The sequence below is a fragment of the Vulpes lagopus genome, chromosome X (assembly GCF_018345385.1).
Source record: "Vulpes lagopus strain Blue_001 chromosome X, ASM1834538v1, whole genome shotgun sequence".
NCBI classification, from domain to species: domain Eukaryota; kingdom Metazoa; phylum Chordata; class Mammalia; order Carnivora; family Canidae; genus Vulpes; species Vulpes lagopus.
This window is the reverse complement of record NC_054848.1, coordinates 74720721-75297270: the sequence shown is the minus strand read 5'-3', so window position 1 is coordinate 75297270 and position 576550 is coordinate 74720721. Positions and strand designations below refer to the sequence as shown.

The 576550-nt window shown below is 40.7% G+C and overlaps 13 protein-coding genes, 1 non-coding gene and 2 pseudogenes across 18 annotated transcripts; 8 read left to right on the top strand and 8 right to left on the bottom strand.

Moving 5' to 3' along the window:
- Positions 1 to 66695: 66695 nt before the first annotated feature.
- Positions 66696 to 72886, bottom strand: HNRNPH2 (heterogeneous nuclear ribonucleoprotein H2). Its single transcript, XM_041741947.1, has 2 exons — positions 72735 to 72886; positions 66696 to 68923 (listed from the first exon to the last, which is right to left on the bottom strand). Exon 2 carries the CDS (start codon positions 68868 to 68870, stop codon positions 67521 to 67523), a length of 1350 nt encoding a protein of 449 aa, XP_041597881.1. The 5' UTR covers positions 68871 to 68923; positions 72735 to 72886; the 3' UTR covers positions 66696 to 67520.
- Positions 72887 to 73004: 118 nt separating this feature from the next.
- GLA (galactosidase alpha) lies at positions 73005 to 80918 on the top strand. Its single transcript, XM_041742133.1, has 7 exons — positions 73005 to 73341; positions 76010 to 76184; positions 77139 to 77316; positions 77915 to 78006; positions 79465 to 79626; positions 80011 to 80208; positions 80593 to 80918. Exons 1-7 carry the CDS (start codon positions 73148 to 73150, stop codon positions 80854 to 80856), a joined length of 1263 nt encoding a protein of 420 aa, XP_041598067.1. The 5' UTR covers positions 73005 to 73147; the 3' UTR covers positions 80857 to 80918.
- A 2228-nt stretch (positions 80919 to 83146) lies between these two features.
- Positions 83147 to 85955, bottom strand: LOC121483521 (60S ribosomal protein L36a-like). The gene is made up of 5 exons (XM_041742135.1): positions 85896 to 85955; positions 85396 to 85501; positions 84921 to 84988; positions 83503 to 83625; positions 83147 to 83219 (listed from the first exon to the last, which is right to left on the bottom strand). Exons 1-5 carry the CDS (start codon positions 85920 to 85922, stop codon positions 83199 to 83201), a joined length of 345 nt encoding a protein of 114 aa, XP_041598069.1. The 5' UTR covers positions 85923 to 85955; the 3' UTR covers positions 83147 to 83198.
- Positions 85956 to 90039: 4084 nt separating this feature from the next.
- On the top strand, positions 90040 to 121582 carry BTK (Bruton tyrosine kinase). The gene is made up of 19 exons (XM_041740142.1): positions 90040 to 90177; positions 99569 to 99739; positions 100266 to 100364; positions 103343 to 103411; positions 104984 to 105065; positions 110713 to 110841; positions 111141 to 111208; positions 112161 to 112348; positions 112777 to 112839; positions 113266 to 113320; positions 113598 to 113677; positions 113880 to 114007; positions 114822 to 114896; positions 115371 to 115542; positions 116054 to 116270; positions 117268 to 117332; positions 118390 to 118508; positions 119028 to 119185; positions 121083 to 121582. The coding sequence occupies exons 2-19, from the start codon at positions 99599 to 99601 to the stop codon at positions 121152 to 121154; spliced, it is 1980 nt and encodes a 659-aa protein (XP_041596076.1). The 5' UTR covers positions 90040 to 90177; positions 99569 to 99598; the 3' UTR covers positions 121155 to 121582.
- A 660-nt stretch (positions 121583 to 122242) lies between these two features.
- TIMM8A (translocase of inner mitochondrial membrane 8A) lies at positions 122243 to 125098 on the top strand. Its single transcript, XM_041742088.1, has 2 exons — positions 122243 to 122480; positions 124026 to 125098. The coding sequence occupies exons 1-2, from the start codon at positions 122349 to 122351 to the stop codon at positions 124185 to 124187; spliced, it is 294 nt and encodes a 97-aa protein (XP_041598022.1). The 5' UTR covers positions 122243 to 122348; the 3' UTR covers positions 124188 to 125098.
- A 31974-nt stretch (positions 125099 to 157072) lies between these two features.
- Positions 157073 to 173029, top strand: TAF7L (TATA-box binding protein associated factor 7 like). The gene is made up of 12 exons (XM_041741766.1): positions 157073 to 157140; positions 158076 to 158154; positions 159669 to 159802; positions 160456 to 160582; positions 160828 to 160883; positions 164410 to 164451; positions 165318 to 165390; positions 165749 to 165862; positions 166716 to 166985; positions 167197 to 167309; positions 168668 to 168727; positions 172240 to 173029. Exons 1-12 carry the CDS (start codon positions 157075 to 157077, stop codon positions 172282 to 172284), a joined length of 1179 nt encoding a protein of 392 aa, XP_041597700.1. The 5' UTR covers positions 157073 to 157074; the 3' UTR covers positions 172285 to 173029.
- A 2896-nt stretch (positions 173030 to 175925) lies between these two features.
- On the bottom strand, positions 175926 to 221389 carry DRP2 (dystrophin related protein 2). 3 transcript variants are annotated; one of them, XM_041742318.1, is made up of 23 exons: positions 221106 to 221389; positions 209602 to 209778; positions 205401 to 205585; positions 203369 to 203525; positions 201436 to 201556; positions 199389 to 199657; positions 198651 to 198797; positions 198090 to 198168; positions 195895 to 195955; positions 195523 to 195584; positions 194394 to 194468; positions 192960 to 193161; positions 192652 to 192737; positions 190924 to 191081; positions 190407 to 190573; positions 188092 to 188203; positions 186341 to 186477; positions 185965 to 186030; positions 185659 to 185724; positions 184667 to 184810; positions 182633 to 182870; positions 180381 to 180501; positions 175926 to 180066 (listed from the first exon to the last, which is right to left on the bottom strand). In XM_041742318.1, exons 2-23 carry the CDS (start codon positions 209716 to 209718, stop codon positions 179942 to 179944), a joined length of 2895 nt encoding a protein of 964 aa, XP_041598252.1. In that variant the 5' UTR covers positions 209719 to 209778; positions 221106 to 221389; the 3' UTR covers positions 175926 to 179941. The 3 variants fall into 3 exon arrangements, with proteins under 3 accessions (XP_041598252.1, XP_041598253.1, XP_041598255.1); XM_041742319.1 differs by having other exon boundaries at positions 205401 to 205564; XM_041742321.1 differs by lacking the exons at positions 209602 to 209778; positions 221106 to 221389 and adding an exon at positions 206745 to 206824 and having other exon boundaries at positions 205401 to 205564.
- Positions 221390 to 280487: 59098 nt separating this feature from the next.
- Positions 280488 to 359409, bottom strand: CENPI (centromere protein I). Of its 2 annotated transcripts, none has more exons than XM_041741262.1 (21): positions 359196 to 359409; positions 357434 to 357669; positions 355923 to 356060; positions 351263 to 351381; positions 350868 to 350975; positions 339438 to 339486; positions 339124 to 339170; positions 333997 to 334086; positions 333343 to 333471; positions 332946 to 333113; positions 332684 to 332804; positions 331277 to 331368; positions 329027 to 329144; positions 328875 to 328939; positions 313404 to 313498; positions 309447 to 309582; positions 307218 to 307342; positions 304966 to 305014; positions 302833 to 303051; positions 282127 to 282171; positions 280488 to 281424 (listed from the first exon to the last, which is right to left on the bottom strand). In XM_041741262.1, exons 2-21 carry the CDS (start codon positions 357654 to 357656, stop codon positions 281323 to 281325), a joined length of 2238 nt encoding a protein of 745 aa, XP_041597196.1. In that variant the 5' UTR covers positions 357657 to 357669; positions 359196 to 359409; the 3' UTR covers positions 280488 to 281322. The 2 variants fall into 2 exon arrangements, with proteins under 2 accessions (XP_041597196.1, XP_041597197.1); XM_041741263.1 differs by having other exon boundaries at positions 359371 to 359405.
- On the top strand, positions 346589 to 347054 carry LOC121483054 (annotated as a pseudogene).
- Positions 359410 to 360892: 1483 nt separating the features above from the next.
- TMEM35A (transmembrane protein 35A) lies at positions 360893 to 395092 on the bottom strand. Its single transcript, XM_041740677.1, has 3 exons — positions 394964 to 395092; positions 374239 to 374467; positions 360893 to 362749 (listed from the first exon to the last, which is right to left on the bottom strand). The coding sequence occupies exons 2-3, from the start codon at positions 374356 to 374358 to the stop codon at positions 362351 to 362353; spliced, it is 519 nt and encodes a 172-aa protein (XP_041596611.1). The 5' UTR covers positions 374359 to 374467; positions 394964 to 395092; the 3' UTR covers positions 360893 to 362350.
- Positions 393021 to 460604, top strand: TRMT2B (tRNA methyltransferase 2 homolog B). Its single transcript, XM_041740444.1, is given in 18 exon segments — positions 393021 to 393166; positions 404284 to 404637; positions 405417 to 405471; positions 407525 to 407562; positions 407564 to 407656; positions 408464 to 408539; positions 408541 to 408569; positions 410341 to 410407; positions 448225 to 448371; positions 448435 to 448515; positions 448575 to 448648; positions 450933 to 451025; positions 451352 to 451516; positions 451518 to 451561; positions 451716 to 451817; positions 452602 to 452721; positions 453141 to 453240; positions 460367 to 460604. Coding segments are annotated over 18 exon segments (1962 nt in total). The 3' UTR covers positions 460545 to 460604.
- Positions 423031 to 423134, bottom strand: LOC121483681. Its single transcript, XR_005985803.1, has one exon. It is a non-coding gene; the product is annotated as a U6 spliceosomal RNA (small nuclear RNA).
- On the top strand, positions 433282 to 434734 carry LOC121482802 (60S ribosomal protein L4). The gene has a single exon (XM_041740674.1). The coding sequence runs from the start codon at positions 433288 to 433290 to the stop codon at positions 434620 to 434622; it is 1335 nt and encodes a 444-aa protein (XP_041596608.1). The 5' UTR covers positions 433282 to 433287; the 3' UTR covers positions 434623 to 434734.
- On the top strand, positions 452660 to 557046 carry XKRX (XK related X-linked). Of its 2 annotated transcripts, XM_041740675.1 has the most exons (6): positions 452660 to 452696; positions 453141 to 453240; positions 472428 to 472562; positions 540240 to 540305; positions 544427 to 544695; positions 551615 to 557046. In XM_041740675.1, the coding sequence occupies exons 3-6, from the start codon at positions 472546 to 472548 to the stop codon at positions 552358 to 552360; spliced, it is 1098 nt and encodes a 365-aa protein (XP_041596609.1). In that variant the 5' UTR covers positions 452660 to 452696; positions 453141 to 453240; positions 472428 to 472545; the 3' UTR covers positions 552361 to 557046. The 2 variants fall into 2 exon arrangements, with proteins under 2 accessions (XP_041596609.1, XP_041596610.1); XM_041740676.1 differs by lacking the exons at positions 452660 to 452696; positions 453141 to 453240; positions 472428 to 472562 and having other exon boundaries at positions 539965 to 540305.
- On the bottom strand, positions 484297 to 496252 carry ARL13A (ADP ribosylation factor like GTPase 13A). Its single transcript, XM_041741247.1, is given in 10 exon segments — positions 484297 to 484304; positions 485902 to 486011; positions 486122 to 486141; positions 486248 to 486314; positions 486347 to 486370; positions 487012 to 487199; positions 487963 to 488063; positions 489307 to 489606; positions 495746 to 495816; positions 496194 to 496252. Coding segments are annotated over 10 exon segments (948 nt in total).
- Positions 494761 to 495317, bottom strand: LOC121482805 (annotated as a pseudogene).
- Positions 557047 to 576550: the final 19504 nt, after the last annotated feature.

Sequence of the window (576550 nt, the reverse complement as noted above, 5' to 3'; positions counted from 1 at the left end):
CCCGCTTCTTTTTTCTTTTCTTTGTTTTTTTATATTTTATTTATTTATTCTTCAGAGAGAGAGAGAGAGAGGCAGGGACACAGGCAGAGGGAAGAGGCTCCATGCAGGGAGCCCGATGTGGGACTCGATCTGGGGTCTCCAGGATCACGCCCTGGGCTGAAGGCAGGCGCTAAACTGCCGAGCCACCTACCCTTATCTGCTGTTTCTTAGAAGAATCCTCTCTTTCTCTCTTAGGCGATAAGACTCCCCATGAAGTACATTGCTGCACCAAAATGGGCTAGGGAAGGGTTGTTAGGAAAGGAAACAGAAAGGGCAAGTAGATGCTTAACTTTCTTTTCTTAATGTTCTTTTTTTTCCTTTTAACATCCCATTCATTGTTTTTGTGGGGGGTTTTGTAAGATTTTATTTATTTCTTCATGAGAGACACAGAGAGAGCGAGGCAGAGACATAGGCAGAGAGAGAGAAGCAGACTACCTGTGGGGACCCTGATGCGGGACTGGATCCGAGGACCCCATGATCAAGACCTGAGCCAAAGGCAGACGCTCAATTACTGAGCCCCCCAAGTTCCCACATTCATTGCTTTTGTAATCGGAAAATGCAGAGAAGTCATTTTCAGTCGACATTTAAAAACTAGGTCATAAAAATAACAGAAGACTCATTTGCTCACAGTATTTTGTGCCACATTAAGTGCTATAAATTATTTCGGTTTTCAAAACATACTAGTAATTATTGGCATTTATATACAAAATTTTCCTAAACAAAACCAGCACCTTTTCGATATGATCTCTAAATCTGTGGAAAGACATTCAGTTTTCTAAAATTGGCAATTTCTCACAAGTGATTTACAACCTTTTGAAGTTCTGGCTAAACATTACTATGATCTTGTGTCAGGTGTCTGAGAACTTCCTCACAGAAGACTCCTGGATGACTGAATGAAAACCCAATAGCTGATGAATCCAGGGCCTGAAAATTGGTGACTTCCCAGACTAGCCTCCTTTCCATTCAAGAGGCTTTATATTTATTTTACAAAGGTATGTGATCAAATCGGTCTCATCACAATTTTAACAGGACCATCTGCTATCCCACTGGTGGAAATGAGGAATAGCAGGTGGAATTTTCATTTAATCATTGCACTGGTAAGATATCTCTGGGATCTGTTGTGCATGTACTACATGTCACCGTAGCAGCAGCTAGCACTTGGCATCTTCCAGTGGAGAGAGTGGTGAGGGTCTATGGGTGACTGTGAATCACTGCAACACCCCTGAGATCTATGTCATTTGTCCTTCACAAAAAGCATGGTTTACAGGCTCCCAGGCACCAGGAAAAAGAGGCCTTTTCATTTTCACTCCCTGCCTTGTTACAATTTCACTACACCACCCATACAAGCCCCTCAGAATAATCCCAGAACTCAGGGACAAAGTATGCAGAAATCAGTTCCCAGATACTCACTTGTCCCTGCTAGGGAATCATACTCTAAATATAGATCTTTCAGGCAGCCTCTGCCTTTGAATGCTGAAATCTGACACTCTAGCAGGAAGCTCTCCACGTGAGGGGCCCCTGTGTGGGGGAGGCCCCTCTAGGAAGTGAGCCAGGGAGCCCAGAGTGCCAAAGAACCTTACTAATGACTTTTCAGAACTCAATCACCCATAACCAACCTATATTCTCCATAAAAGGGAAAGATTCCGAAATTGATTGCATAAACATTAAAAACTTTAGTAAAGTAAAATACAAAACCCATAAGCAAAGGATAAAGAGTGGTTAATTTGTAATAATCTAAAAACTTACAAATCATCAGCAAAGTGATAACCCAATAGAAAACTGTGCCAAACTTGATGGGATGCGCACTGGGTGTTATTCTATATGTTGGCAAATTGAACACCAATAAAAAATTAATTTATATATAAAAAAAAGAAAGAAAACTGTGCCAAAGACATGAATGGATTTGTTCATGGAAATGAAATACAAATGACTGATAAACATATGAAAAGATACTCAACTTCAAAGAAATGCAAATCCAAATAACTATGTCTTACCTTGTTTCAGCTAAGAGTTTGTCAATTATAGAAATTTGAGGGATGCCTGAGTGGCTCAGTTGCTTGAGCATCTGTCTCTTGGTTTAGGCTCAGGTCATGATGGCGGGATGTCTGCTTGAGATTCTCTCCCTTTCCTTCTCCCTCTGCCCTCCCACACACTCTCTCTCTAAAATAAATAAATTAAAAATATATATATATATATAATTTTGATAATATTTTGATTGGCTTGCAAGGAAATGGGCACTCCCGTACTCTGCTGGAGGCCGACACTCTGATGCAATCTTTTTTGGTTTACAAAAATCTATTAAATGGTAAATATAATATTACACATATTCTGTGACCCAGCAATGCTATTACTAGGAATTTAACCAGTGTATATACCTACACAGTTTCTCAAAGATATGTGTATATTTCACAAAGGATATCTATTGGCTATCTATTGCAGTACCTGTAAAGGTTAAAAAAAAAACTGAAGAAACATGAAAGGAAAGATTAAATATATTATCTTAGATTTATAGTATGGCTGATAAAAAGAAAAATTTAGTTCTATGTATCCTGATGGAAATACACTTAGGGTATTTTATTATTTGCTGTTTATTTTTTGTAATTACATGGAAATTCTACAAGAATAATTCTAGTATAAGTCAAACCCAGAAAAACACTAGTATCACTTTAACTCTACTACTCTCATCCAAAGCACAGTTCTACCTCCCCACTGTTATAAATTTGCTGTGTTAAATGCTTTTCTATACATCATATATACATGCATACCTTACTAAAATATACAAATGGGACTATAGTTAACATAATGTTTTGTGTGGCACCTGGGTGGCTCAGTCGGTTACGTGTCTACCTTTGGCTCAGATCATGATCCCAGGACCCTAGGATCGGCTCCTCATCAGGCTCCCTGTTCAGGGGGGAGTCTGCTTCTGTTCTCCTTCTGCTTGTGCTCTCTCTCTCTCAAATAAATTAATAAAATCTTTTTAAAAATATACTGTTTTGAACTCACTTTTTTCCATTTAAATTATATATCAGAGAGCTCTACATGCCAGTATCTTTATTTTTTAAAGATTTTTATTTACTTATTTGAGAGAGAGAGCATGAGTATGCATAAGGCAAAGGAGCAAAGGGAGAGGAAGCAAGAGGAAGCAAGTCTCTTAAGCAGACTCTGCCCTTAGTGCAGAGCCTGACACGGGGCCTCAATCTCACAACCCTGAGATCAGGACCTGAGCCAAAACCAAGAGTCGGTCCTTTAACTGACTTGCACCACCCAGGCACACCCACAAACAATTACATTTAAATATGTTTTATTAATTTTAACTGCTACATACTATTCCATAGCTTGGTGACACTATTACTTGTCTAATTTCATTTCACCACACCTCACTGATGAACATAAAATTATTCTGGGTCTGGGTCTAATAAAAACAAGGCTATAATGAAAAATCTGTTACCCACAGGTGAAAGGATTTCTTTTAGGATATTCTGATATTAATAAAGTTGTTCAGTTAAGGGTTATGTTAAGGGTATGAGATATTATGACTCTATACTGCCCAAGGAAGGATATGAAATGTTATATATTTAACAGGTATACCACCAAACTGCCCTCCAAAGACATCAGGTCATTTATATTCCTGTCAAGCACATGTCAGGACCCCTTTCCTCAGGCTCTCATGCACATTGTAAATTACTAATTAGTGCCAATATAAGAGGCAAACAAAGATATGAGGTTGTCCTCTTTTTTTAAGATTTTTATTGGGACTCGTGGGTGGCTCAGTGGTTGAGCATTTGCCTTCGGCTCAAGGCGTAATCCCAGGGTTCCAGGATCAAGTCCCACATCGGGCTCCCTGCAAGGAGCCTGATTCTCCCTCTGCCTCTGTCTCCACGTTCTCTCTGTATCTCTCATGAATAAATAAATACAATCTTTTTAAAAGTAAAGACTTTTATTTATTTGAGAGAGAGAGTGAGAACAGAAACTGGGTGAGGGGCAGAGGGAGAGGGAAAAACAGTGAGGGAGCCTGATGCAGGGCTCAATCTCACAACCCTGGGATCATGACGTGAGCCAAAGGCAGATGCTTAACCAACTGAGCCACCCAGGTGCCCCGGAGGTTGTCTTTTTAATTCACATTTTCCTACATATCTATAAGCTTTAGCATCATTGTATATGCATATTTGTCATTTGCATTTCCTCACTGAGAATGGATTCTTAATATCCTCTGAATTTTTTTCCATTCAGCAGTATTTTTCTCACTGATTTTTAGTTCCTTGTGCATACCTATATAGTAGTTATTTTTGTTATATAAGTTATTCATTGGGCAGCCCGGGTGGCTCAGCGGTTTAGCGCCGCCTTCGGTCCAAAGTGTGAACCTGGAAGCCCGGGATCAAGTCCCATGTGAGGCTCCCTGCATGGAGCCTGCTTCTCCCTCTGCCTGTGTTTTTGCCCCCCTCTCTCTCTCTCTCTCTCTGTCTCTAATGAAAAAATAAATTAAATCTTAAAAAAAAAGTTACACATATGTTCTCCCAACCTGCCACTGACATCTTAAATTTATGGTATTTTTTGGCATCAGAATTTTCATATTTTAATGTAGTCAAATACATTGACTTTTTCTGCATGGCTTCTGGGTAATGTAAGCCATGTACATTTAAATATATACACACATATACATATAAGTATATCATATACATGTGTTTATACGTATATATGTGATATATGTGTGTATATATATATACATATATATATATATATTCAAATATATAGCCAAATTCTAATACGATTCATGTAACAGTCCATTACTTCTCAACTAATTTAAAATGACTTATGCTAAGGGGTGCCTGGATGGCTCAGTCGGTTGATGGCCCAACTCTTGATTTCAGATCAGGTCATGATCTCAGGGTCCTGGGCTCACACCCTACTTCAGGCTCCACACTTAGTTAGGTGGAGGATTGGGGGAGTCTGCTTGAGGATTCTCTCCCTCTTCCCCTCCCCCCACTCTCTCTGTCTCTAAAATAAATAAATAAATCTTTAAAAATAAAAAATGACTAATGCTTAATTCTCATTTATACTCAGACATGTTTCATGGATTGACTTTTCTGTTCTGTTACACACATACACACACATACACACACACATTTGTATAACTACCTTAATAGCACACTTTGAATTGGTATAGCTTTGTAGCAAGTTTAGATGTCTGGGAGGATAAATCCTTCATTGCTCTGCTTTTTCAAACTGTTTTTGGAAATGCTTGGGCATTTCAAGTAAAGTTCCAAGTTTCATTGTCAAAAAATCCTGTTGGGATTCTACTATAATTACATTGAATTTATAGATTAACTTGGGGAATAATTAAAATCATAGTAATAAATTATTATTTTTATCCAGGGTCATGTAGTATTTTTATTTATTTATTTATATTATTTTTTCTTTTTTTTTAGAGAAATAAATTGCATATGAGTAGGGTGGGTGTGCAGAAAGATCAGGAAAGAGAGAATCCCAAACAGGCTCCACACTCAGGAAGGAGCCCCACATGGGGCTTAATCTCAAGACTCTGAGAATCATGACCTGAGCCCAAATCAAGAGTTGGACACTTAACTGACTAAGCCACCCAGGCACCCCATATTTTTTAATTTTATTTATATATTTTGTGCACTTCAGTAAAATGGTACAGTTTGCTTCATGTAGATTTTACATATTTCTTATTTGCTGTATTCTCAAATATTTCATAGTTTTTGTTAACATTGTGAATGGTGGCTTTTTGCATATGATATTCTTTTTTGTTCTTAAGGAAAAAAATTCCATTTTTTAAAAGATTTTATTTATTTATCCATGAGAGACACTGAGAGAGAGGCAGAGTCATAGGCAGAAGGAGAAGGAGGCTCCATACAGGGACCCTGTTGTGGGACTCAATCCCGGGACTCTGGGATCACACCCCAAGCCAAAGGCACACGCTCAACCACTGAGCCACCCAGGTGTCCCAAAATTTCAGTTTTTATGAAGATCACCCATCCTAATTATAACTAAGTGACTCGGTGCAGTAAAATACAAAGAAAGGTGAACTATCACGCAGATTCCAACACCATGAAATAACCATTAAACTTATAAAGAACAATCAAACTTCCTGGAAGATTATATGTTCCTTAGGTCTGAACATTTCATTTTTAAGAATATATTCTTGAGGCACCTGGATGGTTCAGTCAATTAAGGATCCAACTCCTGATTTCAGCTCAAGTCATGATCTCAGGGTCCTGGGATGGAGCCTCACCTTGGACTCTGAACTCAGCACAGTCGGCTTGCAATTCTATCCCTCTCCTTCTGCCCCTCCTCCCACTTGCACTCTCTCTCTCAAATAAAATAAGTAAATCTTAAAAAAGAATATATTCTAAATATCTGTGTACATATTTTATGTCTCCTTATTTCCATTAATTTATTCTTTCTCATCTCTACTCAAGGTAATTATTTCAAGCTCTTCTTCTGTCTATAATTCAATTTGTAGCCACATTTTTCCAGTTCAGCTGTTTATAATTTATTACTTCTATGATAATGTTTTTTCAGCCTAATTGGTTCCTTAGTTTGCAATCTCCCTTTTTATCTAATTCTGCTGTCTTCTCATCTTTGAGGTTTGGAGTTTTTTTAAGTCTATATTCTTAAGTTGTTCTATAGCTTAAAGTACTTGTTGGAAATTTCCTTCTGTACTTTAGGGTATTTTTTTTCTCCTTTTTCTTTACTTGCCTGTGACTTTCTGAAGTTTCTGTAATTAGGATGTGACCCTTTCTTTCTTTGGTTGCTGTTGATGACTCCCATTCCATCCCCTACTGATTTTTTACCTTTTTTGTTTTGCATTTTTTTCAAGTATTGTGTAAGATTCTGTGAGGCAATGTCTTTCCTCTATTCTAATACAAAAGTTTCTCCTCATAGTCTAGCTGTTCATCACTGATGCAAGATGAAGCTACAATTTTTGTATGTCGCTCTTATACCAAGCCACCCTAATGAATCTCTATTATTAGTTCTAAAAGTTTGTCAGTTGCTTCTCTCTGATTTTTTAAAATTTTACATTTCTTCCTTCTTTTCTGCTATTATTTTTTAAAGGATTTTATTTATTTATTCATGAAAGACACAGAGAGAGGGGCAGAGACACAGGCAGAGGGAGAAGCAGGCTCTAAAAAGGGACTCAATCCCTGGACTCCAGGATCACACCCTGGGCCAAAGGCAGGTGCTAAACCACTGAGCCACCCAGGGATTCCTGCTTCTCTCTGATTTTTTAAAGAGCTAAATGTATTGTCTGTAAATGACAATTTAGTATTTTTCCTTTCTAATACTTTATATCACTCATTTCCTTTTTTTAGTTTATGCACAGAACAAGAACTTAAGAACAATACTGAGTAGTAAACATGATAACAGGGGCGCCTGGGTGGCTCAGTGTTTGAGCATCTGCCTTCACCTCAGGTGGTGATCCCAGGATCCTAGGATCAAGTCCACTTCAGGCAGAAAGCCTGCTTCTCCCTCTGCCTATGTCTCTGCCTCTCTCTCTGTATCTCTCATGAAAAACTAAATAAAATCTTTAAAAAATAATTTTTTAAAGTAAACATGATAACAGACATCCTTATAGTCAGTCGAGCTCCTAACTATAATGAGAATGCTTAGTCTTTTACCATTAAATACAATGTTTCTGTACATCTCTGGCACAAACCCTTTCCCAAATTAAGCAAACATCATCTATTCCTAAAATATTAAGAGTTGTTATCATCAATCGATGTTTAATTTCAACAAATGATCTTATGGTACCCATTGGGATAATCATATTTTACTATTTTAATATCACTTTACTATTTGGTATTTTTACATGATTTTAAAATTACTACAGTAGACTGTAATAAAACTGTTCAAATAATAAATTGCACTTCAATTTTTGGGGTAAATCTCACATGGTAGCAACTATTTTTTAACACACTGCTGGATTTCAATTTACAAATATTTGATTTTCTATTTTTGGTACATGTTTTTGATGAGATCAGTTTACAGTTTTCTTTTTTGTGCACCATCCTTTTCCAGTTTTTGCCACTAAGATTATACTAGCCTTGTAAAACGGATTGGAAAGTTGTCTATGTTCTGGAAGTAGTTTATATAACCAGAAAATTTTCTACTCCTTGAAGGTTGGAAGAATTTTGCTAGAAAATAGTCTGAGGATGATAATTCTATTTTTTTCCTTTTTGTTTGTTTTTAAGGTAGTAGATCTTTAATTATTATTTTTTAAAGATTTTACTTATTCATTCATGAGAGACACACAAAGAGAGGCAGAGATGTAGGCAGAGAGAAAAGCAGACTCCCTGAGGGGAGCCCAATGCAGGACTCGATCCCAGGACCCAGGATCACCACCTGAGCCAAAGGCAGATGCTCAACCACTGAGCCACCCAGGTGCCCCTTTAATTATTTTTTTAACATTTTAATTTGTTTGTTGGTCTATTAACTTTTTTTATTTCTTGAACCAATGTTGATAATTTATGTTTTCTTAAAATATCCATTTTGTCTGAAATTTTAAATTCAATGGTAAAAATTATGACATTTTCTTATATTTTTCCAAATATCTCCTATATTTGCAACTATGATTCCTAATATTTCTTTTCCCTTCTTTTTTATTTTTTTTAAAACAGTGTCTTTTTTTAATTTTTATTTACTTACGATAGTCACAGAGAGAGAGAGAGAGAGAGAGGCAGAGACACAGGCAGAGGGAGAAGCAGGCTCCATGCACCGGGAGCCCAACGTGGGACTCGATCCCGGATCTCCAGGATCACGCCCTGGGCTAAAGGCAGGCGCTAAACCGCTGTGCCACCCAGGGATCCCTTCCTTTCCCTTCTTAATCAGATTTGCCAGATTAGTTTCTCTAAGAACAAGATCAGATTTTATTAACCAATTGTACTGTGCTTTTTGTTTTGTTTCTTATCTTGCTTTCAATGTTTATTTTTCCTCCTTCTATTTTTTTGTTTTTTTGGATTCAGCTTATTGTCCCTTTTCTATATTCTTTTTTAAAATATTTTATTTATTTATTCACGAGAGACACGGAAAGAGAGGCAGAGACACAGGCAGAGGGAGGAGAAGCAGGCTCCATGCAAGGATCCTGTTGTGGGACTCAATCCCGGGAATCCAGTATCAGGCCCTGAGCCAAAGACAGACGCTCAATCACTGAGCCACCCAGGCATCCCTCCCTTTTCTATATTCTTGAGCACTTTGTTCATTTATCTTAAATCTTTCTTGTTTTCAAATATGTATTTGAATCTATAAATTACCCTCTTAATATTGCTCTATCCACATGCCATAGGTATTGCAACTGGTGTTCTCATTTTAATTCTGCTCTACATAATATGAAGTGTTAATTTTTTATTTCCTCTTGAACCCAAGAGCCACTTAGAAAAGTTATTTTTCATTTTGTGTTGGGTGAGAAATTTTTTATTCATGTTCAATTTTATTCATCACATCATGCCATCTCCTCTTCCAAGCTTTCCCTAATCATGCTTCTATAATAACATCATCCAGTTGGATTTCCAGTAAAGGATTTATCACCTTTTCCTATGTTTAGGTATTATTTGATTCCTTTCGTTAAGATATAAACTCTTTGGAAACAAGAACATTGTCTTTTATTCACCACCACATTTTCAGTACCTAAAATGGGGCCTAGAATGCAACAGACACTCAGTAAGTATATGCTGAATAAATAAGTTATGGTCAATAAATATGAACCCTATGGTTATTATTTCTAATTTTTTAAAAGAAATTGGTGGGTTTTAACTGTTCATTGAGCATGTTCTAACACATGGACAAATTTTGTGAATTATGTGCACTTGAGAAGAATGTTATTTTCTAATAGGTGCAAAGTTGTTTATATCTGAAAGATTAGTTAAAGCTTATTGATTGTATAATCCAAACCCTTTATATTCTTGCTAATCTGTGGATTACTGAAAGAGGTATGGTAAGAATTTCATTATAGCTGTAGATGTAACAATTTTTCCTTCTATTTAAATAATATTTTGCATTACATATTTTGAAGCTATATGGCTATTTACACAAAAGATTATATATAACTGCTATGTTTTCTAGGTAATATAAACATACTTGTCAGTATTAAATATCCCACTTTGATCTTTTTAGTCCTTTCTCTCTGAGGTTTTGCTCTACCTTAGATTATGTTACATTTGCTTTCTTTTTATTTTTTTGCCACATTTATCTTTTTATTTAATACAATATAGAAATGGATTTTTATTTTTCTGTTCAACACAATCTGAGAGGCTCTATTTTTAAGTGAGTTTAATTGATTAATGATGATGTATTTGAATTCACTTCTGTTGCCTATTTTTACATTCTCTATTCATCACATTTGTTGCTCTTCCCCATACTACTTTTTGTTGAGTCCATTTATTTTATCTATAGTGATCTGGATCATTCTATCCAGATCTATCCATTCTATCCATTCTATCCATCTATAGTGATCTATCACATTCTATTTTTATTCACCCTTTTTGTCAGCCATGAAAATTTTTTCTTTTGCAGATTATTTTATTAGAGATACTTTTAAACTTTTATTTTAAATTTTTATTTATTTTATTTATAATTTTCAATTTTATACTAATAGAAAATCTAGCACATATCAGTTTTAGATCAGGGTTTCTTGGATGAGAGATCTAAATGTGAGACAAGATTCCATCAAAATCCTAGAGGAGAACACAGGCAACACCCTTTTTGAACTTGGCCACGGTAATTTCTTGCAAGATACATCCACGAAGGCAAAAGAAACAAAAGCAAAAATGAACTATTGGGACTTCATCAAGATAAGAAGCTTTTGCACAGCAAAGGATACAGTCAACGAAACTAAAAGACAACCTACAGAATGGGAGAAGATATTTGCAAATGACATATCAGATAAAGGGCTAGTTTCCAAGATCTATAAAGAACTTATTAAACTCAACACCAAAGAAACAAACAATCCAATCATGAAATGGGCAAAAGACATGAAGAGAAATCTCACAGAGGAAGACATGGACATGGCCAACATGCACATGAGAAAATGCTCTGCATCACTGGCCATCAGGGAAATACAAATCAAAACCACAATTAGATACCACCTCACACCAGTGAGAATGGGGAAAATTAACAAGGCAGGAAACAACAAATGTTGGAGAGGATGCGGAGAAAGGGGAACCCTCTTACACTGTTGGTGGGAATGTGAACTGGTGCAGCCACTCTGGAAAACTGTGTGGAGGTTCCTCAAAGAGTTAAAAATAGACCTGCCCTACGACCCAGCAATTGCACTGTTGGGGATTTACCCCAAAGATTCAGATGCAATGAAACGTCGGGACACCTGCACCCCGATGTTTCTAGCAGCAATGGCCACAATAGCCAAACTGTGGAAGGAGCCTCGGTGTCCATCGAAAGATGAATGGATAAAGAAGATGTGGTTTATGTATACAATGGAATATTACTCAGCCATTAGAAACGACAAATACCCACCATTTGCTTCAACGTGGATGGAACTGGGGGGTATTATGCTGAGTGAAGTAAGTCAATCAGAGAAGGACAAACAGTGTATGTTCTCATTCATTTGGGGAATATAAATAACAGTGAAAGGGAATATAAGGGAAGGGAGAAGAAGTGTGTGGGAAATATCAGGAAGGGAGACAGAACATAAAGACTCCTAACTCGGGGAAACGAACTAGGGGTGGTGGAAGGGGAGGAGGGCGGGGGGTGGGGGGGAATGGGTGACGGGCACTGAGGGGGACACTTGACGGGATGAGCACTGGGTGTTATTCTGTATGTTGGTAAATTGAACACCAATAAAAATTAATTTATTAAAAAAAAAAGATCAGGGTTTCTTTTTTTGTTGTTATATAAAATTAGCTTCATTTTTTTTTTGGAAAAGTAATGTGTTTATTGTGGAAATTTAAAACATAGATACACGAAAGAAAAGAATAAAAATCACTCTTGAGGCCATCATTGTTAGCATCTTTGTATTAGCCTCTCAGAGTTTTTTTTAATTTATTTTTGTTTATTTCTTTAGTAGTAGGAAATCCAGCACATAGCAGTTTTTAGATCAACGTTTCTTAACCAAGGACAATTTTACACACCAGGGGACATTTGGCAATGTGTAGAGACATGGCCAAACTCATAAGGTTTCTAGAATAAAACATAGGGGAATATCTTCATGACCTTGAGGTAGGTGATCCAGGTAGGTATCCTGGACAGGATACAAAAATATTAATCATAAAAGAGAAAATCAGGGCATCCTGGGTGGCTCAGGGGTTTAGCGCCTCCTTCAGCCCAGGGCGTGATCCTGGAGACCTGGGATCAGGTCCCATGTCCAGCTTCCTGCAAGGGGCCTGCTTCTCCCTCTGCCTGTGTCTCTGCCTCTGTGTGTGTGTGTGTCTCTCATGAATAAATAAAGTTTTAAAAAAAATAAAATAAAAGAGAAAATCAGACTTGATCAAAATTTAAATTTTCTGTTCATTTATAGACATTATTAACAAATTGAATAGGCATGCCATACATAGACTTAGAAAAAATATATATGCAGTACATATATCTGACAAAGGACTTGTATCCTGCATATTTAAAGGCATACAAATCAACAATCAAAAGAAAATCAAAACAAAACAAAAGAAAATCCAATGTAAAATGAGGCACAAATTTGAATAGACACTTCACAAAGGAAGATATCCAATCCTGAACATCTTTAGTAATCAGAGAAATGCAAATTGAAATCTCAATGTGAGACCACCACACACTCACGAGAATGGCTAAAACCAAAGGCTAACAACACCAAGTGTTGGTGAGGATGGAGAAACCAGAACTCTAGCATATTGCCATTAGGGACGTAAAATGGTACAACCACTCTGGAGAACTTTTTCACAGCTTCTTATAAAGTTTAACATTAACTTACCATATGACCCAGTGAAATACCCAGTTTCATTTCTGGGTTTTCTTTTTCATTAAGATTTTATTTATTTATTTGAGACTGAGAGCACGCACGAGCAAGCATGAGCTGTGGAGAGGGGCAGAGGAAGAGGGAGAAGCAGGTTCTCTACCCCAGCAGGGAGCTGAATTGGGGTTCGATCCCAGGACCCGTGACCCTGGGATCACGACCTGAGCCAAAGGCAGACGCCTAACCGACTAAGCCACCCATGCACCTTCATTTCTGGGTATTTCATCAAGAAAATGAAACCAAGGGCACCTGGGTGGCCCAGTGGTTCCGCATCAGGCTCCCCGCGGGGAGCCTGCTTCCCCCTCTGCTTATGTCTCTGTCTCTTTCTCTGTGTCTCTCATGAATAAATAAATAAATAAAATCTTTAAAAAAATAAAAATGAAAACATATGCCTACTCAAAAACTTATACATAAATATTTATATCAGCTTAATTCATAATCACCCTAAACAGGAAAACAACAGGAGAAAGGATAAAAAATTGTTAGACATGCATACACTAAAATACTACTCAGCAATAACAAGTAATAAAATAGTAATATGTGCAACAACATGGATAAGTCTCAAAAGTGGTATGCTGAATGAAAGAAGACACAAATGAGTATTATACGATTCTATTTAAAATGAAACCTAAGAACAAAAATAATCTGTGATGATAAAGATCAGAAAGTGGTTGTCTGGAAAATAGAGGAGAATTAACTGGAAAGATGTATAAGTTACCTTTCTGGAATGATGGACATGTTCTATATCTTATATTGTGTGGTGTTTACATTGTTATATGAAATTGTTCACTCTTCAAAATGAACATTTAAGATGTGTAATATATTACATGTATATTATATTTCAGTGTATCCCAATTTCCTCCTCAGAGTTGTTTTATTAGTTTGGGTATAACAAACCAAATGTTTTTCTATGAATTTCATACACATGCACATACCTATGGAAATATTGTTACAGGGCTTCATACTGTACTTATGGTTCACAACTCAATGGTTTTCACTCAAAATATCTTGGAGCGCTTCCCATGTCAGTAAATGTAGATTTTTTTAACTCTTAGATTGTATCCCATAGTGTGGCTATAATATGGTTTATCTAGCCATTCCTTTACTGATAGACATTTAGCTTTTCTTTGATTTTTAACGATAACAAACGTTACAGAAATTATCTTTGAAAATTTTGCCGATCAGAAAACTGAGAAGCGATATGCCAATGTTGTAGACTACATTTTTCTTTTTTTAAGATTTCATTTATTTATTCATGAGAGACCCAGAGAGAGAGGCAGAGACACAGGCAGAGGGAGAAGCAGGCTCCTTGTGGGGAGCCCAATGCAGGACTCGATCCCAGGACCCCAGGATCACACCCTGAGCCAAAGGCAGACACTCAACTGCTAAGCCACCCAGGTGTCCCTAGACTACATTTTTCTATTAAGCTGTGAGATTCCACATCAATTCACATGTTTATTGGTCATTTGTAGTTTCAGAAATTGCCTGCTCACATCTTTTTCATATTTCCCTTTTTATCTTTATCTTATTCTTTTTTCAGAAGCGCTAGTGTGGATAGCGCTTATTTCTCTGTTTTGTATGTTGCAAATATTTTCTTCCAGCCTGTAGCTTGTCTTGATATTATGTTGTTTTTCCATATACTGAAATTTCTCAATATTGATGTAATCAAATGCATCTTTTCTTTTTTTAAAGATTCCATTTAATTATTTATGAGAGACATACAGAGAGAGAGAGACATAGGCAGAGGGAGAAGCAGGCTTCCTGCGGGGGAGCCTGATGCAGGACTGGATCCCAGGACCCCAGGATCACGACCTGAGCCAAAGGCAGACGCTCAACCACTGAGCCACCCAGGTGTCACCAAAAGCATCTTTTCACTGATGGATTTGTTTTCTTCCCCAACTGAAGCCCATGAAGAATACTCTTATCTATTGTTATGATACTATAATAAATTTTAAATATCAATTAGGAATTTAACAAGTGACATGAGATAGTCTCTCATGTCATTTTTTTCCAAATAGATATCCAGCTTCCCAAAAGCATGTATTGAAGAGTTTATCCTTTCTCCCACTGATATTTTTATCAAAATATAGTCTACATACAGTGTTACATTAGTTTCAGATGTACAACATAGTGATTCAACAAGTCTGTATTTTATGCTATGCTCAATACACGTGTAGCTACCATCTATTACCATACAACACTATTACAATATCAGTGACTATATTCCCTATGCTGTACCTTTCATCCCTGTGACTTATTCATTCCAAAACATACAGGAAGCCTGTATATTCTACACCCTTCACCCACTTTGCCCATCTCCCCACCGCCTCCCATCTGGCAACCATCAGTTTGTTCTCTACATTTATGGGTCTGTTTCTGCTTTGCCTTTGTTTGTTTATTCATTTGTTTTGTTTATTAGATTCTACATATAAGTGAAATCATATATTTGTCATCTTCCAGTGACTTGAAGTATAACCTTTACCGTATACTTAATCCCCACAAATATTTGGGTCTCTATGAAAATATATGTAGGTTAAACACAAAAGTCATCTTATACATACTTTTCTTTACTCTGTTTTTCTTCAAATTAATTTATAAATTTAGCACTATGCAATCAAACTAATTCTTTTTTTAAAGAATTTTGAGAGTTTTTTAAAAAAGATTTTATTTATTCATTCATGAGAGACCCAGAGAGAGAGGCAGAGACACAGGCAGAGGGAGAAGCAGGCTCCTTGCAAGGAGCCCAGTGCGGGGACTCAATCCCAGGACCCCGGGATCATGCCCGGAGTCAAGGGCAGACGCTCAACCGCTGAGCCACCCAGGCATCCCAAAACTAATTCTTTTTTTTAAATGACACTCAAAGCAACAGTTTGAACTGGAAGGAAATTTTTCATATTTTCTAAAATTATTAGATTGAACAGAACTAAGACTGAGCAAAACTAAGGCAGGAAAGCTTTAGGAGCAATCTGTTTCATTAAAGGAAAAGAATTGAGCATTTGCCTATCTCTCTAGTAGGAACCATATTTCAAGTAACAAAACAGCCCACTTCCTTATAGATTAGAAGAATGTTAGCTAATAAGCAGAGAAGAATGTTAGAATTCAAGAATTATCATTTTGTGATTCCCAATGAAATAATTGATTCAGGCAAGGATCATCTATAGATGTTTAAATCATCAGATGCTAGTCATGAGGGGAAAAGTATAACTTTACAAAAGAGGAATTATGTCATCACCAGCTTAACCCAGTTTAATTTGCTTGATTGGGTTTTTTCCTTAGCTTTTTTTTTTTTAATTTTTTTTTTAATTTTATTTATTTATGATAGGCACACAGTGAGAGAGGGAGAAGCAGAGACACAGGCAGAGGGAGAAGCAGGCTCCATGCACCGGGAGCCCGACATGGGATTCGATCCCGGGTCTCCAGGATCGCGCCCCAGGCCAAAGGCAGGCGCCAAACCGCTGCGCCACCCAGGGATCCCTTCCTTAGCTTTTTTAAGTAGATGCTTTGATGGTTTATTTCCAACCTTTCTTAGTTTCATGGATTTATTTTGGCCAGGTTGATTGCAGGAAAATTCAGTTTTTTATATGTAAAGTTTTGTGAGTTTTGACAAATGTGTGCATTCATGTAACTACAACCACAATCAAAATATAGAATATTTTCATCATCCCAAAAATGTTTCTTTGTGCCCTTCATAATCAATCCTCTAGCCTCAACCTCAGCCTCTAGAAACTACTTCTTTGATTTCTATTCCTCTAATTTTGCTTTTTTCAGAATGCCATATAAATGGAATCAGACTTTTAGTTTCTGAGTTTCATTTAACATAGTGCTTTTGAGCTTGTCCATGTTATTACTTGTATTAATAACTTGATCCTTTCTGCTACTGAACAGTATTCCACCATATGTATGTAGCATGATTTGTTTATCCATTTGCCAGTTTATGGACATTTGGGTTGTTTCCAGGTTGAGCCATTAACCAATGAAGCTGCTATAAATATTTTCATACAAGTCTTTATGTGAAGTTATGTTTTTACTTCTTGGGTAAATACTTAGGAGTGGGATTGTTGGGTCATATGGTAAGGATACGTTTAACTCTATAAAAACTATTTTCCAAAATAATTGCACTATTTTACATTCCCACCAGAATTATATGAAATTTCCAGTAGCTTCAATCCTCACCTGCACTTGGTTTTGTCATTTTTTTAAAAACCACCTTAATAGGTATGGCTACTCTAACCTTTTGCCTAGATTTTTCGGTTGTTTGTTATCTTATTATTGAAGTGTAAGAGGTTTTTTTTAATATATTCTGAATACAAGTTCAGAATTATATTAGCTATGCTGATTTACAAATATTTTATTCCAACCTGATGTTTGGCTTTTTGTTTAATTGCCAGCATCTTATAAACAGTAGTTTTAATTTTGATAAATCCAATATACCTATTTATTGGTTATGGTTTGTGCTTTTTATGTCCTATCAAAAATTTTTGCTTCAATAAATGGTGTTGGGAAAACTGGACATCTACTTGCCAAAGAATGAAAGTGGACCACTTTCGTATACCATACACCAAAAAAAAAAAAAAAAAAAAAAAAAAAAAAAAAAAACCACCTCAAAATGGAATAAAGACCTAAATGTAAGACCTAATACCATAAAATTCCAAAAAGAAAATATAAGTAGTAATCTTTTGGACATCGCTCTTAACATATTTATGGATATGTCTCCTGAGGCAAGAGAAAAGCAAAATTAAACTATTTCATTTTGGACTACACCAATAAAAAAAAAAAGTGTGTTCCTTTTACACAACAAAGGAAACCACCATCAAAATAAAACGTAACCTAGTGAAAGGGAAAAGGTATTTGCAAATGATATATTCAGAGTTAATAACCAAAAATATATACAGAACTTATACAACTCAGGGTGCCTGGCTGGCTCAGTTGCAAAGCATGCAACTCTCAATCTCAAGGTCATGAGTTCAAGCCCCACTTTGGTCATGGAGCCTACTTCAAAAAAACAAAAAACAAAAACAAACAAAAAAAAACTTACACAGACTAACACTAAAAAAAAAAATGCAATTTTTTTAAAGATTTTATTTATTTATTCATGAGAGAGAGAGAGAGAGAGAGAGAGAGAGAGAGGCAGAGACACAGGAAGAGGGAGAAGCAGGCTCCATGCAAGGAGCCCGACATGGGACTCGATCCTGGAACTCGATCCTGGGACTTGATCCTGGGACTCCATTCTGGGACTCCAGGATCACGCCCTGGGAAAAGGCAGGTGCCAAACCGCTGAGCCACCCAGGGATTCCCCAAAAAATGCAATTTAAAAATGAACAACCTGAATATTTTCCAAAGAAGACATACAGATGGCCAACAAACACATGGAAAAATCCTCAACGTTACTAATCACCACAGAAATGCAAATCACGGGACACCTGGATGGCTCAGTGGTTGAGTGTTTACCTTTGGCTCAGGGTGTGATCCCTGGGCTCCAGGATTGAGTGTGGCATTGGGCTCCTGGGAGGGAGCCTGCTTCTCCCTCTGCCTATGTCTCTGCCTCTCTCTGTGTGTCTCTCATGAATAAATAAAATCTATTTGAGAGAGAGTCAGAAAAGGAGCACAAGTGGAAGGGAGAAGTAGAGACAGAAGCTGACTCCCCACTAAGCAGGGAGCCCAACGTGGGGCTCAATCCCAGGACCTGGGATTATGACCTGAGCCAAAGGCAGGTACTTAATCGACTGAGCCACCCAGGTGCCCCTGATACGCAAATCAAACCCACAATGAGATATTACCTCATACCAATCAGAATGGCTAGAATCAAAAACAAAAATAACAAGTGTTGACAAGGATGTAGAAAAAAAGGTTACCCTGTGCACTTTTGGTGGGAATGTAAATTGGTGCAATCACTGTGGAAAATGGTATGGAGGTTCCTCAAAGAATTAAAAATAAAAATACCATATGAGGGACACCTAGGTGGCTCAGATGGTTAAGAGCCTGCCTTCAGCTCAGGCTGTGATCCCAGAGTCCTGGGATAGAGGCCCATGCCAGGCTCCCTGCTCAGCGGGGAGTCTACTTCTCCCTCTCCCACTGCCTGCTGCTCCCCCTGCTTATGCTCTCTTTGTGTCAAATAAATAAATAAAATATTTTTTAAAAATACCGTATTATCCAGTAATTCCACTACTGGATATTTACCCAAAGAAAGTAAAAACACTAATTAGAAAACATATATGCACCCCTATGTTTATTACGGTATTATTTACAATAGCCAAGATATGGAAAAAACCCAAGTGTCCATTGATAGATGAATGAGTAAAGAAAATGTATGCACACACATGCACACACACAAAAACACAATGGAATATTACTCAACCATAAAATGCATGAAATCTTGCCGTTTGCAACCTGGATGGATCTAGAGGGTATTATGCTATATGAAATAAGCCAGACAGATACAGATAAATACCATATGATTTCACTAATATGTGGAATCTAAAAAGCAAAGCAAGCAAACAATCAAACAAAACAGACTCTTAAAGACAGAGAATAACTGGTGGTTGACAGAGGGAAAGTGGGGGAGGTGAGGAATGAGTGAAGTAGATGAAGGGCATCAAAAACTATAAATTTCCAGCTATAAAATAAGTCACGGGAATCAACAGTACAGCATATGAAATATAGTCTATAATTTTGTAATAACATTGTACAGTGACAGATGGTGACTACACTTACCATGGTAAGCTTTGAGTAATATATAGAATTGTTGAATCAATGTATTGTACACTTCAAACTACTATATCACTGTATGTCAATTATACTTCAATAATTTTAGAGAACCACAATGACATGATAATACCATGATTTCAAAGAAAAAGACACAAAATACAAAATGTCCACTTTGGAAATGTTTTGGTAATATCTGCTAAATTCGAACATACACATACCTTATGACCCAACAAGGGGTATATCTGTGTACTAAAAACCATGTACAAGAATATCCATGAAAACCTCAGCCTAGGAGCAACCCACCTGTCCATCAACAGTAGAAAGGATAAATAAACTGTGGTCTCTTCATACAAGAGACTACCATAAAGCAGTGAAAACAAATTGCGTCCATATGCAATAACATGGATGAATCTCATAGTTCACAAGTAGATCAAAGCTAGACCCAAAAGGATACACATCATATAATTCCATTCATATAAAATTTGTATATAAAGTCTTAATTTTTAAGGAGTAGAAAATTCATCTTTGGTGTTAGGCAGTGATTGTCTTTGGGAAGGAGATACAGGATGAGATTAAGAAGGGCACAGGAGATCTTCTGGGATCCTGCTATTCTTCTGTGTCTTGATCTATGTACTTATATGAGTATTTGCAAATTGAGAAAGTCAATTGAGCTGTGTGCTCAAGAGTTTCACACTTCTCTGCATTTATTATACTTTGATAAAAAGTATTTTAAAGGTAAAAAAAAGTTGCTTGACACAAGATTACAGAGATTTTCTATTACATTTTCTTCTAGACAGTTTATAGATTTAGCCCTTACATTGAGGTAGATGATACACTTTGGGCTCATTTTTGTGTAAGGTGTGAGACTTATTTTTTTTTTCCTGTGGGTGCCCAGTTGTTCCAACATTCTTTGTTGGAAGAACTATTCTTTTTCCACAAAATTACCTTGGCACCTTCACAGAAAACTAATTGGCCATTTGTGTCATTATGTTTTTGGACTCTTTATTCTACCTCACTGTCTATCCTTTCACCAAAACCATACTCTTGTGGTGACTACATTCTATATAGTCTCAGAATCCGGTAGTGTGAGCCCCCCACTCTTGTACTTTTCCAATGTTGTTTTGATTATTCAAGGTCCTTTGCTTTCCATACAAAATTTCTTAAAGATTTTATTTATTTATTAGAGAGACAGAAGAGTACATGAGCAGAGGGGAGGGGCAGAGGGAGAGGGAGAAGCAGACTCTCCACTAAGCAGGGAGACTCAGGGCTTGATCCCAGGACCCCAAGATCATGACCTGAGCTGAAGGCAGGTGTTTAACCAACTGAGCCTCCCAGATGCCCCTCCATATAAATTTTAAAATCAGCTTGTCAACTTCTAATCCAAGAAAAGGCCTGCTGGGATTTTGCACCACACAAATTCTAATATGTTATCATTTCATTACCGCTTAGTTCAAAATATTTTCTTTTTATTTTTTTAAAAAAATTTTAAATGTATTTATTTACGAGAGACACACAGAGAGAGGCAGAGACCTATGCAGAGGGAGAAGCAGGCTCCCCACGGGGAGACTGATGCAGGACTCGATTCCAGAACCCCAGGATCACCCACTGAGCCAAAGGCTCAACCTCTGAGCCATCCAGGTGCACCTCAAAATATTTTCTAATCTCCGTTTTATTTCTGCTTTGACCTATAGGTAATTTAAAAATGTACTTCTTGGGCAGCCCGGGTGGCTCAGCGGTTTAGCACCACCTTCAGCCCAGGGCCTGATTCTGGAGACCTGGGATCAAGTCCCATGTCAGGTTCCCTGCATGGAGCCTGCTTCTCCCTCTGCCTGTGTCTCTGCCTCTCTCTCTTTCTGTGCCTCTAATGAATAAATAAATAAAATCTTTTTTTTAAATGTACTTCTTAATTTCAAAATACATAGCAATTCCCAATTTATGTTTTATGAATTTCTACTTTAAATTCACAATAGTCAGAGAATATATTCTGTGTGATTTTGAGCTTCACCATTTGTCAAGGCTTGCTTTGTGCCCTTCAAATAGTCAAATTTTGTAGATGTCCCATTTGTACCTAAAAAGAAGGTGTATTCTGCAATTTTAGAGTGCAGGATTCCACATTTGTTGATCATGTTATTAATTGTGCTACTCAAATATATATTCTTACTGACATTTGTCTTTATTATAATTTTGCCAATCCTGAGAGGGATCTCCTAAAAATCTCTCACTACATTTTTACCGTGAAATATTATACAACAATAATATGAACAAACTGCAACTGCATGCAACCCCATGGATGAATCTCACAAATGTCAGATTGAATGAGAGAAGGCAGACACAAAATAGCATGTAATGGATTATTCCATTTAGATAAAATTTAAAACCAAGAGGAATAATCTGTTTTTAGAAGTCTGAACAATGGTTCACTCTTGGTAGGAGGAGAGAGTTTTGTGACTGGAGGGTGACACCAGTGGGGCTTTTGGGGTGCTGCTAATTTTCTCTTTCCTGATTTGGGTTCTAATCACATGGATATGCCCATTTTATCAAGGTGTACACTTATGGTTTGTGCACTTTTCTATTATACTTCCAAAGGCTCTTTTCAAAAAAAGTTAACCTTGCGGCACATGGGTGGCTCAGTTGGTTAAGTGTCTGCTATCAACTTGGGTCATGATCTCTGGCTCCTAGGATAGAGCCCCACGTTGGGCTTCCTGCCCAGTGGGAAGTCTGCTTCTCTCTCTTTCTCTCTCTCTCTCTCTCTCCCTCTGCCCCTCCTCACCACTCATTCTCTCTTTCTCTCTCTCATATGAATGAATAAATAAGTAAAATCTTTAAAAAGTTAATCTTACTTTTGATCAATAATCTGCAAATTCAAATAACAGTGAAATATTCTATTTTCTCACCAGATTTATAAGTCTCGGTATTTGTGTAGAGGTAGAGAAATAGATAGTGGCTTTATACCAAAAATGTATCTTTTTTAAGCACCATGTATTTATTTGATTAATCCAGTCTGACAAGTTTTGTCTTTTAATTGAATGTTTAGGCTGTTAACCCATGATGCAATTACTGGCATATTTGGGCATAAATCTACCATTTACTATTTGTTTTCGATTTGTTCTGCCTACACTATATTACTTTTTTCTCTTGCTCTTTTTTGGATTGCTTGATTTTTTTTTTAGAATTCCATTTTCCTCCTGTCTGGTACAGAGCACTCCTAAATAAATTTTAGATCCCTTGGCTGTATCCCTCGCTCCCAACTGTGATTCCAAAGCCTGTGCTTTTCACTCTATACATCACTGCTTTGGAAGCCAAGTGATATTGATTCTATACCTCGGCCTTTTATCACATGGGAAGGGCTTTTATATCTCTTTTTTATTTCCTCATCTATCTCATCAAGAAAAATTGATGAACTGGTACTCCTATATATGCATCATTTATTGATATATGTGCACCATTCCAGCAGTAGCAACAGCCAAATCCTGATCCCTAGAAATTCATCATCCAAAAGGGGAAGCAATGTGATAAAATTGGGAAGTTATGCGTAGTGAAGCCAGGGCAAGAACCCAGGCTGGATGTAACCTGGAAATGTTTTTATCCTATCTTGACCCACCTTCATTCATAGGTGAGATTTGATATTCTGGACTACACCACTAGATGTCAGCAAATCCTAGAAAGGATTGGGCTGTTCAGCTTGTGGGATGGTGGGTGTTTTATTCCAATTCTTCTTTTCTTTTCTTTTTTTTTTTTTTTTAATTAACTTTTATTGGTGTTTAATTTACCAACATACAGAAAAACACCCAGTGCTCATCCCGTCAAGTGTCCACCTCAGTGCCCGTCACCCATTCCCCTCCAACACCCGCCCTCCTCCCCTTCCACCACCCCTAGTTCGTTTCCCAGAGTTAGGAGTCTTTATGTTCTGTCTCCCTTCCTGATATTTCCCAACATTTCTTTTCCCTTCCTTTATATTCCCTTTCACTATTATTCATATTCCCCAAATGAATGAGAACATACACTGTTTGTCCTTCTCCGATTGACTTATTTCACTCAGCATAATACCCTCCAGTTCCATCCACGTTGAAGCAAATGGTGGGTATTTGTCGTTTCTAATTGCTGAGTAATATTCCATTGTATACATAAACCACATCTTCTTTATCCATTCATCTTTCGATGGACACCGAGGCTCCTTCCACAGTTTGGCTATTGTGGCCATTGCTGATAGAAACATCGGGGTGCAGGTGTCCCGACGTTTCATTGCATCTGAATCTTTGGGGTAAATCCCCAACAGTGCAATTGCTGGGTCGTAGGGCAGGTCTATTTTTAACTCTTTGAGGAACCTCCACACAGTTTTCCAGAGTGGCTGCACCAGTTCACATTCCCACCAACAGTGTAAGAGGGTTCCCCTTTCTCCGCATCCTCTCCAACATTTGTTGTTTCCTGCCTTGTTTTTTTTTTTTTAATTAACTTTTATTGGTGTTTAATTTACCAACATACAGAAAAACACCCAGTGCTCATCCCGTCAAGTGTCCACCTCAGTGCCCATCACCCATTCCCCTCCAACACCCGCCCTCCTCCCCTTCCACCACCCCTAGTTCGTTTCCCCGAGTTAGGAGTCTTTATGTTCTGTCTCCCTTCCTGATATTTCCCAACATTTCTTTTCCCTTCCTTTATATTCCCTTTCACTATTAATTTTCCCCATTCTCACTGGTGTGAGGTGGTATCTCATTGTGGTTTTGATTTGTATTTCCCTGATGGCAAGTGATGCAGAGCATTTTCTCATGTGCATGTTGGCCATGTCCATGTCTTCCTCTGTGAGATTTCTCTTCATGTCTTTTGCCCATTTCATGATTGGATTGTTTGTTTCTTTGGTGTTGAGTTTAATAAGTTCTTTATAGATCTTGGAAACTAGCCCTTTATCTGATATGTCATTTGCAAATATCTTCTCCCATTCTGTAGGTTGCCTTTTAGTTTTGTTGACTGTATCCTTTGCTGTGCAAAAGCTTCTTATCTTGATGAAGTCCCAATAGTTCATTTTTGCTTTTGTTTCTTTTGCCTTTGTGGATGTATCTTGCAAGAAGTTACTGTGGCCGAGTTCAAAGAGGGTGTTGCCTGTGTTCTCTTCTATGATTTTGATGGACTCTTGTCTCCCAATTCTTCTTTTCGTTTTATTGTACTTTCCAAATATTGCAAAGAACATATATCACTTAAACTCTAGGAAAAATAAAACCATTACACATAGCAGGCACTTAATAGTGGTGAGCACCATACCTATATTGCCCTTTGATACAGAGCAAAATAATACAATTAATTATCACTATTGAGCTATCACTGGATATCTTACTTATGTAACCCCAGTATCTTTTCCAAAGACAAGGTATGTTCTCACCCTCTTTGGGACTCAAGTTTCTACATCTTTAATATGTGGATAACAGTCCTCCCTCAAAAGGTTGACCTGAGGGATCCCTGGGTGGCACAGCGGTTTGGCGCCTGCCTTTGGCCCAGGGCGTGATCCTGGAGACCCGGGATCGAATCCCACATCGGGCTCCCGGTGCATGGAGCCTGTTTCTCCCTCTGCCTCTCTCTCTCTCTCTCTGTGACTATCATAAATAAAAAAATTAAAAAAAAAAGATTATTTATAAAAAAAAAAAAGGTTGACCTGAGTATGTAATGCCACCATGCACATGCAAAGGCACAGTTCTGTGCAAGTTACTCCCCACTCAGTTAAAGAGGCACACAGGAAATACAGGAGTCCCTTGAGGGAGCAGTCCATGGTTCAGGTTGCTGGGAGCACAAACTGCCTGGTAAACAAGGCTGGATATGTAGTCTGGATCCACCAGGTGGGGTATGTCACCTGGAGAAAGGAGTTTGCAATTCTCTTGGTAGGTAGTGGATTACCTCTGAGGGTGTTTGTGTGATAATACCAGAGCCAACTTCAAAGAAACTGAGTATTTGTGTGTAAAGTGGCTTGGAAAGAAGCAGGTGTAAGATTTGGGAAGGCATTACGGGGGTTTGGTACTTGGGGCTTCACCCACGTGCTTTCTCCCCAAAGGGTCCTCTCTACAATGTGGACAGGTTAGCAGACCTTGATGAAAAGATAGAGAGAAGGGGGAAGGGGAGGTAGAGAGGGAAGGGGGGAGACAGAGAGAGAGAGAGAGAGAGAGAGATCAATAAATAAAGTATATATGAAATCAAATTGATACTCTTTATCCCAGGATCCAGGATCGAGTCCTGCATCAGGCTCCTTGCAGAGAGCTTGCTTCCCCCTCTGCCTATGATTCCGCCTTTCTCTATCTCTGTGTCTTTCATGAATAAGTAAATAAAATCTAAAACAAAAACAAAAACAAAAAACAAGGAAAGAAAATTAACAAGCAAAGGTCAAAATAAAAAAAAAAAAAAGAAGGGGGACGCCTGGGTGGCTCAGCGGTTGGGTGTCTGCCTTTGGCTCATGGTGTGATCTTGGAGTCCCTGGATCGAGTCCCACATCGGGCTCCCTGCATGGAGCCTGCTTCTCCCTCTGCCTATGTCTCTGCCTCTCTCTCTCTCTCTCGAATAAATAAAATCTTTAAAAAAAAACAAATTGATAGTCTTTTAGTCTTTGTATATGAAAAAACATTTTCAAGCACAATTTGTAGGACACCTGGATGGCTCAGTCAGTTAAGCATCAAGCATCTTCCTTCAGCTCAGGTCATGATCCCAGGGTCCTGGGATCGAGCCCCACATTGGGCCCCCTGCTCCGTGGGGAGTCTGCTTCTCCAACTCCCTCTGCTTGCCACTCCCCCTGCTTGTCCTTTCTCTATCTCTCCCTCTGTGTCAAAAAAGTAAATAAAATATTTTTAAAAAGCACAATTTGTGCCATCCTATATATAATATGTAATAAAGAGACTTTAAAAATAACATTTTTTTCTTCTTTAAAAATGCCTTTTTATGGCTGAGTAATATTCCTCTGTGTGTACACACTACATCTTGGAGGGATGGGTGAAATAGGCAAAGAGGATTAAGGGTACAAACTTCTAGCTATAAAATAAATAAGTCGTGGGGATGAAAAGTACAGCATAGGGAATGTAGTCAATAATATTGTGATAACACTGTATGGTGAAAGTAGCCACATTTATCATGGTGAGCATGCATAATGTATAGAATTGTGGAATCACTATGTTGTATACCTGAAACTAATATAACATTGTGTGTCAACTACGCTTCAATCATTAAAAAAAATTTTTTTAATGTCCTTTCATTTAAAAAGAGAAAAAAATAGGGACAAATGCCACCTGGTGATCAGAATCAGAGTTGCAGTACTGGAAGACTATGGGCAGGAGGCTTTGCAAAGGGTGGAGGAAATAAGGGAGGGAGTTACATTTGACCTCAGTCAGGTTTGCTTAGAATTTACCATCCACTGGTAATAATCTCTGTGACTATAGGACCCTCTGTGGTCTCTAAGCCCTAAAACATTTGTCTTCTACTTGAGCTGAAGGGAGGGCCGCATATATAAGTGTATTATTACCTGGAGTGAAGAAGTCTGAGATGTAGAAATACACATTCACAGGTACACTGTCAAATCAGTTACTTTACTCTTTTCCCAGCACACCAGTATATTGTGAATACATTTCCAAAACATAATATAAGTGTACATAAATTTTGTCACTGGGATCCCTGGGTGGCGCAGCGGTTTGGCGCCTGCCTTTGGCCCAGGGCGTGATCCTGGAGACCCGGGATCGAATCCCACATAGGGCTCCCGGTGCATGGAGCCTGCTTCTTCCTCCGCCTGTGTCTCTGTCTCTCTCTCTTTCTGTGTGACTATCATGAATAAATTAAAAAATTAAAAAAAAATTTTGTCACTTAGGTTACATTTTTTTGCTCTTTACAATTTTTATCTTAATAATTTTTCCTTAAAAATAAATAAATAATTTTTCCTGCTTACAAAATTTTGAACATGACAAAAACATATAATCCTGTACATCTTATTTACCTACCCCTCACTCCATGACCCATAGATATTCACTGAAAATTGGTGAATGTTCTCCAGGCATGTTTCCCTGTGTGTAGTTTATTGATATAGTTACACATAAAAATAAAACTGTGTAAATTATACTAAAGTACACATGTTCTTCAAAATTGTATTCAAGTTATATGTATTCTTCTGGTGGAAGGAGCCACAATGTCCATCGACAGATGAATGGATAAAGAAGATGTGTTATATATATATACAATGGAATATCACTCAACCATCAGAAAGGATGAATACCCACCATTTACATTGATGTGGATGGAATTGGAGGATATTATGCTAAGTAAAATAAGTCAATCAGAGAAAGACAATTATCATGGTCTCACTCATATGTGTAATATAAGTAACAGTGCAGAGGATCATAAAGTAAGGGAGGGAAAACTGAATGGGAAGTCATCAGAGAGGGAGAAAAACCATGAGAAAGTTCTAACTCTGGGCAACAAAGGACTGCAGAAGGGGAAGAGGGTGGGGGAATGGGGTAACTGGGTGATGAGCATTAAGGAGGATGCATGATAACATGAGCACTGGGTGTTATACTGTATGTTGGCAAATTGAATTTAAATAATTTTTTAAATAAGTAATAAAATATATGTAATCTGGGGATCCCTGGGTGGCGCAATGGTTTAGCGCCTGCCTTTGGCACAGGGCGCGATCCTGGAGACACGGGATCGAATCCCACGTCGGGCTCCCGGTGCATGGAGCCTGCTTCTCCCTCGGCCTGTGTCTCTGCCTCTCTCTCTCTCTCTCACTGTGTGCCTATCATAAATAAATAAAATAAAAAGTTTAAAAAATATATATGTAATCTGCAATTTGCCTATTTCACTTAATATGAAAATCTCTGATTTTCACTAACATTTCATTAACTAGTGTTTATTGTGCACAAATATTGCCCTTTACATGAATTTTCTGTTGACATTGCGGACCTAACTATCTGCCTAACATATCACAAATATGAATCCCACAGAGTTTGCAAATATTATCTCTGCTCTTCATTTAACTTTTACATTTTCTCCTTCCATACACAGTTTTAAATTTTGAATATTATTAATTATAGACAGTTTTATAAATCTAAAATTATCACAAAATAAAATTTATGTTAAAAATCAATCAAAAATCACATCCACTAGGATGGATATTGTTTTTTTTAAAAAAAAGCAGAAAGTAACCAGTGTTGGTGAGGGTGTGGAGAGCAAGAACTCAAATATTTGTGCACCAATGTTCATAGTGTTGGGCCCGCAGGAATAAAAGGGGATCGGGAGGCACCAACAAGATGGCAGCGGATCCTCCATCTTGTTGCCCCCACCTCAGAACTTTCCCCGCCACCAGCGGACTGCCTGCCCGAGGACACTTGGGGGGGGGGGCACAGAACCTATACAGGAAACCTGAACTGTACCTTACCCAAACCCCATATAAGGGCATAAGCAGTTTTCACCTCATACAGACACAACCCCATACCCTCCCCCCTTAAAAAGCTCACCTGTACTCCCTTTGGGCGCTACTTTCCCAGCCCGAGACTTCCTGGCTCTCTCCCTCTTCCCCTGCAGGCCACAGAACCTTGCCGAAGAGCGTGTGCCATTAAAAGCTTGCCTCGACCCACTTTTGCCTGGCCTCTCTATTTCATTTCACTACCAATCGGATTAAACCTGACACATAGCAATACTATTCACACTGACAGGACTGTCTCCTTGACCAAACTTTAGTCTTGCACCTCTGAACACTCTTCTCAACCTTTGGACTTCCAGGTTAGAGTAATTCCCACCTTAATCATTTCTCTCTGCTGAGTCCACACTCAGTGATAGAGATTGCGCATTAGTCACATACATGAATACCAGGAGGCATGGCTCATTGGGGCCATTTTAGGGACTTCCTACCACACTATCATTTCCCCATCTCTCTATATTGAGTACTAGGAATGCTTTCATATATCATGCCAATTAGCCCCAGATAATTTGCAAATATTTACTCTATTTCAGACAAGTTTTGCTGATCTATTTGCCATATAGCATTTGAAACTCTTCAGTAATATTATAATTTAAAAATCATACAACTCACTACATATATACTACACTATATATATATACCCTGGCCAGCATCCATTGCCCAAGGAGATTAGAGCATTCAAAACCCTAGCAGCTTCAAGACACAGGGGGAAACCTTTAGCATAATTCCAAGTTTCACTACTAAACAGGTGTTTACAAATTTACTTAACCTCTCCTCATTTCCTATAGCTTGGTCTGAATTAGTAATTTAATAACAAGCAGCTTGTCTAGCTGTTAAGATCAAGGGAGATCTTGGGACCCTGGTGCTTAGTCCCTTACACACAGGGCCTTCCAAGGGTGGGAGATATGATGAAATCACAATGCCACATGAGCTGTTTTATAGACCAGTGACTGGTCCCCTCATACTTTAGGGGGTGACATAGTGTCACCCACTGCCTGAGTGTATGGCCCAGATAATGAGCCCAGGTACCCTGCACACTGTGTCCCCTTTGACACCAAGCCATACACATCCACCAGCCCTCTCAGGTCACTGCGATCCTCTAGGTATTCTGTAAAGGCTAAATGACGCTTTTGTTTCTTTTTCTATTAGCCACATCAATGGTTCTCAAACTGGTCCTTGGCCCAACAGCTTTGGCATTACCTGGGAATTTGTTAGAAGTACATATCCTGAAAAAAAAAGAAGAAGTACATATCCTGGGGCCTCACCCAGATGCAGGGCAGCAATTAGTCTTTGCATATCCCACAGGTGATAAAGGGCAAAGTTGAAAATCCTCAGCTCTAACCCAGAAATCATCCACAGTTTTGTATGTTATCACCTCTCTAAGCCTCAGTCTCCTCAGTGAATGTGAAAAATTCTACCACTTGACAACAGCTGTGTGAGGAATCAATGGGACATCCTTTGCAAATGGCATCTGTTGATACTTCTGTAAGATGAGCTACCTCCTGGAGCTGGGAAAGGAATAAAAAGTCCTTATGCCATTTCCCTTTTTTAGTGTCCTAAGACTGCCCTAAAAAACTAAATTCTTGGGGCACCTGGGTGGCTCAGTGGTTATGCATCTGCCTTTGGCTCAGGTCGTGATCCCAGGGTCCTGGAATCAAGTCCCACACCAGGCTCCCTGCAGGGAGCCTGCTTCTCCCTCTGCTATGTCTCTGCCTCTCTCTGTGTGTCTCTCACTAATAAATAAATAGATCTTAAAACAAATAAATTTTTTAAAAATGTGCTTTGTTGTCCTTACCTTTTCTTCCCGGTGACTAGAATAGAAAATATAGTGAGACTATTTTATAATGTCTGGCACACAATAGCATTTCAGCAAATACTAGTCCTGGCCTTGCTTAATTTCTCTCACATAAAAGATATGACTGACATAAACTACATGGAGCATCGCTATCATAGACAGCATCTGAAACTGTAGGCAAGAAGTAAATGATGCACACATTGTCATCATGTATAAAGCTTTGTTGCCATGTCTTCCTTGAGGGGTGTGAGTTCTGAGGGGAAAAAGAATATTCCCACCATTTCCCTTTATTCCAGGTGCTTATCTGGCTTTACTAGTTTAGCACAAGTTTGGCAGTGGTGGGGAATTTTTCCTGACAGATCAGTGTGGCTAGAGATTTATCAGTGTCCAGTTGGGACATTGGTCATGCAAAGCAGCAACAGCCAATCTGAGCTCAGGGTTAATGCAAACATCGGCATCCTGCCTAGAACACCTTCTGTAAAATACCAGTCACTCAGTACATTGTAATGAATGAATGTATAAGTAAATAATACTGACTCCTGAGTTTGGTCTCTGGGTGATCACCCATTTCCTCGGGCAAAAGACTGCAATCGTGACCTCTGGTAAATGCAAAGAAGCAGGTTCTGAGCACCTCTGTGTGTGTCAAGCTTTGTTCTAGGTGTTTGAGATACATTAGTGAACAAAACAAAATCTTTGCCCTCCATGCAGCTTATATATTCTAGATTCTTAGAATATAGAGGAAGAAACAAATAGTAAACAATGAAATACTACATACACTATAATATCAGGTAGTGACATGTGCTATGAATATGCATATAGATATGAGGCTTAATAGATGGAATCATTTATTCCATAAGCATCTTGAAGAAATGACTGATGCCAATTCTGAGGTATTTAATGTATAAGATAAGTCTAGGATATCTTGTCATGTCATTTAGCAAAGGAGCTGTCAAAGATGACTGGTGGAGGGGTAATATTAAAATACTGACGTCAGGGTGCCTGGGTGGCTCAGTGGTTGAGTGGCTATCTTTGGCTCAAGTCATGATCCCGGGGGTCCTGGGATGGAGTCCGCACCAGGCTCCTTATGTGGAGCCTGATTCTCCCTCTGCCTACGTCCCTGTCTCTCTCCGTGTGTCTCTCGTGAATAAATAAATAAAATCTTTTTTTAAAAATACTGAGGTCATATCAAAAGGACGCAGGAGGATCCCTGGGTTGCTCAGTGGTTTGGTGCCTGGCTTTGCCCCGGGCCTGATCCTGGGGTCCCGGGATCAAGTCCCGCTTCAGGCTCCCTGCATGGAGCCTGCTTCTCCCTCTACCTGTGTCTCTGACTCTCTCTCTCTCTCACTCTCTCTCTCTCTCTCTGTGTCTCTCATGAATAAATAAATAAAATCTTTAAAAAAAAAAAAAACAAAAGAACACAGGAGATAACCTGAAGAGGCTTCTACTGACCAAAGATGGAACTTGAGCATTATTTTAAAAAGACTATACTAGATCAAAAACACATTGAACATAATTTTTTAAACTATCAAGATAGTTCTCAAAGAACATGTAAATGATTCTTAAATATGTGAAAAAAATATTCAACCTTACTCATAATAAAAGGAATATAAATTAAAACTAAAATGAGATGCAATTTCTCACAAGATTGGCAAAAATTCAAAGGTTTGATCACCTAGGCTTTTGGTGAGGCTATGAACAACAACTCTTATGTTTTGACAGTGAGAATGTAAAATGGTACCAATCAATGCAAGGGAAATGGTTAAATCTAGCAAAATTACATAGCATTTATCCTTTGACCTAATAATCCTACTTCTAGAAATCTATCCCAAGACTACACTGGCAAAAATTAAGACATATGTATTAAATTATGCATTTCAGTTTTGTATGTAATAGCAGAAGGTTAAAAAAACAAATGTCCATAAATAAGGGACTGTTTGAATCACCTGCAATATATCTACATGTTGGAGTATTATGCAGCTGTAGAAAGAATGAGGAATATATACGCTATATACTACTATGGAGTGATGTGCTAATATATTGTTAAGGTGAAAAAAAGCAAGGTAGACAGAAGTATAAATAGTATACTACCATTTATCTAAAAAGGGAGGGTGGATGAGTACATAGAGGATAGAGATAGAAGGTGATAGATAATAGATTGATAATCTTTTATATCAAATCAAGATAATAGGCAGACTCCCAATCCACTTCTATCTGGAATTCAAGCTGTGGGAGTGGCAACAGTCAGGTAGCCCAGCTTTTGAAGATCCACAGGCACCTAGACACCCATCTTTCTCCATGAGATAATCACCTAGATTTATTTTTAGAGAGAGAGATGGGGAGGAGCTGAGGGAGAGGGAGAGAGAGAATCCAAAGCAATCTCCAGGCCCAGTACAGAACCCAAGGGAGGGGGGGTTCAATCTCCCAACCCTGAGATCATGACCTGAGCTTTAAATCAAGAGTTGGATGCTTAACCAACTGAACCACCCAGGCACCTCTAGGCCACCACCCAGATTTTTAAGAAGGTCAATTCAGTGAAGAAACAGTAAAGAAAGAGCACAAGAAGAGATCCACAGGTTGTAGCCACACCCGTTTCTGCAAAAGTTGAAAGTAATTCAAAAACAAAGGGCAATAAGAAAAGATAATCCTTTAGGGAAAACATGTCATGTGCAAACATGACAGAAAGGAGAAGAAAAGGCAAATTCACTGGAATGGCTAACAAAAACACTAATGATGGCAGGAAAGAAGAAATGAAAAGAAGGAAAGCATGGACTCTGATGTGGCAAGACAGAAATTGGAGTCTGACTGGCATACTTATACCAAGTCTTATATCAGCCCCCCAGTGATGTAGTTTTTGAATATAGGTGAGGTTTTGTGGGGTGAGGTTCAGAGCCGACAACCAAGAAAGAATTCTTGAGATGTCTTTGGAGCAAAATGTGGTTTTACTAAAACACAGGGACAGGACCAGTGGGCAGAAATTGCTGCTGCAGCCCCAGGATTGTGAGGAGCAACGAAATTATATACTTGGGAGTTGGGGGAAATAGGAAAAGGGAGGTTTTCAAAAGAACTTTCATATGCTAAAGTGGACCTACAAGATACTGGAGGCCTTGCCATTGTCAAGTTAAAGTTGTTTTTCCTTGTAGCAAGGCATTAACATTAAGATAGTTGGGAGCTTCCTGGAGGAACAATACATTCTGCTGCTTCAAATATGTGTCAGTGTGGGATCCCTGGGTGGCTCAGCGGTTTAGTGCCTGCCTTCCATCCAGGGCGTGGTCCTGGAGTCCCGGGACCAAGTCCCACAATCTGGCTCCCTGCATGGAGCCTGCTTCTCCCTCTACATGTGTCTCTCATGAATAAATAAAATCTTTAAAAAATCTATCTGTTAATGGGCTGCGGGTTATAAGGACATTTCATTGTATCTACATTCCCTTCTGGAAGCTAGGTTATTGATAAAAATGCTTTGTTCTTCTTTTTAAGATTTTATTTATTTATTCATGGGAGAAGCAGGCTGCCTACCGGGAGCCCAATGCAGGACTCAATCCCAGGACCTCATGATCTCAGATCACCACCTGAGCCAAAGGCAGACACTCAACCACTGAGCCACCCAGGTGCCCCCAAAATGTTTTGTTCTTGTAAATTACTAAGACATTTGTAAACAGAGGGAGAATCACATCTTGCAGGATTGTGGCCTCTATAAGTTAACTATTTTTTTTTTCTTTCCTTAGCTTTAGGGCAGCCAGGAGTGCCTAAGGAATGTCACACAGATCCCATCTGGGGAGCGTGGGGGGGTGGGTTCCAGGGTGTCAACTTCTGCGTTGTCTTCAGCTAGCCTTCTGTTCCCTCATCACCAGTACTTCTCATCTTTTACAGTACAGAGGAATGGTTTTTATCAACCATTCTGAAAATGTAAATTTCTTAGTGGCTCCAGAAACACATTTTTAAAAGGATTGAATTCAACCTTATACTATTATACTAAAATATATATTTAGATCAGAAGAAATGCTTTGTTTCGGAGGGAAAATCATGTGCTGCCTGCTTATTTTTCTGTAAAACCAGAAATTAGTGGGATATCGAATTAAAGGAGGCTTTGACTGCATTCCATAGATTGGAAGCAAGGGTAGTTTTTAAATCTTGTTATATGAAGCATAACTAAATGGTAGAATGGAGTCACAATCCTGCAGTTATCATGTCACAAATGTTTCAAATTATTATTCTTATTCATGCTATTGTATTAATCATCATGTCAGAAATCAAGAAAGTTATCAAGGATAATTGGGATATCAAAAGCACTCAGGAACCACTTTGAAGAGTCACAATGACCAATTTCAGTATCATTAAGAACAGTAACTGCAAGAGCCTGTCAGAGGACTCTGAGGCCACCTCATCCCATGTTTACAATTAGATATCATCCCACATCCAAGTTGATAAAGTGGAGAGTGATCCAAAGACCAGCAAGAGCAAATTGCACAACTATAAATATACAGAAGAAGCTGTATCTGAAAGGTTAGGAATGTCTGAAAGGAAGAGAGAAGAGAGGCTGCCTGCAGGAGGGAGGAAGCTGTGGACTGAGAGAGGACAAACAGGCCCTCACACCAGGGAGCTCCTCAGAGGGGGGGGCACTAATCTCCATAACACTTGCCTTTAAAAGCCAGAGGGACTGAATTCTGTTAGTTTGTAAAACCAGCAGGACTAGGAGCCCAGGAGCTTTAAAAGTCTGCTGACTCAGCACTGGGTGAGCATGTAGAGCCTGTGATAGCTGGGTCCCTACCCTTAAAGAAACAGCAACCTGCATGGAGAAGCAACATAAAAAAACAGCAGTTTATACAATGCCAGGTGCAAACAGGAGACAGATATGTTCATACTTATTTCAGAGCATGTTGGGAGACTTCTCTGAAAACAAGGGAGCTAGCAGGTGCTATTTTCCTCCCTCACTCCCTAGCATAAACACAGAGTCACCTGGGGGAGGCAGGAATACACATATACTTGCTACCTAGCCTGCTAGCAGTGCCAAGTCCATGAGTTCTCAACACTTGCCCATTGAAAGCCTGCTAGCCTTTGCCCTGGGCTTATTGCAGATTCTGTTAAAGCTGCATGTGTGCACTTCAGCTGCCCTGGTGCACAGCCCACAGCCATCACAGCACTTCAGGGGACCCAACAGAGGACCAGTGGCCCAGCACACATTTTGCTAACACCATCACCCTGCTCCCAAGTTCCAAAGGGCATGCCCCCTCAGAGGTGGCCTGCCTGGGTCCCACTACACACAGAGAGCAAGCACAGCTCACAACAGGCACAGAGACAGTGCACACAACTGCACTGAAAGGAAACATAACTCAGACACAACAGCAGAGCATAAGCAACACACATAGGATAGCCTTCTGAAGAGCCAGGTTCCGGTGAACAGGGGACACTGCCCTGCAGGGCACTCCAGGATCTCTCCTTCATCAAGTTACTACATTCAAGATCAGAAGACACAGATGAATGTCTGTTTTTTATTTTTAAAGATTTTATTTATTTGACATAGAGAGAGAAAAAGCACCATCAGGGGGAGCAGCAGGCAGAGGGCGAAGTAGGCTCCCCACTGATCTAGAAACCCAATGCGGGGCGACTCTGGGATCATGACCTAAACTGAAGGTAGATGATTATTATCCCCACTGAGCCACCAAGGTGGCCCCACACCTGACTTTCTTAACACAGAGAAAGAGACGCAGAGAGGCAGATGAAGAGACAGAGAAGTTTATCCCAAACGAAAGAACAAAACAGGGCCACAGCCAGAGATCTACGTGAAACAGATATAAGTAACATGTCTGAGAGCATTTAAAACAATCATCAGGAGGAGGGGCAAGATGGCGGAAGAGTAGGGTCCCCAAATCACCTGTCCCCAACAAATTACCTAGATAACCTTCAAATCATCCTGAAAACCTACGAATTCGGCCTGAGATTTAAAGAGAGACCAGCTGGAATGCTACAGTGAGAAGAGTTAGCGCTTCTATCAAGGTAGGAAGACGGGGGGAAAAAGAAAGAAAGAAACAAAAGGCCTCCAAGGGGGAGGGGCCCCGCAAGGAGCCCGGCTAAGGCCGGGGCGAGTGTCCCCAGGACAGGAGAGCCCCATACCGGAGAAGCAGGAGCTGCACCAACCTTCCCCTAGGGAGAGGCACTCGCAGGGAGTTAGAGCAGGACCCAGGAGGGCGGGGATGCCCTCGGGCTCCCTGGGACACTAACAGACACCTGCGCGCCGCCGGAGAGTGCGCCGAACTCCCTAAGGGCAGCAGCGCAGCAGCGCACACACATTGACCCCGGAGCAGCTCGGAGGGGCTCCGGCTGCGGGCGGAGAGGTGGCTGCGGGGCGGGAGCGCGAATCCAACAGCGCAGACCGCAGACCGGGAGCACAGGGCGCCGGGACACAGCCCAGGAACCGGCCTCCCCCCGGGACAGGCAGAGGCCGGGAGGGCCCAGGACAGCAAGGACGCTCCTGCTCCAAGCTGAGCAGATCAGCGGCCCCGCCTCCCGGAGCCTCCAGACCCTGCAGACGGAGAGCTCCGGAGTTACTGCGGGGGCTGAATCCAGGTTTCCAGAGCTGCTCCCGCCACTGTGGCTGTTCCTCCTGGGGCCTCACGGGGTAAACACCCCCACTGAGCCCTGCACCAGGCAGGGGGCAGAGCAGCTCCCCCAAGTGCTAACACCTGAAAATCAGCACAGCAGGCCCCTCCCCCAGAAGACCAGCTAGAAGGACAAGTTCCAGGGGAAGTCGAGGGACTTAAAGTACACAGAATCAGAAGATACTCCCCATGGTTTTTTTTTTTTTCTTTTTGATTTCTGATTGCTTCCCCCACCCCTTTTTTTCACCTTTCTTTCTTTTTCTTTCTCTTTTTCTTCTCTTTTTTCCTTTTTTCTTCCTTTTTTTTTTCTTTTTCTCTTTTCTTTCCTTCTCTCTCTCTCTATTTTTCTCCTTTTCCCAATACAACTTGTTTTTGGCCACTCTGCGCTGAGCAAAATGACTAGAAGGAAAACCTCACCTCAAAAGAAAGAATCAGAAACAGTCCTCTCTCCCACAGAGTTACAAAATCTGGATTACAATTCAATGTCAGAAAGCCAATTCAGAAGCACTATTATACAGCTACTGGTGGCTCTAGAAAAAAGCATAAAGGACTCAAGAGACTTCATGACTGCAGAATTTAGATCCAATAAGGCAGAAATTAAAAATCAAATGAGATGCAATCCAAGCTAGAAGTCCTAACAACGAGGGTTAACGAGGTGGAAGAACGAGTGAGTGACATAGAAGACAAGTTGATGGCAAAGAGGGAAACTGAGGAAAAAAGAGACAGACAATTTAAAGACTATGAAGACAGATTAATTAACAAGGCAGGAAACCACAAATGTTGGAGAGGATGTGGAGAAAAGGGAACCCTCTTACACTGTTGGTGGGAATGTGAACTGATGCAGCCACTCTGGAAAACTGTGTGGAGGTTCCTCCAAGAGTTAAAAATAGATCTGCCCTACGACCCAGCAATTGCACTGTTGGGGATTTACCCCAAAGATTCAGATGCTATGAAATGCCGGGACACCTGCACCCCGATGTTTCTAGCAGCAATGTCCACAATAGCCAAACTGTGAAAGGAGCCTCGGTGTCCATCGAAAGATGAATGGATAAAGAAGATGTGGTTTATGTATACAATGGAATATTACTCAGCCATTAGAAACGACAAATACCCACCATTTGCTTCAACGTGGATGGAACTGGAGGGTATTCTGTTGAGTTAAGTAAGTCAGTCGGAGAAGGACAGTGTATGTTCTCATTCATTTGGGGAATATAAATAATAGCGAAAGGGAATATAAGGGAAGGGAGAAGAAATGTGTGGGAAATATCAGAAAGGGAGACAGAACATAAAGACTCCTAACTCTGGGAAACGAACTAGGGGTGGTGGAAGGGGAGGAGGGTGCGGGGTGGGGGTGAATGGGTGACGGGCATTGAGGGGGGCACTTGACGGGATGAGCACTGGGTGTTATTCTGTATGTTGGTAAATTGAACACCAACAAAAAATTATTTTATTAAAAAAAATTTTTTAAAAATAAAACAATCATCAAAGGCTACTCGCTGAACTTAAGAAAGGAGTGGAAGACATGAGTAACACTCAAAAGAGAGATAAGGAATACTATAGCAGAGATAAAGGGTTCCTTAAACAAAATGAAAAACATGCTTGATGGAATGAACAGCAGGATGGAAGAAGCAGTGGAATGAATTAGTGACCTAGAAGACAGAATAATGGAAAGTAATCAAGCTGAACAAAAGAGAGAAAAAATAATTATGCAAAACAAGAATAGATTTATGGAACTGAGAGACTCCATCAACATATTAACATTCATATTATAGAAGTCCCAAAAGAAGAGAGAGGAAAGGGGGCAGAAAATTTATTTGAAAAAATTATAGCTGAAACTTCCCTAATTCGGGAAAGGAAACAGATACCCAGATCCTGGAAGCACAGAGAACTCCTGTCAAAAATCAACAAAAGCAGACCCACACCAAAACATATTGTAATTAAACTCACAAAACATAGTGATAAAAAAAATCTTAAGGGTAGAAAGTCAAAAGAAGTCCTTAACTTACAAGGGAAGACCCAAAAGTCTAGCTGGCAATTTCTCAACAGAAGTTTAGCCAGCTAGAAGAGAGTGGCATGATATAGTCAATGTGCTGAATGGGAAAAGCCTACAGCCAAGAATATCCTATCCAGCAAGGCTATCATTCAGAATAGAAGGAAAGATAAAGAGTTTCCCAGACAAAAAGGAGTGCATGAACACTAAGCCAGCCCTGCAAAAAATATTAAAGGGAAACTCTGAGTGGAAATGACAGAACAAATATGATAGTATGAAGGTAGGAAACAAAAGCAATAAAAACAAATATTTTCATTAAAAAATCAGTCAAGGAACTCACAAAATGAAAACAAATAAAATATAATATCATATACCTAAAACATGGGGAGAAAAGAATGGCTTCAAACTTAAACAGCCATCAACTTAATATAGACTGCTATATGCAGAGGAAGTTATATACATACCTAATGGTAACTCTATGTGAAAAGTCACTAATAATTATGCAAAGAATAAAGAGTATGAAATCCAAATATACCACTAAAGAACATCAGCAAACCATGAAAGAGAGAAAGAAAAGAAAGGATCAGAGAAAAACTTCAGAAATAACCACAGAACAACTAACAAAATGGGACTAAATACATACCTATCAATAATTACTTTGAATGTAAATGTACTAAATGTTCCAATCAAAAGGCCTAGGTTAGGGACACCTGGGTGGCTCAGTGGTTGAGCATTTGCCTTTGGCTCTGGTGTGATCCTGGAGTCCCGGATCAAGTCCCACATCTGGCTTCCTGCAGGGAGCCTGCTTTTCCCTCTGCCTATGTCTCTGCATCTCTCTCCCCACCCCCTCTCTGACTTTCATGAATAAATAAATAAAATATTTTTTTAAAAAAAAAGACCTAGGGTGATAGAGTGGATAAAAAAACAAGACTCAAGTACATGCTGCCTACAAGAGACACTTGTTAGATGTAAAGACACCTGCAGATTGACAGTAAGGGAATGGAGAAATATCTGTCATGCAAATGGATCTCAAAAGAAAGCTAGAGTAGCAATACTTATATCATACAAATAAGACTCTAAAACAAAGACTGTAAAAAAAAACAAACAAACAAAGACTGTAACATGAGATGAAGGGCACTATATCATAATAAAGGGGACAATCCAACAAGAAGATATAACAATTGCAAATATTTATGTACCCAACAAGAGAGCACCCAAAAACATAAAACAGTTAATAACAAACATAAAGGAACTCATTCAGAATAATACAATAATAGTAGGGGACTTTAATACCCCGTTGACATCAATGGACAGGTCATCTAAACAGAAAATCAACAAGGAAAAAATGGCTTTGAATAATACACTGGGCCAGGTGGATTTAATAGATATATTCAGAATATTCTGTCCTGAAATAGCAGAATACACATTCTTTTCAAGTCACATGAGACATTCTCCAGAATAGATCACATATTAGCCCACAAAACCAGTCTCAACAAATTCAAGATCAAAGAAATATCATGCATCTTTTCTGACCACACTATGAAACTAGAAGTCAACCACAAGAAGAAATCTGGAAAGACCACAAATACATGGAAGTTAAATAAAATGCCACTAAACAATGAATAGGTCAACTAGTAAATAAAACAAGAAATAAAAAATACATGAAAACAAATTAAAATAAAAACACAATAATCCAAAATCTTTGGGATGCAGCAAAAATGGTTCTAAGAGGGAAATATGTAGCAATACAGGCTTAACTCAAGAAGAAAGAAAAGTCTCAAACATACAACCTAACCTTACACCTAAGGGAGTTGTAAAAAAGAACAATAAACAAAACCTAAAGCCAGCAGAAGGAAGGAAATAGCAAAGATTAGATCAGAAATAGGTGATATAGAAACTAAGAAAACAATAGAACAGATCAATAAAACCAGGAGCTGGTTCTTTAAAAAAAAAATCAGTAAAATTGATAGACCTCTAGCCAGACCCATCAAGAAAAAAAGAAAAATGACTCAAATGAAAAAAAAATACACATGAGAGAAGAGAAATAGCAAGCAACACCACAGAAATACAAACCATTGTAAGAGAATATTTTTTTTAAAGATTTATTTATTTATTCATGATAGACATAGAGAGAGAGAGAGGCAGAGAAAGAAGCAGGCTCCATGCCGGGAGCCCAACACGGGACTCGATCCTGGGACCCCAGGATCGCGCCCTGGGCCAAAGGCAGGCGCCAAACCGCTGAGCCACCCAGAGATCCCCCATTGTAAGAGAATATTACAAAAAACTATAAGCCTGGGCAGCCCAGGTGGCTCAGCGGTTTAGTGCTGCCTTCAGCCTGATGTGTGATCCTGGAGACCCGGGATCCAGTCCCACATCAGGCTCCCTGCATGGAGCCTGCTTCTCCCTCTGCCTGTGTCTCTGCCTCTCTGTCTCTCTCTGTGTCTCTTGTGAATAAATAAATAAAATCTTTAAAAAATGATTTAAAAAAAACTATAAGCCTACAAATTGGACAACCTAGAAGAAATAGATCAACTCCTAGAAACTTATAAACCACCAAAACTTGAAGCAGGAAGAAATAGAAAATTTGAACAGACTGATTACCAGCAAAGAAATTGAATCAGTAATAAAAAATTTCCCAACAAACAAAATCCAGGACCAGACGGCTTCACAGGCCAATTCTACCATTTAAAGAAGAGTTAATACCTATTCTTCTCAAATCATTCCAAAAAAAAAGGAAGGAATACTTCCAAACTCATTCTAAGAGGCCAGCATTACCCTGATACCAAAACCAGATAAAGACAGCACTAAAAAAGAAAACTGCAGGCCACTATCCCTGGTGAACAATGATTTAAAAATCCTCAACAAAATACTAAGAAACTGAATCCAACAATTAAAAAAAAATCATGCACCACGATTAAGTGGGATTTATTCCTGGACTGCAAGAGTGGTTCAATCGTTGCAAATCAATCATTGTGATACATCACATCAGTAAGAAAAAGGATAAGAACCATATGATCCTTTCAATAGACGCAGAAAAAGCATTTAACAAAGTACAATATCCATTCATGAAATAACCTTCAACAAAGCAGGATTAGAGGGAACATACCTCAATACACTAATGGCCATGTATGAAAAACCCACAGCTAATATCCTCAATGGGGAAAATCTGAGAGCTTTTCCTCTAATATTGGGAACAAGACAAGGATGTCCATGCTCACCAGTTTTATTCAACTTAGTACTGGAAGTCCTAACCACAACAATCAGAAAACAAAAAGAAATAAAAAGCATCCAAATCAGTAAGGAAGAAGTAAAACTTTCACTATTTGCAGATAGTATGATACTACATACAAAAATTCCAAAAGACTCCACCAAAAAACTTCTAGAACTGATAAATAAATTCAGTAAAGTAGCAGGATACAAAAATCAGTACACAGAAATCCACTGCATTTCTATACGTTAAAAGTGAAGCAGCAGAAAGCAAAATTAAGAAAACAATCCCGTTTATAATTGCACCAAAAATAATAAGATACCTAGGAACAAATCTAACCAGAGGTGAAAGACCTATACTCTAAAAACTATAAAACGCTGATGAAAGAAATTCAAGGCCACACAAAGAAATGGAAAGACATTTAATGCTCATGGATTAGAAAAACAAATATTGTTAAAATGTCTATACTACACAAATAAATCTACACATTTAATGCAATCCCTATCAAAATACCAACAGAATTTTTCCACAGAGCTAGAACAAACAATCTTAAAATTTGTATGGAACCACAAAGGAATGTTAAAAAAAAAAAAAGAAAGCTGGAAACATCACAATACTAGACATCAAGTTATATTACAAACTATAGTAATTAAAATGGTATGGTATTGGCACAAAAATAGACACATATGTCAATAGAATAGAATGGAAAACCCAGAAATAAACTTACAACTATATGGCTAATTAATCTTCAACAAAGCAGAAAAGAATATCCAATTGGAAAAGGACAGTCGGGGCAGAAGAGTCCGGAAGGTCCCCAAGTCACCTGTCCCCAACAAATTACCTAGATAACCTTCAAATCATCCTGCCCCCAGGACAGGAAAGCTCCCTCCCGGAGAAGCAGGAGCTGCACCAATCTTCCCGGGAGGAAAGGCGCCTGCAAGGAGTTAGAGCAGGACCCCAGGAGGGGCGGGGGTGCCCTCAGGCTCCCTGGGACACTGACAGACACCTGCAGCACGAGCAGGAGAGTGCGCCAAGCTCCCTAAAGGGCTGCAGCGCTCACGGCGGGCCCCGGAGCAAATCCAAATTGGAGGGGCTCCGGCAGGGGCTCTGTGGAGAGGGGGCTGCGCGGCCAGGAGCGCAAATCCAACAGCGCAGGCCCGGGAGCACAGGGCGCGGGGGACACAGCCTAGGATCTGACCTCCCCCCGGGACAGGCAGAGCCAGGAGGGCCCAGGACAGCAAGGACGCTCCTGCCCCAAGCTGAGCAGATCAGCGGCCCCGCCCCCGGAGCATCCAGGCTCTGCAGACTGAGAGCTCTGTAGTTACTGCGGGGGCTGAATCCAGGTTTCCAGAGTTTCCCCCCACCACTGGGGTTGTTCCTCCTGGGGCCTCACGGGGTAAACAACCACCACTGAGCCCTGCACCAGGCAGGGGGCAGAGCAGCTCCCCCAAGTGCTAACACCTGAAAATCAGCACAACAGGCCCCTCCCCCAGAAGACCAACTAGACTGACAAGTTCCAGGGAAAGTCAAGGGACTTAAAGTATACAGAATCAGAAGATACTTCCTCGTGTTTTGTTGGTGGTGGTGGTGGTGGTTTTTTCTTTCTTTCTTTTCTTTTCTTTTTTTTTCTTTCTTTCTTTTTTTTTTTTTTTTTTTTTTTTTTTTTTTTTTGCTTTTTGATTTGTTTGCTTCCCCCAACCCTTTTTTCCTTTCTCTTTTCCTTCTCTTCTTTTCCTTCCTTTTTTCTTTTTCTCTTTTCTTTCTTTCTTTCTTTCTTTCTTTCTTTCTTTCTTTCTTTCTTTCCTCTCTTTTTCTCCTTTTCCCAATAAGCTTGGTTTTGGCCACTCTGCACTGAGCAAAATAACTAGAAAGAAAACCTCACATCAAAACAAAGAATCAGAAACAGTCCTCTCTCCCACAGAGTTACAAAATCTGGATTACAATTCAATGTCAGAAAGCCAATTCAGAAGCACTATTATAAAGCTACTGGTGGCTCTAGAAAAAAGCATAAAGAACTCAAGAGACTTCATGGCTGCAGAATTTAGATCTAATCAGGCAGAAATTAAAAATCAATTGAATGAGATGCAATCCAAACTAGAAGTCCTAACAACGATGGTTAACGAGGTGGAAGAACGAGTGAGTGACATAGAAGACAAGTTGATGCCAAAGAGGGAAACTGAGGAAAAAAGAGACAAACAACTATAAGACCATGAGGATAAATTAAGGGAAATAAACAATAGCCTGAGGAAGAAAAACCTACATTTAATTGGGGTTCCCAAGGGTGCCGAAAGGGACAGAGGGCCAGAATATGTATTTGAACAAATCATAACTGAAAAACTTTCCTAATCGGGGAAGGGAAACAGGCATTCAGATCCAGGAAATAGAGAGATCCCCCCCAAAAAATCAATAAAAACCGTTCAACACCTCGACATTTAATAGTTAAGCTTGCAAATTCCAAAGATAGAAGATCCTTAAAGCAGCAAGAGACAAGAAATCCCTGACTTTTATGGGGAGGAGTATTAGGGTAACAGCAGACCTCTCCACAGAGACCAGGCAGGCCAGAAAGGGCTGGCAAGATATATTCAGGGTCCTAAATGAGAAAAACATGCAACCAAGAATACTTTATCCAGCAAGGCTCTCATTCAGAATGGAAGGAGAGATAAAGAGCTTCCAAGACAAGCAGGAACTAAAAGAATATGTGACCTCCAAACCAGCTCTGCAAGAAATTTTAAGGGGGACTCTTAAAGTTCCCCTTTAAGAAGAAGTCCAGTAGAGCAATCCACAAAAACAAGGACTGAATAGATATCATGGTGACACTAAACTCATATCTTTCAATAGTAACTCTGAATGTGAGCGGGCTTAATGACCCCACCAAAAGGTGCAGGGTTTCAGACTGGATAAAAAAGCAGGACCCATCTATTTGCTGTCTACGAGAGACTCATTTTAAACAGAAGGACACCTACAGCCTGAAAATAAAAGGTTGGAGAACCATTTACCATTCAAATGGTCCTCAAAAGAAAGCAGGGGTAGCCATCCTTATATCAGATAAACTAAAATTTACCCCAAAGACTGTAGTGAGAGATGAAGAGGGACACTATCTCATACTTAAAGGATCTATCCAACAAGAGGATTTAACAATCCTCAATATATATGCCCCGAATGTGGGAGCTGCCAAATATATCTATCAATTAATAACCAAAGTTGAGGCATACTTAGATAATAATACACTTATACTTGGTGACTTCAATCTAGCTCTTTATACCCTCGATAGGTCTTCTAAACACAACATCTCCAAGGAAACGAGAGCTTTACGTGATACACTGGACCAGATGGATTTCACAGATATCTACAGAACTTTACATCCAAACTCAACTGAATACACATTCTTCTCAAGTGCACATGGAACTTTCTCCAGAATAGACCACATACTGGGTCACAAATCGGGTCTGAACCAATACCAAAAGCCTGGGATCGTCCCCTGCAGATTCTCAGACCATAATGCCTTGAAATTAGAACTAAATCACAACAGAAGTTTGGAAGGACTTCAAACACATGGATGTTAAGGACCATCCTGCTCAAAGATGAAAAGGTCAACCAGGAAATTAAGGAAGAATTAAAAAGATTCATGGAAAATAATGAGAATGAAGATACAACCATTCAAAATCTTTGGGATGCAGCAAAAGCAGTCCTGAGGGGGAAATACATCGCAATACAAGCATCCATCCAAAAACTGGAAAGAACTCAAATACAAAAGCTCACCTTACACCTAAAGAAGCTAGAGAAAAAACAGCAAATAGATCCTACACCCAGCAGAAGAAGAGAGTTAATAAAGATTCGAGCAGAACTCAACGAAATCGAGACCAGAAGAACTGTGGAACAGATCAACAAAACCAGGAGTTGGTTCTTTGAAAGAATTAATAAGATAGATAAACCATCAGCCAGCCTTATTAAAAACAAGAGAGAGAAGACTCAAATTAATAAAATCATGAATGAGAAAGGAGAGATCACTACCAACACCAAGGAAATACAAACGATTTTAAAAACATATTATGAACAGCTATATGCCAATAAATTAGGCAATCTAGAAGAAATGGACCCATTTCTGGAAAACAACAAACTACCAATACTGGAACTGGATGAAATAGAAAAACTGAACAGACCAATAACCAGGGAGGAAATTGAAGCAGTCATCAAAAACCTCCCAAGACACAAAAATCCAGGGCCAGATGGCTTCCCTGGGGAATTCTATCAAACGTTTAAAGAAGAAACCATACCTATTCAACTAAAGCTGTTTGGAAAGATAGAAAGAAATGGAGTACTTCCAAACTCTTTCTATGAGGTCAGCATCACCTTAATTCCAAAACCAGAAAAAGACCCCACCAAAAAGGAGAATTATAGACCAATATCCCTGATGAACATGGATGCAAATATTCTCAACAAGATACTAGCCAATAGGATCCAACAGTACATTAAGAAGATTATTCACCATGCCCAAGTAGGATTTATCCCCAGGATGCAAAGCTGGTTCAACACTTGCAAAACAATCAATGTGATTCATCATATCAGCAAGAGAAAAAACAAGAACCATATAATCCTTTCATATGCAGAGAAAGCATCCATTCCTGATCAAAACTCTTCAGAGTATAGGGATGGAGGGAACATTCCTCAACATCTTAAAAGCCATCTACAAAAAGCCCACAGCAAATATCATTCTCAATGGGGAAGCACTGGGAGCCTTTCCCCTAAGATCAGGAACAAGACAGGGATGTCCACTCTCACCACTGCTATTCAACATAGTACAGGAAGTCCTAGCCTCAGCAATCAGAAAACAAAAAGACATTAAAGGCATTCAAATTGGCAAAGAAGAAGTCAAACTCTCCCTCTTCGCCGATGACATGATACTCTACATAGAAAACCCAATAGCCTCCACCCCAAGATTGCTAGAACTCATACAGCAATGTGGCAGCGTGGCAGGATACAAAATCAATGCCCAGAAGTCATTGGCATTTCTATACACTAACAATGAGACTGAAGAAAGAGAAATTCAGGAGTCAATCCCATTTACAATTGCACCCAAAAGTGTTAAGATACCTAGGAATAAACCCAACCAAAGAGGTAAAGGATCTATACCCTAAAAAGTATAGAACACTTCTGAAAGAAATCGAGGAAGACACAAAGAGTTGGAAAAATATTCCATGCTCATGGATTGGAAGAATTAATATTGTGAAAATGTCTATGCTACCCAGGGAAATCTACACGTTTAATGCAATCCCTATCAAAATACCATGGACTTTCTTCAGAGAGTTAGAACAAATTATTTTAAGATTTGTGTGGAATCAGAAAAGACCCTGAATAGCCAAGGGAATTTTAAAAAAGAAAACCATATCTGGGGGCATCACAATGCCAGATTTCAGGTTGTACTACAAAGCTGTGGTCATCAAGACAGTGTGCTACTGGCACAAAACAGATACATAGATCAATGGAACAGAAGAGAGAATCCAGAAGTGGCCCCTGAACTTTATGGTCAACTAATATTCGATAAAGTAGGAAAGACTATCCACTGGAAGAAAGACAGTCTCTTCAATAAATGGTGCTGGGAAAATTGGACATCCACATGCAGAAGAATCAAACTAGACCACTCTCTTGCACCATACACAAAGATAAACTCAAAATGGATGAAAGTTCTAAATGTCAGACAAGATTCCATCAAAATCCTAGAGGAGAAGACAGGCAACCACCCTTTTTGAACTCAGCCACAGTAACTTCTTGCAAGATACATCCACAAAGGCAAAAGAAACAAAAGCAAAAATGAACTATTGGGACTTCATCAAGATAAGAAGCTTGTGCACAGCAAAGGATACAGTCAACAAAACTAAAAGACAACCTACAGAATGGGAGAAGATATTTGCAAATGACGTATCAGATGAAGGGTAGTTTCCAAGATCTATAAAGAACTTATTCAACTCAACAGCAAATCAACAAACAATCCAGTCATGAAATGGGCAAAAGACATGAAGAGAAATCTCACAGAGGAAGACATAGACATAGACATGGCCAACACGCACATGAGAAAATGCTCTGCATCACTTGCCATCAGGGAAATACAAATCAAAACCACAATGAGATACCACCTCACAAGCATCAGACACTTGATTTTGGCTTGGGTTGTGATCTGAGGGTTGTGGAATTGAGCCCCACGGAATTGGGCTCCACACTCAGGAGTCTGCTTGGGGTCTCTCCCTCTCCCTCTGTGCCTCTCTCTCTCTCTAAAGTAAATAAATAAATATTTTTAAAGATGATTAAAAAGAGAAAAAAGTCTGTATGCAAGGAAAATCAGATGTGTTTTTATAAGGTAAAAAATAATTTTGTCCCAAATTAAAATGACTGTTCCAGAGTGAGAAAGAGGAAACTGTAAGATAAAAATGGCATAGATATTTTAAAAATAAGTTGTAGAAAGCTTGAGGAAAAGGAAGTTTATCTGTGGTCAACTTGCTAAGATTGAGTAAATTTGTAAGATTTTGAAAAATGAGTCAATATCCAAAGAACACTGATGCAAAACTAGAATTTGGTTTTCTATTAAAAATTACAAAGTTTTCTTAGATTTTTGGTCTTCTCTTTAAAAAGAAATCATAGGGGTGCCTAGGTGGATCAGTTGGTTAAGCATCTGCCTTTAGCTTAGGTCATGATCCCAGGGTCCTGGGATTGAGCCCCATGTCTGGCTCAGCAAGGAGCCTGCTTCTCCCTATCCCTCAGACTTCCACTCATGCTTCTGCTTTCTCTCTCTCAAATAAATAAATACAACATTTTAAAGAAATAAAAAGAAATCATATAAAGGTTTTTCTTTACCTTTTAACTAACCTACCTCAGAAACCAAGATTTTGTGTCTTATCAAAATAATTTCCTGTGCTCATGTTGTCTTTATCAGGTCTTTGATTAATTAAGAAAACTAAATTTCTCATATTAAGAGCCAAGATTTTAAAGAGCTATGTAACTTTCTGTATTTGCCTTTGAGATATTTTGTCACTTTGGTTAAATAGATAGCTCCATATTGTTTCACAGTAATCTGTGATCCTATTTAGCCAAATGTCCAAAGCTTTTGACATTTTTGACAACTTTCCCAAATAAAATTCTAGATGGAGTACTTTTTGGGCTCAAACTAATTTTGACATTTCCCAGAAGGTCCCTGGAAATTCTCAAAAGAATTTGTCTCTCACCTTGTAAAAGAAAGATATTAAACTAATTAGATTTATCTGGCATGTTAAATTACATGGGAAACATTGTCAAATAAGTGATGATAAACCTTCTTAGGTTATACGTGAATGGATATATATTACAAACATAGATGCTCCAAGGACGCCTGGGTGCCTCAGTGGTTGAGCATCTGCCTTTGGTTCAGGGCCTGATCCTGGTCCCGGGATCGAGTCCCACATCGGCTCCCTGTGAGGAGCCTGCTTCTCCCTCTGCCTATGTTTCTGCCTCCCTGTGTGTGTCTCATGAATAAATAAATAAAATCTTTTAAAAAATCTAAAAAAGAAATAACAATTTCTTTATCAAAGGAACTCTCATCAGATCTGTAAAATGAGTGAAAATATCAGTGAGGGTGACAAAACATGAGAGACACCTAACTCCGGGAAAGGAACAAGGGGTAGTGGAAAGGGTGGTGGGTGGGGAGGGGGTTGGGGTGACTGGGTGATGGGCACTGGGGGGGGCACTTGGCGGGATGAGCACTGGGTGTTATGCTATATGTTGGCAAATTGAACTCCAATAATAAAAAAAAAAGATTTGTAATCATGGCCATTTTAAGACATTTATGATTCACAGTTATTCTTCTTTGAAAACATTTGATTTTTCTCTGAAAGCGTTTACAGTCAGCTACAGCAAGAATGCTCTGTGATGACCTCACTTGAATAACCTTGGAACCATACCACTGAACCAAGTAAGAATTTCTATAACTATTGAAGAAGCTGATAGGTTCATAAAATTGTTAACTCACAAGTAAGCAGAACCAGAATTGAATTAATTACATGAGATTGAATGAACAGATGAGGATGATTATAATTTTTTGGTGACTCTTTGTATGAAACATTGCTGGTTCTTTAATTTTTGTATTCCAGATCTAAGGAAACCTTTTTCTCTTTTCTCTTAAGTTATCTATAACTTACAGCAACTTGGTAAAGTATACTTTTGTGAACAAGATGAAACAATAAATTTTTCTCTCTTCATGATCCCTCCAGAATTTGGAAATTCTTAGTGAGTATTCTTATTTTTATGGCAATATAGTTAGTTGCATAAGTTCATAAGAATCTGTTGTTCTTGAAACAGGACAAAATTGGAAACATTGGAGATGTAAAATTTTATATAAAATTTATATAAAAATGTATATAAATATATATTTGGCTGGAATGTCATATTTGAAAATATGCATAGAATTAAATATGACCAGACAGCTTTAAAGAACTGAGGTTGACTTTATGGAGCCGATAGAGCCATTGGAAAAGCTACTTAATATCTGTAAGGGTTCCCAACCTTACAATGTGAGTAAGGAAGGTCAATTCCTGGGAGGCCCAGGAAACTCAAAATATCTGAGGGACCTCAAAAAAAGAAGAATTCACCTGAATCTATAAATATTGCATGCAAAGTCTGATGGCTATTCCTTGGCTTGGCTTCTTTTTTGTAAGAGGCTTTTAAAAGTCCAATTTGAGATACTTCTGAAAAGTTCCAGCAAAGAGACCTTAAAAAGAGTTTACATGGTCAATCGTCATTCTTGCAGCACTTATGTAAATAATTAGGCTAAGTTTAATGACACTAGGTTTATTTTGCAAACTAAGTATTCCTATTGTGACGATCTTTGATAGGAATGGGGGTGAGTATTGAGAAAAAAATGTGTGTTTAATAGAAATCTATAGCATACCCTTGTAGGTATTAAATTCCAACCCTGTTCATTGTCTTTAAGGTTTGTTATCTACCTTTAAACTGCATTTGGTCTTGAATTCTTTATAGCTTCATCCAATGCTGGCTACAACACTCCAAATTAACATTTCCAATTTTTCTCCCTCCAGTTTTCTCCAGAATCATTGAGAATCAAAACTGTCCTTTTCTCAAAGCCCTGCAAGCTGAAGCTGGATGAGTTGGTAAAACTTTCACAGAAATCACCATAATGGATCATGTATAAGCAAGCTGTGTGGGTTACTCAGAAAGTTCACTGTAACACAATGCCATGACCACTAACATTCAAACTGCAAACCAGAAAATCCATTATATTACCACTGCTGTCTTTACCATCTATTTTTTTTTAAGATTTTGTTTATTTATTCATGAGAGACACAGAGAGAGAGAGACAGACAGAGACACAGGCAGAGGCAGAAGTAGGCTCCATGCAAGGAGCCTGATGTGGGACTCAAACCCAGGAATCCCAGATCACGCCCTAAGCCAAAGGCAGGTGTTCAATCGCTGAGCCACTCAGGCGTCCCCTTTACTCTACCACTTAAAAATACTTTGAATCCAACACCTAGAAATCTTCTCAACTAGCTGCCTCCTTGTCTCAGAAACTGGGTTTCAAACTATTAATCTTTGCTTTCCTTTTATTTTCATAGAAATATTTCTCATTAAATGCTTGACTGCTAGTACCATCCAGCAAATACCTCCTACTACCAAGTCCCAATAGATTCAGCTGGTCCTTAATGAACAAAAGGCAATCAAATGAGAAATGAAGCTATATTGTTCAAGGTAAAGAAAAACGTCTCATCTTTCCTTCAACAATCGGAGAAACTGACAAAGATTCTTTGCTTGACCAAACTTTAGTTAGGCTCCTGAAACTTCTAGGCTCATCTGTGTACTTCCTTGTAAAATCCACTTTGGAAAGAATCCAGAATCCTCCACCCTTGATATCTGATTAGGTTTCTCATTTTCTACCATCCCCCAGGTGATATCTGATCACACTGAACTGTCTTTAGAAAAGAATCCTGTCAGAGCGGTTTAGCCAAAATTCCCCCTAACCCTGATGTTTTCCCCTTAATTTGTTATCCACTGACCTCCATCCTACTCCTTGGCTATAAATCCCCACTTGCTCATGCTATATGGTATGTGCTTAATCTGTGTACTGGGAAATCTAGCGTCCACTCCCATTCTTTAATTCAGACTATCACTGCTTACTGCCAAAGCAACCATGCTTCCTACCACATTGAGTCATTTGTATCTCCTGTTCCTTCTACCTGGATTCCTGTTGTCTGTCCTCCACACTTGATGGACTAACTTCTGCTGTCTTTTAAAATCTTTTCTTAGACATAATTTACTTTGGGAAACCTTCTTTACCCCAGTGGTGTACTAGAGTTAGCTTGCCCTGACTTTCATAAGCCTATTATACACATCTCTTGCCAACTTCTGTGTTCAGTGACATCATGTTGATAGCTTAAAACTGGCCATGATGAAGACACTTACAATGTGAAAATCAGCAAACATCACAAATCAGGACTTTTATTTTTTCAGAGAGCTGATTGTTAAACATTTACCAGCACACTACTGCCCTGTCTCCTCCCCACATACTCCAAATGTGTGTTAGATGGCTGTGCTGTCACTTCTGATAATACCCTAACACCCATCATTATTTACTGTAGGTTATTTGTCTCCCCTCCAGGCTGAAATTTTCTTGAGATACGATATCTCTAGAATCTTATCTATGTTGCTCACTGAAGGTACTAATTAGTACTCTTTGACAGACTGGTCATCTGAACGAATACCTTTCAGAATGCTTGCTTGTTAAACACTTGCAAACCCTGGGAGAAACATTAGCAGACAAGACAGTTCCTGGCTGCCATCTGCAGTGAATCACATATTTGCCTGAAGAATATGGACTCAGAGCAAGGGGAATGAGTTGGATACTTTCTATCACCTATGCCATCAAGCTGTGACTTGATGCAGGTATTTCATCTATGTCACAGATATAGATAGGTCTGCCCTACAGAATAGACCATGCTATTTATGGTCCAGGGCTCCTTTTGTCTCCATATTATCAAGCAACAGGAAAGACCGTAGTATTTGCCTCTCTGATTCACCCTGTTCTTGGCTGCCATTGTTCATCAGCCACCCCTTACAGTTAACACCAAGAGCCTACAATAGCATATGAATCCAGTAATAGTTGGCATAGAATATTTCAAAATCCACTCATATACTGGAGATAGAAATGGTATCATAAGCAGAGCTCTGGTGCAGAGAAGAACCATTCTAAAATAGCCCTAGCCAGAAGCTTAAGAGTTCTATTTCAGCTAGCTATCCTTGATCTGTGACTACAAATTCCTGGACAAGCGGAAGCACCCCTGGGGATTCCAAGAATATTTATGGAGGACTACTTCCTTAGTGCTGCTATTCAAAGTATGATCTGAGGGATGCCTGGATGGCTCAGTGGTTGAGGATATGCCTTTGGCTCAGGGCATGATCCTGGGGTCCTGGGATCGAGTCCTGCATCGGGCTCCCCGCAGGGAGCATGCCTTTCCCTCTACCTATATCTCTGCCTCTGTGTGTGTGTGTGTGTGTGTCTCATGAATAAATAAAGAAAATCTTTTAAAAAAGTAAAAGGAGAGGGAAGAGCTATAGTAGAGTATAATGAATTGTTCTGATTGAACAAGGGTTGAAAAAGAAGCCATTACATTCTTTTCAAATGAATTGGTGAGATTCCCTTTCAGTTGTTGGACTCTCTAGGTTACTTTTGGAGGTGTGTATTGTATTCACCCATACTCTCTGGGAAGCAGATTTTGGCTTGGTATTCTTTACCTATCAAAGCACAGACAAGAGCACAGACAGACAGGAGGGAATAGATAATGAGTACCCAGCAGGCTGGCAGCCCAGATCCCAGACAGCCTTTCCCAATCCATTAAAACTTCTCCACTTTGCATTTGTTTCGTCATCTGTTTGCTCTCTGACAGCTCCGCACCACCTCCCACTCTGCTCTATAAACACCAGGAACCACTGTGTCAGAATTTTGTTGTTGTTTCTGCTGTGAGGAAACAATGACCATGACAACCTCGACAATGAATCACTTCCAACTAAAAGAATATGGCATAAGTGGTAGTGTATGACTAGGTCACAATGTATCTCAGATCATTAGCTCTGGAGGAATGTCATGAGGACATTCAGCCAGCTCTATGAAGATATGTACTTAGTGAGGAACTGAGTCTTCTTGCAAAAAGCTCTGTGAGGTATTATAGAAGTGGGTCCTTTAACTCCAGTCAAACCTTCAAATAACAGCAGTCCTGGCCTGCATCTTAAAGAATATTTTTCTATTTTAGAGAAAGAGAGAGAGAGAGACAGAGAGACAGAACATGTGAGTGGGGTAGGAGCAGAGGGAGAGGGAGAGAGAAAAAGCAGTCTCCTTGCTGAGCGTGGAGCCCCAACATGGGACTTAATCTCGCAACCCTGAGATCATGACCTGAGCTGAAATCAGAGTTGGATGCTTAACTGATTGAGCCACCCAGGCACCCCTCCTCTTATTTATTTATTTATTTATTTATTTATTTATTTATAAAATTTATTTATTTGTTTGTTTGTTTATTTATTTATTTTTCACCCCTCCCCTTTTAAAGATTTTTAAAAATCCTGTCCTACATCTTAATTGCAACCTCATGAGAGAGAGTCACCCAGCTTAGCCACTCCCAGCTGACCTTCAGAAACACGTGGGATAATAAATGCTTATTGCTTGAAGCTGCTGAATTTGGTGGCAAGTAGTTATGCAACAATAGGTAACTAATAAGATAATTTTCAAATAATTTGCTCCCTCAAAAAAGCAGACTGATATTACTAGAAGCAATGCATTGAAGTTGCTATTCTATGTCCCCTGGTTTTGCTTAACAATTTTCTCCATAAGAGACATCACATATCTGCTCTTCTTTTAAAGATTTTGTTTATTTTTTTTTTAATTTTTATTTGGGAGATTGAAAGTACATGAGCTGAGGTAGGGACAGAGGGAGAAGAAGAGAGAGAATCTCAAGCAGACTCTGCACTGAGTGTGCAGAGCCAGGCATGGGGCTCCATCCCACAACCCTGAGATCGTGACCTAAGCCGAAGCCAAGAGTCCGACGCTTAACCAATTAAGCCACTCAGACGTCCCCATATCTACTCTTCTTAAAGTATTAATCAGCTTTTGTGGAGGCTATAGCATTTATTTAGGGGTAAAATTGAATGGGCAAATTAGCACATTGGAAACTCTAAGAGACCAACCAACAGGGATTGAAAATCTGCTTAAAAATAACCAAGAGACAGGAAATCAAGGTGGCTAGAGAATAAATAGTGGTTTCAAAGAGGAGGTAAGGGGCACGCTCAGTGGTTGAGTGTCTGCCTTTGGTTCAGGTCATGATCCTGATTGTCCTGGGATTGAGTCCTACATCAGGCTCCTCATAGGGATTGTGCTTCTCCCTCTGCCTATGTCTCTGCCTCTCTCTCTATGTCTCTCATGAATAAATAAATAAAATCTTTTTTAAAAGAGGAGGCAAATCATTTGCAGTATATTCTGTGGAGAATAAAATTGTTTTTTCTAACCAACGAAAAGTGAACTGATATAATTGAAAAATACTAAATTGGAAACAAATGGAAAAGCCAACATCTTTTGTAGTAAATTTTCCTATCCAACTCACATACCCTTCTATAAATTTGAAGATAGTACCGTAACAGTGGGTAAACTATTTGTCCTTGATATACTCTGCAATGAGAGCTTCTAGAACAAAATGCAAGCGCATCATCACAATCCACAAACAATTAGAAATAAAGATGTATTGAGCACCTATTGTGTGCCAGGCAAGGGACTCTGCATGGGGAAAGGTGGTTTAACTTTAACCCTCTACTTGGTAGCTCAAGCCCAAGTATAGACTCCTCCTCACCAGGCCTGCCCCTCCTTTTCTCCCTCCTCAACACTCTTCTCCCACAAAATAGACAAGAGTAAAGGTAGAGGATCTAAAAATAGAGCTAGAATGGAAGGGGAAATTCCTGCCACTGCTGCTAATGAGACATCATAATAATAAACATAATTTATGTAACTTCAATGTATACTAAAGTTTTATATTCATTTTGTCTTTGAACCCAAAATAACTTCATTTCCTCCACACCTCTCTCACCTCTAGAGACCTGATTCTTTACCAAAGATAATGCTGGTTTTCTCCCTCTTTGATTTCTAGATTTCTTTTCTAAAATGAAGATAATGGGGACCCTGGGTGGCTCAGTCAGTTAAGCTTCCGAATTTGATTGCTGCTCAGGTCATGATCTCAGGATTGTAAGATTGAGCCCCTCATTGTGTTTCCCGCTGGACATGGAAGCCTGCTTAACATTCTCTCTCTCTCTCTCCCTCTGCCCCTCCCCACTCTAAAAAAATTAATTAAATAAATAAAATGAAAATAAGAATGCCCCTCATGGGGTTGATCAGAGCATATAATGACATCATGTGTGTGCGAGGACCAAACCCTGTGAAAATTGAATGCCAGCATGTTAAAGGGGTACAGAAAATGCTGGAACCTCTTCAAGGAACAGAAAATGGTACAATTTGCCATGAGCACAGAGGGCTTGAGCGAGAGAACTGGCAGTGTACTCTGAATCTATGGCACGGGGGTCATTAAATGCTGACTCAGAACTCTATAAATAATGTCAGAAAATCTATCCTGGCTAAAATACTGTTGCCTGGGGTAGGAGTTGGAAAAGTTTGGTATAAGAATGTCAGGAATAGGGCAGCCCAGGTGGCTTAGCGGTTTAGCACTGCCTTCAGCCCAGGGTGTGAGCCTGGAGACCTGGAATCAAGTCCCACGTCCGGCTCCCTGCATGGAGCCTGCTTCTCTCTCTGCCTGTGTCTGTCTGTCTGTCTGTCTCTCTCTGCCTTTTATGAATAAATAAATAAATAAAATATTTTTTAAAAGAATGTCAGGAATAATGGTATTATTTCAAGTGATAATGACATGCAAATGTTATATTTTGTTTCCTCCTACTTCTTCAAGGTCTTATTTATTGTGGTTAATATACATCATGTCTTTTTTCTAGAATTCTAACTCCTAAATTTAATTTCAAATAAAGCTGTGTACATATAACACTCGCATTTTACTCACAGCTTTCTGATAGCAATGTTATTCCAAGACTTTAGGAGATAGGGGCTGGAGGGAGGTGACAGCCAGGGCAAGCAGTTTGTCTTGTTGTCTGTTGATAGGCAGTAGAATGTCTCTGAGAATGTCTAGGTGATGAGACTATAACCAGCTTCAGGAAAACTGATCTGGGCAACTGTGAGCTATTAAAGAGAAATTATTCTGACATTTGTGGGGTTTTTTGTTTTTGTTTTTATTGAAGTTCGATTTGCCAACATATAGAATAACACCCAGTGTTCATCCCATCAAGTGCCCTCCTCAGTGTATTCTGACATTTGTTAAAACAGTAATGAATACTTCATTCAACACTATTGCAGAAGGGGAGAGAGATTGAACTCAACTTTAAATACAGCAAAGACAGCTAGAGATTTATAGCCAGTGAGTAGAGTAAAGTGGTCAGTGGCTGGGAAATTATTAAGAGGAGACATCAAAATGAGTGGGGTTCTTGCTAAAGGCAGGCCAAGGAGTTAGACATCAAAGGTGAAGGATAAGGAACTTGATCAAATATCAAGAATGGGGGATTCTTAATAAAATGACTTAGCAGTATTCTTGCTAAAGACAGGCCAAGGGCAGCAGGCCAAGGTCATGGCCTAGTTCAGAAGAGGGCTCAGAGGAGTTTGACTAAGTTTGGTCAAGAAGAGTGTCTTTCCACCACTGAGAATGGGGAAAATTAACAAGGCAAGAAACAACAGATGTTGGAGAGGATGTGGAGAAAGGGGAACCCTCTTGCACTGTTGGTGGGAATATGAACTGGTGCGGCCACTCTGGAAAACTGTGTGGAGGTTCCTCCAAGAGTTAAAAATAGATCTGCCCTTCAACCCAGCAATTGCACTGCTGGGGATTTACCCCAAAGATACAGAATCAGTGAAATGCCGGGACACCTGCACCCCGATGTTTATAGCAGCAATGTCCACAATAGCCAAACTGTGGAAGGAGCCTCAGTGTCCATCGAAAGAGGAATGGATAAAGAAGATGTGGTTTATGTATACAATGGAATATTACTCAGCCATTAGAAATGACAAATACCCACCATTTGCTTCAACGTGGATGGAACTGGGGGGTATTATGCTGAGTGAAATAAGTCAATCGGAAAGGACAAACATTATATGGTCTCATTTTTTTGGAGAATATAAAAAAAGTGAAAGGGAATAAAGGGGAAAGGAGAAAAATTGAGGTGGAAATATCAGGAGGGAGACAGAACATGAGAGACACCTAACTCTGAGAAACGAACAAGGGGTGGTAGATAGGGAGGTGGGCGGGGGGTGGGGGTGACTGGGTGACGGGCACTGAGGGGGGCGCTTGATGGGATGAGCACTGGGTGTTATTCTATATGTTGGCAAATTGAACACCAATAAAAATCAGAAAAAAAAGAGTGTCTTTCAGTTTTATAGTCACTTTTGCAAGACTATCTTATATTTGTGTTCAGGGAATATTAATAAGAAATCTCAATGTTGGAAACAAAAAAAAGAAGAGTGTCTTTGCCAGGATACAGTTACCTGGAAGAGAGTGATAGGGGTGAGGGGAAGTCTGGGCAGCCTTTATAGAGGTAGAATACAGGATGGGTTACTTTCTCTGATGGGCCCTCCCTACTATGGACAGCTCCCTTGATGTGGGAAAGTAAAAAAGCAAATCATCTGGGAGAGCATCCTCTCACTGACCTCTAGGTATCCAGTCAAGAGGCATTGGTCAGTGAGGTAGTCTAATAATAGTTCCCAAAGAAATGTCCACAATACCAATCCCCAGAACCTGTAAATGTTACCTTACTTGGAAAATGACAAGTTGCATACATAATTAAGGATTTTGACATGGGGAGATTATCCTGGGTTATCTGGATAAGCCCTAAATGCCATTTGAAATGAATTTATAAGAGGCAGGAAGGCAGAGGGAGATTTGTACACAGAAGAGGACACAACATGACCGTGGAAACAAAAATTAGAGTGATGTGGCCACAAGCTAAGCAATGCTGACAGCCCCTAGTTGCTGATAAAAGGCAAAAAATAGATTCCTCCCTAGAGCCTCTGGAGTGAGCATAGCCCTGTCAACACCTTGGTTTGGGCTCAGTAAAATTGATGTTGAATGTCTGGCCTCTGGAATTCTGTGAGAATGAATAAGTTGGTGACATCTTGTTGTTCTAAGCCACCAAGTTGGTGACAACTTGTTGTAGCAGCCTCAGGAAACTAATACAGTCAGGCAAAGCAACTTCAAGGTTGACATCAGCATCGTCATCCTGCCTGATACACACCAGCCACTGAGTATGTGGTCATGAATGAATGGAGGTGACTACTGGTCTCAGTCTCTGGGTGAGCACACTCATCCTCATGCAGGAGATTGCAAGGAAGCAAGGTCTTAGTATCTCTGACCCACAACCGCTGGATGCCATCTGCTTCACAGTCAAAGGGCAGCATATTCAGGAGTCCCCAACCTTTCTCCCATGTAAACCCTGAGCCAGGATCCCTGTAGGAGTGAAAATACAACTCTGCCTCCCATCCTGAGCATTGAATTGGGGTTTCTCTGTGCTGAGACCTCTCCGGAGATGGCTTTCAGGAATATGACCAAAAATGCCCATAATGTAGAGATCTCTCTGGTTCCTCATTGTAGGGTGGGAGACTTATTAGGCCCATCTTGAAGAAAACCCCTTTTTGCTGATAATCACAGATGTGGGCTGGATGAAACAGAACCTGATCTTAAATATGTACTCACGTGTAAGGCATGATCAGCCTTTATTGATAATGGCACATATACTAAAATCTTGGGAAGGTAATCTCCAGAACATTCCTCCATTGCTGCTTTCTGTGGATATGATAGCTTAGAACTTTAGCAGAGATTCATTTTGTTACAACAAAATGAAATCTTGAGACTATGATGTATTGCAGCTGTGTACAGCCAGAGGTGGGTGCAGCTGGACTGTGGTCACTATCCTATTGGCCTCCAATCCATCTCTTCCTCCTTTCAGTAAGGGATCCTGGGTCTCAGTGGGCTCTGGAGGTGTCCCTGCCTTGCTCCTGCCCTGTGTTGATCCTCTTCTTTCTTTCTCCAAAGTCATGTCTGCCCTTCCTTATCTCTCTAAACTCAGAAATAATTCCAAAGTTTACAGGATGCAGGAAACTATATCTGAACTGGCACCTGGCAATTCTGGGGTGCCGGAATTGACACAAAAATGACTGCTGCCTTGCAAATGGATCTATTGCAAGTTGATTAGTATTATTAGGTGAGTTTGGAATTTACTTAATAAGTGACAGGTACTGTCCCAGCTTGTGACGTGTAGCAAATCACAAATGGTAACAATATCGTACAGCAGCATTATTACTATCTCCAAGTAACAGTGCTGACTCAAATAGGGTGCCATGTCCAAAGTTACAGACCAAATAAAAGATTGAAGCAGGATGCTGACCTGTACCTGCCTGATTGCTAAGCACTATTTATTTCATTCTAAAATGGATTCTGGGGATGCCTGGGCAGTTCAGTCAGTTAAGCATCTGCCTTCAGCTCAGGCCATGATCCCGGGGTCCTGGGATCGAGTCCTGCTTATCCCTCTGCCTGTGTCTCTGCCTCTCTCTGTGTCTCTCATTAATAAATAAAATAAAATGGATTCTGGTCTAACAGACTTCCATAGATAGCCATGGTTCCACCTCCCAGGGCCTCCACTGGCACTTGTGTCACCCTGACTTGCCCCCAAATCTGGATTTCAGAACCAAATAACCCCCAAGCATTAAGCCTGGGATACAGAAGCAGCCATGCTGATTCAGCATAACGCCAGCTCTGCCCTACTCCCAGCTCCACCCTGATCTCCTGCAAACATGCACATGAACTTTCACAAAGGGTTCATCCCTAGTCTGTGCAGCACTCACGATCTCCTCTTGACCTTCTCAATTGCCATGAACACAAGCCTGGTTTTACCCATTTAGCTCAACTTGGCTCTCTCTGTCCTTCGCCTACCTCGGGTAAACCTGCCTTGTGGTCAGGTTTGAATCAGATCCTGCGTATTCTTAGAACATATGCCTTCTCCCGTCCCTCAGTGGCACAAACTTTACACAGGACCCCTGCAGTCAGGACCAAGCAGGCTGGGTGGGATGTGCCCAGGGGTGAAAATGTTACACAGATGGGGCATGGCCCAGGGAAGGCTGACAGTCTGATATCCAGGAAGTCATTCATTTGCTGAATTTACCAATTTTCCAGCATGGCAGAGGTCAGAAACTTGCTCTGCAGCATGAATCTATCTCATTTGCAGGGGCTGACTCATCTGCCCATACTCAGGAACCTACTGGAACTGGGCATATTTGAAAGACTGCAGAAAAGACTTGCACAAGCCCACTTGTGTGGGGGCTGAGGAGAATCCTGGGAAGGCATTCATGATTCGTATATTTAGGAGGAACATAGGTAGCTGCTGGTGGCTGTTGGCGATGAAATGGACCCAAAGTCTATTTGCAGGAGAGGCTCAGGAGCCTCCGGGAAAGGATTCAAGCTTTGTCCACTGCATGAGACAAGGCACACTTTAGGGACTGGTGGGGAGGCCTGCCACAAGACTGTTTCAGGTCGTAGTAGGGGTACAGAGGTCTGATGCAAAATGAAATTCATCCTGAGGGAGAACAGAGCCAGACACAATGATATCAGCCCAGAAACAAAGGCTTGTCATTAGGGAGGTAGAGCTATTCCAATGACAGCACTGAGACTAGAATTCCTGGTAGTACCTGTTCCAATACCTCATAGACCAATATAGGTAAATGGTTCAAAAATAATTAATGAATAAATCACAGTGATTCTCAAATGCTGTTCCTCAGTACCCATCTCTTTTTTTCAGAAGGCTAACGTCTTCTTTTCGGCACTTGACAGCCGGGGGGAGGTGCGTTCTGTGCATCTGTCTGGGATGATTGCTGTGGGGGGGGCCTCCTGCCCTCCCCCCACAGGCTCCAAGCACAAGCTAACTCTCTGAATGGGGCCCTGCAGTGCGCTAACCTAGTGACCCCACGGGGCATGACTGCTTTGCATTCACAAGACTGAATTTTCGCCACTGAGAGGGGTTTGTGAAATGGGCCTGTCCCAGCTCAGTGTCAAGTGCAGTGAGTAGAATTTTTCATCAGCAGCAATCTTGTTCTTGCAACTGCGCTCAAGGTCCATCTTGGAAAAAAATCTTCCTTTTTGCTGACAACTTAGGAATCCTCCCTGAGGAAACAGAACCTTGATTTGTAAGTGAATTTGCAATGCCTTTTCATACCAGTTTGGGAGGGGAGGATACAGAAGCTGTGCCATGCTCACAGATAAGACTGGCTCTGGTTTGGGGGCGCCTGAGTGGCCCAGTTGATTAAGTGTCTGCCTTTGGCTCAGGTCATGATCTCAGGGTCCTGGGATCCAGCCCGGCATGGGGGCTCCCTGCTCAGGGAGGAGCCTGCTTTTCTCTTTTCTCCCTGCTCCTGCCTGCTCCTGTGCTCGCTCACGCTCTCTCTCTCAAATAAATTTATAAAATATTTTTTTAAAAAGACTGTCTCTGGTTTAGTGACCTCCTTTAGGGTTGGATGAATGAATGCAGAAATAAATGAATGGGTGAATAACAGGATGCCTACATTAACCAATGGTTCTGTGCATCAGAATCACCTGTAGAGTGCCTTAAAACACAAATATGGGGCCTCACCCCAGAGTTTCTGAGTCAGTCTGTCTGGGACAGGCCTGAGACTTTGCATTTCTAACAAGTACCAGGTCAGGCTGCTGGTCCAGGAAGCACACTCTGAAAACCACTGGCATAAGCCATCAGCAGGGGACCCACTTAGGCCATGATTGTTGCTACTACAAACTTTCAACCTGAGCCTGCCAAGTAGCTCACAGGTGCAGTCTAAAATGGATCCCTGGAAAAAAATAAAATAACAAAATTTAAAAACAAATAAAATAAATAAAATAATAAATAATAAAATAAAATAAAATAATAAAACAAAATAAAATGGATCCCTGGGACGCCTGGGTGGTTCAGTTGGTTAAGTGTCTTCAGCTCAGGTCATGATCCCATCATCCTGGGATCGAGTCCGGCATCGGGCTCCCTGCTCGGGGAGCCTGCTTCTCCCTCTGCCTGCCGCTCCCCCCTGTTTGTGCTTTCTCTCTCTCTCTGTCAAATAAAGAAATAAACATTTCTTTTAAAAAAATGAATCCCCTGGCTTGGTGGTTTGGGGAGCTACGGGAAGGTTTCCTATTTTACCGTTCAGCAAACTCTCTTGGGTGGTGTTAGGGTGTTAGATTTGAGAGGGGGGGTTGCGTGTGTACATCTGTGCTGCTGCCCTGACAGGTACTGTTGTCCCTTTCCACACCCATAGTGCTTCTGCTGACCTTTTCCTGGGTCTCTCTTTTGACCACTTCCCTAAAATGCTGGGGAGTTTTCTTATCCAACCAAGAGGGTACAAACACCTTTGAGCACAGGTCTCAGCCAATCCTTTCCTGGCATTTGGTGACATCTAGTGGCTAACAGGAGAATCTGTGCTCATACTTCTAGAACGTTCTGGAAAATTAACTGAGGAGTGTAGAAAGCAAAAACACCTACTTGTGAACCCCCTAAGGAAGGCTTCCTGAAGGAGCTTAGGAGGGCAAGGTAATGACTGGGTCTGTATGACATGAGTCAAAATGGATTTCTTGTTCTTTTGGCAGCTGTGACAGAAATTAGAAGCCATTAAAGAATCTCAAATCACCTGTCACTGTATCCTCAGTGTGAATGATTTACTAGAAATGATACTCAATAAAAAGTGTCCTTGAATAAAACTGAGTCAGGTAATACCAATTTGTTATTTGCTTTCCATCTCAGAGCATTTCTCTGGGCCCCAAGCTATAAGCAGAGCCAAGGATAACAAGCCATTTCCAGGCTGGCCACATAAAGACTTGTAGAAGTTCAGGTGCAGCTGGTAGTAACCTGAGGGTATCCGGGCCTGAATGTCTTTAAGAGGTGCAATTGTCAATAGCAACTACATATGCAGAAATGTAAGATAACCCCCCATGTCACAGGCATTTAAAGTCATCATGGGAGGTGCAAGATACTGTAAATAATCATATGCAATCCGTACTTTAATAGAAAGTTTAAATTACTTGTTACAGGAATGAATGTAGGGGAGGCAATCAGGAATCATGAAGGAAGTCATTCTTAGAGCTGCTCTTCTGGGCCTTTAGCCATTAGAGAGTGCCGGGGGTCACAAAATGTGGTCATGAGACCAGGAGCATCAGCAGATTTTTTTTTAAAGACTTTATTTATTTATTCATAAGACACACACACACACACACACACACAGAGTAGAGACACAGGCAGAGGGAGAAGCAGGCTCCCTGTGGGGAGCCCGACACAGGACTCTATCCCAGGACCCTGGAATCATGCCCTAAGCTGAAGGCAGACGCTCAACCACTGAGCCACCCAGGTGCCCCAGATTCTTAAACACAAACCCAGAATCACCAGATTTCAGAAACTCTAGGAGTGAGGCCCAGTAACCACTGTTTTTAGAAGCCCCACAGATTCTGGTGCACGCTAAGGTTTGCGAACCAATGGTTAAGAACAAGCTTTAAATGCCCTGAAAAACCTCATAGTGTTTAGAGACTATTAATTTTTTTTTATGATAGTCACAGAGAGAGAGAGGCAGAGACACAGGCAGAGGGAGAAGCAGGCTCCATGCACCGGAAGCCCGACGTGGGATTCGATCCTGGATCTCCAGGATCGCGCCCTGGGCCAAAGGCAGGCACTAAACCACTGTGCCACCCAGGGATCCCTGTTTAGAGACTATTAATAAATTCATGGAAGAGACTGAATTACTTATATAATAACATAGGCTTCTTTTTTAGAACATATAAAGGTGCCTTAGATCTTCCATATATGATTAAATGAAAGGAAGGGGATTTGTTTTTACTTTCTGGCTTTTGGAGAATGCTGTCTTGATAAAGTAGTTTCCAGAGAAGCCGAAAAGTCCTGTGGACATGGAGAGTTTAGAAACAATAATACTCTACCTCATTAAACAAATTAAAATAGCAACGGGATACCATTTTTCAACTAATAAATTAGCCAAGATCAAGAATAATATGCATCATGGTGGAGGGGGGGCAGTGCAAAGAGTACCATAATCTGACAATGCAAATCAAAAGCCTTAAAAATGTGGGTACATTTGACTCAACAATCCCACTTTTAGGCATAGATCTTAGAAATAATGATACAGTGAACCATTTATGTATGAAGGTACTAATGTGTGTTTATAAAAATTAAATTTAAATTTCAATGGCAGGGGCACCTGGGTGGCTCAGTGGGTTAAGTATCTGCTTTTGGCTCAGGTCATGACCTCAAGGTCCTGGGATCAAGCCCCATGTCTGGGACCCTCCTCAGTGTGGAGTCTTGCTTCTCCCTCTCCCTTTGCCTGCCATTCCACCCTGCTTGTTCTGTCAAATAAATGAATAAAAATCTTAAAAACTGGGATCCCTGGGTGGCGCAACGGTTTGGCGCCTGCCTTTGGCCCAGGGCGTGATCCTGGAGACCCGGGATCGAATCCCACATCAGGCTCCCGGTGCATGGAGCCTGCTTCTTCCTCAGCCTGTGTCTCTGCCTCTCTCTCTTTCTCTCTCTGTGACTATCATAAATAAATTAAAAAAAAAAAAAAAAAAAAAAAAATCTTAAAAACTAAGTTTCAAGTGCAGAGGACTTGTATCAAAGAAATGGTTCATATGATGGAACATTTTTAAAAAATCAAGCTGTTGGGGTTCCTGGGTAGCTCAGTTAAATGTCTGCCTTCAGCTTAGGTCATGATCTCAGTGGCCCGGGATTGCATCCAGCTCTCGGCTCAGCGGCAAATCTGCTTTTCCTTCTTTGATCTCTCTGCCTCTCTCTCTCAAATAAATAAAAATTTTAAAAGAAATCAAGCTGCACAAGATTTTTCATTTTTAAAAGGAAGATTTATTTAACAAGTTTCACTTAGTACAATACATCTAATGGAAATCACAATACAAGGAAAGGTTTAAATCAAAGTCTCAGAATCTCATACAAACAACATGACCAAACTCCTACTAAAGTATTGGTATTACATCTCAAAATTGTCCCAGATCTTTAAAAAAGTAAAAGTGTACACTCACGTGCCTTACAGGATATTAAACCAAAAAGCTAGAATTAACAAACATGCCAAATGTTTTCACTTTGAATCGTAGACACAGCTCCTATATTTGAGTTTTACAGAAAAGCATGTTTCTCAACATGCATCCAAAGTTTTCAAGGTATTGTGGTATAAGAGCAACATTTAACATAAGTGAAACTGCTTTAACCTAAATAATGCTTACTGCTTAGGTATACTCCTACAATGTAACTAACTTGAGGAAAGCTGAAAATTGTTTTAACAGTTATGGTCAATACTGAACGTTGTTATTACACCCTAGATGAATGTTTCAGTGTTCAAAATTACTGAGCTTAAAGTTTTAAAACCTTGACTTCCACTTTACAGTAAGCATGAATCACAAGCCTGTAATGCAAAACTGTTAAACTTAATTTTTGTTTTCTTAAAAAAAAAAGGAAAGAACGAAAGAACGAAAGAACGAAAGAAAGAAAGAAAGAAAGAAAGAAAGAAAGGAGGAAGCTGACCAAGAGTGATCAGAATCAGTATTTCCCATTTACCAATCATACTGGATATACTAGACATCCCTCCCATTCTACAACTCCCATAAATGCAGAGATTTTATTTTTGTAATAGCTGTTTAGTATTGTTTACTTAAGCGAGGTTTGACTGATAGTCACTGGAGTTTTCCTGCAGCACTTGGTCATATCCACTCATACTGCTCTGACCACCGTACCCACCTCCATAACCCCCGCTTAGCTGCTGGCTGGCAGGGCCCCCATAACTAGACTGGTTGGATAAGCCCATTCCTCCCATCATTTGACTACCATATGCACCACCACTTGCCCCTGCTGTAGAATTCAAAAAGAGTTCTACATAGCTGTGATCATAAGCACCCCCACTTGTTCCTGCAGTAGAATTCAAGAAGAGCTCCACGTATCTGTGTTGCATATTAGCTTTGTCTTTTGCCATAGCTGCCACAGCATCTTCATGGGTAGCAAATTCAACATCTGCCTCACCAGTAACTCGACCATCGGGTCCAATTTCAATGTGCACTCTCATGGGGTTAAGAGGTGAGAAAAAATTGTAAATATCATTCTCAGTGGCTCTGTAAGGTAATCCCCTCATGTGTACACAGTGCCCTGTGGTGCTCTGGAAACTGGACCCACCATCTCCATATCTATGGTCAGACATCCCTGAAAAACAGTAATTGAGGTCTCTTCCAAATCTATCAGACCCAAAGCCATAGCCATCATTATAGCCACCATAGTCATCATAGCCTCCATACCCTCCACCATAGGCACCACGCCTCATCCTTTCAAACCCAGTCCCTCTGCCAATACTATTATACCCTCTGCCAGCCCCTGGCCTATCATAAGGACCTGGCCGCTGCATAGCCATGAGCTTTCGCGGGGGGTCGTAGTGGGTTCGGACTTCAGCTCGGCTACTCTTGAAGATTTCAATGTACCTATGCCCTATTCTTTCCTTGTGTTTCTTTAAGGCCTTTTCAGCTATCTCCTGCGAAGCAAACTGCACAAAGGCCTCCCCCGTGCTCCGCCCCTGAAAGTCCACCGGCAGTGTCATCCCATTTGGCACAATTTCCAACCCTGAAAAGAACTGAACAATCTCTTCCTTGCTACAGCCAAATGGGAGTCCTCTAAGCCGGACGAAGCCATCGTTGGCAGTATCAGGACTATTCGGACCTGTATGCTTCAACACCCAATCCATTTCAACACTGTTAGACTTGAACACTTCAACGTATCTGTGTCCCATGGTTTCTCTGTCCTTCTTCAATGCCAATTTCACTTCATCTTCGGATTCAAGTTCGACAAACGCTTCACCACTTGGTCTGCCTTCTCTGGTATAGATGAAACGAATACCTGATGTGCCGTTTTGGATCTTGCAATCAGAGAAGAAGCGCATCACTTCATCAGCTGAGCAGGACCAGGGTAGGCCCCTGACCTTCACCACGAACCCCTCCCTGCCTTCCGTGCTCAGCATCATGATGATTGTTGGGCTCTTGGTGGCAAGCTTGGCTCAATGCAGTTTCAGTGTAGCTAAAAAAAGAATTAGAAGACTATTATCATGGAAAAATGTTCACAATATAGTAAGAGAAAAAAGCAAACCAATAATATAATACTCACACGGATAGCTTTGTTCTAAAATATTCATATAAATAAAAAGACTGCACCAAATTTTTAATTCATTCATCCAACGATTATTTACTCAATACCTATTATGTGTTGAATACCGTTAATAGTGGTTATTTCTGGGCAGTAGGCTTATGGGAACTTTTTTATTAAAGGAGCATTTTCTTTGGACATTTCTATGTTTTAGGTTTTCTATATTGAACATATATTAACATCATAGAACATAAAAGGCATAAAAAATCAGCAGCAAAATCACTGGAAGATGTGAACAAATACGAGATAGCTATACCTGATTACATAAAAATGAAAAACTTCATTACATCAAAGGTAAGATTAAACAGAATTAAAAGACAATACACTTGAGAAGACACAACAGTACATTAATATTCTTATATAATGAACTCATGCCAATTAATAAAATCAAGGAAATATTAAGGCCTAAGCAATAAATGGGAAAAAGACATTAAGGGTGATCATACATTCATTTTATATTTTTCAAATGGCATGTCCAGTACTTGGCTTTGGGATACAAGGATCAATAAACCAAGAAAGGGTTTATAGTCCTACAGGGGCATTATACATCTTTACTAAAGGCAAAAGGGCAAATAAACATTATTCCTGCTATGACGAAATTCTGTGTAGCGTGAAAAGGTGGTATAAAACAGGGACTAGTTGGTCAATTCTAACAGTTGGCACAGAATTGTTTAAACAGACTCACCAGTTCAAGGATCCACAAATAAATTTTTAAAAATTACGATGGAGCATAAAATAGGATGAGCCCAGGCAAGAGGTTAAGGCTGGCAAGGTAGAGAGTAAGATCCCAAAGGCCTTACTTGATAGACAAATGTTAAGAGTCTTCTAAGGATTTTAAAACAGGGGAGTGAGGTAGGGGAGTGAGGGTAGGGGAGTGAGGGTAAGGGAGTGGGTAAGGGAGTGAGGGGAGGAAAGTGAGGTAACCAGAGCCTTTTCAAATAATAGATCACCCTGGCAACAGTGTGGAACTCAAACAGAGGGGGCTGGTGTGACACAAGCAGGATCAGTTATAACCCCAGCCTCTTTGTGGCATAAAGGATTTCACCTAAGGCAACAGCAGTTTTGTTTTTTTTTTTTTTTAGCAGTTTTAAAAAAGAAAGGACAGCCCCTGGGTGGCTCAGTTGGTTAAGCAGCTGCCTTTGGCTCAGGTCCTGATCTCAGGGTCCGGGGGACTGAGTCAAGACATCCTGGAGCTCACTGCTCAGTGGGAAGTCTACTTCTCCCTCTCCCTCTGTTCCCCCTCCCCCCCACTTGTGCGTGGGCTCTCTTTCAAATAAATATTTTTAGAAATAAATAAATAAATAAGAAAGGAAGGATGTGATCTACACATTGAAAGCAGTGGACTCTGCAGGACGTGATAACAGATTAAATACAGGAGGAATACAGATGTGAGGATATAGGAGAGTTGTCTGAGAAATGTTCAAACTTCATCAATTATCAGAAATCGAAATTAAAACCAGAATTAATCAACATTTTTCACCTACCAAGACAGTGAAAATTAAACAGTAAGGATAAGCCAATGCTAATATTCAGGGTTCACAACCACTCCTAGAGGAGTGGAAGTAGATACAGTACTTCTGGAAAGCAATCTGGAAACATGTATCATGCCTTCTGATATAGTAAATCCATTTCAGATTATGTGCCCTAAAGAGATGATCTGAAATTCAGACAAAGATTTATGAAGCTATATATTCTTCAAAAGGTATTTTATTAAAGAGTATTACACAATTTTAAAATTACATAAATATTTAACAACATGAAGAACTACATATGCTATAATCTCATGAACCAGGATCACAGATGCTTTATAATCTCAACTATGTAAAAAATATATATGTTTACATATTGTTTGACCTTGCTAAAATTCCTTCCGGAAACTGGTCAACAGAAATACTCACAAATGTTCACTGCTATTGCACTGTTACTAATGGCAGAAAATTAGAAACCTAACAATTCATCAATAGGTGAAAGGCTGAATAAATTACAGTATATAAATAAAATAATAATAAATAAATTACAGTATACTTTATCCTTAAAATGGAATCCTCCAGGCCTGAGTGGCTCAGTCAGTTAAGCATCTGCCTTTGGTCCTGGGATTGAGTCGTGCCATCAAGCTCCTTGCTCAGCGAGGAGTCGGCTTCTTCCTCTCCTTCTCCCTCTACCTCTTCCCCCTGCTCGTGCTCTTTCTCTCACTCTCTCTCAAATACATAAAATCTTAAAAAAAGAAAATGGAATTCTATGCTGCATTTAAGAAAAAAGATCTGCCGTAATCTAGATTTCCAAAATGTATTAAACGGAATATGCATAGTGTGATCCTATTTTAAAATATAAGCATACAAGTATATATGTATGTAAATGCATAGAAGATCTGAAAGTATATAATACAAATTTGTTTTCTGAGAAAGCAGGAACTGGGGGAGGTACACTGAAGTAGATTTTCACAATTTACTCCATATACTTCTTTATAATTTTAATTTTTAAAAATCACTGTAATTGAAACAAAATATTAGAAATATATATATACATGGGGAATGCATCAAATGTTAATAGTGATTTCTCCGAGTGGCAGGTTTATGGCTTTTTAAATGTTATCTTTTCAATTTCTTGTGCATTCTTAATTTTCTATACAGATTAATTTTATTTCAGCAAAAAATTTTAAATATTTTTTATAAAGTTTTCTAACTTTGTATATGTGCATGGCTTATCTGACATGGTCCTCTTGGAAAGAAAGTACAAAGTTTAATAACTGCCATAAAACTACACTGAGGATTCAACCAACATTTACTAATTGCCTATTATATGCCTGGCACACTGCATCCTCAAATAATAGTCTCCATATAAACCATCTTTAGGGGTGACAGATTTATGGGCTGGTCTTTAGCATGCCCTATCTCATGGATGACCAACCCCATTTCATTTCCCTGTAGCACTCCAGAAATTAACATCCCTTCTGTAGTGGAAAGGAGATTCTGCTTCACTATTGTATCTCCTGGGAAGGCCACCAGGACTAAGTTGCTGAAGTAGGAACTAGGATTCCATTTGTGGGTTAAGAAATTGTGTATTTACATGTGTGTTATACACATACTTTTTATACACCAAAATGCTGAGTAGTTATCTCCTGGTGAGGAACTGCATGTATTTTTTAAATTTATACTATACTGTTATTTTTTGAATGTTCAAAACTAGGTGTAGGTTGTTGTTATAAGTAGAAAAATAAGCGTTATTTAAATATTCAATTCAGTAAAAACATTTATTGGGCGCCTCGGTCAGGCACGCAGCGTTTGCCTAGATGTGACTCTACAGATAAAATTCACTTGGTGCGTCCCCCTACAATCAGTGGGGACTAAGTGCCTGAATGGATGGACGAGCACTCCGGCCACTAGTCTCAATATTTGTTTTTCCTAACCCAAGGACGTGGTTTTCAAGCGTTTTCACCTCACAGTTTCTCTTAAGGGTCCCCTGAGACCCACCCAGAAAGACTGATATACAGAAACACATACACAGTCACGAACGTCCACCATTTCCCCACCAGGCGCAGCAAAGGCGGCTTCCCGGCACTGAGATGGGGGAGGGGGAGCGGGGGAGGGGAAAGCAGGGAACGAAAAAGGCGGAGGCGGCCCGCGGATCCTGCTTTGGTCTTCATCATCACCACCCTCGGGTCCCCAGTTCCCACCCACACACCAACCTCTAACGATACCGGACAATTTTCCTCCTTCTTCCCTCAAACGGCTATAGCGAGACGGTAGACGACGACCAGAACTACTTCTGCTCACGTAAGCGGCTGATCACGTGACCACCTACGTCATGTGAGATCTCGGTCACGTGAGCAACTCTCGGCTTAGACTCGGGATCTCTTAAGTGCCGCACTTCCTTCTGGTATGGAAACAGGGAGGGCCAATATCAAGAAAGAAAGCGTGTGGTTGGTTGCAGTGCGCCTTATGTGACTGATCATTGGTTTGCCTCTGGGGATCACCGTCCCAGTTGCCTGAGAAACAATAACGTCGTTATTTAATAACTCACCGCTGATTGGTCCGCCCCTAAAGTTAAATTTAAAAGCCCAGATTACCAATAGAAATTTAACACTGCATTACGGTGACAATGAAGCTGAAGAACCAGTTGCTGCAGCCGTGCTTCCTACTGGCACTTCGCTTCCTGGCCCTGGTTCTCTGGAGCTTCCCTGGGGCCAGGGCCCTGGACAATGGCTTGGCGATGACCCCTACCATGGGCTGGCTGCACTGGGAGCGTTTCATGTGCAACGTTGACTGCCAAGAAGAGCCAGATTCCTGTATCAGGTATGAGAGATACTGAGTACTCCCTTGCGTTCGCCTTTCCGTGTGTTCGTCTGTCTCTGTTTGGGGGAATAGAGGGTCTCAGAGGGAACATTTGACCTTGAGGCACAGCTCCCCTATTACTGCTGCTTTTTTATCCTCAGCAAACTTCCCTGGTTGGCAACTAGCCCCAAACTTTCTCTGGCGTGACCCCTTCTATGGTAGGAGTCGGGTCAGCAGCCTCTGCTTCTCCGTCTGTGCCGGATCACCCAACTAGGGACTTTATCCATTCACCATCCAGTCCTATTCAGACTCTTCTAGTGAACTGCTGTTCTGTCCCTGCCAGGCACTGTTAGTGACCACAGCTGGGGTGAGTAGGAGAGACAGAGGACTAAGCCACGTGCAATTTCTTCTGCTTTTTGGGTGAGGAGTTCCTTGGCTGTAACTGGAGGGAGTTTAGAGGAACCTTGGAGTCTCTGAGATATCCCCACCCCTCACTCTTTTGAGTGTGGTATCTGGCTCGAAGGTTGACCTGGAGGAACTTTACAAAGGTTTCCTCCTATCCAAATGTGGAGTGTTCCGTAAGCGGAAACGGCATAAAGTAACTACGGAATTACAATTAATTTATATGGAAACATTTCAAGCATTCCCAGACTCGAAGAATAACCTCTCTTGTTTGTTTGGGTTTTTTTAAGATTGATTGATTGATAGAGAGAGAGAGAGAGAGAGAGAGAGAGGCAGGCTCCATGCCGGGAGCCCGACGCGGGACTCGATCCCCGGAATCCCAGGATCGCACCCTGGGCCAAAGGCAGGCGGCAAACCACCTAGCCACCCAGGGATCCCCCCTCTCTTGGTTTTGATGCACAAAATAAATGGAGATAAATTACAGATGCTCACAGACACAGTTCAAAGCTGTGGTGGTTTAATGCTGAGGAATGTAGTTCCAAACACATATTTCCTTTTGCCTTTTCCTTTCTTTCCCTAAGTAGTGGTTGGCTTATTTTTATATCTGATAATAAAACTAATGCATAATCATTGCAAAAAATGTAGACAGTAGAGTATAATGAAACTAAAGTTTTCCTGGCACAGAATAAGCACTTCACAAATTCAAATCCTATGTATATAATTTATTTAAGCAATCTCCTGTTGATAGCTATTCAAGCTCTTCCATTTTTTTTATTCTTGTGAAGCTGTGTTAACCATCCTTATATATCATAAGATTCTTGCCTTAGAAGTGTAATTACTGGATCCAAAGGTATGCCTATTTTGTTACATATAAAACTATCCTCCCCAAAAGTCTTACAAATGCACATTCCCAAGAACAGTGTATGAGAATGTCTATTTCCCCACATGCTGGCCAACACTGCATTTTTGTTATTCCTTTAAAACAACAACAACAACAAAAAAAAAACTTTGTCAATATGGTGTTTTTATTTCCACTTACTGTTTTTTAATTGAAATGTTTTGAGTTTGGTTTTGGGGTTGTGTGTGTGTGTGTGTATATTGGGTCTATCATATTATGAATATGGTGACTTATGTTGGTTTTGCACGAATGTGTCAAAAACATAAATTTTTTCTTTTATGATTTCTGGCTCTGGCATCATGCTAAGAAAGTCTTTACCTGAAAATAATATAGTCATCTACATTTTCTAGTGGTATTTTTATGGATTTTTAAAATTTTTAAATCTTTAATCCATCTGGACTTTATTTTCCTATAAGGAATGCCACATTTAATATATAGTAAATTCCTGGGGCACCTGGGTGGCTCAGTTGGTTAAGTATCTGCCTTCGGTTCAGGTCATGATCCCAGGGTCCTGGGATCTCTGCTCAGCGGGGAGCCTGACTGTCCCTCTCTGTCTACCCCTCTGCCTGCTTGTGTGCGCACGTGTGCTCTCTCTCTCTCAAATAAATAAATTAAATAATTTTAAAACTATGTATATACTAAATTCCATGGTACCAGATGGCTGGAAAGATCTCTTTCAGAACTTTGTCTTTAATTCCATTGATTTGTGTATTCTAATGCTATTGTACTATACTAGCTTCATTTATCTTTTGTAGAATGTTCATATGTTTTCTCTTAGGTGAACTTTTGAATCATGTTGCCAGCTTCCTTAAAAAGTCCTTTTGGGGTTTGTTCAGGGTTTTATTAAATGTATAAGGAAAAAAAATGTATAAGGGACGCCATTAAGAAAAATGTATAAAGGTGTGTTTTAATATTGAGTTTTCTTATTCTAGAGCAAAATAATGTCTCTCCACTTACTGAAATCATTTGAGAACATTATAGTTTTATTCATATGGATCCTGCACATGTCTTAAATTTATCTCTAGGTATTTTAGGTTTTTCTGTTGCTTTTTTGGTTGCTCTTGTGAATGGTATCTTTTTTTTCCCAAACAGGTTATTGTTGATATTTAAGGAAGCTATTGATTATAGTAACTTTGTAGTTTCTTACTTCACTCAACTTTCTTCTTCTAATTACCTTTTCAATTTCATGTATTTCCCATTCCTAATTGTTTGAGGTACTTAGCGTGGAAGTATTCAGGCAGGGAGGAATAAAAAAGGGCCCAGTCCATTTTACCTTACACTGATTGCCACTGAACTGGGCAGTAACTGGGTTGAAACAAATTGCAACACCCCAAGATGCCTAATCATTTGTTTAATGAATTGCAATGATTCTTGGAATTTCTCTTTCAGTGAGAAGCTCTTCATGCAGATGGCAGAACTCATGGACTCAGATGGCTGGAAGGATGCAGGTTATAAGTACCTCTGCATTGATGACTGTTGGATGGCTCCCAAAAGAGATTCAAAAGGCAGACTTCAGGCCGACCCTAAACGCTTTCCTAATGGGATCCAAAGCCTTGCTAATTATGTGAGTTTATAGATTATTCTCTTTCATTCAGGAGACTTTAAGTACTTTTGGACTGCAGCTTGTTCAGAAAAACTGAGAAAGTAAAATAGCTACTATTATCTATCAAATTGTAAGGCTTATCAGGTGGAATTTTCATTCCATTAGCAGACCTTTGTTTTGCAATAGCTTTTGAGGCCCATCTGAGAGAAGTTCTCCTTTTGCTGAAACCACTGAGTTCTCTAGGAGGAAGAAGGAACTTGGTTCTTGACATGCGTCCATATATTTCCATATGTTATAAGCAGCTATTACAATTATAGTATAACTAAAAGATAGAAGGAATATATTCTGGAACTTAATACAGCTGGACGCTTAGGTAAAGGCCATGAAGACAGATTTATTCAGTACTACTGCAATAGGGAAAAAGCCAAACTCAATTTCAAATACAACAGAGACAAGTGGGGTTTTATAGTCAATGAGCAGACTTGGGGTCAGTGGATGGAAATTACCAAGAGGAGACATCAAGGGCAAGAGGATTCTTGCTAAAGGCAGGCCAAGGGTAGGGGATAAGGAACTTAATCAGTTATCAGGAGTAGGGAGATGATTTGGCAGGATTCTTGCTAAAACAACATGAGGCCCACTTGAGGGCACAGAGGAGCCAAAGGTATGGTCATGGTGAGAGTCTCTTTCCAGATAATTGTGTCGTTGCTATGGAAAGGTAACTTTTAGGATCCCACCAGAAAAAGATGAGAGTGATAGCTTTCCCTTTAGTTCAGTATCATAGCTTAGGTGTATAGTTTGAATTCAGCAGAATTGGAGACTTAGTCTCCCAGCTAACTCACCTGGATAATTTTAGAGGTTTGTGAAAAAAGTCCCTGATGCCTAGTGAAATATACTTGTCTGTGCCCACAGCCTGGAGTGGTTCTTTCTACTTCATGGTTGCCCTTCTGTTGGGGTGATCCTTTCCTCTCATTTCAGGTCCATAGCAAAGGACTGAAGCTAGGAATTTATGCAGATGTTGGAAATAAAACCTGTGCTGGCTTTCCTGGGAGTTTTGGACACTATGACATTGATGCCAAGACCTTTGCTGACTGGGGAGTAGATCTGCTGAAATTTGACGGTTGTTACTGTGACAGCGTGGAACATTTGGAAAATGGTACGTTTCATTCAATAGATATAGCCATGAGCAAAAGGAGGAACTTGGAGTCCGGGGTAACTGGAGCATCCAAAGAGCTAATCTCCACATTTTAAATTTTCAGTCATAGTACTGGAAATAATTATTCTCTATGTGCCAGAGCTCCTACCTCTTCTTTTTTTTTTTTCAGCTCTCCATGCATTCATTCATGCATGCATATAAAATTCATGCATGCCTAATAATGGCTCATACTGTGCACATTTCATTCAAGAGGGCTCTGAGTTCATTACAAATAGTTATTGTAACCTTCCAGGACATCTCTTGGGAAAGCATCTGGAATGTCAGTCACAGAAAAAGAGCATCTTCATTCCTGCCTTTCCTCAGTATATGCACCATCCCACACTACCTCCTCAGAACAATCCCAACAGTCTGGGAGGTACTAAACACAATTTAATCACAGAGCAGCCACCTATCTCTGCTGCTGGTTAAAATATAACCGTGGCCCTTCCAGGCAGCATCTTTTTTTATTTTCCCCCTCAGGCAGCGTCTTTCTAAAATACATAACACCAGCTGGAAATTCCCTTCTTTCCCTCATTTTCCCCATTGTTTTCTCATACAGGTTATAAGCGTATGTCCCTGGCCCTGAACAGGACTGGAAGAAGCATTGTGTATTCCTGTGAGTGGCCCCTTTATATGTGGCCTTTTCGTGAGGTGAGCTAGTGAGCACAGAATCCAGTAGAGCTTTGCTGATAGATTTTTCAGAACCTGAGAACAAAGGATCACCTTCAAAGTCCAATCTTAACAGTCTCATCCTACCATCCCTCTCAGGATCTAACTACTTCTTACCATTTCCACTGCTATAATTGGATTCTAAGCTACCATCACCTGGGACCTCAGTCATCTTTGATTCTAACCTTTGTCTCATAGTACACAACCCATCCACCAGTAATCCTATCAGTACAATCTACAAAATACATCCCGAATCAGCCCACTTATTTCTGTCTCTGTTGCATCCACCCTGGTCTTCCAAGCCACCCTCATCTCCACCCAGACTACATCATCAGCCTAGTCTGCTTCCACTGTCCTAACCATCCATTTTCGGAGCAGCATCACAGTGATCTTGTTAAAATGTAAATCCTATCACTCCCCTGCTTTAAAAAGCATTAGCTGGCTTCCCCAGGCACTTGGAATAAAAGCAGACTCCATTGACCCAGACCTGGCCTGCCTCTATCCACCCATTACTCTTTCCATGGCTGCACTGGGTTTTCTATCTGTCCCTCAGACTGGCAAGTCTGCTGCTGCCTCGAGGACTTTACACTTTTGTTTTTTCACCTAGTACATTCTTCCTCCAGGATTTTTAAATTGCTGCATCCTTCTACATATTGACGTCCCAAACCGAATGCCACATATTCGGACAGCTCTTCTTTACTATAAAATAGCCCTCTATCTGTTTATTCCTTATCACATTGATCTGAATTTCCTTTTAAGAGCTTAGCACTGTATGGAATTATTTGTTGACTGACTTATTGTCTGTCTACCCCACTAGAATGTAAGCTCCAGGAGGGCAGGGACCTTGTCTGACTTTATCACTGTCTCTCTAGCTTATGGTAAGTGTTAAATAATTACTTATAGAATGAATCTCTGTCATTCCCTTCTAATCTCTGCAAAATGCTCTCCCCTCTTTCTCAACATTGTAAACCTGATACTCTACCTCCCTATCTACAAACTTGTATTCATTCCATTAATAAATTATGTGCCTAGGATTCAGATTACCTTATCCTATGCTTGTATGTCCTATGTAATTTTGCAGCTTTTATTTTTACTAATAAGGATCATTTTAGTTATTTTTGATTACAAAAATGATACATATCCATTTTAGCAAAGTGTGAAAATACAGTAAGTTGTGAAAAAAATTAAAGTCTTCCATAATCTCAATACTTAGTTACCCTTTGGTAAATTTCTAGCACAAACAGTATTAAAGCCATTTTAGTAGGGATTTTAATTTAGATGGCCTACTTCTGAAGCTGACTTCTTACAATGAAATTCCATTATGATCAGGATTTAGCTCTCCACATAGAGACCTTTAATCTGTAAACTACAACTTGACTGTTTTTGTCTTGCAAGAATGTTAGGAGAAAGTAAACAGAAGAGTTATGTCTGTTTCCACAGCCCAATTACAGAGAAATCCGACAGTACTGCAATCACTGGAGAAATTTTCAGGATGTTTATGATTCTTGGCAAAGTATAAAGAGTATCTTGGCCTGGACATCTTCTAACCAGAAGAGAATTGTTCATGTTGCAGGACCAGGGGGTTGGAACGACCCAGATATGGTAAGAATCTGAGCCCCCCTTGCTCAGGCCCCTGCACTGGACCTGTTTCCTATTTGATTTTTCAAGGGAAAATTCTTGGGACACCTGGGTGGCTCAGTTGGTTAAGTATCTGCCTTTGGCTCAGGTCACAATCCCAGGGTCCTGGGATCAAGCCCCACATTCGGCTCCCTGCTCAGCGGGGAGCCTGCTTCTCCCTCTCCCACTCTCCTTGCTTGTGCTTGCTCTCTCTGTCAAATAAATATTTTTTTTAAAAAAAAGGTAAAATTCCTGGAAGCAGGCCTTATCTGAGAGTACTCAGAGCAAGATGCCATAGAAAGTGGCTCCTCTGCATCTAGCAACGTGTCTCATTTTTTTAATTTAAATTCTTGCTTTTCTTTGTCCCAGCTAGTGATTGGTAACTTTGGCCTCAGCTGGGATCAGCAGGTAACTCAGATGGCCCTGTGGGCTATCATGGCCGCTCCATTACTCATGTCCAATGACCTCCGGCAAATCAGCCCTCAAGCCAAAGCCCTCCTTCAGAATAAGGATGTAATTGCCATCAACCAAGACCCCTTGGGCAAGCAGGGGTACCGGCTTAGAAAGGTACAGTAAATAAGGTTCTATGGGAGAAAATAGGAATTGGCCAGTAACATATTCTCTTGCCCTCTTGTTTTTACAGTTCATTCAAATGTTTGTGTGTTTAAGATGGAATGGCTTTGTGCTCAAGTACCACCATTGCCCTAGGCCCAAATCTGCTACATAAGAGGATGTACACTCATCTTTTGAGAATATTTACCTTTAATCTTCATATCATAATCAGCAATGAGGCTCCTTTTTTGCTATTACTTTATTTCTAAAGCATGCTGTAGGATTTTAATTTTTCCTGGAAGTGCTCAATAGTTCTGACAATAACACTGAATGCCACTACTACTAAGGCAGCTTCTTGTTACCAAGTTGTCACACCTATTTTCTTGGCTTACTTTTCAGGAAGACAACATCGAGGTATGGGAACGCCCACTCACGGACTTAGCCTGGGCTGTGGCTATGGTAAACCTGCAGGAGATTGGTGGACCTCGTTTTCATACCATCTCTCTTGCTTCCCTGGGTCAGGGGATGGCCTGTGTTCCTGATTGCACGATCACACAGCTCCTGCCTGTGAAGATCAAGCTTGGGTTTTATGAATGGACTTCAGATTTAAAAATTAAGATAAATCCCACAGGCACTGTTTTACTTCGGCTGGCAGCAAACTAAACTACACTAAGTAAAGTCTTTTTTAAATATATATTTTGTTGGGGCCCCAGTGTGGCTCATCAGTTAAGTGTTCTGACTCTTGGTCTCGGCTCAGGTCTTTCAGGTTCCTGAGCTTCAGCCCCTACTTCAAAAGGAAAAAATGGTGTATTTTGTTGCCAGTGACTACCCCACTGGTGTCTCCCTTTTCTTCCACTCCACTTCAGCCGTCCCTCTCTCCTTCAGTAAAATTTTCCAGTGGAGCTTTATAAAAATTTCTGAAGGTACCCTTAGTATTTTGGGGAAAAGCTTTTGAAACAAATATGACTGATAAGAAACAGGTATAACTTATTGGGCACTTTTGTATGTGCCAGGCACTGTTCTAGATGCAGGAGTATAGGGACCCATTTGAATCCTTAACAACCGAGGCAGGTACAATCCACTATAAACTGCTAGCAGGATTTCAGCCCAGACTTTTAACCCTTACACTGCCACCTACTGAGGTGCCTGGATGTCACTGCTTACAATCTTAGCCCGAAGGGAAGATTAAAACAAATCTACTGTAATTGAAGGGCAAAAAATACCCCAGCAGGAATGACTTCCAGAGGCTACCCAATGGCCCACATTACTGAATTTTTATGGAACCATCTTGTCAAGAAACACTCCACCACTTAAGTTTCCATATCCTAAGGTTGCTTTCAATCTAGATCCAACAAATGCAGATGGCTTACATTGACCAGTGATAGCTGATCTCTGGCCTGAACACCCTCTCCCCTTTAAGTTGCCTCCTCTCCAGGATGTGATGAGGCCATGACCTTCAGATTGGGTTATGTGGGATTGGATCACTTGGGGGGAGTGTGCAGAGGCAGACTGAGAACCCCAGGCGGGCTCCATGCCCAGGGAAAACTGACACAGGGCTCAATCTCACAACCCAGAGATCATGACCTGAGCCAAAATCGAGTCACTTAAAAAGCCACCCAGGTAACCTGGGAATGGATCATTTTAAAGGAATTTCCAGGCATTACAGTTCCCTCCTTTTCCTACAATTGATTTGCCTGCGAACCAATCTGTAGTCAGTTTCAAGCCTGCTCATCACCTTTTCCCACTTGACCAAAAGCAGCAGCTCACTCATCCTGAATGTACAACAGCACATAATTAGCAGGGGACAAAGGCCCTCAAAATACAAAGTGCATGCTGTAACAATTCCTTTGCCTGTCAGGTGATTACCAATTATCTTCAATAAAATTGAAAGAGTAATCAGTTGCTAAAACTGACAAACCCAGACTAATCACCCACAGAAACAAGGTAATTTTGGAAGAAAACCGTTCCATCTCACTGACATACTTCCAGTTACCAAAATGTATCACTTATGTGCTTTGCCTCCAGTTTTGCTGCACAATATGAAAAGCTGAACATAATCAAGGATACAAAGAGGAAAAGGATGTAATAAAGTTTCCAACTAGGAGACCTCTTTAAAAAACGAGATAATCCCTGTTAAATTCTGCCGGGCAGCTTAATTCACTAGAAATTATATCTTCTGCAGTTATTTCAAGATGAAAATTTAGGTCTACTTTAAAATTTGAAGGGGGGGCCTGGGTGGCTAAGTGGTTAGGCACCTGCCTTTGGCTGAGGTAGTGATCCTGGGGTCCTGGAATCGAGTCCCATGATCAGTCTCCCCATGGGGAATCTGCTTCTCCCTCTGCCCATGTCTCTCGTGAATAAATAAATCTTTAAAAGATAAAATTTGAGGGGGCATGTCAAAATTTTTGAGCAAGTTAGAGTAAGTCTGAGAACATAATGTAGTATGTAGTCTGCATAGAAAAGTGGGCCTAAATTCCTCATTAAATGATTGGAATGGCAAGAATATAAGAGAAATTCTTTCACTCTTGATAAACCTTATATTCACTATGGATATAACTGTTACCATGGAACTCTACTCAGGTCCCATGATAACCTTTGCTTAAATAACCTAAGTGCCAAATTGGAAAATCAAAATGTTTGATGGGACTTCAACCAGTTCAAATCTAATCCAAAATGAGTCAAGTAGGGCAGCCCCGGTGGCCCAGCGCCCAGCGGTTTAGCGCCGCCTTTGGCCTTGGGTGTGATCCTGGAGACCCAGGATTGAGTCCCATGTCGGGCTCCCTGCATGGAGCCTGCTTCCCCCTCTGCCTGTGTTTCTGCCTGTGTCTGTCATGAATAAATAAACAAAATCTTAAAAAAAAGGTATCCAGAAGAATCAAGTATAAATTGCCCCACAAGGGGAATTTGATGGCACTAGTTTATTTCCCTCTTAAAAAGACCAACTGCAACCAAATGAAGTGAACGTAACATCAAGATTTTATTGTCTTCATAACAAAGTATGAAGTTTAGAACTGGATCACTTGGCCCTGTAATGGAACAGAAAAAAAAATTAAGTTTTTTTTTTCTTTTATAATGTTGCAAAGAACATCTACTCTCTCAAGTACACGGTCTATCCCCCTAAAAGGATCACCATCTTTTAATTAAGTCAAGTCTCATGCCAAAACCAACACCAAAAACCTCATACCTTTAGGTATGGCTCTAGTTATCTGAAGAGCATTACCCCATTTCAGATTCCACCATCAGTAAATGGAGAGAAATATTCAACTCTCCCAAGAGAAATGATTGCACCTTCCACCCAAAATTATATACCTTTCTCTTCTTATCTCCTCCCAGTTCAAAATGCTTGCATCTCTTAATAGCCAGCATTCTCTTCGATCTGCAGTTGGGCTCAACACATTCAAGCCTCAGCACAATCTTCTTTGTAGTTTTAGCCTGGAAAAATAGAAGTCAACCCCTTCATAAATCACTGCAGAAAATCCTTTTTCAAAATAGACTGTTGGGTTAAGTACCACTTAAAAGGGAAGCTTTGCAAATGACAGAGTTGTGGCAATTTGTATTTAGCTACAAGGAGAAAATAGAAATGTGAAAATCAGTGCATTTAAGAGAAAACTTAATAGCAAGGGTAGGAGCTTGTCTAACTGCCATCAAATTCTCTATTATCAAACATCCCAAAGTGGAGCTCATCAAGTAGGCATTCGTAAAACCGCCTTGAGCTTGTGGCCTTTCACTAGCTCTACAGTCGTACTCCCCACAACCAAAAATGGGTCAACAAAGTGCATAAAAACGATGAAATAAACACAACTTTCTCATTAAATAGGGTCAGTAACTTAAGATCTATCCATCCTCTGGAGACTACCTAAGTTTGTCTATAATTAATGTCCATTCAACTGTATTATTTAACTCAAGGTACACTAATCAACTTTTTAAGCCTACTATCATCAGAATTCTACATCTGCCTGTTCAGTTCTCAAAAAACCAAAACCTGGGCGGAATCTCCCCACCTTTTAAACAAGTTAGACGAATGTGAAAAGGCAATCTGCCATTCCTTTTACCACTTTGAGATCCAACCATTTATTTACAGCACCTAAATGAACAATGAAGTTATTCCTTAGTACTTTCTGGAACGATGTTGAATGCTGAGCAAAGCACCAAAAGAAATGCTGTGTTCATAGGAATGCCATTCCAGGCACTATACATATGCTTTAAGGGATAGCCAATCACATTTAGGACAGAACAGAAACTGATTTGACCTGGATGAGAATGACAGAACTCAGGAGACCCATGGAAGGCCTAAATGAGGATTTCAAAGAGCTTCAAAACATCCTGAGATAAGTAGTAGACTGCAGGCTTCCGAACGGAGAAGCAAAGTGAGAGACCAATTCTTACTGCAAGCAAGGGCTGAGGATTCACTAGGGTAGAACAGGGAATAGGGCAAAGGAAAGGATTCACTGGTATGCTCAAACTTCAGTCCTTAGGAAGGCAGGGAACATTACTTGATAGCGCCTCTTCAAAAAGGGAAGAACAAAAATAAAATACTGAGACAGTGCAGTATTGTAGACTAGTCAGACCTGGGTAGTACTCCCAGCTCCACTGCCTACTGGACATGTCACTGCATTAACAGAGAACTTCACTGAAACTATGGAAACACACGTAGAAGTGTGAGATACAGAAAAATGCAAGGTCTTTGCCACAGTAAGTGGGAAGCGTGTCAAATAGTAATTACTAACCTTTTTCCGGAAGATCGGCTTAGTCTGCCCACCATAGCCACTCTGCTTCCGGTCATAACGCCGCTTTCCTGGGAGAATGAAGTGGTTTATAATGATAAACCAAAGATAATAAATCACAGCTGCCACATGGAAAACTTACAGGTTTTTCCTTAGGTTTTCCAGCAGAAATATCAATACCCAAGGGTAGGGGGGCGGCACGGGACGGCTCAGATGTTATACTACTACCCGAATGCTGCATTAAAACCAAATTACGGGGCAGCCCGGGTGGCTCAGCGGTGTAGCGCCGCCTTCCACCCAGAGCGTAATCCTGGAGACCGGGGATCGAGTCCCACGTCAGGCTCCCTGCATGGAGCCTGCTTCTTCTGCCTGTGTCTCTGCCACTCTCTCTCTTTCTGTCTCTCATAAATAAATAAATAAAATCTCTAAAAAAATAAAATAAAATAAATAAAACCAAATTACGTACAGAATGTCTTACCCTGGGCGTAAAGAGAATCTTTGCCTTTCTTGTACTGTGTCACTTTGTGGGGTTGGTGCTTACCACACTTCTTGCAGAAAGTCCGGCGGGTTTTAGGAACATTCACCTAGTAAAGAAACAGTTCAGAACGAGCAGCGTTATCAGATACCAACTGCACAACGCCCTAAACCACCCAGCTGAAGCTAAGACATCCCAGGAGGGCTCGACGCTCAGACTCCTTTGTTAGCACAGAACACTCGACTAGAAGGTGGTACAGCCACATGTGCTTCCAGTACTGCGGCCTTGTTAGGCCCCAAAATGAAGACAGTGGATATTCCCTCCATTCCCCGCTAGGTCTACCGCTTTGATCCCATCACTTCATTTATTGGCCCCGAAACCCAGTGCCTTCGGGGACGATCCCGGCAAAATAGGGTTTCTTTGATACGAGTCCACGCGTGGGCCTAGAGTCATTCTCGGATGGCACTCGTCAAAATGGGTGAAAAGATTAAACTGGATGTTACCAGGCCCGCTGCCCAAGGTCCTACCATCTTTACGAGAGCGCTATCCGCACGGAAAGAAGGAGGTAGCGCCGGAAACGGAAGTATATAGGCGGTTTCTGGTCGCTCTTGCTCATGGGAGGCGGCGAGAACGACCATAGAGTCTAAGCCTCCGTGAGTACTGCCCTCTGGCGGCGGAGAGGACTCCTTTCGGAGCCGTGGGCGGGAGCTCAAGGAAGGGCTCTGCTTGAAGGGGATCCTGTCTTGCAATTCCTCGGGTCCTCCAGCTTTGCAGCTTTTCCTCCCTTCATCACTTTTGGCGGACGCCGCTAGGTAGCAGCGTTAAATGAAGGAAGCAGTACTCGTTCTGGATCCTCGGGCGTCTCTGTCCCTATCTCCGAGGGAAGCGAGGAGTAGGATCAAATGGAAGGGCCCTACACACCCATGTTCTTACTGTTTCACTTCAAAGACATTGGGAATATCTGTGACAATGAACTGCTGGTTAACTGAAGGCTTGGAGGGAGCCAGTGCTCTAACTCATTTATCACATGGCTGCTTGGTCCTTTCAACAAATGTTAATTGAATTCCTATTCTGTGTTAGGCGCTGTTCTAGGGTAGGGACACAATAATCAAATAATCACTCTCATAAATATATAATTACAAAGTTCTTTGTAAAATAGGACCGATGGTCAGCATTCAAGCAGCCCCCTGTTACCGAAGGAGCAAGTTGGCTGCACTGGGTTCTGAAAGTGACAATGAAATTGTTCAGCTAGCACAAAAGCAATAAACAGGCAGAGTGATAGAAAGTGTCCAGCAGCTCTTCCCTTCTTTGCATACCTGGCAGAAGGCATGTGCTAGGTTTCAAGAGTATAGCAGAGAAAGACTGCAGGGTTTAAATGGATTTTAAATCCATTTAAAATGGATTGTCTCATAAAATTCTCACGGTCCCTGGGTGGCGCAGCGGTTTGGCGCCTGCCTTTGGCCCAGGGCGCGATCCTGGAGACCTGGGATCGAATCCCACATCAGGCTCCCGGTGCATGGAGCCTGCTTCTCCCTCCGCCTGTGTCTCTGCCTCTCTCTCTCTCTCTCTCTGTGACTATCATAAATAAATTTAAAAAAAAAATTAAAAAAAAAAAAGAAATCTTTCAAAAAAAAATTCTCACGGTAATTCTATGTGGTACTATTATTCCTATTTTACAGATAGGAAAATTGAGGCCATAAGCTATTCAACATTTTGCCCAATGTTGATAGTATTTAGTGGAGCCAGGATACAAACACAGGTGATCTGACCCCAGAGCCTGGGTTTCTTTACCGTTATACAATATGGCTATTGTGGCCTGGTAATTATAATAGCTAACAATTATTGAGCACTTAGTATATACCAGGCATGTTCATAAACACCTCATATACTACCTCTTGTAATCCTAACAACCCCATGCAATGTGTACCACTATTAATATTTAACAGGTGAGGAAAGTGAGGCACAACACAGGTGGTTATTTCCTGCAGCTGGAATTTCATCCCAGGTATTTCTAGCACCATAGCCTTGCACCTAACCATGACATCACACAGGGAAAGCAGGGGCATCTGCAGGGTAGAGGATGATGAAGAGCGAGAATTGAGCAGGAACTCAGGATGGGGTACCAGTGATGAGGGTCTAAGGAACTATGAAAGCCTGAGGTCTCCTGCTTATGTAACTCTCCAGGAATACCCATGGATACAAAGCTGACTCTCTGATCATCCCCTTTTATCTGGATGGTCTCTGGGAAGGAGATAACAAAAACATTGCCCCTACCTGCTACATTCCCTAAAAGTTTCTTTGCCAAACAGCCAGCCCATAGTCTCAGCATTTTCTTCTTCTCATTGGGCCCTTTGGCAGTCTTAATGGTCTTTGAGGAGCTTCTAGAGGTTTTTTTTTCCTTGAGGTTTTTGATGTCAGTAACAGGGCCCCTCTTAGTCTAATCAACCTTAGTTCTTTGTATCACACCTTGCGTGATATGGCTTTGGTTTTGATTCCTTTCGCTAATCCTGCCCTCTGTTTTGGACATGCTCCTGCTCATTAATTTTCCCTACCATGAGACACTCAGAACTGAACACAGGAGTCTAGATATGGTCTGACCTTGCAGAGTAGGTGGCCTATTCACTCTCCTCCTTCTAGATATCTTACTTTTTTAAAGATTTTATTTATTTATTCATGAAAGACACAGAGAGAGGCAGAGACACAGGCAGAGGGAGAAGCAGGCTCTGCAGGGAGCCTGATGTGGGACTCCATCCTGGGACTCTAGGATCACGCCCTGCGCCAAAGGCAGACACTCAACCCTGAACCACCCAGACATTCCGATATCTTACTTCTACAAGGAAGCCTAATATCACCTTGGATATTCTGGCAGCCATGTTACCGACATGACATGACGTTTCTTTTTATTACTATCATCAAAAACCTCTGAAGCATTTTCACAAATGCTACTGCTATCCCACTACTGCACCTAGAGTCTTTTGAAGTTCGATTTGGTGCCCAATTATGGGACATGACCCTTAGCTCTGGTAAAATAAACTTGAAGTTGGCTTATCACACCAAGTGATCGAGATCTTCTTGCAAATCGATTACTCTGGTTCTGTCATCCACTCCAGCTCCCAAGAGCCTTGCACCATTCACAGATTAGCTAGGCTACTTTCTGTATCTTTCTCAAAGTTCATTAGTAAAAATGTTGAACAGGATACCACCAAAAACAAAACCTTACAGTACGTTGGGAAACTTTTGCAGTGACACTCAGCCATTTATTTGCACTGTTTGGGTGCAGCCCTTCTATTATATAGACAAGTGTGTCAAGGAAGTGCTCATGGGAAGATGGTTTATTTTATTTTATTTTGGGGGGGGCAGATGGTTTAAAAAATGGCCTCAGTTTATTTTACCCTATCCCTTGTCCCACTCCTTCTTATCCAGATTCCCCACTGTATGCCTATCAATTTCGTCTCCATCCCAAGATGGATCTTGAGAAGGGACAGGCCATGTGACAACAGGTAGCATCTGATTGAAGGAGAGAGAAAGTCTGTGATGAACGCTCAGGTGACTACAGCATGTTGAGAGGTGACTAGTAAAAGGATATACGTTGTCAATAAAATAGGGAGATCATTCAACACTTACTTCCCATCTATCTTGTGCAGATGTGAGGATTAGCCACTCTACCATTCCTACAAAATACTTGTTTAAGAAAATCTTGTTGCCTTCAAAATTCTGACAGACTTCTGGTGAGATCTGTGATCTGCTCCTACATTAGGATCCAGCACCCAAGGCAAGTAAATATGGCAGTTCCTGATCTGTCAGGGTGGGCAAACAGACCAGTCAGCAGGGTCTCTGCTGCCATGGGGGTCTGCCACCAGTAATGTCTGCATTTCCTAGGAGAAGCCTCTGAGAGATGATTGTGGCTTAGAACCTGGGCTAGGAAGCAGTTGAGGACACATTCAGGCTTAACACATTTGATCTGATTTAACGATTTACAAGATTAAAGAGAAAGGTGTAAACTAAGAGTTAATCCCTGAGGCAGAATCTGAAATGGAGAAAATTGACATCCACAAAAAATGGGGAAGGGCACAAGTCTTCGTGTGAGCTTACATTCAGACATTTTTATCTGTAGGGGAAAAATGCTTTCTGAGAAAATGACTCAGCAGGGGGAAGTCTTGTCTCTACCTCACTTTGGGGTCCCTTTTGTGAGTACTCTCCATCGTTCATTATCCCAAATCTCCTCTACCTTCAAGGACAGGAGACTCTAAAGACACTCTTCCTTACTAGACCCTTTGTTTTGTCTTTGCAGGTCTGCATTTCTTGTCTTTCCTAGAAGTTTCCACTTTCTGCTGATTATCCCCACAGTTCTGTAGATATGTGGTCCCATTAGCTCGGGGAGGTCAGCATGATGACCTATCTGCTCACCCCAGCACCATCTAGAGTCTCAATGGCCCCAGTAATGTTGAGCAGGGTTCTTTCAGAGCACTATTCAAGATAGTAGTGTCAGAGGTCCCAAACAAATGAAGGGCGGGGACAGCTGGGGGTTGGGGGTAGTTTGGGACAGCAGCAGGGAACCAGATACCATGCTACTGAGAAGAAAAAAAAAAGACATTGGTTTAAGTCAGGAAACAAAAAAAGGGAACTGAGTGGCTGTGAAAGGGTGGGGTTTGCTCAAACTGTCCTTCCTCTCTGGACTGTAAGAATATGTCTCCAGGGCCAGTGTCTTCTGAGATCGAGTCACAGCTTCAAAGTCCTGGCATCTCAATGCATCTGGAAAGCTACCTGCATTAAGTCAGGACTGAGGTGGGTCTGGGGCATGGCAGGGGCTGGGCAGCAGCAGCAAATACTTTTCATGGGACTACTGAAGGCCAGAGAGAAAGCATGGCTGGTGCCATATAGTCTGCTGGCGAAGGACGCTGACAGAGGGTGGGAGTGTCTTCAGCACAAGGCTCTGGAAGTCCTTTCCAATGATCAAAAGGGGATGTAAGGGTTCTTTCGGAATCAGGTCGTGGGAGTGGGGGAGGAGGACAAGGAGAGAAAAAAGTGACATGACGTGACCATCTGAACAGGTAGCAAATGTTGGAAATGGGCACCCCTGCAAAACCTTGCAGAAAAGTAATATTGTCGATGGCAGGAAGATAAAAAAATAATCCATTTCGTCAAATACTGCTTGAAGACCAAAAAGGTATACTTGTGTCAAGAGGCCTTTCGGAGAAGAAAATCCAAGAGGCAGATTTTGAAAACAGTAAAAGCTCATATGCCGTAATAGGCACTCAACCTTGGTGAACTGGGTACAAGTACGGGCTAACCCTGGGTGTAAGCTACCTGCCTTGGGCTGCATCCAGCCAATGTTGCCAGGAGCAGAGCTGGCTTATTGGAAAGATTGTGTGTGTGCCAACCTTGTGGTAATGTGGGTAAAAGACTGGGCCAGAAGAAAGCAGCCTCAGCCTCAGCCCAGACAGTGTGGCCAACCCCTGAGGTCATGGGGAAGGTTTTTCCTACTACCATTGCCTGCCATGTGCATGGCTTTCTTTTCTCTTGTCTTCATCATTTTTCCTCTCCTTTTCTCTTCTCTCCTCCTCTCCATTCCCCCCCTCCTTTCCATCCCCCTCCATCTTTTCCTCCTCCCCCTCCTCTCTCTACCTATATTCCCTCTTCTTATATACCACCTCCCCTCCCTCTTTTATCTTGTTCGTTACTGCATCCCCTGGAACAGTTGGAGCTTAATAAATAATTGTTGAATTGCATCGGATTATTTTTGCCTCTTCCTTCCCCTGTTCTTTTCCCTTTTTCCTTTCCCCCTACTTTTCTAGTACCTTCCCACATAGGATTGTTGTGAGTAGTAACTGTGTTAATATATATGAAACAGTTAAAACAAAGCCTGGCAATAGTTAAGTGCTATTTTTGCTATTATTTTTATTCTGCCTAAGACTTGCTAGTGTCCCCAGAGGGCCTGCCTAGAGCAAATAGTGTGGCATTCAGAATAAAAGGGATTGCTGCCCCTGATCAAGACATCCTTGGATGAGCTATTAGACCTCCAAATGGAATCCTGGCCTAATTTCCTGATCACCCAGTTCTCCAAGCTCAAAATCTCTATGCCATGTTGTGTGTTTCCAGAGGCAGGGCAGCAGGAAAGCCTAGAGGTGGCTTATAAAGTTGAGGGACTATTCTCTGTGCTGTTAGCTCTGTGCTAGTTCTGCTCCTTCCCTCATTTTGCATGCCAACTACCTGAAACAAGGGTGCAATAGCCTCTCTGAAACCTCAGTTATTTGATAAAACAATGTCATCCTTCTAATAATCCACAAAATGCAAATACTCATGGAACCTAAAGCATTCTACCAATACAGTATCCCTTAAGGTGAGCCCTATTTGTTCTATTCTGACCCCCTTTACGGTCAGACTATTTAAACTATCTGTGTTAAAGCCCAAATTCCTGTTGCTTATAGCTAGTGATGTGTTTGTCTGGAATCCTTCGTAAACTCTTTATGAGAACTAGTGCAATTTTCCATCCACTTTTACGGTCTTGGTGCAATTTTAAATTATCATCACTATGATTTACTATTTCTATTTGAGCAAATTTCCTACAGAGACTTTCCTTTCAGCAGTCTAGACCTATACCAGGAAGTGACTTAGGTATAAGGGGAAGAGATGCCTTTTGAAAACCAGTTCAGATATTCTCCAAAGAGTTATCAGTTACTGACTGCTTTTTGCCCAAAGATGTTATACCGAGACCTGATTGCTAATTCCTGGGAATAAGGGAGAGCTAGAATTTTCAGTGAGTCCGTGCTCAACAAGAAGCTAGAGGTAAGACATTGACCTAATTCACTCCAAAGCTGCTTGGTTATGCAAATGAAGCCATCAGGGGATGGGGAGAGAGAACTTCTTTGAGGACCCTGAAATAAATGGGCCACGTGTGACTTTCAGTTTCTATAGGGGTTCATGTGCACTGACAGAGGGTGTTTGAAACACAAAAGCCCTAATCCCAGGCTTTCCTTCTCACTCTCTGAGAAGCATCACCAGATGCCCTGAGAGTTAATGTTGGTTATCTGAACCTCAAGAAGAAGCTCATCTCATTGCCTGGCTTCCCTAAAACAAAAACAAACTATAGTCAGTTAGCTTATCCCTTAGAAGAAGGAAATTCTAGAGAGTCAAGATAAGTTAAATTTTAGACAAGTCGTACATTGGGATACACTGGAGTTCAAGATCACTGGCCAATGAAGAAACAGACTAGTCAGAAATAAAAACAGAGTAAAAAATACTGGCCAAAAATGGAGCAGAAAATAAAGGAATGGGAAAGCCAAGCTCTCAAAAATTGCTATCTGGAGTGGAAATTGGTAAAATGCTTCTGGAAACTACTTTGTCAATATATTGCAAAATGCAAAATGCACATACTTTTTGACTTGGTAAATGATGCTTATATAGAGATTCTAATATCATGGGAAAATAACCAGGAATACTGTTAAACAAGACATTTAGATGTTTTGGGAAAAAGTTGTGTTGAGTGGATGGATGGATAGATAATGTTAAGAAATACAAGTAAACTACAAATACTATGTGCAATAGGATCTCAAATATAAGAAAAATGCAGAGAAGAGATGGGAGGTAATATGCCTGAATATCAATGCCTTTGGATAATGAGCTTGTAAATGATGTTTTCTTTTTAATATTCTTGTACTTGAAATATTTTTTATAATGAACATGTGCTGTTTTGATATCAAAAGTAAAATGTATGAGCCAGGGAAAACAAAAACTAAACTGAAAAAGAAGTCCATTCAAGTCCAGAGTGAAAGATGTACACCCCAGTAGTCACCCTCAGAGCAGAGGGACAGTGCTCAAAGTATTACCACCAGTCTAATGCTGAGTGCAACTTCGTATTAGCTATCTGGCTCTCACGTAAAATGTTAATATGAAAGGCTGAAGAAGAACCAGAAACCTGAGACCTCTTAGAGAGGACTGCAGCAGATTAAAATTTCCCTGATTAACACCGAGCCAGAAAACTGATTTTGGCTGGAGGGCTTCACCACAAATTTGGTCACCTATAGCACTGACTGTGAAACTTATCAAATAATTAGGTTTCACTGGTGCCTGAATAGGGCTTCTTGGGAACTCAGAAGGAGTATTTTGGTTTCTTTGTTGCTATGGTTATATTCTAAAGAAAACTTCTCCTCTGGTTCCATGGCCAGGGAAGTCTCACTGAAAATCTCAATCAGAACCTAAGAGATGCTTCTGAGGACTGAGGAGATTTTTGGTAAGCTAAATATAGCCAATCATACCCTATTCTAATTTCAGAGAGTTGATAATTCTACCAGATTTCATAGTAAAACATCAGGAAGACAGGACTGAAATGGGGAACAAGGAATAACAGGGACCACATAGGCCCACAAATAAGCCAGACCTGAGTTTGTCACTTTGAGTAACTGAGCATTCATTCTGAGAGTGGAAAACTATGACCATGCGTACAAGGATGTGCATGGCAGCATTGTTTATAACTGAAAACAAGCAATCTAAATATCTAGCAATAGGAAAATGGATAAATCAAATGTGATGTATTGGGATCCCTGGGTGGCGCAGCGGTTTAGCGCCTGCCTTTGGCCCAGGGCGCGATCCTGGAGACCCAGGATCAAATCCCACGTCGGGCTTCCGGTGCATGGAGCCTGCTTCTCCCTCTGCCTGTGTCTCTGCTTCTCTCTCTCTCACTGTGTGCCTATCATAAATAAATAAAATTTAAAAAAAATTTAAAAAAAATGTGATGTATTCATCATATAGAATATTTTATGCTGGGATGCCTGGGTGGCTCAGCGGTTGAGCGCCTGCCTTTGGCTCAGGGCGTGATCCCCAAGACCTGGGATCAAGTCCCACATTGGGCTTCCAGCATGGAGCCTGCTTCTCCCTCTGCCTGTGTCTTTGCCTCTCTCTCTCTTTCTCACTCATAAATAAATAAAATCTTTTTAAAAAATAATACTTTGTGCATATAAAATAAATTAAAATGTATGAACTAGATAGAGCTTTAACCAAGATAAAACATTATACTGAGAGGGGTACCTGGGTGGCTCAGTCGGGTGAGCATTCAAACTTGTGATTTCGGCTCAGGTCATGATCTCATGGGTGGTGAGATCAAGCCCCATGTAGGGCTCCACGCTCAGCAGGGAGTTGGCTTGGGATTCTCTCTCCCTCTCCTTCTGCCCCTCCCCCCACAGTGCTTGAGTACTCTTTCTCTCTCTCTAAAATAAATAAATAAATCTCTTTTTTATAAGTGTTTTTAAAGATTTTATTAAATAAATAAATCTTTACAAAATTTATACTGAGAAGAAAAGCAAGTTGCTGAAGAATATGTACCCTGTAAAACATGCAAACCAATACTAAATACCTTTCATGGATACTTACATATGCAGTAACAATATAAAAACATGCCTAGGAATGATTAACATGAAATTCAAGATATAGTTAACTTCTGAGGAAGGAGGGGATTGATTGCAGAGGAGTATACAAGGAGGTTTTGACTCTATGGTTAGTATTTTATTTCTGAAAAACGCCGGAAGCAATTATGGCACTATGTTAGAATTTTTTTTTTTTTATGATAGTCATACAGAGAGAGAGAGAGAGGCAGAGACACAGGCAGAGGGAGAAGCAGGCTCCATGCACCGGGAGCCCGACGTGGGGATTCGATCCCGGGTCTCCAGGATCGCACCCTGGGCCAAAGGCAGGCGCCACACCGCTGCGCCACCCAGGGATCCCACTATGGTAGAATTTTATAGAGCTAAGTGGTGAGTACCTGAGTGTAGTGTTAGTCTCTGTACTATTTGTCACACTTCATAATATAAAAGAAAGTACATTTGATCAAAAATTTACATTCACACTATGCAATAACAACCCTAGGGACAAAGAGTTGGCAGGTGTTCCACATAAATCTCATATTTTTATCGAATCAACAATGAAAAAAAGTCCTGAAAAGAAAACAGCAAGTAACACCAGTTAGGATCTCTTTCCGAAAGACTGAAAGGAAAATGTAAGAAAATCTGGCAGGGCTAAGAAGAGTCCACATATGGGAAAAAGTACAGTTGACAGTTAACAGGGATAAATCATCCTTTTTAGCTTGGAGGATTATTGCAGAGGAAAATGCTCCAGGATCCTGTACTCTCTCTTATCCCCTGAATTTACCATCATTTCCTCTTTTGTCAAATGTTCCTAGAAGATGCAGAGGATTCTGTCTCTACTGCTCTTTGATGGTAGCCATGGGGGATGACAGGTGGTGAGATGGATAGCATCAAAACTTATTGAAAGCAAAAAAAAAAAAATCTCTTTGGGGGCAATGAGGTAGGTATCACAGAAACAGCAAGGGCTGCGGAGTTATGGATGAGGTTGGGCAGATCACACAACTTCCATGAATCTCACTTTCCTCACCTCTTTGTTGTAAGAAATAAATGAAATACTGAGTATAAAATAATGCTTGATGGGTAGACTGCACTGAGAAAAACAAGAATTTCCTTCCATTCCCCTCAGAAGAAAAGGGAATAGACAGACTTTTTGGGTACTTAAGTAATGCTTTAAATGAGAAATAGAGAATGATGTTTCTTGGATATTCTGGCTAAGTAGCTATTTGAACTATGACTGACTGGTTATTTCTAAATAGCATTTCCTGGACTCTTCCCAATCATAGGCAGGCTGTGTAGTCTTCTGAATTTTGCTCTGGTGTTTATTTTACCTTGAGCAATGATAGGACCAAAGGTGATTTAGTTTACCAATCCTACAGGTGCTTTTCGTATCAATTCCTTGGCATAGTGCAGTTTTTAAGATGGCTGAACTCTTATTAACAAGCATCTTCTTTATGAATTCTGCTGCTCCATAGGAAGCTGGGAGGCTGCAAAAGGTGGCCACATGAAAATCCTTGCATTTGTAGTTTAAAAAGAGAACATTATAATGCTGGAATTCTGTATTTTTAAAAAGATTTTATTCATTTATTCATGAAAGACACACACAGAGAGGCAGAGACATAGGCAGAAGGAGAAGCAGGCTCCCTATGGGGACCCTGATGTGGGACTTGATCCCAGGACCCTGGGATCACAACCTGAGCCAAAGGCAGATTCTCAACCACTGAGCCACCACGTGCCCCTGGAATTCTGTATTTTAAATGAAGAACCTGTGTCTTTCTATTATTTTTCCTCCTCTTTCTTTATGTGAACATCAGTGTGTGAATGTGTGTGTGTTAACATTCATGTCACTTCCGGTTTCCACCCCCACCCCCACCGTCTGAGTGAAGTGGGGGGTCAGCCGCACGGTGCATCTTTTGTGGTCAAATTAACTGTCAGCTGCTGAAATTGTTAGAAGAAAATTTAGAAGCTACCATAAAGAAGTTGCAACTGCCCTCTAATGCAGTGTCCATCACACACAAACCTTCAGGAAAAATGCACCTCCTTTCACATTATTGGTGGATGAATCAGTGATGACTAAGGAAGAACGACCACATTTTCAGGCTGTGTGTGTCTGGACTGGATCACAAGGAATAAGGGGAAAGCAGTCAAAGAAGGGGCAACCAGACCTTGGAAATCCTGGGAATTCTTCAACTCCATGATCTAGTGGTAGAGGCCATTTCACCCTTTGCTGAGAGGAGTGATGGCTAGTGAGAGGCTTACTTACTTCCTCATACTTAGACCAGCACTAAACCCTAACCCAACAGACACTTGAAAGAGAGGAAGGCTTCCTCTTGTACAAACTGGATTTGTTCTAAAAGAGAAAAAGAGCAGAGGCAGTTTCCAGAAGGACCTATCTTATAGGAAGTAAGAGCAGAGGCCAAGACTGAAGCGGATGCTGGGTCAGAGCAGGGAATGCATCCATCAAGAGCTTGCAACAAAACTAAAGGTAAAATGATGGGTATGCTTTACTCAGCTAAAAGAAGCAAAACTGGATGTAGTTTGTTAGGATGCTTCTGATCCAATTTACTGAGCATGCTACTTATTTTCATTAAGGCTTTATTTTATCTCGTGCAAGTTGAGTCTTTCTGATTGTGAAGAGCTACTTAATTGGAATTCACAGTGAAAAAAATGTGATCTCATTACAAGGATCTTGATGAGTTGACAGTTCTTGAGAATATAATATTACTTGGTTACCACTATTTCTGAATAAATGAATAATTTTAATGTTGACAGAAATCTCTGTGGGGTTTGAGCATTAGAAAGTATTCTGGTTGTAAAGTCTTATCAGTTTGTTACTCCTGTAGAGACCATTTAAACCAGGTAGTCAGGGACCTGTGTGACCAGGTGTGGGGGAAAAGTTTGCTCCTTGTCTAATTTTTCTCAAAAGATCATTTATAAACCATTGAATTAATCCACCACCAGAAGACAGTAGCATCGACATGGTGAATAAGTGGCAAAGTGATTATTTTGAACATCCCTGGTGTTCCTTTAACCTATTTTTAATGTCTCCCCAGTATGATAATAGAACCTTCTACACCACAGGAAAGAGCAAAATAACGGTGCGGATAGCCCCAGACTTTGATAAAAACTGCTCCCTTGTTTCCTTGGTGTGAGCAATAATCTGTGTTTGGCAGGTAGAAAAAAAATGCTGACATTATTTATTCTGCATAGACAGATAAAGCATAAGGAGTTTAGTTATAAAAAATGTCATCCCTCCTTAAGAAAAAAACCCACGCAGCAGGGGTGGCTCAGCTGTTTAGCGCCGCCTTCAGCCCAGGGCGCGATCCTGGAGACGGGGATCCAGTCCCACATCCGGCTCCCTGCATGGAGCCTGCTTCTCCCCCTGCCTGTGTCTCTGCCTCTCTCTCTCTCTCTCTCCCTCTCTCTCTCTCTCTCTCTCTCTCTGTCTTTCATGAATAAATGAGTAAAATCTTTAAAAAAGAAAAGAACCCCACCTATAACAAAATTTGAGGGAAGCTGGTGATCTGTTTCAGTACTTATTTTGTACTGATTAAGTGCCCCATTTTGTGATAGTATTTATATTTTCACTTAATCTTTCTAAGGAAGGTTTGGAATTATGCATAGACTTTAAATGAATATGCAATTGTGTGTAAACTGTAAGTGAATAACTAATATGAAGCATGTTTTGTGTGAATGGAAAAAACCAATGGTGATTTTTGTAACTTTCTTTGCATTTTTGCACTTCAGCTACCTAAACTGAATCTTTCCTAGAGTATTCTAAGTTTGGAGAGAGTAAACAAATTACTTTTCGTAAATAACCAGAGATGGCACCCATAAGAGTAGACAGTTGCATCACTTTTGTAAGACAGTGTCTAAAAGAACCATCCTAGGAAAAGGAGGGGGAGGGCAGCCCGGGTGGCTCAGCGGTTTAGCGCCGCCTTCAGCCCAGGGTGTGATCCTAGAGACCGGGGATGGAGCCCCAGGTCGGGCTCCCTGCATGGAGCCTGCTTCTCTCTCTCCCTCTGCCTGTGTCTGTTGTTCTCTCTGTGTGTCTCTCATGAATAAATAAATAAAGTCTTTAAAAATAAAAAGGAGGGGGAAACACAAACCAAAACACGCACACACAAAAAAACTAAAACACACACTCACAAACCAAAAACAAAACAAAAGCAACTCCCTCCCCCAAAATTATTTTTCAATTTTAGAACAAAGCTTCTACCCTTTGTAGCTGAGCTAGTGGTTGATGGGCAAAATCAGTTGGGCAGCAGTTAGTATATGTCCATACCTGCAGGTGCAGCCTCCATATCCTTATTATATGCCTTGTTTACAGACCCCAGTGGGACAATGTTTGAAAAAATTGCATTCACTGTCTAGGAAACTGGGAACTGAAAGTCCAATATCTGCCTCAGTGAAGTTTTGGCACCTGCATTATCCCTTCTGGGGATATCAGTGTCAACAGCTGCACAGAGACTGTTGCTGTTCACAGATTCTGCACGTATCACAAAAGGGTGGTTAGTATAAAGTGGCCTCTAGACATTACTAAGCACACAGGTACACGTCATTTGACATCCAGAGCATTCCATTGCCTTATACAAAAACCCAGTGTATGTGAACTCATGCCGAATCTGTCCTTCCAATTCACCTTTACACCTGAAAACTGACAGAGATGGAAGCTATGGAAGGAGGATGTCAAGGTAGGAAGAAGGCTCTTTATTAGCTTTGCATGATTCTGTTCCATTTGAAACTAGGTGGTCAGGTTGAGAGGGAACCAGGAGGGATAAGGAATAATGTGCTGGGTCCTCAAGAACTTTCATTATCAACAGCACACAAGTGAGCTCCAGAAAGAAGAAGCTATGGCTGCAGTGATACTGGAGAGCATCTTTCTGAAGCGATCTCAACAGAAAAAGAAAACATCACCTTTAAACTTCAAGAAGCGCCTCTTTCTCTTGACTATGCACAAACTTTCCTACTATGAGTATGACTTTGAACGTGGGGTAAGTTTTTCTGTTGTGAAACCTGAATATCAAGGACTTAGCCTTAGATCTTCCTTGAGGACTAGATATTTTTGGTTGGAGGAGGGAGGTGGTAGGGATCGAGGTATATTTCAAACTCAGAAAAATGTTTCTTAGCCTAGAACTAACTACAGCCATGTTGGCACAAAAAATTCAAAGGTGCTAAGAAGCCATGGGGGCAATCTTACCATGGAATCTTGCAACTGATCATTCATTAAATGCTGTTGAGAATGAAATCCACGTCTTGAAAATTATTCTTCATTTTTTTATGGTAAAGGCACATACAGTCATCCACTCTTCTATAGTATTTGCCCTCTGATAGTCAAAAAAGTTTAGATTAATAGATCTGGAAGTTTTGTTGTATTTTTTTTTTCAAAATGACAGGTCCTGATGAATAGAACGCGGGTGTCACCTCACTATGTTGAATGATTAGATAACAAAATCTAATCATCTGGTTGCTTAATCATTCCTAATCTTTCTCCATTTTGTTCCTCATTCTCTTTCTCAGAGAAGAGGCAGTAAGAAGGGTTCAATAGATGTTGAGAAGATCACCTGCGTTGAAACAGTGGTTCCTGAAAAAAATCCTCCCCCTGAAAGACAGATTCCAGTAAGTAGAGACCATTGTCAGAGCAGGAATGGGGTGGTTAAGAAACTTGGAACACTTCAACTCTCTGTAAATAAACTGGTGATGCTGTGCAATGTGGTAGAGTTCCCTTACAAAATTCTTCACTCTGGAACATATGGGTTATACTGAATCTCAGCATTTTCCTTCCAGATGCAGAACTCAACCTTGAAAAATTCTAACACCAATTTTACGATGATTTTTTTAAAGGAATCTCTACAACCAATGTGGGGCTCAACCTCACAACCCTGAGATGAAGAATTGCATGCTCCACTAACTGAGCCCCCCAAGAGCCCCAATATATGAAATTTTCAAACTCATCAGAGATGATTGGTTTTATTCTCTGAGATACCAGGATCAGATTTATGGGCTTGAGTTAGTCTGAAAGCCAGAATTCTAGGTCTCTGAGTCATGAGATTCTTTAACAACTCACTGTTTATTCTTTGATTTCCCAGAGCCTTTCCAAGGCATAATGGCTATAGATTTCTAAGTCAAGTTTTTAAAAAATGTCATTTATTATTTTTCCTAATTACAAGAGTAATGTGTACTTATTTTAGAAACTCTGGAAAATACAACAAAGCACAATAAAGAAAATAAAATCTTGCATGATCCCATCATCCAGCTAAAATAACTATTGTATGTTGGTGTACAGACTTACAGATGTTTTTCTCCACTAGCAACACATACATTCATACTAAGAGTATATTATATATTTATTTTTGTAAAGTTTATTTATTCAAGGGGCACCTGGGTGGCTCAGTTGGTTAAGCATCCAACTCTTGGTTTCAGCTCTGCTCATGATCTCGTGGATCCTGAGATCCAGCCCTGTGTATGGCTTCCCTTGCAGCAGGGAGTTGGCTTGAAGAGTCTCTCCCTCTACCCCTCCCCCCACTCGCATTCTCTTTCTCTCTGAAATAAATACATCTTTTAAAAAAGTTTATTAAAGTAATCTCTCTCTACACCCAATTTAGGGCTCAAACTCAGGACTCTCAGATCGAGTCACATGTTCTTTAGACTGAGTGTGCCAGACATCCCTATGGTATATATTTAAAACATAGAATCATACTACACATCTTGCTTTGTAATCTACTTTCTCAATTTAACGATATATGGAAACTTTCCCCATGACAATAGATACTCTTTAATAACGTGATTTTAATGGCTGTGTGGTATTCTCTATTATTAATATATTGCAATTTGTTTAACCAATCTCCTATTACTACACATCTGTTTCCAACTTGATATTATAAAAATGTTGAGAATATCCTTGCATACATCTTTATGTACTTTTCCTATTCTTTTTCTTATAATAACTTCCTAGAAGTAAAATATTATTCTTCTCTTTACTAGATCTGCACAATTTGGTTATGTTTATCTTTTTATTCTATTTTATTTTATAGGAGTGTAATTTAAATTTCATACACTCCTATAAGCTATGTATGAGAGTATCTCTATTTCTCTACATTCTTTCCAATATCAGATATTTTAAATGCTTGTTAATTTGACAGCCAAGAAAAGTGGTATTTCATTGCTGACTTATTTTTCAATTTTTTGTTGCCCATGAGGTTGAACGTTTATATGTCTTACAGTTCATTTCCATTTTTCTATTTGTGAACTGCCTGTTCATTTTTTTGCCCATCTTTCCATTAGAATGTTTACCCTATTGCTAGTACTTTTTAAGAGATCTTGATATATTAAAAGTACTAATCCTTTAACTAATATATATTGAAAATATTTTTCCCAGTTTTTATCTTTGAATTTTATTTATGATGTTTTTTACTTGTTCATTGTTACTATTCTGGGTTTTAAAATTTATGTCATCAAATTAATTCATCTTTTCTTAATGATTCTAATCTTTAGCATTATATTGGGAAGTCTAGTCTCCCATAAGATTATATACACGGTCACTTAGTTTTTTTCTCTGTCCGTTCATAGTTCCATTTTTATATTAAACTTTTGAATCCATTCAGAATTTACTTTGGCTTATGCTGTGAAATAGCCACCTAACTGCCCCACATACACACACACACCAAAATTAGTGGTTAAATATTTGTCCCAGCACCATTGATTAACCTCCCTTTCCTCAATGGTTTGAAATGGTTGAGGTTTTTTTGAACATGTATGTTCTGAATCCTATGAATGTATCCTATGATATGTATGCCTACTGGATTAAAGGAAACAATCCATAATAATTAATATTATCTGTGCAGGAAATTCTTCTGGAGTGATTGCAAAGGACTCCTAGTACCTAAGGAAATCCAAAAAAGAACAATGCATCAACCAATAACTATGCTTTAAGTTTTTATTTTAATTCTAGTTTTTTAACATGCAGTATTACATTAGTTTCAGGTGTACAATATAGTAATTCAACAGTTCCATACATCACCTGTGGTCATCAAAAGTGTGCTCCTTAATTTCCATCACCTATTTAACCCAACACCCCCCCCCACACACACACACACACACACGCACCTACCTCCCCTCTGGTAACATTCAGATTGTTCCCCATACTTAAAAATCTGTTTCTTAAAAAAAAAAAAAAAATCTGTTTCTTGCTTTGACTTTCTCATTTTTTTCCTTTGCTTGTTTGTTTCTTAAATTCCACATATGAGTGAAATCACATGGCATTTGTCTTTCTCTGTCTTATTTCACTTAGCATCATACTCTAGCTCCATCCATGTCATTGCAAATGGCAAGATTTCATTCTTTTAATGAGTGAATAACATTCCATTGTGTGTCTTCTTTATCCATTCATTAATTGTTGGACACTTTGGCTGCTTCCATATCTCGGCTATTTTAAGTAATGCTGCTATAAATATCAGGGTGCACATATCCCTTCAAATTAGTGTTTTTGTATTCTTTGGGTAAATGCCCAGTAGTGAGATTCCTGGGTTGTTTTTAACTTTTTGAGGGACTTCCACACTGTTTTCCACAGTGGGATATGCTTTCATCTTTCATTGCAGAAAAGGGGTGAAGAGTCCAGTGAAATGGAGCAGATTTCAATCATTGAAAGGTTCCCTTACCCCTTCCAGGTAAGGTATTTTCTCTCACCAGCTCTCAAAGGTACCTGTAATGTAATAATTAGGGATAGGTTGCAGGACACAGTGAAGAATACTAGGTCCCAGTGAACAGAATTCGAGGAAAACAAGGAAGCTGAAGTGAAAAATGAGACTGACATGGGATAAGAGTGTTTGCTTTTCTATTTTCCCAATTTAACATAGTAACTTTTAGTCCTTTCACCTCAAAAAGAATCCATAATGGCAATATTTCTATTATGGTGTGTTTTGTCCTTGGTAACTGCATTGAGAATGATGCTCTGTTTGTTGAGTGAGCATTTCACTTCCTTCTGGTTCTGCCTATCTGTATAATGGTGGTCATGTGGGTTGAAAAGACAGAAAAAGGGGAGGGACAGAGTAGTATTAGGAAGTTCTGTATGGGGAAGGCTTATTAGACTTATACATAAACCTAAATTATATTCTAGTCTGAAACAACTGAAGAGCCACATAGACATCTGTTTCATAGATCCATTGTAATCCATGAAGGAGGGCAAGAGCTTCAGATTCAATCTCCAATTTGGCTTGCTTGTGTCCCAAAAACTCTGTAGGTCACATGTTGTGAATATAGCAGTCTCTACAAACAGTGAAAGCCAGAAAAGGAAGTGGAAAGTCTCAGGGGAGGGGGCTTTCTGTCATGGATTTATGAGCACAGCAAGACTAACAAGAAAAAAGAAAGATGTGTGAGGATCTTGTTTATGTCCCTGACTGTATCATAGTTTACAAAACCTGTGAAATAGGAGTGTTTTAGACATAGTTTTTATTATTGTTGTCTTTCAACTAGATGATGTTGTTTGGCTGGGCTAGTGGATGATACTAAATAGCAAGTAATTCAAATTAACTTACATTTGATTTCAGAATCCACTATGTAATGTCTATTACATCTGTGAGGTTTGGAACATGTTTCACGCACCTCCAGAACACTTAACACAACAATGCCTCGTACATTTGAAGTTGTTAAAAAATATTGTTTGATTTGATGACAATGTTTAATATGTACTTTACTCTTTTTGAAGTAAATATATACTTTACCCTTTTGTGGTTCCTAACTTGGTTTATTTTGGCAAGGGGAGGCCACTAGGCAGTAGGAGAAAAATTGGCCATGAGTTAAAATTTTGCTTCATATTATCTAAGTGAATAATCCATATGTAACAATCAAGACTTGAGTTACACAAATCATTACTTCATTTTCTCTTCTATACAAACTCAAGGTTTAATCAGATCATAAAATATACTTTGTTGAAGAAACACAAATCCAAGTCTCCATCAAGGCTGGGGGAAATATTATGAACTAAGTTGACACACAAATTGAAACACAAGTTAAGAGGATGGAGGACTATTTAAAAAGCTAAGAGCTTCTAAGTTTTACAACCCTGGATATGAATTGTTCAGGAATTTTTCAGACAGTTTACATGAGGCTGGCTGAAGACTACCTTTCTTTGTTTCCCACTATGAATATACAGATTTGTAGCTTAACATTAGTTCCTTCAAAGACATTCTTCTTTTTTTTCTAAATCCTAACTGCTGAAGTCTGTGTGTCCATTGCTTCAGGTTGTATATGATGAAGGGCCTCTTTATGTCTTCTCCCCAACTGAAGAACTGAGGAAGCGTTGGATTCACCAGCTTAAAAACGGTGAGAATTATTTGGAAAATAAACTAGTTTCCAAAGAAATAAGAAAGGAAGAGGGGAAGGAAGAAAAAGAGAGAGAGAAGTGAGGAAAGAGAGAGAGATGGAGACAGAAAAGGAAAGAGAAAAGAAGAATAGATGGAAGGAGTGAGGTGAGAGAAAGGAAAAGAAGAGGTGAAAGGGAAGGAAGGAAAGAGAGGAGGGAGGAGGCAAAAAGGACGACAGGGTGGAAGGATGATAGATTGCATTTTCTCCAATATTACTGATACAATGGAGTTTAATATTCCATTACATGAATAAAAGATAATGTGCTAAACTAAGAGTTTCAACCCAGTTCCACCACTATCTCTCTAGTGCAATTCTGTAATTGCAGACACTATTTTCCTATCTATAAAAGAGTCCCACCCTTTACATCAATTACAAGGGTGGTGTGGTGTGGAATTCAATAGTTATTGCAATATTTCAAATCCTAAGCATAAAATATCTAATTCCAAAAATTAGATGATCATGAGAGCTCTTGAAGTCAGAGTAGAGAAGCTTCTTCCAAGCTCTCTTCTACCACTCACAAGCTGGGTGACTTCTGGCAAGTAGGCCAACAAACTTCTTCTGAGGCTCAGTTTCTTCTTCTGAAATAGAAATAATAATGATGCCTGCCATACCTACCTGCAGCGTTGTCGTAATGATCAAATGAGGTAATGTATGTGACAGCACATAGAAAACTGTCAAACACTATACAGGAAAGAGCACTGTACATCTCTTCATTACGGGCAAATATTTTCTAAGGAACTATTTCATGTTCCTTGTTTTGTGAGGACTTAAACTTGAACATAGTTTCGGCATTTGACAAAGACCATACAATGCATTCAGATAAATTTGACTCTAGAGGTTTGCAGCACAGGATGCATGCAGACGTATTTGTGTGTATATATAGCCACATGTCAAGTGACTGAGAGATTAACTGGTTGAGTTGACATCAGGAAAGGCTGCCTAGAGAAACAGGAAGGATGGCAGACTGATAACAGCATGGTTGGGTTATTGCATGACAGCCTTTTGTCTTAACATTTAGATTCTGATATTTGGTGGCTCACTGTACCACCCTTATTCACTCCCTTGAGTACAGGTCTGATTGGCCAAAATAAAACCAAATCTCTCAAGCTGAAAGAGGAGAGGAGAAAGGAAAAAATGGGTCATTTATTGAATTCTTGCTATGTGCCAGACACTGAGCTAGATACCTTATATTTATTATCTCACTTAATTCTTGCAGCAACCTTCTCTTAAAAACAACAATGGTAATAGCTAATACTTAGTGAGCACTTATGATGTTCTAGGCTCTGTGCCAAGTGTTTCAAATGTACTAGCTTTTAATCCTCATGAGAAGCTTATGAAGTATGTATCATTCCCCTGTTTACAAATGGGGGAACTGAAGTTCAAAGAGGTTTAGTAACCTACTCCTGGGCACACTGAGAGGTGAAGTCTGGATTTTTACCATATCCCTATCTCTCTATGACTCCAGAGCCTAAGCTTATTAATAGTTTCATGCTGCTTTGTTCTCAAGTCCAGAAATTACACCTATAGTTGGCTGCAAGATATTCTAGAGTAAGGACATGTTGAGATTGCAAACTGGTGATATCTTATACCACAAAGTCCAGTTCTTGGCATGTTTTGAGGTAAGCGGTCTGCTTTACCCTAGGGGTGCAAAATAAGCACACAGAGGGCATATATATTTGCACTTTCTTGGTTCCATCCACAATGCCTCACACAGCACCTTGCACGCAGAGAGGGACCAATAGTTGTGTTAACAGATTTTTCTGTTGAGTGTAAACAGCCACCACTAACTTGGACTCCATGTTGATAGTCAGCTAGGATTTAGTGTGGAAACAGGGGAAGGTGGGATGTACTGAGGGAGAACCAGAAAAGACAAAACATGAGACATATGCAAGTTAGTAACTCCTTTACACTTACATTACTAATTTCAAAACCAATCATAGATTAGCCTAACAAATACTTATCGAGTGCCCACTGTATTCAAGGTATGAGCAATGACAAAGGATAAGAATATCCAGCTTATAAACTTGGTTGACTGACTCAAATCAAATATAATGCTGATTATGCACAACTGCTAAAGTTCATTAGGCAAGTAAAATTACAGCAGTAAAAATAAAGCCAAAACAAATAGAAAACACCACCACTTCAATTGAGTTATTAGTGTGGATAGGTAGTATAGGTAAGGTGCAATTTTGCCTTCTCTTCGCTTGCACTTTACTGAAGGCATTTCATTTCCAGTTGTTACAAACTGGGGTATATATCTTGTTGAACCTGCTTGGGCTGACAACATAAGCCAAAAGGGAAGCACCTTGCAACAAATACCACAGTTGTCAGGAGATTTAGGTGCAAGTCCTAACAATACCAGAACAGCCCCAAGTGCTGGCAAGGCCAACTGTGAGATAATCTAGAAGGCATAAAATCCTACTCCAGGGATAAGTTATCCCACTGTAGATAAAATGCACCAACTGAAAATCACTAACATGCAAAGGGGATTTCATTAGAATACTGGCTACCTCAGCAGGGCTATTGGTTATGAAAGTACATGAAGGAGCTTTCTCTGGTGCTGGACCTAAGTGGTAAATGGTTGTAGACAAATTGGCTAGTTGTATGTCTTAGGTTGCATACTTGATTGTATATAAATTATACCTCAATTTAAAAGTAGTGCTTCAGGTACCCATGTCCAGCTGCCATCTTTTTTCAGTGGTATTTTCCATGCAGAGGTTGTATCCCTGAGGACTTTGCCATGGGCTCTCTTCTTCCATTTCCTTTAATATGGCAGTGGTCACTTTAATGTTATAGCACCATAGATATGTGTCTACATTTACTCTAGAACCTTTGTTTGGTCAAGCTCAATAGATCCTCTCCTAATTGCAACTTCAAAAAGACGCAAAAGGCCTGACCTCACCAAAAATGAAAGAAAGAGTGGATTGGCAAAACTCTAACGACCGATATAGGAAGGAATAATTCATGCATACCTGAAACAGAATTTTAGACATTATCCTGATAAATATGAATATGAGAAAGCAGCCCATCAAGTACTTGGAGAATGTGCACCAACCATTAGTGTTTCCCAGATAGGATTGGCCCTGTGCATTGGTGAAGTAGTCTTTCCTGGCCCTCCTCTTTGGACACTGTCTTAGTTAGCTCGGGCTATAATAAAAAAATACCATAGACCAAGTGGCTTAAACAACAAATGTTGATTTATCACAGTTCTGGAAGCTGGGGAGTCCCAGATTAATGTGCCAGTGAATTTGATTCCTGGCAAGAACTATCTGCCTGGCTTGCAGAATGGCCACTTTCTCTCTATGTTCTCCTATGGCAGAGAGAGAAAATCTCTCTCAAGTCTCTTCCTATAAGGGCACTACTCCCATAATGAGGACTCTGCTCTTATGACCTGATCACCTCCTTTAGTCTCCATCTCCTAATACCATTACATTGAGGGGCTTCGTCATATGAATTTCAGGGGGACACAAACAAACATTTAGTCTCTTATGGAGTGTCTCCAGAAGAGACACTCTGCTTTCACAATTTGCTCCTAGGTAGCTGGAAATGCCAGTTCTGGATTGGCTAACAAAAGAAAGGTGTCATCTTCAAGGGACCTCTTAAGTAGCAAACAGTATTCAGGGATGCAGGGTGAGCTCTTAATGATCTACTGGAGGTACAGAGGCAGAAAGCTTTATGTGTGCTCATTAGCATAGCTTTGTTTATCAGAGCAGCCAGGTGTTGGTTAAGAATTCTTGGCAGATCTACCAGTGTCTAGGCCTGTATCAAAGGATCTACAAATCCCTGGGTGAAGAGTAATGGTGGGGGGAGGGAGGGCAAGGAGTGGAGGTAGTGAGAGCAATCAGTCCTGGCTGATATCTGGAATGTTGTTCAGAATTGCCAGTGCCAGATAATTAAAAAAGACAGAGTTATGGCTGGTTTTATTATTGTTTTAAAATTCTCTACAGACAAAGGTACCTGGATGGCTCAGTTGGTTAAGCATTTGTGCTCCCTGCTCAGTGGGGAGCCTGCTTCTCCCTCTCCCTCTACCCCTTCCCCACTCATGCTCTCTTTCTCTCAAATAAATAAAATCTTTAAAATAAAAAATTCTCTACTGACACTGCAGCCCCTTGGAGCTTGCACTTCCATCTGAATAGCTCCCACCACCCTGTACTTGGTATGATGGTGAAGGGGAGTGCTGAGAAAGTAAGGGGTGAGGGTGGGCAGGGGACAGTGGTTAGAAGTCTTCAAATTCATGTTTAGAAACACATCATAATAGCACTTAAAAAAAAACAGTGCTTTTGTTCAATAGCCTGTAAAATGCACTTGGCCACCAGAAGCTTCTAGGCTTCCCCCAAAGTCTTAAGTGAATAGAGTATGACTAACAAGCTTTTAAGGACTTGAGCTGGTCTCTATAGAGGAACGTTTTGCCTTGTTTTTTATCTTTTTTTTTATCTTTTAAAAAAGTGATGTGGGCTTCCTCTTAGCAGTAACACTGACATGTGTAAGTCCTCAAATGTGCATATTATTTTTTTTATTTTAATTTTTTTGACGGGGGGGGGTGGTTAGGGAGGGGGAGTGAGAGAGAGTAAGAGCAAGACAGTGCATTGGGGGGAAGGGGCAGAGGGAGAGGGAGAAGCAGACTCGCCACTGAGCAGGGCACCAGCTGCCCAGGGTCCAATTCCAGGAACCTAAGATTGTAACTTAAGCCGAAGGCAGATGCTTAACTAACTGAGCCAACCAGGCATCCCTCAAATGTGTATATTCTTAGATCAGCCGAGGTCTTTTTGCCCCAATGCTAGCTGTTGTCAATTATTTCAGTTGTCTTTGCTTCTCTGTTATCTGACAACATGATCCCAAAATGACTTGTCTAATTGACTTCATGTTAAGATTCTTGAGATGCCACAGTATTAAAAACAGTAATACCAATTCCTCCTTTCTGCAAACCACTCTATTCTTTGCAAAATACTTTGGCTTCTGGGAGGTCTTTTGAGCTTCATGACTCTGTGAAGGAAATGGAACTGTTTTTATCTCCCACAATGAGCTTACCCACTTCAGTGGCCCTAGGAAAACTGGATCTATATTTATTCTAGGAGAAGAGTCACCTCATTTGCTCCTGAGCTCCATTCTATTGACTGTTCTATGAATACAGGAAGCCTGATGCAGACATTTTCACTAAAGCAAATATCTCTAAAAGATCACTCAGGTAGCTGAGACATTGATATGCTGAGAACTGGAGTGAGAGTTTAGCTTGGGCACATCGCTTCCTGTATCTGGAAAAGAATACCATAATCAATACTTTGCCTTACAAGAAGATTGAAATGGTTACTGGGAAAACAAATAACATATGTTTTTTTGCTCTTGGGCTCTGGAAACATCAGATATTCTTATCTTGGTGGTCAGGAGATAGTCATCATGACAGACCACTGAAGAGAACTTCACAAGAAATTTCCAGGACCAGGGATGTCAGCTAATTGGTTCTGTCATCTGCTTTCCTTCAGGGTAGGTGAGGAAGGGGCAGTTGTTTGAAGCTCATCACTAACCTTAGTCAAAGAGGAAAACATGCAAATGGTGAATTCTTCAGAATGTCAGATGTGATCTCCTTCTCTCTTTTCTCCTGTTACAGTAATCCGGTATAACAGTGATCTGGTACAGAAATACCACCCTTGCTTCTGGATCGATGGGCAGTATCTCTGCTGCTCTCAGACAGCCAAAAATGCGATGGGCTGCCAAATTTTGGAAAACAGGAATGGAAGTAAGAGATCTGATCAATATAATTTCTCCCTCTTTTGACTATCCATCACTCTTGAAAGGATTTATCAAACCCAGGTTTGTACATTTCGCCACTGCACAAAGGGGTCTGGGGAAGGGGATAAGTCAGGGCCAAAATCCCACTGGTGCTCTGCTCTCCAAGCCATGTGACCTGGAACAAGGCTGTATCCCCTCAGACTTTTAATGTTCCTAAAGGCACAAAAGCTAAGTCCCTGATCAAATCTATCCCTGGGCCCCTTCCTAAAATGCATCCTATGTCAACACTAGTTTCTTATTTTGCAGGTTTGAAACCTGGGAGTTCTCACAGAAAGACAAAAAAGCCTCTTCCTCCCACGCCTGAGGAAGACCAGGTATACAGGGAAATTGGTGCTGCTACTGCTTAAATAGAAACTTACACGGGTGCCTAGCTGGCTCAGTCAGTAGAGCGTTCAACTCTTAATCTTGGGGTTTTGAGTTTGAGCCCCATGTTGGGCATAAAGATTACTTTAAAAATACAATTTAAATTAAAAAAGAAAGAAACTCATAGTCACACCCTGAAAACACACCAGTCTTCGAATTCCAACAGGACTTGGCAGTGTCAATTGGTGTTCTTGTGGAGATATGGGACCTGTCCTTAAGTAGGACAAATCTTGCCACTCTTCAGTGGTAAGAGAGAGGGCTATTAGGAAGTTCTTGGCAACAATTTAATCCAATCACCTGTTTAAAATAAAACAAAGCCTGATTTTTTAAAAATGAAAAATATTTTCAAACATAAAGTTGTAAGAATTTAACAATAAACATCCATATACCCAATACTTGATTCTACCATTAATCTATTATTTTAAAAGTTGATTTTTTGGTTACTTTTCGAATTATAAAAAGTCCTTTCTCATATTTTGTAAGTAAGCAGGGCAGGAGTTATTATGCCCATTTTATAAACAAGGAAACCAAGATTCAGAGCCACTTAGTAGACTAATGCACTGGTTTAGTGTCAAGATTTCTTAATCATGACTATTCATGGTTCTTGCCCAGGAAGCTTTAAAAATACTGATGCCTGGGTCGCGCCCCCTGAGATTTTGACATAATTGGGATAGGAAACTGCCTGGGATTGTTAACCGCTCCCTAGATGATTCTGATGTGCACTCCAGGCCGAGAGCCCAGCATAGGTACTTGAAAATCCTTGTTGAATGAATGCTGAATAAACCTTTTATTATGCCTGATTTAGGTTAGACTGGTGTCTCTAGTAAAGCAGATAGTTGAGGGAGAAGTGGAGAGTGCTTGATATCTAGCCAAACAGCCCTACTTTTCTCTCCAACTACACAGATCTTGAAAAAGCCACTGCCCCCTGAGCCAACAGCAGCGCCTGCCTCTACAAGTGAGCTGAAAAAGGTTGTAGCCCTTTATGATTACATGCCAATGAATGCAAACGATCTACAGCTGCGAAAGGGAGATGAGTATTTTATCCTGGAGGAGAGCAACTTACCCTGGTGGAGAGCACGGGATAAAAATGGGTGAGTCCACTCCAGGTCTTCTACAACTCTGTTCCCATCCACTCCACACAGGTGCAAAATCTTGCAGCATAATTCCCCTACTCAGTATCCCAATCAGAAATTGTCCTTCCCACACCAAAGGGAATATACTGTTCCGGCAAGTACTTCCCAGAGTACAGCGCTACTTATGGCCACACCTCCGAGCCTGTAGAGTCTGGCCCATATGTTGTCATGCACACCTGACAAATGTGTCAGTGCCACATGTGCAAAGCTACACACTTCACTGGCCTAGCCATGCATCAGTGACATGATTCTCTTTGATGGAGGGGTGTGGTTTATAGACCTCCATTTGAGATTGGTTGTGAGCCCAGAGATATGGGCATATGAATCTGTCTCCCCCCTGAAGGATAGGAAGTGCTGAATGATCTACCACATTGTCTCCTCTACAGGCAGGAAGGCTACATCCCTAGTAACTATGTCACCGAAGCAGAAGACTCCATAGAAATGTATGAGTGAGTATTCTTACGTTTCCAGCACACAGTCTTGCCAGAAGAACCAAAGATAGTGTATACATTTTTATACTTTCAACAAATTTATTTCAAGGTACTTATTAAAGTCAATGCCAACTGGGTCAAATGATGCCACCACCCTTAGTGGCTCTGTCTTACTCTCACCCCCAAACACCCTTTGCTTATGAGAGCTACAGAGGTCACCATGCCCCACCCCCACTCCAACCCAGAAGAACCACTCAAAGGATTTGACAACTTGATAGGAAACATTTGAAAGGGTAAAAATGCCCATCTTTTGTCACTGTCCTTTCTCCCTAATCATGAAAATGGATTGTCCTTGAGTGCTCTATCCCTGATCCCATCGCTGGACACCTCTGCCACCTGCTAACACCACAGCCTAAGAGCCACTGAAGCATTCTCCCTTTACAGGTGGTATTCCAAACACATGACTCGAAGTCAAGCTGAGCAACTGCTGAAGCAAGAGGTAAGTGTGTGACCACAGGCAAATGGCATTCTCCTTGCACAACAAGTGAGGGCTTGCTGTTCTCTGTCACCTCAAAGCAAGGCAGTGTCAAGACTATCATTTTATGGAGGGGGATATCAATTGCACTTTTCACTATCAAAAACAATGAGGCTGCAGTTCAAACATGGAACTTGGCAGTAAAATTAGGGCTTCACTTTTTCTCTCAAGTTTGGGCAGGTGGAATGCAGATGTGAGTGCCACTTCCTCCTTCAAGTCAGCTTCTTTTTCATTGTTTCAGGGGAAAGAAGGAGGTTTCATTGTCAGAGACTCCAGCAAAGCTGGAAAATATACTGTGTCTGTGTTTGCTAAATCTACAGGGTGAGTGTTACTGTTTCAAGGCCCTGGGGACAAAGGACAGAGGTGCTTTAATGGTGTGCCTCTCCTAGTACCCCCAATAGCTTCTTAATGGTGTATCCCTCCTACTACCTCTGTCCCTTAAACTCAAAATTCATTTCACTTTACTTCTTGGGTCCTGCTGACCCTTGTTTCCAAGTTGCTGACTCAGCATCCACTTCTTCAGGGACCCTCAAGGGGTGATACGCCATTATGTTGTGTGTTCCACACCTCAGAGCCAGTATTACCTGGCAGAGAAGCACCTTTTCAGCACCATTCCTGAGCTCATTAACTACCATCAGCATAACTCTGCAGGTGAGTATCAGGGGTACCAGAGAAGAAGGATGTGACAAAAACCAGGAGAAGCAATTCGGGACAAGGTGGTGAGAAGAAAAAGCCTCACAGGGTAGTGCAAATCTGGTGAAAGAAAACCCTATGATGCCAGGTAGAGATCAAGTAAAGAGGCAGTCAATGGCAGACTCTCAGCCAGTAGGGAGTGACTTCTTATTTGATGACTGATGCTCAGTGCTAAGGAAAGACAGAAGATGCTGGTAAATTAACAAATCAGGGAGTATTCATTGAGTTCCTATCATATACTCAGCAATATTGTTGGTACTGGAGATCACAGTAAAATTATTAGTCAAGGTCCTTGCCCTCAAAGAACATACAGGTTAGAAAACACCAGAAGACAGTTTCTAAATAGGGTAGACATTTAAAAAACTGGAGATTGGTGAGGGCATGAATGCATGGGATAAGCTTCACTGAGAAGACTTGCTGCTATCTGCTATCTCCACGCAAGGCAGTGGTTGAGGCCAGTGCATTTTATAGGGTCCCAATTGCACTTTTCAGTATTAAAAGCAGCAGTAGGATGTGAGCTAAGCCTGGGCTGGGAGGTGGGGATATATTTAGTTGGGGAGTGTATTTCCATTAGTATTTTCTCTTTTTTTCTTCTGAAAATTCTTTGGTGAGAGGAAAAGCTTCCTGAAAAATTTGGGTTCGTGGAGATCTTCTGGGATTCAAAATGTACCGGAAGGATGGATATAAGAAGTGTGAGGTTTTAAGTGAGGGTGTGTTCAGCATCCCACCTCCTACACTGCACCAGCAGCATGACCCTCTCTGTATGTTTCAGGGCTCATATCTAGGCTCAAATATCCAGTGTCTCAACAAAACAAGAATGCACCTTCCACTGCAGGCCTGGGCTACGGTAACTGCTTATTTCTCTAGGGTAGGGTGGATTGGTCAGTTACAAGGACTACCTTTGGCTGACCCCACTGGACCTTGCAGAACACTGTTCTGCACCAGCTGCCTCAAGGAAGATTATTTAATAAACAAGTTATTTAATAGTTTCCTCCCTCTGGTGGCTCCTACTGGGACTGCAAGAACATAGATTCATAAAGGGATTATTTTTTGTGTGATTAAAAAAACCATAATCATAAAGAGATTTTAAAAGATTGTCTAGTTTCTCCTTCCTTTATGGCTGATGTGCACCTAGAATTCCAATTCCTCCAACCAGTAACCACCCTGTCCCTGAGATTGACCTGAGCAAAGATAGATTATATTCTTGAGCATTTCCCTTTTACTGCTTGACTTTTCTGCCCCTAGTAGGAATTCTTACCTATTGTAGGAATTATACATACATGATTCCCAAAATAATCATATTGAGGCTTTGTTGTTATAGGATCATGGGAAATTGATCCAAAGGACCTGACCTTCTTGAAGGAGCTGGGGACTGGACAGTTTGGGGTAGTGAAATATGGGAAATGGAGAGGCCAATATGATGTGGCCATCAAGATGATCAAAGAAGGCTCCATGTCTGAGGATGAGTTCATTGAAGAAGCCAAAATCATGATGTGAGTTACAGCCCAAACTCAACTCTACAATCCAGTTACTGGAGTCTAGGAATTACTGAGAAAGTTTCCACTGTGGCTTAAGGTGACTTAGATTGAGAGAGATTTGGGACTAAGACCTGAGGTCAGTCTTTGTTGGGAGTTCTAACCGCTAAAGTAATCATTTCTTTGCCTTACATATTGGTTGCTAATAGTATTGATCATGGGTGTGTACTATTGTAGCATTTGGGGATAAATGTGAAAAATGAGACTTTCAAAAGAAAGACTGCTTCTGATTAGCCTTGGTGTTCAGTCAGCCCTGAGTTTATTTTCTGTTCTGTTTGGGCTCCAAATCCCTGCCCACCCTCACATATTAGGCACTTTGGGGGTTTAGATCAAAAGGAAGGGAAGGAGGAAGCTCAACTTGTTATCACGGTCCCTTATCTGATGCTCTACTTCCAGGCCAACCCCTTTCCTCTCCAGTCCCTTTCTGATTAGTATGCAGAGCCAGAAAGGTTTGTTGCCTCTTCTGTAGGAATCTTTCCCATGAGAAGTTGGTACAATTGTATGGCGTCTGCACCAAACAGCGCCCTATCTTCATCATCACTGAGTACATGGCCAATGGCTGCCTCCTGAACTACCTGAGGGAAATGCGCAACCGTTTCCAGACTCAGCAGCTGCTGGAGATGTGCAAGGATGTCTGTGAAGCCATGGAATACCTGGAGTCAAAGCAATTCCTTCACCGAGACCTGGTAGGACCTCAGAAGGATTGGCCTGGGACCAAGGGCTGAGGGGGTGGAGGTAGCAGAGGAAGATATATCATACCTGGATAAGGAGGGTTGCTAGAATCATCATTTCAGTTTTATCTAGAAAACAGTAAGAGTTAGGTGAACGAACCTATGCCCCAGTGGTCAGCCAGTCAAGGATCTCCAGCCTCAACAGTACAACTTGTGCCAAGATGGAAGCTGGAGCAGTCACTCGTGCCAGCCCCCTACCACAAGGAAATGGTGGGGTCCTTCAGGACAGAAGGGTACCCTACTTCCCAGTGGCACAGAACCATCATTTGGTTACATCAGAGTCATATAATGGGGGCCTGTGGGTACATTCGTCGTTGTTTTTTAAATGGTCTGTGTTAGCAAACACAAACACATTTGAAAAACCTGAATTTCCAGCTTCTCTTGAAAATCTTGACCATCTTGAAACAGCAGGCTCATTCACAGAGGCCATGCTAATAGTCATATGGAGCTGAGGAGCAGTTTGCCTCCTCCAGACCAACTGCATGCTCTGCCATTTCCTGCAATCTACCCACCCCATTTCATTCTATCACTTTGCCTGCCTGACCTCTAGAGGCATCAGAGTTTGTGCCCCTATTTATTTCAGCCAAGCCAAGGCTCAAATTGTCTTAGTCCCACTGGCAGAGAAGCAAACAAAACAAACTTGTTTTCTGTTCTCCCTGATTCTTTCAGCAATTCAGGAGAGGATGGGGTATTATGGAATCGTCAATGTGAATGAAATCATTCTGCCTGCCCTCAATGCTTTACTTATGTCTATATAGCAGGTTGCTTTAGATGTAGTGGAAATGCATCAGAGTTTCTCAGTCGCATCACCTGACACCTGCTGGGTGGGAAAGTGTTTCTTGAGCTGAAAGAGATGAGGCTTCCCTGGCTTCATTCCCCTGGTGGGCAGAAGCTTTGTGCCTTTAACCTGTGTGCCAAAGGCAGAGTCTCATGGGTAACTATTGTACTACAGGCAGCTCGAAACTGTTTGGTAAACGATCAAGGAGTTGTTAAAGTATCTGACTTCGGCCTGTCCAGGTGAGTGTGCCATTTTCACCTTTCCTTCTAAACGTAAAAATAGCACAGTACAACATGAGGCAGCGTTATTGTTTTGAATCCTCTCCCTTTCTTTTTTCCCCCTCATTCTAGTCTTTCTCACCATTTCTTCGTCCTTTTCTTTCTCTGAATTATTTGTCATTTCTTTCATTCTTTTATTATAATATCTCTTTCCTCTCCTTTCTCCCTCCCTCTTCTTTTAAAAAATATTTTATTCATTTATTCATGAGAGACACACAGAGAGAGGCAGAGACATAGGCAGAGGGAGAAGCAGGCTCCCTGCGGGGAGCCTGATGCAGGACTCAATTCCAGGATCCCAGGACCACGGGATCACACTCTGAACCAAAGGCAGGTGCTCAACCACTCAGCCACCCAGGTGCCCCTCTCCCTCCCTCTTTTTATTTTTTTAATTATTTAATTTATTTATTCATGACAGACACACACACACGAGATTTATTTATTTATTCAGAGAGAGAGAGAGGCAGAGACACAGGCAGAGGGAGAAGCAGGCTCCATGCAGGAAGCCCAACGTGGGACTCGATCCCTGGTCCCCAGGATCAGGCCCTGGGCTGAAGGCGGCGCTAAACTGCTGAGCCACCAGGGCTGCCCTCCATCCCTCTTTTTAAAGCTAAGATCCCCAATACCTCATTTTGATCTGTCAACCCTGTTGTCTTTATTTCTCTCTCTCAATCTCTCTCTCTCTCTCTCTCTCTCTCTCTCTCTCTCACCTCCTTCTTTCCTAATCAGTCTAGTCCCCACTTGCAACTGCAGAATAGAAGGAAGGATAAAACAGAAAGGGAGATAAAGAAGAAGAAAGGAGTACCTAATAGATCTTATTTCACTTCATCCTTGCTGTAACCATATTGTCAATCAGGAAAGCTAAATCAGATATGAAAACAGGAATACATTAAATGTAACATTTGTAAAACACACTGGTTGGCCTGTAAGCATGTATTTGTTTAGCTCATGTGGCTGTGCCAAGAAAATTTAAGTAAATGTCAAGCTCTCCAAATAGTAACAAGTCCTGAACCCTCTGCAGGTATGTCCTGGATGATGAATATACAAGCTCAGTAGGCTCCAAATTTCCAGTCCGATGGTCACCACCAGAAGTCCTTATGTATAGCAAGTTCAGCAGCAAATCTGACATCTGGGCTTTTGGTGAGTGAATAAAATTATACAGATTATACAGCTCAAAGGAAGAGGAATGCAATTGGGGAATTTGACACTTTGCAACCTGCACAGAGAGATTATTATTTGTTGTTTTCATTCTTCTAGTCCTTAGGGAGTGCTCACCATTGTCAGGCACCACAGGGGTTCCTGAGGATAGAAAGAGTAAACTAGACTTCATCTCTGCCTTCTGAGAATTTACAATCGAGAGAAACAATTTATTTAGTATTCCACAGCTTTTGAATACTGATTATGCACCATGGGACTCTGCCAGACCCTATAATTACAAAGACAAATAAGATGATATCTCTCTCCAGAAGAACTAATAGTCCAGTACAACCCCGATTACTCTCCAGTGTGGGCAGTACTACAGCATAAGTTGGGACAAAATGGAAAATTCACAGAGTGGGGAATCAGCTGGATATAATAATCTGAGGTTGATCTAGGAAGACTAGGATCCCAAACACCCAAAGAGACTAAATCAGCTTAATATATTTTTTCATTGTCTAGGGGTTTTGATGTGGGAAATTTACTCTCTGGGGAAGATGCCATATGAAAGATTTACTAACAGTGAAACTGCTGAACACATTGCCCAAGGCCTCCGTCTCTATAGGCCTCATCTAGCTTCAGAGAGAGTATATACCATCATGTACAGCTGCTGGCATGAGGTAAGTGTTTTATTAGGACCTCTTAAATTAATTTCTTGAGTCTACTTTCCTATTTAGCCAGCCAGGCACCCAGTCCCCACTCTCCCTGGCCATGTGGCAGCTGGGTACACACTGATAACTGTGCACATTCTTGGGCCCAGCCTGTACCTCAGTCCTTTGATGGTCAGAGACTTTCCCAGGCTCATCTAGTTCTCACTAGAGTACCACCAGCAGACCCCATTACCAACTCAGCTTCAAGGAGAGGAGATGTTGTGGGGCTGTGTCACCTATCATAAGCAGGCAGTTAAAGGCACTCAGACAGATGTATTGACATTTAAAAAGAAAAGCCATTAAAATTTATGTTCATTCCTTTGGACATCATTGGTCCTTTCTTCTACTTTATTAACAGCCAACCTTTCCTGGCTGTGGTGCTAACTAGAATTAAAAAAAAAAAACAAAACCTCCTGAAAGAGAACTAAAATAGGCAGTGGTCGTTTATAAAAAAAAATATGGTGCATCATGAGGTATGTGGGTAGATGTGGTATTTTGAAAATAAGGAGTCTGTCCCACTATTACTAAAATGTTTTGGTGTTCTCACCTTGGGTTCTTTCAGAGGTGCTTTTTCCACTTTTCAGTATATCCTTGGTAATGTTAAATTGGCAACCTCAATCACTAGTAGGAAATAGATGCTGTACCCCTAGAAACAGGGAAGCACAATGTCCAACAAGCACATATGTGAATGTGGAGCCCTCTTGGTGGGGTGAAAAGTGGGTAACTGCATTAGAGCGTGGCTCCTTTCCCTTCAACAAATGACTTAGGTCACAAAGGAAGCATGGAGAAAGGGACAAACATTTCCCTCTCTCTCCTGTGCCATGCAGGATTATGGGGGATGGACTCTGCTCCTTCCCAACTAGGACGTCCTCACTCCACTAGTTGACTGTTTTAGACAGGTACTGTCTCCACAGCCTGTTTAAAGTAGTACTCCTGAAATTGGATGCATATCAGAATCCCTGGTGTACTCTTAAAACTGCAAATGACTGGGCCCTATCTTCAGAGATTCCAATTAGGTGTGTCTGAAGCAGAACCCAGAAATGTCCTTTTAAACTTCCCAGGAAATTCTGGTACTCAGCTAGGTTTACAAACCACTGATTCAAAGGAAAAAGAAATTGATGACTTTTTGGTTCTGATGGATTGAGACCTTTCTGGCATGAATATGCCCTGAATCACTACCTCAGGGGTTTATGGACCATGGCTCTCACAAAAGGCCTTAGTCTAAAGGCCAGGCAGTACTAATAAAATGTCCCAGGTGCCTGAGGGGACCCTGCTCAGATGCAGCCCATGGTCTTGAAATGTTAATTCCTTGCTAAAACTTTGGCTACGGGATGATAGAATGGTGTTTGAAAGCTTACAAGAAAGGGAGGTGGGCAGGGGTGGGGGTGACTGGGTGACAGGCACTGAAGGGGGCACTTGATGGGATGAGCACTGGGTGTTATTCTATATGTTGGCAAATTGAACTCCAATAAAAAATAATTAATTAATTAAAAAAAGAAAGCTTATAAGAGTTCAGTTCTGGCAAACATTTAAACTTGTTTAGTAGCCATTTTTCATTTGAGGATCCAAAATAATGATGCATTGGTGTACAGTTTTGTAATGAATTTGCCCTCAGTTTTAATCAGTGTTTGTTAGTTTAATTTGCAAATTATCCTCATCACCTGAGCTACTGAAGATGAAAAGTGAACAAGGACTTCATAGAGCACTACTATTTCTTTTCCTTTTGTTTTCTTTGTGTGTGTAATTTACAGGGTATGCTACAGGTTATATTGTATATACTTAATAAACATTTCTGCCTACATGTTGCATTTCCCCTGAATTCTGGATTCTATCCCACTGTAACACACTGCTTTTTCTTTGGTTTTAGAAAGCAGAGGAACGTCCTACCTTCAAAATTCTTCTGAGCAACATCCTAGATGTCATGGATGAAGAATCCTGAGTTCACCAATAGGCTTCTTGGTTCTATTCCTCTCTTCCACAAGGCCCAATTTCACTTCTTCTGAGGAAATCCCAGGCTTACAGGCCCTGGAGCCTTTGTACTCTCAATGAATACCCAAAGGCCCCTCTCTACATCTAGGAATGACTCTCTTCTTTGATTACCTGAGATAGTACCTTCTAAGCAAAAGCCAAGGAATTATTGTGCCTGGTATTGTCCTCAGAGAGAAAATTTTCCATGAGTATGAAAACAGACTGAATTTGGAATGGAAAGTTTGGGGGAGGGAGGGATGTAAATAGCCTGACAAGGGGTCCAACAACTCTTTGGGTAGGCATTAGAGCTTGGTGGGGGAGGCAGAATTTGACAAGAATAAAAGGGTGTCATAAAAATGGGAGGAGGGTGTTTTGATAAAATAAAATTACTGGAATGCATGAAAGTTTCTTGCTGTCTCGATTAATCCCGCAACCTCTCTGAAACGCTCTCAGTGTTCCAGAAAACTTTTGTGTGGCATTGGTTTGGCATATTCCTACTTTGAGAACTGGGCAAGATCCTCAGCAATTTAACCCCTCTGGCTCTTGGATAATTCTGGCTCCGAGTCAGAGACAAACTCAAAAGCAAAGCACCAGTGCCTGGCAAACGACAGGCATGAATTGTTACCGGAATGAATCTGAAAGTTGGGGACAAATTCTGCCGGAGCCTCCTTTCTCCTCCGATAGGAGGGAAAACACCATCAAAGAACTGTCGCCCCAGGATGGCAGTCTGGGCCAAGCGAGAGCCAGTACTGCAGCACGAAAAGCGCGGGCCCATTTGGAAGTGGGCAGGGGCGGGGCTGTTGGGCCAGCCGGAACCCGGCCACGTGTTAAGTAACTTAACTTAAGTAACTTCCTCTTTTACCTTTTTCCCTTTCTCGTTCCTATAGAAGAAGAAAGCACCGCAGCACTCGGCTGCAAGCTCCGAGGCCTCAGGGCTCACGTGGGGCGCAGCCTCGGGGTAGCGGGCGGGACCCGGGCGCACAGGAGGCTGGGAGGAGCGGCGGGCGGGCGGGCGCAGACTCGCGCACAGGGCCACGCGCCGGCGCAGTGCGCTCACGGAGGTGGGCCGGGAGGTGGCTGGTTGTGGTTCCGGTTCCGTCGCGGAGACACGTGAAGGTCGGTGAGTTGGTGCGGAGTTCGTCTAGGCACGCGTGGCGGTGCTGGGATGGATTCCTCCTCGTCTTCATCCGCGGCGGGTTTGGGCTCGGTGGATCCACAGCTGCAGCATTTCATCGAGGTGGAGACTCAAAAGCAACGCTTCCAGCAACTGGTGCACCAGATGACGGAACTTTGTTGGGTGAGGAGCCTGGGGCTGGGACCTGGCCACTGTACCTACTTTCCCCCCGACCTTGCCAGGGGAGACTCGCCAGGACGTCCGGAATTCGGGGAGGGGGAGGACCCAGTAGTGCTCCCTTGATTTCCTCACGTTGCTCAGACATAGCGGGAAGATAGAAAAGGTGACTCCGCTTCTCGGGGCACTCTCCCCCCAGACCTTGGCTTTGTTGGTGCAGAGGGAGGACTGGGGATCACAGCCGACTTTTGCCCCTGTCCAGAGCAGCACTTTAGGCACCTGAGTTTGAAGCTGCCAAGTGCTGATCACCAAGACTGATGAGAGCCACCAATACTGAGATTTTATCTTTGCAGCCCCTATTCCCAGAGAGTGAATCTCCTGTTCTGGATTCCTCAGGGTTTACCTGGATTACCCAGTTGCTTTAACCATCGCCCATGAGAAATGAGTGGCTTTAGCCCACTAACTGTAAAAGTGGTGTAATCTCTACACTCTCTCTCTTACTTGCTTTCTTGTTGGATTGTTGTGTAATACTAAGCCCTTTCAGGTCTGACTGTTGAAGAATTGATATGTCCTGTGAGGGGACTTTGGCAAAGGGTGGAAGGCATTTGCAGCTTGGGATCAAAGTGTTCTCTGGCTATCAAGGACAGCATAACTGCCCTGCCTTGTGGAAAAAAAACTCATAGAATTCAGAGGCTAAGGATAATTTTCCTTGGAAGTGGAGAGTGTGAGAGGCTTGTGTACACAGCAAAGAATAACGAACAAAGTTCATTTGAACCACTTAATCTTGAACTATATACAGTCATCAGTTCTGTAGCCCCTTTCACATAAACTTACAGTATTGCTGGACTCTGGCCCCTAACAAATGCTTACTTCTGTACTCCTTGGTGCTTTGATTCTTTAAAAAAAAGAATCAGTGATTCATTACATTTTGGCCAGGAGGGGCTGTGGTTAAGGACTCCTTTAAGAATCTGTAAGCTGTGGGCCATTTAGGAAAATTCATATAATTTACCATACATCTTGACAGTATTCAAGAACTTCTGGCTTAAGTAGACAGTGTTACAGAATCAGGTAATAGATTTCTTTTTTCCTTTCGTAGGTTTTAGAGTGTCACTGCCCTGGTTTATTCTTTCACCCTTTTTTTTTTTTCCTGGAGTTCACCTAAAAACATTTAATGGCAGCATTGTGGACTTACAACCAAATTCAGTGAAAGTTTACCTCTCTTGTATTTTGCACCCCCCCTCCTTTTGTTTGCTCTGTAATAGCTCCGCCATTTTCTGTTCCAGTAACTTTGGGCAAAATATCTCAGCCGTGGCTTCCCTCTCTGTAAAGTAAGGACTAACAATAGTATCTATTTTGTAGGGTTGTTGTGAGAATTTAAGGTAAGACTGTAGATAACTGCTTGCCACATGCCAAATGTGAAATAGTAACATATCAGATACTGTTTTTAGGTGGTGAAGTTTTTCCTCTAACAAGAATTCCCCCCTGCCCACCCCGCCCTCCTCTATTATATCCCCATGTTCTTTTTGTGATTTTGTATCTTGTCCTGAGCAGGAGAAGTGCATGGACAAGCCTGGGCCAAAGTTGGACAGTCGGGCTGAGGCCTGTTTTGTGAACTGCGTTGAGCGCTTCATTGATACAAGCCAATTCATCTTGAATCGACTGGAACAGACCCAGAAATCCAAGCCAGTTTTCTCAGAAAGCCTTTCTGACTGATCTCAGCATTACCTCTTTGGAAAAGGAAGGTAGTTCAAGAAATGAAGAACGGTTGATGGGATAGTTGAAGAAAAGGCTATGGGGGGATTGGCTCCCACCTTTGTCACTCTTGGGACATCCTGTCATCTGAGAATGAAAAAAGACCAATTTTGTGTGTGTGTGGGTTTTGAGGGTCATATATGTATTTGATTGTATTTTTTAATGCTAATCTTGTGAAAACAATTGACAGATGAATGGGAAAACTACTAGATGCATATTACTGTATATGGGACTATGCTTTCTCAAAGTCCCATAAACTGCTCCCTATAATTTTGATAGTGGAACTGCTTTCTCTAATTTGACAGTGGGACCACATAAAGTAAAATCTGTCATTTGTGTGGATTCATTTCAGATTTCTGGGGAGATTGATACATCTTTGTGTCTCTCAGAAAGGGTAGCAGGTGGAGAAAAGTAATTTGGTACTTAACTATAGGCCTCCTTATCTAGTGTTTTGACTATCAGTGCTGGAAAGAAATCTATGGGATGTTAATACAATACACTCGGCTTTCTAGATTATCTCCTTCCCTTATGCTGTGATTTACTTTAATGTATAAGGTATGGTCTCAAGGTAGTACAGGTAGCCTGAGTGTCTAGAGGCCTTTAGATATAAAGGAATCTAGCCAGTGAGCATAATTCTCAGTACTAAACTGTCACAAGGAAGAAGCTTACTTACCCTGTATATCAGGGTCCAAAAAATTCAAAGATGTGCCTAAATAGTTTATAAAGATTTAGGCAAAAAAAAAAAAAAAGATTTAGGCCAGTCAAAAGCTAACAGCAGTTTCAGGTAGAGGTGCATGCCTAATGTTAATCAGTATAGATTCCATTTACTGCATTCTTTTGATCACTGAAATAAAAGCTTATAAAAAATTGAACTCTGATTGAGAAGGCTTTCTATTCTGGTTATCACCTGCACCCTGGAGAGATTCAATGTAGGCTGGCTCCAAGGCTGAAGTATAGTTTGTCTGGGTACTTCCTCTGTGCAAGGAATAGCATGGTATTTCAGTGATGTCTGTCTTACCTTTTTGTGAGAAAGGAGAACTTTGAGAAGGGATAGAGAAGAAAGGAATTCAATGCTGACAGTTCCCTGAGTGTAGTAGAAGAGGTTATATTGACTGGATTCCCCTCCTAGCTTCAAATGCGAGTAGAGTGGAGTGTAGACCTAACATGGAAGCCTCTAGATCAGAACCATGAGGGTTTGGGGGAAATACATATTTCTAGAAGCCTCAAGTCCTTTTATATTTCCACCATATGGGGACTACAAGGAAATTTTTTAAAAGTCTGAGAAAAATTCACAAAAGTTTTAAGTGATTACTCTGTGCAAGACACTGATTTGGGTGCCAGGGCTTCAGGAGTGCACAAAAAACAAAGTTTCTGCTCTTGTGGAGCTTATGTTCTAGAGAGGGGAGACAGGCAACAAACCCATAAAATGTCAGTGCGTCAGTATAATGAGTGCCATGGAGAAAAAGAGTATGGGGTATAAGGGAATGTTTGTGGGGGGTGTTGTTATTTGAGAGATGGTTAGAGAAGGCCTCCTTGGGAATGTGGCATTTCACAGAGACCTGAAAGAATTAAATGATCAAGCCATGTTGGTATCTGGGAAGAACATTTCAGGCAGAGGTGACAGCAAGTCCAAAGGCCCCAAGGTCAGAGCAACATGCCATGATGCTAAGGTGGAAGAGTCAAAAGGTCAGTATGGCTGGAGTAAAATGAGTAAGGAGAATGGTAAAAAAAAGTCAGAGACCTATGCATGAGACAGACTGGGACTGGGAGGCAGGTAAGTGCACTGATCATGTAGGGCATTATAGGCTATTGCAAGGACTTGACAAGATGGGGAGCCACTTGAGGGCTTTTAGCAGATGAATGATGGGAAATAACTTAAGTTTTAGGAGGGTCTGGATATTGTTTGGAAAACATGTACAGTAGTAAGAATAATGGCATTTTGAAGTACAGGAGAAATCAGGCTCTTAGGGCAAGTATCTAGTATATACTTTGTATCTGTATATCCCACTGATTTTTTTTTTCCCTACAAAATTTAGTGTTCATGGAAATCCTCAAGTCCTAAAGGAAGGGTCCTTTAGTCTGCCTTATTCATTCTTCCTTATTCCTTTTTGTTATACATTGCTGTTTTATTATTTATTAACTATATCATTCCTTCATTTAGTATTAAAATATTCTCATCACATTTAGACACAAACTTAAGTGTTTTCTTTTTTTTTAGTGTTTTCTTTTATAGTGTTAACTGTTTGCTCAGCTAATGTACATAATGAGAAAGAGGTCTGTCGGATTTATACAATATGCTTGAGCAGCAAGTATATGTTTCAACGCTACTAGGTACAAGATAATGGGAAAGAAAAGGTAAAACATTTGTCCCCCTCATCAAGGAGGGTAAGTATACCAGAGCAACAATTTGTGAGCTTTTGTTTGCTTTGTTAATCTCAGAAACTTACTTTCAGAATATTGCTAGAAAGATGGTACTGTCAGATCTAAACAACACTCAGTGTTCTCATTTCAATATTCAGAGTAGAATGCTTAAGACTCCAGATCTGAAACAAAAGGACTGAATTAGCAGACTCTTTCCCTGAAATGAAATCTTAGAAGCCTAATATATAAAATAGGAAAACAAAGCTGCTCAGGCAGTGGCAGGGATATCTGGAGGCCCACTATTGTCACCCCCACTCCTACCTCACCCACTCCTGTGGTGCCTAAGGCACTGTCTCAGGACCTCTAGGGTTTTCCTAAGCATACTGTGAAAACTGAATCGAGACTATCCCTGAGGCTTATGCCCATGAGTTTATGGATGAACATTAGGGATGACAGATACAAGGAAATCAAGAACTTTGTATTTATTTATGGTAACTAATCTCTATATGGAGTTTAGGTTTAAAATTATAACAAATCGGGGCACCTGGGTGGCTCAGTGGTTGAGCATCTGGCTTTTGCTCGCTCAGGTTGTTATCTCAGAGTCCTGGGATTGAGTCCCGCATCAGCCTCCCCACAGGGAGCCTGCTTCTCCCTCTGCCTATGTCTCTGCCTCTCTCTTTCTGTGTCTCATGAATAAATAAATAAAATCTTTGAAAATGATAAAATTATAACAAGTCAATACTCCATGTAAGATAACATTTACATGAAAGGCAATCAGTGGTCCTTTTTTTTTTTTTTTAAACCACTTCACTCCTATCAGTACCTTAAAAAAAAAATCTTGGCCCAGGAAGATTTTGTTTCAAAGACCACCCAATAGTGCTTCTTTTAAGAGTTCATACTCTCTTCCAGCCTCATTTTCTGGACTCAAAAGAGGCTGGTGCAGAAAAGTCTGGTAACTTGCATTTTTATTCCATGGTAGAAAAAGGGTTTGTTTAGATTAATTGAACTCTAGTCCAAGAACAGATACAGACCACAAGAGACAACTCAAAAGGTGTGGAGGAAAAAGCCAAGAACTATGGTAAGGACGGGTGATACTAACCAAAGTTGTTGAGGGTCTATGCTGCCATTCCTTTCAATGAATGGCAGAGAAGGTGATCACAGCTGTCGGGGAAAGCAAACACTTCATGGCAATGACTGACTACATAGGTACTGAAAGTATCCAAGGCCTTGTTCAGATAGTTCATTTGAATGCTACACCAATCATAAGACAAGTCAAAAGTATCCAGTTGAGGGCTGGTTTTGTGATTGGCTTCCATAAAACTGCTGCCTCAAGGCAATGCCCAAACTTGATAACTGACACAGAAAGTGAGCCAACAGAAGAATAGATAAGAATATACACTAGGAGGTGACTTGGGCCACCATGAGGTCCCACTAAGATAAGCAAGTGGAACTGGTCACTATACACAGCAAAAACAACAAATCCTGCAGTAAAAGAAACTACTTGAATTACTACTTTATTACTCAGATAAGAAATGCTAAAGCAATTTGACAAATTGTTACATTCAGTAACACCTTAACAAATGAACATTTCAACAGTTAGCCATTTAATGTGTGAACTAGTAAAATTGGTGTTGTGTATCTAAAGCTATATATATTTTTAAAGATTTTATTTATTAGCACAAGCAGGGGGAGTGGCAGGCAGAAGGACAGGGAGAAGCAGGCTCCCACTGACCAGGTAGTCTGAAACGGGGCTAGATCCCAGGACCCTGGGGTCATGACCTGAGCCAAAGGCAGATGCCCCTAAAGCTGTATCTTTATTAAAAAAAAATCACTCAAAAAAAGCAAAGCCTATACAATATACACAGAAATACATAGAAGGGACAATTAGGACATAGCAAGCCAGGATTCCAACATACTGATTGGGGACTTTAGATGAACAAAAGGGCCAAGAGAATTTTGAGATGTATCTGCAATATAATGGTAATAGCTATGCTTCACTGACGGTATGCATACCTTTTGCCACGTATTGTACTAAGTATTTTACATGGGTCATCTTTTTAAAAAATTACAAATATGAGAGAGGAGCTACTACTACACTAAACTACCTCTTAATGTATTTAAAGATAGGAAGTAATGTTTCTTTAAAAGGTAGGGCCAGAGTTACCAGAACATTTCATTCTAGAAATAGCATCATATAGTGGAAAGAGCATAGGTTTTAGAGTTAAAGAGATCTGGGTTCAAATTCTGATTCTGCCTGCCAACACCTGTGTGATCTTAGGGAAGTCATTTAACCTCTGATCTTCAGTTATCTATAAAACTGAAATGGTAATGCCCACCTTAGGCAAGGGTTAAAAGGGTTGAAAGATAAGATCACGTGTAAAGCACTTGGCACACTGTAGATGCTTAAAAGGTAGCTATTTATTACTATTATTCAGAACTGAGCATCTTTGATAATGTAGCAGGGTCATTATCTGGGAGAACAAGAGAAAAGTCACTTAAAGAAGTTGACTAATTGAAGTGGCAGAGCTAATGGAGCAAATGATATTAAGAATTTTGAGTTTAAAAAAAAGAATTTTGAGTTTTATCGCAATCAACAGGAAACTATTGGGGAATTTTAAACATTGGAGTAATATAATATTTGCACTTTTTTAATATTTGTACTTTTTAAATGACAGCAGTATTACATGCATGTTTTAAAACTTCATATAGAATTATTTAAAATAAATGAGAGTCTTCCCCTTACCATCATGTATATATTTAGAAAGATCACTTAAGCAGCTAGATGGTAGTTGGATTAAGGCAGAGAGAACGGTAGTAAGAGTATTTCACTAATTCAGGCAAGAGACTGGATGACTGGATTCAAATAGTGCAAGTGGGGACATATTAGGAATATGGGGGAGCTGTGAGAGAAATCTGGAGTATCATGGAAAGGAAGTAAAAGATGATAGGAAAGGAGGTAGGGTGTAGAATAATGTGCCAATGAAAGGATGCCTTGAGGTTCAAAGGGCCAGCAAAGGTGAGTAGGGAGAGAGGAAGATATCAACTGATCATGTTGAACAGGCTGCAGAGAGGAAGGTACACAAATGACTATCCCCAGTTCCAGAGTTCCAGTGTCTGGGTAACCCCTGGAAATGTTTCTTGCCATTTTGCAATTTGAGGAACATAAGGAACATCACCCTTGAGGAACATCACCCCTAAAGTCAGAAATACTTAAAAGATTACTCACAAATACAATGTTCTGTAAACTTATTTTTAAAAGATTTTATTTATTTGAGAGATGAAGAGAGCATCAGCAGGGGGCAGGGGCAGAGGGAAAGGGAAAAGCAGACTCCTGGCTGGGCAGCGAGCCAGGAAAGTTGAGAAGCCAGGAAGAAAAAAGATAAAATACCACTTGAGTTCTAATACAATACTTTGATAAGGAAAGAAAGCAGGAGTAGAATGACAAAAAGGAAAAAGGAGCCAGGGATTCAGCAATATTTGTTAAACTGGACTTGAGACCTATAGGCATTTCCATAAGGCTTAAGCTATTTTCTATATTATGTGACTGACTTGTGTACTAAACTAGTATTGTTTAAAAACTGAATGTGGTCATCATATTGCTTGTTGTACCTTGTCACGAAAGAGGAACCATTATCAACACTGTCTAGTTCTTTTTCTTTTTCTTTCCTTTCTTTCTTTCTTTCTTTCTTTCTTTCTTTCTTTCTTTCTTTCTTTCTTTCTTTCTTTCTTGTCTAGTTCTTTTTCTAAACAGCCATCTTTCATGATCATTTTGTGGCAGGATACACCACCTGGTGGAAAGAGCTAATCCCCATTATTCAAGCACTTTCTTCTTTTTTCTTCCCTCAGGCAGGTCCCAGGGATGCTTTCTTTTCCTCTTAAAGCTGCTAACACTTTGGAATTCTTCTTCATACCAGATTAACTGTTATTCTCAATTCACCCCATTTTTCCTATTCAAGACAAGCACGTAGGCCCTTAACATGTTAAGGGTTTTGCTTTGAATCACTCTAGGGAAATAGACATGAGGACAAAATATAGAATAAATGTGAGAAAAGGTTTTGGAATTTCAGAAATTTTTTTTTTTAAGATTTTATGTATTTGTTCATGAGAAACACACAGAGAGAGAGGCAGAGACATAGGCCGAGGGAGCGTCAGGCTCCCTGCAGGAAGCCCAATGTGGGACTTGAGATCCCAGAATCCCAGGATTGCGCCCTAAGCCAAAGGCAGATGCTCAACCACTGAGCCACCCAGGCGTCCTGAATTTCAGAAATTTCTAATAGTCAAGTGATTCACATTCCCTTCCTTACTGATATAGTGATTATTAAGATCTCCCTCAGTCTTTATTCTTGAGTGAGATTTCATCAAGCTTCCCTACTTCACACAAAACTCAGAAGCCATAAAAGATTGTTATTTTGTCTATATAAAAATTTTTGAACAGCAAAACTTTCCATAAGCAACGTTAAAAGAAAAACAACAAACAGAAAACAAATATTTGAAAATTTTCTACAAAGGACTAATTATATTATTATATAAAGGGGCCCCTACAAATCAGTAATAAAAGACCATTCAATAGAAAAATAGACAAAGGATATAAAGAGACAATTCAAAGAAATGGAAATACAAATGGCTCTTGAACATGTGAAAAGATGCTTATATTTAAGAGAAATTTAAAAACCGGCACATATCATCTCTCACCTGTTAGACTGACAAAACAAAAGTCTGATAACACAGTTGTGGGCTGATATAAGGAAACAGCTATCCTTACATTGCTTGTGGGGGTATAAATTGGTACCATCTCCATGGACAGTAGTTTAACAATATCTACCAAATTATATATGTACAAACCTTTTATTCCAGAAATCTGACTTGTAGGAATTCATCCTATAGATATAGTCACATGTTCAAAATGACAAAGTTCTTCACTGCAGCGTTGTAACAGAAAGGGACTAGAAGTAATCCAAGTGACTCTCAATAAGATATTGATTAAATAATGTTGCTACAATGAGGTGCTTAACTCTTCAGCTATAAAAATGAAGAACCCCTTTATATACAAATATGGATTGAGCTCCAATATGTAGTTAAAACAGTAAGATTCAAGACACAATATGCTACCGTTTGAGTAAAAGGGAGGAGATTAAAATATATTTATACATTTGCTTGAAGAAGCGTAATTATCTCTTGAAGGATATTGTTAACACTGGTTGCCTCCAGGTAGTGGAGCTAGGTAGTTAGAGGGTAAGGATGGGAGGAGACTTTGCTATATATCTTTTCAGTATGCCTTTTGAATTTTGAATCATGTAAATGTATTACCTATTCAAAAATAAATATTATTTTAAAAATAAAATTTCTCCCCACTTCAGAACTCTGAACTCTGTACTAAAAAGTGGAGAGGTATGATGGAAACCACTTTCAGGAATAAAAGCTTTATATTTCAACTGCAGTACTTTCAGATGCCCACTAGTCTCAAATAGATTATTTCTATACCTAAGGATCTCAAGCAAGTGTAGGATAAGGGTGGGGTGAATAAGGCACTCACTGTGTGCATAGAACTTAAGGAGATACAAAAAGAAAACTTCCATAATTTGGTAATTCAGTATTTGTCAGTGAAAATTAATGCAAAAATCCATGATGAACAGAGTATCAGAATTTTTAAAAAGGACAAGATCAACAAAAGTGCCATACTGAGGCACATTGGAGTCTGAGGCAACAGAAAAAATGTAGGTCCCATATACATGTTTTTATGTAATCTTGAATGGTTAATTTTTTCCAGAACACTAAAACAGTTGAAAAATTGAAAAGTAGATACATTAAAATTCACAGCATTAAGATTAAATATTTCATTTACGCCCAGTCCAGAATTTATTAAAGTTTACTTTCCTGGCTTTAACGGAAGCAAACTCATCAATAATGTTTTCATTAAAACCAGTAATATAAAAAAAAATAAAATAAAACCAGTAATATTTTCTTTTTTAAAAAAGATTTATTTATTTATTTATTTATGACAGACATAGAGATAGAGAGAGAGGCAGAGACACAGGAGGAGGGAGAAGAAGGCTCCATGCTGGGAGCCCGACGCGGGACTCGATCCCGGGACTCCAGAATCGCGCCCTGGGCCAAAGGCAGGCGCTAAACCGCTGAGCCACCCAGGGATTCCCCGCCAGTAATATTTTCATTACGTATTTTCTGAGGCCTAATAAGAATATGTAGAATTTGTGGGAAGTGCTAGTAATGTGGTGCAACAGAAATGCAAGATAAATACTGGAGAATCTCAATAAGAATCACAAGGTAGACATGGGGGATGCCTGGATAGCTCAGTGGTTGTATCACTGTGGTATCAGGGCATGATACCTTGGTCCTGGGATCGAGACCCACATCAGGCTCCCTGTGGGGAGTCTGCTTCTCTCTCTCTCTGCCCATGTCTCTGCCTCTCTCTGTGTCTCTCATGAATAAATAGATAAAATAAAAAATAAAACAATCACAAGGTAGACATGGACTATTTAGTTTATGCCATGCTAAGGAGTTTGCACTTTATTTTGAAGGTGATGGGGAACATCTAAAGTATTTTAAGCACATGTTTCAAGAAGATTACAATCACAACAGTGCCAAGGACTGAAGGACAAGACTAGATAGATTTTTTAGGTAAAAAGGTAATTCTGAGGTAGATAGGCCGGGTTTTGATGACTAGAGAAAGAAAAAATGAGGATGACCAACCACTCAAGATTCACCCATTTACAACCTGTTCTGTATCCATATTATATTATACATTCACTCCTGAAATGTGTGAAAGGAGATAAATTACTCTCTCCTTTCTAAAAGGCATGCCAAACAGCTTTTACTTTTGTAACAGAGCTCACCAGAAAACTTGAGAATCATTCACCTGATCAATTTTCTCACATTAAAAATGACCCATCCATAATATATGCATATTTGTGACGCACATCCTCCCCACCTTCAACTTAGTCCTTTGCAAGGACTGGCAAGAAGAGCAGCTGGGTGGCTCTGGCTGAGTGTCTGCCTTTGGCTCAGGTCGTGATCCCGGGGTCCTGGGATCGAGTCCCTCATCAGGCTCCCCACAGGGAGCCTGCTTCTCCTCCCTCTCCTATGTCTCTGCCTCTCTCTTCCTGTGTCTCATGAATAAATAAATAAAATATTTTTAAAAAATAAGAAAAAAAAAAGAAACTGGCAGGAAATCTGGTATCCTGCCAAATGTACCAAGACTTAAATAAAAATAAATAAATAAATAAATAAATAAGGCAGCAGAACTTAGGTAACTAGTAGGTTGACAGTTTTGTTTTCTTTTTTAGGCAAGCAGAAATATTTTAAAATGAAGTAGGGCAGGAAAGAATCCATTTACATTCTTCTATGAAAGGGGATGGCCTTCCCAATAAAGGATTAACAGCTAAGTCCGTGCTGCCTGTCGTCCTAAGATTATTTTCCTTTAAAAATAATTCTTCATGTCCATTTCCAGTAATGTGGTGAAAACAACCTAGAAGTCTTTCCATACTGTAAAACATATAGAAATACAGAATAAAATATAGCATCCTTTCAAATGTATAGGTGAGTTTGAAAGGAAGTAAAGGAAATCACTAGGGGTCCAAACACAAAGTGGAAAACCCAAAACTAGAGAATTTAGCAGGAGTTGAAGCTTTAGCTGGTTTAATGGTGGGATGCAGGTGGCTTAGGTTTTGGTGTTTATTTTCCCCTAAAGATTTTATTTATTTATTGAGGGTGCGCACATAAGTGGGGCAAGGGGCAGAAGGAGAGGGAGAAGCAGACTCCCCACTGAACAGGATCCCTGTTGGGGCTTCCATCCCAGGACCACGGAATCATGACCTGAGCTGAAGGCAGCCACTTAACAGACTGAGCCACCCAGACACTCTGTGGCTTATGTTTTGAAGACTATGCAGAGGCATGGAACAGAGCCTTGGGCCTAAGTAACAGAGCAAGGGGTTGAAACTAAGACAACTGCAGAAAGCTGAAACTTTCAGGGACTGTCCCTACAGAAAATGTATTCACTAGAATAGGGAAGACAGCTCCGTATCTGGGAAGGTAGAAAAAAGGTCTCTCTATGAGGATTTGTAATTTCAAGCCTGCTTTTACATGGGTTTGGGGTTTAAAATGTATCCTGCAAGGTCCAAGAATGCTCCAGGTCAAAATAGTAGTAGAAAGCATTTCCTAGCTGTTGAACTACCCAGCAGAAGCAACAGAAAACGGCTCTAGAGGGACCAATCGTCCTCAAGATCCCCACAGGTAAAGCCACACCGAACACTATTTTTAATAAAAAATTAAAAAACACATGAGGTAATACCCCACCATAGTCAATGCCTAAAGATAGAACAGCAAGATTAGACTCCAAATCCTCAGATAAATCTTTAGTGTTAGAATCATCTAACACTATCACTCTATAAAATGATTACAGACCTAACTGAAAACATGAGAAAATGACATTAATTTTTTAAAAAGACCAACTATTTTTCATTGGTAGGAAGGATCTCATTTCAATCTGCCTGCTGTTAAATTAACATTTGTTGATTGCTGCTTTTTCCACTCTTCTTTTATCCCTGGCAGAAGAAGATGAACATGAAGTAGGAGAACCAGAGCAGAGTGTTTGAGCTCCTTCTCCTGGGGCTCTCCATTTGGCTAGAGCTACAAGGCGTGTACTTTGCCCTGTTTCTGGTGTGTACCTGACCATGGTGCTGGGGAAACTGCTCATCATCCTGCTCACCAAGCTGGACTCTGGCCTCCACATCCCTATGTACTTCTTCCTCAGCCACTTGGCCCTCACTAACAACAAAAAAGACCAAAATTTAAAAAAAATAATTCTAGAAATGAAAGAAAAATAGTTTTAAAATTAAAACCTCAGTGGAGGGGAATATAAATAATAGTGAAAGGGAATATAAGGGAAGGGAGAAGAAATGTGTGGGAAATATCAGGAAGGGAGACAGAACATAAAGACTCCTAACTCTGGGAAATGAACTAGGGGTGGTGGAAAGGGAGGAGGGCGGGGGGTGGGGGTGAATGGGTGACGGGCACTGAGGGGGGCACTTGACGGGATGAGCACTGGGTGTTATTCTGTATGTTGGTAAATTGAACACCAATAAAAATTAATTTATTAAAAAAAATAAATAAAACCTCAGTGGAGGGGCACTTGAGTGGCTCAGTGATTGAGTGTCTGCTTTTGGTTCAGGTTGTGATCTCAGAGTCCTGGGATCAAGTCCTGCACCCGCTTCTCCCTCTGCCTATATCTCTGCCTCTCTCTGTATCTCTCATGAATAAATAAATAAAATCTTTTTAAAATAAATAAATAAATAAATAAATAACCTCAGTGGACAGATTAAGCCACAGGTTGAGTGCAGCTAAAGAGAAATAGTGGTAAGCTGGAATATAGATATACAGAAAACAGCACAAAGAGATACAGAAATAAAAATATGAAAGAGAGGTGACACATAGAGGACAAATGGGATAAAAAAAAAGTAATATTCAAAGAAGTAATGACTGAGGGTGTTCCAGAACTGATGAATTAAAGATGTGAATTCTCAGATTCAGGAAGTCTGAGTCCTCAGCAAGATAAATACTACTCAGTTCCCAAACTACTTTGGTGAATCTTTAGAACATCAAAACAAATGATCATAATGATAATACTTACCATTTTTTATGTGCCAGGATTGTTCTAAACACTATTTAAAAGATAACCATTTTAATATATTAGCATCTTTTCTTCCAGCCTTTTATTCATGCATATTGATACATAGACATATAGATATATATCTTTTGATACATCTATATATCTTTTATATATATAAATTTCAAAGAAAAGTCAGAATAATACTATGTATAATCTTGTATTCTACTTTTTTTACTCAATATTTTTCCATAAGCATTTTCCTGTGTCAGTAGGCAGCAGGAGCTGCAACAACATACACAATAGCTAACATTATAGTGTGTTGGTTACGACCATGGATTTTGAAGTCAAAATTTCTGTGTTTGAATCCCAACTCCCACTTACTAGCTATGTGAATATGTGAACCTGGGTAAGTGACTTGTACCCTCTCTGATCCCACTTTCTCATCTGTAAAAAACTACATACATCCTAGAGTTACTGTGAGTTACTATTTACTAAGCTACCTGCAAGCACTGTGCTTAACACAAAAACTCGCTGAATCTTCACAAAACCCACGTGGGCTGAAACTCTTATTGCCGCTATTTTATAGGTAAGTGGGGCTTAGAAAGACTAAGAAGTGATTTGTCCCAAATCAGCCAATGATGGTACTTCAACCTGAATTCAGATCTGTCTTGAATCTAGATCTGTCTTCAAAACCTATGCTCTTGTTTTTTTTTTAAGTTTGTTTGTTTGTTTGTTTATTTATTTATTTATTTATTCATGAGAGACAGAGAGAGAGACAGGCAGAGACATAGACAGGGGGAGAAGTAGGCTCCTCACAGGGAGCCTGATGTGGGACTCGACCTCCAGACCCAGATCATGCCCTGAGCCGAAGGCAGACACTCAACCACTGAGCCACCCAGGCACCCCCATGCTCTTGATTGTCACGCTACACTCTTCTTTGATATATTTGAATGGCTTCAGAGTATCTATAGATCATAAAGCTCACCATCGTCTTCCCCAAATGTTGCACATTTACATCTTTTCCACTTACTTATTACAAAGAAAACTGGTGAAGAATATATTTGCCCATAAAACATTGTGTGTGAGTTAGGTACCCTTTAAGGTAGTTACTCTGAAGTGGACTTACTAAGTCAAAAAGTATGAACATCTTAAAGCTCTTAATACATGCTGGCAAACTCCTTTCCAAAAAGGTCAAATTCATTTATGTACCATTGGTAGTGTATGAGAGTAGGGTTGAACATTTGACATATTGACCACCAATTTATATGCTTTTGTTCATGTTTCTTTAGAGATGTTCATTTTTCTAATTTTGTTTGCATTTTATATATATTATATATGTTAGATGTGTATATATGTTACATACAATATATTGTCATATATTAACTTTCATATATAGTTATACGTTATGTATATTGGTCAGTGTTAGAAACACACATTTGTGTATATATATTCTTTTTTGCAGTTCTCATGTAATTTTTTTTTCTCATGTACTTTTTTACTGAAGTGTGGTTGATACACAATGTTACATTAGTTTCAGGTGTTCAACATAGTGATTCCACAAGTCTATATAAATCTAAAGTTATGTTCTGCTCCCCACAAGTGTAGCTCCCATCTGTCACCATATAACACTACTACAATACTATTGACTATATTCTCTATGGTATATATTTTATCCCCATTACTTATTTATTCCATAACTAGAAGCCTTTACTTCCCATTCCCCTTCACCTGTTTTGCTCATCCCCCCTACCCCTGCGCCTGGCAACCATCAGTTTGTTTTCTGTATTTATATCATATATATTTTTTAACAATTTTTTAAATTTTAGAATGGCTTTAGAGTCACAGAAATTGTGAATGAGACATTTGGCTGGCTCTCTCAGTCGGTGGAACATGTGACTCTAGATTTCGGGGTCGTGAGTTTGAGCCCCATGTTGGGTGTAGAGATAAGTTAAAAATAAAATCTTTAAAAAAAGAAAGAAAAATCATGAAGATTGTACAGTGAGGTTTCATATACCCCACACTCAGTTTCCCCTGCTGTCAACAGCTATGGTACATTTGTCACAATTAATGAACCAATATTGATACCTTATTATTAACTGAAGTCCATTATATTTCCTTATTTTTCACCTATTGTCCTTTTTTTTGGTTCCAAATCCCATCCAAGATACCACAATATATTTAGTCGTCATGTGTCCTCAGGTTCCTTTGGCTGTGGCTATTTTTATCTATCATATATTCTTGCAAATCTTTTACTTCCAATTTATAATTTGCTTTTCTCATTTATGTGTGTTTTCTGATGTGTATAAAAATTAAAGTCTATACATAGAATATATATATTAAATTCAAATATATCAACATTTTCTCCTGTGATATCTTCTGCTGTCTTTATACTTAGAAAGTTCTTCCTTATACCCCAAATGAAGGAAATGTTTGCCTATATAATTTCTTATTGTTTCACATTTTCACTTTTCGTATTTATATCTAATTCACCAATCCATATGGAATTTATTTTGGTATGTAGTATGAAATAGAGGCCTAATTTATTTTTTTCCAAATACTGGCCATTTCTCTGAAACCCTATCTTACAAAATCCTCCCTTTTCCCGCTGATTTCTGATTCCCAATTACCTATTAAGGTTTGCTTCTAGGCTTTCCATTCTTTTCCACTGTTAGAATGACCAACCATTCCAGTTTGTTCAGAATCGTCTCAGGCTTAGCACTGAAAGTTCTGTGTCCTGTGCAACCCATCAATCCTAGGCCAACTGTGATATTCGGTCACCCTATCCACTGCCTATTCTTGTGTCATTGCCATACTATCTTATTTATTGTTACTTTTAATACATCTTAATATCTAGTAGAGCAAGTACCCCACTGTTCTCTCCAAAAATGGGCTGTATATTCTTCTAGATGAAATTCAGAATATTTTACCAAATTCCAAAATAAAAAATCCTATTGGAGGGACGCCTGCCTTTGGCTCAGGGCATGATCCTGGAGTCCCGGGATGGAGTCCCACATTGGGCTCCCTGCATGGAGCCTGCTTCTCCCTCTGCCTATGTCTTTGCCTCTCTCTGTGTGTCTCTCATGATTAAATAAATACAATTATTTTTAAAATCCTATTGGGGTTGCATTACAATTATAAATAATTTGAGAACAGATATTTTTGCAATATTGAGTCTTCTCATGCAACATGGCATACCTTTCTTTTTAAAAAATATTTTATTTATTTATTCATGAGAGACACAGAGAGGCAGAGACATAGAGAGAGAAGCAGGCTCCCCATGGGGAGCCCGACGCAGGACTCGATTCCAGGAAACTGGGATCACGACCTGAACCAAAGGCACATGCTCACCCTCTGAGCCACCCAGGTGCCCCGGCATACTTCGTTCAAGTCTTCTTTTATGTTTCTCATTAAAAATTAAAAATTCTTTTCATATAGGCCCTTACATGCATTTTATTCCTAGGCAATCTAAAAATTTACACTGCGATAGGACATGGGATCTTTTTCCCTCGTTATATTTTCTAAATAAGTAAAAAATATTTTCACATATATCCATACAATTTTAGCTATATGCATAATTGTGAATATATGGATCCTTTATTTATTAACCACAGCCTTTTTTTCTTCTTTCTCTTTCTTTTGTTTTTTTCTGTTTCTGGCTTGGCTACCCCAACTCTTCTCCATTTCTACCTGTCACACATATTAACAACTTAATATATATCTTTCTATCGCCCCTATACATAGATAAGGATAGATAGATAGATACACTTTGATCATTGATTGTTTCTTAAAATGGGGTCATATTATATGCATCTTTAAAATTTTTGATATTTCCAGATTGCTAGTTACGACTATGATACTAAATATTTCTACCATCAATGTGTAAGTATACCTGTATGGAAAAAACACTTTTCCTCCTGTGTTTCTACTTTACTCTCGCACTACTGCCACACAATACTTCTGACACCAGATATGTGGGTTTACCACATATCGAGCAATTCTCTGATATCGGTAGGGTGTCCTACAATTAAATTCTAACACTATCTAGAGTTGGCATCAAATCCCACAAGTTAAGGGCTCACTCCCACGAGACTTCCCCACTTCAGACACCAATTCAAAGTCCCAGGTTGTCACCTGCATTTTTACCGACCAGCTATAATTTGGGGTTCAAATGACCCCTTCCTTTTTTTTAAGGTATATAAGCTTATTTTTATTTATATATTTTATTTTTTTTTTAAATTTTTTTTCTTAAAAAAAATAAATAAATAAATTTTTTTTCTTGGAGTTCAATTTGCCAACATATACAATAATACCCAGTGCTCATCCCGGCAAGTGCCCCCCTCAGTGCCTGTGACCCAGTCACCCCAACCCCCCGCCCACCTCCCCTTCCACTACCTCGTGTTCATTTCCCAGAGTTAGGTGTCTCTCATGTTTTGTCACCCTCTGATATTTTCACTCATTTTCTCTCCTTTCCTTTTATTCCCTTTCACTAATTTTTATATTCCCCAGATGAATGAGACCATATAATGTTTGTCCTTCTCCGATTGACTTATTTCACTCAGCATAATACCCTCCAGGTCCACCCACGTCGAAGCAAATGGTAGGTATTTGTCGTTTCTAATGGCTGAGTAATATTCCATTGTATACATAAACCACATCTTCTTTATCCATCCATCTTTCGATGGACACCGAGGCTCCTTCCACAGTTTGGCTATTGTGGACAATGCTGCTAGAAACATCGGGGTGCAGGTGTCCTGGCGTTTCAATGCATCTGTATCTCTGAGATAAATCCCCAGCAGTGCAATTGCTGGGTCGTAGGGCAGATCTATTTTTAACTCTTTGAGGAACCTCCACACAGTTTTCCAGAGTGGCTGCACCAGTTCACTTTCCCACCAACAGTGCAAGAGGGTTCCCCTTTCTCCACATCCTCTCCAACATTATTTAGTTCCTGCCTTGTTAATTTTCCCCATTCTCACTGCTGTGAGGTGGCATCTCATTGTGGTTTTGATTTGTATTTCCCTGATGGCCAGTGATGCGGAGCATTTTCTCATGTGCTTGTTGGCCATGTCTATGTCTTCCTCTGTGAGATTTCTGTTCATGTCTTTTGCCCATTTCATGGCTAGATTATTTGTTTCTTTGCTGTTCAGTTTAATAAGCTCTTTATAGATCTTGGATACTAGCCCTTTATCTGACATGTCATTTGCAAACATCTTCTCCCATTCTGTAGGTTGTCTTTTAGTTTTGTTGACTGTTTCTTTTGCTGTGCAGAAGCTTTTTCTCTTGATGAAGTCCCAATAGTTCAGTTTTGCTTTTGTTTCTCTTGCCTTCATGGATGTATCTTGCAAGAAGTTGCTGCGGCCAAGTTCAAAAATGGTGTTGCCTGTGTTCTCCTCTAGGATTTTGATGGAATCTTATCTCACATTTAGATCTTTCATCCATTTTGAGTTTATCTTTGTGTATGGTGTAAGAGAATGATCTAGTTTCATTCTTCTGCATGTGGATGTCCAATTTTCCCAGCACCATTTATTGAAGAGACTGTCTTTTTTCCAGTGCGTAGTCTTTCCTGCTTTGTCGAATATTAATTGACCATAAAGTTGAGGGTCCACTTCTGCATTCTCTATTCTGTTCCATTGATCTATGTGTCTGTTTTTGTGCCAGTACCACACTGTCTTGATGACCACAGCTTTATAGTACAACCTGAAATCTGGCATTGTGATGCCCCCAGGTATGGTTTTCTTTTTTAAAATTCCCCTGGCTATTCGGGGTCTTTTCTGATTCCACACAAATCTCAAGAGGATTTGTTCCAACTCTCTGAAGAAAGTCCATGGTATTTTGATAGGGATTGCATTAAACGTGTAAATTGCCCTGGGTAACATTGACATTTTCACAATATAAATTCTGCCAATCCATGAGCATGGAATATGCTTCCATCTCTTTGTGTCTTCCTCAATTTCTTTCAGAAGTGTTCTATAGTTTTTAGGGTATAGATCCTTTACCTCTTTGGTTAGGTGTATTCCCAGGTATCTTATGCTTTTGGGTACAATTGTAAATGGGATTGACTCCTTCATTTCTCTTTCTTCAGTCTCATTGTTAGTGTATAGAAATGCCACTGATTTCTGGGCATTGATTTTGTATCCTGCCACACTGCCAAATTGCTGTATGAGTTCTAGCAATCTTGGGGTGGAGCCTTTTGGGTTTTTTAGGTACAGAATAATGTCATCTATGAAGAGGGAGAGTTTGACTTCTTCTTTGCCAATTTGAATGCCTTTTTTTTCTTTTTGTTGCCTGATTGCTGAGGCTAGGACTTCTAGTACTATGTTGAATAGCAGTGGTGAGAGTGAACATCCCTGTCTTGTTCCTGATCTTAGGGGAAAGGCTCCCACTGTTTCCCCATTGAGAATATTTGCTGTGGGCTTTTCGTAGATGGCTTTTAAGATGCTGAGGAATGTTCCCTCTATCCCTACACTCTGAAGAGTTTTGATCAGGAATGGATGCTGTATTGTGTCAAATGCTTTCTCTGCATCTATTGAGAGGATCATATGGTTCTTGTTTTTTACTCTTGCTGATATGATCAATCACATTTATTGCTTTACGAGTGTTGAACCAGCCTTGCATCCCAGGGATAAATCCCACTTGGTCATGGTGAATAATCTTCTTAATGTATTGTTGGATCCTATTGGCTAGTATCTTGTTGAGAATTTTTGCATCCATGTTCATCAGGGATATTGGTCTATAATTCTCCTTTTTGGTGGGGTCTTTGTCTGGTTTTGAAATTAAGGTGATTCTGGCCTCATAGAAAGAGTTTGGAAGTACTCCATCTTTTTCTATCTTTCCGAACAGCTTTAGTAGAATAGATATGGTTTCTTCTTTAAACATTTGATAGAATTCCCCTGGGAAGCCATCTGGCCCTGGACTTTTGTGTCTTAGGAGGTTTGTGATGACTGCTTCAATTTCCTCCCTGGTTATTGGCCTGTTCAGGTTTTCTATGTGGTTTTCCAAAAATGGATCCATTTCTTCTAGATTGCCTAATTTATTGGCATATAGCTGCTCATAATAAGTTTTTTAAATCATTTGATATTTCCTTAGTATTGGTGGTGATCTCTCCTTTCTCATTCATGATTTTATTAATTTGATTCTTTTCTCTCTTCTTTTTAATAAGGCTGGCTAATGGTTTATCTATCTTATTAATTCTTTCAAAGAACCAACTCCTGGTTTTGTTGATCTGTTCCACAGTTCCTCTGGTCTCTATTTCATTGAGTTCTGCTCGATCTTTATTAATTCTTTTCTTCTGCTTGGGTGTAGGATCTATTTGCTGTTTTTTCTCCAGCTCCTTTAGGTGCAAGGTTAGCTTTTGTATTTCAGTTCTTTCCAGTTTTCGGATGGATGCTTGTATTGCGATGTATTTCCCCCTCAGGACTGCTTTTGCTGTATACCAAAGATTTTGAATGGTTGTATCTTCATTCTCATTAGTTTCCATGAATCTTTTTAATTCTTCTCTAATTTCCTGGTTGACCCTTTCAGCTTTTAGCAGGATGGTCCTTCACCTCCATGTGTTTGAAATCCTTCCAAACTTTTTCTTGTGATTTAGTTCTAGTTTCAAAGCATTATAGTCTGAAAATATGCAGGGACAATCCCAATCTTTTGGTATCGGTTAAGACCTGATTTGTGATCCAGTATGTGGTCTCTTCTGGAGAAAGTTCCATGTGCACTTGAGAAGAATGTGTATTCAGTTGAGTTTGGATGGAAAGTTCTGTAGATATCTGTGAAATCCATCTGGTCCAGTGTATCATTTAAAGCTCTGTTTCAGCACATGAGAAAATGCTCCGCATCACTGGCCATCAGGGAAATACAAATCAAAACCACAATGCGATCCCACCTCACACCAGTGAGAATGGGGAAAATTAACAAGGCAGGAAACCACAAATGTTGGAGAGGATGTGGAGAAAGGGGAACCTTCCTGCACTGTTGGTGTGAATGTGAACTGGTGCAGCCACTCTGGAAAACTGTGTGGAGGTTCCTCAAAGAGTTAAAAATATATCTGCCCTACGACCCAGCAATTGCACTGCTGGGGATTTACCCCAAAGATACAGATGCAGTGAAAGACCGGGACACCTGCCCCCCAATGTTTCTAGCAGCAATGTCCACAATAGCCAAACTGTGGAAGGAGCCTCGGTGTTCATCGAAAGATGAATGGATAAAGAAGATGTGGTTTATGTATACAATGGAATATTACTCAGCCATTAGAAACGACAAATACCCACCATTTGCTTCCATGTGGATGGACCTGGAGGGTATTATGCTGAGTGAAATAAGTCAATCGGAGAAGGACAAACATTATATGGTCTCATTCATTTGGGGAATATAAAAAATAGTGACAGGGAGGTAAGGGGATAGGAGAAAAAATGAGTGGGAAATATCAGAAAGGGAGACAGAACATGAGAGACTCCTAATTCTGGGAAACGAACTAGGGGTGGTGGAAGGGGAGGTTGGTTGGGGGTGGGGGTGACTGGGTGACGGGCACTGAGGGGGGCACTTGATGGGATGAGCACTGGGTGTTATTCTATATGTTGGCAAATTGAACACCAATAAAAAATAAATTTACAAAAAAAAGATAAATAAAAAATAAAATCGAAAAAAAATAATAAAGCTCTTGTTTCTTTGGAGATGTTGTGCTTAGAAGATCTGTCGATTGTAGAAAGCACTATATTCGAGTCACTAAGTATAAGTGTATTATTTTCTAAGTATGTCTTATCTTTGTTTATTAATTGATTGATATACTTGGGAGCTCCCACATTCGGGGTATACATATTCATGATTGTTATGTCCTCTTGTTGGATATATCCTTTAAGTATGGTATAGTGTCCCTCTTCATCTCTTACTACAGTCTTTGGGATAAACATTTTACTGATATAAGGATGGCTACCGCTGCTTTCTTTTGAGGACCATTTGAATGGTAAATGGTTCTCCAACCTTTTATTTTCAGGCTGTAGGTGTCCTTACGTCTAAAATGAGTCTCTTGTAGACAGCAAATAGATGGGTCTTGCTTTTTTTTTCCAGTCTGAAACGCTGCACCTTTTGATGGGGTCATTAAGCCCGTTCATGTTCAGAGTTACTATTGAAAGATAGGAATTTAGTGTCATCATGATACTTATTCAGGCTGACAGAAGTTCTAGATAAAGCATCTTACTTCTGCTTACCTAATATACTTAGTGCACCCAGGGGGTGCTAGGGCAAAGGCACAGACTACAAAATTGGTAGCTGTTCCAATTCCCATTGCACAGGAGACACAAAGCTCATGACTAAGTAAGGGAACATGCCTATAAACAAAACTTGGCACATATGTACAATTTTTTACATACACTGCACTTCCTAAAGTCAAGTCTAGCCCATGTAAAGAAGCAAAAGCTCTTATATATACACTTGTGCTATATAAACTCCGAACATCTACCAAATTCCAGTTTAGTGCTATGCTTTTTTCTCAATTAAATAAATCCCACAGCAGCTATAAAATAGGATAGTTCTTATCGATGTCCTAGTAGTTATTATTATTCCAGTGAGCCAAGATTGATAGTTTTTTTTAGGTTGATAATTTCTAATGTGTTATGACCCACCAATCAAAGTATCAGCAAATATGTGCAAATGACTGGTAAATGAGAAGAAAATACATCATGTTTTCCAGAGAAATGAGCAGTAGAGAAGCATTTAATTTCTATTTCACTATGATTAAGAAAGCTCTACTTCTGCCAGAAGAGATGACTAAAAAGGCAGGGTTTTATTGAAAGGTTCACAGACAATCTCAATTTCTAGAGCCTGACATCAACTTTATCCTTATCTCATTCTGTTATTTGTTCCCAGAATGTTCCCTCATTTGGAGAATTTTTCTGGGAAAGTTGTTTACCTATAGTGTAGGCCTTGAACTGTGAGACTCAACTATAACTCTAGGCCAAGTCAATGAGAGCTGAAGTTAAGTTTGCTTGTGACTTAGCACACAGAAATGTATCTGAATGTAGGGCAGAGACAGAAATATACTCTTGAGATAATTTTTTGTTATAGAAAAGTAAATAATGTTTATGTGACTATTTCTGTGTATATGAGTGTATAGGTAATTATGGGAGGAAATGATATTTTGCTGATAATATCTGAGAAAAAGAGAAATCCTGAATCTTAGCTGGCTTATTCTAAACCTGACTGTGATCTCTGAAAAAAAAATTAACTTGTTTTTTTATATGAGCATTACGTAAATATATTTCCAATAGGTTATAAACTGAAGACTGCTTACTGAATATTAGTTTAACCTACCAGAACCATTCCTCCAGATATGTATGACTACAGTGACCTAAAGAAAGGCAGAAAAATTATTAACTATCAATTCTAGAACACTGTAATATAATAAAGTAATACTGCAACTATTTATATTTTTCCTCAGGTTAAAAGACAATTGAAAAATGTAACTGAAAAAAAAAGTAACTCTTCTTCATAAGCTTTAGTAAGGAGCTTGGATTTTTTTCTTGTCACATTCATGAAACTTCTTTTATCTCATTTATGAAACAAGATACTTACCTGTTTTTGAAAAATATTGATTTTTTTCTGATTATAAAATTGACATGCATGTTAAATGCAAAGAAACAAGAAAATACAGCAAGTAAAAGGAAGAAAATGTGTTAATGGAAAGTAAAGCACAAAGGAGAGAAGAAAAGCTAAATAGTCTTTTTATTTTTATTTTTTAGTTACTTTTTAAAAAGATTTTATTTATTTATTCATGAGAGACTCACAGAGAGAGAGCCAGAGACATAGGCAGGGGGAGAAGCAGGGTCCATGCAGGAAGCCTGATGTGGGACTCGACCCTGGGGACTCTGGGATCACAACCTGAACCAAAAGCAGACACTCAACCACTAAGCCACCCAGGAGTCCCTGTTTTTTAGTTACTTTTTTAAAGTTTATTTATTTATTTATTTAGTTTTTTTTAGTTTATTTATTTTTAAGTAATCTCTACACCCAACATGGGGCTTGAACTCATGAACCCAAGATCAACAGATGCATGCTCTTCTGACTGAGCCAGCCAGGCACCCCTATATAATCTTTTTTAAAAAATGTAGAGATTGCTCTAATAGAAGTGCTGCTGGTCATTTTAATAAATCCTATCTCCTTAAGACAGAGCTTCCTCCAATGAAAAATGCTGGAGCTGAGAGTTAACACTAAGCCAAAATTGAAGCCAGAGTGGCCAGACATTGTCTCCTACCAGCAATAGTTCTTTGGTGGGATAAAATACTGGGATGGGCAATTTGTCCAGAAATAAAGAATCCCTGTGTTTGAGTTACATCAGCAAAAAGACAGAATAGGAAACTCCAAAAGTCCTTCCATTCACAAAAGCAGGAAATAAACTGACAAACACTGTCAAAATCAACTTTATAAGAACTCTAGAAGATAACAAAAAATTTATAGCATCTTTGCTTGTTGAGTGACATCACCAAAAATTGCAGACTAGGGAACTCCAGGGTTCCATCTCTCCACAAAAATACATAGATGGTAAAAGCTGCCAAATTTTGTGAAAAGTCTGGAATCTAGTGAAAAACTTAAAATAGGTAGTGTAAAAAGAAATGGCTGCTTTGCAGTAAAAGAGTACAGTGGTGTTTCTGATCACCTGCCTACCAACTTCCTACTTCGCAGGTCTCCAGCAGCCAGGAATATCACATCTTGCAGTCATGGCACAGGTTGATACCACCAGAGAGAGCAATATGGGTATTATTCTCAAAGATTAAGGGCCTGCCTTTATTTCACCTGACTTAAAGCATTCTTCGGGCTTTCTGGGTAGTTTTTGCAGAAAGCATTTAAAGGCAGTATTGTCTGGAACAGCCCAGGAAAAGAATAATAATTAAGACAACCAATAGATAGACTGAAAGGCCTGAGAAAGAAGAGGCTGCAAAAGGAAATATGTGGGAGAATAAGAGTTTTTAATAGCTTTCATGTGTACTGGGAAATCGAGAGAGCCACATGCATGCCCAGAGCTGCACACATGATCAGAAAAGGCCTGAGAAGACCTAAGCTTTCACTTCTGGCTGACCTTCAGGATTTGTGCAAGCAAGAACTGAAGGCTAAAGCAGAGTCGTTAATGGATTTGGCTAAGCATTGAAGGAGTCCCCCAACACAGAACCAGTTGGCAAAAATTGGGAGAGCACTTTTTCTTTTTCTTTTTTCCTCTTCTGTTTTTCTTTTCTTGACTCCAGGCATTTAAGGAAATTCTGTCAAAATACTAGTTGACCACTAAGCTAATTGAATGCAAATTCCACTGGACATATTCCAGAATAGAGACTTTACAAAAATAGTTTAGACTATTAAACATACAAACAGCCACCTACACCAAGAAGCAAAAACAAAACCTGGGGAGTAGCGAGAATAATATTTCAAGGGTTGCCATATTGTAATATTCAGAATATCCAGTTTTAAACAAAAATTGAAAGGCATGCAAAGAAAGTAGAGAGCATGGCCCATTCACAGGTAAAAGGAAATTAATAGAAACTTCCTTGAAGAGATGCTGGATTTACTAGGCAAAGACCTTTTTTTAAAGATTTTTAAAATTTATTTATTCATGAGAGACAGAGAGAGAGAGGGGCAGAGGGAGAAGCAGGCTCCCTTCAGGGAGGCCGATGCGGGACTCGATCCTGGGACTCCAGGATCACACCCTAGGTCTAAGGCAGGCACTAAACTGCTGAGCCATCCAGGGATCACCCTAGACAAAGACTTTAAATCAATTGTCTTAAATATGTCCAAAGAGCTAAAGGAAGCCAAGAGCAAAGAACTATAGGAAATCAGTAGAATGATGTCATACCAAATAGAGATGATCAATAAAGAGATATAACTTATAAAAAAGAACCAAAAAGACACTTTGGAGTTGAAAAGTACCATAAGTAAAATGAAAAATTCCCTAAAGGAGAGAGTTTTGAGCAAGATTTGGCCAAGCAGAAGAAAGAGTCAGTGAAATTGGAGATAGATCAATCCAGATTATCACTCTCAGGAGTAAGAAGAAAAAAGAATGAAGAAAAATTAAGAGAGCCTAAGAAACTGGTGGCACACTATCAAACATATTAACATATTAACCCATAATCCCATATTAACATAATGGGATTTCCAGAGGGAGAGAACAGAGAAAACGGGGAATAAAGATTATTTGAAGAAATAATGGCTGATAACTCCCCAAATTTGATGAAATACATGTATCTACATGCCAAGAAGCCAACAAACTCTAAGCAGGATAAATTCAAGAGACCCATAAAGATACACTATAGTCAAATGGTCAAAAACAAAGCCAAAGAGAATTTTGAATGCACAAAGAAGTGATTCATGATGTACATAAGAGCCTCAATATGATTAACAGCCTATTTCTCTTCAGAAATCATGGAGGCCAGGGCACCTGGGTGGCTCAGTGGTTGAGGCTTTGGCTCCGGTCATGATCCCGGGGTCCTGGGACCCAGTCCTGCATCAAGCTCCCCACAGGTAGCCTGCTTCTCCCTCTGCCTATGTCTCTGCTTCTCTCTGTGTGTCTCTCATGAATAAATAAATACAATCTTAAAAAAAAAGAAATCATGGAGGCCAGAAGGCAATGGGGTCACATATTCAAAGTGCTGAAAAAAACTTGTCAAGCAAGAATTCTGTATCAGTCAAACTACACTTCAAAAATTAAGTAGAAATTAAGACATTCCCAGGTAAACAAAAAACTGGTTTGTTACTAGTAGATCTGACCTATAAGAAATGCTACAGAGTCCTTCAGGCTGAAATGAAAAGACGTTAGACAGTAACTCAAAGCCATATGATAAACTAATGAACAGTGCAAAGGTAGCTACAGAGAAAAATGTAAAAGCCAGTATTATCATATTTTTGGTTTGTAACTCCCCTTTTCATCTTCTACAGTATTTAAAAGCAAATACATACCAATAATTATAAATCTATGCTATTGAACACACAATACATAAAGGTATAATTTGTGACATTAATAACGTAAAGAGGAGGACAGAGCTATAAATAAAGGTAGAATTTTTTATATAATTGAAGTCGAGTTGTTATTAATTAAAATTACATTTTTATAGCTTTAGAATGTTATATGTATTTCCCATAGTAATCACTAAGAAATATCTATAGAGTATATATACAAAAGGAAATGAAAAGGGAACCAAAAAGTGTCACAACAAAAAAAAAAAAAAAAAAGAACTAAACACAAAGGGAAATCAGGGACAAAAAAAAAAAAAAAACCCTATAAGACATGTAGAAAACAAATAGCAAAATATCAGAAGTCCTTCCTTATTAGAAATTACTTTAAATGCAAATGGATTAAATTTTTCAATCAAAAAGGAAGAAAGATTGGCAGAATAAATTACTATTGGGCCAAAGAAGAAATCACAAGGAAAAGTAGAAAATAACTTGAGACCAATGAAAATGAAAATGCAGCATAACAAAACTTATGGGATATAGCAGAAGCAGTGCTAAGACAGAAAGTTGCAGCTATAAGCCCAATTAGGAACATCTTTAATCTACAACCTTACAAAAACCTACAAACTTACAAAAAAAGAACAAACTAACCTAAAGCTAACAGAAGGAATGAAATAATAATGATTAGAGCAGAGATAAATAAAATGGAGAATAGAAAAACAATAAAGAAAATCAATGAAACCAAAAGTAGATTCTTTGAAAATATCAACAAAATTGAGAAATCTTTAGCTAGACTAAAAGAGAGAAGACTTGATAACACTGGAAAAGAGATTGAGGACATTACTGTTGACTTTACAGAAATAAAAGGATTATAAGAGAATACTATTAACAATTGGACATAAGCAAGTTGGACAGCCTAGATGAAATGGAAAAATTCCTAGAAACACACAGTTACTGAAACTGAATTATAAAGAAATAGAAAATCTCAACAGATCTATTACCAATAAGGAGATTAAGTCAGTATCAAGAACCTCTCAACGAAGAAAAACTCAAATCAGATGGCCTCACTGATTACTTCTACCAAACATTACACATATTAACTCCTATGTTTCTCAAACTATTCCAAAATATACAAGGAGAAAATACTTCCCAACCCATTGTATAAGTGAAAGAATCCAGATACAAAAGGACAAATATTGTATGACTCCACTTATATGAGGTACCTAGAATAGGCAAATTCATAGAAACAGAAAGTGGAATAGAAGTTACCAGGATCTGTAGGGGAGCAGAAAATGGGGGAATACCTGTACATCTAGTTGTATAGGGGAAGTCTTTGTAAACAGACACAGTCAAGGAACCTGGGATTAAATTATGTATTGGGTCCACCATTTTACTACATGTGTGACATGGGTCAAGTTAATTAACTTTTCCAAATCTCAGTTTACTTATCTGGAAAGAAAACCCAGGAACATAGTTACACCAAACTCATAGAGCAATTGTAAGGGTTGAATGAAATAATGCATACCAAGCGGTTAGCAAAGAGCTTAAGCATCTAAAAGGTGCTCAACGAATGTTAGCTACTATTAGCCTTCGAATGGTTTCTGGCCCATAACTCAATAAATTTCTGTTGAAGGAATACATGAAACTGTGTATGTGCTATAATGATGAAATTGATCGAAGCCACAGTTGGGGGAGAGGATGGGGTCCCGAAGAATTTATTGGAAAGACAGCAACATGACAAACCAGAGCCCAGAAATATATCTGTATGTATTTGACAATATTATAATATGTATATGATAGGTTTTTATCTGTACATCAGTGGCACATCTTGGATCAGCTCTCTCCCAACAAGAGAAACCACAATTTTCATGCCCTTTGCCTTCTTGCACATCCCATTCCATTCTTCCTGAAGAAGGGGTTGGAAATCTGGCAACAAAGGAAAAAAAAAATCACATAAATGTGTGCCTGTATCTTAAGGGTAATTTGTCTCTTTCCATGAAACTTTTACCATATTTTAAGGATCCAATAAATATTTAAAATCAAATCTGGCAATGAGATTCTCAATTAACGTCTGTTAGATGATTGAATTTTAAGTGAGCAGTTACTATGTACCCTTCTACCTATAGGATGTTCCCAGGACACTTTTGTCAGGGTACTATTTTTATTTACATACTATTTATATCTGACTCTTTTAATGTTTTTTAAAAGATTTTATTTGAGAGAGAACTAGAGAGAGAATGAGCAGGGAGAGTGGCAGAGGGAAAGGGAGAAGCAGACTCCCCACTGAGCAGGGAGCCTGATGCAGGGCTTGATTCCAGGACCCTAGGATCATGATCCCAGCTGAAGGCAGACACTTAACTGACTGAACACCCAAGGCATCCCTCTTTTAATATTTTTAAAGTAATCGCTACACCCAAGTGGCGCTTGAACTCCGGACCTCCAAGATCAAGGGTCACACACTCTACTGACTGAGCCAGAAGGCATCCCTCTGATTCCTTTTTTTAAAAAGTTCTGAAGGGTTCCTGCCTGGCTCAGTCAGTAGACTCCTGACCTCAGGGTCCTGAGTTCTAGCTTCACAATGGGTATAGAGATTACTTTTCAAAATTTAAAAAAAAAAAAGTCTTGAAGCAGCTTTCAATGTTACTGCACAAGATAAAAATAATTAGGGGATTGGGAGAGAATATGGTTATTTAAGATAACAGAAAGATCAGCATATACCAGGGTGCCTGGGCGGCTCAGTTGGTTAAGTGTCTACCTTTGGCTCTCGTCATGATTTCCAGAATATAACCTGGAATCAGGCTCCTTGCTCAGCAAGGAGTCTGCTTGTCCCTCTCCCTCTGCCCCCCTCCTGTTCTCTGTCTCTTTCTCAGATAAATAAACAAAATCCTAGGAAAAAAGATATCAGCATATGGAAATAAAGTTCACAGGTGTTAGAGGTGGGCTGCAAAATTGGTTCTGAGCTTCCTAGCAGCCATCACAAGGAAAGTTAATTACATAATTCACATTGCCTATATGATTAAAAACACAATCAGCTATTTTAGTTACCAAAAAAATGGAATTTTTCCTTTGAGTTATTAAAGAGTTATTTTGCGATGCAAATGCCTTTAAGAATATGCTGTACTACATGAAAAATAAGTTTCATTGGTCTATTTTGTATTATAACCCTTGATATAAAGATCAGTGGATGGATTCCAAAAAGGACCAAAATAATTCTGCCTATCTGAAACTTTGATAATTTAGCTTCACTGAATGAAAAAAAAAAATGTTTTTCTTATTCAGGAGAAACGATTGTACAATAATTAGTCTTCCAAAAATATTTATCCGTTACGATTAAGTTTAGATATATATTAGGCAATAGAGATTTCACCACTATCATCTCTAACAGGCACCCATGCTGTCCCTTAATATTATCCCTACGTCTTTAAGGAGGATACCTTTGACATCATTTCATGAAAGTTCTGGAAGCTTCAAGCTCACGTGACTAAATAGGAAGCCATTTTACAACCTCAAGGAGCGTAGACCATGGAGCACCCTGAGGTACCGCCTCCCCGCCCGTTAGAAAATGATTCGACATCAACAGCTTCAACATCAGAAGTAACGAGCTCACAAGATCCGCACATTCCTGTCGACAACGAAGCTGAAACCGCTGGCGACCAGGCCGCCAATACTGCCAGCCACCCGGACACCCAAACTCCAGGCGACCATGTCACCCAAGCTGATGCCGACAGCGGCAGCCAGGTTGTTAGCTCAACTGCTGTGGAAAACTTACAAGAAGGGAAAGGTAAGTGGCTTTATTTATTTATTTATTTTTCCTCATAGGTTATGAATATTCTTTGAGAGAAGCGAACCGCCGTAAGTTTATCTGAACTGAGACTCCCTTTAGGTGAAATAAGCGCTTATCCCTTGCGCGTCCCCGTCTGAAAGGTGTACAGTAGTGTCTCTCGCTCAAGAAGAGAGCAGTTCATTAAGTTAAAGTATTTGGGGCACGGAGTCTAGTTATTTAGTGGCTTTGCGTGGCGGCGTATTTGTCACCAGGCGAGGTCGCCTTGCCAAGGGACAGGACAAATCGGTAAAACCTAACGGATTCGAGGAGCAAACAAAACGCGCCTCCCCTTTTACAAATACCACCGTGTACCGCCCCGTAGGTGCCCCCCCACCCCCCGGCCCCGTAGGAGAGGACTTTGTTTTGAAGCTTTGCTCAGTTAGGTCCCCGCGGCGCTCAGCGCCTCTCCAGCCTTCCTTGCCCTGGCGGGGCACGCGGTGAACCGGCCGCCGCCTCGAGGCCACCCGCTGGTCCAGTTGGCCCCGGCCGCGGAGGCGTGGCTAGGCGGGGAGGGGCGGCGCGCGCGGCTCCTACCTGTAGCCGGGCGGTGGGTCCGCAGCCCGCCTCCACGCCGGCTGCCGGTGAGCCCACTCACGCCCTCGCCGGAACCCGCCCCCCTTACCCAGGGAAGAGAGGCGGGTTCCCCCCGCGCAGCCTTTCCGGTCCTGGCGCTACACAGCCGAGCAGCGGGTGAGTCGGGCAGTCGGAGGGTTCCCTGGCGGGTCAGCGCCCAGCTCCCGCGCGCCGCACTTAGCTCCGCAAGCCCGCCTGGACGGCGAGGCGCGAAGGCTGGGGACCCTTGGCCCCGCGAGAAGCTTTCCTGGGAAATTGGATCAAATCCTACGAGCTGGACTCATCCTTGGAAGCTTAGTGCCCCTGGGATAAGGATGGAGTGGTCATTGCTTCCAGATTGCAGCCAGGAACTGTGAACTTGAGAAAATACCAATTTAGGCTTGTGCTGACTTGTGCTACCTGGAGCATGCTGTTAGGCACCCTCTCTCTAGCTAGCTATAATTCTAATGCCAGGTCTGATTGCGCTGCAACGAGGCGGCGCTGGGGGTAAACGGTGGAGAGCAGTCCTGTTAGTTTAATTACTTATCAAAGAGTGTCTGGGGAAAAAAATGAATGCCTTTTCTTAAAAGAAATACGATAACCCGGTTCATTGGGTGAATGAAGGTAACAAATTTTTAAATGATTTTTTTTCTTTTTTTTTAAATCTTTATTTATTTATGATAGTCACACACACACAGAGAGGGGGGGGGGGCAGAGACACAGGCAGAGGGAGAAGCAGGCTCCATGCACCGGGAGCCCGATGTGGGATTCGATCCCGGGTCTTCAGGATCGCGCCCTGGGCCAAAGGCAGGCGCCAAACCGCTGCGCCACCCAGGGATCCCAAATTTTTAAATAATTAAAGCTCATTTCAACTAGGGTTATCCATCTCCTCTGAAATTGTTTCGACTCTTAAATTCTTTAAGAGAGGAGATGCTAGAAAGGTACTGAAACGAACAAAAATGCCCTATTCGTAGTTCTGCTGAAAAATCTGAAGGTTACTTCTGATTTGATAAAATCTTGCTTAGCAGCTAGTTCTTCAAATAATCTGTATTTCTGCCCCCAATGTTGTATTTGCTACTTTTCATTCTGTTAAGCAATGTGCCCAGCTCCAAGATTTTTAATTTCATTTATTTTAATTAATTTTTTCCCTTATGTTTACGTTCAGTTTCTGTATTGTATTTAGATAGATAGATAAATAGATAGATAGATGATATAATTCTATGAAGCAGGAAGAGAAGAAATGACTATCACAAATAATCTCTCTCTCTCTCATCCTGGGTGTCTCCTTTTCCACTGCTGACCTCTCTCTTGCTTTCTATGCGTTTCTGGTAGTTTCTGAAGTCATATTAAAGGACTGGTGAATGATTTCACCATAATAGGGTCTCAGACTCACTTGTATGTGTTTTTAAAAACGATTTCAATGCTTTTAAGTGAGATTCAAATGGTTTACAGAGTATTAGGAGCTGTGACTATCTGGAGATTTTAATCTAATTTAAGGTATAAGATTTTATAACGTGGTGTATAGCATAATGTCCTTAAAGCATAGGAAGACCTTGTCAGGTTTCATATAGCACTTTCTTTCCACCCTGTGAGAAAAAATTTCCTCAGCAGTGTGAACCCTAAAATCCAACATGCAAGCCACTTACAGATATATCCCAAATAGGTGGAAATTAGATTAAAAATAAAGATGAACGTTGATGAGATTATTCACTTTACAAAAGGTTGTTTTTTGGGGTTTTTTTGTTTTGTTTTGTTTTTGAAATATTCCTTTATATAACTTTTGGAGTATTTCAAGTAAGTGGTGGTTGTGAGAACTAAATGAAATAACAGACCAAATGCACTCAGTGAAGTTCCTAGCATATAGAATGTACACAATAAGTGTTAATAATGAATTCATTAATTGGGTTTTATAATATTTCATATTATCCCTTCAAGAAAGGGTTTATTCTGTGAACTTAAGTGTGCTCATATAGATGGCCTAGCCATAAGAACGGGACTCCTGACTTTTCTCCAAGGTAGCTCAGAGCCGTTGATGCTGACTTTAGAGTTGTAAAAGCTACCTGCTCTCCCACTAGCTTAATTCCTACCAATCCATTAAGGTGAATGAAATATTAAAAATTAAGCTGTTCTCTTCAAATCATCATAGAACATTTCTGCCAGTGGTTTTGGATGATTTTGGCCTTTGGTTGGCACTCTTCCCTATAGAGGCATGTAGTTTGCTTCAGTAGCCACCACTGTGTTGATGAATTGTGGTCCTTTACCTAAGGGTCTAAGAATATTAAGACGACTAAATCATGTTTCCTAACAGCTGTTACTTCATTGGTTATCATGTAATTTGGGCTATCCTTGGAAAACGTGCATATATATTGGAAGGGATATAAGATGACTTTTAGAAATAATCAAGTTATGTCAAATAAGGTACTTCAAGGTGTGCAAGCATCGTTCCAGTGAGGATTATGGGCTAGATCTTGTATAATGTAACCAGTACTACCAGAAGTGGTCAGCAGAGGGAGCAAGATGAGTTTTTGGTCACTGTCGATTTTGTTTTTGCTTTCATGAACTCACAAACAGAGATGAGTAAAACCCAGGATGAACCTCCTCACGAACTTGAGAACCAGTTTATACTGCGTCTGCCTCTGGTAAGAAACCCTTGTATCTCAGACCAAATATCTTTAGTACATATGCATTAGCTCTGCTTGGATCCTTTCTTTTTTAATTTAAATTCAACTAGCCAACATATAGTACATCATTAGTTTCAGATGTAGTGTTCAATAATTCATCAGTTGCATATAAGTTCTGCTTGGATTCTGTAGCATTTCTATTTAAGGTATGCTATAAAAACTAAGAACATTTGTTTCCCAGGAATCGTGTTCTATTAAACAGTCCTACCCTAGTGTGTACTCTTTTAGCTGAATTTCTTTCATCTTGTACATGCTGCCTATCATGTAGGCTGATTTCCTGACAAACAGCTGTGACAGTGAGGGATTCAGTCACTTACCAGAGGTGCTAACAGTCTGTTCACTGGACAGCCAAGATAAGACTCTTCTAAAATCCTTTCTGTCACCTCAAAAAGGGCAATTAAAGGGGGACCATCACTATTTCCTCAAATTCATCACCATGCAAGGCTCTTGAAGCTCATCTTAACATTGTGTTAGTGTCTCTTCTCCCTTTGATACCTGCATTCAAGTAGTATTTAGTCTAAGAACGCTATATTAAAAACAGGTTTCAAAAAGGTATTTTCCCAATTAGAGCTACTTAATATACCCAGTAAACTGCAGCTAAGCCTTTCCTTAGCAACAACTGAAGGGCAGCAGTGAGACGCAGGAATGTAGAGCTAGAAAAAGGCATTAAAAAAAAAAAGAAAAAGGCATTAACTGTAGCTAAGAAACAACAATGAGGTTAGTCAGCCTCACCCCAACTTGACTTAGTGCACAGTATGTCATAGTGCATGGCATTATTCTTAACATTTGGGAGGTTTAAGATTTAGTTTAAGAGAGGACTTGTCTGTGACACATCTATTAGTTGCCAAGTAGACAATTCATCCTTCTGATTTTTCAATCTACCTCCTTTTTAGGAACATGCATCTACTGTCAGGAAGATAGTACATTCCAGAAGTGTTGCCATGAAGGATAAACTAAAAATTGACTTATCTTGTAAGTAGTTAATATCCATTTACCATACATTGAACAGTAACTTATTATGGGATTGCCATGTGCCAGACACTATACTAGATACTAAGGGTGTAGCAAAGAACAGGATATGGTCTCTGCCTTGAAAGACTCTAAGACAGGCTTAACTCATTCTCGTATCTTCTTCTTTGAGGAAAAGAACTAGAAATTATGTATTTTGAGGTAATTATTATAGTATGTATAAGGAAAAACATGGGAGTTGACTATGCAATTTGTATCCTGATTTTTGTCTCCTACGTACAAGCTTTGTGACTTCTGACTGTCCAGGGGAATGACAAATGAATGTACTGTTCTTTGTTTATGAAAGTGACATATCTTTCTCTTTTGAATGATATTTATTAGGTGTTTGTTTTTTTTTTTAATTTTTTTGTTAACTTTTATTTATTTATGATAGTCACAGAGAGAGAGAGGCAGAGACATAGGCAGAGGGAGAAGCAGGCTCCATGCACTGGGAGCCCGACGTGGGATTCGATCCCGGGTCTCCAGGATCGCGCCCTGGGCCAAAGGCAGGCGCTAAACCGCTGCGCCACCCAGGGATCCCTATTAGGTGTTTTAAATACAGAGAAGTACATAAAGAAGAAAATTTAAAATGACCTATAATACCATCATTCAGGTAGCCCTTATTGACATTTTTAAAAAGGTAATACAAGTTCATAGTTAGAAAATTTAAATAAAACAAAAGTTCAAAAAGAAGAGTGAAACTCTCCTTTGCAATGCCCCAGCATTAATGCCAAAGGTAACTAATAATAACTTTCTCCTCATGTTTCCTTACATATAAAATTTTTATGCACAACCAACATTTAAATCGTCTATATCTTTAAAGGTTCCTTAAAGAATTAAAGACACAAAATGAGTCATGTCCAACATCATTCTGCATTTTTCTTTTTCATTTAATATTAGAAGATTACACTTGAATCCTCTCGTGTTAAAAAGGACATTCAAAAAAAATAAAATAAAAAGGACATTCATATTTGAGACATCTGGGCAGGAGTCAGAGTTGTCAGTATCTGAATATATATATATTCCTACGGTGCATGGATATTGTGTAGAATCTTATCTTTGTGGAGATTATAACTTCAGTTTTACTAGCACTATTCTGAGATCAACCCTTTCTTCGCTTGATCCTTTGAAAATATCCAGGTACAATGACATAAGTGAGTGCTTCTAATGGTGTCAAAATGAATGGGCTTGCATGGAGTTTGCCTTTCAGGAGGAGAATGAAACACCACTTCATCCTCATTTAGTTCACAGTGATTACAAAGAAACTTAGCTGCTTTTGATCAAGCAGCATAAACATATACCCTGCCTTCTTTTCTCTGGGAAGTTACTAATTACATACACAATTCTAGCATTATGAGAGATAGTAGGTTTCGCTGAAAGACTAGGCTGTCCCACTTAAGTCTTCATTACTCAAATCCCAGGAAGCTTAGGAATGCACTGGGAAGATGTTAACTTTAATTTTTCCTACCTCTCTTCAGCTGACGGACGTCATGCAATTGTTGAGGTAGAAGAAATCTCACTAGCCGCAAAGCTGGTTGATTTGCCATGTGTTATTGGAAGTCTGAAAACTGTTGATAAAAAAACTTTTTATAAAACAGCAGATATTTCTCAGGTATGAATGAGTTTTCTTAATCTACTAGCCCTTATACCCTTTGAGGAGTCCCTTTCTCCCTACTCTCTTTCAGTGCTCCTTCCCACTTGGTGAATGGCTGCTTATCATTTCTAATTCCAGCTCAATTGCACAGGAATACAAAGGCATGTTCTGGTTTGGTGTTTGATCCATAACTTTTGACTGTTTAATTTTATCCAAATAGCTTTTAGATAAAAAAGGTTTATGTTTGCCATTTGTAATGATTTTCACCTGAAAAAATGAGGATCTGGGATCTTCTTCTGAACTTTCTGCTAAAGCAAGATGCTGTTAACTCTAGAAATTTATATTTGTTCTTTTCATCATCTTAATTGTTGATTTCCTGTTTGTCTTTAAATCAAAATGCTAAGATATGTTTGTTTTTAACATGTTTCCTCTGCAGTGGTAAGAATTTGAACTAAAACAAACAAAAACAAAACACAGAATCCATATACAATGCTGCTGAGACAGAGAGAATGAATAGGCATGTATATTAATACTTGGTTTTCTGGAAACGTCAAGTTAACAGTCTCTTTATTTCTATGCTCCAGGATTTCTGGTAGTAAAGATGATTGTGATTCATAACTAATCCAAAATTTGTGGCCCAAAGTCAACTTCTTTATCTTTGCTAAATTTAGATGCTTGTGTGCACTCCTGGTGCTGAGCTCCAGTCTTCTCCGGAAGAACCAGTTACTTCTACTGATCTCAAAGCAATCAGGAAAAGTGAAAAAGAGAGACAGAAAAAATATATCTGGAAGCATGGCAGTAAGTCACTGGCCCCTTGCTCATTCTGGCTGACTACATTTATCTGCTAAATCCTAATTACTTGTGATCCAGGGACCTGTTACCACACTTAGGTGTTTGGTTCATTAGGCATCCAGACACTTTTAAAGGAACAGGTCATGTCATGAGCCAGTGGCTTATAGCATGACCTTTCTCTTTATCAAATTCAGATAGAATGTGACTACTAACAGTCATATATGCATTTCACCATGTTGAATTTATTTTAGTTACTCCACCACTTAAGAATGTCAGAAAGAAAAGGTTCCGCAAAACAACAAAAAAGGTTAGTTGCATGCTATTTCAGTGTCTAGTGGGTAGATTGGAAGAGGATTATGGGCGGGGAGGAAAGGGAGACAATCAGTTGGGGATTAATTTGTTCATTCATTTATATGTTTGATAAACATTCATTGTGTATCCCTAAATGCCAGGCACTGTGTGGTAGCAATTGGGACGATATACTAACAAAAACAGACCTGATCATTTAGGGATCTGGATGTGTCATGAATTTGAAACTTCTGCTAATGTTTTCAGTTTTCAATTGCAAGATCTAGTTTTAAAGTGAACCCATCTAGAACCTGGGAATTGAGAACTGTGGTTATATTCCTAACCTTATCTCAGACTTGTAGAACCTAGAGCAAGCTATAGGAGTATTGTGGCTTGGCTTATTTTTTAATTAACTTAATTTTGAAATAATTGTAGGTTCACAAGCAGTTGTAAGAAATAAAAGAGATACCATGTCCCCTTTAACCTGTTTTCCCCATTGTAACTTTTTGCAAGACTACAGTTCATTATCACAAACAGGAAATTGATATTATATAATTCACCAATCTTATTCACATTTCTCCAGTTTTACTTGTGTGTGTATTTAGTTCTGTGCAGTTTTATCCCATGTGTATGTTTGTGGGCACCTACACAGTCAAAATACTATGTAGTTCTGTCACCACAAGGATCCCTCATCTCGCTCTTTTTTTAAAAGATTTTTTAAAAGATGTGTTTATTTTAGACAGAGAGTAAATGGGGGGAGGGGCAGAAGGAAAAAAATCTTCAAGCAGACTCCCCACTGAGCGTGGAGCCCAGCACAGGGCTTGATCTCAAGACCCTGAGATTATGACCTCAGCCGAAACAAAGAGTCGGACGCTCAACCAACTGAGCCACCCAGGTGCCCCATTACCCGTTTATAGTCACACTCATCTTCCTTATACCCCACTCCCCCAGTCTCTAACCTCTGGCAGTCACTGTTATGTTCTCCATCTCTGTAATGCTGTCATTTTCAGAATGTCATATAAATGGAATCATGCAATATGTAACCCTTAATACTGGCTTTTTTCCCACTCAACATAGTTCCCTTAAGATTTGTGCAAGTTGTTGCACGCGTCAATAGCTGATTCCTGTCATTGCTGAGTAGTAGTCTGTCATATGGATGTCCCACAGCTTGTTTAATTGTTCACCCATTGAAGGACATCTGGGTTGTTTTCAGTTTTCTACTGTTGTAAATAAAATTTCTTTTTTTTTTTTAATTTTTTTTTTATTTTATTTATGATAGTCACAGAGGGAGAGAGAGAGGCAGAGACACAGGCAGAGGGAGAAACAGGCTCCATGCACCGGGAGCCTGACGTGGGATTCGATCCCGGGTCTCCAGGATCGCGCCCCGGGCCAAAGGCAGGCGCCAAACCACTGCGCCACCCAGGGATCCCCTGTAAATAAAATTTCAAGCAGGTTTTTGTGTGAACATAAGTTTTCATATCTTTGGGATATATGCCCAGGAGTGAGATTGCTGGGTCGTATGGTACTTGAAAGTTTAGTTTAGTTTAGTTTTCAGAGAGGAGGAGGGACAGAAGGAGAGAGGATCTCTTTTTTTAAAAAAGCTTTATTTATGTATTTAGAGGGAGAGAGCAGGTGGAGTGCAGGTGGAAGAGGGAGTAGCAGAGGGAGAGGGAGAGAGAGACTCAAGCAGAAACTAAGCACAGAGCCAGATGCTGGGCTCAATCCCACAATGCAGGAGATCATGACCTGAGCCAAAACCAGGGGTTGGATGCTCAAATGACTGCACCACCCAGGTGCCCCAAGAAAGAGAATCTTAAGCAGGTTCCATGCCCAGTGCAGAGCCCAACGTAGGGCTTGATCTCACAACCCTGAGATCATGACCTGAATCGAAGTCGAGTCAGATGCTTAACCTACTGTGCCATGCAGGTGCCCTTTGAACGATTAATTTTATAAGAAACTACTATACTATTTCCAAAGTCGCTGTAACATTATATATTCGCACCAGCAGTGTGCATGTGATCCAGTTACTCTGCATCCTCACCAGAATTAGGTATTTGTCACTAGTTTTTTTTTTTTTTAGCCATTCTGATATGTAGTGATCTCATTGTGGTATTAATTTGCATTTCCCTGATGGCTAATGATGTCAAACATCTTCTCATATGTTTTTTTGCCATCCATATATTGCACTTCAGTGAAATATCTGTTCATGCCTTTTGCCCATTTTCTAGATGGATTTCTTATTATTGAGTTTTAAGAGCTCTTTTAATATTCCAAATACTAGTCCTTTGTCAGATATGTAGAAATTTGCAAATATTTTCTCCTAGTCTATAGCTTATCTTTTCATTTTCTCCACAGGTTCTTTCAAAGAGTGAAAGTTTTTTTTGTTTAAGTCCATTGTATTGACTTTTCTTTTTAAGGATCTTCCCTTTGTGTCAAGTTTAAGAACTCTTTGCCTAGCCCAGATCCTGAGGATTTTCTATTTCTTTTTTTCTACAAATTTTACATTTTATATTTAAGCCAGCAATCCATTTTTGAGCTAAATTTTGTAAAAGGTGTAGGTTTTAGTCCAAGGTTCGTTTTTTAAAATACTTTATTAATTTATTTGAGACAGAGAGAGAGAGCACGCACCTATGTAAGGGGGGGAGAGGGAGAAACAGGCTTCCCTTGGAGCAGGACCCCAGGATCATGACCTGAGCTGAAAGCAGATGCTTAACCAGTTGAGCCACCCAGGTGCCCCTAATTCAAGGTTCATTTTTTTCTTGCATTTTTCACATCCAATTGCTCTAGCAATATTTGTTTAAAAGACTATCTTTCCTCCATTGTATTGCCTTTGCACCTTGTCAAAAAGCACTTGGGCATATTCGTGCATGTCTGTTTCTGGTTTCCCTATTCTGTTCTGTTGATCCGTATGTTGATCCTTCTACTGATATCACAGTGTTGCTATATAAGAAGTCTTGAAACCAGGAAGGCTGTTCCTACTTTATTTTTCTTTGTCAAGATTGCTTTAGCCATTCTAGAGCCTTTACCTTTCCACATAAATTTTAGAATAAGTTTGAAGTTTAGAAAAAGTTTTTCAAGATTTAAAAAATTTTTTCATGGGAAATGCACAGAGAGAGACAGAGACATAGGCAGAGGGAGAAGCAGGCTCCCTGCGGGAAGCCCAATTCAGAACTCGAACCCAGGACCCCAGGATCACGACCTGAGCCGAAGGCAAATGCTCAACCACTGAGCCACCCAGATGCCCCAAGAAAAAGTTTTCTATGTCTATGGAAAACCGTGTTAGAATTTTGGTAGGAATTGCATTAAACCTATATATAGATCAATTTGGGGGGAGAATTGACAGCTTTACCATGTTGAATCAGTCTATGAACACAGTTGCCTTGGCTTTTATAATGTTGGTCAACAACATTTATTGAGTGCCTGCTAAATGTAAAACTAAGTTAAGAATACTTTTAAAAAAAAAGAATACTTTTAGAATTCTTTAAGCTTTAATCAAGTAGAAAATCATAATATAACTTCACTGTTTATTGTGTTTTATTTCATAGCTCATTGATTTCAAACAAATTGAAGAAATCAGCTTTCCTGAGGTAGAGCAATCATCATATAACTTTACTGTTTACCCTTAGTATGTTTTCCTCAATAGCTTATTACTTTGAAGCAAATCAAAGAAATCATAAAGGTTATTTTTAAGCCTTCCTTCTCATCTGCCACTGCCATACATGTAAGATGAATTGGATTAATTGAAAAATGGATTCATTGTTCAATGTGTGATAACTCCTAGAGGAAAAGATACAATTTGGCTAGTGACTGTATATTCCAATCTGCTTTTTTCTCTGATACTTATTTTAAAAGCCATTTCTTGGAAGCCAGTGTTTGCTTTTACCAGCAGTTGTTTGCAATTGCTTGTTCCCCCCTGCAAAGTTCTAATTTCTATTTGTGGCATGACGAATTGGTTGCTGTGGAGATAATTGTCTAAAATTGTATTTAAAGGAGAACATGTAGCTAAGACCCAGTTTTTATAGGAAAATCTGTAACAATAAAGATGTGAAGAAGTAAACCCTGGGAATTTGGATCGTTAGGCGAAATTACTTCTAAAGAACAAATAAGGAATTGTAGTTCTTTGCCAATATGGATAAGGGCAAGTAATTAATAACTGAGACCTAAGGTTGTGCCTCTGAGAGAGGTCTTTAACACAGAATTGCAGATTGAAAAGATTAAATGTATCAAGTAATTTGTTTGAATGGTGAAAAAAAGTTTACTACAAAAACCCTAGACCCTGGTGGGTATAAAGATTCTTTCGTAAATAGCATTGCTTAAAGTAGAAATTTGGTTGGATGTATATTGAAGAGCCTAATTATTTGAATTCATTTGTATGTAGGACAAGGACATTCCTGGAAAACACAGGATGTTAAATGACCTTACTGGTATCCCGCCTTCCCCCACTTTGGTTCAGTACATTGAATCTCCTGATGTGGAAAAGGAAGTAAAAAGACTCTTGTGTTCAGATGCTGAAGCTGTCAGTGCTCGTATCCTTTCATACTAAATATTTTCTGTGTTGTCTGTTCCAGCCCGTATGCACTTGCTGACAAGTCCTCACGTATTTGTGTGCAATTGTTGATGTGTAAAACTTAGGATTTTGGGAAATGTTACTTCCTAGCTAGGAACAGTAAACTCACAGGATAGAAATGTATTTACATGCGTGACTCAATATAAGGTACTTCTTCATACTAGGAATCCAGATAGAATTTGGACTAAATTAAATAGCATTTTCAGCCAGAGTGCCTCTTCCTTTCCTTTTTTTTTTTTTTTTTTTTTTTGCCTCTTCCTTTCCAACTGTGCCTTCTTCTTTCTTTGTACTTGTTCCTTGATTGCCCTACCTTTCAGGATGGGAAGTCATTGCTGAAGATGAAACCAAGGAAATTGAAAGTCAAGGCTCCATCCCGGGTTTTGCAATGTCCCCAGGGCTAAGTGACTATATGCAGGGTCATATCTTGTCAGGTAGGTTTATAGCAGCAAAATAAGAGCTTCAGAGAGGACAGGTGTTGACTGTGTGAAAAGCCATTCTCCATAGACTCACTGGCCAATCACAGAAAAAGGAGGCCTTTGTCATTTCATCCATCGCTGGTATTCTAAATGCCTCTGGGCTCTTAGATACTCTAAATCTCTTGATCATTGAATACATGAATGAATGTTAGTGTTTTGCATTTAGTTCCCTCATTGTTCTGGGAAGAGAATAATCTTTTTTTTTTAAGATTTTATTTATTTATTCATGACAGACGCACAGAGAGAGAGAGAGAGAGGCAGAGACACAGGCAGAGGGAGAAGCAGACTCCAGGAGAGAGAGAGAGAGAGAGAGAGACAGAGACAGAGAGAGAGAGAGGCAGAGACACAGGCAGAGGGAGAAGCAGACTCCAGGCAGGGAGCCTGATGTGGGACTTGATCCTGGGTCTCCAGGATCACGCCCTGGGCCGAATGCAGGCGCTAAACCGCAGAGCCACCCGGGAATCCTGAGAATAATCTTCCTTCGAGAAAATTATTTATAAAATGCATTGGTTTCTGGTGAATTTGAGGGGAAGGAGGATAATTGCAGCTAGAGTGGGAGTCATTTGAAAAGATTGAGATAGGGATGCCAGGGTGGCTCAGCGGTTAAGCGTCTGCCTTTGACTCAGGGCCTGACTCTGGGGTCCAGGATGGAGTCCCACATTGGGCTCCTGCAAAAGAGCCTGCTTCTCTGTGAGAAGCAGCCTGTGTATCTGACTCTCTCTGTCTCTCATGAATAAATAAATAAAATATTTAAAAAATAGAAAAGATTCAGATAGTTTCGCCTTCCTCTCTTCCTTAAAACCAATAGAATATGGTATGCTTCGGGAGATGTCCAGTGATTCCAGCAGTAACAGTGATGATGATGATGATGACGACGACGACGACGATGACGATGAAGACGAGGATGATGGTGACGACGAGGATGAGGATGAGGAGGATGAAGAAAATGACAACTATGGTGATGAGTATGAAGTTGAGGAAGAGGAGGAAGATTATGAAAAGGATCTGGAAAGGGAGCTACAGGCCAGGTTCTTTGCATCTGGCCAATATGAGGCAAAGGAAGAAGCCAGTTCAGTAGGTAAAGGAAAAACCAAAAGGGCGAGACAGACTGGGTGGCAGTGCTGAAAATTGACTCTAAACACATGTTAGATGCAGGACTAAGTTTGAGAAGTTGCAGGACTAAGTTTGAGAAGTTATTGCTGAGATGTATACTGGAGTTTTAGTTTATTTTTATCTCGGCCCACTAGTTTAGGCTCTGTTTAGATAAAATTTCTGTTTATCTCTGTTAGTCATGGATATTCAGAAGCAGATTCATTACATGGAGAGAAAGCTCCAAGAGATTCAATGCAAAGCACAAAGACAGAAGGATCTCATAATGAAAGTGGAAAACCTGACGCTCAAGGTAAATTCTTGCTGGCTGGGATAAAGATATCCTGATATCTTACTTTCAAAATTCTATCTTTGTGTTTCTACTCATGTTGTCTCTGTGCAGCATTCTTATTCATTTGCACACCTAAAGAGCCTCTTAGAAACCCCTAATAAAACATAGCCCTATTCCTTTTACCTGAGTAATTTTGATCATCTCACATAAGCATTTTTGGGAAGAGACCAGGAGGCCTGAGATAATAATCACCAATATTGAACATTTATCATAAGAAAGGCACATAAAGAGCTAACCATTTTACATGTATCATCTCATTTCATCCTCACATTCCTGAAATACAGGTACTGTCACTAGTCCTATTTTATAGATAAGGAATTGGAAATTCAAAGAAGTTAAGTAACTTGCCAAGGACCACAGCAAGTGGTAAGACATAGATTTAATCCTGTTGTTTGTACCAAAATGTATTCATTGCAGTAAAAGAAAATTAACTAAATTCATTTCTAAATGTTATGATGCATGCCTGAAGAAAAATAAATATTTTGCTTTATTTTTGTTAATACATATTTCAACCAAAGGAAAATGTATGTTTAGGCCATGTTTGCATGCTTATTTTAAAGATTTTATTCATTATTTGTTCATGAGAGACACACAGAGAGGCGGAGAGACATAGGCAGAGGGAGAAGCAGGCTACCCGCAGGGAGCCTGATGCGGGACTCGATCCCAAGACCCCAGGATCATGACCTGAGCTGAAGGCAGATGCTCAACCACTGAGCCACTCAGCTGCCCCTGAATGCTTTTTTATTTTAAGGGAAATTCTGAAGCATCTGGAAAATTCCTTGCCAGATTTCATTTTCTGGAGAGCTGTAGTCATCAAAATGGAGCAACGTGACACAGAACAATACCTGTTTAGAGTTTTGTCCTTTAGAATAACCAAGTGATCTAATAGATGCGGGCACATTGTGAAAGATACACCCGTATGGTATTATTATGCTGTTGCATGAAGTACTAGTTAGTAATAGTAATATTCTAACCTAGTGCAGGGAAATGAATGAGTCAGCATCCAATTCCAAGCCAGCTTTTTAAATAGTTCACCATAGTCAAAGGATTTGTGCTAAAACTAGAAAAAGGTAACATGAAGGCATTCTAACCATTTATTTTAGGGCAAGAAAAAAATTCTGTGTGTAGGGTTATACAATCAAATGACATGGCTCTGTAGTTAGGGGGTACAGTTTTTAGACTCCAAATCCTTTAAAAAGAGCGCTCTTTTGTTACAACTGACCATTTTCTTATCAAACCATTTGTCAAACTCTTTGTCTCACTTGATTCTCTTTTCCCTTGAGACTCAGCATTCATCATTTATACAATTTGTTTTCCAGAATCATTTACAGTCTATGCTGGAGCAGCTTCAGCTACAGGAAATACAAAAAAATGAGCAGGTGAGAAGTGAGTTTTTGAATCAACCAGAAAACATTTGATACAAAGAATCCCCACCCCATCTCCAATGTCATTTCTGCTGTTCCTTTCACATAAGTAGTAACGGCCAAATATTTTAAATGAGGGTAGCAGGCTGGAAAGATTTTTGTGAAAACTCGATCATTCAACAGATATTGAATGCCTATTAAGTGAAAAGCACAAGATGTCCATACAGTGTTGAATAAGACAGATAATTGTGCTTGTCCTCATGGAGCTAACTATCTACCACAGAAGATTGGCAGTGAGCAAATTATCATACAAATATAAAAGCGCAAGTCACGAAGTGCTGTGAAGCAGAAAAAAATCAGTGGTGCTATTTGTATAAAAAGACTTGTGAATTAAATGGAATTAAAATGAGTGGCCTCTCTGAGGAAGTGATATGTAAGCTTTGACCTACAGGAGAAGTCCAGGTGAAGAGGGAATGGAGAGCCTCTTGGGTGAAGCATATGCCAGGTCCCACGTTGGAGAAGAACTTGGCCTCTTGGAGGACCTCTGGAGTATTTAAAGCAAGGAAGGGAGTGACTTAACATAAGGTTGCAGAAGTAGGCAGAGGCCATAGCATATGGTCCCTTGCAGGCCATGATAAGGAGGATGGGTTTTAGTCTTAAGTGTAGTGGGAAACCCATGAAGAGTTTTAAGCAAGAGAGTCACATTTAATTTACACTTTTTAAAGATCACTCTGATTGTTATCTGGGGAATGGATTATAGGGAGGCAGGACTAGAAGCAGGGAGGCCAGTTAGGAGGCTGTGTGGTAGTCTAATAAGAGGTGATGACCACCTGAACTAAGGTGGTGGCAGTGGATATGGGAAGAATAGAATTTTTTAACTGTAATAAAAATGTTTTTATAACAGCTTTGTTGAGGTATAACTCACATGCCACACACTTAAATTGGACAGTTCAGTGGCTTTTAGTATATTCACAGAATTGTGCAAACATCACCATAATCAATTTTAGAACATTTTTATCACCCCAGAAAGAAACCTGTACTCATTACTAGTCACTCCCTGTTTCTTCTGAATTCCTCCCACCTGCCAGACCTAGGCAATCACAAATGTACTTTTTACTAATCTATTTTTCCTATTCTGCTTATTTTATTTAAAGGAAACACATAATATGTGGTCTTTTCTATCTGGTTCTTTCAGTTAGTATAATATTTTAAAAGTTAATCTATATCATGGCATGTATCAGTAGTTTATTCCATTTTGTGGGTGAATAATATTCTAATATTCAGTGGTGTGTGTGTCTGTCTGTGTCTGTGTCTATGTGCACATGCATGCGCATACCATATGGTATGGTATGTACATACCATACCATACATACGATGTTTTGTTTATCCATTCATCTATTGATGGACATTTGGGTGTTTCCCCTTTTTAGCTATCATGAATAATGCTGCCATAAACATTCATATATGGGAGAATGTAATTTAAAGATAGAATTGATGGATCAATTAGTGGGTGTTGAAGAAAGTGTTAAGGATGCATGCCAGATTTCTAACTGGAAAAACTGTATTATTTAAAGCCATGAGAGAATGAACAGAGTGAAAAGAGAAGAGGGTAATGTGGGATAAGTGAGGGTCAACTGGCTGTACAGAAAATGGATGCTGACTTCAGCCCTAAAAAACTGAGGGTCACAATTTCAAAGAAACTGGAGGCCATATGATGATGGGCTTAGCATGCGGCTTTTAAGGTGGAGACACCATCCCTCATCCCCACTCCTCAGACCAGCAAGGCGAGGGGAATTCTGTGTATTCCCTTCCCCTCAGCAAATCACTTAACCAGGTACTACTTAAAACAACCACATGAACAGTTAATGCCAAATTACTTTAGGACCCACCAAACATCTTTGTTTCTGTCCATCTAAATAGTATTGGGGAGTGCTACTTCCAACACAGAAACGTAGCCATAAACTTTATTCACTCACAGTCCTTTATGTTAGCTCACTTAGTGTAGATGGGTGCCCGCCTTAAGCTAGGTTCTGCAGGGAGCTACAAAATACTTACAGCCCAGTCTCTGCCTCCATCTGGAGAGAGATCCATGAGAGAGACAGGAATTTAAAGGAATGAGGGGTCACTTTTGTCCATAGAGATGAGGGAAGACTTTGTGGAGAAATGATATTTGGCTGGAGCCTTGAAAGGTAGGGTTTTAATAAAGATATAAGGAAAGGAGGGCATTCTATATAGAAAGTACTATAGCTCAGGGGTGCTGTTGACAGGCTAGAGTTGAGATTTTTGGTGGAGGGCATCATGAGTCATCAAAGCTTTTCTCGCTGGGGAATAACTCAGGAAGACTTCTCTGCCAGCAGTAGGTAGGAGGAATTGGAGTGGAGAGAGACTAGAGGAAGATATGAGTGCTAGAAGGAATCAGAGCTTAACAATTGATTGGATTTACAGGACAAAAAGGAGAACAAGAAGGAGTCCGAAGCCCGAGTGACTGGTAAATGGTATGCCACTAGCAGACCACAACAGGAAGGGAATTATTAGGGGTGGCGGGGGTTTGAGGGTGGAGAGGCTCATGAGTCAAATTGGAAGCATGGTGCCTTGGAAGTACTTTTGAAAATGGAAGAGTAGAGGTTGGCTCATGCAGAGAACCGATCATTGAAGCTGTGAGGCTTAGATGAGTTAGGTCGACTGTTTAGCCAGAAGTCTGAACCTGGAGGTGGTGAGAGGAAGAGCCTGTAAGGGGGAAAGAACTGGAGCAGGCAGCAGTTGATATCACGTCAGCATATGAGTGTAAAGAGCCTCTAAATTACTGTAGGAAGCAATTCTGGTAATTTGGTAGGTTATGTGCAGCATAGAATCATTTTATAATGCTCTGTCCTTTCATTTTCACAGAATGAAAATCTACACTGGTACAGAGTGACCTAAATTGAGTAACACTCAGAAACAATCTTTGTCCCAAAGATAGTAATATCTCTCTTAATGTTATTGGTCACTTTGCCATTTCAAGTAAAAAAGAAATTAAATCCTACATCACAAAAGGTTCAGGACTTCTGACTTAGAAAGAATCAGAATAAGTAGAACATCATCAGGACTCCTGACTGGTCAGGTCTCCGGCTCGGTTTCTTAAGTATCTAGCATAACATGGCAAGAAGCAGCAGCTAAGACTTGGTTTAAGATCTGGTGTGTTCCGTGGGAGGGAAGGCTATCCCAGCTGCTTTATATTCTTCAAATGTGGCTACAGTGATCCCTCTGTACGCTTTTCCCAGAAGCACAGTCTTAACAGCAAGCATGTTGAATTTTTAAGCATATTCAATTTTAAAGCTTCCTTTTATAAGTTTGGCACCATAAAAGAAAGCAGCATGCAGCACTCGACTGACCGTGGCACTGTTCTTTGGAACACTGCAAGACTAAGATAACCCTATAAATACCAAATTACAGTAGTTCTCTTTGGCTCATTCAAGTAAATTCTAGGTCAAGTAATGGAACTTAAGATTTTGGATGAATTTTTCATGTTTTTCCACCTCTCCCTACAGCTCATTTCCCTACGGGAACAATTGAAATATTTTTTGGAGAAGTGAGAGAGCCTTCGCTCTGGCACAGGAACGTTGGATTCACTATCCAGCCTGAAGACTGGATGAAATTGTATGTGTTTCTGACCCTTTCATTGAGTCATTTGTATTTGTTTATCTGAACTTTTGTTTTCTAGTCATATCTGAAGTTTAGGGTTGTGTAGAAAGGGACAGAATATAAAAACATAGTAGACCTAAAAACCCAACTTCAATATGGAACTTTGCTTCTCTTTATCAATTTGAGAATTGCTTATATTGCTTCTGTTGTGTTGATGCCATCAAATGATTCAGCCATGCTTGCCAAAGACACTCTAGCCTGAAGGCTATATAGCTGATTTGCATATGTTTCCAGTTCCCTTTTCTTATAAATTTTAAATATTTCCTAAGACACAAAACGAATCTTTTCTACCAAAGGCTAGGACCTGCCACAGTGAATTAAGTGCCTACCTCGCAGCAGTTAGCACTAGGTTGTGTCCTGTCTCTGTTTAGGTGATAGGGGCTGCTTTCCTGCTCAGGGATGATTTCTTGCTGCTGTTAGCTTTGTTCTGTTGTGTGTATAAGTTGTGTCTGGTTATTATTTGCCAGCTAAGAGAATAGTTAGAGCAGAGATGAAATTTTGAGCTGTTATCTATATTCTGAGCCTCTTCATTGAAATCCCCACCAGAAAAGATTAGGAAAAATCAGATGCCTGTGATGCCTATGAAGACTCCCTTAAAAACCCTGGATGGGTTTGTTTTTTTCTGCTGTACTGTTAAGGTTTGCTGGTCTGTGTTCTTTAAGCAATAAATAAATTCCTCATTTTAAATGGATTGCTGTCACTTTATTAAATTGCTTCCATGATGGTTGTACTCCTATCCAAAAGAAAACTGGAGATACAGGCAATAAACTACCATTAGGAAATGACAAGATGGTGCCAGTACTGGGCCATCCTTCTAAAGAGCCCTTGGGATAACTTCTAATGAACTAAGCAGATCGTCTCCTATTAACCATATAGCACTGGGATTTCGAGAAAGTGTCTAGAGAAGTGATAAAAATGGCAGCTCCAATATTCGAATCTCATTACATTGTAGTGGGAAGAACACAAGGTTGGAATCCTGGTTCTGCTGTTCACCTTGGGAAAGTCCCTACACCTCTTAGAGCTCTAGTATTTTCTCATCTGGAAATCAAGGGTGATAATACTTATGACCAAGAGGCATCTGAGGGGTTTCTGGAAGTAGTCCAGCTAGACCCAGATCTAGTCCCAATCGACAAAGTTGGTGCTGCTCTAGGAAATGAACTCCCAAGTTTTCTGGGCCACTTCTAGTGCTCCCATTCCCAGTTGAAGTTAATCAGCTAGAGGCAGAGAAGAGCAGATCAATATGTATGGGCAAGGCCCATAGATGAGGGTGGAAGGCAAGGAATGCTAGGGGCAAATGCAGAGAAGAAGTGGGGTGAAGGGAGCTAGACATGTTAAGGGCAAACAAAATGAAGACTAGGAGAGAAGTTAGAAGATAGCTTGAAGACCAAGGTGATGGGACACCTGGGTGGCTCAGTGGTTGAGCATGTGCCTTTGACTCTGGTTGTGATCCTGGGGTCCTGGGATTGAGTCCTGCATTAGGCTCCCCATAGGGAGTCTTCTTCTCCCTCTACCTATGTCTGTGTGTCTCTCTGTGTCTCTCATGAATAAAGAAATAATCTTAGAAAATCATGATATAAAAAAATTTTTTTTCAGGAGCACCTGGTTGGCTCCAATTGGTTGAGCATCTGACTCTTGGGTTGGGCTCAGGTCGTGGTATCAGGAGCAGACAGAACCGTGCTGAGAGGCAGGATGGTAGGGAAGACAACAGCAAGAGGCAAGGGCGAAGCCACATGTTGGCAGTCACCTTCCAAGCCCTCTGCTACCACATCTCACTGTAACCCAGGGCAACTGCTTCACCATGCCCTCCAGTCACCCAAGGCTTCCTGCCACCCTGACCCTTGACCTTACCCCCACCACGCTCGCATGCTCGCGCGCGTGCGTACACACACACACACACACACACACACAAGCACGCATGTACACACATATCATGTCTCAGGAAGTTTTCGTTTTTTACGGTCCCGTAATCCTGAATCTTGCATGTCGCAGACCTGTGCTGTCCGACATGGTAGCCACTAGCCACATGGGGGTTTCGAGCCCTTCAGCATTCGGCTAGCTTGAACGGAGATGTGCAGTAAGTGTAAAACACACACTGGTTTTCTGGAAGGGGAACTGCTCCATGCTGGTGTCCTGCCGACCTTGCACATATTGACATAGGCCGCCACGTTGTCAAGGTTGTGTGCAGGCTGCCGCAGGCCTTGGCAGAATGCCCCATGAGCCTCTCAGAACATGGGAAGATAGGCAGTCTCATGAGAAGTCACTACAAGACCATTTCTCACTCACCTCCCTATCTCTAGAGAAGCTTCTGGGAGGCGGTTTCTCATCTGCCTCCCTCATTGGAGTGAGGCACCAGACTTTAGGCCTGCCCCACCACCCCCAGAGGGTAGAGCAGTGTGGAATTGGCTACTCAGCAACAGGAGGTCCCACCATTCATGTTGCATGTCCTCGGGCCCCTTTAGTTTCAGTGGCAACCTGTGGCACAAGGGATGCAGGGAGGTGAGACCCTTGCTGATCTTGCTTTTGCTGCCTCTATGAGTAATAGAGTGTCTGGATTGATGTGGGTGTCTTGGGTTTTTTCCCAGCTGAATCTGTCAGCCCGCTTGACAATTTCTAAGATTTAGTGAAAAAACAAAAAAGGGATGCAGCGTCTCTCAGTAATTTTTTTATACTGATAACATGTTGAAATAATCTTTTGGATATACTGGGTTAAATATTAAAATTAATTTCACCTGTTTATTTTTAAAATCTGGCTGCTAGAAAATTTGTGTATGTGACTCACATTAAATTTCTATTGGACAGTGCTGTTAAGGATTGGTGAGAAAAAAATTGGTGGTGGGGAAGAGGGACTCACAGGGTTTTATTCTGCCAGAAAATGGCATTTGAAAAAAACTATTGTCATAGCTTTATAGCCATAGCTACAAGAACACCTTAAACATATATATCCATAATAAAAGATAGGCCTTTGGGGATCCCTGGGTGGCGCAGCGGTTTGGCGCCTGCCTTTGGCCCAGGGCGCGATCCTGGAGACCCGGGATCGAATCCCACATCGGGCTCCCGGTGCATGGAGCCTGCTTCTCCCTCTGCCTATGTCTCTGCCTCTCTCTCTCTGTGACTATCATAAATAAATAAAAATTTAAAAAAAATAAAATAAAAGATAGGCCTTTGAATTGAATAAATGTAACTTTATGGAAACTCACTTCATTGTCCTGACTTTTCTCATATTGCTTTGGGCTGATGAAAAATCCCTCAGATTGATGAGGATGGTATTTAAGAACTATTGCTATAGAGAGCTCCTCCCATGAGGGGATAACTAACTGGCTAATTTGTGTGGGACCTTGAAAGGCAACCAATCTAGGTAACAGTAATGGATGGGGCCTAGTGCAGGGGGGTTTCCTTTTTTTTTTTGTCCAGCAGGTGTTGAACTCATCTGGTGGCCTGTGTTGTGTAGTATTCCTGTGCCGCCTTGGCCCACCTCTCTTTCCACACCCAAATGAGGGAAGGATGTGGAATATCAGAGTATAACCAGAAGAACCAAAGTAAACAAATACAAATTTATTCTTTTCAAAGCAGAATTCAAGGGAAAGGGGAAAAGCACCACGGTGAGTGGCAAAGTTAACCAATTTTTCCCCAGCCACACCCCTTTGTCCCAAACTTTTCTAGACTTGTGTGCCACCCTTGCCACTTCCCCCTCCCCTGGATCCCTTCCCCAACTTCTATTCCTGAGACCAGTTCTTGCAGCCAGCGAGCAGCACAGGAGCCTCCACTCTGGCCTCAGTACTGCCCTGGGGCAGCAAGGACATTCAGCAGGTCACCCCAAATGCAGCAGCTGTGGAAGGAGATGGAGGCTGGGAGCTGAGCCCTGACCTTGAGCCTTGCCCTCTCCCACAGCCAGTGGTGCTAAGAAAGTAAGGAGCTGAAGTATTCCTTTGTTCCTAGGGCCAGATTTTGGCAGGAAAGCCTAGAGATAGAGCTGCCCAGCTGAGCAGCTAAGTCTCCACAGCCCCAGAGCAGGGCCCTCAGTTTCTCCCCCAGGACTGTTTATTTTAAGGCAGCTTACTTTCTTGGCTAGCTGTCACCTATGTCAGGGGAACTATAATGAGATTCTTGGCCTGAAACAGTGTCAGAGGCCATGAGTCGTCCACTAAGAATGTGTGCTCAAGGAATGTTCTAAGCACAAAGCTGGACATGGAGCCCAGGTCCCAAATACACACCTCAGGCAGCACGGATATTCCTTAAAATTAACCTGAAGGGAAAGCATCTCCTGGCTTTGGCCTCTGCCAGACCTCAGGGTTTCTCCTTACTGTGGCCTACTGGCCCTGTTCCCGGAGCACAAGGGCCTCAAGCGGGTTTCTCCACAGGGAAATATTTCCAAAGCTGGGGACTTGAAGGAAATGGGCACTTGAGAGCCTTGATTTCAGCCTTGCCATCCTAGAGGGAAGGGCACATGTCCTCCTGGGTAGGGCCCTCCTTAGGGAAACATACAACACAGAGCTTGATGTTTTATAGCCAGTTAGCCTTTCCTGACAAGTTCCCAGTCAACATAACTCGACTCTGCTCTCACTTGGAGCAGAGGCACCCTCATAACAGCTTTTGGGCCTGTGTCAGATTCTGTCCAGAATAAATCGCCTATCAATCCCAACTGTCCCCTGATACCATTTGACAACCACCTCAGCAAACACATTCCTTTCCACTGATGCTAATCTCACAAGTCGGAGGTTTTCTTTAGGCTGCCTGCCCAGAAACTCTCTTTGCCACTCCTCTGGCACAGGGCCATAAATTAAGCAGCATCACAAAAAAAAAAAAAACCTATAGGAAACACAATACATGACAGATGCCTAACAACATGCAACACATCTCAGTAAATCTCATCCTAATTTAGATTCCCAGTGCCCAAGGACCCATTTACCTCACCACGGGCAAACTGCCCACACATGCTGCTGTGACGGTCACTGGACCCTCGAGTGATATACTCATCTCGGGCATTAAAGTACACACAGGACCACACACAAAATGGCAATGGCCCCATTAGTGACAATTCAACTCTTAACCTGCTGCTTCGGTCCACCTACAGCACAAAATCCTACATAGCAAGATCTACATCTTTTCTACCATACCTAGCCCACACAGTTGCCACAGGCCCTCAGCAGCCCAAGATCTCTTGGTGGGGACGGGGGGGGCGGGGGCGGAGGGGGAAGGGGAGGGATGGTTATGGAAAGGATTTTCAAGGACTTCCCCAATAAAAGACTGTTTCATAACATCTGCCCTTCTATGGCTTAGGCAGGATATGCCTCAAAGACCCTGAGCTCCCTACCTATATAGCAAATTCCTTCTATCCCATTCCTGCCCACAACAAGGCCCCTACAAATATCCCCCCCACCCCCACCATAGACAGAGGCCCAGGCTCTGGTTTGGTGCCTGCCTACTACCTGTTCACCATACACCCGGATACCCAGTCCTCCCATCCAGAGACCTCATGAGCACTAAGGCAGATGTTATGGTTAGGTCTGATAGCCTGGACCTAGGACTTAGTGCTCCCTGGCCATTCTAGAAGGGACTAGTCCTAGGCTTCTGAACCCAAGCTGCTGCCCTCCTTCCCCTGAAGCAGATACATCTTAGCTTCCCACCAGTTCTGCCCATGGCTGGCTACTTGATTATAACAGAGCACCCCCACTATCTCACACCCTCCTGATCTTGGTGGCAACCACTGCTTTCCTTAAGTCCCTGAGCCAGACCTAGGAACTGGAAGAGGCCGGGGGTATTCTCTGTGTCTTAGCCTGGCAAAGGCCAATAAAAGCCTATCTGTTCCTTCTTGTCTGCATGGGATGAGTAAAGCTTGCCTTTGCTCTATTTTGACACCTGATCCTTTATTTAGGGGAGACCAGGAAAATTCATCCAAGGCCCAGGTCTCCAGGGAAGAAGATTTGGAATGAGTCAAGAGACCAGAGTGACCCTTTCTGTTCGATTCCACTGTGGCCACAGGCTTCTCTTGCTTTGGTCTTGAGGACAGCTCACCCCAAACATGAGTGGAGAGACATCCTAGGGGAGCAGCCAGGATGCCTCTATCTGTCCAACCAGAGGATGGGGCTAACAAAGAGCAAAGCAGAACATTAATACTTTAAGAGGTATTAGAATTTAATGTGTGAGTGAGGCCAGGGGAGTACTGATGTACAGTAATATGCGGGATAGATATATATGTATATAAACAGGCAAATTAAATCAATTGCAGGGTTCTAGGTTATAAAGCTCCTCTTGTAAAATGCTGCCTCAGTGGGCTCTGACTCTGTTCCCAATTTCCCAAGCCAACTCCCTCCCCACCCCAATCACCTGCTATCCGCTCTGAACGGTTTCTGGATAAAGGGATTATGGTATATGTAGCCTAGGAAGAGTTAGTTTACTTTGAGGATTGGGTTCACCTTCCAGAGTTAGAACCGTTTTATGCAAAGGAAGGCCTTGCTGTTGTCTGGGTGGAAAGTGGCCAGCTTCCTGATTTGTGGCGAGTGGCTCCTAGGAAGGTGCCACTATTTAGGGTTGCCACTCGCATCTGCTTTATGATTAGCAGGGGAAAATCAGCCGCCCCATCTGATTCCACCCAAAAGAAACAAGGTCACAGCCTGCAAGAGTATTGGGCAGTCACACTCCTCTAGGCTGGTGAGTGGCGTCCCCTTCCTCACCCCAAGTAGAGCAAGATTCCCTTGCTGAGGAAGCTGCTGCCCCTACCCCAGGGCTGTGAGGGCAGACCCGGATGAACTAAGGGTGGCTTCAGCTGGATCCCCAGAGCAACTCAGCTGGCGTCTCGGAATGCTGAGGCCTTCAGGAAGGAGGATGATCAGGGGAAAAAAAACTAAGCCCGTAAGTGTTTCTTTAATGTTTCCAAATGTAAGGTGTAAATAGGAATCAGAATGAATTGGTCCCCCCCCCTTGAGGAAGGTCTGCCAGGGCCTGAGGCAGAAGGAACGGAAGATATTCAAAGGGGAAACAACATTAGGATGGCTAGAGAGGTACCATGAAACTAAAATCATAGGACACATGCTGCCCAAACATTTTCAGGGGCACGTCTTTTTTGGGGGGTGTCTTTGGGATACCTTTCTGCCTCCCTGAGTTGGGCCAGAGAATAGGGCTAACTCCTGTGGATTCATAATGCTGTAACCCTGGGGTCAGTAGGCTTCCTTATTTCCATAATTCCATGGAGAAGGGAAAGGGGTAATGGGCACTGCTTAGCTCTGCAAGGTAGATTCTCTGCTCCCCTACAGAATGGCCTCCAAGTGCCATTTGCCTGGACTACAACAGAAACATATGTCAGCGACTTGTCTCAAACTTGAGGGTTAAAGGGTACATTTCTATATTTGGAGGAATCGTGCCTCTCCCTCCTCCAGCCCTGAAGCATCCACTTCACATACCAGCAGATCCCTGCTGCTGCCCAGAGCCCAAAGAACTCTGGCTGAGGAATGTGGGCCCCATAGGGACTGGAAAGGTTGGGTGAAGGCTGAAGGAAGAATTTGACCAGAACGGGGAGAGGACTATGGATTATAGGATGGGGATCTGGCTCCATCAAGAGGCCAGCAGGGTGTTGGCAGTCACATCAGAACTTCGCACACTGGGGAAGGCGTGGCGGAGCTTCTCCATGATGTCCTCCAGGCACAGACTGACATCTTGGCTCTTTGACCCCACATCATCTAAGTTGGGAAAGAGAGATTTGGGAAGAGAACTAGGGATCCCCTGAAGAGGCTAAGGGGCTGAGGTGGGACGCTGCCAGCTGAAAGACAAACACACAGTATCTGTGTCTTCCCAGCACACCTCGTACATAGGAGGTGCTCAATATACACGTGTAGAATAAGCAAATAAATGAATCAGTCAATAAGTCAATCATCCCTGATGCTAAGCTCAAAGCCATGAGGAAAAACCAGTCCCAGCCCTAGCAGGACCTTGGGTAGATCTGGGGGAGATGAAGCCATGGAGGAAGGGGCTAGGAAGGGCCGGAGGAACTTACCTGCAGCCTCAGTATCTGGAGTAGTCTGTCCCTTCTCTTGGGGGTGACTGCCCTCTGACTGCTGTGGAGAGGAAGCTAGGGACGAGCTTGCAGAGCCATTGCCATCTGATTCGGTGGGTGGCTAACAGGAGGTAAGGCATGACTTTAGGGGCTTTGCTTTTCTGACCTTACTTTAACAGACTCCGGAGCTTAGAAGGGGTTTTAGAGACCTCATGCCCATCCCTTTGTCCTTGGACTTTAAGAAGTTTTCGGTGGTGCCTCAAATAGTGGCTTCCCCTTAAAATTAGAATTTAATGTGTGAGTGAGGCCAGGGGAGTACTGATGTACAGTAATATGCGGGATAGATATATATGTATATAAACAGGCAAATTAAATCAATTGCAGGGTTCTAGGTTATAAAGCTCCTCTTGTAAAATGCTGCCTCAGTGGGCTCTGACTCTGTTCCCAATTTCCCAAGCCAACTCCCTCCCCACCCCAATCACCTGCTATCCGCTCTGAACGGTTTCTGGATAAAGGGATTATGGTATATGTAGCTGTCACCTCAGCTATAATTAAGCTATTTAGTACCCAGCGCTCCCTGAAAACATAGAGCTGCACACCTGATCCTCAGTTGATGATATATATTAAGACCTCCAGGAATTCATCTAGAGGCTATCCCTTGGAGGATCTGGGGAAGAGGTATGGAGTGGTATTACTTAGTACATAAAATGATAAGACAGTTGACCCTTGAACAATGTGGAGGTTAGTAACCCCCCCACTCTGTGCAGTCAAAAGTCCACATATAATTTTGACTCCTCTAAAACTTAACTACTTTAAAAAATAACTTAATTACTAATAGGCTAGTATTGACCAGAAACTTTACTGATAACATAAACAGTAAACAAACTTATAGTTTGTATGTTATATGCACTACGTACTATACTCTTTTTTTTATTTTAAAGATTTTATTTATTCATAAGAGATACAGAGAGAGAGGCAGAGACACAGGCAGAGGGAGAAGCAGACTTCTCACAGGGAGCCTGACGTGGAACTCAATCCCCAGATCCCGGAATCACGCCCTTAGTCAAAGGCAGATGCTCAACCGCTGAGCCACCCAGGCATCCTTATGTACTATATTCTTGCAATAAAGTCAGCTAGAGAACAGAAAATGTTATTAAGAAAAGCATAAGGGGTCAGTTGGTTGACCATCTGGCTCTTGGTTTCTGCTCTGGTCATGATCTCAGGGTTGTGAGATTGAGCCTTGTGTCAGGCTCTGCACTTAAGATTCTCTCTCTCTGTCTCTCTCCTTCTGCCTATCCCCCTCATTCTCCCTCTATAAAAAAAAGAAAAAGAAAATCATAAGGAAGGGAAAATACATTTACAATAATGTATAGCCACCTGGGTGGCTCAGTCGGTTAAGCATCTGTCTTCGGCTCAGGTCATGATCCCAGGGTCCTGGGATGGAGCTGTACATCTCCCTCTCCCTCTGCCCCTCCACCCCCACTCATGCACATTTGTGTGCACTCTCTCTCTCTCTCAAATAAATAAAATCTTTTTAAAAATACACATATAAGTTTATCCACATAGTTCAAACCTGTGTTGTTCAAGGGTCAACTGTAATAGGTAACATTTACAAAGTATTTACTACATTCCTGGCTATCATGCTAAATACATTATCTCATTTTATGTTCACAATTCCATGAAGTTGGTATATTACTATCTCTGTTTTACAGATGAGGGAACTGGGGATAAGTGAGGCTAAATAACTTTCCTAACACCTGACAGTCACTAGTGGGCAGAGCCACATTCAAACCCAGGGCTGTCTGAATCCAGAGCTACATTATGTCATATATTCTATCTCTCAAAGGGGAAAGGAACAAATGTAGTCAAGAGCCCCCTTCCCAGCAAAAATCTTTCTCTTGCCCAGCATGTCCAAACCTGCTTCTTTCCAGCAAGCATCACAGTAACAAAATCAATGTTTTGGACGATTCTTTGAACTGTGTTCCTTCAATACCAGATTCAAATGGGTTGTAGAGAAGTGAGCACTCAGAGTTGGCCACGCAATGGGACACACCGGCCCCTTCCTTCCCCCACCTTCCCTAATTGTCAGCCCCATTCTCTTTAGAAAGTCATCCAACAGCCACTGCCAAGGAGCTTTTCCTTTCCTTCTCTTTGCTGCATTCCCCAGCTCCCCACTTCTCCGGGGGTGCAGGGAGGGTTGTGGGGCAGGGGTGGGGGGGTTGCTTTGGTCCTTCCCCTGGCTCCAGCCTCACCTGCAGGAGCAGCTCCCTTAAGCGCTGCAGCTGAGACTCTAGTTGCTTGTTGTGGTCCTCCAGAATCTGCATGCGGGTCTCGAGGCGGCTCTTGTGCTGCCGAAGGATCCGGGCCTCAGCCAGAAGTTCCTCATTGCGGTGGTCCTGTGCTAGCTCTGCAGAGCCCTCAGCCAGGGTGGGTGCCTCGACAGCCTCCTCATGCTGCCACTTCAGGCGTCTCAGCTCACTCTGGAGAATCCTATCAAGGACAGAGGAGCTGAGACCTAGGCCCTAACAAAGTATTGACCATCCAGCTCACAGATGTCCCCTTGGACCTAGGTGTGAGCATTCCCTTTGCCCACCCCCGCCCCAGCTATGTTCTTGCTCTTATGGCCATATGCATTCTTCTCCAGCACACGTGTCATTTACTCTGCCATCCTTGGGCCTCAGAGCAAGGAGTGCTGACATTTCGTATAAAAAATGACTCAGGGCTTTGATGTACTGCTTCAGGGATTAATTCTGAACTTAAAATCAGGCAGGAACATAGTCAGCAAATAAATGAGGCATTAAGGGCCACTGACTCACCTACTCCATTTTTAGATTTTTAGATTCCAATGGAAGACCTAAACAGAAGATCACCTACCTTGCCTCTTCTCTCCACTTATCATCCTCTGTGGCCCACTTTGAACACCCATGCTGAATCATCAAGAAACAGATTCCAAAAAGATGGTCTACTTTGCAGGACATCACTTTTGCTTTGCAACAGAATCACCCTCTCTCCAGTGCTTCCCAGGGCCTGACCACTGCTGACCTAATGCAGTGCTTCTCAAACTATCCATAGCCAAAAACTGGGGGGTGGGGGTGGGGAGTTCAATCACTGTGGACCCATAATGTCTATGGCTGTACACTGCTCCCATCACATATGACTTGCCACACAAGTTCAACACTCAGACCTTATTCAATGAAAAGTCCACCAATGATGTGCCTAGAAGACATGCCAATGTTGAACTGCTATAAAAACTTCTAAAAGCTGACTTTGTATTTCTGTATTTATCTTGTCCTGAACCAGTAACGAATGCTTGACGGACCAGCCCTGTTCTAAGGACTTGCCACTCCAAGTAGCCTGTGGGCCAGCAGCAGGGGGTTCCCCTGAGCGCTGGTTAAAAATGCAGAACTTAGACCCTGCCCCAGACCTGTGAATCAAAATCTGCCTCTTACCCAGCATCCCAATTGACTCGTATACACACTGATGTTTGAGAAACACTGGTCTGAGGAATACTTTGGGTTCTATTGAATGCCCCGAAAGTGGCTTGGACCATTTGACCCAGGCCCCCACTGACACCCATACTTTATGGAGATTAAAGTCATCTTTGTCATTTTCACCTTCCCTCTTCAAGTCCTCAAACACTCCATGCAATGTCACCCTTCTCTTGTTTTATTACTTTCAGCAAGTGCCAAGTGCCTCTTTCTATTTCCAACCATGAAAGTTCCTTGAGGCCAGAGACATGCATACTGCCTTCTGTAGTCTCTGTGTTCTCATTCTGTCTGCTTGCATCTACTGAGTACTTGAAGATATTTGAGTTGAGTTAAAAGGATTCAAATAATTATTAGAATAGCTAGCATTGGGCAGCCCTGGTGGCCCAGCGGTTTAGTGCCGCCTTCAGCCCAGGGTGTGATCCTGGAGATCCGGGATCGAGTCCCACGTCAGGCTCCCTGCACGGAGCCTGCTTTTCCCTCTGCCTTTGTCTCTGTCTGTGTGTGTGTGTGTGTGTGTGTGTGTGTGTGTGTGTGTGTATGTGTCTCATGAATAAATAAATAAATAAAATCTTAAAAAAGATTAAAAAAGAAATCTGCCTGATTTCCTTTGAAATTCACAAGTGACCCTACAGAGGTAGATACTATTACCACCCTTCTTATTTTTTAGATGAGGAAATGGAGGATCACCAAATATAAGAAACTCAGTCAAGGCCACATAGCTCGATGTGGAAGTCAAGACTCAGAATTAAACTGTTTGATGCTCAAACCCACACAGATCTGTGCCATCACCACACCCACCGGTTCTCATCTTCTAAGTGTGCCAGGATCTTCTCTAGATCCCCCTTGTTTTCTGTAGCCATGCTACATGGAGCCTGTTGTCCAAAGGTTGGCTCCCGGTCTGTAATGGGGCTACAGTGCCGCAGCAGGTACTGGTCCTCATCTCTGCATGGATGTGGGGAGAGAAAAGGAGGGTGGCCAAGGCATTAAATCAGGAAACCTCTCAGGGCACAAGTTCTCAGCTCACAGCTCAGATCCCAGGAGACATATGCTGGAAGATTCACTTCTAAGACACAGAGAGAGGGCGAGGCTATATATTGAGGGTGAAGAGGGACAGAAATGTTTAAAGGTGGCAGAGGTCATGGTTGAGGGTACAAGAGAGAGTGTTTTCAGGATGCTGGGGCTTCTACGTTCTACCTGAAGCCCCCTGGGAAACAACGAGCAAATCACTTCCCGTTCCGTGCAGTTCCTGACGGCCTCCTACTTTGCTTCCTCGCTACCCCCAGGGGGCTCACTGACTGTTTAAGTCCCAATCAGGGCCCACTTGATCCATGGCCAGTGGCTCCTAAGCCCCCTGAGCTTGCCAGGGGACCTCCCTAGGGATAAGGGGCCCCATCTCTGAGCTATAACATGAGAGAATCTCTCTAGTCACACTCCAGTCAAGTCCCTGGCATCTCCTCAGGGTGTGGCACTGGATGGGGCTTTGACATCCTGAGCAGGAGATAATGACTCACATCTGCAATGTTAGATGAGGGCAGATTCTTCTTCTTTCAGGGTTAGGCATGGAAGGATGGGCTATTGCAAGAGGAAGGGGCCTGAGAAGATGGCAGCTCAGGCAATAGAGGGCTTCTATTACTAAACACTGTGCCCAGAAACCAGCCTCCCTTCCTCGGGGCTTCTAGGACCCTAACCACCACACTTACCTCCCCCTTGAAGATATAGCCTTCCCAGATAGTGACAGAGGGATCCCAAGGAGAACTATTCTTAGAAAACAAGCAGCTGTGAAAACTTACATGCTGTCATCTGGGGACAGGCTGTCATTAAAGAAGGAACAATTCTGACTTTCCATCTCGGCAAGCCTGAGAAGAAAGAGCAGGAACAGAAGGGAAAGCAGGATGTGGGGCCTGATTTCATCTTAAAGACACTAATCCCACAATAGGATCATTAGCTTTGGGGGCTGACCCAACCACCCCTAAGTGCTGGACCTTACTGGCTGCCACATACCCCACTTTGTTCATCCCCCTAGTCTCTTTGCCTTCACTGGAAACCCCATCCCCCTTAGTCTCTTTAAAATCTCCCTCCCCCAAGCCTGGTGGTACCTGCTGGCAAAATGCTCAATGCGGGAGTGTGTGTCAGCGTGTGGCAACATCGGGGAAGAGGCCAGCCTAGAAGAAAGCAGCGGACTCAGAGGACCAAAGAATAGGCAGCTGAGCAGTCTGTTTCCTTATCACCACCCCCTCCATCCCCCACCACCAAACTAGGGAGATGGGCAAGAGTTGATGGGAAAAAGGCTACAGAGACTGGACTCTAAACTATTTCTTAGGCCAGATTCCCAGTCAGGCCCAAGCTGAACTTCCCAGTCGCTAGTCAGGTTTGCCTCGGAATATGCCTGTAGCCCCTATGGGACTCAGCCCCTACACAGAGCACCCCCAGCGTGGCAGGGCCCACAGCCCCAGTTCAGCCCCTGGTACTTACGTCTCACTGTAGTCAGCCTCCAGCACCGATTGCACAGGCAGATAACCTCGCTGAGGGTGTTTGCTGAAATAATGCTTGGAGCGGAATTTGTTCTTTAAGGTTGTGGCAAAGTCCCTCATGTTCTCACTGGATGTGGTCTAGTGGGGGAGACAGGGCAGAGGGATTCATCCTAATGGCTTTGGGTTGCTGGGGAAGTGTGGATGCTCCCCTAGAGCAGGGAACATGACTGGTCATCTACACTTGTTCGTGTCTACCACACCCCACTCCTAGAAAAAGGTCTAGAAGGATATAATGCCGAAATGTGAACACTGGTTGCCTTGGGAAAGTAGGACTGGCGAGGTGGGGGCAAGAGAGGGGGACTTTGGTTTTATACTTTGTACACCTCCATAGAATTTGAATCTTTTACAGTAAGCATATATGTGTTAATTTTTAAAGTATCTTTATATAGGGACGCCTGGGTGGCTCAGTGGTTGAGCATCTGCCTTCGGCTCAGGGAGTGATCGGGCTCCCTGTGAGGAGCCTGCTTCTCCCTCTGCCTATGTCTCTGCCTCTCCCTCTGTGTTTCTCATGAAGAAATAAAATCTTTTTTAAAAGTATCTTTATGGGATCCCTGGGTGGCGCAGCGGTTTGGCGCCTGCCTTTGGCCCAGGGCGCGATCCTGGAGACCCGGGATCGAATCCCATGTCGGGCTCCCGGTGCATGGAGCCTGCTTCTCCCTCTGCCTGTGTCTCTGCCTCTCTCTCTCTTTGTGTGACTATCATAAATAAAAAAATAAAAAATTAAAAAATTAAAAAAAAAAGTATCTTTATATAAATTCTAGGGGTGTAAAAGGTGAGCAGGAGGTATGGGATCATCAATCAACCATCTCAAGCCAGTTTTCTATGTATGTTTATTTTGAAATGATAATAAAAGAAAAATAAAGGGCAAGCCCCTGCTCCCCCTGGGTCACACATGTTTCTGTGCTAACAGAATTTGGAGGAGAGATGATGATTTGGAGAGATGGATTACGGGGAAACACACTGGAAGATGGAGTGGGTAGGGTGGGAGAAAACAGTGGGGGGAGCTGGCAATATGCTTGGGACTTAGGGAGTATCTGTGAATCAGAAAGGGATAAAAGAGTCTGGGGAGCAGAGTCAACTCAGGGAGCTAAGCATGGGGCTCTCGGTCCTGACCACAGCAGAGGAGAAATTCTATGAGTGGAGTTCAGGAATGCTGACCAACCTGGGCTCAGATAGCTATGAATTTCACAGTTTCCAATGAAAATGAAGTAGAATTTGGGGACCTGGGTAAAGAACATACTCTTTTTTACCTCCAAGAGACTGAATAATTGATTTGAACAGAAACTTTGGTATTGACTGGAAGGGATGGAAGAAATGACAAAGTATCAGGTGGAGACCAGGTGACAGGAGCAATGCAGGAAGCTAGGTAGGAAAAATTAAAGTGAGCCGTGGAAGGAACTGCCTTGCTCTATCTTTTCCCTGAGACTTTTCTCTGCAGGAAAATAGTAAATGCCTTCTAAATGGCCATGAGTGTCCTGGGCTACTAAAGCCAGCTATGGCCCCAGTGAGGGAAAAGCTCTGCTGGAAGAACAGAAAGGCCAGAATCCCCAAAACTGGTGAATCACCAGGACTGCTGGGAGAATGCTCCCCAAAGGAGAGCAGAATATAGTTAGTCCATGCTTGGCCAAGTAGATCAAGGGCCCAGAACCCAATTGCTGCCTCCCCTTCCTGCCCCACACAGAGGCTCCATACCGGGGTGTAATACTCCATGATGGGGTAGTGCAGCTTGTTGCCTTTGCTGGCCCTGCCTGTCAAGAAGCAGGTCTGACAGATGTCTACGTTAAATTGTTTCAGACTCCGGTACCTTGGGGAGACAAGAGGCGGTAGGACAGAGAATACAGTATACCATAGTGACCTCTCCGTTTCCCTACATCCAAATATACACACACACATTAGAAGGGGGTGAGGCATGGAGTCATAATGTGCGCAACTTTCTGTACATAACAGTGTCTGTGTCCTCACCAGATGACTCACCTTATTCTAAAGACCATAAGCCTCCATGAAATGTACATGGTCAGAGTCCCAGGACTCTGTGTGGGAAATAGTATTGCCTCACCATCTTTTTTACAAGGGTGGCGGTGGGCAGGGGTAAAGAGCTCTTGATATCAAATAGCTTTCTTTTTTTAATTTAAATTTAATTTGTCAACATATAGTATAACACCCAGTGCTTATCTCATCAAGTGCCCAAGATTCACTTCCTGTCACCCAATTACCCCATCCTCCCCACCCCACCTCCCCTTCCGCAATCAAATAGCTTTCTAAACGATGTCACCAAAGGGTCCAGTCTCACAGGTACCACTTCCTACGTTGGAGAAGTTACACTTCCAATACCAAGGCACTTGTTCTACTAGCCCTGGGCATGTTGACTAAGCCATTTCCAAGACTTCTTTATATAATAATAACTCAGGGAATCTGGGGGCTCAGTTGATTGAGCATCGGACTCCTGATTTTGGCTCAGGCCATGATCTCGGGGTCATGGGATTGAGCCCCAAGTTGGGCTCCACGCTGGGCATAGAGACTGCTTAAGGATTCTCTTTCTCCAGGACCTGGGTAGCTCAATTGGTTAAATGTCTGCCTTTGACTCAGGTCTTGATCAAGTCCCGAATCAGGCTCCCTGCTCAGCGAGGAGCCTGCTTCTCCCTCTCCCACTGCCTGCCACTCCCCCTGCTTGTGCTTTTTCTCTTTCTCTTCTCTGTCAAATAAATAAAATCTTTTTTTTATTAATTTTTATTGGTGTTCAATTTACCAACATACAGAAAAACACCCAGTGCTCATCCCGTCAAGTGAAATAAAATCTTAAAAAGGGGGGGATTCTCTTTCTCCCTGCCTTTGGCCCCGCTCCCACTGCTCACACACACTCTCTCTCTCTCTCAAAAAAATATAATAATAATAACTCTATTATTACTGAATATTGACTAGCCCTTCAGATCCAGGTCCAAAGCCTGGCTGAACTGCCCAGACCTAGTAGTATAGAAAAGTGAAATGCCTAGACTTAGAAAAGTCAGATGATCCAACATCTAATCCTGGATCTACACTACCCAATTGTGTGAACTTGGGCAAGTCAAATGCCACCTCCATGCCTCATTTGCTTATAAAAAGCAGGGCAGTTGTAAAGAGAGTGCTTTAATGCTTTAAAAAGCTTAAAAATGGAGCATTTTATGATGAAAGCCAAATTCAGGATAGTGGGAGGAGGAGGAGAATATAACCAGGGAAATTTCAAATGTGTTGCAATAATGCTTTCTTTCTTAAGCTTGGTGGTGGGTGCACACCAGCTCACAAGAGCCAACTGTTAAAATTTCAGGGATCTTCCAAGCCAGTTGTTAAATACAGCCATTGTAAAATATATATATAAACTCACAATTAAGTAAATGATCTTAAAAACAAAGGTAACAAATGCTCAGCACTCATCTCCTCCTAAATATTTTTCTATTATCTATGCCCTTGAGGTTAAGTCTGTCATAGCTACAATGTGGAAATGTTGTAACTAGTGTACAACCATGCATCTTTTCTCAACATCAGCCACAGTGGGAGTATTTACATCATGGAAATTAGCACATACTACAAACCAGGTTTTGGTTTCTGTTTGTTTGCTTTGCTTTCTGGGGAGTCAGTTGTGAACCACTTGCCAGCATACCATTTGGTTCAGAGGTGTTCTTCTATGTCTGGATGCTGGGGTTTCTGGGTTCTATTTAATATTCCCTGGGACACAATCAACAAACTATTTCTGTGCTGTTGCCTCCCACACCCCCTTTCACTTTTCCATACATTTTTGTAGGTCTGGAATACTTCATAATATAAACTAAAACAAAAGGAAGTATTTAATCATTTCCAATTTTTTTAAATCGTTAAACATTCTGCAGTAGAAAGGATTACCATATGTAGCACTGTACCATAGATTAGCTGTAATTATATGATTATAGAATACATTGTTTCATGATGTATGTTTTTATAGGTCACATGGTCTATTTATTCAAAATGATCAGTCCCGCAGGTGTTGCCTTCCCTACCTGAAGCCCTTGATGGGGCACTGTCTACAGATAGAGCACTTGGTCTGATGCTTCACTTGCTCAGCAATGGTGACCCGATGCAGAACAGCCAGCCATACCATGGATTGGGGCTCCAAGTTGACCCACTCTAGGAACTGTGAAGCTTCAATGACTGGTTTCCCAGTGCTCTAGGGAAACAAGAAGGCCAATGACAATGACTGAGGCCCCTGTCCCCAGAATGGACGCCCTTAGAGGGGCAGGAGAGCCAGCAGGGCCTGGGTTGGCCCGTGGCCTATCCTACAGAGGTGTCCACCTTTTGCCTTGTCCTAGTTGAGCTGTCAAACCGCCACCACCAACCCCTGCCACCCTAAGAGAACTCTGATCTTAAAAGCCCAGAGAACCCTCTGGTTTGTTGTCCCATCTGAGCAGACCTCCCTTTACATCTGAGTAGTTCAGATGAGAAGCCTCACTCTTAGTTCTCCCTCCCTTCTTCCCACCCACCCTGCCTCTCGTCATCCCTCCCCAGTTCCATACTCACAAAACGGAAGCAACTGCGGACACTGGGCTCCACGTTGCTGCCCCCAAAGGCCGCCACTTCCCCCAGCTGCCGGGGCACCTGAATGGCCTCATGAAGCAGGACACCGAGGTGGCGCTGGTCACACTGGCTGCCTGAGTTGGCTACTTGGCTGAAGAGGTCTGCTGGCCACACCATAAGTCACAGCCATCCACCCCCCCGAAGATGGAATGGCCAGAGAATGGTGTAAGGAGAAAGAGCAGGGAAGGAAGACAGAGAAAGAGCACACAGACTGAGCTAATGACTTTTGAAACCCGGAATACTTAAAGGCCCATCCCTGACCTTCTAGAAGCCCATGGGGTCTAAAAAAAGCATCCTCTGAGTTCAGAGAGAGAAAGAGAGACAGGCTCAAAGAGACAGAGCATCAGAAGCAGGGGGAGTGAGAGATGAAGACAGAGAGCAGGCTGCATGTGAGACCAGTGCCAGACACAGATACAACACTGCCGGGAAAACAGATTCTCAAGAAACAAGATGAATGGGCATGGGGTGTAGGGGTGTCTGAACATGAGTCCCCTTCTACTCATGTAGCTCATGGAGTCTGGCACTGTAATAAGCTCTCAATTCTCCACACAAATGGAAAGAAACCCTGGCATGGATAATCCACAAAGAGGAGCTCATCATCTAAGAATTACCTCTAAGTGATTATGGAATAGACTATGGTACTCGTATTTGAACATGGGCTATATCTGATCAGTGAGAACCACCTCCCTCCTATCCCGACCCTAGAGAAGCTCCTTCCAAGATTTTTATCTTGTCTCGTGCCATCACCTATGGCTTAGAAAATACTCAGAAAGCAGACAGCCTGCGTTTTAGTTCTGGATCTGTTACTGACTAGCATGTAGGAGCTTGGGGAAATCATGAACCTCTCTATGCTGCAGTTTCCTTACTTGTAAACTGAGGAAAAATAATCACTGTCTGGTCTTTCTCAAAGGAATGTGGGGAGAAATCAATAATAGTGTTGCAATGAACATGCTTTGCTCTGTCTCCTTCCCTGTAAAGCTTTCCCAGACCACTGTCATCCCTCTTCTGTGATCTGCTATAGCACATATCCTTTGCCCTTCAGATTATTCTAATTAGCACTTTCAAAAATGCTTCCTATGTATTTCTGTCTCCTCCTCTGGACTCTCAACAGCTTGAGGCAGGGACCATATCTGATCGAACCTTGTACTTGCCACACTTAGCACAGAATAGTACAAAATGCTGTACAGAAGATGGAGGATGGAGGGAAAAGCAAAGGCACTATAAACCAGAGAGGTTAAATATGACAGAAGGACATCCTATTCACCTCCCAATAATAACCCCAATAGGGATTAATAATTGTGCCCTGCCTGTGTAATCACATGGGAAGTCTCTAGTAGAATGTGTGACATGGCTTGAGCTTCCAACGGGGAGAGGGCTAATAAGCCTGATAGGCCACAGGATACCAGCTCAGACCTTGGTCAATTAATCACATTGGATCAGAAGAAGCCAACCCCCTTGGAGTGACACTAGAAAGAGTAACAGGCCTTAGATCCATCTTAGCTTTGGGCTGTTGTAGGTTCGTTGCAATAGCCTGGACCACTATTATAATGTAGCCTGAGTAGTGCTCTGCTGAGTCATTAAGACGTGCCTTCTGCTTATTTCCACCCTTTCTCCTCCCACAACACCTCTCCCTATGCCCAACTCCACTCCAGACTTTGGAGCTGTACTCACACTGCAATTTTTCTTTTACTTCTGTGCCACACAGGCATGCAATGCCGGTCTTAAAAGACAGTGCCCGCATCTTTCCACTGCGACCACTAGGTTTAAGAGAAGAGACTGAGAACACGAATACATGTAAAGAGTTAACATCTTGGCATTAATTTCCCTCACAGAGTTGATCCCAGCAGGGCTCTGTGCCAACCAGGCCCCGAGCTGAGCTAAGTCCAAGTCCACCGTGGAAGCAACCTCTTCCCACCATGCCCACTTCAAATGTCCCACTGGATTTCATCATGGAGGCTTCCAGGGATACAAGCCCTTACCTATCAAAAACATTGAGGAGCCAGTTGAGGCTCATGTCCACACAGAGTGGCACATTGACCAAGATGCCTCTTTCCTCCTCCAGCCGTTCATATAAGGCAGTCAGGCAGTGAATGATCTCCACCACGTCCATCACATGTTCACTGGCCTGCAGATCATGCTCATTGAAGATCTCTAGGGCTGTGGTTAAAGTTACCAGGTCCACTGGGAAGGGAAAGAGACAGGGGAAAGTACAGCCAAAAACAGAACTCCTAAGGCTAGACAAGGAGATAGCACACCAGCATCACCAAGTTTGACTCAGTCTCCAGACCAATCATTTGTAAGTATGATACAAGATTGCATTTCATCAAAACTCTCATCCCAAAGAAGGGGATGGTAGTGAAAGGCCTCCTAAATTAACCCAAAATGTGTATATACTCATTTGTTCTTTGACATCAGCTTCAAGAAGATGGTAGGATGTGAGTAAATTCACCTCCTTTATTGTATTAGCTCCTAAAGGGTCAAATCCTATTTTAAGTCTCTCTGGCTTTACACACATTTCAATAGCAAATAGGTTTGTCCATGAACCTTGTTCTGAGAATCTAGATACCAGTTATGAAGACTCAGGTATGCCTGGGTAAATGTGATATACATCAGGAGGACTTTCTCATTTACTGTCAATGCTGGAATCTGCCTGGCCAGACATGCCTGGGCTGGGAAGGTTGAATGGACAGTGTCCCTGAGAAAGGTCAGAGAGCACATTTTATTTACATCCACATTGTCCCCTAACCACTGGCACTTGATTCAATAGTTCTGCTGTGTTCAATAACCCTAAGATGGCAAAAGAACACAAGCCCCTGATGGCTCCAAACCTTGGGTTGAGATAACTTCTGCCACAAAACAGTTGCTTGGTTATCTATGCTGGGCAGGGAAGGGACAAGTAGGAGGATAATTATGGGTTACTTTGGAAACAAGTCTGGGGTTTGGGGACAATAGAAGGTGCCTAGAAAGAACAGGTATCCAGAGTCAGCATATCCCAGCCTTCGGAAAGTTCCCACTAAGCCAATCAACAACAAGTGGGTTTTTTTTGTTTTTTGTTTTTTCTAGAGAATATCATTTAATACACTTGAGACACCATCCATATAAAGTTAGCGTTACTTTAAAAAATAAGAACCATAATATAAACCAGTAAAAAATGGGCCTGACTGGGCTTTGGGCAACCCCTGGGAGAGGGTCCTTGAGGTTGCCTGTCCCCTCCCCCACTAGGCAGGCCCCCCACCGCGTGGGGTAGGGTGGCCTCCTCAAAGCCAGCCCCAGAAGGCAGAACACTGACTCCAAGGGAGGGCCAGGACAGACAGAGGGGACAGCTGAGGTGGGATAAAAGTGGAAAACAGCCAACAGATGAGGAAGAGTGGGAGTGGGGTGGAGGCCACAGGGAAGTGAGATGGGAAGCTTACAACGCAGTGCCTTCTGGACCCGGCGTAGCTTCATGGCAGTGCGGTAAGCTGAGAACTTAATGTTGTTCAGATCAGCTGCAAAGATTAAAAAGAGATATACTCCGATCAGGGAAATGCAAATTAACACCACAACAAAATACCATATTACACCCACCAGATTGGCAAAAAACAAAAGTCTGACAATAGCAGGTGTCTGAAAAGATCTGGATAAATGAGGAAGGCTGGTGGAAGAGTAAACTGATACAATCAGTTGAATGTAACAAGTTGGCAGAAAACAATTTGGCATCACCTGGTAAAACCAAACATTCCCATATCCTACAACCCAGCTAGATATGGATCCTAAAGCTATGCTTTTCAAGCATTTATTGACCAAGACGCATAGTAAGAAATTCATTTGACATCTGGGTCCAATATGTACACGCAGTTGTGCATGTATAAATAACTGAATCAAGCACTTCAGGAAACACCTTGCTAGATTTGATAAAGTAAAAACATGACAAATTAACGTCAAATATGACTCTTGCTCAGGATCTGTTGCACTTTCAAATTTCCTAGTGTATTCACAAGGCACTGAAACAATGTTAGACCCAGAGACTTAAAAACATGCACACGTGTACCAGAACACATGTACCAGAGCTCCTTAGCAGCACTGTCTTTATTAGTTCCAAGTTATAAACAACCCAAATGTCTATCAACAGTAGACTGGGTGAAGAAACTATGGTATATATAAAGGAATGCTCTGTAATAGGGAAAATGAATGAACTATATTCACATGCAGCAGCATGGATAATATTTGCAACCTAATGGTGAATCTCTCTTAGTAGTCAAAAGTAAAGCACCTGAAAGTCACAATAATCATAGCCTGGACAGCGTCTTTCAAAGCAGAAAAGCATCTCTAAGCATCACATCTCTAAGCATCATTACGTAATGTGATAGTAAAATGGTTCAAGAGGAATGCAGAGCCTCCAGTTGAGGGAGGTGCAGAGGGGAAAGGAAGGAAGGCTGCTGGAGAAATGAGAAGGCACTCACTTCTACCCCGCCAGCTTGTTGAATGGAATTCCCTTCTGTTCTTATAGGAAAAAGGCAGCCAGATAGATCTCCAGCCTATACAGGAACCCCGAATTCTTACCCAGTGTTTGGTATAACTCAGTCATCTTGGGATGGTCCCAGCAAGTGGTCTGAGCCTGGTGGCTACAAACAAAAGCATCAATAATACCAGGGTCCATGCTGTCCCCACACACACTTCCCCCCACACATCTGTGCATCCCTCAGTGAGAGGTTGAACACAAGGAACTGCAGGATCTGAGGGTGAAGCATGAAGATCCCAAAGCACAAGCGTTCACCTTTACCCAGGTAGCATCTTGAGCTCTTGAGATGAGTAGGACATACTGGACTGGATGGGGGAATCCCAATAGATGAGTGACAGGGACAGGGAGAAAGAAAGGCAAGGGAGGGTGGTGGGCAGGTGAATGACCCACTTCTAATTCAGATGGTCACTCACTTGATGTAGTAGGGAACTTTATTGGGTGAAATTGCTCTTTCCCAGGGAACTTGCACAGAGGCTGGTAAAGGAGAAGAGAAAGAGAAAAGAATTGGCCACTTAAGCTCTTTAGGCCCCTGGCAACTCCCCCGCTCTATCTTCTCTATCTTCCTAAATAGGAGGTCAAGCCCAAAAGGGAATGCCTGCTTTACTGAAGGTGAGGCAAAAACTAATGAACGCACTTCTCTCTCTGAACTTATTTAGGGCAAGGGAAGAAATTGTCACTGATACCCTCATGTTTCAGAGATGTGGCAAGGGCATGAGCAGGAATACCTGGCCTCAGCCACACTGACCATCTTTTCTCTGAGCAGGCTGCCATCTCTGCCCATTCAGCTGCAGGTAGCTCCAGTGCTGCCGTGGATATGAAGTGGACCCTACTTTCCTCATGGAGCTCAAAGCCTTTCCCCTGGGAAGGTTAAGCCTCTCAGTCCTATGGGACAATTGGGAATGGTATCGCTTAATTCTCTCTGGTGAGGAATTACGGAAGAGGATGCCCTTCTCTGCTCCATGTCTTTATCTTTCAGATATTCCAGGAGAGGCTTAGTTACCTGGTCAACCACCACACTGCAATTTCCCTGAGTATAAGAGCCCACTGTAGGTATAGCTGCACATCAGTTATTATAATAGCATTAGTTCTAACTGCCAGTAATATTTATTGAGTTCCTGGGGCGCCTGAGTGGCTCGGCAGTTAGCATCTGCCTTCGGCTCAGGTTGTGATCCCAGGGTCCTGGGATTGTGTCCCACATCAGGCTCCCCAAAGGGAGCCTGCTTCTCCCTCTGCTTGTGTCTCTGTCTCTCTCTCTGTCTCTCTCTCTGTGTGTCTCTCATAAACAAATAAAATCTTTTTTAAAAATTTTATTGAATTCCTGCTATGAGCCAGATACCTCGCTAAGTGCTCTGTGTACATAACTAATTTTCATATCCGTATATTCTCACCATTGCCACTGCTACCACCCAGACCTGGGTCACCATAATGCCTCATTATGGTGGAATAATGCCTGGATTATTACACTATGCTTCCTAACAGATCTTCCTGCTCCCAATCTTGCCCCTCAACACCTGACTGTGTCAGATCATGTCAGCTTCCTGCTCAAACCCTTCCAAAGGCTCTCCATTCCATTCAGAGGAAAGTCCCAAGTTCTAACCATACCCTACAAGATCCTCAGGGCTCTGGTCTCCTGCTACCCTTCTGCCCTCCCACTATCTCCTCTCTTTATTACCTCTACACCAGCCTCCTTCCTGTTCCTCAGACATGCCCCTGCCTTGAGGTCCTAGAAGTTGCTGTTCCCTCCACCTGGTGTGCTCTTCCCTCAGACATCCACATGGCTCATTCCCTCATTTCCTTGAGGTCTCTACTCAGTTGCCACACTCCTGGTGAGGTCTTTCCTGACTGTGCCATTCAAAATTGCAAGACCTCCCTCATCAAGTCCACACCACATTTTCAATGTCTTCCCTGCTTTACTTTTTCCCCACAGCACTTGTTGCCAGTTTGCTTTAGACATATATATTTTTTAAGATTTTATTTATTTATTTATGAGAGACACACAGAGAGAGGTAGAGACATAGGCAGAGGGAGAAGCAGGCTCCCTGAGGGGAGCCCGATGCAGGACTCAATCCAAGGATCCTGGGATCACGACCTGAGCCAAAGGCAGACACTCAACCTCTGAGCCACTCAGGCGCCCCACCTTAGACATATTTTACTTGTTTATGTTCTGGCCTCTCTGACTAGTGTATAAGCTCTGTAAGTCTAAAGACTTGTCTGTTTTGTTCACTGATGTAACTCCGGTGCCTGAAACACTACCTGGCCCACATTAGGTCTTCAATAAATGTTGAAAAAATGAAGTTAACTCCTATGACCCTATGAGTTAGGTCATATTTTCCCCTCTTTTTACATATGGGATAACTGATGTGCAGAAAGGTTGAGCTATTTTTTTTCAAGCTTGCATGGCTATCAAGTCAAGGAGCAGTAGTTCAGACCCTGGCCTCTCTGACTGGAGAGTCTGTCGTTTCAACCACTGTACTACATGGCTTTATCCTGTGTGCTTCGCAGATGCCAAGATACACTGGGATCCTCCCAGGCCCCCAAGGCACAAGAGTAGACTCTCTTGGAAGGTATCTGAGGTTCTGCTAAGTGAAGTCTAGTCTGTCTCACGTACAGGAGAGGAAGTGCTGTGACCCAGGCCCGAAGTCTCGGTGGGCATCCTGGAGCTGCTTAAGCCTCTCGCCAATTGACACCTACAGCAAGAGGCAGAAAGTCGGTGAATTCATTCTAGATATTTAGTGCAGGATTTCCAGGCACCTCTGGAAATCTTCGTGAAGGCCCTCCCAGGCTAGCTCCTTTCTGGTTTTAGCTCTTCCCCCCATCCCTGTCGCCCACCTCAGCCCATCCACATCACTCCCAAGGGTCAGAGAAAAGCATTCTTACTGCCAGGCCACAGTCACTGCCCCCATCCACCCTAAATGCCTACACCCTAGGCCCCTCTCAGATCCTCATTTCAAGTACTCCTTGCAGCCTGGAGGTTGAGAAGCCTGTTCCCTGGCCCTAAATGCTCTACTACTCTTTTCCTGTGGAGGTCCCACTTTAATGCCTCTCTGCTTTCTGCTGGCCTGAAGAAGATTCTCCCAAACATGGTTCTATCAGAGCTCTTTTTTTTTTTCCTTTTCTTTTTTTTTAATCAGAGCTCTTCTTGATGGCTCACTCCAGGCTTCTCTTCTACCTGTAGCTGTTTCCACCGGATATTGATCTGCTCCAGGGCCCGGGAATTCTCCATTGACAAGTGTACATCAGAAATGGCAAGTTGGTGAGCCAGGTCATTCACCAATTTCACTCCATCTTTCATGGGGGAGAATTCTTCTTTGAATAGCTACAGAACCAGAACCCAAGTCCCACAGCAAACAGAGAATGGGAAAGAGGAACTGTTAGTCATTCACCTCAACCCCTCCCTCTTCACTCAAAGGTTTTTGTTTAAACAGCATGACCCAGGTACTTGCTATGATGCCATCTGGACTCAGGTGTGGGTGGCCACTGTCCTTACTCTCTTCCTTTTCTGCTCTCAGAAAACACCAGGGAGGGATGCCTGGGTGGCTCAGTAGTTGAGCATCTGCCTTTGGCTCAGGTCGTGATCCCAAGATCCCGGGATAGTGTCCCACACTGGGATTCCTGTGTGGAGCCTGCTTCCCCGCCCTGCCCCCCGCCTATGTTTCTGCCTCTCTCTGTGTGTGTCTCTCATGAATAAATAAATTTAAAATAATAATAATAAAAGAAAACACTAGGGAAAGAGAAGACAGTAGAAGGGCAGAGGAGACTCCAGCTAAACCAGCCCCCCAAACCATCACATAAACTGGGAAAGGCTCATTTGTAGTCTGGGCCAACAATGAAGTTTCAGTAGCGGGGACTGGGAGGAGGGTCAGGTCTCAGGGTGGACCATAGCCAGGTTAGGTAGGGGCCTGTATACCTTAAGAGCCTGGATGTGTTCAGGGAGTGAATCAATGAAGAGATCCCCAATGGGCTCCCATGTGGCTCGGACTCCCTCGGCCTGTGTCAGAGTATTGCTTAATTCCTCCATTGCCCCTTGAATCTCCAACAGCTGCTCTAGAGTGTGCTCAATGTGGCGGTGCTGGTCCACACAGCGGGCTGTCAGCTTCTCCCATAGTTCACTGGCCACTGTTGCCTGCTTCCACACAAAGCGGCTAAGGTTCTGGATCCGCTGTCTGGGAGAGGTATCTGTAAGAGCAAGCAGGAAGCCAGGTCAGGCCAACCCGGCAGGGACAGGCCAGGGAAGGAGGGACCAAGACAGACCTTTGTAAAATGTGTGCATGTGTGTTCAGCTCTATGTGCTTTATCACACATGTGGATTTGTGCGTCCCCCCACCACAGTCAGGAGACCATGTTGTTACTTTCCCCTACTATGAGGATTTCCTCATATTCTTTTTTTTTTTTATTTCCTCATATTCTTAAAAAATGGACAAGGTAAAGAGTGAGTAAAATATTTGAAGAGGTGCAGTGAGGCAAGTCATTAAGAGTCCTATTTACATGACTCAAGAATGCTATTTTTGCATTAGTGTCTGCTGCCACTTCCATCCAAGGAAGGGAGGCATTTTTTTGCCCAGGAGAGTTTAGCATAACTTACCCAAGCTTTTCCACCTAGGCTTCTAAATTGTAGGTTTCTTCTTCCTCCCTTAGCTCTCCCCTCAGAAGTAGATTCAGACCCCCCACAACTCCAGGCTAATTGGAATTGCCCTGCTTTCTTTTGAGTTTGTCCTATGTGCGGCCCACTTGGCAGTAAATTGACTACTAGCTTCCTACCGAGGAGCTGGAAGTAAACTGAGAGATTCAACAGCTTTACAAAAGGCTCAATTAACAAAGAGTCCTTAGGGGCAGACCGGGTGGCTCAGTGGTTTAGCACTGCCTTTAGCCCAGGGTGTGATTCTAGGGACCCAGAATCCAGTCCCATGTTGGGCTTCCTGCATGGAGCCTGCTTCTCCCTCTGCCTGTGTCTCTGCGTCTCTCTCTCTCATAAATAAATAAATAAATAAATAAATAAATAAATAAATAAAATCTTTAAAAAAATAAAACAAAGAGTCTTTCCAGAGGATTCATAGCCAGTCTTGAAAGGTTGAGGACTCTTACTGAAGAAGAGAGCTCACTGGGCTACTACTTAGACCTAATCACCATGAATCCCACCCTGCTACCTTACTAGTGGCCAACTCTACTGAGGGAAGGGACTAGAAGTCACCAGGGTCAGTAGCAAAGATACACAGTAAATTTTCTCCTGAAATGTCATCACCTAGCTTTTTAGATTGTAAAATGATTTTTTTTAATTTTCTGGTTGATTAGTGCATCACTGCATGTCTCTCTATGTTGGAATAAAGCAGTATGTTTTTTGTTTTTGTTTTTTAATATTTTATTTAAATTCAATTGCCAACATATAGTATAATACCCAGTGCTCATCCCATCAAGTGCCCTCCTCAGTGCCCGTCACCCAGTTACCCCATCCCCCCACCCTCCTCCCCTTCTGCAACCCTTTGTTTCCCAGAGTTAGGAGTCTCTCATGGTTTGTCTCCCTCTCTAATTCTTCCCCCACGCAGTTTCTTTCCTTTCCCTTATAGTCCCTTTCACTATATCGTATATTCCACATATGAGTGAAACCATATGGATTGTTTTTCTCCAATTGAAAGGACATACTACTACTTTTATTTACTGAGTCAGCTCAATGCATTTGAGTCTTTTGTTTTTTTCCTTTTTTATGTCTCATTAGAAGGCCACACGTGATGCTCCACAGAGCCACATAGAGCTTTGGGCCACATGTTTGTCTCCCTTGCTCCAGGTTCTGGTTCTCTTTGCTTTTTCTTGCAATGTGAATCTTGCTCCCTCCCAGCTTTGGACTCCTAAGAGAAAATTATCCTCCCAGATAACAGCTAAGAAAATGAGTTGGAGGAAGGCAGGAAGGTGTTTAGCAGTTCATTGTTAAGAAGAAGACAAAAAAGAGGAAGACCACCTACCTTTGCTCTCAGAACGAGGTTCCTCTAATTCCTCAAATGGGTGCTGGGACAGGAAGGCCTGAGCTGACTCCAGCACAGAGTAGATATAGGGGCCCCGAGACTTGACATCTTCCATAAAGGCCTATGAAGTGTAGCAACACAGTCAACAGGGAAGTAAAATCTTTCAATTGCCTTAAATTCCATTCTGCAATTGACAACCTTTCTTTTCTTCCATGCAATTTGATCCTTTAGCATTATCATGTATCTTTGGGCTACCCAGACATAAAGAGGTGCAGTCCTCCCTATGAGCAGAAGAATGACTCTGACACTGGGAAGTCTATTTAGTATGAAATGGGTCTGTATATGCCACAAGGTAGAGAGAAATGTGGAGATTTACGGTTGGGAATCTTGGTTCTCTGGAAGACCCAGAAAGTCCCCTGTAAGAGGCTTAGAGAAATCAAAACCAGATAGACAGGATTAATAGCATAATTTTACTCAAATTTTTTGTTGATATGCAGAGAAGAGTACACAAATCAAATATATACAGCTCAATGAATTTCCATTAGTGATTCTATATCTGTAATTAGCACTAAGATCAAGAAACAGAATTCCACCAGCATCCCAGAAGGCACACTCAGTGGTCCCTTCTGGTCATTATCTCATCCTTCCCCCTTAGGTAACCACTATCCTGACTTGTAATACCACTGATTAGTTTTGCCCATCTTGAACCTTATATAAATGGTATCATACAGTATGTACTTTTTTTTTTTTTGTATCTGGCTTTTTTTTCACTAAACATACTGTTTTTAAGAGTCATCTGGGCTGTGACATGTAGCTGTAGTTTATTTTCTTGTGTACTGTATTCCATTCTGTATCCACCTTTTAAATTGAAATATAATTGACATATAAGATTGTATAAATTTAAGGTATATAACATGTTGATTTGATACATTTATATTGCAATATGATTGCCATTGTCACCTTAGGTACACCTCTGCTATGTCACACAATTATTTCTTCTAGTACATACTGTATTCATTTTTAAGAAATATCTGGGGGTGGAAGCCTGGGTGGCTCAGTCAGTTAAGCTTCTGCCTTTGGCTCTGGTTGTGATGGATCGAATCCTGCATTGGGCTCCCTGCTCAGCATGGAGGGAGTCTGCTTTTCCTTCTCCCCTCTGCCTCTCCCCCCTGCTTGTTCTCTCTCTTTCTCCCTCAATTGGATGGATAAAATCTTTAAAAAAAAAGGAATATATGGGGGCTTCTGGGTGGCTTGGTTGGTTAACCATCTACCTTCCACTCAGGTCATTATTTTGGCCCTGCATCAGGCTCCTTGCTCAGTAGGGAGTCTGCTTCTCCCTGTCCCTGCCTCCTACTTGTGCTTTCTCTCTCTTTCTCTCTCTCTCTCAAATAAATAAAATCTTTAAAAAAAGAAATATCTGTTGTTAGTTTCTGATTATAAAAGGTAATATATGTCACAGAAATCTTAGAAATCTCAGAAAAGCATGAAGAAGACAACTAAAAAGAACTCTAATTTCATTACCTAGAGTTAACCATTGTGAACTTTTTGGTATAGTTCCTTCTTATGTTTTTGTATGTGTGTATACATGCACACACATCTACATAGATTATGGTACAACTGAGGTCCACCTGCGTAAGCTTTGTAGCCTATGTTTTTTCCACTTAACAGTATATTATGTTCATTTTCCCATGTCCCCACTGAAAATCAGGGCAGGATTTTAAGGGAAGCCAATTTCTGATGAAAGGGCAAAAGAGAAAAGGTTTGACTGACTCTGGTGGAGTGTTATACAAAAAAAACCAGTGAAACTGTATCCAGCCTCCTGTTACTTCAGGTGTCTAAGCAGAGGCTAAGTGCCCATCTGTCAGAATACTGCAAAAAAGATCCCTTCCCAGCTAAGAGGTTACACACCACAGCCCCCATAATTCAAACCTACTGCATGTGTCTCCTTCTCCTGTTGTACCAGGACCACATCCCCTTGCAAGGGCAGCTGAGCTGACAGTTCCTCATCCTTTTGGCTGAGCCAGTCAATAATCTCTTGCAGAGGGAGCTGAAGCTTTCCACTATGGTCTGAGAAGGCTTCTAGGCGAGCGCTGCACACAATGCATAAGACCAGTGATTTTCAATCTTTTTTTTTTAAGTGGCAAAATGTTTTTCCCCAAATATTTATGTGGAACTTTAATACATGAAACAGATTCAAGAGGAGCTGCTCTGGTTGAAGTAGGAGGAGGCCCAGAGCCCTCCCTCTAACCCACCCACCGAGGCTTCCAAGGTACCTTCACATGGAGTGCAGTACTAAAACCAATGAGTGAGTACACGGGTGGGGAGTGTCAGTGTGCACACTGTTTATTCAGTTGCATGCCCAGCATCAGGCCAGGAAAGGGGAGGATCTGAGCAAGGGCATTAGGGGTGACAGCCGTCAGGTTGCCCTCTTGCCCTGGAGGAACTCCAATCATGCCGAACTACTCATCAACGAAGCTTCTCAGAGCTGCCCTCTGAGCAGGAAAGGATACAGTAAGTAGAAAGGGTAAGCCAGGTGAATGAAAGTGGGCACTCACATGTGTGAGGACACATAGAAGTATATGCAACCCAAGGGTCTCAAAGGATGACAGCACTGCAGGCTAAAGATTTGACATATGGATGGAGAAAAATGCGCATACTATAATCACCTCTGTATGCCTCCCTCCACAAATGAAACATGAACTGAGGACCAAGTAAGTGGTAGCAAGCTGGAGGCCAGCCTAGCTATAGACATCAAGCCCATTTCCCTTCGCTGACAATAATAACTCTTCGTTGCCTCCCTACCACTGGGGCTAAGCCCTGACCTAAATTATTGCTTCCAGTAATTCTCAGAGCAGCAATCGTATGAGGTAGGTACTACTATTGCCTAGGGAGGTTAAGTAATCTGCCCAAGGTCACAAAGTGAAATCACTGGTCGAGTTAGGATTTGAACTCAGGGTGATTTACTCCAGAGCCTGCATTCTTTTCAACTTCTCTATGCCACCTCATTCCAGGCAAAGCATACCAAAAGGCAGGCATTTGGGCTTTGATAATAGGGATTGGAGAGGAAAAATATGGGGGTAGGTTACATAGAGGGGTAGGGAGAAGAGGGACAATTGATACCAGAATTGCCTTCATGCTCTTACTGATTTGCCCTTAGCCTGAGGAGGAATAGGTGTGCTGATAACCAATGGATGAGAGTAGAAGACATAAAAGGACAGGAAAGAGAGCAGATAAGATCTACTGAGATGGAGACAGAGGACAATTATGAGAGGAAGAGGAGGAGGGAGCAATCGTATCCTTCATTTATACATCAGTGCTTTTAGGTTCAGAAAGCATTTTCATATCTTATAACAATCCTCACAACAACATTGTGAGGGAGTTAGGACAGTTTCTTCACTCTTTTTTTTTTTTATGGTTTAAAAAAACAAGTGAAATCCAGATAACTCAAGCCACATATCCAAGGTGACACAACTACTTAAAACTGAGGCTCAATGGTCTCATTCTTTTGGGGAATATAAAATAGTGAAAGGAAATAAAGGGGAAAGGAGAAATAATGAGTGGGAAATATCAGAAAGGGAGACAGAACATGAGAGACTCCTAACTCTGGGAAATGAACTAGGGGTGGTGGAAGGGGAGGTGGGCAGGGGGTGGGGGTGACTGGGTGATGGGCACTGAGGGGGGCACTTGATGGGATGAGCACTGGGTGTTATTCTATATGTTGGCAAATTGAACACCAATAAAAAATAAATTTATTTAAATAAAAAACTGAGGCTCAAATCCAAGTCTCCCAAATTCTGACTCAGGGTCCTTTCCAAAGTCCAGAGAAGGAAAAGGAGAAGTGGATGATGAGGCTGATGAGAGGGTGACACACAGGCTGAGAGAATGACAAGTCGCAGCAGCAAAAGGAGCCCCACATTGTCCCAGCCAATTGCCTAAGACCCCTGTTTCTAGGGGCCAGGCCTTACCGGAGGTTGTGAGACTTCTTTTTGATTTCATTCCAACACAGATTCATGGCTGGTGGTTCTAGGGGTCCAGCGGCACCAACTGACCCGTTGAAGAGCTTTGGGCTTAGGCAGGAAACCCCAGCACCATCCTGAGGAGGCGCAGGGGCAGTAGCAGCAGCTCTAACCTGGACAGAAACACAGATATCCTGTGATCCCCAGAGTGTGCCACACTCTGCTCTGCACCAAGCCAAGAATGGGACAAATGTGAACAAGGGGAGAGAAGGGCTTGTCCCAGGGTGTGTTGGGGGGTGGTGCAGGGGACGAGTGAGATAAAGGAAGACTTCATGGCTCTGTTCACTGCAAGGTCCTCTCTTGGTACAGGTCAGTCACTTTTAACCGCTAACTACTATCATTATTACTCTTACTACTGTAAATTCTGCCAAGACTACTTACTGCCCAGATGGGATTCTGGGAGTAGAGTATTTGCTTTAGATAAAGATCTGCTCAGAATTACCCAAACACTGGCAACCACAGCCTTCAAGGTAAGCTGTAGGCTCACATTTCAGTGTCCCACAGTTTACCCAACCTTCTAGAAAAGAAAGCTGAGGGACTTCCTCAAAGATTCAGGGAGAGAGAGTAGACCAGCCAGAGAGACCTAACAGTAATAGATGCCCTACTTCCCAAATGAATCTAGGCTTTGGTGTTCTCACTCCCTCTTCCCCCACCTGCATTTTCTACCAATCAGGAAGCCTAGAAATAGTCCTAAAGGCCACTGTTCATATTCCAGGGGTTGAGAAAGAGCTAAAGCCACATTTTTGATCCTGATCTCCAAACGACTCTGACCAGAGTCAGCTGCCGAGAGGACCAGCCTTAGAGCCTGCCAGAGGCTCACCTTGAGCACTCAAGTTCAGAGCCCATCATTTGTTCACCCTAAAGGGTATTACAAGGCTTGGGGAGAATGAGGGTTGTGCCAAATAGCCCTTAAGAAGTTCCCTACCTCTAGCACAATGCCGGGACTGCCCAGCCAGGGGCAGAAGGGGTCAGAGGGAAGGAGAGTTTGAAGGAGGAAACCTCAGCCCATGCTGCTCAATCCCAGCCTGGGGAAACCCACCTGCCTGTCTGTCTACTTGTTTGCCTTTTGTAGAAAGAACATGGTTTTGGTGGTGGCTGAGACTCCTCTAGTTTCCCTTTCTCCCAAAACCACGTTTCCTTCCCACTTAAGACTCTCCAGGCAATTTAGGAAACCAATCATCCCATTAAAACCACAGCTCACATCCACATACTGAAAGGGAAGTAAGGGAACAACCAAGCTCAGGGGCAAAGTTCTGAATTCAATTACCCTGTGTCCCCAAGAGCTGATCATACCTGTGCTACCTGGGGACTCCACTGTAGGATTAGGCAGCTCCATGATTATCCCTCAGCTCGCATCCAGAATCAGTGCCTGGTGAGCCTCAGGCAGAGTCCTGACAGGCTCTAAGCAGGCTCCCTCAGGGAGGGCCAGCAGAGCTGAGCCAGGTCAGGGGGCGGGAGCTGTCACCCTGTTTGTTTACTGACCCCCCAGGAATCTGGAGGGGGCGGCTATGTCAGGGCTCAGCTGGTGAATCAGAGCTTTGTCCCTGGGGAATTCCAGCTCGCTTCCAGCCTGCCACACCGGGGCCAGGAAGGCCCTCCCAGGCTGCCAAGGATGGCGGGAGTGGGATTGGGCATTCCACGGTGTTGAGAAGGGGCATGCAGAGGGTAGTTTCCCTTGATCTGTTTTCCCTTTCCATGGAAGACCTAAAGGACTCTGCCTCCAGCCCCCCTCAGCCTCCCCTGAGTTGGGAGAAAGGATCAGACCACTTTGGTGACAAACTTCTGGTAAGCTATTTCCCCAAAGCCTGGCAGGAGGCTGGGCTTAGAAATAAGCCTTAGCCTTTAACTAATTGAGTGTGCTCAGAGGCAGTGAGCAATGTGTGTGGCACACCTGGGGATGGAGCCATGGGAAGGCAGGATCAGGAAGTTGGACAGCAGAAAATTCATCTAAGCCCACCGTGAAAACAAGGGGGTGCTTTGCCCTGCCTTGGGGAGACAGAGAGAAATGGAGGGAGAGTCATTATCCATCCCCCCAGACCTCTCACTGCACTCTGAGTCTAGGGGGAAAGAAATTGGTCTGTGGACATCCTCCTGGACCTCCTTAGGGGAGGGAGAGGGCAAAATGGAACCCAGCCGTTCTGTGCAGGGATCCAGTGCCAGCAAGGCTCCTGTCTTCTGCTTGTGCTGCCCTGGGCCACTGGTTTGAGGGGCAGGGCCCCTTCTGGAAGTGGCCACTCTTCCTCCAGCCGACTTGCCTGGAGTAAAGGTTAACATTCCCAAGCTAGGCCCCCACCCCTCAGCACTGAGGGAAAACACTTCATTTTTACCAAAAAGGGTTCTGTTCCCATCCTCGTTTATCTCCCACAGAGTCTTCTGGGCTTTCCACAGTTCCACATTGTTTCCATGCTGAGGCCCACCTACAGGAATAGCTGGAGCAGCTGCCTGACCCTTTCTGGGGGTCTGAGGTGGAGCTATTCTTGGTGGATTGGGGATGGCAGGGGATGGCAGGCCAAGAGGAGGGAGCGGTTCTAGCTCTGGGTCAAAGCTTTGCTTATGGTGGGATGACTGGGCTCAAGCAAGTCTCCCAGAGTCCCCCAGACTGGGAATGCCCCAGAATTAGAAATGGCTCCTTGTGACCCAGCTACAACCAAGTGGTCCTGGTTCTGAGAGAAGTGTTTACAAAGAACTGGGCTCCACCCATATGAGGCTTTCATTCCCTTCAGACTTCTTAGTTTCCCAAATCCCCACTTGGTTCCCTTATTATACACCATCACTCGGACTCCCCTCTTGGTTCCCCCTTATATTCACAAGTGCCCCTAGCAGAGTCAGGTACACACTAGGCAGATGATGAATAACATTTTTTGTTCCCTACCAATGGCCTTCTACTTCTGGCTTTTGTGGCCAAGATGTTTGCTTCTCACCACAATCCCCAGGGGGCTCTCTCCTTATCTCTTGAAACTTTAAGACAAAGTGCCATAGGGAAGAAAGAGAAGAAACTGGACAGTGGTAGAGGAAAGGGGTTAGTCTTCCCATTCTCAATCACCAAATGAAGCCCTCAGGTCTCTGCCTAAGTGGTGAAGGTTGGAGGGGGTGGACAGTGTACAGGGCAAGCGTTTTGGAAGGGCCCAAGCTTCTCAATCCCTTGACCCTATGTAAGTCCCACTCTGGGGAAAGGGTAGGTACACTAAGCTGACCTGGCTTGAGAATATGTTAGAGGCTGCAATTTCTCTCTGGTTAGATGTGGGAAGACCGCTCAGGAAGAGCTGGATGTTATGCCTCCCCAGACTTTTCCCTCATTATTCTCTGCAAAATGGACTCCCCAGCATCCACATTCTTAATCCCTGCTGCTGCTCTCCCTCCCTTCCTGTTCCCTGTATATTCTGCTGCTGTCTGTACCCTCAGCAGTGACTCAGCACCACAGCCCATCTGTGAGATACTAAGAGACACAGTACTTTTTCACATCCTCATGGCCCCTGGACCTCAAAGCATTGTAGGACAAGCCAAAATATGTTTATGTTAAGTCCCCCTTGTCCAGTTAACCTTCTCATGGACCTCCCTCATTGTCAGTAAAGGGGACTACTTTCTCGGGATTACTGTCTCTTGTACATAGTCTGCCCACCTACCAACATACATAAGCAGGGACAGACAACACCACCATTCTATTCTTAGGGAGGAGAGAGGAAAGGAGAGACAGGTGTGAAGCTGGAGGGATTCTTAGTGGGGCTGAGCCAGGAGCTATAAGTCTAAAGACCTGAGAGGAAGAGCCAATGGAAGGAGAACGAATATTCCACAGGTTCAGACTATAAAGTATGCCATAAAGAAGCTAAGGCAAAGGAAGGTCCCACCTTGTCCTAGGTCATACTCCAAAAGGTCACTCTTCTGGGATCTCTCTTAAGAAGTTAACATGGAACTTGTCCCCTTCAGCCACATGGGCCCTACCCACGCCAACACAGTTCCTTGCCCCATGCCCCCTATAAAAGGCTTCATGAGTGACAAGGGATGAGCCAGAAGGAGGTCCCGTGGCCTCCAAAGGGTTTCGTGTATATAGAGTCCCCCAGAATTTTAGGAAGCATGGACACCCACAAGAACACACACAGATCCTGTGTCCACACTTTTTCCACAGGACGTTGTCTTGCTATCAGCCTCTTACCTGAGGCTGGGGGCAAGTGCTTCGGAGGCTGCTGCTGTGATGGAACTGGTCAGCTGCCCGCCATTCATGACATCGTGGGAGGGTGTAAGGGCATCCCTGCATGACCATAGGTTGCATCAGAACCAAGGCTCATGGAGGGTGAGAATGGGCAATGCACCGACTGTTGACCATAAGCACCTGGAAAAGTAACAAGGAGAGGTTAAGAGTCAAGACCTAGAAAAGGCCTATGAACCCAACACTTACTCAAAGGTGCCTTCGCCAATTATGTAAATAAGTAGTCATTGCTTACTGGTCTACCCAGTAGTTTTTCCCAGGCTGCCATCTACCATAAGAGACTTTATTAAATCATAGACCAGGGGATCCCTGGGTGGCGCAGCGGTTTGGCGCCTGCCTTTGGCCCAGGGCGCGATCCTGGAGACCCGGGATCGAATCCCACATCGGGCTCCCGGTGCATGGAGCCTGCTTCTCCCTCTGCCTGTATCTCTGCCTCTCTCTCTCTCTCTGTGACTATCATAAATAAATAAAAATTTAAAAAAAAAAAAATAAATAAATAAATAAATCATAGACCAAAATAGTATTTATTGTTTATCTATTGTGCTTTGTGCTACAGACACAAAGATGATTTGCTGTCTAAAATCTCACAACCTAGACAAGAGGGTGGGGGAGATCAGGGTTGGGGGAGGCAGTCATATAAGCTCAAAACTATAGTAAATGCTTATGTGGCAAGCATAATCTATATGCTTGTCATATAGATTATAATCTCAATCTATAATTGAGATTTGACCAGAAGGCTACGGGAGCACAGACTGGGCAACAACTAAGTTGAGAATGTGCAAAGATTTCAGAGAGACTGCATTTGAGATGGATCTCAAAGGACAAGTAGATGTTTGCCTAGCAGAGAAGGGTGTTCCCAGCAGAGGAACCCACCTATGCAAAAGTGGATGCCACCAAAAAAGGCATAGCATGTTCAGAGCACAGTAAGCTCCATTCAGCTAGAATTTAGGAGGCACAGAGATGAAAAAGACATGGTGCCTGCCCCCGAGGAGTTCCCATATAGAAAGAACAGGCATGGGAAAAATCAAGCCACAACATGCTATTTGTATTAATAATAGAAGTATTTATGGGATGGAGTGAAGGGATAGATGAGTTGAGTTCTACCTGGTCATGTCACGAAAAGCCTCCCTAGAGGAAATACACTTGAGGTGAGCCATGAAAGAGAAATCAAGATTGTCATTAGGTGTGGGAGATAAAACCAAATAATAATTTCAAACAGCACAAAATGAAATGTATGGTGTGACCAGAGTACAAGGCAGGTGTCCTGTAGGAAGCAGTAGACTAGGCTGAAAAATGAGGCTGTGGCCAGATTGGGTCATGCCTTGAATGACAAGCAGAGAATTCTGAGCTTTATCTTGTAGACAATTGGGAGGCACTGAGGATTTTAAGCAGGGGAGTGACTCGACCAGAATTGCATTTTAGAAAGAGCCCTCTGGCTGCTTTTGTGGAGTGATTCTCCCTGGGGAAGAACCTATTGAGAAGCTGTTATAATTGGCAAGCAGTTGCAGTGAGGAGGGAGTAGAGTGCACAGAATGAGATACTTACTGAAGAGGTAAAATACATTGAGCTCAGTGATCAATTGGATGTGAAGGGTGAAGGAGGTGAAGGAGTGAAAAGTTTCTAATTTGGGAGCTGGGTGGAATATGTTGCCAACAGCAAAAGAGGGAAGACAGGAGAAGGAGCAAATTTGGTGTGGTAGGGAGTGAGGGCAGTGTTCCATAATAACCTATGCTTGAGACATATTCAGCTTTAGATGAGCTGCGAAAAGGAAGATATGAATGAAAAAGTTAGGTGCACAAATCAGTGGACAGTTTAGTGAATGTACACAAGTGTAATGAGAATGGGTAACAAAGACAATGCTTGCAAATGCTAAAAGTGCTATCTTTCAGTGTTGGGCAAAGACATGCAAACTGTGATCCAAAGGGCAGGGAGTGAGTACCTGTAACTCCTTATGTTGATGATTAAAGAGCCATCATTTTTATTCTCTATTTCAGTGGTTCTTAACATTTTAGGTATAAGGGCTTAAGATTCTTAAGATTAAAAAAAAGAATCTCACTTCACCCACTCATACCTACAATAGTAGCTGTACTTTTAGTACTTACAGAGTGAGGAAAAAAAAAAACACTCATATATTTAAAGATCTGTGGAGTTCTTGCATCGAGTATTCTTCCTTCCTCCTCAGGGGTCCCTGGTCCAAAATTGGGGACTGTTACAGATCATAGAGATGCAAGAATTTATGGTCTGAAGAACACTTTATTGTACTCAAAGTCTCTAAAGATTACACAGCTACATAGCTCCTCATGCTTGAAGAGATTCTCCAAAGAATGGTTGAAAAGATGGCTCTCTTATCTGACACCAACATAATTAGTAACTCAGATTTAAAAAGTATTACTATAGATGTGTTATAAGCATGAAGGCTACAAAAGACTTGCCATCAGAACTTTTTATATTAACATTTTTATTTTTGAAGATTACACAAGTGTTGTATGTTCTTTATAGAAAAACTGGCAAACACAAAAAATCACAAGGATGAAAATTAAAATAACCTATAATACTACCACCCAGAATATTACTAATAGGTGACAAGCCTTACAGTAGTTTTCTATGAAAAAAATCCATACATATCCACTTGTCATCATATGATATATATCATTTTATATTATGCTTTTTTCATTTGCCATTTATATCATGATCATTTTAGAATGGCACTAACTTTTCCTCTAAAACATGATTTCTAATGGCTGCAAAGGTGATAGAGCACTATGATAGAGCACTATGATAGAGCACTATGATAGGCACAGGCTTTGGTATCATATAGATCTAGAGTCAGATCCACATTATTCATCTTAATAGAAGTGCAGCCTGGGATGAGTTAACCTCTCTGAGCTCAGTATTCTCATCTGCAAAATGGAAATGACAATGATACTGCTTTCGAGAATTATTCTAATTACTAAAATTAATAATGTATTTAAAGAACAGCGCAGTGTCTGGCAATAGTATACTGCTCAATAAATGCTAGCTGTAATCATTGTTGTATACTATTCAATTGAATGGATATACCATAATTTTAACAAGCAGACATAAGTCACACTGCAATGAACAGCCCTGTGCATATTTGTGATTCTTTTGATAATTTCCTAGAAGGGAGAATTCCTAGACCAAAGTTTCAGGCTTGTGATGCACATTTCTAAATCACCATAGAAAAAATAGTTAGATCACTTTATACTAACACCAGCAATGTATGAGAGTGCCAGTTTCCTGGCACACTTGCCAACTGTGAGTATTCTTATTTCTAAAGTATCTTTGCCAATTTTATAAGAGAAGATGGCATCTTGAGTAGTACTCTGTACTTCCTTAATTACTAAAGATGCTTAATCTTTTCCCTACATTGTTAGTGACCAGTTGTATTTCTTCTTTTGTGAGCTACCTCTTTGTCTCTTTTGAGGTTAACCTCTACAGGTTAACTTCCTTCCTTCTTATTTCTCTACTGCCCTGATGTCAGGTTATTACAAAACAAAAATAAAACAAACACAAGAGTCAGAGAATTCAGATCTAATCCCCATGCAGGCAGAGAAGGAATAGACTCCTTCTGGTCCTACCTTGACTATCCTCTGTTGTTTTCAGACTTTGCCACTGACTGTGACATCAAGTCATTTTACCTCTCTAGACCTTGATTTGTTAACCTGTAAGGCATTAATGTTTAAGAGTTGTCAAACATCAAAACACTAGCATTCCTTGTATTTGTAGAGAATGTTTTGTAGCCTGTTGTATTGTCTTTCTTGATCCTCAACGCAACTTGGTAAGGTTGGCTAAGCCAGAATTATGATCCTATTTAAGAGACAAAGACACATGGGCAGCCCTGGTGGCTCAGCAGTTTAGCACTGCCTTCAGCCCAGGGTGTGATCTTGGAGACCTGGGATCGAGTCCCACGTCAGGCTCCCTGCATGGAGCCTGCTTCTCCCTCTGCCTGTGTCTGTGCCTCTCAATCTCCCTCTGTGTCTCTCATGAATAAATAAATAAATAAAAACTTTAAAAAAAAGAGATGAAGATGCTGAGACATGAGTGAGCCTGGACCTCTCTATCTCCATGATGTCCCACATTACCACCTATACATACTGATTCTCTTCCTATTCCTTTTAGTTTGCAGAGGCTGTAAGGAATTGGAGATGAATCTTAGTCCCCAGATGGCCAAGTGTAGGAAATAAGATATATTTTTAAAAAGTATAAGTTAAGGGAAAAAATGATTCGTACCTTATGTGGGACACAGAAACCATGCTATGAGAGGTCACAGAGGAAGAAGTGTTAGCCTTAAAGTGGAGGGATTTAGGACATATTTATGGAAGAGATGTTTATGAGCTAAGGTGAGAAGATTTGTACACATGGAGTAGTGTGAAAAATGCTTTGGTGGTGGAGCTAACTCTTCTGTGCTTTTCCCTAGGGCTCCTGCTAGATACCAAGCTGTGGCTGTTTGCTACTAGGAATACTCTTTCTGGTTTCCAAAGCACATAGAGGCCCTCCCAGGGAGATTCAGTTGGGAGACATTGTTTCTCTTTGGCAGAGATAAAAGCCTTAAAACCATGTCGGAAATACCAGGATTCCAACATGAAAGCAAAATTATTGGCTAATGGAAGACAAGATCCATGTCTGATATTTATTTCTATCCCACATATTTTTTTAAGACAGTGCCAGGTACACAGTAGGCATTAGTGAATATATCCTGACTTGATTTATGGAATTGAACTCCAATATGGTAAATGTATAAGTTCTCAAATTTGTCAGTACAAATACCAGAAGGCCTGAAGAAAAACACTGCAAATAAACACATATTTATTTGCATTTGGATACAGTGATGTATACAGAATATTAGCATTTGAAGCAAGCCTTGAAATGGCAAAACAAAAATTGCAAACAACCCAAATTTCTATTACTAGGGGACTAGTTAAATAAATAATGGTATATCCATACAATGGAATTCTATATACCTGTTAAAAACATAATTAAGAACACTTTATGTGCCACTATGGAATAATCTCTTAGGACATAATTTTAAGTAAAAAGAAAAAAAGAAAACGTAAGGTAGTTAGTTTACATTTGTGTAAAACCAAAAGGAAAACATATGTCTATGCAAAAAAATCACATGCAATAAAATAAAAATATACAAAAGAATCAGTTCATATTGACTGCCCTTGGAGAAGGGAACCAAGTGGCTACCACACAGAGGTGGGAGAATGCTTTCCATTCCTTTGGGATTTTCTCTCTTTTTCAAACTGAGAAATACACTACATTTACAAAAAGTGTATAAAGCATATGTGTAAAATATGCTGAATTATTATAAAGCAAATTCCCACATGGTCACTACTTGAGTTAAAAAACAGAATAATTACCCACATTCACAAAAGTCCTGTGCCACTAACAAGAGATGTGGTTTCGGGGTGCCTGGGTGGCTCAGTTGGTTGAGCATCTACCTTCAGCTCAGGTCATGCATGATCCTGGGGTTCTGGGATCAAGTCCTGCTAAGTCTGCTGAGCAGGGAGCCTACTTCTTCCCCTCCCTTTACCCCTCTCCTCCTACCAAACCCTTGCTTGCTCTGCTCCCTATCTTGTTCTCACTCCCTCTCTCAAATAAATAAATAAAATCTAAAAAAAAAAAAAAAAAAAAGGACACCGAAGAAAGGAAGCAGTAAGTAATTGGTTCAAAGTGATATTGTGAATATGGAGTGAGAAGCTGGGATTTGTATCCAGACAGATGTGTCACAGAATACAAATTCTTCACTGTTACACTATTCGGCCTCTGTAAATTCTAGAACCCAGGCCCTGAGGCATTGTATTCACTGGCTCCTAGCAAGCAGAGATATTTTTTTTTTTTTTGGCTATGGGCCACCAGGTGGGAGCCCAAGCACTGACTCAGTTCTGTCATCCCCAGGCAGACACATGCAATTAAGAGGATGCAGTGAGTCTGGGGTCTGGGGTATCACCCAGCTGGCAAACCCTACAGAACAGGTAGATGACCTACCTTTCTAGGACATCTGAAAAGTAAAATTCTGGTGAACTCTCCTAGTCTGACCTCTGAGCTTCTCCTGTGCCTTAGAACTCAGTAAATATATATTCTTTTAAATGAATGAGTAGTCTTTCTATCTATAGAGAAGTCTAGGAACCTATCTTACAGAAATACTTGCAGAGGGGCACCTGGGTGGCCCAGTCAGTTAAGCATTGGCCTTCGGCTCAGGTCATGATCCCAGGGGTCCTGGGATCCAGCCCCGAGTTGGGCTGCCTGCTCAGCAGGGAGCCTGCTTCTCCCTCTCCCTCTGCCTGCCTGCCACTCACCCTGCTCGTGTTCTCTCTGTCAAATAAATACATAAAATCTTTAAAAAAAAATACTTGCAGAAATGGATGAGGATATCTGCTGCAGTATGTTTCTAATATCAAAACTCTGCAATTGGGGATCCCTGGGTGGCGCAGCGGTTTGGCGCCTGCCTTTGGCCCAGGGCGCGATCCTGGAGACCCGGGATCGAATCCCACGTCGGGCTCCCGGTGCATGGAGCCTGCTTCTCCCTCTGCCTGTGTCTCTGCCTCTCTCTCTCTCTCTGTGACTATCATGAATAAATAAAAATTAAAAAAAAAAAAAACTCTGCAATTGACTCAAGTGGTCATTAATGGGGGACCGGCTAAGTGGACCATATGTCAAAGAAGTGGCACAGCATGACAGTTAAAGGTGTGCACTCTGAGCCAGGGCACCCAAGTTTGCATCCTGGCTCTCCTACGTATCAGCACAGGTTTGGACAGGCCCCCTATTCTTACTGTGCTTCCATCCCTGCCTCTGTAAAACAGGGATAATGAAAAGACCTACCCCTTAGCCTTGTTGCAAGGAATTCATTCATAGTTTCTGACATCTAGGAAGTATTCAAACCTTGTCTACTATTATAGCCACACATGAAATGAAATATCCTGTAGCTGTTAAAAAGGAAGAGGTAGATCTATGCCACTGATTTGAACAGATATTGAAGGTATATATTTTAGATAAAAGAAAACATATTCAAAATAATATGTCTGATAGAACATCAATTATGTAAAAAGCTTTTGAAAAAAATCTACATGTGTATATGCATAGAAAGAAAGCCTGCAAGGATACACAAAACCATTCAGCAATATTATTTCTAGAGGGTTGCATTGAGGGGGGATTCTCCCTTTGATTTATACACTTGGTGTATGTATATATGTACACATACATATACACATATACACACACATGTTTGTATGTAGGTATCTTATAACAAGCATTTACTATTCTTGGGAAAAAATAGATAAATAGGAAAGACTTTAAATCATGAGAGGCTTAGAAAAGAACAAGGCAGTGGGAAGAAGACCCCCCCCTCTCATGGGCTATAGATTCCTCCCTCCAATCAAACGTAACACTGAATGATGGCCCCCTCTCTCACAGCGCTGCCTTTCTACCTGACAGCATGGCACAAAGAGACAAGACACGCATTTCATTGGTACCTAACCTTGTTGTGTGGTCCTAAAATAATTCTTGCAATGTAGCCAAAAACTGAGGTTCTGCTTCAGATGCTCTCACTTAATGAATAAATCATGGAGACTCGGGTTGTCAAACTGGGAGGGACCTTAGAGATTATCTAGACCAATCCCTCATTTACAAACAGAAACAATGAAAAATGTTCCTGAGAAGTTAGCTATCAAGCAATTTTGAGAAAGGAAGTTTATTTTCCAGTGAAAAGAATCAGAGATGCATCCCCATGGGAAGCATTTTGTTCTAAGGCCAATTAATACAATATATCTGAAATGATTATACATCACTGGTGGGCGTATAAGTTAGTAAACCATTTGGAGAGCAATTTGACAATATCTCCCAAAAGTGAAGATTTTCCTACCCTGTGATACGATTGACTCCTTTCTAGATATATACCCAATAGCAACAGTCACATAAGAATATCTACAAAAGAATGATCCTAATAGCCCTGTGAGCCAAAAACTGGAAACACCCAAATGTCCATAAATAGTAGAATGAATAAATAATTCATGGCATATTCATTAAATGGAAAGCTATACAATAGTGAAAAAATAAGTGACCTAGAGGCACATGTCACAATATGGGTGATTCACAAATATAACACTAAATTTTAAAAAATTGGACAAGAAAGGACGCCTGGGTGGCTCAGCGGTTAAGCGTCTGCCTTCGGCTCAGGGCATGATCCTGGAGTCCCGGGATGGAGTCCCACATCGGGCTCCTTGCATGGAGCCTGCTTCTCTCTCTGCCTATGTCTCTGCCTCTCTCTCTCTTTCTGTGTCTTTCATGAGTAAATAAAATAAAAATTTAAAAAGTCTTTAAAAAATAAAATAAAAAATTGGACAAAAATACATCCCATTGATATACATTTTTAAAACATGCAAAGTGATATATGCTGTTTAAAGACATATACATAAAAAGATAAAGACACAAACATATGCAGTGAAAGTATAAATAAACGCATGAGAATCGTAAACACCAAATCCAGGAGAGTGGTTACTTCGGAGGGAGGTGGTGAGGTGAGGAGAAAGCTTTAATCATAGAAGGATAGACAGAGGGTTTCAATTCTATCGGTGATTTTTTTTCTTAAGCTGAGTGGTAGGTATTCTGATTCTTATTATATTATTCTTTATTATCTTTTTGAACATATAAAATTTTTCACAGAGCATCAGTTGAAAGAATGCAACAAATCTCAGGCTGAAAAGAATCCACACTTTTCCAGATGTAACAAAATACTAAAAGAAATGTATAAGATGCAAATACTGCACTCCAAATGACAGGAATATTCCTTAAACCTGTTTCATTTTCCTAGGACTAGTTTCACAGAAGAAAACCTGCTAGAGAAGCAGCAGTGGACTGATAATCAGGAGATGAGGGTTCCACTCTCTCAGATATTCATCAGCTTCGGAGAGGAGAACAATTTGACTAATCTCTTTTCACATTTAAAAATGTAATGTTGGACTAGATTATCTTACAAACTTTTCTATATGATAATTTCTTCCAGCTTTTTTTTTAAGCAGCAATTCTCAAAACCGTGTTTGCAAGATACTAAAGTGTTTTTCATGTAGGGGCACCTGGGTGGCTCAGTCATTTAAGTGTCTGCCTTCGGCTCAGGTCGTGATCCCAGGGTCCTGGGATTGAGCCCTGCTATGGGCTCCCTGCTCATCAGGGAGTCTGCTTCTCTCTCTACCTTTGCCTCTGTGTGCTCACTGCTCTCTCTCTCTATCAAATAAACACATAAGTAAATCTTTTTTTTTTAAATAAAGTGTTTCCATGTAGGAAAGTGTTCCCTGGTCAAATCAGTTTGGGAAATACTGGGTTAAACGAAACTAAACAGATTTATTTATGGCAGTATGTCTCAGAGCCTTTAACATGCTTAAATACATTGTGACTCTCTAAGAGGAGAATTCAGTTTTGAAGCATTTTCAAAGTTATTGGCCCACAGAATGCACCCCCACACTGCCACCACCATCACTCCTTATTTTAAAACAGAATCTATTAACATTCTCTCAGATCAGTGTTCTGTGAGACATCAGTTTGTTAAATGCCGTCCTGGAAGGATTTGTCTCACTTGCTATTTCAGTTTCAGATGTGTGATTAGAATCCCTTATAAGGGAGGAATGTAGTTTCATGGTATAGCTTCCATAGAGTGGGTTTCCTTTGAGTGAGTATTGCTGGCAAGTTTAGAAGGATATCTTCTTGGGCTTCCTTGGTGAGAGCCCATCCTATCTGGCACTGTGGCAGATTTAACATCAGAAACTTCTGGGTGTCTATACTTAGAAGTGCTACATCCCAGATACACTCTCTAATTTTGGCTCTTGGGCCTTTGATAAGTTTACTGCTTCGAGCCATATTTCCTCCTTTGGGTGATTTTGGAACTGAAGGGTGGGTGCCCTGGCCCAGAGCTCAGAGATACTTGGCAAGAGCAGAATGCCTGGGGCCGGGGGCAGGGTGGGGGTGGGGCTCAAATCTCATAGGAAGAAGTACCCTCTCCATGTGTCTTCTTCCCCTAATAGTTTGCAGGAAGTAGGACTGCAGGGAAGAGGCTGACTTGCCCAAGAAAAGAGGGGCTCAGTCTTTTTTTCAGGGACAGGACACTTATCACTTCCACTGGCAGCACTGCCTTTTCAGGGAGGGTTTCCCTAAGCCGACTCCACAAAATTCTCTGTGACCCTTTCCCCACCCAAATCCCAGAGAGGAAAATCTCCCAAGATTTTGTGGTTCCCACAGGGCCTTTTAAAAGGTGATTTACCAAAAAAAATATATAATAATAAAAAAAATAAAAGGTGATTTACCTGAGGGTCTTTAATCTGAAAACAAGGATTTCTTTAGAAAAGTCAGGAGCTGAGGTGAACCCGACACAGAGCTTTCTAAAGGCTTTTGTTCTTTTGAATGATCAAAAAGAAAAGGTGAGAGAAAAGTATGCTCTCTTCCATTCAGCATGCTGCTACTGCTGTTGTCCCTCCTTGTCTATTCCACTTCACCCCAGCCCAGCCCAGCCACCTGCTTGAACCCCACACTCAGGATGCCTAGCACTGCCTGCCTGCCTTCCTGTCAGCCAAAGGCAGGAGAAACCTTAACCACTTTGCAGTCTCAAGCCCACTTACCAGGCTTGGGGCCCTGGGCCTGGAGCCAGGAAAGATAAGGAGACTGGAAGGAACAGGGTGTTTGACTCCAGGAGAGGTCATCCCCATTGCAAAGCACGCCCAAGCGAATGCTTTTGAGTAGTGAAGAAGTATCTCCTGATGACAAGGGGGTTGAGAGGAAACCAAAAGGAAGGTAAATGGAGCCAGGAAGTGAGGGCGGAGAGAAGGATGTGCCTCCAGCACCAGGCTCCTAAAGCAGAGCCCAGTTGACTCCAAGAAAGCACTCCTGTGTCCTGTTTGCTGACTAGACAGTCATTTGCTCTGGGGGGGGGGGGGGGGGGAAACCTGCTCTGAGGTCCCACGTTTCCTCTCTCCTCCCTTTTCAGCCAATGCTTTCCACACCCCTCCCTTTTCCTTCCCGCCAGGAAATCCACCCTTGGACAAGAAAGGTATGTCATTGAGAACAAACACAAATGAACACACAAACACACACACAAACAAATACATAAATAAATAATACCCCTCTCCTCCCTGAGAAGCAAACTGTGGACCTTCCTCTTAGTCATTAGTTGCTCAAATTTGGCTTGACTTTGCATTTCAGGGCACCTTTCTTCTCCCCACTCCGAATCCGAGCAGCAGCTACTTCATCGTGGGCATTTTTTTAATGCAAGTTTTCCCCCAAAGGCACACGCAGGCAGCAGGCAGGGACACACACACACACACACACACACACACACACACAGAGTACCTCTGGAGCTTCCCTTCCCTCAGTCATTTCCCCTCAGCCGGCTGAGAAAGGGCTGAGAAAGGGCGAGGCTGGGGAATCCTTTCTCTGTGGCCTACCTTCTGATTTCCGTCAGGTCTGAGGAGCAGGCTGCAATGGGGCGCCGGCTGCCTCTGTGAATCAGCAAAGAAGTCCCTGAGACAGGGCTGCCGACAGCCGCCGTGTGCACACTCTCCCTCTGTCTCTCCCACCTTCCTGCCCTCTTCTCTCTCCTCCTCCTCCCCTCTCAGAGCCGCTCTGTGTTGCTATGCAATCGCATCGGGACTTTCGGCGCGGCCAAGATACCCTTGGCTGGGCAAATGCAGGAAGGGCAAGGACAGTTTTTGTAAAAACCACCGGAGCCTTAGCGGCTGTCTCTCGGAGATCTCAATTCATTAGGAGCAGAGGAGGAAAGCGGAAGAGGCTGAGAGGCAGAAGGGGAGAGGGGGAGAGGGGGAGAGGGGGAGAGGGGGAGAGGCTTCCCCTGGGGAGGAGGAGACAAAAGAGGCCCGGGGATCAATACGGGAGCTGCTGAGCAAGGAGCCTGAGCCCCAACTTCTACGGATCTTGCCCAGAGCCCAAGCCAACTTCAGAGCCAGCAGCTGGCAGGGTCCCTCGGTCAGCCAGTCCAGGATTCAGCTTCCGTGTTGGAGACTGAAACACTCTGCTCTAGAACTGTCATTGGTACCCAAGGTGCAGTCGTGGGCCAGGGCTGACTTCCTGTTACCCCAAAGTTCTCTGCTCACCTCTGTTAGCTGTACATGTCGAAAGAGCCTCCACGATGAGGGAAACAAAACGGACCTTGAATGATTTGAGAAAATAGATCTCCTCCATGCCTCTCCTCAGCAACTACCCCAGTCACCCTCCCTCCTGCTGTCCCTACCGCTTATTCCTTTACCACCCCTGTTGAAGAGAAGAGGGTAAAGCTCCAAACACCCTGGAGAGACCTTGGAAAATCCACTAAGGGGACAGAGGGGATTATAGGCCTTTACAGAGTGCCCAGCACACAGTTGGTTATTTAATATTTGTTAAATGAGTAAATTGGATGGATAGATAGATGGACAGAAAGATGGATGGAATAACAGAAACTCACCATCACCATCCTCCTACACAAACATACTCATACCTAAAGGTTTAGCAGCTGCACACCAGGGCAAAGGAAAAGAGAAACATTCTTTCATCTTTCCACTTCTGAGAACATGATGCATGACAGAGAGAAACAGATTGATTTTGGGGGCTTGGGGTGTTACTTAACTTCAATAATTTGCATCTACAAATTCTATAAGCTCTGATGGCACTGGAATTTAGAACAGAACATATTTCATGGCCCCAAGGACCTGGGTCTAGTGTTTACAAAGTGTTTACAGAGACTCAGAATAATAGTAATAATAATAATAATAGTAATAATAAATCCTCAGTTAGGAAATAATTAGTGTGTAAGTGTATGTGTGTTTTCTTTTGAGATAAAATTTTTAAAAACTTAAGCTTCTGGTTTCAGTAAAAGTTTAACGATAAGGCCTAATCTCTTTGAACCAAGCAAACAGGGTTGCCTTGGTAGTTCAGTGGCTGAATGTCTGCCTTTGGCTCAGGGCATTATCCCAGGGTCCTGGGATCAAGTCCCACATCGGGCTCCCCACAGGGAGTCTGCTTCTCCCTCTGCCTATGTTCTGCCTCTCTTTCTGTGTCTCTCATGAATAAATAAATAAATAAATAATAAATAAAATCTTAAAAAAAGAAAAAGCAAACAGAATGGGAATAAAATACTCCCCCCCTTTCCAGATAGGCTTTCAAGAGCTGCATGACTGGCTCTTCCTGCTTGGCCAAAGCAGCAGCAGCCAGGCCTCCATGCAGGTGCAGAAAGGGTCTTTGATTCCCAAAAGACCTTTGGAAGCACATGCGTCTTCTCAAACTACACACCCTCAGCAGAGCATTTCTTAGCTACCCAGCCTAGCCTAGTTCTGACTCTGAGTCCCAGCCCCAATCTTAGCCCTGGCAGCTTTCAGGGTTTCTCAACACCATCCAAACATAGGGTACCAGGAGTCCTTTAGAGCTAACTTGGAATGACCTGGAAGGGAGGGTTGGCTAGAAGAAACACCAGAGAGAACACTCTGAGAAATTATTTGGGCTAGTACAGATGCAGAATGACTGCAACAGACATACACCAAACACATGGGAACCTGACTCACTACTCACCCTAGCACCAGCTCACCAGTAAGCCAAACAGAACCAGGGCCTAGGTCTAGAAAGAGGAAGGTGAACTGAAGGGCGTACTTGCTCTTACGTTGACTGCTCTTGGGCTTATCCAGATCATAAGGAGCACTTGGAATAATCCTTTTCTTTTTCTTCCTCAAGAGAAAGCATTTAGGCTGCAGATACAAAAGTACAGTACTTGCCTCAACGGAAATAAACCCACAGAGTTTGTTTTGAGGGGTATAAGAAAAGACTTCCCAAAATCTCTTTCCCACTGACCCCATCATGATGGAAAAGACCTCCCCTCCTTATTTCTCTGTTTAAGGCACCAACAGCTCCTGTGAAAATGGGAATGTTACCTATGAGACAAAAAAACATTAGACTGTTATCAGCTAGTTATAGATCATGCTAATAATAATAATGGCTAACATTATTGAGCATATACTATAAGCTATCTTCACAACACACTTAAAATAGCTTCTCCTATTGCCTCCATTTTACAGATAAAGCACTGTAACATAGTGAGGTTAAATGACTTGTCCAAGGTCACACGGCTAATGTGTTATGGAGTAAGACTTATCCTGGATCTCTCTGGGCAAAGTCCACATGATGAAACACTGTTATACTGCTTTCCTTTCCTTCATCTAGTAGTGGCCTGAACCGATGACAGGCCTAGGTAGGTCACTGAGACAAGTGTGACTAGGGCAGAAGAATTCCCAATGGTTTTTCCATCCTTTCTGCCTTTCTCAAGCTATTTCCTCTATGCACACTGCCTCCTTTCCTTTAGAGGTTAGAGACACAGGGACCTCAGAAGCCAGACTTCTCTCTCTCAAGTGTCTCAAGTGAGCAGACCCCAGAAAAGAAGTTGGTTCAAGGGCATCTGAGTGGTTCAGTCAGTTGAGCATCTGACTCTTGGTTTTTGGCTCAGGTCATGACTTCAGAGTCCTGGAATTGAGCCGCACATTGGGCTCCACGCTCAGCGTGGAGTCTGCTTGTCCTTCTCTTTCTCTGCTCTTTTCCCTACTCTCTCTCTCTCATAAATAAATAAAATTTAAAAGAAAGAAAGAAAGAAAGAAAGAAAGAAAGAAAGAAAGAAAGAAAAAGGAAGGAAGGAAGGAAGGAAGGAAGGAAGGAAGGAAGGAAGGAAGGAAGGAAGGAAGCAGTCCTGGTGGCCCAGCGGTTTAGCGCCACCTTCAGCCTGGGTGTGAACCTGGATACCTGGGATCAAGTCCCATGTCGGGCTCCCTGCGTGGAGCCTGTTTCTTCCTCTCTCTCTCTCTCTCTCTCTCTCCCTCTGTCATGAATAAATAAATAAATTTTTTTTATAAAAAGAAGGAAGGAAGGAAGGAAAAGAAAGAAAGAAAGAAAGAAAGAAAGAAAGAAAGAAAGAAAGAAAGAAGAGAAAGAGAAAGAGGAGAAAGAGAAAGAGAAAGAGAAAGAAAGAAAGAAAGAGAAAGAGAAAAGAAAGAAAGAAAGAAAGAAAGAAAGAAAGAAAGAAAGAAAGAAAGAAAGAAAGAAAGAAAGAAATTGGTTAAGGCCATGCATGGAGTATGAAAAGGAAAAGATATAATTTGGGGAATATAAAAAATAGTGAAAGGGAATAAAGGGGAAAGGAGAAAAAATGAGTGGGAAATATCAGAAAGGGAGACAGAACATGAGAGACTCCTAACTCTGGGAAACGAACTAGGGGTGGTAGAAAGGGAGGTGGGCAGGGGGTCGGGGTGACTGGGTGATGGGCACTGAGGGGGGCACTTGATGGGATGAGCACTGGGTGTTATTCTATATGTTGGCAAATTGAGCATCAATAAAAAATACATTTAAAAAAAGAAAAAAAAATGAAAAGGAAAGACAAATGACCTTGAGATGAGGCAGAGTCCTCCAGTTTGCCATGGCTCCCACCTAGCCTACTATATGTCTCTCCTTTCCTGTATTTGGTCAACTGGCTTAGCCCCTGTGGGCTTTTCACTATGTGCCATCTCACAGGCTACTGGAGGTACATACTTGACCGTTGTTGGCTTTCTGAGGCATTTAGAGAAGAGTTATTTGTTTTTTCTCCTGGAGGGTATTGGGATAGACAGAGTTTCTAGTTGTGTTGCAGGAGAGGGAAGAGCTTGGGATGCCTGGGTAGCTCAAGAGTTGAGCATCTGCCTTTAGCTCAGGTCATGATCCCAGGGTCCTGGGATCGAGTCCTGCATCAGACTCCCCACCAGGAGCCTACTTCTCTCTCTGCTTATGTCTCTGCCTCCATCTCTGTGTATCTCATGAATAAATAAATAAAATATTTTAAAAAATAAAAGGAGAGGGAAGAGCTTTCCTTACCAGCTAAATAGATAAGTTCACCGTGACATTTAAACCCCAAGGAAAAAAAAAACCCAAGGAGACTCTCTCTCACCCAGGGGACATCTGGACAAATCAAAGCAAGCACGTAGGCTAGCTTTAACTATTTCTTTGAGGAGGGCAGAGAAAAATCAAAGTGGTTTGGGCCATAAGCTTTGACTGTGGCCTCACCCTGATAACCTGTAGAAGAATGCTTAACACCCACCATGGTGTCATTGAGCAGGACTCTGTGAGGTGGATAAGGATAGGTGGGACATTTCTCGGTAGGTAGAGAGAAAACATGTGCCAAGGCACAAAACCCAGAGAACTCAGCTTGCTAAGGGACTGCAAGTACTAGTTAAGTATGGCTAAGTTAAGTTATGGATATGGGTGAGAAATGGGAGGTGGCAGGAGATGAAGCTATGGAAGCATACATGGAGGTGCTAGAATACCATGCTAAGGATCATTTAAGATAATTTTCAAAGGCAAGCAGCATGATCAGATTTATGTTTTAGAAATATTATTCTAAAAAAAAAGAAAACAAGGGGCACCTGGGTGGCTAGTGGTTGAGCGTCTGCCTTGGGCTCAAGTCGTAATCCCGGGGTCCCAGGATTGAGTCCCACATTGGGCTCCCTGCAGGGAGTCTGCTTCTCCCTCTGCCTCTGTCTCTGCCTCTCTCTGTGTGTCGCCCATGAATAAATAAATAAAATCTTAATAAAAAAGAAAAAAACAAAACAAGACAAAAAAGAAATATTATACTAATGGCTTTCATGTAAAGAACAATTATTGAGTTCCTACTACACACTAAGTCTGAGTGGACGCCAGAGGCACAGAAAAGATGCAGAAACTCTGAAACTGCCTTGGAGTTGCTCACAGTCTAATGGGTGAGACAATTAAACATGAATACAATAGAATGATAAGTGCAGTGAAGGATGAATTTGAGGTGAGAAAGGCCAGACACTTGAATGCCTGGTAGGGGGGCAGTTGCAGGTACTCATCTGCTGGGGGCCTGAAGCAGAGGATTTGGTAGTAAGGGTAAAACACTACCCTCTCATGGCACCTGCGTGGCTCAATTGGTTAGGTATCTGCCTTCAGCTCAGGTCATGATCCCAGGGGCCTGGGATAGAGCCCCATGTCAGGCTCCCTGCTCAGCAAGAGTTTGATTCTCCCTCTGACTCTCCACCTGCTTGTGGTCTCTCTCTCCCTCTCTCTCAAATAAATAAAATCTTTTTAAAAAAAAGAAACCAATATTCTCTCCCAGTGTATCTTCCTCATATTATCTTTTTTTTTTTTTTATCATTTCTTCCTAGCCTTACTACTTGCTAGGTTGCTAAAGGAGAAATAAACTGTGAATAGACTTTTGTGCTTTGGAGGGGTGGGGGGAAAGGTAGTCTAGTAATTCCCATTGCTGTTCCACAACCTTATTCATTGGCTCCCTGGCCATGTTTACCAAAACGACTTCAAATTGTTTCTACTCTTCTCAAATGCCCCACCATCTACTTCAGCAAAAAAGTACTCTTGCTTTACTGAGAAGGTTGGGAGATACCCCTGCAAAATGCTTTTCTACCTCAGAATTTCTTCCAGTTTTCTTCCCCTTTGATCATCCCCAGACAAAGCAAACCCCCATTTCCCCCTTCTTCAGGCCAATACCTTTGCTCATGATATCACAACATTCTCTTCCTATCACTTCTGGGATTTATTTCCATCCATTTTCTTCCTCATGCTTTCATCTTCAGTCTTTTCCTTGCTTCTGACACTTTTCCTGCCATCTACATAGACGTGAGGATCAGGAATTTTGTTGACTTCTGCAAGCTGAGAAGTGGAAAAATGTTTCCCTCCTAGAGAAGGGCCCCTTCACACCTACCCCCTGCCACAACCCACCACACACACATAACCATGTCCAGACTGTTTTCACAGACAAACTGGAGAAAGTTTAGAGGGAAGTAAAATCGTCAGGGAAAAGAAATCCTGGGTTTGAGGTCAGGCTGGGGAGTCAAAAACAGCACCAAGAAAATGCAAAGTGGGAATCCCTGGGTGGCTCAGCGGTTTAGCGCCTGCCTTCGGCCCAGGGCCTGATCCTGGGGACCCGGGATCGAGTCCCACATCGGGCTCCCTGCATGGAGCCTGCTTCTTCCTCTACCTGTGTCTCTGCTCCTCTCTCTCTCCGTGTCTCTCATGAATAAATAAATAAAATCTTTTAAAAAAGCAAATGTAAAATGTAAGAATAATAAACCTCTGGGAAGCCTGGGTGGCTCAGTCCATCGAGCACCTGACTCTTGATTTCAGCTCACTTCATGATCACAGGGTTATGAGATCCAGCTCCCTGTCAGGCTCTGCAATGGGCATGGAGTCTGCTTAAGAGTCTCTCTCTCTCTCTCTCTCTCTCTCTCTCTCTCTCTCTCTCTCCCTCTGCCCCTCTCACCTCTAAAAAAATAAAGAAGAATAAACCTCTGTCAGTTATTTACAGAGTGATCTCTACCACTTTCTTTTCTTTATTTAGCAAAGATTGCTTCCAATGAATGGGGATTTCATGCAACAAAACCAAAAGGGTTAAGTAGAGAGATAGACAGGGGTAAAATGCCTCAGGGGAAGTTGGGATGTGAGAATGAGTTAGACAGTTAGACAGTAGGAGGAGGGGTTTCATTGAGTGTGTATGACATAGGCAAGGAAGCAGGAAATTAGGAGATAAGTTGGAGGGACATGTTAGGAATGTAGGGGCACGATGCTGAAAAGGCTGGATTTTGTCATTGGAGTTGATAAGAAATAATGCAAAGCCATGACAGGCTGAGAATGGAAGTCACAGTGTTGTCCCAGTCAATGTTCTGAGCACCCTCTGCAGCTTTTGTTGAACATCTCAAAATGCAGAACTCATCTTACACACTTGGTTACCTTCCACCCTCTTCTGTTCCTAAAGCTTCTGCTAAATCTGAGCCAGCAGCTGTTATATAACCAAGTATTATGTTCTGTTTGTTTTCAAACATATTCCATTTAGGCCAAAACCATTTCAGTTACACTTAAAGCAGAAAGAACACTGAATTAGGGGTCAGAAGACAAAGGTTCTAATCCCAATTTTGCTACTATATTGCTGTCAACCTTTTTGAGCCATGTTTTTTTTTTCTCTTCCAGAAAGAGGATAATATTTGTCCTGTTCACTTGATTAGGTTGTGAATCAAACAGGATAATGAATGTGAACCTATATTGAATAGATTGAAATTATAAAGTGCTATTCAAACATAAAACATTATTATTTCCATTGCTTCCAGGTCCTAGTGATTTTCCTATCTGCAGAAGACATAAAGACCTGAGATTCTAATATTACACTGTATGTTAACCAACTGGAATTAAAATAAAAACTTAAAAAAAGGGATCCCTGGGTGGCGCAGCGGTTTGGCGCCTGCCTTTGGCCCAGGGCGCGATCCTGGAGACCCGGGATCGAATCCCACATCGGGCTCCCGGTGCATGGAGCCTGCTTCTCCCTCTGCCTGTGTCTCTGCCTCTCTCTCTCTGTGTGTGACTATCATAAATAAATAAAAAATTTAAAAAAAAAAAACTTAAAAAAAGAAGACATAAAGACTCAGAGTATTTGACGGCAAAGGAAGAACTGCCAGGAATGTAATTAGCTCCTGTTTCCATGATAGATCAGATATTACAGTGCTTTAGGAGGACATACCAACAAGGCAGTCAGAGTCTTATTAATCATCTTTCACATTATCATCTTCCCATCCTCCTGGCCAGCCCAGAATGCTAAACACATGTACACACGTACTAATAGCATTTACAATGAGATTCTAGGCTAGGATATAAAATGCACTAAGAACTACTGGTTTTCTAGGCTAACGAGAACAGCTACTGATTTCTACTTTTGATTATGTTTAGGTTGCTGGGGCAAGGTGGGCATTTCTTGCCTGTAACTTGAATTGAGAGGGGAAGGGAACTAATATTTTTTGGGCTCACACTCCGTGCCAAATACAGTGTAAGGCACTTGACAAATGTTACCTCCTATAATTCTCACAACAACTTGGTGAGGTAAGGATTATTATTCCCAACTCTACAAACAAGGAAACTATGGCTCCTAGATGTTAAGTTACTTGTTCAAGTTTGTTAAGCTAATAGGAAATGCAAGCTGGAATTCTCTTCCAAATCCCTCCAACTCCAACGCTGATACTCTTCCAACTTCTCTCCTTCCAGACAGGGCCTCAGTATGAAAAGTAGCGCATCCTAGAAATCACCACTTCTTGGTGCATTCAAAAGCACAATAGTGGGAGGCACCTGGGTGGCTCAGTCGGTTAAGTGTCTACCTTCAGCTCTGGTCATGGTCCTGGGGTCCTGGGTTCAAGCCCATATCCATCCTGGTCACCAACAGGTAGAGGCCTCTTTCAGGGATACTTTTAAATTTAAGTTGTTTGGAATCTAAAGCAAGCCTGGGCCTAAGAGACGAGAGCCATCAATCTTTTACATCAGGTAATGAGCTCCATACAGCACACAAAAAGAAAGGCAACATACTTGCCTGGCAGAGGCAAAATTACAATTTCAAGGTAAGAATTTGTCAATAAAAAAGGACGCCTAAGACAGTGCTGCTCAGCAAATAATCAGGCAAGCTCTAGCCTCTCCTTAGATTCAGTCTTAAATTCAATCTTATATGAGTGGGTAGAGTCAGTAGGTACCTACTTACTATGGTTTAAGGAGGACTGATATACTATTACTAATCAAAACGACTTCCCACACTGGCCCTGCCATGAGGCCTACGGTTCCCTATTATTCACTTCTTTCAGGTTAAGGCATCTGTCAAAATATAAGTGCTATCTTCAGTCACTATACATTATACTCATTAGTTTATCACTTTCATTCTAATCACCAGACAGGTAGGAGACACAGGGCAAATGACTTCGAAGGGGAAGGCAGAGGGAAAGATTCAATGTGACATTTGATGATGAGAGTCCAGCAGGGCCAGATCAAGACATTTAGAAATCCAAAGCATCAAAGAGATAATGTCATAAACCCACAAACCCACCTAAAATTCAAGATAAAAATAATAATACCAACCTGTAATATAAGCTCAACGAAAACCTGATCTTTCCCATAATTACTACCATAATTATTTTTATTGCTATATAATTCACTTTTTAAGAGTATACAACTTAACGACTCCTAGCATAATCAGAGTTGTGCAACCATTGCCACAAGCAATTTTACTTATTTACTTTTAAAGATTTTATTTATTTATTCATGAGAGACACAGAGAGAGAGGAAGAGACATAGTTGGAGGGAGAAGCAGGCTCCCTGTGGGGACCCTGATGTGGGACTCGATCCTAGGACCCTGGGATCAAGACCTGAGCCAAAGGCAGATGCTCAACCACTGAGCCACCCAGGTGCCCTACAACAAACAATTTTAGAACACTTTCATCACCCTACCCCACCCCGCCCTGCCAAAACCCCTGTATCAGTCATCCCCACCCCCACCCTACCCTCCCCCCCCACCCCCGCCAGCTCTAGGCAATCACTAATCTACTTCCTGTCCCTGTAGAGTTTCCTATACTGTACATTTCATATAAATGGAATCATACAATATGTGGTCTTTTGTGTCTGGCTTCTTTTATTTGGCATAATATTATCAAGATTCTTCCATCTTGTAGCATGTGTCAGTTCTTCATTCCATTCTTTGGCTGAATGATATTCCCCTGCATGGATATACCACATTTTACTTATCTTTTCCTCAGTTGGTAGACATTTGAGTGGTTTCCACTTTTTTGGTTATTATGAGTATTGCTGCTATGACCATTTGTGTACAAGTTTTTGTATGGGCATATGTTCTCAATCGTTTTAAGTAGATACCTAGGAATGGAATTGCTAGGTTATATGGTAAACTGTATGTTCAACTTTTTGAGAGACTGACAGACTGTTTATCAAAGTGGCTGTACCATTTTATATTTCTACCACACCAATACTTATTTTTTTTAAGATTTTATTTATTTATTTGTGAGAGACACAGAGAAAGAAGCAGAGACATAGGCAGAGGGAGAAGCAGGCTCCCCACAGGGAGCCTAATGTGGGACTGGATCCTAGGACCCTGGGATAATGCCCTGAGCCAAAGGTAGACACTCAACCACTGAGCTACCAGGTGCCCCATACCAATAGTTATTATTGTCTTCTTTTTTTATTATAGCCATCCTAGAAGATATGAAGTGGGATCTCATTGCATCCATCCTTTTTTAAAATATCATATATCCGATTCTTTAAAAAATATATATCTTCAAAAATAGATATATCTTCAATGCCTCTGTTTAGCTGGTTTCCGAAGCATATGCTTAATCTGCCTATTATCAGGCCACCCAGGACTGAGATCAGCTTGAATTGATTTGGATCTCGGGGTTGGAAGGCATATGAGGGAGGGCCTGTCATGTAAAACATTTCCAACACCAAACCAAGATACAAAGATAACTGAGCCATGTTCCTTTTCTATAGGGGAGGCAGACGTCTTCTCAAACAACCACAAAACAAAGTAGAATGAGAGAAGTGCTCTAAGGCAAGGGACGCCCAGAGGGGGGCGGTAGGGCAAACCAGTTGCAGTCCTCCTAAAGAATAGTGCTAAGCAGCCCCAAAGGTCACCAAAGCAACCCAGCTTCTCCACCCCTGTGCAGCCACTGCATGAAATCGGAGTCTTTTTGGAAATGGCCGTGAGAGCAGGGAACAAGGCTTTAGAGATACACTGCTCTGGGCCTGAGAGATATATTTGTCACTTTCTCATTTCAATTACCGTTCAAACTTACTACCCATTGGCTGAATCTTGCAGATTTAGCCTCATTACATTTAGTCTTCTGTCAATTTGTAGGACTGCCCTGAAGAATGACTGTAAAGTATTTGCTTTGTAATTCTGAAGTGCATTATAAATAATAATCTCCCATCACAATCTTCTTACTAACAACAAGCAAATCCAATTCCAGCAGTGCCTCATTGCCCCCTCTCCAATCTACTATTTCACCTGAATTGTTCCCATTCCACCTCTCTGCAGTATACCCCAAGTTCTGAAGATAATGCTTACAAGCAGCTATGCCTTCAGAGAGCTTTTTGTGTTCTTACAAGTACTTTGATTCAGGATTTGGCTTTGGAAATAGAAGGCAAGCCAGAGAGATTGCTCCTATTTCATAATGAAGATGCTGAGGCCCATTGAGATTAAATGACCCAATAAGTTTTCTTTTTTTTTAAGATTTTATTATTTATTCATGAGAGACACACACACAGAGAGAGGCAGAGACACACACAGAGGGAGAAACAGGCCCCATGCAGGGAACCGGATTTGGGACTCCATCCTGGGTCTCCAGGATCACACCCTGAGCCAAAGGCAGATGCTCAACTGCTGAGCCACCCAGGCGTCCCGACCCAATAAGTTTTCTTTTTTTTTTTTTTATTTATGATAGTCACACACACACACACACACACACACACAGAGAGAGAGAGAGAGAGAGAGAGAGAGAGGCAGAGACACAGACAGAGGGAGAAGCAGGCTCCATGCACCGGGAGCCCGACGTGGGACTCGATCCTGGGTCTCCAGGATCACGCCCTGGGCCAAAGGCAGGCGCCAAACCGCTGCGCCACCCAGGGATCCCAGTTTTCTTAAATCATGCTATCAAATTGAAGTTCTGGATGTCCATCTACCCTGTCTTGCCATTACCTCTACCCATGAAAAAGCTGAAGCTATTAAGGTTTTGAGTTTGGGGTACATCTTCCCCAAGTCTTAAGCCTTTCTCCTGAGAGTTAGGTAAGAGTAAGCAGCCTACCTGAGCAGAGCTAACTCATATTCAACAGACCAGAGAAGGTAACTTAACTTTTGAACTGCTCTCCACTTTTCTGAAGTAGGACTCAATTGTGCTTGAAAAATGTCAAGCACAACCTAATTGCTCTTAGCCATCTGTCTAAACCTTGCTCAGAGCAATGGGCCAGGGAGTTGCAAAAACACATGATTCCACCTGAGGGGAGGCCTTAGGGAAGCCCTTTGGAAAAGAGAGACCTCCAATCATGTATTTATGTATTCAAATATTTATTGATCAAAAAAACCACACAAATATTTATTGAGCACTTACAAAGTTTAATACTTCAGAGTAGTAATATAGTAATAGCATAGGGGTTACCAGCATGGGTTTTGAAGGTCAGCTGCCAGGGCTCAAATCCTGATTCTAACGCTTGCTTACTGACTTTAGTTCCCCTCTTAGTAAAATGAAAATAATAAAATTACTCATGACATAGGGTAGATATGAGGACAAAATGAGAGCTGTATATGAAGGGCCTAGTACATTGGCTGGTGCGCTGAAAATATTCAATACATGTTAGCTATTACTGCTATTAGCACAGAATCACAGCAAATCTGTCAATGATCAATGGATGGGAGTACAATTTTACAGCTTTTCAGCCAGTTTCATGGGCTCATTGCTGGAACTGCTCTGGGGAAGAAGAATGTACTGAGAAGAGTGGTAGTAAAGGTGCCATGATTGGAAGAGGTAAATAGAAATGTCACTTGGGGGACTTCCTGGGTGACTCTCTCTCCATCTCAAATAAATAAATTCTTTTTTAAAGATTTATTTATTTATTCATGAGAGACACACAGAGAGAGGCAGAGACATAGGCAGAGGGAGAAGCAGGCTCCCTGCAGGGAGCCTGATGCAGGACTTGATCCCAGGACCCTGGGATCATGACCTGAGCTGAAGGCAGACTCTCAACGACTGAGCCACCCAGGTGCCCTAAATAAATTTTTTTAAAGAGGAGAAATGACACCTGGAGGCCAGAGAGCTGCTTATTGTACTACTGAAGTTTCAGAAGGATGTTAACACCAAAGGGGAAATCATTGCATGTCAATACATTCTGGTTTTTTGTTTTGTTTTGTTTTGTTTTCAGTGGGTAAATCAAAAGCCTCTTATTTTATTTTGTTTTTTATTGGTGTTCAATTTGCCAACATATAGAATAAAACCCAGTGCTCATCCCATCAAGTGCCCCCCTCAGGGCCCATCACCCAGTCACCCCCACCCCCCGCCCACCTCCCTTTCTACCACTCCTAGTTCGTTTCCCAGAGTTAGGTGTCTCTCATGTTCTGTCTCCCTTTCTGATATTTCCCACTCATTTTTTCTCCTTTCCCCTTCATTCCCTTTCACTATTTTTTATATTCCCCAAATGAATGAGACCATATAATGTTTGTCCTTCTCTGATTGACTTATTTCACTCAGCATAATATCCTCCAGTTCCATCCACGTTGAAGCAAATGGTGGGTATTTGTTGTTTCTAATGGCTGAGTAATATTCCATTGTATACATAAACCACAGCTTCTTTATCCATTCCTCTTTCGATGGACACCAAGGCTCCTTCCACAGTTTGGCTATTGTGGACATTGCTGCTAGAAACATCAGGGTGCAGGTGTCCCGGCGTTTCACTGCATCTGTATCTTTGGAGTAAATCTCCAGCAGTGCAATTGCTGGGTCGTAGGGCAGGTCTATTTTTAACTCTTTGAGAAACCTCCACACAGTTTTCCAGAGTGGCTGCACCAGTTCACATTCCCACCAACATTGCAAGAGGGTTCCCCTTTCTCCACATCCTCTCCAACATTTGTGGTTTCCTGCCTTGTTAATTTTCCTCATTTTCACTGGTGTGAGGTGGTATCTCATTGTGGTTTTGATTTGTATTTCCCTGATGGCCAGTGATGCGGAGCATTTTCTCATGTGCTTGTTGGCCATGTCTATGTCTTCCTCTGTGAGATTTCTGTTCATGTCTTTTGCCCATTTCATGATTGGATTGTTTGTTTCTTTGGTGTTGAGTTTAAGAAGTTCGTTATAGATCTTGAATACTAGCCTTTTATCTGATAGGTCATTTGCAAATATCTTCTCCCATTCTGTAGGTTGTCTTAGTTTTGTTGACTGTATCCTTTGCTGTGCAAAAGCTTCTTATCTTGATGAAGTCCCAATAGTTCATTTTTGTTTTTGTTTCTCTTGCCTTCATGGATGTATCTTGCAAGAAGTTACTGTGGCCAAGTTCAAAAAGGGTGTTGCTTGTGTTCTCCTCTAGGATTTTGATGGAATCTTGTCTCACATTAAGATCTTTCATCCATTTTGAATTTATCTTTGTGTATGGTGAAAGAGAGTGGTCTAGTTTCATTCTTCTGCATGTGGATGTCCAATTTTCCCAGCACCATTGATTGAAGAGACTGTCTTTTTTTCCAGTGGATAGTCTCCTCCTTTGTCGAATATTAATTGACCATAAAGTTGAGGGTCCACTTCTGGATTCTCTATTCTGTTCCATTGATCTATGTGTCTATTTTTGTGCCAGTACCACACTGTCTTGATGACCACAGCTTTGTAGTACAACCTGAAATCTGGCATTGTGATGCCCCCAGCTATGGTTTTCTTTTTTAATATTCCCCTGGCTATGCAAGGTGTTTTCTGACTCCACACAAATCTTAAAATAATTTGTTCCAACTCTGTGAAGAAAGTCCATGGTATTTTGATAGGGATTGCATTAAACGTGTAAATTGCCCTGGGTAACATTGACATTTTCACAATATTAATTCTTCCAATCCATGAGCATGGAATATTTTTCCATCTCTTTGTGTTTTCCTCATTTTCTTTCAGAAGTGTTCTGTAGCTTTTAGGGTATAGATCTTTTACCTCTTTGGTTAGGTTTATTCCTAGGTATCTTATGCTTTTGGGTGCAATTGTAAATGAGGGAGAGTTTGACTTATTTGCCAATTTGAATGCCTTTTATTTCTTTTTGTTGCCTGATTGCTGAGGCTAGGCCTTCTAGTACTATGTTGAATAGCAGTGGTGAGAGGGGACATCCCTGTCTTGTTCCTGATCTTAGGGGAAAGGCTCCCAGTGTTTCCCCATTGAGAATGATACTTGCTGTGGGCTTTTCGTAGATGGCTTTTAAGATGCTGAGGAATGTTCCCTCTATCCCTACATGCTGAAGAGTTTTGATCAGGAATGGATGCTGTATTTTGTCAAATGCTTTCTCTGCATCTATTGAATCATATGGTTCTTGTTTTTCCTCTTGCTGATATGATCAATCACGTTGATTGTTTTACGAGTGTTGAACCAGCCTTGTGTCCCGGGGATAAATCCTACTTGGGCATGGTGAATAATCTTGTTAGTGTATTGTTGAATCCTATTGGCTAGTATCTTGTTGAGAATTTTTGCATCCATGTTCATCAGGGATAATACATTCTGTTTTAAGGCAAATGATTCCTCTAACACACCCTGGCCCCTACCAGTCCTGTTTTCTATCACATGACAAAGACTAGGGCAGTGATTCTTTGGTACAAATCCTGGAACCTGACAAATCATTCCAACTTTCTTCTAGTAGCATTTTCCCCAGGATTAGCCCTGCAAGTTGGGGTACCTTAAGTGATCCCAAGAAAAGTCAAAACTGTGGCCAAGAGAGAAAATTTAACTGATGGGCCAACTGAAGACTGATTTAGGACTATCTTGACGGTCTTTTGCTGGGGCAAGGAACTAGGGAGGATATTGTTTTGACCAGGCTAATGGCTGTCAGGCAGGAATCTTTAACCCCATTCCTGGCTTTCATGTTTATCAAGCAACTACTCTGTAAACAGTAGTGCTAAGCTTCAGATGACACACCACGGAAGCAACAAATGGGCTGCCTGTTTCCAAACTGCGATGAAGCAGAAATGGGGAAAATATTCTGCATTTTCTGCCTGTAACTGGATTCCAGACTGAGGAGCACCATGATAACAGCCTCACTAACTGATTTTATTTTACACAGAGTACTTGGAGTTAGGGCCTCTTGAACTAAATTCAGAGAGTGACATACAACCAGGCGTGGGCACTTCTGTTTGTTATAGGCTTATAGCCAAAACTGTATAATATTCTATGTTTATGTTCTCTCATTGGACGGGCATCCCATAGTCTTTATTTTTAAAAAAAGGATTTTATTTATTCATGAAAGACACACACACACAGAGGCAGAGACAGAGGCAGGGGGAGAAGCAGGCTCCATGCAGGGAGCCCTATATGGGACTCGATCCTGGGATCACGGGATCACGACCCCAGCCGAAGGCAGATGCTCAACCGCTGAACCACCCAGGCATCCCTCCCATAGTCTTTAAACGACAACCAACCCAGTGAAACATCTCTAGTCCTTTCCAGGGAAGGGCTGGAGGGCCCAAGGGCATACACACAGTGGGTTAACATCATTGGGCATTCCTGTGCTAGCTCTGCTGTTTTCTCTTAAGTCCTTTTGCCATTGGAGGCTCTGTTTTTGTTTTCCACTCCTGATGGGCTGAGCCTCAGAAACAGTGGGCTGATGAGCAACCATTTGTGAACAATCTAATTGTGAGGGAACCAGGGCAATAGCAGGCTGAGCATAATGACCCCTAAGCATCAACAAACTACCCACCTACACACTGATACGCTCTCCAGATTCCTGTGTCCAAGTTCCTCATGCCTCCCACTTAGGGTAAGAAAGTTAACAGTGAGGGGAGGTACCAGACAAGGCAAGTAGTTTTCTATGATTATTTTTCTCTCCTATAAGACGTTCTCAAAAAGTTCTCCTTTGCTAGTTTGGGGTGGGTTTGGTGCAGTTCTGCAGAAAGCAAAGAGACCATTTATTTCTTCCAGCTATGTGAATCTCTGGATTTAAATCTCCTGACTCCCACAAGAGATGAGCCAGGGTTAGCACCCACACTGTCTAGTCTTTTCTGCTGTTCAAACCCAACAAGGCCAAACTATTCAAAAGATTTCTGCTTATTGAAATCTTGCTGCTACTGCCAGTACTACTACTTTTATCAGTGTTTCTCCTCTCAGGGAATTTCAGCCTGATAGCACAGATTGAGAAATTAATTCTGACCTCAAGGAGTCACTGTGAGACTTCCAAGAGGGGCTGATATTTAGACAGGTCACCAGACACAGAAGGGTGTTCCAGGCTAAGGGAGCAGCATGAGTAAGGGTGCAGAGGTATGTAAGTGCATGGTATGTTCAAGAAATTGAATAGCAGGGCAGCTGGGTGGCTCAGTCAGTTAAGCATCCGACTCTTGGTTTTGGCACAGGTCATGCATGATTTCAGAATAGCCAGATCAAGCCCCACATCGGGCAACACGCTGGGTGTGGACCCTACTTAAGATTCTCTCTCTTCTTTCTCTGCACTTCACTACTCCTGCTTGCGTGCACATGCACTCTTTCTGTGTGTCTGAAAAAAACCAAAAAATTTAAATTAAAAAAAAAGAAAGTGAATAGTTGAGTGGAGTAACAGTGGATGGTATCAGAGCAGTGAGAGTGATGTCCAAGAGACTGGATCAAGGTGGGGTGCGGGCAGATTGTAAAGAGCACTGAATGCCACGTTTAGGAGGAGGTGTACTTACTCCTTTGGAAATGGGGTGTTCTAAGCAGATGAAACACAATCCGATACACATTTACAAAATAAGCTCTGGTGGCAGTATAGAGGTTTGATAGGCAAAGGTAAGACCATTTAGGAGGTTCTAGCAAAGGGCTACTTGAGAAAGAAGAGCCAGGAGCACCTGGGTGGTTCAGTTGGTTAAGCATCTGCCTTTGGCTCAGGTCATAATATCAGGGGTCCTGAGATAGAGCACTGTGTTGGGCTCCCTGCTCAGTGGGGAGTCTACTTCTCCCTCTCCCTCTGACCCTCCCCCCACTCATTCTTTCTCTCTGTCTCAAATAAATAAATAAAGTCTTTGAAAAAAAGGAAAGAAAGAAGAGCCAGGTGTAGGACAGTGGTAGTGACAATTGAAAGGTAGCATATTTGAACAACACTAAGAAGGAGAAGTATGCTGGTAAACAACTGGCTCACCAGAAAAAAAAAAAAGCCCTGATTTCTAGTGTTTGCTGATTTCCACAGTGTAAATACTTCTCCAAGGCAGATTTCAAGCTACCAACTGGACATCACTGGACATAGAATTGAGAAGAGCTCAATCAGCTCTTTCGAGCCAGTGTGCCCCTAAGAAGTGACCAGGTAGATGTGGGTGAAAAGAGAAAAATCAAAGATGATGGATGTGTTTGCTTTGGATGACTCCTTAAATGTTAAAACAATAGGGAGAGGGAACTTCAGAGGAAAAACAGATTTTGTTTGTTTGTTTGTCTGGGATGGTGGACAACTAAGAGTTAAAAGGCATACCAGGAGGGTATTAACAATGTTGAGTTGGAAGTACTAGTCCTGAAACTCAATTTTCAGTGAGGCTCTGACTTATAGCAATAACTCACATTATTGGAATACTAACACTATACTGAGAACATTCTGTAATTTTTAAATGATTTTATTTATTTATTCATGAGAGACACAGAGAGAGGGAGAGACATAGGCAGAGGGAGAAATAGGCTCACTGTGGGGAGCCTGATGCAGGACTCAATCCCAGGACCCCACGATCAAGACCTGAGTCAAAGGCAGACACTCAACCACTGAGCCATGCAGGTGACCCTATTATGTATTTTTTTAGAGATTTTATTTATTTATCTGACAAAGAGAAGCAGGGGGAGTGGCAAATAGAGGGAGAGGGAGAAGCAGGCTCCCCACTGAGCAGGGAATCCAATGCAGGGCTCAATCCCAGGACCCTGGGATCATGTGAGATCATGACCTGAGCCAAAGGCAGATGCTTAATGGACTGAGCCACCCAGGCACCCCGAACATTATATATTTTTATGTTCTTTCCCCCTCATAAGATCCCTATGGGTCTAGCAGAACAGTTGGCATATAGTAGTTGTTCAACAAATATCTATTAATGAATGAATTAGGCACTCTTGTTTTCTTCAGTTTATAAATAAGAGAAATGAAACACAAATTGGTTAAGTAACTTATACAAGAGCACACAGCTGGACTCAAGCCTGTGTGATTCCAAAGCCACTTTGCTAGTCTATACGTGTGTTGTGGAGACAAACCATGGCAGAGACTTTTTTATCTTTCTAACTCTAGCTTATCATAACGCCTATACCTATGCTATGGGCTGAATGTCTGTGTCTTCACAAAGTTCATATGTAGAAGCCCTACCTCCCAGTGTGACTGTATTTAGAGATAGGGCTTTTGTGGAGGTCAAGACTAGGTGAGATCATAAGGGTATGTCCCTGATCCAAGGGATTCCTGTCCCTGTAAGAAGAGTAAAAGAGACAGAGCACTCTCTTGCTCACTTGCACCCTCTTTCTTTTTCTCTCTCCTCTCCCCTACTCCCCTCCTCTCCTTTCCCCTCCTTTCCACACCCCTTCCAACCACTCCTTCCACGTGCATTCACTGAGGGAAGGCTTCTAAGGACAGAGCAAGAAAAGAATGTAGCTGCAAACCAGGAAGAAAACTCTCAGCAGAAGCTGAATCAGCCAGCACCATGATTTTGGACTTTCCAGCCTTCAGAACTGCAAGAAAATAAATGTCTGTTGTTTAAGCCACCAAGTCTATGGTATTTTGCTATGGTAGCCTGAGCTGACTAATACACAAGTATAGGATCATAATGTTTGTTGAATGGATGAGGACTGATCTTAACATTTATATTTGCAATACTATTTTTCAGAGATAAGACCTAGTAGGATATAAGGAAAAAAATAGGAGTTAAAGAAGGCTTCACATGAGAAATCTTTGATGGTGAATTTTTCTGAGGAAAGATTTTCTCTATAGGGAAAGTAAGGGGTTTCTTGCCAAGGTTTACAGTGTTATCATTAGCCAAGCCTGAAAAATATATTCTCCTGAGGATTTTCATACTGTTTCCTGTATTTTTTATTTACTTATGATACTGGAAATGCAATGGGAGAATTAGAAAAGTATTTGTTATTTACAAATATATATTGAGTATCTTATGTCCTATATAATAAGCCCACTATAGTATTCATTTTTTTACTACAAGCCTTGGAGGTGGTTCATATTATAAGTGAAATCACACATATAAACTCATGTCTGACTTTTCAAAAAAAAAAAAAAAAAAGGCTCTTTCTTTTCCCTCACTAACCAGCAGGGGGCACCCTCTGCACAATAATCTTTTTTTCTACCTCTTGGCTTCTGCTTATTTCCACTTGGGGGTACTGTGCTGCTATTTATGCATCCTCTTATTTCCTTCTCTCAACAACCCTAGGCATCTAGCCCAGTATCTTGAGCATAGTAAGTATTTGATAAATCCTTTTTGGAAGGATGGCCATGTAATAATAATAGGAAGCAACATTTATTGATTCTTCCATGGGTCAGCATCCATTCTAAATACATGCAGTCACTTATTTAACTTCCACGACAACACAATGAGTTAGTGACTACTCTTTTACACCTTTTAAATACATCTACTGATGATAACTTTTTGGGTGTTCCAGAGGCATCTCCAGTTCAACATGCTTAAAATTGAACACCTCTTCCTCATAGCTCGGGTCTATATAGCTCCCCACCCCCCCACAACATCCTCCTCTCCTGAGTAAACATCTGTCTGCCAAACATCCTGATGGCTCTACTTCTACAAAATGCAGGTATCAGGATGCTTGGATGGGCTTAGTGGCTGAGTGTCTGCCTTCCGCTCAGGTCAAGATCCCCATTCCTGGGATTAAGTCCTGCATCAGTCCCCCACAGGAAGCCTGCTTCTCCCTCTGCCTATGTCTTTGCTTCTCTTTGTGTGTCTCTCATGAATGAATAAACAAAATCTTAAAAAAAAAAAAAGCAGGGACTGGAGGGAGGTGCAAGATGGCGGAAGAGTAGGGGTCCTCAACTCACCTGGCCCCAAAAACTTACCTAGATAACTTTCAAAACATCCTGAACACTTATGAATTCGACCTGAGATTTAAAGAGAGAACAGCTGGAACGCTACAAAGAGAAACGTTTTCACTTCTAACAAGGTAGGAAGGTAGGGAAAAAAAGAATAAGTTGGGGAGGGGAAATGAGAGTAGCTAGGCTAAAGGGGAGCTGTGAAATCCTCCGGGGCAGAAAAGCCTAGACAAGTGGAACTTTAGAAATCTGCACTGGTATTTTCCCTGACAGAAAACTGCTTAGCAGGGAAATTGGGCAGAATCCCAGGAGGGGCAGTGAAGCCTCAGGATTCCAGGAGTCTAGAAGAGGAGGGGCGCCCAGGGGAAATCTCACCACAAACCACAGTCGATATCTGACCAGCGATAGGTGGAACCTAGGGCTGGAGCACCGCAGCCCTCCAGGGCATTTGGGAGAAGCTAGTCAGTTAGGCAGGCCAGCTCCAGATGGAGGTGGCTGTATCATGCTCCCAAGGAGAGGTGGTTCCCAGGAGCACGGGTACAGCAGGACAGGGCCCCAGATCCCAGGGCACCCAAACGGACCAAGCCAGCGATCCTGGGTTCCCCCTGGAACAGGCGGAAGTGGGGATGGCACTGGAAAGCAAGAACTCTCCTGCCACTGGGCACCCCTGCAAGCTATGCAGATCAGTGCACCTACACCTGCCTCGAGGAGCATCTAGATCAGTGAGCACTGGGAGACTGCGGTTAGTTACAGAGCTGGAAATCTGGCCGCCACTATTGTTGTATTTCCTCTTTGTTTCACCTTGTGCCTGGGGTGGGGGGGAAGCGAGGGAACAGAGGCCTCACAGGATAAATAGCTCCCACTGAGTCTGGCACCTGACAGGGAGTAGGGCATCTCCACCCAGGCACAGACATCTGAGAATCAGCACAGCAGACCACTCCCCCAGAAGACTAGCTGGAAGAAAAAAGGAAGAAAAAGTTTATTGACCAATCAGTACTGGAAAGCTCCAGGACTGAGGGAAAATAGTACGTAGAACTAGAGGGTCCTTTTTTTTTCTTTTTCCATTATGACTCATTTTTATATCAAACTAAAAATTTCCAATATTTTTTCTCTTTTCCCACCTTAACTACAATATTTTACCAGCTCTTCCTTTTTAAGTTTTTTCCTTTTTGACTTTCACATTTCTACAATTACATGTCTTAGATATATTTCTCACTTCTGGATTCCATTCAACGTATTCAATTTAATTTTGGTAGATATATGAGATATGGGTTTTTGTTTTTCATTTTTTATTTTTTCTGCCTCATTTTGTTTTCCAATGCTGGAAGTTAGTACCTTGGAGAACACGACCAACATACACCCAGAACCAAGTGGAATACTGTATTGGTTCATTCTGTGAGATTATATTCTCTCTTCCTTCCCATTCTGCCTCCCTCTTTTATCTTGTTTATGTTTTGGTGGTCAAAGTTGGGGCCTTCTACAAGTATTGCTGGTTTATATAAATTTGGGACTGAGCATCATCTAACATACAGAACTTAATACACTCAGAACCAAGAGGATCACCCTCTAGGACCCCTCAGGTAGACTATATTCTCTCTCCACTACCACTTCCTCACCACAACCATCCCTCCTTTTTTTTTTTTTTTTTCATTTTCCTCATTTCTTTATTTTTTTCTTTTTCTTTTTTCTTCTTCTTTGTTTTTGGTTTTTTGCTTTTTATTTTTACTACTTCGTTTTAAAATTTGTTTTTCACTTTAGTCGTCCTTTTGTTTTATTTTGTTCTGTTCTTTTTTTCCCATTATTTTCTGGTCTCTGATCTCTTCAGAATCATCTAGGGTGTATTTTACTTAGATCGTGGTTGATATTCTTGACTCAGCCTGCTCATACAGCCACTCTGCACTGGATAAAATTACTAGAAGGAAGAATTCACCACAAAAGAAAGAACCAGAAACAGTACTCTCTGCCACAGAGTTACAGAATTTGGATTTAAATACGATGTCAGAAATTCAATCCAGAAGTACAAATATAAATCGACTGGTGGTTCTGAAAAAAGAGTAAGGGTCTCTAGAGACTGTGTTATTGCAGAATTGAGATCTAATCGGGTCAAAATTAAAAACAGATTAAATGAGACACAATCCAAACTGGATGTTCTAACTGCTACGATTAATGAAGTGGAAAAGTGACTGACATAGGAGACAAGCTGATGGTAAGGAAGGAAGCTGAGGAAAAAAGAGAAAAACAATTAAGAGCCCACAAGGAAAGGCTTGGGGAAATAAATGATAGCTTGAGAAGGAAGAATATACGTCTAATTGGAATTCCAAAACATGCCAAGAGAGAGAGGGGACCACAAAGTATATTTGAACAAATTATGGCCGAGAACTTCCCAAATCTGGGGAGAAACAGGCATTCAGACCCAAGAAATAGAGAGGGCCCCTCTGCAAAAAAATCAATAAAAACCATTCAACACCTTGATATTTAATAGTGAAACTTGCAAATTTCAGAGACAAAGAGAAAATTCTTAAAGCAGTGCAATACAAGAGATTCTTAACTTATACGGGGAGAAATGAGATTAACAGCAGACCTCTCCACAGAGACCTGACAGACCAGAAAGGGCTGGCATGATATATACCGGGTACTAAATGAGAAGAACATGTAGCCAAGAGTACTTTATTTAGCAAGGCTGTCATTCAGAATAGAAGGAGAGATAAAGAGCTTCCAGGATAAGCAGAAACTCAAAGAATATGTGAACACCAAACCGGCTCTGCAAGAAATATTAAGGGGTACCCTGTAAAAGAAAGAGGGAGCCCAAAGAAACAATCAACAAAAACAAGAACTGAATAGGTATTACAGTGACACTAAATTCATATCTTCAATAGTTACTCTGAATGTGAATGGGCTAAGTGATCCCATCAAAAAATACAGGGCAAGGGACTGGATAAAAAAGGGAGATCATCTATATACTGTCAACAAGAGACTCATTTTAGACCTAAGGACACCTACAGCCAGAAAATGAAGGGGTGGAAGACCATTTACCATTCAAATGGTCCTCAAAAGAAAGCTGGGGAAGCAATCCTCATATCAGATAAATTAGAGTTTATACCAAAGACTGTAGTAAGAGATGAAGAGGGACACTATATCATACTTAAAGGGTCTATCCAACAAGAAGACCTAACAATCATGAAGATTTATGCCCCTAATGTGGGAGCTGCCAAGTATATCAATCAATTAATCACTAAAGTAAAGAGATACTTAAATAATACTACACTAATAGTAGGAGACTTCCACAGGGCACTTTATGCAAATGACAGATCTTTTAAGCAGAACATCACCAAAGAAACAAGGGCCTTACATGATACACTGGACCAGATGGATTTCACAGATATTTGCAGAACTTTCCATTCAAACGCAACTGAATACACATTCTTCTCAAGTGCACATGGAACTTTCTCCAGAATAGACCACATACTGGGCCACAAATCAGGTCTCAAACGATACCAAAATATTGGGATTGTCCCCTGCATATTTTCAGACCATAATGCTTTGAAATTAGAACTCACTCACAAGAAGAAATTTGGAAGAAACTCCAACACATGGAGGTTAAAGAACACCCTACTAAAAGATGAATGGGACAACCAGAAAATTAGAGAAGAGTTAGAAAGATTCATGGAAACTAATGAAAATGAAGATAAAACCATTCAAAATCTTTGGGATACAGCAAAAGCAGTCCTAAAAGGGAATTGCATCGCAATACAAGCCTCCCTCAAAAAATTGGGAAAAACTCAAATACACAAGCTAACCTTGCACCTAAAGGAAATGGAGGAATAACAGCAAGTAAAGCTTACACCAAGCAGAATAAGAGAGATAATAAAGATTCAAGCATAACTCAATGAAATAGAGACCAGAACAACTGTATAACAGACCAACAAAACCAGGAGTTCATTCTTTGACAGAATTAATAAGATAGGTAAACCCCCAGCCAGCCTTATTAAAAAGAAAAAAGACTCAAATTAATAAAATCACGAATGAAAGAGGAGAGATCAGACCCAACACCAAGGAAATGCAAATGATTTCAAAAACATATTATGAGCAGCTATATGCCAACAAATAGGCAATCTAAAAGAAATGGAAACCGCATTTCTAGAAACCCACAAATTACCAAAACTGGAACAGGAAGAAATAGAAAACCTGAACAGGCCAATAACCAGAGAGGAAATTGAAGCAGTCATGAAAAACCTTGCAAGACACAAAAATCCAGGGCCAGATGGCTTCCCAGGAGAATTCTATCAAACGTTTAAAGAAGAAATGTACCTATTCTACTAAAGTGGTTTCGAAGGATAAAAAGGGATGGAATACTTCCAAACTCGTTTAATGAGGGCAGCATTACCTTGATTACAAAACCAGACAAAGTCCCCACCAAAAAGGAGAATTATAGACCAATATCTCTGATGAACACAGATGCAAAAATTCTCACCAAGATACTAGCCAATAGGATTATTCACCATGACCAAGTGGGATTTATCCCTGGGATGCAAGGTTGGTTCAATACTCGAAAAACAATCAACCTGATAGATCACATCAACAAGAGAAAAAACAAGAACCATATGATCCTCTCAATAGACGCAGAGAAAGCATTTGACAAAATACAGCATCCATTCCTCATCAAAACTCCTCAAAGTGTAGGGATAGAGGGAACATTCCTCAATATCTTAAAAGCCATATCTGAAAAGCCCCCAGCGAATATCATTCTTTTTTTTATTTTTTATTTTTATTTTTTTCGAATATCATTCTTAATGGGGGAAAACTAAGAGCCTTTCCCCTAAGATCAGGAACATGATAGGGATGTCCACTCTCACCACTAGCTATTCAACATAGTATTAGAAGTCCTAGCCTCAGCGATCAGACAACAAAAAGAAATAAAAGGCATTCAAATGGGCCAAGAAGTCTAACTCTCCCTCTTTGCAGATGACATGATACTGTATATAGAAAACCCAAAAGAAAAAAAAAGAAACCCCAAAAGACTCCACTCCAGGATTGCTAGAACTCATACAGCAATTCAGCAATGTGGCAGGATACAAAATCAATGCCCAGAAATCAGTGGCATTTCTATACACTAACAATGAGACTGAAGAAAGAGAAATTAAGGAGTCAATCCCATTTACAGTTGCACCCAAAACCATAAGAATAAAGCTAGCCAAAGAGATAAGGGATCTATACCCTAACAACTACAGAACACTTCTGAAAGAAATTGAGGAAGACACAAAGAGTTGGAAAAATATTCCATGGTCATGGATTGGAAGAATTAATATTGTGAAAATGTCAATGCTACCCAGGGCAATTTACACATTTAATGCAATCCCTATCAAAATACCACGGACTTTCTTCAGAGAGTTGGAACAAATAATCTTAAGATTTGTATAGAATCAGGAAAGACCCTGAATAGCAAGAGGAATATTGAAAAAGAAAACCAATGCTGGGGGGAGTCACAATGCCAGATTTCAAGCTGCATTATAAAGCTGTGATCATCAAGACAGTATGGTACTGGCACAGAAACAGACACATAGATCAATGGAACTGAATCAAGAACCCAGAAGTGGGCCCTCAACTCTATGGTCAACTGATATTTGACAAATCAGGAAAGACTATCCACTGGAAAAAGGACAGTCTCTTCAATAAATGGTGCAGGGAAAATTGGACAGCCATGTACAGAAGAATGAAAGAGAACCATTCTCTTACACCATAAACAAAGATAAACTCAAAAAGGTTGAAAGCTCTAAATGTGAGACAGGAATCCATCAAAATCCTAGGGAAGAACACAGGCAACAACCTTTTTGAAATTGCAGTAACTTCTTGCAAGATACATCTATGAAGGCAAAGGAAATAAAGGAAAAATGAACTATTATGACTTAATCAGGATAAAAAGCTTCTGCCCAGCAAAAGAAACAGTCCACAAAACTAAAAGATAACCTACAGAATGGGAGAAGATATTTGCAAATGACATATCAGATAAAGGGCTAGTATCCAAGATCTATAAAAAACTTATTAAACTCAATACCCAAGAAACAATCCAATCATGAAATGGGCAAAAGACCTGAACAGAAATTTCACCAAAGAAGACATACACATGACCAACAAGCTCATGAGAAAATGCTCCGCATCACTTGCCATCAGGGAAATGCAAATCAAAACCACAATGAGATACGACCTCACACCAGTGAGAATGGGGAAAATTAACAAGACAGGAAACAACAAATGTTGGAGAGGATGTGGAGAAAGGGCAATCCCCTTGCACTGTTGCTTGGGAATGCAAACTGGCACAGCCACTCTGGAAAACAGTGTGGCAGTTCCTCAAAAAGTTAAAAATAAAGCTACCCCATGACCCAGCAATTGCACTACTGGGTATTTACCCTAAAGATGTAGATGTAGTAAAACGCCAGGACACCTGCAAACCTGCTATAATGTTTATAGCAGGAATGTCCACAATAGTCACACTGTGGAAGGAGCCACGATGTCCTTTGACAGATGAATGGAGAAAGAAGATATGGTCTATATATACAATGGAATATTACTCAGCTGTCAGAAAGAACGAATACGCACCATCTGCATAGACGTGGATGGAACTGGAGGGTATTATTCTGAGTGAAGTGAGTCAGTCGGAGAAGAATAATCATCATATGGTTTCACTCATACAGGGAATATAAGAAATAGTGAAAAGAAATATAAGGGAAAGGAGGGGAACTGAGTGGGAAAAATTAGAGAGGGAGACAAACCATGAGAGACTCCTAACTCTGGGAAATGAATAAGGGGTTGTGGAAGGGGAGGTGGTCAAGGGGTTGGGGTGACTGGGTGACAGGCACTGAGGAGCGCATTTCATGGGATGAGCACTGGCCGTTACTATATGTTGGCAAATCGAGCTTCAATAAAAATGAATGAAAAAAGAAAAATATTAAAAAAACAAACAGGTATCATTCTTTGGGGAAATTGGCCCTCCACCATTTCATTGGTTCTTGTGGAATTATGGATACAGTACCTCCAACTTTCCACCACAGCAGTGGGCCTGTGATCCAAGCAAGATTGGATTCTCTTAGAACACTGAACCTCAGGATGCCTGGGTTGCTCAGTGGTTGAGTGTCTGCCTTTGTCTCAGGTGGTGATCCTGGGGTCCTGGGATCAAGTTCCACATCAGTCTCCCTATAGGGGAGCCTGCTTCTCCCTCTGCCTACATCTCTGCCTCTCTGTGTCTTTCATGAATAAATAAATAAAATCTTAAAAAATAAAAGAAAACTGAAATCTCAAGTGCATAGGGAGGTGAAAGTTGGCTAGGGTTTGGTTATCTAATATCAGCACCCTAAAGAGACATCCCTAATTTCCTGTTCTTGGAGAAACCCATAGTTGTTCTTATTCTGTCCTTTCTAAGGTCTGACCCAGCTCTTCCTTTAGTTGTGACCCATCCTTCCCATGAATTTGGTTTTTTGTTGTTTAAGTCAGAGTTTTTTCACTTTAAATTTAATTTCTTTTCTGTTTGCAACCAAAGGACTCTGATTAAGCCAAACTCAGTGAATGGTACCATTTTATATATCCAGTAGTTTAGGTTAGAAACCTGAGAATACTAGGCTGATGATACACACCTATATCATCAGTCACAGAGTCTAGTATTGATTGTACCTTTCTTTCTCATCTATCTCTATATTCTTATTGCTATGGCCTCGTTTCAGGCCCTTGTCTTACTTGGATGGCAGCAAGTGTCATTGTTGGTCTTCCTGTTTCTAGCTTAGTCCCTTCCAATATATTCATGCTGTAGTGGATGCTTTCTAAAAACCCAAATCTGATAATGTTGCTCCACTATTTAATACCTTTTGTGGTTTCCCATGCCACTGAAGATGACTTTGAATGCCTTAGGTTAATGCAAAGGGCAACTTATGACTAAGCCCCTGCCCATAATTCTCCCTCTTGGATAAAAGAAAACAAAACCACTATTTGTGCAAGAAAATTCAATTGCCCTCCACCACATGGTACAAAGCATTAGGCATGAGATAGTTTCAAAATATCTCCCCAAAAGGCCTTAACTCCTGGAGGGCAATTTTACTCATCTTTGTAATCACAGTGCCTACTCATAGTTAGACACATGACAGTTAATTCCCTTCACTCTCTCCTATGCTAGATATTCTCCAACAATTCCTCAGTGGCATTATTTCATTCTATTTCTTTGTTGCTTTGACACTTCTATACAGGCCAAAATGTATACATTATTATCTTTTCTTTTTTTAAGATTTTATTTATTTATTCACGAGAAATGCACTGAGAGAGGCAGAGACATAGGCAGAAGGAGAAGCAGGCTCCCTGCAGGGAGCCCGATGCAGGACTCGATCCCAGGACCCCGGGATTACAACCTAAGCCAAAGTCAGATGCTCAACCACTGAGCCATCCAGGTGTCCCTATTTTCCTTTCTTCCCTCAGTCATCCCCCAGTGAGCCCATGCCTCTCCTATATTCATGCCCTATGGGACATATCCCATTTCCTTCCCTTTCCCTTGAATCTTGACTGGTCTTGTGACTTTTTTTAACAAATAGATAGAAGTAACTGTGTGAATGCTGAAGCAAGGTCATAAGAACCTTTACAGCTGGGGGCACCTGGGTGGCTCAGTAGTTGAGCATCTGCTTCTCCCTCTGCCTATGTCTCTGCCTCTTTTGTGTGTCTCTCATTAATAAATAAATAAAAACTTTAAAAAAAGAAGCTTTACAGCTGTTACCTAAGCAACTTGGACCACTCCCTCTCAGAACCCAGCCATTACACTAAGCTCAGGACACATGGAAAAGGCACATGTAGCTGCTCCAGTTGACAGCCCCAGCTAGGTTCTCAGCCCACAGCTAGGCTAGCATCAGCCACCAGTGATGTGAATGAGCTGTATCCAGCCCAATCAAGTCCTTCAATGAATCTAACTCTAGCCAAGAATAGCCCAGCTGAGCCTAGTCAGGTCACAAAAGTATGTGAGACAAAAATAGTTTGGACTTTGGGGTGGGTTCATTACACAACAAAAGATAATTAGAACACCTTTCTCATTCCACCCTGTATCTTTAAAAAATCCTCATAGGTAAACCAAGTCATGTTGTAAGACTGAACCTTCTTTCCTGGTTATACTATCATCCAGTCAAACAAGTTTTTCCTCCAAGGACAAGCACTCAGAGAAACTAACCTAGGTAATTCAGCTTTACTCTATATCTTCTACAGTTCTGAGTTTCTCTAAAAGAGGGAATATATTCACTGAGATTTTTATAGAATTAGGAATAGTACTGATTATAGAATTTCAGTAATTACAGGATTGTGATGAAGTATTCTGACATTTATCCTAAGTAATAGCCAAGTACTTTTTTCATCTCTGAATGTCTGCCCTAGAACTCATTTATTGGTAGCCATAGAGTCCACAGGCGTTTTTATCCCTACTTAACAAAAGTAGACCATTGACATCTCATTCTCACTTCCTTTCCAATGCTTCTCTTTCCTTTGTTTTCTTAGTAGGTAGTCACTGAATTGTCAATTGTATCTTGGCGCTTTTTTCTGACAATATATACCAACGGCAACCATTAATAAGAACCAAGTTAACTATTTTTCTCAATGTCACAACTTCTCCCTGCAAATCCTCAGTATCTTAAGATTCTCACTTCAAAGGAGAATTGCTAAAGAATCCTGAATCCATCAACACTATCATTTTAAGCAAAATGTTTCCTTAGGTATTTAATGTACTTAATGATGATAAATTGGGTAAAGAAGTAATAATAATAATGGTTAACATTCATCAGGTGATTATTATATACTAAACACTGTTCTAAGTGTCTTACATATATTAATTCATATAATTCTTGTCACAACCCCGAAAGGAAGGTGATATTATTATTTCTGTTTTATGGATAAGAAACTGAGACACAGAGAGATTAAATAACTTGCCCAAGGCCACATACCTAGAGTATAGCACAGTCTAGATTTGAACCTCGGCAATCTAGCTTCAGAGTCTACTCTCTTAACCACTATACTAAGTTTTTGTTCAAAGCTTTCAGATACTCAAACTTTAAAGAATGAAATAGAGAAAACAGAATTACCCAGTACCTACTTTTCTTCTATTTTCTCTGTGTTAGAGAATGATTATTCATTGGTCTGGAAAGGGTAGAACAATTACTGGTATGAATCTTATATCCAAAAGTGAGTTAAGCAACTCTAAAGACATCTCAAAAATCTGTAAATTTAATTCTAGGACTTGTGCCAGTAATTTACCCTTGCCCTCAACTTTGCTCCTACTATTTTACACTTTGGTCTTCACGTTTACATTTGCTCTGTACATTTCCAAGGCTCTCTTACCAACTTAGCTTGCTCTTAGGGTCTGCCAGTAGGAGGCAGTAGTGGGAGATCAGAAGGCAAGTGGAAGAGAGGTGCTTCCTGCTTTTGGCTCTGGTCAGTGGCAGTTGCAGGCAGGACCTGTAGTGCCACCAACAGTAGAGTTTCTAGACCTGGTTAATGTGACACTGCTTTGGTAGATCTATACTTGATTGTAATAATGTCTCTAACAGTACAATAGTAGGTACAAGCTTCACTTCAGAAATATTAGTTTCTGATCTCTCTATCACCTTTTCCTCCTTTTTCCTCTCCTCCTTTTTGGTCTATCATTCTTTTAAAAATATTTGTAACTAATTTTTTTTAGTAAATTTCCTGTTTGAAACACCAGGAATAATTTCTCTTTATCTGCCTGGACCCTAGGACCCCAAAGAACTTACAGATGAGACTATTGGATCCCTATCAATGGTCTTTGAGAAAGTTACAATTATAGGAATAGCATCAGAAACCTGAAAGCAGTGAAACATTGTACTTTAAGAAACAATTTTTGTATTGTAAAGAATAAAATACAGAAAAATGAGAACATAGAAATATATAGCTCAATAGTTTATGAAGAATCAGCCATGCAACCAGCACCCAAGTCATGAAACAGAACATTACCAACACTCCCAAATCCCCCTGCCAATCACGAAGTCCTCTTTCTTCCACAAAGGCAACTATTAACCTGAGTTTTATGAAAATCATGTCATCTTTCTTTATAGCTTTATGCCTAAGCATTAGTTAATCATCAGGTAATGCCTAAACATTAATAGCTTAGTTTTTTTTTGTTGTTTTCTGAACCATTATGTACATGTAATCAAACAATATGTATACTTCTGTATCTGGCTTCTTTCACTCAACGTTATTTTTCTTAGATTCATTCATTCTGGTGCAAAGAACTATAATTATCTTTTTAAGATTTTTGAATTGTATTTATTCATGAGAGACATAGAGAGAGAGGCAGAGACAGGCAGAGGGAGAAGCAGATGCCCTGCAGGGAGCTCGATGCAGGACTCATCCCAGGACCCCAGGACCACAACCTGAGCCAAAGGCAGATGCTCAACCACTGAGCCACCCAGGTGCCCCAGGAACTATAATTAATTAATGTTATTGCTCTATAATATTCTATTATATAAACAAACATCATTACCAAACAAGGTCTGATCTGAGGCTGTATTAATAAAGTAGATACCGTTTGGTATAATATCAATGAACTAGATAGTATGCTGTGAAGGATGACCAAGACAGTAAAGGTCTAATTGTTTATGCTGGTCTGAAAAAAAAGAGAAGACTTAAGGTACAGAAGAAAAGGAGTCACAGCTGTCTTAAAATTTTTAAAGAGTTACCATGTTTAAGAGGAATTAAATTCATTCTCTGAATGAATTTCAGAGGGCAGAACTAGGACCAGTAGGTAGATGGTATAAATCTTTCAGCCATCTTAACACTATATTCTTGTCCTTGTTGTCCCAGAAAGTTCTTGGAGATAAATATAGATAAATTAAAATGGTCTGTATTGCTAGTTGCCTGAGCACAAGGTCTTTAAATGCAATAAAATAGTTACAGAAATAATCTATATCTCAATTTTCTCTGCAAGTTTTCTGTTGACAGAGACTTTTCAGCTGGAGCAAGCATATGCAAATCAATAGAAAAAATAAGCTAGAAACTGTAGTAGATACTGACCAATCATGAGAACTAAATGATGTGAAAAATTGGAAAATTGCCAGTTCATTTTGACACTGTTAAAAATCAATTCCTACACTTGGTAATGTTGGGAACTTTCTAACAAAAAGGTGATCTCAAATATGTAAAGTTAGAGGAAAGCCAGCAGAAATTTCTTGGAGCTTCTGTGTGTATATGTTTGTCTAACACTACCTCCCTTACCAAGTTCTAAAGTTCAAACAAGGTAAGGTAAATATAAGCACTTCATAAACTCCATGGTATATTCAACTAGAAGATGGCTTTAAAAAAACAAGATTCCAAAGAATGCTCAGAAGAATCAGCCTGAAGTTCCAAACCAGGGCTTAGTCTTAAATACAGAACCAGAGGTATTTTTTTTATAAGTTGGCCAAGGTACTAATAGAGTTGCTTAAGTGGCTATTAAGTTTTAAGTGGCAGAGATAACTAATAAATAGTGGTTTTTGCTAAAATGTATTCCCCTATTCTAAGCATGTTAAAGAAAGAGGTATGAAATCTGATATTATTGGGATGAAAAAGCTCTCTCAGAGCCTTCAAATTCTATCTTAAGATTTTTGGTGGAGAATTTCAGTCATCTGTAATGATCTCAGTTACACCTGTCTCAATTTACCATTAGCCATAGTATAATGCCTCATTGTACTTCTGTGTTGGGAGGTGGAGGAAATGGAGATAGTGAAAGAATACAATATTTAAGAAAAATTCATGTCTAACAGAAAAACTAAGTAAATGTGGTTTGATGTTTTTTGTTTTGTTTTCTTGAGATTAGCAAAAATGCTAGGACAAAATAGAAATAAAAGAATGTTATTTAAAAGTTACATAAGTCAGAAAATTACATAATATTGCTGAAGTTTTTTAAAAAACCTAAATAAATGGATTGATATACCATGTTCATAGGTTAGAAAACTCATTATTTTAATATGTTAATTTTCCCCAAATTGATATATATAGATTCAATACAATCACCCATGGATAATAGAGCCTTTCTGAAAGTCAAGGAGTCCAGTGAAGTTCCAGCATATCATTTAAGAAAAATTTTTTTTAAAAATTCGAGATTGAACACAGTGGAGAGAGTAAGATGAACAATAGGACTTTACCTGCATCATCCCTTCCTGAAGTCAGTATGGGTTAGAGCCAGGAAAGCACCCCTCAGTTTGTGATTTCTCCCACAAGGAAAAACAAAAGCATGTAAGCACTGAGCTTCCCTGGCTGTCAGGATACTGCAAAAGAGGCCCATTCCTTGCTTCCCTCACCCAGAGTACCAAGTTATGTGTTGCACAACTTGAAGTCAGTGAGTAGCTGGTAAAACAGCAGCCAGGGCTAAAAATGGAACATATCAAAGGGACATGGATCCTAATAACTATGTCAGGAGTCTGTCCCCAAACTGCTAAGGACCACTCACCTACAGATCACCCCAACTGTAAAACAGGCACCCCCATAGTTCCATGCACTCTACTCACATCTCTCCCTCACCCTGTAGCCAGCATCCTGCACAGGCTTCTGATGACAGTGAGATCAAGCTTTTGCAGACCGTGAGTGAGTACATGCAGGAAGCCAGCCTGAATCACAGAAAGACAATTCAACAAAATCAGGAAAATAACACATAAATAAAATGTGAAGTTCAACAAAGAGATAAAAATCAAAGAAAAGAACCAAATAAAAGTTCAGGAGCTAAAAAATACAATAAATGAAATGAAAACTGCAATAGAGAGCATTAACATTAGACTGGATCAAACAGAAGAATCTGTGATGTAGAAGAAAGGACCTTTGAAATTGTCCAGTCACATGAGAACAAAGAAAAAATGAAAAATTTTACTAGAACTACAGGATATCACCAAAAGAAACAATCTATGAATTATTGGAATCCCAGGAGGAGAGGAGAGGGAGAAGAGGGCACAAAGTTTATTCAAAGATCTGGGTAGACATTTGGTTATCCAAGTTCACAAAGTACATAGGTCCTCAAATGAATTCAACTCAAAGAGATCTTCTCTAAGACACATTATAATAAAATTGTCAAAAGACAAAGACAAAATATTAAAATCATCAACAGAAAAGAATTTTATCACTTATCAGAAAATCCCCATAACTCATTCAATGGATTTCTCCGTGGAAATCTTACAGGCCAGGAGAAAGAAGGATGATATATTCAAAGTGCTGGGAAAAAACCCTGCCAACTAAGAATATTTTATCTGGCAAAGTTATCCTGTAGAAATGAAGTATAGATAAGGATTTTAGCAGACAAACAAAAACTGAGGGAGTTCATCACCATTAGACCCACATTATAAGAAATGTTGAATGGATATCTTCAAGTTGAAATGAAAAGATACTAATAAGTAACATGAAAATATATGAAAACATAAAACACACTGGTATAGGCAAGTATATAGGCATATTTAAATACTCTCCTACGTTAATATGATGGTATGTTAACCACTTAACGCAAGTAAAAAGGTTAAAGGACAATAGTATTAAAAATAACTATAGCTATAATAATTTGTTAATAAATACACAGTATAGAAAGGGGTAAACTGTGACATCAAAAACAAAAATATGGGAAGGAATTTATGTAAAAATACTAACTCAAAAAGATATCTGCACCCTCATGTTCATAGCAGCATTATTAACAATAGCCAAGATATTGGACAAGACTTAGGAGACAACCTAAGTGTTCATCAATGGGTGGATGGATAAAGAAGTTATGGTAGGCATGTATATATGTGTGTGTGTGTGTGTGTGTGTATGTGTGTGTGTGTGTGTGTAATTCAGCCATAAAAATGAGGAAATCTTACCATTTGCAACAACATGGATGGACCTTGGAGGCATTATGCTAAGTGAAATAAGTCAAATAGAGATGGGTGAAATAGTTGAAAGGGATTACGAGGTCCAAATTTCCAGTTATAAATCACAGAAGTAAGAAGTACAGCATAAGGAATATAGTCAACAGTATTGTAATAATGTTATATGGTGACAGATGGTGAATATACTTATCATGGTGAGCACTGAGTGATGTATATAATTGTTAAATCACTATGTTATACATCTGAAACTAATATAACATTGTATGTCAACTATATTTAAATATTAAGAAAAGGAGAAGATACAACAATCATTAATATATATGCACCCAACATTGGAGCATCAAATATACTAAGAAAATACTAACAGATCTGAAGGGGAAAATAGACAATAGTACAGTAATAACAGGGGACTTCAATACCTCACTTTCAACAATGGATAAATCATGCAGACAAAAAAACAATTAGAGAACTTTGAATTTGAGCTATACTAAAGATCAAATGAACCTAAAAGACATAAAGAGAATATTATCCCACAACAGCAGAATATATATTCTTAAGTGCACATGGAACATTCCAGCATAGATTACATTATGGGATCTGAAACAAGTCTAAGCAAATTTAAGAAGGCTAAAATCATATGAAGTATCTTTCCCAACTACAATGATATGAAACTAGAAGCCAATTATAGAAGGAAAATTGGAAAATTCACAAATATGTGGAAATTAAAAAGCACAATCCTGAACAATCAATAGATCAAATAAAAACCGAAGGGAAAATTTTAAAATCTCACAACAAATGTAAATAAAAATACAATATAATAAAACTATGAGGTGCAGCAAAAGCAGTTCTTAGAGGGAAATAATAAATGCCTCCATTAGGAAAAGAAATGAAAATAATGTCCTAACCTTACACCTTGAATAGGTAGAAAAGGAAGAACAAACTAAGCCCAAAGATAGCAAAAAGAAGGAAATAACAGAGATCAGGTCAGAAACAAATGAAATAGAGACCAGAAAAATAATAGAAAAGAGCAACAAAACTAAGAACTAGTTTTTTGAAAAGAAATACAATTGACAAACCTTTAGCTACACTAAGCAAGAAAAAGAGGAGACACACACAAAAAAATAAAATCAGAAATGAAAGCAATGTTACAACTGATACCACAAAATATATAGTATCATTGGGACTATTATGAACAATTATATACCGATAAATTGGATAACTTAGAAGAAATGGATAAATTCCTAGGAACATACAACCTACCAAGAATGAATCTTGAAGAAGCAGAAAATTCTGAACAGACCAACAATGAATAAGGAGATTAAATCAGTAATCAAAACTCTCCCAACAAAGAAAAGCCCAGGACTAGATGGCTTCACTGGCAAATTCTAAAGTATTTAATAATTACATTTATTAAATTATTAAATTAAAATTATTAAATCAATTTAAAGAGTTAATGCCAGTATTTCATGAACTCTTCCAAAATATAAGAGAGAACACTTCTTAACTCATTTATGAAGCCAGTATTACCCCAATATCAAAACTAAAGACACCACAAAAAAAACTACAAACCAATATCACTCATGAATACAGATGTTGTAAATCTTCAACAAAATACTATCAAGTCGAATCCAGCCACATATAAAATACATTGCATTCCATGACCAAGTGGGATTTGCCCCAGGAATGTAATGTTGAGTAAACTACAAATATAATCAATGTAATTCATGGTATTAATAGAATAATGAACAAAAACCAAACCATATGGTCATCTCAATAGAAGCAGAGAAACCATTTGACAAAATTCAACACCCTTTTATATAAAAGAACCCAGCAAATGAGGAATAGAGGGGAATTTCCTAAATTTTATAAAGAACATTACTAAATAGCCACAGCTAACATCATATTGAATTCTGAAAGAATGAAAGCTCTCCCCTTGAGTTCAGGAACAAGAAAAAGATGTGCACTCTCTCCATTTCCATTTACTATTGTACTAGAGGGTCTACTAGCCAAGATAATTAGTCAAGAAAATGAAATAAAAGGTATCCAGATTGGAAACAAAGTAATAAAAATATTTCTATCTGCGGATGGCATGATCTTGTGTATAGATAATCAAAATAAATCCTCTCATAGGGGTGCAGTCAATTAAACCTCTGACTTTTGATTTCGGCTCAGGTTGTGATCTCAGGGTCATGGGATCAAGTCCTGCATCAGGTGGAATCTGCTTGAGATTCTCTCCCCTTCTCCCTCTGCCCTTCTTTGCTTGTGCTCACTCTCAATCTCTCAAATAAATAAATAAACAAACAAACAAATATTTTAAAAACTATCTGAATCATTAAATAAGCTCAGCAAGGCTACAAGATACAAGATCAAAATACTAAAATCTGTTGTATTTCAAAACTGCTACAACTCAATATCAAGGAAACAAATAATCTAATTTTTTTGAAAGGACAAAGAGGAACACCTGGGTGGTACAGTCAATTGAGCATCCAGCTCTTGGTTTTGACTCAAGTTGTGATCTTGGGGTCGTGGGATTGAGCCCTTTGTGGGGCTCCCTGCTCAGTGTGAGTCTGCTTGGGACTCTCTCTCCCTCTCCCTTTGCCCCTCCCCCCTCTCTAAAAATAAATAAATCTTAAAAAAATTAAAAGTAAGAAAGGACAAATAAACTGAATTGACATTTCTTTGAAAGATACACAAATAGCTAAGACGTATATGAAATGGTCATAACTAATCATTAGGGAAATACAAACCAAAATCATAATGAAATATCACCTTACACCTATACAAAAGCTATTATCAAAACAAAGTGACAAAAAACCCCAAGATAACAAGTGTTGTCAAGGATATGGAGAATTAAAAAAAGGATATGGAGAAAAAAAGAATCCTTATAAAGTGTTGGGAATGTAAATTGGTGTTGCTACTATAAAAAATAGTATGGAGATTCTTCAAAAACTTAAAAATACTATATGATCCAGCAACCTCACTTCTGAGTATATATCTAGAGGAACTGAAATCAGGATCATGAAGAAATACATTCACTTCCATGTTCACTGCAGCATTATATACCATAGCCAAGACATGGAAACAACCTAAATGTCTATTGATGGATGAATTAATAAAGAAAATATGGCAAATACATACACTGGAATATTATTCAGCCTAAAAAAAATAAGAAAATTCTATCATTTGTGACAACATGGGTGAATGTAGAGGACATTATTCTAAGTGAAATAGCCAGACACAGGACAAATACTATATGATGCTTATATGAAAAATCTAAAATAGTCAAACTTGTAGAAGCAGAGAGTAGAATGGTATTGTGAGGGGCTAGAGGGAGTGAGAATGGAAAAGCAATATTCTAAGTGTACAAAGTTTCAATTAAAAAATCAGTTGTATTTATACACACCTATAATGAACAATATAAAAATGAAATTAAGCAAACAATTCAAGAGGCGCCTGGGTGGTTCAGTATGTTAAGCATTTGCCTTTGGCTCAGGTCGTAATCCCAGGTTCCTGCGATCGAGTCCTACATCAGGCTTCCTGCAGGGAGCCTGCTTCTCTCTCTGCCTGTCTCTGTGTCTCTCATGAATTAAAAAAAAAATCTTTAAAAAAATTTAATGTAAGAAGTACAAGACTTGTACACTCAAAACTATAAAACATTGTTGAAGTAAAGCATATGTAAATAGATGGAAACACATCTGGTGTTCATGAACTGAAAGATTTAAAATTGTTAAGATAGCACTACTCCCCCTTTCAATGCATTCTCTATGAAAATTCCAGTTGCATTTTGTTGCAAACACTAACAAGTTAATCCTATGGGATGCCTGGGTGGCTCAGCGGTTGGGTGTCTGCCTGTGGCTCAGGGCATGATCCCAGGGTCCTGGGATTGAGTCCCACACTGGGCTCCCTGCCTGGACCCTGCTTCTCCCTCTGCCTCTCTCTCTCTATGTCTCTCATGAATAAATAAATAAAATCTTAAAAAAAAAAAACACAAGTTAATCCTAAAATCCATACGGAAATGCAAGGGACTTAGAATAGCCAAAACAACACCGAAAAAGAAGAACAAAGTTGGGGACACCTGGGTGGCTCAGTGGTTGAGCATCGGCCTTCAGCTCAGGGTGTGATCCCAGGGTCCTTGGATCAAGTCTCACATCGGGCTCCCTTTAGGGAGCCTGCTTCTCCCTCTGTCTGTGTCTCTGCCTCTCCCTATCTCTCATGAATAAATAAATAATACCTTGTAAAAAAAGAACAAAGTTGGACTATCCATACTTCTCAATTTGAAAGCTTACCACTAAACTACACTAATCAAGACAGTGTGGTATTGACATAAGAACAAACATACAGATCATTAGAACAAAACTGGAAGTATAAACTCATACTTCCATAGCCAATTGGTTTTTGATAAGGATGCGAAGACAATTCAATGGGGGACAAAATAGCCTTTTTACTAAATGGTATTGAGACAAATGTATATCTTCATGGAAAAGAATGAAGTTGTACCTATAACTCACACCATATAAAATAATTAACTCGGATGAAAGATCTAAAATAAAAGCTAAGAGGTTTATAAACTCTCAGAAAAAAAACATTGATATAAATCTTCATAATCTTGGATTAGAAAATGTCTTAGACTTGATGCCTAAAGTATAAGCAACTAATGAAAAATAGATTAGACTTCATCAAAGTTTAAAAATTTTGAGCATCATGGGGCCCTGGGTGGTTCAGTCAGGTAAGCATCTGATTCTTGGTTTTGGCTCAGGTCATGATCTCAGGGTCCTGATATTGGGCCCCACATTCAGCTCTGAGCTGAGTGCAGAGTCTACTAAAGATTCTTTCCCTACCCCCTCCCTCTCCCTCCACCCCTCTTTCTCCCTTTATCCCCCATGTACCCCATTGCCCCTCTCCCACTTGTGCTCTCTAAAATAAATAAAATCTTTAAAAATTGTGTGCACTGAAGGGCACTACCAAGAAACTGTAAAGACAACCACTTGCAAATCATGTATTTTATAAGCGTCTCATAATCCGAATATATACAGAAGTTTTACAACTCTACAACAAAAAGACTAACAACCCAATTTTTTAAAATGGGCAAAGGCCTCAAATAGGCATTTCTCCAAAAGATACATGTTGGCCAACAAGACACAAAGAGATGCTCAACATCATTAGTCATTAGGTAAATGAAAATCAAAGCCACAATGAGATAACACTTCACATCCACTAGCATGGCTATAATTTTTTTAAAAAGAAAAATAACAAGTGTTAGTGAGGATGTGGAACAAACAAAACCCTTGTACATTGCTAATGGGAATGTAAAATGGTGAAGACACTTTCGGAAACAGTTTGGAAATTCCTCAGTAAGTTAAACATAGAATTATCATATGATCTTGTAATTCTATTACTAGGTATATACTCCAAAGAACTGAAACACAAGTGTTCAAACAAAAATTTGAATATTCACAGCAGCACTATTCACAATAGCCAAAGGTGAAAACAACCTGAATGTCCATCAAATGATAAATGGATAATAAAATGTGGTATATCCTTACAATAGAATATTATTCAGCCATAAAAAGGAATGAAGTAGTGATACATGTTGCATAATATTGAAATCATTATGCTAAGTGAAAGAAAACAGACACAAAATGTCATATATTGTGTGATTCCATTTATATGAAATATCCAGCATATGCAAATCCATAGAAAGAGACACAGACTGGTGGTTGCCTAGAGCTGGGAAAAGAGGGAGAAATGAAGAGGAACCACTTAAATGAGTACATTTTGGGGAGAGTGATGAAAAGGTTCTAAAATTAGATATTGGTGATAATTGTACAACATTATAAATGTATTTAATGCCACTGAATTGTACACTTCAAAATGATTAAGATGGTAAATACTGTGTGTATATTACCAGGATAAAAAGTAGTAAAATGTAAAACAGTTGTCTTACCAAAACTAGCCTTAAAAAGTGATGAAAGAAACCTAATATAAAAAGCATATATAAAATATAAAATGATTAAGAAGTCAAAGTTAAACCTACTGGTGATAGAATAAGACAAAATGTTATGAAAAATATTTAATGTTCCTTAATGTCAAGGAAAAGTCTGAGACTTAGTTTAAAAAGGACTACTAAAAAAATAAATAAAATAAAATAAAATAAAATAAAATAAAATAAAAAGGACTACTGTAGTTATTAGCCAATACGTCTCCTCTTATGTAAATGGATTCTAGGGGTAGAGCTTTTTTATTTTAAAGATTTATTTATTTATTTGTTTATTTATGAGAAACAGAGAGAGAGGCAGAGAGACATAGAGGGAGAAGCAGGCTCCCCACTGAACAAGGAGCCCAATGTGGGACTTGATCCCAAGAACCCAGGATCATGACCTGAGCCAAAGGTAGATGCTCAACCACTGAGCCATCCAGGTGCCCCAGGGGTAGAGCTTCTCAAGTGTAGACCCCAGCAAGATTCAATTACTGTCTGACGCCCTAGGACCGAAGTCATAGGCCAAGAATTCTCAAGTTCTTGCCTTCAGCTCAATTCACTTCCAAACACATGGGAAATGGCTTTTTGAAGTCAGGAAAAGCAGAAAACCATAACTGTCCTCTAGTTCCCCATTCAGCTAAATATATTAATTTTACCCTACTGTTAGCTTTCTCTGCACTTGTAGAAGCTAAGTTTCAGGGATTGAATTCTTATTTCCTTGTAGTGGGATAAATGTCCTGCCAGGGATATTGGTAAATTATCCTAGATTCTGCAATAATACCATGGGATTCTAAACATGACTAAGGAATGTCTGAGTAGCTCAGTGGTTGAGCGTCTGCCTTTGGCTCATGGTGTGATCCTGGGGACCTGGGATCAAGTCCCGCATCTGGCTGTCTCTGCCTCTCTCTCTGTGTCTCTCATGAATAAATAAACAAAATCTTTGAAAAAAATAAACAATATTTTTTATACAGAGTATATTAAAAACTGGGTTAAGTTTTTAAAATAAGCCCAATTTTTATAATTCTCACCTGAAATTAAATATGTGTGTGTGTGTGTGTGTGTGTGTGTGTGTATTTTTTTCGATAATAATCAACCTAAAAAACCTGAGAGCTTCCCAATTCTGTTTAAAATATCATTCACTGGCTGTATCCTCATTCAGGATAGGGGAAATTAAACTATTAGAAATCTAGTTGTGCCTTATTTGTTTAAATATAGCCATTATGGCTATGTATTTTATTCTTGGTAGAAAAACGTCAGTGCCTCTATAATTGATCAAAAACTTTCTTAAACAGAAATAATACAATTATTTTTACCCACATGAGACCTCATAACCTACTCCTACTTATCTATCTGAGATTACTTATCTATCTTAGAAAATTATCTCAGCATTATTTTTCTTGCTTACTCTAAAAAAATCTTATATAAATATGTAAATCTGATATTTACCCTAAAAATTCTTAAAAATTTGATAGTTCCACAATTCCCAAATATAATTCTGTTTGCATATTCCTAATTTCCTAGACTGGAAGAGGACAAGGTATGAGAAGAGAAGCAAATAATAATTTTATGACTAAAATTTTTCTAAATTTTTATTATACAGTTAAGGTAATCATTATGCAAACACAATATATTAAAGACTACTCATCTCATCCTTTTCCAAAAGATTTGAAACAGTTCTTACTTGTTTTTTTTTATATTTTTTTTCCTTACATGTTTTTTAAACAGCTTTAGTGGTATAACCTAAAATTCATCCATTTAAAATTACATAAAATTAAGTGGTTTTTATTATATTTACAGAGTTAAGAGCACACTTCCATCATCCTGAAAAGAAAATCTACTCCCTATCTTAGTCTATTGGGGCTGCTAGAACAAAAACACCGTAGACTGGGTGGCATATAAGCAACAGAAATTTATCTCTCACATTTCTGGAGGCTAGGAAGTCCAAGATCAAGTTGCTGGCAGATTCAGTGTCTGGTAAGGGCCCACTTCCTGGTTCATAGACAGCCATCTTGTTCATTTTTTTTTTTAAGATTGTATTTATTTATTCATGAGAGACACAGAGAGTGAGAGGCAGAGACACAGGCAGAGAGAGAAGCAGGCTCCATGCAGGGAGCCCAATGTGGGACTCCAGGATCATGCACGCCCTGGGCCTAAAGCAGATACTCAACCGCTGAGCCACCCAGGTGCCCCTTCTGGTTATAACCTTACTTGATGAAAAAAGCAAGGGAGTCTTCTGGGGCCTCTTTTTATAAGGGCACTGATCCCACTTATAAGGGCACCACCCTCATGACCTAATCACCTCCTAAAAGCCCCACCTCCAAATATCATCATACTGGAGATTAGGTTTCAACATATGAACTTGGGAGGTGGGGGGACACAAACTTTCAGTTTACAGTACTCCCCATCATCTGCTTCCCTTTCCCCATCAGCCCTATGGACAACCATTTTACTTTCTATCTTTATCGATTTGCCTATCATGGGTATTTTCATATATAGAGAACCATACAATATGTATTCTTTTGTGACTTTTTTTTACTTCACATAAATTTTTGAGGGTTTTCCATATTAAAATATGTACCACTTCTTCAATCTTTTTTTGCCAAGAACTATTCCATTACATGGAAATAGTGTATTTACTGATATCAGCTGGACATTTGGGTTGACTCCTCTTTTTGGCTATTATAAATAATGCTATTTTACTGCATTATGTGTATGAACATTTGTGCATGACTTTTTGTGAGGACATGTTTTCATTTCTTTTGGGTATATATTCAGGAGTGGAATTACTCAGTCATATAGTATCTCTGTTTAAACTTTTGAGGAACTGCCACATTGTATTTCAAAGTGGCTACACCATTTATAGTCCAAGTTAGCAATGTATGAATGTTTTTTTTTTTGGTTGAATTTTTTTTAAAGATTTTATTTATTTATTCAAGAGAGAGAGAGAGAGAGGCAGAAACACAGGCAGTGGGAGAAGCAGGCTCCATGCAGGGAGCCTGACATGGGACTCGACCCCAGGTCTCCAGGATCAGGCCCTGGGCCAAAGGCCGCATTAAACCACTGAGCCACCGGGCTGCCCCAATGTATGAGTGTTTGAATTTCTCAACATACTTGTTTTTATTATAGCCATCCTAATGATTGTAAAGGGGAACCTCATTGTGGTTTTGATTTGAATTTACCTCCTAATGATGTTGAACTTCTTTTCGTGTTCTTATTATGCATTCACAGACTTTTCTGGGGAGAAATATCAATCTGGAACTTTTGCCCATTTTTTAATTGGGTTGTCTTTTTGTTATTAATTTTTTTAAAAAATTTTATTCATTTATTCATGAGAAACACAAAGAGGCAGAGACACAGGCAGAGGGACAAGCTGGCTCTTTGCGGGGAGCCCAATGCGGGACTCAATCCCAGAACTCCAGGATCACACCCTGAGCCAAAGGTAGACACTCAACCCCTGAGCCACCAAGGTGTCCCAGGTTGTCTTTTTATTATTGAATTGTTAAGAGTTCTTTATGTACTTTAGATACAAGACATTTCTCAGATATACGATTTGTAAATATTTTCTTCCATTTTTTTGCATTTTCTGTCCACTTTCTTGATGGTCTCACTTGAAGCACAAAGTTTCTAATTTGATGAATTTCATGAATTTTTTTACTGTTTGTACTTTTGTTATCACAGCTACAAAATCACTAACTCAAGGTCATAAAGATTTACAGTTTTTGTCTAGATTTACAGTTTTAGATATTACATTTTTTTTATCCATTTGAGTTAATTTTTGTACATGATGTGATATAGGGGTCCAACCAGATTTTTTTGCATGGGGATATCCAGTTCTCCAGCACCTCTTCCTGAAAAGACTATTCTTTTCTCAGTAACTGTCTCAGCATCCTACTTGGAAATCAAACTGACCTTACATGAATGGGTTTACTTCTGGACTCTGAATTCTATTCCATCAATACATGTGTATCCTTATGCTAGTGCAGCACTGTCTTGATTAGTGTAGCCTTGTAGCAGACTGAAATAGATAAATGTAAGGCCTCAACTTTGTTCTTTTTCCGTATTTTGATCATGGCCTATTTCCATTTGAATTTCAGAATCAGTTTGTCAATTTCTGCAAAAATGTTAGCTAGGGTTTTGATAGAGCTTACACTGAAACTGCAGATAAGTTTGGGGAGTACTGTTAACAATATTCAGGCTTCTGATCTATGAACATGGGATGTCTTTGGATTTATTAGATGTATTTTTACTTTAAACAATTTTGAGGAGGAGGGGCAAGATGTCGGAAGAGTAGGGTCCCCAAATCACCTGTCCCCACCAAATTACCTAGATAACCTTCAAATCATCCTGAAAATCTACGAATTCGGCCTGAGATTTAAAGAGAGACCAGCTGGAACGCTACAGTGAGAAGAGTTCGCGCTTCTATCAAGGTAGGAAGACGGAGAAAAAGAAATAAAGAAACAAAAGGCCTCCAAGAGGGAGGGGCCCCACGAGGAGCCGGGCTGAGGCCGGGGCGAGTGTCCCCAGGACAGGAGAGCCCCGTCCCGGAGGAGCAGGAGCTGCACCAACCTTCCCGGGCGGAAAGGGGCTCGCAGGGAGTTAGAGCAGGATCCCCAGAAAGGCGGGGATGCCCTCAGGCTCCCTGGGACACTAACAGGGACCTGGGGCCCGGGAGAGTGCGCCGAGCTCCCTAAGGGCTACAGCGCACTGTGGGACCTGGAGCAGCTCCGAGGGGCTCGGGCGGCAGCTCCACGGAGGGGGCTGCGTGGCCGGGAGCGCAAATCCAACAGCCCAGGCCCCGGAGCACAGGGCGCCGGGACACAGCCCAGGATCCGGCCTCTCCCCGGGACAGGCAGAGGCTGGGAGGGCCCAGGACAGCAAGGAGGCTCCAGCCCCAAGCTGAGCAGATCAGCATCCCGCCCCAGAGCATCCAGGCCCTGCAGACGGAGAGCCCCGGAGTTACTGTGGGAGCTGAATCCAGGTTTCCAGCTGCCGCAGCCACCGAGATTGTTCCTCCTGGGGCCTCACGGGGTGAACAACCCCCACTGAGCCCTGCACTAGGCAGGCGGCAGAGCAGCTCCCCCAAGTGCTAACACCTGAGAATCAGCACAACAGGCCCCTCCCCCAGAAGACCAACTAGACAGACAAGTTCCAGGGGAACTCAGGGACTTAAAGAACACAGAATCAGAAGATACTACGCCGTGTTTTTTTGTTTTTTGTTTTTTTGTTTTTTTTGCTTTTTGACTTCTTTGCTTCCCCCACCCCCTTTTTGCCCTTTCTTTCTTTTTCTTTCTTTTTATTCTCTTTTTTTTCTTTTATTCTTCCTTTTTTCTTTTTCTCTTTTCTATCCTTTTCTCTCCTCTCTTTTTCTCCTTTTCCCAAGACAACTTGTTTATGGCCACTCTGAACTGAGCAAAATGACTAGAAGGAAAACCTCACCTCAAAAGAAAGAATCAGAAACAGTCCTCTCTCCCACAGAGTTACAAAATCTGGATTACAATTCAGTGTCAGAAAGCCAATTCAGAAGCACTATTATACAGCTACTGGTGGCTCTAGAAAGAACCATAAAGGACTCAAGAGACTTCATGACTGCAGAATTTAGATCCAATCAGGCAGAAATTAAAAATCAATTGAATGAGATGCAATCCAACCTAGAAGTCCTAACGACGAGGGTTAACGAGGTGGAAGAATGAGTGAGTGACATAGAAGAAAAGTTGATGGCAAGGAGGGAAACTGAGGGAAAAAGAGACAATTAAAAGACCATGAAGATATATTAAGGGAAATAAAAGACAGCCTGAGGAAGAAAAAGCTGCGTTTAATTGGGGTTCCTGAGGGTGCCGAAAGGGACAGAGGGCCAGAATATGTATTTGAACAAATCCTAGCTGAAAACTTTCCTAATCTGGGAAGGGAAATAGGCATTCAGATCCAGGAAATAGAGAGACCCCCCCTAAAATCAATAAAAACCGTTCAACACCTCGACATTTAATAGTTAAGCTTGCAAATTTCAAAGATAAAGAGAGCAGATCCTTAAAGCAGCAAGAGACAAGAAATCCCTGAATTTTATGGGGAGGAGTATTAGGGTAACAGCAGACCTCTCCACAGAGACCTGGCAGGCCAGAAAGGGCTGGCACGATATATTCAGGGTCCTAAATGAGAAGAACATGCAACCAAGAATACTTTATCCAGCAAGGCTCTCATTCATAATGGAAGGAGAGATAAAGAGCTTCCAAGACAGGCAAGAACGAAAAGAATATGTGACCTCCAAACCAGCTCTGCAAGAAATTTTAAGGGGGACTCTTAAAATTCCCCTTTAAAAAGAAGTTCAGTGGAACAAGCCACAAAAACAAGGACTGAATAGGTATCATGATCACACTAAACTCATACCTTTCAATAGTAACTCTGAACGTGAACGGGCTTAATGACCCCATAAAAAGGCGCAGGGTTTCACTGGATAAAAAAGCAGGACCCATCTATTTGCTGTCTACAAGAGACTCATTTTAGACAGAAGGACACCTACAGCCTGAAAATAAAAGGTTGGAGAACCATTGACCATTCGAATGGTCCTCAAAAGAAAGCAGGGGTAGCCATCCTCATATCAGATAAACTAAAATTTACCCCGAAGACTATAGTGAGAGATGAAGAGAGACACTATATCATACTTAAAGGATCTATCCAAGAGGACTTAACAATCCTCAATATATATGCCCCGAATGTGGGAGCTGCCAAATATATCAATCAATTAATAACCAAAGTGAAGAAATACTTAGATAATAATACACTTATACTTGGTGACTTCAATCTAGCTCTTTCTACCCTCGATAGGTCTTCTAAGCACAACATCTCCAAAGAAACGAGAGCTTTATTTTTCTTTTTAATTTTTATTTATTTATGATAGTCACACACAGAGAGAGAGAGAGAGAGGCAGAAACATAGGCAGAGGGAGAAGCAGGCTCCATGCACCGGGAGCCCGATGTGGGATTCGATCCTGGGTCTCCAGGATCACGCCCTGGGCCAAATGCAGGCGCTAAACCGCTGCACCACCCAGGGATCCCAGAAATGAGAGCTTTAAATGATACACTGGACCAGATGGATTTCACAGATCTCTACAGAACTTTACATCCAAACTCAACTGAATACACATTCTTCTCAAGTGCACATGGAACTTTCTCCAGAATAGACCACATACTGGGTCACAAATCGGGTCTGAACCGATACCAAAAGATTGGGATCGGCCCCTGCATATTCTCAGACCATAATGCCTTGAAATTAGAACTACATCACAACAAGAAGTTTGGAAGGACCTCAAACACGAGGAGGTTAAGGACCATCCCGCTAAAAGATGAAAGGGTCAACCAGGAAATTAAGGAAGAATTAAAAAGTTTCATGGAAACTAATGAGAATGAAGATACAACCGTTCAAAATCTTTGGGATGCAGCAGAAGCAGTCCTAAGGGGGAAATACATCGCAATACAAGCATCCATTCAAAAACTGGAAAGAAAAAACAAAACTGGAAAGAACTCAAATACAAAAGCTAACCTTACACCTAAAGGAGCTAGAGAAAAAACAGCAAATAGATCCTACACCCAGCAGAAGAGAGTTAATAAAGATTCGAGCAGAACTCAATGAAATGGAGACCAGAAGAACTGTGGAACAGATCAACAGAACCAGGAGTTGGTTCTTTGAAAGAATTAATAAGATAAACCATTAGCCAACCTTATTAAAAAGAAGAGAGAGAAGACTCAAATTAATAAAATCATGAATGAGAAAGGAGAGATCACTACCAACACCAAGGAAATACAAACGATTGTAAAAACATATTATGAACAGCTATACGCCAATAAATTAGGCAATCTAGAAGAAATGGACGCATTCCTGGAAAGCCACAAACTACCAAAACTGGAACAGGAAGAAATAGAAAACCTGAACAGGCCAATAACCAGGGAGGAAATTGAAGCAGTCATCAAAATCCTCTCAAGACACAGAAGTCCAGGGCCAGATGGCTTCCCAGGGGAATTCTATCAAACGTTTAAAGAAGAAACCATACCTATTCTACATAAGCTGTTTGGAAAGATAGAGATGGAGTACTTCCAAATTCGTTCTATGAGGCCAGCATCACCTTAATTCCTAAACCAGACAAAGACCCCACCAAAAAGGAGAATTACAGACCAATATACCTGATGAACATGGATGCAAAAATTCTCAACAAGATACTAGCCAATAGGATCCAACAACACATTAAGAAAATTATTCACCATGACCAAGTAGGATTTATCCCCGGGATGCAAGGCTGGTTCAACACTCGTAAAACAATCAATGTGATTCATCATGTCAGCAAGAGAAAAACCAAGAACCATATGATCCTCTCATTAGGTGCAGAGAAAGCATTTGACAAAATACAGCATCCATTCCTGACCAAAACTCTTCAGAGTGTAGGGATAGAGGGAACATTCCTCGACATCTTAACAGCCATCTACGAAAAGCCCACAGCAAATATCATTCTCAATGGGGAAGCACTGGGAGCCTTTCCCCTAAGATCAGGAACAAGACAGGGATGTCCACTCTCACCACTGCTATTCACCATAGTACTGGAAATTCTAGCCTCAGGAATCAGACAACAAAAAGACATTAAAGGCATTCAATTTGGCAAAGAAGAAGTCACCCTCTCCCTCTTTGCCAATGACATGATACTCTACATAGAAAACCCAAAAGCCCCCACCCCAAGATTGCTAGAACTCATAGAGCAATTTGGTAGCGTGGCAGGATACAAAATCAATGCCCAGAAATCAGTGGCATTTCTATACACTAACAATGAGACTGAAGAAAGAGAAATGAAGGAGTCAATCCCATTTCCAATTGCACCCGAAAGCATAAGATACCTGGGAATGAACCTAACCAAAGAGGTAAAGGATCTATACCCCAAAAACTATAGAACACTTCTGAAAGAAATTGAGGAAGACACAAAGAGATGGAAAAATAGTCCATGCTCATGGATTGGCAGAATTTATATTGTGAAAATGTCAATGTTACCTAGGGCAATTTACATGTTTAATGCAATCCCTATCAAAATACCATGGACTTTCTTCAGAGAGTTAGAACAAATTATTTTAAGATTTGTGTGGAATCAGAAAAGACCCCGAATAGCCAGGGGAATTTTAAAAAAGAAAACCACAGCTGGGGGCATCACAATGCCAGATTTCAGGTTGTACTACAAAGCTATGGTCATCAAGACAGTGTGGTACTGGCACAAAAACAGACACATAGATCAATGGAACAGAATTGAGAACCCAGAAGTGGATCCTGAACTTTGTGGTCAACTAATATTCTATAAAGGAGGAAAGACTATCCACTGGAAGAAAGACAGTCTCTTCAATGAATGGTGCTGGGAAAATTGGACATCCACATGCAGAAGAATGAAACTAGACCACTCTCTTGCACCATACACAAAGATAAACTCAAAATGGATGAGAGATCTAAATGTAAGACAAGATTCCATCAAAATCCTAGAGGAGAACACAGGCAACACTCTTTTTGAACTTGGCCACAGTAACTTCTTGCAAGATACATCCACTAAGGCAAAAGAAACAAAAGCAAAAATGAACTATTGGGACTTCATCAAGGTAAGAAGCTTTTGCACAGCAAAAGAAGCAGTCAACAAAACTAAAAGACAACCTACAGAATGGGAGAAGATATTTGCAAATGAGGTATCAGATAAAGGGCTAGTTTCCAAGATCTATAAAGAACTTATTAAACTCAACACCAAAGAAACAAACAATCCAATCATGAAATGGGCAAAAGACATGAACAGAAATCTCACAGAAGAAGACATAGACATGGCCAACATGCACATGAGAAAATGCTTTGCATCACCTGGCATCAGGGAAATACAAATCAAAACCACAATGAGATACCACCTCACACCAGTGAGAATGGGGAAAATTAACAAGGCAGGAAACCACAAATGTTGGAGAGGATGCGGAGAAAAGGGAACCCTCCTGCACTGTTGGTGGGAATGTGAACTGGTGCAGCCACTCTGGAAAACTGTGTGGAGGTTCCTCAAAGAGTTAAAAATAGACCTGCCCTACGACCCAGCAATTGCACTGTTGGGGATTTACCCCAAAGATTCAGATGCAATGAAACTCCGGGACACCTGCACCCCGATGTTTCTAGAAGCAATGTCCACAATAGCCAAACTGTGGAAGGAGCCTTGGTGTCCATCGAAAGATGAATGGATAAAGAAGATGTGGCCTATGTATACAATGGAATATTACTCAGCCATTAGAAACAACAAATACCCACCATTTGCTTTAACGTGGAGGGAACTGGAGGGTATTATGCTGAGTTAAGTAAGTCAATCGGAGAAGGACAAACATTATATGTTCTCATTCATTTGGGGCATATAAATAATAGTGAAAGGGAATATAAGGGAAGGGAGAAGAAATGTGTGGGAAATATCAGAAAGGGAGACAGAACATAAAGACTCCTAAAGACTCCTAACTCTGGGAAACTAACTAGGGGTGGTAGAAGGGGAGGAGGGTGGGGGGTGGGGGTGAATGGGTGATGGGCACTGAGGGGGGCACTTGACGGGATGAGCACTGGGTGTTATTCTGTATGCTGGTAAATTGAACACCAATAAAAAATAAATTTATTAGAAAAAAACAATTTTGATATCGTGTACTACATTGATGTTAAACCAACCTTGCATGATTGAGATAGATCCCAGTGGGTCATGGAGTATAATCCTTTTCATGTAGCCGGATTTGATTTGCTAGTATTTCCTTGAGCTTGTTGAATATATAGATTGTTTTCATCAAATTTGGCACATTATCTTTATCAGCCATTATTTATTCTAATATTTATTCTGTCCCCTTCTCTTCTCCTGTGGTATATCTATTATGAATGTGTTTGTCTGCTTAATGGTGTACCACTTTCTATAAGGTTCTTTTCATTTTTCTTCACTCTTTTCAAGTCCAGCATTTTCATTTGGAGTGTCTCTGTATGCATTCTATTCTTTACTGATATTTTCTTTTTGATGTCATTATCATCATATATTCCTTTAATTATTTAAACATGGTTGAAGTTCCTTAGGCATAATTATAATACCTGCTTGAAGTCCTTGTCCACCAAGTTCAACATCCGATGCCCTCAAAGGAAATTTCTTTTTTCCCTGTGTATGGGTTCCCATTTCTTTGCTCCTTGAAACCGAAGAGTTCAGGTAATATATTGTAGCAGCTCTGGATACTGATTGTTCCTGCTCCTGGGTTTATTGTTGTTGTTTAATAACTTGGCTAGACTAATTCTGTGAAACCTGTTCCTTCACAGTGGGCAGCCTTTACTTTTTCTGTCTGGATTTTTCTTGGTTTTATCTTTAAACTTGGCATCCTAAGGGTCATCCCTGGTTCATTACAATTTAGTAGTCAGTCACTGATTGATCAGAGTTGTACTTAAGCCCCTGAGCTTAAAGGTTTTCATTTTTTTGCCATGTGATCTGTATGGCTTAGAGACTTCTTTCACATTACAGGGAGTTTAAAAATTTGTTCTACATTTAGTCATGGACTAATAGTTTCCTCTCCAGTGGTTCCTAAGAGTGTGGCCTTACATAAATGCTGTCTCTTTTTGATCTCCCTGTTAAACTTCTGACTTGTCTCCACTAGTATCATACTATGTTTTTGGCCCCCAAAAAATGTTAGTTGATTTTTATTTTGAACAGTTCCTTGGAGGCATAAGTTGCTCCACTATCCAAATAAAGTCAGGCACCTCAGGCCAGGGCCAGCGTGTTGCCGGTCTTTGAGGTTTTCTCTGACCTCTCCCTGGCAGAACCTCTGTATTATAGAATAATATCTGGTACTGACAGGAGCTGCCACTTGGTTTCCAACCGTCCTAGAATACCTCTTCTGAAGGTATTATATATAGCCTCTACTTCAGATGTTACAGCCTCCTACTACTATTACTGAATTCTGTAGATTTTGAATAAATGGTTCTCAATTTGGTTTTTATTTTTTTATGGTTCTCAATTTGTTGTAAATCCTTTTATTATTCTCCAGAGACGTTGAATGATTACTCTTTGCTAATTTTGACCAATTAGACAAATACTTCTCTGGGGAGTTCCACTGAAGTCTTCACATTGCCATCCAGAAAACCTCTCCATTTTCATTTTTAACTGACTGTAGAAACTGGTGATCAATTTTGTGAATTTAATTTATCTACAAAGCTGATTATAAAAATGATCCATTTCTAATTTTTTGAAGCTAAAAGTAATATCCAATTTTAAAAATTATATACTATCTTCTCTCTCATTACCCCAGGTAACAGAATGTTATCTACAAATAGATACAAGGGGAAAGTAAAGCATATAAAAATGGTAGCCATGTTCAATTTCAAGTAATATTAACTGGGTTATTGTATCCAGGATTGACCAGGATGTCAAACTTTTTTTATTTAAAAATTTGACCAGGATTACAAGTAATTACAATTTCAAGTAATATTAACTGGGTTATTGTATCCAGGATTGACCAGGATGTCAATTTTATTTAAAAATTTGACCAGGATGTCAAACTTTTAAATAAATGCTTATTCATATATTGAGCACTTTTTCCAGAAAGGCTCAGGCAACCTCTGTTCACAGAGAAGGTGAAGTACAGAAAAATGCGTATTACTTCAGTAAGCTACTACCTTCTGGGACAGGCTTCAATTGCATTTCTTTTTTTTTTTTTTTAATTTTTATTTATTTATTAGTCACACACACACACACACAGAGAGAGAGAGAGAGAGAGAGAGAGAGAGAGAGAGAGAGAGGCAGATACACAGGCAGAGGGAGAAGCAGGCTCCATGCACTGGGAGCCCGATGTGGGATTCGATCCCGGGTCTCCAGGATCGTGCCCTGGGCCAAAGGCAGGCGCTAAACCGCTGCGCCACCCAGGGATCCCTCAATTGCATTTCTATTGTTATACTTTGAATAGACATACTTCAAAGGTAGGAAAAACTTTTATATCTTTTTCCCCTTCATGGATTTTCAATAAAATTTCACAGATTTCTATCATTTGTATACCAGACATTTGAAAGATAGACATAGAATCTGAATTTTACCAAAGAGGGAATCAAGAGGCAAAATACTTAAGTGACTTCCAAGGTCACACAATTCATTAATGATAGATCTAAAACTAAAAGCAATGAAAGAATAAATAAATAAATAAATAAATAAATAAATAAATAAATAAATAAATATATAAACAAATAAAAGCAATGAAAGGACTCCTCAACATCCAGCCTCTGGCTCTGGAAAGCTGAAAATATTTGCTTTCTTCCTACATAACTTAAAAGTGGACTTTAATTCACAGGTATTTATTATGCTCCTTGGGAAGACATCCTTTTCTGAGTATGATAAAAATAAAGCATTGACGATTCAGGTCAAAAATAGATTCTGTTAAACATTGCTGGCCCTTGTCTTAGATCAGGTTGCTATAACAAAATACCATAGACTGAGTATCTTAAAAAACAAATTTATTTCTCACAATTCTGGAGCTGGAAGTCCAAAACATAAGCATGCCAACATGGACAGGTTCTGGTGAGAGCCCTCTTTCTAGCTTGTACATGGCTTGGTTATTGCTCTCTCCTCACATGGTAGAGAGAAAGATCAGTATCTCCCTGGTCTCTTCCTATAAAGGTATTAATCCCATTGATGAGGGCTCCACCTTCATGACTTAATTACCTCCAAAAGGCCCCACCTCCAATTACTATCACATTAGGGGTTAGGGCTTCAATGCCTAAATTTGGGAGAAATAAACACTCAGCCCATAGCATCCATCTTTATTGAAAATAGAATATTTTTACAAAAAAAAAAAAAAAAAAGAAAATAGAATATTTTTACACAATAAAAATACAGTCTTTTTATATTAAAGAAATAAATGAAGTAAAAATTTATATTAATTGAAAAGAGATTTTTAAAATATCAATTTTTATTTAAATATTTATTTATTTGAGAGAGTACTTGTGAAAAAGGGAAGGGGTAGAGGGGAAACAGAGGGAAGAGCAAAGGGAGAGGAAGGAGGAGAGAAGCAGACTCTCCGCAGAGTGGGGAGCCCAAGGCAGGACTCAATCTCATACCCCTGAAATCATGACCTGAGCCAAAATCAAGAGTCAGATATTCAACTAAGTCACTCAGGCATCCCAATATAATAACAATTTTAGAAAATAATTTTTATTTCTACTAAGCCATTGTGTGATATAAAATGTATCTGATGTAAAATTTTACGTGAGACACCACAGACATATCTACTTTCCTTTCTAGATTGTTCTCAAGACCAAGGGGAAGAAGTTATGATAAAAGGAAAAATAAAATGTTAGAAATCTAACAGTAACTTTGTATTGAACATTATTAAGCCAATATTTATAACATCAACAATTTTACATAAATGATAGTAAAGAAAGTATTCTTTCCGTACAATTGGGATAATAAACCCAATAAACCCAGAAAATAGAAAATTTTTGTTTTGTTGGCAACTTTTGCACTAAAGCAAAATAGCTATTCTTAAGTAATCTTGTTTTTGTTTGCCATAAACATCCTTCAAAAAGGTTTCCAAATAACTAGATTTGCCTTATTTGCACATTTAATCTTAACTGAGTTTTTTTTTTTTTTTAAATGGATCAAGGGATGCCCGGGTGACTCAGTGGTTGAACTCAGGTCAGCCTTTGACTCAGGTCATGATCCTGGGGTCCTGGGATCAAGTCCCACATCAGGCTCCCCGCAGGGAGCCTGCTTCTCCCTCTGCCTATGTTTCTGCCTCTCTGTGTCTCTCAGGAATAAATAAATAAAATCTTTTTAAAAATGGATCAAGAGAAGAATATGAACAAAAAACGATACCTAGGGAATTATTACTAAACAAAAAGACAAACATAAGAGGAAAATGTTTTTTTTCTAGAACAAAAACTTAGGTTTAGAAACTTCTTCCATGACTGGAATATTTTTTGGGATTAAATTTCATGGAAAATAATAAAATCCCTTCTCACAAATGAAAGTTCCACATGATCTCAATGACTGAAATATATTCTAAATAACAATATAGAAAGTTATTCGGACTGCAAACTTAAAAACAAAAGAGAACTCTCTAAATGAGAAAGGTTATCTATTGGAGACACTGTCAAATTTACTTCAAAGCAGCTAAAACTTTTTTACCTGGGTATATAGGCAACATTCTACACCAAGAAGTACTCCCTCTCTTGTTTGAAACACTTTTTTCACTTGGCTTCTAGCATGCCAACCAGTCTCCTGACTTCCAACCACTGGTTCATCCTTTTTTCTTCTACTTCTTAATGTTCACCTACACCACAGGGCTCAGTCTTTTGCTGTCTTTATCTTCTTTTTTCTCGCTGCACTAAATGATCTCATACAATTATCATGGCTATTCACTAATGATGTCTAAATTAATTTTGCCAGTCCCAACTTGTACCGTGAACTCTAGACCCAAATATCCACCTGCCTACTCAGCATCTCCAACCTAACATGGCCCAAACAGAACTTCTGATTCCACATTCCTCCAAATCTGTTCCTCCTCCAGGATGCCTCATCTCTGTATCCTAGAACTTATCCAGTTGCTCAGTCAAAAATCTAGGAATCATCCTTTACTTCTCTTTCCCTCTCTTCATATCCAAGCTAACAGCAGATCCTATCTTCTCTACCTTTAAAGTAGAGCCTAAATCCAGTATCTAACCACCTCCCCATCATCTACCACACTAGTCTAAGACTCTTTCCTGGAACTCTAATAACTTAACTGCTCTCTCTTTTAACCCTGAATCAAAAAACAAAACAAAACAAAACAAAAACAAAAACAAAAACAAAAACCCTGAATCTTCTCCAGTCTAACTTTCAAACTACAGCTCCATACAGGTAAGTCAAAGTATATCACTCAGCTCTCAATTGTTTGAATGGCTTCCTCTTTTTTAAAGATTTTATTTATTCATGAGAGACACACACAGAGAGAGAGGCAGAGACACAGGCAGAGGGAGAAGCAGGCTCCATTCAGGGACTTGATCCCGGGTCTCCAGGATCACACCCCAGGCTGAAGGTGGCGCTAAACCGCTAAGCCACTGGGGCTGCCCTCAAATGGCTTCTTATTGTCTATCTCTAACACATTATAAGGGCCTTATGCTCTGGTTTCTCTATTTCATTTCTTACCACTCCTTTTTTATTTTTTTTAAAGATTTTGTTTATTTATTTGACAGAGAGAGAGAGAGAGAGCACAAGTAGGCAGAGTGGCAGGCAGGGGGAGAGGGAGAAGGGAGCTGGGAACAGGGAGCTGAGCAGGGGGCCCTATGTGGGGCTGGATCCCAGAACTCGGGATCATGACCTGAGCCAAAGGCAGATGCTTAACCTACTGAGCCACCCAGGCGCCCCATCACTCCTCCCCTTTAACTACTCTGTTGTAACCTTACTGGCCTCTCTGCTATTCCTCAAATGTGCTAAACCCAATTAATGTTTTTAAGCCTTTCACAACTTACCTTTACCTCTGCCCAGAATGCTCTTTCCCCAAATATTAACATGGCCCATACATTTATATCATTAGGGCTTCTGCATAGGTCACCTCCTCAAACAGGCCTTAAAGTAGCAACCCTCTCAATACTCTGTCCCTACACCTGCACCCCGATGTTTATAGCAGCAATGTCCACAATAGCCAAACTGTGGAAGGAGCCTCGGTGTCCATCGAAAGATGAATGGATAAAGAAGATGTGGTCTATGTATACAATGGAATATTACTCAGCCATTAGAAATGACAAACACCCACCATTTGCTTCAACATGGATGGAACTGGAGGGTATTATGCTGAGTGAAATAAGTCAATCGGAGAAGGACAAACATTATATGGTCTCATTCATTTGGGGAATATAAATAATAGTGAAAGGGAATAGAAGGGAAGGGAGAAGAAATGGGTAGGAAATATCAGAAAGGGAGACAGAACATGAAGACTCCTAACTCTGGGAAACGAACTAGGGGTGGTGGAAGGGGAGGAGGGCGAGGGGTGGGGGTGACTGGGTGACGGGCACTGAGGGGGGCACTTGACGGGATGAGCACTGGGTGTTATTCTGTATGTTGGCAAATTGAACACCAATAAAAAATAAATTTTTATTAAAAAAATATATTCTGTCCCTATTCTTTACTTCTTCTTTATAGCACCTCATACTATATTTTTGCTTATATTTTTATTGTCTGCCTTCTCCAAAGGGATACAGTAAGTCCCACAAAAGCAGTACTTTATATTGGTCACAGGTATACAACTAACACAAAAAAATATCTGCCACATAGTAAGCAAGGTAAATATGTATTGAATCAAATAATGAATGGGATTCTAATCTGAACACTACCCAATAATATAGTTTTGTTTTGCTTTAAAGAAAAAAAAAAAACAAAAGAAAAAAGAAAAAACCCTCTAGAATATGCCCTTACAAACAAAAGTAAACTCAGCTTAATTTCTCTCAAATGATATGAATTTTATTAAAAGACAAAGTGATACTTAGTAGCAGTGAAGCTGAATTTTCAGCAAGATATTCTAGCTATTATAATTTTTTTAAGTCTCAGAATTATCCCTGAAAATAAAGTCTCAGTTTATTTGAGCCTGAACACTTACAAATGGGATATGTAACATATACATAATACACATACACAATATAGTACAGTTTTGTGAAATCAAACTAGTATAAATAGGAACATTTTAGATTATCCCACTATCCTTTCCACTGCCTTCTCTCTTCAAATTGCTACCAGTGAAGGCCCAGGCTCCTAATCTACCAATTAGTTAGAGCTAGCTTTCACAGTTAAACATGTTATATACAATTAACTTGATGGCTGACACTGTTGTTCACAATAAGGAAAATGGCAATATCACCAGAGGTTGCAGAGGCAGGGCATTTTACATGAGTATGTCTGTGGCTAAACTGCCACTATATATTATATATTACCTGCTCTCTTCCATCAACACAATTTACAGTCCACAAGAATGTGAAAAATCCCACCACATAACAGATGTATAATTTGGTAGAAGGCAGGGCTTGATGATGAAGTCATTATTCACTAGTGGGCTAAAGAATCTAGATCCTGAAAAATATAGTTAGCCACACTGAGGCTCTCTGGAGCCATGCATAGAAGGCCAGTTCAAGTACTCCCTGAGGATGACAGTCTATTGATGAAAAGATTATGGAAACTCAAGTTGAGCCATTTGGCCTCTCTAGCAACAAGGAAAAGAATTTAGTCCAGTATGATCGGTTCATTTAAGTCTAAATTCATTTAATGTTGATGAGGTGGTTTATGCTCTCTGATCAGGGGACAGAAGAATGATGAATACTACTTCTTATGAAAAGTTTCAAGCCTTGTAACCCCTCTGAAAATAAATAGTCCAAATACCAGTTCCATTTCTTTCCCTGTAGGCACAAAAAAGGGAAGATTACTTGTGAAATATTTACTGTGCTTATTCTGTCTTCTCTTCTTTCCCTAGTAAAAATTCCCAATGTCCTGAATGCACATACCAAGGGTTAGCTCAGAGGGGCCAGGTTCTTAACTGGAACTCAGGCCCTAAAGTAACATTCAAACCAGAAAGTACCCGAAGTTTAAAGGCTAAACATTCCTTTTACTTTATTGGCAAAAAGTTTTAGCTATCCAACTGAACACGTCCTATGAAATGGAAATGGGTCATCATTCCCTTGTTCTAGAAATTTAATATCTAAAATAGATAACATGGGAGCAGACATTGTTATATTACTGTCTAGATTAAATATGTACACAGCAGAGTTTCTATAATAATGAGACAACTATGTTAGGTTTTGTTAAATCGGCCTCATGGCAGTCACGCTTTGAATACATGCAACTGTACTATAAAATGAGACAATGCACAGATATAATGGCAAGAATCAAATTATGAGTAGTTCTATCTTAGAGAGGAAGTAGAGGGTAAATGCTAATAAATTCACATAAAAGTCACTGGAATGAATTCAGGAGGCAAACATTTCACTTTGATTTTGTGGAGGCAGCAGGCTTAAGACTGGGAGAAAAGTAAAAGTACAAATTTTTTGATAAAATAAAGCTATAGTAAATTCCTGAAACATGATGAAAATAAATTTATTTACCCGAATAGAGTTCATGTTTACTGTTGTCCTTTCTTCTGGCCACTCCTTAAAAAACAAAAACAAAACAACAAAAAAAGTGGGGAGATAGGAGATAGAAATATTTGGTTAGCAAAAATTACCAGAAAATTAACATGGCTCTTCACTGACTCATTTGTTACATTTTATTCCTACTATCATTCTTGGATTCCTTTTAGGTAAACACTCACTATAACCTTCCATATTTCTCCCTAATAGCACAAACAGAAGGAAAGTGAGATTACAGAGAATAAAGGGAGCTCCATTTTGCTAATTTATGGCCTCAAATCTGTGTTCAGCCACTGGAGTGAAGATAGAAGATATTAGAGAAGGCATCTGCTAAGGTAAAGGACACCTGAACTGAGTTTTAAGGGATGAAGAGGAAGTCTAGTGAGGCAGTCTGTGTACACAGGAGATTCTATAAAAACTGATTATGAAAACTCTGACCTTGGCAATCCCACATATTTTCCTATCTTTAACTATCACCCACTGTATTTCAATGAAAAGTCATCAATTCTATAACAAACATTTTTTATATATTACTAAGAAAAACCTATGCCTATTAAACTATGTATAGCACAATGTCTTCTTAACACTTAGAATTTAAAAAAAAAAACACTTAGAATTTTTCTTTTATGATGATTTTTAGATGTAGGCAGATTTTGATCATATATCATTTTTATAAACATGAAATGGTAAATATAAACAAAATTAAGTAGTGAAAAGTATTTCTAAAATTTTATATTTGGAGTCCTACTCTTCTGAATTACTTTTCTACTCAAGAGCTATAGATAACTATGTTTTTTCACACAGTATCATCTTCTGTGCCAAAGTGTTGGCAATGCAACATTTCTCAAAAAACTAAAAGATACTAGTGTTGGGGTCCCAATTACATAAATATAACCTACTTTTGGTTCCTGCTTCAAAGGAAAGTCCATAACAAGTATGATATACTGCTTCCCTCCCCTCTTCCTCCAAGGCATTTGTTTTTTGGGGCTTAAAGGAGTGTTCCAATATTTCCTCCAAGTTATTTCCCCAACCTGCTAACAACCATCCTGCAAGGTCTGATTCTGGTAATCTGCCTGGACATACTCAAAAACAGTAAACGACAACTATATTTTCATTGCTGCCTGGCTGACATCAATTGCAAGACACGCCCTGATCTCTGAGAAGTTAAAAAGTGAAAAGAACATGTGTTTTTACTGATTAAATATACTGATTAAATATGCTGATGAATTCCATATTTATTTCTCTAATTCCAACTTTTCTCCTGAACTCCAAGCCTAGCTTCAAACTGCCTATACTTCCACTTCTTGTATGTCTACAGACATTTCAAACTTAGGTAGATCAAAACAGAATTTGAGTCTCAACTTGTCCTCCCCCCAAACCAAAATAACCTCTCTTGTTCTTTCACCAGTATTCCTATTATTAATAAATGGAACCATCATCAACTCAGTTGCTCAATTAAAAAAACCTCAAAACTGGGTGCCTGGGTGCTCAGTTGGTTAAATGTCTGCCTTCAGCTCAGGTCCATGATCCTGGAGTTCTGGGATCGAGTCCCGGGTCAGGCTCCCTGCTCAGTAGGGAGTCTGCTTCTTCCCCTACCCCTCCCCTGATCCCTGGGTGGCGCAGCGGTTTGGCGCCTGCCTTTGGCCCAGGGCGCGATCCTGGAGACCCGGGATCGAATCCCACGTCGGGCTCCCGGTGCATGGAGCCCGCTTCTCCCTCTGCCTATGTCTCTGCCTCTCTCTCTCTCTGTATGACTATCCTAAATAAAAAAACAAAACAAAACAAAACAAAACAAAAAAAACCACTGGGCCATCCCCTCAACTTGTATTCTCTCTCACTTGCTTTCTCTCAAATAAATAAAATCTTATTTAAAAAAAGAATTATATAGGGACATCTGAGTGGCTCAGTGGTTGAGCATCTGCCTTCTTTGGCTCAGAGTGTGATCCTAAGTTCCTAGGATAGAGTCCCACATCAGGTTCCCTGCAGGGACCCTGCTTCTCCCTCTGCCTATGTCTCTCCCTCTCCCTCATGAATAAATAAAATTTGGGGATGCCTGGGTAGCTCCGCAGTTGATTGTCTGCTTTCAGCTCAGGGCGTGATCCCAGGTCCGGAGATCAAGTCCCGCATCAGACTCCCTGTGAGGAGCCTGCTTCTCCCTCTATGTCCGTCCCTGACTCTTTCTTTCTTTCTCTTTCTCTCTCTGTGTAACTCTCATGAATAAATAAATAAAATATTTAAAAAAATATAGCTTGCAAAAAATATCTTCTTAAACTCAAAAGTCCTTGTCTTTCTCTCATTCCCACTTTTTAAAATTAGTTTCAGAGGTAGAATTTAGCTATTCATCAGTTGCATATAATACCCAGGGCTCATTATATCAAGTGCTCTCCTTAATGCCCATAACCCAGTTATCCCTTCCCCCCTCCCCCATTCCCTCCAGTAACCCTTAGTTGTTTCCTGGAGTTCAGTGTCTCTTACGGTTTGCCTCCCACTTCTAATGAAGCCATTCATCAAGTCCTGTCCAACTTTTGCAATATATCTCAAATCAATCCACTTCCATCCATTTCCACTACCACTACATGTACACAAATCTCTATCAGTATCTCTTGTCCAGACTCCACCAACAGCTTCCTAATTGGTGCCCCTGCAGCTACTTGGGCCTCTCATTATAACTCTATCCTCCACAAAATAGCCAAAGTAATCTCTGTCAATAAACATAAACTCAGGCCGTACTATGACTTTGCTTTAAAATTTTTCAATTGTTTCCCATGGCACTTCAAAGAGATCTGTAAAAGACACAGCCCCTGAATCTCTGCTCTTATTTCATTCCATTCTCACTCTTTTTCCTTAAGCTATAAACCATACCAGCCTTCCTTTTCTCCTTGAACCCCTTGAGCCAATGTACTATTCTCACCACCTGGAATTCTCTTATTCCAGCTATTCCTAGGCCGGCTGATTCTCATCTTTTAGAAGAAATATTAGACCAAATGCCACCTCCGCAAAAAGCCTTTCTTGAACACCCATTCCTGACAACTCCCCAATCACTCTTTCTCTTACCCCACCCTGATTATGTCCTTCACAGCATTTCTCAAAATTCAAAATTATCATGTTTACTTATTTCATTACTTATTTACTGTTCGTTCTCATTAGAACACAAACTCCATTTGGGCATAGATGGTTTCTGTCTTCTCAGGCACTATCTTCCCAGTATGAGAAGCATAGTGAACACAAAATAAATATTTGTTGAATGAATAAAGAAACAACTACTGAGCAGCTAGGGTGGCACAGCAGTTTAGCGCCGCCTTCAGCCCAGGGCGTGATCCTGGAATCCCAGGATCAAGTCCCACATCGGGCTCCCTGCATGGAGCCTGCTTCTCTCTCTGCCTGTGTCTCTCTGACTCTCTCTCTCTCTCTGTCTCTCATGAATAAATAAAATCTTTAAAAAATAAAAAATAATTTTAAAAAATTTAAAGAGAAACAACTGATTCAAAGGTAATTATGCTAATAAAATCTAGAGCTTCAGAATTTCCTGAAATGTAAGCTCTACAAATGTCCAAAATATTTGGACTCTTTGATACTGAGAACAGACTGGCCAAATTAAATTTACTAAATTATCTCTAAAACACTAATTTGAAATATTACAATTGTAAAATTCCATAAGATAAAACATCAGAATTAAATCATACTGCCATGGTATCAGAAGTTATTTTTACCATCTCAAAGGTAAGATATTTAGTTGGTGAGAAGGGCTCAAAAGGCACTCTCATGAAACCCATATTGACATTAAAGCCTAGTATTTTCAGAACCAACAAAAAGGGCAGTTTCACATTTTGCCAAATGCACTCTATGCCACTAGAATTTAAACCTTCCAGTAAGAACCAACCTTCCTTCAACATTTTAAAAACTTTTCTGATTTTCTGATTTAAATATCAATTCCTGATCCTCCAAAACAAGTTTGTTTACCTTTGTTCGTGTTGATAATATTTACTACTTTAGAGACTCAGTCTTCTACCACACAATCTAGATGAAAAAATTATTTGACTTAAGAACATCAATCCTACTCTATTTATAATTCATTATAAGTTTTGCCAAATAAGAACTAGAAATAAATAAATAAAATCTTAAAAGGGAAGGCGGTGCCTGGGTGGCTCAGTTGGTTGAACATCTGCCTTTGGCTCAGGTCATGATCCCGATGTCCTGGGATCAAGCCCCATGTTGGGCTCCCTGCTCAGTGGGGAGCCTGTTTCTCCCTCTCCCTCTGTCCCCTAGCTTGTGCTCTCTATCTCAAACAAACAAATAAATAAATAAAATCTTTTAAAAAATGGATGCAACCATGTTGACAAGGTATGGAGAAAATAACCTTTCATTGTAAGGAGCAATGTAAATTAAAATAACTTCTACTAAAAGCAATTAATGATACCAAACAAAATAAAAAAATCACTGAAAACAATCCAGTTAGCGCAATTTTACCCACAGACACACTTATATATGTATGAAATGGTGTATATGGTTTAAGAATATTCATTAGAGGGGATCCCTGGGTGGCGCAGCGGTTTGGCGCCTGCCTTTGGCCCAGGGCGCGATCCTGGAGACCCAGGATCGAATCCCACGTCGGGCTCCCGGTGCATGGAGCCTGCTTCTCCCTCTGCCTATGTCTCTGCCTCTCTCTCTCTCTCTCTCTCTCTCTCTCTCTCTGTGACTATCATAAATAAATAAAAATTTAAAAAAAAGAATATTCATTAGAGTATAATTTCATAACAGAACTAGAAAAAACTTAAATGTTCAATTGACAACTTATATGCTTAACTTTAACATAGATTCATATGATGGAATACTATGGAAACATCAAAAACAATGAGGCAGCCCTTTATATACAAAAATGAAACACAAGCCTAGATATTAAGTCAAAAATTCAAGAGGCAAAAAAAATTCAAGAAGCAGAAAAGTAAATATGGTATGCAGTGTTGTAAAAGATCATTTACAGAGAAATATACAGTATGTCTCTAGAAGGATATTCAAGAAACTGAACGTAGTTGCTTTATGATAAAAAGTATCCACATACAGTTCCACTTCCAGGATGAAATCATGAGTTCTGAGGACCCACTCCCCAGAAAATGAGAAAATTTGGCAAAGACTGCTTTTTAAAAACCAGCACTTAAAGATTCTGAAGGTAGATCTAAATTCAATAATCTAACATACTGCCTTAAGAAACTAGAAACAGGAAAGCAAACTAAACCCAAAGTAAGAAGAAAGTATAGGTGACCCTTGAATAACATGTGGTTAGGGGTGCCAACCCTGGCACAGTCAAAAACCTATGTATAACTTTGGCTTCCCCCAAATTTAACTACTGACAGCCTGTTGACCAGAACATAAACAATCAATTAACACATATTTTATAAGTATTATATACTATATTCTTAGAACAGAATAAGCTAGAGAAAAGAAAATGTTAAGAAAATCATAAGGAAAACACACTTATAGTATTATACTGTATTTATTGAAAAAAAATCTGCATTAAGTGGACCCATGGAGTTCAAACTTCTATTGTACAAGGGTCAATCATAAATAATAGTGATTAGATCAAGAAATAAATGAAATAAAGAATATAAAAACAGTGGCACCTGGGTGGCTCAGTTGGTTAAGCATCTGCCTTCAGCTTAGGTCATGATCCTGGGGTCCTGGAATGGAGCACCACATCGGGCTCTCTCCTCAGCAGGGAGTCTGCTTCTCCTTCTCCCTCTGTTCCTCCCCCACACCCCTGCACTCACGCTCCCTTTCTCTTTCTCTCTCTCTCAAATAAATAAAATCTTTTTAAAAAGAATATAAAAACAAAGATTCTCATACTTCCTGATTTTAAAACTTACTATAAAGTTACAGTAATTAAAACCATGTGGTATTGGATGAAGAAAGACCTATAGACCAATGGAACAGAATAGAGAGCTGAGAAATAAACACTCATATAGGGAAACCTGGGTGGCTCAGTGGTTGAGCATCTACCTTTGGCTTAGGGCATGATCCTGGGGTCCTGGGATTGAGTTCTACATCGGGCTCCCAGCATGGAGCCTGCTTCTACCTCTGCCTGTGTCTCTGCCTGTCTCTGTCTCTCATGAATAAAAAAATAAAATCTTAAAAAAACCCTACATATCAATGGATACAAATAACAGAATGAAAAGGCAACCTATGGAATAGGAGAGAAATATTTGTAAATCACTTATATGATAAGGGGTAAATATCCCGACTTCTTATATAAAGAACTCCTACAACTCAACAACAAAAAAACAAATAACCTGATTTGAAAAAAATGGGTGAAAGACTTGAATAGATATTCCTCCTAAAAAGATATACAGATGACCAATGAGCACATGAAAAGATGCTCTATATCACTAATCATGAGGGAAATGAGAATCAAACCCACAACAAAATACTACCTCACATCCACAGGATGTTTATTTAAAAAAATCAGAAAATAAGAAGTGCTGGTGAGGCCATGGAGAAATTGGAACCCATGTGCCCTGCTGGTATGAATATAAATTTAATATGGAAACACTTATGGAAAACAATACAGTGTTTCTTCAAAAAATATAAGTAGAATTACTATATGATCCAGCAATTCCACTTCTGGGTATACACCTGAAAGATCAGAAAGCAAGGACTTGAACAGATGATTTTATACCCATATTCACAGTAGCATTATTTTCAAGAGCTGAAAGTGGGAAGTAATCCAAGTGTCCATCAAAGGATAAAACAGACATGGGTGGACCTAGAGGATGTTATGCTAAATGAAATAAATCAGACTGAGAAAAAAAAACAAATACCAAATGATTTCACTCATGTGGAATCTAAAAGACCAAACAAATGAATAAACAAACAAACAACAGAATTAGACCTATAAATACAGAGAACTGATGGCCACCAGAGGGAAGGGGGTTATGGGGGGATAAGTAAAATGAGTGGTGGGGAGCAGGATTTACAGGCTTCCAGTTATGAAATAAATGAATTATGGAAATAAAAGGTACAGCATAGGAAATATAATAAATGGTATTGCAATAGCATTATATGGTGACAAACAGCAGCTACACTTGTGATGAGCATTGCATAATGAAGCTGAATCACTATGTACAACTAAAACTAATTTAACATTGTGCGTCAACTATACTAAAATGAAAAAAATTTAAATAAATGAGGACTGAGATTTTAAAAAAAGGATGAACAGATAAGCAGAATGTGATACATACATATAGTGGAATATTATTTAGTCTTAAAGAAGAATATCTGTACACATGCTATATTAGGGATGAATCTTGAAGAAATGCTAAGTGAAGCTACTTACAAAAGGACAAACACTGTATGATTCCACTTATATGAGGTACCTAGAGTTAAGCCAAACTCAGACTAAAAATAGGATGCAGGCTACAAAGGGCTGTGGAGTGGAGGGAATAGGGAGTCACTATTTATTTTATTTTTTGTTTCAAGCTCAGGTATTTTTTTTTTTTTTTTTTAAATTTTTATTTATTTATGATAGTCACACAGAGAGAGAGAGGCAGAGACACAGGCAGAGGGAGAAGCAGGCTCCATGCACCGGGAGCCCGACGTGGGATTCGATCCCGGGTCTCCAGGATCCGCCCTGGGCCAAAGGCAGGCGCCAAACCGCTGCGCCACCCAGGGATCCAAGCTCAGGTATTTATTAGGCACCCACTGCACACCTTGGGAGAAGGCCTGGCTGGTGAACATAGTAATCCCCAGGACAGCTCTGGCCCCCATCCCACAAGCTCTCGGACTAGAATAGGGGGCAGCAAATATTACCAGCAAAACGACAGGGATGATGGGGGCCGTGAGAGCTGGGTGGCAGGGGGCTCCCTGCAGGTGGGAAGCCAGGGTGAGAAAGACCCCTCTGGCCCCCAGGAGAGGAAGAGCAGGCCCAGGTGCAGGTTTTCAGGCAACTGTGGGCTGAACAGCATGTGGAACATTTGGGGGCATTTGGGGGCAATGCTGGTGGTCAAGGCCAAGCTCAGAGGGTGGGCTGTACTGCAGGTAGCCACAGGAGGCTTGGGGCAGAACAACAGTAGGACAGGCCACCACGTGGGGGACTCGCTGGTGGGGGAGCAGGCTCCCCATGTCCCGCCTCCTGACAGTACAGCCCAGCCCGTGGACGCAGCACTCCTCAGAGCCCTTGGGAGTCACTATTTAATAAGCACAATTTCAGTTTTACAAGATGAAAAGAGTTCTGTGGATGGACAGTAGTAATGGTAGAACAATAATGTAAATGTATTTAATGCCATTAAATTATATACTTAAAAATGGTTAAGATAGTAAATTTTATGTTATATGTATTTAATTACAATTAAAATTTTTAAAAATTTAAGAAAAAACTTATTTAAGTAGAGAAAAAGCAGTGAAACCAAACTGGTTCCTTGAAAAGGTCAACAATATTGACAAACTAGCTAGGCTAAATACACAAAAAAGAGAGAAGATTCAAGTCACTAAAATCAAAAATGAAAGGAGGAAATCACTACCAACTTTACTGAAATAAAAGGTATTGTAAGGTATATCAACACATTAGATAAACTACATGAAATGGACAAATTCTATTCAACAACTAAATGTTGAGAATGACTCAAGAATAGCTGAACAGAACTATAACAAGAGGTTGAATAGTAATTTAAAATCTTCCTACTAATAAAAGCCAATGACCAGATAGCTTCACTGGTAAAATCTATCAGATATTTAAAGAAGAATTAATGCCAATTCTTCACAAACTTTTCCAAAGAATAGGAGAAAGAATACTTCCTAACTTATTGTATGAGGCCAGAATTAACCTGAAACCAAAACCAGACAAAGATATCACAAGAAAAAATCAATATCCCTTGTCATCCACAAACTACCAGGAAACCAAATCTGGCAACATGTAAAAGGGATTATTCTCCATGACCAAATACAATTTATCCCAGGAATGCAAGTATGGCTAAATATCTGAATATCAATTAATATAATATACCATTATCCTCAGAAGAAAGGGCAGGAACCACATGATCATGTTTGTAGATACAGAAAGAGCATTTCACAAAATCTAACATTGTTTCATGATAAAAACACTCAATAAACTAACAATGGAAAGTCAGTTCCTCAATCTGATAAGGGGCATCCATGGAAATTCCTAATATCATACTGCAGAAAAATGAAATTATTTCCCTAATAAGAAAAAAAACAAACTTGTCCATTCTTGACATTTTTCTTCAACTTTAATTTTACCTGAGGTTCTAGGGAATACAATTAGCTTGCCAAGAAAAAAGAAAACAAAAGATCCAGATTTTAAAGAAGGAAATAAAATTATCTGTTTGCAGAAAACATTATCTTGTGTATAGAAAATCCTAAGGGATCCATTGAAAAGCTTTAAAAATTTAAAAATAAGTTCAACAAAAACAATGAAACAAAGGTTTCAGGATGTAAGATCAATATATACTGGGATGCCTGAGTCGCTCAGCGATTGAGCTTCTGCCTTCGGCTCAGGGCGTGATCCTTGGGTCCGGGGATTGAGTCCCACATCAGGCTCCCTGCAAGGAGTCTGCTTCTCCATCTGCCTATGTCTCTGTCTCTCTGTGTCTCTCATAAATAAATAAATAAATAAATAAATAAAATCTTTTAAAAAAATCAATATACACCAATCAGCAATGAACAATCCGAACATGAAATTAAGCAAAAAATTCTAATATACTGTCTTTGAATGACACATTAGACCAGACGGACATAATAGATATACACAGCATATTCTAGCCAAAAACAACAGAATATATATTCTTTTCAAGTGCACATGGGACATCGTGCAGGGCAAATCATCTATTAGGCTACAAAACAAGCCTCAATAAATTTAGGAAGAGTGAAATCATATCATGCTCCTTTTTAAATCACACTGGTATGAAACTAGAAAAAAAATCACAAGAAAACAACTGGAGAAAACACAAACACATGGAGACAAAACATAATACTAGACAGCCAATGAGTCAATGAAGCAATCAAAGAAGAAATAAAAAATACACAGAGACAAATGAAAATGAAAACATAACAGCCCAAAATCTTTGTGATACAGCGAAAGTACTTCCTAGAGGGAAATATAGAGCCATGCAGGCCCACCTCAAGAACAAGAAAAAGCTCAAATAAACAATCTAACCTTACACATAAAAAAAAAAATAGAAAAAGAAGAATAACCAAATTCCGAGGTGAGTAGAGGAAAGGAAATTATAATAAAGATGAAAGCAGAAATAAATGACACAGAGAGTAAAAAAAGGAAAACAATCAATGAAACTAAGAGTTGATTCTTTGAAAAGATAAACAAAATTGACAGCCAGACTCATCAAGAAAAAAAGAAAGGACTCAAATAAATACAATCAGCAATGAGAGAAGAACTGATACCACAGAAAGACAAAGGATTATAAGAGAATAACTATGAAAACTTAGATGCCAACAAAGTGGACAACCTAGAATAAATGGATAAATACCTAGAAACATACAATTTTCCAAAATGGAACCAGGAAGAAATAGAAAATCAGAACAGGCCAATTACAAGTAACAAAACTGAATCGATAATTAAAATAAAAACCACCAAAAAATAAAAGTCCAGGACCAGATAGATACACAGGTGTATTCTACTAAACTTTTTTTTAAAGATTTACTTATTTGAGAGAGAGAGAAAGAAAGCACGAGAGTGAGTGCACAGGGGGAGGGGCAGAGAAAGAGAATTCCAAGCAGACTCAGTGCTGAGCCTGTCACAGAGCTGATCTCACAATCATGAGATCATGACCTGAGCCAAAACCAAGGGTTGGACGTTCACCCAACTGAGCCACCCAGGAGCCTAGAATTCTACCAAACTTTTAAATAAGACTTAATACCTATTCTCCTCAAACTATTCCAAAAAATATAAAAGCAAGGAAAGCTTCTAAATACATTCTACAAGGCCAGCATTACCCTGATAATAAAACCACACAAAGAAGCCACAAAAAAAGAAAACTTCAGACCAATATCCCTAACGTACACAGATGGCAAAAATCCTCCACAAAATAGGAGAAAATCACATATAACACATTAAAAAGATCATTCACTATTTGCAGATGACATTGTACTATATATATGAAACCCTAAAGACCTCACAAAAAAACTACTACGACTAATAAACAAATTCAGGAAAGTCACAGGATACAAAATTAATATACAGAAATCCATTGCATTTCTGTACACAATAATAAAGTAGCAAAAAGCAATACAATTTCAACTGCACCAAAAAGAATAAAATATCTAGGAATAAATTTAACCAAAGAGCTGAAAGACTTATACTCTGAAAACTGTAAAACACTGATGAAAGAAACTGAAGATGATACAAAAAAATGGAAAACCATTCCATATTCATGGATTAAAAAGAAAAATATTGTTAAAATGTCTATACTATCTGGAAAGAGCCCAGATGTCCATCAACAGTTGAATGGATAAAGAATATTTGATAAACACAACCACACACACACACACACACACACACACACACACACTGGAATATTATTCAGCCACCAAAAAGAAAGAAATCTTGCCATCTGCAATGATGTGGATGGAACTAAAGGGTATTATGTTAAGTGAAATAAGTCAAAGAGAGACAAATACCATATGATTTTACTCATGTGGAATTTTAAAAATGAACAGTTAAACATAGGAGAGGGGAAGGAAAAATAAAATAAGATGAAAACAGGGAGGCAAACCATAAGAGACACTTAACTCTAAGAAACAAACTGAGGGTTGATGGAGAGGATGTAGTTGGGGGGGAGGAGTAATTGGGTGATGGGCATTAAGGAGGGCACTTGATGTAATGAGCACTGGATGTTGTATACAACTGATGAATCACTAAATTCTACCTCTGAAACTAGTGAAAAAATAATTTTTAAAATGTCTATACTACCTAAAGGAATCTAAAGATTTAATGCAATCCCCATCAAAATATCAACAGCAATTTTTAACGGAACTAGAATAAATAATCCTTAAATTTATATGGAACCATAGTAGACCCTGAGTAGCCAAAGCAATGTTGAAAACAAAGAATAAAGCTAGACATATCACAATTACAGATTTCAAGGTATACTACACAAAGCTACAGTACTCAAAATGAATGGTACTGGCACAAAAATAGACACATAGATCAATGGAATAGAATAAGCAGTCCAGAAATAAACCCACGATTATATGGTCAATTAATCTATGAAAAAGGAAGCAAGATTATACAATGAGGAAGACATTCCCTTCAACAAATAGTGCTGGGAAAATTGGACAGTTACATGCAAAAAATCAAACTGGGGCGCCTGGGTGGTTCAGTTGGTTAAGCATGTGCCTTAGGCTATGATCCTGATGTCTCCCTCTGCCTACTGCTCATGTTCTTGCTCTCAAACAAATAAAGCTTTTTAAAATTTTAAATTAAAAAATTAACTTTTGGACTACATCAAAATAAAAAGCTTTTGCACAGCAAAGGAAACCTTCAACAAAACAAAAAGGCAACATAACAAAATGGGAGAAGATATATACAAATGATATAGCTGATAAGTGGTTAGTATCCAAAATGTATATAGAACCTATATAACTCAACACCAAAAAACGCAACTAATCCAAATTAAAAATGGGCAGAGGACATGAATAGATATTTTTCCATATAGACATATAGATGGTAAGCAGAAACATGAAAAAATGTTCAACATCCCTCATCATCAGGGAAATGCAAATCAAAATCACAGTGGGATTAACACCTTACACCTGTCAAGATGGCTAAAATCAAAAAAGCAAGAAATAAGAAATGTTGCTAAGGATATGGAGAAAAGGAAACCTTTGTACACTGTTGGTGGAAATACAAGCTGGTGCAGCCACTGTGGAAAGCAGTATGTAGGTTCCTCAAAAAATTAAAAACAGAATTATCACATTATCCAATAATTCTTCTACTGGGCATTTACAATAAAAATGAAAACACTAATTTGAAAAGATATATGCACCCCTATGTTTACTGCAGCATTATTTACAATAGCCAAAATATGGAATATCCACAAACGAATGGATCTCTCTCAGTCTCTCTCTCTCTCTCTCTCTCTCACTCACACACTCACACACACACACACACACACACACACACACACACACACACTGGAACATTACTCGGCCATAAAAAAGAATGAGATTCTTCCATTTGCAATAACATGAATGACTCTAAAAGGGTATAATGCTAAGTGAAATAAGTCAGTCAGAGAAAGACAAGTACCAAATGACTTCACTCATAAGTGGTATCTAAAAAAATAAAACAGAAAACAAAAACAACAAATGAATAAACAATAAGCAGAATCAGACCTATAAATACAGAAAACAAACTGATAGTTGCCAAAGGGGAGGAGGTGGAGGGGTTGGGCAAATTGAAGGGAAGTTGGGCAAATAGGCTTCCAGTTATGAAAGGAATAAGTCATGTGAATAAAAGACCCAGCATTAGGAGTATAGTCAATGACATTGTAATAGCCATGTAATGGGACAGATAGTACCTACACTTGTGGTGAAGAGAGCCTAATAAATAAACTTGTTGAAGTACTATCTTGTACACCTAAAACTAATGTAACACTGTATGTCAATTATACTCAAAAAAAGAAAGAAAACAATTTCATTTATAATAACCTCAAAAAAAAACCCCAAAATAATCAGGAATAAATTTAACAAAAGAAGTATAAAACTTATACTATGAAAACTATAAAACATTGTTGACAAAGGCTAAATAATTGGAAAGACATTCTATGTTCATACATTAGAAGACAAAACTATTAAGATGGCAATACTATCCAAATTGATCTAGGGATTCAAGGTATTACCTATCAGAATGCCAGTTGGTTCTTTGTAGAAAATGGCAAGATAATTCTAAAATTCATATGGAATTTCAAGAACAAGAATAGCCAAAACGACCTTGGAAAAGAACAAAGCTAGAGGTCTCGTATTTTCTGATTTCAAAGCTACAAGACAGTTTTGTACTGGTGTAAGGATAGACAAAGATCAATGGAAAAGAATGAAAGTCCAAAAATAAATCCATATATCTATGGTCAATTGATCTTTGAGGGTTCTAAGACATTTTAATAGGAAAATAATCTTTTCAAAAAATGGTGTTGGGAAAACCGAAGAGCCACATGCAAAAACTGGAGTTAGATACCTACCTGTGTCGCATACTATACAAAAATTAACACAAAATAGATTTTAAAAATCTAAATATAAGAACTAAAACTGGGTAGCCCAGGTGGCTCAGCGGTTTAGCGCCACCTTCAGCCCAGGGTGTGGTCCTGGAGACCTGGGATCGAGTTCCATGTGGGGCTCCCTGCATGGAGCCTGCTTCTCCCTCTGCCTGTGTCTCTGCCTCCCTCTCTCTCTCTCTCTCTCTCTCATAAATAAATAAATAAATAAATAAATAAATAAATAAATAAAACTAAAACTATAAAACTCTTATACAAAACATAGGAACAAATTCATGATCTTGGGTTAGGCAGTGATTTCTGCTATGACATCAAAAGCACAAGCAATACACTAACAACTAACAGCTGAGCTCCTGGATGGCTCAGTTGGTTAAACAACCAACTCGTGGGTTTCGGCTAGGGCCATGATCTCAGGGTCATGAGATCGAGCCCCAGGTTGGGTTCCATGCTCAGTGGGGAGTCTGCTTAGGATTTTCCCCCTTGGCACCTCCTACTTCTCTCTCTCTCTCTCAAATAAATAAATAAATAAAATCTTCAAAAAGGAAATTAAGAAAACTCTATTTACAATAGCTTTAAAGAGAGTGAAATATTTAGTAATAAACTTAACCAAAGGAGATGAATGACTTATACCCGGAGAAACTATAAAACACCAATAAAAGAATATATGCAAAAAATGGAAAGACACCTCGTGTTCATGGATTCAGAGAATGAATACTGGTAAAATGTCCATACAAACCAAAGCAAAATACAGATTTAATGCAATCCCTATCAAAATCCCAATGGCATTCTTTACAGAAAGAAAAAAAAATAATGAAATTCACAAAGAACTACAAAAAACCCCAAGTAGTCCAAAAATTTTGAGCAAGAACAAAGCTAGAGAAATCATACTTCCTTATTTCAAAATACATAACAAAGCCTCAGTAATCACACAGTATGGCACTTGTATGAAAACAGACACAAACGAAACAAAATAGAGCTCAGAAATTACAAGGATGCCAAGAATATACAATTGGGAAAGAGAGTTTCTTCCATAAATGGTGCTGGGAAAACTGGATGTCCACATGCAAAAGAATAAAATTGGACCCTACCTTACACTACTCACAAAAATTAACTTGAAATAGATTAAAGACTTAAATGTAAAACCCAAAATTGTAGAACTCCTAGAAGAAAATATAGGGAAAAGGCTTCTCTGGACACTGGCCTTGGCAATGACTTCTTGGATAAAGCACCAAAAGCAAAAATAGACAAGTGGGGTAACATCAAACTAAAAAGCTTTTTACAGAAAAAGAAAAAATCAGCAAAGTGAAAAATCAGCCATACTGAATGGAAAAAAAATATTTGCAAACCATATATCTAATAAAGGGTTAATATCCAAAATACATAAGGAACTCCTACCTCAACAGCAAAAAAAACCCAAATAACCCAATTAAGAAATGGGCAGGGGAACTGAAGAGACATTTCTCCCAAGGAGACATCTAAATGGCCACCAGATACATGAAAAGATGACCAACATCACTAATCATCAGGGAAATGCAAATTCAAACCATAATGAGATTATCACCTTGCAACAGTTAAGATTAATTTCATCAAAAACAAATAATAACAAATGTTGGCAAGAATGTAGAGAAAAGGTACCCTTGCATACTGTTAGTAGGAATGTACATTGGTGCCTTGCTATGGAAAACAGTATGAAGATTCCTCAAAAAATTAAAAATAGAACTACCATATGGTCCAACAATTCCACTTTTGGGGATACATCCAAAGGAATTGAAGTTAGGATCTTGAAGACCTATCTAAACTCACATGTTCACTACAGCATTATTCACAATAGCCAAGACAGGGAAGCAACCTAAATATCCATCAACAGATGAATGGATCAAGAAAATGTGGTATATACATACAATGGAATATTATACAGCCTTTATTGTTTTTTTTAAAGATTTTACTTATTTGTTCATGAAAGACACAGAGAGAGAGAGGCAGAAACACAGGCAGAGGGAGAAGCAGATTCCCTGCAAGGAGCCTGATGTGGCACTCGATCCCGATCATGCCCTGGGCCAAAGGCAGACGCTCAACCACTGAGCCACCCAGGTGTCCCTTATGCAGCCTTTAAAAAGAAAGAGATCCCGCCATTTATGACAACATGGATAAACCTGAAAGGAATTATGCTAGGTGAAATAAGTCAAACACAGAAGGACAAATACTTCATGATACCACTTATATGTTGAATCTAAAATAATCAAACTCATAGAAGCTAAGAGCAGAATGGTAGTTGCCAGGGGCTGAGGAGACAGAGACATAGGAAATCATTTTTAAAAAGCACAAGAGAAAAAAATAAATAAATAAAAAAAATAAAATTAAATTAAAAGCATAAGAGACAAAATAAAAAATTCATAAATTAAAAGTTCACCAAAATTAAAAATGTTTGTCCTTCAAGAGATCAATAAAAAATTAAAAGATTGCCTACAGAATAAGAAACATTTGTAAATCATGTATCTGATAAGTAACTTGAAACTAATTATAGAAATGACTCTCAATGAGCCAATAACAATAAGGCAAATAACCTCATTTAAAAATGGGCAAAGGGTGGGACACTTGGGTGGCTTAGCAGTTGAGCATCTGCCTTCAGCTCAAGGCATGATCCCGGAGTCCCGGGATGGAGTCCCACATCAGACTCCTGCATGGAGCCTGCCTCTCCCTCTGCCTATGTCTCTGCCTCTCACTCTGTGTCTCTCATGAATAAATAAATAAAATCCTAAAAAAAGAATAACAAGTCTTGGGGAAGATACGGAGAAAATGGAACCCTTATACACCATTGGTAGGAATGTAAAATGGTACAGCTACTTTGGAAAATAGTCTGAAGTTCCTCCAATAGTTAAACATAGAGGTACCATATGATCCAGCATTCTCACCCCCAAGTATATACCCAAGAGAAATGAAAACATGTTCACACAAAACCTTGTACACAAATCTTTATAGAAGCATCATTCGTAACAGCCAAAAAGTGGAAATACCCCAAAAGTCCATCAACTAATGTATAAACAAAATGGAGCACATCTGTACTAAAAAATACTATTTGGCAATAAAAATAAATGAAGTACTGATAGGTGCTCTGTCATAGATGAACCTTAAAAACATTATGCTAAGTAAAAGAAGCCAGTCACAAAATAACATATTGTATGAGTTCATTTTCATGAATTTCCAGAATAAGTGAATCTACATAGATATAAAAAGATTAGTTTTTTAAAGATTTTATTTATTCAACCACTAAGCCACCCAGGAACCCCTAAAAATAGATTAGTATTTGCAGGATGGGGGTGGGGAATGGGAAAACAGGAGTGACAGCCAAGGGGTGTAGGGTTTCTTTTTGGGATAATAAAAAACAATATAAAATATATTATGATGATGTACATCTCTGTGAATACACTAAAAGCCACTGAACTGTATATTTTAAATGTGTGAATTGTACTGTATTTTAACTGTATCTTAATAAAGTTGTTTTAAAAAGACAAATTTTTAAAAAGCACCCATATCTTTTAAAGGTATATAATGAAGCATTTACAGCAAAATTGTATAACATTTGGTATTTGCTCCAAAATAATTGGGTGGGGTGAGAGAGTAAAACTGGGTGGGAGTAGAGACTGAGCTGGGTGATGGGTATGTGGGGGTTTATTGTACTATTCTCTCTACTTGTGTATGTTTGAAATTTACAACATAAAAAAAAGTTTTATAATAAAAAAAGTAACAAAGACCTAACTCTATGGTAAGGAATTCCAAAATCTATGATAAGGTAAGCCAGTATCTAGAAGATGAGAACCCAGATGGGTAAACCTAATTCTCAAAGTCCCTCTTGGCTTTTGCCAATTTGCCAATCCAGAGTAATCATCTGCAAAACTGACCTGCACTTCCTTCAACTGGGTAAGGCAACTGAAGCAAAAGCACCGGGTTTGCCAAAAGTGTGAATTCTTATAAACCATCCCCTACTTTACACTAGAAAACCTGTGGGCAAGAAAACACTGGATGGGAAAAACAAGAAGCAATAAAAATGGCTACCTAAAGAGAAGAGAAAAAGGAGGAGGAGAGGAGGATGGAAGCAAGATTTAAATAGTTTAGAATTCAGAATATGGTCAACCTGTTACATTTTCTATGAATGAAATTAAATTACAAAAAGCAACCTCTACAACATGAAAAGAAACTAAAACTGGGACGCCTGGGTGGCTCAGCAGTTGAGCATCTGCCTTTGGCTCGGAGTGTGATCTGGAGGTCCCAGGATCGAGTCCCACACTGGGCTTCCTGCATGGAGCCTGCTTCTCCCTCTGCCTATGTCTCTGCCTCTCTCTCTGTGTGTCTTTCGTGAATAAATAAAATCTTAAAAAAAAGAAACTGAAACAAACATACCTAAAATATAGTACCAAAAATATAGTACATGCACTGTACAGTTTTAGTAGGGTTTATTTAGTCCAGAGAGAAAAAGGACTAAAATTATTTCAAGTTTCATCCAGTCTCATTATTCCCAGTAATATAAATACTATTGATTTGAAACAAGTTTTTATATATTATATAAATCAGACAAGTTACTATGGAAGTGAGAAAAAAGAAGAATATCAGAAAATCACTAAACTATACAGCTCTGAAATCCTTCTATGGACTTAAAAATGTAATTTTTACTGAAATGCTAAAATCAATCAATATATGTTTTTGAAAGCCTACGTAATACCTTTTTCACCATCTGGCCCCTGACTGCATTTCAAGACCTCATTTTCTATCATGCTACAGACTAGCCCAGTGGTTCTCAACCCTTATTGTATATCAAAATTGTATTTAAAAAGGAGATCCTGGATATCACTCTAGAATTATTAAATCAGAATCTCAGGGTGGGAGCAATCAAGGATGTATACTTTGGAAAAGCATCCTGGGTACTTCTCCTCAGTTAGGGTGGAATCCTTACTCAAGCCCTACAATTCTACTTCAGGTCCTCAAACATGACAAGTTCTAAATAGGGGCCAGCAAAACATAGCCCAGGGCTCACACTCAACCCAATACCTGTTTCTGTAAATAAACTTTCATTAGAACACAACTCTGTCCATTTGTTTACCACTGTCTATGGCTACTTTCATGCTACACCGGCAAGGTTGAATAGTCTTAACACGGACAACATGGCCTACAAAGCCTAAATCATAGTCTAGTCCTCTAACAGAAAAATAATACTGTCCCCTGCTCTATCTTTGCATTTGTCTTCAAATATTGCTCCTGTCTTGGCAAGATCATGCTCATCATTCAAAACTCTGATTAGCATCACTTCTATAATGCCTGAATCAGGTTAGCACCCTCATACGTTTTTTCATCATCCTCTGTACCTTCCCTGTATTACTCATCATTCTTTTTTTTAAAGATTTTATTTATTTATTCATGAGAGACACACACAGAGAGAGAGAGAGAGAGAGGGGCAGAGACACAGGCAGAGGGAGAAGCAGGCTCCATGCAGGGAGCCTGACGTGGGACTCGATCCCAGGTCTCCAGGATCACTCCCTGGGCTGCAGGCGGCTCTAAACCACTGTGCCACCAGGGCTGCCCTCATCATTCTTTATTCTATTTAATGACTTCCACCTCAACTAGACTGTAAGCTCTATGAAGATAACACCTAAAAAAAAAAAAAAAAAAAAAAAAAAAAAAGATAACACCTAGATGTGTCTTGTTTACCACAGTGCCTGGTTCATTGCGTGCACATATTAAGCAATTATTCAATGAATATTTCCCTATTCTGTACATTTCTTTTTCATTTTGTTAGATGCCTCAATGTTCTCATCTGTTGAGGGAATTCTGAATCTAGATTCTATCAGTGTATTTGTAATTCCATCATGTTCCATCATCCACATGTTTGATATGCACACCATTTGAATTCCTCAAGTCACTGATAAAGGAATGAAGTAACAAAGATCTAACACTGTGATAAGGAATGAAATGACAAGGCTGAAGACCACATTCCCTCCCTTCCAGCATATTGATATCCATTAAAGCAGCAGTCTTTGGTGAAGATTCCAATTCTAATTATAATATTATCTATCCTACAGTCTTCCATCTTGTCTAAGAAGGATTTTATGAGAGCTTCTACTTCTCCACAGCCTTTCTTACCTGGTACCATTTCTACCCAAGCAGAACTGAATTATGACTCCCTCTTTCTCACAACTGTACCTTTTCTTATTTCACCTCACTGTATTGTATTAACATTTACAAGTCTGTACCCGCCACAAGCCCAAGCTCTTGGGAGGATAGAAGCTTAAATTAACTGAACCCCCAAAACCTAGCACAATGCTCAAAATCTAGCTGACGCTTAAAAAGGAATGACTGAACACATGTCTTACAATTCAGACACACTAAATTTATGGCATTTCCCATTACTGCCATTACAGCATTCCTATATAAAATCTAGAAATCTTTTAAATGTCCTTACCTGTAGCAGAAAGGAAACAGCATAACTCAATAGAGCAGGGTGATGAACTAAATTTAAACTGTTTTTATACTCTGCTACTCCAGTTTTTTCTAACACATCAGGGTCAATATAAAATCCTTTCTGGAAAGGTTTGGATGTCCACAGGCAACCAACCATGGCTGTCAAATAATGATTAAATTCTTGATAGGTCTTGCTGCTGAAATTGAACTCTGATTTTGTCTATTGAAAAAGAAAAAAAACATTATAATCTATTCTCCCTTTCTTTCTTATTCCCAATAGATCATATATATCCAAACTCAATTTTTAAATTTTTTTATTGGAGTTCAATTTGTCAACATATAGCATATCAACCAGTGCTCATCCTGTCAAGTGCCCCCCTCAGTGCCCGTCACCCAGTCACCCCACCCACCTCCCTTTCCACTATCCCTTGTTTGTTTCCCAGAGTTAGGAATCTCTCATGTTTTGTCACCCTCACTGATATTTTCACTCATTTTCTCTCCTCTCCCCTTGATTCCCTTTCACTATTTTTTATATTCCCCAAATGAATGAGACCATATAATGCCAAACTCAATTTTTAAACAATGGTGATTTAACACAGAACTTTATCATCCATACCTTTTGTACCAACTCATTTTTCTTGGCAGCTGTCAAATTTTTACGATATCTAAAAGAAAGAACAATGAAATTTTGAACATTAAATGCTTTTGAAATGTAAACACAAACAAAAGTGTACATTTTAAATGTAATTATATGCAGATGTGCACATACACAAATACCCAGCTGTCTAGTTAAGGCTTTTATGTGCTACATTCTTCTCAAAGAATAAAAATTAATAGAGGTTCAAATAGAGTTACACATTTAAGATATGCACGTGACTGTATGTAAATTATGCCTGAATAAAAAAGAAAAAACAATGAGGGAAGTGCTTTTGATGTTTCATTATAAAAAAGTAATAGAGGGGATCCCTGGGTGGCTCAGCAGTTTGGTGCCTGCCTTTGGCCCAGGGCGTGATCCTGGAGTCCAGGGATTGAGTCCCACGTCAGGCTCCCTGCACGGAGCCTGCTTCTCCCGCTGCCTGTATCTCTGCCTCTCTCTCCCTCTCTCTGTGTATCTCATGAATAAATAAATAAAATCTTTAAAAAAAAAAGTAATAGAGGCTCAAGAACAGAAACTGATGGGGTGCCTGGGTATCTCAATCAATTAAGCAACTGACTTCAGCTCAGGTCATGATCTCCGGGTACTGGGATCGAGCCCCACATAGAGCTCCCCACTCAAGGGGGAGTCTGCTTGTCCCTCTCCCTCTATCCTTCCTCCTCCCCTTGCTCGTGCTCTTTTTCTCTCTCAAATAAATAAATAAAACTTAAAAAAAAAGAGCAGTCACTGATTTAAAACATATTTTCTTAATGCAGAAAAAAGTACAGTAGAAAGGATAAAAGAGAAACTTATAAATTTTTTTTCTTGCCTAGGAAATATTTAATTAGTTTACAAACATTCTAACCTTGACATAATCCTACAAATTATGCCAAAAGGGTTTACAACTCTTGTGGACTACAAAGGGTAATTTCAGCCTATAAGTGAAAGAACTAGAGAAGATCAGAAATAGTACTTACAGTTTCATATAACTGGCAATAGTTCCCCTAATCTCCCAGAAAATGTTCTTTTTATCAGAGAAGCTAAGTAGACCTAAACTACTTATCAGCCAATGACTAATTTTTCTTTAAGACATAGCAATGAGAATGAACGATGCTGAGTGCACCAGTACCATTGCACAAAAGATTATTTTTTAAAGATTTTATTTATTGATTCAGAGAGACACACGAGAGAGGCAGAGACGTAGGAAGTGGGGAGGAGAAGCAAGCTCATGTAGAGAGCCTGATGCGGGACTCGATCCTGGGACTCCGGGATCATGCCCTGAGCCAAAGGCAGACACTCAACCGCTGAGCCACCCAGGCATCCTGCACAAAAGGTTCTCTCTTTTTTTTTGTATTTTTTATTAGAGTCCTGTTTTGCCAACATATAGTTTAGCAGTCAGTGCTCATCCCGTCAAGTGCCCCCCATCAGTGCCCGTCACCCAAACACCCCATTCCCCCCGCCCACCCCTTCCCCTTTAACACAGAACTTTATCATCCATACCTTTTGTACCAACTCATTTTTCTTGGCAGCTGTCAAATTTTTACGATATCTAAAAGAAAGAACAATGAAATTTTGAACATTAAATGCTTTTGAAATGTAAACACAAACAAAAGTGTACATTTTAAATGTAATTATATGCAGATGTGCACATACACAAATACCCAGCTGTCTAGTTAAGGCTTTTATGTGCTACATTCTTCTCAAAGAATAAAAATTAATAGAGGTTCAAATAGAGTTACACATTTAAGATATGCACGTGACTGTATGTAAATTATGCCTGAATAAAAAAGAAAAAACAATGAGGGAAGTGCTTTTGATGTTTCATTATAAAAAAGTAATAGAGGGGATCCCTGGGTGGCTCAGCAGTTTGGTGCCTGCCTTTGGCCCAGGGCGTGATCCTGGAGTCCAGGGATTGAGTCCCACGTCAGGCTCCCTGCACGGAGCCTGCTTCTCCCGCTGCCTGTATCTCTGCCTCTCTCTCCCTCTCTCTGTGTATCTCATGAATAAATAAATAAAATCTTTAAAAAAAAAAGTAATAGAGGCTCAAGAACAGAAACTGATGGGGTGCCTGGGTATCTCAATCAATTAAGCAACTGACTTCAGCTCAGGTCATGATCTCCGGGTACTGGGATCGAGCCCCACATAGAGCTCCCCACTCAAGGGGGAGTCTGCTTGTCCCTCTCCCTCTATCCTTCCTCCTCCCCTTGCTCGTGCTCTTTTTCTCTCTCAAATAAATAAATAAAACTTAAAAAAAAAGAGCAGTCACTGATTTAAAACATATTTTCTTAATGCAGAAAAAAGTACAGTAGAAAGGATAAAAGAGAAACTTATAAATTTTTTTTCTTGCCTAGGAAATATTTAATTAGTTTACAAACATTCTAACCTTGACATAATCCTACAAATTATGCCAAAAGGGTTTACAACTCTTGTGGACTACAAAGGGTAATTTCAGCCTATAAGTGAAAGAACTAGAGAAGATCAGAAATAGTACTTACAGTTTCATATAACTGGCAATAGTTCCCCTAATCTCCCAGAAAATGTTCTTTTTATCAGAGAAGCTAAGTAGACCTAAACTACTTATCAGCCAATGACTAATTTTTCTTTAAGACATAGCAATGAGAATGAACGATGCTGAGTGCACCAGTACCATTGCACAAAAGATTATTTTTTTAAAGATTTTATTTATTTATTCAGAGAGACACACAGAGAGAGGCAGAGACGTAGGAAGTGGGAGGAGAAGCAAGCTCCATGTAGAGAGCCTGATGCGGGACTCGATCCTGGGACTCCGGGATCATGCCCTGAGCCAAAGGCAGACACTCAACCGCTGAGCCACCCAGGCATCCTGCACAAAAGGTTCTCTCTTTTTTTTTGTATTTTTTATTAGAGTCTGTTTTGCCAACATATAGTTTAGCAGTCAGTGCTCATCCCGTCAAGTGCCCCCATCAGTGCCCGTCACCCAAACACCCCATTCCCCCCGCCCACCTCCCTTTCTACCACCCCTTGTGGTTTTGATTTGTATTTCCCTGATGGCAAGTGATGTGGAGCATTTTTTCATGTGCTTGTTGGCTATGAATATTTAACTTTTAAAAATTTTGAGTATAGCTGACATACAATGTGACATTAGTTTCAACTATGCAACACAGTGATTTGACAAGGCTATACATTATGCTATGCTCACCACAGTAGCTATCATCTGTCACCACACAAAACTATTATATCACTGACTATATTCCCTATGCTGTGCCCTTTATTCCCATTAACTATGAATTTTTTCTTATTTTTAATAGATATATTCTTTTCTTTTTTAAAGATTTTATTTATTAATTTGAGACAGAGAGAGAATGAGCAGGGAAGGGGTCGAGGCAGGGGAGAAGTAAACATCCTGCTGAGCAGGAAGCCTGGTGTGGGGCTCAATCCCAGGACTCTGGGATCATGACCTCAGCAGAAGGCAGATGCTTAACTGACTGATCCACCCAGACACCCCAACGATGATTTTTTTTAAATACATATCCCCTACAGTGACATCTCAAAAACACAGTTAAAATAGTCCCATATTGGAAGGTCATTACCAAAAGAAAGACACATTCCCTATTTCCATAGGTTCTGGCAGAAAATGGAAATAGTTTTATTGTATTTAATATTTTATTACATTATATACAGTGTTTATTTTAGTGTATCTATAAGTTATTTATTATACAGTTGAAAAAGAAGTATGATATGTTAATTTATAAGACAGTAGAAATGCTTTGTACCTGTGCATGATATAACATAGCTGGTTCAGGATACTGGAATCTAGGCTGAGGAGAGCAGGATAGAAGATCCCCGGAGGAAATAATACCACCAATGGAAGGTTATAATTTATATATATGTCACACACCTTTCAGGAAGAATGATAACATCAGTATATAGATTATCCCCCAGAGGTTACCAGGAACTCTGCAATACTACCGCCCCGATTTTAGGGACTGACTCTTACCTGGAGCCCCAGCCGGGAACTTGGTGGGCATGCAACAAAGGCCTCACCCCCTGTGTGTCAGCTAAGGTTCTAAATAGCTCAAACGACTTCTGTGTCATGGTGCAGATCATACCCAGGGTGTTCTATCACCCTGCTGAAACTCTAGAAAATCAGTATGACGAACATCCCACCCGTTTTCGGCGCGAACCTGTCTCCCTAACCCTAGTCGTTATGTTGGGACTAGGGGTCACTACTGGAGTGGGTACTGGTGCAGCTGCTCTGGCGCAGGGCTCACGACGTTATATAGAACTCCAGGCAGCTGTAGATGAGGATCTATGGGCACTAGAGCAGTCCGTTTCTAAGTTAGAACAGTCCCTCACCTCACTTTCAGAAGTAGCACTTCAAAACAGGAGAGGCTTGGATTTACTACTCCTGAAAGAGGGAGGCCTGTGTGCGGCCCTGGGAGAGGAATGCTGTTTCTATGCAGACCATTCTGGAGTCATCAGGGACTCCATGGCCAAACTCAGGGATAGGCTAAATAAAAGACAAAGGGACCGGGAGGCCCAGCAGGGCTGGTTTAAAAGCTGGTTTAATCAGTCTCCCTGGTTGACCACCCTAATCTCTACCATTATGGGCCCTCTAGTTATCCTGCTCCTGCTGCTAACTTTCGGCCCCTGCATCCTTAACCGGCTGCTCCAGTTCATCCGAGAAAAATTGTCCATTACCCAAGCTCTGGTATTAACAATGTCGGGCCCTCCAAACTGAAAAAATAAATGTTCCCTAAGATTTTAAGGTTAAAATCAGCCCAAACAAAGAGGAGGGAATGAAGAAACCCCCCCTGTAAGTAGGATCAGCCCTAATCCAGAGGCAGCCCATCCAGGTGCCTTCCTGAAGTTTTAGCAACAAAAAGCATTCTGTTTGTGATAAGAAAACCATTTCCCCCCACACCCTGATTGGAATGTCCCTGAATAGGTTCATGTTGACCTTCTGAGAAATCAACCTGGATGCTATGCGACTCCTGCGGTTCTTTTGTATTTAAGCGTTTTTTTCTTTTACCTTTAAAAGATACCTGTAATTGCTAATCGGGGCTCTCTTCCTCCTCGGAGGCGGAAAGCCCGTTTGTGCAAATGTTCAATAAACCCTCTTGCAAATTGCAAAAAAAAAAAAAAAGATTATCCCCCAGAACCCCTCAACCAAGTTCACCCAAAGAAATATCAATAGAGAATAAGCAATAATAGAACCTAAGATTTGGACCTGCCTGATTCATAAATAGGTAGCCACAGCCTGCTTAAAAATGTACCTCTCTAATCATCAAACTTGCCATAGAGGATTATTTCTACAAGGTCACTACTAAAATATTCCATTTTTTTTTCTGGGACGAGATCTTCAAGTTGGGAAAAAAGGGGAAGGGAGCACTTCTACCTTAAGTCCTATTAATACTGATTTACCATATTAGCTGTCAACCTGCAAAACAAAAGAGCATGCTTCTATGTAATTAAATAACAGAAAGACAATTAGTGCAGGGAGGAAGCCAGGAAAATTGAGATTAGTGGGAGCTTCAGGATAATACTTCTGTTCATATCAAATACTATAAAACAATCGAAGACGAGAATTACAGGTACTATGAGAAATAAGGCAGTTAAAAGGTAAAAGTTGAGAGCTGAAGAAACAACAGCATATTTTTGGGTTTTGCCAGGGGTTTGGGATGTACAATGAATGAGCAAAAAGTGGTAGTGATGCTAGAGACAGACTTCTCTCTAGGGTCAGCATTCTTCAGGTGAATGTTTTTATTAAAGCAGTACCTGAACTCTTTACAAAAAAGCATTTTGTTTCTCCACTTTATGAAAATCAGTTATTCAGGTAAGAATATCATCATTAACTTCACAATAAGTAGCTTATTTTAACTATGCTAATAAGGTCAAAACCCAACTAACAGTTGTACATAAAATTTAAATAATAGAGCAGTAACACAGAGCAGTAAAGCAACAAAAATCTAAATAGGAAAAACAGGATATGTACTACCTACCTTCTCATAGAAATCCAAAATAAAGTGCAGCAAGAAAGTACTGTTGCTTTCCAAGCGCATTGCAGTAGTGGACAGCCACCCTACATAGTGAATCAGTTCAGACACAGAATTCATGGATCCACCTAAAGTTGTCTCTCTGCAATAAGAAACCATGACATTCAGATCCACATTTGCAAAAGTTGTCACAATTTCCAAGCTAAAGGTAAATATTACATATCAAAAAGTTAAGGATTTCAGAAAACAATCAGTGCTCCAAAGTATAATTGACATTTTTTAAACCACAGTAATTAGCCATAAAACTACACAGCCCTCCAGGGAATCATTAACATCAACTCACAGAACATCCTCAGCAACCACTCTACTAAATAAATACCAGAGAAATAAAGGATTAAGCTCCAGACAGACTAGATAATATTACCAATGTCCAGGAATCACAGCATTTAGCAAATTAGTTTCTAAGTATACAAATCAAGACCCAGTTTTACCTGAATTCCAGAGCTAAAATTCTATTTAAAATATTTTCACTTTAACTGGAACTCATTTCAATCCTAAAACTCAATTACTCTAATTTTGGGGATCTTTCTATCTTCCACTAAAAACCACACTGTGTATATTTTATATTCTTCCCAAATCAATGAACTGTGTCTCTTTAAATCACACACGGGTATAATTGGTTCAATTCATCCACCTACTCAACCCTGTTCTTCAAACCACTGTTGAGTGGATTAGGAAAAGACCTAGAAATGTGATTTCATAGCTTTACTCTCTGATCTAGGTAGCCAACAATGGTTATGCACAAGAAATAAAGAACAGCATATAGTTATAAAGCCTGAGAAATGATGATGACTTACCACTACCCACCACTATGATGGCTCAGTGCCAGAGTGAGCAGGGAAATATTAGGAGACCATTCACATAGGTGGGCATCCATATATTCAGTTGGCCATTTGCAAACTATGTTTTAACTATGATTTTTGGCAGCACCTGACAAATGTGTCTGAAATAATTTGAACAATTATGACTGCTCAGAACAGCATCCTTTGAAGTCTTTCTCCACAGGACACCAGAGGCATTTTAGATGAAACAATTCACTACTCAGGATTTCCTCCTACTCCTACAGTAATACAATGATCATCCTTGGCTCCCACCTACTAAATAAGGGTAGCACTCTCTTCCCAATCACAGTGCCAACCAAAAATGCCCAATGAAGAACCACTGCTGAGAATGGCTCCCTAATCTTCTCTCCTTGTGATCTACAACTACAATTTACTCCCTCTTTGACAGTCATGTGGCATATGGTCATATGAGAGGGACATGGCATTACATCCATATCTCCTAAATAAAAAAAGTTACTGAGAACATAAGAACTGTATTATAGACAGAAGCTCTTCCTGTCCATGGGTCCTGTCCCATTGTTTTAATAAAACCACCATTTTGCACCCAAAAAAGTCCTGTATAATGCCAAATGGTATTATGACATTAAAGTTACCTGCATTTATGTCCATTTGTTTAAGAATTTTAGAAAACAAAGTTCCTTTTAAAATGCCTCCCCCCCAAAAAAAAATAAATAAAATAAAATGCCTCCCCAAAAAATAAATAAATAAATAAATAAAAAATAAAATAAAATAAAATAAAATGCCTCCCAAGGGCACCTGGGTAGGCTCAGCGGTTGAGCCTCTGCCTTTGGCTCAGGGTGTGATTCTGGAGTCCCGGGATCGAATCCCAGGATGGAGTCCCACATGGGGCTCCCTGCTTGGAGCCTGCTTCTCCCTCTGCCTATGTTTCTGCTTCTCTGTGTCTCTCATGAATAAATAAATAAAATCTTAAAAAAAAATTAAATAAATAAATAAATACATACATACATAAATAATAAAAAAATAAAATAAAATAAAATAAAATAAAATAAAATAAAATAAAATAAAATGCCTCCCAAGATTTATGGCTTTTAAAAAGGCTCCTAGGATTTTTAGAAATATAGAAATTGTAAGGCTCCTACATCAGGGTGCGTTAAGACTTACATTGCAAATTGGTCGAAAATTATAAACACAACATACTATCCTTAATAAAATTGAAATGTTTGAAGAGGTTAAACATTTAATTTCTTCATGATTGTGGTTCTCAAACTTTAGCTAGCACCAAAATTATGAAAGCATTTGTTAAAACATAGATTACTAGGCCCTACCTCCAGAGTTTACTTCAGCAGATCTAGGGTAAGGCCTGAGACTTTCTGTCTCTAACAAGGTCCCAATAATGCTGATGTTACTGGTTCAGGGACCTTACTTTGAGAAGCACAGCCTTATAAGATGCTTTCACTACTCATAATGCTCTATTTCCTTCTAAAAGTGACCAGACAGGGGCACATGGGTGGCTCAGTCCATAGTACCTACCTTCAGCTCAGGTCATGATCCTGGAGTACTGAAATTAAGCCAACTGTCAGGCTGCCCGCTCAGTGGGGAGCCTGCTTCTCTTTTTCCCTCTGCACCTCATCCCCCATGGCTCACACTCTCTCTCACTTGCTCACGTTCTCAAATAAATAAAAATCTTTAATTTTTTTTTATTTTTTAAAATTAAAAAAATAAAAGTGACCAGATATACACAAGATATGGACACACTGCAATAATGAATATGAAGAACTAAAAACAATTTCCAAGCAACTCTCAAGAAGCTTCTATTCATCATGCTCTTCTCAAAGTAGAAGATCACTATAGGGATAAGAACACATAAGAAGGTAGGAAGTAATCTAACCAAGCTAAACACCAAACTACATACAACGGAAGCTAAGGGATCCTTACACTTATAAAGTAAGACTATGACTGATTAACATAGGGAATTTGAGGGGCGCCCAGGTGGCACAGCGATTAAGCATCTGCCTTTGGCTCAGGGCGTGATCCTAGGGATCGGGATCGAATCTGGCATTGGGCTCCCTGTGAGGAGCCTGCTTCTCCCTCTGCCTATGTCTCTGCCTTTCTCTGCGTCTCTCATGAATAAATAAAATATTTAAGAGAAAAATAAAAAAAATAAAGAGACATGAGATTTTAAAAAATATATAGGGAATTTGCTGATTAGATATTTGAAGATATTAAGAACTATTTATTTTTTATAAGTCAGATAGAGAAAGACAGCATATGATATCACTTATATGTGGAAAAACAAAACAAATGAATAAAGAAACAAAAAACCCCAACAGACTGATAAATACAGAGAACGAACTGATGGCTGGCAGAAGAGATGTAGGTGTAGGGTTGGGGAGGGAGGCAAAACAGGTGAAGGGCATTAAGAGATTTAACTTCAAGTTATAAAATAAGTCACAGGGATTAAAAGTAAAGCATAGGAAATACAGTCAATATTACAGCAGTAACTTTTTATGGTAACGGATGGTAACTACATTTTTCATGGTAAGTACTATGTAATATATAGAAATGTCAAATCACTATGGCGTACACTAATATAATATTGCACATCAACTATATTTCAATTAAAATATTTTTAAGGGGCATCTGGGTGGCTCAGTCAGTTAAGCATCTGACTTCAGCTCAGGTCGTGATCCTTAGGGTCCTGGGATCAAGCCCTGAGTCAGGCTCAGTGGGAAGTCTGCCTCTCCCACTCCCACTGCCCCTCTCCCCACTCATTCTCTCTCTCTCTCTCTCAAATAAATAAAATCTTTGGGACACCTGGGTGGTTCAGTGGTTGAGTGTCTGCCTTTGGCTCAGGTCATGATCCTGGGATCCTGGGATCAAGTCCTGCATTGGGCTCTTCACAATGAGCCTGCTTCTCCCTCTGCCTGCCACTCCCCCTGGTCGTGCATTCTCTCTGTCAAATAAATAAATAAAATCCTTACAAAAATTTTTTTTTAGAAAACCATGACTAAGCATTTACAAAAAGGTCTCATGCCACACTATTAAACTCTACAGGAAAAATTTTTGTACAGATCATCTCTTGTGGAGTGTTATAACTCACAAAGGACTGTTCATCACAGGTTTCATGTGAATGTCCACAGAAAGCCACAACAGCCAATTCTGCAGTAGTTCTTTCAGACTCTGGAGAACACTACTCTGAGAAAGCAAAACAAAAAAAAAATCATTCACAAAATCATTCACACACTTTAGGGTTGAGAACTAACAAATTAAACCAGAAGCTTAGAGGTGGAAGGGACCATGGAGATGACTGCATCCAGCTATTGGGTTTTATATCAGAACACAATAGGCGCTGCTCCAGCCTGATCAATCTCCAAGAGACAAATGAATTTGAGTTCAAGTTTATTTTGACGTTTTCTCTACAAGACTGCCCCAGCTTATCAGCCCGGGAAAAGACTCTTGTTTTGCTAAATGACATTCATTTATAACATATATTACATCTTCAAATACAGTATCACCCACTCCTTACTGTCTCCCCTCAGAGATCCTTTGAAGTTGCTAAAGAAATGAGTTCCCTATTCTTTTCACCTGTGTCACAACTACATTTTGCTCCCATTTTAAAGGTCGAAAATTTATCTTACCTTCCATAAGTATAGAAAACAATTATTTTTTAATTTTTATTTATTTATGATAGTCACAGAGAGATAGAGAGAGAGGCAGAGACACAGGCAGAGGGTGAAGCAGGCTCCATGCACCGGGAGCCCGACGTGGGATTCGATCCCGGGTCTCCAGGATCGCGCCCTGGGCCAAAGGCAGGCGCCAAACCGCTGCGCCACCCAGGGATCCCAGAAAACAATTTTATTCTTTCCTTTCTCAGGCTTTCGCTTCATTTCTAAGGACCTCAGTCTTGACAGAGGTGTGCCCAGAGAATTCATGAGGATAAACCTATAAATTTGAAATCTCTTCACATCATCCCAAAACCTAATACAGGAAAACTTTATTACATATCCTTAACAAATAACGTACTAGATACTATTTGAGTATCTCCAATGATAGGCTGCTCAGGTCATAGAATAGTTCAATAAATACTTTTAAAAAAACTGACAACTTGGGGGATCCCTGGGTGGCTCAGCGGTTAAGTGCCTGCCTTCGGCCCAGAGCGTGATCCTGGAGTTCCGGGATCGAGACCCACGTCGGGCTCCCTGTATGGAGCCTGCTTCTCCCTCTGCCTGTGTCTCCGTTTCTATCTCTCTGTCTCTCCCATGAGTAAATAAATAAAATATTTTTTTAAAAAAAGACACTGACAACTTGAATTCAGATTATAAATATGTTGAAGTTGAAAGTGATTTTGGAATCACCTAAAACAATGCTCTATTTCAGTGTCAATCAAGGACTTGAACATTTGAAAAGGTAGTCAGTATTACTATATCATATGCAGAAAACTTAAATCTTTTTATTCCCTACTCACCTACTTGAATCCACTTGCCACACATTAATGAGATTTTTATGTTCATAAGAGAGAAACATGGGTATAAAAAAGTTGAGAAACACAGATCTACCCTACGTATGAACCTTCTCTACATAAATATCCCCAGTTAAATACAGCCATTAAGCCTATGTCTAACCTACTCTAACACCAATAAATATACTATGTCTTATATGTCTTTAAGTTCATTTATTCCATTCTGAATCTGCTCTACCTGTAATAAAATACTGCCCTATATTTAGGCAACAAAAAGAAATAAAAGGCATTCAAATGGGAAAAGAACTCAAACTCTCGCTCTTCGCAGATGACATGATACTGTATATAGAAAACCCAAAAGACTCCACCCCAAGATTGCTAGAACTCATACAGCAATTCAGCAGTGTGGCAGGATACAAGGTCAATGCCCAGAAATCACTGACATTTCTATACACTAACAAAGAGAAAGAAGAAAGAAATTAAGGAGTCAATCGCATTTACAATTACACCCAAAACCATAACATACCTAGGAATAAACTCTAACCAAAGAGGTAAACTAACTATATCCTAAAAACTACAGAACGCTTCTGAAAGAAATTGAGGAAGACACAAAGAGATGGAAAAATATTCCATGCTCATGGATTGGAAGAATTAATATTGTGAAAATGTCAATGCTACCCAATCTACACATTGAATGCAATCTCTATCAAAATACCATGGACTTGGGGATCTCTGGGTGACTCAGCAGTTTAGTGCCTGCCTTTGGCCAGGGAGGGATCCTGGAGTGCCGGGATCCAGTCCCACGTCGGGCTCCCAGCATGGAGCCTGCTTCTCCCTCTGCCTGTGTCTCTGCCTCTCTCTCTCTGTCTACCATAAATCAATCAATCAATCAATCAATCAATCTTTAAAAAAAATACCATGAACTTTCTTCAGAGAGATGGAACAAATCACCTTAAGATTTGTGTGGAATCAGAAAAGACCCTGAATAGCCAGAGGAATATTAAAAAAGAAAACCATAGTTGGGGGCATCACAATGCCAGGTTTCAGGTTGTACTACAAAGCTGAGATCATCAAGACAGTGTGGTACTGGCACAAAAACAGACACATAGATCAATGGAACAGAAGAGAGAATCCACAAACAGCCCCTCAACTCTATGGTCAACTAATATTCAATAAAACAACAAAGACGATCCACTGGAAAAAGGACAGTCTCTTCAATAAATGGCGCTGGGAAAATTGGACAGCCAATGCAGAAGAATGAAACTAGACCATTGTCTTACACCATACACAAAGATAAACTCAAAATGGATGAAAGATCTAAATGTGAGATAAGATTCCATCAAAATCCTAGAGGAGAAAACAGGCAACACCCTTTTTGAACTTGGCCACAGTAACTTCTTGCAGGATACATCCATGAAGGCAAGAGAAACAAAAGCAAAAATGAACTATTGGGACTTCATCAAGATAAGAAGCTTTTGCACAGCAAAAGAAACAGTCAACAAAACTAAAAGACAACCTACAGAATGGGAGAAGACATTTGCAAATGACCTATTAGATAAATGGCTAGTATGCAAGATCTATAAAGAACTTATTAAACTCAACAGCAAAGAAACAAACAATCCAATCATGAAATGGGCAAAAGACATGAACAGAAATCTCACAGGGAGACATAGACATGGCCCACAAGCACATGAGAAAACGCTCCACATCACTGGCCATCAGGGAAATACAAATCAAAACCACAATAAGATACCACCTCACACCAGTGAGAATGGGGAAAATTAACAAGACAGGAAGCAACAAATGTTGGAGAGGATGTGGAGAACCTTCTTGCACTGTTGGTGGGAATGTGAACTGGTGCAGCCACTCTGGAAAACTGTGTGGAGGTTCCTCAATGAGTTCAAAATAGAACTGCCCTATGACCCAGCAATTGCACAGCTGGGGATTTACCCCAAAGATACAGATGCAGTGAAACGCCGAAACACCTGTACCCCAATGTTTACAGCAGCAATGTCCACAATAGCCAAAATGTTGAAAGAGCCTCAGTGTCCATCGAAAGATGAATGGATAAAGAAGATGTGGTCTATGTATACAATGGAATATTACTCAGCCATTAGAAATGAGAAATACCCGCCATTTGCTTCGATGTGGATGGAACTGGAGGGTAGTATGCTGAGTGAAATAAGTCAATCGGAGAAGGACAAACACTATATGGTCTCATTCATTTGGGGAATATAAAAAATAGTGAAAGGGAATAAAGGGGAAAGGAGTAAAAATATCAGTGAGAATGATAGATGATGAGAGACACCTAACTCTGGGAAATGAACAAGAGGTAGTGGAAAGGGAGGTGGTCAGTGGGTTGGGGGGACTGCGTGACAGGCACTGAGGAGAGGCACTTGACGGGATGAGCACTGGGTAATAAGCTATATGTTGGCAAATTGAACTCCAATAAAAAAATAAAATAAATTAAAAAAAATAAAAAAATAAAAAAAAAAAAAAAATAAATTAAAAAAAGATACTACCCTGTATCTAATCTTATCTCCTGAAGCCAAATAGGCTTCTTCTCTTTCCATGGGACAATCAATCAATTATTTGAAGGGAACCACAAAATCATAGTCTGTTTTCCTCCAAGCAAAATATCCCCAGTTCCTTTAACATACCAAGCTAGAAATCATAAAGTCATCTTGTGTCCTTCATGCTTTACTTACTTCATCACCAATTCCTATCATTTTTTTCTTTTCAAAATACCCAACTTTTCCATTTCCTTCCAATCCCACTGTAACTACCTTAACCAAGGCCTTCAAATCTCTGAGATTACTTTATTCCCCTAGTCGGTCTTCTCTGGTCTCATCTCCCAGACCCCAATTCTTTCTCCATGGCTGCCAGATCCTTCTTATTTAAGTACTCTACCCATTATAGCCATCTTCCCTCAAAGAATTGTATACGGCAAAAGAATACCAGTATGTAACAAGGTCATAAAAAATGTTCAAAATTTCCTTTCATCCAGTAACTTCGTTCCTGGAAATGTATGCCAAGAGAATAAAGAAATCTGTATTATGAAGATGATCAATATAGTTCTCTATTCCTACAAAGACACAAATTAGAAATAACAGGGATGCCTGGGTGGCTCAGTGGTGGAGCATTTGCCTTTGACTCAGGGATGATCCCAGCGTCCAGGATTGAGCCCCACATTGGGCTCCTGTGGAGAGCCTGCTTCTCCCTCCACCTGTCTCTGCCTCCTTTCTCTCTGTCTCTCATGAATAAATAAAATCTTTAAAAAAAAGATTAGAAATAATAGGAAAAAATTTAATTGTATAACATCTATGGACTATGACTAGATTTTTTTAAATTTTTATTTATTTATGATAATCACACAGAGAGAGAGAGAGAGGCAGAGACACAGGCAGAAGGAGAAGCAGGTTCCATGCACCGGGAGCCCGATGTGGGATTCGATCCCGGGTCTCCAGGATTGCACCCTGGGCCAAAGACAGGCGCTAAACCGCTGCGCCACCAGGGATCCCATATGGACTATGACTAGATATTTGACTATGACTATATTTGACTAACTTTATATTCAGATCTATAAATTTATGTCCACTGTTTTGTTATTATACAGGAAACACAAATCAATATGGACAAAAATTAGAAAATTAAGATGCCACAATGAGAATTGCATTGTTACAGTAGATTTGTGGGATTTTCTCATTCAAAATTCAATGATAAAGCTTGTTTACTGATAGACACAATTGGCTAAACACTGAAAAGGTGAAAATATTTTAATAGATTTCTAAAAATATTAATTATTACATTAAGCTGGATATCAAGCTATACAATAGCTAAGGTAATAAGAAGTTATTTTAAAAGCCTCATAAACTATACTCCAGGTTCTCTTCAGATCATGTAAATCTTTGGCTTTTTCCTTAAAGATTTTATTTAATTATTGATTTGAGAGGGAAAGAAAGAGATGGAAAGCACAAAGGGAGAAATAAAGGGAGAAGCTAACTCGCCACTGAGTAGGGAGCCTAAATAAAGGCTCGATCTCAGGACCCCAGGATCACACACACCCTGAGCTAAAAGCAGATGCCCAACCCACTGAGCAACCCTGGTGCCCCAATCTTTTGCAATTTAAAAGCTTCATAAAAGGACGCCTGGGTAGCTCAGCGGTAGAGCACCTGCCTTTGGCTCAGGGCCTGATCCTGGAGTTCCAGGATCGAGTCCCACATCAGGCTTTCTGCATGAAGCCTGCTTCTCCCTCTGCCTATGTCTCTGCCTCTCTCTCTCTCTCTCTGTGTCTCTCATGAATAAATAAATAAAATATTTTTTAAAGGGAGGCGGGGCAAGATGGTGGAAGAGTAAGGTCCCCAAGTCACCTGTCCCCACCAAATTACCTAGATATCTTCAAATCATCCTGAACACTTACAAATTCGACTTGAGATTTATTTTTTTAAAGATTTTATTTATTTATTCTTGAGAGACACACACACACACACAGAGGCAGAGACATAGGCAGAGGGAGAAGCAGACTCCATGCAGGGAGCCCGACGTGGGACGCGATCCCAGATCTCCAGGATCAGGCCCGGACTGAAGGCAGCGCTAAACCGCTGAGCCACCTAGGCTGCCCTTCGGCTTGAGATTTAAAGAACAGCTGGGGGATCCCTGGGTGGCGCAGCGGTTTAGCACCTGCCTTTGGCCCAGGGCGCGATCCTGGAGACCCGGGATCGAATCCCACGTCGGGCTCCCGGTACACGGAGCCTGCTTCTCCCTCTGCCTGTGTCTCTGCCTCTCTCTCTCTGTGACTATCATAAATAAATAAATAAATAAATAAATAAATAGAAAGAAAGAAAGAAAGAAAGAAAGAAAGAAAGAAAGAAAGAACGAACGAACAGCTAGAATTCACGTTTCTATCAAGGTAGGAAGACGGGGGCGGGGGGGAGGGGGACAAAAGGCATCCAAGGGGGAGGGGCCCCGCGAGGAGCAGGGCTAGGGCCGGGGCGAGAGCCCCCAGGACAAGAAAGCCCCGTCCAAGAGAATCAGGGGCTTCACCAATCTTCCCGGACAGAAATGCGCTCGCAGGGAGTTAGAGCAGGATCCCAGGAGGGGCGGGGACAATCAGGCTCCCAGGGACACTAACAGAGCACTTGTGCCCCGGGGAGAGCAAGACACACACCAAGGCTGAGCTCCCTCAAGGGCTGCAGTGCGCCCACTGCTGGGCCCGGGAGCAGCTCGGAGGGGCTCGGTGGAGGCTCCGCGGAGAGGGGGCTTCCCGGCCGGGAGCGCGAACCCATCAGCGCAGCAAGGACACTCCTGCCACCAGGCGGCAAACTGAGCAGATCAGTGGACCACGCCCCTGGAGCATCCAGGCCCCTGCACACTGAGAGGTCTGTAGTTACTCCAGGAGCTGACTCCAGGCCTGGAGACCTGGCCCCTGCCACTGCTGTTGTTCCTCCTGGGGCCTCCTAGGATAAACAACACCCACTGAGGCTCACAGTGGCCTCTCAGGATAAACAGGTTAAACAACTTTCACTGAGCCCTGCACCAGGCTGGGGGCTGAGCAGCTCCCCCAAGTGCTGACACCTGAAAATCAGCACAGCAGGCCCCTCCCCCAGAAGACCAGCTAGACCGACAGGGGAAAAACAAAATATTGACCAAGCAGCACCGGAAAGTTCCAGGGGAAGTCGAGGGATTTACAGTAAACAGAATCAGAGGATACTCCCCCTTGTTTTTTTATTTCTGTCTGCTTCCTCCCCCCCCCTTTTGTTCTTCATCTTTTTTTTTCCTTTTTTCTCCTTTTTCTTTTTCTTTTTCCTTTCTTCTCTTCTCTCTTTTTCTCCTTTTACCAATACAACTTGTTTTTGGCCACTCTGCACTGAGCAAAATGACTAGAAGGAAAAACTGACCTCAAAAGAAAGAATCAGAAACAGGCCTCTCTCCCACAGAGTTACAAAATTTGGATCACAATTCAATGTCAGAAAGCCAATTCAGAAGCACAAACTACCAAAACTGGAACAGGAAGAAACAGAAAACCTGAACAGGCTGATAACCAGGGAGGAAATTGAAGCAGTCATCAAAAACCTATAAAGCTACTGGTGGCTCTAGAAAAAAGCATAAAGGACTCAAGAGACTTCATGACTCAAGAATTTAGATCTAATCAGGCAGAAATTAAAAATCAATTAAATGAGATGCAATCCAAACTAGAGGTCCTAATACCAAGGGTTAACGAAGTAGAAGAACGAGTGAGTGACATAGAAGACAAGTTGATGGCAAAGAGGAAAACTGAGAAAAAAAGAGAAAAAACAAAAGATCATGAGGATAGATTAAGGGACATAAATGACAGCCTGAGGAAGAAAAATCTACGTTTAATTGGGGTACCCCAGGGTGCCAAAAGGGACAGAGGTCCAGAATATGGATTTGAGTAAATCATAGATGAAAACGTTCCTAATCTGGGAAGGGAAACAGCCATTCAGATCCAGGAAATAGAGAGATCCCCCCCTATAATCAATAAAAACCGCTCAACACCTCAACATTTAATAGTGAAGCTAGCAAATTCCAAAGATACAGAGAAGCTCCTTAAAGCAGCAAGAGACAAGAAATCTCTAACTTTAATGGGGAGAAGCATTAGGATTACAGAAGACCTCTCCACAGAGACCTGGCAGGCCAGAAAGGGCTGGCAGGATATATTCAGGGTCCTAAATGAGAAGAACATTCAGCCAAGAATATTTTATCCAGCAACGCTCATTCGAATAGAAGGAGAGATAAAGAGCTTCCAAGATAGGCAGGACTGAAAGAATATGTGACCACCAAACCAGCTCTGCAAGAAATTTCAAGAGGGACTATTAAAATTCCTCTTTAAGAGGAAGTCCAGGGGATCCCTGGGTGGCGCAGCGGTTTGGCGCCTGCCTTTGGCCCAGGGCATGATCCTGGAGACCCGGGATCGAATCCCACGTCGGGCTCCCGGTGCATGGAGCCTGCTTCTCCCTCTGCCTATGTCTCTGCCTCTCTCTCTGTGACTATCATAAATAATAAAATAAAAATTAAAAAAAATATATATAAAAAAAAATAAGAGGAAGTCCAATGGAACAATCCACAGAAACAGGGACTGAATAGGTATCATGATGACACTAAACTCATACCTTTCAATAATAACTCTGAACGTGAACGGGCTTAATGACCCCATCAAAAGGTGCATGGTTTCAGACTGGATAAAAAAGCAAGACCCCCCCCAAAAAAAAAGCAGGACCCATCTATTTGCTGTCTACAAGAGACTCATTTTAGACAGAAGGACACCTACAACCTGAAAATAAAAGGTTGGAGAACCATTTACCATTCAAATGGTCCTCAAATGAAAGCAGGGGTAGCCATCCTTATATCAGATAAACTAAAGTTTATTCCGAAGATTGTAGTGAGAGATGAAGAGGGACACTCTATCATACTTAAAGGATCTATCCAACAAGAGGACTTAACAATCATTAATATATATGTCCCGAATGTGGGAGCTGCCAAATATATCAATCAATTAATAACCAAAGTTAAGACATACTTAGATAATAATACACTGATACTTGGGGACTTCAATGTAGCACTTTCTACAATCGATCGTCTTCTAAGCACAACATCACCAAAGAAACAAGAGCTTTAAATAATACACTAGACCAGAAGGATTTCACAGATATCTACAGAACTTTACATCCAAATGCAACTGAATACACATTCTTCTCAAGTGCACATGGAACTTTCTCCAGAAGAGGGATCCCTGGGTGGCGCAGCGGTTTGGCGCCTGCCTTTGGCCCGGGGCGCGATCCTGGAGACCCAGGATCGAATCCCACATCAGGCTCCCAGTGCATGGAGCCTGCTTCTTCCTCCGCCTGCGTCTCTGCCTCTCTCTCTCTCTCTGTGACTATCATAAATAAATAAAAGTTTAAAAAAAAAAAAAAAGGAACTTTCTCCAGAAGAGACCACATACTGGGTCACAAATCAGGTCTTAAGCAATACCAAATATTGGGATCGTTCCCTGCGTATTCTCAGACCATAAGGCGCTGAAATTAGAACTAAATCACAAGAAGTTTGGAAGGATTTCAAACACGTGGAGGTTAAGGACCATCCTGCTAAAAGATGAAAGGGTCAATAAGGAAATTAAAGAAGAATTAAAAAGATTCATGGAAACTAATGAGAATGAAGATACAACCATTCAAAATCTTTGGGATACAGCAAAAGCAGTCCTGAGGGGAAAATACATCACAATACAAGCAGCCATCCAAAAACTGGAAAGAACTCAAATAGAAAAGCTAACCTTACACTTAAAGAAGCTAGAGAAAAAACAGCAAATAGATCCTACACCCAGCAGAAGAAGAGAGTTAATAAAGATTCGAGCAGAACTCAATGAAATAGAGACCAGAAGAACTGTGAAAGAGATCAAAAAAACCAGGAGTTGGTTCTTTGAAAGAATAAGATAGATAAACCATTAGCCAGCCTTATTAAAAAGAAGAGAGAGAAGACTCAAATTAATAAAATCATGAATGAGAAAGGAGAGATCACTACCAACACCAAGAAAATACAATTTTAAAAACATTATGAAAAAAAAAATAAAAATAAAAAAAAATAAAAATAAAAACATTATGAGCAGCTATACGCCAATAAATTAGGCAATCTAGATGAAATGGACCCATTTCTGGAAAAACACAAACTACCAGAACTGGAACAGGAAGAAATAGAAAACCTGAACAGGCCAATAACCAGGGAGGAAATTGAAGCAGTCATCAAAAACCTCCCAAGACACAAAAGTCCAAGGCCAGATGGCTTCCCTGGGGAATTCTATGAAACGTTTAAAGAAGAAACTATACCTATTCTACTAAAGCTGTTTGGAAAGATAGAAAGAGATAGAACACTTCCAAACTCATTTTATGAGGCCCAGCATCACCTAAATTCCAAAACCAGACAAAGACCCCACCAAAAAGGAGAATTATAGACCAATATCCCTGATGAACATGGATGCAAAAATTCTCAACAAGATACTAGCCAACAGGATACAACAATACGTTAAGAAGATTATTCACCATGACCAAGTAGGATTTATCCCTGGGATGCGAGGCTGGTTTAACACTCGTAAAGCAATCAATGTGATTCATCATATCAGCAAGAGAAAAAAGAAGAACCATATGATACTCTCATTAGATGCAGAGAAAGCATTTGACAAAATACAGCATCCATTCCTGATCAAAACCCTTCAGAGTGTTGGGATAGAGGGAACTTTCCTCGACATCTTAAAAGCCATTTACGAAAAGCCCACAGCAAATATCATTCTCAATGGGGAAGCACTGGGAGCCTTTCCCCTAAGATCAGGAACAAGACAGGGATGTCCACTCTCACCACTGCTGTTCAACATAGTTCTGGAAGTCCTCGCCTCAGCAATCAGACAACAAAAAGACATTAAAGGCATTCAAATTGGCAAAGAAGAAGTCAAACTCTCCCTCTTCGCCGATGACACGATACTCTACATAGAAAACCTAAAAGCCTCCACCCCAAGATTGCTAGAACTCATACAGCAATTTGGTAGCGTGGCAGGATACAAAATCAATGCCCAGAAATCAATGGCATTTCTATACACTAACAATGAGACTGAAGAAAGAGAAATTAAGGAGTCAATCCCATTTAAATTGCACCCGAAAGCATAAGTTACCTAGGAATAAACCTAACCAAAGAGGTAAAGGATCTATACCCTAAAAACTATAGAACACTTCTGAAAGAAATTGAGGAAGACACAAAGAGATGGAAAAATAGTCCATACTCATGGATTGGCAGAAATAATATTGTGAAAATGTCAATGTTACCCAGGGCAATTTACACGTTTAATGCAATCCCTATCAAAATACCATGGACTTTCTTCAGAGAGTTAGAACAAATTATTTTAAGATTTGTGTGGAATCAGAAAAGACCCCAAACAGCCAGGGGAATTTTAAAAAAGAAAACCAGAGCTGGGGGCATCACAATGCCAGATTTCAGGTTGTACTACAAAGCTGTGGTCATCAAGACAGTGTGGTACTGGCACAAAAACAGACACATAGATCAATGGAACAGACTAGAGAACCCAGAAGTGGACCCTCAACTTTATGTTCAACTAATATTCGACAAAGCAGGAAAGACTATCCATTGGAAAAAAGACAGTCTCCTCAATAAATGGTGCTGGGAAAATTGGACATCCACATGCAGAAGAATGAAACTAGACCACTCTCTTGTACCATACACAAAGATAAACTCAAAATGGATGAAAGATCTAAATGTAAGACAAGATTCCATCAAAATCCTAGAGGAGAACACAGGCAACACCCTTTTTGAACTTGGCCACAGCAACTTCTTGCAGGATACATCCATGAAGGCAAGAGAAACAAAATCAAAAATGAACTATTGGGACTTCATCAAGATAAGAAGCTTTTGCACAGCAAAAGAAACAGTCAACAAAACTAAAAGACAACCTACAGAATGGGAGAAGATATTTGTAAATGACATATCAGATAAAGGGCTAGTTTCCAAGATCTATAAAGAACTTATTAAACTCAACAGCAAAGAAACAATCCAATCATGAAATGGGCAAAAGAATTGAACAGAAATCTCACAGGGAGACATAGACATGGCCAACAAGCACATGAGAAAATGCTCCGCACCACTTGCCTTCAGGGAAATACAAATTAAAACCACAATGAGATACCACCTCACACCAGCGAGAATGGGGAAAATTAACAAGGCAAGAAACCACAAATGTTGGAGGATGTGGAGAAAGGGGAACCCTCCGGCTCTGTTGGTGGAATGTGAACTGGTGCAGCCCCTCTGGAATTGTGTGGAGGTTCCTCAAAGAATTAAAAATAGATCTGCCCTACAACCCAGCAATTGCACTGTTGGGGATTTACCCCAAAGATTCAGATGCAATGAAACACCAGGACACCTGCCCCCCGATGTTTATAGCAGCAATGTCCACAATAGCCAAACTGTGGAAGGAGCCTCGGTGTCCATCCAAAGAGGAATGGATAAAGAAGATGTGGTTTATGTATACAATGGAATTTTACTCAGCCATTAGAAATGACAAATACCCACCATTTGCTTCGACGTGGATGGAACTGGAAGGTATTATGCTGAGTGAAAAAAGTCAATCTGAGAAAGACAAACATTATATGGTCTCATTCATTTGGGGTATATAAACAGTAGTGACAGGGAATAAAGGGGAAAGGAGAAAAAATGAGTGGGAAATATCAGAAAGGAGACAGAACATGAGAGACTCCAAAGTCTGGGAAACGAACTAGGGCGGGTGGAAGGGGAGGTGGGCGGGGGGTGGGGGTGACTGGGTGACGGGCACTCAGGGGGGCACTTGATGGGATGAGCACTGGGCGTTTTTCTATATGTTGGCAAATTGAACACCAATAAAAAATAAATTTATATAAAAATATTTTTTAAAAAAGAATAAATAAATAAAAATAAAACCCTTATAAACTTGGTGCCTGGGTGGTTCACTCAGTTGAGCATCTGACTCTTGATTTTGGCTCAGGTCATGATGTCAGGATCATGAGATAGAGTGAATTAGAGCCCCACATTGGGCTCTGTGCACAGTGCAGAGTCTGCCTAAGATTCTCTCTCATATAAATAAATTTAAAATAATAATAATTACATTATAATAATAAAAGCCTCATAAAATAACTGAAGTTTTAGCTAATTTTACTACCTGTCATTGCTATTACCTTTAGCGATCCCCCAAAATGAAGCCTCTTAGGTCACTTATCCTTTCTTATACTCTATATTTCCTTCCCCTTTTCTTCAATTTCATCATTTCCAAATCTTTCCATTACAGTTCTCAGAACTTCTATTCTATGGTAATCTAAACCTATATCTTCATATTCTTCAAAGAATGGTTTCTGTTTTCTTATTCTAGTCATATCCTGGCTCTCCCTCGACACCCAAGGATGCTGTTTCCTCTGAATACATTTCCATATCCCACCCAACATCTGGAGGTAAGCACTGCCCTTGCTTCCTACTACCAACATGAGAATATAAGCTCCTTCTTTAAGAAGGTAAATATAAAATCAGAATAAATGTCCCTTAAGGAAAAAATCTGAAAAAAGTAAAAATTTTAAAAATTAAAAATAAATAAAAATTTTTAATAAAAGAAAAAAAATCTGGTCCCCCCCCAACATTCCCCCCAAACTGCTCACAAAGGTAGCACAAAACCTCTGTATTATCAATTTCAAAAGAAACTTTCTTTGGCCCTTATCCTTCTGGATCTTTCTGGGATATATGGCAACATTTTTCCTTTACTACTTCCTGATATCCTGTATTCCCTTTGTGTCCTTTGCACTACTATTCTTCTGGTTATTTTCATACCTTTTGAGAAGGTTCTTTCATAGATTCTTCTTGTTAGCTAAGAATTCAATACTGAGTATTCCCCCTGAGTTCTGTCCTTGGCCCACAACTGTTTCCTTTCCTCTATCCCTTTTTCTCCACAGACTCCCACTCTCAAATATATGTATGTGTGTATAATTGTGTATATACTTATTAGATTAGGCCATATGAAATTGCCATTGATCAAACATCTCTGACCTATAAAAATGGCAATTTCATATGGTTCAACCTATACTTATAGATAAACAGCTCTCTAAATTGGTGGAATAAGAAAAGAGATAAAGAATAGTCCAATTACAAGATAGGAAGAAAATCACAAAAGGCTGCAAAATGAAGTTCCTAAAAATGCATTAGCTGGGGAGAAGTGCTTAGGTACTGTCATGTGAATGATGATATTGGTCAGGTAGTAAGTACAAGTAATATAGATAAACCTCAAGTCCAAGTTATTGTGACAGATAATAAAGTGCCATTTCAATATGAGAAACACTAACCAGGACAAAACATTTTTCCTATAAATGTGGCCAACAGTAAGTGATTTAAGGTGAGAACCATGTTACAAAAGAAACATTGCTTATTGCCCCCCGATGTTTATAGCAGCAATGTCCACAATAGCCAAACTGTGGAAGGAGCCTCGGTGTCCATTGAAAGATGAATGAATAAAGAAGATGTGGTTTATGTATACAATGGAATATTACTCAGCCATTAGAAACGACAAATACCCACCATTTGTTTCGACGTGGATGGAACTGGAGGGTATTATGCTGAGTGAAATAAGTCAATCGGAGAAGGACAAAAATTACATGGTCTCATTCATTTGGGGAATATAAAAAATAGTGAAAGGGAATAAAGGGTAAAGGAAAAGAAATATGTGGGAAATATCAGAAAGGGAGACAGAATATGAAAGACTCCTAACTCTGGGAAACGAACTAGGGGTGGTGGAAGGGGAGGTGGGCGGGGGGTGGGGATGACTGGGTGGCGGGCACTGAGGTGGGCACTTGACGGGATGAGCACTGGGTGTTATTCTGTATGTTGACAAATTGAACACCAATAAAAAAATAAATTTATTAAAAAAAGAAACACTGCTAATATTGTTTTTCTTCTGGAATAGGAATAATCATTTTATACAAAAGTGGCTCTCAGACTAAGTGGGGTAAAACTCTTGGAAGCCACAGTGGTCTTTTTGAGGAATACCCCAAAATAGTATTAATTTTATCATATAAGGTTAGAACAATTTTATTATCAGAAAAAAATTTTTGTTATAATTCATTACAATTTCATATAATTCCTTATAATTTGTTATAAATATAGAATATGAATGTCACAGGGGGTTTTATTTGCTTTGGCCATTACTGCATTCCCAGTGACAAGAAGGGCAACTAGTACATGGTAGGTGCTCAGTAATTATGTGTAAAATGAGTAAGTGTATCTATAAACATATCAACCACAACAATCTAAGTATGGTTAAGTATTTCCCACTTTGTTTTTATTAACACTAATTTGCCACCTGTTCATTCACTTTGTCATCTGCTACAAGTGGAAATAGTTCAGGAAAATTATACGCAACAAAACTTTTAAAACAGAAAATTTTATGCATTAACTTTGATTTGAGTAATGCAGTACCTCAAGTCTAGGTCCAAGGGAATCCTGTTAGGAAACCATCGCTTTAACATGGGTTTGGAATTATGTACCACTGGCCATAAAACAATACTTGCTTAGATAGTTTTTTTTTTTTACCTTGAAATAAATGGTTGATGTAAAGAAGAGCTGTGCTAGATGGTCAAAAACAAGTGGTTTCACCTCTAGGAATTGAAAAAAAAAGATTATTTAAGATTCTTTCAATTAACAATACATTGAATTAAAGGACTCCAAATTTTCAGGATACATACCAGAGAAGCTATTAAAAGGAATCCAGCTCACAAGTTGAAGGAACTGTGATCGACAACAGAAGCCATCCCAGAGAGGAAGGCTCTTGTATAGGAATGTTTCACAGGAATAAAACCCCTCCTATAACAAGCCAAGAGCAAAAATTCGTATGAAACTCAGTCCATTAACTACTCTCTAAACAGTTATACTGTGCTATAATTATTTTACTCTTAGACTAAATTTTTTGTCAGCACTATAATAAAATCCTTGTGTTAGGTGCCAGAGTTCCTCATAAAAAGGATCAGATGATTATTTGGACACATTATCATCTTCATCAACATACTTTACAAATACTATAAAACATCAATTGGAAAGAAGGTAAAAAACCAACTAATTGAATATTTTTTAAGATAAATGAAATTGTACTACTCTGGGGTATATGCAGTCCCTTGTGCAGTCAATAAAATGTATGCAGTGTTGGGGCACCTGGGTGGCTCAACTGGTTAAGCATCCAACTCTCGGTTTCGGCTCAGGTAATGATCTCACGGTCCTGGGATTAAGCTCCATGTCAGGCTCTACGCTCTGCATAGAGTCTGCTTGTCCCTCTCCCTCTGCTCCTCTCCCTGCTCGTGTGCTCTCTCTCTCTCTCAAATAAACAAATAAAAATCTTTTAAAAATGTATACAATGTTATAATAGGGCTAGAATTTCTTTAGAGGCCATAGACCAAATCCAAACGCTGGACAGCTCCATCTGATGGAACACTGAGTATGTAGACTGCTTATGCTTCCACCAAAGAGAAGAAGCAAGGCTTTCCTTTTTTTTCCCGTGTTGCCCTAAGCCTTAAATAATGGCACGTACCAAGACTCCATCCTTACTTTTTTATGACATGAATTCTCTGGACAATCTCATCTATAACATAGCTATAACCACCACCTATATAATGAGAATTCCTAATGCTGTATCTTTAGCTCAAATCTCATTCCTCAGCTCTAGACTCATAATTTAACTACTTTCTGGATATGACCTTTTAGATATCTCACAGGCAAAAATCTTTTAAGTCAAATCTCTGGGGCACCTGGGTGACTCAGTCAGTTAAGCGTCTGACTTCAGCTCAGGTCATGACCCCAGGGTCCTGGGATCAAGCCATGCATCAGGCTCTCTGTTCAGCAGGGAGTCTGCTTTTCCTTTTCCCTGCCTCCCAGTCATGCGTTCTCTCTCTCTCTCTCTCTCTCTAATAAATAAATAAAATCTTTAAAAAAATAAGGCAAATTTCTTTCCTTTCAAGCCTGTTCCTTCTACATTCCCTTTCTTACTGAATGCCATCATCCTCCTCCCAAGCAGGAAACTCAAAAGTCAACCTGAATTTATCCCTTTATCTTCACCACCATAAATATCCAACTTCCAATTCAATGGTTTCACATCAAATCCTTGAGATTTAGTCAACACATTTATTGAGCATCTCTTTTGTACCAGGTACCAAGATAAACACTTGTACATGAATGAAGACAATTAGAGGGGATCCCTAGGTGGCTCAGTGGTTTAGCACCTGCCTTTGGCCTAGGGCATGATCCTGGAGACCCGGGATCAAGTCCCACATCAGGCTGCCAGCATGGAGCCTGCTTCTCCTTCTGCCTATGTCTCTGCTTCTCTCTCTCTCTCTCTCTCTCTCTCTCTCTGTCTTTCATGAATGAATAAATAAATAAAATCTTTTAAAAAAGACAAATTAGACATGGTTCCCAAGGCCTGGAAGCTCATAACGTGTGGAAAAACAGATGCTGAAAGTGCCATGATACAGGTAAACACAGTGAATTAAGGAAGCACATAAAACAAACATCTAAACCAGACTAGGGTGATGAGTACAGGCTTCTTCATGGTACTGATAATTGAGCTGCAGACTAAAGTACAACTAGGGTTACTTATGTATGTCAAATAATTAATTGGATAGAACATTAAAATATATTTGTTAATTATGAGAACACAATTGGTAATCCTATGAGATCTATCTTACCAGCTAATTCAATTAGTTGAATTCATTCAATTACATATTCAGTTTGTTCTCTTAAATTATAGGCCTTTCTCTCTAATTTGACAAATGATTTCTTCAAATCCAACAGTATAGAAATAAACATCAACTCAACTCTATAATGAGTTTTTAATTGAGCAAATACTGTTTACAAATGATGCTGAGCACTAAAGAAAAGGTATTCAATGTATATCTCAATGAATTTTAGTAAAAAATGCTGGAGTGTATATGAAGAAAGTGAAATCTTACTTGTAAGAAGCACTGTGCCCTGTTGATAGTGGCCAGGAAGTTGGCAAATTCTTTCTCATGTTCAAAATTATTCACCTTGTACCAAATACACTCTGGAACAGAAATATTAAATATAAGCATCTGGTTGCATGACAATAAAATCTATATGAAACATAATTAACACTACTCTAAAGTGACAAATGACAAATATAAACAAGTAATCAGTCTTATATACCTAACCAACTGGCACTGCAGACTGTAACAGGTATGTGGAAGTGACAGTGAGAGGCTCTTCAAAAATTTCATGATATAGAGAAAGCTTATATAGTGAAAAATAAACTAGTAAAATTGACATATAATATATGTGATTAGCATAAGTCACATAGTAGTCCAAGAGACTATGCATGTATGAATTAAAAGTTTGAGAGTAGGGCAGCCCCAGTGGTGCAGCAGTTTGGCACCGCCTGCAGCCTGGGGTGTGATCCTGGAGACCCGGGATGGAGTCCCACATCGGGCTCCCTGCATGGAGCCTGCTTCTCCCTCTGCCTGTGTCTCTGCCACTCTCTGTGTCTATGAATAAATTTAAAAAAATAAAATAAAAAAATAAATAAATATTTGAGAATACCCCAAACTTCAACTAGGGTGAGCTGGGGATAATATCAGAGTGGTAGAACTTTAGTAAGTGGTAATCTAATTATATCATATCCTATCTAAGGAAAAAATGAGCAGGAAAAGGAGTTAGCCTGGAACCGACTAAAACCAACTTTAAATACCTAAAGAGTCAGGAGTTGCTTACCCAGGAAAGAAACAGTCTGGTCAACAGAAATATGATTTCCAGAGAAACTGATCCCCTTAGAGGAATGAAATGATCAGGCTTTATTTACTATGGCCTGGATGAAAAACTTCCTTATTGCTTTTTCCTTCAAATCTGTAATTAAGAAATCTTCTAATGACTAATTTGGCTCCCATCTATACTGGCAGCAGAGAGGAGACATTGTTGTTGACAGACATGAATACTTTGGTCACCAAGAAGAATTACTTCTATGATGAAATAGTAAGTTGATATTCTGACTTCTATATTAGCCCTCTTTGAATATGGGTTAGCATTAATATGATCATTTGGGGGCCTGAATAGCAAATTTCTGGACAGATACAGACGAAGAGGGTTTGGATTGTGAGTGTCATCAAAATGGAGCCACCCAGAGAGTTTGGGTGGCCATCCAGCAATGTTTCCTTAACAACACATCTCCTTTCTTACTGTCTCCCAAAATTACAAGGGAAGTATACCAGCTCTGAATATATGATTATCAGAGAAATAGTTACAGCATACGAAGGCTCCTTCCATTTAGAATTTGTCACCCTTATAAAAGATATGAACTATCTTGTTCCTTCCTCATTCACCTAATGCTTTTAAGGATCAATTTTTACCTTCTTGTAATGTTTGACTCAACCAGTGATAGAGCCTCAGTAAGATAGACTCGTCTTTGACACAGTTAATATAGTGAAGTAACAGAGAATTGTTCAACACTGCACCCATCTGAGAAGGCAGCTGCAAAGAGAGAACAGTCAACTAAATATATGAAAAGTAGGTTATAGCAACAAGGAAATCATCAGAAAGCATATATAACAAAAATAAAGGCTATGAAGATCAAACGGAAAATACAGATAAGCACATGGTCAAGTCACATACCTCTAAGCAATGGATGTTCTTTAAGAGTTGAGGGAAGCTTTTGAGCTGTTCTAGTGGAAACAATTCACGGCTACTGAGATAATTAGAAAGAATCACTCCTTTTTTCCCACATTCTTTACTGCAGCCACTAGAATTTAGCACTGGTATAACTGAGTAAGAATTCCATTTCTAAAGAAGAAACACAATAAAACAATCAATGGACTAAACAGACTACAAACTAAATGTAAAAGCAATTGCTGAGATGATTCAATTAATGAAGTCTGAATGTGATTTGCATAGAATCCTGGGCAATTAAAATATCTTTAAATATCTGTAATTTCTTCAAATATCTGAGTGGTTAATGTTTGTATTTAAGAAAAGGAAGTTGCACAAATCTTTTGGGGTTTTCAATACTTACTCTTTTTACAGGACGGACCTTAGCAGGACCTAACATCAACTTTAGAGGCTCAGGAGGGGGTCCCTGATTCCTTTGCTTCACAGCAAGTAGAGCGGTCTTCCACAGATTCTCTGAATTCTTAAAATAGATCTATAAAAAAATTGTATTAAAGTACATGTGTAGATAACCATAACCCAAAGCAATATAAAATCCCAAACTCTACGTTAATTGAAAGAATATTAATTATGAAACATTTTATAGCCGTGCAAATCCATGAAGGTCTTTTTTTCTGATCAAGAATCTATTAAATACATTAAAAAGAACCAAAACAAAGTGCCAACCCCTAAAAAAACTTTCCAGAAATAGTGCCACAATACTAGCTCTTAAAACAGTAATGCTGGGCAGCCCGGGTGGCTCAGCGGTTTAGCACTGCCTTCAGCCCAGGACCTGATCCTGGAGACCCGGGATCAAGTCCCACATCGGGCTCCTTGCATGGGGCCTGCTTCTCCATCTGCCTATGTCTCTGCCTCTCTTTCTCTCTCTCTCTCTCATGAATAAATAAATAAAATCTTAAAAAAAAAACAGTAATGCTATAAACATTTCAGTTCAAATCTGCAAATTAATAAAAAAACATATTTCAATCTCAATATGACTTTTCACTCCTTAATCCCTTACCTTCTTCCTCGCCGGCAAAGAGACAGAAATCAAAGTAGGAGCAAAGAACTTATACAGTGACAACAAAGCCTGAAGATGAGGCTGCATTCCCTGAAATGAAATAAGAATTTTCAATTTTGAATCCTATGGAGTAAGGAAGAAAAGTAATGATAAAATAAACAGATTAAACATGTACTCAGACCCGAATTTTACTATGTGATACAGCTACAGGAAGATGCAATAGGAAATTAAAAAATAATTAACCAGACATTTAAATCAACTGTCATAAAACTACCCTTGCCAGCCTGTGGACTTCTCTTTTATGACCTTTTCTCCTATTTTACTTCTTCCTTATATTTTCTCTCCTCTTCTCTGCCCATGCCTTAGGTCTACCAGTTGTACCCGCTAGAATGGCTTACTTTCACAGGTAGCATACTCAGGACTCAAAGTTGATTCATTGTTAATTTCAACAGAAAGGGAGGAACACAAAAAGGGAAGCTAGGAAAACAGGGCAAAGGAAATAATAATATCTTATTATCACAATCCCTGGAAAATTAACTAGGAAATCCAACAACTGGTATGCAATAGTCAAGCAGCTTAGTATAACTAAGACAAAGTCTTAACATAAACATTAATTTTATAATGATAAAAGTCATTACTGCTGGATATTTATGTTAATTATATCTGGCTATCCAGAGAAGCATACCACTAAAATTAATTCTAAGAAAATAGGGAATCCCTGGGTGACTCAGTGGTTTAGTGCCTGCCTTTTGCCCAGGGTGTGATCCTGGAGTCCCAGGATTGAGTCCCACATCGAGCTCCCTGCATGGAGCCTGCTTCTCCCTCTGCCTGTGTCTCTGCTCCTCTCTCTCTCTGTGTCTCTCATGAATTAATAAATAAAATCTTTAAAAAAAATTTCTAAAGGCAGAAAATGGAACTTAGAAATACAGTATTCCTTTTTTAAAGATTTATTACATCTTAAATCTTCCAATCACTGTATTCATTGTCAATTAGTATCAGTGATTGCTTTGAGTTGGAATGTTTTTTGATAGAGCAAATATTTAGTAGAGGAGAGACCTTTAGAACTTATTGTCTAGTTAACTAAACATATCTTGGTTGTTAAAAAGTTAACACTCTCTTCTTTTTTAAAAAGAATGCCAGTTAAACACGGCATATTGAACGTATATAACTCTGGGTCCCCCCAAAGCCCCACTGAAAAGTAATAGCATAAAAAAGGCATAAAGCACAAGTTCAAATGAATAAGTGAGAACACAACAACAAATGAGAGATCCCGATAAGATTTTGGAACCCAGAACAAAACTGGACAAATAGTAACCAACTTAACAAAACAGAAAATAAAACCTAAGGTAGCAACAGAAAAAGGCTTAAAAGCAGCAGATTCATGTTTGAGAATTCTCTAAAAGGCTCAGGAATTTGAGGGACCAGATACCTCTGAAAAGTGGAGGTAGCAGAACTACAAGAAGGACAAAAAACAGGATTGGTTGAAAACCTACGTAAGAAGCAGTTAGAGCCCCAAATTCCTTCACCACACTAACATGAAGGTTTTACTTCTGAAGATGAAACTGAGTTTAGACAATAAGCACAGCTGAGGAAGGGTACCAGGACCCTTCCTCACCCTTCCACTGCTTATATCCCAGAGTGTTAGTGGCCAAGTTTATAACCCATGATGGTTAATTTTATGTGTCAAGTTGGCTGGGCCACAGAGTGCCCAGATATTTAGTCAAACATTATTTTGGGTGCTTCTGTGAGAGTGTTTTAGATGAGATTAACATTTAAATTGGTGGACTTTGAATAGACTACCCTTCATAATGTGGGTGGCCCTCATTCAATCCGTTGAAGGCTCTCATAAAACAAAAAGACCAGCCTCCTCCAAAGCAGGAGAGAATTCTCCAGCAGCCTACCTACAAGACTTTATCTGTAACAGCAGCTCTTTCTGGTTCTACAGCAGACTGCCTTTGGACTCAAAGTGAAACATCAGCTCTCCAAGGTCTCCAACCTGCCAGCTCCCCCAATTATAAACTTGCTAGCTTCATAATCATGCAAGTCAATTCCTTATAATAAATATCTTTCTAGGGCAGCCCAGGTGGCTCAGCGGTTTAGTGCTGCCTTCAGCCCAGGGCCTGATCCTGGAGACCCAGGATAGAGTTCCATATCAGGCTCTCTGCATGGAGCCTGCTTCTCTCTCTGCCTGTGTCTCTGCCTCTCTCTCTCTCTCTCTTTGTGTGTGTCTCTCATGAATAAATAAAATCTCTTTAAAAAATGAATAAATATCTTTCTATTTATCTATACACACATCCTATTGGTTCCATTTCTCTAGAGAAGCCCAATACAACCCCCTAGGCAGAAGACAAGAGAATTTCTCTCTGGGAAAAGTGACATAGCCATCTGTGAGGCTCCCCAACAAAACATCAAGATCCAACAATAAGCAAGTCCTGCTCACATGCAAAAGTTTCCAATCACCATTTTAGTTCTTTCCTATTAAATACAGACAAACAAGGTTTGCCAGGCATTTGAGAAAAGCCTCTACTGTGAAAGACCAAACTAACTAAAGAAAGGAACTCTGAGGAAACAGAGACAAAGCTGGAAATAGGGAAAAAACCATAGTCCAAGTCAGATAGGCTCATGCCTAGCAGAGGAGAAAATTCTAGAAACCATCCTTATCAACCCTCAGACAAGACCTAACTCCCCAACTCTGTTCCAAAGACTGGTCTAACAGTGCCTGGTGTATATATGACAACAACATGCCTGCTCCATTTCCCATCATTCATGGTTGCCACCAGAAAGACAGTTTCTGTATTTTGTTTCCTTCATGGATGTATAGAGGGGATACATGCCTTTGCAGGTGTCAGAATTTCATATATTCAATTTATTTGTTCCAACACGCAGATTATGCCTGTTACCATTATACATGTTGGGTTACATGTGAGCACACTATGCCTTCTTGGTGTATGCCTTCTTGGTGTATGCCTTCCACTATACTGGACTTGACCAAAATTCAGCTAATCAAAAACAAATATAAATGCATCTTTTTTTTAATTTAATTTAATTAATTAATTAATTTATTTATTTAATGATAGTCAGAGAGAGAGAGAGGCAGAGACACAGGCAGAGGGAGAAGCAGGCTCCATGCACCGGGAGCCCGATGTGGGATTCGATCCCGGGTCTCCAGGATCCCGCCCTGGGCCAAAGGCAGGCGCCAAACCGCTGCGTCACCCAGGGATCCCTACAAATGCATCTTTATGGGGGCACCTGGGTAGCTCAGTCAGTTAAATGTCTGCCTTCGGCTCAGGTTACAATACCAGGGTCCTATGACTGAACTCCAAGGCAGGCTCCCTGCTCAGTGGGGAATCTGCTTCTCTTGCTCCCTCTGCCCCTCCTGCCTGCTCATGCTTTCACTCTTTCACACGCTTTCTCGTTCAAATGAATTTAAAAATCTTAAAAAAATAATACATCTTTATAAATGGGCATTGTCAAAGATACAGATGCAGTGAAATGGCAGGACATCTGCACCCCAATGTTTACAGCAGCAATGTCCACAATAGCCAAACTGTGGAAGGAGCCTCGGTGTCCATCGAAAGATGAATGGATAAAGAAGATGTGGTCTATGTATACAATGGAATATTACTCAGCCAATAGAAACGACAAATATCCACCATTTGCTTCAACGGGGATGGAACTGGAGGGTATTATGCTGAGTGAAATAAGTCAATCGGAGAAGGACAAACATTATATGGTCTCATTCATTTGGGGAATATAAAAAATAATGAAAGGGAATAAAGGGGAAAGGAGAGAAAATGAGTGAAAATATCAGTGAGGATGACAGAACATGAGAGACTCCTAACTCTGGGAAATGAACAAGGGGTAGTGAAAGGGGAGGTGGGTGGGGGTATGGGGTGACTGGGTGACAGGCACTGAGGGGGGCACTTGATGGGATGAGCACTGGGTGTTATGCTATGTTGGCAAATTGAACTCCAATAAAAAAAATATACAAAAAAATAATAAAATAAAATAAAAAATATGTATATATAAATAGGCATTGATAATGGAATAATTTAATAATGTACTATTTAAACTGTTATCAATGAAGCCATACATTTAATGTCTGTATTTAAATTTTTTATACTAAAAACAAAGTTTTTATACTAAATAAATAAATAAAAATAAAAGAAAATTTTTATACAATCATGTACTAAATCATTCTCTAAACTTGAACACATGCTGTTGTTTCAGTTAATACAAATCAGTAAGATCTTATTTATGCTAAGAATTTTCATATTCCTTTGAAAGGCTTTGCTGTTAATGTGGGAAAATGTACTTTCTCACAATTTATATTATTGTGAAATAAAACTCCATTTGGACAGAAACATGATCATTAATATCTTCAGAAAACTAAGAGAAAATATTGAACTGATAGAACCAAAACAGAGTGTAAAACAAGAACAATCATTGAATTGTACTAACAAGAAACCTCACACTGGAGAAGCATGAATGTGCACATGTGTTTGTGTTTTTCATTAAATTTGAATGCCTTTAGGTAAATCATGCAGGGCTTCAGCAGTTAGAATAGACACTATAACTTCCTATTGTTTTATATCCAAAGCTACACAGACTTCTATTACCAGACAAGTGTAGTGGAAATAACAATACAAGAGAACTGTAAGGACAGAGATAATGGTCAGAGAATATACTGAAGTTTATGTGTCCAGAAAGGAATGCTTTCCTAGATCACATCCACAAAAATATAACCAAAAACACAAACCAGCCATTTTACTTTAATAGAGTGGTAATTTTTGACTACTCCTCAACACTTAATTTCTAGCCTTAGCAACCCAGTTCCCTAAACAGTTTTGCTGTTTGCCATCTACATGTCTTTGCTTATGCTGTTCCCTCTGCCGAGGTACCCTTCTCTTCCTTCTTGGCCCAGGCAATTCCTATTAATCTCTTAAAATTTCTCTCAAGCATCATCACTCCTCCTTGACCCCAGTCTTATTCTGATTTTTTATTTTATTGACTAAGCTCCCCAGACAGTAAGTTCCTTGAAGATCATGACTCATTTAATTTTATATCCCCAAAGCCCAGTTCGGTACCTAACACAAAGTACCAATTTTAGGGCTTTTCAGTACTCACCATTTTGGCCTGAAGATCAAGCAGTTTTCTCACACGAAATGGTTTGACTAGAAAAGGTAAAGAAAAGTACAATGAATGGGGTTCAGAATTAAAACGAATCATGTGGCTCATACAAGCATCTTCTTACAACACAGCAAAAATATAAACATCTTGTTCAGTTAAAACAGTAAGCAGATGTTCTAAGATAAAAGTATTAACAAACAAGTCCCACAAAATCTTGTCATAGAACTAATGCTACTAGTTAGCTTTATACAGGCCAATACAAATGCTAATTCCACAGAATAATTGTAATACAACTGGAATAAAATACTCACCATTCTCTTTTTTGGTAAGTAAATATAACAAATGGCAGGCATAAGGGCACTGTTAAAATATAAAAATTTTTAAAAGAGAAATGACAATATATCTTGAACAGAGTGGCAACACATTTTCCTCGAATGTCAATCTTACACTGATTAAAAGTAAAAAGGATTTCATTGAACAATAGTTCTAAAGCTTTCCTTTTTCATATGACAAAATAGTAGTAAAAGCCAATAGTGTTAATTGGTATCTCATTATACCATTTTTAAGTACTTTTGGAATACAGAAACACTGCAGACAATTTGAAAAACAGAAAAAGAAAAAAAAAAAGAAAAACAGAAAAAGATCCTCCTACCTAACAAAAATTCATGTCTTCTTTCCAGTCCATATTTATTAAGATACAAACTTAAAACTTTTATCTTGATTCCCCACTTAAAATCATTTTCCCATGTTGTTTGGTCTTCAAATGATCATTTTCAATGATATTAATATTCTAAGGAGTGGACATAAGGAGTGGTTAATTTAATTAACCACTTAGCTCTGTTTAGCAAATAGCATACACTCAATAAATTTGTTACAGAAGTTATTGAATGAATGGTTCCTTTATACCATCTCATTTTGAGGGTCCACTTGTTCAGGTTTTATTCTAGACCAGGGATCAGCAAACTATAGTTCATATGTTTTAGTAAATCAAGCTTTATTAGAACATAGCCATGCACATTCATTTATGAATTATTTATAGCTTCTTTCTCACTACAATAGCAGAGCTGAGTAGTTCCGACAGAGACTTTATGGCCCACATACCCTAAAATATTTACTATCTGGCCCTTTACAGGAAAGTTTGCCACAACCTGTTCTAGAAGAAACCATAGGAGAAAATCTTTATGCCAGAGTGGCATTTTTTTTCTTTCAGAAAAGAAAATAAAATTATAGCCACAAAATAAAACATAAAAGAAAAAGACTCCATAAATTGGAAATCATTAAATTAAGAACATCTGTTTATCGAACAAGGAAATAATCTATCACAGAGATGAGTAAACAACAACCTGCAAGTCAAATCTAGCTCACCACTGGTTATTATAAATAAACTTTTATTGGAACACTGCCACAGTCATTTGTTTATATATTGTCTATAGCTGCTTTCACAGTACACCAGCAGAGTGAGCAGTTGTGAGAGAGACAGTATGGCCCTTACACCTATATATTTAGTACCTGGCACTTTATGAAAAAATTTGCTATCACTTGCTTCAAATATTAGGAAATCAAAAAAGTAAATTATGTAATGGAACTAGATAAGACAACAAAAGCAAAAATTTTCTCTAAACAAATTTGCATTTGGTAATCATGAATCTAATCCGTAAAGTCTAAAGTACAGCATTCCATATTGCCTATCCTCTACTTAGAAATAGGTTCAGATTCTGGACATACTTTTAAGAAGTATGAATTTAGATATAGGATTTTTTTTAAGGAAAGAAGACATACTGTGACCAAGTCTGATATATCCTACACAAAGTACAGTAACTTTCAGTAAAAAAGTCAGCACCTCACATCCCTAGGATATAAAATATTAGCAACACAATTTGTCATGCTAGGTATAAAATGAGCGTCACACAATCACTTGCTCTAGGCCCTAGCATTATAGTAGATCTGATATTCTCTTTTAATCACATCTAGAAAGGAAAAACTCTTATGTATCTAAGATTTTACAAATGCCTTTCTGACAAATAGTAACCACTTGCCTCTTGAGTCACTAAGGAGTCAGGCTCCCATCAAATTATATGAAAATGACTTGTTGAAGTAATGCTTTTAAAAGTTAGGTTCCTTATTTCTTGATCTGGGTGATATTTACACAAATTTGGTCAGTTTATGAAAATTAATTGAGCTCATCACTTATGATATAGGTTATTTTCTCTACATATATCATACTTCAGTAAATATTTTTAAGAGACAGAAAAAGGGAGGGGCGCCTGGGTGGCTCAGTGGTTGAGCATCTGCCTTTGGCTCAGGTTGTGATCCTGAGGTCTGGGGATCAAGTCCCGCATCAGGCTCCCTGTGAGGCTCCCTCTCCCTATGTCTCTGCCTCTCTGTGTGTGTCTCTTATGAATGGATAAAATCTTAAAAAAAAAAAGAGACAGAAAAAAGGAAAAAAAAGTAGATCCCCTTCCCTCTTGCCAAGATGAGCAAGAAACCCATCAATATCATGAAACTACTCAAGTATACTGCAATTGATTTGACAAATATTTATGAGTACCTTCTATTCATTCACTCATTCATTCATGAAACAAATATTTATTGAGCAGTGTCCAAAACAGACCAAAAAAGCCTGTTCTTATCAAGTTTACATTCTATGTGCTATGAACAGTGTTACTAAATTGTTGGTTTGTAAAAGGCTCAGCTCCTGCCTGGAAGAATTCAGTCTCAGTCTATTAAGCTATTACAAGAAAGGGGAAAGCATGTTTCAGTATTTTTAACTTTTTACAAAGTATGTTTAAACATAGAATTCATTTATTTTACAATTTGGTTGGTTTATGAATAAAAACAATATAAGGTTAAGAGAGAGGTCAAAGGTAAGGGGGAGTCATACTAATTATTCATCCACTCCTATGTACCACAGAGAAAGCAAGAGGGATGAGCATTCTTACTTTCTCTTGTTACTTCAAGGTACAACTCTTTCATTCTTGTACAGAGACTTCCTTGACATTTAGTTCATCCAACCTCACTATCTCCAACTTACCTATATTCACTACTAACCTCTTATTAACTTCCAAAAGTTCACAGAAGACTTAGGCATCTGATTCAGTCTTCCACTCCAACCGTGGAATAACATGCCAGAATATTTTAATGTTTACATCAACAAATCATCTTGGCCTTAAAGCTTATTGACCTTCTCAATTCCAATAACCTGATTACCATTCATAGATTATATAGATTCATATCTATATATTAGATACCCTTAATGATCCTGCCTGCTTTCTTGCCAACTCAACAATGTTTCCTTACGTTGTATCCAGTATCAGTACATTTCTGAGCTGGCATGAAAGCAAAGAAACTGCAATTCCCAAAAACAAAGTTTAAGAGGAAACATTGAATACTGAACAAGCTCTCTCCCCAAGATTTCTGCCAAACCTTAAAAATCTTGAATTTATAACTTTAATAGCTACAAAGGGAGGTAGGAACCAGGTAGGAGATGGTAAAGCTGAGGGCCCACTCAAAGTATGGACTATGCAAGGGATCCATTAGAAAACTGGGAATAGGGATCCCTGGGTGGCGCAGCGGTTTGGCGCCTGCCTTTGGCTCAGGGCGCGATCCTGGAGACCCGGGATCGAATCCCACATCAGGCTCCCGGTGCATGGAGCCTGCTTCTCCCTCCGCCTGTGTCTCTGCCTCTCTCTCTCTCTCTCTGTGACTATCATAAATAAATAAATTAATTAATTAAAAAAAAAAAAAAGAAAAGAAAACTGGGAATAGAGGTACCTGGGTGGCTGTTAAGTGACTGCCTTCAGCTTGGGTCATGATCTCAGGGTCCTGGGATCAAGCCTCACATCAGGCTCCCTGCTCAGTAGGGAACCTGCTTCTCCTATTCCCTCTCCTCTCCCCTGACTCCCCTCCCCCTGCTCAGGCTCTTACTATCTCTCTCTCTCTCTCTCTCTCTCTCTCTCTTTATCAAATACATAAATTAAATATTTTAAAAACCTCAGAACTTCAAGAGCTACATCTTAAGTGTATGGATATGAAATAAAAACAAACCCCACTGTGCTGAAGGGGACAGCAAGTAAACTTGTCTGTTTTAGTCTTGAATTTGGATGAAAGGAAAATAAAGCCTCTCCAAATAATATGCAACCACAAACCAGTCCTATATAGGTCTGCAGCTTGAACTTACACTAGTGGTATGACCTGGAAAACCTCAAGTGAAGAATTTAGAGTGCTTCTACCTTAGTTGTACTTCCCAGAAAAACCAGATTGGAGATTTGTACCAAAAATACAGAAAGAACGCTTACAACCCAGTAATAAAGATAACCCAATTTAAAAAATTGGCAAAGGATTTCTCCAAAAAAGATACATAAATGGCCAATTAGCACATGAAAAGATGTTCAACACCACTAATCATTATAGAAATGCAAACAAAAACCAAAATGAAATACCACTTTACATTCAGTAGGATTGCTGTAGTCCAAAAGTCAGACAAATAACATGTGTTCGTGAGGATGTGATGAAACTGGAACCCTCATACACTGCTAGTGGGAACATAAAAAGGTCCAAACTATAGAAAACAGTTTGGCGAGTCCTCAAAATTTTAAACATAGAATTAATATATAATACAGCAACTCCACTCCTAGATATATATATACAAAAGAACTGAAAGCAGGGACTTGAACACTTATATGCCAATATTCATTGCAGCATTATTCACATTAGCCAAAAGGTGGAAACAACCCAAGAGTCCATCAATGAGTAAACAGATGAAGAAAATGTGGTATATACATACAATGGAGTATTATCCGGTCATAAAAATTAATGAAAATCTGACACATGCTATAAGTTGGATGAAACTTTAAGATATTACACTAAGTGAAAGAAACCAGATACAAAAATTGTATGATTCCACTTATAGGAGGCACCTAGAATTAGCAAATTCAGAGACATAAAGTAGATTATCAGTTACCAGAGGCTTCGAGGGAGGAGGAATGTGTAGTTACTGTTTAATGAGTAGAGTTTCCATTTAGGATAAAGAAAAAATTTGGAAACAGTAGTGACACAATGCTAATGAATTATACACTTAAAAATAATTAAAGTGGTAAATTTTAAGTTATGAAAAAATATAACAGGTTAAAAAATGAAGCACTGACACGTGCTACAATATGGATAAACCTTGAAAACATTATGCTAAGTAAAAGAAGCCAATCATAAAAGACCATATAGGATTTCATTTATATGAGATGTCCAAAATAGGCACATCTCTGAAAACAGAAAATAGATTTTAAAATAGGCAAAACTTTATTTACTTATTCATGAGAGACGCACAGAGAGAGAGAGAGAGAGAGAGAGAGAGAGGCAGAGACATAGGTGGAGAGAGAAGCGGGCTCCATGCAGGGAGCCCGATACGGGACTCAATCCCAGGACTCCAGGATCATGCCCTGGACCGAAGGCAGGTGCTTAACCGCTGAGCCACCCAGGTGTCCTAAAAATAGACAAAACTTTAAAGACAAAAAATAGATTAGGAATTATTGAGGTGGGCAGCCCAAGTGGCTCAGCAGTTTGGCGCCACCTTTGGCCCAGGGCGTGATCCTGGGGTCCTGGGATCGAGTCCTATGTCCAGCTCCCTGCATGAAGCCTGCTTCTCCCTCTGCCTCTCTTATGGATAAATAAATAAAATCTTTTAAAAAACAAGGAATTATTGAAGAATCCCTGAATAGGAAGATGGGGGAATGCTAATAGGTATGGGATTTTTGAGGTGATGAAAATGTCCTAAAATGGACTATTCTCATGGTTGCACATATCTGTGAACATACTAAAAACCAGTGAATTGTATGCCTTGAGTGGGTAGACTGTATGATATGTGAATTATATCTCAATAAAACTCTTCTTTAAAAGTATACAAAGTGTGGGATGCGTGGGTGGCTCAGCGGTTGAGCATCTGCCCTCGGCCCAGGGCATGATCCTGGAGTCCCGGGATTGAGTCCCACATCAGGCTCCCTGCATGGAGCCTGCTTCTCTCTCTGCCTGTGTCTCTGCCTCTCTCTGTGTGTCTCTCATGAATGAATAAATAAAATCTTTAAAAAAAAACTTATCCAAAGTGAAAAGAAGAAATGACAGATTACAATTAGACTGACTCAGCAATGGAAAGGAGTCAATGGAATACTGTCAATGTCCTGAGAGAATTTAACTGTTACCCTGGTTCTACACACAGCAAAACCAACTTTCAAGAACAAGAGCAATGTAAAGACATTTTCAAACAAAGACAATTTACTATCAAAAGATTCTCACTGAAAGAATATTCTAAAGGATACATTTCTACACAGGAAAATGATCTCAGATTGGAGGTCTGAGATGCAAAAACAAATGGTGAGCATGAGGTAAGTATGTGGGCAAATTTTTTTTTATTGGAGTTCAATTTGCCAACATATAGCATAACACCCAGTGCTCATCCCATCAAGTGCCCCTATGTGGGCAAATTCAAACAAATGTTTAGGACACCTGGGTGGCTCAGCGGTTGAGGGTCTGCCTTGCACAGAGTCTGCTTCTCTTCCCTCTACCTGTGTCTCTGCCTCTCTCTCTCTCTGTCTCATATGTCTCTGAATAAATAAATAAAATCTTTAACAACAACAACAACAAAAGTCAACTGTGAAGATAATAACAATGCCTACTTCACATGTATGTGAAGAATGGAGAAGAACAAGCTAGAACTAAAACCAGATAATAGTATATAATCTAGGAGGGCTATGATCAGAGCTAAAGCATTCTAAGGTCTTTGCCTCATTTAAGAAGGTAAAGATACTGGTTACCTTTAGACTCTAAGAAAAACCATATTGGCAATTAAAACTGAGGGGCGCCTGGGTGGCTCAGTCAGTTAAGCGTCTGCCTTCAGCTCAGGTCATGATCCCAAGGTCCTGGATAGAGCCCCATATCGGGCTCTCTGCTCAGTGGGGAGCCTGCTTCTCCCTCTCCCTTTGCCCCTCCATCTGTTTGTGCTCTCTGTCACTCTGTCTCAAATAAATAAATAAAAACCTTAAATAAATAAAATAAAACTGAGAAAATTTTAAATGCTTATTAATTCATTAAAAAATAATATACCATTACATGGTAAAATAAATAACATATTCTATGAAAAATAACTATATTTGCCAAAAGAAAAATAGTAAGACGAGTGACACTGTTGTACATTTTTACACTAAATATGCATGTTAAAAATAGGTACAATAACACTAAAAGAACATACACAGAATGTATAACTAACTTTCAAACAAAAATAGGAGGAAAACCACAATCAATCCAAAATGAGAGAAAGAAGGGAAAACAGTAGATCATTTAGAAAGCTCAAAATAAGATATTTGAATTTACTCCTATTATATGTATAATCACTACACAGGTAAATAAACTAATTCTTCAGGTTAAAGAAAAAAGCATAAAACAGGATTTAAAAATAAAATCTAGCCCTTTCACGAAGATGGCGCCAAAGGCAAAGAAGGAAGCCCCTGCCCCTCTCGAAACCGAAGCTAAAGCAAAGGCTTTGAAAGCTAAGAAAGTGGTGCTGAAAGGCGTGCACAGTCCCAAAAAACAGAAGATCTGCACATCACCTACATTCCCACGACCCAAGACCCTGCGTCTCTGAAGGCAGTCCAAATATCCTCGAAAGAGCGCCCCCAGAAGAAACAAGCATGATCACTGTGCCATCATCAAGTTCCCCCTGACTACGGAGTCAGCCATGAAGAAAATAGAAGACAACAACACACTTGTATCCATTGTGAATTTCAAGGCCAATAAGTACCAGATCAAACAGGCTGTGAAGAAGCTCTATGACATTGATGTGGCCAAGATCAACACCTTGATCAGGCCTGATGGAGAGAAGAAAGAATATATTCGACTGGCTCCTGACTATGATGCTTTCTTTGGATGTTGCCAACAAAATTGGGATCATCTGGGCAGCCCCGGTGGCACAGTGGTTTGGCGCTGCCTGCAGCCTGGGGTGTGATCCTGGAGACCTGGGATGGAGTCCCACATTGGGCTCCCTGCGTGGAGCCTGCTTCTCCCTCTGCCTATGTCTCTGCCTCTGTCTCTGTGTCTATGAATAAATTATTATTATTTCATTCCCACTGCCACTTCCTTAGACTAGGACAGTAATTCTCAAACTTTTTGGTCTCGAGACTCTTTACAGTCTTAAAATAAGAGGATCCCAAAGAGCTTTTGTTTATCTGGATTATATCTAGATATTTACCATATTAGAAATTAAAACTGAGAAACTTAAAAATGTTTATTAATCCATTAAAAAATAAAGCCATTACATATTAACATAAATGACATATCTTATGAAAAACAACTATGTTTTCCCAAAAATGACTAGAGTGACATAATTTTATATTTCTAAATTCTATTTGATGTTTCTGACTTAATAGGATACAGCTGGGGCATCTGGATGGCTCAGTGGTTGAGTGTCTGCCTTTGGCTCTGGTCATGATCTGTGATCCCAGGGTCCTGGGATCAAGTCCTACATCAGGCTCCCTGCATGAAGACTGCTTCTCCCTCTGCCTTTGTCTCTGCCTCTCTCTCTCTGTCTCTCATGAATAAATAAATAAAACCTTTTTAAATTTGGATACAGCTAGATTCCCTACTTTAGCACTAAACCTGTTGTTTTTTTTTTTTTTTTTTTTTTAAACCTGTTGTTTTAACTGAAGTACATGAAGAAAATCCAGCTCACACAGATATGTAGTTGGAACAAAAGGAGTATTTTAGTAGCCTTTTCAATAAAGTATTTATTAGTCTTGATAAGTAGTCTCTTAAGGGTTAGCTGCAATGTAGAATCTGAAGCCTTACCAATGAACTCTGTTTGTACTGTTCCAATACAATTCATTGCTATATAAAAACTATTGAAAAAATGTTTAAAAATTAAAGTCTGCTGAAAGTGTTAAATAAATAAATAAATATACACACACACACACACACACACACACACACACACAAAATTGATATATCTTGGGCAGCCCGGGTGGCTCAGTGGTTTAGCGCCACCTTCAGCCCAGGGCATGATCCTGGAGACCCGGGATCGAGTCCCACATCGGCTCTCTGCATGGAGCCTGCCTCTCCCTCTGCCTGTGTCTCTGCCTCTCTGTTTCTCTCTGCGTCTTTCATGAATAAATAAATAAAATCTTTTTAAAAAATTGATCTATCTTGCAGTTTTTTTAAAGAACTTGAGAATTTTATTTTTTATTTTTTTTAAAAGATTTTATTTATTTATTCATGAGAGACACAGAGAGAAACAGAGAGGCAGAGACACAGGCAGAGGGAGAGGCAGGCTTCCATGCAGGGAGCCCGACGTGGGATTCAATCCCAGGTCTCCAGGATCACACCTAGGCTGATGCAGCACTAAACCACTGAGCCACCCAGGCTGCCCATATCTTGCACTTTGAATGGATCTTTTACCCGTGCATAATTTTACAACATCATACTTGGTCATCTGGAAAATATTGGTTCATTGAGTTATATCAACCTTCCAAATATTGACACATTTCATTATACAATATCTAAAAGTCACATTCATTTATATTGTTACCAATCTCATCAGAAAAGTTTAAGTATTGGGAAGCTGTCAAGTTCACAGTGGTAGATACAAATTTTCCCCATACTCATAATTTTCACTTGAAAGCTCAAACCTTATCATTGGCAAAAAACACTGTGAGTTGTTTTCTTTGAAATGACAGGCTGGCTTTTCATTTTTGAGAAAATATCTGCCAAATAACCATGTCTGAATAACCATAGTTTATATGTCAGTCATTCTTTTAAGTAAAAATGGTATTCCATGAAGAAAGCAGCTAGTTTAGCTCACAACTCAATGATACAAGTGCTTTTCCTGAGGACAACTGCAGTTTAGTATACAGATTTATTTGTACTTTCTATTTCATGACACAGAATATTAAAGACATGTCTCAAAGGTTGAAATTTGATAAAATTAATGTATTAATTTTTTACTGCTTCATTTGGGACATTGGAGAAACTAACATTTTTGTTTTTTACTATAGCAAAGAATAAAATGACCATTAATACAGTGTGGTCCCACTGCCTGATATTTGCTAAGGCACCAGCAGTTTTATTCACCGTTACTTTAGCACCATCAGTGCAAATGTCAGTCAACTCAATGAAAATAGCAGGTAACAATCTTGATATTGCTATGAAAATAATTCTGACCTCTCATAACCCCTGGATCAGGGAGCCTCAAGGGGTACACAGGTCATATTTGAGAATTGCTAATCTAGAACTTCATGATGGTTATATCTGGATTATCATGTTAGTCTCCTAACTATTCTTCTTAACACTTTGCTTACTCATATTGTTTGACATTACTAAACACAACTTCTATAATTCTGCTTTCAACATGTTCTGCCCAAAAATTATCAGTGATTTCCCCATTGGATAGAGGATAAAGTCCAAATTCCTTAGCATCACCTTCAAAGATCTCTACAATCTTTCCTTTATCTAACTTTTTCAGCCTTACCTTCCATCACTCCCTGACACAACTGTAATTAAGTCAGTCTCATCTATTTAAGGTCTCTGAAAACAAAATTTACACAGCTCACAACTTTGCTTGAAATATTCCTGTCATATAAGATAATATTTTCTTAGGATGCTTGGGTGGCTCAGCAGTTGAGCGTCTGCCTTCGGCTCAGAGCGTGGTCCCAAGGTCCCGGGATCAAGTCCCACATCAGGCTCTCTGCATGGAGCCTGCTTCTCCCTCTGCCTGTGTCTCTGTCTCTCTCACTCTCGGTTTCTTATGAATAAATAAATAAAATCTTTAAAATATATATATTATTTTCTTTCATCAAATCTCAAATCCTATTGTACCTTCAAGGCCAAGCTCGATTCCCAAATACTTTATTTATGATGCTTTTTCTAATCACAGGTTTACAGTTTAGCAGAAACTCTCTGCTAAACTTTTTTTTTTAACTTTTTTTTAAGTAGGCTCCACACCCGGTGTGGATTCCAATGTGGGGCTTGAACTCACAACCCTGAGATCAAGACCTGAGCTGAGATCAAGAGTCTGACACTTAAACAACAGAACCACTCAGCACCCCAAAACTTTGAATCTTCTACAGCACCTAATACAATGCAACAAACAGTGAAAACATCAATTTTTGAAAATGAAACCAATGAATGAATTTCCTTTCCAAAGGCAAGAGGAATTTGGTTAAATGAATGATTCACATGGTATATGAACTACTGATGGCCCTTGAAAGTCTTCTAGGTGGGTAGTAGATTGATTTCTTAGAGTTATTAATGTTTTCAATGGGAATAATTACACTATTTAATCAAAATCAGTCCACTGGCATCTCATCAAAAGCAATCCTCTCCTTCTCATTAATTCTGATGAGGTTTTTGCTGTGTTAATCAAGAAAATGTAGAATAAGTGACCCATAGGACCGTGCTGAAGTGGTTTTAAAGGGAAAAATCTGGCAACCACTGCTCTAAATTAGCAGACTCCAATGTGGAGTCAATTCAATCTGTAACATTTTTATTTTCTTAAAAGATATAAATCAAATATGGTAAAAATGTTATATTTATTAATATGAAAGACAGGTACAAGTGTGTTTATTATGTTATACTTTATACTTTTCTATATATCTGAGGTATTTTAAAATAAGGAAAAATACATCATGTGGCATTTTGAAGCAAAAATGGTCCATCAATATATAAGAGCATACCATTTGATTGATGCATGATGTCCAATTTTTACTTACCAGTGCATCATCTTGCAATGAAGCAAAAAAGAAGCCATAGAGCAAGTTAATTTCCTCCTTGTGATCAATGAAGTCAAACATTGCAACCAGCCAACGATAAAAAAGTACCTATTGAGAGACAAAAATGCTTATCTTTAGAGAAATATAACTGGCATAGGGGAGAGCTTAATTCCCCACCCAGGGCTGTTTTCGAAGCTTCTAGCACAAAGCAGGATAACAGATTTTATTTCACAGTAAAAATTTCTGCTTGAGCAAAATCCTTGCATCAAGCTATATTGTTCCAAAACTACAGGCTTTGCACAAAAGGTCACTGCCATTACTCCGTAAGTGGCTCTTCCTTGCCAGCCCTTAAGTGGTTCTGAAGGACTCATCAACAAACTGTTTAAAAAGATTACCTTGGTGCTACCAGAACATTTGCCAACACAAAGCCAGGAGACTGCCTTAACCACAGAATGTTCTGATATCAGAGTTGTTGGAATCATACACTTCAATATCCGAGTGTTTACAGCACTCCCTAGAAAGCAGAAAAACTCCAAATTAAACTACATTTTAGAATCTTGATTGTTCCTTTACTATTGTTCACTCTTAGTCCTAATAATCTCACTTTAGACTGAAGGCAATAAAAAAGTGAATAATATTTGACAGATCTCTATCATCATTACAAAACATAGTTTCAAACAAAAATGTAACTTTAAGTTCTAATATAAACTATACAGCAAGGATGCCTGGGTGGCTCAGTGGTTGAGTGTCTGCCTTCCACTCAGGTCGTGATCCCGGAGACCCAGGACCAAGTCCCACATCGGACTCCCTGCGTGGAGCCTGCTTCTCCCTCTGCCTACGTCTCTGCCTCTCTCTCTCTCTCTGTGTCTCTCATGAATAAATAAATAAATAAATTTTTTAAAAAATTAAAAATAAATTATACAGCAAATTCTTTGGCCCTATATTTCTATTTAAAAAGGAAGGATGAGGGATCCCTGGGTGGCTCAGTGGTTTGGCATTTGGCTTCAGCCCAGGGCGTGATCCTGGAGTCCTGGGATCGAGTCCTACATCGGGCTCCCTGCATGGAGCCTGCTTCTCCCTCTGCCTGTGTCTCTGCCTCTCTCTCTCTCTCTCTCTGTCTCTCATGAATAAATAAATAAAATCTTGAAAAAAAATTTTTAAAAATCTTAAAAAATAATAAAAAATAAAAAGAGAGTTGTGATGGTTGTACAACTCTGAATATGCTAAAAAAAAATCCTGAATTGCATGCCTTAAAAGAGTGAATCTGGGATGCCTGCTTGAGCCATAGTGGTTGAGCCTCTATCTTCGGCTTAGGGCGTGATCCTGGAGACCCGGGATTGAGTCCCATGTTGGGATCCCTGCATGGAGCCTGCTTCTCCCTCTGCCTGTGTCTCTGCCCCTCTCTCTCTGTGTCTCTCATGAATAAATAAATAAATAAATAAAGTATTTTTAAAAATAAATTAAAAAATAAACTAAAACAGTGAATTCTATGGTATGTGAATTATACTTCAAAAAAAGCCCTAGGAAAATTTCAAAGATTATTTTTTAAAGATGTATTTATTTATTTCTGAGAGAGAGAAAGCACCTGTGAGTGGGGGAGGGGCAGAGGGAGAGGGAGAGAAATACTCAAGCAGACTCCCTTTTGAGGGCAGAGCCCTACACAGGGATCAATCCCAGGACCCTGAGATCATGACCTAAGCCAAAACCAAGAGTCAGACACTTAACCAACTGAGCAACCAGGCACTCCAAAATTATTTTTTGTTACTTTTTTTTTAATGGCACAATAGATTCTGACTTATTCAAAGCTTCCGACAAGGGTGCCTGGGGGGCTCAGTTGGTTAAGCATCTGATTTTGACTCGGGTCATGATCTCAGGGTCCTGGGATTGAGCCCCACATTGGGCTCCCTCCTCAGTAGAGAGTCTGCTTATCCCTCTCTCTCTGCCTGCTATTCCCCTTCTGGTTCTCTCTGTGTCAAATAAATAAATAAATAAATAAATAAATAAATAAATAAATAAATAAATATCTTTAAAAAAAATAAAGCTAGTGACAGCTTGCATGAGCTGCTCCATTAAAGAATAAATAACTAAATATATTTGTAGTCTCCATCCCTCCCAAAAAGTGGGGAAGAGAGTAGAATAGAATAGCTATTCTTGGAATTAGCTGGCAGTAATATCATTCTATCCTGGTCCAATCTTTCCATCATATTCTCTGGCTTCTATGGTATTCTCCCATCTGATAATAAAAGTGATGCTGCAAATAGCTTTGTATACACCCTTATCAATTTCTGCTTATTAAGGCTTCAAGAATTAAATGTCTATCTCATCTATTTGTTTTGGTATGTAAACATGGTTTCATTTGCATTATAATGTGGTGATCACAACCGCTCACTGAAAAAACAGTTTTCAACTTCTCCTGCAAATAGAATTCTCAAAAACATCTTGGATCCATGGTCTTTAAACCACCCTTTTACATGCATTGCAGTGTGCTGATCACATCCATTCACTTTAATACTGTTCTCAACTTCTGCAAGTAGCATTCTTAGAAACATCTTACACATGTCTTTATTTCTTTACACATATCTTAAAACACTTTTATATGCATTATAGCATGATGATCACATCCATTCACTGAAATAACACTGATCTTAACTTGCCTGCAAGTAGCATTCTCAGAAACATCTTACACACATCTTTTTCTTCCTGAGGGTAAGGAACTCTCATTCTATTTTTTAAATAAAAAATGTGTATATTTAATATGTATAACATGATGATATGATATACATAGTGAAATAATTACTGAAGTCATGTTGATTTACATATTATCTTCTCACACTGTTACCATTTTTTGTGTGTGGTGAGGGCACCTGAAATCTACTCTCTTCCAAACTGCAGTATTCAATGCAATATCATTAACTATAATCATTATGCGGTACATTAGATCTGTAAATTTACTCATCCTACATATATCTCAATTTCTATCCCATTATTCTGTGGAGAAGGAAGGAAGTTGTGATGGCAGGCAAAGAATTGTAAGAATAAATATTTCTGTATTCCACTATGGTTTCTTGTTTTCATTTTCTTTTCTCCCCCACTCCCATCCCCTAACCGTTCTAAAGTTTAAGAGTCTCACCACTAAGACTTCACACATGTACCAAACTCAAAGGGTGAATTCAGTACGGACTCAATACTTATTTCCAAGCGACTTTTTAATTTCTAAATTGTCTGAAGTCTTTTTGTACTTGGTTATGACATTTCAAGCACACCTGCCCCTGAATATGAATTTCAATTTATCAAAAGAGCTACATGTAAAGATACAGTAGTGATGGAATATATCACAGAAATAACTGAAAGGAGAAAAACAATTAAGGTCATATTTGATCACCAATTCCAGCTTAACAGAAAAATGAAAAGTTAGAATAGAAAGCCAGAGATTATTTTTAAATTGTTATACACAAGTTTCCAAGGCTGAGGCATGCATTTGCCACAGACCTGGCAAACATCACGAAAACCTTTTAACCATTAACTTCTGAGATGTCAAAAAAGAAAAATTCCAAAATCAAAAACACTTGTACATTCCATATATGTTTTAAGAGGAGAAGGGAAGAGAGAGAATTCTTAATAGAGAGTGATCAGTTAAACATAGGTTCTGGAAAGATATTAGAACCAAACAATCTGAAACCACCTAATAGAAGAAGAGCAAATTTTATCAGGTCAAATTTCACTTTGTAGGAAAACAGATAACTAATCAGGTAAAAGTAGAGAAATAAAATACCTGAGAGTCATATTTTGAATTTGGCCAGTAATGTGTTGTTGCTTTAAAATACACACCCATGCAAAACATGATGCCAGAGTATACACAAAGGAACCTAATATGCAAGGGCCAGGAAATAGTATATAAAGCATCCAGTTTTTTTTTAAGATTTTATTTATTTATTCATGAGAGACACACAGAGAGCGAGAGAGAGGCAGAGACACAGGCAGAGGGAGAAGAGAAGCAGGCTCCATGCAGGGAGCCCGACGCGGGACTCAATCCCGGGACTCCAGGATCACGCCCCGGGCTGAAGGCGGCGCTAAACCGCTGAGCCACCCAGGCTGCCCTAAAGCATCCAGTTTTGATGGATGTCTTAATTATTTAAAAAAAAAAAAAAAAAAACGAAAATCCAGTAGCAGTATGTGCGGTATTAAACACTAGAAGGGGAATCAGGAGATCTGAGTTCCCCAGTTCTAGCTCCGACACTAAACAAGTCTCTAGGGATGCCTGGGTGGCTCAGCGGTTGAGCGGCTGCCTTTGCCTCAGGGCATGATCCTGGGGTCCTGGGATGGGGTCCCACACTGGGTTCCCTGCATGGAGCCTGCTCGTACTTCTGCCTGTGTCTCTGTCCCTCTCTCTCTGTGTCTCTTATGAATAAATAAATAAAATATTTTTTTAAAAAATAAGTCTCTATCCACTCTGGGTCTCAGTTTCCTCACTTTAAAATGAGGATGTTCAAGGTCTAAAATACCTTCCGCGTCTGAATTTGGATTGGAGTAGGTTAAAAGGTTCTCAAGTAAAAAGAATACTGGCCAGGTTTTCTTTCTTTATAAGAACCACCCCCCTCCATTTGAAATGCACTTAGAACAGGAAAGGAAGCATTTCCACAAAAGAAAAAGCATTTTGACTGTTAAGGTCATAGAAACTGGAATGGAGTTTCCAAAGGGACTTGCCACAGGTAAATTAACCTAAAAGCAATGAAATAGACTAGTGATCTCTTAAGCTGCCTTATCTATGCTTAAGAGAAATACTAAAAATGACTCTCATGTATTTGGTGTCAAGAGTCTATATATTCTATTTGTAAAGATATGTGATAACCATTCTCAGCATATGTACACAAAAACTTTTGGTCCGTAAGGGTAGCCTGAACACAAGAAAGGCTCATTTTATAATCTTACCAGATTGATTTATGAAAAGACTAGTACAAATAAAGAACTGCAACTGATTCCAATAAATAATCTATTTCAAAGTCTGGAAGGCAAAACTAATAGCAAACTGATAACAAATGTATCCCCTTGACATACCAAATTTGCCACTGAGTGCCACATTTAATAGAATGTCAATTCCTTCTGGAGCTAACCCATTCTTCAAAGCCACATTTTCCACAGTTTTCAAGTGTTTTTCCAAGATTTTATCTTTATTCTGTGAAGTTTTAACAGGTCCTGGAAAAAGGAATAAAAATAAATAGTGGGACCTTTAAAATTCTTTCAGTCCTCAACCCCAACAGTTACAACTTGGGATACTTCAAAGAAATTGCTTTTTTTTAAGTAGGCTCCACACCCAACTCAGAGCCCAACAATGGGCTTGAACTCAAAACCCTGAGATCAAGACCTAAACTGAGATGTAGAGAGAGCCGATGCTTAACCAACTGAACCACTCAGGTGCTCCTAAAAGAAACAGCTCTATGGTAAAAATGCCTTCCCCCAAACCCTTCAAAGCCTTTAAAATTGTAGAATATTTAACAGAAATAGAGCAACAGCACCTTCAGTGAGGAAAACTGAATCATGCCTTGGCATCATCTCTGCTCTAAACTAATTAAAAGCACTGAACTGAGACTATAAGCCAATTCAATACTAAGACAGTAGTTCCCAAACTTTGCTGCAAAATGGAATCACCTAGGGAGCCTTTTAAAAATCCTGATGCCAGACTGCATTCCATGGCAATAAATCAGAATATCTAAGAGTAGATGCCAGGCATCAGTGTTTTTTAAAGATTCTCAGATAATCCCAATGTGCAGCATCTTGGAAAACACGCTGCCAAGAATTTGCTTTGTTGTATCCCTAGTACCCGGCATACTGACTGATATTAGGAAGTGCTCAATAAATGCCTATTAAATAAACAAAAGCATGAATGAGCAAAAATATGCTTTCCTTTAAAATCCATAAGAAAAAGTCTAACATAGGGACGCCTGGGTGACTTAGCAGTTGAGAGTTTGCCTTTGGCTCAGGACATGATCCCAGGATCCAGGATCGAGTCCCACATTGGGCTCCCTGCGAGTTACCTGCTTCCTCTGCCTGTGTCTCTGCCTCTCTCTGTGTGTCTCTCATGAATGAATAAATAAAATCATTAAAATAAAAGAAAAAGGGTGGCTCAGTGGTGGAGCGTCTGCTTTCGGCCCAGGGCGTGATCCTGGAGACCAGGGATCGAGTCCCACGTCGGGCCCCCTGCATGGAGCCTGCTTCTCCCTCGGCCTGTGTCTCTGCCTCTCTCTCTGTGTATCTCTCATGAATAAATAAATAAAATCTTTTAAAAAATAAATAAATAAAAGAAAAAATTAAAAAAAAAAGGGATCCCTGGGTGGCGCAGCGGTTTAGCGCCTGCCTTTGGCCCAGGGCGCGATCCTGGAGACCAGGGATCGAATCCCACGTCGGGCTCCCGGTGCATGGAGCCTGCTTCTCCCTCTGCCTATGTCTCTGCCTCTCTCTCTCTCTCTGTGTGTGACTATCATAAAAAAAAAGAAAAAATTTTAAAAAAGAAAAAGTTGAGGACATTTTTACAGAAATAGAACTTTCATATGGAAAATTATCTGTCTTACCTTTCTCAAAGTATCTCACTGCTATTTGTAGGGCATCTTCTGCTTGATCATCAGCATGTCCATAATCTTCCACTGGATTGTTTTGTCCACGTTTCAAGCTGTACTTTGAGTCATTCAGGGCCTCTTTTTCTTCCCAGGCCAAGAGATTAGTCGGATAATTACCACTAACTTGTGAAGTCCTTTTTTGCACCTGAGAGTTCTTAACTCTCTTTTGAGGTGACATTATTGCACAAGTTCTATACAGAAACAAGTATCAAGTTACCATTAAATAGGCAAACCATCCCTTTTTACTCCGTAAATACAGGAACCATATCTGCCTTATCTAGTTGGGAATAGCATACAAACAGTATGTACACACACACACACACACACACAAACCCTGACAACAATCCAGGCAACAAAAAGGCTAACTTTAAAAAAAAATACTTTAAAAAAGGCTAACTTTCACAGAAGCCTTTGACATAAAAAGAAAAAGGGAGAAACAACGCTCCAGCATAACCTTCACCAGTTGAACTGGACTTCTTGTGGAAAAAAAAGAGTACAAAGCAAAACAGCAAGTTTTCTTAAAGTGGTTCTATCACATAATCAAGCCCAAAACTAATCCATCTCATACATTCAATCTATCTTTTCCCAGTCACTCCTTATTTTTCAGCACCCTCCTTGATTTTGCTTTTAATCTTTTATGCTCTCCACTTTGTGAGTGCTAAGTTAAAACTGCATAGTTCAAAAGTCAAACTGGTGACCAAACTAAGGATTCTCACAATAGAATCATTCTTCATTAGTTAATTCACTAATTCGATAAATAATCATCTATAAGCAGAGCATGGTTCTAGTTACTAGGGATAGAATAACCAAAGTTTCTTGAAACTCTCATGAAACTTATGGGGGGTAGGGTGGGAAGGAGTGTGAGACAGGGGAGTGATATCATCTGATTTAAGATCGTTTTCTTTTTTTTTAAGATTTTATTTATTCATGAGAGACACACAGAGATAAAGAGGCAGAGACACAGGCAGAGGGAGAAGCAGACCCCATGCAGGGATCCCGAGTCTCCAAGGCACTCCCTGGGCCGAAGGCGGCGCTAAACCACTGAGCCACTCAGGCTGCCCCATTAAGACGGTTTCGCTGCAGGGTAGAGAATAAAAGGTTTGGGCAGTCCGGGTGGCTCAGCGGTTTAGCGCTACCTTCAGCCCAGGGCATGGTCCTGGAGACTCAGGATCGAGTCCCACGTCGGGCTCCCTGCATGGAGCCTGCTTCTCCCTCTGCCTCTCTCTCTCTCTGTGTGTCTCTCATGAATAAATAAAATTTTTTAAAAAAAGAGAGAATAGAGTGTTAGAGGCCAAGGAATGAAAACAGATGAATTTTAAAAAAAAGTCTTGCACAAGTCCAGAAGAAATAGGACTGTAGCCTGAACTAGGCCTAGGGTGACGGTGGAAGAGGCAGAAAACGACTGATGCGTTTTGGTGGTAGACTGGGCAAGGCCGTGATAAAGAACTGGGTGTAGGGAAAAGGAAAGAGAGGAACCCAGAAAGACTTTTTAAGTTGTGGCTTCAAATGGGAAAAACTAAGGAAATGGTTGGATTGAGTTACTCAATCCCATCTCCCTGGAACATACGAGGCCAAAGCAGGAGAGCAATATGTATATCTAACCCAATGGTTCCGAGTAGTTTCCTGGGGTCCAAAAAAAAAAAAAAAAAAAAGGGCGGGAGAGCAGCTTCTAACCCCATCCGGTTGAACCGTCCCATTGCTTCCCAAGAACACAGACCTTCTCGTTCCGCCCCAGCTGAGAGCGAACTCGGGCACGACGAAGGACCCACTGCGCAGATTCCTAAGCGGAGGAAAAATTCGACCTCGGCCACATCTTGCAGGAGAGTCCTGCTCAGAAATCAAGAGCCCCCATTTCTCTGAGAACCCCCATTTCGCGCGGTCTTTAAGAGTACCTCACAGAACACACTCCACCGTCCCAAAGCCTCCGAATCCGGAATCCAAACACCGCCTCCGGGATTCAAATGAATGAGCCCGCCCCGCGCATGCGTTTCTGCAGACACCCAGGTTGCACTAGGCGGAACAGCTCGCCCTGCCGAAACTTGATTGGTTGGGTTACAACTCAACAGCGCAAGGAGGCGCGCGCGCGTCGACGCTGACGCAGACCCAATCGTGGAGAACCGCTTGTCCCGCCCGCCTCCCGCAGGGGACGGCCTGTGGGCCGTTGCTGCTGGAGCTAGCTGATTGGCTTGGGTTCCCACTGTCCTAATTATGTTTGCATTCGACATTTTGCGAAAAACCTAACTAGTGTCTTGATTCCTGAATTTAACAAGAGTATTTATAGTGATAATTCTGCCCAAACTGACTGCAAGTGTCAGGACTTTGAATCCATAGGAAAATAGGAAACTGCAAACTTCGCAATAAGGGCTTATAACCTTGCTGGACAAGAGACTTAGGTTATTGAGTCTATGACTTCTGAAGCTGTTGCTTTTTCCAGGTGAAGCTCTGGGGTGGGAGGAAAGGTTGGCTGGATCTGCCCTTTTCCCGAGCGTGAGCATTCATATCTTCCAGAGTTTGCTAGAAAGCTATGTCCTAAGCTAAATGTGGCACCTTGCATGTAACCCGCCAGGCAACACGTAAAGATTTCTAACTTTAAGGAATCCGTGAGTCTTAAAGAAACTGGCTAAAACAGCAACAAGGGGTTAGTATGAGACCTGAGCCTAGTCCTAGTTTAATCTCTTACTAGACTAGGAATTAAAGTGGAAAGGTAAATTGAATGGCTCTCACTGATTTTTTGAGGCCAAAACATACCCATAAACTGGGCAAAACTCTGGAAGGAAACGGTGCAATCTTAGGGAGAAATGAAGAATCAAAGATTAAGTTGATGTATTTGGGAAAGACTACGCCAGAAATTATTATTTACTACATCTTATATGATTTTCAGAGTACTTTGATGAAGTCTTGTTTAAGCGTGCATAAAAACGGAATGTTTGATATTTTATCTGGTAAATAAGCTGCTCTTACCTAGTAAAACTGAAAATTTCTCAAGGTATTTTCCACACTTTTAATAATTTCATAGGCTCAAATGTCAATTGGAAGAGATTTTCAACCTTCAGTCCCCTTCTCTTTTGTAGATGAAACTAGGGATCTGAGTGGTAAAATAACTGTGGCACTGAAACTTGTGCCACTTTGTGGATACACAGTGAAAGAACACTGGTTCGCCTTTGTTTCATATACCTGCAATTTTCTCTGAAATCACTCTTCCACCTTCCCTTGGCATCACTTAGTGAAGCAGAACTCCTAAAACCTGAAAACTGTATCGATACTAATTCTATGGCTTTCTGTCTTATGTACTGACATTACTGAAGTGTGGGGGAACTTAAATGAGATTGGAAAGTTGGTAACCTCATTAGTATACTGATTATACTGCTCCTCTTTCTTCTCCCTCATCCAGGATCCAAATTAAAAGGGCCTGAATTGCTTCATAGGACCCTTTATTCCCAGATTTTCATTATTTGTCTAGACAATTTCCTCCAAATTTCAAAAATTTTTATTTTGAAAGAATGAGAGAAATAAGACAGAGGTATCAATTAACAAGAACAATGTTACTGAAGAAAATACAATAATTTGTACTCCCCCACACACACAAAGCCCCCACCCATCTCCCCATCCCTGGTACAATAATATTAAAACCATCAAAGTACATCTAACAAGGAGAAACAGCAGTATGGAATGAATAAAGCAAAGTTTCATACTGCTCAGTCCAACCAACCCATATCAAATGTCCTTCCCTCAAGCTCGACTCCAGCCACCATAATGATAAAGAGGTGTAGAGGAGACAACCACAGGAGTGACTTGGATCTCTGCTTACACTAGCAAAGTTCAGTGAAGATTCAATAGGAGTAATGATTCTGTTTCTCAGGGAAATACTGGGTACAGTTCCTCTGTCAAGTTTCAGATGATTTAAGAGAACAGCTAGAGTTTGAGATTCACAGACTTCTAACAGGACTAATCCCTGCTCCCTCAACTGCAACAGTGGAGCAGCTGACAAATCCTGGTTAGCTGCTGAGAATAGTAGGAAGTGAGGCAGCTCTTGGCTTAAGGAAATCCAAAAGAAATGTCTGGTAACAAGTCTGCTTCAATTTCATACTGTGAGCAAAGGAGCTTAGTAGGTTGGGTTGGGGCAAAGGCAAGGTGAAACTTTCAATTGTATCAGTTGAATAATTATATTATGTATTGACTGCATATATTCCTTATTTTGATTAAATTCAATATGGAGTATTTACAATTTCAACAACTGTTACAGCAGAGGCTAATCAGTATAACTCAGTGTCTCAAATTGAAGGAACTTTCTCCTAAGGTGGTAAATTTAAGTTTTCAGCTTGATCTATTGAGGGAATTTCCTTCATCCCACAGGAATACATCACTTGATTTATACCAGAAGTAGGATTCTCTTTACAGGAGGATTATTTTATTCTGCCTTCACTAGAAGCAGTCTATAAATGGAAGGATACCTGTACAGGATTAGTTCAAAATCAGAGCCTTCTCGCACCTGCATGCATGCACACACACATACACACACAAACACACACACAGTAAATACAGTTTCCCACACATAATCTTACAGTCACATGCTTGCTGGAGTCCATCTCACAAATACACTTCAACAGTTAGCCATATACATGTACATGCAGCAAGATGTGAGAGTTGCCCCAGAGTGATTAAAGGTGGTGCACATATGTCTATGTGGGAAGGTCATTTTAGGGTACAGGTGTACACAAGCCAATAGGGCCATTAACTTGCAGATTATATTTTCCCTTTCCCTCAAGATAAATAAATAAATGAAATCAATTGAATTCATGAAAAACACGGACATCTTCCTGGGTGTCATGGAGGCAACTGCCTGGGAGGTCCACTTTTTGCACTTCTGCTTTCCTATGACAACTTCATTTTGCCCTGAGGGACCTTCTCATATAAAGAGGGCTGCTCCTCGGCATTCCCCACTTGCCCTGACATTGGCAAGGGCTTCTTCTCTGAAGACCGGTCTTCAGGCTTGCGGGCAATCAGCAGGCGGCAGGTGAGCAGGATTCCAAATACCAGAGCATGGGCATAGCGTTTGAGAGGATCACCGACTAGCTGATGGAAGAAGAGCACAGCCAACACCAGCAAGAGTAGGAAGAAGTTGGCCACATCTTTGGGACGGCCAGGCACAAGGGTCATGACAATGCCACAGGCCACCTCAAGAGCACCAATGCTTTTGCGGAGGAGAATGGAATTGATCCCCATTTTCTTCAGCAGAGGGAGGGCTCGGACATAGCTCTTGTAAGCACGTTTCTAGAGTGAAATACCACAAAGAATGTCACATTAACCATGATTTTAACATTACAATGAAGAACACACAAAGTCCTTCCCCACCATTCCCTTTATATGTCCCCACCAGATCCCTTTTTTTTTTTACTGTGGCCCCTAAATAAAAGCCTTGTAATTAAGATGAGAAAAAAGCAAGCAATCTTCTGAGATCCCTGTGATTTAAAACTTTAGTAACAAAAAAATAAATAAATAAAAACAAAAACAAAATAAAACCCTTAGTAACACAGCAGCCTGGGTGGCTTAGCGGTTTAGCGCTGCCTTCGGCCTGGGGGCTGATCCTGGAGACTGGAGATCGAGTTGGCTCCCTGCATAGAGCCTGCTTCTCCCTCTGCCTGTGTCTCTGCCTCTCTCTGTGTGTGTTTCTCATGAATAAATAAATAAGATCTTAAAAAAAAAAAACCTTAGTAACAACGGAGTGTCTGGGTGGCTCGGTTGAGAAGGTTGAGCATCCGACTCTTGATTTTTGGCTCAGGTTGTGATCTCAGGGCCCTGGGTTTGGGCTCTGCACTAAGCATGGAGTCTGCTTGTCCCTCTCCCTCTGCTCCTCCCCCTACTTGTGCTCTCTCTCTCTAAAATAAATAGATAAAATATTTTAAAATGAATAAATAAATCTTAGTAACCAGCACCAAAGAGAATTTGGCTTGATAGCTAAAAATTATTTTCTGATTATAAATCATAAACAACGCTAAAAGCATCTAAAAGAAAATTTACTGGGCCCATAAAATCTGGTATGAATTAGCCACAACCACATTTTCTAGTGCCTGCCTTGTCCAAACCCAGATGCATATGAATACCAACAAAAATGAAATGAGGGCAGCCCTGGTGGCGCAGCGGTTTGGCGCTGCCTGCAGCCTGGGGTGTGATCCTGGAGACCGGGGATCGAGTCCCACATCGGGCTCCCTGCCTGGAGCCTGCTTCTTCCTCTCCCTGTGTCTCTGCCTCTCTCCCTCTGTGTCTATGAATAAATAAATAAAATCTTTAAAAAAATGAAACGAGGCGGGGTGCCTGGGTGGCTCTGCCTCTGCCTTCAGCTCAGGTCATAATTTCAGGGTCCTGGGATAGAGACCCCACATCAGGCTCCCAACTCAGTAGGAAGTCTGCTTCTTCTGCTGCTGCTGCTCCCCCTGCTTGTACACTCTCTCTTACTCTCTCTCTCTCTCTCTCTCTCAAACAATAAATAAAAAGAAATCTTTAAAAAACAAAAGAAAAGACCATGTGATCCTATCTCCTTATCACAGTTGATCAAAGCCAGGGTAAACATGACTTTAGGAGGAAAAAACTGAAAGAGGGTAAGGCAGAGTATGGTAAAGCCTCACTAATTTTTTAAATATTTTATTTATTTATTCCTGAGAGAAAGAGAGAGAGTCAGAGACACAGGCAGAGGGAGAAGCAGGCTCCACGCAGGGAGCCTGACAAGGGACTCGATCCCGGGTCTCCACGATCAGGCCTTGGGCCAAAGGCGGCGCTAAACCGCTGAGCCACCAGGGATGCCCAAGCCTCACTAATTTGGACTTCCCTAACTTGGAATCTGTGATGATTCAGAAAAAAACTGAGCAGAAGTTTACATTTGTGGAATTTGCAAAAATTCAAAAATGAGTGCTAAGTAAATAGAAAAACAAAGATGTGTATAAACATTAGCCCCTTATATATCTTTAAAATATAGTAAGATAAAAATCATTCTTACGGTCAGTGAGATAAATCCCCAGGCCTTTACAAGACACTACTCTGATTAGCCTGGTGTAAGTTCATTAATTTTAATTTAACAAATATATATTGAACACCTACTATGGATTATGTGATGGAGATAAAAAGGTAAGTAAGACAGGGTCAAGAAACTTTTGGTCTAGTGGGGGAAACAGATACATAAAACACCATTATAAAGCAACATGGTTAGTGACACATAATAGAAGTCTGTACGAGATCTAATTATAGCCCAAAGGGACACATCATAGAACAGAGGAGGAAATCACTGGATATATCACAAAGTAATAAGATTATATTGACCTTAGAGTAATAGATAATCATATTTTTCACTGTATTCAGATTGACCTGAGCCTCATTTTGTAGTAAATCGATGAGATTTTATCAAGTGTCTTATTAGTTTGGCCCACTGCTTTGTTTTCAGTAAGTATCCGTTAATTCGTTTGATATTTATTAAGTTCTTCCTGGTGCTAGGCACTGTACTAGGTACTTTAGATACAGATACCAATCATTCAAAGGCCTTGCCTCCCTGAAGCTTGAGTTTATATGAAGAAAAGTTATGGATGCTGTATAAAATTATGTGGAGGCACACCAGAGTGATCAAGTCTCCGTAGATGGAAACTGAGAAAAGCTAGAGTGGAATATTAAAGGAAGAGCAGGTGTTTGCAAGATAACTAAGGGAAGGGCACTGCAGAAGAAACCAGATGAGCAAAGGCCCTGAAGCACAAAAAAGACTTGTGTGTTTCAAACACTGCCCCAGTTCAGCATAAGTTGGGAGAAGGAGGGGTGAGAGTGAGACATGAGACAGGGGAGGTAGATATGAATCATGGATCATGAGAATTATATATGTCCTTTTATATATGTCTATATATGTGTCACCATGAGATCATGGAGAACTATATATGTTGCATTGTGGAGGTGGATTTTTATCCTATAAGCCAGGGGGAGCAACAAAATTTGCTTTTGAGGAAGGTCCCTCTGAAAATAGTGTGGAGGATGGATTGGGAGAGGTATGCCTAGAAGTAAGGAGACCAAGCAAGAGACCTACAGTAATGACATAGGAATAGAGGAAAGGGGACAGAGTCAAGAATACTTTTAATGCAAAAGCAACAGAATTTAGTTTTATATTGAATGTGGACCCTGAGGGAAAGGGATTACATCAAGAAAGATTCTCTGGTCTCTGGCTTGGGTACCTGGGTAGAAGAGTGCTAGTATTATCCAAGTTTGGGCATGCATCTGGAAGAAGAGGTTGGAGTTGGAACATGAGGTATGAAGAAATAAGGGACTCAGTTTGGGTTTTTTAGTTGAAGTATCTCTAAGACATCTAAGTGGAGATGTCCAGTAGGCAGCTCAGTAAGAGAGGTCTGGAGTAAAGATACAGGATGGATAGTCATCAGGATCCCAGGTAGAATGTATACAGTGGAATAAATTGTGTGACAGACATTTAAGAAATGGAAAGAGGAAGATAGTCCACAACATAGGCAGAAGAGAGCATGGTCAGAAAAGTAGGGAGAGGGACACCTGGGTGGTTCAGTGGTTGAGCATCTGCCTTCGGCTCAGAGCGTGATCCCGCCTGCAGTCCCGGAATCGAGTTCCACATTGGGTTCCCCACGGGGAGCCTGCTTCTCCCTCTACCTGTCCCTGCCTCTCTCTATATATCTCTCATGAATGAATAAATAAAATCTTTTAAAAAAAGAAAAAGAAAAGTAGGGGGAAAAGCAAAAGAGACAAGGTCATGGGGGCCAAGGTTTTCAAGAAGAGACTAGTCAAAAGTTCCAGATGCTGGGACACCTGGGTGGCTCAGTGGTTGAGCATTTATCTGCCTTTGGATCAAGGAGTGACCCAGGGTCTTGGGATCAAGTCCCATGTCAGGCTTCCCACAGGGACCCTGCTTCTTCCTCTGCCTATGTCTCTGCCTCTCTCTCTGTGTCTCTCGTGAATAAATAATTTCTTAAAAACAAAAAGTTCCAGATGCAAGGCAAATATAAGAATCAGGCAGAAAGCCAACTTGACCTCTCAGAAACATCTGGCACTTAGAATAGTGTCCACACACTCTAGGTTTGGAACAAATGTTAAGTCATTTCTCTCACTACTGGATAAGTGAATGCACCTTATTTCATGGATTAATTATCATGAGTGGCACAAGATAATCCTCTGTGAGGAGTGTTAAAAGACCAATGGTTTAGTGAAAAAAAAAAAACAACCATGGGTTTTGATTCAAAAAGACTTGGCTTTAAATCCCATCTTTGTCACCTTCTAGTTGAGTGTCCATAGGCTAATTATTTGACCGTTCTGAGCCTCCTTTTCCTGAGCAGGGTTAAGACTAAAGTGAAATGAGCAAGGCTATTTGCCTTGAATGCAAAATTTAAGAGGGCACCAAAACACTTCTTGATTAAGGTAAATAACATCAATAATGAGCAAACTATCAAAGCTTTAAATAAAGGCAGGATCCAGCTCTGTGTTTATACAACCCTGCCTCATTTATCTCTTCCCAATCCTGGCCCTGCCAGATCCTGTCTTTAAAATTTCACTTCAACTTAGTCACTATCCTGTTCCTGAGCATGTAAAGAAATAGTGTTTGTCATTCTTCCTCCCTCTTCCCATTTTAGGTTAAATGAGGGACTTTCAGAGAAATTAGGAGAGAGGTTGACCAGTAAAACCCTGGCAGAGTAAAACTCTGGGCTGAACTGAGCCAGACCTAAATGGAGCAGAGCAGAAATGAGGGTTGGGGCACCTGGTGATGGGGAGAAGCGTGCCCATTTCCTCTCACTAGTAAACTAGATGCCACCTGCCCACTCTCTCCCCCTCTGCACTCTAGTGACAGTAGCAGGGCAACATTAGGGAAATCTAGACACAAGAGGCTTCCTTAACACTTTTAAGTGAGGACCATTTCTAATTAAAACACAAAGCTTCCCAAGAGGCAGTTCCTAAATCCTAAATGTAAGCTTCTGACATGATGAATGCAGGACTCAAGAGTTTCTTAGTTCAGAGCCATTTCCAGATGCTGGCTGAGTGGCTTCTAGAAACACTCCTTTTTTTGGCTAAGGCTAACCACCCATCATTCAAGAATAGATTATTAAACTATACTATAGTAGAATCTGTAGCCGGGGCCAAATCCAGGTGTTTAAATCAAGTTCCTATGACTCCAGTGATCTTTTTTTCTCTACATTTGGTGTAACTCCATATTACTTTTTCAGTTGTTTATCTAACTTCTTAAACTACAGCTGTGGCTCCTTTATGCAGCTGTTGCCCCTTTTTTACCTTCTTTTCTCCAGAGGAAACTGCACATCAATAAGCCATTTCATCAAATTTTTAGTTCAAAGCTGAGTAGATACAGATACCATCTATTCTCCAGGACTCCAGACAGGGAATGTTTAATTTCTTAGAAATGGGTCTAAGCTTGCTTGGATGGAGTCTTGACATTATAGGAAGCCCTTTATTCTTTCTCCTGTGGAGCAGGATGGAAACATCAAAAGAATGCTAGTATTGCCAACTCCATCGATGTTTGGTCTGGTCCACCTCAGTTCTCACAATAGAAGGGTCACATGTCTCGAATCTATAGTGACTAGATCTCTAAAGACTTTAATTGTTCTGATAATAAGAATAAAGAGAGTTGACTGAGTCACTCTCCCAAAAGGCTCTCACAATTCACTTTGTTAGGTCTCTTTCCTTACCATTGCAATGACCCAGACCCTGTAACCATAGTTTCCTTATAGGGCAAGGAAGCAAGGAAGAGGAGTGTTTAGTCAAATGTTTCAAATCTCTTTAATCAAAAGCAATCATCCAACAATATCCTTGGCCTGAGATTCTTAACATAAGCTAAATTTCAATTTTAGCTTTGCCCCTAATGTTGCTTAGAGAAAATTACTAAATATTCTATTATCTGGATTTTCCCTTTTGTAAATTAAATGAGTATTTTGGACATAGAGTAAAAAAAATCATAGCTTCATGGCATTAAAAGAGGGCCACACACACATACACGCACACATTTCATTATTAACGAACCATACAATGAGAAGTGCATATGTTTGCAAGCCATGGTGATTATTTTGATGATAATAGTGCTGAATCAAACACGATATGAGAAGATATGATTCTGACATGAGTCAAAAGCATATGGAGCCTTTCTTTAGTCACACCTTTTTTCTTCTTGTCATTTACTCTTCACAACACCCCAGGGTTCATGATCTTATATTAATGACATTAAATTTGAACAGCTCAAAATGGTCTAATTATATTCACCTTCAATTGCAATTAATAACTGATCCAAGTCAGCTAACAGGACAAAATGGGAACAGAGGCCAAGTGGTTTGGTCCATTTCTGTACACTTATGCCAGTTAGGTAAAAGAAAAAAATGGCTAATCTAACTGTTGAATTCCATTTATAGAAAGTTCAAAAACAAGTAAACTAACTTATATTGTTAGAAGTCAGGAAAATAATTACCCTTGGGGAGGTAGTAATTGGAAGGGGTCATGGGGGGGTTTCTAGGGAGCTGGTAATGTTCTATTTCTTGATATGGGTGCTGGTTATACAGGGGTATTCTGAAAATTCCTTGAGCTGTAAGATGCACATTTCAGAATATGTTACACTTCAATAAAATTTACAGAGGAAAAAAAAACAATGAAAGCCAGAGAGGACACTGACAAAAATATATTTTGGTTAAAAATCTCAGCCTCATTGCTATCTTATACCATAAAGCCTACATACATAACAGCTGCAAAATTTACTGACTCAAGTATGATTTTCCTGCATCTTTGTAAGGGAAAAAGCCATATGTGAATTATAGATTACTTCTTAAATGCAACAAATGCAATAAAAAGCCATCACATGTTTAATTAACAAATATCATTCAAATGTGAATGATAAACGCATTTAAGCAATTCTACTTTCCACTGTCATATAGTACCTACCTAAAGAGGAAGCTGGCAAACCTTGTCCTAGTAACCAAAGTGGATTCTTCCCAGATTGCATTTTAGGGCAGAAGAGTCTGACTTCACCCGTGAGTCAAAGGTAGCTCTGAAACAAGCATAGTTCTTGGCCATTGAGAGCCTACACATTCTCTGGCATCAGCTCCAACGTGGTTTAGCTTGGGATGGTTAGCTGTATGAACTAAGCAAAGTCACTTCACATTTCAGGGTCAGTTTCCTCTCTGAGGGAATAAATGTACTATACCACCTCAGAGAGCAGTCTAAGCATCAGTGAACTATTATCTTATTACCTAGCTGGAAAGCAATTAATGGCAGTGATTGGAAGTATAAAAGATTACCTAAGGACATTAAATAAACTGCCCAAACATATCTGGAGTGTTTCCCCAGGGTTATACAAACAGGAGGGCATTTAACTATAGGTAAGCAAATCAACCAAATCAACAAACCTTCCCTATGAGGGGATGCAAAGAAGCAGAGACTTGCCCTGTTTTCCTTAGGGCGTAAATCCCTTGGCTTCACTGTGACAGGATTTTGGTATTTTCTCACCATTCTACGTGTGGCCCCTTTTGATTACAGAATGGAACCACTGCTGCAAAGAGCTGAATACCAAATTTAGAGCAAGTCAACCATTTGTTCCCCATCGTTGCACAGGAAACTGCTCAGCAGCATTTGTAAGTGCTGTCTCCCAATTTCAAGTGAATTAATGAAGGCATTTAGTCAAGGGAGTGATCAGTCATGTTGAATTCATGTGGGCTTTAGAGTACTCTATAATGACACTTGCTAAATCTGGAGGAGGTATGGGGCAACACAGACCAAATGGACAATTCAGAGAGACATCTGGAAGTTCTGCATGGAATCCACTGTGCATTAACCAGCAGCAAGTGTAGAGTTTTCAATATAAACTAATTGCATAAAAAAATAAAATAAAATAAAAAAATAAAAAATAAAAAAAATAAACTAATTGCATAGGGATCCCTGGGTGGCGCAGCGGTTTAGCGCCTGCCTTTGGCCCAGGGCGCGATCCTGGAGACCCGGGATCGAATCCCACGTCGGGCTCCCGGTGCATGGAGCCTGCTTCTCCCTCTGCCTATGTCTCTGCCTCTCTCTCTCTCTCTCTCTCTCTCTCTCTCTCTCTGTGTGTGTGTGTGTGACTATCATAAATAAATAAATAAAAATTTTTAAAAGTAAATAAACTAATTGCATAAAAGTCTGTTCACCAGGGCACATGAAAATAGCACCTTGCTCTTCTAAATACCTGATTTCAATCCCTTAAACTGACCATTCAAAGTAGTCAGGAAGCCACTGCATAATGTAGAATCAATTATCATCATCACTTCACCCAGAGCATTTCTTGAACACTTACTATTTGTAAACACTGTGCTAGATGCTTCCATATATAATCTCAATTAATATTTATAACAGCCTTCTTAAGGAAGTATTATCCATATTTTCCAGATGAGGAAACTGAGGCACTAAGAATGTTAAGATTCAAGCACAAACCTATACGACCAAAAGCCTGTGTTGTTTCCATTAACCTTTCCTGGCTTCTGCAGTATACAGGAAAGAAGTTAATACTCATTCGTCTGTTTGGCTTTTAGCAATGATTCTTCAGGGAGAGGACAATATGTAAGAATAATGCTAATGGTTTTAGAATGAGAAAAAAAGAGTGGCAGAAAAGAAACAAAACAAAAATTTAAATTTGAAATTGGTTTCAAAGTAAAAGCAAGGATTGGTAGCAGTTGAACTGTTACAGAAAAAGAAGCAAGAACATGCCAGGTATTTTCAAGATTCAGTTGCAAGGGATGCCTGGGTGGCTCCATGGTTGATCGTCTGTCTGCCTTTGGCTCAGGGAGTGATCCCTGGGATCCAGGATCGAGTCCCACCTTGGGCTTCTTGCATGGAGCCTGCTTCTGCCTCTCTCTCTCTCTCTCTCTCTCTCTCTATCTCTTTCTCTCTCTCTCTTTCTTTCTGTGTCTCTCATGAATAAATAAATAAAACCTTTTTAAAAAAAATCAGTTGCAAGTTCTGACATCCAAAAAGGCAGTTGTAATCATTAATGACTCCTATACTGAGAATATTGAGTCGCGAACTTGGTTTCTAACCTCTGTTCCCACAACAGCTTACCCTATGATATTGAATTAGTTTAATCCATTAGAAAATAAGAATAAGTAATAAAAGGAATTTACCCCACTGATATGTTTTAAAGAACAAATAATCTTTAAATAACAACACTTTGAGATCTTATAAGAAAAGCCACTGCAGGCAATGCATGACTGTCAATGCAGAGGAATCACTCCTAAATCAAAAACAGAAAATCCCAGACAATCATCCTAGCTGATGTAGAGTTGGGATCCTAAGGGGCCATACCCGCTTTCTAGGAGCAAGAAATGACTCCTGAACTATATAATCAAGATCCAACCAGAGAATTCTGAAGGGTGGTGACCAGCCAAGACAATGCTCCAGTGACTCATTCATTCACTCATCCATTCAACAAATATAAATTGAGCACCTTCTTTGTACTAGAACTGAATTTTTCCCATTTCTTATGGACTCAAGAATAAAGCTTGGCCGGCCCAGGACTGGTGCAGTGGGCCCTGTGCTAGACTGCCATCCCCAGCCTGGGGCCCAATATTCAATGCAGGAGGGGACCCTGGAAAAGTCAATCTGAAAATCCTCCTCAAGTCTATCTCCCAGTGAGATGTAGTTCTTCCATTCTTTCCAGATGCTCCTGAACACATAAGCCCAGAATTGTGCATATACACACACACTCACACACACAGGCACAATGGTTCTATACTGCTGTATTAGCTCATACCTATTTAAGTATGTTCGTTTGTATGATATGAAATCTTGAAATTGGTTTCTTCTGTCTTTCAGTAGACTGCAATAGAAAGCTCCACTCCTTAGGAAGAAACCTGCTGTAAACCCATTTGTGGCTGGTCCTCCTCGTGAGCTTCTGCCTGCCGAGCTGATAGAAAGCTTCCCGGTGACTCCATTTTAGTTGGATTGCCTGCAGAACCTTATATTGTACTTAGGGTGCAGCTTGGGAGGCCTCTAAAACAGCTGAGGAGGGCCTGGGGGACAGGGAATATACTGAAGAAGGGTACTATGTCCTAAGGAAAGGGAAAGCTCAAAAATACCTAAGGTGTATACACAAACATATTAATACATGGATATATGTAAAGTAAAGCAAGAGCATACTCATTTACTTGTAATCTAACACCAAACTACTACCACCAAGACAGAAATAGAGTGGCATTTCACCTCCACCCTGTCCCTCTGCCTTTGGTGGCTTCTGCTACCCCACCTCCCCCTTCCCCTCCCCAGGGCAGGGTGCCTTGGATACTCATTTTGACCTGATTTCAATTCCATCTGGTCAAACATGCTGGGAGGAGGGGAAGGAGGAAGGAGAAATACATTAGTATTTGCCACTGGGGCCAGGCTTAGGCCCTTGAGTCCCAGGCACCCTCCCGGCACCCCAGGGTAATCCCATGGTGAGGGAGACATGGAAAGCACCAGCCCAAAGCCTGAGACAGAAGCCAGCACTGCCTGCAAATATTTTCTGAGCATCTACAATTTGCCGGGCTCCATCTATTTGCAGCTCACGTTGAGGGGCCCTGGAATGCTCAGCAGTGGGTTCCAGGAGAGCTATTTATTTCTGTCAAGGTTGGGGGCTGGTCCTCCTTGCTTCAGCCCTAAGGGGGAAACCCTCTGGCCTCTTTTCTCTCTCCCTCCCTGTTTTTCCCCTAAGCTCCTTTCTTTCTTGACCTTGAGAGACCAGTAAGGGGTTTCCTTCCATTACTGGCAGTCAGGCAAAGGCAGTGAGAAGCAGGTTCTCTTCAGCTGGGGCGGGGAAATGAAGAGGCAAAGTGACAAGGGAGAGACCCGAGACCGAAAGTGCTGGAAACATCCCCTGCCATCTCCTCACACTCCACAGCGTAGGAACAAGTCTTCATGCCCAACTGGGGAAAGCAGCCCAGCCCCCAGGTTGCAGAGGAAATGTTTTGACCAGTCACCTTCGATGATTCCAACTCTGCAAAGGGGAAAACCTGCAGAGGACCTGCCCTCCCTCCCCTGCCCCCAGCATCCACAGGAAGCTAGGTGAGGATTATAGACTATTTTGCTGGAGAGAAGAAGCAGACTTTGCAGATTTTGCAGATTAGCCCACAAACAAAACAAAACAGCCAAGTCTCCCTTGAGAGAAGGGGTAAGAAGCAGGAGCTCGGTGACCTTTATTTGGGCCAATACTGCTTTGTCTCAAGGATACAGACACACACGCCCAGGCAGCTAGGGGATTAGCTCTCCGCCAGGGATGAGGAATACCTTTTCCCGCCCCTAAAAAAAATTGCTTGTTTTAGTAGCCCATTCTCCTCCAGCTCTTTCCCTCCTTCCCTTTTGTTCTTCCCTAAGATAAACAAACTCTCCAGCTTGCTAAACTCTTAGCTCCAAGGGAAGGAATCGGACTTGCAGACTGATTGCCCGTACTTCGGGTGTGCTAGGAGGGAAGGATTCATGCCAATGACAGGTGTTACGCAGGTCTCAGCCTTTTGGTTTACTTGGAGATGGGGGTGTACTCGCTGGGCAACCCCTCCCCCAACTGGCATCCAGAGGTTCAAAAACAGTTGCTCCCAGCATAGCCCACAGATGAAATCGCTCTAGTCCAGCTGCTCTTTCAGAGCTGGAAAGTTGTTGGGGAAAAGGTATGGTCCGGGGTGGGGGTAGGGGTTAAGGGGAAGAGACCAGGGACTCGGAAGGAAAGGAGCGGAAAGGTACTCGCAATCCTTTGGGGGGTGCGTCCCTCGTCACCCGTTCGCTTCACTTACCATCTCAGTGTAGGCATCTTTGCTGAGCCTGGGGGTCAACTTGATAGTTCCCATGAAAACAAAGAAGAGTCCCAGGGCCACTGAGAGGGCCACGACGGTTACTGTTCTGGGGGATGCCATGGGGTCACCAAGGCAGTTCCCAACTAATCCTTCCGCTTTGCGCACCCTGTCTAAGGCGCAGCAGTTAGCACAGAGAGAGCTAGAGGGACGCTGCGGAGGCTGCAGGCAGCTAGAATGACAAAGGGAGAGGAGGGAGCTGGAGAGAAAAATTGAGAGATCGAGATTCAACCTCTCTCACTACAACAATCTCTGGGTCCTAATGCCCTACGCTTACTCCTCACTGGCCAAAAGCACAGCCTGGAAGTTAAAAGAGGACCTAAACCGAGGTGGAAACTCCACGTCTTAAAATGGGGGGAAAGTAGATTATGCTTGCGTTGGGCCCCTGGGCTGCCTCTAGAATGAGGAATCTGGGAAGACCTCCTTTCCAACCACCTTCCCGCCAGGCTCACTTTTCATCTCTATGGTCCTCTATAGTTATTCACTCCCTCTTTACCACCTCCCTCCTTCCCTCCCCTTTTCCTTTCCCTCAGTCAAAAAATTTGTCCTCAGTTTGCTTGTTTCTGCAGTGGGTAAGGCTCAAGGCTAAAACTCCCAAGTTATCAGGCTCCATTGCTACTGAAGAAAGCTTTATCTTTCTCTTCCTGGAAAACCTTTAAAGGCTCCCATTGACCAGTGGTTAACTCCAGAGTTTTAAATCTGGCATTCGAGGCCCTCCACATTTTGACCTCTGCTTCTCTTTGGAGGTTTATCTTCCAAGAGCTCCCAAGCCACCCATCCTCTCCTATCTGCTCATGGACCCATTCAACCGGAGTTTTCCCACCTCTCCTACATTCCCTTCCCCTACTCCATCACTCTTCCTTAACATTTAACATTTTCTTCAATATCACCTCCTCCACAAAGCCTTTCCTGATCCAGTCCCAGCTGGATATGGTTTCTCCCTCCTCTTATATCCTGTGATAATAACCAGTATCTGTTTACTAAGTGCTAGGCATCACCCATTACTTGTATTAATTCATTCAATCTTTACAGCAACTCTGTGAGCTAGGTATAAGCTCCCATATTACGGATAGATCATTGAGGCACAGGGAAATTAGGTGACTTGCTCAAGAGTATATGCTAGTAGTAGAGAGACAGAATTCAAACTTAGGCAGTCTTTTTTTTTTTTTTAAGATTTTATTTATTTATTCATGATAGTCACAGAGAGAGAGAGAGAGAGAGAGAGAGAGAGAGAGAGGCAGAGACAGGCAGAGGGAGGGCAGAGGGAGAAACAGGCTCCATGCACCGGGAGCCGGACATGGGATTCGATCCCGGGTCTCCAGGATCGCGCCCCGGGCCAAAGGCAGGCGCCAAACCGCTGCGCCACCCAGGGATCCCAAACTTAGGCAGTCTTAACCTGGGTTAAGAGCCTGGTTCTTAACCATTGTTCTATTGCCTCTCCTTACTTGATGTTTGCATCCTAAGTATGGCACTGATCTGATTGTGCTTTGCACTGTAATTACACACACACACACACACACACACACACACACACACACCTTTTTGATGAGGCAGTGTTCATTAAGAAAGATAATAGTCTTGGGACGCCTGGGTGGCTCAGCGGTCAAGTGTCTGCCTTCGATAAAATAAAATCTTTTTTTAAAAGAAAGAAAGGTAAAAGTCTGAAGTCAGGGACTGTGCCTGGGTGGCTCAGTGGTTGAGCTTCTGCCTTTGGCTCAGGCTGTGACCCTGGGTCCAGGGATCGAGTCATGCATCAGGCTCCCTACAAAGAACCTGCTTCTCCCTCTAGCTGTCTCTGCCTCTCTCTGTGTGTGTCTCTCATGAATAAATAAATAAAATCTTTCTAAAAATAAAAAATAAAAATTTAAAAAATTTAAAAAATAGTCTGGAGTCAGGTCCAGAAGGTCCAAGGTTTATTTATTTTTTTAAAGATTTTTATTTATTTATTCATGAGAGACACAGAAAGAGAGGCAGAGACATAGGCAGAGAGAGAAGCAGGCTCCATGCAGGGAGCCCGATGTGGGACTCAATCCTGGGACTCCATGATCACGCCCTGGCCTAATGCGGGCGCTCAACCGCTAAGCCACCCAGGCAACCCTAGGTCCAAAATTTATTTTATTTTTATTTTTATATTTTTTAAAGATTTTATTTATTTATTCATGAGAGACAGAGACAGAGACAGAGACACAAGCAGAGGGAGAAACAAGCTCCATGCAGGAAGCCTGATGTGGGACTGGATTCCTGGTCTCTAGGATCACACTGTGGACTGAAGGCAGCGCCAAACCGCAGAGCCACTCGGGCTGCCCTAGGTCCAAGGTTTAAATGCCAGCTTTGCCAGTCTGTGAACTTGTCAGTTAACTTCTCTGAGCCTCCATTTCCACATTTATAAAACATCTATGAAAATTCTGCCTCAGGAGCGCCTGGGTGGTTCAGTGGTTGAGCATCTGCCCTTGGCTCAGGTCGTAGTCCCAGGGTTCTAGGATTGAGTCCTGCATCAAGCTCCCTGCAAGGAGCCTGCTTCTTCCTCTACCTATGTCTCTGCCTCTCTCTGTGTGTCTCTCATGAATAAATAAATAAATTAATTAAAAAAAAAGAAAATTCTGCCTCAACGGTTTGTTGTAAGAATTTGATATAAGTAAATTGTATAGCGCAGTGTGCAAACTGTAATGATGGAGTTCCCTTTTTGCTTCTTTTGCCTTCCTTTTTTTTTTTTTAAATTTTTTTTAAATTTTTATTTATTTATGATAGTCACAGAGAGATAGAGAGAGGCAGAGACACAGGCAGAGGGAGAAGCAGGCTTTATGCACCGGGAGCCTGACGTGGGATTCGATCCCGGGATCGCGCCCTGGGCCAAAGGCAGGCGCCAAACCGCTGCGCCACCCAGGGATCCCCCTTCTTTTGCCTTCCTAATCTACTCCACAGTTGGTTTAGATTATAAGCATTTCAAGGGTAGGAACAACTTCTATATATTGCCCATGGTACCTAGAACAATGCCTTTTGTGCACCAGATCCTAATAAATTTTCCTTGCAAAGAAAACTGATGAATTTTTTTTAAAAGATTTTGCTTATTTATTTATTTACTTATTTGGGGGAAAAAGAGAGAGAGAGAGCATGGTGGGGGAGGGCAGAGGGACAAGCAGACTCCCTGTTAAGCAGGGAGCCCCATGATGTGGGGCTCAATTCCAGAACCCTGAGACTATGACCTGAGTCAAGGACAGATGCTTGATCGACTGAGCCACCCAGGTGTCCCCAAAACTGGTGAATTTAAATGCACATGTTATCCCTGGGAGTGGTAACACTTTAAAGCTTAGCAATCATTACATCTTATTGCTGAAGTGTTCAGTCTTTTGTGATTATGATTCAACCTATAAATTACTGAGTGCCAATAATGCGCATACAAGTGAATTAGATACTATAGGAATTTTTTAAAAAGATTTTATTTATTTATTCATGAGAGACACACAGAGAGAGGCAGAGACATAGGCAGAGGGAGAAACAGGCTCCATGCAGGAAGCCCAATGTGGGACTCCATCCCCAGTCTAGGGATCATGCCCTGAGCCGAAGGAAAATCCTCAAACGCTGAGCCACCCAGGCCTCCTGGCACTATAGGAATTATATGCCATTTTGCTTTCAAATTGCATGATAATGGGAATAATAATATTCATTATAAAATGTACACAATACTGAATAATAATAATAAATATAAGGAAAAAATAACTCTTGATCCCAATGTGCTGAGATGAACATTTTTATTCTGATTGATCACTATTCTAATTGACCTTTTTCTTAAATATCTCTCTATGTACAAAACATATATAAATTAGTTTTTCAAAATTTGATCCTACTATAGAATCAGTTTTATACCCTGTTTTTTTTTCACTTGTTAGCATTTTTTTCTGTATCATTAACCTGTCTTCAAAAACACAATCTTGGGCAGCCCGAGTGGCTCAGCGGTAGCACTGCCTTTGGTGCAGGGCATGATCCTGGAGGCCTGGGATCAAGTCCCACGTCGGGCTCCCTGCATGGAGCCTGCTTCTCCCTCTGCCTGTGTCTCTTCCTCTCTCTCTCTGTGTCTCTCATGAATAAATAAATAAAATCTTTAAAAAAAAACCCACAATCTTTCCAAAATGATTGTATAATACTTAAGCATCATTTGAATGTATTATGTATAATTCATTTGAGTATTCTATTGCTAGATATTGTTTTCATGGTTTTTGCTTCTGCATAAAAAGGTGCAGTGCACATCCTTGTATATCAATCTTTGTGAAAAATCCTGAATTTTTCCTTAGGATAAATTTCTAGAAGTTGGATGGGTCAAAATAACGAACTTTTTATATATACATATTCATTTTCATACATATATATTTTACAATAGCTAACATTTACTTATCACCTAGAGGATATCAGACACTATGTTAAGTCACTTGCATGTATCGTGAGATTAGTATTATTAATGCCCTCCATTTTATGAATGAGAAAATGGAAGAAAGAGTGACGCAGCTCCTCAGTTCCGGAACAGAGCCACTACCTATTGGGGTATTCCACTTAAACCTGTATTATTCCTCCATCTGGTGCTGCTGCTCCTTTACATCATTTAAAGACATGAATGTTTAAAAGACTCTTGATACATATTACTAATGTGATTTCCAAAAAGGAAATTAACTTTCCCATCAGCAGTATAAAAGTATGTACACATCTCCACATCTGATCTGCATTGTGAATTTCAGTGTTTTTTCATCCTCACCAATTTCATTCATAAAAATTTCTATTTTGTGAATTACTAGTATTAGAACTTTTTTTAAGATTATATTTATTTATTCATAGAGACAGAGAGAGAGGCAGAGACACAGGCAGAGGGAGAAGCAGGCTCCATGCAGGGAGCCTGACGTGGGACTCGATCCAGGGTCTCCAGGATCACGCCCTGGGCTGCAGGCGGCTCTAAACCGCTGCGCCACTGGGGCTGCCCTAGAACTTTTTTATATATATTTGTGGATCATACATATAACTTTTGTTTATGTCCCTTTCCATTTTTGAGTATTGGTTGGGTTTTTTTTTTTTAAGATTTTATTTACTTATTCATGAAAGACACAGAGAGAGAGGCAGAGACATAGGCAGAGAGAAGCAGGCTCCATGCAGGGAGCCTGACTGAGACTCGATCCCAGGTCTCCAGGATCACACCCTGAGCCAAAGGCAGGCGCCCAACCGCTGAGCCACCCGGGCGTCCCAAGTATTGGTGTTTTTTTTTTATTGATTTATAAGAGCTCTTTATATCATATCGACAACAATTACGTTTTATTTTTATGAAGGAAACCAGTCGCTTTTTATTTTTTATTTTTATTTTTTTAAAGATTTCATTTATTTTTTCATGAGGGACACGGAGAGAGGCAGAGAGACAGGCAGAGAGAGAAGCAGGCTCCATGCAGGGGGTCTGATGTGGGACTCCACTCAGGGACTCCAAAATCACGCCCTGGGCTGAAGGCAGGCGCTCAACCGCTGGAGCCACCCAGACGCCCCTCAATTATGTTTTAAATACCTTTCCCAGTTTGTGTTTGCCAATAAATATGATGGAGTCAAATCTAGCAATACTTGGGACGCCTGGGTGGCTCAGACGCTTAATCGCTGAGCCACACAGACATCCCTGCTTATACTTTTTAAAGTTGTATTATGTTTTCATTTTTGTTTTACATTTTTAAAAAAGATTTTATTTATTTATCCGTGAGAGACACAGAGAGACAGCGGCAGAGACACAGGCAGAGGGAGAAGCAGGCTCCACGCAGGGAGCCCGACGTGGGACTCGATCCCTGTTCTCCAGGATCAGGACCTGGACTGAAGGTGGCGCTAAACTGCTGAGCCACCCGGGCTGCCCTGTTCTACATTTTTAAAAGATTTTTATTTTTTTATTCATGAGAGACATAGCGAAAGAGAGAGGGAGAGACATAGGCTGAGGGAGAAGCAGACTCCCTCAAGAAGCCTGATGTGGGACTCCATCCCGCATCCCGGGATCACGCCCTGGGCCAAAGGTAGATGCTCAACTGCTGAGCCACCGAGGCATCCCTCTTTTTTTTTTTACATTTAATATGTTGATGAATTCTGTCCTTGTTAGTTTGTGATGCTTCTTTTATTATATACTGGGTTCTTATCTTTTCATTAGGTCGGTCTCAAGGCTTCTATTCCACTGATTTGTCTGTTGATTCTTGAGGCAATATAATGTTTTAAATATTATTTTTTTAAAGATTTTATTTATTTATTCATGAGAGACACAGAGAGACACAGAGACACAGGCAGAGGGAGAAGCAGGCTCCATATAGGGAGCCCGACCTGGGACTCGATCCGGGTCTCCAGGATCACTCCCTCAGCTGAAGGCGGCGCTAAACCGCTGAGCCACCCGAGCTGCCCTGTTTTAAATATTATGTATACATTTTAATAACTTATAAGCCCAGTATCCCATCATTATTATTCTTTTTTGAACATTTCTTTGCTATTCTCTCAATTTATTCTTTTAGGTGAACTTAAAATGACTTTATCACAGTAAAATAACTTTGAATCTTGTCTAAATTGAATTAAACATATAATTAATTTTTAAAAGCTATCATGATGGGGAAGTGGGTGAGGGGGATAGGATAACTGGGTGACACGCATTAAGGAGAGCACACAATGGGATGAGCACTGGGTGTTATACTTTGTTAGCAAATTGAGTTTAAATAAAAATTTTAAAAAGCTGCATCTTTCAAAATTTAGCTTTCCTATCCAGAAATTGGCATCGATTTCCATTTATTCAAATCCTAGTTGCTGAGAGATATATTCTTTTTGTTTGTTTGTTTGTTTAGAGCATATGCATTTTTTAAAGTTATTTCTAGGGATTCTATGCTATTTTTTGTCATCTTCGCAAATGGATTTTTTTCTCCATTATATCTTCTAACTGGTTGTTGCTGACTTAAAAGAAAACTATTGATTGCTATTCAGCCACTTTGTCGAACTCTTTTTCTGAACTCTCTTTTCTGAGTTAAATCTGAGTGTTTCAGTTGATTCCCTTGGGTGTTCTGTGGAGCAACGAACGAAGCAGCTACAAATAATGATGATTTTTGTTTCTTTTCCAATAGTTATACCTCATTCCTTTTTCACATCTTACTGTGTTAGCTACAGGCCAGCTTCTAACGTTTGCATGGCCTGGGGCAAGAGTACAAATAGAGGCCCACTTAACACATGTCAAGGAACCATGAATTGGAACACAAAGAGAAGCAAGAAAGCCAATGCTTGTTACTACTGGGAAACGATCATTGTTATGGAAGAATCTATTGCTATTGAGAGAGAAAAGACTTGACAAGTTGATTTATCTTTTCTCTTACTAAGCACTTCTGCTGTTCAAATTCTCCCTGCACACTAAAGCAGTGTCTGATAGCAGCAGCAGCATAACTGACAACCCTTCACGGGATTCTGATGCATTTGCCTTTTGTTTCCAGTACACAGGGCAAGCAATATGAAGCATTCCCCTTACATTTAAATGATGTTAATTATGAGAGCAGAGGATTAGGGTCATGTGTGTGCCACACTGAGCACTGGACCCCAAGTGACACAAATGCCCGTCTTACTTAATAAATTCATTTTTGTATATTTGTAATATGAAGAATCCTCTAAACTGTGGGTGCCAGAGCAGAAGCCCCTCTTGTCCAGGTCTGAGGATAGTACTGGTTACTCAGCACATGTCTAAGCACTTTTATTTTATTATTTTTTAAAGATTTTATTTATTTATTCATGAGAGACAGAGAAAGAGAGAGAGAGAGGGGGGGGGAGAGAGAGAGAGAGGCAGAGACACAGGCAGAGAGAGAAGCAGGCTCCATTGAGGGAGCTTGACATGGGACTCCATCCAGGGACTCAAGGATCACACCCTGGGCCGAAGGCAGATGCTCAACCTCTGAGCCACCCAGGCGACCCTCTAAGCACTTTTTTTTTTTTTAATTTTTATTTATTTATGATAGTCACACACAGAGAGAGAGGCAGAGACATAGGCAGAGGGAGAAGCAGGCTCCATGCACCAGGAGCCCGACGTGGGATTCGATCCCAGGTCTCCAGGATCGCGCCCCGGGCCAAAGGCAGGCGCTAAACCGCTGCGCCACCCAGGGATCCCACCTCTAAGCACTTTTAAATGGCAGCCACCTAACTTTGTCTTCAATCCTAGTAAGAATGCTTTTAGTAATACAGAGTTATCATTTACTGAGGGCTTACCATGTGTCAAATGCCATTATAAGTGCTTTACATACATTATCTCATTCATTCCTTACAGCAACACCCCAAAATAGGAACTATCATTAGGTTTTGTTTCGCTAAGTAACTTTTTTTTTTAAGATTCTATTTATTTATTCATAGGCACAGAGAGAAAGGGGCAGAGACACAGACAGAGGGAGAAGCAGGCTCTATGCAGGGAGCCTGACGTGGAACTCGATCCCAGGTCTCCAGGGTCACACCCCAGGCTGCAGGCGGCGCCAAACCGCTGTGCCACCAGGGCTGCCCTGTTTTGCTAAGTAACTTGCTCAAAGTCACATGTCTGTATGTTACTGAGCTGGGATTTAAAACCAGGTATGAAAAAAAAAAACAGGTATGTCTGGAAAAAGTCCATTTTATTAATTGTTACATTACACTAACTTCTATTTTGTCATTTATAATAATATTAGTTGTTGGTTTCAGATGAGTTTTTAACTTTATTTGGCTCTGGAGGCAAAATAGAATATCGGATTTTTATTTATTTTTTTTAAGATTTTAAGTTATTTATTCATGAGAGACACAGAGAGAGATCCCGAATACTCTCAGGGACACAGGGATCCCGAATACTGGATTTTTAAACCTGAACTTGAGAGATGCCTGGGTGACTCAGTGGTTGAGTGTCTGCCTTCAGCTCAGGTTGTGATCCTGAGGTCCTGAGATCCAGTCCCTCATCAGGCTCCCGGCAGGGAGTCTGCTTCTCCCTTTGCCTGTGTCTCTGCCTCTCTCTGTATATCTCTCATGAATAAATAAATAAAATCTTAAAAAAAGAGTCTCTTAAAAATAAATAAATAAACTTGAACTTGAAACTGAACTGAGATCCAGTGCCTGGTTCCTACAAAGAGGTGACCTTCCTTGTTGTCTCTTGGGGCATGAGAAATTCTATTCATTTTTTAAAAAAGATTTATTTACTACTTTTTAGAGAGAAAGAGGGGGGCAGAGGGAGAGGGAGAGAGAATCTCCAGCATACTCCCTGTGGAGTGTGGAGCCCGATGTGGGGCTCCATCCCAGGATCCTGAGATTATGATCTGAGCCAAAACTGAGAGTCAGATGCTCAACCGACCAAGCCACCCAAGCACCACAAGAAATTGTATTCTTGATCCATACCATTCTGTACATCCTATCATTTGCATATTTGCAGGTTTTTGCTCCAGTTGTAGAGGTCTCTGGTTGGTGACTACACCAGAGGTCACAAACTTATATGCCTACAGAAGGTGAAGAGTTCATGTAAATGTGTAAATCCCATGAAATATTAGGCAACAGATACTAAATTTTTTGTATAGTGATCCCTGAATGCTCTTAAAATTCTGGGGTAACTGCTAATGAGGCCACCATCTATGTACACTACAGATCATCCTTCATTCTGAAATGATCAAAATTTTGTTGATTTTCAGTGTGGTCTGAGAACCCCAATTGCTATAGTATTTCCTTTAGGTACTTTGTCAGCTTGTCTCGTAGAGTATCAATGTTACTTTGTTTCTGGCTCACTTTTACTTGTTGTCTTATTCAAAGAAACATCATTTCCCTTATTTGTTATGGGAGAGGTTTTCTGTGACATGTACAAGGTAGATATTCTGCAAACTTATTTGCCTTGTCATAGTCATTCCATAGTGGTCCCAAAATACTGTGAGAGTGGAGTGGGTATAACACCCATATCTTCCATAGGGTCATAACTTCATGACTTGCTCTGTAGGCTGCAGTAAGATGCCCTCATGTTATCACTAGCTATCACATGCAGAGCAATCACTCTGTGCTAGGTATTGTATAATTACAGGACATTATGTACATCAGCCCATTTGAGCTTCAAGACATCCCTGGGAAACAAGTCCCATGAGTTCTATTATAATAGATCTATCTATTTTTACAGATGGGGAAATTGAAGCTCAAAGAGGTTAGGCCATATGCCCAAGGTAATCTCATGAGTGGTAGAGCCCAAAATAGAGTAGAGCCTACTTTTTGGCTCTACTGCAGAGCCTACTTTTTGGACCACTATTGGTTTTTAACCTTGGCTGGCATTAGAATCAACTGGAGGGCCCCTGGGTGGCTCAGTGGTTGAGCATTTGTCTTTGGCCCAGGGCATGATCTTGGAGTCCCGGGATGGAGTCCTGCATCAGGCTCCCTGCATGGAGCCTGCTTCTCTCTCTACTTCTCTCCGTGTCTCTCATGAATAAATGGATGAAATCTATAAAAAAATAGAATCAACTGGAAATTTCTTTTTTAGGTCATAGAAGCAGGGCCCATCTGCAGAGATTCTGATTTAATTGGTCTGGGGTGGAGTCCCCAGCACAGGTATTTTTAAAAAGCTTTTCAAGTGACTTCCAATGTGCAGCCATACTAATGAACACTGGACTCTGGTTCTCAAAGCTCAGTGACCTCAACTGTATCTCAGGGAAACACAAGGTGGGCAAAGAGTGAAAAGTGAAAAGAGAAACAAGGTTATAGTGGGGTGAGTGCTTTTGTTTACCATAGGTGACATATGTTCTTTATAAGGTAGGTGTGAACAACAAGCTCTGAGGACAGCTTGCACAGTAATGGCTCTTTCCTCAGCTTCACAAGTAGTGCTAATTGAGATCCTCTACCGCATTGGACTGAATGTGTCAGTTATATCAAAATCCCAACTACCAGGGAGCTATACTTGACAAATACTGCTCTTCAATTTTAACTTTTAGTTACTTACAAAAGAGAACCAGCTGTGGGGACCAAGTTAGAAACTGAGCCTAACCCAGCATGTGTCCATTTCCAGAAATACCGTGTTCTGTGAGCACAGCCTATGCACTGTGTTCTTTCCTGGGGGGGAATCTCCTGTCTGGTCTTCCTGGAGAGGCAGAGACTGTGACTGGAACCTGAGTTCAAAACATCTGCAGGGTCCCTGAGCACTGAACCATGAGGAGAGTGCAACCTTTCTGCCTGTCATTATAGCTGGAGACTCTTCTGTCCTTGATGGAAGCCAATAGAGTACAGAGTACAGGTCCTCTGCTCCAGCAACAACAGCATCACTTGGGAACTTGTTAGAAATGCAAATTTTCTGGCCCTATCCTATACCCACTGAATCAGAAACTCTGGAAAGGAGCCCCAGCAATCTGTTCTATCAAGTCCTCGAGGGAATTTTGATGCAGACTAAAATTTGAGAACCACTGATGAAAAGCTAAAAGATTAAACGTGGAGACATGGGCATCAGACAGCTGAATTCAAGTTCTGATTCCACCAGTGACTGTGTGACCTTGGGCAAGTTATTGATCTCTCACTAAATGTCAGTTACCTCATCTGTAAAATACAGCTACCAATTTTCTTATCTGTAAAATAGGTACCTACATGGGATAATGCACATTGAGCACCAAGCACAGTATGAGGCACAAAATAAGGATTCAATGCATGCTGAATATGCATTGTCATCATTATCATTATTATTAATTATTATTATGAGAGTTGTTCTGGATAATCACTTTCATTTCCAACATAATTGGATTCCTTTGGAAAAGATCTTAGTTACAACATCAGAAACTAAACAGAGTATCTTAAACAACTTAGTGGGGGCAGGGCAGAAAGTATTTCATTTATGTTTCTTCCCAGAATCATGGCACATGAAAGCATAGGGGAGCATCTTAAAAACAATCTAGTCCTACCATTCCATTCAAATTGAGAATGGCTCTTAAAAGAAATCCAGGTGTACAGCATCAGGAACAGAAAGTAGAGATGAGTGCCATTCTTATTAAAGATTTGCTGGTGATGGTGATTTAGAGGGGATTGAAACTGTAGCTTCTCGGTTGTAGAATTTGTGCCCTTGGGCTGAGTACCAGGCATGAAACAGAGGCTCATGTACTTATAGTATCCAATGTGGAGCAGGACTTGGGATAGATGTCTTCATGTTATTTCTCTACGTCTAACTCTAAGGGAAGAGATGCCAGTGTTGGAATGCTATTAATATTAAACTGCAAATGTCAACACTATTAAAAGCAAGGGTTGGGACTTTATTAAGTGAGAAAATGAACATCAGCACCAACCATGCAGATGTGAAGTAGTAAATATCTGTGTGACCCTAGAAACCAGAACATAAAGGTAGCTAGGTAGTTTGGTGACAGTTTCCAGGGTAATTCCTCCCACATACAACATAAGAACTTCCCTATTATGTTAACTCTTTCTCTGCATGCCCACTGGACCCTCACTGAATATTCCACTATCATCTCTCTCAAAAAACTCCCTTTCTGATTATTTCCCTATTTTTGTAAGCGTCAATGCCATTCTCCTAAGTACTCTCTTCAAAAACCCTTGATATTGGGATCCCTGGGTGGCGCAGCGGTTTGGCGCCTGCCTTTGGCCCAGGGCGCGATCCTGGAGACCCAGGATCGAATCCCACATCAGGCACCCGGTGCATGGAGCCTGCTTCTCCCTCTGCCTGTGTCTCTGCCTCTCTCTCTCTCTCTCTCTCTCTGTGACTATCATAAATAAATAAAAATTAAAAAAAAAAAAACCCTTGATATTGATCAGTGAACTGAAGGGTCCCAAATGTAATATGTATCTCTAAACCTAAGAGATACAGTTTAGAAAAAATTAGAAACATAGATCAGGAAATGATAGACTCCTCAATTGAAAAAAAATGTTTTAAAAAGCTCACAGTGAATGAAACTAGCCATCTGTGACTCTTCCCTGAAGCAACTTCTTGTAAATATAATCTGTAGATATACTGCAGATGAGATTAAGATGCTTCCCAATATCTCACTTGGGAGCTACCAACCTAGAATGTAATTCATGTAAGATGAGCTGTTACCTTGGCAACTGTGACATGAGGCTAGGAGGCAGGTAATATTGTAATGACAGAAAATTCTGGTAAGCAGTTAGAGGTGATGGAAAAAAAGAACAGTGGAGAGTCAGTGTTTACCCAACACTGTTCAAGTAACAAGCACACGGGTCTGGTAGGCATGTTACAATTAACCCAAAGAGCTCTCTCAAATCCTTTCATCTCTGTCTGTTTAAATTTCAAGTGACCTTCTGATTGCTAGTTTGGTTTCTCCAGTCCATGAATAGCTGGTAGGTATGATCCTAGGTAGGAGATGAGAATATTTCAGTCACTAGAAACTGGCTTGTAAGCCAGTATCCTATAAATCTGCTTCGTGTTAAGTTAGTCCCTCAGAGTCTAAATCACTTCCACAGGAACTGATAAAATCTGGTTCTCAGTTTCACTGAGACTAAGGAGGTTCTCAGTTTCAGTCTGGACTAAGGGGGCTTTACCAAGATACGCCAATTCACATTTCTTCTCTGATATTTTACTATTTTTCCTTATCATCAATGTAATGGCTGCCCATTGTAAAAAATTTTTTTTGAAAAGTACAAAAATGAAAAAGAAGCTGACAAATGAATCATTCTTAAGCTTGCTATCTAGAGGCAACAACTATAAACAGTTGGTGTATTGCCTTCCAATGCATTTTTTGCTTTACACATATAGGATCATACTGAATGCATAATTCTTTATCCTGCCTTTTGCATTTCGGGTGCCTTCCACACATATTTCCATGTCATTACAAACTTTTCAAAGACACAATTTTAAGTTAAAATTTTACTAAAGTGTAACATACATTCAGAAAAGTGCACATATCAAGAGTTCAGATTGCTAAATTTTCGGAGTGAACACGCCTCCATAACCAGCACCCAGATGAAAAAATAGAACATTATCAGCACCTCAGAAGCCCCCTCATTCCCCCTGCCAGCCACTCCCCACACCCCAAAGATAATGCTATTCTGACTTCTTTCTGTTGTTGTTTTTTAAGATTTTACTTATTTATTTGACAGAGAGAGAGAGAGAGAGAGAGAGCGCATGCACGCAAGCAGGGGCCCTGCAGGCAGAGGGAGAAGCAGACCTCCCCACAGAGTGGGGAGCCAGATGTGGGGCTCTATCCCAGGACCTTGGGATCATGGCTTGTGCCCAAGCAGATGCCCAACCAACTGAGCCACCCAGGTGCCCTGCCATTCTGATTTCTTTTTCTTTTTTTTTTTTTTTAAAGATTGATTGATTGATTGATTGATTTATGATAGACACAGAGAGAGGCAGAGACACAGGCAGAGGGAGAAGCAGGCTCCATGCCGGGAGCCCCATGCGGGACTCTATCCCAGGACTCCAGGATCGCACCCTGGGCGAAAGGCAGGTGTCAAACCACTGATCCACCCAGGGATCCCTTCTTTTTGTTTTTCAAAGATTTATCCATTTATTCATGAAAGACACAGAAAGTGAGAGGCAGACACAGGCAGAGGGAGAAGCACACTCCCCACAGGGAGCCCAACAGGGCCAGATCATGGGATGACGCCCCAAGCCAAAGGCAGATGCTCAATGCTCAACTCCTGAGCCACCCAGGCGTCCCTCTCATTTCTAACACACTATGAGTGTCATTTTTAGTGACTCTCGACCACAGGTTTCCAGGATCAGATCCTGGGCTGAAGGCGGCACTAAACCGCAGAGCCACTGGGCCTACCCAGATCTTATTTTTTTAAAAAGATTTTATTTATTTATTCATGAGAGACACACAGAGAGACAGAGATATAGGAAGAGGGAGAAGCAGGCTCCATGCAGGGAGCTGGATGTGGGACTCTGGGATCACGCCCTGAGCCAAAGGCAGATGCTCAAACTGTTGAGCCACCCAGGCGTCCCCTAATGTTGGATATTAAAGATGCTTTTTTATTCTTAACTGTAAGACCCTTTGAGTGTATACCTTTGTTTGCATTTCCATCTCCTTAGAATAGAATTCCAGGCGTGGCATTTTGGGGGCAAATGGTGTGATATTTTAAAAGATTCTTTTTTTTTTAATTTTAAAAGATTCTTGATTCTGGGCCCCAGAATCAAGCCCCAGTGGCACAGCAGTTTAGTGCTGCCTGCAGCCGAGCGTGATCCTGGAGACCTGGGATCGAGTCCCACATCCGGCTCCTTGCATGGACCCTGCTTCTCCCTCTGCCTGTGTCTCTGCCTCTCTCTCTCTCTCTCTCTCTCTCTCTGTGCCTCTATGAATAAATAAAATCTTAAAAAAAAGATTCTTGGGCAGCCCCAGTGGCGCAGTGGTTTAGCTTTGCGTTATGGGGTGTGATCCTGGAGACCCGGGATCGAGTCCCACATCGGGCTCCCTGCATAGAGCCTGCTTCTCCCTCTGCCTGTGTCTCTGCCTCTCTCTCTCTCTGTATCTCTCATGAATAAATAAATAAAATCTTTTTTAAAAAAAAAGATTCTTGATTCTAATAACTTTCCAGGAACTTTATATCAATTTACAATCTCACTGGCAATGTGTGAGAGCATCTGTCTAATTGTCCATGGTCTACTCTGAGGAATAATAGATCTTTTTAAATCTTTGCCAATTGATATACTTTGCATGTTCTGTCATTACTAGTGAGGTAGAACAAAGCACTTTTTGACCAATTTTGTTTCTTTTCCTGGAATTACCTCTTCAAATCTTTGCCAAGGTCTCTATTAGGATCACTGTGTCTTTCTTACTCTTTGCCATACTTGCCTATCTTTTTCTGTTGTGTATTATTTGTTAATTATATCTTTGTCATATAGAAATTCTTGAGGTTCACATAGTAAACTCTACCTACTTCGTGGTTTTTTTTCCCTACTGGTTTCAGTTTAGAAAGTCTTCCTATGTCCAAATCGCAGACGCATAATTATCTATATTCTATTTTATGGCCTTTATGACTTGATTTTTTTGAACTTTCAACTAATCATCTGGTATTTCAGTTGCTGCATGATGGTAGGACAAATTTTAATGGACATCACTACCAGTGCTTGTTAGAAACCCAAATATTTCTGAGTCCTTTCTCCCTGAGATTTTTATTCTGTAGGAATGGGGTGGGGCTCAGGAACCTGCATTTGTTACAATCACCCCAGCCTATTCCATTGCAGATGGGCCCTTGTCTACATTTTGAAAAATTCTTTTATTTATTTATTTATTTATTTATTTTAAAAAATATTTTATTTATTTATTCATGAGAGACAGAGAGAGAGAGAGAGGCAGAGACACAGGCAGAAGGAGAAGCAGGCTCCATGCAGGGAGCTTGATGTGGGACTCAATCCCGGGACTCCAGGATCACGCCCTGGGCCAAAGGCAGGCACTAAACCGCTGAGCCAACCAGGGATCCCCAAAATAAAAATAAAATCTTAAAAATATTCATGTTATTTCTGAAAGCTAATCCTGTAGTGCCCAGAGAAATTTTCTCTGGACCAAAGTGAGAATGACAAATTTCTAGAAACTTCACTGTGTTGTGATTTGGTTTGCTGATAATAAAGTTAGGCAAAGGTTATCTTGATTTCAGCTCTTATTTAATTTAACAATATTGCTTGTCACCCATGACATGTCCATTTATTGACTTTTCCAGTTGAGGAATATCCATAACATGGGATATTTCTTACCCCTCTTACAAATGTGATGATTTCTCTTTTATAGAAGAGCATGCTTTATCAGATTAAATAAATATGAAATGGTTATATTACTCAGCCATTAGAAACGACAAATACCCACCATTTGCTTCGACGTGGTTAGAACTGGAGGGTATTATGTTGAGTGAAGTAAGTCAATCGGAGAAGGACAAACATTATATGGTCTCATTCATTTGGGGAATATAAAAAATAGTGAAAGGGAATAAAGGGGCAAGGAGAAAAAATGAGTGGGAAATATCAGAAAGGGAGACAGAACATGAGAGACTCCTAACTCTGGGAAACGAACTAGGGGTGGTAGAAAGGGAGGTGGGCGGGGGGTGGGGGTGACTGGGTGACGGGCACTGAGGGGGGTACTTGGTGGGATGAGCTCTGGGTGTTATTCTATATGTTGGCAAATTGAACACCAATAAAAAATAAATTTATAAAAAAAACGAAAGGGTTAATGGTTAAATAATTATATTATAGCTTCCTTAATTTCTTTTCTCTCTTTGCCCCTTAGGGTTCTGCCTTCTCAAATGACAGACTTGCTTTAAAGGAGTTCATTGAAAAAAAAAATAAAATAAAGGAGTTCACTGGATGCTCAGAATGGGTGGGGGTGGGGGTGGGGGTGGGGATGGGGGTGAGTGAAAATATTCCCTTTCCCTTTCAAAGTAGACAAGGGGAAGATTCAATTCAATTTATCAAATATTCATCAAGCTCCTATTAGGGCTCTGTGCTAGGCACAACAGTGAGTGCCAACATGAGAAATGATAATGGAGCAGGAGTGCATGGGAAGGAGAAGAAAGGGAAGAAGAGGTGAAGAAAGAAATAGAGCTGGCTACCTGCATAAAAGGGGCTAAAAGAAGAGAAAGGGAGAAGAAAATCAAAGGTGCATTCTCCAGCCTGGTATTATTTGGTAGCAATGTGCAAGCCTAGAAACCTGAAACAATGGCTTGAGTTCAAATAGTGATAAAGAACCATTAGAGTGGTTAGAAAAGGCCATAAATTGAGTCAAGCATATACCTTCTCAGGCCTTTGGAATGGGAAGTAAAAGATGTCTCTTTTTTTAAAGGGTCTGTAAGCATGTATGTGCAGTATGTAAAATTATTTTTGGATGATAATAGCTAACATTGAGTCTGTGCTTACTCTGTTCTAAGTACTTTGCATATATTAACTTATTTACTGGTGAAGTAGGTGCAATTATTATGGACATTTTTTCAGATGAGGAAACTGAGGCCCTGAGCAATTAAGTAATTTGCCCACGTTCACACAGCTTATAACTGGCAGGTCTGGACTTTGAACTTTGGTCTGGCTGTTACTTGAGATACTAGTCAGGCTTACTTTTTTTTTTTTTTAAGATTTTATTTATTCATTCATGAGAGACACAGACATGGGCAGGGAGAGAAGCAGGCTCCCTGTGGGGAACCCGATGGGAGACTTATTCCTGGACCCCCGGGATCACGACCTGAGCCAAAGGCAGATGCTCAACCACTGAGCCACCTAGGTGCCCTGGCCAGTTTTAACTTACTGCTGTACTCACTAGGGCTATGGCATTGCCTTGCGCATAATAGGCATGTTATGCTTTGACTATATGTAAATAACTGAAATGTTGGCTATAGAGGCTTTCCACTAAAGCCCACTTACTATTAAATATAAAAACTACGTGTCATTAAATGTAAATTTACTTTGCTGTAAATTTTATTTTATTTTATTTTATTTTTTTTTGCTGTAAATTTTAATAAAAACTTGTGTGTCTGTGCAACGTTCCCTCTCTCTCTCTCTCTCTTTTTTTAAAGATTTTATTTAGGCAACCTGGGTGGCTCAACGGTTTAGTTCCACCTTCAGCCCAGGGTGTGATCCTGGAGACCTGGGATCGAGTCCCGCGTAGGGCTCCCTGCATGGAGCCTGCTTCTCCCTCTGCCTGTGTCTCTGCCTCTCTTTCTGTGTCTCTCATGAGTAAATGAATAAAATTTAAAAAATAAATATTTTATTTATTTACTCATGAGAGACACAGAGAGAGACAGAGACAGGAGGAACAGGCTCTATGTGTTGGGCTGGCTGAGAGACAGGGGCACCCAAAATGGCGGACACCTCAAATTGGGTCAAAATGGCTGATCTTCCCGCCAAAGCAGCCATGACCACCACATCATCTCCAGTAAATCGAAGTCTGGACGGGAAACCGAAACTTTCCATCCAGGACTTTCCAGCCAGGGACCACCCCCCATCGTCTGTACTATCCCCACCCCCAGCCAATCACCTAGGGACACGGTGTTCCCTTTCCTAATTTGGCAAGGGACCCACCCAGATCCAGACCCGGAACCAATAAGGCTTAAAAACCCCCACACTCCCCAACCCCGCGCGACTTCCCTGACTCCGGCCACGTCTCCGAGTCATGGAATCTCGCCAGGGAGCGCTCCCCACTAAAAGCCCTCTCGAACCTATTGTCTGGCTCTGCTGTTTTTTGTTTTTGTTTCTTTTTTTTAAATCTCTCCACCGTTCATTTTGGAAAAAACCTAACACTATGCAAGGAGCCCGATATGGGACTTGATCCTGGAAATTCGGGATCTGGCCCTGAGCCAAAGGCAGACGCTCAACCGCTTTGCCACCCAGGCGTCCCTACTTCAACGTTCTCTTACTCATTTGGTTGGGCTCCTGAACCCTCTAAAAATTAAAGGAATCGCTGAATCTCTTCCAGGAGTTAGTAAATGAATTAATGGTATCTGATATATTTTTGGAGTAGTGTTGGTGTGTTCGTGGGGTCCGAAGTCCAGGGCGGAGAAAGAATTCTTGAGATGTCTTCAGTACAAAAAGGTGATTTTATTAAAGCATGGGGACAGGACCGGTGGGCAGGAAGAGCTGCTGCCCCCACTGGGATTGTGAGGAGCAGCTAATTATATACTTTGGGACTGGGGGAAGTAAAAGAGAAGTTCCAAAGTTTTTTCATATGCTAAAGAAGACTCACAGGATACTGGAGGCCTTGCTATTGTCAAACTGAGGTTGTTTTTCCCTCTAGCAAGGCATTAACACAGTTGGGGGCTTCCTGGAGAAAGGTTATACTCTTTGCCTGCCTCAAGTATTTTTTTTTTTAAAGATTTTATTTATTTATTCGTGAGAAACACAGAGAGGGCATTGACACAGGCGACGGGGGAAGCAGGCTCCATGCTGGGAGCCCGATGTGGGACTCGATCCCAGGACTCCAGGATCACGCCCTGAGCCAAAGGCAAGACGTTCAACCACTGAGCCACCGAGGCGTCCCCCTCAAGTATTTGTTAATGGACTGCAGGTTACAAGGACATTTAATTTTATGTACATTTCATTCTGCCTTTGTTTCCCACATCAGTTATCTAGCCTCCTTCTGTCTTTTGAAGTTGAAAAACAATTCTTGCCCTGAGGACTTAATAGCCCTGCGTGGGATCCACTTAAGGAACTAGCTTTACCTTGCAAGAACAGAACACTTTTTTTTTTTTCAGAACACTTTTTTGAAGCAATATAAAATAGAGGAGAGAACGAATGCCTGGAAAGCCCTAGGGCCCCGAATAAGGCCGACTAAAAGGTTTGAAGAAACCACCCCAACCTTCATCTCTTAATCTTTCAACCCATCATGGATCTGAGCTTATAGTTTTCGTTGAGTAGAATTGCAAGCTCCCCTCCCCCCCCCCCCCCCCCCCCGCCATGGGTAGCACTCTTAACCTGCGGTTCAAATTCCTTTGTGATGTTTGAAGCTTGTCCAGACCCACCAATGGGACGGGGAGAAGAGCAAGCGGTGGGCGGGGTCGCTGGCAGGGGAGGAGAGGGAGCCTTGGGGAGAAACCTGGGGGAGGCAGGGGTGAGGGCATAGAGCGTTGAGTGATTTTTGAGGAAAGGCTCTAGAGAAGCGCCCCGTTAAAGTAGGGAGGAGGGTCCCCCGAAACTGGCTGCCCCGGGGCAGGGCCGGTTGACCCGCGCCTGGGAGGAGCCCCGCGTCCCGTCGCGCCTACCCTGGGCTGGCTGTGTGTGCGTCGGGAGTCGAGCCGCAGTACGCACCAGGAAGTGACTCGCAGCGGCAGAGATCCAGGCTGTCCGCTGGCTTTTTCGTTTGTCGCCTCAGGTTTGTAGGAGGATTTGTTGGTTACAAAGGTATGGGGGTTACGTGGAGAGCCTGATGGAAAGCCTGATGGAACCCTTACTGTAGAAAAGCGCTTCGTGAGCCAATCTGCCCATGGGGCGGGGAATTGAGAAGGCTGGCGGAGGTGGGGACGCAGACGGGACCTATGCTGGCTGTTCAAGGTTGGGGCCAGCCCTGCGTCCGCCTGTTCTGTGACCTTAGCCCTCCCTTGGCCCAAACTCAGTGATAGTCTTTCCTACAGACACGGTGGGTGGAACTTGCCCGAAGAAGAGGGGTGTGGAGGGGCTGGTGAAGGGGTCTGGTGTGGGAAGGACCGGATTGAACGTGCATTGCTGGAAGGACGCAGCAATACACCCCTATGTCCATCTCGTTTAGCTGAGAACCGTGTGTGGGGCCAGCCTAACTGAAGGAAATGTAAACAGTGAAAGCAGGACCCTTGTCTGTGGGTAAGCATTTTCCTCCAAGAAGCTTCTTGGCCCCACCCGGATCAGACCTACCAAATAAGCCTGAGATTGGAACCTCTGAGCATTTCACGCAGGTTAGCTATTCCATCCTAGAGACTTAGTCTACCCTCCTATCTGGCAGCTCTGGACTCTTGAGTCCCCTTCTGATTAATTCCTGAGGCAAAAACTGAGCAGATGTCACACACTTTTTTTTTTTTTTTTATCCTGAGCATTTATTTAAAATAGGAACACCTGGGATCCCTGAGTGGCGCAGCGGTTTAGCGCCTGCCTTTGGCCCAGGGCGCGATCCTGGGGACCTGGGATCGAATCCCACATCGGGCTCCCGGTGCATGGAGCCTGCTTCTCCCTCTGCCTGTGTCTCTGTCTCTCTCTGTGACTATCATAAATAAATAAAAAAAAAAATGAAATAAAATAGGAACACCTTTGAAAAGAAACCAGTCTTTTCTGTGGGCAGATGCCCCCTCTGACATCAAGAAACAAACATAATTCACTTTGGTATTGTTATGCTGCCTTGAAAAATATATTTTACTACAGAAATTACTAAATATGATGAAAGAGTCTTTACCAGGAAAGATGACTGGTTGCAATAGTACAGTGCTACTTTATTTTTAAATTTATTTTTTAAAAAAACATATCTATTTTTACTTATTCATGACAGAGAGGCAGAGACACAGGCAGAGGGAGAAGCAGGCTCCATGCAGGGAGCCCGACATGGGACTGGATCCCAGGTCTCCAGGATCACACCCCGGGGCAAAGGCGGCGCTAAACCGCTGAGCCACCCAGGCGTCCCCTTTTTAAAGATTTTATTCCTTCATGAGAGACACAGAGAGAGAGAGGCAGAGACAGGCAGAGGGAGAAGCAGGCTGCCCATGGGGAGCCTGATGCAGGACTTGATCCCAGCACCTGAGCCAAAAGCAGACACTCAACCACTGAGCCACACAGGTGCCCAGTACAGCCCTATTTTAGACGATATCTGATAATTTAGAGGAAGAAACCTAGATGCACAAGAGCCCACTGCTGGGGTACAGGCCAAGTGGAGCATAGTCGTGGTGGCATTCATCAGTGAGAGGACCTACACACTCAAATCTGAATGTTATGGGGTATGGTTAGCTGTCTTCAATCCTCAGCTCCCCTGTCCCTCCTCTGCCACTCCTAATTGGGCCTGCAGCTTCTTTCATCCTCTGTCACCTGGAGGGACTGGGCTTTTCTGGACCAGAAGGACTCCCTCCCCCTGCAGCCTACCCCCACTCTACCCTTTCCTTATTCTTTGTCTCCTACCTCTTCACTCATTTCCTCTCTCTAGCTTTGGTTTTTCTTCATATCAAATACATACTTTTCATTGACTTTAGAAAAATGTTTATCACAGATCACACACTTTTAAAAAAAAAATATTTATTCATGAGAGACAGGCAGAGACACACGCAGAGGGAGAAGCAGGCTCCGTGCAGGAAGCCCGAGGCAGGACTTGATCCCGCTACTCCAGGATCACGACTCCAGGATCACGCCCCTGGCCGAAGGCAGGCGCTAAACTGCTGAGCCACCCAGGGATCCCCACACACTTTTAATAATATTAATAGGGTCCAGGCAGGCCTTAAGCTCACCGCAGCCTAGCAGGCACTAATGCAGAATGTTATGAAAGTTCTTTTGTTTGTATTTTTTTAAGTTTCCTTAAAAAATAGCACGTAATTTTACTTAACAGCACTCACATGCTTTATTACATCCCACCAGTTTTGCAGGTCAGACATGTTGAGGCATGAAGAAATCAAGTGATGGGGCAGCCCGGGTGGCTCAGCCGTTTAGTGCCGCCTTTGGCCCGGGGTGTGATCCTGGAGACCTGGGATCGAGTCCCATGACAGGCTCCCTGCATGGAGCCTGCTTCTCCCTCTGCCTGTGTCTCTGCCTCTCTCTCTCTCTCTGTGTGTGTCTCTCATGAATAAATAAATAAAATATTAAAAAAAAAGAAATCAAGTGATGTACTTTGAATTAGAGCCTAAGGCAGGGCAGTGAAACATGTCCATTGCTTGCTGTGTTAGGTACCATCCTGAGCACTTCGAATATATCAGCTTCTTTAATTCTTAGCACAACCCTGAAAGGTAGGTGTTCCTAGTCCTGATTTTATAGATGATGACACATTTGCTTAAGTAACTTGCCCACAGTCATAGCTAGTGAGCAGCAGAGCTGAGATCAAAATATGACTCCAAAGCCCATGTTCTTAATAATTTGCCTTTTCCTGGGAGTTGTGTGGAGGGTGCTATCAATATAAACACCTGAACTTTGGGACAGCTTAAATCTGTTTTGTTAGAAATTTGAAGTTCCCCTGAAATGCTTCCATGTTGTGACAGCTGCTTTCTTTGGTACTTTTTTTTTTAAGATTTTATTTATTCATTCATGAGAGACAGAGAGAGAGAGCAGAGACACAGGCAGAGGGAGAAGGAAGCTCCATGCAGGGAGCCTGATGCGGGACTCCATCCTGGAACTCCAGGATCACGCCCTGGGCCAAAGGCAGATGCCTAACTGCTGAGCCACCCAGGCGTCCCTTCTTTGGTACTTTGTAAACACACAAAATGGTATGTGGGCTAAACATTACAGCACCCATGTCATCACCCTTTAAGTTACCTAGTGGTCATAGCCTACTAATTTCGCAGTAATAAGAGAAAGCCGGGGAGGAATCTTTGTTAACAAATCTGTTACATACATTGGAGACACGTGTGTATGTGTGTTTTGAATTAAGGTATAACTTAACATTGGAATGTAATCCAAGGTAGGGGACAAGGATTAAAAGGTAATTTCACAGCTCATCATTAAGGTGTCCAGCCAAGTCCATTCACATGTCCTTGGTACTCAAACAAGTTACATAGCAATGATCAGGCACCGCGAAGTAAATAGACAACACTGAGTCCTGTGTTGGAGGCAAAGGGATTCCTTCCTTCTCCCAAAGTGAGCCCTTCACCTGTTCTAGCTCTTGCAGCTTTTGCCTTATAGTTTACTTCCCCCTGCTCCCCTCCTTCAATATTGCCATCCCTTCCCAGTCCTGTACTGTCCTTAAACATCGCAGCAGTTAAAATGAACACATACTGAGTTTTTGCCTGGTACTGGGTGCTGTGCTCAGAGCTTTACAAACATCATCTCTACTTAATCTTCTGAGTACTTTTTATTAATTATACTTTATTTGACTCTTAAAGCTGCTCTATGAGGTGGGTGCTATTGCTATCTCCATTTTATGAATGACAAAAAAGGAAAGTCATGGGGAATGATTAACTTGCCAGAGGCCACTTAACTAATAAGTGGTGGAGCCAGGGGACCACCCAGGTCTGCCTGACTCTAGGGTCTACTCACTTATGATCTCAAACCTTCATTTGTCTCTCCTGTCTGCCACTTACTGCTGCCTTATTTCCCTTCTTTCTTTGGCCTTGAACTTACAGGATATGTCAGTGCTTTACCTAAAGGCATCTTCCTTGGTCTCTAAGTTCCATGTTCTCCTGGGTCACCAGCATCTCTTCTTTTTCTCCAAGTAGCACCTTTTTCTCAGGTGTAGTCATTTGACCTTTTACTCTTTACTGAAAGCTCTCTTTTTTTCTAAATCTTACACCTTGTACCTAGACACTTAACCAAATCTCTAACCCTGACTTCTCTTATGACTTGTAGTACTGCTTCTTTACTTACTTGTTAGGCATTTCCATTTAGATATTTTCCTTACCATTGCAAACACAGGCCTCATACATGAATTTGCTTTTTTAAAAAAGATTTATTTATTGAGAGAGAGAGCGAGAGTACCTGTGAGCAGGAGAGGGGCAGAGAGAATCTTCAAGCAGTCCTTCCTCTGAGCATGGAGCCCAACACAGGACCTGACCCCATACCCATGAGATCATGACCTGAGCCAAAACCAAGAGTCAGGTGCCAAACTGACTGAGCAAGCAACCCAGGTATCCCTGAACTTGCTTGCTTTTTTTCTCTATTTTTTAAATTAAATGCTTGATTTAGAGTTGATTTAGAATTAGATTAATTAAAAAAAAAGAATTAGATTCATTCTATTAATCTAATTAAATTCTTGATTTGAATTCTTTACATGTTCAATTTATTTAACATATATTATTAGTTTCAGGGGTAGAATTTAGTGATTCATCATTACCTATCATACCCAGTGCTTAATGCCAATCACCTAATTATCCCTTTTCCCCACCCACCTACCCTCCTGCCACCCTCTATTTATATCCTAGAGTTAAGAGTCTCTAATGATTTGCCTTGCTCTCTATTTTTTTTTGCTCTCTATTTTCATCTTATTTTTCCTCACCTTTCCCTATGTCCTCTGTTTTTTTTTTTTTCCTTTAAGATTCATTTATTTATTCAGGAGAGACAGAGAGAAAGAGGCAGAGACACAGGCAGAGGGAGAAGCAGGCTCCCTGCAGGGAACCTGATGCGGGACTGGGTCCCAGGATACCTGAATCATTCCCTGAGCCAAAGGCAGACTGGGTGATGGGCACTGAGGGGAACACTTGACAGGATGAGCACTGGGTGTTATGCTATATGTTGGCAAATTGAACTCCAATAAAAAAATATACGAAAAAAAGGCAGGCCCTCAACCACTGAGCCACTCAGGCATCTCTGTTTTTTTTTTTTTTTTTAAATTTTTATTTATTTATGATAGTCACAGAGAGAGAGAGAGAGGGGCAGAGACACAGGGAGGGGGAGAAGCAGGCTCCATGTACCGGGAGCCCGATGTGGGACTCGATCCCGGGTCTCCAGGATCGCGCCCTGGGCCAAAGGCAGGCGCCAAACCGCTGCGCCACCCAGGGATCCCCTCTGTTTTGTTTCTTAAATTCCACATATGAGTGAAATCATACCGTATTTGTCTTTCTTTGACTTATTTCGCTTAGCAGAATACCCTCTAGTTCCATCCACATCGTTGCAAATGTGAGGATTTCATTCTTTTTGATGGCTAAGTGATATTCTTTTTTTAAGGATTTATTTATTTATTCATAAGAGAGACAGGCAGAGGGAAAGGCAGGCTCCTTGAGGGAAGCCAGATGTGGGACTTGATCCCAGGACTCTGGGATCATGCCTTGAGCCAAAGTCAGGTGCTCAACCACTAAGCCATCCAGGAATCCCCAAATTGCATTTCCACCAACAGTGGAAGAGGGTTCCCCTTTTTCCACATCCTCGCCAACATCTGTTGTTTTCTGACTTGTTAATTTTAGCCATTGTGACCCATGTGAGGTGGTATCTTGTGGCTTTGGTTTGTATTTCCCTGATCAAATGATGTGGATCATTTTTTTCACATGTCTGTTGGCCATTTGGATGTCTTTTTTGGAGAAATGTCCGTGTCTTCTGCCCATTGCTTGACTAGATTTTTTGGGTTTTTTGGAGGTGTTTGAGTTTGATAAGTTCTTTGTAGATTTTGGATATTAGCCCTTTACCTGGTAACACATTTGCAAATATCTTTTCCTATTCCATAAGTTGTCTTTTAGTTTTGTTGACTGTTTCCTTTGCTGTACAAAGCTTTTTATCCTGATGTAGTCCCAATAGTTCATTTTGCTTTTGTTTCTCTTGTTTTGGAGACTTGTCTAGCAAGAAGTCACTCTGCTCAGGTCAAGGGGGTTGCTGCCTGTGTTCTCCTCTAGAATGTTTTTTTAAAGATTTTATTTATTTATTTGATGCAGAGAGAGAGCACAAAGGGCAGCTGGAGCAGGAGCAACGGCTCCCTGCGGGGAGCCCAATGCTTGGGGGCCCAATCCCAGGATCCTGGGATCATGACCCAAGCCAAAGGCAGACTGAGCCACCCAGACGCCCCTCTTATAGGATTCTGATGGATTCCTGTCTCACATTTAGGTCTTTTTTTTTTTAAAAGATTTTATTTTTTTATTCATGAGAGAAACAGAGAGAGGCAGAGACATAGGCAGAGGGATAAGCAGGCTTTTCGCAGGGAGCCAGATGCAGGACTCATCCTAGGACCCTGGGATCACTCCCTGACCCAAAGGCAGAGGCACAACCACGGAGCCACCCAGGTGGCCCCCACATTTAGGTCTTTAATCCATTTTGAGTCTATTTGTGTGTATCGTATAAGAAGGTGGTCCAGTTTTCCCAATATCACTTGAAGAAAATGTCTTTTTTGTTTTATATATTTTATTTTTAAAATTTATTCATTTGAGAGAGAGAGTGCGCGCTAGAGCATGAGCAAGTGGGAAGGTCAGAAGGAGAGGGAGAAGCAGACTCCCCGTTGAGTAGGGAATGCTATGCGGGACTCAATGCCAGGACTCCAGGATCACAACCTGAGCCAAAGATGGATGCTTAGCTAAGCCACCCAGGTGCCCCAAGACTCTTTTTTTTAAATTGAATATTCTTTCCTGCTTTGTCAGAGATTATTTGACCCTAGAGTTGAGTTGAGGGTCCATTTCTGGATTCTCTATTCTGTTCCATTGACCTATGTGTCTGTTTTTGTGCTAGTATCACACTGTCTTGATGACCACAGTTTTGTAATCTAGCTTGAAGTCTGGAATTGTGATGTCTCTAGCTTTGGTTTTCTTTTTCTTTTTCTTTAAGATTATTTATTTATTTATAGAGACACACGGAGAGAGAGGGAGAGGGAGAGAGAGAGGGAGGCAGAGATAGGCAGAGGGAGAAGCAGACTCCATGCTGGGAGCCCGACCTGGGACTCCATCCCAGGTCTCTAGGATCACATCCCCGGCTGCAGGCGGCGCTAAACCGCTGCGCCATGGGGGCTGCCCTGGTTTTCTTTTTCAACATTCCTTTGCCAGTTCAGGGTCTTTTCTGTTTCCATACAAATTTTAGGATTTTTTTTTCCAACTCTGTGAAAAGTGCTGATGGTATTATTGCATTGCATGTGCAGATTGCTTTAGGTAGCATAGACATTTTAACAATATTTATTCTTTCAATCCATAAGCATGGAGTGTTTTTCCATTTCTTTGTGTCTTCCTCAATTTCTTTCATGAGTGGTCTATAGTTTTCTGAGTACAAATCTTTTGCCTCTTTGGTTAGGTTTATTCCTAGGTATCTTGTGGTTTTGGTGCAATTGTAAGTGGGATCGATTACTTGATTTCTCTTTCTTCTGTCTCTTTGTTAGTATGTAGAAATGCAACTGACTTCTGTGCATTGATCATTGATTTTATATCTTGCAAATTTGCTGGATTCCTGTATTGGTTCTTGCAATTTTTTTGTAGAGTTTTTTTTGGTTTTCTTCATAAAGTATCATGTTGTCTGTGAAGAGTGAGATTTTGACTTCTTTGCTGATTTGGATGCCTTTTATTTCTTTTTGTTGTCTGATTGCTGAGGGTAAGACTTCTAGTACTATGTTGAATAACAGTGGACATCCCTGTCGTTGAAGCTTTTCATTATCTTCCCTGTTCCTTTTTAAAAAATATTTTATTATTTATTTATTTATTTGAGAGAGGAGAGAGAGCCAGAGAACATGAGCAGAGGGTAGGGGGCAGAGGGAGAAACAGACTCCCCACTGAGCAAGGAGCCCAGTACAGGGCCCAATCCCTTGACCCAAGGATCATGACCCAAGCTAAAGGCAGACACTCAACCCACTGAGTCACCCAGGCGCCCCAACCTCCCTATTTCATCTTTATTTCATTACGTAAAGCCACCATCAACCCATTGTTGCCTTCATAATAAAGTCCATATTTTAATCAGGCATTAAAGTTTTTCCAGATCTCACTTTGATGTAAATTTTCAACCTCATTTACGCTGTTCCCTAAAATGAACTACTATTTTAGCCAGACTGACTTAGCCATTGCCCAGATGTTTATCTGATTCACTTCCCTGCCATCCTTTAAGACCTGGTGCAAGGCTTACCTGCTCTGGGAAGCTTTTCCTGAGCATTAGTCAGGACCTAAGCATATTGTGTTATTTATTACCATCTTTTCCTGCATCTGCACTTGATCTTCTTTATTAGATTTTTTAAAGGTTTTATTTATTTATTCATGAGAGACACAGAGAGAGAGAAAGGCAGAGACACAGGCAGAGGGAGAAGCAGGCTCCATGCAGGGAGCCCGATGTGGGACTTGACCCCAGAAGTCCAGGATCATGCCCTGAGCCAAAGGCAGACGCTCAACTGCTGAACCACCCAGGTGTCCCCTTCTCAATTAGATTGTAACCTTTGTAACCCTTTCACTATGTTGTGTGGCACGGTGTCTTGCACATCATTAGCACTTTCTAAGTGTTAGTTGACGACTGATTGGTTTTTGAGTGGGAGGCTAGGATATAGAGAGGGACTAGCCATAGAAGTGTATCCAGGGAGTCGAACACATCTCTGGAGGACAAGAGTCTATTTCCCTCATCTTTTTATTTTGGGAACCTAAGCCAGTACTTGACATGCAGTACCATTCAGCAGGCCTGCTTTTACCAAGGGTTGACTCTGTGACAGGCACTGTGCTACATGCTGAGCTTCCGTAAGGATTTTTTCTTTAAAGATTTTATTTATTTCTTCATGAGAGACACAGAGAAGCAGAGACATAGGTAGAGGGAGAAGTAGGCTCCCATGGAACTCGATCCCAGGACCCTGAGCCAAAAGCAGACGCTCAACCACTGAGCTACTCAGTTGTCCCTCCATAAGGGTTTGTAATTGAATGAAGGGGTTTGGGAGTTGTGCTTCTGTTTCTCAACTTCTGTTTGTTCACCTTTCATGCAGGTGAATTTCAGTGTTTCTGTGGTTGGCAGGTATTATGAAAAGAGTCCTTTTTTTTTAAAAATTTTTTTTTTATTTGTTATTTATTATAGTCACAGAGAGAGAGAGAGAGAGAGAGGCAGAGACACAGGCAGAGGGAGAAGCAGGCTCCATGCACCGGGAGCCCGACGTGGGATTCGATCCGGGGTCTCCGGGATCGCGCCCTGGGCCAAAGGCAGGCGCCAAACCGCTGCGCCACCCAGGGATCCCTGAAAAGAGTCCTAATGCATAGCCCGAGGTGTTTCTTCTCCAGGGTGGGTCTTATCTCCAAACCAAGATTACTCCCCTGGTGTGCTACAAAACCTCCAGGTTGGTCACAGCTGTTTAAGAGCTCAGCATGTAAGGGAAACTTCACTTACTTCATAGCCAAGAAGTGTCAAAGAGGACAAAAAAGTTAGAAGAAATCAAACCATGTTGGACCACCTAATGGTTCCTGGCAGGAAAGGTAAGGCCCAGGCTGATATCCTTTCTCATTAGCAAGTTTGAATCCCTGGGCTTACTAAAATTCTGTATTCCTGATGTAACTAACATGGCATTGCAAGGATTCAAGGGGGTACCTAAGGTAGGATACCAAGGGCAAATTTGAAGACATCTGAAGAATGTTGGTGGAAATGCTTTGTGATGGCAGAAAATATTCTCTTTGTCTTTAAGTGTGTTTTTTTCACAGAAATGAGGTATTAAAGTAGGACCTTGTCTCTATAAAGGTCCAGGGCAGGTATGCTGAAAACCAGGAATCCAGAGACATCAGATGGCTTACAAATGAATGTAAGCCATCTTACATGGCTTACATTCATTTGTAATGAATGAATGTAATTCATTCATTCATAGCCATGGCCCTTGCAGCCATGCAAACACAAATATACCTCATTTTATACAACGAATGTATTTTCTAAATCAAATTATATTTTAAAAGCATTAGGGAGGTGAGCTATTTAAAGGAAGCCAACAGTGAAGCCTTTTGTAATATGATTAATTACCTCCTGATAAATCTGGATTTTTTCTTATATTAAGTTTGCCCATCTGTTCTGCTTTGTAGACAGCACCAAAATGGGCTCTTCTCCCAGACTGTATCTCCCCAGGGGCATTAGAGTTAGGTTTCTGAATAAGTAAAATGCCAGAGAAAATGGTGGCAGGAAGTAGGTGCCCAGTATACACACACACACACACACACACACACACACACACATACATATATAAAATGAAGTGCCTGAATTTTTTTTTAAGGCTGGCCTATGTTGTGACACCACTCTGGAGACTGACCTGTGAGGAACAGTTCAAGGTTGGTACCCAGCTTAAGTTTTCTTTTTTTTTTTTTTTAAGATTTTATTTATTTGAGACAGAGAGAGAAAGCGCACAAGCAATGGGGAGGAGCAGAGGGAGAGGGCGAAGCAGATTCCCTCCCTGAGACCAGAGAGCCTGATGAGGGGCTCGATTCCAGGACCCTGATCAGGATCATGACCTGAGCTGAAGGCAGACACTTAACCCACTGAGCCACCCAGATACTCTCCCAGCTTGAGTTTTCACTCCTTACTTCCATCAGGATGAATAGTGCCAGACATATAGGAAGCTTGACTGGACAGCTCTACCCAGATGCTGTAACAGGTGCTTAAAATCAACATGCTAAGGAACCTGAAAAGTTTTTTTTCAAATGTATTTATTTTTTTATATTAACATATACTGTACTATTAGTTTCAGAGGTAGAATTTAGTGATTCATCAGTTGCATACAACACTTAGTGCTCATTATTTCAAGTGCCATCCTTAATGCCCATCACCCAGTTACCCCATCCCTTCACCCACCTCCCCTCCAGCAACCTTTGGTTTGTATCCTAGAGTTGAGTCTCTTGTGGTTCGCCTCCTTGTTTTCATCTTATTTTTCCTTTCCTTCTCCTATGTTCATCTGTTTTGTTTCTTAAATTCCACATGAGTGAAATCATATGATATTTGTCTTTCTCTGGCTGACTTATTTCCCTTAGCATAATACTCTAGTTCCATCCACATCGTTGCAAGTGGCAAGATTTCATTCTTTTTGGTGGCTGAGTAATATGAATCCGAAATTTTAACTTTGCACCTGTTATGTCTTCCAAACTCTGGAGCCATATATCAAAATGCCTGTTTCCTTTCTCCCTTGCCTTTTTGTTATTCCTATAGCTCTGTATGTATGAGTGCTTTATATAGCTGCACTTTCCAGCCTGGTAGCCACTAGCTACAGGTGACTATTTGATTTTAAATACAGTCAATTCTGCTGTAATGCTTGTTTTAAAAACACAAATTTATTCCAAGGAATTGATAGATCAGGGAACAATTTGAACATAATGCAAATATCACGTTGACTTAGAAGTGATTTCGTCGGCGAGAAATACCAGATGAAAGAAGCAAACTGCACCCAGCAGAACTGAGCTGCATAAGCATACATAAAATGAACACGCACACACCCCTCAAACATCTACGGGTTCCCACAGTTCACTGGGCATGTTATGAGCCACACTCAATCCACATCTGCTGCTAGGTCTTTCTGTGTGACACACAACCCTTCTTTCACCACTTCATGGTAACTTACAAGTGGACAGCCACTTCCATAAGCAAACTTAAGGTCTTTGTCAGGGCAAAGAGTCATTCTTCCTGTAGTATGTATCTATACATTCCTTAACCATTTAGCATGTAAAACTGTATTACCTGTTATGTTAGGTTCCTTTCTCTTTTATGTGCATTACTGATAAAGTTTTGGAATGTGTGCCTAACCCCATTTTTCTCATGAGCCCTGTGATTTCTTGTTTTTTTTTTTTTTAATTTTAATTCCGATATAGTTAAACAACAGTATTAAATTAGTTTCCAGCATACAGTATAGTGATTCAGCAATTCTGTATATTAGTATTCTTAATGTTCAATGATTTCTTTTGTGTGATTTTGCATAGCATAAAAATGCTTCTGTCCTCTTATAGCAGAGGTGACTGTATAAGTTAACTAAAATTAAATGAGACTAAAAATTCAGTTCCTCGTCACATGAGCCTCATTTAAAGTGCTCATTAGCCACATATGGCTAGTGGTTACCATAGTATATAGAACATAATACCAACATAAAATATTTCCATTATCCCAGCACTGACCTATAGCTTGAGTGTTCAAACTGAAAGATCAGATAAAATGAAGAGCTTACACAAGAGCTCACTCTTGACCTTTCTCCCAATACCTTCTTAGGTCTACTGCTAGCACATCATTATGGATTTCTTGTCTGCTAAGACCATAACCCAGGAATCTGTGGGACAGCCTTTTCTTTTCCTCTTTGTTTTCCTTTCTTTGAGGTGATACTACATAAGTCTTTTTCTTTTGCAGGTGAAATTTGAAGCTCAGAAGAAAATTTTACAGAGACTAGTCTTACTTCCAAAAGCTCAATGGAGTCAATGTGACAACATCTGCACCCAGAGCTGAGGGGCTCTGTTGTCTTTTCCATCCTATTATATCCTCTGTAAGCTCTCACTTCCCTTTATCTACTAAGTCCCCTTAATAATTAATAATATCAGCCAGTACCTACTGGGCACTTTCTGGGGACCAGGCCCTGTGCTAAGTGATTAACATGTGTCATTGTCTAGTTTACTGTTTATAGTCACCCTGAGGTGAGGGTGAGGGGTCGGCACTATTATTTTACAGCTGAAGATGTTGGGATTCAGAGAAATTAAGTGATTTGCCCAAGGACACACATCTAGAAAGTGCCAGAGCTGAGGTTCACACTCAGGTCTAATTTGATGTAAAGCTCACTTTCTCAACCACTACAGTGTTAACCTCTAGAAAGATTTCAGACTTTGGAAACCTAATGAGGCCTCAGAGAGGTAGAACTTAATTTATGGCAGAGTTGGCAAATTATGGCCCTTAGACCGTAACTGTCTTCCAGCCCTGCTTTATTTTGTAAAGTTTTATTTGAACACAGCTGAGCTCACTTGTTTATGGACTGTCCGTGGCTGCTTTTACACTACATGGCAGAATTAAGTAGTTGTGACAAGGACCATATGACTTGAAAAGCTTAAAATAACTTGTTATCTGGCCCTTTCCTAGAATAGTTTGCTAACCCCTGCTTCATGGCAAGATTGAAACTCCTTTTCACTATGGAGTGTCTGTGAAGTGTCTTGACCTCAGCTATGGACTCTCACATAGGCAATAACCTTCAAGCAAGCACATTTACTTGTCCTCATCTAGAGGACATTCTTACATTCCTTTTATTGCTGTTCTCTTTGGTTTCATTTGTCCTGTTGTGCTTCTCCTGCCCTGCCTTCTGCAACCTGTAATCAATGGCTACCAAAATAAGTTCACCTTCTCTGTGAACTGAGGTCCAGATGGCAATACAAAGATCATGGGGGTACTACCTGGGAACTTGGAGAATTCAGTTGGAGGCCATGACTAGTAGAAATAACAAACCAAGGGCTGAGAGGAGAGGGAAGGTGCAGGAACGGTGTTAGTGGGGGTGGAGAAGAATGGAAAATATGGCTGCGTTAAAGGAGAAGGATGAAGTGTTTGATGCAGAACGTGATCACAAAGTTGATTTTGGATGCTTTTGGGCAGGTAGTCATTGTCACATATTACTAGGAATCACAACCTTCACACTTTTTTCTAAAAGCCATATGTGGGGACACCTGGGTGGCTCAGCAGTTGAGCATCTGCTTTGGCTCAGGGTGTGATCCTGGGATCCAGGATTGAGTCCTGCATCCGGCTCCCTGTGAAGGGCCTGCTTCTCCCTCTGCCTATGTCTCTGTCTCTGTGTGTCTCTCATGAATAAATAAATACACCTTAAAAAAATAAAAGTCATATATGCTTGAACTCCAGTTGACAGTAAATGTTAATGTTGTTGCCACTGTCCACTTACCATTGTCATTATCATCATTTTATGCATCTTTCCATACTGGGAACAGTCTCCTCTTTATTAGAGAATTGCCTTTTTTTGTTGTTGTTTTAGATTTTATTTATTCATTTGAGAGAGAGAAAGAGAGAGCAATAGCATGTGTGGGGAGGAGGGGCAGAGGGAGAGGGAAAAGCAGACTCCCCAGTGAGCAAGGAGCCTGATGCAGGGCTCTATCCCAGGACCCTGAGATTATGACCTGAGCTGAAGGCAGATGTTTAACCCACTGAGCCACCCAGGCACCCCGAGAGTCATCTTTTCTTTTCTTTTCTTTTCTTTTCTTTTCTTTTCTTTTCTTTTCTTTTCTTTTCTTTTCTTTTTTTTCTTTTCTTCTTTTCTTTTTTTTCTTTCTTTTCTTTCTTTTCTCTCTCTTCCTTTCTTTCTTTCTTTCTTTTCTTTCTTTTCTTTCTTTTGTTTTCTTCCTTCCTTCCTTCCTTTCTTTTTTTAAAGAAGATTTTATTTATTTGTTTATGAGAGACACAGAGAGAGACAGAGACATAGGGAGAGGGAGAAGGAGGCTCCCTGTGGGGAGCCTGATGTGGGACTCAATCCCAGGACCCTGGGATCACGACCTGAGCCAAAGGCAGACCCTCAACCACCGAGCTACCCAGGTGCCCCACCTTTTATATTTCATATCTCCAGATCTCTGAAAACTAGAGCTTTCTGTGATAAATATGTCTTAAAGTAATTGGTAGAGGAGGTGAGTGGTGGTCAGGGAAATCACAATGGTATGTTTCTGAGACTTAATCCCAGTACCCATTCCCAGATTCCATTCCTGAAGTTTCCATTTGCTGATTTTCAATAAATCCACTTGAAACACCATCATTTTATATTAGTCACACTGTTTAATACCCATATGCCTTAAACTACAGTTCATTAGGGCAGGCACTTGGCTCCTCCTCGCCTGCCTGTATCCTGAATTAAATGAGTCTATGACGTCAGTGTTCTATTCAGTAACAAAAACAAAACCAGTTACATTTTATTTCCCTCTTAAAATATGAACAGAAAGCAGACCTTGTCATATTGTGCATTTGTGGCATGAGAGAAAATATTGCAGACTTGCTCTATTAGGAATAAGTTTTGTAATGGCTAGGCCAGGAAACAGGTTTTTGAGAAGTGGCCTTGAGCTTGAATTAGGTATTCCTTTGTATCTGCATATGCCCCTGAAAGGAGGGAGTTTGAATTGCCAGACATTATTTTCTAAATAATCTTTCATCAAGAAAACCATAGAAATCAAATCCTTTCTCTTTTCTTTAGACAGAAACATCGTTTGTGTACCCTCTAACCATCTGGAGAACATCCCTGAAAAACACAATCAAGTAGCCCAGGTAATGAGGAACAAAGGCTGGTTGAAGATGACCCTAGGCATTGCAGTCTAACCATAGTGTCTTTGACATTTTTTTTGTTTTGTTTTGTTTTTTGTTTTCCTGACGTTTTAATAATAGAGCAGCTTCTGGTGCTACAGGGGAGGAGGAGCTCTGTTCTGAAAGCATACCTTGTAACATGGAGAGAACATTGCCAATGTTTTATTTTAGGGAAGGTGGAAGGCAGGAGAGAGAACCTCATCCATTATCACTCATGTCAGACATCCAAGGAATTTAATAAGAAGGAAGTATTAGGAAAAAGAGGTACTGATGAGGGCAGCATGACAAATGGCCAAGTGTCTGAGATATTTGGAAGGCTAGTGTTTTCTGCAGAACAGAACTGAGGGATATTATGAGAGATGTAAGTGGTATGGCATCTACATCATGAGGTTGGCCTCTAAGACATTTTTATTTCCTTCTTTTTCATGCACCTACTATTTATTGAGTGCCTACTATGCGTTGGGCACTGTGCTAGGTTCTGGGGATCCAATGATGACACAAATAGGCATGGTACCTGCCCTTGTGGAACTTAAAAAAACAAGTCAAAAGCCTTGCTCATGAGGACTGAACAGGACTTCCAGCTGACACTCTTGTTCCCTGTTGGTCCTTACCAGCACCCACCCTCCTAAGGATTTAAGTTCCTGACACTTGGGCGATGCCTTCTGATAGGATACATCTTGACCTCCAAGATTTCCCTGCTAGGATGCATCTTCCTTTGTAGAATTGTTCTCCAAAAATCTTCCTTCATCAGCTTCTTCTCCCATTCTCTCAAGTGGTTTTTCTAAACTTTTACCTCTCAATTCCTTACCCCATCACTTCTACCCTTGCCCTAATTGTACCTAATTCTTCCCCGGAAAATTAAGGCCATCACATGAGAACTCCTTTAGCTTCTTCTCTTAACGTCTGCCATTTTCACTGAAATCTTATCCCTTCTTTCCTCCTATCTCAGTGAAAGAGGTGATTGGTCCTCCCCCTGTTTAAGGCTATCCTTCCTCCTTGAAACACCATCTTGGACTCCTCTCCTCCCTTCTTTAAATTCTTGCTCCTTCATTGCATACCCTCTTTCTCCTGTTTCTGTACCTCCTTGTCTATGACTTCTATTGGCTCTTTTTTTTAGTTCATAAACATATTAAATGTCTCCCATCTTTTAAAAAAATGTCATGGTTCTTCTATCCTTAACATTTCATAGAAATTGATCTTGTCACAGTCATCAGTGACCACTACCGTGCCAAATCCAATGGAAACTTTCCCTAACTTCCTCAACTTTTCTCTGCCTTTGACACCACTTTTTCTTTTTTTTTTTTACCACTTATTTTTCTTATTTCCTTCCTTGAAACGCTATCTTTGATTTCCATGATTCCTTTCTCTGATGGTTTTCCTCCTATCTTGCTGGCCACTTCTTAATCTTTCCCATGGGATCTTTTTCTTTCCTCCTTTGCTACTGTAAGTATTGGTATCCCCCAGGACTCTGTCCTTGGCCTTCTTCTTTCAAATATATTTTCTTCTTTTCAAATATATTCATGGGAAATTGTACCCAAGTATAGTTGATGACTGGAATGACCACCTACAAATTGATAACTTCTAAATTTATATTTGTATTCTGGCTCCCTCTTGAGCTTTAGGAGTTGCATTTCTGAAAGGCTACAAAACTTACTTAGCTGGCCTGCAGAGCTCTTTAAATCAGCATTGCTCTAGATCAAGTTTTCTCAGCTTCTGCACTATTGACATTTTGAGTTGGATCATTTTTTTTGTTGTGTGGAGCTGTCAGGTGCATTATAGGACTTTAGCAGTATCTTGTGGGCCTCTGCCTACAAGATACCATTAATTATTACAACCAAAATTGTCTCCAGATGTCTCATGGGGGGCACCGTTACCTCCAGATGAGAAACACTGCCTTAAACTATCCTCTTCTCTTTCAGAATATGCTGCTTTTTTCTCACCTTAGTAAATGGTAGCACCATGTGCTACAAACATGTCATCCTACACTCCTCTGTCTTAATCCCCACCTTCCCCCTCAGCCACATCTGATCAGTCTCCAAGTCCTGTCAATTTTCCTTTCTAAAAATACCTTGAGTCCACCCTCTTCTATTTCTACCGTTATACCACCACCACCACCACTCTATTCTAAGCTACCATCTTCTCTTACCTAAACTTCTATAGCAGCCTCCAAACTGGTCTCACTAGTTCCAGCCCCTACCTTGGCTTACTCTATACACTGCAGCCTGAGGCGTCCTTAAGATGCAAATAAAATCATACTGCAATCTTGCTTAAAATTCTTCCATAGTTATCCAATAGTTTTTAGAGTAAAGCTTAAATTTGTTATCTTTGCACTGGTGGATCTTCTTGGCCTCTTCTGCCACATCCTCATGTGGTTTCCTCTTTCCATTCACATGGAACTAAAGTTATTCTGATAAGCTATCTCCCTTTTGCCTGAGGCTGTCCTTTCTCCACAGTGCCCTCAGTCTTCTCTGGGCTTCTGCTTCTGTTCAAAGATTCATTTCAAGCAGTAGATCCTATAGAAAACCATATCTTACTTCTCAGTCTGATCAGGGATTTCTCCTTTCTGTACTCTTATATCCCCCATTGCTTATCTCCTATTGTTACTCTCCTTGTTATACCATATTGTATTGTGCATCAATGCTTCCCGAAGTAGACTGTGGAGTTAGCAGCTGTGTATTATTTAATTTTGTAGCCCAGCACTTAGCATGGATTCATACACATAGTGAGTGCTCACCAAATGTTTGAATGAATACCTCTTTTTTTTAAAGATTTTATTTCTTTATTCATGGGAGACACACACAGAGAGAGAGAGAGAGAGGCAGAGACATAGGCAAAGGGAGAATCAGGCTCCTTATAGGGAACCTGATGCAGGACTCGATCCCTGGACCCCAGGATCACGCCCTGAGCCAAAGGCAGACACTCAACCGCTGAACCACCCAGGTGTCCCAGAATGAACACCTCTGCAATATTTACTCAACTTTCTAGCCCTTCCAGCTTCCATTGGGCAAATTGTTTGCCCTACACATCTATTCAGAGGAATTCCTTTTCCCTGCAAAATCTGTATTGGGACCTAAGGTCCAAGCCAGTAGGTGCTCAAATACAGGCTAGATGCCCACTGGAATAAAAATAATACCATATGGACAGCCCTTGGTTGTTCTCACTTTTTATTTTTATTTATTTGTATTTTTATTTTTTTAAAGATTTATTTATTTATTCAGAGAGAGAGATAGAGAGAGAGAGGCAAAGATACAGGCAGAGGGAGAAGCAGGCTCCATGCAGGGAGCCTGATGTGGGACTCCATCCGCTGTCTCCAGGATCACACCCCAGGCTGCAGGTGGCGCTAAACCGCTGTGCCACTGGGGCTGCCCTTTATTTTTATTTTACCTTCATCTCTCTTTCCCTGTTCCTGGTAGTGACATTCTACTCCATCAAGATGATGGGAGAACCCAGTGTGCCCCGATTTGAGATTTAAATGTCGGCTCTTGAGTCAAAATATGAATTTTATGGGAGTTGGCAGTCAGAGCACCAAGACCTAAGAACCAGTCTATAAATAAAATACTGTCAAAGAAATACAAGGACATAGTTTTAAAAGTCAGCTAGTACTAATAGGTTAGTAAGGAAAAATGGCACTCCTCTGCCCTACCCTTCCTTACTCTTTTTTTTTCCTTGCTCTTTTTTTTTTTAAAAAAAAGATTTTATTTATTTATTCATTAGAGAGAGAGAGAGGCAAAGACATGGGCGGAGGGAGAAGCAGGCTCCCCACAGGGAGCCCAATGTGGGACTCGATCCCAGGACACCGGGATCATGCCCTGAGTCGAAGGCAGACACTCCCTGAGCCACCCAGGCACCCCACCCTTCCTTGCTCTTGAGTCTTACTCCCCAGAAACCACAGCAATTATTTTAGCTATTTCTTCTGGTTTTCTGTATTTCTAAATAGTACATGGTTCTGATGGATTTTATTTTATCAAAATGACATATTATTTGTTGACTTCCAATTACAGCATCTAAGAATTTCTCTCCCTTACTTTGTCTCTCTTCCCAAACTACTCTTCTTTTTCTATTTTTATAGCACAATTCTTGGTTAATATTTAGTGGTTATGTTGCTGTGACCACGTAGATATCCACTCCTGAGTCAAGAACATGTACTAAGATTTTATTTGCCCTTATTGTACAAATTTTTGTTGTTTTTTTTAAATTTTTTAAAATTTATTTATGATAGTCACACACAGAGAGAGAGAGGCAGAGACACAGGCAGAGGGAGAAGCAGGCTCCATGCACCGGGAGCCCGATGTGGGATTCGATCCCGGGTCTCCAGGATCGCGCCCTGGGCCAAAGGCAGGCGCCAAACCGCTGCGCCACCCAGGGATCCCCTGTTTCATTTTATATTGTGAAGAATTGCAAACATAAAGGTATACTTGAGAATGGTGTAATGAATCCCATATACCATTCTCCAGCTTCAACAACTATCAGTATGTGTCTAATCTTATTTTATCTATACTCTCACCCATCCCACATTCCACCAACCCATTTGGATTAGTTTGAGGCAAATTCCAGACATTATATCACATAAAATGTGAACTCCGCATGAGTTCTAAAAGAAAGAACTTAATTTTTTAAAACATAACCTCATATTTTCATTAAATCCAGAAATAAATATTTATCCCATAATATCATCAAATATCCAGTAAATGTTCAGGTTTGACACTGGTGTATCACATAAGTGATTTGAGTTTTTTTTTAAAATTTTTAAAGGATTTTATTTATTTATTCATGAGAGACACACAGAGAGAGAGAGAGAGAGAGAGAGAGGCAGAGACACAGGCAGAGGGAGAAGCAGGCTCCATGCAGGGAGCCTGACATGGGACTCGATCCCAAGGTCTCCAGGATCAGGCCCTGGGCCGAAGGTGGCGCTAAACCACTGAGCCACCGGGGCTGCCCCAAGTGATTTGAGTTTTATAGTTGGTTTGTTCAAATCAGTATTCAGACAAGGTCTGAATTTGATAACCTGTCTTTTCATTCTCTTCTAATTTATGAGTACCCTTCGTTCTTAATTTTTTTGTTCTTGCCGTTTATTTTTTGAAGAAACTGATTGGTTTTCTGTGGAAACTCTTCTTCTGGATTTTGCTGATTATATTCTCATGATGGCATTTAATGTTATTCCTCTGTCCCCTGTATTCCCTATAAACTGGTAGATCTAGATGATTAGATTCAGATTTAACTTGAGGTGAGAATATTTTTAACGTGTATGTGTCTGATGGCCTCTCTTTCAGTGATGTTAAGATTGAACAGTAGATTCAGTGTCATCAGCCTGATCCACTTACTAAAAAATTTCCTATTGGGTTTTCTTTTTTTCCTGTTGGGTTTTCACCTAATGGTTTTCACAGTCATTGGTGATCATTGCCTAGTCTAGCATGTGTTCATTTATTTGTTGGAATTCTTCTAAAAATCTTCCTCCCTCCCTCCTTTTATCTTTTTCTTTCTTTCTTTCTCTTTCTTTTTTCTTTTCTCTTCTTTTCTTTCTTTATGAGAGACACACAGAGAGAGGGAGACACATAGGCAGAGGGAGAAGCAGGCTCCCTGCAGGGAGCCCGATGTGGGACTCCATCCTGGAACTCTGGGATCACGCCCTGAGCGAAAGGCAGGCGACTAACTGCTGAGCCACTCAGGCATCCCTAAAAATAACTTCTTCTTATCAGCTATTTGGTTACCCTGATGTACTGATACAATCAAGACAGGGTAAATACTTGGTTCACCTTCTTCAAAAGATGATCAGTTAACTTTGTTTGTTTCAGTATCATGAAATCATGGATTTTTAACATACTTGATATGTTTTAGTCCACTGAATTTACTATTATTTTGGTACTCAAATTGTTTTGTTTGTAGCCAGTTGGAACTGCTTTAAGTTGTTTCAGCCCTAGGATGGCCCTACTAGTTCTGTAATGATAAAATATTTCTAGCACATCTACATCTTTTCTGCCTGATACTGTGAATCATCCATTTTTTCAAAGAATACTTGTCTCTTTTAGTGGGAAATGGTATTTGGAGGCATAGTATGGGTGCTAGGGTGGTTACTTATACTGGGCTGGTAATATTTGAAGGCCTTTCTAGTGTACAGAGCCAGAGAATATTTTTTTTTTTTAAATTTTTTTTTTTTTTAAATTTATTTATGATAGTCACAGAGAGAGAGAGAGAGGCAGAGACACAGGCAGAGGGAGAAGCAGGCTCCATGCACCGGGAGCCTGATGTGGGATTCGATCCCGGGTCTCCAGGATCGCGCCCTGGGCCAAAGGCAGGCGCCAAGCCGCTGCGCCACCCAGGGATCCCCAGAGAATATTTTTTTAAAGAGAAAATATCAGTTCATAGTGATATATTTAGATCAAATTTGGAACGACAGAACTTTTACTGTAATCCATTGGTTTTTATATTTTTATCTTTTGTCTTACAATGAAAATTATAGTCTGGACATTAACGTAATTATTTATTCTATCCTACTGTGTGTGTGTGTGTGTGTGTGTGTATGTGTGTGTGTGTGGTATATATATGTGTATATATATCTTTTATTCTATTTATATATTTATATTCTATTTATATCTTATTTATTCTAATTATTAACATAATTATTTATTCTATATATATTACTCTCTATATATAATTTCAGAACATGAATACTAATATTATTACCAATAAATGATAACTGAAAAAAGAGCTGAAGATTTATATCTAGTTTGTCACATTACTGTGCGTCTTGACATACTACCTCTCTTTGTAGCTAAGCCACTAACTTGGGGTGCTTGGGTGGCTCAATTGGTTAAACATCTGACTGTTGATTTTGGCTCAGGTCATGATCTCAGGGCCCTGGGATCAAGCCGTGGTCCTTGGATCAAGCCCCGTGTTGGGCTCTGTGCTCAGTGCAGAGTCTACTTCAAATTCTCTCCCTCTCCCTCTCCCCTGCTCCTGTCCCCTCCTCCTGCTCACACACTCTCTTTCTGTCTCTAAATAAATAACATCTTTTCAAAAAAGACACTAACTTGATACACAGGTTCTTTTTTTTTTTTTTTTCATTTTGCTTGCTTTCAAATTTTAGGAATTGAGTTTTTTTTAATTTTTATGAAATTTTCTTTTACAATTTTGTAAAATATTTACATGGTTCCAAAATCAAATCTACAAAATAAAGATACCTTTAAAGAGGTCTAGCTATCATCTTTGGCCTTTCTATCCAGTTCCCTCCCTCCTTTCAAAAGTAACAAGTTTTGCTTTTGCTTATTAAAAAAAAAAAAAGCTTTCTTAGCTAAAAGGTAGCTTAATATGAACAATATTCTGCACCTGCTTTTTAAAAAGAATTTTTAAGGAATCCCTGGGTGGCGCAGCGGTTTGGCGCCTGCCTTTGGCCCAGGGCGCGATCCTGGAGACCCGGGATCGAATCCCACGTCGGGCTACCGGTGCGTGGAGCCTGCTTCTCCCTCTGTCTGTGTCTCTGCCTCTCTCTCTCTGTGTGTGACTATCATAAATAAATTAAAAAAAAATAAAAACAAAATAAAAAGAATTTTTAAAAATATTTTTAAAAAATATTTATTTATTTATTATTTATGATAGACATAGAGAGAGAGAGAGGCAGAGACATAGGAGGAGGAAGAAGCAGGCTCCATGCCAGGAGCCTGACGTGGGACTCGATCCCGGGACTCCAGGATCGCGCCCTGGGCCAAAGGCAGGTGCTAAACCATTGAGCCACGCAGGGATCCCCTAAAAAATATTTTTTAAAGGATTTTTAAAAGATCTTATTTATTTATTTCACAGAGAGAGGGAGTAAGCACAAGCAGGGGCAGCAACAGAGGGATCCTCAGAAAGGAGCAGGGAGCAGGGAGCCTGACCTGATCTGTGGGGCTTGATCCTAGGACCTTGGGATGGGATCATGAACTGAGACAAAGGCAGAAGGCAGGCATTTAACTGATTGAACCATCTAGGTGCCCCTGACAAGATTAATTGATTGATTGGTAATAATTAGTGGTCTGGATTTTTTATTTATTTATTCATGAGAGGCACAGAGAAAGGCAGAGACATAGGCAGAGGGAGAAGCAGGCTCCCCACAAAGAGCCTGATGTGGCACTTGATTCCGGATTCTGGGATCATGCACTGAGCTGAAGGCAGACACTCAACTGCTGAGCCACCCAGGCATCCCTTGAAGATTTTATTTTTAAGTACTCTCTATACCCAGTGTGGGGCTTGAACTCAAGCCTGAGGTCAAGAATCACGCACTGTATTGACTGAGCCAGTCAGGCACCCCTGTGCCTTTTTTTTTTTCCACATAATATTGCACTTCATTTTTTTTTTTAATAGCTGCATAGTCCTATTCGGTGTGATGGATTTTTATAACTTTTTATTGGCATGAATAATTACCTTATTTTTCCATTGGTTTAGGTTTCTATGAACCTATAGCTCATTTTTTCCCAAGAACTCTTAACTAATGTTAACTCTGTTAAACATTATCTGCATTCACTATATGCTCAACAACTCAAGTTCAGTTTTTTCCTGAAGACTCTTTTCTTGGAATCTTCCATCCTCAGCTCCCAAGGCCTTCTGCATGGCTATTAACCTGGGACTCCTTTTGCTGCTCTGCTGTCTTCTTTTTCTGGTTTACAACCCCAGTTGGGGATGCCTGGGTGGCTCACGCCTTCAACTCAGGGCATGGTCCTGGGTTCCTGGGATCAGTCCCATATCGGGCTCCCAGTAGGGAGCCTACTTCTCTCTCTGCCTATGTCTCTGCCTCTCTATCTCTGTGTCTCTCATGAATAAATAAAATAAATCTTAAAAAAAAACCCTTTGACTGGAGTACCACCTCCATTAGCTTCTTGAGGAAGGATACATAGGAGGTAAAGTGATAGAGTCTTTTCATGTCTATAAATGTCTTTTCTTTCCTGACATATGACTGGAAGTTTCTGTAGATTTATAGACTGAGTTTTGAATAATTTGCCTTTATAAATTTGAAGACATGATTTTATTGTCATCTGGCTGCCAGTGTTGTGTGAGTCTAAATGCTACTTTTAAGTCCTGATTCTTTTTGTAGGTGATTTCTCTCCTCTTTTTCTTGAGAAGCTTTTAGGGAATCTCTTTATCCCTGAAACTTCACGACCATGTGGGCCTTTTATTTCATTCATTGTGGTGGGTACAATTTAGGCCTTGCCAGTCTGGAAGCTAATACTTTCAGATGTGGGAAATTTTCCTGTATTATTTCTTACCTCCTTCCCCTCAGTTTCTGAATTTTCTTTATATCTCCTATTATTTGAATTTAGGACCTCATGGATTGAGTCTATAATCTGCTACTCATTCCTCTCCTATTTTCTTTTTTTTAAAATATTTTATTTATTCATGAAAGACAGAGAGAGAGAGAGAGAGAGAGAGAAAGAGAGAGAGAGGCAGAGGCACAGGCAGAGGGAGAAGCAGGCTCCATGCAGGGAGCCTCATGTGGGACTTGATCCCGGGTCTCCAGGATCAGGCCCTGGGCTGAAGGTGGTGCTAAACCACTGAGCCACTCAGGCTGCCCTCCTCTCCTATTTTCTATCTTTGCCTGTTTGTTTTCCTTTCTGTGAAATTTTCTTTATAAAAGCCAACATCATAAAGATGAAATTTTTTCTACTGTCCTACCTTTAATTTTTAAGAGATTTTTCTTGTTCTCTGATCATTTTGTATAACATCTTGTTCTTTTTTAGTAATAAAATTAAGTAATGTAGTGTGTATGTGTGTGTATGCATTTTTTTCTGTTCTTTGAATCGTCTGTTTCCTTCAGGATTTTTTTTCCTGTTTTGGTCATTTTCTTTCACCGTGGAGACTTTAACCACACAGCTGGTGATACTTGACTGACTATTCTTATTTAAGTGTGAGGCCTTAAAAACCTGATTGGCAGTTCAGCTTCAGTGGGTTTGTTGATTCTTGGCTTTGTATGTCCTCCCGGTGGTCATGTACCCTACATGTTTGTCTCAGGAGATCTTTACTTTGGAGCTATCCAGTTTCTTGAGATTATTATCTACCAAGTTTCTTGCCTGGCTGCTGGCCTTTTAGAATTGAGGTGTGGAAAAAAAATAGAATTGAGATGTGGAAAAGGGATGAGATTCTCCCTATTCAGAATGCAGACTTACATGGAATCTTCCTGTTTCCACCCATCGGTCACTACAACAGTGCCTGGTGTCTCCAAATTTAGAGCTTTTGTGGGTTCATTTTCTCTTCAGAAAAAGATCTCCAGGGTGCCTGGGTGGCTCAGTTGGTTAAGCGTCTGCCCAGGGTCCTGGGATCGAGTCCCAAGTCGGGCTCCCTGTTCAGTGGGGAGCCTGCTTCTCCATTTTTCCCTCCCTCCACTCGTTCTCTCTTTCATCTCTCAAATATATAAATAAATAAAATCTTAAGAAAAGAAAAAGATCTCCAGTCTCTTACTACAGGAAGATGGATGTCCTTGGTAGGATGAGGATGTTTACCAGTTTTGTGTCTAGACTTTCAATTTATTTTTTTTAATTTTTATTTATTTATGATAGTCACAGAGAGAGAGAGAGAGGCGCAGAGACACAGGCAGAGGGAGAAGCAGGCTCCATGCACCGGGAGCCTGATGTGGGATTCGATCCCGGGTCTCCAGGATCGCGCCCTGGGCCAAAGGCAGGCGCCAAACCGCTGCGCCACCCAGGGATCCCTGTGTCTAGACTTTCAAACACACCTTCTTTTTATTTATTTTATTTTATTTTATTTTATTTTATTTTATTATTTTATTTATTTTTTAAAAAGATTTTATTTATTTATTCATGACAGACACAGAGAGAGAGAGAGAGAGGCAGAGACACAGGCAGGGGGAGAAGCAGGTTCCATGCAGGGAGCCCGATGTGGGAATCGATCCTGGGTCTCCAGGATCACACCCCAGGCTGAAGGTGGCACCAAATCTCTGGGCTGCCGGGGCTGCCCACCTTATTTTTTTTTTTTTAAAAAAGCTTTTATTTACTTATTTATTTGTTTGTTTGTTTGTTAGAGAGAGAGAGAAAGCAGAGGGAGGAGCAGAGAGAGAGGGACAAGCAGACTCCATGCTGAGCACCAAGCCCAATGCACGGCTATATCTCAGGACCCTGGGATCATGACCTGAGCTGAAATCAGGAGTCCAGGGCTCGACTGATTAAACCACCCAGGTGCCCTCCCCACACCCTCTTTTTAGCCTTGTGCCTTATTGCACCTTTGGGTTTGAGGCTTTCTAGGGTTGTATGGAGCAGGTAAGCCTTAGATCTCAACAGGTCCCCCTTTGTAGGCGATCCAGATGTAGCTTCCTTCATCTTGCTTCAGTTGTCACTTCAGTCTGCTTTCCATCTTCTAAGACTTTAGTTTGCTCTTGTCTGCTCTATCATTACCTGTGTTCTTCCTTTCATTTATTAATTACAAGGACTATTGAGTACGTACAAGTGCCAGGCACTACTATTCTTGGTGCTTAGGACACAGCAATGGAGAAAACATCTATTACCTTATAGAACTTACATTTTAGTCAGGGAGATAGACTTAAAAAAAACAATAAAGTAAATTGTGTGGTATGTTAGAAGGTGCTAAGTATGGCTATGGTCTGAATGTTTGTGTCACCCTAAATTTCATATGTTGAAATCCTAACATACAAGGTGATCGTATTAGGAAGTGGGACCCTTAGGAGGTGATTAGGTCATGAGGGTAGAGCACTCATGATTAGGATTAGTGCCCTTATGAAAGAAACCCACCCAGAAAGGTAGCTAGTGTGTCCCTTCCTCTATGTGAGGTTACAGTGAGAAGATGGCTGCTTGTGAAGAAACGGATTCTTTTTTTAAAGATTGATTGATTGATTGATTGATTGATTTAGAGTATGCAAGGTCGCTGGGGAGAGGGAGAGGGAGAATCTCAAGCATACTCCTAGCTAAGCACAAAGCCTGATGCGGGGCTCAATCTCACCATTCTGAGATCATGACCTGAGTTTATACCAAGAGTTGGACACTCAACCCAACTGTGCCACCCAGGTGCCCTGAGGAAACAGATTCTTATAAGGCACTGAATCTGTCAGTGTCTTGATCTTGGACTTCCCAGCCTCCAGAACTATTAGATGTAAATTTCTGTTGTTTAGGGGTACCTGGGTGGCTCAGTCAGTTAGGCATCTGCTTTCAGCTCAGGTCATGATCCCAGGGTCCTGGAATTGGGCACCACATTGGGCTCCCTACTCAGTGGGGAGTCTGCTTCTCCCTCTATTCTCTGCCCTTCCCCCCAACTTGTGTGCACTCTTTCTCTCTCCCAATGAATAGGCAAAAATTAAAAAAAAAAATCTGTCACTTACAAACTACACAGTTTACCATATTTTTGTTATAGGAGCCCAACCAGATTAAGACAATTGCCATGGGAAAAGTACAGCAGGATCAGGAGGATAAATTCTAGCGTTGGGAGAAGCATAGGTTGTGATTTTGTTGTTGTTATTCTAGAACTTAAAAATATAAGTTTATTTACAGAAGTAGAGAGTTAATGTATGTGCTGCGGAAGTGAGCACTCATAAATAGGGAGCTAAATCATGATTCTACAAGTAACACATTTTGTTAGTGTTTGTCTTTTGAGATTATAAAAATATGGAATGCTTCGTGAATTTGTGTGTTCTTCCAGCAAAGGGGCCATGCTAATCTTGGTATCATTACAATTTTAGTATATGTGCTCCTGAAGCGAGCATGGGTTGTAGTTTTAAATGGGGTCAAGGTAGGGTCATGAAGAAGACAGTATTTGAATGAAGCAGTGGCTCTCAACTGGGCAGCAGTTTTGCCCTGCAGGGGACATTTGGCAATATCTGGAAACATTTTTCGTTGTCATTACTAGGGGATGATTGGGTAGTGCTACTGGTATCTAGTGGGTAGAGGCCAGGGATGCTGTTAAACATCCTGCGGTGCATGGGATAGCTCCCCATAACAAAGAATTAGTCCAAAATGTCAGTGGTGCTGAGGATGAGAAACCTTGCATTTAAAACTTATTGGCAGTGAGGGTATCAGCTCTGAAGAGGTCAGAGGGAGGAGCCTTCTAGGAAAAGAGAAAAGCCATGGCAAAAGAGAAAACCCCTCCCAAGATGGGAACATGACAGGCTGAAAGTAGGCTTAGAAGTATAGGAGGACATCAGGTAAGATGGTGGGTGAGGGCAAGATTATGTAGTGCCTTGGAGGTCATTGTAGGCACTTTGTTTTATTCTGAGCCATTGGAGGTTTTGATGGGGAGCTGGAGGACGTGTCATGATATGATTTAGGTTTCACAGAATCACTCTGGCTGTTGTGCTGTATATGGATTATTAGAGGAAAGGATAGAAGCAAGGAGAGACCAGTTAGGAGGCTGTAGAAGTAATCCAAATGAGAGATGACACAGAGCAGTGATAGTTGCAGTGGAGATGGTTCTATGTTGAATTGCATAACAAGGAGGTCATTGGTGACTTTAACATAAACCATTTTGGTGGAGTGGTGGGGACCTGATAGTCTAGTGGGTGAATAGAGGAGAGGAGTGGGAGTCAATGAATATATATAGTTCTTTTGAGTTCTTCTACAAAAAGGAACAGCAAAATATAACAGTGGCTGGTAGGGACAGTGGGGTCGGGAATTTCCCTTTCTTTGTTTAAGGGGGGAGAATAAGAGCAGTCTTATATGTTGATAGGAGTGTTCCAGTATAGAGACAGGAAAATGATGGTGCAGGAGAAAGAGAAAGGAGAATTGGTGGAGTAATGAGCTTAAATAAGCTTGTGCCTTTTTTATTCCTTAATTTCATTTCAGTAGGATTTTTTGAGAGAAAGAGAGAACGCACATATGCAGGGAGAGGGAGGGGCTATGGGAGAGGGGGAATCTTTTTTTTTCATTTGTTTTTTTTGAAGCTCGATTTGTCAACATATAGTATGATACCCAGTGCTCATCCCATCAAGTGCCCCCCTCAGTGCCTGTCCCCCAGTTACCCCAGCCCCCTGCCTACCTCCCCTTCCGCAATTCTTTGTTCATTTCTCAGTTAGGAGTCTCTCATGGTTTGTCTTTCTAATTTTTCCCACTCAGTTCCCGTCCTATCCCTTATAATCCCTTTCACTGTTTCTTATATTCCACATATGGATGAAACCATATGATGATTTTTCTTCTCCAATTGACTTATGTCACTCAGCATAATACCCTCCAGTTCCATCAACCTCAATGCAAATGGTGGGTATTTGTTCTTTCTGACAACTGAGTAATATTCCATTGTGTATATAGACCACGTCTTCTTTCTCCATTCATCTGTCGAAGGACATCGTGGCTCCTTCCAAAATGTGACCATTGTGGACATTGCTGCTATGAACATTGGGGTGCAGGTGTCCCGGAGTTTCACTACATCTGTATTTTGGGGGTAAATCCCCAGTAGTGCAATCTCTGGGTCATAAGGTAGCTCTATTTTTAACTTTTTGAGGAACTTCCACACTGTTTTCCAGAGTGGCTGTATCAGTTTGCATTCCCACCAACAGTGCAAGGGGATTCCCCCTTCTGCACATCCTCTCCAACATTTGTTCTTTCCTATTTTCACCATTCTCACTAGTGTGAGGTGGTGTATCTCATTGTGTTTTTTTTTTAAATTTTTATTTATTTATGATAGTCACAGAGAGAGAGAGAGAGAGAGAGAGAGGCAGAGACATAGGCAGAAGGAGAAGCAGGCTCCATGCACCTGGAGCCCGACGTGGGATTTCATCCCGGGTCTCCAAGATCGCGCCCTGGGCCAAAGGCAGGCACCAAACTGCTGCACCACCCAGGGATCCCCTGTGGTTTTGATTTGTATTTCCCTGATGGCAAGTGATGCGGAGCATTTTCTCATATGCTTGTTGGCCATTTCTTCGTTGGTGAAATTTCTGTTCTTTTGTCCATTTCATGATTGCATTGTTTGTTTCTTTGCTATTGAGTTTAATAAGTTCTTTATAGATATTGGTTACTAGACCTTTATCTGATACGTCATTTGCAAATATCTTCTCCCATTCCATAGGCTGTCTTTTAGTTTTGCTGTGCAGAAGCTTTTTATCTTGATTAAGTCCCAATAGTTCATTTTTCCTTTTGTTTCTCTTGCCTTCATAGATGTATCTTGCAAGAAGTTGCTGTGGCCAAGTTCAAAAAGGTTGTTGCCTGTGTTCTCGTCTAGAATTTTGATGGATTATTGTCTCACATTTAGAGCTTTCAACTATTTTATCTTTGTGTATGGTGTAAGAGAATGGTCTAGTTTCATTTTTTCTGCATGTACCTGTCCAATTTTCGAGATGGAGAATCTTAAGCAGGCTCCACGCCCAACACTGAGCTCATGACCTGAGCCAAAATCAGAAGTCAGACACTTAACCACCTGGGCCACCCAGACACTCCCATTTTAGTAGGATTTTTATGAGGAAGGTTCTGTTATTTTAACCAGAGGCCCATTTCACTCTTACTACTTAGGCATTGCCATGTAGAAATAGGAGTTTCAGTTTCTATTTTATAAATGAAGAAATCAGGGTCTTAGTTCATACAGTAGAGGAGCTGTATTTCATATTTATTTACCATTATCTTTCAGATCAGACTCAGTTTTTCAATTTCCTGTCCTTCCAGGATGCCAGTGACTGTTGAACCTTGCTTCCAGAAAACATTGTTTTCCAACCAGCCTATTTATTTATTTATTTAATAAATTTATTTTTTATTGGTGTTCAGTTTACCAACATACAGAATAACACCCAGTGTTCATCCCATCAAGTGCCCCCCTCAGTGCCCGTCACCCATTCACCCTCACCCCCCACCCTCCTCCCCTTCTACCACCCCTAGTTAGTTTCCCAGAGTTAGGAGTCTTTAGGAGTCTTTATGTTCTGTCTCCCTTTCTGATATTTCCTACCCATTTCTTCTCCCTTTCCTTATATTCCCTTTCACTATTGTTTATATTCCCCAAATGAATGAGAACATACACTGTTTGTCCTTCTCCGATTGACTTACTTCACTCAGCATAATACCCTCCAGTTCCATCCACGTTGAAGCAAATGGTGGGTATTTGTCGTTTCTAATGGCTGAGTAATATTCCATTGTATACATAAACCACATCTTTATCCATTCATCTTTCGATGGACACCGAGGCTCCTTCCACAGTTTGGCTATTGTGGACATTGCTGCTAGAAACATCAGGGTGCAGGTGTCCCGACGTTTCATTGCATCTGTATCTTTGGGGTAAATCTCCAACAGTCAACCAGCCAATATTTAATATTTGAACCAGTCTTTTTTAAAATCACCAACCTCAAAATTGGAAAAATTTGTTCAGTATAGTTAAGCATATTGCATGTATTTGGCAGTATAGCAGAAGTGATTGAGTGCACCCTTAATTGATTTTACCCTCTTAGGCAGCACTATTTTTTGTTATAACTTCCCCTTCCATGCATAATTTGGGGTTTGTTTGAAAATACAGTAAAACTGGAACACATGTGTTATAAAAATGAAAGGACTTCGTAAATCAGATAGTGTGCCCTGTTGTGGTAGCAAGTGGCTTGTGTTTGAAAAGTTTATCTTTAAGGATTTTTGGTATCCCAACAACTAATCAGGATTGCATTTGAGAGAAAGTGGGCAAGATGGCTGAAGAGTAGGGTCCTCAACTCACCTGGTCCCACCAACTTACCTAGATGACTGTCAGATCATCCTGAACACGATGAATTCAACCTGAGATTTAAAGAAAGAACCGCCTGAATGCTACAGACAGAAGGGTTTTCGCTTCTAGGGAGATAGGAAGGCGGAAACAAATAAAAAAGAATCCAGTGGGAGCCTGCTAGGAGCCGCGCTAAGGCCGGGAGGCGAAAACTTCCAGGACAGGAAAGCCCAGCCCCCTAGAAGCAGGAAGGTTGAAAATCTGCACCAGATTCTTCAGGGCTGGAAAGCCTCTTAGCAGGGAAATCCAGCAGAATTGCAAGAGGGCCAGGGGAGTCTCCAGTCTCCCGGAGTCACTAATAGGGGAAGTGTACCTGGGGGAGAGCGCAACACAAACTGGATGGATCTCGGTAAAGCGCTGGAGCGCGCACCCGGCCGAGGCCTCGGGGAGAAGCCAGTTGGTTAGTTGGGTGGCTCGGGACAGAGGGTTCTGCGCCCTGCTGCCTTTGGGAGCTGCGCCCCTGGGAGCATGATTCCAGCAGCACAGGCCCCAGAGCCCAGGGCGCTGGGGACACAGCCCAGGATCCTGAGCTCCTCCTGGGACAGGTGGAGGCCGGGAGGGCACAGGACAGTGAGGACACTCCTGCCACCGGGTGTCCCCAAGCTGTGCGGATCAGCGCACCCGCACCAGCCCGGGAGCATCTAGACCAATGCGGACTGGGAGACTGCGTTAGATGTTAGTTACTGTCCGGGAGCTGACTTCAGGGCTGGAATTCTGGCCGACACCATTGTTGTTTTTCCTCCTTGTTTCACCCTGTGCCTGGGAGAAGCAGGGCCACCAGGGGAAAAAGGCCTCACAGGATAATTGGCTCCCGGCAGGGGGCGGGGCAGCTCCCCCAGGTGCACACACCTGAGAATCAGCACAGCGGGCCCCTCCCCCAGAAGACCAGCTGGAAGGACAGGGGAAGGGCAAATTCTTGACCTAGCAGCACTGGAAAGCTCCAGGGGAAGTCGAGGGATTTACAGTATATAGAACTAGAGGGTACCCCTCCCTTTCCCCCCCTTTTCCAGTACAACTCGTTTTTATATCAAATTAAAAATTTCCAATATGTTTTTCTCTTTTCCCACCTTAACTACAATATTTTAACACCTCTTCATTTTTAAGTTTCTTCCTTTTTGACTTTTAAATTTCTACAATTACAGAGCTTAGATATATTTTCCACTTCTAGATTCCCTTCAACATATTCAATTTAATTTTGGAACTATATGAGATCTGTTTTTCTGTTTTTTGTTTTCTCTGCCTCATTTTGTTCTATGGCAGAAGTTAATACCTTCTGAAACATGACCAGCATGCACCCAGAACCAAATAGAATACTGTGCTGGTTCATTCTGTGATACTATATTCCCTCTTCATTTCCATTCTGCCCCTCTCTTTTAACTTGTTTATGTTTTGGTGGTCAATGGTGGGGCTTTCTACAAATATTGCTGGTTTATATAAATTTGGGACTGAGCATCCTCTAACATACAGAACTTAATACCCTCAGAACCAAGAGGATGACCCTCTAGGACCCCTCAGGTAGACTACATTTTCCCTCCACCACTATCTCCCAGGACCCCCTTTTTTTCTTCTCTTTTTTTTTCTTTTTTCATTTTTTTCCTCTTTACTTTTGCTTTTTTTCTCTTCTTTTTTTTCTTCTTTGGGATTCTTGGCCTTTTACTTTTTAGTATTTGTTTTAAAATTTGTTTTCACTTTAGTGGTCCTTTTGTTTCATTCTTTATGATCTTTGTTTTCATTTTCTGGCCTTTAACCTCATCAGAATTATCTAGGGTGAAATTTACATAGGTCATGGTTGATCTTCTTCTTCTGTTTCTTTTTCTTTTTTGAAATATTTGATTTGGGCAGCCCTGGTGGTACAGTGATATAGTGCCGCCTGTAACCCACGGCGTGATCCTGGAGACCCAGGATCGAGTCCCACGTCGGGTTCCCTGCATGGAGCCTGCTTCTCCCTCTACCTGTGTCTCTGACTTTGTCTCACTCTCTCTCTCTCTCTGTCTCTCATGAATAAATAAACAAAATATTTTATTAAGGATAATTAATGATCATTAATTATTATTAAACAAATAATTATTAAAAGAATTAACTAAAGAATAAATTAATTAAAGGAATGAATAATAATTATTAATAATTATTAATAAAAGAATAAAATCTTTATTCATGAGAGACACACACACACACACAGAGGCATAGATACAGGCAGAGGGAGAAGCAGGCTCCATGCAGGGAGCCCGATGTGGGACTTGATCCCGGGTCTCCAGGATCACACCCTGGGCTACAGGAGGCGCTAAACCGCTGCACCACTGGGGCTGCACAATGGTTGATCTTGACTCAGTGCACTCACACAGGTACTCTGCACTGAGCAAAATGACTAGAAGGAAGAACTCCTCACAAAAGAAAGAATCAGAAGAAGTACTCTCTGACACAGAGTTACGGAAAATTGTTACAATTCTATGTCAGAAAGCCAATTCAGAAGCACAAATTATACAGCTACTGGTGGCTCTGGAAAAAAGCATAAAGGATTCAAGGGATGTCATGACTGTAGAATATAGATCTAATCAGGCTGAAATTAAAAGTCAATTAAATGAGATGCTATCCAAACTGGAGGTCCTAATGACAAGGGGTAATGAGGTGGAAGAGTGAGCAACATAGAAGATAAGTTGATGGCAAGGAAGGAAGCTGAGGAAAATAGAGAAAAACAATTCAAAGACCATGAGGGGAATCCCTGGGTGGCTCAGTGGTTTAGCGACTGCCTTCGGCCCAGGGTGTGATCCTGGAGTCCCAGGATCGAGTCCCACATTGGGCTCCCTACATGGAGCCTGCTTCTCCCTCTGCCTGTATCTATGCCTCTCTCTCTCTCTGTGTGTGTGTCTCTCATGAAGAAATAAAATAAAATCTTAAAAAAAATACCATGAGGAAAGGTTAAGGGAAATAAATGATGGCCTCACAAGGAAGAATCTACCTATAATTGGGGTTCCAGAAAGCACAGAAAGGGCCAGAGGGCCAGAAAGCATATTTGAACAACTCATACCTGAGAACTTCCCTAATTTGGGGAGGGAAACAGGCATTCAGATCCAGGAGATAGAGAGGTTCCCCTCCTCAAGTCAATAAAAACCATTCAACACCTTGACATTTAATAGTGAAACTTACAAATCCAAAGATAAAGAGAAATCTTTAAAGCAGCAAGAGACAAGAGACCCCTAACTTACATGGGGAGAAATATTAGATTAACAACAGACCTCTCTATAGAGACTGGCCAGTGAGAAAGGGCTGGCAAGATATACTCAGGGTATGAAATGAGAAGAACATGCAGCCAAAAATACTATATCTAGCAAGGCTCTCATTCAGAAGAGGAGACATAAAGAGCTTCCAAGATAGGTAGAAATGGAAAGAATATGTGACCACCAAACTGGCTTTGCATGAAATATTAAGGGGGACCCTTAAAAGAAAGAGGAAGCCCAAAGAAATAGTCCAGAAAAACGGGGACTGTATATATATTATGAAGAAACTAAATCCATATCTTTCCATAGTTACTCTGAACGTGAATGGGCTACATGATCCTATCAAAAGACGGGTTTTTGGACTGGATAAAAAAGCAAGACCCATCACTTTGCTGTCAACAAGAGACTCACTTTAGACCTAAGGACACCTGCAGTCTGAAAATGAAGGGGTGGAGAACCATTGACCATTCAAATGATCCTCAAAAGAAAGCTGGGGTAGCAATCTTCATATCAGATAAATTAAAGTTTATCCCAAAGACTGTAGTAAGAGATGAAGAGGGACACTGTATCATACTTAAAGGGTCTATCCAACAAGAAGACCTAACAATCATGAATATTTATGGCCCTAATGTGGGAGCTGCCAAGTATGTCGATCTATTAATAACCAAAGTAAAGACATACTTAGATAATACTGCACTAATAGTAAGAGACTTCCACATGGCACTTTCTGCAAATGACAGATCTTCTAAGCACAACATCACCAAAGAAATGAGGGCTTTAAGTGATACACTGGACCAGGTGGATTTTACTGATATTTACAGAACTTTGCATCCGAACACAACTGAATGCACATTCTTCTCAAGTGCACATGGAACTTTCTCCAGAATAGACCACATATTGCTTCACAAATCAAGTCTCAACTGATACCAAAAGATTGGGGTTGTCCCCTGCATATTTTCAGACCACAATGCTTTGAAATTAGAACTAAATCACAAGAAGAAATTTGGAAGAAACTCAATCACGTGGACATTAAAAACATCCTACTGAAAGATGAATGGGTCAAACAGGATATTTATTTTTATTTTTATTTTTATTTTTTTTCAAACAGGAAATTTAAAAGATTCATGAAAACTAATGAAATTGAAGATACAACCGGTCAAAATATTTGGGGTGCAGCAAAAGCAGTCCTAAGAGTGAAATACATCGCAATACAACATCCCTCAAAAAATTGGAAAAACTCAAATACACAAGCTAATCTTGCACCTAAAGGAATGGGTGAAAGAACAGCAAATAAAACCTACACCCAGCAGAAGAATAGAGGTGTTAAAGATTCAAGCAGATCTCAATGAAATAGAGACCAGAAGAACTGTAGAACAGATCGACAAAACTAGTTGGTTCTTTGAAAAATTAATAAAATTGGTAAACCATATGGCAGCCTTATTAAAAAGAAAAAAGACTCAATAAAATCATGAATGAAAGAGGAGAGATCACAACCAATACCACGAAAGTACAAACAATTTTAAAAACATATTATGAGGGACACTTGGGTGGTTCAGCGGTTCAGCACCTGCCCCTGGCTCTGGGTGTGATCCGCGGTCTCAGGGTCGAGTTCCACATCAGGCTCCTTGCCTGGAGTCTGCTTCTCCCTCTGCCTACGCCTCTGCCTTTCTCTCTCTCTGCCTTTCATGAATAAATAAATAAAATCTTTTAAAAATACATTTTATGAGCAGCTATATGCCAATAAATTAGGCAATTTAGAAGAAATGAATGCATTTCTGGGAAACCACAAACTACCGAAACTGTAACAGGCAGAAATAGAAAACCTGTAGAGGCCAATAACCAGGGGGGAAATTGAAGCAGACATCAAAAACCTCCCAAGACACAAAAGTCCAGGACCAGAGGCTTACCAGGGGGTAATTCTATAAAATGTTTAAAGAAAAAATAATACTTAGTCTACTAAAGCTTTCCAAATGATAGAAAGAGATGGAATGCTTCCAAACTCATTTTATGAGGCCAGCATCACCTTAATTCCAAAACCAGACCAAGACCCAACCAAAAAAGAAATTATAGACCAAGATCCCTGATGAACAGAGATGCAAAAATTCTCACCAAGATACTAGGCAGTAGGATCCAGCCGTACATTAAGAAAAATAATCACCATGGCAGAGTGGAATTTATCCCTGGGATGCAAGGTTGGTTCAACACTTGTAAAGCAATCAATGTGATAGATCTCATTAACAAGAAAAAAACAAGAACCATATGATCCTCTCAATAGATGCAGAGAAAGCATTTGACAAAATACTGCATCCATTCCTGATCAAAACTCTTCAGAGTGTAGGGATAGAGTGAACATTCCTCGAAATCTTAAAAGCCATCTATGAAAAGCCCACAGCAAATATCATTCTCAATAGGAAAAAACTGGGAGCCTTTCCCCTAAGATCAGGAACACGACGGGGATTTCCACTCTCACCACTGCTATTCAACATAATATTAGAAGTTTTAGCCTCAGCGATCAGAAAACAAAAAATAATAATAATAATAAAATGCATCCAAATTGGCAAAAGTCAAACTCTCCCTCTTTGTAGGTGACATGATACTATACGTAGAAAACTCAAAAGACTCCCCCCCCCCCAGATTGCTAGAACTCATACAGCAATTTGGCAGTGTGGCAGGATACAAAATCAATGCCCAGAAATCAGTGGCATTACTATACACTAACAATGAGACTGATGAAAGAGAAATTAAGGAATCAATCACATTTACAATTATACCCAAAAGCATAAGATACCTAGGAATAAACCTAACCAAAGAGGTAAAGTATCTATACCCTAAAAACTACAGAACACTTCTGAAAGAAATTGAGGAAGATCCAAAGAGATGGGAAAATATTCCATGCTCATGGATTGGCAGAATTAATATTGTGAAAATGTCAATGTTACTCATGTCAATTTACACGTTTAATGCAATCCCTATCAAAATACCATGGACTTGCCTTTTCCTGTAGGAGCCGCCGGGTTGAGAGGAGCGTGGCCTTCTCCTCTCCCCGCGATGGCGTGTGCTCGTCCGTTGATATCTGTGTACTCCGAAAAGGGGGAATCATCTGGCAAAAATGTTACCTTGCCTGCTGTGTTTAAGGCTCCCATTCGACCCGATATCGTGAACTTTGTTCACACCAACTTGCGCAAAAACAACAGACAGCCATATGCTGTCAGTGAATTAGCAGGTCATCAAACCAGTGCTGAGTCTTGGGGTACTGGCAGAGCCGTGGCTCGAATTCCCAGAGTTCGAGGCGGTGGGACTCACCGTTCTGGCCAGGGTGCATTTGGAAATATGTGTCGTGGAGGCCGCATGTTTGCACCAACCAAAACCTGGCGCCGTTGGCACCGCAGAGTGAACACAACACAAAAGCGATACGCCATCTGCTCAGCCCTGGCTGCTTCAGCCTTACCAGCACTGGTCATGTCTAAAGGTCATCGTATTGAGGAAGTTCCTGAACTTCCTTTGGTGGTTGAAGATAAAGTTGAAGGCTACAAGAAGACCAAGGAGGCGGTTTTGCTTCTTAAGAAACTTAAAGCCTGGAATGATATCAAAAAGGTCTATGCCTCTCAGCGAATGAGAGCTGGCAAAGGCAAAATGAGAAACCGTCGTCGTATCCAGCGCAGGGGACCCTGCATCATCTACAATGAAGACAACGGTATCATCAAGGCCTTCAGAAACATCCCTGGAATTACTTTACTTAATGTAAGCAAGCTGAACATTCTGAAACTTGCTCCTGGTGGGCATGTGGGACGTTTCTGCATTTGGACTGAAAGTGCTTTCCGCAAGTTAGATGATCTGTATGGCACATGGCGTAAGGCTGCCTCCCTCAAGAGTAACTACAACCTTCCCATGCATAAGATGCTTAATACAGACCTCAGCAGAATCTTGAAAAGCCCAGAGATCCAAAGAGCCCTCCGAGCACCACGCAAGAAGATTCATCGTAGAGTCCTGAAGAAGAATCCACTGAAGAACCTAAGAATCATGTTGAAGCTAAACCCGTATGCAAAGACCATGCGCCGGAACACCATTCTTCGCCAGGCCAAGAATCACAAACTCCGGATGGATAAGGCGGCAGCAGCCTTAGAAGCCAAATCGGAGGAGAAGGGGGTTCCAGGCAAGAAGCCCACGGTAGGGAAGAAGGGAAAGAAAACTATTGGTGTGAAAAAGCCGAAGAAACCTGTGGTGGGAAAAAAGGCTGCAGCTACCAAGAAACCAGCAGCCGACAAGAAACCTGCAGAAAAGAAACCTACCACAGAAGAGAAGAAGCCTGCTGCCTAAAAACTTCTATTTGTTTATTCCATAAAACTCAAATCATTTTGGACAGCTAATTTTAAATAAAGACCTGATCAAAGACAGTGAGAAACATAAAAAAAAAAAAAAAATACCATGGACTTTCTTCAGAGAGTTGGAACAAATAATCTTAAGATTTGTGTGGAATCAGAAAAGACCCCAAACAGCCAGGGGAATTTTGAAAAAGAAAACCAGAGCTGGGGCATCACAATGCTGAATTTTAGTTTGTACTACAAAGCTGTAATCATCAGGACAGTTTGGGGAGCGGCACAGAAACAGATACATATATCAATGGAACAGAATAGAGAACCCAGAAATGGGCCCTCAACTCTGTGGTCAACTAATATTCGACAAAGCAGGAAAGACAACCCACTGGAAAAAGGACAGTATCTTCAATTAATGGTGCCAGGAAAGTTAGACAGCCGCATGCTGAACAATGAAACTGGACCATTCTCTTACACCATACACTAAGATCAACTGAAAATGTTTGAGATACCTAAATGTGAGACAATCAAAATCAAAATCCTAGAGGAGAACACAGGCAACACCCATTTTGAACTTTGCCTTCTTGCCAAGATAACATCTTGCAACTTCTTGCAAGGTAACTTCTTGCAAGATAACATCTACGATGGCAAGGGAAACAGAAGCAAAAATGAAGTATTGGGACTTAATCAGGATAAAAAGCTTCTGTATAGCAAGAGAAATAGTCAACAAAACTCAAAGACAACCTACAGAATGGGAGAAGATATTTGCAAATGACATATCAGATAAAGGGCTAGTATCGAAGATCTATAAAGAACTTATTAAACTCAATACCCATGAAACAAAAATATCCAATCATGAAATGGGTAGAAGACATGAACAGAAATTTCACAGAGGAAGACATACACATGGCCAACAAGCACATGAGAAAATGCTCCGCATCACTTGCCATCAGGGAAATACAAATCAAAACCACAATGAGATACCACATCACCCCAGTGACAATTAACAAGATAGGAAAGAACAAATTTTGGAGAGGATGTGGAAAAAGGGGAACCCTCTTGCACTGTTGGTGGGAATGCATACTGGTACAGCCACTCTGGAAAACTGTGTGGAGGTTCCTCAGAGTTCAAAATAGTGCTATCTTATGACCCAGCAATTGCACTACTTGGGATTTACCCCAAAGATACAGATGCAGTGAAATGCCGGGACACCTGCACCCCAGTGTTTATAGCAGGAATGTCTACCATATCCAAACTGGAAGGAGCCTTGGTGTCCTTCAACAGATGAATGGAGAAAAAAGTTTCGTAAATATATACGATGGAATATTATGCAGTCATTATAAAGGGCAAATACCCACCATTTGCTTTGATCTGGATGGAACTGGAGTGTATTATTCTGAGTGACGTAAGTCAATTGGAGAAGGACAATCGTCCTATGGTTTCACTCATTCGGGGAATAAAAAAGACATTGGAAGGGATTATAGGGGAAAGGAGAGAAAATGAGTGAGAAAAATCAGGTTCACAAAACATGAGAGACTCCTAACTCTTGGAAATAAGGGGTAGTGGAAGGGGGGTTTGGCGGGGGGATGGGGCGACTGGGTGTCTGGCCCTGAGGTGGGCACTTGATGGGATGAGCACTGGGTATTATAGTGTATGTTGGCAAATCAAACTCCAATAAAAATATACAAAAAAAAAAAGGATTACATTTGATTTGTATTCACAAGGAGGAAATAAAGCATCCAGCTAAGCCATGGTGTAGTTGGTATCTGGAAGAAATAGATAAATGATGCATTTATATCAGGAAGTTACAAGTAAGTGTGGAATGATAGTAACCTAGTGCTCTATTAGGAATCATTTCCAGGAGCAATTCACAGAAATGCAAGATTCCTGTACTTTATACTGTATATTGAATACATTGAGACTCTACATAAAAACACCTTTCCTGTTCATCCATTCATACTTTCATTAACAATTATTGAGCACCTATTGTGTGCCAGACTAAGGATACAACTCCACGCCTTCATGGAGCGTACTCTTTGGAATACAATGTATAATACTCCTTTGTAAAGTTGCAGAGCAAGGAAAACGTTTCTTAAATCACTGCTTTTGTTTGCTAGAGCTGCCATTACAAAATTCCACAGACTGGGTAGCTTTAACAACAGAAATTCATTTCCTCAAAGTCTGGAGGCTAGATGAGGGTGTCATCAGGTTTTGTTTCTCTGGGCTTCTCACCTTGGCTTGCAGATGGCCAATTTCTCACTATATCTTTACATAGTCATTTCTCTGTGCACATCTGCAATCCCTGGTGTCTGTGTGTGTCCTGAAGAACCCCCCCCCCCCGTGAAAATGTAGGACCAGGCCTAACCCAGAGGCAGCCCACCCAGGCGCCTTCCTGAATTTAAGCAACGAAAAACATTCTGTGTTTTTTTTGAGATAAGAAAACCATCCCCCCCCCCCCCGCCCTGACTGGAAAGTCCCTGAACATGTTCATGCTGACCTTCAAAGAAACCAATCATGTCATAACCCGAATGCTATGCTAATCCCGCGGTTTTTGCCTTTAAAAGATGCCTGTAATTGCCAATCGGGGCCCTTCCACCTTTGAGGCGGAGGGCCCGTTTGCGCAAACGTTCAATAAAACCCTCTTGCTAGTTGCATCTGCCTGTCTGGGGTCTGAGTCTCTGGGGCGTCCACTGGGACACGTTGGCCCCTGTGAGCTAGGGTCCCACATTTGGGGGCTCGTCCGGGATCCGAGACGCCCCCAGGCTCAATCCTAAAACCAGTAGGAGGTAAGACCAAGCTCGCTAATGTCATATCTGTCTCGTCCGTTTGTCTGACTGGCCGGGTCCGAATTGTGCCTGCAGGGCTCTGTTTTCTGTTTTTGGACCAGTGGGGGAGGCAGACGTGCCCTGAGACCCCTGGTCCCGCTCCGGAGACTGACTCCGGAGTAATCTGGAAGAAGGAGGGAGCCCGGCTCTCTTTCCTCTTCAGGGAGGGTCGTTGTTCGCGACCGCTCCCATCTGTATCTGCTCTGGAGTCGGACTCCGGAGTGGTCTGGAAGAGGGAGGGAGCCCGGCTCTCCCTCCTCTTCAGGGAGGGTCGTTGTTCGCGACCGCTCCCATCCGCATCCGCCGCGGGGCCAGTCCTGTCATTCGTGTGCATCTGTCTGTTCTGTGTCTTTCTTTCTGTCCTCTTCCTCACCGCTCACCTATTTTCTACACCCATGGGACAGACTGTAACCACCCCCTTAAGCCTCACTCTAGATCACTGGAAAGAAGTCGCTGGCCGGGCACACAACCTTTCGGTCGAAGTCAGAAGATGAAGATGGGTCACCTTCTGCTCCTCAGAATGGCCGACTTTCAACGTCGGGTGGCCCAGGAACGGAACTTTTAATATTGATATTATCTTGCAGGTGAAGGCCCTGGTCTTTCAGCCAGGACCCAATGGACACCGTGATCCGGTGCCATACATCATAGTTTGGGAGGATCTCGCTAAAAACTCACCCCCCTGGATAAAATGCTTCACCCCTTCTCAGGGGGAACCGGGCCTGAGACCTTCACCTCCTCCCTGCGTCACTCCCCTTATTCCCGGTCCTTCCTCTGCCTCCACCCTTTGCCCTCTAAAATTTCCTGAACCAAAGCCTAAGGAGCCGCCTGTGCTCCCAAGGGACCAGGACAGTCGTCTTCTCTTGGACCCCCCTCCCCCTTATGCCCAACGCCCCACCCGGAGGCCTCTACCCCTCCCTCCGCTCCCTCAGCTCTGTCCCCCGACTCTACTGGGGTAGAGAGGGAACCCCTCGCTTCACCTCCACTCTCCAGTCGCCTCTGTTTTCGATGAGAGCGTGGGGGAGAGTTGGAAGACGTCTGGACCTCCCAGGCATTTCCCCTCCGATCAGTAGGCGGCCAGATGCAATACTGGCCGTTCTCTGCCTCTGACCTTTACAACTGGAAAACTCATAACCCCACTTTCTCCCAAGACCCCCAGGCGCTAACCGGGTTAATTGAGTCAATTCTGTTAACCCACCAGCCAACCTGGGAAGACTGCCAACAGCTTCAGACTCTCCTCACCACGGAGGAGAGACAGCGCGTCTACCTCAAAGCACGGAAAAACGTCCCCGGGGCGGATGGGAGGCCGACCCAGTTGCCTAATGAAATTGAGGACGTTTTCCCCTTGGTTTGCCCGACGTGGGACTACAACACTGCTGCTGGTAGGGAGCGGCTCCGTCTCTATCGCCAGGTACTCCTAGCGGGTCTCAAAGGGGCAGGGCGACGCCCCACCAATTTGGCAAAGGTACGTGCTATAGTGCAGGGAAAAGATGAGATGCGGGCAGGTTTTCTGGAAAGATTACTGGAAGGCTACCGTATGTATACCCCCTTTGACCCCTTGGCCGAAGATCGACAACCAGATGTAATCATGTCCTTCATTGGACAGTCGGCCTCGGATATTCGTAATAAGTTACAATGGTTGGAGGGACTTCAGGGATACACCTTACAGGACTTAGTGAAAGAGGCAGAAAAGATTTTTAACAAGCGAGAAACCCCAGAGGAAAGGGAGGAAAGGATCCGTAAAGAGCAAGAGGAACAAGTGGATAGAAGAGATAAAAGACGTAATAAAGAACTGACTAAGATACTGGCCACCGTAGTACAGGGCTCAGGGCAGAGTAAGTCAGGACGGAGTAAGGACCTTGGAGACCAAAGAAAACCACGGGTTGAGCGATACCAGTGTGCCTACTGCAAGGGAAAAGGACATTGGGTTAAAGATTGTCCAAAGAAGGGCCAAACACAGGGACCTAAGAAGAAGCCCATTCCCGTTCTGTCCCTAGAAGATGAAGATTAGCGGTGTCAGGGCCAGGAGCCCCACCCTGAGCCTCGAGTAACCCTTAAAATGGGGGGCCAACCAGTGACCTTCCTGGTTGATACGGAAGCTCAACATTCAGTTTTAACTGAGGCAAAAGGACCCTTGAGCTCTAAAACATCTTGGGTTCAGGGGGCAACTGGAGGCAAGTTATATCGATGGACAACCAAACAGAAGGTCCACCTGAGCACTGGGAAAGTAACACATTCCTTCCTACTGGTCCCAGACTGCCCCTAACCCCTCCTAGGCAGAGACCTTCTTTCAAAAGTAGGGGCCCAGATCCATTTTCATCAAAAAGGGGCCACCATTACTGGCGCAGAAGGGCAGCCCCTCCAGGTACTGACCTTGCGCCTAGAAGATGAACATCGGCTGCACGAGGACTCTCCACCGTCCGTGCAACCCCTAGATTCTGAATGGCTCACTAACTACCCTCAGGCCTGGGTGGAAATGGCCGGAATGGGACTAGCTGTTAATCAGCCACTCATAATTATAAACCTAAAACCCTTGGCCACCCCTATATCGATCCGGCAATATTCAATGAGCAAAGAGGCCAAAGAGGGCATTCGGCCACATATACAGAGACTTACAATTGGGCATCTTAATAACTTGTCAGTCGCCCTGGAACACTCCTCTATTGCCCGTAAAAAAAACCCGGCACAGGAGATTACCGGCCGGTACAAGACTTACAGGAGGTTAACCAAAGGACGGAGGACATACACCCTACGGTGCCAAATCCCTACAACTTACTCAGCACCTTACCCCCAAGCCACGTCTGGTATACGGTGTTAGATCTAAAAGATGCATTCTTTTGCCTAAGGTTAAGCTCTCAAAGCCAGCCTATTTTTGCCTTTGAATGGAAAGATCCTGAGACGGGATTCTCAGGACAACTCACTTGGACAAGGCTACCACAGGGATTCAAAAACTCCCCCACCTTGTTCGACGAAGCCTTGCATCAGGATTTGGCAGACTTCCGAGTTGGCCATCCGGACCTCGTCCTCCTGCAGTACGTGGATGATTTGCTCCTGGCGGCTAGGACAGAACAGGATTGTGTAAAAGGTACGGGGGCCCTGCTCGAGAGACTGGGAGAACTGGGATATAGGGCCTCTGCCAAAAAGGCCCAACTAGACCAGAGACGAGTGACCTATCTGGGATATCTCCTGGAAGGAGGCCAGAGGTGGCTGATGGAGAGCCGCAAAAAGGCTGTAGCCCTGATCCCAGCACCCACTAATGCCAGAGGGCTACGAGAGTTCCTCGGCAGTGCCGGGTTCTGCCTCCTCTGGATACCCGGGTTTGCAGAGCTGGCGGCTCCCCTATATCCTCTCACGAAATCCAACACCCCCTACCACTGGGGAAAGGAACAACAATTGGCTTTTGACAAAATAAAAAGGGCCCTATTGACCGCCCCTGTCCTGAGCCTCCCAGATATGACCAAACCATTTATGCTATATGCTGATGAACACAAAGGAATAGCCAAAGGGGTCCTAACTCAGAAACTGGGACCCCGGAAAAGGCCCGTGGCATACTTCTCAAAAAAATTAGACAGCGTGGCTGCAGGATGGCCCCCATGTCTCCGAATAATAGCGGCTGTGGCAGTCCTGGTAAAAGACTCAGATAAGTTGACCTTCAGCCAACCCCCCACTGTGGTGGCCCCCCACGCCATAGAGACAGTCATCTGCCAGCCCCCTGATCGATGGCTCTCAAACGCTCGGGTCACCCATTATCAGGCCATGTTACTGAATTCCGAGCGGATACGGTTCGAAACGGCTACATCCCTAAACCCGGCCACCTTGCTTCCAGAAACCGAGTCCCCCTCCCTGGTAATGCATGATTGCCACCAGATCCTAGCCGAGGTCCATGGCACCAGAGGGGACTTGACGGACCAGCCTTTGCCAGATGCTGAAGCAACCTGGTACACCGAGGGGAGTAGCTTTCTACGGAATGGTGAACGTAAAGCCGGGGCCGCCGTGGTAGATGGAAAAACTGTCATCTGGGCCGGTGCCCTAAAGCCTGGGACTTCAGCTCAAAGGGCGGAGCTTATAGCCCTAACTCAGGCCCTAAAAACGCTAAGGACAAAAAAGGTCAACATTTATACTGACAGTAGGTACGCTTTTGCAACTGCCCATGTTCATGGAGAAATATACCGAAGAAGGGGTCTCCTGACCTCTGCAGGTAAAAACATCAAAAACAGAGAAGAAATACTAGATCTTCTCCATTCCCTCTTTCTGCCGAGAATATTGAGTATAATTTAACGTCCTGGACATCAGCAAGGCAACGACCCAGTAGCAGAGGGGAACAGGATGGCCGATGAAACAGCACGGGCCGCTGCACTAGGCCCACAGGCCCTCTCCCTACAAGTACCAGAAGTTGTCCAGGCACCAGGGCAACTCTCTCTCGAATACTCAGACAGCGACCTGGATATCATCCAGCAAATAGGGGCAAAATATGACGAACAAATGAAGGTCTGGAAACACCAAGGAAAGACGGTCCTGCCTTAGCAAAGGGCCAAAGAACTGGTAACTCACCTCCACCGGTGGACTCACCTCGGACACAAAAAAATTAAAAACACTCCTCCAGAGAGATCAGACCTATTACATTCCCAAACTCCCCTCCCTGATCCAACAGGTAACCGACGCTTGCGTACCCTGTGCTAAGGTAAATGCCAAACACCTCAAGATGCCTGAGGGAACCAGGATAAGGGGAGAAAGACCCGGAACTAATTGGGAAGTAGACTTCACCGAAATCAAGCCAGGTAAATATGGTAACAAGTACCTCCTAGTGTTTATAGATACCTTTTCAGGATGGACAGAAGCCTTCCCCACCAAATGAGAAACTGCCCAGGTGGTTGTCAAGAAAATCCTAGAAGAAATTTTCCCCCGGTTTGGACTGCCCAAGGTAATAGGGTCGGACAACAGCCCTGCCTTCGTCTCCCAGGTAAGTCAGTTGGTGGCCAGATTACTGGGGATAAATTGGAAATTACATTGCGCATACAGACCCCAGAGCTCAGGGCAGGTAGAAAGAATGAATAGAACAATTAAAGAGACCCTAACCAAATTGACATTGGAGACTGGCACTAGAGACTGGGTCCAACTCCTCCCCATGGTCCTGTTCCAAGTCCAGAACACTCCCGCGCGCCATGGACTAACTCCTTACGAGATTCTCTATGGAGGTCCCCCACCAGTGATGGACTTACTGGATTCTGCTATTGACCCTCTTGCTAATACTCCCGGTTTACAGGACAGGCTAAAGGCGCTCCAGATTATCCAGCGCCAGATCTGGAAACCCCTTGCAGCTGTCTACCGCCCCGGAGATGCAACTGACCCACACCCATTCCAGACCGGTGACTCCGTCTATGCCAGGAGACATCAGTCCAGGACCCTTGAGCCCCGCTGGAAGGGCCCATACACTGTACTACTAACCACCCCAACCGCCCTAAAAGTAGACGGTATTGCTGCTTGGGTCCACTCCTCACACGTCAAGCGCGCCCCATCAACGAGCATCGCTGATGCCAGCCAGGACAGATCGGGCGAGCCACGCCAATGGAAGCTCCACCGCACCCAAAACCCGTTCAAGATAAGACTTTCAAAAATTGTTCAATGACAATTGTTATATTCCTACCTCTCCTAGTGCTTTTCACCCCCACCAAAGGTAACCCTCATGCCCCCAAAAGGTTAACCTGGCAGGTACTAACGTCTGGGGGTGACAAGGTCTGGTCCACAACTAAGACTGCCCCCGTGGGAACCTGGTGGCCTAACCTATATCCTGACTTATGCAAGCTAACCATAGGGGCCCCCAGCCCATGGGACCTAGAGGGATACTTCGACACCTCTAGGGTCCCCAACCGCGAAAGCCCCCCAGGGCGACTGGGATTAGACCCATGGGGAGGATGTGGCACGCCTGACAGAAGGGCCATGCTAAACACTCTTCCCTTTTATGTCTGTCCCGGGTACCACAGAGATCGCAGGCTAAATCCCACCTTGGAGGGGGGAACACTTCTATTGTAAAAATTAGGGGTGCGAGACTACGGGAGACACAGAATGGAGGCCCTCCTCCTCCTGGGATTACATCACTGTCAAGGCTAACTATACTCACCCGACGTTTAACAAATGGAAAACCCTTAATTATGGGCCCTGCCAAAGGTGGTGTCATCCCCTACGGATATCCTTCACAGAACCCGGAAAAAGGGCTACTAACTGGGCCAATGGATACTTGTGGGGACTCAGGTTATACAAAGAAAGAACAGATGATGGTTTTACATTCAGAATTAAACTAAAAATAGAATCCCCAGACCCCGTGGCGATCGGGATCGGGCCCAACACGGTCCTCAGGGAACAAAGAGCTCCTGCCAAACCAACAGCCCCAGCCCTAGCCGCAGGGAGTGCCACACCCGCCAACTTCACGGTCACTCCAACCCCTTGGTCGCCACCCAACACGGGACGACGACTGTTTAACCTCATCACAGGGGCATTCCTGGCCCTTAATCAGACCAGTCCCGACATAACTAAATCCTGCTGGCTCTGCCTTGCATCTGCCCCCCCCCCTTATTATGAGGGAATTGCTACTCCCAGGACCTATAACAACACCACTAGCACTCAGGGATGCACACCCGACTCCCAACCACAACTTACCCTTACAGAAGTTTCAGGACAAGGAACCTGCATAGGAACACCCCCCCGGGGTTACCAGGGACTCTGCAATACTACCGCCCCGATTTTAGGGACTGACTCTTACCTGGTGCCCTAGCCGGGAACCTGGTGGGCATGCAACAAAGGCCTCACCCCCTGTGTGTCAGCTAAGGTTCTAAATGGCTCAAACGACTTCTGTGTCATGGTGCAGATCATGCCCAGGGTGTTCTATCACCCTGCTGAAACTCTAGAAAACCAGTATGATGAACATCCCACCTGTTTTAGGCGCGAACCTGTCTCCCTAATCCTAGCCGTTATGTTGGGACTAGGGGTCGCAACTGGAGTGGGTACTGGCGCAGCTGCTCTGATCCAGGGCTCACGACGTTATATAGAACTCCAGGCAGCTGTAGATGAGGATCTACGGACACTAGAGCAGTCCGTTTCTAAGTTAGAACAGCCCCTCACCTCACTTTCAGAAGTAGCACTTCAAAACAGGAGAGGCTTGGATTTACTATTCCTGAAAGAGGGGGGACTGTGTGCGGCCCTGGGAGAGGAATGCTGTTTCTATGCAGGCCATTCTGGAGTCATCAGGGACTCCATGGCCAAACTCAGGGATAGGCTAAATAAAAGACAAAGGGACCGGGAGGCCCAGCAGGGCTGGTTTGAAAGCTGGTTTAACCAGTCTCCCTGGATGACCACCCTAATCTCTACCATTATGGGCCCTCTAGTTATCCTGCTCCTGCTGCTAACTTTCGGCCCCTGCATCCTCAACCGGCTGCTCCAGTTCATCCGAGAAAGATTGTCCATTACCCAAGCTCTGGTACTAACTCAACAATATCGGGCCCTCCAAACTGAAGAAATAAATGTTCCCTAAGATTTTAAGGTTAAAATCAGCCCAAACACAGAGGAGGGATTCTACAGGATTCTACCCCGCCCCCCCCCCCCCCCACGTGAAAATGTAGGACCAGGCCTAACCCAGAGGCAGCCCACCCAGGCGCCTTCCTGGAATTTAAGCAACGAAAAACATTCTGTGGTTTTTCCGAGATAAGAAAACCATTCCCCCCCACGCCCTGACTGGAAAGTCCCTGAACATGTTCATGTTGACCTTCAAAGAAACCAATCATGTCATAACCCGAATGCTATGCTAATCCCGCGGTTTTTGCCTTTAAAAGATGCCTGTAATTGCCAATTGGGGCCCTTCCACCTTTGAGGCGGAGGGCCCGTTTGCGCAATCGTTCAATAAAACCCTCTTGCAATAGCCAAACTGTGGAAGGAGTCTCGGTGTCCATCGAAAGATGAATGGATAAAGAAGATGTGGTTTATGTATACAATGGAATATTACTCAGCCATTAGAAACGACAAATACCCACCATTTGCTTCAACGTGCATGGAACTGGAGGGTATTATGCTGAGTGAAATAAGTCAATCGGAGAAGGACAAACAGTGCATGTTCTCATTCATTTGGGGAATATAAATAATAGTGAAAGGGAATATAAAGGAAGGGAAAAGAAATGTTGGGAAATATCAGGAAGGGAGACAGAACATAAAGACTCCTAACTCGGGGAAACGAACTAGGGGTGGTGGAAGGGGAGGAGGATGGGTGTTGGAGGGGAATGGGTGACGGGCACTGAGGTGGACACTTGACGGGATGAGCACTGGGTGTTTTTCTGTATGTTGGTAAATTGAACACCAATAAAAGTTAATTAAAAAAAAAAAAACCCTCTTGCTAGTTGCATCTGCCTGTCTGGGGTCTGAGTCTCTGGGGCATCCACCGGGACACGTTGGCCCCCGTGAGCTAGGGTCCAACATCCAAATTTCCTCTTACAAGGACAACAGATTGAATTAGGGTCCATCCTAACTATCTCATTTAACTTCATCACCCCTTTAAAGGCCCTATTCCCAAATACAGTCACAGTCTGAGGTGTTGGAGTTTTAGAACTTCAACATATGAATTTTAGGGGGACACAATTCAGTCCATAATTCTGTATCCTTCGGACCCCAAAAGTCATGTTCTCCTTAAATGCAAAATACATTCATCCCTTCCTAACAGCCCCCAAATTTTAAGGTCTATGCCGAACATGGGGCTTGAACTTGTGATCCCAAGATCAAGAGTCATACTCCAGCCAGTCTACCCCTAACAGCCTCAAATTTTTAACCCATTCCAGCATGCACCCTAAATCCTAAGCCTTATCTGAATATCTAAATCAAATGTGGATGAGACTCAAGGTATAATTCATATTAAGGCAAAAATCTTGAGGGGTGCCTTGTGGCTCAGTCAGTGTGGACATTACCATTCCAAAAGGGAGAAATTGGAAAGAATAGAGGTATCATAAGTTTCAGGCAAGTTTGAAACCTAGTAAGGCAAATTCCTTGAGGTTTTAAGGCTCAATAATTATCCTGTTTGGGTTGATGCTCTGTCCTTTGGCCTCCTGGTGTTGCACGGTCATACTTTAGGCTCTGGACATTTGTAGTCTGGCCCACTGCAACTGAGGCTACAGCCTTGACTTTTGGGGCCTGTCCCCTCTGGGTCTATCTTGGTGGCAGCCACCCTGCTGATCTCTGAATTGCCTTGGGGTCATTCTTTTCTTGAAGAGTAACACCTGTTGGCAGTCAGATAGGTCCATTTTCCAATCCTGTAGAATCCCAGAAGTCTGATGGCCTTCCTTCATTATATCCTTGTCTCTGTGCCCTTCTGTCTTAGCTGGCAGTGTTTCTGCTGATAAAAGTTCATCTCTGTTCCTGGGTTCTATTGAGATGACTGGTTGGATTCATGAGTGACACCTATAATTTCTTTATCAAAAGACTGTCCAGCCATAACCTTGGTTTTGCCTCTTGAACATGCTTTCATATTTTGTTCTATGGATAGGCTGAGATTTTTCCAAGTCTTTAAGTTCTGGTTCCTTTTTGATCATACATTCCTTCAATGTGTCTTTCTTCTCTCCATACATTTTAGTCTGAGCAGCAAGCAGAAACCAGGCCACACCTTCAACACAGCTTAGAAATCCCCTGAGCTAAATATCCAGGTTCAGCACTTAGAATTTTTTTAAAAAATTTATTTATTTATTTATGATAGACAGAGAGAGAGAGAGGCAGAGACAGGAGGAGGGAGAAGCAGGCTCCATGCCAACTAGCCTGACACGAGACTCGATCCCGGGACTCCAGGATCGTGCCCTGGGCCAAAGGCAGGCGCCAAACCACTGAGCCACCCAGGGATCCCCAGCACTTAGAATTTTTACCTTCCACCCAACACTAGGACACAATTCGTCCAAGTTCTTTTGTTACTTTAAAATGATCAAATTTTGTCCAGTTTCTAATAGCATGCTCCTCATTTCTGAGATCTCCCCAGAATCACCTTTATTTGTTTTTAAACATGTTATTTATTTATGAGAGACGCAGAGAGAGAGAGGCATAGAGAAGCAGGCTCCCCATGGGGAGTGTGATGGGGGGCTCAATCCCAGGACCCCAGAATCAAGACCTGATCCATAGGCAGATGCTTAACCACTGAGCTACCCAGGTGCCTCCTAGAATCACCTTTAATATCCGTATTCCTACCAATAGTCTCTTCAAAGCAATCTAGGCTTTTTCTAGCATGCACCTGAAAATGCTTCCAGTTTTTACCCATTCCTAGTTTTAAAGCCACTTCCTTATTTTTAGGTATTTGTTATAGTTTCATGCCCCTTCTTGGAATCGAAACCTGTATCAGTCTGCTATGGCTGCTATACCAAAGTACCATAGACTGCATGGCTTAACAGAAATTTATTTTCTCACAGTTCTGAAGGCTTGAAGTCCTAGAAGGGTGTTTGGCTTATTCTGAGGCTGGCCTCCTTGGCTTGTAGATGGCCGTCTTCTGTGTCTTCACATGATCTTTCCTTTGTTTGGGCATCCCTGGTGTCTCTTTATGTGTCCCAATTTTCTCTTTCTTATGAGGACACCAGTCAGTTGTATTAGGGCCTCATTTTAATGTAATCACCTCTTTAAAGACCTTATCTCCAAACATGGTCACATTCTGAGGTACTGGGGGCTTCAACAGAATGCCTGGGGCTGGGTGCAATTAAGCCCATAACATTCAGCGTGGCTAGTCAGCTGTGGAACTTGTTATATTTGTCTACATAACAGTTCTGTTTTCTCCCTAGTACTATGAAGTATTTCTTTGACAGTCTGCAATGGAGTCCTGCTTTTTGTTTCATGAAGGTGGGTACTGGTGTGAACTCATATTCTGCACCGATAGCCGAGGGCACACAATGGCCATCATCACTTTCCATCCCCAGGAATTAAGACAGGTGATAGTCACAGGACAATTAGGGACAGTTTTTGTAGCAACCCTTATTTTCTCTGTCCTGCAGTTGGTTTTTGAAGTGTCAGGGCAGGTAGCAGAAATTACACATCCACAGAATATTTATGTGGGTTGGGAAGAGGGGTTAGGGGTAAGGAGGAAGAAGCAAGGATACTCTTTAAACATGCTGTTGGCATGATCAAACCACAGACTGAGGTGAAGTTCCATGTTAATGATGTGAGGACTCCCAAGTATTTTCACAAGAACTTTGCCCATGGAAGTTGGTAGGTATTCTACTGACTTTAGAAGCCAATTCAATAGAAAGTAGAATACAGTCAGAATTTCATAACTCAAATAAGACTTTATATTTGTAATTCACTTAGGGCTTTCAAACATTCCCATGTTAAAATATTCCTATATTTAATGTGATCATCTCAACCAACTTGTATAGTAGGTGAGAGAAGAAAAAGTATTGTCATCCTCATTTCAGATGAGCAAATGGAGGCATAGAGTACCCAAGGTTGAACTGCCAGTAAATAGCCAAGCTAGGGCTTGAACCCACATCATTGATTCCTGACCTTTTTTTGTAATTAAAAAAAAAATTTGCATAGTTGACACACAAATCCTGGCCTTTTACATTTTTATATATGTATGTATGTAGTTAAACATATATAACTATTAATATCAAAGTAGATTCCAAGGCAGCAGGTATTACTAGAGATAAAAAAGATTTAATAAAGGTAGAAGGTTCAACCTAAAAGAAAAATAAAATTTAAAGTTACATACACCTAATAACTGACAGATCTACAGGAAAATACACAATGCTACTTTAATGGAAGATGCAGTAAATAATGGTGAGCACAATGACAAAATATATTAGTAAGTTTAATTTTCTACATATGTAAGAAAAACTATTTATTTATATCAGAATTCCAGTGTAGTTAACATACAGTGTTTTTTTTTTTAAGATTTTATTTATTTATTCATGAGAGACAGAGAGAGAGAGAGGCACAGACACAGGCAGAGGGAGAAGCAGGCTCCATGTAGGGAGCCTGACATGGGACTCGATACTGGGTCTCCAGGATCACAACCCAGGCCGACGGCGGCGCTAAACTGCTTAGCCACCCGGGCTGCCCAACATATAGTGTTATATTAGGTTTAGGTATACAATATAGTGATTCAACAATTCTATATATCAACTAGTGCTCATCACAGCAAGTGCACTCCTTAATCCCCATCACCTATTTCACCCATTCCCCCACCCACCTCTCCCCTGGTAACCATCAGATTGTCCTTTATAGTTAAGAGTGTTTTCTTGGTTTGTCTTTCTCTCTTTTCCCATTGCTCATTTGTTTTGTTTCTTAAATGCCACATATGAGTAAAATATGGTATTTGTCTTTCTCTGACTTATTTTCACTTAGCATTTATAGTCTAGCTCCATCCATGTTGCAAATGGCAAGATTTCATTCTTTTTTATGGCAGAATAGTATGCCATTGCCTGTATATACACCCTATTCTCTATCCATCTATTGATGGACACTTGGACTGCTTCCATAATTTGGCTATTATAAATAACACTGCTATAAACATCAAGGTGCATATATCCCTTTGAATTACTGTTCTTGTATTTAAAAAAAATGGGCAGAAGACATGAACAGACATATCTCCAACAAAGACATACAGATGGCCAGGAGACACATGAAAAAGTGCTTAATATCACTCATCATCAGGGAAATGCACATGAAAACCACAATGAGGTATCCCCTCATATGTGTCAGAATGGCTAAAATAAAAAGTACAAGAAACAACAAGTGTTGGCAAGGATATGGAGAAAAGGGAACCCTTTTGTACGGTTGGTAGGAATGTAAACTGGTATGGCTACTGTGGAAAAGAGTATGGAGGGTCTTCAAAGAGTTAAAAATAGAACTACCCTATGATCCAGTAATCACACTACTGGGTATTTACCCCCAAAATACCATTCTTGGCCTTTTAACTCTAGAGGTCCAACATAGTTTATTGTGATGTATCCTGTGTCAAGCTAATATTTAGGCTCTCTGCAGTCATGTAAGAATTTTAAACTGTTCTGAATTCAAAGAAAGAATTTAGTTACCGTGATGATTCCCTTCTATGCCCTCTTTCTTTTCTTTAAGGACTCATATCTTTGAGGCGTTTGGGTGGGTGATTGGGATATTTGAAGCAGAGAAGTATAAAGGGTTATTGCATCTTCATAATAGGGCAAAAGCTTAGTTTAGCTCCTTGTTTATAATATGGATAACTCTCACACTTTCTTTAGAAAACTATTAAGAAGGCTCAAACTAGAGAAAGTACCATGTCTATTGTATAGGATTTGTCAAAAGCTGATAAGCAAAGCAGTGCTTCTACTGAGATGTGAAAATGGTGTATTTTTTGTCATATAGAACATTGCTTTATGTTAAGTGTCATTTATAATAGGATTTGAGAAATGTGCTTTCTTGTCTGACTACTGCAGGGCTGATTTTTATAGAGCTTGGAGAGAAAATTTGTCAGAGATGAGTCTTTGCTTGGCTACTGATTTTGTGATCTGGGCAGGAGGAGCTCAGTAGTCAGAGAGACTCTAAAGAAGTTTTTCATCACTGGGCCAGGAGCAGTCTGTGATTTGACATCCCTTTACTTTCAGGAAAGGTAAACCTGGGGTAGCCAAACAGAGCAAGAAGCCAATGGCTTGCTATATTCTGAGTTGTTGCTTGCTGAGGCAGGGCTGCTGATTGTGGAGAACTGGGGTAAGTGGTAGCAGTCCTTGTACGCAGCCAGGTCTGGGAACCCAGGCCAAATTTAGATGAGAGAGTGTCTGCAAATATCTCCATCCCCTGAGAGATAATTCCTACAGACCTCTCAGGGCCATGCCATGGAGGCTGTGTCTCTTGGCTGAGATGCTGCCCGCTCCTCCAAAGCACTAGAGATAGAATGGTCTACTATTCTAAAATGCTTTTTTAAAAGTTGTTTTCCAGCACCATGATGCATTGCAGCCATCAGCAGTCCCCCTATCAGCTCCTATTTGGGGAACCCCATCTCTTTGAAGATCTCTTGGGCTTGAAGATCTGTATCTCTCCAGAAGCCTTTTTCCAGATTAATAATGCTGGTGCAGAGGTGCTATATCGGACAGTGAGGGAGCTGAGTGAACTCTAACACCATCCTCCTCGATATCTGCTGTGGAACTAGCAAGTGGCAGCCCAGGGCAGAATCTACATGCTGCTTAACTTCCATTCCCCCCACACCCAGGGCCCAGATGGGGAAGTGATGGTAGTTGTGCAGGCATAACATCACTGGCTTAAAATCCTAAACTACCTTTCTCTTATCCTCTTATTTCCTTAGGTGTGATTGATCTCTCTCTGGTTCAGTATATCTCCCAGGTCCTTGGTATTAACTTGGTGGAACAGGCAGTAGAGGATGCCAGGTGGACTGCAGCTTTCAATGGTATACTGTTCACATTATGGAGAGAAATTAAGAGCTGCAGTTGTTTCTGTGCTGTGTAAAGTGTTGTGTGGGAAAGGGCATTTATTATATCCATGACCTATGCAGAGGGCGGGAGAGAATCCTAGAGTGCTTGGAGTTGGGTCCTGATGATTTTCTGACAGAGGTCCTGATAGCTAATCTCCCTATTTTTTCTATCCAGAAGAAGAGCCTGAGGCAATGAACAGGCCTAGACTAGATGATAGGAAGATAACCTGGCAAAACTTTGGATAATGTAGAAGAGGAGCCTTCTTGACATTAGACTCATGAGGCATTATAGCATGATACAATAGGTTTCAAACAGCTGTTAGCAGCAGAACCTTTTCTTTGAACAAAATCCTATGCCAAACTGCAATATAGAAAACAGATCCCCTTGTTCCCTCTACCCTACCTCCAGAGAACTCTTGAGGCTCTGAAAATCTCTAAGATAGCAGACAGAGCACTTGAGTAAAAGTTAAGGTTTTCTTTTTGGTAGGTACTTATGTACTATGTGTCACTAAGTTTTAAAATAACATGGTCTAGTATCTAAAGCTGAAAGGCCTACTGAGATATTGCAAAGGAAAATGTGTTGGCAACAATGAGGCAGATCAACAGCATTTCTTTTATTGTTAGTCAGAGGTATGCTAGGTCCAAAGGGAAGGCGGCAGAGCCTGGGCTCCTGTACATTTCTGTAAAGCCTCCCTCTACTACCTTCCCTCACTGCTGGGCTTGAGTTTTGAATTCTGTCATGTGGTTCTCTCTTTTGCAGGTATCACCAACCGTGAATTCCACACAGGTCGAGCAGAGAAGATTTTACCACAGCTGCTACAGTCAAAGGAAAATTGGCAGTTCATTGTTGCTGTGGTGAGCCCAGCCCAGGCAGGACTGCGTAGGAATGCATAGCTTTTCTGTTACAGAACTCATTGGGTATTCTCATGATGTCCACTATCTTTTTTTTTTAAGATTTTATTATTTATTTATTCATAAGAGACAGAGAGAGAGCTAGAGTCATAGGCAAAGGGAGAAGCAGGCTCCATGGGGGGGAGGCCAATGTAGGACTTAATCCCAGGACCCTGGAATCACACCCTGAACTGAAGGCAGATGCTCAACCACTGAGCCACCCAGGCGTCCTGATGTCCATCATCTTTAGTCCATTACTCCCATACAATCCTAAGGGAGCTCCCAGTGGGCTGGCTCTGAACCTACTTCTCCTCTTTTCGTAACCAATCCTAGATGCTAGCCAGTTGGTAGTTTCTGCTAACCCACGATGGTTTAATTATATTAATAGCAATGTGTTTCTTCCTTCAGACTATCAGGTGGTTCAAGCCATTCAAAACTGCAGGGCTATCCGCACGCTGATTTTTGTTTCCTGCAAGCCCCATGGTGAAACCACAAGGAACATCATTGAGTGAGTCATGACTTCTTTTTCTAAATTATTTTTTCCTGACTATCAAAGTAATCCATATTTACTGTACAGATTTAGAAGACACAGAGTGATGTAAGGAGACAGAAAAAAGGCATTATTATACCATCAATAGTCAGTTATAGGGCCAGGTCTCAGGTAAGGCAAGTAAAGCAACTCACTTTGGGTGTAAAATTTAATAAGATGGTGCACAAAATATCAGTAACTAAGATACATTTCTAATCCATCATTTTCAAAAATCAAAATTAGTCCAAGAAATCCATGATGAAAAACACATTAAGATTAAAAAGAAAAAAGCAAGATCCATGCCTGTGCTTGCTAAACCCTGCCTCACCCATCTTATTCTAATCCTGGTTCCAATAAAACTTTATTTATAAAAGCAGGGAACCAGCCTGCAGATTGTTTCCAATTTGATTTTCCAAAATACTGCATTAAACTATTATTTGTCTTGGGGGATCCCTGGGTGGCTCAGCGGTTTGGCACCTGCCTTTGGCTCAGGGCATGATCCTGGAGTTCTGGGATCGAGTCCTGCATTGGGCTTCCTGCATGGAGCCTGCTTCTCCTCTGTCTGTGTCTCTGCCTCTCTCTCTATCTGTGTCTCTCATGAATAAATAAATAAAATCTTTAAAAGAATATTATTTGTCTTGATTACTGAGTTTTTTAGCACCCTTTTAAGTTTTGTACCCAAGATGAATGCCTCTTGCTTCCCTCCAGGTCTGGCCCTGGTCAGTTCTTTTTTTTTTTTTTTTTAAGATTTTATTTACTTATTCATAAGAGACACGCAGAGAGAGGCAGAGGGAGAAACAGGTTCCCTGCAGTGAGCTCGGTGTGGAACTCGATCCCAGAACCCCGGGATCATGCCCTGAGTCAAAGGCAGACTATCAACCACTGAGTCACCCCAGCGTCCCTCAGAATGGCTAAAATAAACAACACAGGAAAACAGCAAGTGTTGGCAAGGATGTGGAGAAAGGGAAACCCTCTTACACTGTTGGTAGGAATGCAAACTAATGCAACTACTCTGGAAAACAGTATGGAGGATCCTCAAAAAGTTAAAAATAGAACTACCTCCCTGTGATCCAGTACTCATGCTACTCAAAGGATATAAAAGTGTTTCGAAGGTTAAAATCTTAAAAAAAAAAAAAAAGGCGGGGGGGGGGGAATCCCTGGTGGCTTAGTGGTTTAGTGCCTCCCTTTGGCCCAGGGCATGATCCTAGAGACCTGGGATCGAGTCCCACGTCAGGTTCCCTGCATGGAGCCTGCTTCTCCCTCTGCCTGTGTCTCTGTCTCTCTCTCTCTGTGTGTCTCTCATGAATAAATAAATAAAATCTTTTTAAAAAAAAAGCAATTTGAAGGGATACATGTACTCTGATGTTTATAGCAGTGTTATCAACATAGGCAAATTATGGAAAGAGCCCAAATGTCCATTGATGTGATACCATGAATGGATACACACACACATGTATATATATATATACACACACACACATAAGGGAATATCACTCAGCCATCAAAATGAATGAAATCTTGCCATTTGCAATGACATGGATGGAGCTAGAGTGTATTATGCTAAGCGAGATTAGTCCATTAGAAAGAGACAAATACCATATGATTTCACTCATATGTGGAATTTTAAAAATGAAACAAGTTGGGCATAGAGGGGGAAACTGAGGCAAACCATAAAACAGACTCTGTTTTTTTTTAAAAGATTTTATTTATTTATTCATGAGAGACACAGAGAGAAGAGGCAGAGACACAGGCAGAGGGAGAAGCAGGCTCCATGCAAGGAGCCCAACGTGGGACTCGATCCAGGGACTCCAGGATCATGCTCTGAGCTGAAGGCAGATGCTCAACTGCTGAGCCACTCAGGCGTCCCAAAACAGACTCTTAGCTATAGAGAACAAACTGAGGGTTGCTGGGGGGAGGTGTACAGGGAGATGGGTTAAATGGGTGGTGGGCTTTAAGGAAGGCACTTGTGATGAGCACTGAGTGTTGAGTGTAAGTGATGAATAACTAAATCCTACTCCTAAAACTAATATTACACTGTGTGTTAACTAACTGGAATTTGAATAAAAGCTTGGAATAAAAGAAAAAGAAAGAAGCACCAAAGGAAAATTAACAGAAGAAAGAAAATATCAATGTGTTTAAGAACCATGAAAGGATGCTCCGTCTCTTCAATTATAATGAAAATGCAAATTAAATGTACCCTGAGATGTCTCTTTTTACATTTCAGATTGGCAAAGGTTCAAAAGTTTGGTAATACACTATGAGGAAACATGAATTCTAAAAAATTACTAGTTAGATTGTAAATTGGTACCATCCCTGTGGAGGGAAATTTAGCAATACAGGTTATAAATGCATAAATACCCCTTAAACCAGTAATTCCATTCCTGAGGCTTTATCTTACAAATATACTGACACACAGTAAAATGACATAGACACAAAGTTACTTACTGCAATATTGTAACAATAAGCAGTGAAATATCCTAAAACTGTCAGTGGGGAACTGGTTAAACCATCAATGCTAAATCCATACAATGGAATACTGTGCTGCTACACTGTGCTGCTATAAAAAGGAATACAGATATTCTCTATGTACATATAGAGAAAGATCTCTAAGGTATGTTGTTGTTAAATAGCTTTATTGAGATATAATTCATATATAAAATTCATCTATTTAAGTGTACAATTCTGTGGTTTTTTAGTATGTTCTCAGACTTATGTGGCCATTACCCCTATCTCCAGAACATTGTTATCACTTCAAATGGAAACCCTGCACCTCTCACCTGTTACTCCCCATTTTTCCCAACCCCTTGGCTTAGGCAACCACTAATCTACTTGCTGTTTTTATGGATTTGCCTATTCTGTACACCTCATACAAATGAAGTCATACAATATATGGTTCTTTGCATCTGGCCTCTTTTGCTTATCATGATGTTTGCAAGGTTCATGCATGGGGTAAGACGTATCAGTATTTCACTCCTTTATGGCTGAATAATATTTCATTTCATGGATATATCTCATTTTATATATTCTTGTGTCAGTTGACAGACATTTAAGTTGTTTCTGCCATTTGTGAATAGTGCTTCTGTGAACATTCAGGTGCAAATTTTTGTGTGAACATATACTTTCATTTCTCTTGGGTAGATACCTACGAGTGGAATTGGCTGGGTCATGTGGTAACCCTGTGTTAAACAGCCAGATTGTTTTCTAAATAGCTACCCTATTTTACATTTCCACCAGCAGCATGTGAAGAGTTCCAATTTGTCGAAATTCTTACCAACTCTTGTTACTGCCTGTTTTATTCTATTTATCCTAACAGGTGAAAAGTGATATGTCCTTGGGGTTTTGATTTGCATTTCCCCAGTGGCTAATGATGTTGAGAATTTTTGCATGTATTTATTGTCCATTTGTATATCTTTTCTTGGAGAAATGTCTATTCAGATCCTTTGTCCATTTTTTAATTGGTATGCCTTTTTATTGAATTTTAAGATTTCTTTATATATTTTAGATACAAGCCCCTTATCAGATACATGATTTGCCAAAATTGTCTCCCATTCTGTGGGTTCTCTGTTCCTTTTCTCTATGGTGTCCTTTTAAGTAAGAGTATCAGTAAGAGTATCAATTTTGAGTATGTCCAGACTATTTTATTTTTTTAAAGATTTTACTTATTTTATCATGAAAGAGACAGAAAAAGAGAGAGGCAGAAACATAGGCAGAGGGAGAAGCAGGCTCCCTGTGGGGAGCCTGAAGTGGGACTTGATCCCAGGACCCCAGTATCATGACCTGAGCCAAAGGCAGACACTCAACCACTGAGCCACCCAGTTGCCCCAGACTATTTTCTTTTGTGGCTTGTGATATTGGTTCTATGGTCTGTTGCTAAGTGGAAATAATAAGGTATACAGAATTGTTTTCTTTTTTCAGAATTGTTTATATAATAGGAAACTGTCTTTGTACAAGAGGACAAAAGATTAGGAGAAGAATATGGATTTATATTCATTTGTATAGGCATAGAGAAACTGGTAAGTCATATTAGAAAATGATAATAGTAGCTGTCTATGGTCAGAGAGAACTGTGGAGATGAGTATCACAGTTGGGAAGGAGACTTCACTGAATACCTTTTTATGTTATTTCATTTTTGAATATAATGAAAATACTTATTATGCAAGACAATAAATTTAAAAATGCAACGATTAAGAGTAAACCTAGGGGGGATCCCTGGGTGGCGCAGCGGTTTGGCGCCTGCCTTTGGCCCAGGGCGCGATCCTGGAGACCCGGGATCGAATCCCACATCGGGCTCCCGGTGCATGGAGCCTGCTTCTCCCTCTGCCTGTGTCTCTGCCTCTCTCTCTCTCTGTGACTATCATAAATAATAAAAAAAAAAAATTAAAAAAAAAATTAAAAAAAAAGAGTAAACCTAGGATTCTGCTCACACTTAACAGTGAGTAAAACAATAAACATGGCCTCAAAAAGGTAAGAAAAATTTGTTTTGAAAAGACAATACGTGCATATGGCAGAAAAATTCAAACAATACAGGAGTATGCAGTGAATAGTTTTTCTTACTCCTGACTCCTAGTCCTTCAGATGTCTCCACTCTTACCATAGTCTTGTGTAGCCTATCAGAGATATTCTGTGACTATAAAAGTGTGTGTGTGTGTGTGTGTGTGTGTGTGTACGTACATATACATGTATGTATACATACCATCCCTTTTTTCTTAACAGACTGAAACACTGTTCTGCAACATGCTTTTCACTTAACATTAGATTTTGGAGATTGTTCTACAATGATACAGAATCTCCATCAATACTTACAAGTCTACTTAATTTTTTAAATAGACTACAGTTTTACTTACATAAATATGTCATTTAGTCTCTTGCTCATGAATTTTAAGGTTGTTTCTACTCTGTTGTAAGCACAATGTTGCAATGAATATCCTTGTACATAAATCTTTGCACATATGTACAGTGTATAGATAGGTATATGTGATGAATAAGTGTATGTGATAGTATATATAGCAGATAAATTCTTCTTGTGGAGTTGCTGAGTTAGAAGATATATACTTTTAACATTTTCAGCTATTTTCTAACAGAGCTCTAGAATCAACTTAGCAAAAATATCCTTTTGGGATTGTGATTGGAAATGCACTGAACTTACTTTAGGGAGAATTGAAATCTTTACAGTATTTTTTATGTTTAAGTATGTGATATATCTCTTCAGTTACTCTAGTCTTATATAATTCTCTAAAGCTAAATATACATATAATTCTTTCCAATACAGGTCTTCTTAAGGTTAATGTAAGATAAAGTTTTTATTGCTATTATGAATGCGACCTTTTCATTACTTTTTCTGAGCAGTTATTGCCAACCTTGTGTCCAGCTTCCTTATTCTTTTATTAGTTTTATTTTCTGGTTGATTCTCTTGCTTGGTAGCTGGCCATTTTTCTTGTCAGCTGATCATGTGACCACCATATCAAAACAGTTTGTCTTTCTCCTTCCAGTACTTTTTCTTTCTTATTACACTGGCTAAGAAAATGTTCCATTGTAGAAGCAATAGTGAATATCTTGTCTTGTTCTGATTTCACTGGGACAGTGCTATTTAAACTATTGAGAATCAGCGAGGGAAATAAGAACTCTTCTGTTTTGTTGGTTTAAGAGTAAATTGGTACAACCATTTTAGAACAGTTTAGTGGTACATATCTTAGGGCCTTACAAACATGTCAGTCCTTCAACTCAGCGGTTCTACCAAGTAACTAAAATGTATGCAATGATATAACTATTAAAGATATTCATGGAGGGACTTTTTGAAATAGTAAAGTGTTAGAAAACAGCCTAAATTTCCAATAGCAAGGGATTAGATAAATAAACTATGTACACACATTTAATGAAATACCATATAGCTGGTAAAATGAGAGGTAGCCTTACATATGGTGGAGAGATGTATATGATCTATGATTACCTGAAGGAACTGGCTGTAAAGCAGTATGTACAATATGTAAAGTGGGATTCCATTTTAAGAAACCAAATTAAATATACATATTTGGAAAGATATATCCTGAAAAGTCAGCAGTGGTCCTTGGGTTTATAGGTAAGGTTTTTTTTAAAGATCTTATTTATTTATTCAAGAGAGGCAGAGAGAAAGGCAGAGACACAGGCAGAGGGAGAAGCAGACTCCTCATAGGGAGTCCCATGTGGGACTCGATCCCAGAACCCTGGGATCACGCCCTGAGCCAAAGGCAGCTGCTCAACCACTGAGCCACCCAGGCGTCCCAATAGGTGAGTTTTTATGCTTATTTTTGATCAACTACCTTTGAAATAAGGGGGGAAAGTAACCTGCTTAAATTTCAACAGAATAATTTAAGTCAGTAATATTTATTAATTACCTTTCTTTTTTAAAAAATATTTTATTTAATTATTCATGAGAGACACAGAGAGGGAGGCAGAGACATAGGCAGAGGGGGAAGCAGGCTTCCTGCAGGAGCCTAATGCAGGACTTGATCCGAGGACCCTGGGATCACAACCTGAGCCAAAGGTAGACTCTCAATCACTGAGCCACCAGGTGCCCCAATTAATTACCTTTCATGTACAAATCATACAGAAAAGTATATGACTTAGGCAACTTGCTCTATTCACTATTGAACCCCTACTCTGTGTCACAAACTGGGAACACAGAGATGGATAATAAGCAGTTTTTGCCTTCTTTCCACCCTCGAAAAGATTATACCGCACTGAGGAAGATGGTTAAAAAAAACCAACCCAGGTAGTTACATTAAATATGATAAATGCTGTCATAGGGAGAAACATAGGGGGCTATCAGAACACAGGAAAGGGCTTACATTTTAAGAAATGGTGCTACTGGGATCCCTGGGTGGCGCAGTGGTTTAGCGCCTGCCTTTGGCCCAGGGCGCAATCCTGGAGACCCGGGATCGAATCCCACATCGGGCTCCCGGTGCATGGAGTCTGCCTGTGTCTCTGCCTCTCTCTCTCTCTCTCTCTCTCTCTCTCTCTCTCTCTGTGACTATCATAAATAAATAAAAATTAAAAAAAAAAAAGAAATGGTGCTACTATAGGTTCTCCTTGGTTTCTAGAAACTGATATTACTATCTGTTTCTATAGGGCTATGCTGTCCTCCAGACTCAGCTAAGAAGCTCTTTGCTGAGTCTTTTGTTCTGAGAAAAGCTGTGCCTGTTGATCTGTTCTCCCACACCCTGCACTGCAAGCTGGTGCTCCTCCTCACTTGCGAATCAGCCTCCTATGATACTGCAGGCTCTTTATTAAGGCTGAAGTTTCAGTAACTTCCCAGGTTTGGCATATTGCTACATTACAGATACTGACTGCGTTATTGGAGAAACCAGTCTTTGGATCATGAACAGGAAGAATTATACAGGTTACCCTTGAACAACATGGGTTAGGGCCGCTGACACAGTTGAAAATTTGCATATACCTTATTTTATTTTATTTTTAATTCAAAATATTTTTTAAAAATTTAATTTATACATATAACTTTTGACTCCTCAAGAACTTAACTGCTAATAGCCTACTGTTGACTGGAAGCCTTACTGATAACAGAACCAGTGAACTAATACATATTTTTTTATAAATTTATTTTTTATTGGTGTTCAATTTGCCAACATATAGAATAACACCCAGTGCTCATCCCGTCAAGTGCCCACCTCAGTGCCCGTCACCCAGTCACCCCCACCCCCAACCAACCTCCCCTTCCACCACCCCTTGTTCATTTCCCAGAGTTAGGAGTCTTTCATATTCTGTCTCCCTTTCTGATATTTCCACTCATTTCATCTCCTTTCCCCTTTATTCCCTTTCACTATTTTTTATATTCCCCAAATGAATGAGACCATATAATGTTTGTCCTTTTCCGATTGACTTATTTCACTCAGCATAATACCCTCCAGTTCCATCCACGTCGAAGCAAATGGTGGGTATTTGTCGTTTCTAATGGCTGTGAGTAATATTCCATTGTATACATAAACCACATCTTCTTTATTCATTCATCTTTCAATGGACACCGAGGCTCCTTCCACAGTTTGGCTATTGTGGACATTGCTGCTATAAACATCAGGGTGCAGGTGTCCCAGCGTTTCATTGCATCTGTATCTTTGGGGTAAATCCCCAGCAGTGCAATTGCTGGGTTGTAGGGCAGATCTATTTTTAACTCTTTGAGGAACCTCCACACAGTTTTCCAGAGTGGCTGCACCAGTTCATTTTCCCACCAACAGTGCAGGAGGGTTCCCCTTTCTCCACATCCTCTCCAACATTTGTGGTTTCCTGCCTTGTTAATTTTCCTCATTTTCACTGGTGTGAGGTGGTATCTCATGGTGGTTTTGATTTGTATTTCCCTGATGGCAAGTGATGCGGAGCATTTTCTCATGTGCATGTTGGCCATGTCTATGTCTTCCTCTGTGAGATTTCTGTTCATGTCTTTTGCCCATTTCATGATTGGATTGTTTGTTTCCTTGGTGTTGAGTTTAATAAGTTCTTTATAGATCTTGGAAACTAGCCCTTTATCTGACAGGTAATTTGCAAATATCTTCTCCCATTCTGTAGGTTGTCTTTGAGTTTTGTTGACTGTTTCTTTTGCTGTGCAAAAGCTTCTTATATTGATGAAGTCCCAATAGTTCATTTTTGCTTTTGTTTCTCTTGCCTTCATGGATGAATCTTGCTAGAAGTTACTGTGGCCAAGTTCAAAAAGGGTGTTGCCTGTGTTCTCCTCTAGGATTTTGATGGAATCTTGTCTCACGTTAAGATCTTTTATCCATTTTGAGTTGATCTTTGTGTATGGTGCAAGAGAGTGGTCTAGTTTCATTCTTCTGCATGTGGATGTCCAATTTTCCCAGCACCATTTATTGAAGAGACTGTCTTTTTTCCAGTGGATAGTCTTTCCTCCTTTGTCGAATATTAGTTGACTGTAAAGTTGAGGGTCCACTTCTGGATTCTCTCTTCTGTTCCATTGATCGAGGGGTCTGTTTTTGTGCCAGTACCACACTGTCTTGATGACCACAGCTTTGTAATACAACCTGAAATCTGGCATTGTGATGCCCCCAGCTCTGGTTTTCTTTTTTAAAATTCCCCTGGCTATTCGGGGTCTTTTCTGATTCCACACAAATCTTAAAATAATTTGTTCTAACTCTCTGAAGAAAGTCCATGGTATTTTGATAGGGATTGCATTAAACATGTAAATTGCCTTGGGTAACATTGACATTTTCACAATATTAATTCTTCTAATCCATGAGCTTGGACTACTTTTCCATCTCTTTGTGTCTTCCTCAATTTCTTTCAGAAGTGTTCTATAGGTTTTAGGGTATAGATCCTTTACCTCTTTGGTTAGGTTTATTCCTAGGTATCTTATGCTTTTGGGTGCAATTGACTAATACATATTTTATATGTTATATGTATTATATACTGTATTCTTATAATAAAGTAGGCTAGAGAAAGTAAAATGTTATTAAGAAAATACATTTACTATATGGTGTTTATTGAAAAAAATCAATGGATAAGTTCTTCTGCATAGTTCAAACCAGTGTTGTTCAAGGGTCAGCCATAGCAGGCCTTCTATCTGATGCAGATTTATAACCTTAGTTTTCAGGTTCCCTTGCTTTCATGGATGTTGGCCTGGTTGTGGCCACTCGTTGGCCCAGGATCTAGACTGTCATCCTGTCATGGCTCCCTTGGTCCTAGTTCAGTCTTATCTCCTCTTTCTGACTCTGTGGTATGGTGATAGCACAACTGAGCTTTGCCCTGCTGCTGGTAATAATATCACATTGACTTGGGTCTCTGTATTTGCCAAGAGATTTTGTCCTGCATTTATTAAGTAACCAAGGATTAGAACTAGAAAGAAATCTAGCTTTTCTTAAAAAAGCAGAGTAAGCTATAATGTGATTATAGGGTGACTGTGTGATCACAGAGCTTCATTCCTTTGGGTTTTCTAGGCTTTGAAGTTCTAGAATACCCTTTAAAAAATGGTAGGAGCAATAGCACCAATCAGCGCTCACTTATGGAAGGAGAATTGGTTATAGCAGAGACCTTATGGGAAAGAAGATCTTATTTTTTTAAAAGACTTTATTTATTTATTCGTGAGAGAGAGAGAGAGAGAGAGAGAGAGAGAGAGAGAGGCAGAGGGAGAAGCAGGCTCCATGCAGGGAGCCCACCGTGGGACTCGATCCCGGTTCTCCAGGATCAGGCCCTGGGCTAAAGGTAGGCGCTAAACCGCTGAGCCACCTGGGCTGCCTGGGCAAGAAGATCTTAAAAGAAGAGACTGAATACCTATAACTGTGCTATGTAGTATGCAGAAAGCTCCAGAATCCTCCAATGATCCTGTATATGCTATAATAAACTGGATATCAAAACTGATATTCTCTAGTGCATGATTTCTTCAGGTCTTGAGTTCTCCTTGGTTATTTGTCCAACAATTTAGATTATGTTTTGAATCTTTTAAGAGCCTAAGGACATGTACAAAAATCTGATTTACAAAATGATTTTGGGTCAACTAGTATTTTTCTCAATCCTAAATACTTCTAGAGAAGCTTCCTTCTCAGAAAAATGTGGCTATTAGAGCTACTATATACATATTCATTTAAAAAATGCTAGAAGGAGGGCACCTGGTTGGCTCCTATCCCAAACAACCTGGGATTGGTCCCGCATTGGGCTCCCCATGGGGAGCCTGCTTCTCCCTCTGCCTATGTCTCTGCCTCTCTCTCTCTCTCATGAGTAAATAAATAAAATCTTTAAAAAGAATAAAAAATAAAAAATGCTAGAAGGAGATTTTATTTTTTTTAAATGTCTTTAACGATTTATTTTTGTTTATTTATGATAGAGAGAGAGAGAGAGGCAGAGACAACAGGCAGAGGGAGAAGCAGGCTCCATGCAAGGAGCCCGACGCGGGACTCAATCCCGGGACTCCAGGATCATGCCCTGGGCCAAAGGCAGGCGCGAAACCGCTGAGCCACGCAGGGATGCCCTAGAAGGAGATTTTAATATAAAGTGATAAAAAGGGCAGCCCTGGTGGCTCAAAGGTTTAAGCGCCGCCTTCAGCCGAGGGCGTGATCCTGGAGCCCCGGGATCGAGTCCCACGTCGGGCTCCCTGCGTGGAGCCTGCTTCTCCCTCTGCCTGTGTCTCTGCCTCTCTCACTCTCTGTGTTTCTCATGAATAAATAAATAAAAATATCTAAAAAAAATAAAGTGATAAAAAAGTGTTGACTTATGGCAATCAGATAAGTTTTATTTTCATTTCCCTATTTTTCATTTTATGTCATGGGAAAGTGATTTTTATTTTCTCCTCTTTTGTTCCCCATACCTGTAAATGGTAATACTATCTATTAGTTATCTAAGCCAGAAATCAGAGCTATCTCTCTCAGTCTCATACCCAACTGCCTACAAGGGGGATTCTGTTTGGATATCTTCTAGGTGCTCCAAAATCAACGTATCTAATGTTGCATGCTTCACATCTGTCCCCCAAACTTGTTCTTGCTCCAATATTCCAAGTCTTGATGAATATACCAGCCTACTCATTCACTCAATCCAAAAAATTGGGAATTATATCTGAGTAATCCTTCTCTTCTACCTCCTGCCCCCATCCAACATATCACCAAGTCTCTATCCCAATAGATTGCCATCGTTTCTTACCACATTATTGCTCCAAAGGCCATCTTCACTTAAGCTGCTATATCCACTCTTTCCCTCATCCATTCCATTCTCTACAGCCATAATGAGTTTTCTAAAATGCCAATGTCATTGTGTTTCTCCAGTGCTTAAAATCTGTTATTGGCTTCTTACTGCTTTTAAAAAGTCCAAGATTTTTTTAAAAGATTTTATTTATTTGGAAAGAGCGAGAGAGAGAGCGAGAAAGAGAGAGCATGAACAGAGGATAGGGGCTGACAGGGAGGGAGAAGCCAACTCCCTGCTGAGCAAGGAGCCTGATAAGGGACTTGATTCCAGGACCCTGAGATCTCGACCTGAGCCTAAGGCAGACACCCAACCGACTGAGCTACCCAAGCACCCCAAGAAGTCCAAAATTCTTTTTTCTTTTTTAGAAGTCCAAAATTCTTGATGTAGCCTCAACACCCCTTTATAATCTGGACAGCCTCATTTCTCTATATGCATTGAATTACTTTCCCTGAAAAATACAAATTTCTTCATACTTTTCATACTCTATTTCCTCAGCTTGGAATGCACTTTTCATTACCTCTTTTGGCTAATTTTACTTGCCTTTCTGTTTTTAACTTAGCTATTCCCCAAGGAATATAGAATTGGCTGTGGATAATCAACTTCCTGATAATTTTGTTAGTGTTATTATTTTATAAGATGATTTTAGAGTCATGCTTCTTTCATCTTTATTGTGAAGACTTTCAAATATACAAGAAAGTTGAAAAAATAGTGCAGCAAGCACCAATATATTCACCAATATTCAACACATGCTAACATTTTGCCATGTATTTGCTTTACCTGTGTGTCTGTTCTTTAGTAAACTACTTGAAAGAAAGTTGTAGACATCAGGACATTTCACCTTTATTCCTTCAGCATAGGGCAGCCTGGGTGTCTAAGCGGTTTAGTGCCTGCCTTCAGCCCAGGGCATGACCCTGGGGTCCCGGGATCTAGTCCAATGTCAGGCTCCCTGCATGGAGCCTGCTTCTCCCTCTGCCTGTGTCTCTGCCTCTCTCTCTGTGTGTCTCTCATGAATAAAAAAATGAAATACTTAAAAAAAGAAAAAAAAATCCCTCAGCATACACATAAGCAGGATGTTTTTCTCTATAACTGTATGGTACATCATACCATAAGCACAGCTCAAAGAAATTAATAGTACCTCACCAATCTTCACAAATATTATCTAATATCTAATCCAGTGCTTCCTGAAGTATGGTTTGCAGACTGCTTGATGGCTCACAGGGAGATAAGGAGCTTGCACCATAGTGTATCAGTGTACCACATACTTCACTGAGAAAGCTTTGTGATTAAAAAAAAGCTGAATAAAACAATGTGTTTAGTAACATAGTTCATTTACATCTATGGGCTGGTTGAGGAGCACTGCTCTGTATTTACATTTCCCCAGCTGTCTCCTAAATGTCTTTTATAGCCAGTTCATATATTGCATTTGAGTGTGGTGTTGCTTTTAATTTAAAGAACTTTTTTTTTAATGGTACTGACTTTTAGAAGCTAGCTCTGTCCCACATTAGGAATCTGGCTGATTGTAGTGTCACCAGCTATCCTGGTTTGCCTGGGACTCTCCTGCTTGAAACACTGACCCTGTATTTCGGGATAGGATGGTTTGTTTCCTTATGATTGTGTTTAGCTCTTCCTTCCAGCCTCTGAATTTCCTGTAAATGAGAAGCACTTGGGATTAGAGGCCTGATTTGATTCAGATGAAACCATTTTTTAAAAGATTGTTTCAAAAAAATAAATAAAAATAAAAGATCATTCATTCATTCATTCATTCGAGACAGAGAGAGGCAGAGACATACACAGAGGGAGAAGCAGGCTCGGGGAGCCTGATGTGGGACTTGATCCCAGGACCCTAGGATCATGACCTAAGCTGAACTCAGCCACCTAGGCATCCTTAAACCATTTTTTTGATAAGAATGCTTCATAAGTAATGTGTGCTTTGTGTCACATCTTATCAGGAGGCATGTAATGTCAGTTGTCTGTTCTTAGTAAAGGTAATGATTTAGGTGGTAGCCCTCAGAATTTTCCATGTGACTTTATAATTAGCAAGACATCTATGGAGTATTACTTTGGTACCATATGATTGTCCTGTTCCCTAGTGACATCTCACCTAAAGATTTTAGCATCCATTGGTTATTGTTTCCTGACTCAGTAATTTGGTTTTCTAATTTTTAAAAAAAAGATGTTATTTATTTATTTGAAAGAGTGGGAACACGAGTGGCAGGAAGGGTCAGAGAGAGAGGGAGAAGCAGACTCCCTGCTGAGCAAGGAGCGAGAGGTGGAGCTTCATCCCAGGACCCTGAGATCATGACCTGAGTGGAGGGCAGACACTCAACTGACTGAGCCATGCAGGCAACCCTGGTTTTCTGATTTTTAAAATGTATTCCCTGGCTTGGTGATTTAATTGGGGGTTGGAAAATGTTGATTTCTTATTTGTCACCCAGTCTATATTTCTTTCTTTTTTTTTCTTTTTTTTAAATTTTTATTTATTTATGATAGTCACAGAGAGAGAGAGAGGCAGAGACATAGGCAGAGGGAGAAGCAGGCTCCATGCACCGGGAGCCTGACGTGGGATTCGATCCCCCGTCTCCAGGATCGCACCCTGGGCCAAAGGCAGGCGCCAAACCGCTGCGCCACCCAGGGATCCCCCAGTCTATATTTCTTAGGTGGCTTTCTTGTGTTTTTTTTTTTTTTTAAGATTTTATTTATTTATTCATGAGAGACACACACAGAGAGAGGCAGAGAGAGAAGTAGGCTCAATGCAGGGAGTCCGATGCGGGACTCAATCCCGGGTCCCCAGAATCAGGCCCTGGGCTGAAGGCAGCACTAAACCACTGAACCACCCGGGCTGCCCTGCTTTCTTGTGTTTTGGTGAGCTTTTCCTCATCTATGGAATATGAATCAAAAAAGTGAAGTAAAAGCCTAATTCTTTCCCCTTGAACACCAATTTTCAGAGGAAAAAGTTGATGTAATACTTTCAATAGTAGCAGTTTTATTAATTTATTTTTATATCACTTGACTCAGTGTTTTTCTTATTTAAATTCAGTATTTTACACTCAGTTCAGACATTTTCTTTGTAATATGAGCTCAAATTTTCTCATTTGGCCAGTGACAGTCCCTTAAGGGTGGGTCCCATGTCCTTTTTTGGTACATTTTTAAAAGTTTTTATTTACATTCCAGTTAGTTAACATACAGTGTAATATTAGTTTCAGGTGTACAATATAGTGATTTGATGCTTCCATACGACACCTGGCACTCATCACAACAAATGCACTCCTTAATCACCTATACAACCTAACCCCTCCCCCCACCTCCCCTCTGGTAACCATCAGTTTGTATTAAGAACCTGTTTCTTGGTTTTCCTTTCTCTCTCTTTTTCCCCCTTTGCTCGTTTATTTTGTTTCTTAAATTCCACATATGAGTGAAGTCTTTCTCTGACTGACCTATTTTGCTTAGCATAATACTCTTTAGCTTTACCCATGTCATTGCAAATGGCAAGATTTCATTTTTTTAAAAGATTTTTATTTATTCATGAGAGACACAGAGAGAGAGGCAGAGACATAGGCAGAGGGAGAAGCAGGCTCCCTGCAGGGAGCCCGATGTGGGACTCGATCCTAGGACTCCAGGATCACGCCCTGGGCTGAAGGCAGACCCTCGACCACTGAGCCACCGAGGTGTCCCCGATTTCATTCTTTTTATAGCTGAATAATATTCCATTGTGTGTGTGTGTATGAAACCTCTTTATCCATTCATCATTCAGTGGGTAATTAGGCTGTTTCCATAGTTTGGCTATTGTAGACAATGCTACTGTAAATAAACATTGGGGTGCATGTATCCTTTTGAATTAGTATTTTTGTATTCTTTGGGTAAATGCCTAGTAATGCAGCTACTAGATCATAGGGTAGTTCTATTTTTAACTTTTTGAGGAACCTCCAAACTCTTTTCCAGAGTGGGTGCACCAGTTTGCCTTTCCACCAACAGTGCAAGAGGGTTCCCCTTTCTCCATATCCTCACCAACACCTGTTCTTTTTTTTTTTTTTTTTCAACACCTGTTCTTTCTTGTGTTGTTGAGTGTAGTCCACCCAAGAAATGAATAATCCAATTAAAATATGGGCAGAAGACACAAATAGACATTTTTCCAAAGAAGATCTACAGATGGTCAAGAGATACATGAAAAGATGTTCAATATCACTCATCATCAGGGAAATGCAAATGATGCATGAGATTTCCACCACAATGAGATATCACCTCACACCTATCGGAATGGCTAAACTCCAATGTCCTTTTGACATTCCTCCATGTGTCTTCTAACACTTACTTAGATTCTGCTACAAGATTCCTAGGCTCACCATATGTTTCCCTGCCCCAGTCCTGGAAACAGCCATTTCCAAGGAACCCTGGTTCCTTTTAATGGAGAATGGTATTTAGAAACCAAGATCTGGGGCAGCCCGGGTGGCTCAGCAGTTTAGCGCCACCTTCAGCCCAGGGCGTGATCCTGAAGACCTGGGATGGAGTCCCAAGTCAGGCTCCCTGTATGGGGCCTGCTTCTCCCTCTGCCTATGTCTCTGCCTCTCTCTGTGTCTCCCATGAATAAACAAAATCTTTAAAAAACAAAACAAAAATACCCCAAGATCTGGATGTTGAATGTTAGAAGCAAAATCTAAAATACTGTATTCTGTCTGTGAGCTGTAAAACATTCGTACAGTGACCAGCTGTCCTGATTTACTCTGAACCTGGGACTTTCCAGTGTTAAAACCAGAAGCATCTTATGCAAACTGGTAGAATAAGTAGGTGACCCTAAATTGGTCACATTGTTAATAGTAATGATTGAGAAAGAACAATGGAAATTGGGGTTGAGATATGTATACTGGTAGTAGCTAAAGTAGCTGTAAAATTACCAGGAGATGTAAGGGTTTGTACTAAATCTCTTTCAACTGTAAAATATCTAGGTCTAGAGCAGTGGATCACAAACGTCACTGCACATTATTATCGCCTGGAGAGCAATTTAAAGCATGGATCCCTGGGCCCAGGACATTCCAATTTATTTTGTTTAGGGAGGGGCTCAGGCGTCAGTATGTATGTATGTATTTATTTATTTACTTAAAGATTTTATTATTTATTCAAGAGAGAATGGCAGAGACATAGGTGGAGAGAGAAGCAGGCTCCCCATAGGGAGCCCAATGTGGGACTCGATCCCAGGGACCTTTCAAAACAGAGGTTTCTGGGTGTCAACGCCTCAGAAATTCAGATTTAATTTATCTTGGGTGTGGCCCTAGCAGTATTATTTTAAAAACTCCCTAGATGACTCTGATGTGCAGGTAAGGCTGAAAACCATGGTCCAGGGTTTTTGTCTCCAAGCCTAGTGTTTGACTTGATGAGTGAAAGTGCACATCAAATTACAGATAAAAAAAACTAGCTAGATATGTAATGCATAGGTCAAATAGCTTGCTTTTTTTGCTTCTTCCTTGTCTAGACCCACCAAGGGTCTCTAAGCACTGGTTTGCAGTCCTTTGAAAAGATTTTCATCCCTTGAAAGCATTCTCTTTCCTGTTCTTTCAGCAGTTATTTTGGTGGATATGGTAGAGTGGGGCTTGATATGCCTGTCAGTTGCTAGTAATTCTAGCGAAGCCTTAAAGTAACCTTTATACATGGCAAGAGAAAAGTGAGCTCATTTTAATATTAAAGTGGGACAGTTGTTTTAAGGATTTCTCCTCAGCCTGCTTTTTACAGGTTTTCCAGAACTAGCTTCTCATTAGGCTCAACCTAGAGTTGCTGAACCTTTAAGTGCAATTTTGCCATTTCCCTGAGAGTGGGTTTGGAGTTTTACCTATGGCAATGGTTCCCAGTCTTAGCTGCACAATGGACTTGTTTGGGAACTTTAAAAAAAGCTCCTAGGGACATCTGGGTGGCTCAGTTAAGCATCTGCCTTCGGCTCAGATCATGATCCCAGAGTCCTGGGATCAGTCCCAGTTGGGCTCCCTGCTCAGCAGGCAGCCTGCTTCTCCCTTTCCTCCCCACTCATACTCTCTCTCAAATAAAAAAAAGTCTTTAAAATTAAATTAAATTTAAAAAACTCCTGGTTCCTGGGGCTTGGTCCCTAAACCCAGATATTCTGACTTAATTGATCTGGGGTGTGGTTTTAAAAGATCACCCAAGGGGTAGCCCTGGTGACGCAGCGGTTTAGCGCCGCCTGCAGCCCGGGGTGTGATCCTGGAGACCCCGGAATCGAGTCCCACATCGGGTTTCCTGCATGGAGCCTGCTACTCCCTCTCCCTCTGCCTGTGTCTCTGCCTCTCTCGTGCTCTCTCTGAATGAACAAATAAAAATAAATCTTTAAAAAAAATAAATAAAAAATAAAATAAAAGATCACCCAAGGTGATTGTAATGTGCAGTTGGGGTTATGATCCTCCAATTAGGGCTGTGGTTCACAAGCTTGTCTGCATAATAAAATTCCCCAGGGATCTTTTAAATAAGCTTCCAAAATTCAGCCCACACCCTCCAATTAAATAATTAAATAATCACAACCTCTGGGGTGGGACATAGGCGATGGTAATTTTGAAGTTTACACAGTGATTCCAATGTGCAGCCACAGTGTTAGGTTATTTGATTGTTTGGGGGTTGGAAGGGAGAAGAGAATGATTGTCATTTGCTGAGATGTAAGTCCTCCAACCCTTCACCTTCAAAATCACATTGCCAATTTATAATTTACAGGGTCACCATTGTCATTTTTCTAAGAGATGTATTTCAAAATGACATGGCCATAAAATGCAGTCATGAACCAATTGAAGCTCCCTCAGAGATTACCAATTAATTCAAGTGCAAAAGCACAATTGAAATGGAATATAATTATGTCTCAGATTTAAAAATTTTCCATCAGTTGATTTGGTTCTATCATTATATGTATTTCCACATTATATCTCCCATTGTTTCTTCTCAAAGGAGATTAAGTGGGATTGCAATGCTGACGTCTAACCCAGATTCATATAGTGGAGGAACATGTCAATATCAAGTCCATTCCTAACTTGTTAGGGATCGTCAGAGTACACGGAGGGAGAGGGGTCATTGTTCTGAGGATCTAAAAGAAAGGAATTTATTTATTTATTTAAAATATTTTATTTATTCATGAGAGACACAGAGAGAGGCAGAGACACAGGCAGAGGGAGAGAGAGAAGGAGGCTCCCTGTGGAGAGCCTAACGTGGAACTCAATCCCAGGATTCCAGGATCACAACCTGAGTCAAAGGCAGACGCTCAAACACCGAGCCACCCAGGCGCCCCTAAAAAAGGAATTTAGATATGTAAAAGTCTTGGGATTTACTGCTTGCATTTTCCTGATCACCTGTATTTATAACCAATCCAAGGAATACCTAAGAAGAAAGGGCTTTATTCTATATATTTAGCTATGTAATAGTTTTCCTCCTCTAACTAGGAGGAGGAATGATAAACTAGACCATAAGGTTTGAAAGCATAAGGGCTATATCCTATTTACTGTTTTATCTTTGTTTAGCACCCAGTCCAGTGTCTGGAATGTGCAGATGCTCAGAGAGGCAATATAGCCTACTGGCCAAGAGGACTGGCTTTGAAATCTGTCTGACCTGGCCCTGAATCCTGGCTCCATCACTTACATGCTGTGTGACCTTGGGTGAGTTACTTAACCTCTCCAGCCCTCTGTTCCCTGCCCCCACTCCCTGGAAAAGAAGGGTAATAGTAGTACTTAGATGATGGGATTGTTGTGACCCATTCAGCAAAACATTATTTGTAAAGCACATAGTTTGTGTGCATGAAGGTGGGAGTTAATAATCCAATTATTTGTTGAAGGAATAAATGGATGTCATAGCCTACTTTCCCTTCCCTCTCTTGAGAGTAACAAGCAAAAATAACGTAATCAATTTGGTTTCTGTAAGACTTCAATACTTAATTTCAGGCAAATAAAACCAACCACACATTGGAAAAAGTCTCTTCCATGTTGGTGTTTCTCAGCATTTATGTTATAGTCAAATATTGCAACTTCTAGTAAAAAGTTTAAATACAGTTTGGAGAAAAAAATGAAGCACAGAAACAGATAAGGCCATCCCTCTCATTTTGTCACCCTCAAAATATTGGTTGCTAAAATAACCCACTTGTCAAATCCTTTGTACTGCTGTGAGAAGTGCTAATGTAAGGCATGTTTTCTGAAAATAACCGTGATGAGGTGTCATGAATTAAGGGCTTTGGTACAGAAATGATAAAGTTCCCTTCTGGATACAATAGCTCAGGATCATAAATTGCACATAACCTCTACTGGCTTACCCTTTCCACCTCCTAAAAGGAAACTTGTTTTTAGGGGTGGGTTTTTTTTTTAAACTAAACATACTATAAATGCTGCATAGGATCCTAGATTGGATCCTGAACAGAAAAAGGACATTAGTGGAAAAACCGGTGAAGTCTAAATAAAGCCTGTAATTTAGTAAATAGTATTGTACTATATAGTTAGTGTCATAGTTTTGATCAATGTACAGAGTTATATTGGGTGTTAATGTTGGAAACTGAGGGAAGTGTATATGGGAGTTCTACTATGTTTACAGTTCTTTTGCACATCTAAAATTATTTCAAAACAGTTTTAAAAAACGAACCCTTAACATAGTCTTTTAAAAACTAAATATCCTGATTGAAAGCTAATTCTAATAAAACCAAGTGTGTTCAGGCCAGGGCTTCAGGGATAGAATAGTGAGTGCTCACCTAGATACTCAGTTATGTGCATAAGCATTACCTGTGACAAGGTGACAAGGGACAGGAGTAACATGTAGCAATTATTTTACAATAAGGTGTTTCTGGTAGCCTATCAAAAATAGTTCCTTTCTTTCAGTATAAGTTAGCCTGGTTCAAAACACAGCACACTGACCTAAAAGAGGTCCAAATATAAATGCTTCAGTCAAAGACATATAGGGTGTCAGAATGGATTAAAAAAAAAAAAAGACCTATCTACATGTTGCCTACAAGAGACTCATTTTACACCTAAAAATACTGCAGAGTTGAAATGAGGGTATGGAGAAATATTTATCATGCAAATGGATGTCAAAAGAAAGCTGGAGTAGCAATACTTATATTGGACAAACTAGACTTTTTTTGAAGATTTATTTATTTATTTGAGAGTGCGGAGTGGAGGGAAAGGCAGAGGGAAAGAATCTCAAGCAGACTCCCTGCTGAGTATAGAGCCAGACACAGGCTCAGTCTCACGTACCTGAGATCACAACCTGAGCTCAAACCAAGAGTCAGACACTCAACTGACTGAGCCACCCAGGTGCCCCTGGACAAACTAGACTTTATTTTTTTTCTCTCTCTTTTTTTAAGATTTATTTATTTATTTATTCAGATAGATAGATAGATATAGAGAGAGGCAGAGACACAGGAGGAGGGAGAAGCAGGCTCCATGCCGGGAGCCCGACACGGGACTCGATCCCGGGACCCCAGGATTGGGCCCTGAGCCAAAGGCAGGCGCCAAACTGCTGAGCCACACAGGGATCCCCCCAAACTAGACTTTAAAACAAAGGTAACAAGAGGTAAAGGGGGGCACAATATAATAAAGGGGACAATCCAACAAGAAGATGTAACAGTTATAAGTAGTTATGCACCCAACATGGGAGCACTCAAATACACGAAACAATTATTAACAGACATAAAGAAATGAATTGATTATAATACAATAATAGGAGGGGACTTTAACACCCCCACTTATATCCGTGGACAGACCATTTAAACAGAAAATCAACAAGGAAACAATGGCTTTGAATGACACCCTGGACCAGATGGACTTAACAGATAAAATCGGAATATTCCATCCTATGGGACACCTGGGTGGCTCAGTGGTTGAGCATCTGCCTTCCGCTCAGGGCGTGATCCTGGAGTCCCGGGACCACGTCCCACATTGGGCTCCCTGCATGGAGCCTGCTTCTCCCTCTGCCTATGTCTCTTCTTCTCTCTCCGTGTGTCTCTCATGAGTAAATAAATAAAATCTTTAAAAGAAAAAAACATTCCATCCTAAAACAGCAGAATACACATTCTCTTCAAGTGTATGTGGGACATTTTCCAGAACACATCACATATTAGGTCACAAATAAGGCCTCAACAAATATAAAAAGATTGAACTCATACTGTGCACCTTTTCTGACCACAATGCTATCAAACTAGAAGTCAACCATAAGAAAACATTTTGAAAGACTACAAATACATGGAGGTTAAACAACATGCTACTAAAAATGAAGGGATGAACCAAGAAATCAAAGATTAAAAAAAAACATGGAAACAAGTGAGAATGAAAATACAACCATTCAAAACCTTTGGGATGCAGCAAATATGGTCCTAAGAGGGAAGTATATGGCATTACAGGCCTATCTTAAGAAGCAAGAAAAATCTCAAACAACTTAACCTTATACTTAAAGGAGCTAGAAAAAGAACAACAAATAAAGTCTAAAGCTAGCAGAAGGAAGAAAATAATAAAGATTAGAACAGAAATAAATGATATAAAACTAAAAAAAAAAAAACCAATAAAACAGATCAATGAAACCAGGAGCTGATTCTTTGAAACAATTAATAAAAGTGATAAACCACTATCCAGACTTATCAAAAAAAGAGAAAAGACTTGAATAAATAAAATCAGAAATGAGAGAGAAATAACAACCAACATCACAGAAATACAATTATAAGAGAATATATGAAAAACTATATGCCAACAAATTAGACAACCTGGGAGAAATGGATAGATTCCTAGAAACAAACTACCAAAACTGCAACTGAAGAAATAGAAAACTTGAACAGATTGATAACCTGGAAAGAAATTGAATCAGTAGTCAAAAATCTCCAAAAAAACAGAAGTCCAGGGCCAGGTATGCCTGGGTGGCTCAGTGGTTTAGCGCCTCCCTTCAGCTCGGGGTGTGATCTGGGGTCCTGGGATGGAGTCCCGCATCGGGCTCCCTGCATGGAGCCTGCTTCTCCCTCTGCCTATGTCTTTGCCTCTCTCTGTGTCTCTCATGAATAAATAAATAAAATCTTTAAGAAAAAAAGTCCAGGGCCAAATGGCTTCACAGGTGAATTCTACTGAACATTTAAAGAAGAGTTAATACCTATTCCTCTCAAATTATTCCAAGAAGTAGAAAAGGAAGGAAAACTTCAGACTCATTCTATGAGGCCAGCATTACCCTGATATCAAAACCAGATAAAGACTCCACTGACAAAAGAGAACTACAGGCCAGTATCCCTGAGGAACATGGATGCAGATATTCTCAATAAAATACCAGCAAACTGAATCCACCAATACATTAAAAGAATCCTTTACCATGATCAGGTGAGATTTATTCCTCGGTTGCAAGAGTGGTTCAGTATTTGCAAATCAGTCATAGTGATATACCACATTAAGAAAAGAAAGGATAGGGGATCCCTGGGTGGCTCAGCAGTTTAGAGCCTGCCTTTGACCCAGGGCCTGATCCTGGAGTCCCGGGATCGAGTCCCACATTGGGCTCCCTGCATGGAGCCTGCTTCTCCCTCTGCTTGTGTCTCTGTCTGTCTTTCATGAATAAATAAATAAAATCTTTTAAAAAAAGAACCATATGATCATTTCAATAGATGCAGAAAGAGCATTTGACAAGGTACAGCGTCCATTTGTGATAAAAACTCTCAACAAAGGTATAGAGGGAACATACCTCAGTGTAATAAAGGTCATATATAAAAAACTCACAGCTATTATCCTCCTCACTAGGGAAAAACTGAGAGGTTTTCCTCTACAGGCAGGAACAAGACAGGATGTCCACTCTCACCACTGCTATTTAACATAGTACTGGAAGTCCTGGCCACAGCAGTTAGACAACAAAAAGAAATAAAAAGTACCCTAAATCATCAAGAAGTAGTTAAACTTTCACTATTGGCAGATGACATTATACTCTATATAGAAAACCCTAAAGAACACCAAAAAATGTGCTAAAACTGATACATGCTTTGAGTAAAGTTGCAGGATACAAAGTTAACATACAGAAATCTGTTGCATTTCTTTTTTTTAAAAGTAGGCTCCACATATAAGTGAGATCATATAATTGTCTTTCTCTGATTGACTTATTTCACTTAGCATAATATCCTCTAGTTCACTCATATGTGGAATTTAAGAAACAAAACAGAGGATCATAAGGAAAGAGAGGGAAAAAATGATGAAATCAGAGGAGACCAACTGTAAGAGACTCTTAATCATAAGAAATAGAGGGTTGCTGAAGGGGAAGTAGGTGAGGGGACTGGGTAACTGGATGATGAACATTAAGGAGGGCACATGACATGAGAACTGGGTATTATAATAAGACTGATGAATCACTAATCTCTACCTCTGAAACCAATAATACATTATATGTTAATAATTGAATTTAAATAATATTTAAAAAATAAAGTAGGCTCCATGTCCAATGCAGGGCTTGAACTCACAACTCTGAGATCAAGACGTGAGATCACGAGTGAGATGCTCTACCAACTAAGCCACCCAGGTGCCCCTGTGGCATTTCTATACACCAATAATGAAGCAGTAGAAAGAGAAATCAAGGAATCAATCCCATTTTTTACAATTGTATCAAAAACAATGAAATATCTAGGAATAAACCTAACCCAGGAGGTGAATGACTTGTAATCTTAGAATTGTGAAACACTGATGAAGGAAATTGAAGGTGACACAAAGAAATGAAAAACCTTCCATGTTCATGGATCAGAAGAACAAATATTGCTAAAATGCCTATACTATCCAAAGCAATCTACACATTAATGTGATCCCTATCAAAATGCCAACAGTATTTTTCATAGAGCTAGAACAAATATTCCTAAAATTTGTATGGAATCACAGAAGACCCTGAATATTCAGCTAAAGCCACCTTGAGAAAGAAAAGTAAAGGAGGAGGCATCACAATTCTGGACTTCAAACTATATTACAAAGCTATAGTTACTGAAACAGTATGGTACTGTCACAAAAATGGACACATAGGTCAATGGAACAGAATAGAAAACCTGGAAATGAACTCACAACTATATGGTCAATTAATCTTTGGCAAAGCAGGAAGGAATATCCAATGGGAAGAAGTCTTTTCAACAAATAGTGTTGGGAACTGGACTACTTTCTTACACCATACACAAAAATAAACTCAAAATGGATGAAAGACCTAAATGTGAAACAGGCAACCCATCAAAATCCTAGAGAATACAGGCAGTAACCTCTTTGACATTGGCCATCGGAGCTTCTTTCTAAATATATCTCTAGAGGCAAGGGAAACAAAAGCAAAAATAAACTGTTAAGAGAAAGGGGAACCCTCTTGTACTGCTGTTGGGAGTGCAAACTGATGCAGCCACTGTGCAAAACAGTATGGAGGGTCCTCAAAAAGTTAAAAATAGAACTACCCTATGATCCAGCAATTTCACTACTAGGCATTTGCCCAAAGAATACGAAAATACTAATTCAAAAGATACATGCTCCCCAATGTTTATAGCAGTGTTGTGTACAATAGCCAAACTATGGAAACAGCCAGTGTCCATTGACTGATGAATGGATAAAGAGGTGGTATGAATATATATAAAATGGATTATTACTTAGCCCAAAAAAGAATGAAATTTTGCCACTTGCAGTGACAAATATAGTATTAGAGAGTATTATGCTAAGCGAAGTAAGTCAGAGAAAGACAAATATCATATAATTTCACTCATGTGGAATTTAAGAAACAAATGAGCAAAGGGAAGAGAAACAAACCAAGAAAGACTCTCTCTCTTTTTAAAGATTTTGTTTATTTGAGAGAGAGAGAGAGAGAGAGAGAGAGAGAGCACAAGGTGGAGGGGACAGGGGCAGAGGGAGAGAGAGAAGCAGACTCCCTGTTGAGCAGGGAGCCTGATGCGGGACTTGATCCTAGGACCAGGAGATCATGAACTGAGCCGAAGGCAGACACTTAACCAAGTAAACCCAGGTGCCCCAAGAAATATACTTTTTAAAAAAAGATTTTATTTATTTATTCATGAGGGACAGAGAGAGAGGCAGAGACACAGACAGAGGGAGAAGCAGGTTCCTTGCAGGGAGCCTGATGTGGGACTTGATTCCCAGACTGGGATCACATCCTGAGTCAAAGGCAGATGCTTAACTGCTGAGCCCCCCAGGAGTCCCAAGAAATAGACCCTTAAGTATAGAGAACAAACTAATGGTTTCCAGAGGGGAGGTGGGTGGGAGAATGAGTGAAGTAGGTGATAAGGATTAAGGAGTACACTTGTGATGCACACAGGGCAATTTGTGGACATGTTAAGTTACTATATTGTACATCTGAAATTAACACTATGTTTACTGGAATTAAAAACTTAAAAAATAAAAACGTTAGAAAAAGGAGGTCCAAATATATATGTTGTCTTAAACTCCCATTTTAGAGTTTGGTCAGCTAGGTATTGGGAAGGAGTTTCTCACTGTAGTGCTAAGCCTGAAATGGTAATTGTGCCCTGAACATGAGAGGAGTGGGAAGAGTAAGGGCCCAGCCCATTTTTTTTAAAGATTTTATTTATTTATGACAGAGAGAGAGAGAGGCAGGCTCCATGCAGGGAACCTGACATGGGACTCAATCCCGGGTCTCCAGGATCACACCCCAAGCTGAAGGTGGCGCTAAACCGCTGAGCCACTGGGGCTGCCCTGGGTCCAGCCCATTTTAAAGCACCAGCTCCCTTAGCATTCCGTTCCTTTTCTCTTCCCTGGATCCAAAGAACTGTGGCATTAACTCCTGTATCAGCCAAAAGGCAGGTGTTTCTGTAACCTAGTTTGACCACCATGACAATTTTTAAAAGTTTTGGTGGAGGGCGAGTGGAATTTAAAAGAACTATGACACTCTTTGTTCTCTTACGTTCTTGAGGGATGAACCCTTCTGTGTATGTTTGTCATAGTTGCAATCAGCATGTGTATGTGCTGTTTTCACTTAACATTATTTTACATTCTGCTTCCCACTTGTGCTGTGTACATAATTGTCATCTTTAATGGCTAGGTAACATTCCATTGTATTGAATAGCATGATAGTTCTTAGGACTGCGCTCATTTTTCTAAGCAGATATAAAAGGCTTGCCGTCTCTTAGCACCAGAGCTCTATTTTAGTTCCTGGAAGTGGAGACTAGCATGAGCGTGGGATTGCGTGGGGTTCGTGAGTCATCATCACACAGCAGTTTGAGTGCTTTGTTAACATCACTCTGCCCACCAGTCGACAGCAGAGCCTCTGGGTTCCCTGGACCTGAGCCGTGCACTTCATAGGCATAGTGATGAAGAGCCTTGACTCCCACAACCCCCAGCTGATACTATTTCTGTGCCAACAGCAAGAAGTTCTTGCTGCTTTCTCACTCACCTGGGATAACTCCACCTGTGTGTCTCATAGAGATTGATATGAGAGAAAAGGCAGGGAGAGTGGGAGGATGGATTATTCTAGCTAAAGAAGTAAGGTACAGGTAAGGGTGCCATGACTACAGTTCATCTCGGCACACCTGTGAAAATGAAGTAGGATGTGGGGATGGTTTCCAGTCCTGGCAAGCTAGGCAATAGCTCTCATTCTCTACCCCCTTCCTCTCAGAAATCTGTTTTGGTCATCCAGTAAAGGGTTAAAGGAGGTTAGAGACAAAGCAGGGAGTCCAGGTGTGACCTCTGCCCCTCAGGTGGCTAATGGCATTTTATGCTTGAGAATGCTAATAGGTGAGGTTCTCCTGAGAAGAGTTCTATTCAGTGCATTTGGTTAAGTCTCACTAGTAGCAACTGCCTTGAAAATGAGTGATTCTGATTGGTTACTGGGAGGGAAGAGATATCCAGAACACATGGCCCAAGCACCAAACACTCAGATATTCAAGGGGGTTACAGCTATGTTAGCTACTATTGGTTTCCATGCTCTGATCCTAATTGATGACTGTTCTTTCTTAACTCTTACTGTGTACTCACTATATGATCTATGTTCTGCAGATCACACTGGATACCAGTACTGCTGACAGGGTACTCCTGGCATGTAGAAACAACATACAAATGAAGAGTGGTGTGTAGATGTCAGGAGTTGAAAATCATTGCAAACAGAGGGACCCCCCCCACCACCTCTGCATATTGAATTTTCTATTTGAAAACCCAGGCTTGTCTTATAATACAAACAGACAAGTACTCAGAGCCATATGGGGTTTGTTGAATGATGGACCAGGGCCTTTTGCTTACACAGAGATTCTGACAAGGAGCTAAGCCTTAAAAGTCCTGGAGGAGGGAGGCCAAGACCTTGACAATGAAAGGAACGAAACTTCCAAGTCAACCACTTGCTTGAAAGAAAATTTGGGGCAGCCCCGGTGGCTCAGCGGTTTAGCGCCACCTTCAGGTGTGATCCTGGAGACTGGGGATCCAGTCCCACGTCGGGCTCCCTGCAGGGGGCCTGCTTCTCCCTCTGCCTGTGTCTCTGCCTCTCTCTCTGTCTCTGTGTCTCTCATGAATAGATAAATAAAATCTTAAAAAAAAAAAAAAGAAAATTTGCCCTCTAGGGTTGAGGGGCTATCCCTATTCTAGGTCTTGGGCTGCCATGTTGAGACATGGATTCGTAAGACCTCTTTGGCAGATTTAGGATTTTCAAAGGCAAGGATATTGGAGGCAGTGATTAGCAGTGGTTGTAGTTACCCTAAATTCTCAATGCTATTTTTACATTAGAATCCAAGGCCTCTCTCTTAGGGTTGTCCTTTACAGAAAAGAGGATCTCTTTCCCAGAAGGGAGGTGTAGCTCTCTAATGATCTAAGCTTCTCCCCTAATCATAATAATAGTAGCTAACATTTAATGAGCTACTTATTATGTGCCAGGCACGATGCTAAGCATTTTTATATGGATTTTCCCCTTTGATCCTGACAACTCTGTGAGGTAGGTACTCTTATTTCTGTCTTCACTGGGGGAAATTGCCAGAGTTACCCAGCAATTTGGGATTTGAGATTCGGAAAGTACAGTAACAGACTGTAGCAACAAAATTAAGATTCACTCAAAAAATAAATAGAGGTATACAGGCTGTATTTGGGGGATTTTCTTTAAATAACTTTGTGATTGATGGAGTCTATGTACAAAAATTTGGTTAACATTCAGGAACACATACAGAGGGAAGTGTGCCAATATACTGAAATGCAGTTTTATTAAGTTGCTTCAGCTTAAATTCTCCAACTTGCCCACATTTAATGGTAGCACTCCCACCCCTCTTTAACCACACTTCCCTCTTGGCTGAGAAAGTATGCCTGCCTCATAAACATACATGCCATAAAGACAAATGTGGATGATACAGTTTTCTTAAGAACACTAGTTTGTTCAATTACATTTCCTGTTTGATAAAACTCTTCTTCAGTAGAGAGCTTTACTGAATCTCTGGGTGAAAATGATTGTTAACAGAATTCTCCAGTGACATTTGTTAGGCAGTTTGGAGGATAGTAGGTGGGTCAGCAGTGGCCAGGGGAGACCCACAGAGGAAGCAGTATTTTTGAACAGGAAAAATAGAGTACTGGCTCAGGCACACCGGAGATAGGGATCTTAAGAGCAGCTCTGAAAAAAAAAAAAGCAGCTCTGTCAGTGATCAGCTGTGCAATCTTGGGCAAGTCACATAACCTCTCTGTACCCCAATCTTCTCATCTTTAGGCAACTGAGGTTGGACTAGAGACTCTGTAAGTTAACTTCCAGCTCCATGATTAATAGTCTGAGCCTCAATCAGAATCCTATCAAAAATCCACAAGGGGGGGCACCTGGTTGGCTCAGTCAGTTGGGTGTCTGCCTTTAGCTCAGGTTATGATCTCAGCGTCCTGGGATCTAGCCCTGGGTTGTCATCAGGCTCTCTGTTCAGCAGGGAGTCTGCTTGTCCATTTCCCTCTGCATCTCTCCACCCCCCCTCCTGATCTCTCTCTCTCTCTCTCTCTCTCTCTCTCTCTCTCTCTGTGTCTCTCATGAATAAATAAATCTTTAATCGAGATTAAAGCCAAAGGCAGTCGCCCAACCACTGAGCCACCCAGGCATCCCTCATATAAATAAAATCTTAAAAAAAAGATCCACAAGGTGCCTCGGGTGGGTTTTTTGGAGATAAGGCCATGTGTAATGTGTAATAGCAAGTGATGTAGACTTAGACAGTGTTCAACCCTCTAGATGGGTTTATAAGACTGATGCAAGGTTTTTATCCTCCAGAAACAATTATGGGCTAGTTGGCTTATCTTGCCAGGTGAAGCTGTATAAGGTAGAATTTAAGAGCACGAGTTATGGGGGTGCCTGGGTGGCTCAATCCATTAGGCATCTGCCTTTTGCTTGGGTCATGATGCCAGGGTTCTGGAATCGAGTCCCACATCAGGTTCCTTGCTAAGGGAGGGAGTCTGCTTCTCTGCCCCTCCCCCCTGCTCGTGCTCTCTCTTACTTTCTTTCTCTCAAATAAATAAAATCTTAAAAAAAAAAGAGCTGGAGTTATGGAGTTGGACCTTAGTCCAAAAACCAGTTCTGCCACTTCCTAATGGGTGCCCTGGGCCAAATGATTTGACCTGTCAGTTTCTGCTTCTATAAGATGATGATAATAGTACTGACCTCATAGGCTTGTGAAGGTGAAAGGTAATAGTATGTAAAGCACTTAGCCCAGCACCTGGCAAAATAGAAAGTCAGTCATCTGTATCTGCTACAACTAGTGGTGTGCTTATTTCTATCAGTGTAATTCTCCTGACTTGGCCGTGGCTTCACTTCAGCACTTTTCCTGGATGTAGCTTTTCCTTTCAGCATGGAGTTTGAGAACAGCATAAACAGATCTTCCTGGCCTAATACCAGCTCTAGAGTCAGATCTGGATTCAAATCCCTGCTCTGCTTCTTACAGGGTGTGGGACCTTGGGGCAAGTTGTTGAACTCATCTGTTCCTTAGTTCCCTCATTTGGAAAATGCAGGCAGGGATACTGCCTACCCTTAAGGGTTTTTGTGAATAAGATAATGTGAGGAACTGAGGCCTGTGCCTCAGGCTTGACATCCAGAAGGCACTCAAATGGTGGCTGTGGTACTGATGATGCAAGTAATATAATAGTTGTAGTAATAGTAAATACTACCAATACTCCTCTATTCTTCTTTGCCAAGGTCATCTTCCTTCTCAAATGGATGCCACCTAACTTTTCTTGAGCCCCTCAACAAGTATAAGCTTCATTTGACAGCTAGAATGTAGATGTATAGGGACAATGGGAGTCCTCAGGATTGTGATGTTAGAGTAGGTGGACTTGTAGGGGGACTTTAGAGGTGTTAGCAAATAGAAGTAAAAAACTGAGAAGTCCTGATGGTCTTAAAGATGAACCCATTTACTGAGGGAGGGATATGAGATTTTTTTTTTTTTTTGGACTTCCCTCCATGTTTCTCTTTAGTACTCTGTTGTTAAAAGTCTAATAAGAGAAAGAAAACAGCCAGTCACTGCAAGTGAAGCTAAGCACCGGGTTTCTTGTCCTTCCCAGATCACTCCCATTTGGGGTGGTGTTGGTCCCTACACCCAAGGGGGTGTAGACTGCACCCCTCCAGGCACCTGCCCTCTGCCTTGGCCTCGTGCTTTCTCTCAGTCTTGCTCTCTTTCCTCTCCCCTTTAAGTAATACTGACCACAGGATCCAAAGGCTTCTTCGCAAGGGTTTTCCAGTAACATCTCTGTGTCCCAGGTCTCCGTTTTTTGTTTTTTGTTTTTTGTTTTTTGCCCTTGATTCTGAGGTTATAGAAATGAAAAATGGATTTCAATTCTGGACAGAGATTTAGGGGTAGTTTCTGGCATCTAGAAAAACACTTCCTCTGCTCTTCTACCAGATTTCTTCCATTCAGCTCTCATCCTTACCCCTTATCCACAGAGCAGTGCCTCTCTCCTCCTCTTCCATGACCCTGGCCAATTCTGGGCCCCTCTGTACAGTTATAACAACCCAAATGTCTGGGGCAGCCTGAAGGGCTAGATCCCTTGGAGAGCAAAGGTCATGTAATATTGACAGTCGGGGTTCCAAGGAATGTTGAGGAGTGGCCATTAACAATGGGACTTCAAGGTCTCGCTTTTTTTTTTCTTTTAATGCCTTTATTGCATTGGGAGAGATTGTATATGCTTATTGTAAAAACTAAGAATTTCCAAAAAAACAAAAATCCAAAGAAAGTCACCTAGGCCTTTTCCTTCTCGAAATCACATAGTATCTCACCTTTAGAGAAAAAACACTGCTGATGTTTTGGTGATTTCTCTTTGGATTATTCTGTGCATGTATATGCATCACGCTGAACATGCTAGACTCTTATCTACCATTTTTTCTCACAAAAGATCAGGCTGTGAAAAACTTTCCACATCAGTAAATGTAAGTCAGCACTATCTCTTTTCATGTCTGCATAGTATTCTGTTGTATGAATGCACCATAATTTATTTCGCCATACCCCATTATTAGTCCTTCAGCTTTTTTCCAACTTGTAGCTGTTGTATACAATATTGGGTTTCCACATTTTTAAAGTTCTTCATTCACATACCCACACCCACACCCACCCACCCACACACACACACATTGAGAGAGGGAGACAGACACCCAAACTACTCACCATGAAGGTACCACTTAGGAGGTTGTACTTCCACCACTGGAAATCATAACCTTTAAGATAATCTGATAGCCGTGCTAACAAAGATTTTGTGTCAGCCAGTGCCGGAGTGCTGGGGCATCATACTGGGCTACCAGATGGTAGTCCCCAAGCACTCTCCCTGTACTTCATCCGCTGCTTCTAACCACCAACCATAGCATGAGAAAAGAGTTTCAGACTTACAATAGGAATACCCTTTTATAAATTGTGAGAGAAGGGCTGTGTATCTTTTCTGACTAATCACTGGTCCAACATTACCTTCAAAAAGATCTGGGATGAAAACTGGGTGTTATGCTATTTGTTGGCAAATTGAACACCAATAAAAAATGAATTTATATATAAAAAAAAAAGATCATCATCATCGGCGTTTGGATCTGGGGGCTGCGAGTCATCACTTTGATCATAGCAAAGCTCAGTAGTGTTCTGAGTTCTGTTTTCCCCAGAACATTCACCTTCCTCCATAGGTTCATCTAAAGCAAATGTTACTGATATATTCTTTTTAGGCCTTATTCTTTTTTTTTAAGATTTATTTATTTATGATCCCGGGACTCCAGGATTGCGCCCTGGGCCAAAGGCAGGTGCTAAACCGCTGAGCCACCCAGGGATCCCCTAGGCCTTATTCTTAAACCTTCTTTCTGGACAGCAAGAAGATGGAAGGGAAAAACAAAAAGTCAGTTGGTGCTTTGACAGTTCAGGCAGGGATTGGTCCCTGGGGACAGTAACATTTAAAGAGCCACTTACCTGTAGAATTGGCTTTAGGGGCCTAGCTTCCACTGAGCATTGTCCTAGGTGCTGTCTTTTTTCTTTTTTTTTTTTTTTTGGTGCTGTATTTTTTCTTTGGACATTCCCATCCTGGTAGCAAAGCTGAGGAAGAGAGGAAAGAAGCAGCAATAGTGATAATAGGCACACTTGAGATTCTTTAATTGAATGTAGCTATTACCCCATCCCTGCCATATGCTTTTGGACATTGAAAAGGACAACAGAGCAAGAGGACATTTAGGTCTTTTATTCCTCAAAATCTTAACTCCTGTTTTCTTTTTTTCCTATTTCTTCTTCTTTTCCATATTTGTGTTCTCGTTCATCTTTCCTTATTATTAGGAGGATCAGAGAACTGAAAGCAGAGAATGTAGGGTAGCTTTAAGACTTTTGGCCGTGGAATGTTTTCAATAAGCTTCTTAAGGGGCTCATGTTCCTTTTCTCCTCTGTGTGGCAAACCAGGCAACAGAAGCCCTGTTTTGGAGAAGCTCTAATACTGATAGGTTGGCTTTGCCTTTATACAATTCACCTCACTAACAGGGCCACTCAAGTTGTGCTGAGGGGAGAGTATAGTTAACAATGTTGGAATGTTCGTGGTCATTGCCTTAGCCTCATTTGGACCAACTGATCTTGAGACACTTGCTCAGCACTGCGCAGAATCGATATGCCACCCAGACCTCCCTGCATATGCTGAAGATTGACTCCTGCATCTCTTCTTATCAGCACACCTAACAGAGGCAGCTCAGTACCTGTCTGATGAGCATCTTTCCCCAGAGCCTCTGGTGCCCTTGGAGGTTGGAATGCTTGAGGTGAGTGGCTGTTGGCAAGTACACAGCTCTTCATATTTATCCCCAATGGCAGCTAATAGCCAGCACAGCCCTTCAATTATGGGCTGATGGTTCCTTCTTTGGAGATTTTTGATGGCTGAACAGGGTTCCTATGACAAAAGGGAAGAATAGCTTCTTCTTCTTTTTTTTTTTTTTTAAAGTTTTTACCTATTTATTCATGAGAGAGAGAGAGAGAGAAAGAAAGAGAGAGAGAGGCAGAGACACAGACACGGGCAGAGGGAGAAGCAGGCTCCATGCAGGGAGCCCAACATGGGACTTGATCCCGGGTCTCCAGGATCACACCCTGGACCGAAGGCAGCGCTAAGCCACTGAGCCACCCGGGCTGCCCAGAAGAATAGCTTCTAACCCAAGGGACTGGGACCCCTGAGTCCCAAAGTCCCAATTATTCTCAGCCAAGAGCAGAGGTACACTTAAACTCTGCTATGCCCAGAGAGGCTCTAAGACTTCCTAGGAGACACTCAGCCCTCATTCCTGAGAAGGTACATGAAAGACAGAAGTTAAGGTCCTTTAATAAAGTGATTGTGGTGTAATGTCCTGGATGTGTGACCTTGGGCAAGTCACCCATAGTCTCTGAGCCGTAGCTTTCTTATCCATAAAATGAAGATATGAGACTTCTAACTGTACAGAGCTATTTTGAAGGCCTAATAAGAAAGAAGATGTGAAAGTGTTATAAAAATGTTTTATTTATTGTCAGTGTTGAGTCAGAAATCATCACTGTAGATGTTGCCGTGGGGGAGAGGCTTTGCCTGAGACTCAGCAGATGGGGCTGATTATGGAATAGGCCAAGGGATGCATCAGCTGAGCTCGAGAGGGTGAGGGTGAGGCAGGGAAGGAAGGGGGGTTGATACGTACCACTTGGCACAGGGACTTGTTCTCATTCACTAGCCTTTTTAGGAGTAGATACTCAATAGTATCACAAGGTAGGAGGGCATCCTTCTTGTTTGTTTGCCAGGCTAGAGCAAGGCATTGGAGAGAGGGAGGGAAGAGAAGAGGAAGAGTGTAACAGAAATAGAGACCAAGGGTAAGCAAAGAAGGGAAAGAGGAGAAGAACCAATTCTAGTACAACTACTACATATCCAGGAACTAGCTTTAAAAACATAAGCAATGGGATGACGCAGAGATTCTTCTGGCTAACTCTCATTGGAGGAAAGAAGAGCACAGATCAATTGAATTCAAGATAATCCCAAGGCCTTGTTTCTCATTTCCTCTACACTATGCCACCAAACCTGAATTAGAATTGCTAACCGAGGGTTTAGCTAAGCCTGGGTGGCTCAGTTGGTTAAGCATCTGCCTTCAGTCTTGGGTCCTGATCCCAGGACCTGATCCCAGCCCAAGCCCTGTGTGTTGGGCTTCCTGCTCAGTGGCAAGTCTGCTTCTCCTTCTGCTCCCCCTGCTTGTGCTCTCTCTCTCTCTCTGTTAAATAAATAAATAAACAAACTATCTTTTTTAAAAAAAGAAAGAATTGCTAACCAGGATATGAACAGATTTGAAGGTTTTACACACTCTCTGAACCTCTGTTCATGCACGAGTTGGAAGTACTAATGAGGAATGAAAAAAAGCAAAAAGGGAGTGGGGGAAGGGTGAGGGTTGATGGGCCACCAGAACTATCACCAGAACTATTACCCTGGAATGAATGCTAGTTACATAACTCTGGGGTAGTTGGCCAAAGGAGGAGTCCATTAACATCAATTATACAAAATAGGGGTTGTTTTCTGCCACTTTTTCAGGATCAGAGACTGAAGGCAGAAAAGAAGGAAATTCAGGAAGGCAGTTTTCAGGAAGAGTTGAGGGAAGGGGGTTAAAGATCCAGATATTACTCTCCATTTCCCTTTGATGCTTGCCTTCAGAATTACCTTTCTTATGTATGTATGTATGTATGTATGTATTTATTTATTAATGAGAAACACAGAGAGAGAGGCAGTGTCATAGGCAGAGGGAGAAGAAGGCTCCCTGTGGGGACCTTGATACGGGACTTGATCCCAGGACCCCAAAGGCAGACGCTCAACCACTGAGCCACCCAGGTGCTCCCAGAATTACCTTCCTACAGTTAGGTAACATATTCTCCCATGACAGTATGTGGTAGAAAGTGGCTTTTGAAAACTTCCCCCAGAGGACTGTCCCCCTTTCCCTTACTGAGCTGAAGGGAAGAGGAGGTCAAGCAGGGTGTGACAAAGGGACCACCCTTCCTCTGCCTACTTCTCAGGGTACATGGGAAGGGGAAATTGGGCACAAAAGCAGAGTCTGACAATAGGATAGGATTCCCCACCACCCTTGTATCAGACAGTAGATGTGTCAAGATGATCTTCACTTCCTGCATGCGTCCTAAGTCACTGGAATCCAGGACAAAAATAAGTCCGTGTGCCTGCGCCTAGTAGTTTGACCAGATTTTTCGGCCCTTCATGTCTCCGTTCAGGTCATAGATGGAAACTTCATACTCGTCCAGCAGGAGTTTAGTCAATTCAGATTTCACACAATTGTCCATCCTACTGGGAAGTACTACACAGAGAAGAAAGGAGAAGCAACCACAAAGCAGAGAAATAGAGTTAGACATCATAATTTGTTAAACAGAGGATCCCGGGGTGGCTCAGCAGTTTAGCGCCTGCCTTCGGCCCCAGGGCCTGATCCTGGAGACCTGGGATCGAGTCCCTCATTGGGCTCCCTGCATGGAGACTGCTTCTCTCTCTGCCTGTGTCTCTGCCTCTCTCTCTCTCTCTCTCTCTCTCTGTCTTTCATGAATGAATAAATAAATAAAATCTTTAAAAAAGAAAAAGAATTTGCTAAACAATTACTTTAGATTAAACAATAGTTAGATGTAAGAATTTGTTAAACAATTTGTTTAACATTTCAAGGCTTGACCAGAGTTTGCCCTGAGGAAACCAAATGAGGCATCTTGCCATCATGCTCATAGTCACAGATTCATCTTCCTAAACCAGCACTTTGTCATGCTACCTTTTCCTGGTTCAGTAACCTTCAGTGAGTGCCCACTGCTCCGAGGATAGAATACTGATGCCTTTGCCTTCTGACCTGCCAGACCTGACTGGTGTCTACAGTGCTTCCGGTAGACACCCAGTTTCTTCCTCCCTCTGCTCCTTGGCTCATGGTCCTCCCACTCCACAAGAATGCCATGCTCTGTCTTGCCCTAGGCCTTCACAAGATGCTATTCCCACTGCTTAGGACACTCTTCTACCACTCTTTGGTGGAAACTTTTGGCTTTTAAAAAATAGATCAATTTAGATCTTGTTTCCACTAGAAAGCTTACCACTCACAGCACATATAAGTGCTATGAAATCTATGATTTTGTTATCTGAGCTAGAAACTACAACAGGACAGGAACCCTTTCAGTTTTATTCACCATGATATTCATGATGCTGAGCACAGAAAGTGGTACATAGCTGGCACAACAGATGAATATTTGTTGAATGAATTCTGATGAATGAATGAACAAGAGGCCCTTCTCTCCCACCCATTCTTCAAGGCCCAGCTCAAATAGCACTTTCTTTAGGAAGCCTCTCTGACCTGTCTGGTTCTCATTTCTCTCTTTTTGAGCACGTGGTTATTGAACTGGTTCTTGACCTCATTTTGTGCGTGTCCTGTCTTCCCAACTAAAATATAAGTTGTCAGGGAGGGGCTCTGCATTACCTTACATATAGTAGGTGTTCGACAAATGTTTGTGGTACATATTATTGTAGACGAAAATATGAAGTCCTCTTCCTCATATCTCCTCCAAGAAACCATTAGAAACTCAGATACATTTACTGTTTCAAGGCTATGGCCAGAGCATAGAATCCCATAGGGCATTCCATACCTCTTTCAGCTCCCATAGAAATGCAGTTCAAAAAGACAGTCTTTTTTTTAAAATTTTTATTTATTTATGATAGTCACAGAGAGAGAGAGAGAGAGAGAGAGAGAGAGAGAGAGAGAGAGAGAGAGGCAGAGACATAGGCAGAGGGAGAAGCAGGCTCCATGCTCCAGGAGCCCGACATGGGATTCGATCCCTGGTCTCCAGGATCGCACCCTGGGCCAAAGGCAGGTGCTAAACCGCTGCGCCACCCAGGGATCCCCAAAATGACAGTCTTATACACATTTTAGTCTTTTGAACTAACAGTCCTGGCCTGGGTCTCTCCCCATATAAGGAGTAAAATGATTTTATAGATTCTCTACACTCATACCTGGGAGTTTTAACACCAGAATCAGTAGCTTCTTATTTATATATAGTCTTAGATCTACCTATGACATTTTCCATGGGATTGCCAGAATGAGTCATTTAGCTGAGAAGTTGGTAAGAAACTTGAAAGTTTTACATGTATGTATGTGTGTGTATATATGCATATGTGTGTATCTTATTACACTCTAATGTGATCTTATAACTTGTATTTTCATGTTACTCAGTGATCTTAATTATAGTTTTCAGATTGCATAGTTTTCAGTCACAACTTTGGTGTGATATTTGCTATGTCTATTAGACGACTTAAAAATAGTGAGCGAATAGGTTGAAACTCTAAAGGTAATTTTTAAATCTTGTTTCCTGCATCCAGGCAAGCTTTATATCATCTTTTCCCTGTCAGAGCAAAACATTTTCCCTAGTTTTTTTTTTCTTTCTACTTGAAACCTTAGCAGTTCTTTCAATAGTGCAATCTAATGTTGGTGAACCATAGAAGCCATGAGAAGTTGTTTCCTGATTATTTACATTTCTTTTATTTCTGCTATTAATTTATAAACTCCCTGAGGACAGGTACTGAGTCCAATTTATCTCTCTATCTCTAGCAGAGTGTTTCATAAAGCACAGTCTGGGGACTCTCTGCTTTAGAGGTACAAGGAGGTGATTGTTAAGTTCTACTTTATACCAAATGAATAAGAACCCAAGCATTCATATGTTTAACAAACCCCTATAATTAAGAAAATCCCCAGTTAATTTTCCTGCACTTTAAAGCTTGAGACCCATTGCCTTAGAGAGCAGTGAAACTCAAGCCTATTGTGTCTCAGCATCATCTGGTGCACTTGTTAAGATTTTGAATCTGTGGGGCACCCAGACCATAGTATCTGAACCTTCAGGCACCTGAGTCAGTAGGCGTGAAATCTCCTCAGCTGATTCTGAGTTTTGGCTCTCAGTACTCATGATGCTCCTGGATCATTGTGGAGCATTTAAAACCTATGACGCTAGGCCTCATTCTTTGAAGGTTTGATGCCATACATCTGGGGTGGGACTTAGGCATTTTTTTTTAAAGCTCTCCAGGTAACTGAAATGTATAACCAGATTTGAGAAGCACTGCTCTAAATGCCCTGCTTGTGTTCATGCTTGGGTTTCTTGCCCCCATGTGACCATGCCAGACAAAACAGTTAGAGTGAATGGTGTCATTGATAATAGTGGTTTATCTTAAATGTCCCAAAATATTTTATAGTTGGCATCTTCAAATGTTCACACAATTTATAACTTGTAGATTGGAATTTCCTTCCTAAGCTATTATCTGTTCTTGGTAATCATAAACATTTGCAAGAGCAGGGGAGGCAAGCTATTGCATTTTGGGTACAGAGCAACCTACTAGATTGATTCTGGTTGTCCTGCATGGATAAAGATGGCCTGAGACATTCTTTAGAAAGTGACATCAAGGGTGCCTGGGTAGCTAAGTCAGTTAAGTAATTGCCTTCGGGTCAGGTCATGATCCCAGGGTCTTGGGATCAAGTCCCACATCAGACTGCCTGCTCAGCAGGGAGTTGGCTTCTCCCTCTGCCCTTCCCCCTGCTCATGATCTCTCTCTCTCTCTAAGTAAATAAATTAATTTTTTAAAAAAAGAATGTGATATCAGTGGCACTTTGCTTCTTGACCATTAAAAACTGGAATATTACTCAGCCATTAAAAACGACAAATACCCACCATTTGCTTCAACATGGATGGAACTGGAGGGTATTATGCTGAGTGAAATGAGTCAATCAGAGAAGGACAAACATTATATGTTCTCATTCATTTGAGGAATATAAATAATAGTGAAAGGGAATGTAAGGGAAGGGAGAAGAAATGTGTGGGAAATATCAGAAAGGGAGACAGAACATAAAGACTCCTAACTCTGGGAAACAAACTAGGGGTGGTGGAAGGGGAGGAGGGCGGGGGGTGGGGGTGAATGTGTGATGGGCCCTGAGGGGGGCACTTGACGGGATGAGCACTGGGTGTTGTTATTCTGTATGTTGGCAAATTGAACACCAATAAAAAATAAATTTATTATTAAAAAATAAAATAAAAGTGAAAAGCTAAAAAAAACCAAAAACTATTCTTTGAATAAAGTCACAATTATAAACCTATTGGCTTATGAATCAGCTCCAAGTTAGTCACCAAGCACAAGGCAAGTTATACAGTAACACATTAAATAGAGTACAGGTTCTTTCCTCTAGGAATTAGAATGAAAAGCAGGCATTGTTCTCACAGACAGAATAGCACATGGCTAATTGCAAATGAATGCTTCCCAAAACTGGCTGGCCATCAGAAACACCTGGGGAGTTTTTAAAAGCTAGATTCCCAGGCCCCACCAGAGTGGATGAGAATCTAGGAGAGGGGCTGAGTTGGGGCTCTAATAATTATCCTAGTAATCTTGTGATTTATCTCGGCTCCTTGATTTTTCCTGCTCCTCCTTACCTTTTTACTGTTTCTGCCTATCAGAGAACTGAGAGAGGCAGGGAGTCAAGTTTGCTGCCTATAAAGGGAAAGGACAGGGGATGGAGCACTTGTAAAACGGCAGTATGTTGTCAGAGGAGAATGGGGAAGAACATTCATCCCACAAATATTTATTGAGTACCTGCCTGAGGGTACTAGAAGCACAGAGACTAAAGATATAGAGCTGAAAAGATCTATTACTTCTCAAGGGGCTCACAGCCTAGGGGATGGACTTGCTATTGTACAGTGATGTTGTGATAAGTGCAAGGTAGAGGGAGGCAGAGAATTGAGTGGGAGCTGACAAAGGAGGTGCTGGGCATTAGGGGTGGCCCGGGTAGAGCTGGGGTCAAGCTTAGGCTTGTGTCTCAGGGCGTTTGATTAAGCAATTAGGTAATGAAGTGGATGAAATGCTAGGCAGTGAGACAGCATGTACAGAGTGTAGGCATGTGAACCAGAATGGTATGATCACAGAGAAATGGCAAATAATTAGTTTTGGCTTTAATCAGGGGGCATATTGCAGAGAGCATGGGCAAAGGAAGCTGGAGGTGAAGTCAAGGACCAAATTGTGGAGGACCTTGTATGCTGCTAAGGAATTTAAATTTTGTTTTGATGATAATGAGGAGACTTTGGTGTTGAGCAGGGAAGCTCCATGATCAGAGTTTTGGATTAGATCCTTCAGACAACTGTGTGGATTGAATACAGGATGGGGTGTGTGGGGAGGTGGTGGACAACTAGAGATCCCAAGATCAGCCAGCAGGCAGTCACTGTAGTTCAAGGAAATTGATACAGGTTTCAGGTAAACAACTAGCCTAGGAGTCAGGTTAGCCCTTTCCTGTACTTTTCTTTTTTTTTTTTTTTAAATAAAAACAATCCCCCAGCATTTATTGTCCTCTGGTAATAACATAAAGGTAATCAAAACAATACAAACAAGGGTTTTAGAACTATATTCCCAAACAAAGGACATCTAAAAAAACAAACTACATGGCCTTCTCAAGAACTTCTCACTTCTAGTTGGAGACACTTTGGAGCAGGGTAATATTATCTCCTTTTAGCATGATTCAACCCAGTTGTTTTTTTGACTTTGTTTTAGAATGAATCTCTTCGGTATCATCTAATACAAGGTTCATGTACTCATCAAAACCAATGACACAGCCCTCTATCTGCATGTTTACTTGCTCATAAAGCCACACCTGAATCCGAGATCTGTTTTGCAAGTATCTGAAGATGAGGTTGATGGGTGAACCATCACCTTCTGCGCTTTTTGGCCCTGACCACAGTACGCCATGGTGGAAGCTGACATGGACCACACTTCCTGTACTTTTCTGAGGCCCCAGGTTATGTAAAGCTCAGCCACATCATCATACCCCTTCTTTTATTTTATAAATGTCAATGGCATCGTATGCTGGGCTCCCCGATTGGCTGGCCAGCAGTCAAATGGGTTTTCACAACTAGAATAGTAGCTCCCTGAGATTCTGCGTGACTATTGCTTGAAATGTCAAGGTATTAAACTGGAGATCTGGTATTAGGCTTGCCTGTCTCTGAACTGACAACATTTCTCAAGCTCCAACCCTCTATATTAACTGTCACAAAGAGTTTCATGTTATTAAAATTCTTCATTATCCCATACTTGTCTCTCTTATCTAGACCAAATTCCACTTTGAGTTCTGAAACCAGACACTGTTCAAACATGCTATCCTTTATAATTGACTGCAGTACTTTACATAGTTTGAGCTTATTCATACTGACATAGAGAGGAACTTCAATTGGGATAACTTGTAAAGGGAGAGGTGACAACCATTACATAAACAGGCTGCTAATGCCCAAGGAGAGGTGTGTGTGTGTGTGTGTGTGTGTGTGTGTGTGTGCTAGGAAGTATTTATCCTCAAAAGAGGGAACCTGTGGGCCATGAAGTAGGCTAGGAAGGAATGATTATTTCATTGGTCCCTGGGGCCCATAGGAGACCTAGCCCTAATGTTCTTAATAATCCCTTACATCTTTGGAAAGCCTCCACAAGAACTGTTTTGCCTGAGTTGTCCAATCCAATGATGATGATGGTTACATTCCTGGAAATAGAAAAGAAAAATGAGCTGAAGCCTTAAAAAGCACTGCTAGTTCTGAGGATAAAGAATTCTACTCTTTGTTCATGTTGAGGCTCTGCATGCAGTAGTCCCAATGCATATACCATAAAAAGCATAGCCAAGGTGGTAGAAAGCGGTATGGGAACCCCCTCCTAAAGCCTGCAAGAATGCATTTTTCCCCCTCATTTACTTGCCTTGGAGAATTGGCCCTCCTCTCCCAACCTCGCCTCCAATCTTGGCAGATACTGCTTAATCACTTTCCCTCACAATGTAGATCATGAAGATTCCTCCTTTCAAGGACTTTGGGTGGATACATCAGAGGAAATGGTGGAATAGGTCTAGGGAAATAACTGCAATATTACCTTCGTGCCTCTTCAGTTGTCTTTAGCCGAGACCAGCTGGAAGTCAGCAGCTGGAACATTTTTCAGCTTGGTTCTTTAATATTAGGGGAAACAGATACATGAAAACTCAGCCCCAATGTTAACACTGAACCTAAGTCACCTTAGGACTACACAGGTGGTGATAAACAAGGTCTGAAGTCAGAAGTCCATAACTTCATTGTATCCAATCTTGTCTATAAATGTTACAGATGGAAAGACTGGTTATTCTTAACTCCACTGGAAGGTACCTGCAAAGATTTCTTATTAAAGCAACCCACCATGGGCATAACATCAGGTGTGGCCTGTCCCTTCAGCCATAGTTCATCCCATCATAGGAATATCTTCATTCAGTCCTGGGTGGGAGTGGGGTGTGCAGCAATGCCTTGGAGAAGAACCAGATTAGATCTCAAGAAGAACCTATTAGGGGACCTATTGTAAGTAACAGCTGTCCATTAGGCTTGGTTCTCATTGCTTCTGCTTCAAAAATGTGAGAATTGGTGACCCAATGGCTTAGATTTTCATACAATTTCTAGAGCTGTAAGGGACCTTAGAGATCACCTAGTCTAATAGAGTTCAAACATCAATCCAGGTGCCCCACTCTCAAAGACTGTAGGGAGCTGCATAAGCTCCCTGGGTGATTTCAAAGTGTGGCTGTGTTTGGAAGTGATCACCTAAGTAAAAAGGGCAATTTAGACAATCACTTCAAGGTTTATCCATGTTGGAGCATATATTTGTATTTTGTTCCTTTTTCTGGTTGGATAATATTCCATTGTGTGGATATACCAACATTTGTTTATCCATTCATCAGTTGATGGACACTTCGATTGTTTCTACTTTTTGGTTCATATGAATAATGCTGTTATAAACATTTGCATCCAATTTTCTAGACATGTGTTTTCAGTTTTCTTGGATATATACCTAGGAGTATAATTGCTGGGTCGCATGATAACTATGTTTAACCTTTTGAGGAAGTGCCAGATTGTTTTCCATAGTGGCTACAACATTTTACACTCCTACCAGCAGTACAGGAGGGTTCTTCCAATTTCTCCTCATCCTCACCAACACTTGTTGTCTTTTTGTTTATAGCTGTCCTAGTTGTTGGGAAGTGGTATCTAATTGTGGTTTTAATTTACATTTTCCTAATGACTAATTCTATTGGAGCCTGGAGCTGGGGGAAGTTCTGATTGGGTTAGCAAAGTACTGCAGCTGATACTTCAGATGGACTTTGCCTAGCTACCTAATGAACACAGTGCATGTCCAGCTTATCAAATAGAGACAGTTCATAGCATTACTTAGAGTTCAGTTTATTCCCTAGGAAAATCATCTGGCTCTCCATGAGGACCTCCTGGAGAATGGCTATGACTTTTGCTCAATGAAAGGGAAAACTTACATATGGACAGTGATCAAATCCAGCCTTATTCCTGCTTTGCTCCTGAAGCTGATAAGACCTGGAGCCTGAAACACCAGAGCCCAATTGTCTGGGTTTTATGATAGCCATCTCCCTTTGAGATGAGGCCAGTAACAGCTTCATGTCCATTTCCTGATAATTGGCAGAGCTTCCTAGCTTGATATCAGGCTCTCTGTATTTGTTAGTGCCACCAAGAAGAGTCAAACTGACATCACACAAGTTTTTCCTCAAGAACTCACTCTAAAGATGGATAAATAGGTTAACTGAGGAGGAAAACAATTGGATTAGGGGTTACTGGTCCCTTCTTTCATATCCAGTGTCTCTCATAGGTATCCTGGGATGAAATCACCTAAATTAGACCTTCAGATCTCTTTTCTATAAAATGGAGATAATGATATATTTTGCTTACCTTGAGGTGGTTAATTATTTATCTAATTGGAAGTTGGTTCTTTTTGGATGAAAGACATAAGATGTGTAGAGTAATAGGAAGGTGTATTGAGCTTTCTAGCCTTCTTGCCAGATTAGTACAGATCAGTTGCCTACTTGTGAAGGGTATGGTAGTGGCCTAACAATGGCTTCAAGGTTCTGCCATATTTATGGCAACTACTGCCTGGTTCATAGCAACCAAACCCACATCTTCCTACCTTGTATGATTACAACTAATTATTAAATTTTAGTCATCATAGTTTTTTTTTGGTTTACAAAGTATTTATATATGTTATACAAAGTATTAATTGTTTTATACAAAGTATGTATTTATTTATATAGAACTTAGTATGTACCAGCACTCATTTAAGCACATTATACATATTAACTAATTTAATCCCTGTTACAACATTGACAGAAAGCAAGGGCTGTCATTCCTACTTTTTGGAGAGGAGGTTCACAAAGAAGTTAAGTAATTTTCCCAGGGTTACCCAGCTAGGAAATGATGAAGCCAGAATTCAAACCCAAGTGTTCTAGCTTCAGAGCCTGTACAGAAGGTTAAGATTCTCACAGGTGGTTTGAATGGGGATCTCAGGTACCAAAGAAACTGCCTCTGCTCTGGGTCTCTCTCTCTTCTGGCCAAACTGTATTTTACTTAATCTTTTTTTAGTGAACTTTTTAAAAATAAACTTCATTTTTTAAGGATGGTTTTAGTTAAGCAGAAAAATCACAAAGATACTACAGAGATTTCCCAAATACCCTACACACAGTTTCCCCTAGTCTGAGCATCTTGTGCTAGTATGGTGTACTTTTTTTTTACCATTAGTGAACCAATATTCCTTAATGTCCTTTTTCTATTTCAAGATCCCATCTAGAATACCACAGTACATTTAGTTGTTAAGTCTTAGGCTCCTCTTGGCTGTGATAGTTGTTCAGATTTTGTTTTTGATGACCAAAACAGGAGTATTGGTCAGGTTTTTTGTTGAATGCTCTTCACTTGGTGTTCGTCTGATATTTTTCTCGTGAGTAAACTAGAGTTATGAATTCTTGGGAGGAAAACCACACAGGCAAAGGCCTTTCTCATCACATCATATCATGAGCCCATGCTATCAACATGATAATTGTTGATGATGTTGACTTTGATCACCTCGCTGAGGTGGTGTTTGTCCAGTCTCTACACTGTGAGGTAACTCTATTCTCCCCTTTCCATACTTGATTCTTTGGAAGAAAGTCACTATGTGCAGCTCACACTTAGGGAATGGGGAGCTATACTCTACTTCCTTGAAAGTGGAGTATCTGCATAAATTATTTGGGATTCTTCTGTATGGGAAGTTTGTCTATTTTCACCTATTTATTAAGTCATTTATTAATGCAGTATGGACTCATGGGTATTTATTTTATACTTTGAATTATAATCCAATACTACTTTTTTTTTGCTCAAATTGTTCCAACTTTGGCACTGGGAATTCTTTCAATACACTCCCATATCCTTCTGACATACCTCCATCATTGTGTTTTTGTTTGTTTATTTGTTTCTTTCTTTTTGAGCACTTTTTTACTTTCTGGCACTATAAGATGCTTTCAGGCTCCTCTGTATTCCTTGCCCTACACATAGAATCAGCCATTTCTTCAAGGAGTCCTGGAAACTTTCATTAGGGAATGGTCTTAGAAATCCAGATCTGGGTAGTAGATGTGCTCATTGCTAGTGAAGTGTCATTGCTTCTAGGCCCTCTCAGATGACAGAGCAAGGAAATATATACTAACTTGTGTATATACCTATAAATATTGATGTGATAGTGTTTATGTAAATTGAACTAAATGTGAGATCATACTGATGTTTTCAACTCTAACCCATCACCATGTAGATCACTCCAGCCTTCTCCCTCCCCAGCTTCTATCATACATGATCTATTTACTTGATTGTTCAATTCCAGTATACATATATAGCAGTATTAGAATCATTAACTCATATCCATGGGGAACAACTTGATCAGCTAGACTATAGTGCTATGTGCACTTCCTTTTGCTTTTGCTGTTACAGATTCCACTTATTCCACCAACTAACAAAGTTACTTGGGTCAGTACTTATCCTACTTCCTTTAGTGAAGTTGTTTCATACATTTGAAATACATATACTGTGATAAGTTATTTTATTTATCAACTTGACTGGGCCATGGAGTACCCAGACATTTGGCCAAACATTATTCTGGGTGTATCTGAGACAGTGTTTTTGGATGAGATTAACATTTAAATGAGTAAAGCAAATTGTGTTCCTTAATATGTAGACCTCACCCAATCAGTTGAAGGCCTAAATAGAACAAAAAAGTAACCACTATCATGACTTTTTTAGGAGTCACTTCCTTGTGTTTCTTTATGGTTTCTGTCACCTAAGTGTGTATCCCTAGACACAATAGTTTATTTTTTTGAGATTTTTTTTAGTGGTTTCCAGGAACATCCTAAATTTATGACAGTCAAGTATAATAAAGATTTATTTATTTATTTTTAGAGAAAGATATAGAGAGGGCGTGAGTGGGGGCGGGGGCAGAGGAAGAAGGAGAGAATCCACAAGCACTCCTTGCGGAGCCTGGAACCCAATTTAGGCCCATCCCAGGACCCTGAGATTATGACCTGAGCTGAAACCAAGACACTTAATTGACTGAGCCATCCAGGCACCCCTGACAATCTAGTTTAAATTAATGAGCAGGATGCCTGGGTGGCTTAGTGGTTGAGCGTCTGCCTTTGGCTCAGGGCATGATCCCAGGTCCAGAGATTGAGTCTCGCATCGGGCTCCCTGTGAGGAACCTGCTTCTCCCTCTATGTCTCTGCCTCTCTCTCTGTGTCTCTCATGAATAAATAAATAAAGTTTTAAAAACTTGTTAAATTGATAACCAACTTAGCTTCAATAGCATCCAATTATTCTGCTCCTTTGCAACTCCACCCAGCTTTGTTGTTACAACTTAAATTTTATATATTTTGTGCCCAATAATACAAATTTAAAATTATTATTATTTTTAAGATTTTATTTATTTATTTTATTGTGCTCCCAGCATAAGCAGGGGGAGCAGCAGGCAGAAGGAGAGGGAGAAGCAGACTCCCCATTGAGCAAGGAGACTGATGCGGGACTTGATATCATGACCTGAGCCGAAGACAGACACTTAACTGATGGAGCCACTCAGATGCCCCTAAATTTAAAATTATTTTTATGCATTTATCTTTTTTTTAAGGATTGTGTTTATTTATTCATGAGAGACATAGAGAGAGAGAGGCAGAGACATAGGCAGAGGGAGAAGTAGGCTCCCTATGGGGAGCCCAATGTGGGACTCGATCTTAGGCCCCTGGGACCATGACCTGACCCAAAGGCAGATGCTCAGCCACTGAGCCACCTAGGTGCCCTATCTGGGAATGTCTTAATTATTCCAATTTTGAAGGACAGCTATGTCAGTTACATAGTTTGGTTAACAGTTTTTTTCTTTCAGCACTTTATTATTATTATTATTTTTTAGAGAGCAAGCAAGCATGGAGGTAGGAGGTGAAGGGGGCAGAGGGAGAGTGAGAGAAAGAATCCCAACCAGGCTCCATTCCATGGAGTCCAACACAGGGCTTGATCTCACCACCTTGAGATCATGACCAGATACTTAATTGACTAAGTCATCCAGGTGCCCCTCTTTCGGCACTTTAAATATATCATTTCACTGACTTCTGCTCTGCAATATCTCCAGTGAGAAATTAGCTAATAATCTTATTGAGGATCCTTTGTATGTGTGTGTCACTGCTTTCTTGCTGCTTTTAAGATTCTCTCTTTGCCTTTGGATTTCAACAGTTTGACACATTATGGAACTCATTATGTCTCAGTGTGGATCTTTTTTTTTTTTAAGAAATCTTTATTTTTTTAAAGATTTTATTTATTTATTCATGAGAGAGAGAGAGAGAGAGAGAGAGAGGCAGAGACACAGGCAGAGGGAGAAGCAGGCTTCATTTAGGGAGCCTGATGTGGGACTCGATCCCAGGTCTCCAGGATCATGCCCTAGGCTGAAGGCAGCACTAAACTGCTGAGCCACCCAGGCTGCCCTCTCGTGTGGATCTTTTTGAGTATTATATTTGGAGCTCATTGGGATTCTTGAATGTGTAGATTTGTGTCTTTTCATCAAATTTGGGAAATTTAAGCCACTATTCCCTCAAATTCTTTCTCTTCTCCTTCTGGGACTTCTATAATGTGTATGTTGGTCCAGATGATGGTGTCCCACAGATCTCTTAAGCCCTGTTCACCATTCTTCATTCCTTTTTTCTACTCCTCAGACTTCATAATTTTGATGGTTGTGTTTTCAAGTTCATTGATTCTGTCTCCTGCTTCCTCAAATTGGCTATTGAATCCTTGTAGTAAATTTTTATTTTAGCTATTGTGCTTTTCAGCTGTAGAATTTCTACGGTTCTATTTAGAATTTGTCTTTTTATTAATATTCTCATTCTGTTCACATATCATTTTCCAGATGTCCTTCAGTTCTTTGTCCATGATTTGTTTTCTCTCTCTGAGCATATTTAAGATAGTTAATTTAAGGGGCACCTGGGTAGCTCAGTGGTTGAGCCTGTGGCTTTGGTTCAGGTTGTGATCCTGGGGTCCTGAGATTGAGTTCCCTACAGGGAGCCTGCTTCTCCCTCTGCCTATGTCTCTGCCTCTCTCTCTGTGTCTCTCATGAAAAAATAAATGCAATCTTTTTAAAAAAAGATAGCTAATTTAAAATCTTTGTCTAATGAGTCTCATATCTGGGTTTTCTTAGGGATGGTTTCTATCAGTTCACTTTTTTTTCTGTGAATGAATTATACTTTCCTGTTTGTTTGTGTGCCTTATGGTTTTTAAATTGAAGACTAGACATTTAAATATAATGTGATAACTCTGGAAATCAGATTTCCCCTTCCCCCAGAGTTCTGTTTTTTATTGTTGAGGGCTATGTTCATCTCTTTGCCTAATGATATTTCCAAACCATTTTTGCAAAAACTATATTATGTGTTATTTGTTGTCATGGAAGTCTTGGTTTTTTAGCTTGTATTCACCTAGTTTTGAAGACATTTCTTTGAATATCAAGAACTAAAACAAAAGAAAAAACTCCCCACGTCTTCTAGTCTTTGCAGATTGGCTCTGTGTTGGGGGACTCCTTCAATTTGTATCTGGGCTGTTTACACCCTCTACCTTAGCCTTCACTTCCTATTTGTACTGAATCTAGATATCAGTCAGGGGAGCAAGCCTAAGGTCTTCTCAGGTCTTTTCTAAGTATATGTATTGCCCTGGGTATGCATGTAGCTTTCTAAATTCCCCAATATACACAGGCACTTTTGAATGCTCTAATTTCCCAAAGGAACTTTCTTCCTGGCTTTTCCTCCCAGGATTTAGGTCATATATTGATGGTATGGCTTAAGATAATCTTTACCCCAGGCAGCTGCAGGATTCTGTTTGTCTTACAATATTTTTGAGCAGTACCTGTCACTTTTCTGCCCTGAATGAATTCTGATTTAGGGGAAACAAAGACTAGAACATAGTGTCACTCCTTCAGGCATCCTCCAGATGAGTTAGAACAGATCCACAGAATCATTTGTGAGTGAGGTCTGCTCCACCATCTCTGGAACCAAGGACCAGGGTCCTACACTGGGAATGTAGGCTACCATTTTCAGGACCACCACTGAGCTGCACAGGGGTGAGGCAAGGGTAGGTAAAAACACCACAAAGCTTTCTTGCCATTTTTAAGTTTTCTTTTTTTAAAAAAAAGAAATTCAGGGTTCACTTGGTTGCTTCTAAACCTTTGATTGTTTTTCAGAGTTCTGACAACACTGGTTCTGACAGTTTCTGCTTGTTTTTCTGTGTTTCTGTGGAGGGACGGGAGTTTGGAACTGCCTACTCTGCCATTAGTTGATGTCATCCCCTTACACACTGTAGTATTGTCCATTTTAGAAAACTTGATATTTTAACATCTCATTTAATCTACAGATTTACTCTTCATTCCTTTCTTTTATCATTTGTTTTCTTTTAAAATTATTATATTTTAAAATAGGCTTTTGAAAAACACATCTAGGGCACCTGCGTGGCTCAGTTGGTTAAGCATGTGCCTTCAGGTCATGGTCCCAGGTCCTGGAATCGAGTCTCGCATCAGGCTCCCTGCTCAGCAGGGAGTCAGCATCTCCCTCTCCCTCTACCCCTCCTCCCAGCTTGTGCTCTCTCTCTTACTCACTCACTCTCTCTTTCAAATAAATAAACAAAATCTTTAATATTTTTTAAAAGATATTATTCATTTATTTGACAGAGACCACAAGTAGGGGGAGTGACAGGGGAGAGAGAAGGAGAAGCAGACTTCCTGCTGAGTAGAGAGCCTGACTCGGGGTTCAATCCCAAGACCCTGGGATCATGACCCCAGCTGAAGGCAGATTCTTAACTGACTGAGCCACGGTGGTGCCCCAGATAAATTGATAAAATTTTTTTAAAAATTAAAAAACACATCTATCCATAGAATTTTAACACACATAGATTCATGTATCCACTACCATAATCTATATATAAAATGATTGCATCACCCCCACAATAACAATTTCCTCTTGTTATTTCTTGGCACTTACACCTCTCCCTCAACTTCTCCCCCCACACACTCTTAACTTTTCACAACCAATACTCTATTCTCTATTATGACAATTTTGTCATTTTGAGAATGTTACATAAATTGAATCGTACAGCATATGACCTTTTAGTATATGTGCTGCCAAAGCGAGCACTAGTATATGACCTTTTGAAACTAGTTTTTTTTTTAAAGATTGTATTTATTCATTCATGAGAGACACAGAGAGCCAGAGACATAGGTAGAGGGAGAAGTAGGCTCCCCACGGTGAGCCTGATGTGGGACTTGATCCCAGGACCCCAGGATCACGACCTGAGCTGAAGGAAGACACTCAACCACTGAGTCGCCAGGTGTCCCAAACAAGTTTTTTAACTTAAGCCTAATGGCTTTGAAATTCATCTAAGTTTTTGAGTGTATAAATAGTTGGTTTATTTTTACTGCTGAGTAATATTTCATTGTATGGATGTACTAACAAGTGTATTTATTTAATCCTTTGAAGGCTGTTTGGATTATTTCCAATTTTTGACAATTATGAATAGAGCTAGAATAAGTATCTATAATCAAGATTTTTTGTTTTTGCCTTTTTAACTTTTTATTTTGAAATAATTATAGTTTTACAGAAGGTGGACACTCAACCACTGAGCCACCTAGGTGCCCCAAATAATAGCCTTATTGAGACATAATTCACAAACCAGACAATTCTCACATTTAAAATCTGCAGTTCAGTGGTTATTATGTTCAAAGAATTGTGTGTCCATTACTACAATCAATTTTAGAAAATTTTTGCTGCAGCCTGTAAGTTTTGGCAGGTTGTATTTCCATTTGTATTTGCCTCAAGGTATCTTTTGATTTCTCCTTTGACCCATTTGTTGTTCAGTAGCATGATGTTTAATCTGCATCTATTTGTGAATTTTCCCATTTTTTCTGGTAATTGATTTCTAGTTTTATACCATTATGTTTAGAAAAGTTGTGTGATATGATTTCAATTTTCATAAATTTATTAAAACTTGTTTTGTAACCTGACATATGATACATACTGGAGAATGCTCTGTGTGCACTTGAGAAGAATCTGTATTCTGTTGCTTTTGGATGGAATGTTCTGTATGTCTGTTGAGTCCATCTGGTCTAAAGTGTTTGGACGATCTATCCATGAGTGAAACTGAGATATTAATGCCCCTATTATTGTATTGCTGTCTCTTTCTCACTTCAGGTCTGGTAATATTTGCTTTATATATTTAGCTATTCTGATGTTGGGTGCATAAATGGATTACAAAAGTTATATCCTCTTGTTGGATTGATACCCTTATCATTATGTCATGACCTTTTTGGTCTCTTATTACAGTCTTTGTCTTAAAGTCTTATTGTGTGATAAAAGTATAGCTACCCCAACTTTCTTTTGGTTCCCATTTGCATGGAACATCTTTTTTCATCCCTTCACTTTCTATGTCTGTGTGTCATCACATCTGAAATGTGTCTCTTGTAGGTAGCATATAGACTTTTTTCCATCCAGCCTATGTCTTTTGAGCATTTTGTCAATCTATATTTAAAGACATTATTGCCATTTTGTTCATTGTTTTCTGGTTGATTTATAGTTCCTCTATTACTTTCTTCTCTTGCTCTTTTCTTTTGTGATTTGATGGTTCTCTGTAGTGATATGCTTAGATTTCTTTCTGTTTCTCTTATATATCTTCTATAGGTTTTCACTTTGTGGTTACAATGAAGCTTATTTAAAATAACTTAGATTCATAACAATCCATTTTAAGTTGAAAGTAACTTAAATTTGAACACATTCTAAAGCCCTACAGTTTTACTCCCCTGCAATATGTTTTTGATGTCACAATTTACATCTTTTTATCTTGTATAACCATTAACAAGTTATTGTCATTATTTTTACTACTTTTGTCTTTTAACCTTCACATTAGCTTTATAAGTGATTAACTCTCCACTTTTTCAACACTAGATTATCCTAAATTTCACTATGTATTTACCTTTACCAGTGAGATTTGTACTTTCATATGTTTTCCTATTAGTAATGAGCACCCTTTTGTTTCAGCTTAAAGAAATCCCTTTAACATTTCTTGTAAGGCTGGTCTAGTGGTGATGAACTGCTTTAGCTCTTGCTTGCCTGGAGATCTCTTCTTCAATTCTGAATAATAACTTCCCTGGGTAGAGTATTCTTGGATGAAAGTCACTTGTCTTTTCTTCCCACCCCTGGCCTTTGGTGGCCACTAATTTCCTTTCTGTCTCTATTGATTGCTATCCTAGACATTTCATATAAGTGGAACATAATCATTTGTGATTGGCTTCTTAGTATATGTGCTGCCGAAGCGAGCACATGTGATTGGCTTCTTCGCGTAATATTTTGAAGATTCATCCATGTTGTAGCATGTATGAGGACTTCATTTTTTATTGCTAAATAATATTCCAATTTCCTAAATATACCACATTTTATTTATCCTTTCATCAATTGATGGACATTTGGATTGTTTTTATTTTATTTTATTTTTTATTTTTATTTTTTTAAAGATTTTATTTATTTATTCATGAGAGACACACACACACACACAGAGGCAGAGACACAGGCAGAGGGAGAAGCAGGCTCCCTGCGGGGAGCCGGATGTGGGACTTGATCCTCCAGGATCACACCCTGGTCTGCAGGCGGCACTAAACTGCTGTGCCACGAGGGCTGCCCTATTTTTTGAATATTAGAAATAATGCTGTGATGGACGTTTATGTACAAATTTGTATGCGGGGCTTATCTTTTTATTTCTCTTGATCATATACTTAGGTAGGGATCATATGATAACTGGGTTATATGGTAACTCCATGTTCAATTTTTTGAGGAACTGCCAGATTACTTTTAAAAGCAGCTACACTGCTTTACAATCCAACCATCCATGGATGAAGGTTCCAGTTCTGCCACATCCTTGCCAACACTTTTTTATGTCCTTCTGATAATAGCCATCCTAGTGGGTGTGAAAAGGTATCTCATTGCAGTTTTGATTTGGATTTCCCTAATGTCTAATGATGTGCATCTTTTCATGTGCTTATTGGCCATTTGTATATCTTCTTTGGAGAGTATCTATTTATATATTTTGTCCATTAAAGCAAATTAGTTGTCTTTTTATTATTGACTTGTAAGAGTTATTTATATATTCTGGATTCAAGTCCTTTATTAGATAAATAATGAGCAAAATTTTCTTCTGTCATATGGGTTGCATTTTCACTTTCTGTTTTTTTTATGTTTTTTGTTTTTGATTTTTGCATTTTTCACTTTCTTTTTTAAGTCTTTATTTAAATTCCAGTTAACATACAGAGTAGTACTAGTTTCAGGTATACAACACAGTGACCCAACACTTCCATACATCACCCAGTGCTCATCATCGAAGGTGTACTCCTTTTTCTTTTTCTTTCTTTTTCTTTTTCTTTTTCTTTTTCTTTTAAGATTTTATTTATTTATTCATGAGAGACACAGAGAGGGAAAGAGGCAGAGACACAGGCAGAGGGAGAAGCAGGCTCCATGCAGGGAGCCCGATGCGGGATCCAATCCTGGGACCCCAGGATCGTGCCCTGGGCCAAAGGCAGGTGCTAAACCACTGAGCCACCCAGGGAACCCTGTACTCCTTTTTCTTTTTCTTTTTTTTTAAGATTTATTTATTTATTTATGATAGACATAGAGAGAGAGTGAGAGGCAGAGACACAGGAGGAGGGAGAAGCAGGTTCCATGCCGGGAGCCCAATGCGGAACTCGATCCCGGGACTCCAGGATCATGCCCTGGGCCAAAGGCAGGTGCTAAACTGCTGAGCCACCCAGGGATCCCTGTACTCCTTTTTCTTAGAAGACTCTTCTTTTCTTTTCTTTTCTTTTCTTCTTTTCTTTTTTTTTCTTTTCTTTTCTTCTTTCTTTCTTCTTTCAGAGAGAAAGCATGAGCAGGGGGAGGAGCAGAAGGAGAAGCAGACTCCCTGCCAAGCAGAGAGCCCAATGTGGGCTTCATCCTGGGACTTTGGAATCATGACCTGAGCCAAAGGCAGATGCTTTACCAACTGAATCACGCAGGTGCCCCCCAAAGTACAGTCCTTAATCCCCATCACTTATTTCATTCATCCTTCCACCCACCTCCTCTCTGGTAACCATCAGTTTGTTCTCTATATTAAGAGTCTGTTTCTTGGTTTGCGTCTCTCTTTTTTTCCTCTACTCATTTGTTTTGTTTCTTAAATTCCATATATGAGTAAATTCATATGGTATTTGTCTTTCTGTGAACTGACTTATTTCGCTTAGCATAAAACTCTCTACTTCCATCCACATTGCTGGAAATGGCAAGATTTCATCGTTTATTATGGCTGACTAATAATTTTTGTGCTTTCTTAATGGTATCCTTTGTAGCACAAATTTTTAAATTTGTCGAAGTCCAGTTTATCTGTTTTTCCTTTTGTTGCTTGTGCTTTTGGTATCACATTGAAGATACCATTGCTTAATCCAAGTTTGTGAAGATTTATGCTTGTTTTCTTTTAAGAATTTTAAATTTTTATCCCTTACACGTAGGTCTTTCACCCATTTTAAATTAATCTTTTTGTTTTGTTTTTATTTAAGTAAACTCTGTCCAATGTGGGCCTTGAACTCACAACCCCAAGAGTTGCATGCTCTACCAACTGAGCCAGCCAGGTCCCCCTAAATTAATTTTATTATTTTATTATTTTTTTTATTAATAAATTTTTATTGGTGTTCAATTTACCAACATACAGAAAAACACCCAGTGCTCATCCCATCAAGTGCTGCTATTCAACATAGTACTAGACATTCTAAATAGCTTGATAAGGCAAGAAAAATGAAATCAAATAAATAAAGATTGGAAAGGACAAAATAAAATTCTCCCTATTTATAGATGACAAGATTATGTAGAAACCCTCAAGGAATCCAAGCACACAATAAAACTATTAATACTACACACAAGAAGTTAGATTGATCTAAAGGGAATTATGTTGAGTGAAAAAGCCATTCTCAAAATGTTACATACTGTATGCTTCCATTTATATAACATTCTAATGAAATCTAAGATTTCTGGAATAAACCCCACCTAGTTGTGGTGTATAATTATTTTTATACATTGCTGGATTATATTTGTTTATATCTTTTGGAGGGTTTTTATATCTGAGGTATATAAATACCATGAGGGATATTGGACTGTAAGCTTTTTTTCTACTGGCTTTGTTTGATTTGGTGTCAAGATAATATTGCCTTCATAAATGTAAGCTGGACTTACCTTTTCTTTTTTTTTTTACCTTATCTTTTCTGAAAGAGATTGTGCAGAATTGTTAATAATTCTTTAAATGGTTTGGTAGAATTCTCTAGTGAAACCTTATGGGCCTGGAGATTTCTCTTTCAGCAGTTTTTGAACTATGAGCTTAATTTCCTAAATAATTATAGATTCAAATTATTTCATATTGGAAGAGTTGCGGTAATTTGTGCTTTTTGAGGAATTGTGGTCCATTTTATCCAAGTTGTCTAATCTATCTCTGCAGAGGTATTCATAATATTCTCTTATCCTTTTGATGTATGAAAGTTTTGTGGCCATATCTCCTCTTTCACTCATGATACTGGTAAATTGTACCTTCTCTCTTTTTTGTCATTCTTTCTAGAGGTTTATCGGTTTTAATTTTTTTTCCCCAAAGAACCCAGCTTTTTGTTTCATTTTTTATATGGTTTTTCTGTCTTTCAATTTCACTGATTTCTGCTCTTATCATTATATTCTTTCATTCTGTTTGCTTTGAGTATATGTTGCTGTTGTTTTTCTAGTTTCTTAGGGTAGGAGCTTAGATTATGTGAGTTTTTTTCTTTTCTAATATAAGTATTTAGTGCCATAAATTTACTTCTCTTCGCTGCTTTTAGCTGCATCCCACAAATTTTGATATATTGTGCTTTCATTTTCATTCAGTTCAACGTATTTTTTTAAATTTCTGTTGAGACTTCTTTGACTCATGACATATTTATACATGAGTTGTTTAATTTCTAAATGTTTGGAGATTTCCCTGTTGTTTGCTGGTACTGATTCCTAGTTTGATTTCACTGTGGTCAGAGAACACAGTTTGTATGGTTGTAGTTTTTAAAAATTTGTTCAGAAAAGAAAATTGGTTCAAGTTCAGTTCATGATCCAGGAGATAGTCTGTCTTGGTGAATGTCCCATAGGCTCTTGAAAAGAATGTATGTTCTGCTATTGGTGGGTGGAATGTCTTGCAAATGCTGGTTGATAGTACTGTTCAGTTCCTCTGTATCCTTGATGATTTTCTAATAGTTCCAGCAGTTGTTGAGAAAGGGATGTTGAAGTTTCTAAGTATAATTGTGGATTTGTTTGTCTTTACATTTCTATTAGTTTTAGCTTAATATATTTTGTGGCTGTGTTGTTTGGTGCCTACACATTTAGATTTGCTCTGTCTTGTAGAATTGACCCTTTCATCATTATGTAATGTCTCCTCTGTCTCTGGTAATGTTCTTTGTTCTAAAGTCTACCTTATCTTTTTACTCTTTTTGTATGATATATCTTTTATTTTCAACCTACCTATATCATTATGTTTGAAGTGGATTTCTTGTAGACAGCATGTTTGGGTCATGTTTTTTTAACCATTCTTTCAATCTCATTTTTTATTTTATTACTTTTTAAAAAGATTTTATCTATTTCTTTGAGAGAGAGTGAGCAAGTATGTGCACAAGTGGGGGAGAGGGGCAGAGGAAGAGGGAGAAGCAGACTCCCTGTTGAGCAGGGAGCCTGACTTCAGGCTCTATCCCAGGAGCCTGAGATCATGACCCCAGCCAAAAGCAGATGCTTAACCAACTGAGCCACGTAGGTGCCTGTCAGTCTCATTTTCTAATTGGTTTACTTAGGCCTTTTATATTTCACATAATTGCTGATATGTTAAAGCTTAAGTTTGTTGTTTTATTTTTTGTTTATTTCCTGTTTGTTCTCTCTGTTTATTGTTCCTCTTCATTTTTCCTGCTTTGCTATGTGTTACTTGAATCTTTTTTAATAATTCCATTTTGGGGGATGCCTGGGTGGCTCAGCAGTTGAGTGTCTGCTTTGGTCCAGGGCGTGATCAAGTCCCACATTGGGCTCCCGGCCTGGAGCCTGCTTCTCTCTCTGCCTGTGTCTCTGCCTCTCTATCTCTGGTCTCATTAATAAATGAATAAAATCTTTAAAAAAATAAATAGTTGTAAAGGATGTAATGGCCTGCATATTGTAAATATTAGCGCTTAAAAATAAAAACTGTGACATCACTCTTTAAAAAATAATAATAATTCCATTTTGGTTAATCTGTACAGGTCTTGATTATATTTTTTTGCATAGATTTTTTTTAGTAGTTGCTCTAATTATTGCATTATATCTCAGTAACTTATCACAGTCCACTAATGTCAACATCTTAGCCTTTGGAAAGCTTTCAGCCATTATTTCTTCAAATACTCTTTCAGCTCCATAGTCTTTTCTTCTTTTTCTTTTTTTTTTTTTTTTAATTTTTATTTATTTATGATAGTCACAGAGAGAGAGAGAGAGAGGCAGAGACATAGGCAGAGGGAGAAGCAGGCTCCATGCACCGGGAGCCTGATGTGGGATTCGATCCCGGGTCTCCAGGATCGCGCCCTGGGCCAAAGACAAGCGCCAAACCGCTGCGCCACCCAGGGATCCCCTTTTTCTTCTCTTTTTCTATGACTCCCATAATATGAATGTTCTGTCCTTTTTTTATTTTCCTGCAAGTCCTAATGCTTACTTGGTTCACTTATCTCTAATTACTGCTGGGAGGCAGTGGGAGTTCAGCTCCCTGCTGGTGCCTTCCACATCAGGTGGAAAAATGGGCAATGGATTGACTCTTACCACCTCATTGCTGCCAGGTAAGGAAGTCCCTACTGATATTACCACAGTGAGGAAGATGGAGTGCTAACTAGCACCGCCTTGTATTGCCTCATTCCATCTCTTTGCTACTGGGGAGGTGGGATGGATGTTCAGTTCCCTGTTTAGTCCTGTTGGCACCTCCCCTATGGAGGAAACAGAGAGCTAACTCACCCTGCCTAACTGCTGCCTCGTAGGACCAGACATGGGTGACTCTATGTGATACCACTGATACTACAGGGAAGGGGCAGTTTTTCCTTTGATGTTTGGCTAGAGTGGGGTGGGTATTATCAAAAAGGTGCTAGGTCACCCTTTCCCTGATTATTTAACTAAAGGAAACAAGCTTATCTTTGGCCCTTTTTTGGTCTGGGTTTATTGGCAGTTTCGGGTTGCAGGCTTCTCTAGCACCCCACCTGCAATATAGGAGGCAAAAAGATGCACCAGACAACTTTTTTAAAAAAGATTTTATTTATTTGACAGAGAGAGTTAGAGCACAAGCAGGGGAAGCAGCAGACTGAGGGAGAGGGAGAATCAGGCTTCCTGTTGAGCAGGGAGCCCAATGCAGGGACTTAGTCCCAGGACCCTGGGATCATGACTTAAGCTGAAGGTAGGCGCCCAGCCAATGGAGCCACCCAGGGTCCCCAAGAGCACCTGGACAACTTACCATTGTAGTGTTTCTTATATCCTAAAGTCCCTAGAAAGTCCACTTACTCCTTTCTACTTTTCAGGTTCTTCTATGCTTGATTGTTATTTCATCCAGGGGTTTTTGTTGTGTTGTAAGAGGGAGGATTGGTAAGAAATGGGCCATTAATTTTGAAAAAAAAATTTATTCTTTCCGTCTGCCTTCCTTGGGTGTATTTAGTTGTTAGTTATCTGTATTCTTGAGTTGACTGTTTAATTCACTTATTGTCAGCCAAAATAGTTCATATTGCCAGTTGAAATATATTTGAATATATTAGAATAAATAAATGAATTTGGAGCTAGAACTTTCTTATGAGTACCACTTTAGCTGCATATCGTGGGTTTTGATGGGTGTTGATTTCCCTGTAAATCATTTCTGAACAGTTGTAATTTCTATTTTGATTCTCTATTTAACCCAAGGGTTATTTAGAAGAGTGTTTTTAAAATGCCAAGTGAGTAGATGGGAGACAGAGCTGTCCTTTATGCCTGCATATTTCTACACAAGGCCAGCTAAGTCCTCAGAAGCTCTAATAGAAAAATGAAATTTGAAATTTGGTCCCCTGCTATTTTTTCCGAATTCTTCATCCTTCCAGTGCTTATTGTATACTTACATTCAATAAATCTCAAGATGCTTGGTCTTGACAAACAGGAAAAAAGAAAATTAGGACATAGTTCCTTCCTTCAAGAAGTATAGTATTTACCTGGGAAGATGGTATGTCTACCGAAACCTGTTTGTTTGTTTGTTTGTTTATTTGTTTATTTATTCGAGAGAGGAGAGAGAGAGAGAGAGAGAGAGAGAGATTGGCAGAGACACAGGCAGAGGGAGAAGCAGACTCCATACAGGGAGCCTGACGTGGGACTGGATCCTGGGTCTCCAGGATCAGGCCCTGGGCTGAAGGCGGTGCTAAACCGCTGAGCCACTCAGGCTGCCCCTGAAACCAGTTAAATACAGCACCTGAGGGGGAAGGGGCAAGATGGCGGCAGAGCAGGGTCTCCAAGTCACCTGTGCTCAACAAATTACCTAGAAAACATTCAAATCATCCTGAAAATCTACGAATTCGGCCTGAGATTTAAAGAGAGACCAGCTGGAACGCTACAGTGAGAAGAGTTCGCGCTTCTATCAAGGTAGGAAGACGGGGAAAAAGAAATAAAGACACAAAAGGCCTCCAAGGGGGAGGGGCCCTGCGAGGAGCCGGGCTGAGGCCGGGGCGAGTGTCCCCAGGACAGGAGAGCCCCGTCCCGGAGGAGCAGGAGCTGCACCGACCTTCCCGGGCGGAAAGGGGCTCCCCGGGAATTGGAGCAGGATCCCCAGAAAGGCGGGGATGGCCTCGGGCTCCCTGGGACAGTAACAGAGGAACCGCGCCCCGGAGAGTGCGCCGAGCTCCCTAAGGGCTGCAGCGCTCGGCGGGACCGGAGCAGCTCGGAGGGGCTCGGGCGGCGGCTCCGCGGAGGGGGCTGCGGGGCTCCGGGAACAGCTCGGAGGGGCTCGGGCTGCGGCTCCGCGGAGGGGGCTGCGCGGCTCTGGGAGCAGCTCGGCGGCGGCGGCTCGGGCGGAGGAAGAAGCTCCGCGGAGGGGGCGGCGCGGCTCCGGGAACAGCTCGGAGGGGCTCGGGCTGCGGCTCCGCGGAGGGGGCTGTACGGCTCCGGGAGCAGCTTGGAGGGGCTCGGGCTGCGGCTCCGCGGAGGGGGCTGCGCGGCTCCGGGAACAGCTCGGAGGGGCTCGGGCGGCGGCTCCGCGAATCCAACAGCGCAGGTCCCGGAACACAGGGCGCCGGGACACAGCCCAGGATCCGGCCTCCCCCAGGGACAGGCAGAGGCCGGGAGGGCCCAGGACAGCAAGGACGCTCCTGCCTGGAACTGAGCAGATCAGCGGCCCCGCCCGGGAGCCCCCAGGCCCTGCAGACGGAGAGCCCCGGAGCTACTGCGGGAGCTGACTCCAGGGTCCCAGAGCTGCCCCCGCCACTGTGGCTTCCTCCCGGGGCCTCACGGGGTCAACACCCCCCACTGAGCCCTGCACCAGGCAGGGGCAGAGCAGCTCCCCCAAGTGCTAACACCTGAGAATCAGCACAGCAGGCCCCTCCCCCAGAAGACCAGTTAGACGGACCAGTTACAGGGGAAGTCAAGGGACTTAAAGTATACAGAATCGGAAGATACTCCCCCGTGTTTTTTTTGTTTTTTTGTTTTTGTTTTTTTTTTGTTTTGTTTTGTGCTTTTTTTTCTTTCTTTCTTCTTGATTTCTGATTGCTTCCCCCACCCCACCCCCCCTTTTTTTTCTCCTTTCTTTCTTTATCTTTCTTTTTCTTCTCTTTTCCCCCTTTTTTTCCTTCTTTCTCTTTTTTCATTTTCTCTTTCCTTCTCTCTCTTTTTCTCCTTTTCCCAATACAACTTGTTTTTGGCCACTCGGCACTGAGCAAAATGACTAGAAGGAAAACCTCACCTCAAAAAAAAGAATCAGAAACAGCCCTCTCTCCCATAGAGTTACAAAATCTGGATTACAATTCAATGTCAGAAAGCCAATTCAGAAGCACTATTATACAGCTACTGGTGGCTCTAGAAAAAACCATAAAGGACTCAAGAGACTTCATGACGGCAGAATTTAGATCCAATCAGGCAGAAATTAAAAATCAATTAAATGATGCAATCCAAGCTAGAAGTCCTAACGACGAGGGTTAACGAGGTGGAAGAACGAGTGAGTGACATAGAAGACAAGTTGATGGCAAAGAGGGAAACTGACGAAAAAAGAGACAGGCAATTAAAAGACCATGAGGATAGATTAAGGGAAATAAATGACAGCCTGAGGAAGAAAAACCTACGTTTAATTGGGGTTCCCGAGGTCGCCGAAAGGGCCAGAGGGCCAGAATATGTATTTGAACAAATCCTAGCTGAAAACTTTCCGAATCTGGGAAGGGAAACAGGCATTCAGATCCAGGAAATAGAGAGATCCCCCCTAAAATCAACAAAAACCATTCAACACCTCGACATTTAATAGTGAAGCTTGCAAATTCCAAAGATAAGGAGAAGATCCTTAAAGCAGCAAGAGAAAAAAAGTCCCTGACTTTTATGGGGAGGAATATTAGGGTAACAGCAGACCTCTCCACAGAGACCTGGCAGGCCAGAAAGGGCTGGCAGGATATATTCAGGGTCCTAAATTAAAAGAACATGCAACCAAGAATACTTCATCCGGCAAGGCTTTCATTCAAAGTGGAAGGAGAGATAAAGAGCTTCCAAGACAGGCAGGAACTGAAAGAATATGTAACCTCCAAATGAGCTCTGCAAGAAATTTTAAGGGGGACTCTTAAAATTCCCCTTTAAGAAGAAGTTCAGTAGAACAATCCACAAAAACAAGGACTGAATAGATATGATGACACTAAACTCATATCTGTCAATAGTAACTCTGAACGTGAACGGGCTTAATGACCCCATCAAAAGGCGCAGGGTTTCAGACTGGATCAAAAAGCAGGACCCATCTATTTGCTGTCTACAAGAGACTCATTTTAGACAGAAGGACACCTACAACCTGAAAATAAAAGGTTGGAGAACCATTTACCATTCAAATGGTCCTCAAAAGAAAGCAGGGGTAGCCATCCTTATATCAGATAAATTAAAATTTACCCCGAAGACTATAGTGAGAGATGAAGAGGGACACTATCTCATACTCAAAGGATCTATCCAACAAGAGTACTTAACAATCCTTAATATATATGCCCCGAATGTGGGAGCTGCCAAATATTTAAACCAATTAATAACCAAACTGAAGAAATACTTTGATAATAATACACTTATACTTGGTGACTTCAATCTAGCTCTTTCTATACTAGATAGGTCTTCTAAGCACAACATATCCAAAGAAACAAGAGCTTTCAATGATACACTGGACCAGATGGATTTCACAGATATCTACAGAACTTTACATCCAAACTCAACTGAATACACATTCTTCTCAAGTGCACATGGAACTTTCTCCACAATAGACCACATACTGGGTCACAAATCGGGTCTGAACCGATACCAAAAGATCGGGATAGTCCCCTGTATATTCTCAGACCATAATGCCTTGAAATTAGAACTTAATCACAACAAGAAGTTTGGAAGGACCACAAACACGTGGAGGTTAAGGACCATCCTGCTAAAAGATGAAAAGGTCAACCAGGAAATTAAGGAAGAATTGAGAAGATTCATGGAAACTAATGAGAATGAAGCTACAACCGTTCAAAATCTTTGGGACGCAGCAAAAGCATTCCTGAGGGGGAAATACATCGCAATACAAGCATCCATTCAAAAACTGGAAAGATCTCAAATTCAAAAGCTCACCTTACACATAAAGGAACTAGAGAAAAAGCAACAAATAGACCCCACCCCCAGCAGAAGAAGACAGTTAATTAAAATTCGAGCAGAACTCAATGATATCGAGACCAAAAGAACTGTGGAACAGATCAACAGAACCAGGAGTTGGTTCTTTGAAAGAATTAATAAGATAGATAAACCATTAGCCAACCTTATTAAAAAGAAGAGAGAGAAGACTCAAATTAATAAAATCATGAATGAGAAAGGAGAGATCACTACCAACACCAAGGAAATACAAACGATTTTAAAAACATATTATGAACAGCTGTACGCCAATAAATTAGGAAATCTAGAAGAAATGGATGCATTCCTGGAAAGCCACAAACTACCAAAACTGGAGCAGGAAGAAACAGAAAACCTGAACAGGCCAATAACCAGGGAGGAAATTGAAGCAGTCATCAAAAACCTCCCAAGACATAAGAGTCCAGGGCCAGATGGCTTCCCAGGGGAATTCTATCAAACGTTTAAAGAAGAAATCATACCTATTCTACTAAAGCTGTTTGGAAAGATAGAAAGAGATGGAGTACTTCCAAATTCGTTCTATGAGGCCAGCATCACCTTAATTCCGAAACCAGACAAAGACCCCACCAAAAAGGAGAATTACAGACCAATATCCCTGATGAACATGGATGCAAAAATTCTCAACAAGATACTAGCCAATAGGGTCCAACAACACATTAAGAAAATTATTCACCATGACCAAGTAGGATTTATCCCCAGGACACAAGGCTGGTTCAACACTCGTAAAACCATCAATGTGATTCATCATATCAGCAAGAGAAAAACCAAGAACCATATGATCCTCTCATTAGATGCAGAGAAAGCATTTGACAAAATACAGCATCCATTCCTGATCAAAACCCTTCAGAGTGTTGGGATAGAGGGAACTTTCCTCGACATCTTAAAAGCCATCTACAAAAAGCCCACAGCAAATATCATTCTCAATGGGGAAGCACTGGGAGCCTTTCCCCTAAGATCAGGAACAAGACAGGGATGTCCACTCTCACCACTGCTGTTCAACATAGTTCTGGAAGTCCTCGCGTCAGCAATCAGACAACAAAAAGACATTAAAGGCATTCAAATTGGCAAAGAAGAAGTCAAACTCTCCCTCTTCGCCAATGACATGATACTCTACATAGAAAACCCAAAAGCCTCCACCCCAAGATTGCTAGAACTCATACAGCAATTTGGTCGCGTGGCAGGATACAAAATCAATGCCCAGAAATCAATGGCATTTCTATACACTAACAATGAGACTGAAGAAAGAGAAATTAAGGAGTCAATCCCATTTACAATTGCACCCAAAAGCATAAGATACCTAGGAATAAACCTAACCAAAGAGGTGAAAGATCTATACCCTAAAAACTATAGAACACTTCTGAAAGAAATTGAGGAAGACACAAAGAGATGGAAAAATATTCCATGCTCATGGATTGGCAGAATTAATATTGTAAAAATGTCAGTGTTACCCAGGGCAATTTACACGTTTAATGCAATCCCTATCAAAATACCATGGACTTTCTTCAGAGAGTTAGAACAAATTATTTTAAGATTTGTGTGGAATCAGAAAAGACCCCGAATAGCCAGGGGAATTTTAAAAAGGAAAACCATATCTGGTGGCATCACAATGCCAGATTTCAGGTTGTACTACAAAGCTGTGGTCATCAAGACAGTGTGGTACTGGCACAAAAACAGACACATAGATCAATGGAACAGAATAGAGAACCCAGAAGTGGACCCTGAAATGTATGGTCATCTAATATTCAATAAAGGAGGAAAGACTATCCATTGGAAGAAAGACAGTCTCTTCAATAAATGGTGCTGGGAAAATTGGACATCCACATGCAGAAGAATGAAACTGGACCACTCTCTCTCACCATACACAAAGATAAACTCAAAATGGATGAGAGATCTAAATGTGAGACAAGATTCCATCAAAATCCTAGAGGAGAACACAGGTAACACCCTTTTTGAACTTGGCCACAGTAACTTCTTGCAAGATACATCCACAAAGGCAAAAGAAACAAAAGCAAAAATGAACTATTGGGACTTCATCAAGATAAGAAGCTTTTGCACAGCAAAGGATACAGTCAACAAAACTAAAAGACAACCTACAGAATGGGAGAAGATATTTGCAAATGACATATCAGATAAAGGGCTAGTTTCCAAAATCTATAAAGAACTTATTAAACTCAACACCAAAGAAACAAACAATCCAATCATGAAATGGGCAAAAGACATGAAGAGAAATCTCACAGAGGAAGACATGGACATGGCCAACAAGCACATGAGAAAATGCTCTGCATCACTTGCCATCAGGGAAATACAAATCAAAAGCACAATGAGATACCACCTCACACCAGTGAGAATGGGGAAAATTAACAAGGCAGGAAACCACAAATGTTGGAGAGGATGCGGAGAAAAGGGAACCCTCTTACACTGTTGGTGGGAATGTGAACTGGTGCAGCCACTCTGGAAAACTGTGTGGAGGTTCCTCAAAGAGTTAAAAATAGACCTCCCCTACGACCCAGCAATTGCACTGTTGGGGATTTACCCCAGAGATTCAGATGCAATGAAACGTCGGGACACCTGCACCCCGATGTTTCTATCAGCAATGGCCACAATAGCCAAACTGTGGAAGGAGCCTCGGTGTCCATCGAAAGATGAATGGATAAAGAAGATGTGGTTTATGTATACAATGGAATATTACTCAGCAATTAGAAATGACAAATACCCACCATTTGCTTCAACGTGGATGGAACTGGAGGGTATTATGCTGAGTGAAGTAAATCAATCGGAGAAGGACAAACATTGTATGTTCTCATTCATTTGGGGAATATGAATAATAGTGAAAGGGGATATAAAGGAAGGGAAAAGAAATGTTGGGAAATATCAGGAAGGGAGACAGAACATAAAGACTCCTAACTTGGGGAAACGAACTAGGGGTGGTGGAAGGGGAGGAGGGCGGGTGTTGGAGGGGAATGGGTGACGGGCACTGAGGTGGACACTTGACGGGATGAGCACTGGGTGTTTTTCTGTATGTTGGTAAATTGAACACCAATAAAAATTAATTAAAAAATAAAAAAAGAATACAGCACCTGACAATAGTGATTCAATTACTGGTGATGGGGCTTCAGTGTAGGCTAAACTAGTTGGGGGAGGACCTCTTAGAGGAGGGAGTAACTTTTTAAAGAAATATTTAAATTCAGTTTGCCAACACATAGTGAAACACCCATTGCTCATCTGAGGAGGGAATATTTGAAGTAGAGCCTAAAGAATAGGCACGATTTATATGTGCAGAGAGGAAATGGAAAAATGTTTCAGGCTGAGGGACTGGTATATCAAAGGCTGCCATTCACGAAAATGGGAAAGTTACGTTGTGGTACAGGAAGATGAATTCAGTTTTATTTATTTATTTATTTTTAAAGATTTTATTTATTCATGAGAGACAGAGAGAGAGAGGCAGAGACATAGGCAGAGGGAGAAGCAGGCTCCATGCAGGGAGCCCGATGTGGGACTTGACTCCGGGACTCCAGGATCACGCCCTGGGCTGAAGGCAGACACTCCACTGCTGAGTTACCCAGGTGTCCCATGAATTCAGTTTTAGACGTGTTGAGTTTTGGATTATTATAGGACATCCAAAAGGGAAATACCCTGGAAGTCATTGACCCTCATTCAGTGATAAACTAATGCAGTTTAGCTTTGTCCAATCAGTAGTCTGTTTTCCTGGCTTGGTCAAGGTTCTGGTTTGGATAGTATTTTGGTTGAATATATGTGTCAGAGACGGTATACCAGATATCTTCTGATTACCCCTCCAGATCCACTCTCCACCTACTGTCTGCCCCGGGAGAGACTAATCTACATGGATTATACCAGTGTGTTTCCATCCCTTCTTGGCTTCTGGTAGGGTTTAGGTGGTAGATATACCTGGCCTGACATCAAAGGGAGGGAAGAAACCAAGGTTAGGGTTTTATTCCTGGCTTCTGCCTTGGAAGATTGCTGTAGGCTGAATGCTCTTTTAACCAAAGCTCACAATTTCTCTCAAGAGGACCCCTTCTGTGTCGCATTCTCCTTTTTCCTGCTATCTGTCCCTTCCCTTCATCATTTTGGGTGTATGGGTGGTAAAACAGCCCCAAGTTACTGTGCTCTGTATCCCTGTTGGTTTTCCTACACTCTGCCCATACCTTTGTAGACAGTCCTTTTGTTAAAATTCCCACTAATTTTACTAATTTGAGCATGCCATCTGTTTCCTGCTAGGACCCTGACTGATACAGATGAAGTCTCAACTTTCAAAGCTTTTTTTAGAATACAATAAAATAAGCCTAACATAAAATATTACTAAATATGATTCAGTCTATCTTTCTCTGATTAATCTAGGCTCTTGTCGTGCTTCCAGATAATCATTCTGAACCCCAGTCCACAGAGTATCATAGATGTGTAGAAGTGCCAGTTCATGGAATATTAACAATAGCTAGCACATATTAGTTACTTATTCTTTCCATGCACTGTGCTAAACATGTTTTACATGCATTATTTTATTTAACTTACTCAGCAACCCTATGAAGTAGGTAGTGATTTTTTTTAAAAAAAGTCTTTTTATAGGCGAGGAAACAAAAGCTCAGAGAGATTAAATAGCCTGTCAAAGATTTCACAGCTAAGAACACCACAGCCCAGAGAGCTGGGCTGTAAACTCAGGTCTGTGTGACTCCATAGCTCATGTTCTAAACTCAGAGTGTGGTCCTTAGATCAGCAGCATCTGAGAGCTTGTTAGAAAAGCAGAATCTCAGGTTTTACCTCACAACTCTTAGATCAGAGTCTATTTTAACAAGATCCCCAGAGGATTCACATGCACATGAAAGTTTGAGAAAGCAGCACTCTAAACCATATTCCTCTGCAGCCTGACTACTGTAGAAAGTCATATTTTACTTGTGCTGAGCAGAAAGAATATTTACTCCAAAGAAGTGTGTGGGATACCTGGGTGGCTCAGTGATTGAGCGTTGCCTTTGGCTCAGGGCATGATCCCGGGGTCCAGGGATTGAGTCCCACATCGGGATCCCCATGGGGAGCCTGCTTGTCCGTCTGCCTGTGTCTCTGCCTCTCTGTGTGTGTCTCTCATGAATAAATACAATCTTTAAAAAAAAGAAACCAAAAAGGTAACTGTGTGAGGTGACAGATATGTTAATTATCTTAGTTGTAGTCATCATTTCACAATGTGTGTATATATATATATCTCAAAACATCATGATATACACCTATATATATATATATATATATAAAACTTTATTTTGTCAATCATACTTCAATAAAGCTGGAAACAAAAGAATATTTCCCATTCTGCACTCTTTAATACTGCTTTCCTGGGATGCCTGAGTGGCTCAGTGACTGAGCGTCTGCTTTTGGCTCAGGACGTGATTGAGGGGTATAGGGATCGAGTCTCGCATCAGGCTCCTTGCAGGGAGCCTGCTTCTCCCTCTGCCTATGTCTCTGCCTCTCCCTCTTCTGTGTCTCTCATGAATAAATAAATAAAATATTTTTTTAAGATTCACTCATTCATTCATTCATTCATTCATTCATGATAGACATAGAGAGAGAGAGAGAGAGAGGCAGAGACACAGGCAGAGGGAGAGAAGCAGGCTCCATGTTGGGAGCCCAACGTGGGGCTCGATCCCAGGGCTCCAGGATCGCGCCCTGGGCCAAAGGCAGGTGCTAAACAGCTGAGCCACCCAGGAACCCCCAAATAAATAAAATCTTAAAAAAATAATACTAATATCCTATTGCCTTCTAGCCAGAGTCTGCAAAGCCAGTGCTATCACTTTTGAGACAAGGGCATTGAGATCCAGTCGGAACCTAGCCTGGTGAGAGATGGCAAGAAGCAGCTGGAACTGCTGCTGTTGTAGAAACGAGTGCTGCCAGGATTCTTTTATGGTTGGACTTCAAACATGTTTTACATATACTTTTATGTGTGCCTTTACAGCATCTGTGGCTGCTGTTCTGAAGAGACTCCTGAATCTGTATATTCTTGGCTGGTCCTCAGAAAAACTAGTCTGCTCAGAAAGTCTGATTTAATGCCCTTAGGTTCTCCTTTCTACAGTGTTTGCTTCCCACCCCCATCCCTTAGTCACCACCCAATGTCTTTCTTCTTATCCCTTTCTTGTCCCTGTCAATATCTGCTTTAAGAAAGCCTATCAGATAATAAACCCATGAGATGTGCTCTATCTCATTAATTATCAAGGAAATTCAAATTAAAACCACAAGATGGTGCACCTGGGTGGCCCAGTCAATTAAGCATCTGCCTTTAGCTCAGGTCATGATCTCAGGGTCCTGGGATGGAGCCCATGCTAAGCAGAGAGACTGCTTCTCCCTCTCCCTCTGTGCTTGCTCTCCTTCTGTGTACTCTGTCAAGTAAAAAAAAATAAAAATCTAAAAAAAAACCCCACAAGATATGACTACACATCCATCAGAGTGGCTAAAATGAGGAAAGACTAATAGTACCATGTATTAATGAAGATTTAGATCGACTGGAACTTTTGTCCACTATTGGTGGTAATGAAAATTGGTGGGGCGCCTGGGTGGCTCAATCAGTTAAGTGTCTGCCTTCAGCTCAGGTCATGATCTCTAGATCCTGGGATCAAGCCCCACGTCAGGCTCCCAGATCTGCAGAGAGCCTGCTTCTCCCTCTCCCTCTGCCCCTCCCCCCACTCATGCTCTTTCTCTCTCTCTCTCGCTCTCTCAAATAAATAAAATCTTAACAGAAAAGAGAATTGGTACAACTACTTTGTAAAACTATTTGGCAATATCTACTAAAGTTGAACTTATGAATGAACGCCCTATGACCAAGTAATTCCACTTGTGGATTATTTATTTATTTATTTTTAAAATTTCAAATATGTTATTTAAAAAATCTTTACCATCATTTACAAACCTCTAGATACATTTCAAAACATCTTTTAGGGACACCTGGGTGGCTCAGCAGTTGAGCATCTGCCTTTGGCTCAGGGCGTTATCCCTGGATCTGGGATTGAGTCCTGCATGGGGCTCCCCACAGGGCAGAGGGGCTGCTTCCCCCTCTGCCTGTGTCTCTGTCTCTGTCTCTCATGAATGAATAAGTAAAATCTTTAAAAAAAAATCTTTTAATTGCAGTACCTAGAGAAAGGATTTTACCATCTTGCCTTACTAGTGATACAGACTGTCATCAACAAAGGTCTCGTGGTTCACTCATGGATTTTTTAAAAAGATTTTTTATTTATTGTTTTGAGAGAGAGATAGAGACAGAGAGAGCACAAGTAGGGGGAGTGGCAGAGGGAGAGGGAGAAGCAGACTCCCTGCTGATCTGGGAGCCTGACGTGGGGCTTGATCCCAGGACCTAAGGATCATGACCTGAGCTGAAGGCAGACACCTAACCATCTGAGGCACCCACGCGCTGCTCACTCATGGATTTTTAATCGAGAGAAACTCTCCCACATGTGCCCATGCATATACAGATGTCCACTGAAGAATTTTATTTGTAATAGTAAAAAAAAGGAAAACAAACTAAATGACCATCAACGGAATGAATATATAAATTATGGTGTATTCATCTGATAGATTTCCACAAAGCAGTTAAAATGAATTATAACTACATGTAGAACGTAGAACTCCAGCAAAATTGTATCAAAAGCATACTGTTGAGGAAAAATTAGCATAAAACTCCATATTATTATATTTATGTCAAATATAAGAACACAAAACAATATCCTAGAATGTTTATGGTATATGCAATAATAAAAAGAGAAAAGTCCTCACTAAATATTTGCATGTACATCCCCTACCCACCCCCAGAGCCATTTACTTGTATAACTAGGATGAGAAGCCAGTATTCCTTCTTCTTTTTCCTTTTTTTCTCTTTATTTAAAACTTTATTTGTAAAAAAATAAAAATAAAAAAAAACCTTATTTGTAAAGCAACTTAATGTTCACAGTAAAATTGAGGGGAAGGTACAGAGATTTCCCATATTCCTTATTCTTCTTTAAGTTAAGTAATGGAGGCCTCAAACTCCAAAGGATCTATACAGTTAATAACATAAGCTCCCTGTCTCCAATAGCTAGGCCTTGTGTTGCTGACACTACATTATGGGAGCCTAGTGAGTTTGAGAGATCTATAGGGTTGACTGTCTCTTAATCCATGAAGGCAGGGGACAAAGTTGCAATAAGCTTTTTCTTCTGCATCTTCACCCTCTGTCTACTGGCCACAAGTGCTGAGTTTGACCTGCTTAAGGGTATCAGTAAACAGCGTAATGTGAAACACTAATAAGTAGGTGACTGTTCCAACCTCAAGCCGAACTCCTCCAGCATTTCACTTGCCTTATTTGACTAGCTCTGGCAGTAGCTACTGTACACAAAGCCCAATCCAGAGAGCAGAAAAGCTATAAATACTCTCCAGTGTAATTAAAATGAACTATTGGCAGAGTACTTGAATCAAAATCGTAAGGCCTGAACAACACAGGTTTTAATGGTAGGAGCTTACAGGGTATTTAGGAGAAACAGAATTCATGAAAATGAAAGGCAGTACCTGGTCCCTGTTCTCCCTGACCTACTGTGGTTACTTTTTTTCTCAATTACTTAGTAATTGGCTTTAAATTCCCCAGTCTATTAAGACCTTGAAAATCTACCAGAGGGGTATATGAGACAGAATAAGATAGAGTTTTAGAAGGGCAGGGAAAAAAGAAAAGAGGAGACTCTTGAGTAGGTTAATTTCCATTCTTTGATGTTGGAATTGACAGCCGCCCTGCCTCTTTTGGGTATTTGATCTAGTAATCTTAAGAAGAGCCTTAAAAGATGTGGTTTGGGTTCTAGTCCCATCACCACCACTTAATAGCCTTGTATCCTTGAGCAAATTAATTTTCTTTGAACTTCAAGTACCTCATCTATAAAATACTACTGTTTACTTAATATGGTCATTGAGGTATGTAAAGTGCTTAGCTTGGCCCATGGTAAGAGCTCAATAAATTAATGATGACCATTCTTGTTCTGACAGCGTCATGGAAGCAAAGGAGGAGAGCATTTCTTGTAGGAGAGGGAGATCTGCCCTATATAATGCCAAATGCAACAGAGAGGTCAAGGAGAATGAGAATTGAGAAAAGCCAAGGATTTTGACTATTAAAAATGCAGAATGAGGGACACCTGGGTGGCTCAGCGGTTGGGCATCTGCCTTCAACTCAGGGCGTGATCCCGGAGTGCTGGGATTGAGTCCCACATTGGGCTCCCTGCATGGTGCTTGCTTCTCCCTCTGCCTATGTCTCTGCCTCTCTCTGTATCTCTCATGAATAAATAAATAAAATCTTAAAAAAAAAAGAAATGCAGAATGACATGTACACTTATCTTCTGAACTCCTTTTACTCAAAATGGGAATCAGTTTAAAAAGGAAATCTATCACTTTTTGCAGTCTGGATACATATCTACTTTAACTTTAGAGCAAACATTGCTTATAGGGAGAATATATAAGAAGGCATCTGTGACAGCCATAAGCAGACTCTTGCCATGCTGTCCATTAGAATTTTCTGTGATGTGGAAATGTTCTCTGTGGCTGCTGAACACTTGAAATGTGGCTAGTGTAACTGAGGAACTGAAATTTTAACTTTATTTAATCTTAATTCGTTCCAACTTAAATAGCCACATGTGGATAGTGGCTGCTGTCAGTCTAATTGAGGAAGCAAGGCATATACTCTTGAAACCATTAAATACCAAAAGGATTGTGGCCAGACAGTAGAGACTTAATTATTCAATAAGAGATTGATACCTTTCTGGGATGGAGAATTTAAGGAGAGTCTTGTAGAGTAGGTGAAACTTGGGCTTGACCTTGAAGGATATATAGTATTTGGATAGTAGCAGGAAAGAAGGCAGGAGGTCACTCCAGATGGGTTGGAGGAGGTAGGCAGAAATTTAGAGTTAGAAATGCCTCCTATATGAGAAGTTGGAGGACAGTGGCTATTCTACAATAGAGCTTTTATATTAGGAGTTAGGTGGGTTTGGGCCAGGTCACGGACAGCCTTGAATCCTATAATAAGGTATGTGGGCTTTGTCCACATAGGCCAGTGTTTTTACAAAGCTTGCTTAAAACATGTATTCCCAGGCCCCACCCTGACCTACTAAATCAAATTTTCAGGGTTTCAGCTTAGGAAATCAGTATTTTAAGCAAGCTCCTCAGGTGTTTATGCTGCACATTCAAGTTTAAGATCTATTAGGTAAAAAAATAATAAAAAAATAAGATCTATTAGGTAGGCAGAAGGGAGCCCTTGGGAACTTTTGGTCAAAGGAGTGATGTGATGATAGAGGTATCATAGGAAGCTTGATAAGGTGGGAAAGTGTAGGATATAGAAACTAGGTAAGGAAATCAGTTAGGTGACTGTTAAAATAGTTCAGATATGAATTTCACAAATGCAGACTTCTTTCTGGCTTGTATCTTTGGAACTGTGAAATTGATCCCTAATATTTCCTATATTTGAATTTTCCACACAATTTGTTTGCTGTTTGAAATGACTACGGTTCAGGCACCAGAGCCTGGCTTCCTGGGTTCAAATCCCAGCCCTACAACCTAAGATGTTTTAGCTTAGAGACACTCCTTAATTTCTCTGTGCTTCAATGTCCTTATTCATAAGCTGGAGATGATCTTAGTGCCTATATCATAAGTACATTGTGAGTATTAAATGAGATCATAAATAGCTTACAACAGTACTTGGCATATAGTAAGCACTCAAAGTTGGTGTTAATATTATTTAAACTAAAAATTAGCTCTTTTAGTTTATTATGATTTGTATAATAGTTAAAGCCAAACAGATGCATCTCACAAAAAAGTGTCAAATTTGCCCACTTACAATATTAAAACCAAGCCCTACACTTTTTGCTTATTGAGTTATATTTCAAAGCTTCATTCTTCACTTAATTTAACATATGGTCATCCTTCATAAAATAAATCTAAATAGATGACAAATTGTTCTTCTCACTGAATGTGTTAATCTATGGTTAGTTCCTGGCTATGAATTATATATATCTTTTTAATCTTTGTACTTTTTAAGTTGTTACTAGCTTTCAATGAATGCGGTTTATAATATTTATTTGAGAAAAAGAATGACCTCTATTTGTTCTTCTAGGGGGCTGATGATTAAAATAAAATTTGGTTTCTTGGGCATCCCAGGTGGCTCAGCAGTTTAGCACCGCATTTGGCCCAGGGTGTGATCCTGGAGATCTGGGATCGAGTTCTGCATGGCTCCTTGCATGGAGCCTGCTTCTCCTTCTGCCTGTGTCTCTGCCTCTCCCTGTGTGTCTCTCATGAATAAATAAATAAAATCTTTTTTAAAAAAATTGGTTTCTTGTCTGGGTATATGGCCTAGTATTAGTGACCCTATGATGTACTGTGACATGCAGCAACAGCTTTTTGAAGGAATGAGAAACTCTTATGTGCCTTACTTGGTAGTTTGTGAACTCCTGGCTACTGTGAACTTCTGGCTTCACTTTTCTTTCAGGCCTCACCTGAACAGAAGCTTCTCCTAGGCTCTCCAGTTTCCTTTGACAGCTGCTTGAAGCAACTCTCAAGATACACCTTCAAGTCTTGAGGGCAGAGAGGGAAGCAAACAGTAAAGACCCGTGATAACCACCTAAACACTTCTGAGACAGGCTGAGCAAAAAAATTGCCTTCAACTCTTCTTTTTTCTTTCAGAAACAAAGTCACTCCTAACTTTGTTCACTTAAATTCTGTTAGATGGTTGAAAAAGATAGGTCTGGGCACATGGGTGGCTCAATCGGTTAAATGTCTGCCTTCAGCTCAGGTCATGATCCCAGGGTCCCAGCATCAAGTCCTGCATTGGGCTTCATGCTCAGCAGGGAGTCTGTTTTTCCCTCTCCACCTACCCCCTGCTTGTGCTCTCTCTCAAACAAATAAATAAAAATCTTAAAAGAAATAAAAATAAATTTAAAAAAAAGAAAAAGATGGGTCTGGGACATGATGGGCTAAGGTTCTTTTTATGTTTTGAACAGATAAATACATTTTTTTCTCTATCTCCCTAGTTGTACATTTCCCTTTCCTTGAGTCAGTCAATGCTACCAGTTTTCTTGTGTATCCTCCCAGAGATACTCTATGTATATTTGTATACATACACCCTTAATGTTTATACAAATCATACCATACCATAAATACTATTCTGCACCTTGCTTTTTTTCACTTAATCTATAGAATACTGTTTCATAATAGTACTTAAAGAGCTTCCTATGGCTGCATGACTGCACAGTATTCCATACTTACTGTAGATATAGCAGAATGTATTTAAGCAGTCCTTTGTTGGTAGATGTTTAGGTTTCACTCAGTCTGTGGCTATTATAAACATGCTTATATATATTATATTTCACATGTGAGAGTACATCTCTAGGACTCTAGGAGAAATTGGTCAGAGCACTTTGGTCATTGGCTTGTTCAGTTGCTTGATAGCTACAAAACCACAGTACTGTGTGTGGAATCAGAGATTCTAGGAGGCCTAGCCAATGCCTAACTACACCAGTGTCACAGGATGGTAAGCTAGAAGGGATCTTAGAGATCCCAGAGAGCGCCAAGATCACACAGAGATTTAGAAGCAGATCCAGAATTAAAACCACAGTTTTTGACTCTAGTCCATAATGTAACTCTTTTTACTACACACTGCTGTCAGATTTGGCATGGCCTGATTCCTGTCCTAACAGGCAGAACTGTGCATTATCTGGCCCTCTGTGATCTCACTAGCCTGTCTTTACCTGATTTCTCTTTCCAGGGTCTGACATTGCCAGCCTAATTTACCCTACTTTTCCTGCTGCTGTGACTTCTTCCACTAATAATAATTCCAACTTATAAAAATTTTTAATTAGAACTAAATTTTTTTTTATGGTTTGGGGACTCTTTAGAAGTAAAGCCAAGTAGGAGAAGCAAGAGTGCTGGGAAGGTAATCTGGCAATGGCACTAAAGATTCATGATCATAACTGTTGCTTTCTGCTCTTAGCTTGTCCATTGACTCATCATATAGTCTGAGGTGGGGGGCTCTTTCTCCTCAGGGCCCTGTTGGAATATCTCCTTTCCTTGGCCATAAGGTTGAACCCTTCAAGGTCCAACAAGTGCATAATGTGCCCAGTAAGAAAGAAAATGAAAGTGTATGCAGATAGTTTAATTTTTATTGAATTGTACTAAGGAACAAACTACAGGTGAGATTTTTGTTTACATGTAAGTACCATATGATACAGCATTTTACTTACATATATGTACCCTATGTGAATTAAAAACACAAGTTTATGCAAAAATGTGTATATGAATATTCCTAGCCATACTATTCATACTCGCCAAAAAGTGAAAATAACCCTATGATGGTTAATTTCACATGTCAGCTTGGCTAGGCTATGGTGCCCAGTTGTTTGGTCAGAGAGCAATCTAGATGTACTGTGAAGGTATTTTTTTTATATGTGATTAACATCTAAACCAGTAGACCTTGACTAAAACAGATTATCCTCCATAAGGTGCATGGGCCTCATCCAATCATCTGAAGGCCTTATGAGTCTGCCTTCAGATTGCAACGTAGGAATTCTGCCTGTTTCTTTGAATGACACACTGCCAGATATATTTAACAGATATATTCAGAACATTCCATCTTAATACAGCAGAATACATATTTTTTCAAGTGCACATAGAGCATTCTCCAGAATGTTCACATATTAGACCACAAAATAAGCTTCAACAAATTTAAAAATATTGAAGTCCTACCGTGTATCTTTTCTGACCACAATGCTATAAAATTAGAAATCAAGCACAAGAAAAATCTGGAAAGACCACAAATACATGGAGGTTAAATAACATGCCACTAAACAATGAAGGGGTCAACCAAGAAATCAAAGAAGAAATAAAAAATTACATGCAAACAAATGAAAATGAAAACACAATGATCCAAAATCTTTGGGATGGAGCAAAAGCAGTTCTAAGAGGGAAGTTTATAGCAATACAGGTCTACCTCAAGAAGTAAAGAAAATCTCAAATAACCTAACCTTACACCTAAAGGAGCTAGAAGAAGAAGAATAAATAAAACCCAAATCCAACAGAAGGAAGAAAATAATAAAGATTAGGGCAGAAATAAATAATATAGAAACTTAAAAAACAATAGAACAGATCAGTGAAACCAGGAGATGGTTCTTTGAAAAAGATCAACAGAATTGATAAACCTCTAGTCAGACTCATGCAAAAAGAGAGAAAATCATCAATGAAAGAGAAATAACCAATACTACAGAAATACAAATAATTATAAGAGAAAATTATGAAAAACTATATGCCAGCAAGTTGGGCAACATAGAAGAAAGGGATGAATTCCTAGAAACATACAATCTACTAAAGCAGAAGCAGGAAGAAGTAAAAAAAAATTGAAAAGACCAATATCCAGGAATGAAATTGAATACATAATTTAAAAACTTCCAACAAATAAAAGTCCAGGAGGAGACCGCTTCACAGGTGAATTTTACCAGACATTTAAAAAAGAGTTAAAAAAATAAAAAAAAGAGTTAATACCGGGACGCCTGGGTGGCTCAGTGGTTGAGCATCTGCCTTTGGCTCAGGGGGTGATCCTGGAGTCCCGGGATCGAGTCCCACATCGGGCTTCCTGCATGGAGCCTGCTTCTCCTTCTGCCTGTGTCTCTGCCCCCATCCCTGTCTCTCATGAATATAAACAAACAAACAAACAAACAAACAGTTAATACCTATTCTCAAGCTATTCCAAAAAAGAGGAAGGAAAACTTCCAAATTCATTCGATGAGGTCAGAATTAACCTGATTCCAAAACCAGATAAAGACACCACAGAAAAAGAACTACAGGCCAATATCTCTGATAAACATAGATACAAAAATCCTCAACAAAATACTAGCAAATTGAATCCAACAACACATATAAACGAATCATTCACCACAATCAAGTGGAGTTTATTCCTGGGATACAAGATTGCTTCAATATTTGCAAATAAATCAATGTGACACATAATAAGAGAAAGGATTAAAAATGATCATTTTAATAGATGCAGAAAAAGCGTTTGATAAAGTACAACATTGATTCATGATAAAAAAAAACTTTCAACAAAGTAGGTTTAGAAGGAATATACCTCAACATAATAAAAGCCTTATATGAAAACCCCAAAGCCAACATCATACTCAATGGGGAAAAACTGAGAGCTTTTCCCCTAAGGTTAGGAACAAGACAAGAATATCCGTTCTCACCACTTTAATTCAATATAGTGCTGGAAGTCCTGGCCACAGCAATCAGACAAGAAAAGAAATAAAAGGCATCAAACTTGGTAAGGGAGAAGTCACACTTTCACTATTTGCAGATGACATGATACTACATATAGAAAACCCAAAAGACTCCACCAAAAACTGCTAGAACTAGTAAATGAATTCAGTTAAGTGGTAGAACACAAAATCAATGTACAGAAATCTGTTGCGTTCCTATACACCAATAATAAAGCAGCAGAAAGATAAATTAAGAAAACAATCCCATTTACAATTGTACCAAAAATAAGATACCTAGCCAAAGTGTAGGTGTACAGTGTAACTGTACTCTGAAAACTATAAAACACTGATGCAAAGAATTAGAAGACGACACAAAGAAATGGAAAGACATTCCATGGTCATGGATTGGAAGGAAAAATACTGTTATAATGTCTACACTACTCAAGTAATCTACAGGTTTAATGCAACCCCTGTCAGAATACCAACAACAGTTTCCACATAAGTAGAACAAATAATCCTAAAATTTGTATGGAACCACAAAAGATCCTGAATACCCAAAGCAACCTTGAAAAAGAAAAGCAAAACTGGAGGCATCACAGTTCCAGACTTCAAGTTATATTACAAGGCTGTGGTAATCAAAACAGTATGGTACTAGTACAAAAATAGACCCATAGATGAATAGAACAGAATGGAAAACCCAGAAAGAAACCCATGCTTAAATGGTCAATTAATCTATGACAAAGGATGCAAGAATATTTAATGGGAAAAAGTCTCTTCAACAAATGGTATTGACAAAACTGAACAGCTACATGCAAAAGAATGAAATGGGACCACTTTCTTATACTACACAAAAATAAACCCAAAATCGATTAAAGACCTAAATGTTGAGATCTGAAACCATAAAAATCCTAGAAGAGAACACAGGCACAGGCAGTAATTTCTCTGACATCAGTTATAGCAACATTTCTCTAGATATGTCTTCTGAAGCAGGAGAAATAAAAGCAAAAATAAACTAATGGGACTACATCAAAATAAAAAGCTTCTGGTCAATGAAGGAAACAACAAAATTGAAAGGCAACCTACTGAATAGGAGAAGATATTTGCAAGTGACAGATCCAATGAAGGGTTAATATCCAAAATATATAAAGAACTGATAACAACTCAACACCCAAAAGCAATCCAATTAAAAATGGGCAGAAGACATGAACAGACATTTCTCCAAAGAAGACACCTAGATGGCCAACAGACACATGAAAAGATGCTCAGCATCACTCATCATCAGGGAAATACATATCAAAACTACAATGAGATAGCACTTCAAAGTGCATTTGTCAGAATGGCTAAAATAAAAAACACAAGAAATGACAAGTGTTTGCAAGGATGTGGAAAAATAGGAAAACTTGTGCACTGCTGGTGGGAATGCAAACTGGTATAGCCACTGTGGAAAACAGTGTAGAGGTTCCTCAAAATGTTAAAAATAGAAGTACCCTATGATTCAGTAATCACACTACTGGGTATTTACCCCCCAAAAACAAAACAAAGACACTAATTCAAAGGGATACATCCACCCCTATGTTTATTGCAGCATTATTTACAATAACCAAATTATGATAGCAACCCAAATCTCCATCATAGATGAATGGATAAAGACACACACACACACACACACACACACACACACACACACACACTGGAATATTACTCAGCCATAAAAAAGAATGAAATCTTGCTATTTGCATCAACATGGATGGAACTCAAGAGTATAATGCTAAGCAAAATAAGTTAGAGAAATATGCAATTTCACTCATATGTGGTATTTTAAAAACAAAACAAATAAGCAACAGAAAAAAGAGAGACAAGCCAAGAAGCAGACTTAACTATAGAGAACAAACTGATGGTTACCAGAGGGGAGGTGGATGGGGGGATAGGTGAAGTAGGTGATGAGGATTAAGGAGTACATTTCTGATGATGAGCACTGAGTAATATATAGAATTGTTGAATCAGTATATTGCACACCTGAAAGTAATATAACACTAGGTTAACAATACTGGAATTAAAATTAAAAACTTAAAAAAAAGGTCTGCCTGTTTGCAGCCTTTGTACTCAAGACTACAACATCAACTCTTTCCTGAATTTGCATCATGCTGGCTTGCCCTGCAAACCAGCCCTTATAATTGTGTGAGCCAATTCCTTAAAATATCTCCCTTCCCTGTCCTCCCCTCCCTGTTCTGTTTCTCTGGAGGACCCTGGCTAATACAAACCCTGATGTCCATAAACTTATGAATGGATAAACAAAATGTGATATATCCACAAAAAGGAATATTATTCACCATAAAAAGAAATGAAATTATAATATATGCTACAAGGTGGATGAATTTTAATAAAATTATGCTAAGTGAAAGAAGCCAGATACACAAAAGGCCATATATTATATGATTCCATTCACATGAAATGTCCAGAATAGACAAATCCAGAGAGATGTCAAGTAGATTAGTGGTTGACTAGGGTTGGCGGTGGGGAGGGGGAATGGGTAGTGAGAGCTTAATGATTATGTGGTTTCTTTTGGGGGTGATGGAGATGTTCTAGAACTAGGCAATGGTAATCTCTGCACAACTTTGTACTAAAAACACTGAATTGTACCCTTTAAGTGAGTGAATTGTATGGTATGTGAATTATATCTCAATTTAGCCATTATTTAAAAAAACAAGACTTAAACCAAAAAATATATAATATCCATCACAGTCCTATCTCCTGTCTCTCCTCTCTACAAGGCAATGTATATAGAGCTTTGCCATCTGCCTGGCAATACTCATCATCCCCAAATTCCATGCTGCACTTTGCAATAGCCCTTCTTTCCCTTCAGTGCTAATTTAGATGATCATTTCAACCAGATTTTTAAAAACAAAGATGCTAGGGATAAGGGCTGCAGGGAACTCACTTGTGTTTTGACTCCAGGCGCATATCCCTCCTATGGATGTTACTGATGAGGGAGTGGTTCAGAACAGGATAGGAAAAATTATTCGTCCTCAGGTTGCTTTGCAGCGAAAGGAGAAGGCCCAGAGACTACATAACTGATTTTGCATTCAATATCTTTTAAAGATTCTAACAGTTCAAATTGAGCATTCTATAGAAGGAAGCCATTCTTTCATCCTAGCTATTGATTCCCTGGGCCTTGCCTATCATCTCCTACCAGCTAGTGTTCTGTGACTACTTTCAGCCACTTGATGCACATTTCACTCGTTCCTCTCCTCTTCCTTCATGCAGGCCAGTACTGTTACAAGTCAGCTCTGGCTGCAATCCCTTGAAAACTTAAACCTATCTTGGGAGCTGTATAGAATTCAGAGGTGTTCTGAACGCTAATAAAGATGTCAAGTGCTTTTAGATTCATTCTCTATTCTGCTGAGTATGGGGTTGGAGGTGTTGCAAGAGAGAATCAAATCTTGGGTCTCCCTCTCCTGCAGAACTTTGGTTCTGCAAGAAGAAGAAATTGACCCTGACACTATCTAGTATTCAGGGGGTAGCCTAGATATATCACCTCAGTTGACTAGTCTTTGAGAGATGAGTGGTCTTTTTTTTTTTAAAAAAAAGATTTTATTTAGAGAGAAAGAGGGGCAAGTGGGGCAGGGAGAGAGAAGGTCAGAGGGAGAGAGAGAATCTCGAGCAGAGCCCAACTCAGGACTTGATCTCAAGACCCTGAGATCATGACCTGAGCCGATTTCAAGAGTCAGACACTAAACCGACTGACCCACCCTGGCACCCTGGGAGCTGAGTGGTCTTAATGAGGAAAGGGTTCCTAGAGCTTCAGTGGTCTCACAACTGTCAACATTTCCAGTGTCTCTATTAAGACGAGTCAAGGGCTGAAGCCTCAAGATTGCCTGAAAGAGGAAAGAGAGTTGGACAGAAACAAGGCAAATTCTTGGTTTCTCCCAGCAGGGCAAAAGGAACAGGGAAATAAGAGACCACAGGATTTAGTGACCTAAAGCGCCAGAGAGTCCTAGGGCTGAAAACAGAGAAGCTGGTAGGTGAGGGGGATCAGATGGCAGGAAAGTTACAGGTATGTATCAGCCATGGGGGAGTTCAAAAAAAAGTGTTAATGGTAGGGGATCTGCCTTTCAGGAGCTCATAGTAGGTAATGTAGTTGTGGAAGAAAAGGTAATACACTTGAGAGAGTTTGTAATTTGGTGCTAAACTATGGTATTGCCAAAAAGTAAACACGTGCCGTAGGAGCTCTGAGAAGGGACATACCATGTGGGCTGGCATCCTCTGTGAGCTGAATGATTGACTGAGGAGGTGGGTGTCCCAAAGGACTTTATGCCCCAGCTACAGTGGCTATAGCTTTTCTAGAGATGAGTGTGCCTGAGTCTTGCATAGCTTCCTGGAGGAAGTGTGGGGGAGGAAGCTTCATCACTGTCACCAATTTTTAATCATTACTGTCATCAACAAGAACCACAGTAAACATTAATTGAACATCCCTCCCTGAGTCTACACTTCTGTGAGAGCGTGTGCCAGTAGCACAAAGACAAGGGTTGGGGAGGTGAAAGAAGGGTTCTTGGAGTAGGTAGTGCTTGAGCTGACCCTTGAAGGAAGGTTAGGGTTTGGACTAATGGAAAAAGAGTGAAGGACACTGTAAATGACCTCCACAAGGCACAGAGGTGGAAGTGCACAAGGCCAGTATAATTAAATGAGAAAGTTTGCTGGACTGGAGCAAAGGGTGCGTGGTAGGCTAATGCAGATGATGAAGTTAGAGAGGGAAGTAGTGTGGTGATCATAGAAAGCCTTTAATGAATGGCATCCAGAGGGAGCCGTTTAGGAACAAAGTAGGAAGGCCTTGTAGATAGATTTGTGTATCTGGGGAGTGCCGAGGGCAGAAAGGGAAGGGAAGAAAGGCTAAAAGAATTGGGATTCTACATTCTTCTTAGCTTCATTCTCCCATGCTAGGGTAACCAACTTATCCTAGCTCAGCAAACCGAGTCGGCTACTTGAGATCCATCTTGAGAACAGGTTCCTAAGAAGCCCTCAGAAGTCCTCCACTGTTGGTGGAGAACCCTGTGCTAGCTGGAAAGCCCCAACCAATTAACACCATTGTGTGAAGTGTTCTCAGACAGTGTTGACCTGCCTTGTGAAAAGGAAAGGAAGGATAAGCCTGCTAACGCAGCTACTAGCTACTAGCCTGGGTGCAGATTGAGATAGTGTGCCTGCTTTAAAGGCAAGAATGTTTAGAAGTTGATTTGTCACTGCATCAGCCATGGGGAAAGGAGGCAGCAATTGCTGGAATCCGAAAAATCAACACAAAAATCAACACAACAAGCCTAAGTCTTTCTCCAGGCCGTCATTTTGCAGGCTGCTGGTTGGCCATTCACCACATAGATTCTTTTTACTGACTTCCTGCAGCAAAAGGAGATTGGCACAAGCTCTGCCACATTTATATTATTATCAGGAGGCAGATGTTTTCTCTTTTTCTCTGGGGTTTAGAATTATGCAAATGAAGGCATGAAAACAAAAGCTCTGTGAGGTGGGGGAGGATTGATCTTAAGAATCCTGGCAATTTTCTGAGCTCTTTAAGTTATCCCTCTCAGTTTTTACTAACAGCTCTCTTGGCTTCTCTCCAGTCTATTTAGAATTTGGCACCTCTTCTGAACCTTCCAGCCAAAGACCTGGAAGTTCACTCTAAAGTTCCTTTCCTGGCCTCATTTTGCAAGTGGGGAAATCAAGGTATATAATAAGAGCTTTCAGTGCTGACCTTGAATCTTGACACCCCCTGCCCCGCATCCTTTTCTATCTTACCTCTGCTGAATACAGTCTTGTTTGGAAAGGAAACTATGGCCCAATTGCCTCTCAGGTCTCCTCCCTACCCCACCCCACCCCCGCCCTGGTAATTATCTGGAGGGCAATAGGACCTAGGTAAGTTCAACCCTGAGGCCGAGAGAGACACACCTGCCTTACCGCGTGGGTTGAGCAAGTGTGCCAGCTAGCTAGTTCAGGAGGGCGGGGTAGAAGTGGGCGTCTGCTTCTTTGGGGGAAGAGGAAAGCTGTGGCTTCCTCTGGGATCCTGGGGTCGTGGTGAGAAGCCATTCCGGAGGCTAGCCCAAGCTTCTTTGTGTGGCGCCTCTCCCCCGCCCCCCCCGCCCCCACGGAGCATCTTTGGGCTGCTGGCCTTGGAACCCGCAGGCTGGGGTTTGGCCCCAGCCGTCCCTCCCCTTTCGCCCGCCCCGGTCATCAGTGCCTTAGTTCCTGAAGCCGCCCGACCTCTCTCGCAGCTGGAACTGCAGGCGGGGGAGGACCCCAGCAGCGGACGACGTCTGCCTTTGCCCTCCCGGGCTGGCGCCCCACACACGTCGTGCTTCTCGCTAGCAAAGTTTCTCTGTGGAAAACAAGCCCCTCTAGCTTACTCTGGATCCGTAACGCGCGGGCGCGCGCTCTCGGCTCCTCTCCCCCGAGACTGCGCTCCCGGCCGGGGCTGTGCCTTTGCTCCTGCCCCCGGCCGGCGGCTGCCGTGCGGGCGGAGCTTGGGGAATCCAAGCAGCCGGCTCAAGAAGCCTCGCCTCTGCGCGGGTTCTGAGGGAGCAGCGGCGAGCCGGCGAGCTCGTAGCCACAGCCTAACGATAGCTCGGGGACCTAGGCACTGGAATGAGCCCCCGAAGGGACGCTCAGGCTCCACCCCCTCTTCTGCCCTGGTTCAGTTTTCGGCTGGGGTGAGAGGGCATCGTGGTCAGGACTCCTCGGAAGGTGCTGCTGAGTTTTGATGCCCCGACAGAGGGGCTAACCCCCTTCTTGCGGTGGGGGGGGGGTGGGCATCCTGCGAAAGGTGAAGCGGCCAAGGAAACAGCTGTGTCCAACCTTTCTCGTGCCTGAAACTGGACTCCAGGCCGAGCGCTAAAATGCTTGCTTTGGCCCTGTCCAGGTTTCACAGCACGTATATTGACGATTGGAATCCTGGGCCAATGAAGAGTCAAGTTCAAAGTGGTACTCCTGGGCTCCCCATCCCATACTCCAACAAGTGTAACTGGAAAGGAAACTAGAAAGAGGGGGTCTCCTGCTCTAACTAGCAGATCTCCGTTCTGGAATTGTACTTGACAGCTGTCTTCACCAATACTTGGACTGCAGTGGCTATCCAAGTATTGGCTATAGGGTGGGTGGGGGTTGCCCTGAAGACCAGACTCAAGCACTCAGAACCTCGACAATGGACCGAGTTTATGAAATTCCGGAGGAGCCTAACGTGGATCCAATTTCATCTCTGGAGGAAGATGTCATCCGTGGGGCCAACCCCCGATTTACCTTTCCATTTGGCATCCTCTTCTCCACCTTTTTGTACTGTGGGGAGGCTGCATCTGCCTTGTACATGGTTAGAGTCTATCGAAAGAATAGTGAAACCTACTGGATGACATACACCTTATCCTTCTTTATGTTTTCATCCATTATGGTCCAGTTGACCCTCATTTTTGTTCACAGAGATCTGGCCAAAGACAAGCCGCTTTCATTGTTTATGCATCTAATCCTCTTGGGACCTGTTATCAGGTGAGCAATTTTTAATTTCTACTTCACCCCCCCCCCACGGTTTGTGCAGAGAAAGATGAAGCTAATATTTACAAGACTGATAATGTGTCTCTAATCAATTCTCCCATTCCCTCCCACTCTTGGGCTTACTTGCCTACCATCCAAAAAAATCTTATCTTAAATATTTATTGCCACCACAGTGAACATGTGGCATGTACTTGTGTTCTAAAACCGTATATGGTACCATTGATATGCCTTCATTACTCAGTGTTTGCTATTTGGATTCGAGTTGTGAAAATTGCTATAGGACCAGCTTATGTGGTTAACCTGTGTAAACAGGACATAACTTCAGAGTGTGTTATTTTGATCCTGTCTTTTGGACACTCTATTAATTGGATCTCACATCCGGTTTCTTTACACTGAGCTGCTTGGGCTGCTGGTGGTGCCATTTTCAAATTTTCCAGAGTTCCTTGACATCTGGAAAGTACTTTAAGCTATTTGTGGTCATTCAGTACCTCAATCCATCGTAGTTCATTTTCTTCTTTTGGTTCATCAGTCTCCTGTTTATCTCTTTGTATCTTTCTGCAATAAAGGTACAAGGTTAGAGGGGGCAAAGGAAGATAGTCTATCTCTCCATCTGGATGCTGTAGCACACTGTAATTACATATCAGTTCTTTCCATTCAGATTGCCTTGAAAGGATGAGAATGTGCCTTATCTTAGGGAGACAGGCATCTGTGTCAGCAGTCTTATCTGGACACTGTGGGATTTTCAAGTTAGGGAGATGTTGCAAAACTTACGAAGTCAGGAGGAAGGAATGGACCAAGTTTGTCTTCATTGCAAGAGAGGCAGATGCACCTGCAGTCAGCTGAAGAATATGTGTCAGAGTGTTGATGTTGTAATTGCAATGGGGTAATATTTCTTCCTTAGAGAAATAACCACAGTCTGAAACTGCGGTTATTTGAGCATGGAACTCCCCTGCCTTAAATTTTTTTAAATCAATAAATGTTCAAACAAGGAGGGATTGAGTAGGCTCCATTGGAGAAAATATGGGATATCAGCAAAAACAGCCTGGAATTCCAGTGGCCTGGAGTCTGGTCCTCCCTCTGTCATTGACTAGTTGCTGGGCTTTGGTGAAATCTATGAAGATGTCTTGGGCCCCAGTTGCTTCATCTGTATGATAAGTGGGTTGGGCCAGCTCATGGGTTTCAACTCAAACGCAAACGCTTACAGGGGCCAGGCAGGTCTCATAAATGAGTGAAGCGGGCCAAGTATGAGAAAACCAGTAGCTTCATGTGTGATGATAAATGAAAATTAAGTATCAGTGTTAGAGAAATGATGGAGAGTAGTGAACAGTGTGGCAAGCTAGAGTCTGCATGATTTGCCTAAAGGAGGCAACTACTCTACAGTTCCAGCCCATTGTGTCGCTCTTGGAACTCAGACCCAGTATTGCCAGATTCCCCAACTTTTCAACAGAAGCTTCCAAGACAAGATTTGATATGAAATATCATTTAAAATTTTGGCAACTTGACTAATTAAATAACACAACTTGGACCAAACAAACCACAGCTGTTGGGCAGATGTGACTCAGCTGGCCTATATGCAACATTTGGACCAAGTAATCTAAAAGTTCTTTCCAATTCTAAATCTTTGAAGTTAAGCTGTAAAAGAAAGACCTCAAAAAAAAAAAAAAAAGAAAAAAGAAAAAAAAAAGAAAGACCTCATCTTGAATTTGGAACCAAGAAATTTAGAAACATTAGTGTGCCTGGGTGGCTCAGTTGGTTAAGTGTCCAACTCATGATTTCAGCTCAGGTCAGAGTCCTGAGATGGAACCCGAGTGGGTTTCTGTGCTGGGTGTGGAGCCTGCTCAAGATTCTCCCTCTCTCACCCTTTCCCTCTTTACCCCTCCCCACTGAGTGCATGTGCATGCTTCTGCTCTGTCTCTGGAAAAAAACAAAAAACAAATTTAGAGATGGCTCAGAGGAACAAGGAAACCATTCTTCTCTCCTTTTTCAAAGGTGGTCTGTTGAGTTAACAGATCAAACACTCTCAATATGCAAATTTCAGCAAGTACTGCCCCAGTTCAGAGTTTAGACTTCCTTTGCTTTGTGGCCTCTCGAGCCATCTTTGATTTGGACCCATCATATGGAATAATGAGAACTATATTTCATTTTTGTTGTTTAGCTTCCACTAGAAATGATTGGAAAGCATTTATAATAGCTAACCTGACAGCAGGGAAGAAATAATTAAAAGCTCATAAATTATATCCTTGATATGCTTATGTTCAAGGCAAATTACTTTTTAGAGAGGAAGGAACTTAATCAGTACTATTAGATACATGAAGATGTTTGGAGGGCCTGGCTCCTTGATATGAGATACAAAGATACTTCCGAAAAAGAAAATGTACCCTAACTTTTTTTTTAAGATTTATTTATTTATTTATTTATTTATTTATTTATTTATCCATTCATTCATTCATTCATTATAGACAGAGAGAGAGGCAGAGACACAGGCAGAGGGAGAAGCAGGCTCCATGCCGGGAGCCCGATGCGGGACTCGATCCCAGGACTCCAGGATCACCCCTGGGCCAAAGGCAGGTGCTAAACTGCTGAGCCACCCAGGGATCCCCAAAATGTACCCTAACTTACTAAAGCTTATAACCAAGTCAAACACTCTTACTTAAATCACTAAATAGCCTTTAGAAGCATAAACAGAATTCTTCCTGCCACTACCTCCCCCAGTATTTTATTCAGCAATAGCACTGATGGGCCCGGGTTAAAATCTAAAATATTTTGTTGGAAATGCACTTAGCTTTTTTCTTCTGTGTTCTCTCCTCCTTCCACCTTTTCCTCTCCCAGGTTTTAGAGTTTGAAACATTCACTTTCTAGGAGGAAGCTGCATGCTTCAGACTGGCACATATGCCCCACTCTCAAAGGGATCCTGTGGAGAATAGCAGGCAGCACATGTTCTAAACCCTTTCATTCAGAACCAAAGGCCTAGGAAGCATATAAATCTCTGAGCTTGTCTTTAGCCTATTTTTCCATTAAATTACATTGCCATTATTATTATCCTCTCCTCCCATCATTTCTCACCCTGTATTCTTCCTTCTTACTCTTTCATTTACTCAGAAAATATTTATCAAATACTCACCATATGATAAGGATGGTGGGCAAGATAAATACAACCTATACCCTCAGTCAGGAAAGATGGCTTAATTTTCACCACAACTGTTTTTACTTATTATAATAGTCCACAGTTTCTATTCATGTCAGGGTGAGTGGAGGAAGTGGTAACTCAGGTGTTCCAAAACAAGATGTTCTAGTTGCTTCTCTTCTATTCACCACATCAGAACTGCTTAAAGACTTCTGATTTATATGGGAGAGATGGGAAGGATACAGCAAGAAATGTGGTCTTATCACTATTTCAAGGTTGGTAAAGATGTTTTCCTCTTTGTAAAGAAAGAAGTTTAAAAGGCTGTTGGCTCCAAACAGGTCAAGAGGCCCCAAAACAACTTTTAGAGAGATCTTTTGATATTCCCTAGGTATGTAGCACATTCAGTTCTGAGTTGTCAAGTCTTTAAGTACCTTTGTTATTGAATGGCATTACTGTATAGATGTGAGGTTTTTTCTAGATCCTGTCCAAGACTTTTTGGCAAGACAATTATAGTTGTGGGCTTTGTCCTGAAAAAAGCAGAACTCAAAAGCCCCAAGTATAGAGCTAAATGCTTTGCATACAGATTGCTTTACCTCAGAAACTTGAGGTGTTATGAAAACCAGGGCCTTTAAGAGCCTTCATCATTTTCTCTTAACACATTATTTGTATAATGTCTTTGTGTTCAAGGTGCTTTTCTACCATAGGCTTATTCTTAAGGAGACCAAGCAAATTCCTTAAATCCTCCAAGTAACACTATGAAATGGTGTTCTCAGGTCAGTAGATGACCGACCAAACAAAAAAGGATTTAGACTCAAGTAACTTGTAGCAGACATAACTATCTCTTTGACTCACAAGAAATGAGTAGAATGGGAATTAAGGAATGGCAAAAAGTAGCACAAACTCCCTGAATTGTATTATTATCCCCCCCCTTCCCCAACCTTCTTTCCCAGGACAGCTTTAGTTAAGTTCCCATGATGCTTTATTTCTGCAGATGTTTGGAGGCCATGATTAAGTACCTCACACTGTGGAAGAAAGAGGGGCAGGAGGAGCCCTATGTCAGCCTCACCCGAAAGAAGATGCTAATAAATGGCGAGGAGGTGCTGATAGAATGGGAGGTGGGCCACTCCATCCGGACCCTGGCCATGCACCGCAATGCCTACAAGCGTATGTCACAGATCCAAGCCTTCCTGGGCTCAGTGCCCCAGCTGACCTATCAGCTCTATGTGACTCTGATCTCTGCAGAGGTCCCCCTGGGTAGAGGTGAGTGGGTCAGGAGAGGGGAGGGCTCCATTTAAATCAAGGGTCTTAGAAATCCAGACCTGAGCTGTCCAATACACTGGTCACCAGCTTCATGTGGCTATTTAAATTAAAATGAAACATGAAATAAAAAATTTACTTCTAGGGTCCCTGGGTGGCTCAGTTGGTTAAGTGTCTGCCTTCGGCTCAGGTCATGATCTCAGGGTCCTGCGATCAAGCTCAATGTTGGGCTCCCTGCTCACCAAGGAGCTTGCTTCTCCCTCTCCCTCTGCTGCTCCCCCCACCTTGTGCTCTCTCTATCTCTCTCAAATAAATAAAATCTTTAAAAAATTTACTTCCTCAGTCATACAAGCCACATTTCAAGAGTTCAATAGCTGTGTGTGGTGAGTGGTTACTGTACTGGGCAGCATGGGTATTACAGAACCTTTGGACAGTGCTGGTAGATAAAGAACTAGGGGAGCCAGACATCTTAGGCCTGCCACATTTCTTAACTGGGGTAAGCTATTGAAGACCAAAACTGCCACAGATGAGCCTTTCTGGGCCCAGAGAAGCTGGTAATACCAGCAGTCAGTAGGACATTTTCCCTAGACCAGAGTGTATAAATTATCCTGAGGACTTTTCATTTGTTTTGGTGTAAGGATGGTCATCTTTTAATAAGAGGTTCCCAAATATTACTGATCATGAGAAAACCTATTACTGGGTGAAAGCTCCTTTTTAAAAATTTACATCTCCTACTCAGACCTCACTCAGTCTGAGTGTGGGGAGGCCAGGAATCTGTATTTTTATTATTATTATTTTAAAATACCCCCAGGTGATTCTGATCAGCCAGGTTTGGGAACCACTGGTTTAATCACTTCTCTCCAGTGGCGAGAAAGAAATAGGGTGTGGAATGAATACCAATGAGAATGAGGTTTGGTCCCAATTCTGATCTTTTTTTTTAAAAGACTTATTTATTTATTTATGACAGTCAGAGAGAGAGGCAGAGACACAGGAGGAGGGAGAAGCAGGCTCCATGCAGGGAGCCGGACGCAACTCGATCCTGGGACTCCAGGATCGCGCGCCCTGGGCCAAAGGCAGGCGCTAAACCGCTGAGCCACCCAGGGATCCCCCCAATTCTGATCTTCTGTGTGATTGTTGAGGGAAGTTACCCAAGAGGTCACAGTCTTAAGTTCCCACTTGTAAAAACGGATCCTTGGATGAGTAAGACCTCTAAGAGAGGAGAAAATGTGAGTCATGTTTTCAAAGTCAAGATAAAGTACGGTTAATGAGTTTTAACAGCTCAAGATTAGCCTCATCTGCTTGGGCTGGAGCTGATACAGCTGTGGGTACACAGCTGCTTGCAAAGCCCCATGTTGCAAATGAATATAAGGAGGGAATTTATGCCCTTTGCTCTTTTCCTCCGCTAAGAATTGTTCATGACATTCTGTTGGTCTTAAAGCTTTTTTACCTACCTAGAATTGACAGTGATGTGAAGAGAAAGGGAAATGATGATGCTTTTCCTCCTGAGAATTTTGAAGGTCATCAAAGTATCTAATTAAAATATGTATACTTTACAAAAGTAATGCATGCACAAGCCATTTGGCCTACAAGGAATTGTATTCGTATTGAAAATTTCTGGAAAGATATATCAGAAACTATTTACCTCTGGGGAGTGAAGATGAGAAGTCTGTAGACTTTTGCCTTTAACCTTATACCCTTCCATATGGTTCGAACTTTCTATGGTTTAAAATGTTTGTTATGATCATGTATTTCTATTTTTGGCCATTTTTTTAATTTTAAAAATCAGACATGGTTATGGCAAAGATTCAAAACCACACAGAATGTATATTAAATAGGAGATGTAATTTTACTCCCCAAAAGTAATCTCTATTAACTATTCAGTGTATATCCTTCCATACTTTTTTGACTATGTAAACATACATACAATATATATTTATTATGTATTATGTATTTTTATAAGAAAGGGCTGTATTAAACATTGTGTTCGGGCAGCCCGGGTGGCTCAACAGTTTGGCGTCTGCCTTCAGCCCAGGGTGTGATCCTGGGGACCCGGGATCGAGTCCCGCATCGGGCTCCCTGCGTGGGGCCTGCTTCTCCCTCTGCCTGTGTCTCTGCCTCTCTCTGTGTGTGTGTGTCTCTCATGAATAAATGAATAAAATCTTAAAAAAAACATTGTGTTCAACATGTCTTTTTCAAAAGTATGCCAATATATCTTTATTCAATGGTTATTTATATATGCATACATCATAATAATAAATGATAAATATATAATATATATTTTCCTTATATGAACTGGACCATTCTTTCTTATTTCTCCAATCTTCTATTGGTAGGATTAAAGTTTGTTTCTGATTTTCCCCTTCAAAAAAGTTTTTTCTAATTACAAACTATGCTCCAGTGAACAGCTTTCTAAGTATCTGTGTACTGGAATGAGACTTTGTAGCTAAATTCTTAGCAATAGAAGTGCTGGGTGAAAGGATATGCATGTTTGGAATTTTATCAGTACTGCAAATAGCCCTCCCAAAAGGTTGTATGAATTTATGTTCCTAAGGGTATGAATATCCTTTTTCTTTGTATATTAAGCTAAATATTATTTAGTTGTATAATTATAACTGATTACTTAAATAATTTGTTTTTAATTGTGAAGACAGCTGAACATCTTTTCATGTTTAGATATTTTGTTCTTTAAAGTGCTTATTTGTAGTGGGTTGTCTTTTATTAATTTGTAAGAGCTATTTTCTTGTATTAATCCTTTCTCTGCTGTCGATAAGTATGTATGTATACATTTGTATGTTTTGTATGTGTATACATTTTAAATGTGCATGAACACATGTGGAACATACCATATATAAGATACACAAGATAATTTTATCTTCTGGCTTTCTGAAGTATTAAATTTTTATGTACTTAAGTTCTTTATTGCTTTTAGATCTTGTGAACTTCTTACAAAGGCTTTTCACAGCTCCTATCTGATAGGGCAATTTAGGTTCATCTTCCAAATAGATGCATTTCCACAATCAGTTTGTCAATTCCCCTGCCAAAATACAAAACAAGGCAAAAGGGTAACAACAAAAAAAAGAAAAAAACCCACTGAGATTGTGTATTGGTAATGCATTAAATTACTTAGGTTATTTAGGAGGGAATGTGTATCTTTGTAGGACCAATCAGCTTCATATTACAAGATGACATCTCTCTCCGTTTCTTTAAATATTTTTACATCATTTTATTGAAGTATAATTGACAAAAACCTCTACCTATTTAACATATCCAGCTTGATGAGTCTGGAGATAAGTCTACATCCATGAACTATCCCCATAATTTATGTCATAAATGTGCAAGGCCTGGAACAAGAAAACTATACAACTTTATTGAAGTACATAAAAAAATTTCATGAAATGTACTTCAGTAAAGTATAGTTTTCTTGCTAAAAGTCTTGCACAATCCTTCATAAATGTGAGAAAATAAATAAATTTCTGTGATTTAAGCTAAAAAAAAAATAAAATAAAAGTCTTGCACATTTTTGTAAGGCTTATTTCTAGGTATTAGTTTTTATTTTATTTTTTTAAAGAATTTATTTATTCATGAGAGACACAGGGGCAAAGACATAGGCAGAGGGAGAGGCAGGCTCCCCGTGGGGAACTTGATGTGGGGCTCCATCCCAGGACCCCAGGATCACAACCTGAGCCGAAGGCAGATGCTCAACCACTGAGCCACCCCTGCATCCCTCTTCTATTAGTTTTTAAATCACCTGACTTCCTAAGTGTCAGGGTAGTGTCTAAGTAGGAGAAATGCATGTACTACACTTTTGGAAATAGCGAATGATGATGATGATAGGAGCTAGCAGATAGCATTTGCTATGTTCTGAACATTTCTCTAAGTCCCTTGCATGTAATTATTTCACTTAATCTTTACAAGAACCCTGTGATGTAATTATTATCCCCTTTTTAGCAAATGAGGAAATAGAGGCACTGAGAAGTAATAGATGGCAAGATTGGATTGGAATCCAAGGGGTCTGCCTGCAGAGCCCATGTTTCTAACTATATCACCATACAAAGGATGTAAGGGAAACTTTTTCCAAGGCCTTGTTTTTAGTTCTTTGGCAATTTCTCCTATTAAAAACTTCCTGAGAGTACCATCTCAAAGTGTTGTAAGTGATTTTCTGGGTCAGGTTTCTTCATTTTCATCCACTCTTCTTTCTCCTTGCTACCTCTTTTCTAATCGCTTTTTCTCTTGGAGACCATCTGGATCAGTCTAGATGAGCAAATTCACTAACAGCATTATGATCTCTTATGACATGAATCTATTTGTAGGGAGACAGATGGAAGGTGTTTTTACATTTATTGCATCAGGCTTTCTTTTATTACATTACTATCAATAAATAAGTTCCAATTCAAGGGAAAGCATCACCACATGTGGCTAGATGTATATACCCTCTGATGTTCCCAACTACAAGCGTCAACACTTAAGGATGGGACTAACAGTGGTTTATAAAGCTAAGAGTGTATCAAATCATTAAGTTGTACACCTTAAGCTAATACAACATTATACATCAATTATATCTCAATAAACATGGAAAAATAATAAATAAACATCAGGCTAAGAGTAAACAGTTCAAGAGAGTCTCTCATTCCAGTCTTTGAGATTCCAAGACTCTACTTAGAGCTGAAAAGGATCTTGGAAGCAAAGCTGTGCTGCTTTTTGGGTTTCCATGGGGAAGTCTTCACTTTCCTTGCAGATTAAGTTGACATCTCTATGGCTCCAGTTCCCTGGAGCTAGTATTTTTATGGGAACACAAAGTTCCAGCTTTTTTTTTTTTTTTGGATGATTTACCCCTTAGGCCTCTCTCACTTTTTTAGTGATTGGTATTCTTTGATACAAAGGAATAAAAGGAAAGGGACACTGTGTGATCTATAGTTGAGACTCAATGTAGCAAGTTATAGAGCACCCTGACCCGTCAGGGACTGAACTCTATACAGTGGTATGGATGTTACGGGCTATGAAGTAGGGTCTAAAATTTTTGTAAATTAATTTTAATTTGTTTTATTATTTCTTAAGACTTTATTTGTATTTATTTATTCATGAGAGACACAGAGGCAGAGACATAGGCAAAGGGAGAAGCAGGCTCCCTGTAGGGATCCTGATTTGGGACTCGATCCCAGTACCCTAGGATCACAACCTGAGCCAAGGGCAGATGTTCAATCACTGAGCCACCCAGGTACCCCTAAACATTTTTTTTAAACAACTCTGGTAGAAGTTTGGAGATTCCTAAAATATACCAAAGCAGCTGTGTGATAAATTGATATTGCTGATGATTAATGCAAGCAATTCTAGAGATCTCAGTGAATTGGGGAATTAAAGCACATAGATATTCAGTGACTTTCACACAGCTTTCACAGAGATGAACCGAGGGCTTCTAATTGTAGATATTTTATGCTGCCTCTGTAAACTCAGAATTCCTCATTAATTCCACAAACATTTATGGATCACCTATTATATTCCAGGCAGTGTGTTTGGCTCTGGGGATATAGCAGTGAACAAAATAGACATGGTCATTTCTGCCTTCATGGAATTTTCAGTATACATTCTGACACATTCCTGACATACATACAAGATTAGTTTCTTAAAGAAGATACATGTCAAAGAAGGGACTTTTTTAAAAAAGATTTTATTTATTTATTCATGAAAGACACACACACACACAGAGGTAGAGACACAGGCAGAGGGAGAAGCAGGCTCCCTGCAGGAAGCCCGATGTGGGACTCAATCCCAGCACTCCAGGATCACGACCTGAGCCGAAGGCTGACGCTCAAGCACTGAGCCACCCAGGTGTCCCAAAAGAAGGGATTTCTTATCTATCTATCTATCTATCTATCTATCTATCTATCTATCTATCATCTATCTATTTTATTGGTGTTCAATTTGCCAACATATAGAATAACACCCAGTGCTCATCCCATCAAGTGCCCCCCTCGGTTCCCGTCACCCAGTCACCCCCACCCCCCGCCCACCTCCCTTTCTACCACCCCTTGTTCATTTCCCAGAGTTAAGAGTCTCTCATGTTCTATCTCCCTCTCTGATATTTCCCACTCATTTTTTCTCCTTTCCTCTTTATTCCCTTTCACTATTTTTTATATTCCCCAAATGAATGAGACCATATAATGTTTGTCAAGAAGGACTTCTGTAACCAAAGGCGTTACCTATGAATTTCCTAGGACTGGATTTTTTCGGAATTCCTTCTGCCTCCTTCATTGTTTGCTCAGAAGCCTATTTCATCAAGTGGGTACTGCCTTATCTCTTTATATGTGTTCTTTCTGTGTTAGTGACCTCTCAACATTAGTTCTGAGATCCACTCTTCTTAAAATAGTGGAAAGGAATAAAGGGGAAAGGAGAGAAAAATGAGTGGGAAATATCGGTGAGGGTGACAGAACATGAGAGACACCTAACTCTGGGAAATGAACAAAGGGTAGTGGAAAGGGAGGTGGGCGGGGGGTTGGGGTGACTGAGTGATGGGCACTGAGGGGGGCACCTAACGGGATGAGCACTGGGTGTTAGGCTATATGTTTGCAAATTGAACTCCAATAAAAAATATACAAAAAAGGTTCATTTCGGATGTTTATATGATTATTAAAGTTACAATGTGTGTTAATTGTGGGAAATTTAGAAAACAGAAACATAGAAAATAAGCTTTAAAAAAACTGGTATAATCCCTACCACAAATATATATATTTTTTAGTTTATCTAATTCCATTTTTTTGTGTGCATGCTGTTTTCTGTGCTAACACAGCTGTGTTCATACAAGAATTTTCTCTTCACTGGGCACCGCAGGTCTCACCTATCATCTCTCTGGACCTCTGGGTCAGAGTTCAAGCTTTGCTAACATAGTCTGATTATCTGTTTTTTTCTGTTATTTTTTTTCTTACAGCTGTGCTAATGGTCTTTTCCCTGATATCTGTCACCTATGGGGCCACCCTCTGCAATATGTTGGCTATCCAGATCAAGTATGATGAATACAAGATTCGCCTTGGGCCGTTAGAAGTCCTCTGCATCACCATCTGGCGGACATTGGAGATCACTTCCCGCCTAGTGATTCTGGTGCTCTTCTCAGCCACCTTGAAATTGAAAGCTGTGCCCTTCTTATTGCTCAACTTCCTGATCATCCTCTTTGAGCCCTGGGTTAAGTTCTGGAGGAGTGGTGCCCAGATGCCTAATAACATTGAGAAAAATTTCAGCCGGGTCGGCACCCTGGTGGTGCTGATTTCCATTACTGTCCTCTATGCAGGCATCAACTTCTCTTGCTGGTCAGCTTTGCAGTTGAAATTGGCAGACAGGGACCTTGTTGACAAAGGTCAGAACTGGGGACATATGGGCCTGCACTATAGCTTAAGATTGGTAGAGAATGTGATCATGGTTTTGGTTTTCAAGTTCTGTGGAGTGAAAGTGTTATTGAATTACTGTCATTCCTTGATTGCTTTGCAGCTAATCATTGCTTACCTGATTTCCATTGGCTTCATGCTCCTTTTCTTCCAGTACTTGCACCCATTGCGCTCACTCTTTACCCACAACGTAGTGGACTACCTCCATTGTGTCTGCTGCCACCAGCACCCTCGGGGCAGGATTGAGAACTCAGAGCCATCCTGTGATGCTGAAGCAAGGCCAAGCATTGTCTGATTCTATCTTCTGGGTATTTGGGGATAGGTTGGGGTTTGCCAAGAGCAACTTTGAAATTGAAGGAGAGGATGAGGCTCTTAGGTGAGTACTCACTAGGATATTTTCTTGAATTTTCTGGTAAGCCTCTAAGAAGAAAGAACAGCTCCCAAATAGGTATTATGTCCTTAAGATTGACTGGTCTGTTTGGAAAAGGGGGTAGCTACTATATACCAAGAAGGATCAGAGATATGGTGAACACCCCCTCCCACCCAGGGAAGCTGTGGCTGCCCGAGGGGATAACTTACCTCCAAGCACCTTAAGCTCTCTGGGTGCGATCTTGTAGCTCTGCTCATTTGCTTGAGGCATTACTGAGTTTTCCTAGGGCTGAGATGAAGGCCCAGAATTCCACCAGAACATATCTGGACTGATTAGAGAGTATGACAACTTGCTAGTTATGGGTACCTCCCAGGAACCTGGCTGGTTAATGTGGAATTGTAACTGTAAGCATGGCTGGTTTTTTTTTTTTTCTTTTTAATTCCAATGAGAAACTCTGGTTTAAGAAGAAAACCCCCACTATTAAAAGAGCTGCTCCCCAAACAAGTTAGCTTTCCATTAGGATTTTACTAGTGATCTTTCATCAAAGACCTCTCTTTTCAAGCAGCCCTTCATAGGCACACTCTGAGGAGGGAGTGCTGACTAGGATTCCTTCAGGGCATAAGCCAGAATGACTCTTTCTCAGGGACCTGCATGGGCACCAGCTTGTGAAATGGAGTGGTTGAGGAAAATCTCTCACTTCATGCCTCATTATCAGGAATTCCCTCCAACCTGGTTTTTCTGTGCTCTTGGCATTTGACTACTTGATATAGATTGCAGAGAGGCTGAACTGTAATTGAAAATGTTTCTAATGTAAGGAAGAAATGAAGATTGCTTTGCATCTCCTACTATTCTGAGTATTTTGCTGGGGTTTTTTTAGGGGAGGGAGAAGGTAATAATAGCTGGAATATTACCTTCATGCTGTTTGGGGTTTGGATGGCAGCTACTACTACTACTACTACTACTACTACTACTACTAGGGAAACGAGATCACATTAACTCATCATTGGTACTGGTTTTTGCCTACAGGATTTTATTTTGCAATAAGGAATGTTTATCAACCTTCTGCTCATTCTCATACCCCCAGTGGATGAATATATATCTCCTTTTTTCATGTATCTCATATCAGTTGGGTATTTTGATGGGGATGTCAGCTAGATGCCTCTAAGGTAACCAAGGAATTGAGGTTAGGAGGGCCACTGCCACCTGGGACCCAGTATCTCAGTATTTGAGAATTCCTAGTAGCATGTATCAACTGTTGCTACTGCAAGGTTTTGAGAAATTGTGAACAATCTGACCTAAAGCTTCTCATCCCCATGTGATGCCCACCTAAAGATCACATTACTCTTGAGATCACATTAAGAATTTTAGCCATTTCCCTCCCTCTTATACAGTGTCATGACTTTATATAGAGGTATTCCCTCTTTTTAAGTAGCGGGGCTCTTAGCCAGAATGGTCCTATTTCCTGGTATGTCTAGTGTGGGTTTTCCCATCTTCAACCGCTGTTTGGGGCTAAAAGGATTGGATAATTGATTTGGGGAAGAGTAAAGTGACTCGCTTTGGAGCAGTGAATATTTTCTTTTCCAGTCCAACTCCCTCATTTTATCTTTGATGATGAGACTTAGGTTGATGTCATAGAAAGCTCATACTCTTGTCTTCTGATTATGTAATTTAAGGTGAATTTGAATGAATCTATTAGGCCTCCAGAAGAACACACTGTCTCTTGGAATTCAAGCAATAATTTCTCCCTAGTGGTTAATATGCCCTTCTATTAAAATCAGAGGCAGCGTGGAACTGTAATTTAGTCCGTAAAAGGCATGTGAATCAGCTTACTTAAGGTACAGGTGTGATGAGAACACAGTGACACACACCAAGCCAAGCAGGCCAATTAGAGCTAGAGTGGAGATACACAGGGCAGAAACCATGTGCCTTGGCACTAGACCGGGTGTATTTTTCCCCCCACATAGCCTCCCCAGCCTCCATGACTTAATATCTCTGGAATGCAAGGAGTTCAGGGTGAGGGCTATGGAGCAGCTTGGGACCTGAAAAACCTGCTGCCCTTTTCCTAGTTGAAGAGAGTCTAGCCATACCTTATGCAAATGAACTCTCAGAACCTCCTCTAGGTGGTGGCCTTCCTGTTGCACCGCAGTATTCTAGATACAGAGGAAAAGGAGAAATTTCAAAATACGATGGTAGGGCAAGGGAAGTGCTCCTATCTGCATACACCTCTTTAACTGCTCTCTTTTTTGCACTTTGAAATCTTAAAGCAACACAGGGTACTTGTGTAGGGGCAAGTCTTAGTGGGAGAGGAGGCAGAGATGGGGCCAGCAAATGGGTCTTGGAAATGGAGGGCAGAACCATGAAGTTTGGGGGAAAGAGAGGCTGATGTAGCAACAGCTTTTTTTTTCATATTATTGGAAATTCGGTAGGCTAAGTATGGGCAAATGGACCTGTTAAGGAAATGTATTAAATAAACTAATAGTTGTCAGTTTCATTTGTTCCACAAATACTTTGAAGGCTATGGGGCATAGAACTGTGAGGCACTGTAGGAGAATTAAATAATATTTAATATTTATAAGCATTTACTGTATGTCTGGCATGGGTGCTTTATATGCACTATTTCTTTCATTCAGTCCTCAAAACACCCTCATGAGGTTGGTACTATTAATCCTTCATTTTACAGATGAAGATTCTAAGGCCTAGAAAAGGGAAGTGACCTGCCCAAAGCCACAGGTCATATCAGAGCCAGGATTCAGTTTTAGGCACTCAGGCTCCAGAGCTTCCACTCTTAATCATGACACAAGCCTCTAAATCCTCTTAGGTCCTTTGTGGAATTATTTTAATATGTTAGCGGTTCCAGGAATATTTTCTGGGCTATCATTGGGTTCATCTCAAGCATTCTTACAAACACTCGTAATCAAGAGGCATCACTCAACTTACCCTAGAGGAAAAAGGTCAAGTCCTAAAAGGCCTGGAATGAAATTGAGTATGTGTTCACATGTATTTATATGTACTTATATTTATGTTCACATGTAGTTATATACAGAGAGTGGGAGAGTAGGGTGAGGGATAGTGGTAGATGGACCCATTTCCTTTCTAATTTCAGGATTTTGTTTCCTGTGTGTTCTTAAACCTTCTAGACCCTGTCGTGGTAATAAAACTGGAGGGAGCAATTAGTACTTAGGTTTGTAGGACTCTCCTCACCCCCACCACCTCAAACAACCAATCACAGCAGGGGAGTGCTAAAGCCCACTCTCTTATACTTCCTCTTAGCAACATTGTCCTTACACCTGCTGAGAAGCTGACTCCTAGTTCTGAAGCAGGCCAGGGGATATGAATGTTGAAGAATAATGCCCCTCCCTCAGCTGTCACAGTCCTGAGAGCCTAAGTCAACACTCAGTGCTCTCTCAGCTAGCCTGCCCCCGCCTACACCTCACAAGGTCATGGTCATCAGCTTTCAGAGTTGATTGCTGCTTCCAGGGTAAAGGTGGTGTGAGCAGCTGAAGGGTAGAACATCCCACCAGGACATTCCATCTAAACCCGTGGAGTTCTGGGATGCCTGGCTGGCTCAGTCCATGGAGTGTTGCAATTCTTGATCTCAGGGATGTAAATTTGATCCCCACATTTGGTGTAGAGATTATTTAAAAATAAAATCTTAAAAAAACCCCACAAAACCTGTGGAGTTCTGTTTCTGAAAAGCCGTATGCATAAAAGCAGATGCCTTGGGGCCCTCCAAAAGATTTACCTACCCAAGAGTGGGAATCCTCATTCTTTGAAACTTTTGCTATTAGCCTTTATTACTGTCTTAAGGGGATACACATGTCCATAATCTTATGCCTTTTCTCTTGGAGGGTTAGCACCATTAGTCATACACTTTAGTCACAGACTTTAGAACCTCTGGTGTGCTCAGTGAAAGTATGATATGAATCTTGACAATAAAGCATGTGAAACTTTCCCATGTGAAACTGGGAAGTAGCAAGGCTGACCTGTGTGAGCTAAGGGAACTAAATATGAAAACAATACACTTTCATGTATGGAGATAATAACATCTGAAGAGCACGGTATTATATTCAAGGCACATTGACACATATTAGCTCTGTTACCATTGTATCATTCATTTTGGGGACAAGCCCTCTGAGTTGTACATGTGAATTTGCATTGTTCTAACCTTTAATTTATTAAAACAGTTATTAAACTCATTTTGTGCCAAGGAAAAGCTAAATGGATATTTCAGAGTGCTCTATAGATGCTGAAAGACTCAAATGTGAATCCCAGATATTGAATTTAAGTGATATTGGAGATAAATAGACACTGGTTCTCATCACTGGCATGAGAGTACAATATTGGTGCAAATTTTTGGAAGGCAATCTGTCAATATTTGTCAAAATTAATCAGGCATACTTTCTGCCTCCAAATTGTAACCTCTAGGAATTTTTCCTATGGCAACCTGGCCACACTTGTGCAAAGAGATATGTACAGGAATGTTCATTACAGCACTGTTTGTAACAGTGAAAAATTGGTAAAAACTTAAATTTCCATCTGTAAGAAAATGATTAAATTCTGTCAATTCTATAATTGGAATACTGTCCAGCCATTAAAAAGATGTATGCACCACTATGTTTATTATAGCATTATTTACAATAGCCAAGATATGGAAGCAACCTAAGTATCCAACAATAGATGAATGGATAAGATAGGTGTGTGTGTGTGTGTGTGTGTGTGTGTGTGTGTGTATGTCTGTATAAAATGGAATATGTAGCCATAAAAAGTATGAGATTGTGTCATTTGAGACAACATGGATGGGCCTAGATGGTGTTATGCTCAGTGAAATAAATTACACTAAGAAAAACAAATACCATATGATTTCACTCATAAGTGGAAACTAAAAATGCAGAAACAAAATGCAAAATTAAACCCATAAATACAGAGAACAAACTGATGGTTGCCAGAAGGGAAGGGAGTAGAGGATTGGGCCAAATGGGTGAAGGGGAGAGGGAGACACAGGCTTCCAATTATGGAATGAAGAAGTCGTGGAAATAAGAGGCACAGCATAGGAAATAAATCAATAATATTGTAGTAATGAGGTATGGAATTAGACGGTAGCTATTCTTGTGAACAAAGCATAATATGTAAACTTGTCAAATCACTAAGTTGTATACCTGAAACTAATGTAGCTTTTTTGTCTACTAAAAAAAATGGGGTAGATGTATACAGTATGAAAAAAAGCAAGTTGAAAACACAATGTATAGGTGAAGATTATGAGGAATTATTCAAAACTTGGAAACAGGGAAGAATAGATACAGGAAGAATAGTGCCCCCTCCAAGATCTCCACATCCTAATCCTCAGAATTTGTGAATACATTATGTTATGGGTAAGGGGAATTAAGTGGGGGATTGAGGTTGCTCACCAGCTGTCCTGGAAATGGAGAGATTACCCTGAATTATGTGGGTGTGCTGGATGTAATCATAAAGGTCCTCATAAGAGAGGAGGTGAGGTGAAGACGGAAACAAAGATGTTGAAGATGTGACGCTGTTGGCTTTAAAGATAGAGGAAGAGGCCATAAACAGAAATGCACCCCTAGAAGCTATAAAACACAAGAAGACATTCTCTCATAGAGTGTCCAGAAGGAGCAGGTCCCCGCCAACACCTTGATTTCAGCCCAAAAGTGATTGTGGACTTCTGACGTCCAGAGCTGTAAGAAGATAAGTATGTGTGTGTGTTTAAGCTATAACAGCTTGTGATGATTTATTATAACAGCACTAGGAAACTAATACAAAAGGAAAAGATGATTACTTGCTGCTTTATTATTTTTTTAAAGATTTTATTTATTTATTCATGAGAGGCACACAGAGAGAGGCAGAGACACAGGCAGAGGGAGAAGCAGGCTCCCTGTGGGGAGCCTGATGCAGGACTCTATCCCAGGATCTGGAGCTGAGCCTAAGGCAGACGCTCAACCGCTGAGCCACCCAGGTGCCCCTACTTGCTGCTTTACTGTCACATTAAGAGCATTTTCTAACGGGCCCAAGGGTCATCTGACTCTACGCCCAGAGAATTGTAATTTAGCACAAGTGATAAGGGTTCGGTCATTTTACAAATCTGTAAAGCTGACAAAATGCAACAATATTTTCTATCCACCTAAAGAAGGCAGCATGATTTTGGTTGTTAGTACCCCGTAGGACATTAATCAGCTTTAATTCTACCTTAGCAATATGATTTTAGCATTTCTTTGTTTTTTTAGCTGACTATAACATACTAGTTCTTGGGACACCTGGGTGGCTCAGCGGTTGAGTGCCTGCCTTCAGCCCACGGCGTGATCCTGGAGTCCTAGGATCGAGTCCCACGTTGGCTCCCTGCATGGAGCCTGCTCCTCCCTCTGCCTGTGTCTCTGCCTCTCTCTGTGTGTCTCTCATGAATAAATAAATAAAGTCTTTAAAAAAATAAGTAAAATACTAGTTCTCATATCCTCTTTCGAGTTAACTTTGCCGTCTTGCTGGTTTCCTCCTTTAAGAATTAAAATTAAACTTTGACACATGTACACTCTCTATTTGTAAGAAACTTTAAAAAAAATTCTGAGTCTCCGTACTTTAACAGTGATCCTGTTTTTGTAAAAACAAAACAAAGCAAACAATATGGTAGCTGGGGGAGCTGGTTAAAAATGTTCCAAATTCGGGATCCCTGGGTGGCGCAGTGGTTTGGCGCTTGCCTTTGGCCCAGGACGCGATCCTGGAGACCCGGGATTGAATCCCACATCAGGCTCCCGGTGCATGGAGCCTGCTTCTCCCTCTGCCTATGTCTCTGCCTCTCTCTCTCTTTCTGTGACTATCATAAATAAATAAAAATTAAAAAAAAATGTTCCAAATTCTTTACAGCAGTTCTGGGTTGGAGGGTTCTGGGGGGGGGGGGATGTCTTCTGTGTTAAATAGTTTGTAAAATTTAAATTTTGTATAACTTTACATGGTATTTGCAATGAGTAAAAGATATTACTTTAAAAAGTAAATACATGGGGCAGCCCGGGTGGCTCAGCGGTTTAGCGCCGCCTTTCAGCTCAGGGCCTGATCCTGGAGTCCCGGGATTGGGTCCTGTGTCGGGCTCCCCGAAGGGAGCTTGCTTCTCCCTCTGCCTGTGTCTCTGTCTCTCTCTCTGTGTGAGTGTGTCTCTCATGAATAAATAAAATTTAAAAATCTTTAAAAAATAAAAAGTAAATACATGTAAAAAATAATTCACAGTGCTTTCAAGTTTAAGATCTGCATAGAGAGACCTGTATTGCATATGACTAACCAGAAATATGAGGGCAAATTATGATAGGTGTTCTTGAAAGAAGTGGGCTGTCATCTGTTGAGTGCTTATTAGATACCAAAGTCCACGTTGGCTCATTTACATAATTTCATCATCATAATGATCCTCTGAGGTAGATGCTATCTCCATTTTTCAGATGAAGAAGCTGAAGCTGAGTGACTACACAAGGTCACACAAGTAATAAGGGGGAAGAGCCAGAACTTAAACTCTGGGCTTTTTTTATAAAGATTTTATTTATTTATTCATGAGAGACAGAGAGAGGCAGAGACATAGGCAGAGGGAGAAGCAGGCTCCTTGTGGGGAGCCCTATGCAGGACTTGATCCCATGACCGTGGGATCACGACCTGAGCTAAAGGCAGACACTCAACCACTGAACCACCCAAGTGACCCTAAACTCTGGTCTGATTCCAAAGCTCATATTCTTTTCAGTCTACCACACTGCCTCTCATAGATGTTGGGCTCCATAATCTAGACTGGGTAGGACTGAAGAAGGCGGGTATTTTATACGTATCTTTGGCTCTTTATTTATTTTTTTTTTATCTTTGGCTCTTTAAATGGGGCAAGTGCATTCACATTTAACACAGAAGGGAATAGGCAAAGGTCCCATATCTCTAATATTTACCCAACTAGCCTATGGCTTAGCCTGCTCTAACATGGTTCCCAACCATCCACATGTGCTCATTTTCTTGGCTTTAGGTTCCAGTCCCTCCTTACTCTCTTGACGTAATTTGGCTCTGCTTCTCTGGTTTACCAACCTCTGCTTGCCTCACCTGACTCTCCAATTTGCTCTTTTGCGTTGGATTGGCTCACTTACCAATGCAATGAGACATTCCTCCCACCAGCCTCAGCTCCAGGTACCCACACTTGCTACGCAAGCTCCCTTGTCTTCCAGCCAGGAGAGTAGGATTGAGTAGGCATAGGTCAGAAGGCTAGACCATCCCTGGGAGCGGCACGGAAGAATCATGTGCTCAGAGGCCAAGCCAGGAATTCAGTGCCAGAGCAGAAAAGCAGGAATGTATTTGACAATGAAGTTTAAGCTGGGGTTTGAAGGATGGGGAGGTAAATAACAGGGAAGGTCTAAAGTCTACAGGTGGGGATGCCTGGGTAGCTCAGTGGTTGAGCGTCTGCCTTTGGCTCGGGTCATGATCCTAGAGTCCTGGGATCGAGTCCCGTGTCAGGCTCTCTAAAGAGAGTCTGCTTCTCCCTCCGCCTCTCTCTCTCTGTGTCTCTCATGAATATATAAAATCTTTTTAAAAAATAAAGTCTACAGGTGTAACCTGGCCTGGAAACCAGTGGGTCATTGGGTACCGAGTAGAGGAAAGAAGGAACGCAAATGCTTGATGCTAAGTGAATACTTCTGAGCAAGGTTGGGGGTTTTATTGCCTAATCATTGGAGCACACTTCTGCCTGGGCTTTACTTTATAACACTTGGTGGTGTCAGGAAATGAGATCTAAGCAAAGTGCTGTGGGAGCATTGAGGAAAGGTCCACAGAGGATGTGAGATTTGAACTAAGCCTTGAAGGATAAATAGGGTCGCCATTGGTGGGCATACATTTTAGCAGAGGGAACATTGCAAGTAAAGACACACAGGTATCAAGATTCACATATGGCATATATGTTCACCAAACAGCAAGCAGTTGTAGTGTGCCTGGAATGTAGTGAGCATTGGGGGTGAGGCTCAGTAAGAGATGAGGGTGGAAAGGTAGCCTGGAGAGCCATGGAGGACCTTATGTTAGCTAAGTGCTGAATTTGAATCTATGCAATGGAGAACCATTAAAGACTTTCCAAAAATTATCATATGGAAAAATTGACATCTTGGGGGTAATATACAGCTTTGTGAATTTTAATACATGTAGAGATGTATGTAACCACCACTACAGTCAGTACACAACAATTCCAATACCCCCAAAGAATTACCTCATACTACCCCTCTGGAGTCACACCGTCCCAACACCTCTAACCCTTGACAACCACTAATCTGTTCCCTGTCTCTATAGTTTTGTCTTTTTGAGAATGTCATATAAATGGAATCATACAGTACATAACCTCTTGAATGCTTTTGAGCAGAGCAGTGACATAAGGGTATTTCAGGAAGATCACTTTGGTGTTTGTGTGAAGGATGGATTAGAGTAGGGTAAAACTAGAAGCCAGGAGACCAGCTGTAAGAGTTCAAACCAGAGATTACCATTCCTTTGGCACATGTAGTACATATTCATTAAAAGGCTGACTGTAGTTAATGAAACAGCTGTGGGAAGAAAATGGCACTAAACTAGGTCATGTTTTATATCTATAATGTTTTGATGTACTTTGATATGATCACCCAAAGGATATAATAGTACACACACACAAAAACAAACAAAACAAGAACAAGCCATGAAAGAGCACATACAGTATTGTTCACATGTCTCTTTTTAAAGACATGCATATATTTTCATGGAAAAATGTCTAGAAGGTGTAGAATATACGCTAAAAGCCTCAGTTTGTTATGTCTGCATGGTGGAAGTAGAGGTGATACATTTTCTTCTTTATATATTCTACATTTCCAAAAGCCCTGTTTCCTTTCCTCCTGCGCCCCTTCCCCCACCCTGATGCCTTGAGAATAGGTAGGATATGTAGTTTTTTTGTTCCTTTGTACTACTCGGTATAATTCTAGGTATGTGGCAAACATGATAAATTTTAATCAGTTATTAGTTCTGAATTATGAGGAGAGAGTTGAGGTACTGTAATGAAGTGACTTGGCCAGAATCACACAGCTAATTAAGGGAAAATCAGAATGGAAGCCCGGGCTCATACCCCTCCTGGTCCAGATTAAACAACAACAAAAAAACCCTTTCTATTATGAAAGTGTTCAAGCATTAATAAGAGAAAATAATATATTTCCATATACGATCACACAGCTTCACCAATTATCATTTTGCCATTCTTATTTCATCTAGCCTCCAATCTTTTTCCAACTAGCTGGAGGATTTTATTTTTTTTAATTATTATTTTTATTGAAGAATAATTAATATATAGTGTTCTGTTAGTTTCATATGTACAATATAATGATTTAAAATGTCTATACATTACAGCTCTTAGTCACCTCTATCTGTTTCACCCCTTTCCTCACCCATCTCCCTTCTGGCAACCACTAGGTTGTTCTCTGCATCTAAGAGTGTTTTGTTTTTCTTTTTTCCCCTTTGTTCATTTGTTTTGTTTTCTTAAATTCCACATATGAGTGAAACCATATAGTATTTGTCTTTCTCTAACTTATTTTACTTAGCATTCTACCCTCTAGATCCATCCATGTTGTTCCAAATGGCAAGGTGTCATCTTGTATAACTGAGTAATATCCCATTGTATGTATGTATGTATGTGTGTGTGTGTGTGTGTGTATAATTCATTCATCTATGGATGGACAGTTACTTGGGTTACTTCCACATCTTGACTATTGTGAATAATGTTGCAAAAAAAATCGGAATGCATATGTCTTTTTGGATTAGGGTTTTTGTTTTCTTCGGGTAAAAATACCCAGTAGTAGGATTACCTGATCATATTGTAATTCTATTTTTAAGTTTTTGAGGAACCTCCATACTGTTTTTCACAGTGGCTGGAGGATTTTAATGAAAATTTTACAGTAGTTACTTTGGTATATAATCTGTAACTGAGAAGGATATCAAGAAATACACATAATCATATACCAACATCATATTCAACACCATTGACATTGATTCCTTAATTCTTAGTTCATATTCAAATTTTCTCAGTTGTTCTTTTTTAAAAAAGATTTTATTTATTTATTCATGAGAGACACAGAGAGAAAGAGAGAGGCAGAGACACAGGCAGAGGGAGAAGCAGGCTCCATGCAGGGAGCCTGACATGGGACTTGATCCTGGGTCTCCAGGATCATGCCCTGAAGGTGGCGCTAAACCGCTGAGCCACCCGGGCTGCCCAAATTTTCTTAATTGTTTTCAAGATGTCTTTCTATAGTTGACATATTCAGATCAGGATCTGAACAAGACCCACCCACTGCACTTTTTAAAAATAGATTTCTTAGGTCTCTTTTATTTTATAATAGTTGTGGGACCCAGGAAATTGAACAAAATCCCCTACCCCTGGACAAGCAGAGCAGGACTGACTCTATTTTGGGCTGCACCGCCTTATGCTGACCTGCTTATTACTTAGGGCACTGCCCCGCCCTAATCAAAGACCAGGACAGACCCTAACCGGAAATCCGGCTCAGTAGACCAGCATGACTGTGCAACTTTCTGCGTATCCCATTGGCCACTGGCCCCTATAAAGTTGCTAAGCCTCTTAGTCTCGGGGTCCAAGTCGGGTATACTTGGGCCCAGGCTCCAGCTTGTAAATAAACCCTCGTGTGATTGCATCGGTGTGGGCTCCTTGGCGGTTTCTCGGATTCGCGATCTTGGGCACAATAATAGTCTATCCTCCCTTTTTTTATGTCACTGATTTATGGAAGAAACTGGGTCACTTTTTCTGTAGACTGTCCTGCACTCTGGATTTGGCCAATTGCTTCCTTATGGTATTGTTTAACTTGCTCCTCTGTTCCCTATATTTCCTATGAACCAATAGATTTAGAGGTTTGAGTAGATTCAATGTCTTAGACAAGGATACCTAATGGATGGTGCTGTTTACTTCCTACTATATCACATGAAGTGCATTATGTCTGCATATCTCATTTTGATTGATACTAAAATTGGTCAGTAGGGTTCAGATGATGCCAGCTTATCTCCCCATTCTAAGGATTTCCATCAGCCTGTTACCTAATAATCATCACCTAGATCTGTTCTTTTCATTATGGAGTTGCAAAATGGTGGTTTATTCTAATGCTAACATTTCTTCTACATTTATTAGCTGGAATTCTTCTATAAATAAGAATTTCTGCTCATCAGCTATTGCTTACTCTGAGACACAATTTGTACGGGAAAGGCAGGATAAATGTTGCATTTTTTTTTCTCTTCATCAGCTTTCTGAGTAATAAGTTGATGCCTTACCAATCTCCATAGTGATCGATAAAGGTTTTTTGCCTTTAGCATCATTATGAATTCATATATTTTATATGTTTGTTATGCTTCAATCCAATTCAGTCATCTTTTTTTTTAAAGATTTTATTTATTTATCCATGAGAGACACAGCAAGAGAGAGACATAGGCAGAGGGAGAAGCAGGTTCCCTGCAGGAAGCCTGATGCGGGACTTGATCCCAAGACCCCAGGATCACGCCCTGGGCCAAGGGCAGACGCTCAACCGCTGAGCCACCCAGGTGTCCCAATTCAGTCATCTTTTTAAAAAGTTTTAATTTTAGACCAATTTTAGATTTACAGAAAATTGCAAAGATAATACAGAGTTCTCATATACCCCTCACTCATTTTCCTCTATTGTTAATGTCTTATCTTACATTGCTGTTAATACATTTGTCACAACTAAGAAACCAATATTGGTACATTGTTATTAATTAAACTCCATAGTTTATTCAGATTTCAGGAGCTTTTCCCTAATGCCCCCTTTCTGTCCCAGGATCCCACCCAGGATACCTTATTTATTTATTTTTTAAGATTTTATTTTTTTATCTGACAGAGAGAGAGAGAGAGAGAGAGAGAGAGAGAGAACAAGCAGTGAGAGGAGCAGGCAGAGGGAGAGAGAGAAACAGATTCACTGCCGAGCAGGGAGCCTGATGTGGGGCTCTATCCCAGGACCCTGGGATCATGACCCCAGCCCATGGCAGACCCTTAACTGACTGAGCAACCTAGGGACCCCACCACATTACATTTAACTATCACATCTCTTTAGCCTTCTCAGTTTATGACAGTTCAGTTCCGGACTTTTCTTTTTGGGGAAGATTTTGCTGACTGATTCAATATCTTTACTTTTTATAGGTATGTTCATATTTCCTATAGCATCTTGAGTCAGTTTTGGTAGTTTGTGTGTTTCTAGGAATTTGTTCATTTCACGTATGTTATCTAATCTGTTGCATGCAATTGCTCATTGAATTCTCTTACAATTCTTTCAATTTTCTGTATAGTTGGTTGTGATGTCCCCGCTTTAATTTGTGATTTTAGTGATTTGAATCTTCTTCCTTAGTTTTGTCAGTCTAACCTAAAGGCTTGGCAATTTTGTTGTTTTAAAAGAACCAACTTTTGATCTTGTCAATCCCCTTCATTGTTTTTCTGTTCTCTATTTTGCTTGTTTTCACTCTGACCTTTATTATTTCCTTCTTTCTACTAACTGAGTTTAGCTTGCTCTTCTTTTTCTAGTTTCTTAAGGTATAAAGTTAGGTTATTGATTTAGAATCTTCTTTTTAAAAATGTTATCACTTACAGCTATAATATTTCTGCTTTGCATTGTATTTGGTGCATTCCATAAGTTTGGGTAGATTATATTTTCATTTGTCTCAGAGTATTTTCTAATTTCACTTATAATTTTTCTTTGACTCATTTGTTGCTTAAGAACATGTTGTTTAATTTCCAAATATTTGTGAATTTTCCAGTTTTGCTTTTTTAATAACTTCTAGTTTCATTACATATCTGGTTAGATAAGATACCTTGTATAATTTAAATTGTTTAAAATTTATTGTGACTTGTTTTGTGGCCTAATATATGGTCTGTTCTGAAAAATGTGTACTTGAGAAGAGTGTGTATTCTGCTGTTGTTGAGTGGATGTTCTACATATTTCTCATAGGTTTTGGTGGTTTATAATGTTGTTCAAATCCTCTGTTTCTTTATCTCCAGTCAAGCCATTATTAAACTCAGGGTATTGAAGTCTCCAACTATTATTGTAGAACTGTCTCTTTTCCCCTTCCATTATGGTAGTTTTTGCTTCATATATTTTGAGGGCTTTATTATTAGTGCATAAATGTTTATAATTTTTATAGCTTCTATATGTGTCAATCACTTTGTTAATATATATTGTTCTTTGTGTCTTGTAGCAATTGTTAGTCTTAAAGTTTCTTTTGTCTAATATCAGTATAGCTTTGCCAGCTCTCATTTTGTAATTATTAGGGTGAAATATCTTTTTCCATCCTTTTTATTTCAGACTATTTGTGTCTTCCAATTTAAAGTGAGTCGCCGGCAGCCCCAGTGGCTCAGCGGTTTAGCGCCGCCTGCAACCCAGGGTGTGATCCTGGACCCTGGATTGAGTCCCATGTCCGGCTCCCTGCATGGGGCCTGCTTCTCCCTCTGCATGTGTCTCTGCCTCACTCTCCTCTCTGTGTATTCTCATGAATAAATAAATAAAATCTTTTTAAAAAAATGGTTAAAAAAGTGAGTCGCTTGTGGGGCAACCAATTGTGGCTCAATTGGTTGAGTGTCCAACTCTTGATCTCCACTCAGGTCTTGATCTCAGAATCATGAGTTCAAACCCCATGTTGGGCTCTGTGCTGAGTGTGGAGCCTACTTGGAAAAAAAATTAAGTGAGTCTTTTGTAAACAATATATAGTTGGATCATGTTTTCTTATCCACTCTGTCAAACCCTACCTCTTCATTGGTGAGTGTATTCCATTTATTTTATGGATATTGTGTTGGATATTTTTTAGTATACCAATCTGATTCTCTTCTCACTTCTTTTTCTGTATTTTGTTTTTTACTTTTTTTTTCTTAGTAGTTATCCTGGGGATTACAATTATCATCTTTATAAAAAACAAGTTTGATTTAATACTAAGTTAGTTTCAATAGTATAAAAACTCTGCTCATATACAGGTTCACCATCCCCTCTTTATGTTGTTATTGTCACAAGTTATATCTCTATACATTGTATTTTCCTCAACATAGATTTATAATTATTGTTTTATGCATATGTATTTTAAATCATATAGGAAAAAGCCCAATATCTAAATAATAAATGCTCTAGTCACAGAGAAGAAGAGAAAATGAAGAGAACGAAGTCTTCAATATATTAATTCAAAAAACTAAAAAAATAAATTCAAGAAACTTCCTCAAAACGGAAGATCATGAGTTTCCAGATTGAAAGATCCCATGAGCAATGAAAATGGACCCACACCAAGATATGTCTTCATAAAATTTGTCCACATTGGGTTAAAAAGAAGATCCTATAAGCTCCCAAAAGTAAAAACAGATCACATAAAATGGATCAAGAATCAGACTGGCTTTGGATTTCTGAATATTAACAATGTAAGCTAGGAGATTATTTGAAATGCCTTCAAAATCTTGAAGAAAATTATTTTCAACCTTGAGTTCTATATCAGCCAAGCTGTCAATCAGGTGTGAGGATAGAATAAAGACCTTTTCAGGCAAGCAAAGTCTCAAAAATTTAATCTTCATGCATCTCTTGTTTATTTTTATTTTTCTTTCATTCATGATAGGGAGAGAGAGGCAGAGACACAGGCAGAGGGAGAAGCAGGCTCCATGCCGGGAGCCCGATGCAGGATTTGATCCCAGGACTCCAGGATCATGCCCTGGGCCAAAGGCAGGCGCTAAACCGCTGAGCTACCCAGGGATCCCCAGCATCTCTTGTTTAAAACAAGATTCCAAAACCAAGAAAGAAAGGTTTGGTTTACTGGGGAAAGGTCCAGCATAAGAAAGAGGTAAAAGGGAAGCTCCAGAATGATGGTAAAAGGAGGTTCCAGGATGACAGCTGCACATCAGGAAGAAATAGATGGGGGGCTTCTGGGTGGCTCAGTTGGTTAAGCGTCTGTCTTTGGCTCAGGTCATGATCCCAGGGTCCTGAGGTTGAGCCCTGCATTGGGCTTCCTGCTCAGCAGGGATTGGGCTTCTCCTTCTCCCTCTGCCCCTCCCCTCACTCATGTGCTCTTTTTGAAATAAATAATTTTTTTTAAAGGAAGAAATAGAGGGCAACCAGCTCTACAGGTCAGAAAGTATCAAAAGAGATATCTTCAAGCTACCTGATATACCTGAACACAATGAGAGGCAATGGAAGTAACTGATGAAGAGTTTAACACTGAATTTCTGCTAAGTAAATAGAAAACTATTTAAAGAAAAACAAAACTAAACAAATATTAGCTCCAGAAAAAACCCACTAAGCTGTGTCAATAAGGAAATGTTATTTGTGATACTTCATGGCTTAGCTGTGAATAATGTTTACTTGGCCAACTGTAAACACTGAATGGTGGTCCAACCAAAATTATGCCTATATTGTAAGAATATAGGGATAGGAAATGTCTTTGGGTGAGGTGGGGAGTAGGGTGTGGGTAGGTAGGTCAAAAGACAAGGTCAAAAACTTAAAAGTAAGAAAGTAGCAATAAAATAATGTTACTTAGAGAACCAAGATAAGTATCGAAAGAATCAGCTAAAAGAATTGAAAGCTCGGGACGCCTGGGTGGCTCAATGGTTGAGCTCTGCCTTTGGCTCAGGGCATGATCCCGGGATCCAGGATCGAGTCCCATATCTGGCTCCCCACAGGGAGCCTGCTTCTCTCTCTCCCTGTGTCTCTGTGTCTCTCATGAATAAATAAAATCTTTAAAAAAAAAGAGTTGAAAGCTCTTGCCCCTCTGAGGAGTGGGAAATTATGGGGAAGGAGAAAGAGAACACTGTTTTCATAAGAAAACTTACAGAATGATTTGACTCTGTAGATGATGATAATTTATAACTTTGATAAAAAATAAAATATAAAAGTAATGCATGCTCATTATAAAATTTCAGAAAATTCAGAAAAGTAAAAATTAAAAAAAAATCACCAAGAAACTCACTTATCAATAGTCACACTTAATCCGTTGCTGTATTTCCTTTCAGGTGTTTTACATTCCAAATTTTACATAATTGTGATTATATTGTATCTTGGTTTATTTTTTTCTCCATTAACTTCAGAGCATATGCATTTTCCTGTTACATTCTTTTAAATAGCTCTGTAGTGTTCCACTGTGTTGATTTACTATAATTGATCTATTTTCTGCTATTGAGCATTTAGACTGTGTCCTTTTGATGGGGGGGGGGCACTATGGCAAATGCTTCAATGAACAATGAACATCTCTATTCATAAATTTTTTTCTGTGCTTCAGATTATTTCCCTAGCATATATTCTGAAGATTGATATTGTTCTAAACTGAATCATGTGCCCCAAAATTCATGTTGAAGTCCTGACCCCTCCCCCAATGCAACTGCATTTGAGATAGGGCTTCTAAGAATACAGTAGGGCTGGTGTTCTTATAAGAAGAGGAAGAGACTTTACTATAGTTCTGTCTCCCTGTCTCCTCTAGCTCTCTTTCACAAAAAGAGAAAGACCCTGTGAGGGTCTGTTTTCTGTTTCTGTTTCTGTGCACAAAAAGGAAAGACCCTGTGAGGATGCTACAGCGAGAAGGCAGCTTTCTGCAAGCCAGGAAAAGAGCTCTTGGCCAGAAACCAATCCTGAGGGCCAAGGGACTTGGACTTCTAACCTCCAGAACTGTGAGAAAAGAAATTTCTGTTATTTAAGCCACCCAGGCTGTGCCATTTTATAAGGCAGCACATGCAGACTGATACAAAAACTTACTTTGTATTTTAAAGCACCTATGTCAGGGGGCGCCTGGGTGGCTCAGTCGGCTAAGTGGTGAAGCATCTGCTTCGGCTGGGTCGGTGATCCCAGGATCCTAGGATCCCAGAATCAAGCCCTGCATCAGGCTCCTTGCTCAGTGGGGAGCCTGCTTCTCCCTCTCCTGCTTCCCCTGCTTGTGCTCACTTTCCCTCTCCCTCCTCCTGGGCCCCCCCTCCCAGCATCAAATAAATAAAATCTTAAAAAAAAATTAAAGCACTCATGTCAGATTAAGGAAGGCAGTTGTGATGAACACTGGGTGATGTAGGGAACTGCTGAATCACACTATATTGTACGCCTCAAACTAATGTTACACCGTATGTTCACTAAGTGGAATTTAAATAAAAACTGAAAAAATAAAACACCCAAGTCAAAATGTCAATGTCCATGGGGAAAGCTAACACAAGGGGTTGTTGTCAGACATTCATGCCCTAGTATTACTTAGTTTAATATGCTGCTTTCCATACAATGAAGTGAAGTGAAATACTGGCACCTGGAGGTGGAACCAGCTGCAGCTAATTGGGGATTGGCAGAGCTTCTGGAAGTCACAGACGCTCCACGGTACTGAGTTAATAAATGCCAAAAAAAGAGGCATCTGGGTGACTCAGTCTGTCTTCAGCTCAGGTCATGATCCCAGGGTTTTGGGATGAGCCCTGGGTTGGGCTCCCTGCTCAGCGGGAAGTCTGCCCCTGCCTCTCCCTCTCTCTCTCTCTCTCTCTCTCTAATAAAATCTTTTTTAAAAGGGGCAAAACAACCATTAATAATTCTGGGAATTATTCGGATACTGTAGCAATGTTTTATTTTGCTTAGTGAATTGTAGAATTTATCAATGTGAAAAACATTGCTGGTTCCTTCTGTTCAAAATATATCCTGAATCTACCCTTTCTTCCTACCTTGACTGCCCTGACTCTAAACCAAGCCACTCTGGCACAGCCCTCTCCCTCATGATTTGTTCTTTGCATCAGTACAATACTTATAAAAAATGGAAAACAGATCCCATCTCTTCCCTGCTCAAAATTGCCTTCTATCACATTTAAAATTCTAACTCCTGGACATGTTATATTGTACATATGCAGTGTTTTATGTTGTCTATGACTTACTTCAGAACGCTTCAGTATTAGCTGCACAATATACCTTATTTATTCTAAGATGCATTTTCAAACTTTTAATCACCCCTGATGTGGGGCTCAATCCCTGGACTATGGGATCATGACCTGAGCCAAAGGCAGATGCTTAACTGATTGAACCATCCAGGTGCCCCTGTGGATTAGTTTTAATTCACACTCTGGGGGTGATTAATTAACATTTAAATTATCCTATTCAGGGATATACACTCAGGAGTGATTAGTTAGCACCTAAAATATCCTACTCAGGTGTCCTTAACCGAAAGAAAGGTAGCTACACCCAGATGTTCACATTTTCCTCTCTAAACCTGGACTAAAGCAGGAGTACTTAAACTTTCTTTGTGCCATGGGACCCTTTGGACAATTGGTGAACCCTTTACAGAGATGTGTTTTTTTTTTTAAATACTAAATTTATTTTTTATTGGTGTTCAATTTGCCAACATACAGAATAACACCCAGTGCTCATCCCGTCAAGTGCCCCCCTCAGGGCCCATCACCCAGTCACCCCCACCCCCCGCCCTCCTCCCCTCCCATCACCCCTAGTTCGTTTCTCAGAGTTAGGAGTCTTTATGTTCTGTCTCCCTTTCTGATATTTCCCACACATTTCTTCTCCCTTCCCTTCTATTCCCTTTCACTATTATTTATATTTCCCAAATGAATGAGAACATATAATGTTTGTTCTTCGTCAATTGACTCATTTCACTCAGCATAATACCCTCCAGTTCCATCCACGTTGAAGCAAATGGTGGGTATTTGTCGTTTCTAATGGCTGAGGAATATTCCATTGTATACATAGACCACATCTTCTTTATCCATTCATCTTTCGATGGACACCGAGGCTCCTTCCACAGTTTGGCTATTGTGGACATTGCTGCTAGAAACATCGGGGTGCAGGTGTCCCGGCATTTCATTGCATCTGAATCTTTGGGGTAAATCCCCAATAGTGCAATTGCTGGGCAGGTCTATTTTTAACTCTTTGAGGAACCTCCACACAGTTTTCCAGAGTGGCTGCACCAGTTCACATTCCCACCAACAGTGTAAGAGGGTTCCCTTTTCTCCGCATCCTCTCCAACATTTGTGGTTTCCTGCCTTGTTAATTTTCCCCATTCTCACTGGTGTGAGGTGGTATCTCATTGTGGTTTTGATTTGTATTTCCCTGATGGCAAGTGATGCAGAGCATTTTCTCATGTGCATGTTGGCCATGTCCATGTCTTCCTCTGTGAGATTTCTGTTCATGTCTTTTGCCCATTTCATGATTGGATTGTTTGTTTCTTTGCTGTTGAGTTTAATAAGTTCTTTATAGATCTTGGAAACTAGCCCTTTATCTGATACGTCATTTGCAAATATCTTCTCCCATTCTGTCGGTTGTCTTTTAGTTTTGTTGACTGTATCTTTAGTTGTGCAAAAGCTTCTTATCTTGATGAAGTCCCAATAGTTCACTTTTGCTTTTGTTTCTTTTGCCTTTGTGGATGTATCTTGCAAGAAGTTACTGTGGCCAAGTTCAAAAAGGGTGTTGCCTGTGTTCTCCTCTAGGATTTTGATGGAATCTTGTCTCACATTTAGATCTTTCATCCATTTTGAGTTTATCTTTGTGTATGGTGCAAGAGAGTGGTCTAGTTTCATTCTTCTGCATGTGGATGTCCAATTTTCCCAGCACCATTTATTGAAGAGACTGTCTTTCTTCCAGTGGATAGTCTTTCCTCCTTTATCGAATATTAGTTGACCATAAAGTTGAGGGTCCACTTCTGGATTCTCTCTTCTGTTCCATTGATCTATGTGTCTGTTTTTGTGCCAGTACCACACTGTTTGGATGACCACAGCTTTGCAGTACAACCTGAAATCTGGCTTTGTGATGCCCCCAGCTATGGTTTTCTTTTTTAAAATTCCCCTGGCTATTTGGGGTCTTCTCTGATTCCACACAAATCTTAAAATAACTTGTTCTAACTCTCTGAAGGAAGTCCATGGTATTTTGATAGGGATTGCATTAAACGTGTAAATTGCCCTGGGTAACACTGACATTTTCACAATATTAATTCTTCCAATCCATGAGTATGGACTATTTTTCCATCTCTTTGTGTCTTCCTCAATTTCTTTCAGAAGTGTTCTGTAGTTTTTAGGGTATAGATCCTTTACCTCTTTGGTTAGGTTTATTCCTAGGTATCTTATGCTTTTGGGTGCAATTGTAAATGGGACTGACTCCTTAATTTCTCTTTCTTCAGTCTCATTGTTAGTGTGTAGAAATGCCACTAACTTCTGGGCATTAAAAAAAAAAAAAAAAAAAAAAACTTCTGGGCATTGATTTTGTATCCTGCCACGCTGCCAAATTGCTGTATGAGTTCTAGCAATCTTGGGGTGGAGGCTTTTGGGTTTTCTGTGTAGAGTATCATGTCATCGGCGAAGAGGGAGTGTTTGACTTCTTCTTTGCCAATTTGAATGCCTTTAATGTCTTTTTGTTGTCTGATTGCTGAGGCTAGGACTTCCAGTACTATGTTGAATAGCAGTGGTGAGAGTGGACATCCCTGTCTTGTTCCTGATCTTAGGGGAAAGGCTCCCAGTGCTTCCCCATTGAGAATGATATTTGCTGTGGGCTTTTCATAGATGGCTTTTAAGATGTTGAGGAACGTTCCCTCTATCCCTACACTCTGAAGAGTTTTGATCAGGAATGGATGCTGTATTTTGTCAAATGCTTTCTGAGATGTGTTTTTATAAATAAATATTTATTTGTAAATAAATAAATAATTTATTTGACAGGGAGAGGGAGGGAGGGACAGAGAGAGAGAGTGCTCATGCACAAGCAGGGGGAGCAGCAGGCAGAGGAAGAGGGAAAAGCAGGCTCCTGGCCAATCAGGAGGCCTGATGTACAGCTTGATTCCAGGACCCTGAGATCATGACCTGAGCCGAAGGCAGATGCTTAGCCGACTAAGCCACCCAGATGCCCCCAGAGATGTGTTGGGTTTTTAAAAAGATTTTATTTATTTATTCATGAGAGACACAGAGAGAGGGAGGCAGAGACACAGGCAGAGGGAGAAGCAGGCTTCCTGTGGGGAACCTGATGCAGGACTCGATCCCAGGACCCCGGGATCATGACCTGAGCCAAAGGCAGACATTCAACCACTGAGCCACCCAGGCATCCCCAGAGATGTGTTTTTAATGCACAAGATAAAACACATATAATTATAATTAAAACCAATTGTGTTGTAAAGCAATTGTCAAAATATTAAAGATATAGTTTTGACATATTAATATGTGTGCTTCTTTATTAGCCCAGCAAATAACAAGAGCCAGCAGCAGGTCTCATAATTACCATAATTTTGAAATTGTGATGAACATAAACGTACTTTCTGAGATATAGGCAACAGCTGTAATGTGATGTGAAAATATTTTTGATATGTATTGATGATAAAGTCCCAGATACTGCTAATGAGATTGGTTTGTTGACTATATTCAGTTAGAAATTGATAAAAATAAAGGCATAATTTTTCCCATCAAAGTCCACAGTCGTCCTGAATTCTACCCACAGGACCAACGGAAACCTTGCACCACAGACTCCATTAAGAGCATAAGAGATGTAAAAAATATTTCATTTGTGAAATGAATTGTATTCCAAATACATGGAGTAGCTAGGATATTGTATAGGTCCTGCCGCCCTTGCATGAAAAGTCTAAAAATCTGGCCAAAAACTCCACACTCTTCAGAATGGCATTCAACACATCAGACTCTGTGGAGTCCTCTATCCTGCTATGTCATAGCCGGCTTGCCAGATGGTCCCCTTGTGACTCCTTCCTTGTGTAGTTCCTTCACACATTGAATAGGGACAACTGTGGAACCACTAGAATATTATGGAAATGCCAGAGTGTGACTTTCAAGGCTAGGTCAGAAAAGACATTGCAGCTTCTGTCTTGCTCTACATTGGATCATTGCTCTGAGCATGCATATTCTTATAACATGTGGTAAGGAGCTGAGGTCTCCTGTCAACACCTAACACTAACTTGTTAGGCATGTGAGTGAATCACCTTGGATGCAGATACCCCAACCCATTCAAGCCTTCAGATGACTTCAGCCCGAGACATCATCTTTTTTTTAAAGATTTTATTTATTTAAAGATTTTATTTATTTATTCATGAGACACACACACACACACACACACACACACACACAGAGGCAGAGACACAGGCAGAGGGAGAAGCAGGTTCCATGCAGGTAGCCCAATGTGGGACTCGATCCTGGGACTCCAGGATCAGGCCCTGGGCTGAAGGCAGACGCTCAACCACTGAGCTACCCAGGCATCCCAAGATTTTATTTATTCATGAGAAACACACACACACAGAGATGCAGAGACAGGTAGAGGGATAAGCAGGCTCCCCGTTGGGAGCCCCATGTGGGACTCGATCCCAGGACCTGGGCCAAAGGCAGACGCTCAACCACTGAGCCACCCAGGTGCCCCTAGACATCATCTTGACAGCAAACCTCATGAGAAACTCTCAGTCATAATCACCCAACCAAGATGCTTCCAGATCCATAGAAACCATGTGGGATAATAAATGTTTGTTGATTTAAGGCACTAAGTATTGTGGGTAATTTGTAACACAGCAATAGGTAACTAATATATACCTTTCAATAGAAGATTTTCCTGCAGGGGCACCTGGGTGGCTCAGTGGTTGAGCGTCTGCTTTTGGCTCAGGGCATGATCCTAGGGTCCTGGGATCAAGTCCTACATCGGGCTCCCTGCAGGGAGCCTGCTTCTCCCTCTGCCTCTCTCTCTGTGTCTCTCATGAATAAATAAATAAAATTTATTTTTATTTTTTAAAAAGATTTTATTTATTTATGAGAGAGAGAGAGAGAGAGAGAGAGAGGCAGAGGGAGAAGCAGGCTCCATGCAGGGAGCCTGATGTGGGACTCAATCCTGGGTCTCCAGCATCACGCCCTGGGCTGAAGGCAGGTGCTAAACCACTGAGCCACCCAGGGATCCCAAAATTTATTTTTAAAAAAAGATTTTCTTGCTTCACCCAGAAGATACGCAGATCCTTACCTACCATTTTCTTAGGCTACCTGTTTCAGGTAAATCTTTCATGGAAGTGCTGAGGTTCCTAAAGGTCAGAGAGCAAGTACTGGCTGTTTTGGTCTCTAATTGCTAATGACTGTATGTGTCATAGAATTTAATATGACCTTCATTGTAATATTATACTATAGTAAGGAGGTTGTAGGAGTGGTGATCTATAG

Coding starts and splice junctions, on each gene's coding strand:
- HNRNPH2 (XM_041741947.1), bottom strand. CDS start 68,870: ATGATGCTGAGCACGGAAGGCAGGGAGGGGTTCGTGGTGAAGGTCAGG.
- GLA (XM_041742133.1), top strand. CDS start 73,148: ATGAAGCTGAAGAACCAGTTGCTGCAGCCGTGCTTCCTACTGGCACTT. Junction 79,627..80,010: donor GTTGGAACGACCCAGATATG/GTAAGAATCTGA, acceptor TCTTTGTCCCAG/CTAGTGATTGGTAACTTTGG. Junction 80,209..80,592: donor AGGGGTACCGGCTTAGAAAG/GTACAGTAAATA, acceptor CTTACTTTTCAG/GAAGACAACATCGAGGTATG.
- LOC121483521 (XM_041742135.1), bottom strand. CDS start 85,922: ATGGTAGGACCTTGGGCAGCGGGCCTG. Junction 84,989..85,395: donor AGATTCTCTTTACGCCCAGG/GTAAGACATTCT, acceptor TCATTCTCCCAG/GAAAGCGGCGTTATGACCGG. Junction 83,220..83,502: donor GAGGAGATAAGAAGAGAAAG/GTATATAATTTT, acceptor GTTCCATTACAG/GGCCAAGTGATCCAGTTCTA.
- BTK (XM_041740142.1), top strand. CDS start 99,599: ATGGCTGCAGTGATACTGGAGAGCATCTTTCTGAAGCGATCTCAACAG. Junction 99,740..100,265: donor AGTATGACTTTGAACGTGGG/GTAAGTTTTTCT, acceptor TCTCTTTCTCAG/AGAAGAGGCAGTAAGAAGGG. Junction 113,321..113,597: donor AGCAACTGCTGAAGCAAGAG/GTAAGTGTGTGA, acceptor TCATTGTTTCAG/GGGAAAGAAGGAGGTTTCAT.
- TIMM8A (XM_041742088.1), top strand. CDS start 122,349: ATGGATTCCTCCTCGTCTTCATCCGCGGCGGGTTTGGGCTCGGTGGAT. Junction 122,481..124,025: donor AGATGACGGAACTTTGTTGG/GTGAGGAGCCTG, acceptor TGTCCTGAGCAG/GAGAAGTGCATGGACAAGCC.
- TAF7L (XM_041741766.1), top strand. CDS start 157,075: ATGAGTAAAACCCAGGATGAACCTCCTCACGAACTTGAGAACCAGTTT. Junction 159,803..160,455: donor AAACAGCAGATATTTCTCAG/GTATGAATGAGT, acceptor TGCTAAATTTAG/ATGCTTGTGTGCACTCCTGG. Junction 168,728..172,239: donor AAATACAAAAAAATGAGCAG/GTGAGAAGTGAG, acceptor CTCTCCCTACAG/CTCATTTCCCTACGGGAACA.
- DRP2 (XM_041742318.1), bottom strand. CDS start 209,718: ATGCAACCTATGGTCATGCAGGGATGCCCTTACACCCTCCCACGATGT. Junction 195,956..198,089: donor GTCACAGCACTTCCTCTCCT/GTACGTGAGACA, acceptor CTCCTTTACCAG/CCTCTGTGCAAGTTCCCTGG. Junction 190,574..190,923: donor TCCGCAGTTGCTTCCGTTTT/GTGAGTATGGAA, acceptor TTGTTTCCCTAG/AGCACTGGGAAACCAGTCAT.
- CENPI (XM_041741262.1), bottom strand. CDS start 357,656: ATGTCACCTCAAAAGAGAGTTAAGAACTCTCAGGTGCAAAAAAGGACT. Junction 309,583..313,403: donor CCTGTGATGAACAGTCCTTT/GTGAGTTATAAC, acceptor TTCTTATTGCAG/AGAGACAACTTTAGGTGGAT. Junction 282,172..302,832: donor CTGTTTCCTTTCTGCTACAG/GTAAGGACATTT, acceptor TTGTTTTTTAAG/GAGTGGCCAGAAGAAAGGAC.
- TMEM35A (XM_041740677.1), bottom strand. CDS start 374,358: ATGGCATCCCCCAGAACAGTAACCGTCGTGGCCCTCTCAGTGGCCCTG. Junction 362,750..374,238: donor AAGATGCCTACACTGAGATG/GTAAGTGAAGCG, acceptor ATTTCACTCTAG/AAACGTGCTTACAAGAGCTA.
- LOC121482802 (XM_041740674.1), top strand. CDS start 433,288: ATGGACTTGCCTTTTCCTGTAGGAGCCGCCGGGTTGAGAGGAGCGTGG.
- XKRX (XM_041740676.1), top strand. CDS start 539,971: ATGGACCGAGTTTATGAAATTCCGGAGGAGCCTAACGTGGATCCAATT. Junction 540,306..544,426: donor CTCTTGGGACCTGTTATCAG/GTGAGCAATTTT, acceptor TTATTTCTGCAG/ATGTTTGGAGGCCATGATTA. Junction 544,696..551,614: donor AGAGGTCCCCCTGGGTAGAG/GTGAGTGGGTCA, acceptor TTTTTCTTACAG/CTGTGCTAATGGTCTTTTCC.